Source organism: Sarcophilus harrisii, chromosome 2 (assembly GCF_902635505.1).
Source record: "Sarcophilus harrisii chromosome 2, mSarHar1.11, whole genome shotgun sequence".
Classification (NCBI taxonomy): Eukaryota; Metazoa; Chordata; class Mammalia; order Dasyuromorphia; family Dasyuridae; genus Sarcophilus; species Sarcophilus harrisii.
In genome coordinates, this window is record NC_045427.1 from 421,196,763 (window position 1) to 421,694,010 (window position 497,248).

At 36.4% G+C, this 497,248-nt stretch overlaps 5 protein-coding genes, 2 long non-coding RNA genes and 2 pseudogenes across 11 annotated transcripts; 6 read left to right on the forward strand and 3 right to left on the reverse strand.

Annotated features, from left to right (window-relative positions):
- Positions 1-15,684: 15,684 nt before the first annotated feature.
- Positions 15,685-16,076, reverse strand: LOC111721546 (annotated as a pseudogene).
- Positions 16,077-81,151: 65,075 nt separating this feature from the next.
- Positions 81,152-103,810, forward strand: LOC116421699. Its single transcript, XR_004232188.1, has 3 exons — positions 81,152-81,427; positions 100,809-100,870; positions 103,723-103,810. It is a non-coding gene; the product is annotated as an uncharacterized LOC116421699 (long non-coding RNA).
- Positions 103,811-111,594: 7,784 nt separating this feature from the next.
- AHCY (adenosylhomocysteinase) lies at positions 111,595-127,335 on the reverse strand. Its single transcript, XM_031953878.1, has 10 exons — positions 127,097-127,335; positions 121,342-121,532; positions 120,724-120,799; positions 118,329-118,481; positions 116,294-116,406; positions 115,186-115,393; positions 115,008-115,095; positions 114,643-114,760; positions 113,393-113,587; positions 111,595-111,824 (listed from the first exon to the last, which is right to left on the reverse strand). The coding sequence occupies exons 1-10, from the start codon at positions 127,122-127,124 to the stop codon at positions 111,693-111,695; spliced, it is 1,302 nt and encodes a 433-aa protein (XP_031809738.1). The 5' UTR covers positions 127,125-127,335; the 3' UTR covers positions 111,595-111,692.
- A 22,750-nt stretch (positions 127,336-150,085) lies between these two features.
- Positions 150,086-150,659, forward strand: LOC111721547 (annotated as a pseudogene).
- A 44,521-nt stretch (positions 150,660-195,180) lies between these two features.
- On the forward strand, positions 195,181-343,671 carry ITCH (itchy E3 ubiquitin protein ligase). 4 transcript variants are annotated; one of them, XM_023506927.2, is made up of 25 exons: positions 195,181-195,253; positions 197,796-197,896; positions 243,425-243,515; positions 264,532-264,673; positions 266,638-266,762; positions 267,561-267,698; positions 269,720-269,762; positions 273,773-273,930; positions 274,891-275,113; positions 284,956-285,051; positions 285,647-285,821; positions 287,790-287,859; positions 314,339-314,423; positions 321,227-321,355; positions 322,000-322,072; positions 323,861-323,932; positions 325,522-325,610; positions 327,828-327,987; positions 328,673-328,806; positions 329,147-329,287; positions 331,458-331,578; positions 334,748-334,852; positions 335,992-336,088; positions 338,473-338,545; positions 340,856-343,671. In XM_023506927.2, the coding sequence occupies exons 3-25, from the start codon at positions 243,446-243,448 to the stop codon at positions 340,953-340,955; spliced, it is 2,619 nt and encodes an 872-aa protein (XP_023362695.1). In that variant the 5' UTR covers positions 195,181-195,253; positions 197,796-197,896; positions 243,425-243,445; the 3' UTR covers positions 340,956-343,671. The 4 variants fall into 4 exon arrangements, with proteins under 4 accessions (XP_023362695.1, XP_031809741.1, XP_031809739.1 ...); XM_031953881.1 differs by lacking the exon at positions 197,796-197,896 and having other exon boundaries at positions 195,190-195,253; XM_031953879.1 differs by lacking the exons at positions 195,181-195,253; positions 197,796-197,896 and adding an exon at positions 203,530-203,634.
- Positions 343,672-349,933: 6,262 nt separating this feature from the next.
- DYNLRB1 (dynein light chain roadblock-type 1) lies at positions 349,934-359,765 on the forward strand. Its single transcript, XM_003756923.4, has 4 exons — positions 349,934-350,071; positions 353,311-353,386; positions 356,800-356,967; positions 359,305-359,765. Exons 1-4 carry the CDS (start codon positions 350,069-350,071, stop codon positions 359,346-359,348), a joined length of 291 nt encoding a protein of 96 aa, XP_003756971.1. The 5' UTR covers positions 349,934-350,068; the 3' UTR covers positions 359,349-359,765.
- LOC116421700 lies at positions 350,084-353,304 on the forward strand. The gene is made up of 3 exons (XR_004232189.1): positions 350,084-350,830; positions 351,867-351,933; positions 352,902-353,304. It is a non-coding gene; the product is annotated as an uncharacterized LOC116421700 (long non-coding RNA).
- A 4,107-nt stretch (positions 359,766-363,872) lies between the features above and the next one.
- MAP1LC3A (microtubule associated protein 1 light chain 3 alpha) lies at positions 363,873-366,592 on the forward strand. The gene is made up of 4 exons (XM_003756924.4): positions 363,873-364,171; positions 364,876-364,931; positions 365,016-365,122; positions 365,758-366,592. The coding sequence occupies exons 1-4, from the start codon at positions 364,132-364,134 to the stop codon at positions 365,918-365,920; spliced, it is 366 nt and encodes a 121-aa protein (XP_003756972.1). The 5' UTR covers positions 363,873-364,131; the 3' UTR covers positions 365,921-366,592.
- Positions 366,593-367,247: 655 nt separating this feature from the next.
- PIGU (phosphatidylinositol glycan anchor biosynthesis class U) lies at positions 367,248-472,193 on the reverse strand. 2 transcript variants are annotated; one of them, XM_031953882.1, is made up of 13 exons: positions 472,021-472,110; positions 459,444-459,508; positions 447,078-447,142; positions 445,786-445,845; positions 437,392-437,454; positions 422,532-422,641; positions 421,201-421,301; positions 407,474-407,571; positions 405,225-405,379; positions 395,958-396,101; positions 392,627-392,751; positions 384,887-385,029; positions 367,848-367,961 (listed from the first exon to the last, which is right to left on the reverse strand). In XM_031953882.1, the coding sequence occupies exons 4-13, from the start codon at positions 445,786-445,788 to the stop codon at positions 367,848-367,850; spliced, it is 1,056 nt and encodes a 351-aa protein (XP_031809742.1). In that variant the 5' UTR covers positions 445,789-445,845; positions 447,078-447,142; positions 459,444-459,508; positions 472,021-472,110. The 2 variants fall into 2 exon arrangements, with proteins under 2 accessions (XP_003756973.1, XP_031809742.1); XM_003756925.4 differs by lacking the exon at positions 459,444-459,508 and having other exon boundaries at positions 367,248-367,961; positions 472,021-472,193.
- Positions 472,194-497,248: the final 25,055 nt, after the last annotated feature.

Here is a 497,248-nt window from a genome sequence, read left to right on the forward strand (position 1 = left end):
GTTCAGTTTGCCTCAGTTTCCTCTTCTGTAAGATGAGCTGGAGAAGGAAATAGCAAACCACTCTAGATCTTTGACAGAATCCCACATGGTTGGGACACCACACAAGTCACAGAGAGTTGGATACGACTGAAATGACTTAACAATACCAAAAATAAAGGAACAAACACTGAGACAAGCAAACAACTCAGCTGTATTCACAGGCCATATGTTGGCATCAGTTGGGAGAGATTCTCCCTCCCAACATTGTCTCTTACCACACACTGTCAGCAAAAGAGTCCAACCAAAGTGTATGCCAAACAGCAGAGAGGCTTTCTCATTGTTAGTGCCTTTGAAGATACTTCTAGAGCTAGTTAGACAGTCAATCAAAAAGGCCTTTGCTAGTCAAGTGGTTAGAAGACTGGAACCAGTTACGTATATAATGTCTATTCATGCTCAAGTCTCTCTAAGTCACTTTCATTGTACATCATCAGGCCTCTTCCAAAGACAAATCCCACAGGCGCTTCCACCTGGGGTGAGGCCCACACCAGAGGTGGTCTGCACATGTGACAGGCCCACCCCATTATACTTGTCATTAGCCTATAGGGCTAGACATAAAAAAAGAATTGTGAAGTAGAAAAAGATTGTCTTCTGTGCTTCTAGGACCAGAGCTGTAACTAGGGGAAGATGATTTCATTCTACTATACTGAAATTTAGTGGGGGTAGGTATAGTAACAGAAAAACATCTTCATTTAGCAATGAGATGGCAGCAATTAGTTAAATTAGGTGTTAAGGAAATGGCCAATGATAGGAATTGTTGGCAGTCCTACTTATCAATTACAGAGACATTTTAAAACCAGTTTATCATATGCTTAGCATAAACCCAGAGTTCTTAATTAACTCTTAGTTATGGACAGAGATTTTTTCTAAAACTTACAGAGTTTCTAACTAAATTAGAGAAAAGATGGAAAACCGATACAGAGGAATTATAATTACAATAGCCAAAAAGGAGAAAAATAAATATTTTTTCACAAACATACTTTTAAGATTTATATTTTAAAGAGATATTTATAAAGCAGAAAATTGGGAGAGAGGAAATTTTATAGGCAGTTTTCATATCTCAATATATAGAGAACTTTGTTTAATCTACAAAAAAAAGTCATTTCCCATTTGAGAAATAGTCAAAGGATATGAATAGACAGTTTTCTGATAAAGAAATCAAACAATTTATAGTCATATAAAAATGCTCTGAATCATTATTGATTAGAAATTCAGATTAAAGCAACATTAAGATATCACTTACCCCTATCAAAGTGGCTAAAATGAAGGGGAAATCAAAAAATGTTGAAGGGGATACGGAAAAATTGGGACACTAATTAATTCACTGTTGGTGAAATTGATCTGATCCAACTATTTTGAAGAGCAATCTGGAATTATATCCAAATAATTTTCAACTGCTTCTACTCTTTGTCTCAGAAATACCACTTCTAAATCTGTTTCCCAAGAAGATTAGAGAAAAAGAAGAAGAACCAAATGTTCTTTTTTTTTTTTAAATTAAATAACTTTTTATTGACAGAACCATGCCAGGGTAATTTTTTACAACATTATCCCTTGCATTCACTTCTGTTCCGATTTTTCCCCTCCCTCCCTCCCTCCACCCTCTCCCCAAAGATGGCAAGCGGTACTATACATGTTAAATAGATTACAGTAGATCTTGGATACAACATATGTGTGCAGAACTGAACAGTTTTCTTATTGCTCAGGGAGAATTGGATTTAGAAGGTATAAATAACCCGGGAAGAAAAACAAAAATGCAAACAGTTTATATTCATTACCTAGTGTTCTTTCTTTGGGTGTAGCTGCTTCTGTCCATCCTTGATCAATTGAAACTGAGTTAGATCTTGTCTTTGTTGAAGAAATCCACTTCCATCAGAATACATCCTCATACAGTATCGTTGTTGAGGTATATAATGATTTCCTGGTTCTGCTCATTTCGCTCAGCATCAGAAGAACCAAATGTTCTAAAACATTTATTGTTGGAGTCTAGCTCTAGTGATACCAAGAGTGTGAATGAATTTCTGAGGCTGGGCAGAAGATATGCTTTGTAATCTCCACGTATTAATCTGAGCACCAGGGTTCATATACTCTTTAAGCTAATATTACATTAACACCAGCTACCTCCAGGTGATGCTATTTGCTTACCAGGGTTAATGTATAGACCATACTTTGACATTTCAATTCTACCTTAATTAGCGGTAACAAGATATGTCAATTTAAGAAATTATCAAAGGCAAGGTATTTGTCAAAACAGAGTTGTAAATAGTATAGTTGTGATGCCTTATTCCTGTCACATGCATTCTCCATCAACATTATCCTAAATTTATCTAGAGTTATGTCTTTCATTCATTGTTAAGGAGATGGTAAGCTGATGTCTCAAGCTGAACCTTGTGCAGAGAGCAGGTCCCAAGCAACACCTAGACTGGATTCCTTCTGTTCATGGACCCACCCAATACTGGCCCTCTACAATTTATAGCAGCTCACTTTATGGTGCAAGGAACTGGAAATTGCCCATCAATTGAGGAACACTTGAACAATGTCGTATATGATTGTGAAGATGAATGTGAACATGTGGTATATGATTATAAACATGAACATGCAGTATACAGTTTTGATGGAATATTAATGTGCTATAAGAAATAATGAGTTGCACCTCTCCTTAAACCATACCACCTTGGAAAAACTGAAAACTTACAGGTCCCTAGAAGTATCTCTGAAAATAGCTGCACAAAACCCCAGAACCTTGAGATACTGCATCCTCCATGCTGGAAGTACAGTCCTACTCTAATAAGGAATTAAAAGTCAAGTACTAGACTGGGGAGATGAGCAAACAATAGAAAAATATTCTGACCATAGAAAGTTACTATGGGAACAAGAAAAATCAAAACATACATGGAAGAAAACAAAGTCAAAGCTCCAACAATTAAAGCTTCCAAGAAAAATATGAATTGTTCTCAGACCATGGAAGAGTTAAAAAATGATTTTGAAAATTGAGTAAGAAAGAAGAAAAATTGGGAAGAGAAATGAGAGTGTTGCAAGAAAATCATGAATCAACAGCTTGGTAAAGCAGGCACCAAAAAATACTGAAGAAAATAAAACCTTCCAAAACAGACTAGACCAAATGGCAAAGGAGGTGCAAAAAACCAATGAAGAGAAGAGTGCCTTTTTTTGTAGGATCCACAAATTCTTGTTTAATGTGATTTTTAAAAATTAACAATTTGAGCTTCAATCCCACAACACAACTGCATGATGGATGGTGCCCTCTGACTGCCCTGTAAGCATCCTCATTTTAATATGGCTAAAATGGAATTCCTTTTGTCTTTTCCCACTATCTAATCCTATCCATCTGTATCTATCCTTTTCTCTTGACCCACAGCTGCCACCATAGATTAGAACTTTACTACTCTTCACCTAGTACTACAACATGCTTCTAATTCTAATTCTAATTTTAATAATATCCTGGCTTCCCCTTTTTTCTGTCTGTAATCCATTCTCTACACAGATGCCAGAATAATCTTCCTAAAACAAAAGTCTGACCATGTCACTCTTCTTATCATCAATTTTCAATGGTTCCTTATTTTCCCTTGGTTAAAATGCAAATTTCTTAGCTTGGGATTAAAATGCTTTGATAACTTCATTCCAATCTACCTCTCTAGGATCACTGCACTTTCATTTCATGTGTGATACTTCCATCAAATCATTGTACTTTCTTTTTCTCTGAACTGGACACTCTATCCTCTGGCTTTGTACTTTTGCATGCGCTGTCTTTCATGCTAGAATATTTTTCCTTTTGATTTTTGCTGAGAATACCTTAAAAAGCAAAATTGAACAATTGGAAAAAGAAGCACAAAATTCACTGAAGAAAAAGATCTCCTTAAAAAGCAGAATGGTCAAATTGGGGGGAAAAGCCAACTGATAAAAACAACTCCTTTAAAAGTAGAATGGATAAATTGAAAAATGGTCAAAGGATATGAACAGACAATTCTCAGATGAAGAAATTGAAACTATTTCTAGTCATATGAAAAGATGCTCCAAGTCATTATTAATCAGAGAAATGCAAATTAAGACAACTCTAAGATACCACTACATACCTGTCAGATTGGCTAAGATGACAGGAAAAAATAATGATGATTGTTGGAGGGGATGCGGGAAAACTGGGACATTGATGCATTGTTGGTGCAGTTGTGAACGAATCCAACCATTCTGGAGAGTAGTTTGGAACTATGCTCAAAAAGTTATCAAACTGTGCATACTCTTTGATCCAGCAGTGTTACTACTGGGCTTATATCCCAAAGAGATTATAAAGAAGGGAAAGGGACCTGTATGTGCACGAATGTTTGTGATAGCCCTTTTTGTAGTGGCTAGAAACTGGAAATTGAATGGATGCCCATCAGTTGGAGAATGGCTGAATGAATTGTGGTATATGAATATTATGGAATATTATTGTTCTGTAAGAAATGACCAACAGGATAATTTCAGAAAGGCCTGGAGAGACTTACACGAACTGATGTTGAGTGAAATGAGCAGGACCAGGAGATCATTCTATACTTCAACAACAATACTATATGATGACCAGTTCTGATGGACCTGGCCATCCTCAGCAATGAGATCAACCAAATCCTTTCCAATGGAGCAGTAATGAACTGAACCAGCTACGCCCAGAGAAAGAACTCTGGGTGATGACTAAAAACCATTATATTGAATTCCCATTCCCTACATTTATGCCCACCTGCATTTTTGATTTCCTTCACAAGCTAATTGTACAATATTTCAGAGTCTGATTATTTTTGTACAGCAAAATAACGGTTTGGTCATGTATACTTATTGTGTATCTAATTTATATTTTAATATATTTAACATCTACTGGTCATCCTGCCATCTGGGGGGTGGGGTAAGAGGTGAAAAATTGGAACAAGAGGTTTGGCAATTGTTAATGCTGTAAAGTTACCCATGCATATAACCTGTAAATAAAAGGCTATTAAATGAAAAAAGAAAAAGTAGAATGGATAAATGGAAAAGGAGGTACAAAAGCTTACTGAAGAAAATAATTCCTTAAAAATTAAAATTGAACAAATGGAAACTAATGACTTGATGAAAAACCAAAAAACAACAATCAAACAAAAGTAAAAGAATGAAAAAAAGAAGACAATGTAAAATATCTCATTAGAAAAACAATTGATGTGAAAGATAGATCCAGGAGAGAGCATTGAAAAATTGTACAACCTAAAAGCCATGATCAACAAAAGAGCCTTGACATTACCTTTCAGGATATTATCAAGGAAATCTGCCCTGATATTCTAGAACCAGAGGGTAAAATTGAAATGGAAAGAATCCATTGATCGCTTTCTTAAAGAGATCCCCAAATGAAAATTCCTAGAGATATTATGGCCAAATTCCAGAGCTCTCAGGTCAAGGAAAAAATATTCGAACAACCAGAAAAAAATAATTTAAATATCTTGAAGTCACAGTCAGGATAACACAAGATTTAGCAGCTTCTACATTAAAGGATTAAAAGGCTTAGAATATGATATTCTGAAGGACAAAAGAGATATTCTGAAGGACAAAAGACAACCAAGAATGAACTTCCCAGCAAAACTGAATATAGTCTTTAAAGGAGGATAAATGGATATTCAATGAAATAAAGCACTTTCAACTATTCTTGATGAAAAGACCAGAACCGGATAGAAAATTTGACTTTCAAATATAAGAACCATAAAAAGATAAATGGGAAAGAGAAATCATTGTTATCTTGTTACCAAATCACTTAATCTCTTTCTGCCTGCTTCATTTTTTTTCAACTGTAAAATGGGGATAAAAATAGTACCTATTTCCCAGGGTTGTTGTAAGGATTAAATGAGATAATATTTGGGGATTTTTTGGCAGTATTTTTTATTATAGCTTTTTATTTACAAGATATATGCATGGGTAATTTTTCAGCATTGATAATTGCAAAACCTTTTGTTTCAATTTTTCCCCTCCTTCCCCCCACTCCTTCCCCAAAATGGCAGGTAGACCAATACATGTTAAATATGTTAAAATATAAGTTAAATACAATATATTTATACACATCCATACAGTTATTTTGTTGTACAAAAAGAATTAGACTTTGAAATAGTGTACAATTAACCTGTGAAGGAAATCAAAAATGCAGGTGGACAAGAATAGAGGGATTGGGAATTCTATGTAATGGTTCATAGTCATCTCCCAGAGTTCTTTCCCTGGGTGTAGCTGGTTCAATTCATTACTGCTCTATTGGAACTGATTTGGTTCATCACATTGTTGAAGAGGGCCATGTCCATCAAAATTGATCATCATATAGTATTGTTGTTGATAATCTCCTGACCTGCTCATTTCACTCAGCATCAGTTCATGCAAGTGAGATAATATTTGTAAAACATATAGCACTGATCATAGTCCATAAAAATAGCACTACATAAGCTACATAAGTAGCTATATAAATGCTCTACATGAGCACTACATAAACACTAGTTTTATTAAAATTTATTTTTTTAAAAAAAAAGGTTTAAGATATCTCTTCATACCTGCCAAATTGGTTAATATGATGAAAAAGGAAAGTGACAAATTCTGGAAGGAATGTGAAAAAGTTGGGATACTATTGCACTGTTTGTGGAGTTGTGAACTGATCCAAACCTTCTGGAGAATAATGCATTCTCTTTGTCCTCATTATCAATATTAATTTTGTCTCAAAGAAATAAAAGAACAAGGAAAAGATTATATATGTATAAAATTATGTATGGCAGTTCTTTTGTGATGGAAAAGAATTAGAAATTGAAGGGATGCTCATCATTTGGGGTGGTTGAACAACTTGGCGTATATGATTGTGATGAACATTATTGTGCTATATAACTAATGATGAGGGGGAATGTATCAGAAAAACCTGAAAAAACTTAATATAGACTGATACACAGTGAAGTGAGCAAAACCAGGAAATCATTGTAACAACGATCAACTGTGAAAGACCTGATAAGTCTTTTTATTTTTTTTTTTATTTTTTTGCTCTGAAGCAATTGGGTTTAAGTGACGTGTCCCGGGCCATACAGCTAGTTAGTTTAATACTTAATGTGTCTGAGATCACATTTGAACTCAGGCCTTTCTGACTTCAGAGCCAGTGCTCTATCCACTATGCCACCTAGCTGCCCCCTGCTAAGTCTTTGATCAAGACAGTGATACAAAACAATTCCAAAGGACCCATGATGAAAAACGTTATCTACCTCCTGAGAAAATGCAGATTGAAGCATATTGATTTTGTACATTATTTTTCAGGGATGGCAGGGAGAGGAGGTTGTTTCTTTTGCAACATAGCCAACATGGAAATATGTTTTATATGGCTTCATATTGTGAGGGATAGAAATCCTACCCAAAAACGATTACTCAGAGACCTCTTGAAGTAATAAGCAGAAAAGTTGTTTATTTAATTAATTCTCATGAGAATGAGCAGTTCCACCGGGAGGAGGGAAAGAGAGCTCATGGTAAAAGGGCTAAAGAAGGGGATAAGGTATACAGTCTTTATAGGGTCTTTTAGATACAAAGGATTACATCATGTGTTTGAGAAACATTAAGAGGTAGGTGCCCTCCCCCCTTTTTTATTGGATGTTATTCGTACCAAAAACAGCAGACTCCTAGTTCCGGGAGGAACCACACATCAGGCAACTAATTGTTTAAACATCAATGGTTTGAACAGCAATAAATGCCATAATTCTAGGTTGGATACATCCTTTGAAATTCTTCACTTATCTTTACCACAGGAAGCTGCTGGAAGTTCTTCAATTACACATACACACACACAATATGTATAATCAATATCAAATTGCTTGCCTTCTCAAAAAGTGGAGAGTGGCAGCAGGGAGGGAGAGAATTTGGAACTCAATTGTTTTTAATAAATGTTAAAATTTATGTGTAATTGGGAAAATTTTAACAAAATAAAATATACTAAGTATTCTTTGCTTAAAAAAATAAAGGTTTCATAGATTGATCAATCAATACTTATTAAATATGTGCTATTTCTCAGGCATTTTGCTAATGGTAATTGCATAATGCTAATATAAAGAAAGACAAAAACACTCCCTGACCTCAATAAACCTAACAACATCAGCATACAATTGAATATACAAAGAAAAATAAACAAACAAAAAGTCTTCATGAAAAAGCATCATGAAGCTTGGAACTTTAGTCACATGGTTTGTTTAAAAATATAGGTATGTACATATTACATACATATGATATATGTAATATATATAGTAAATTTTACGTGGTTATAGAGCTGCTTTTTGTCTCCTCCTGAACTCCTTTTCATTTTCTTCTGTGAGTTTTTAAAGTGTTTTTATTGGTGCTTTTTTTTTTTTTTTGCATCAATTACTTCCCCTATCCCTCACATCTCCCCAATGTTCCTACTATAGAATCTCCTTATTGTACAAAACATTTTCCCCAGAAAAATCCTGTGAGGAAGGCTGGATTAGAATTAATATTTACATTTTGCATATTGAGAAACTGAGGCTTAAAGGGGGGAAGTGACAGGCCCAAGTTTACATAGGTAGTAAATGTCAGGTGCAGAAGTAAAGCAAGAATCTTTGCTGGGGTGAGGAGAGGAGGAAGAAGGCAGAATAGAGAAAATTGAAGGCTGACAAAGAAGTTGATTATCTGATATCTGGACAATTCATTAGATATATTCCAAATTATCAAATGACAGATTGTTAGAAATGCCATTTCTTGCATCTGGGGTATAGAAAACCCACTCAACAATTATACATCAGCCCTGATTTCACTAATCATCTAGAGCTCTCCAGAAATAACAGAACGGAATTAAAGCTCTTAGTGGAACATGAATGCATTTGGACGTCACTTGAAACAAAATGCCCCCTTCAGATATTCTGAGGCTCTGTCCACACTGATTCTCCAGAAGGTCATGAACAAAGTCCTCAGTAATGCATCTCATTCCTGATAATGAGCATGTCTCCTTGTCTGATTTCTAGTGTCCCCATACCACTCTTCTCCATCCCTTTCATGCCTTCCTCAGTTGGCAGGACCAATCAAGAACTGAATGGACAAGAATTGAAGAGTCAGCAAGTGTTATGCCTGCTTGGATAACCAAATTCTTTGGACCTTTAAGATCAGGCTCTTTATCCAAACCATGTCTGTCCTCCCCAGCAAGGAGGAAAATAGGTGAGAGAAATTTGTCCCTTTTCTCCCTTTTCACTTGGGAGAATCTCATAGTTTCAGTTATGATTTTTGTGCTTACATCTCTTCATCCAGCACTAACCTCCCTATTCCTATCTCCAACTACCTATTGGGCCTCTAGGACTGGATGGCCTGTAAATATCTTAAACTCAGCATTTCCAAAACTAAATTCATTATCTTTCTCCCAAAATCCTTCTCTTTCCCTAATTTCCTCTTACTGTAGACAGTACCAGCATTATCTATAGTCACCAGGGGTAGAAAGCTAAACATCACTCTTAACTCTTCATTCTCACTCCCCTCTCATATCCAATTAGCTATCAAGTCCTGTTGTTTCTATCTCTGTAATATCTCTTATGTTTATCCTCTTCTCTCCTCTGATACATCACTCTGATGTAGGCTTTTATCACCTCACACCCAGACTATTGCAATAGTCAACTTTTTGACCTCCCTATCTCAAGTCTCCCTGCTCTAGTCCATTTTCCTTTCAACTGTCAAATTAATCTTTCTATAGGACAGGTCTTACTGTATCACCCTCGTAGTCAATGAAATCTAGTAGCTCCATTTCACCTCAAAGATCAAACATAAATTTTTCGGTTGATAACTACCTCCACCTCCAGGCTTCTTATTCCATTTTCTAAGTGAAGCCTTTCTTGATTAGCCTTATTTCCAATGTCTCTGCCCTATTGATTATCTCCATTTTATTTTGTATATATTTTGTCTGTATACAGTAATACAGTTATGCCCCCCATTAGTTTATGAACTCCATGAGATTAGGAATTGTTTTTTGCCTTTCTTGATATCTCTACCATTTAACCTAGTGCCTCGAATATAATAGGTGCTTGACAAGTGTTGACCCTCCAAAACTGATTTTATTTAATATCTATTCCTACATACTTCATGATAATAATGTGGCACAAATTCACTTGGAATATTGAATTAGATTTTTTTATTGTCTTTTCTACTATAGCCCACTGCCTCCCAGGAATGATCATGGGAAATAATAATGTCATCTTCATGAGAGTGACAGCTTCTTGTAAAGGATCCATAGAAAATAAAGTTGATAGGTAGTGGAAAGTCTTGAATGCCAAAAAGTTATATTTCTATTGAGGCAGTAGAGCAGGATATGGTGAGAGATTCTAACTTGCTAGTGTAGCACCCTTCAGTTATATCCTAAGCATCCTGCTCTCATGGGTTGGATCTCCTGGAGAGGTAGCAATTCCAGTTTTAAGATACTCTGTGGATCCAGACATGTGCCGTGTCATTGGAAAGAGTAAAAACACATGAAGAATATATTAGCAGTATATACATGACACAATTCCAATCTTCAGCTTTCTAAAACCCCAATGTGTTTTTCTTTCTTATTATATCTTCATGTTGATTCTGTTGAATATAGTATCTCTGCCAAGTAGGTCACTCAGTTAGGTCCCTTGATCTCTATAGCTCATCTCCTCCTAGCAGGCAGACCTGACTTATAAAACTTCTGTCTTATGGTCCCTTGGCAACTTTGACTTCTGGAGGGCCTTACTCTCTGTAGTGTTTGATCCCTTTGAGGTAGAACATTGCTGCAAGGCCAACATCTTTGGGTAGGGTTGGTGAGAGGGGAGACAAATGCCCATTTTGAAGAGAGATTCCTTCTCAAGGATAGAGATCTTCCAAGAGACTTTCCAAATCTGCTTCTCTTCTTCACTCACAGAACTCACACTCAGAGATGTATTCTGACTCCACTGATATGGCTTTTTAAAGAGCCATCGGGGGCAAGAATGAGTGAAGAACTTCGTCTTATCTCATAAAAGGAGAAGAAAGTAATCTCATTATACTTTCTTTAAGATCTTGACACTGCATGGTCCTTTGTTACCTGCACCTCATACTATATTTTTTTCCTTGTTTGCCTTTTATTTTTTAAAATAATATTTTATTTTTTTCCAATTATTTCATCAAATGAGTGTGGGGAGAAAGCAACTGATAAGGCAGGGATCTCCTAGCCAATTCCCAGAAATTATCTGGAGCTATATTTTATAGGAGAAGGAAGCTGAAGTCTAAGGTCAAATTATTTTGCCAGGCTCTTCTGAAGAGTAATTAGCAGACATGGGACTTGAATCCAGGACCTCTAATTTTAAATACAGTATTCTTTCCATACACCATACTGCCTCTAAAAATTAGTTATAACAAGAGGCAACTGATTTCATATTGAAAGCCAAACTCTGACATATTTACAATAAAATAAAGCTTTAGGCAGATCTGAAAAGCAGTAATTGAAATATTTTCCTCCTTTGTTTGCTAGAATATGCTTTAAGAGACAATTTAGCGTGGAATGAACCTCATTGTTTGGTTGGCAGATCCTAAACCAGAGATTTTATTTTGTTTTGTTTTGTTTTGTTTTTTTAAGCTTTTGTTTCCTGTATATTGCACAACCCAGTGGAGACACATTATCTTCATCCCAATTAGAATCAAAGAAGATGGACTTGGCAGCTGTTTCTCCTTAAAGCTGGCTCTTTGGAGACATCCTGGCTCTTCCTGAATCTAGAGGGAAGTGGAGGGAATCCTAAGGCATCAAAGCTAGGAAGGACCTTAGGAATCAAATCTAACTCCCTAATTTTGAAGAGAAGGAAAATGAGACACAGGGACCAGAGAGATACTTTCTTTTGTTTATTTGATTTTTTATTGTTAAAATTTTAATAGTATTTTATTTTTCCAAATACATACAAAGATATCTTTCAATATTCACCTTTGCAAAACGTTGTGTTCCATATTTTTCTCCCTCGCCCCCATCCCAAGGCAACAAGGAGTGCAACATAACACAATACAACACAACCTGTTTAATAACAGGTTAAACGTACAATTCTTCTAAACATATTTCCATATTCATCATGCTATACAAAAAAAAATCAAATCAAAAGGGAAAAAACACAGGAAAGAAAAAAACTAAGCAAACAAACAAGCAAAGCAACAAAAGGTGAAAATACCATAATTTGATTCACATTCAGTCTGCATAGTTCTTTCTCTGGATGTCGACACTTTCATCACAAGTTTATTGGAATTGCTTTGAATCACCTCATTGTGGAAAAGAGTCAAGTCCATCACAGTTGATCATCATATAATGTTACTGTATACAATGATTTCTTGATTCTGCTCACTTCATTTAGCATCAGTTCTTGTCTTTCCTGAAATCAGCCTGCTCATCATTTCTTTTTTATTATAGCTTTTTATTTTTCAAAATAGATGCAAAGATAGTTTTCAACATTCACCCTTGCAAAACTCTGTGTTCAACATTTTCTCCCTCCTTTCCTTCCCAGCACCCCCTTTCCCTAGGCAGGAAGTAATCTAATATAGGTTAAACATGTGCAGTTCTTCTAAACATATTTCTACATTTATCATACTGCACAAGAAAAATCAGATCAAAAAGGGAAAAAATGAAAGAGGAAAAAACAAGTAAACAACAAAAAATGTGAAAATGCTATATTTTGATCCACATTTCGATCCCACCATCCTCTTGTGGATGCAGATGGCTCTCTGAAGCCTATTCATAACTCTATTGGAATTGGCCTGAATCACTTCATTGTTGAAAAGCTGTTCATCATTTCTTATAGAACAATAATATTCCATAACATCCATATACCATAACTTATTCAGTTATTCCTCAACTGATGGGCAGACATCCACTCAGTTTCCAGTTTCTTGCCACCACAAAAAGGGCTGTGACAAACATTTTTGGCACATATGGGTCCTTTTCCCTGAGAAATGCTTCCTTAAGTTGACATGGTCACCTCAGTGGCAGAGAGAATTAAAATCCAAATCTCCTGACCACTAGTCCAAGCTTCTTTCCACTCACCACACTTGCCTTCTCCAAATCTATCTTATCTTCTTTCAAATTCAGTGGGATTGGCTTCTCTCCTCTCTCTCCTCATACCATCCTCTACCTCTTCTAGTCTTCCAGTCCAGCTAACTCTAGGAGTCAGGAGTGTCATCTAAATGTTTGGAGGTATTTTTGTTTGTTTTATTCTGTTTTGTTTTGACGGCTCTTCACTACATACATTAACTCCAGAGCAGATTTGTTGCAGAGAAGATAGAACTGTCTGAATATTGCATAAAGAGCTAACTTTATCCATATATAAAGCAGACAGTCACCCTGAGGCATGATTTGAGAAGATGCCAAATGATCTCCCTCAAACACATATAAAAGCATTCCCTTTGAATTTCCCATTATATTCAACAGAAATTTGCCAAGCACCTACCATGAACAGAAAACTATGCTCAATTCTGGACATACAAAAAAGTAAATGACGTAGTCTTTGCTCATAAAGGTGTTATAGTCTAGTTCAGGATACAGATATTCAAATAATATCATAGGGTATCAGGACAGAATCTTTATTAAAAATAAGCTTTTGGAAAAGGCAGTGTGGTGGGGATAGAGTTACTAGACATGGAGTTATAAAGATGTGGATTCAAATCCTGCCTCAGAGATACATTAGATATGTGATTCTGGGCAAGTTGCTTAAATTTTGTCAGCTACCTCTATAAAAGCGAAGATATTGTTCTTTTGGTCTGTTTCTTCTTTTGTAATTGTGACTAATATTGCACATATATAATCTTTATCAAATTGCTTGCCATTTTAGGGAAAGAAGGAAGGGAGATGATGTATATAAAGTACTTTGTGAAACTTAAAGTATATTGGAAAGGTAAGCACATGTAATTATAGACAGTGAATCTTAATACATATGTCATTACAGATTTCTAGAAGCAGATTCCCCAAATCTCCATGTGAGCTCAAGGTAGGTAACACCCCATGGTGTAAACTTCCCAGACTAGGACCCCTTTGGCCAATTCTTATGCATAGCACAAACAGAAAACAAATAAATATAAATATATACAAAATGCAGGGTAACTTCAAAGAGAGCACATTAGCAATTGAGATCAAGAAAAACTTCATTCAGAAGATGATACTTGAGTTGTATCTTGAGGAAAAAAGGGACTTTGTGAAGCAAAGCTAAGGAGTGAGTACATTCCAGGCAGGTGGGTAAGCCAGTGCAGAAGGAATGAGAGGGGGATTTCCAGTAAGACTGGAAAGACAGGTTAGGACCAAGTTATGTATGACTTTAATACCTCAACAGAAGAGTTTGTTTTTATCCTCCAGGCAATAGGGAGCCACAGGTGTTGACTGAGTAAGGGAGTCATCTAGTCAGAAAAACATCATAGCTCTAGAGGTAACCAGAACCTCATAGACCATCTATTCCAACCCCTCATTTTACAGATAAAGAAACCAAGAGAGGTAAATGACTTGCCTAAAAATAACATGCATCAGGACAGAGTTTAGAATTCATGGTCTCTAGAGCCATCTAACTCTTTCCTTTGTGCAGCCTCCCTAAAATCATCATTAGTCCAACTCTTAAAAAACAAACAAACAGGTAACTGGAATCCAGAAAGCAAAAGTGATTTGGGATCATAAGATCATTGACTTAGAGCTACGTGTTTCTTAGAAGCCATTAAGTTCACCCCCCTTATTAGACAATTGAGGAAACTAAAACACAAAGTGCTTAAGGGACTTTTCCAGGATCAAACAGCTAAAAAGTAGCTGAGATGGGATCTGAAACTAGGTTTTTCTTACTCCAAGTTCAGTGACTTCACAAAAAAGTCACTGGATAATATGCGGCCTCTTATCCAGGTATAAGTAGTAGAAGGGAAATACAAGATCAAGTTTTCTGGCTTGACGAGGAAGTAGGATACTAGAAGTACCCAAAAATTCAATGTGCTATAAGCCAGCTATGAAGCCAGCTATCTGGTACCTGAATTGGAAAAAAAAAGAGTCAGTAAGAAATAAGGATGTCTAAAATTCTGGTATTTAAAGTATTTTACAAAGATATTTATTATAAAGAAGGACTTAATTGAAATTGAGGATGGATTAAAGGATAATTCAAAGAATGGAAAATTTTGTCCATCTTGAAAGAATGAAATCTCTTGGGGAAACAGTTAAATGTTAACCCAACTAGGACAATCGTGGAGGGATAGCATAAGGAGCCTTTAACCAATATTTTGGATTTATAAGGATGCAAAAAAACAGAAACATCTCACATTCATACTTTATTCTATATTCCTCATTGCCCTATGAGAAAGCCAGAAATTCCAAAGGGCAAGTCATTAAAGGATAGCAAACAATTGAGAGGTTGTAAACTGAAGAATAGGTCTAGATTGGTGAAGAGAATTGCCTAATAAGGGACAGAGCCAGGTTTTTTTCCCCAAGAACAACAACAAATTATGAAAAAAATGTACTCTAATAAAAGAAGTTCTTAACTAGAGATCTCTACTTTGAATTGTAGTTTTGGTTCAAACTGGCTCTTTCTTCTACCAGTTCCAAAACAGAATTGGCCACCATCTTTTGCAGCTTGAAATCTCCCTCAAAAACAAGATTTAGCTCCAGTTTGGTTTGAAATCACAGATTCTCAGGTAGCGATTGGGTTGTGCTTATTTTGTAATGTTTGACATTTCTTCCAAGTCAGAATAAACCCAGTCTGGTTTGTTCAGCACACTTTTGTCAAATTTTGCCTGTATCTTGTGATATTGGCAAAGCTTTTAAAGCTCAGAATAATTAATACAGGATCAACACTCAATAAAGGGATCAGCGCAGTGTTTCTTTATACTCCTGAAGAAATCCAGAGCACACTGATTGACAAATCTTCCTTTGCTTAAATATCACCTTGGATCCTTCTCTTCCCAGTGGCAAAGCGTAAATTCTTTTTGACTTTATCACACTGTGTGCCTTACTGATGGGCTGCAGTTTTTAGCTTAACAGAACAGACATTCACCTCCTGAACACTGAGGTCATCCAAGGTAGGCAGCTCCACCACACCTGGCATGGAGGTGATAGCAGAGCCCAGGGCCCAAACTGTCCGCTCTGGCTGGGGAAACCTGGAGGTCTGCTTCTGTTCAGGCAGTCGTTGACAGGAAGTCCTCCTTATTTAACAGATGAGGTGTTTTGGACCCGAAGGAGTTAAATGGCATGTCTAAAATGCCACAGTGTGGTGAGAGTAAAGGTTTCCCAGGGCCATACTTTTTTCATTTCCGAGAGGCTCTATCTGTACTGGACAGGCTTCCTAGTCATCAGAGCATAGGAAGGCCAGCCTACATCACAGGGACTGGGCTCTTCAGGTTCAGGGAATATTTAAAGACCATACCTTGATCTGCTGACAATGTTTCATGTGGCAATGAAGCGGTTTGTCTACCCTAGCTTCGTATTGGAGTATCCTTGTTGAATATCCTTTCTAAGCTAAGGCTAAGTAAGCCTCCTTTTATTAACTGTTGAATGAGGGAGGAATACCAACATCAAACCTGAACTAACAAGATAACAACCTCTGCTTGCACATTAGTTATAGGTAGAAGAGATAGCGCTCAAGCCCAAGCCGCTACATTCAACCTAGAATCTTTTATTAAACCACATCACCTCTCCCAGTCTTGGAGGTAGTGGCAAGGAACTGACAGGATTCTAGTCCTGCCCCTGAGTCACTGCATGATGTTAACCAAGGCATTTCTCTCAGTTTCTTCATCTTTAAAATAAGGCATTTAGACCAACTCAGTGTCCCTCAGTTGCCCCAAAATTCCTATGGAGCCCTAGAGTTGTTCTCAGGGGTCTGCAAATCCATAAATAAGCATATATAATTTTTATAAACTACGGGGCAGCTAGATGGCACTGGATAGAGGTGCAGCCCCAAGTCAAGAGGACCTGAATTCAAATCCAGCCTGGGACACGTAATACTTATTAGCTGTGTCACTTAACCCCAGTTGCCTCACACAAAAAAAAAAGATCTAATTTTTATAAACTGAATAAATAATATGTCATGTCGTATAAAACTATCTTACTAATGTGTGTATATAGATACTGTTGTGGTGAATAAAATACAGATTATTTGAAAATGTTACCAAATTGTTATCATTATGTATTTTCTGATTTAAATGATTTTGGCAATATCCGAAGATCAATGGCTATTAGATATTGTAACAACTATCATAGGTGAGAGAGGGAAGCAGAAATGTTGTGACATTTAATAGGAGTCTTCAAACTTTAAAAAAAAAAAAAAGGTTGAGAACTACTGGATAAATGGTTTGCAAAATCACATCATTTGTGAAAATAGCTTGAGTACATATCTCACAGGGTTTTTATGAGGCTCAAATGAGATAAATTTGGAAACTGAAATCTCTCTATAAATATCTGTTAGCTTGGTTGTGCCTGTTGTTAGGGCTGTAACTAAGGAGAGGTGTACTTTACTTCATTCTGGGGTGACCAAATTTAGAATACAATGACATTCTTCTCATGAGCTGTTAAAAAATAAATAAGCTTAGTATCCAGGTAGCAAGAATAATTAATTATAATGGAAAGCTGAAAAAACTGGAAACAAAATGGGTTCCCATCAATTGGTTAAACAAATTATGATACTTGAATATAATGAATTTATTGTACTATAATAAATTACAAATATGAAGAATATAGATAAACACGGGAAGACTTATATGAACTGATACAAAATGAAGTAAGCAGAAACAGAAAAACAATGTAAATGACTACAATTATGAAAACAAAAAGAATAACCCAAAAAAGAGACTTCATACTAAGTAATTATAATGATAAACTTTGTCCCTAGAGAAGAGTTGAGAAATTGTAAAAGTGGAAGACAATGGGTATGAAATAAGCATATATACCGTCAGATCTATTAGTTGTTCTGTTGCTTGGTTTTGTCTAATTTTTTCTCTTTTGTTTTTATTCTTTGTTATAAGGGATGGCTTGATGGGTAGGAAAAGGGGGAGAGAGAAAGGAGAGGGATGGTTTGGTGAATAGGAAAGTGAGGATTCAAAAATGAAGGGAATTAATGACTAATGTGGAAATATGTTTTGCATGACTTCATATATATAATGATTATCCTATTTCTTGCTTTCTCAGTGGGTGGTAGAAGGATTAAAGGGAGGGAAAAAATTTGGAACTAGAAATTTTAAAAAATTTAAATAATGAGGATGGAACAATGAGAGATGTCAAAAAAAAAACAAAATTAGGATTTGTCAATAAATAAAAATAAAATGGAAAGCTGTTTGATCTTGTCCTTTTTCTAGCAACCATATGCCAAGTGAATGTTTTCCTACCCTAGCCCTATGTTCCCTCTTTCAACATTTCCCCACTCCAACATTCTGCAATAGCTTCATGGTTTTCTGGGCTTTTTCCCTGAAATGGAGCCTACTGAACAGAGGTCTGAAATTTTCCCAAAAGTTCCATTCCTTCTTCCCTACTCCCACTTTCCTCAATCGAATTTGTCTTAAATAGTTAATTTAGCACAACATTTATGCAGCTCTTCTTAGGTAAGTTAGTGGTACATGCTCCTCAAGAAAAGAATCTCTAGTTACACTTCTAATAGTGATGATTTTAGCAGGGGTGACCCCTTGGAGTTGGGCTCAATTTCCAGCTTTATGAATTTGGATATACTCATTGACTTCTTGCTGAAGGATGTCCTGTGTATTTTACTGAGATGAAGGAGTAATCCTCTACCTCCATAATTGAGATGTGTCAAATAGGACTGGCCACTCAATGTCAATGAAGATGAACTTAAAATAGTTGGTTTTAAAATTTTATTTTATTTTATTTTCTGAATTTTCTACCTCCTACCTTTCTCTTCTCCTACCCATTGAGAAAGCAAGAAAAATAAAATCTATTAAAATGCATATGAAGAAACAAAACAAATTCTTGCATCAATCTTGTCCAAAAAAAAAAAGTTATGCTTCATATTGTACTGAACTCATCCCCTCTCTGTCTATAGGAATAAAGCATGTTTCATCATGAATGTTCGGGACTGTATCTATTTCATACCCATTTCATACCCATGTTAGTTCCATTGTATTGACCAGCATTCCTATATCTTTCAAAGTTCTTTGTCTTAACAATATTATTGTCATTACATAAATTGTTTATCTTGTCCTGAAACCTTCATTTTCCATACATACAAGTTCATACAAGTCTTCCCAGGATCTTTCTTTTTTGTTTTTATTAGTAAGTATATAATAATAAGTACTTAATTTAGATGTGAATTGGATAGAATTGAACTGACTCAGGAGATGATAAAACTGATGATGGAGATGCTCTAGTTATCTAGTACTGTTTATTAGTTTTTCTTTTGAAATTTTTATTTAGTATTTTATTTTCCCCAGGTACATGTAAAAACAATTTTTAACAAAACTTGAGTTCCAAATTATCTCCCTTTCTTCCTCCTTACCCCTACACTCATTGAGAAGGCAACCAATTCAATATAGGTTATACATGTGTACTCATATAAAATATTTCCATAATAATCATATTGTAAAAGAAAATATAGATCAAAAAGAAAAAAAAAGTTTCAAGAAAAATAAAGTTTAAAAAGTATGCTTCCATTTGTATTCAGAAACCATTAGTTCTTTCTGTGGGGATAGATATCATTTTTTCCTCTTAAGTCCTTCAAAATTTTCTTGGATCATTGTATTGCTGAGAATAGCTGTTATTCACAGTCGATTGTCTTAAAATACTGCTGATACTTTGCACACAGTACATTTCATTTTGCATCAGCTCATGGAACTCTTTCCAGGTTTTTCTGAGAGCATCTGCTCATCATTTCTTTTTTTTTCTTTTTTTATTATTATAGTATTTTCTTTTTCTAAATTCATGCAAAGATAGTTTGCAAAACCATGTGTTTCAAATTTTTCTTCCTTTCTCCTCTATACCTGCTTCCCAAGACAGCAAGCAATCTGATATAGGTTAAACATGTGTTATGCTTCTAAAACATATTTCCATATTTTTCATGCTGTGCAAGAAAAATCAGATCAAAAGTGAAAAAAAAATGAGAAATAAAGAAAAAACACAAGCAAACAAACAACAATGGCAAAAAAAAAAAAAGTACCATGCTATGATCCACAATCTCCAGGATGGCAATTGCTATCCCAAGTCTATTGGAATTGCCTTCAGTCACCTCATTGTTGAAAAGAGCCAAGCTCAGAAAAGTTAATCATCACATAATCTTGTTACCGTGTACAATGTTCTCTTCATTCTGCTCACTTCACTTAGTATCAGTTCATTTAAGTCTTTCCAGGCTTTTCTGAAATCTTCCTGCTCATCATTTCTTATAGCACAATAGTAATCCATCAAAATCACATACCACCATTTGTTCGTGCATTCCCTAATTGATGGGATCTTCTCAATTTCCAATTCTTTGCCCTCAGAAAAGAGCTACTATCAATATTTTTACACACATATATTCTTTTCCTTTCTGTTTTTTTATCTCTTTTGGGATACAGACCTAGTAATGATTTTGCTAAGTCAAAGGGTATGCATGGTTTTATAGCTCTTTGGGCAGAGTTCTAATTCTACAGAATGATTGAATCAATTAACACTCCACCAAGAGTGCATTAATGTCTCATTTTTTACCAATCTAATAGATATGAAGTAGTAGTTCAGAATTGTTTTAATATGTATTCCTCCAGTCAATAGTGAGTTCAAGCATTTTTTTCATATGGCTATAGATAGCTATGATTACTTCATCTGAAAACTTTTTTTGTTTTGTTTTGATCACTTATCAACCAGGGAATGGTTCTTATTTTTATGAATCGGACTCAGTTCTCTCTATGTTTGAGAAATAAGGCTTTTATCAGGGAAACTTGTTTCAAAATTTTTTTCACAATTACTTTTGCTAACTTTATTTCCCTCCATCGTATTTTTTTTTCTTTTTTTGCTTATTCTGTTTATTCTATCCTTTCGCTCTGTCCCTCCTCAAAAGTGTTTTGCTTCGGACTACTGCTTCCCCTAATCTGCCCTTCCTTCTATCACGTCCTCCATCCCAGCGCCTTCCTCTTCTACTTTCCTATAGGGTAAAATAGATTTCTATACCCAATTCAATGTGTATATTATTCCATATTTGTACCATTTATGATGAGAGTAAAGTTTATTGATTCTCCCTTACCTCTTACCTCTTCCCCTCCACTGTAAAACTTTTCCCCTGCCTCTTTTATATGAAATAATTTAGCTCATTCTACCTCTCCCTTTCCCTTTCTCCCAGTACATTACTCTCACCCCTCAATTTTATTTTTTTGAGATATTATACCTTTATATTCAAAGTCACACCCATGCCCTTTGTATTTATTCCTTCTAACTGTCCTAATAATAAGAAAGTTCTTATGAGTTACAAGTATTATCTTCCCATTTAGGAATGTAAAAGTTTAACCTTATTAAGTCCTTTATGATTTTCCTTTGTTGTATACCTTTTTGTGTTTCTCTTGAATCTTATATTTGAAAGTCAAATTTTCTATTCAGCTCCAGTCTTTTTATCAAGAATTTTAGATTGAAAGTTCCCTATTTCATTGAATATTCATTCCCCCTCCTGAATCAGTATATTCAATTTTTCTGGGTAGGTCATTCTTGGCTGTAATCCAAGCTCTTTGCCCTACATAATATCATATCCCAAGCCCTCTGGTCCTTTAATGTAAAAGCTGCTAAATCTTGTGTTATCCTGACTGTGGCTCCAAGATATTTGATTTGCTTCTTTCTGGATGCTTCCAATATTTTCTCCTTGACTTGGGTGCTCTAGAATTTGGCTATAATGTTCCTGAGAATTTTCATTAAGGGATTTCTTTTAGGAAGAGATTGTGGATTTTTTCCATTTCTATTTTATCCTCTGGTTCTAGGACATCAGGGTAGTTTTCCTTGACAATTTCATGAAAGATGATTTCTAGGCTCTTTTATTGATCATGGCTTTCAGATAGGCTAATAAATTTTAAATGATCTCTACTAGGTCTGTTTTCCAGTTGTTCTAGTTGTCTTTCCAATGAAATATTTCACATTGTCTTCTATTTTTCATTCTTTTGATTTCATTTGATTGTTTTATGATTTCTCATAAAGTCATTAGCTTCAATTTGTCACTTCTAATTTTTAAGGAATAACTTTCTTCAGTGATCTCTTGTTTGGCCAATTCTACTTTTTTTGCTGAGGCAATTAGGGTTATATGACTTGTCCAGGGTCACACAGCTAGGAACTGTTAAGTGTCTGAGTCCAGATTTAAACTCAGGTCCTCCTGACTTCAGGGTTATTTGTTCTATCCACTGCCCCAACTAGCTGCCCCTCCAATTCTACTTTTTAAGGAGGTATTTTTTTTTTCCAGTGAATTTTGTGTTTCTCTTTCCATTGGCCAATTTTTTCTTTTTAAGGCATTCTTCCACACATTGGCTATTTCTATCTCCTTTTTGAAAGTGTTTTCTTCAGTATTTTTTAATACCAGCTTTACCAAGCTGTTGACACATTTTTCATCATTTTCTTGCATTACTCTCATTTCTCTTCCCAATTTTTCCTCTATCTCTATTGCTTGATTTTCAAAATTCTTTTTGAGCTCTTCTATGGCCTGAGAACAACTCATATTTTTCTTGAAGGCTTTGGATGTTGGAGCTTTAACTTGGTTATCTTCTGGGTATGTTTTGATCTTCCTTGTCACCATAGTAACTTTCTATGGTCAGAGCTTTTTTCTGTTTGCTTATTTTCCCAGCTTTTAACTTTTTATTAAAGTAGAACTCTGTTTCTAACATGGAAGCTGCACTGTCCCAAGTTTCAGGGATTTTGTACAGTTGTTTTCAGAAATTCTTATAGAGATCTGTAAATGTTCAGTTCTTATACAGTGATACGATCTAAATAGAGTTGTGTTTATTACTTTCCTGGCCAGGACTCTGATCTATAAGTGACAACAAGCACTCTTTTTTGCTCTGGAACTGTGAGGAGAGTTCCCTCTCCATTGTGAGCACAAACTCTGGTGTGCCAGTGCTTCTCCTTGCCCTGGAACTGACACTTAGGACTGTGACCCAGATTCAAAAGTAGGCAAAGCAACAGAGATCTGCCTCAGTGCTAGCAAACAGACCATTGTTATCTCTTTCTGACCAGTTGTTTGATGCCCTTATCACTTTTGGACTGGAAGCACCTTCTTCCTCTGCTGAATCTGCTGATTCAGTGGCTCCCAAGGCCCGCCTCTGATTTGCTGGAGCGGTGCTGGACTGTGCTCCACTCTCACCCTGAGGTGACAGGTCTTTCTTGCCAACCTTCTAAATTGTCTTGGGCATCTTGTTCATCTCTTTTTTCTGGGTTTTACTATGCTAGAATTTGTTTAGAATCATTACTTAAAGGTATTTTGAGGGGTTTGGGAAAGAGCTCAGATGAGTCCCTCTCTTTGCTCCATTTTGTTGGCTCTGTCTCCCTATCGTCTTGAGAACATCAAGATGTTCTCACACAGCAAAATCTGCTTTCCCAGGGTTTTCTAAAAGCTTTTGGGAGAGTAGAATGTTGGTGATAGATTACTTAGTTTTCTGTTCTGTTTATGTGTTAATGTGCACTTATGAGTCTTTATGTTTAAAATTTTTCTTTTCTGGTAGAGGCCATAAACAATTTGTCCTATATTGGATTCAATTGGAAGGAAGGAAATATTTATCAGGTACCTGCCATGTGTCAGGCATTGGGCTAAGTGGGTTACAAATATTACCTCATTTGATCTTCACAACAATCATAACAACAATGCTATTATCATCATCCCATTTTACAATCAAAAAAACTGATTCAAATAGAGTTCAAGCTAGTTTCTAGCTAGTAAGTTTCTGAGGGTAGATTTGAATTCAGGTCATTAGTTTCTCATACATGGGACATATTTTCCAGAAGGAAGCCTGTTAAACTTTTAGGAACATCCTAAACATGAGACATAACTAAGTTTTCTTTAAGTTCAGATATTTTTTACCTCATTCAGTGACTCTTTTGCTTATGACATCTGGTGATGCTATAGGAACCTTCTGCTTGGGTCATGAAGTCTAAGAAATGAACCCTGGACTTTAACCTCTGTTTTTGTTTTGTTTGTTGAAATGATTGACTGGATGTTGTTCTGGATTGGGTCTGAAGCCTTTATAACCTTGTGAGTTTGAAAGGTCTAGAAGATACATTGATATCTCAGTATTCCAAGGTACAGAGGGCACTTTAGTGACCCACAATTCTAAATAAGGTTTTGTAACTAGTCCAACAATAAATAACAGCAGCAGATACTCTGAAGATCAAGGAGTAACTTTCTGGGCTCAGGAAGCAGTTCTCATTCTAGAGATGAACTCATGACATAAAATGCTATATACCTCCAGATTAAGAACTGAAGAACTCAAAGGTCATTTTTTTCTTTTGTTATTTTTTTTCTGTTTTGAAAATTATTAATGTGGAAATATGTTTTGCATGATGTATATGTATAATGGGTATCATATTTCTTGCAATCTCAGTGGGTGAAGGAGGAGATGAAGGGAGGGAAAGAATGTGGAACTAAAAATAAAAATTAAATTTTAATTTAAAAAAAAAAAAGCTGTGGTTTAATCCTTCCTTCCTAAACAGCTTAACCTAGTTGGGTTGTTTTTGTTTTGTTTTGTTTTTTGTTTGTTTTTTAAGAATTATTGAGATATTGCTCTAGACTTGGCTGACTCATGAGACTAAGGGCTAATTGACTTCCTTTCCTCATCAGCTAAGTACAAAGCAATCATAGAAGGATGGAATAAGGCTGGCTTTCAGATGTTTTATTTGAGATGGGAACTTCCCTCAGCTAAAATAACTCAGGGTGTCCTCAGGGTCTATTCTTGTTGAATAGCCTTCTTCTATGGCTAAATATAATCTCTTTGTTAAACTGTTGAGTAACTTAGAAGTGCCTCATTCTGTTCCATTATGAAACTAAGGAAATCAAACCCAACCTAAAACAATATCCAATCAATTATTTCATAAACATTTATTAAATACATACTTTGTGCTAGGTTTAGCCTTGACGCTATTGATAGGAAAACAAAATTAAAGCTATTCCTGCCCTCAGGGAACTCAACCTTTTATTGGTGAAGACAGTTTGTACTCATATTAAATAGATACAAGATAAATACAGGTAATTTTCAAGGGGAAGCAATAGTATCTGAGATGATCAGGAAATTTTTCATGTTGAAGTTGAGGTTGGAAGGAAAGGAGGGATTCTAAAAAGCAGATATAAAAAGGTAGCATATCCCAAGGACCAAGAACAATAGCCTATGCAAAAAGCCAGAAGTGAGAGATGAAATATCATGTGGGAGGAAAATGCAGGCCAGTTCAGCTACATCACTGGGTCACGAGGAGCACATATATAAATAATAGGGCTGGAAAATTAAGTCAGTTTGTGATGAATTTTAAATGTTAAAGAAAAACTTTTTTATTTGATCCCAGAGGTAAGAGGGAGTCTCTGCAATCTATTGATCAAAGAAATGGCACAGAGAAACCTATGTTCTAGGAATATCCCTTTGGCAGTTGTGCGCAAGATGTATTGGAGGGGTGGCAGGAAGACCAAGAGGCCATTGCAAGAGTCTAAACCAAAGGTCATGAGGACCTTTAAGGCAGTGACTAGGCAAGTAGAGAAAGGAATGAAATAGACCTAGAGTTCAAGAGACAGAATTGACAAGCCTTGGCCACTGATTATCCTTGATTCTGAGGTGCTAGAAGGATGGTGGTGTCCCCCAAAACCCCACAATTGTGGAGTGAAAGAAAAGGGGAGGGCTTGAGAGAAAAGACAAAATCTATTTTGGACTTGTTTATTTGGAGATGACTTTGGGACATACTGCTACTACTAATATTTGTTAATTCCTAAATAATAATTATTATCATAACCAAGGCCCTTTCCAGTTATAATATACCATGTTAAAAGATGAAGATCAGCAAAAATTCATATTTTCTGGGCATTTGCCTCAGATAGCTCTCAGGACTTATCTGGTATGCTGAGAAAGTTTAACACAAAGCTTCTACTATGTAGCAGGAAGTAAGCTTCCCAAAGCTGGACTATTCTTGTTACCTGGCAGGCCACATCAGGACCAGGCTACAGCAGAGCAATGTTTCGAATTATCAAGCAACTCCAAAGACATAGAAAGCAGGAGACCTCCACATGGCAAGCTCCAGGGAGACTCCAACTGTGGCTGAAATTTATTTTCAGGGAATTCCTCTAGCCTTGACATTCAACTTGGTCTGGTTTTTAGCACCTTAACCTCAGACTTCTGGCCTAATGGAAATCAGATGGCTCAGCTGCTTCTGGCTCAGGTCTAAGGAGCCCCTTGCAGAGCTTGCTGAGTAAGACCCAGGGGACAAGGAGCCAGGCAAAGGGGCCAGTGAGCAGGGGAAGATAATTCCTCACCCCTCTCAACAGCTGGGTGGCCTCACATCTTGAGGTCATCAAAAACCCAGCAGCTGCATAAAAGACAGCCAGAAACCAGACGTGGCCTAATCAAGCTGTGGAGTCCTTGGGCTAAGGGCTGTACTTTGTGTGGTTCCCCGTTCCACTCCTCCCCTCGGTAAGTCCAAAGGGAAGTTGGCTGTGGGGTTGGCTGAATGATATTGGCTACCTGGAGGATTAGCACAGGTCCTAAGAGAGCAGCACTGAATGTCATAGCAGTAGTCAATTGTAAGCCATCCTCGGGAATAGTCCATAAGAAGGATCCCAAAGAACAGATGGCCACAAATCATCATAAACTTTGGAGTCCTTCTCCTCCCCATTCTAATTGCACATCACTGCCCCCCAGCCCGTCAGACTTGTCTTTATGAATATATTCCCTAGATTGAAGTCCAGGATAATTGATTATGACTGACTAATGGCTAGAAGGGCAGGCAGCCAAGCAAAGATTAAACAACTCTGTGTTCTGCAGATTGGAGGGTAAGAGTGATGAGTGGGGAATTGTGCACTGACTCTTCATCAGAATTTCATGTTAGTGATGTTCTCTGCATCCTGCACTTCTTCCCGGCAGGTCAATCTACACCAGTGGTTCTCAAAGTATGGCCTAGAGAATCCTAGGGATCTCTGAAACCCTTTTAGAGGGTCTACAAATTCAAAAGTAGTTTTTATTTCCAATATGGTAAATGTCTATAAATATAATCCAGATAAACAAAAACGCTTTGGAGAGATCCTCAATAATTTTTAATAGGATAAAGACACTGAAAACAAAAGTTTGAGAACCATTGGTCTACATTCTTCCACATCTTGTTAACCTGAGAGGGCCAGGACAAAGCCGCATTGGCTCCCATGCTTTAGGAAATTCTACTAAGCGTGGCTAATACTTACCTTCTATTTCCTAGTGACCTCTGGTATCCTTTCCCAAGAGAGAAAGCCAATTCTTTAAAACCGAACACCATCAAATTATCTGGGCTCTGGCTACTTCATCCAAAAAATGAAGATTTCTTTTCTTGGCAATGACTTTTCCTCTCTGATGTCACATAACAGTTTGCCTGATAGCTCCAGTACACTTATCATGCACTACTACTATTGCTGACAATAACTGATCTAAAGATAATACAATCAGAAATCCAAGTATGTCAAGACCCTGAGGCTGAATTTTCCTTATAAAACAACTTGTGGTCTATGGCTTTGCAGCTATCTCCCCTTGGGTCAGCCCACCATGGCACTCTGCCTCCTGGTGACTTTTCCCTTCCCTTTCCCCCCTGCCACATAGTATCTCCCATAACTCCACTATGCTTCCCAACCCCACTTCTCCTCCTCATAGCTAACTCTTTTATGAGTTAAGTCCCTTTCGGGATTTAGCCTGCCAGCTAAGGACATGCCCCAACCTCATGGAATGTTTCCTTTCTTCTGGGTAATTGTGAGTTCCGCTGAGGAACTTGTCTTTCATGTGCTCTCTCACTCTATTTCATATCTACCATTCCTGGTGTCTATTGTTTCCCTTCATTTTGTCTGTAGCCTGTTCTAAATAAAAATACTTTTATCAAAGAGAATGGCCATTGTGAATTCTTCACATGACTGAACCCCATCATTTGATGACAAACCCCACACTATAAATCACATTATTTGGTGCTCAAAACCCTTGGCCTTCTTTTTGATAAAAGGTAAGCGATGTGCTCCCCAATATTTTTTTCTGATCTTCAGCTAAGGCAAGGAATGACCAGAAGCCCAGCAAACACCTGGTGCTTCCAAACTCACTGGCCTTGTCCTTTGCTTAAATGTAGGGGGTCCCCCCTTCACTTTACATCCCATTTCTCCACATAGCAGAGTTTGGGGGGAGACCCAATTTGTTTTTCTCCTCCAAGACTCATTGATTACTTAGCAAAAGGCTGGGGGCTAGTGATCAAACTTATTTAGGGGATGCCCTGAATCAAGTTGTCTTATTTCTGGTAGAACCTCACTTTTCTGGGACACTAGATCTGTGGGCATCAACTACAAGGATGGGATAGGAATGGGAGAGGCCATTAGAGTATAGAATTTTGTTTTGGGGTTATTAGGGTTATTTGTGTCCTCAATATTGAAAAGGGAACTAGTGCAAATATCTGGCCATCTAAGATTTAAAAGCATACTTTTTCTGTATTGTTCCTGTCTCTGTCCTCTATTTCTGCCTATCTATCTCAGTTTGCCTTATCTTTGCAATTCAAATTAACTAGAATTTTTCCTAAGTTAAGCTTCCCTCCTTGGAGGAGGGATTTGAGGTCCAAGACTGTCCTGATTAGATAGTCACCTTGATTAAAGATCTCTGCTTCTTGTGGTTATGTATATACAGCTTCTCCAATGTACAATAGGCTCCCTCAGTTTCTCTCTAGAAGGGACCTTCTGTGTCCCTAACTTACTGAGTTCTAAAATGCTCCTCTCAAGACCCCAAGTGGGTAAAAAGATATGGTTTATCGGCTCAGTCATCCTGTACCCTCTTTCCCTTTAATCCTAATTGCAGAAGGATTGAATTGGATAGAAAGACTTGAAAGGGCAGTTTTCTGCCACCTTAAATTTTGGAGCTGTGTATGTTTAAATTGGAATTCTGATTCTGAAATTTTATGAAATAGTTATTATTAACTGGTACATACTAAATTGTGAACTTGTTTATTCTGGGTATAAGATCTTAGAATTTGTTCAAATATTGCAGTGTTACTACTAGAAATTTAAATCTAAATTTGATTTAATTCTAAGCTAAAGACCTGGGAACTTCAGTGGTAAAGTAATGATACAAAGTTCTCTCTGGCAACTTACTCAAAGAGGTTCTATATTTGTATCTTCTAATTAAATGAAATTTCTTTAGGATGTTATATCGCTTTCTAAATTGTATATTGTACAATTTGCAAAAATGTTATGAGCTATATTTTAAAATTCCATGAGCCCTACTGGACATGTGCCTACTTTGTATTATGAAGTTTTCACTCAAAATTTTTAGTTATTAGTTATGTTCTGAATTTTAGAATTGTCTTATTTCTTTAACAAAAAAACTATTAGCTTTACCTTCTCATTAGATATTAACTGCATTCATGGGTTCTTTCTGAGGTTGTAGTACTGGGATAAATTATTCTTGAGTTATGTGAAATTGATTTTAAAACCCAAAACTGGTTCTTATTGTGTCTAGGACAGAAGGATACAGTGAAGACTTTATCTAGATGGGCTCTTCTTTTTTGCAGCTAACAAGGTCATAAGCCTTAGGAGATGAGCTTGGTTTGGAATGTAAAATTCCCATACAAGAAAAAAATATATAGGTGTAATCTGAAATTTAGGATTGAAAACTATATCAATTAGTATAATTATATATGAAGGTGTAGTCCACCCTTCCCTCACTGGATGTGGCTGCTACCCAGGTCTGAGCCCTTTCCTCACTTCACTGATTATTAGGAGATATAGAGAAAGTCCCACTGTGAACAGTCCCTTTTTGGCCCCTGCCTTCTGGTTAAGCATTTTTCTAATAGGACAGCTGCTCATTCCTCAATCCATTATGTGGAAGTTAGTACTAGCCTTCTACAAAGCTACCCCTCTGGGGAAAAGGGTGATTAGCACACTTTTAAAATCCCATCAGCCTAGTTTACAAGGTTTTAATGCCTGAATATTTTTAATTTTTTTCAAGTTTGTAGTGATTGTTTTAAGAGTAAAATCATTTTTGAATGCTAAAGATCACTTAGATAAGATGCTATGTCAAGGTTCTATTGATTAGTAAGACAAGGAACTTCTAAGAGAAGTCTGTGGATTTCTGGTTGACTACAAATTCTCTAAAAATGTTTTTTTTCACTGAAACCCATTCAGCAAATTATTTAGCATAGTATATCATGGTCTTGTTGTTTAACCAATGTGATCTATAGCTTTCTTAAAAGGACTAAAGCAGAATTTTCTTTTGTCTGGGCCCTCTGCACAATGCTGAGGAAATGAAATTCCTGGTTTTCAAGTTCATCTGTATGTGAAAAGAAAGCATGCCATGAGAATGTCTAGTTGAGGCCTTCTTTTAATCCTGATAGGGGATTTGGCTATTTGAGAGAGAATTTTTTTTGGGGGAGAGGAGGACTACAACAAAAATCAGCTTCTTCCAGAAATAGTCTGGCTCTTGGGCCTGCAGAAATTGATTCATATCCAATTTTATAGCCTCAAATGCTCAGAGGTCCTTCTCTACTTCCAGGATTTTGTCAGACTTTTTCATCCTTCATCTTTTTAACACAGACAATAATTACCCTCTATATCTTTAAACTTTAGGCTTAGAATTCTATCCTTTGTAGCATAATAGATAGAATGCCGGGCCTAAAATCAGGAAGACTTTCTGAGTTCAAATCTGTCCTCAAATACTTAGTACGTGTGTGATCCATAGCAAATCAGTCTCAGTTTCCTCATCTGTAAAATAAGCTGGAGAAAGAAATGACAAGCCACTCAAGTATCTTTGCCAAGAAAACTCCAAATGGGGTCATGGAGAGACAGACAGAACTAAAAACCAACTACAATGTGTTTATAAATTTTTTATTTTCCCCTTGAGGGATTCACTTCATTATTTAAAAGAACACTTAATTGAATTAATAAAAAAGACGTCATTAAGAATTTGCTATATGCCAGTAAATGTTCCAAGCTCTGGGAATACAAATACAAATACAAAAGCAAGACAGTTCCTGCTTTCAGGAAATTCATATTCTTTTAAATTTCTTAATTAATTTTATTAGTATCTTTTAGTTTTTTATTATCTACATTCCCTTGTTTGTCCCCACTTCCCAGAGAACCAGCCTTTAAAACAAATCTTTTTTTCGTTTCTTTAAAATTTTTTTAAAATAATAGCTTTTTATTTTCTAAATATATACAGAGATAGTTTTCAACATTCTCTCCCCCAAAAACCTTGTGTTCCAAATTTTTTCTCCCTCTGTTCCACTCCTACCCCCTTCCCTAGATGGCAAGTAATCCAATATATGTTAAATATGTATAATTCTTCTATACATATTTCCATATTTATCATTCTACACAAGAAAAATCAGATAAAAAAAGGAAAAAATGAGAAAGAAAACAAAAAGCAAGCAAACTACAGGAAAAAAGGTGAAAATACTTTGTTGTGATCCATAGTCGGTCCTCAAAGCCTTATCCCTGGGTGCAGATGTCTTTCTCCATCACAAGTCTATTGGAACTGGCCTAAATCACCTCATTGTTGAAAAGAGCCAAGTCCATCTGAATTGATCATCACATAATTTTGTTGCATAACAAATATTTTTAAAAAATAATTAAAGAAAAATAATCAACAAAACCAATTAATACTTTTTAAAATCTGATATTATATGTTGTAATGTTCTGGTTAGCTTTCTGGAGGCCTCTGGACTAGCCTTGGTTTCAGCAGAATAATAACCATGAGAATAGTCAGGAGTAAAGTCCAAATTCTTTATTATTTCCTTCATAGTCTGTCTCCTTCACCTGGGGCCTGGCTAGCTTTCTGAAGGCCCTCTGAAATGGGTCTTGGTTTCAGTGGAGGAAATGCATGAGAGCCACCACAAGGGTCTCTATCTTGAAGTCTGTCTCTGGCTGAGTTTGTCCCCAGTTTACATAATCCATTACAATTACATCATTTCAGTATACTGAGTATAAACCAATCATTATATCACTAGGGAACCATTATTTGTTGTAAGATTAAATCAATCATACTGAACTAGAGAACTCACATGCTAAACTAGATAACCATTGTCTTATCAATTCCACTGAGTTAACACCTTATTGTAGGATTTAATCAATCATACTGAACTAGAGAACTCACATGCTAAACTAGATAGCCACTGTCTTATCAGTTCCATTGAGTTAACACCTTGTTGTAAGAATCCTTGTTTCAAATACATTTCTCTAGAATTCTGGCCCATTACAACATATAGTGTTTCATTCTTATGTATTCCCATCTCTAATAAAAGGAGGCATTTTCTTATATCTCTTTATTAGAACTAAATTTGTTTTTTATTATTTCAAAATATTATTTCAATTATTTTGTGATATTCTTTCCATTTATGTTGTAGTCATTATATATACTATTTTCCTGTTTCTATTTATTTCACTTTGCATTAATTAACATGTCTTTCTATGCTTCTTATAGTATGTTCCTCATTTTTATACCACAGTAATTTTCCATTATATCCATAAATCACTTTTTTTTAAGCCATTGCCCAATTGGTTGATATTTACTTTGTCTCCAATTTTTGCTACCACAATAAGTATTATTATTTTGGGAGAATGTGGGAGGTTTTTTCTTTTTCTTTCTCTCTCTCTCTCTCTCTCTCTCTCTCTTTTTTTTTTTTTTTTTTTTTTTTTTTTTGGCCAATGACTTTCTTGGTATATGTACCCAATAGTGGAATCTCTGGGTCAAAGGATATGGACATTAATTTATTGACTTTATTTGCAATTGCTTTCTAGAAGAGTTATATCAATTCTCATCTCCTGAAATAATGCAATAGTGTTCCTGTTTATCTATAACCTTTCTAAAATAGATTATTCCTATCTTTTGTCATATGGATATGGTATGGCTATGGATATGGGTATGGATAAAACTTGGGGTTTTTTTATACATTTTATTTGTTTTATTAAATATTTCACAATTACATGCAAAACAAATGCTCACATTTATTTTTTAAATCTTTGAGTTTCAAGTTCTATCCCTCACTCCTGCCCCTCTCTTACTCCCTAAGAAGCCATTTGATGCCAATTATACATGACATGTGAAGTGATACAAAACACATTACCATATTAGCAATACTGCAAAAGAAAAACATTCACAAAAACAAGAAAAATAAAGTGGGAGGAAAAAGTATATTCCATCTGCATTCAGAGTTCATCATTTCTCTCTCTGGAAGCGAATAAGATTTTTAACCATGGATCCTTTGAAATTATTTTTGATCATTGTATTGCTGAGAATAGCAAAGTCACAATCATCCTTACAATATTGCTGTTACTGTGGACTATGTTCTCTTGGTTCTGCTCACTTCACTTTGCATTAGTTCTCATGATGGTTGTTTTTTTCATTTCTCTTATTATTAGTGATTTGGAATGCTCTTTAATATGGCCATTAATACTTTGCCATTCTTCTTTTGAAAACTATTTGTTACTATTTTTTGACCACTTCTTATTTGGGAATGGCTTTTGGTCTTATATATTTCAATGTTATCTGCAATTTTTAGCTGTCTTACCCTTTTTTCAAGATATTTGATGCAAAGATTTTCTCTCTCAACTGCTTCCCTTCTTATCCTAGACTTGCCAATTTTGTTAGTGCAAATTTTTTTTCAATCTCATGTAATCACAATTATCAACTTTATTTTTGAAAAATGTATTTCTTTTCTATTTTTTAATTAGAGAATCCTTCAAATTCAGGTCAGATATATATTTTGAATTTATTACAGATTTTGTTAATAAAAACCTAATTAATGCCAGACAGCTTTCTAGCAATCAATAGGGAATTATTTTGCAGATGAAGCAAGTACTCTTTAGGTTCATTATTTCAGAGTAAGGTCAGTTTCTTCTTTTCCTCAGAATTCCAAGGGTACTTGAGGGATTGCGATGTCTTTCTCTAATGCTATCAGCTAGAACCCTCATTCTAGATATGTTCCCTCATACTGTTAGCTGGTGATTAATATCCCAGTTCCATTTAACCAATTAACTTCAATTAACTGTTACAAAAAGATGTTTAATTCAAAGATACAGCAAGAACAAAAGTACAAATATTTCCACTCAACATCTGGGGAACTCACTGTCCTCTACCCACTTTGGTCTCTGAGGAGAGTGGGTTCAGAGGGAGACCAAAGCTATATGGTAACTGCAGTTACTGCATTAACAGCCTTGATCTCACCATTAAAATATAGTTTCCTTGCATTAGGAATCCTTGTCTCAGATACTCCTGGTCTTTCTCATTCTTGAGAAGGATGCAGGGCCAGCTGTAAAACCTGGCAGGGACTCAACCCTTAGACTCTCAGATTCCAAGTTTCCTAAACTCTACAAAGCTCATTTTCTTGATCTTTCAAAACTCATCAGTTCTCAGCCAACCACTTCTTTCACCTAAAATGAAAGAACAAACATCAAGGCAAGAAGTCTCTACTCATGGACCATATGTTGGCTTCAGATGGGGAGAAGGCCCAAAGCCACAGCTTTGTCTCTTCCCAAATGCTGTCTGAGAGAAAGAAGTCTGCTGAAGAGAAGCAAGAGGAGGAGGCCTCCTTGGCCAGGCCTTTAGAGTGAACTTCAGTCAATCAACAAAGCTCCTCTTCACATTGTTAGCAAACTGAAGCATTTTCATTACATCATCCTAGGCTCTCCCTGAGCTTCTTCCACATGGGAAATTGCATCATAATCACTCTGTGCATGCTCCTAGGGACTGGACAAATTAGTTAGTGATAGGTAATTTATTTTGGGGGGATTTGTCAGATTTTGGATTAAGAAAGGTTACATTTTAGAAGGGGAGAGAATACAGGTAGAGGAGTGGGTGGGATCAAAAAAGGTTGTTTAGCTCTAAAATGTCACAAAAATTATAGGTAAAAAATAGAACAATTGATTGTCATGCCCTTTCTAGAAGCAATGGCAATACTGATCACATTATAGTTCTTATGGTGAAGGATGAAAGGGGAAAGTGGTACAGGTATGCGGTGGCAGGATAGAAAATGGCCAGGGTAAAGAAGTATGGTCAGATCTGGATCTAACTAGATATAGGTGCTTTCACTTGAGAGTAGAAACTGTTTCCTCTAGTCTTTTTTCACATTCCCTTTTAGGTTAGAAACCAGCTTAATTCTGCACATATGCAAACAGCATTGGCAAAAACACAAACAGAACATCCTCTGCAAATTACACACAAAGTTTTTTTTTTTTGCTCTCCATATATGCTTAAGGCAAGTTCCAAAGTCTTCTCTTATTTTTAGGAGTTCTCTTGTAAATGGTGCTGTGTGAATGGAGAAAAGTATCCTTGGATATCTAGGACTAAAAACTCAGCAAATACAACCCAACCACAACTCCATTTCAGGTTCTCTTTGGCTCTCGCACAAACTGAACTCGCAAGAACTGAAGTATTAGATATAAGCAAAAGTGTGGGGGTTGAGAAAGGTAGATTATTCAACTATAATGAAAAAATAGTTTAGGTTGAAAGAATCTCAAGCTTGGAAGAAAATAACACAAGTAGAACTCAGAAAAAAGAAAAAGAATAGATTGGCCACAAAAACTCCAAGACTGGATGGAAGAAATGAAAGAACAGATGAAATGAGATTTGAAAAATAAAATTTAAAGCACCATTTAAAATGGTAAACAGTATATATTGTAAAAATGAACAAACTGTTTGAACAAAAATAATGATCAAATCTTTATATCATAATGAGAGGGAGGGACATTGTCCCTTAAAAATCCATTGTTTTAAAATTGCTGGGAAAATTGGAAACTAATATGGCAGAAACGAGACATTGATCCACACTTGACACCATACACCAACATAAGGTCAAAATGGGTTCATGATCTAGGCATAAAGAATGAGATTATAAATAAATTGGAAGAGCATAGGATAGTTTACCTCTCAGACCTGTGGAAGGGGAAGGAATTATGACCAAAGAAGAACTAGAGATCATTACTGATCACTAAATAGAAAATTTCGACTATATCAAACTGAAAAGTTTTTGTACAAACAAAATTAATGCAGACAAGATTAGAAGGGAAGCAATAAACTGGGAAAACATTTTTACAGTCAAAGGTTCTGATAAAGGCCTCATTTCCAAAATATATAGAGAATTGACTCTAATTTATAAAAAATCAAGCCATTCTCCAATTGATAAATGGTCAAAGAATATGAACAGACAATTCTCAGATGAAGAAATTGAAACTATTTCTAACCATATGAAAAGATGCTCCAAGTCATTATTAATTAGAGAAATGCAAATTAAGACAACTCTGAGATACCACTACCCACCTGTCAGATTGGCTGGAATGACAGGGAAAGATAATGTGGAATGTTGGAGGGGATGTGGGAAAACAGGGACACTAATACCTTGTTGGTGGAACTGTGAATACATCCAACCATTCTGGAGAGCAATTTGGAACTATGCTCAAAAAGTTATCAAACTGTGCATACCCTTTTGATCCAGCAGTGTTACTACTGGGATTATATCCCAAAGAGATTATAAAGAAGGGAAAGGGACCTGTATGTGCACGAATGTTTGTGGCAGCCCTTTTTGTAGTGGCTAGAAACTGGAAACTGAATGGATGTCCATCAGTTGGAGAATGGCTGAATAAATTGTGGTATATGAATATTATGGAATATTACTGTTCTGTAAGAAATGACCAACAGGATGATTTCAGAAAGGCTTGGAGAGACTTACACGAACTGATGTTGAGTGAAATGAGCAGGCCCAGGAGATCATTATATACTTCAACAACAATACTATATGATGACCAGTTCTGATGGACCAGGCCATCCTCAGCAACGAGATCAACCAAATCATTTCTAATGGAGCAGTAATGAACTGAACTAGCTATGCCCAGAAAAAGAACTCTGGGAGATGACTAAAAACCATTACATTGAATTCCCAATCCCTATATTTATGCACACCTGCATTTTTGATTTCCTTCACAAGCTAATTGTACAATATTTCAGAGTCTGATTCTTTTTGTACAGCAAAATAACGTTTTGGTCATGTATACTTATTGTGTATCTAATTTATATTTTAATGTATTTAACATCTACTGGTCATCCTGCCATCTGGGGGAGGGGGTGGGGGGGTAAGAAGTAAAAAATTGGAACAAGAGGTTTGGCAATTGTTAATGCTGTAAAGTTACCCATGCATATATCCTGTAAATAAAAGGCTATTAAATTTTAAAAAACAAAAACAAAAACAAAAAACAAAAAATTAAAAAAAAATTAAAAAAAAAAAAAAAGAAATGACCAACAGGATGATTTCAGAAAAGCCTGGAGAGACTTACATGAACTGATGCTGAGTGAAACGAGCAGGACCAGGAGATCATTATATACTTCAACAACAATACTATATGATGACCAGTTCTGATGGACCAGGCCATCCTCAGCAACGAGATCAACCAAATCATTTCCAATGTAGCAGTAATGAACTGAACCAGCTATGCCCAGAGAAAGAACTCTGGGAGATGACTAAAAACCATTACATTGAATTCCCAATCCCTATATTTATGCACACCTGCATTTTTGATTTCCTTCACAAGCTAATTGTACAATATTTCAGAGTCTGATTCTTTTTGTACAGCAAAATAACGTTTTGGTCATGTATACTTATTGTGTATCTAATTTATATTTTAATATATTTAACATCTACTGGTCATCCTGCCATCTGGGGGAGGGGGTGGGGGGTAAGAGGGAAAAAATTGGAACAAGAGGTTTGGCAATTGTCAATGCTGTAAAGTTACCCATACATATAACCTGTAAATAAAAGGCTATTAAATAAAAAAAATCCATTGTCTTCAAGAACCAAAGACAGAACAAAGAAAAGCAAACTCAGGGAATTGTGATATTTTGTTTAATTTAAGAAAAAAAGGGACAAAAAGGAATGTACTATGAAAGAAATTGAGAAAGAAGAAAACTCATTATTATTTCTCATAATGGATGTCAGAATAAGTGAGTGAATAAAAGAATAAAATGACAAAGCAAATAGTATTTACTATATACCAGGCACTGGGCTAATTGCTGGGGATACAAATATAAGCAAGCAAAACAGTCCCTGCCCTCAAGGAAATTATATGTTAATTAAGGAATATAATATAAATAAGGAGCAGTTTCAATGAGAGGATAATTTTGAGAAATTCAATGAGAAATAAAAAGTCCACAATGAAGTCAATATAAAACAGAAGGAAAATTGTTAATGATTTCACTAATGAATACTAGTAATGCCAAAAATGGCAAAGAAACTGTAGTAACATACTTTTTAAAAAAATTACTCTTTAGAATCAGCTCAGATTTGTAGCAGAAATGCAGGATTGGTTCAACAGTAGGAAAATTATAAACATAATATGCATTATAAGTAATAAAAACAACAAAAATCATATTATCATGTCAATAGCTGCATAAAAAGCTTTTTACCAAAAAATATTCAGTTATGTTATTGTTGGATTTTTTTTTTAAAACACACTACAAGGCACAAAATTAAATGTATCTGTCCTTAAAATGGTAAACAGTATATATTGTAAAAACAAACGAACAAACTGGATTTATTTGTAATAGAGGATAAAAGAGGCTTTTCCAATGAGATCAGGGATAAGGAAGGATAGCCATTGTTACCATTACTTCATGTGTTTTTGGAAATTCTAAGAGAAAGGAAGAAAGGAAGGAAGGAAAAAGGGAGGGAAGGAAAGGACAAGAAGGAATCAAGGGGAAAAGAAAGAAAGAAAAAGAAAGGAGGAAGAAAGAAACAAAACATAATAAAAAATAAAAGAGAAAATTAAGTTTTTATTACTTGCAAAAGATATAATGGTTTACTTAGAAAATCCTAGAGATTCAACTAAAAGTTCATTTAAATATATACATACACACATACATATATATAATTATATAAAAGAGGGATTCAAAATGAACTTGGTAATGTAGGTAAGGCTCTAGCAGCTGAGGACACCAGGGGAGCACTTCTGCAGAAGCTGACATTTGAAATGAGTCTTGAAGGAAATAGGGGATTGTAAGACATAAAGGTGAGGATGGAATGAATATCAACAACCTATGCAGCCTGTATGTGCACAAATGTTTGTGGCAGCCCTTTTTGTAGTGGCTAGAAACTGGAAACTGAGTGGATGCCCATCAGTTGGAGAGTGGCTGAATAAATTGTGGTATATGAATATTATGGAATATTACTGTTCTGTAAGAAATGACCAACAGGATGATTTCAGAAAGGCCTGGAGAGACTTACACAAACTGATGTTGAGTGAAATGAGCAGGACCAGGAGATCATTATATACTTCAACAATACTATATGATGACCAGTTCTGATGGACCAGGCCAACCTCAGCAATGAGATCAACCAAATCATTTCTAATGGAGCAGTAATGAACTGAACCAGCTACGCCCAGAGAAAGAACTCTGGGAGATGACTAAAAACCATTACATTGAATTCCCAATCCCTATATTTATGCACACATGCATTTTTTATTTCCTTCACAAGCTAATTGTACAATATTTCAGAGTCTGATTCTTTTTGTACAGCAAAATAACGTTTTGGTCATGTATACTTATTGTGTATCTAATTTATATTTTAATATATTTAACATCTACTGGTCATCCTGCCATCTGGGGGAGAGGGTGGAGGGTAAGAGGTGAAAAATTGGAACAAGAGGTTTGGCAGTTGTTAATGCTGTAAAGTTACCCATGCATATAACCTGTAAATAAAAGGCTATTAAATAAAAATAAAAAAATAAAAATAAAAACCACCTATGCAGAGACAGGAGCATAGGAGATGGAATGTCTGTGTGAGAAGCAACAAAAAGGCCAATTTGGCTGAACCATATGGTTTGTGGAGCTTTCATTTTTTTTAAAGTGGGGGAAGGAGGAGTTTATATTTGATATTAGATTTCCCCTGGGGTTTATTGAGCAGGGAATTCTATAATCAGAGCTTTGCTTATAGAAAATCACTTTGGTAGCTAAGTGTAGGATGCATTGGAATGAGGAGAGGCTTGAAGAAAAACTAGTGAGGAGACTTTTATAATAATCTGGTAGACAATGATATGGACCTGAATTAAGGTAGTGGCTAGATGAGTATAGGTAAGAAGCACATGCCTGTAGGAATAGCAATAATTATTGTAGCTGATGTGAAATATGCTCATGTGTCAACATCTAGTCCTACGGTAAATATGTGGTGAGCTCATACAATGAAGCCTAGGAAGCCAATGGATATTATTGCTCAAACCATCCCTATGTAACCAAAAGGTTCTTTTTTACCTGCGTAGTAGGGATGTTATAGAGACAGAATTTTGGCAATTGATTGGATATGTAGGGTGAAAGCGAGGAGCTGAGGATGACTCAAGTTTGCCCACTGGGATGACTGGCAGAATGTTGGTGCCCACTATGGAAATATGGAAAGAAATGTTGAGAGAAATATGAGTTCTACTTTCAACATGATGAGTCCTAGTTATAGAACTATAACACAAATGAAAGCGTTTTGATCAAACTCTAAAATCCCAAAAGACCTGCCTTCTGCTTTGCTGATCCAGGACCAGGGGAGAAACTGGGCTAGCTCATCATTCCTCCCCACCCCCAACAGGAAATCTTCCCATTTGTTGTTTTTTATCTTGATCACAATGTAGGAGAAAATAGGCTAACAGTATTGTGAAGATAAACAACCTTAATAGATTTTAGAATTGATAAATTGATAAATAATCAACTCTAATTCCAGAGGACTAATAATGAAACACACTGCTTGGTTAGTGTTATTTTTTTGCTCTTGAAAAGAACTAAAATGACATCACTCTGTTGGGATCAAGGTTCAGTGTGTCATCTGGGACTGATCAAACCAATATGAACTTGGAAGGCTCTACCACAGGTTGGCTACAAAGAGTTGATATGAACATTTGGAGTGGCAATGTCTCTAAATTTGACTGTCTCACATTTCTTTTGAGCTACTGTAATTCTGCTTTGCTCCTAGAGTAATGCCTTCTTTAATGTAAACATGCCATAAATGGTCTTGGGCCAATGTCAGGAGGTAGGCAAAATGGACCCAAAATTCAGAGTGAGCTGTAATTTTTTTTTTGGACATGGCCAATATTGGGATTGACTGTCTAAATCAAACATTTAGTAACTATATGACCATGGACAAGTTACTTTACTCTATTTGCTTCAATTTCCTCATCTGTAAAATGAACTAGAAAAAGAAATGGCAAACTACTCCAATATCTTTGCTAAGTAAACTCCAGAGTCAGAAAGAATTAGAAATGACTGAAATTGGCTGAACAACAAAAATTGCTATAAACGAGTTTCCTTTTTTTTTCCTTTTTCTTTTCAGAGAGGAGGGAGACAGAGCAAAAATTTTTTTGTTAAAATATAAAAGTTTAAAAAAAACTCATTGAATTTGCTGAGAAGCTATTGAATCCTTGAATTGAAGAATATAGGACTAGGAAAGACCTTTGAGATTGAATTCAGATGAAGAAACAGAAACCCAGAGAGAGATGGCCTCCAAAATATCTTGAAGGTCACATGATAAGTTGGTAGCATAGTGAGGATGGAATCAAGATCTCCCAGTTCTTATCTCAGTTCTCTTTTCTCTCTGCTATGTTGGTGACTTGTCCTTGATCCTCAAATGGAACCTATTTAAATACTTACTTTCCTTTTTTATCCCTCATACCCAATCAGTTATCAATTCTACCTCTACAGTACCAATCATATTCATCCCATTCTCTCTACTCACATGGCAACCTCAATAGGTTGGGTTCACCATAAGTTGGACCTAGGGGAGATTATCCTCTCCCCTAAACCTTTGCAAAAGCCTCCTGATTGATTCCTGCCTTAAAAATCTTCCTTCTCCAATTCTTCTTCCACGTAACTGCTAAAATAATTTTCCTAAGATATGAATCCTACCATGTCATTCAGTCATGTCCAACGATTCTATTTGGGGTTTTCTCAGTAAAGATACTAGTAGGGTGGTTCACCATTTCCTTCTCCAACTCATTTTACAGATGAGGACAATGAGGTAAACAGGGTTAAATTGAATTGTTAAGTGTACACAACTAATGTTGGAGACTGGATTTGAACTCTGGAAGATGTTTTGACACTTTGCACTATGGTGCCACCTAATGGTCCCATCTTTCTTATGCATTATTCTTATTCACATTCTCTGGCACAGTCAAATAATCCTTGATATTTCTGATCTTCAGAATTCCATCTCCCATCTCTGTTTCTTTTCACAGGCTATCTTCCGTGTTTTGAGCAGCCATACTATATCTTCACTGCCGGGGCAACCATAAACATAAAATGTCAGAGCTAGGAAAGCTCTTGGAGTCCAGAACTATTTTTCCCTAGGAAAAAAATATTTAAATTTTTAAAAAAAGATTACACCCATAGTATTCTAAGAATCATATAAACAAAGAACAATTTGGAGCTGGGAAAATGAATATCAAAGGCATAAATTTTGGAAAGAGGCTCCAGACTTGGATTCATAAGACCTGAATTTGAATCCAGCCTTAGACACTTATTAGTTCGATTTCTTCAACTGTGAAATGGGAATAAAAATATCACCTACTTCCCTGGGTTGTTGTAAGGATCAAATGAGGCAACAATAGTATTAGCTAAAGAAAACAACTGAGATCAAATAACCTTTCTCCTATGAATGTCAGAAATAAGCTTGTAGTATTTAATAACTTCTGCTTCCATGTAGTGGATCAAAGAAAAAAATTATTTATATTTAAAGTTAGAAGCTGTTTTATGATAAAATTCAGTCCTTTTAAATATTTTTAATACAAGATTTTATATACCCTGGCTTACTTTCCCAGAGTCAGGGATGTCACATTTCCCAATCTCTATCTGGAATCCTCATCAGCTGAGCTCTCCCTTTCCTTAGAAACTTATGAATAGGCTCCTTCTCCCTCCAAATTCCACTTAACCATTTCAGTTAGATTTTACAAAGGGATATTTACTTCAGAGAGAGCAAGAACAAAATACATTTTCCCCAGTATCTCCCCTACACCACCTCATTCTCTGGGGGAGAATAGGTTCAACATGGTTCAACTCTAAAATACTATTGGTACCATAAAGTGTCTTCCCAGAGGTGGACTTTAATAGGAAATTTCTTTTTTGCCCAGGGTCTAGAAGATCACTCTTTACTCCTCTAGACATCAATGCTTTTCTTGTTGTCAATAACATTTTTGAGTTAATAAACTCAGTAGTAGGACTTATAGATTAAAGAATATGAGAGATTTGGTAACATTTCTTGAATAATTCCAAATTCTAATTCCTAATTTTACACAGACAGAAATGACAATAAAGGACAATATAAATAAAATCCAGAATTCAAACTCGGGTTTTCTGATTCTTAAGACCAGTATTCAATGCTGTTATCCCAAAAGCCTCCTTGACTCACCCACATCCCAACAAAAACATGACTTTTTCAGGTGACACTATCTCACCTGTCCTGTACCACTTCTTAGTAAGCCTTCTCAGGCTAGCTCTTCCAAGCCTTGGCGAATGGGCTTTCTCCCGGAAGCACCATTTCAAAAAGACTCTGGGGATTTCCTGGTATCTCTTGGGGAGACTGACAGTGAGAATCAGAATCATAAGGATGATTTATTTTGCAGTGAATTCCAGAACAGAAAAGAACATAGTCCTAGATAAGCTTCAGAAGGAACTACAGTTCAGATAAAATTTGGCCTCTGAGGACCTTTTCAGTTATGGAATTCTATAATCTTGGGTTCTCATTTTCCTTTGGATTTTTTGATACTTCAAGGAACTAAGTCACAGAATTTTTTCAGCCTGAGTTACCTTCATCGATCTAGAAGCTTTATTTAATCCCATACCAAGGACAGAGCATGCAGTGTGGGATCTGGGCCCAAGGGAGCAATGTAAAACAGCTACTTTAATTCTCAGGCTCAGAATCTCAGCCTTCAGAAGGGACCTCAGTAGTCTTCTAATTCAGCAGAATCGAATTCAAATTATAATTGGGCCATTAAATCATCCATACGGATCCCTGTGGGCCAGATATTGACCTAGAAAACCACACATATATGTGTATATGGCTATATAAGGTAAAATTATGATTCTACATAAAATTCACATACATATATACACACAAATGTATATGCATATGTGTATATATATACATATATGTTGATATATATCAACACATTAAAAGCAAATAGGAACTACATTTTAATCTGTAGTATGAATTTTATCTAATTTAACCCTTTTAATAATGTACCCAACAAGTGGCTATCCAGCCTTTAGGAGATAAAATATGTAAAATTTTTAAATCCCCAAATCTCAAGGAACTTAAAATGTAATGGGAAATTATATGCCCCCAAATAACTGACATAAATCAGAATGTGATAGGTGCAAAAGAGAGGACCAGACAAAATACTCAGAAATATGAAGAACAAATCATTCAATCTCTCTGAGGTTGTTCTCCCTCCTCTATAAAAGAGGGAAAATAAAATCCATGGTACCTATGTCACAGACCTCTTGTGAAAATCCATTTTGATAATGTATTCAAAGTGCTCTATAAATCTTAAAGTGGTAGTACAGTACAAATGTGAGTAAGCATCCCAAAGCTATCTAGTCTCAGAGTTAGCCTCCAGAATCCTGAGATTTAATGTTTCTTCTAAATGGTGCTTTTGGAAGTACTAGCCTGAGCAGATTTTTATCAGCTTTTTGAACCACTTCTAAATATAGGATCTAAGAAACTGAACTTCTTTCGGGTTCTAGTCACCTCTCATCTGGATTATTGTGAGAACCGCCTAATTAGGAGCTTCTATTACTTCTAATATCAAGTACAAATTCCTTTCTTTGGAATTTAAAGCCCTTTACAACCTAGATTTAATACACTTTTTCAGCTTCATTATGTAAGCATAATTCTTCATACCTATATGATTCAAACAATCCATACTTCTTATTCCTCTGACCAGAACTCTTATCTTCTTCCTCCCTGCTTAAGCTTTGGTTCCTCATCTCTGTCTTGCAGAATCCTTAATTTGTTCAAGGATCCTCATTTCTTCATCTCTGTCTTGCAGAATCCTTAATTTGTTCAAGGATCCTCATTTCTTCATCTCTGTCTTGCAGAATCCTTAATTTGTTCAAGGATCAACTCAAGTTCTGCTTTCTACGTGAAGCCTTTTCTCCAAAGTTGCTAATGTTTTCTCTCTTCCCCAAAACTATATTATTGCAAATATTTTGTTTGTGCCTTATAAGCACATTTTGTCTAACCCCAGTGAAATGTAATCACAAGGCAGAGACTTTCATTTTGTATCCCCAGACTAATCTCCTTCATCACGCTTTTCTCTACTTCATGATTCCTCCCTTTTCCAACTCATTGCATACACATGCACATGTGCACAGATACACACATACATAGATGTTGCTATTTGGAAACAGTTGATGAAATCCAAGATCCTTCCCTGGACAAACCTCTGCCACAAGACCAGCCAGATATCACGGAAGCAATTTAGAATATGACATTGTTGTGAAATCTCCAAAAATTGTACTCAGTAAACTTCCCTCCTCACTATGGAAATCCACTCTTCCTTTAGTGCCTCCCCTTCCCTTCTGGCCACTAATGTTCCTTAAATGCTTTCTTTCCCAAAAGCCTACTTGAATCACCCACATCCCAACAAAAACATGCCTTTTTCAGGTGATACTCTATTTCTGGGCCTTTGTTTCTCCCCATATCAATTTTCACCTGTCCTGGTGCTACTTCTCAGTGAGCTTTCTCAGCTGGTGGATCCTAGCTCTTCCAAGCCTTGGAGACTGGGTTTCCTCTTGGAATTACCATTTCAAAAAGGCTCCATGAATTTCCTAGTATCTCTTGGGGAGACTTAGTGGGAAGCAGAACTATAAAGATGATTTATTTTGCAGTGAACTACAGACCAGAAAAGAGTACCAGTCCAAGGTAAGCTCATCATCCCCTTTTCATGCCCATTCTCAGATCCAGACTGACATCAGGCAACTGACCTTAAGGAAATGTAGGGCCAGAAAAGCCTTGAGAACAAAGAAGGTGGACAGCCCTTTTGCTCACTTTCACCTTTCTGGCTCTGTGAAACAGGAGAGAAAATCAAGAAAGAGAAAAATTCCTCTTGATATTCTTTGAGATTGATGCTATTTTATACCATTAAGTCCCCAAAAGGAAATTTTGACTAAGTACACTGATTTAAGAATTGGGAGACTTGGATTTAGGGGTATTCAGGAGTTGGTTAAATTTTTAGTGTGAACATTTATCTCTCAGAAATCTGCAAACCAAATAAATCAGGACTTGGTTTATTATGTTGATTGTCTTAATTTAATAAAGCAGATTAAACTTTATGTGCCTTGCATTTCTGGGGAACCAGCTACTAAACATTTGCACACCTGCCTGGGTTTTTTTGTTTTGTTTTGTTTTTTGGCTATAAACTTATTAGTTGAGTGGTTGTAGGAAAGGGAATCAGGACATCATTGTAATAGCAACAAGATTATGTGATGGTCAATTGTGATGGACTTGGCTCTTTTCAATAATGAGGTGATTCAGCTCAGTTCCAATAGACTTGTGATGGAGAGAGCCATCCACATCCAGAGAGAGAACTAATGGGGGACTGAGTGTGTATCTGGATGTTGAGGCAAGTGGGTGGCATTGTGGACAGAGATTTGGAGACCTGAATTTAAATCTAATATTTTCTATGTGACCTTGTGCAAGTCACTTTAATCTCTGCTTCAGTTTCCTAAATTATAAAATGAGGAAGATGACACAGTGGTATGGGGCCTGGAGTCAGGCATCTTCCTGAAGTAAAATGCAGTCTCAGACACTTACTAGCTGTATGTCTCTGGGCAAGTCAAATAGCACTGTTTGTTTCAGTTCCTCATTTGTAAAATACAGGAGCTGGATTGTGGGTATGTACATATAAGTATCATGCCTCGTATCTAAAATCCCTTTTAGCTCTAACTTTTATCATCCTCTAATCCTCTGAAGAAATGAAGATAGGAGAGAGGAAAACAGCTTTTCTAAAATCACATGTAGTTTGGTGCTTTCCCCACATTCCATGGAAGAACCAGTGTACTGAAAAACTGTTGAACCTGGTTTTGAGAGAACAAGATCTGACTCTTGGATTTGACATTGTGATCCTGGCTGAGCCTGTCTAACCAACTAATCCTTCCTTTTCCTCACATGGAAAACTGAGAAAATAATACTAATTATCTCAAAGCTTTGTGGTAAAGAAAGTACTTTGTGATCCTTAAAATACCTTAAAAATAGGGATCAGTGTCATTATTTCTAGGTTTTCCATGGGATGGCACTAAGGTACCTTGGAGATATGGGAATAATCTCTGGTCAGGACATACAGGTTAGGTTGCCTTGCCCAGGGATGGGCAGAATCTCATTGTAAGTATGAGGCTGCTTTGTCTTTTCTTCCAGGAGCTGAACTTCCTGGCTTGGATGAGACAGTGTTAGACTCCCTGGTTTAGTGGAAAAGAGCACAGGATTGCAAACAAAGTATTTGAGTCTGAATCTCCGCTCTTCCATATACAATCTGTGTGAGTTTAGGCAAGTCAATTAATCTCCTCCAGCCTCTACTTCCTCATCTGTAAAATTAAGCTGAAGGACTAGATGACTTCTGATGGCCCTTGAGATCTTCTCCTTGCAGCTAGAGCTATTTGCTGATCCTGCCAGACTAAAGTAGCTGTTTTGAGAGGGCAATGGGTAGTACTACCAAGTCTTCAGGGCCTCAGAGACAGACAGCCTTTGCCATCTAAAGATGGTATATTTATCAAGGTTCATTCCTAGCTAATCAAGAGCCTGTGCTGTTCACATCTCAGGGATGTCTCAAAGGATCTGCAAGAACCAGATCTATAGAGCACTTTCCAATCATGAGTCCTTTAAACATATGACCTAATTTAAGCATGTATGCGCACATTTTCAGAAGTGTGTGTGTGTGTGTATATAAAAATATGCACCGCCCCTCCAGAGGTCCAGCCAGAGTTCCTGCCACCCCATATAAGTCAGCTCACCAAGCCTAGCAGCAAAAAAGTGTCATTCCTTGGCCAGCTGGAGACACTGAGCCTCTGCAGACCAGGAAGAGAGGCTCATTAGAAACGAAGTTCAGGAACCAGGGACTCCCTGAAAGGTATGTAGCAAATGCCATCCAGATGTTGGGTTTTCTTCCTAAACTGTGCATCCTCCCCTCCTTCACCCTTGCCCTTCGTCCTAATCAAAGAGCAAACTGATTTTCACCTTATTCAGCAAGATGGGGAGACCCCCTTCCTCTATTTAGGGTGTAGATCTACACGGCACAGGGTCAAATGTTGGAGGCTAATGTCTGATTCCTTTAGGTAGCCTCTGCCTTGTAAAAATCATGAGGCACATACATTTATCATCTATCCCCTAGGGCAACTACAGTAATCCAGCTAGATTAAGTGAAGGTATGCAAGGTTTAGGGAAATCTGCTTAGAGGCCAGCAGGCATATTAAAATCCGTACAACTTCTAAGTCATTTTCTGGCTATATAGACAACTTAGCTCTTTGTGAATCTGCCCAGGAAGCTGTGGAGACCTAGTGTTGGCCACCAAACCACAACTTTTGACTTTTTGCCCTGATCTCCTAGAAATGAAAGAGGATCTCTCCCCGCCACTCCCTTCACCTTGTGAGAAACTCAGCAGTTAGCAATTTATTTGAGTTGAGTGGCTAACAAAGGGTTATTGAGTCTACTCACAGAGCCGGGCTCAGGCTTTGCCAGAGTTAATTCTGGATAAGATGAGGGAAAACAGATTTCCCTGAATCTTAGCTGCATCCTGACCTCCAGTCGGTCCCTTCTTGCCCACACCTGAACACTAGCTTCTCTAGAAGAAAACTTAAGAATGCCCACAGTCACTTAAGCAAACTCCTGGGTCAGCAGAAGCCTCAGGGTCGGGGGGTTAAGGCTAGTTGGAGGGGATTTGTCAGTTGGAAACAATCAGCTACCAGCCAGAAATCAGGAGGCTAATAGTAGCTGGAAGTACAGAGTCCAGGGAAGAAAGCAATCCTACTTTTCTATTCCCTTGAATGCTCCATCTAAAAACTTTATTATATTCAGCTATTCATTTGGACCATGATTCATAGAAAGTTAGTTCAAGAATCAGTTGGGCAAGAGAAAGAATGGAGAGCTGCTTCGCTCATTGCTACCACCCATTTCTTCAAGAAAATAAAAATATCATCTTGTGGGGCTTTTGCACGGATCTTTTACGAGGACCAATGGATCCTTTTAAAAACACATTTTGTTGGGTTTTAATCTTGATGCAAATCTGTCATGGGGGAAAAAAAACACAGATTTTTAGCAGCCCTAAACACAAGCTCATGTAATTTTGCATATTTTACCACTGACCACCAAAAAAGACTTTTACAGATTTGCTTTGAGAACCACTAATCTGGAGAAGACGTTTTGTTCTAAAGAACCTTCATTTGCTTTGAATACCTTCCTATTTAGCCCAAGAGGACATCCACTCACTGTTTGGAGAACAGGGCCTGTTTGGAAAAAGGAGAGGTGAGCCGCTAAGTGGGAAATCATCGGGGTGCATAACATTATAGAGTCTACTTTAGTTGTTGCTGCTTTGTGACCCTTATCTGATGATATTTTTTTTCCTAGCTTTCATTTCTTTCTTCCCAAATGAAAAGTTTTAGGGGTTTTCCTTGAAAATGATTACTGAATTTGGAACTAGAGGACCTGAGTTAAAGTTTCAGTTTTACAACTTTGTAAAAAAAAAAAAAAAAAAAAAAATCACTTAGTTTCTCTCGACCTCTGTTTCCATATCTATTAAAGGAAGGGCTTGGATTAGACGGGGGCTTCTTAAACTTTTTCCATTCAAGACCCCTTTTCATCTGAGAAACTTTTACATGATTCTACATCTAAAGGTATATAAAATAGATATACAGACCAAACATTTATTGATAACAAATCATAATGTTGCAACTCCCACATTCAATTATGAAACCCCATATGGGGCTGTGACTCACAATTGAAGAAGTTTTGGACTCGATAATTATTCAGGTCCCTTTCAGCTCTGTATATTCCTATGATTTCTTGGGTTAGTATCTTAATCCCTAGAGAATTAGCTTATTGATATTCAATAAAAGGCTCATACTACAGACTTCCAGAATCAGGAAGAATTTTTTAAAATGTATAACTTCTCAGATTGTGGTAAGAGAATCCAGCTGTGGCTCATATGTGATAGATAAGGTAAGATAAGGAACACTGCAACAGCTTTGTTTAATGCTGTTTTTCATGGATCTTTGTGTATAATTTTGTCACAGGGCTGATCCTCTCTAAGAAAAGACAGCAATCACTAGATACACTGAGCTAGTAGTGTCATTGATGGTACGTTGTGAGTTAGGTTTCCAAAAAAGGAAAAATGGAAATAGACTTACTAGGAATCCCATAAAAATCAGCCTCCTCTAGAGTGGGGGACTTGCCTTAGAAAGTCTTCTGGGATTATAATAGAAGAGAATCAGACTCTTACACATTTCTGAGTCACCTCTTTCCGAAGTCTCAGGATCTGGAAGAAAGGAGTGGCTTTGATAGCGTCTCTTTGGCTGGAATCCTTAATGAAATTTGTATGTCTTCTCTTTGTAAGGGGAAAAGCCTATACAAAAGTAATTAATGGAGCTTTGGGGCTAGCACCTTCTTCTCCTGGTCACTCAAAATTCTTCGGAAGCAAATCCAAGATAGAGACCCCGCTGAGGCAGCCAAACCTGAGCTCTGTAGGCAGTCGGCAAAGGCTTCAACGATTTCAGCGACCAAGATGGGGAGCAGGATGGAGAGAGGGAGGGACCTTAAAAGTCTTGGAGTTTCATCTTTATTGTATATCATCGGAGATGCAAAAACCAAACCACCAGGATTTCTCCCCTTGTGGAACTTTCCAATTCTGGGAAAATAAAGCAGTGATCCAAATTGTGAGCATGACTAGACTAGCTATTTTGCTGTGTAGGGATATGGTCCTAATATATGAAAGAATGTAATAAGCTGTCTATTTAAACAAAATGCAAGAAAAGCATTTCCTAAATGGTAATGAACCACCTCCAGAATACTGATAATAATCATAGTGACTATGACATGGGTAGACATCATTTTTTTCTAAAGGGAAATTGATATAGTTCTGGGATTTATGGAATAATGAGAAGCCCATAAAATAAAGGCAATGCCTTTCTCACTTCTTTCCGAACCTGTCTTGGAGAAGGTACGGATTTAACTCAGTAAGGGACAGTAAAGAAGCCAGGTATCTAAAGCTGGATTAAATGGCAAGGCAATGAGATCAATTCAGAAGGGACACAAGTTTTTAGAGAAGTTAGAAGATTGGTTAGGAAGTCAATAGATAGAGGGTGATGATACCAATTTACCAGGAATACACATAACTCACAATTCCATATTGTCACATGATCCTATAAGAAAGACAGGTCAGAGAAAAATTATCCCCATTTTATGATGAGGAAACAGTCTTAAAGACGTGGAGAGAATGGCTTACACCTAGTGAAAGCCAGTACTAGAATTCAGTTTTTCTGATTCCTAATCCAAGGGTTTTCTTACCACTTATCACTGTCTCATGGAGAAAAATAGATTGCTACAAGTTCAGAGAAATAAATTCACCCTGGATTTAAAACCTTATTTGGGCATTGAGAAGATTCTAGATTATAGAAGGAAACTAGTAATATTGTCTTCAAAACTGTCCAGTGTTGAGAGTCAATATAGTGTGTTGGAAGTACTGCAGGGACCCGAGTTCAAATCTTCTCCCCCCCAACCCCTCGCAACTTGAACAACTTACTCAATTTTACTCAACCAGATAGCCTGTGAGATCCTCTTCAATTCTAAATCTAGGATGCTATTATTCTCATTCTTATGCATGATCTGGATGGAAATCTCTCAGTCTTTAAGGTTGTCTCAAGATTATTCTTGGATAATGTTGATTTTCAGACAATTCATAAGTGAAAGAAATTCATTGTGATCACAAGACAAGCAGCTTCAAGAATTCTAGCATGGGGACATGGTAGGGAGGCAGGTAGATACCGTCCCCAAGTTGCATTACCCATCATTCTAAGACACCTGTAACTCCATCAATTTCCCTTAAGAAGTGATCAATTCACCCCTGTCAACCCAAGTTACAATCATTATAACCACAATTTCTGCTCTGATGGCTCCTTAGCAGTTAGACTGGAGCTGTGCCCATCTAAACCCATATTCACAGTTTTGTCTTTTTATAATTATGTTTTTAAAGAAGGATCAACTAGAGCAAACAAATTTAAGATATTCCCTAAAATGATTAATTGCACAGCATGTTCTAATCCCCACTGCTTGGAAGCATGAAAAGTAGAAAATTTGCTTCATTTGTTTAAAACAACAACAACAACAAAAACCTGTGGGATGAAAAAGGAACCTCAATCTGGTCTGTTCTCAAATCTCAGTTCAATACACAATAATTAATTCCTTTGTTCAGAGCAAAACGTGACTATTTTGAAGTGATTATGCTCCAAGATCCTGCCATTTGACACTTGTTCCAGTATTCCAGAGTGATGAGTGGTTAGATATCAACTTAAAACCAATTCATTAGGGAAACAAACATCTAGGCCAGCGATTCTTAATATGGGGTCCATAGGAGACTGCTTAAAATGTTTATCTTTTGCTTTTTGTCACTTTCCTTTCCAAATCTATCTCCCCTCCCAATAGTTGTTCAGTCTTTAGTCACACCGTCTGACTCTTTATGATCCTATGGATCATATTGTCATTATCTTGTCAAAGATATTGGAGTGATTTGCCATTTTCCTCTCCAGTGGACTAAGGTAAATGGATTAAATAACTTGCTCAGGTCACACAGCTAGTAATAGTTGGGAACTGAATTTGAACTCAGGTCTTCTTTACTACAATTCCAGCATTCTATTCACTAGACCAATACAATCACCCCTAAAAAAAAAAGTTTTACCACCTCTAGGAGCATCTTTTAATGATTGTCATTGTGTTTCTGTTATATCCAACTCTTCATGACCCTATGGACAGAGGTCCATGGGATTTTTTGGGCAAAAATACTGGAGTGATTTGCCATTTTCTCATTCAGATCCTTTTATAGATGAGGAGCTGAGGCAAACAGTGGGAAGTGACTTGCCCAGGGTCACAAACCAGTAAATATCTGATGAATCTTCCTGATTCTAAGCCCAGTCTTCTAGCTACTGCACCACCTAACTGCCCCTATATTTCAAAGAATATAAGAAAGTGTATTTTCCTCAACTCTTCCTCGGGGATGAGCATTATTTTAATTAAGCAGTATTGTTTTATTTTTATCTCTCTTTCTCTCTCTTTCTCTTTCTCTTTCTCTCTCTCTCTCTCTCTTTCTCTTTCTTTTTTTACAGTTACATTGTTAATCATTGCTTATATTTTCCCTGCCCCCATTTTGTTTTCACATTGTATACAAATTTCGCCATGTTTCTCTACATTGTTCATGTTCGTTGTTTCTTATATTACAGTAATATTTCATTACATTTGTTTAGACAGTCCTTAGTTGCTGAGCATCTATTTTGTTTCCAGTGTTTTGCTACTACAAACATCTTATATTTAATTCTTACTGTTATGTCTTCTTGAATATGTCAGTTATAAATTTCCTCATCTGTAAAATAGAAAATTTTAGATTAGATAGCCTCTGAGTTCTCTTCTAGGTCTAAACCTACAAGCCAATGATTCTAGGAAAAAGTACTACTATAAAGATTTTGGTTTATATGATACCTTTCTTTTTATTTTTTAACCTTCTTGGAATAACCACCCAGCAGTGGTATTTCTGGATCAAATGGGTTTTACATTATACTTGAGAAAAAGGGATACAACTGTACAGAAATAAGCATAAAGTGAAGAAAATTGGGGAACATGAAAACACTAACAAGCATCTACTAGATTATATGTGGGGAAATTGGAGGGGTGAGCTGAATGAGAAAGGAAAGACTCACATTGATAGAATCATGAATCATTTGCATATTGAAGTAAGTAAGCACCTAATTACAGGTAAAGAGAATCTCCTGAGTTAGAAGAAAGGTCTGGAGTTAGAGGGATAAAACTAGGGAGGAGGAGGAAGAACTAGAAGGGAAATGAGAGACATCTGTTGATGGTTTATAGAAGCGTAGGGATGAATGTCTAAGGTTGAGAAGTCTCAGTCCCATAAACCCTATCCTGCCTGCTTTCTGAGCCTGGCTCACAGATGCGCCCCAGAGACTCCCTGGAGAACAACAAGTCCATATCCCAGCCAGAGCACTGACAAACAGCCTCTTGGAGGAGAATCTGTGCCTCTCTCAATCCCATGACCCTCTGGTGCCTTTATTAGAGACAGAATCCTGAGCTGACTGGATAAACATTCTGTGAACCTGATTCAGGAGGTCTAGCTGCTCAACTTATGGGAAGCCGACCAGGCCTACAGCTCTGCCCACTTGCAATTCCACAAGAAGTTTCCCAGTGTGGGAAGGATCATGCCACTTTAATAGCCATGGAGGAGATGTTTTTGTCCTGATTAATGATTCAGATGAAGCTCATTAATGGATTCTGAAGGCTTAAATGTTAAAAGAATTCTTTTAAGAATGATCATTGAGGCATGGGAATGAAGTAAAGACATCCATTACCCTAAAGGATGCTGGGGAATAGAGAAGCAAAGGACAGTGGGGACCCAGCCCCTAAGTCTAGCAAAGTGGGCATGTTCCAGAAAATTACTGGAGACAGTCAAGCAGCTATGCAAACCCCAGAGACTACCTTCTCTCCAGCTTCTGAGGAGGCTCTAATGAAAGGCTTCCAAGAGCTGTGTGAGCCTCTGTTAGTTTGGAATGTATGCTAGATTATTTCCCAATGAGATTTCCCAACAAGGGAGGGTCTCTCAGTTTTTACATCATGGAGAAAAGCTCAGAACCTAGAGGTCAATTCTCAGATGAAGAAATTGAAACTATTTCTAGTCATATGAAAAGATGCTCCAAGTCATTATTAATCAGAGAAATGCAAATTAAGACAACTCTAAGATACCACTACACACCTGTCAGATTGGCTAAGATGACAGGAAAAAATAATGATGATTGTTGGAGGGGATGCGGGAAAACTGGGACATTGATGCATTGTTGGTGGAGTTGTGAACGAATCCAACCATTTTGGAGAGTAGTTTGGAACTATGCTCAAAAAGTTATCAAACTGTACATACCCTTTGATCCAGCAGTGTTACTACTGGGATTATATCCCAAAGAGATTATAAAGAAGGGAAAGGGACCTGTATGTGCACGAATGTTTGTGGCAGCCTTGTTTGTAGTGGCTAGAAACTGGAAACTGAATGGATGTCCATCAGTTGGAGAATGGCTGAATAAATTGTGGTATATGAATATTATGGAATATTACTGTTCTGTAAGAAATGACCAACAGGATAATTTCAGAAAGGCCTGGAGAGACTTACACGAAATGATGCTGAGTGAAATGAGCAGGACCAGGAGATCATTATATACTGCAACAACAATACTATATGATGACCAGTTCTGATGGACCAGGCCATCCTCAGCAACAAGATCAACCAAATCATTTCTAATGGAGCAGTAATGAACTGAACTAGCTATGCCCAGAAAAAGAACTCTGGGAGATGACTAAAAACCATTACATTGAATTCCCAATCCCTATATTTATGCACACCTGCATTTTTGATTTCCTTCACAAGCAAAAAAAAAAAAAATCCAGAGTCTAATTTATTTTGCACAGCAAAATAACGTTTTGGTCATGTATACTTATTGTGTATCTAAGTTATATTTTAATATATTTAACATCTACTGGTCATCCTGCCATCTAAGGGAGGGGGTGGGGGGGTAAGAGGTGAAAAATTGGAACAAGAGGTTTGGCAATTGTTAATGCTGTAAAGTTACCCATGTATATATCCTGTAAATAAAAGGCTATTAAATTAAAAAAAAAAAAAGAACCTAGAGGTCAGCAAAAAGGGCAGAGCTACCAAGAAAATTTGCAAGCAGTTTCTTCCCAGAGAAACTAGGAGTCCTGGGCTTTACCTGAAGTTTCCAACAGTGTAAATCCCAGGGCTGTTCTGTATGTTTCTGTTAAGCCCTCAGTAATGGGACTTAATAGACCTAGGCTTAAATACTAGCTCTGATATGTTGGACAATTCATTTGATTTCTCTGGGCCTCAGTGTCGCTCTTCTGTAAAGTAAGTAAATGAGATAATTTCTAAAGTCCCTTCAAGATCTAGCAAATCATTTAATCTCTGATTAACTGAGTGACTCTGGACAAGTCATTTCATTTCTTTAAGTCTTAGTTCTCGAATTTGTAAAGAAGAAATCATATTTATATCACCTATTTCATAGAACTGATGTGAGGATCAAATGTGAAATAGTACTTGGGAACTTCCTTGCTAATATTCTACTGGTGTTGGGGTCACTGCCAGTTATGGCTATGACTCCACTGGGTATGAGGTTGTAGAACTTCTCAGCATCTGATTGGCTCTTTCTAGAAGCAAGATACAATGGAAAAAAGATTTGACCATGGACTCAAGAGGGCCCATTCAGATCCCACCCCTGGAGCTTACTACATAGGAAATTCACTTCTACTTCTAATCACTTATGCCTCAGTCTCTTCATATATAAAATGAGGGGTTTGTTTTGACAACCTAATTCCTTATAGATTTATCACCTTTTCATTTAAAACAGAAAAATCTTTTGCTACAGGTATTTAAAAAATCAAATGTCTAACATTTAATTATTGTGCATGTATGGGGGGTGGAGGTGAAAATGAAGAAAACTTAACTTTTTTTTTCCATAGGAAGGTCTGTCTGTTTCTAAGTCTTGGTTGTAATAGATATTTCCTCTCCAGAGGTAGACCTTCACCCAAGAAACAAGCATTTGAGATACAGACCTACCCCCAGCTAACTAGGACCTTTAGACTTACCTATATTCTCTTTAATCACAACTTCTTGGTCACCAAGGACAAAATCTGTTGAGACCTCACTCTGACGTGGAGTTCCTTTTGACACTCAGATTAATTTCCAAATACTAAACTGTATTCAGTACTTTATTCAGAAGAAGGCAAGAACAAGAATAATTATAATACTCGGAAGAAAAATAAAAAATAATCAAAATATAACAGTCCTCCCAAAAATCTAGATCACACTATTCCAACAATGCATAATTCCTATGGGGGATAATGGGCATATACTAACAGAAACCAAATATGAAGAGCAACCCATGTTCTTTGAGCAGCTCCCAACATTAGATGGTTCTTGGTTTCTTGAGAGAATAGTCTGCACCAGCAAGATAATTGTATAAATATGTATACATATATTGAATTTAACATATATTTTAACATATTTAACATGTATTGGGCTACCAGTCATCTAATAGAGGGGGTAGGGGGAAGGAGGGAAAATTTGGAACAGAAGGTTTTGCAGGAGTCAATGTTGAAAAATTACCCATGCATGTTTTGTAAATAAAAAGCTATAATAAAAAAAGAAAAGAAAAGAAAAAAATTTTAAAAAATAAAAGAGAATAGTCTGCACCATGTATTATCTGCTAAGCAAGACTACTTTTCTGTTATCTGCTCCCCTTCTGTTCCTCACAGAGAAAAAGCAACTTCTTTAATACTCTTGGGCCAGTGAAGCAGTGAGGAAATCTTTAACACCTTTGCCAGTAATCTGAATAAGTGTTGTGGTCTTTCAATGAAAAGCAATTGCCTTAAATCAGACAACTGACAAATTCCTTGGATCTGTTCTGGGGCTCTAAGAAATTTCTTCCTCTTAACCTGTAGATAACAATAGAATCAGGAAGTCTTCCGAAGACAATTCTTCCAAGAGTAAAGGATTGTGATTATTCTAATCAGCTCCCATCAAGTCCAAGACTTTAATCATTATAAAGCAGATGTAAAACTAGCCTTTCCACCTCTGTTTCTTCCTGTAAAGAGGAATAAACTCAGTTCTCCACAGAGTGGCAGAGCTTTGGGAATGAGGAAAGAAGGAGGGGGAAGAAAGGGAGGGGGGGAAAAGGGAAAAGGGAAAGGGGAGAAAGAGAGAGAGAGAAGAGAGAGGGAGGAGAAAGAGAAAGAGAAAAGAGAGAAGGGAGAGAGAGAGAAAAGAGAGAGAGAGAGAGAGAGAGAGAGAGAGAGAGAATGAATATGTATATTTGGCTTGAATTAAAATTTTATGAAAATTTGCAAAAAAAATTTAATACTGAGATAGTATACAAATTAAATTTTGCAAAAAAAAAAATAATATTTGAGCAGGAAGTAGTTTAATTAGAATGCCGGCTTTGGGTGTTGATGGTGGGGCGTAATGCCTCCTTCCTGATGGGTCCTAGGAAGGAGTTTACCTTCATAGCTGGCTTACAAGGCCAGTATTTTAGTTAAATTATTTGGACTCTTCATTTAGGTTTTAGTATATAGTTTTCGAATAAACCTGCAAGAGGTATAAGGACAAGAATCAGTAGGAAGTAGAGCATAGAAGCTAGTTGGCCAATGATGATGAATGGCTGCTCTACTGGCTGGCCTCCAATTCAGGTAAGTGTAATTAGGTTAGCAGTGAGAATTCAGAATAGGTTTGGGAGATTGGGCGAAATATTATGCTTCGTTGGTTGGCTGTATGTAGTAGCGGGATAATTAGGAGAATTAGGATAGATGCTAGTAAAGCGAGGACACCTCCTAGTTTATTGGGGATAGAACGTAGAATGGCGTATGCAAATAGAAAGTACCACTCTGGTTTGATGTGTGGAGGGGTGTTTAAGGGATTAGCAGGTGAGAAGTTGTCTGGGTCACCTAGTGAGTCTGGTGAAAAAAGAGTTAGGAGAAGAAGTATTAAGAGAAGAAATATAAATCCTAAGGCATCTTTGATGGTGTAGTATGGGTGGAATGGGATTTTATCTGAGTCTGGGTTGATGCCTGATGGGTTGTTGGAGCCTGTTTCATGTAGGAAGAGCAGGTGTACAACAGCTAATGCTATGATGATAAATGGTAGGATGAAGTGAAAAGCAAAGAATCGTGTAAGAGTTGCTTTATCTACTGCGAAACCTCCTCAAATTCATTCTGCTAGAGTTGTACCAATATAGGGGATGGCGGATAGTAAGTTTGTAATTACGGTGGCACCCCAGAATGATATTTGAACTCAAGGAAGAACATACCCAACAAATGCTGTTGCTATAACGGTAAGTAGAAGGATTACGCCGATGATCCATGTTTCTTTGTAGAGGTAAGATCCATAGTAGATTCCTCGACTAACATGTAAAAATAAACATATAAAGAACATGGAAGCCCCATTAGCGTGTAAATTACGGAGCAATCAGCCGTAATTAACGTCGCGACAAATATGGGCTACAGAGGAAAAGGCAGTGAGTGTGTCTGAAGTGTAGTGTATTGCTAGGAATAGGCCTGTGAGAATTTGAATAATTAGGCATACTCCTAATAAGGACCCGAAGTTTCATCATGCAGAGATGTTGGATGGAGCGGGTAGGTCAATAAAAGAGTGGTTGATAATTTTTAGGAGGGGGTGTGTCTTTCGTATATTAATCATTAGTTTTTGTAGTTGAATTACAACAATGGTTTTTCAGGTCATAGGTTATGGTTTAAGCCCATACTAAAACTAATATGGAAACGATGCTTATTTTTGTATTGTCCTTAATGTTAATTTTTGGGTTTGTAGCATTTGCTTCTAAGCCCTCCCCTGTGTACGGGGGTTTGAGTCTTGTGGTTAGTGGGGGTTTGGGTTGTGCTATTGTTGTTAGTTTGAATAGTACATTTTTAGGGTTAATTGTATTTTTGATTTATTTGGGAGGAATATTAGTAGTGTTTGGTTATACTGCTGCTATAGCTACTGAAGAGTACCCTGAAAGTTGGGTAGGTAATATAGTAGCTTTTAGTATATTATTATTGAGTCTATTAATAGAGATAGTTTATTTGATGGTGTCAGGAGAGGTAGAGGTGATTATGGCTATTGAGTTATTTGATTGGTTGGGTAGTTATTGTGTTGGTCAGGATTGGAATGGGGTGTCTTTGTTGTACGGTTGTGGGGGTTGGGCTATAGTATTACTAGGTTGAATTTTATTTATTACTATCTTGGTGGTTTTGGAAGTTATCCGAAGTTTATAGTTATAGAATTAGGAGGGTTAGTGTTATAGAGATTATAAAGGAGAGGAAATAGTATTTGATGAACCCCTTTTGGGTAGAAGTAAAAGTAGAAGATATGGAGCTATGTAAGTTGGCTTGACCTTTTGGTCCAGTTTTTTCATATCACCCTAAATCAATTAGTATGGTAGCAATGTGTTGGCCTGTTTGTAAACCTGCTAGGGGTTTTAGTCGATGGAAGATGTGTGTAAAATAGCCTAATATATTTGAGAAGTTGTGTGTGTGAATTATAGGTATGATTGGTATTTTGTTAGTTAAGGCGTATAGTTCAATTGAGATTAGAATGCCTGCGATAGTTACTAGCATAGCTGAAATTTTTAGTATGGTTGGTATTGTTATAGGAATAGTTGTGGTAGGAGGAATGCTTGTTGTGAGGAAGAAGCCTATGAGAATACTACCCAAAGCTAGTCGTGTAATAGGGTTGATTATGTTTGGGTTATTTTCAGATATTGTAGAAACAGGTAGGAATCGTGGTTCGTTTAGTAAAGCAAAGTGAATTACTCGTATGCTGTAGAAGGCTGTGAGTATAGTAGCAATAAGTGTGACGCATAGGGCTCATGTATTTACGTGTGATGTGTTTATGGCTTCGATGATTGCATCTTTTGAGTAGAATCCTGCTAAAAATGGGGTTCCTATAAGGGCTAAGCTGCCTAGTATAATTGCAGAGGATGTAATTGGGAGAAGTATGAGTAGTCCTCCTATTTTATGGATATCTTGTTCATCATTAAGGTTGTGGATAATAGAGCCGGAGCATAGGAATAGTATTGCTTTGAAGAAAGCATGTGTGCAGATATGTAGGAATGCTAGGTATGGCTGGTTTAGGCTGAGAGCTACTATTATTAGGCCTAGTTGACTTGATGTAGAAAAAGCTACGATTTTTTTGATATCATTTTGGGTGACAGCACAAATAGCGGTGAATAGAGTTGTAATTCCTCCTAAGCATAGTATAGTGGTTAAAACTATTTGGTTGCTTTGTATGGTAGGATTGAATCGGATTAGTAGGAAGATACCTGCAACAACTATAGTGCTAGAGTGTAGTAATGCTGATATGGGAGTGGGTCCTTCTATGGCTGATGGTAGTCAGGGGTGTAAGCCAAATTGGGCTGATTTTCCAGTTGCAGCAAGGATTAGTCCAAGGAGGGCTGGTGTATCAATGTTTGTTATGAAAATATGTTGGATATCTCAGGAGTTGTTGAGCATTATGCATGCTATGGCTAACATGAATCCAATATCCCCAATTCGGTTGTACAATACAGCTTGAAGGGCAGCGGTGTTTGCGTCGGTCCGTCCAAACCATCATCCGATGAGTATAAACGATATGATACCTACACCTTCTCATCCAATGAATAGTTGAAATAGATTGTTTGCGGATACAAGAATAATTATTGTAAACAGGAAGATGATTAAGTATTTGAAAAAGCGGTGAATGTTTGGGTCAGTGTGTATATATCAGATTGAGAATTCTAGAATAGACCATGTAACATATAATGCAATTGGGATGAATATGATGGAGAAATAATCTAATTTAAAGCTTATTGATAAGTTAAATGTGTTTATAGAAAGTCACTGTCAGTTTGTAATTGTGGATTCTTGTCCAGAGTAGATAAAGAGTGTTAGTGGGATAAGACTAGTAAAGAAGTATAGTTTAATTGTGGTTTTACATAATAGTGGGAAGTTGATGGTTTTATTTGGTATGAGGATGTTATAGGTTAAAGGAAAAGTAAGTATAATGATGGTTAGTAGAAGAAAAGTATTTAATAAATAGTTAATTACTTTTATTTGGAGTTGCACCAAAATTTTTGGTTCCTAAGACCAATGGATAACTGTTATCCTTTAAAAGTAAGAAAGCCATGGGTTTTAATCATGGAGTCAAGAGTTAGCAGTTCTTGTAACTTTCTCAGGCATATAAGGAGGTTTAAGCTCCTAATATTAGATTCACAATCTAATGTTTTTGTTAAACTATATTTGCAGTATGTAATACCAAGAATAAATTTGGGGCAGATAGAAATAATGAGTAAAGGCAGGAGGTGTAAGGTTATTAGTATATGTTCTCGAGTAAATGTTGGTTTGATGGGATGTATGTGGTCAGTGAATTTACCTCGTTGTGAAGTAATTAGTATGTATAATGAATAGATAGCTGTAATTACTGTATTAGTGCCTAGTAAGATAAGTGAAAAGTTAGATCAGGAGAATGAGGTTATAATTACTAAAAGTTCTCCTAGAAGATTAATAGAGGGGGGCTGAGCTAGGTTAGCAAGACTTGCTAATAGCCATCAGGCGCATATTAGTGGGAGGATTATTTGTAAGCCTCGAGTAAGAATAAGGGTTTGGCTGTGAATGCGTTCATAGTTTGTGTTGGCTAGGCAGAAGAGTATTGAGGAGGTGAGTCCATGGGCCACTATTAGTGCGGTAGCTCCTATAAAGCCTATTGGGGATTGTATAAGGGCTGCAATAATTACTAAGCCTATGTGGCTGACAGAGGAGTAAGCAATAAGAGATTTAAGATCTGTTTGTCGTAGACAGATAGAGCTTGTTATAATTATACCCCAGAGAGACAGGATTATAAATGGATAACATAGGGTTGATGTAAATGGTTCTGTAAATGCTGTAATTCGTATAATGCCGTAACCGCCTAGTTTTAGTAGAATGGCGGCTAATACTATAGAACCTGCAATGGGGGCTTCTACGTGTGCTTTGGGTAGTCAAAGGTGAAGGCCGTAAAGTGGTATTTTAACTATAAATGCTATTATGCAGGCATATCAAAGTAAAGAAGTCGATATAGAAGAATCTAGAGTAGGTGATACTAATGTTATAGTAAGCATGTGTAGGGAGCCTAAATTATTATGTAGATAAAGTAGTGCTACTAGAAGGGGGAGGGAACCTACTAGAGTGTAGAAGGGGAAATATAGGCCAGCATTAAGTCGTTCGCTTTGGCTACCTCAGCGTGTAATAATGATAAGGGTAGGAATTAGGGTGGTTTCAAATAGAATGTAGAATATGATTAATTCGGATGCGGTAAAAGCTATAATTAGGGAAAGTTGGAGAATAATAAGTGTAGTCAAGTAGATTTTTTTTCGTACTAAAGGCTCATGTGCTAGGTGGTTTTGGCTGGCAATAATTATTAGTGGAAGAAGTCAGCATGATAGAATGAGCAGTGGGCCTGATAAGGAGTCTAGGGAGAAATAATTGTTGTAGTTATAGCCTAAGTCAGAGTTGTGATATAATAAGGTTAAGCTTCAAACGCTAATAATAAAGCTATGTATAGTAGTATTAATTCATAGTCAGGATTTTTTGGAATACCATGTTAGGGGAATAAGTATAAAAGTTGATGTAAGAATTTTTAGCATTGTAATAGGTTTAAATTTTGGACATAATCATTACCATGGGTTGTTGAGATTTTAACTAGTAGGGCAAGACCGATCCCTGCTTCACAGGCTGAGAAGACTAACAGAATTAACGGTATTATAGATATTGAGAATATGTGGAAGTGGGTAATTAGTAGTGTTATAAGGATAAATAAGGATAATATTATGCCTTCTAGACAAAGGAGGGTAGATATTAGGTGTGATCGGTAGATTAATACTCCAATTAGAGCTAGTGTAAAGGCTACGATAAGATTTATGTTAATGGAAAGCATGAGGTATTCATGGGCTAGAACCATGATTTATTGAGTCGAAATCAATTATCTTAATTAGATTAAAAACCTACTCAGTCCATTCAAGGCCTTTTTGGAACCACTCATATGCGAGGCCTCCTGTTAGCAGGATGATGATGAAGTACGATAGAGAGAGAGAGAGAGAGAGAGAGAGAGAGGCGCGCCTGCTTAATGAAAACTGAACCAAACAAAATAACTTCCTCATTTTCCAAAATTCTCTTACTCTTTCATATCTGAATCTTATTTTCCCAGCTAGTTTAAAGCACAAATATTCTGTCAGGCCATCCTCATCTGAAAATTTTGAGCACTTAGGTAGGCATTCAGAAAATACTTCCTAATGGTCTTTTCACTCAAATTTCTCTCTCCAAAGTTACCGGTGATCTCTTTGTTGACTTACTAAATCCTTTTTCTCAATCCTAGGATCTTTCTTGATCCAAGGATCCTTCTTGATCTTTCTTAACATTTGACCCTGCTAACTACTGTCTTCTCTGCTTGCTTCTCTCCTCTCTGGGTTTCCATGATATCACTCTCTCATGGTTTTCTCATGTCTGACACTTCTTTTTGTTGTTCTTTGCTGGATCTTCATCCATGTAACTCCTATTAACCTTTTTTTTTCATTCAGTGCTGTTTTATTCATCAATATCATTGACTTCTGGGAGTTCTATCCATCTCTATGTAGATGATTCTCAGGTCTATTCATGCAACCCCAGTCTTCCTTGAATTCATGTCCAGCATCCAGGGCCATCTCCAGTCATCTTAATCTATCTCCTGCCACTGGACACAAATGCCTCTGAAAGAGGAAATGGGGCTGGTGACTGCATAACCCTCCCTCCCCCTCACTTATCCAACTCACTTGCATGTCATGGCATCACTTCCCTGAGGTCATACTCTTCTACCAGAACCAAGGACAAGCACCATCTTCTGTCCAGCATCACCAACTGTCCTTTGGACCTCTCTAATTGTACATCCTATAGACATCTGAAACTCAGCATGTCCAAAATAGAATCTTTCCCCCAAACCTTCCCATCTTCCAAACTTTTATCTCTGTTGAGGTCAACAATATTCTTCCAATGACTAAGATTCAGAGTTTTGCTACCTATCACAACTCTTCCTGCTAAATCACCCTCCCCCCCATCTAATCTTTTGCTAAATCTGGTCCTTTTCTCCTTTACTCCAAGATCTCTTGGACACATCACCTTCTTTCCACTTTTCCAGCTACCACCTGGTACAGGTGGTGGCAACAGTGTTCTAGCTGATCTACCTACCTGAAGTCAGTCCTCCCTCTAGTCCATCTCTCATTCAGCTGCCAAAGTGATTTTTCTAAGACATAGGTCTGATCATGTGACTACCTTCTGCCTATTGCTCTAGCATCAAATACAAAATGTTATGTTTGGTATTTAAAGTTCTTCATAACTTGATTTCTTCTTACCTTTTTCAATCCTTCCACAAGTCCTGTAGAAGTAGAAAATTATGCTCTTATTTCAGGTCCTAGGCAAGACTACTGGGTTATGATACTTTGCCTAAAAGCTAGATGCTTGGGTTCACAAGTTCAAAACATTCATTAAACACAATACCAATAATGCTTCCCATAATTCATTAGGCAGTACTGAATCTTTCAACAACTTAGGAGCTGGTTAGTTCTGTGAAAATGAGGAAATGACTGTGGCAGAGCTGCCTGTCAAATGGTCTTCATGACAGATCTATGGCCCCTCAGTACAGGCCACCCCACATATCCCGAAGGATTTCCCTACTGGAAAATGGAATTCTCACTCCCATTCTTTAGGAACCCACAGAAACCCTGAGTCTCAGAGGAAACCCAGACATGTCAACCCCTACAGTTTCTTCCTGTGAAGACATTCAGTGGTACCTCTAGAATAAATACAAAAACTGCAGCCCTTGAAGTAGGGAGAGAGAAAGCCAATAAAGAAAGAGTTCAAACTGGAGATGGAGAAAGAAATGCATGAAAAGGATTCCAAGAAGAACCAGCAGAAAGAATGAGAATTTCAAGGATCTCAGAAGTGAGAGAAAGCTTGATACTGACAGACCAGCATTTCAGTCCTACCATTGGAATACATTTATAACCTCCTATATATTATGTTAACTCTCTGTTTTTATTTCTTCAAGGGAAAATATCCTCTTCTCTCAACCCAAGATCTTGTGACAGGAGTTCTTTGAGGTCAGAGACCATGTCTTGTCCTTTTCTTCTTTTCCCCACAGGGTTTAGCTAAGGGTTAGACAGCTAAATGAGGGAGTGGAAAGAGTGCAGGCAGGCCCTGGATTCAGAAAGACTCATCTTGCTGAGTTCAAATCTGGCCTCAGACACTTGCTAGTTGAGTGACCCTTGGCAAGTCACTTAACCCTGTTTGCCTCAGTTTCCTCATCTGTAAAATGAACTAGAGACAGAAATGGCAAATTACTCTTTTATCTATCCCAAATGGGGTCACTAAGAGTTGGACACAACTGAAAAACAACTGAATGATGATACATCAGAAGGATACAATAGAGACTTATTGATCTGTATAAGTTGAGGAAAGAGCAACATGGGAGGCAAGATACAAAATTTTTTTTTAATAAGATGAGGGGACCTGGAGAAAGACAGGAGGATTTTCAATCCATCCAGTTCAAGTCAATAAACTTTTAGTAATCTCATCTTCAGAGCCCTCCTTTTGTTTGGCAGTTAAGGAGATGAAAAGATGGTTAAAACCATCTGTTCTTATTGAGCTTTAAGTATGTAAAATATACATGCCTGTTATATAAAATATAACATCAATAACAACAATATGAAATAAAAGTTAAGAGGTGTATTTGATGGAATGTAAGCTCCCTGAAATCAAGGATTTCTTTTTGTCTTTTGTAGACTTCTTATATAGTTCTTAATGCCTAGTCTATAGTGGGTTATTAATACTTGTCAATTGATTGATTGATCCATTGGAGAAATCAGGTATATTATATTGGATTACTTGCTGTCTAGGGGAGGGGAAAGATGGGGAGAGAGGGAGAAAATATGTTTTTTCATATATTTTCAAGGTTTTATAAGAGTGAATGTTGAAAACTATCTTTGTGTGTATTTTGAAAAATAAGCTATTTTTAAAAAGAGAGAGAAATAAGGTATAAGCAGAGTACTTCAAGAATGAACACATTATTTTTTTTCAAGAAAGATAATTGATAACAAACTTAGTTGCCCAACAGTCTAAAAAGCTAAACAAATGACAGATGAATGTAATAGGCTATTACTAAGCTTTTAAAAAAGAAAAAAAGAAAACAGACTATGTTTTGAATGACTATGAAAAATACAGAGAGACAAGGGAAGAAATATTAATTGATGCAAAATCAAGTCAGAGAAAGGAATATGATTATCACAATGACTATAATAATACCTATGTAAAGAAAAAAATCAAAACTGAATATTGTGTCACTTGGTCTGCCAATAGCATTTAAGCCAGGTACTGAACTGATTGAAAATAGTCCCTGCCTTTGAGGAACTCACTGTCCAATGAGAGAGGACAATGTGCAAACCGTTATGTACAGACAAAACTAAAGATAATCTTAGAAAAAAGGTATCTGAGTTAACAGAGATTACAAAAAGCTAGTTAAAAGGTAGAATTTTAGTTGGCACATGAAGGAAACCAGGGGAGCCAGGAAAAAAAGACGAGATATAAGAGAATTCTAGTAATGAGGGACATTCAGTGAAAATACTTGGAGTTGGGAGATGTAGTAGATTATTCAAGGAACTGCAAGAGAGTCAGCATCACTAGATCATAGGATATGCAGAGGGGAGTAAGAAGATTAAAAAAGTAGGAGACCAGGTGGTGAAGGGCTTGGAATGTCAAACAAAGGATATTAAACTTAGTGAGATGTGGGAACCACTGGAGTTTATTGAATGATGAGGTGGGGTGGGGTAATGGTCAGATCTGTGCTATAATAAGATTCATTTGAGATTTTAGTGGAATATGATATAGAATAGAGAAAGATTTATGCAGAGAGATCAAGCAGCAAGCTACTTCAATAGTCTAGAAGTGAGGAGATGACATTCTCTACTATGATGGAGGCAATATCAGAGAACAGAAGGAAGCATATAAAAGAAAGATATTGCCAAAGTCAAATAGATAGAACTGGCAACAGATTGGAGGGTGTGTGTGTGTGTGTGTGTGTGTGTGTGTGTGTGTGTGTGTGAGAATATAAAGGATTCAGGGAGATACCTAAGTTTCAAGTTGGAATGACTGAGAAGATGATGGTACACTCAACAGTAATAGGGAAACTAGGAAGGAGGATTTGGAGGAGGTAGAGAAAATAATTCGTCCATTTCTGAATATGTTTAAAATGTCTACAATATATCCAGTTTGATATGTTGGAGATGACAATCTAGAAGTTAGGAGAAAGATTGTCAGGATGAATAGTATGAGAATCATCAGCATAGAAACAATAATTAAATCCAGGGCAGCTGATGAGATCATCAAGTAGACTAATTTAGATGGAGAAGAGGGAGGAACCCAGGAGAGAGTGGGATACTCACAGTTAATGGCCATGATCTGGATAAGGATTCAACAGAATGAAAAGGGATGGTCACACAGATAGGGGAAGACCCAGAAGAGAACACATGGACACTAAAGAGAAGAGAACAGGGAGATTGACATATCAAAGGCTACAGAAGTCAAAAAGAATGAGGGTTTTTAAAGGACTATTAGATTTGGCAATTAAGAGAGATCACTGGTAATTTTGAAGAGAACCATTTCAGTTGAATGATGAGATTGGAAATCAGATTGTAGAGATTTAAGAAGAGAGTGGGAAGAAAGGAAGTAGAGGTATTTATTAGAGATAGCCTTCTCATGGAGGATAGCCATACAAGGGAGTGAAGATGCTGAGTGTTGGGGATGAACAGATCACATGAATGTTTTTGAAGAAAGGGGAGACACAGGTATGGTTTTTACACAGCAGGGAAACAGCCAGTAGAGAGGAAGAGATTGAAAATAAGTGTGAGAGTGGAGATGGAAAAGATGGAATGCTATCACTTGTGCTTATAGATGGGTTTGCCTTAGTAAGGGGAAATGGACTGAGGGAAGGAATAGTGACAGAGGTATCTGGGTGGTAAAAAATAAAAAATATGGGAGAAGAGGGAGCTCTCAATGGCCTCAATTTTTTCAGTGAAATAAATATGAGGCAAGATTCTCAGCTAAGAATAGGGAGAGGGGAAACCACAGGAAATTTGAAGACATTTGAAAAGGTTTGGGAAAATTCACTGTGGTAAGTGAAATAATGAAGTGATTAATTTGGTGGAAAAGACTACCTTGCCATAGTGAAGACCAAGCAGAATATTTCATATAATCTCAGTCTTGGTTGCTATGTTGCTTAATTTTGCAGATTTGTTTGTTTTTAGTTTTTATTTAGATTTTATTTAGTTTAGATTAGATTTAGATTTGATTATAAGAGAGCTCAGTAAGAATGGGAATATATTTGCAAATAAAGGTGATATAATAGCAAAAAAACACAAAAAAAGAAAGTTAATTCAAGACCACTGAAAAGGCGGTATTACCGCTTATAGACAATGACTAAATTAATATGTCTGCTCAGAAAAGGTCCTGCAGGCTTTCCACAGCTGGTGGATTCAGCCCACTTGAATTACCATATCCAAAAAGTCTGGAATGATTGCTCATCATGCCCTTCTTCCTCTTATTTGCCTGTTGAATTGTTACCTATCACTTAAAGTCCAAATTTAATGCCCCCTCCTCCTTTTTCCACAATGAGCATACCTCTCACATAGCCCTCAGTTTTAAATCTACATATCACACAATTATAATTATTTGGGTTTTATCTTCCCTCGTTTGCAACCGTCCCCAAGCTTTTTAATGGCAGGCGATGTATCTTCTCTGAACTTCCTATCTTAGGCCTATCACAGGGCTTCTCACGCTAAACTTTGTTGAATGAAGAATGTAGCAAATAATGGGTCAATGTCCCATTGAAAGAAAGTCTCTACTGGGATGTTACAGTAATTTGATATCCTTTGCTGTTAATGACTAACATAACAGAGATGTAGTACTTACTCATTTAAATAGAGTTGATGTCAGTGGCCACCAGTTTTGTCTTTCTTTTCTCCCTCATATGGTCCCTATTTACTAAAAAGTTCCTGTTCTTAGTGATCAGATCCTCAAAATAAAGATGCTGTCCTGTGATCTAAAGTTTATCCTCAATTGGTTGGTTGATTGTTTTCCTTTGTTCTTGAAGAGGATCAAAGTGACATCCCTACGTTAGAGTTAAGTTACAATGTGTCCAGCTGTGGCCAACCAGAGTAATATAAGCTCGAAATGCTCTACAACAGATCCGGCACAAATAATCTATAGAAACATTTGGGGCATATTCTCTAACTTTGCGCATTTTGCATTTTTTTTTTTTTTTTAGCTACTTCAATTCTGCTTTGCTTGTAGAGTACAGCACCTTCTCTGACATGGGCTGGGTGCTACTGTGTTAGTGTCTCCCATGTTTAGCAAGCAATTCTAAAGTTCTTAAGAGAGGCCTAGAAAGTATACTTGTATCATTTTTTCTAAATATAACATACACATTTGTCTTTTTGGCAAGCTTGGCGTTCAAACAATATTTCTAGCCCATCTGTGTTTCATTCTCTGCAGCAGTTTGAATGTTGGACAGTTTAGCTAGAGAAAAGACCTTAGTGTCTAATATCTTATACCAGGTAATCTTCAGAATCTTCCTAAGATAATTCAAATGGAAGCAATTCAGTTTCTCCACCTGACATTAATGTACTGTCCAGGTTTCACCGGCATACAATAATGAGGTCAGCACAATGGTTTCATAGATCTTCAGGATCTATTGTAGGAATTCTAATACTTCTTTCCTCCCACATTTTCCTTCCAAGCCTACCGTACACTAACCTAGCTCTGGCAATACATGTGTCAACTTCCTTATTACTGGGTTCTTCCCTGGAAAGTATACTGCAGAGGTAAGCAAATTTATCCACAGCATTCAAATTTCTCCACTTGTAACCAATGGTTCCACATATGGATGATGTGGTGTTGGTTGATGGAATACCTATGCTTTTTTGGTTCATTGTTAGGCCAAAATTAGGACAAGCAGCAGAGAATTGATCCATACTTTGTTGCATCTCAGCTTCAGAAGCTGCATTGAGTGCACAATCATTTGTAAACAAAAAATCATGTACCAGCACTCCCTCCACTTTAGTCTTAGTTTGTAATCTTTTCAAGTTGAAAATTTTACCATAAGTGAGGTAGCTAACCTTGAGGTATGTTTCTCCTCATTGAAGGCATTTGACTGAAAACATCATACTAAAAAGCATGGGAGCAAGTACACAACCTTGTTTCACTCCATTGGTGCCTGGGAAAACGGGAGAGTATCCTTCCAGAACCTAAACAAGCATTCTATCATGAAATACTGATGAATTTTTCTGGGCAAACAAATGTTGACATAATTTTCCATAAGCCCTCATGACTGGCAGTATCAAAGACCTTGGTCAGATCTACAAACATTGTGCACAGAATTCTATTCCACTCCTGGCATTTCTCCTGAAGTTGTCAAGAAGCAAACATTATACTGAAGCCACACTGACACTCTCAGGTAGATACCTATTTTCCAGGTGGAGAATCAACCTATTAAAGCTTGATCCAAAGCTTGTCTTTGGTAGATTCATTCAGGACTTCCAAATGATCTTCATGAGGAACTTCATCAAACCCATAACTTAGCTGTTTAAGCTCAGGATGATTAACTTTTCGGTAAGCTCTGACTTTTCACTGGATTGTCCTTTAGGTTGCTCTGATGTGTTGATAAGTTTGCTGGCTTCTTGACCATATCCTAGAATTCTGCCATAACTTCTGAATCTTGGTGTTTGCAAGCACCATGAAGTTCATATCTTCCTTCAAATCTTGTCATCTGAAGCATTGCTCCTCCTATTCCAGGAAAGTTCCTAGTCATGCCTCCAGGAAAATCTGAGGAAAAGCCAAATAAGTTTCCCAAATTTCACCAGCCTTTTTCCTTTCTTTGAGTTTTTTTGTCCCTCCCCCAAGCCTTCTTTCTTTTTATATTTTTAGTCTCTCATTACTCATATTTTACTTTATTTTCAACTATAAATTATCCCCTTTCTCTCCCTACCATATCCTATGAAAAGAAAAGAAAAATAAAACTTATTACAAGTGTGTATAGAGATGCAAAACAAAATTCTGATTTAGTTATATTACAAGGAGAGGGGAGGTAAGAAAAAGAAAAAAGCAAAAGAATTATGTTTCAATCTGCCCTCTAGATCCCTCAGTTCTATTTTTTTGGAGGTGGATGTCATGTTTTATCATGAGTTCTTTGGGACTGTAGTTAGTACTACAGTAGATCAGTTACTAAGTCTTTCTCAGATGATTATTTTTATAGGATTGTTGTTACTGTATAAAATTGTTCTCCTAGTTCTGCTCACTTTACTTTGCATCAGTTCATATAAGTTTTCCCAAGTTTTTTGAAACTATCCCCTTCAAAATTTTTTATAGTACAATGGTATTCCATCACACTCGTATACCATAATTTGTTTAACCATTTCTTCAGTTGATGGGCATTCCCTCTATTTATGACTCCCTGTTATTATTTTTTTTAAAAGAGCTACTTAAATATTTTTGTTCATATGGGTCCTTTTTCTTTTGTTTGATATATTTGGTGTGTAGGTCTAGTAGCAGTGTTATTGAGGAAAAGGGACCTTTTAGTAGTATTTTGAGCATAGTTCCAAATTACTTTCTAGAATGGTTGGAATAGTTTACAATTCTACCAACTGTGCATTGGTGTACTTATTTTCCCACATCCCCTCCAGAATTTGTCCTATTTTTTTTTATCTTAGCCAGTCTGAGGGGTATGAGGTGTTATCAGAGTAATTTCAATTTGCATTTCTCCAATTATTAGTGATTTATAGATTTTTTTTCACATGGCTATTGGAATTCTTCCTTCAAAAACTGCTTGTTCTTCAATGCATTGACCATTTATCAATTGGGGAAGGGCTCTTATGGTACTAAAGTTGACTCAGTTCCTTATGTATTTTATAAATAAAGGACCTTCATCAGAGAAACTTGTTGCAAATATTTCCACCACCACCGCATTTTCTTGTTTTTATTTTAATTTTGGCTACACTGGTTTTGTTATATAAATCTTTAAGTTTTATTAATCAAAATTATATATTTTTCTTCTTGTGACTATAACTCTTGTTTAATCATGAACTGTTCCCAGAGAAATATTTCTGACAGGCAATTTCTTCCATGCTTTCTTAATCTACTTATTTTATCATCCATCATATCTAAATTATGTACCCATTTTGATCTTATCTTTGTTATATGGTATGATAAGTTGGTTTGTCTATTTTCTCCCAGATTTTATTATGTACTTAATCTGTTCCACTAATAAACTTCTCTATTTCTTATCTGGTATCAAATTGTTTTGACAATTTTAGCTTTGTAATATAAGTTGAAATGGGACTGCTAGAACACCTTCCCTTTTTTTTCATTAACTCTCTTGATATGCTTGACCATTTGTTCCTCCAGAAGAATTTTGTTATGATTTTTTCCATCTCTATAAAATGTTTGATAATTTTATTGGTATGACACTCAATAAGTAAATTAATTTAGGTAGTATTATCATTTTTATCATATTACCTTATCCTACACATAAGCAATTGATATTATTCCAATTATTTAGATCTGTCTTTATTTGTGGAAAAAGAAACTTCCAAGTATTTTAAACTATTTGTAGTTATTTTAAATGAATTTCTTTTCTTTTTTCTTCCTTCCTTCCTTCCTTTCTTTTTCTCTTTCATTCTTTTTTTTTTTTAATCAAAGTGACTTGCCCAGGGTCACATAGCTAGTAAATGCCTGAATTCGGATTTGAACTCAAGTCCTCCTGTCTCATATCTTTCTATTACAAATATGTTTCTAGTAAATAATATGTTGTTGGATTCTGGTTTCTAATCCATTCTGATATCCTCTTTCATTTCATGGGTGAATTTATCTAATTCACATTAACATTATCCCATTTAAAGCCTTTTCTTTTTGATTCTGTTCTCTCTTTAAGAGTATGTTTTGTTTCTCACCACTGCCTTCCTTAGTCTATTCTCTTTTTTATCCTTCTCTCTGTTTTCTTAAACCCTTTCTTCCTCTTTGTTATAAAACATAAATTTCTTTGCCTGACTATGTTTGTATGGTATTTTTCCTTCCTTGAGCCAAGTAAAAGTGAGGCATAAGTGTTGCCCATTTCTTCACTTCCCTTTCCATTATATGAACTCTTCTTTGCATGTTCCATTTATGTGAAATAATTTTTCCCATTCTTCCTCTCCCTTCCTTCCTCTCCTAAGGAATTTCTCTTCCCCATCCATTCACCTTTTAAAACCATTTAAACATAATAGGATCACATTCTGGTTCTCTGTCTAATTACCTCTAAGACCCCGATGATAATAAAGTTCTAAGGAGTTACATACATCATCTCCCCATAAAATAATATAAACCTCTTTTTTTTCTTATAATTTCTCAATCATATTAACTTCTTAAACTTCTCTTGAGTTCTGTGTGTGAATTTTATATTTTCTATTCAACTTTAATCTCTTCATTAAGAATGCTTACAAGTCCTTCCTTTCATTAAATATCCATTTTTCTCCTGTAGGATTATACTTTGGTTTGCTGAATAGGTTGTTCTTAGTTGTGATCCTAAATTCTTTGCTCTCTTGAATGTTATATTGCAAGCCCTCCATTAATTTATAGTCGTTGCTATTAAGTCTTTTGTGAATGAATGTGATTCCTTGATATGTGATTATGTCTCTTTGACTGCTTTCAGTACTTTCTCTTGATCTGGGAATTCTAGATTTTGGCTACAATATTCCTGGGAGTTTTTGTTTTGGGATTTTTTTCAGGAAATGATTAGTGAATTCTTTTAAATTCTCTGCCCTTTGGTTTGAAGATATTTAAGATTTAAATATTTTCCTTTATAACTTCTTGAACTATGTCAAGTTTCTTTTCTTGTTCCTTACTTTCAGGTATACAAATTATTCTTTAAGAGAGAGAGAGAGAGAGAGAGAGAGACTATTTCCTCTTTCTTACATGTAGAAACAATATTTAACATTTAATTTTTAAAATTTTGAGCTCCAAATTTTTTTCTACCTCTCTCAACTTCCCCTACCTGAGCTAGTAAGCAATTTAATATAGGTTATACATGTTCAATCATATAAAACATATTACCATATCAGTCATTTTGTGAAAGAAGACACAGACCATAAGGGAAAAAAACACACACAAAAATACAGAAAGTAGAAAACAGTATGCTTTCATTTGTATTCAGATTTTGTTGATTCTTTCTTTGGAAGTGGATGGCATTTTTCATCACGAATCCTTTGGAATCATCTTGGATCATTACATAAATATTCTTAAGTTATCTTTCCTTGATCTATTTTCTAGGTCAGTTGTTTTTCCAATCAGATGTTTCATATTTTCTCATTTTTTCAGTCTTTTGTATTTGTTTATTTATTTTATTTTATTTTATTTTATTTTTTTTGCTGAGGCAGTTGGGGTTAAGTGACTTGCCCAGGGTCAACACAGCTAGGAAGTGTTAAGTATCTGAAGCCATATTTGAACTCCCATCCTCCTGACTTCAGGGCTGATGCTCTATTTACTGCTCCACCTAGCTGCCCCTGTTTTATTTCTTGATATCTCATTGCATCATTAGTATCCCGCTGACCAATTCTAATTTTTAAGAAGAAAGTAACTCTTCAGTAAGGTTTTGTCCCTCTTTTATGAGGCTGTTAATTCTCTTTCCTTAACTTTCTTGAATAACTCATTTCTTCTCCCAATTTTCTTTCTACCACTTATATTATTTTTAAAATCAGTTTTTGCTCTTTAAAAAAAAATTGCTTTAGTTCTTGCTTTAACTATTATAGCAATTATTGTTGAGCTTGTTTTGGGGCATTGACTTCTGTCTTTGTGTCTGAACTCTTCTATTACTATCATAGTTTTTTATGGTTGAATTCCTTTTTTGTTTGTTTTGTTTATTCTTTCCACATACTTCTTAACTTTAGTTTTTAAATTAGTATTGGGCTATGCTTATTTCCAGTGAGAGGAGGGATGTTGGGTTGGGTTTCTGTTGCTTTCAAAGCTCAGTTTTTGGTTCTTTTGAAGTGGTATGATATGGGGAGAAGTTTGTTCATAGTCCTTCTGATCTGAACTCTGCAAGCTCCTGACCTTGAATTTAGATCTGTTAGTTTGTGTGCAAATAAATTTCAGTAGATTATTATTGGGCTAAGTCACTATTAACCTGCTGTGAGGTTTTAAAGTTTCAGAGAGACTGACCTATTGGTTCCCCTTTGTTCTTACTCTCTTGTCCTGATTTTCCACTGTGGGCTTATGGGCTATGCTAAAGGTTGAAACTGAGTCAACACTCTTCTCCTGTACTCAGAGCCACATGGTTCAGTTTTTGGAATTGTTTTTGGGCTTAATACTTAATAGGGGTCCCATGCTTAGTCACAGTCACTCCTTTCTATCCTGGATCTATGACCTAGAACTACGTGGGAGCTACCAGAGAGTACCTCTTCCTCCTGTTAGCTCAGGTCTTCTGCCTCAGTTTTTGCTATCATGATTCTCTATTTCATTTCTCTTTCCATTCCTGGCCACTGGAACAATCTCATCCCCACAACTATTGCCACTGCCACCATGATGTACTCTTGATCAGCTCCCAATTCTGTGTCCATAGACCTCTTTGTCTATTTTCTTAAGATTCCCTGGGCTAGAAAAACAGTTTACAGTGACTTTTTCTTGGCTTTTCTGATCAAAATTTGGTCTGGCACATTTTCTAGATTACTGTGAGGAGATGTGTTGAAAGAATGAAGCAAAAATGCTGACTCTCACTCTGCCAAATTGGCTTTGCCTCCTGATATTAAGGTTCTCAAGGGACATTAGTTTCTTCTCTCTAGCTTATTAGAATATTAGCATTATATCATTATAGCTCCTTCCACTTAAATAAATTTTTTCTAAATTTATCTAGATTATTTTGAATCTATTTCAAATTTCCTATTTACCTCTAGTTTTTTTTTCATCAGAAATTTTTGAGAATTCTCTATTTCATTAAGGTCCACTTATACCTCCCCCATAGTATTCTAGGGTAAGTTATTCTTTGTTGTAACCATTTATTTTTTGCCTTTTGGAATACTGTATTCCAAGATGTCTTCTCACTTTTAGGAGAAATTGTCAGATCTTTTGTGTTCTGACTGTGTTTCCTTGGTACCTGAATTGTTTCTTCCTGGACAGTTGTGGAATTTTTTTCTTTGACATGGGAGTTCTAAATTTTGGCTGTGACATTCCTGGGACTTTGCCTTTTGATGTATCAGTGAATTCTACTTTTCCTTCTGATAGAAGGAGCTTCTATTTATGATTTCTTGAAATATAGTGTTCAACCTTTTTTTTAAAATTGTGGTTTTGAAGTAGTCCAGTGATTCTTAAAAATGATTTCTCCATGACTTGTTTTCTAGGTCAGTTGTTTTTAATATCAAAATCTTATATTTTCTTCTTTTTTAATCTTTTGATTTTGTTCTAATATTTCTTGCTGTCTAGCATATTCAATTCCATTTGGTCTATTTTAGTTTTCAGGAATTTATTTCTTGAGCAAGATTTACCACTTACCTCTTCTAAGCTAATTCATCTTCCAATTTTGACTTCCAAAGTTGTGATGGTTTTTCTTGGAGGGGCAGCCTTAGTCTCAGTTGAAATAAATAATTACTCTGAATTCGCAGCCAGCTGCTAAAAATGCAAACGTTTATTTCTCCTTCCAAATTTAGCCTGGTTAGTTGAGGCCTAGCTCTCTGCCTGGCTCCAAAAAATCTTGTAGCTTTGTCCTTGATTTCTGCCTCTGCTTTCTTCAGCCTCCAGCCAGCTCCGACTCGTGGCTTCTCAATCTCCAGTCTGTGGCAAGTAGTCTTTTTTTCCAGAGTGTTCTGTCTCAGAGCCCTGTTGATGTTCCGGAGAAGTTCTTCGCTCCAAGAGCTTCCTCCATATATATCATCTCCCAAAGGTTAACTCCTCTTTCTTGAGGCAGGGATTATGGGTTATCTCCCAGAGTGCTCTCTGGTCCTAAGGGAGGTAGGTGTGAATTCAGCTCTCATACTAGCCCTGAACTCTCCCAAAGGAGTGAACTCCATTGAGTACTTAGATACTTATGAGCTCTTTAAAGGTGTGAACAGAAGCATTGTTCAATCAGTTCCACTTAGTATCTTGTTTCAAGTTCTGGCCCAAAATAACTCTAAGATTAAATTAACTCCAATGTCCTTAATACTTTGTAAAGAAATGTCTTAACACTTTAGTAAAGATTCCAACACAAAGTCTATTTCATGAGCAGGACCAGGAGATCATTATATACCTCAACAACAATACTATATGATGACCAGTTCTGATGGACCAGGCCATCCTCAGCAACAAGATCAACCAAATCATTTTCAATGGAGCAGTAATGAACTGAACCAGCTATGCCCAGAAAAAGAACTCTGGGAGATGACTAAAAACCATTACATTGAATTCCCAATCCCTATATTTATGCACACCTGCATTTTTGATTTCCTTCACAAGCTAATTGTACAATATTTCAGAGTCTGATTCTTTTTGTACAGCAAAATAACGTTTTGGACATGCATACTTACTGTGTATCTAATTTATATTTTAATATATTTAACATCTACTGGTCATCCTGCCATCTAGGGGAGGGGGTGGGGGGTAAGAGGAAAAATTGGAACAAGAGGTTTGGCAATTGTTAATGCTGTAAAGTTACCCATGCATATATCCTGTAAATAAAAGGCTATTAAATTTAAAAAAAAAAAAGTCTATTTCATTTTTTAATTTCTTGCTTCATTCCTTCTAGGTATCCCTCTGGCTGTTATGGAAAAATCAATTTTTATTTTCCTTTGAGTTTCTGTTTGTGATTATTGTGGCCTTAAATTGCAGTAATTTCTTATGCTGGTTGGTGTTTTCATTGATTTTTTTTTCTTGCTTTAGGATCTGAATTGGAACTTTATGCCAGATTCTGTTATAATTTTTGGAGAGGGAAATTGAAACTTCTTGTTCTCTTCCTGAGTTCCCATAGTTCTTAAACTGTATCTTTGAGGTTTCAATCTCTGGATCTTTCTGATGTTTCTTGACAAAGTGCCTGAGTATTATAGTGCCCAAAGCTGATAAGATTGGACTGTCCTCGTCTGGCAACAACTGTGGCACTGTACTAGCCATTGTCTGATGCTGCTTTTAAAGAAGGTCTGAACTCCGGAATTTTCTGACTATGCTGGAGGTCTTCTCAGGGAACCCCTCTGTGCTTGATGCCTCCAGAGCCAAAAGTTTTTCTTCTGCTTCAAGATTTTACTGGAGTAGATATATAGCAGTTAAGTGATCTACTTCTCCTTAAGCAGCCAGTTTAGCCAGAAGGATTTTTTAAAAGGAAGTCTTAATTCTCATTGATAATCTTGAGAGTCAATAGTCATACCGTCATGCTGCTTTAAAATGCTCCCTCAAGCATGGAAACTGGCAAACTCAGCCAGTTCCAGACTTCCTTATCACTCTTTGATTTTTTTCTTCTTATTTAGCTTTATATGGAGTAGATAAAATTTTGTCATCTGTGCTCTTTCTCAAAAAGCATAGCTCAGGAAGGCCTGCCAGGGCACTGTTGGTGGAATTTGATCAAGGTCTGGGTTTGACAATATATGTGTCTGACAGAGAGATTGATTTTAGGCAGTAGAACAGGTTTTCAAGGAAAAAATAACCAATAATCAACTGATATGTGTTTTTGTTTGTTTTTTGCTGAGTCAATTGGGATTAAGTGACTTGGCCAGGGTCACACAGCTAGGAAATGTCAAGTGTTTGAGACCAGATTTGAACTCGGGTCCTCCTGACTTCAGGGCTGGTGCTCTATCCACTGTGCCATCTAGCTGCCCCTCAGTAAATATTTCTTAAGCGCCTTCTATGTACCAGACACTGTGTCATAATATATGGTGGCCACCACATAGTAAAGTGGTTACCTTATGAGGAAAATGAAAGGGTTGGATATTGTAAAGATAGAAACAAGATTTGGCAACTGGATGTATCTGTAAAGAAAGGGAAACTGAGTAGCCTGGGATAACATGTTTCCTTTTTTTTTTTTTCATTTAAAACTTGAATTCCAGAGTCTCTCCTTATCCCCACCTCCATCCCCCATTTAGAAATCACATGTAATATATGTTGAAGAATTGCACATGTTTAACATATATGGGATTATTTGTTGTCTAAGGGAGGTGGAAGGGAAAGAGAAAAATTTGGAACACAGTTTTACAAGGCTGAATGTTGAAAACTATCATTGCATGTGTTTTGAAAATAAAAAGCTATTATTTAGAAAAAAAGAAATCAGTGAAGTTATGCAAAACATTTCCATAAAAGTCATGGATAACGCAAGTTTCTAAGAAATGATATAGAAACCATAGCTGAGGATTATGAAGTACCCAAATATACAAAGTATGTGTACCAAGCATAGGAAGCTGGGGAGGATGATTCATTTGAAACAAGGGTTACACAAACAAGTTGAACTATATATACACATACATATGTGAAATATTACACATGATGCCAAGAGACCCATGACTGGGCTATGGTTTCTTAAAAATATATATTTTATGGGGGCAGCTAGATGGTACAGTGGATAGAGCACCAGCCCTGAAGTCAGGAGGACCTGAGTTCCAATCTGGCCTCAGACACTTCCTAACTGTGTGACCTGGGACAAGTCACTTAACCCCAAATGCCTTAGCAAAAAAAAAAAAAAAAAAAGTATATCTTATGGAGCACGTAGGTTGTGCAGTGGGTAGAGCTCTGGGTTTGTCAAGAGAACCTGAGTTCAAATATACCCTCAGACACTTACTAGCTATGTAACTCTAAGCAAAAAAAAAAAAAAAAAAAAAAGCATACCTTATTCAGAAATGCCCTTCTGTCTGTTTGCTGGTTTGCCCACTAGCAAAGTTTGCAACTGAAATATATACATTATGAGCCACTACTGAAAGTCCCCAAAGAAATTTTACAAATCAGCCACAGCCAATTTCAGCAAATTTGCTGCCTGATGCCTAGTCTGTATTTCCCAGCCAGGCTGGGCTCTACAGCCTTGGTTTTTCTAGGCTAATTTCTCAGGAGAATGAAGGTTGCATCCATTCTGTGTCAGACTTGATTCCAAAAAACCCACAATGATGACATTGGGGTAGGGGAGGACCCATTGAAACCACTTCCGTCAAAACCCACCAGTGTCCCGAGTTGGTCAACACCAATTCATCTCCAAAGCCTGGCTAAACCACACGACTTGTGGCCATCAGGCTAACTATGGGAGACCAGAGTTTTGCTGGGGAGGGAGGAGAGAAGGGAGAGAAATAGAGGAAAAAGAGGGAGGGGAAGATAGCTTACAACAAGCTGGGGGGGTCTCTGAGAAAGTTCCCAGCTCTAGCCCCAAACTGTAGCTTGGATCACAGCCACCGAGACAGGGAAGAAGCAGCAAAGTTCCTGCAGGCCGGAAGTCCAGAGAGTGATATAGTCCTTGGTACTGTAAGTAGGAGGGAAACTATTCCCTTCTTTTGTTTTATCTGCTTCAGGAAAGACCCTGTCCCCTGTCCTTTATCTTATTCCCTGTCCTTTGTCTCCTGTCTTCTTTGCTCTTCTGAGGTTCCCATCTAGTTTTGGCTTGTGATGAGAAAGAGACAGAAACACAGAGAAAAAGACAGGAAAGAAGGAAGGAAGAAAGGAAGGAAGGAAGGAAGGAAGGAAGGAAGGAAGGGAGGGAGGGAGGGAAGGAAGGAGGGAAAAAGGAAGGATGATGGGAAGAAGGGAAGGAAGGAGTGAAGAAAGGAAGGAGAGGAGCAAAGGAGGGAAAGAAGGAAAGAGGAAAGTAAGAAAGGAAGGAGGAAGGAAGGGAGAAAGGAAGGAAAAGAGAGAGGGAGGGAAGGATGAAAGGAAGAAAGGAAGGAAGGAAGAGGAAGGAAGGGAAGAAGGAAGGAAGGAAAGGAAGAAGGAAAAGGAAGAAAGGAGGGAGGGAAGGAAGGAGGGAGAGAGAAAGAAAAAAAGGGGAGGGAGGGAGAGAAGAAAAATGGGACAGAGAGAAAAAAGAAAGAAGGAAAAGAAGTAAGAAAGAGAAGGAAACAGTGACAAAAATAGAGAAACACAGAGAGAAAGACAGAAATAGACAAAGATATAAACATAGAGATACACAGAAAAAAGACAAAGGCAAAGTTAGAGACAGTCATGGAAACAGACGGGATAGAAACAGATGGACAGAAATAAACAGAGACAGAGAGAGACAGAGACAGAGAGACAGAGACAGAGAAGGGAGGGAGGGAGGGAAGGGAGAAAGGAAAACAGAGAGAGAGAAAGAGAGAGGGGGGAGGGGTTTCTCTTCCAATAGTAAAACTAGATTCTGCCTCTTTGACCAGCTCTCTTGGAAGGCTGGGAGATAGGGAACAGAGCACTTACTTAGCTCAGTGTCCTGCTGATATACTGCTAGAATGGATTCCGTTCCCTACCACAGACCCCCAGGGATTTCTCCAGTACCATAGATCAAAAGATGTTTGAAAAAACTTTCTCCTCTTCTTGTTGCTCTTTCTCTTCTAACTTGCTGCTGAGCCACTATCTAGCCTTCCTCCAACCAACAGAGGGACTGAGGTCTTCAGAGCTGCTAATGAGGCTGGGGGCTTCAGCAGCAGGGACTTGACTTTGCCTCAAGAATGAATAAGTGGCGTCTTTTTTTCCCCACTTTCAAGAGTCCTCTTCTTCCTCACTCCTGTCCCAGGCTCAGGGTAGTGCCACGATGCCTTTAGTTTCATTCAAGTTAAAGCATGTGATGGAAGGGCACTTTTCTACTATCTTCCGTCTAGATGTATCAGCCTATCCCCAAGCATTACAGACACTTCTAATTCCTCAAGAGGCACCTTCACTAATGAAGGCTGCCTCCGAAGTAGCAATTGCTCTCTGATTAGTCAGTCCGATTTTTTTCCTTTTAAGCGGTCTGGGGAATGTCACTTTTGGTTTCCAGTTTCCAGGGATTCCTGTAGCATGAGGTTTCGAGCTTTGGCTCTAGCAAAAGGAGGGTTCCTGGCACAAATGTCTGTGGATGAAGCATTGAAAACAATGGTCATTACAAATTCAATTTCCTTTTTATTTGTTGAGGTTGTTTTTATTTTCCCCAGGGTGAATCATGGGATTATAAATTTAAAACTGGAAAGAATCTCAGAATCTATGAATTCCAACCTCTGCATTTTAAAGAAACTGAGGGCCAGCTAGATGGCGTAGTGGATAGAGTCTGGGGTCAGAAGGGCCTGAGTTCAAATCCAGACTTAGACACAACAAACACTTCACAGCTATGTGACCCCAAGACCGTTCCCTGGGATCGCTCAAGCGGTGGTAAGAATGGGGAATTGAACCCACGTCTCCCTTTCTCCAAGATCTGAGCTCTATATACTAGATCAGGCTATTTCTACAGCTGATAAGAACATTTGGGTTCAGAGAATTTGGGTTCGAATCCCAAGAATTGTCAGTTACTATCTGTGTGACCATGGGCAAGTCACTTCACCTTGTCTAGTTCTTCAAGTTTCAAAAGGAAGAAATTATCATTAGATGTCTTCAGAGGTTCCTACCAACTCTAGTTATATTGATGATGATGATGATGATGATGATGACGAAAATAATAGTATCACCTTTCTATAATACCTTAATGTTTATCAAATCCTCCCCTGACAACAATCCTGGACACTTAGGTGATATAGTGTGCCAGGACTGGAGTCAGGAAAACTCATCATGAGTTCAAATCTGACCTCAGATCATCAACATTATCATCAAGTATAAAGGAGGAGTTTTAACCCCCATCCCAATTACTGTAAATACTTCATATTCAAAGAAGACCAATAACATCATGATGTTGGAGTCCAGTTGGGGTCGAATGTGGCTGTTCAGTCCAATATGAGCCCAGAAGGCATAGCAAGTCAGTTTGAAATCACATACTTTAACAGCAAACCAGTCTAGTAATGGAGTAACTTCAGCCAAGCCCAGAGAGAGTTATTTGGGGTGCAAATGATGAGTTTGTCTTTCACCTCCTCACCCCAGCCCCACCCCTGCTCCTGTTGGCATTTGTGTGAATTTGGGAGAGTCATCAGAGGTCCTACTGGCATTTGAGATCAGAAGCAGTGGCCCCCAAAGCAGCAGTGACTAGTGGTAGCATCTGTGGGTTTTGTTTTCTAACTTTATTCCCATTCTCCCCACTGATTCTGTATAAATTAATGGGAAAGCGTGCCCAGATTTCTATGGGGCTTGTCCTTTATATCAGTGTTCTTATTCTGCAATCTTAGAAAATACCCTTTCCTAACAGTCTACAGGCTGATAATCAATGGGGAAGCATACAGGAGCAACAGTACTAGACATTTTGAGATCACCTCTAACACCCTGAAGAGAGCAATAGTCATTACCCTCTGGAGATACAAATTGGTAGTTCTTATGAGAGATATTAGATTGGGGAATAGGTAGAAAGGGAAAGGTTGCACAGATGAGGCAGTATAATAAAAAGAGCCTTGACCTGGGAATCAGAGGACCAAGAATTAAGGATTGACTTTCTCACTAGTATTTCCCCTTTCTCTTGGTTTCATTTTCTCCTCTTGTAAAATAAGGATGAGAAGAGGGTCAGAATAGATTATCTTTAGGAACCATTCCAGTTCTGACATTTTGTGATTCTCTATTTGTGGGGCTTTTCAATTATTAATATTCTTCCTAAAATGTGCTGTTCAGAGCACAGTATCATATCTGCATATGTACTGAACAAGGCAGAAGACATTTTGTCACTATTCTCTCTCTCTGAGGATTCTCTATATCTAGCTTTGGTCATTCCTTTTTTCACCATTCAATCCTACTTTCTCTCTGACTGGGTTCCATGGTCCCCCAGCTTTTCCTTTTAATATTTAAACCTAAGATTCTTTATACAGATATGAAAAGCTATAGAAATAGGGCTTATATTTGTAATTTCATTGCTATGGGAAATTCCAAGTAAGAAAACTCCCTCTACTAATGCAAGACCATAATAGAGATTCAAGATTCTTTCAGTATTCCAAAGTGTATGAATGACACTGCTTGTTTCCTAATCTTCCAGAGTAATTTTTTTCACTTCTAGTCTAGTAGCTTTAGTAATACAATAAGTAAACTAACTTAGAGGTTCAATCAGATCTCAGGGTTCACTTGATAGCAAGATTTCCTGTAGGTGCTGGGTGAGCTTGCTTAAATTTGAAGGTTGTAAAACAGTTTTGTCCCTAAAAAATTTATTTGATGATCATGGGGGAAAAAAAAAGATGTACATTGAGAGATTGATTGACTTAACCAGGGTCATGTAGCTCATATATGTCTAAGGTAGGACTTGAATTCTGGTCTTTCTGGCTTCAAGTTTTGCTCTTTATGCACTATGACATGCTACATCATGTGTGGACATCTACACACATATGTCATTCTCACATGAATAATTATAATGACACAGAAATTTCGCATGGTTTGAACTCCCACTCCAATGAGCTTCTAGCCTCTTTCCCAACTCCTTGTATCCCAAAGGATTACTCACTTTTATAGGGATACAGACCAAACTTATGATTCGATTGAAGCTGAAAGTTCCCAGTGGTTAACTCCCTTTACAAAAACAATTTAGCACATCTGGAATGGATAGTTTAGAGAGCTGGCTAGAGTACTGAGAGGTCAATGGCTTGTCTAAGATCATCAAGCCAGCATGTGTCAGAGATGGGGCTTGCCCCCAGGTTTCCTGGCTCTGTTGTCCAGACATCATTTCACTGTGTCTCTCCACTCACATATGGATAAGAAGATACATCAATAAAATAGAATTAAAATTGTATTAGAATCCAGAGCAGCAGATGACGCCTGACCAGAGTAGTCACATGGGACAATGTCATCATCGTCCACAACAATATGATTAGTAAGCACTTATAAAGTACCAGCTCTGTCCAGGTACTATGCAAAGCACCTTATAACCATTATCTCATTTGATCCTTACAAAAACCCTAGAAAGTAGGTGCTATTATTATCCCCATTTTACATTTGAGGAAAATGAGGTAGATACAGGTTAAATTACTTGCCCAGGGTCACACAACCAGTAGGTATCTGAGGTGGCATTTGAACGTAGATTTTCCTGACTCCAGGATTCAATCTACTGCATCACCTGCCAGAAGGAGAAAAACATGCAAGCAACTATGTTCCTATGTGGTAAATAATGCAAACTGAAGGTAAATCTCAAAGGAGAAGGTACTTATAGCTCATGGGACCAGAAAAGGCCTCCTGTGGAAGGTAGGATTTGAGCTACCTTGAAGGAAACCAGTAACTGGAAGGAGAGCATTCTAGATATGGGAAGCAGCAAGGAAAAAAGCTATCATGAAAGAAAACCAGAAATAGAGTATTATTTGTCTGAAGAGAGATTTGAACCCAGATCCACTGACTCTGGAGCCAGTGAGGGAATTAGATGACTAAGGTCTCTACCTTCTAGTTCTCCATTTATGATAACATTGTGAGTTAAGCACAAATTGTTTCCATTTTACAAATGGAGAAACCGATACTTAGAGAGGCAAAGGATCTTGTACAAGAGTACACAAAGAATAAGAGTCAGAGTCAGGCCTTCGATTCAAGTCCAGTACTCTTACCATTATAGCAATCCCTTGGGATTGCATGATGGAAGTTCCCTCTGACTTCTGAGCAGCAGATGTCCTTAGGATTCTTCTTGCCCCTTTATTCTATTCATGGATTTTCAGCTAAGCAACCAATTAAAAGTATTTTCATAGCAGAAAGGAAGCAGTCAGAAGATAACTGCCTACTCTGAAGTTGGAGGAAATGCCCCTCTATCATGCGATCCCAAGGTCATACTACTTCATTACGCTACACTACAGAAGCAAACTTATCAAGCTGTACCCTGCCTGGGTTGGAACTTGGGAAATCTCCCAGGGGAGGGAGTATCCTCCCCCAAGTTGGAACCTTTTATCTGTGGCCAAGTTCCCAAAGCCTAGATACTTTTTTCTTCTTTCACCTAAGAGATGCCTGCTTCCTAAGAACACCAGCTTAGTCTTTCTACTCAACACTAAGAACACCAGCTTAGTCTTTCTACTCATCATTAAGAACACCAGCTTAGTCTTTCTACTCATCACACTCAGAAGCACTAAAAGTAGCTTCTTAATTCTGCCCAGAAAGGAGACCAGGAAGAGAATCCTCTTTTTACTTTTGTGAAAGGGAGCAATGATATTCTCAGTAAAAAAAGAAATGAGTTCTAAATGCTGATTGGGTAACCTTGGGCAAGTAAGTCACTTTCCCATTCTCAATTTCCTCTGCTATAAATGGGATAATACTTATACTTCTTACCTCTGGTAAGGAAGTTTTTGTAAGCCCTGAAGAACTATAAAAATGTAGACCAATTTGGCCTCCTTTCCCCTGCCACAATGACGCACCACCTCTCCCCCAACTCTGAGACCTACAGCTGCCTTGCTTGACTCAAGCTCATAGGAAGAAAGAAAAAAAGTTTTTTTTAAAAAAGGAAGTAAACATTTATAAACCACCAACTACATACCATGCACTGTGTTAAGCACTTTACAAATATCACCTCATTTGATCCTCATAATCTCCATTTTACATTTGAAAAATCTGGGAAAAATAGAGGATAAATGATTTGCCTAAGATCAGACAGCCAATAAGAATCTGAAGCCAGATTTGAATTCAGGCCTTCCTGATTCATCCATTGCCCCACTTTCTATGGGCCTTATGGGTTCAAATCCAGAACTGGAAGGAAATTGAGGCCCATAGAGTCCAGCCATATCAAATGTTGCCCATAGGACAAACTTGACTTCCCAAAGAAAAGATTATGTTCCTCAAAATGAGCTAAGTGGAGTTGATTGAAGTAATGAAAATTACATAGAGACTCTGGTAATTCGTTCCAACTGTTTATATCTTGCCACAAGTGCCCAGATGTAAAAGTAATTAGTTTTGTCAGTATGTTAGGGAGCAAGGAGCATCCTTCAAAGTACATACAAACAATCCAAGGACCCTGAGGAGAGAGTAGCCTGGAACATTAAAGGAATAAGAAGAAATGAGAAAAGACACATAAAAGAAAAAAGCCTGGAGGAAACAGAATTTGGGGAACAGAGCAAAAGAACTGGAATGGAATGGCAGAGCTAATGGTATAAACATGACTTTAAAATTGACCTGCGTGAGACTATTAGCCCATCCAACCCCAAGCTCAGTCTAGGTCATTAAAGACTCTGGAGGGGCAAAGTGCCCATAGTAGGCACTTAATGAATGAATTTTTAGGAGGGCATGGTGTCAACCTCAAAAGGTTAGGGATGGAACCAAAATATCACTTAAAAATATAATAGAACACAGATAATGTTAATTTGCCATTTTCTTAGTCAATATGCTACACAAAGAAATCCTTATATATAGTTTAGTGGTACCTTTTTTTGGAATTTTCTATTTGAATTAGACATTGCTGACTTAAATAACCTTCTGAAGTGTCCTTCCCCCATCCCTTTCTTATTGAAACTTTCCTCATCCTTCAGGATCCAGGCTGCACAAGTTCTACTGCCTCCATGATGTCTTTCTTGAATATTACAATTCTCTTTGATTTCCCCCTACTTTGAATTCCTACAGTGTTCTACAGCAGTATCTAATCTAATACACCCTGTTCCAACAAGCCATTATTAAGCACCTACCATTGACAAGGCATTTTGCTAGGCACCTTAGATACAAAAAACAAAATTAAAAACTAGTTTCTATAGCTGTGTGACCCTGGGCAAGTCACTTAACCCCGATTGCCTCAGGGGGGAAAAAAAACAAAAACAAACCTAGTTTCTGACTTCCAGGGGCTTACATTCTTTTCTCCTGAAGAGTTTTCTTTTTTTTTTTAAAAAAAATTGATATTATGAGATCATAGTTTTTATATCACTATTTATTTATATCACTCTTCTACCCAGAGACCCATTCCCTCAACAAAGAATACAAAAAAAGGAGAAAAGAGGAGGAAAAAAAAAGTGGTTTAGCAAAACTATCAATTTTGTACACTATTTGACAGTGTTCTCGACCCTTGAATGAATGGATGAAAAAGCATTTAGTAAATTCCCCACCTCTACAAAGAAGGAAGGGTGATATATTTTTTCTTCTCTTTATTAGGGACAAACTTGGTCAGTAAAATTATATAGTATTCAATTCTGTCTTTTTTGCTCTTTCCATTTACCATCTTGTAGTCAATTTTTTTATAGTGTATATTTTTTCCTGGTCTTGCTTAGTTCTCGTTTGCATTTGTTCTTTCCACATTTAGCGATACTCTTCAGATTCATTGTTTCTTATAAGGCAGTAATATTCCATCATGCTCATGTTCCACAAATTGCTTAGCCATTCTCCAATCGATGGGTATCTACTTTTAAACATATTTCTATATTTGACATGTTGTACAAGAAAAATCAGAGCAAAAGGAAAAATCCACGAGAAAGAAAAAGCAAAGAAACAAAAAAAAGTGAAAATACCATGCTTTGATCCACATTTAGTCTCTACAATTCTCTCTCTGAATGAAGGTGGCATTTTCTATCCCAAGTTTATTGGAATTGTCTTGAATCATTGCATTGTTGAGAAAAGCCAAGTTGTGGTATATAACTGTAATGGAATATTACTGTGCTAGAAGCAATTACAAACAAGTTGATTTCTTTTTTTCTTTTTTTGGCTGAAGCAATGGGGGTTAAATGACTTGCCCAGGTCACACAGGTAGGAAGTGTTAAGTGTCTGAGAGCACATTTGAACTCAGGTCCTCCTGATGTCAGGGCTGGTGCTCTAACCGCTGCACTATCTAGCTGCCCCTCAAACAGGCTGATTCCAAAAAAACCTGGAATGACTTACATGAACTGATGTAAAGTGAAGTGAGCAGAACCAGAATAACACTGTAACAGCAATATTGCATGATGACCGACTGTGAATGACTTAGCTATTCTCAGCAATACAATGAGCTAAGACACATTTCTAAAGGATTCATAATGAAAAATGCTATCCATACCTAAAGAAAGAACTAATGGAGTCTGAAGGCAAAACAAAGCATACTATTTTTCACTTTATTTTTTTGTGGGGCTTTTTTGGTCTGTATTTTCTTTCACAACATGACTAATATATGTATATATATTTGCATGATTGCATATACATAATCTATGTCAAATTACTTACCATCTACCATCTCAGGAAGGGGAAAGAGAAGAAAGAAAAAAGAGAATTTGGAACTCAATTTGGAACTTAAAAACTGAATATTAAAAATTGTTCTTACATGTAATTGGGAGAAAAAGTAAAAATTTTAATAAAATTTTATTCAAAACAAGAGGCACACCCTGTAAACAGTTAAGTATATGCATGTGTTTATCTATACTTATAGGTATAAGGAGGAGCTGAGAGCAAAAACTGTCAACTGAGGAGATTAGGAAAGGATTCCAATAAGGTATGGACTGTGTACAGAGTCTTGACGGAAGTTGGAGTTTCTAAAAGACAGAAATTAGCAGGGAATGTACTCTAGAAATAAGGGATGGTGATACAGGTGAAGTGCTGAGATTGATAACTAGACTTGGCTGGAATTTAAGAGAAAGCGAAGGGGAATAATATTCTAAAAGCCTGAAAAGGTTGACTGTTGTCAGGTTGTGAAGGGCTTTAAGTGCCAATTCAAAGATTACATACATAAAGGCAATAAGAAGTCATTGAAATTTCTTGGATAGATGAGATGATTTATTCTTTATGAAGATAATCTTAATCTCCATAAACTACATAAAGGCTAATCTACATTAAGGATGAATCGATGAGAGAGGAGAATGGAAGTTGTTGTTGCTATTGTTCAGTTGTGTCCATTTGGGGCCTTCTTGGTAGAAATGTTGGAGTGAATTTCCATTTTCTTCTCCAGCTCATTTTACAGACAAGAAAACTAAGGCAAATAGGGTTAAGTGAGTTGCCCAGAGTCATACAATTAGTAAGTGGCTGAGGCGGGACTTGGTTGCAGGTCTTTCTGACTCCAAGGTGTAGTGTTCTAACCACCGCAACAGTAGCTGCCCAGAGATTGGAAGCCAGGACACTAATTAGAAAGCTGTTAACAAAAGTCCAAATAAGAGGTGATGAGATCCTGAAATTTAACTCTAATTACAGAGTCTTGTAATTTTTTTTTTTAATGTTTCTTGTGTGTTTGTTTTGTCTCCCTAACTAGACTGCAGTCTCCAAAAGCAGAGAACAACACTTAGTAAAAGTTTATTGACTGATTATATTTAATTCCCTATATGCTTGATCTTGTGCCCTAACATATAGGATCAGATAAATTTAGAATTATTAGGAATTATAAAGGTTATCCTCATTTTCCAGAAGAGTAAACTGAGTAGATACTCAATATATGTTTCATTGATTAATTTTAAGTAAAACTTAAATCAACCTGCCAGGCTGCCTCCTCCTGAACTCTCTTCTCTTTTCTTAGATTTCTTACTGTTTATTCTATACATATCCAATTCCTTAGGGTTCTACTCATTTACTCATTCCTCCTAGTTGTGAGTACAAATTTGCAAGATATCTTAACCTGAGGATTAACACTATTTCCTTCTCTGACTAAAAAGTTAGTCTGTTGGCTTGTTCCATTCTTTCAGTCTTTCAGTGGCATCTATTGTCCACAATCTGAAAAGTGCAGAATTCCAAGGTTAAAAACAAGCTCAGGGAATCCTGTATGAGCCATGCCTCCAAAACAATCTTACAAGTGGTCATACAACTTTTGCTTAAAGACTTCCAATAAATAGGAACCTACTCCTTACCTCATTTGAGGTCACTCATTTCATTTTTGAAGAGTTATCATTGTTAGAAAGTTTTTCCTTACATCAAACCTAAATTTGTCTGATAATTTCCATAGATTGCTCCAAGTTCTGCCTTCTGCAGTCAAGCAAACAACTCTTCCATATAACAACCTTTCAAATATTTGAAGATAGGTATAATAACCACCCTGAGCCATCTCTTTTCTAGGCAAAACACCCCTATCTCTTTTAACCAAGGGAGAAAGGAACAAGCATTTATTAAATGCCTTCTATGTGCCAGGAACCAAAGCTTAGTATGCATTTTACAAGTTTTATTTCATTTAATTTTCACATGCTATTATAATCCCTATTTTACAACTGAGGAAACTGAGGCAGATTTAAGTGACTTGCCTAAAATAACACAACTAACATGTCTGGGACTGAATCTGAATTCATCTCCCTGATCCCAGGCTTAGTTCTCTATTCTTTATCTATATGATCTCAAAGTCCAGGACTCAACTTTTCTCTAGATCAAAGCTTCTTAAACTTTGGCTCATGACCCCAATGGGGTCCTGTAACTCAATATGGGGAGCATGAAATTATAATTTATCTGTAAATGTTTCATTTGTATACCTATTTTATATAACTATATACCCAGGGTCACATAAAAATTTCTCAGGCGAAAACGGGTCACAAGCAGAAAAAGTTTAAGAAGATGCTCTACAATATATCAATGTCCTTTCTAAAATTGGTGACTGCAAGACACAAAAGTCAATGACTATAGCAATCTAGTGTTTGACAAGCCCAAAGATTCCAGCTTCTGGGACGAGAAATCACTATTTGACAAAAATTGCTGGGAAAATTAGAAAATATTATGGCAGAAACTAAAATTGATGACTGGAACCTAACACAATACTCCAGCTGGGGTTTGACTATGCCCCTTGCTGTAGCTTAGTTTCTTTTTTCAACCTTTGGAAGGGGGGTTGCCAAATGACATTGTTGTGCTGGCAATCCATTAAAATCTCCAGGTCTTTTCAGACTTCTCCCTAGTTGTGCCTCCCTCATTTATATTTATGAAACAGATTTCTTGAATCCAGGTTTTCTAAGATTATCTCTTCTTAGATAAATTTTATCTTATTAGAGTAGTCCAGTTTTTTGATGGGCAAGCTGCTGGTAGATGGATAGAGCACTGGGTTTGGAGTCTGGGAAAGCTGAGTTCAAATCCAGTCTCAGACATTTACTAGCTGTGTGACCCTGGGCAAGTCATTTGATCTCTTCTGTCTCAGTTTCCTCCTCTGTAAGATGAATTGGAGAGGAAAGTGATAAACCACTCCAGTATCCCTTCCAAGAAAACCCATATGGGTTCATGAAGAGTCGGAAATGACTGAACAATAAAAATTTTTGATCTTTCATATTTTTGTATCCTGGCTCTATTCATCGTTGGATTAGCTGTCCTTCCCAGCTTTATGGCATCTGATAATGTGATAAGGATGTCATCTATCTCTCTATCTAAGCAGCTGTGGAGACATCTGGGTACCTCATTTTGTCTCTCTATAGAGACAGCTAGCTAGTCCAGCAGTTAGACTAAAGTCAGGAAAAACCTGAGTTCAAATCCAGCCTTAGAATGTCTGTGTAAACCAGGTCAAGTCACTTAGCCCCTTAGTTTCTTAAACAATAAAGTGGAGATAATAATGCCACTTACCTTCCAGAATTGTTAACAAAGATCAAATAAAACAATGCTTGTAAAAACACTTGGCAGGGTACCTGTGCAATCAATGTTCACTTAACTCTTTATCAACTCATACAGAAGTTTTCCTATGTTTTTCTGGTCTGCTTTTATTATTTCTTATAGCATAATATTGTTATATTCAAATATCATAATTTGTTCAGTCATTTCCCAATTTGATAGGCATCTTCCTTTGTTTCTAATTTTCTATAACAAAAAGAGCTGACATAAATAATTTATTTATAGTTTCTTTTTTCTTTTCTTGATCTCCCTAGAGTATAAACTTAGTAGTATTTCCAGGTCAGATGAGTGACTTTCCAAATTACTTTCCAGACTGGCCTGACCAAATTCACATATCCATCAACAGTCCATCCTGCAGACCCTCCAGCAATTGCTATTTTTCATTTTTGTCATCTTTGTCAATTTTATGGATGTGAGGTAGTAATTCAGAATTCTTTTACTTCATGTATCTCTATCAGTATTTTGGAGCATTTTCTTCATAGAATTGTAGATGGCTTAGATATTGTCCTTTGAGACCTGCCTCTTCATCTCCTTTGACCATTTATCCATTAAGAAATGACCTTTATTCCTATGAAATTGAATCTCAATTCCTTAAATATCATATATCCATATATCACATACGTATCTATTTACATATGTGTATATATGGGTGTATATATATATATGCATATATATATATATATATACACACATATATGTGTTTGTATGAGAATTTTAATCAAAGAAATTCTGCAAAGATTTTTTCCTTCTATCTTAAATTGCATTGGTTTTATTTGTGAAAAAAACTTTCTAATTTTATGTAATTAAAATTGTCCCCTGTGATCCTCTCTATTCCTTATTTGATTATGAAAACTTTCCCTCTCCAGAGTTGTAAAAGGTTCCTTGTTCCTCTAATTTGTTTATTGTGTAACTTTTTATACCTTGTCATATATCCATCTGTATCTCATCTTTGTATAAGGTATGAAATGTTGGCCCTTGCCTAACTTTTCTCAGCCTGCTTTCCAGTTTGGGAAAGTATTAGCTTATCTAAACTTATTATCTTAGAGCGCCATCTACAACCAGAAAGGGGACTGGGGAGACTGAATGTGGATCACAACATAGTATTTTCACCTCTGTCGTTGTTTGCTTCCTTTTTGTTTTCTTTCTCATTTTCTTTTCCTTTTTGATCTGATTTTTCTTGTGCAAAATGATAAATGTGAAAACATATTTAGAAGAACTGCACATGTTTAACCTCTTTTAGACTACTTGCTGTCTAGGAGAGGGAGTGGGGAGAAGGGAGGGAGAAAATTTTGAAGTACAAGGTTTTGCAAGAGTGAATGTTGAAAACTATCTTTGCATGTATTTTGAAAATAGAAAGCTGTTATCAAAAGAAAAAGAGTGAGAATTTTTTTTTTGTTTTCTTGGAAAAAAATAAATTTTGTACCTTCCTCAACACTTAGAATAGTACTTTGCACACAAAAGGGGCTTACTATTTGTTATGTACAAGTCCAGAAGTTATTATATTGAATTACTCTGAGGTCACTATTGCTATATATTAGGGAAATAAGCCAATGAAACAGTCTTCTCCTTCTTCTCCCACATAACTTTCCCAGTTCAGCATATTTGTGTGACTGTGGGCAAATAATTTTACTTCCTAAACCTCAGTTTCTTCATTTGTAAAATAAGAAGGTTGGATGATGATGACATATAAGGTTCCCTCTTGGTTATAAATCTATGATGCTCTGACCAGAGCCTATATGCTTATGGAAGTTGATAGCCAACTCATCTTTCAGCATGTAGACATTCAAGGGAAATAGATTTTAAGAGATTCTTTAAGACAGCTGCTTGACCCAAGCTTTGTCTTTCAAGGTATAGAATAATAATAGTTAACAATTATTAGAAGCCTTAAGGCTTACAAAACATTTTACATATATTATTTGTTCTTCGCAACAACTCTGGGAAGGAGATGCTATAATAATAATTATATATATGTATATACATATATATATATAAAATAATCTCCATTTTACAATTGAAGAAACTGAAGCAAACAAGGATAAGTGACTTGCCCAGAGTCATACCACTAGTAAGTGTCTGAGGCTGGATTTGAAAATTCTTCCTGACTCTGGGGCAGCTAAATGACTGGAGTCGGGAAGTCTCATCTTTCTGAGTTCAAAATCTGGTCTCAGACACTTAGTAGCTGTGATCCTGGACAAGTCACTTAATCGTGTTTGCCTCAGTTTCCTCATCTGTAAAATGAGCTGGGGAAGGAAATGACCACCCACTCCAGTATCTCCAAAAACCCTGAATGGGATCATGAAGAATCAGATAGAACTGAAACAATGGGACAACTTTCTGACTCGGAGTCTGGTACTCCGCCAGTACTGCACCATCTAATTGTCTATAAGGTGGTTACTATTATTATCCCCATTTTACAGGTAAGGAAAGGCTAAGAAAGGGAAAACACCTTGGCCCAGATTGTACAGTTAGTAAATGCCTGGGCAGAATTCAAGTTAAGTCTCCCTAATTCCAAGTCAGGCACTCCATTTACTGAGACACTGCCCTATTGGTGTTCAATTGTGTCCAACTCTTCATGACCATGAAGACTAAAGCACACCAATACTGGGCATGGGGTTTTCTTGGCAAAGATACTGGAGTGGTCTCCTATTTTCTTTTCTGGTGGATTAAGGGGTGGAGGTAAAGTTCAAACAGCTAGTAAGTATCTAAAGCTGGATTTGAACTCAGGTTTTCCTAACTCCAGGCCCAATACTTTAGCTATTGAGCTTAGCTGCCTTTTGCTGCCCTAGCTACCCTTGGACTAGACAGGTCACTGGTTCTGACTTCTCAGGTAAGGATTCATTGCCCTAAGAAAGGGTAAGTAAGTGATATTAAGAACTCAAAGCAGAAAACAAAAGTAGACACAGCAATCAGTAGCAGAGTTGGGAATACTATCCAGGGTATTTTCCTTCTTTCTTCCTCTCTTCCCCCATTCCATGAGAATTGGTAGAGAAGAATTAATGACAGGCTAGTGGAACATTCTCAATGATGAAAGGGAATGGTGAAATAGTAGAAGAGCATTGGGAGGAGGGGGACAAGAGGAGGAGAGTAGGGAAAGCCCAAAACACTTCACAGAGGAGAAACAGCTGTTTGTCTGTGGCTCAGAAAAGTACTGGTTCCTGCGAGGGCTGCATGTCCCCAGCTCTAGGAGAGCTGCCATGAAGTGAGTCTCTCCATCAAAACCAAGAGAGATAGAGGACCTGGGGCCTGGGTGGTGATATGCCAGCCTCAGGCTAGGGAGCCTGGTGTGAAAATAGCTGGGCCCACTCCAGTGCTCTTCTTCCCCAACCTGATGCTTCATAGCTGGGGGTCTCACCCAGGAGCCGGGGGAATCCCTGATTGTTGGGAGCAGGAGTCGGGAGAGGGATGTGGAGGAGTCAACAAAAATTGTACCTCTTTACAGCCAAGGGACTGAAGTCTAGAAACTTAGAGTCAAGGATAGAGGCAATCTAGGTCTCTCAACCTTACTTAGAAATCCAATTTGGATCCATCCATGAATTCAGGACTAGAGACGATATTCAAGTCTTCTTCATGTACTCACATCTACATAGCCTGGTAAACAAAATGTGTATTGTGCCTACAACCTTGGAGCTTAAATGGGCCCATGTTTGCTACTAAGAGGTCCCTAGTACTCAGTTCAACAAGTAATTATTAAAAATCCAGATACTGCAACAAGTGCTAAAGATACAGTCGCAAAAATGAAATCAGCTTCTTCAAAGAAACTCTCATTCTCCCAAGTCATTCCCCAATTGATAAATGGTCAAAGGATATGAATAGGCAGTTTTCAGATGAAGAAATTAGTTATTGGCAGTTGCTTAAAAATAAAACAACTTTGAGGTATCACCTCATACTTATTAGATTGACTAATATGACAGAAAAGGAAAATGATAAATGTTGAAGAAGATATGGGGAAATTGGAACACTAAATCATTGTTGATGGAGTTGTGAACTGATCCAATCATTCTGGAGAGCAATGTGGAGCTGTGCTCAAAGGGCAATCAAACTTTTATCCAGCAATACCACTATTAGATCTGTATCCAAAAAAAATCATAAAAAAAGGAAAGATTTGCACATGTAGAAAAATATTTATAAGAGTTCTTTTTGTAGTGGTGAAGTGAAAATTAAAAGGATTCCATCAATTGGGAAATGGCTGAACAAGTTGTGGTATATGAATGTAATGGAATATTATTGTACAGTAAGAAATGTTGAGCAGGCAGATTTCAGAAAAACCTGGACTTAGATGAACTGAAGCTAAATGAAGTAAGCAGAACCGGGACAACATTATACACAGATTCAACAACATTATGTAATATTCAATCATGATAGATTTAGCTCTTCTCAGCAATACAATGATCCAAGACAATTTCAAAAGACAAGAAAATACCATTCACATTCAGAGAAAGAACTTTGGAATAAGAATGCAAATCAAAGCATACTATTTTTATTTTTGCTTTGGTTTTTTTTCCTTTCTTGTGATTTTTTTTCCCTTTTATTCTGATTCTTCTTTCTCAACATGACTAATGTAGAAATATGTTTACTATAATTCTACATGTATAGCTTATATCAGATTGTTGTCTTGGGGAAGGAGAGAAGGGAGGCAGGTAGAAAAAATTTAGAACTCAAAATCTTATGAAAGTGAATCTTGAAAACTCTCTTTACATGTACTAGGAAAACAAAATATTATTCTGTATATTGTGGAGAAAGGGAGTTCTCCTAGGGAGGATAGACATGTACACAAGTTAGTAAATACAAGGTATATACTAAATAATCTAAAGAAGGAGAATACGCTAGTAACTGGGAGAATTCTTTGCTTTGAACTATACTTTGAAAGAATATAGGGATTCTGGAAGAGAGAAATGAGTGGGATTTACATTTGTTATCAGGGACTCTCATTCAATCATCCCCTTACCAAAATCAGTTCAAACATGAAGGAAGGCTTCTTCCTATTACTTGGAAACTCAGCTTCTCCCCTTATGTTTCCCATTCCGCTCCTATTCTGGAGATAATTTTCTGGCAGCAAACTCATCATAATTTATTAACGGGACTCACAAGAAACACAGCCTTTAGTATCCACAATAAGGAGGCTGTGGGGTTAGATTAATTAAAAATCAGGCAATCACAAGTACAGAGAATGAATGCTGAGTTCATTTCTCCCTAATCCCTTCATGAAGACTTTTGCCTGTTCTGGGATCTCCGTTCTGGAGATCCATTCTTTGCCTGGGTGAAGGCCAGCTCTCCTCAGATTCCTTTCCAAGTCTCCCTTCTTCTCTTCTTAGTTCTCCCTCTTCTCAGACTCCTTCTTTTCTTCATGCTAAGAGAACTATGACATGTTAACAACCACTCCACTTCTTCCTTCTACCTCCTGGTTGTCCTGAGCTCTGCAACATTTCTAATCACAGAAACAGTGCTGTCCCTTCCTCTGACTCAAAATTTGTTAGTGGCAGACGTAGAAAATAGCAATTGTTATAGTCAAAAAAACCTGGCTTAAAATGCTGCAACTGATAGATACATCCTAGCAGTGATCCCTAAGCAAGTGGTTTAATTTTTCTCTTTCATCCCAGGCAACTCACAATATTGTAGAGAAATTACTTGGGTCTGCTTTGGTAGAGGGAATTTCCCAAAACAGAATTCTTTGTGCCAACCAGATCACAGATTCACCTCACCTTCCCACAAAAATCTTCCATGGCTCCCTATTACTTATCAGATAGTAAATAAAACTCAGAGTCCTTGGCTCTTTTCAACAATGAGGTGATTCCAGCCAATTCCAATAGAGTTGTAATGGAGAGAGCCATCTTCATACAGAGAGAGAATTATGGGGACTGAATCTTGAGCACAACATAGTATTTTCATCTTTATTGCTGTGGTTTGCTTGCTTGCTTTTTTCTTTCTCATTTTTTTTTCTTTTTGATCTGACTTTTCTTGTTCAGAATAATAAATATGGAAACATGTTTAGAAGAATTGCACATGTTTAACCTCTTTTGGATTACTTGCTGTCTAGGGGATCAGGGAAAAGAGAAGGGAGAGAGAAAAATTTGAAACACAAGGTTTTGCAAGGATGAATGTTGAAAAGTATTTTTGTTTGTATTTTGAAAAATAAAAAACTATTGTTATTAAAAAAAACCCCACCTCCAAGTCCTCTGACTGGCATTCGGGGCCCTCCACAATATGCCACCACTCTACCCTTTCATTCTTCTTCCATATGTTACAATATCTTCCTCCACCCCACAGCATTCTAGTGTTTATTCTTCATTTTTTGAGTATCAATCACCTCACAGGTGATGTTCTGATTTGCTTGTAAATGGGATTTAAGGGCAATAGAGTTGCACAAAGTAATCAGCCTCTCTTTCTTCCTGAGTCAATGGCAAGATAGAAGTCAGGACACTGGCAATGGCTTGGAATGCAGTGGATGACCTTGGCTGCTTTGATACCTTTGGTAGCTGACTAAGCTCTGAGCACCGCACATCTCCTGCTTCAGCCATCTTTTGACCATTGGAGCAAATAGTTTGGAAAAAGAAGTCTTTACATGCTTGAGATAGACATCCCCTAACTCACTGATGGGTTTGAGGCCTATTAGTTACTCTCAACCTCATTTAGCCTATCTGCCAAGACAGTTTCCCAGGAGTGTGGCCATTATGCATGCCAGAGCTTCTAGAACTGGATAAAAGGTGGAACCCAAAGGTGGATGAGGAGCCCTGAAAAGGGCTTGGCAAGCCCTCACACCAGGTATGCTAGTCCTTCCTGAACACCCCATACTCCCCGACATACAACACCATAGCTGAGTGCTTAAGGTGATGGAATCCATTGTTTTACACACATATTCAAATCCCATCTTCATCATGTTTCTTAAACTATAATTCTACACTTCAAAAAAACTATAGACTAATCTGAGGTCCTAAAAACATTCTGTACTCTCCAAACTCTGTTCCTTTGATCACTTTTTTCTGTGCCTAGAATATCCTACCTCTTTCTCTGGGACAGTTGCATTCTTACCCATCTTTTAATGGGTATTAAATACCGAATTCTCTAGAAGCCTTCTTTGAAACAGTCTCCCTTTACACTGTCCATATCTTGTATTTTCATAATTATCTGCAAGTTGCCTCCTCCATTAGAAGGTGAATTCCTTGAGAGTAGGAAATTAGGCTTTTTCCTTTCCTTAAAACCCCACGGTTAAGGGCAGTGGCTGGCACATAGTATCAATCAATCAATAAACATTTATTGTGTCTATTAAAGTAAGCAATTCATCAATGCTTAATGCCCAGTGACTAACTGCCCCTCCTCACACCTTCCACAGTCTATCCCTGGCCCTGCCAGTCAGACATATCTTCTCTTCATTTTGTTTTCTTTAAAGCACTGAACAAAAAATCCAAGAAGAACATCAGGAAAGAGATAGAAACCAAGAAATCTTCCGAGGTAGGTGGGACTTCAGCAGAGGTGAAAGAGGGATGGGAGGGGGAGAGGTAAGAGTCCACCCCTGCTTCAAAATAACATGATGGACTGACGTGTGTGTGTGTGTGTTTGTGTGTGTATATATATTATAACATGATGAACTGACTTGTGTGTGTATAGCATGATGGATTGATGTATGTGTGTATATGTATATAGTCTGTACCCCCCCCCCCCATACTGTCTGGTGAAGTATGGGGTGGGGAAGGTTGGGTGGGAATATTAATACCAACATTTTTTCAGGTGAAAACAACTGAGACTTGGAAAGATTGACTTGCTTACAATTATAATGCCATTAAACAAGAATCCTATCCAATTTTTATGACTTGCTCTTTCCAGAATTCTTTCTGTGGTAGCAGTTCTCCACTCCCTCAAGAAACATATCATTGCTTTATTGGTGGAAAGGATATTAGGAATTGAGAGAAATGGTTATCTTATATTAATAACCAACTACTGAATTAGGACTAAGGTTTTTTTCCCTTTTCTACTTCCCCATTCAGAAATCAGCCCTCTTTGGGTTTTTCAGGCAGCCTCTGAAGAAAAGGGCTGATAATATGAGAGAAAACTCAGATCTCTTCAAAGGATAAAAGTCATTATAGTTTAAACAAATTGCCCATTGTATTTTACTCAAACTTTCCATCCAGGGAAAAAGTGAATACTCCTTTTTATCTAGATTACTCTAGACAGGGTAACATGAACATAGATAAATCTCTTTCACAAAGACTAAAGGATCAGAATCATGTCTCCCTACACCCTCATTTGAATAAGTCCACCTCTTATAATATTCATTCTCTCATTACCTGTTAACCAATCAGATTGGTTAACTCTCCCAAGGGCATTGAATGGATTCTACAAGATGTCTTTGGCATTGAGAGTGCCATTGACCTCTTTTATTAATAACTGCTAGTATGATTAATAAAATGATTAATTATCCAGAAACTATTTCTCTTGAACTTTTTATATGTAACAGATTATTATGGAAATATCTTGATTCACTAAAAAAAATATTGCTGCCAATCATACCTATCAATATATACAGAACAGCAAAACCAAGGTTTATTATATGTTTTAACATAGGATCAGAAATAAAAATCTGACCCAAAGATTTCTGAATCTATATAGTTCTAATTATATCAGAGACATAAAGTAGATCCTGACAGAAGAAAGTAAAGATTTACAGCACAAAGATATGCTTGTGGGACTTATATTCCAAGGATAACTAAAGATGAAAATCAGTCATATCTAGTTTACCCAAAAAAATCACTAACAAGGCTTCTGGGATTTACAACACAGAATGGGTATCATAAATTCTTTTATCCTCTTTGAGTTTTTTATCATGATTGAACTAAATAGGAGTCTTAGGAAAAATTTCAGTTGGCTACTGATTCTGATTTCCCAACTATGACTTTCCTCACAAATAAAATAGCCATGCCAATCCCAAAATAATATTGGAGAAAAAGGAAGTTAAAAGCTCTTATGACAGGGGTCACCTTATTTAAACCCTTCACTTTACATATGGGGAAATTAAGGCCTAGAGAATTTATATAGCTTGTCCAAGGTCATACAGCTAATGAATAATATAGGCAGGATGAAAATCTTGATCCTTTTTCATCAAGTCCAGATTCCTCCTATTATTAATGACTTCTTTAGACCACAGGTCCTGAGGAGAACATCTCCAAGACCCTCAGAGATTCAGGCATACCAAAATATCTTCTTCTCCCCAAAGTACCACTTTCTCTTAATAGATCTCTTGGTCCACCATGAGTCATTCCCTTGGAAGAAGATTTTGAGATTTCTATTAAAACCCAAGGGTAGTGTAGCACAGTATAAATTGCCTCAGGCTGGAATCAAAAAACCTGGGTTCTGCTCCCCTCTTGTATGAGTTCCATTTTGGAGGCTTCAGTTTCCAAATCTATAATACAAGAGGGTACTTTCAGAATTGATGGCCTATGATTCTTCCCAACTCCCCCACTATTTTAAAAAAAAATTTAATTTAAAGTTTTGAGTTATAAATTCTACATTTCCCCTCTTCCCTCCCTGAAAGAGTAAGCAATCAGATATAGATTATACAAGTGCAATTATATAAAGCTTTTACATATTAGTTATTTTGTAAAAGAAGACCTGAAAAAAATGAAAGAAAAATAGCATGGTTTAGTCTGGATTCAATCAAAGAACTGTATCTGTTCTTTCTCTGGAGGCAGAAAACATGCCTCATCATTGTTTTAGGGATTGTCTTGGATAACTATATTTCTGAAAATAGCTAAATCATTCACAATTCTTCCTTGAATGATTTTGCTATTACTAAGTATAGGTTCTCCTGGTTCTGTTCTCTTCACTATGCATCAGGTTTTTCTGAAATCATCCTGCTTGTCATTTCTTACAGCATAATAACATTTTATTACAATCATACAGATGTTACTGACTACTGTTTTTAGCTGTTTGACCTTGAGCAAATTACCTGACCTCTCTGTTCAAGAATGGGTGTAATCATTTTTCAAAATACCTCCTTCATTTGGACATTGTAAGGGAAGCACTCTAAATCTTAAAGTCCCATTATGGAAATATAATGATAATAATATATAATAAACAAACAAACAAATAGATAGATAGATAGATAAAAGCAAAGACCGAGGCTGCTACCTGGGAAAAACCACCATGGGGGCCAGGCTAAGTCAGAAATGTTGGGGTTCAGGGGGTGGATCGTGGGAGTAAGTGGTGGGGAGGATATCTACTGAGGGAACCAAGAGCAGGTAAGCACAAGGCTTACTGTGGTAGAGAACGGGGGACTCCGAAGTCATTGGTTACCTCCTTTTTCTCAGAAAAAACCTGTGGTGAAGTTATCTGCATCCACCTGTGCAGCCACAGGGGCCTTCTGCCAGCCTCAGACCATTTCCTGCTGCAACAAGTGTGATACGTGCCACTGTCGCTTCTTCGGAAGTGTCTGCTTCTGCCGCCCGTTCCTGCGGAAATGCTGAACGCCAGCCTCTAAGTGCTCCAAGAGGGGGAGCCTGGGGACCCCTCCTCCCGTCACCTCCAAGGCTTCGCCCAGGGTTCCGCCCTGACCTGCTCAAGTAGAATTACTTAGTGCCAGAAACCCAAATATGCCTCCCTCTGCTCATTTCTAAGTGACTTTCCCCGGACATAGCTGCTGGCTATGTCCCCTCTGGAGCCCTTGAATTCAAACTGAGAAGTCCCCAAGATGGCAGGGAAAGTAGAGGTAATCCTGCCCCAAATTGTGACAGGAGAGATATCTGATTTCAGGCCAGATGTCTGTGCCCCTCATTCCCTTCACCCCTCCTCCTCCCCCTCCCCCCAAATTCTTGTTACTTAGGATTGGGTATTTTATCACTCACACTAAGTTGGATGTGACCGGTAGCTTCAAGAGCTACTGGCGGTGAGACATCCCTGCTTTACTCTTATTTCACTCCCTTTCTGAGAAATCCTGAACAGCTCCCTACTGTCCATAGGCCGAGGTCCAAACTCCTCAGGCTGTCTGAGCAGTTCTTATCTCACCTGTCCTCCAGGTTTTAGACATCTAAAGCTCCCCAATATTTTCCTGGTCCTCTAGTCAAACTATACTATCCAATTTCCTACTCACCCTATGTTTTCTTAGCCCCCATCTCTCCTCTTCTAGAAAGCCTCTTCCTCCTTCCAGTCCCATCTGAGGTGCCATCCCTTCCAGGAAACATTTCTTGATTTCCCTCAAAAATATCCTCCCAAGCTGGAAGTGGTTTATTGTCCCCAGAAATGTATTTCTCCTTTAGCCTGGATCACATCTTGTCCTGTCTTGTTCTATTTGTATAATATTGTTTATCCCCTCAGTAGAATGTGAGCTCCTTATGGGCAAGAATTACATTTTATTCACCTACATTTTCCATAATTCCCAACACATAGCATCCCTTCAATAAATGTTATATTGAATCAACAATGTAATGACTCTCTAATTGTAGAGTTTAGAGACATCCACTGGAATTCAAAATCAATGGTAGTCTGATATTCCCTGTCTTTAAAAGCATGGAGGAGAGGCAGCTAGGTGGCACAGTGGCTAGAGCACCAGCCCTGAAGTCAGAAGGACCTGAGTTCAAATTTGACCTCAGACACTTAATACTTCCTAGCTGTGTGACCCTGGGCAAGTCACTTAACCCTAACTGCAAATAAACAAACAAACAAAAACAGCATAATGGGAAGAGATAATTTCTTAAGGTTCTTTCCAGCTCTGATAATCTATGGTTCCATAAAATCGGCAAAGTCAGGTCAGGAAAGGAGACAATGTTGGTTAATCTAAGAGCCAGGGTAGCCAGTTATGGTAAAATTCCCACAACACTGCCCTGGGAGAAATTTCTCAGCTATTGAAGCAATTCACAGGTGAAAGAGACTGACTCATAAGGTGGTGAGTTCATAGATGAAGACTGGATGATCATGTTAGGATTGCTTACACAGGATTTCTGATCAGGACAAAGCATTGGATCTAGGGATAGTTCTGGATTCAAATTCTGACTCTGCCATTTAAAACCTACAACCACCACATGAAGTAGGAAAAAATTCCAGCTACAGATTAGGATAACTGAGTTTAAACCCCAGTTCTGCCACATACAACCTATATAACTATAGGCCATCTTTTCTTTTTTGTCTTCACTTTCCCTCTCTGTAGGAAGTTGGATTAGATATTTTAAAATCCCTTTTCAGCTCAAAATCTTTGAACTATGAACTGAATATGTGAGTTCCCTTTCATTTCTGGCAGTTTTATGAATTGTCTGTATTCAAGTCATCATGCCATCAGTTTCCCTGTCCACCTTTCTACTGTTGCCTTTCTTTCTTCAAATCCCTGCAGACGCATAGCTTATCAATGACAACATAACTCCCACCTATAATAATAATAATAATAAATGGGGGGCGGGGAGGTGAGACCCCAGCTGAAATAAAGTAATAGTCACACTGCCTCCTCTGCATTACTCAGCAAACATTTGGAGTACAATTTACAATTGTGGCAACTCACAGTTTTTAAAAGACCATTGATAAATGAGTATCTAGAAGGGTGAGCAAGATGGCAAGCAGTTCAAGACCATGTCATCTGAGGAGCTATGGAAGGAACTAATGTTTGACTTGAAGAAAAGGGTCAGGTTCATCTTCAAGTATCAGGAGGGCTGTTACACAGAAAACAAATTAGATTTGTTTTGTTTGGTTCCAATAGGCAGAATTAGGATCAATGTATAAAAGTTATAGGAAAGCAAAGTTAGACTATTGTAATAAGAAAATTTTTTCATTAGTTATTAAAAAGTAGAAGAAACTAACTCAAGAGGCAATGGGTTCCACCCTCATGGGAGATCTTCAAACAATATGGATGACCACGTGATCTATAATAGCAATTCTTTCAAATATTGGTTGGACTGCATTTCAGTAGTTTTAAATTTTCTTTGCAGTGTTTCATATTTTAGTTTATGTTTAGTTTAGTTTATATGAGGCTCTGAGAAGAGGCTATAAATCTCAGCAAACAGATAAAGGACACAAAAAACAAGCTCCTAGAATTTAAAGCTCCTGGATTAGATGGTTGATGAGGCTCCTTCCAAATCTAAAATCCAGCGATTCAGAGGAGAAAAAAAAAAGATGGAGAGCCTGATCTGGCGGGAGGGGGAGGGGGGGAGGAAATGAGGACCCCTGAATTAGAATGCCCACTCTGCCAGTAGTGGCACTTTCACTTTCACACACTGCAAATCTGGTCAAGTCCCTTTCTCTTCCTCTCCCACCCCAGATCATTATCTTCTTTTATAAACAATAAAAAGTATCTGCTTTACATTTTCCAGATGCAAGATATACTATGTTCACACAGTACAAAAACAAGACAAAGGCCAGAACTTCCAGTGGTGTTTTCATTTAGACTGCTAGCCTGCAGGGTTGGAACTATGTGTTCTGGGGACCATTACTGAGTAAATGTTATTAGGATTGAGATTATTAATACTATAGCTAACTCTGCTCCCTAAAGGGAAGGAAGGGTACTGAGACTTTAGAAGCCACAAATTCAAATCCAAGTCCCTGTTCCTAAGAGTTGTCCACTAGTGAAGAACATAATGCCTACTGATGGGAAACCTAGATAAGAGGTGCCTCCTTCAAATGTTTCCTTTACTTTAGCTTACTTTATTTTAACAAAGTAAGCTATTTGTTTCAGTCTGCTTCAGACCAAATGAGTTGGTAACCTGTCTCAGTTTCTTCAGTCTGTAAAATGGGGTAACACCTGGAGCATATCCTTCTCAGGGTTGATTTGAATTTTCTGAAGGGGAAAAAATTAAATTCCCTCTCCCCACTCTATGCAATTCTCAAGGTCAGTGCCTGGCACATAATAAGCACAATTTCTGAAAAGAACTAAATTGATAGAGCCCTGACTTAGGGGTTAGGAACTCTTGAGCCCAAGCCCCTGTTTAGCATATAGTAAATAGCAATAGCCTGACTGTAGAGGGCACTGGGGAATATGGAGTGAGAATGGAAAGTGCCAGCCACTTGGCTGAGGCTCAGGTTATCAGAGCCTCACACAAAATGGAGATAACAGCCACAAAGGGTTGTTGTGGAAAGGCTCTTCCTATATTACCATGTAATTATTTATTTAAATAAGACTTGTAGGGAGAGCTGGGAAACATGACAACAGATGTGATTATCTGCCTAATTCAACCATGCAAGGCTACAGAAGAATCAGGAGCCTATGCCATGTTATTGATTCCCAAGTCAGGGATTTTTCCATGATCTTAACTTGTATTAGCCAGGGCCAAGACCTCCAGGTTCTAGCCAGAGCAGGTAAAAGCACGGGTGGAAAACGTAAGCAAAATGGACAGAACACTAAATTTGGATTTGGATAATCTAAGTCTGAACTCCGCTTCTTGTTGCTTTTGGGTCAGTGGTTTTCAAAGGGGGCCTTTAAGAATTGTATGGAAATTAGATTTGCAAATCCCATGCACATATGAAAAATGTCTGAATCTCCCATTCTTCGTGGCAAAAAATAAGACATTGTTGGAAGTTTATGAACCACTGCTTTAGGCCAATGTAAGGGTAACATGGTACTGGCCTGTTACCTGTTTCAAAAAGAGAGGAAGGGCAATGGAAGGAAAAAGATTGGATTAAATGACGCCTCTTGTAATGTTCTCTGGTTCGGTTTTCTTGGGGTCTTTGGAAGCAGCCTTCATTTCAGTTCAATAATCACAAGGACAGCCAGATAATCAAAGCCCAAAAGTCTTTACTGTCTCCTTGCCTGATGCTGGGCAGCTTTCTGGAGAGCCTTTCAATCTGGCCTTGGTCTTAGTGAGGAAAGTGCAAGGAGACCAGGTCAGCCACCAAGGGCCTGAGTGAAGATGAAATGAATTTGTCTTTTTAGCTCCCAGAGCTTCTAGTACGCTTGTCCTCTGTGGCTCAGTCCCTGCTTATGTGCTCCACACCAATCATTATATCACTAGGAAACCATTATTTGTTGCAAATCAATCATACTGAACCATGCTAAACTAGATAACCATTGTCACATCAATTCCACTTAGTACCTTGTAAGCATCCTTGTTTCAAGTTCAGAATTCTGGCCTCTAATTTCCCTCCCACCTCAAGATTTGTTCTAAGGGCAGCTACATTAGATGACCTCTAAAGTTTATTTTTGTTTTAAATCCAGTGATATTACAATATTGGAGAAATAATTGCTTTTCAAAATCCTCTCCCTGGGATAAGAGCAAGGCTATGTGAACCTTCCTGTACATCTAGAATCCCCAAAACCTTAGCCTAAATGCTAAAGGAAGATGAGCGGGAGGGGCTGGGCCACCCAGCAGGTTGGTATTGCAGTTCCAGGTTGGCACTGTCTACCTAAAGACTAAGCTTGCTCACTTTATACCTCAAGTCAATAAAAAATTCCCAAGAACCTTGAGGCATTCTGGGCTTTGGGCCTAGCTGTGGGGCCACACATAGATAATGTTTTCACTGAAATTGCCACAACACTGATACTACCCACAGTATTCCCATCATTCAGGTTGGCAAAGGGTGGGAAACAACTTAGACCTTCTTACTGCAAAGAGACTGGGACCCCATGGGATGGTGAGGGCAAAATTCTTTCGCCACCTTACTTGATTTGGCAACATACCTCCCACCAACAATTAACAACAGGCATATGGTACAATTCTCTCCTCTTGGATAGCTCTCACAAAACAGCTGGGAGGGAGAGATGATGGTTAATTTTAGGAATATCTCAGGATCAAAGATTTATCATTGAAATGAACTTTAAAGAGTATCTAATAATTCTGTAGAACAAGATAAAATGAGATACAAGTAATAATAAGATGGCAAACTGAAGCCCAAGAAGATGGCACCTGGGGATGATCAGAGGTCGAGTCCATGGACATCACTTAAATGGACAATGAGCTGCCTTCAGTGAAGGTACACCAAGACATGTCTGCTGGCTCTGAGCAATATTAAGAGCTGTCTTGGGGAAGCGGGGTTTGACTAGGCCTCCAGGGCAGAATGAGGAGCCACTGGTGGGCGGAAAGTACAAGAAACAACTCAGCTTGCAACAAAAGAAAAATCTGCTAATGATAGGAGCTGGCCAAAAGTGGAAAGTATCAGTTACTTATTTGCAAGGTGGAATGTTTTCTGCTTTTAGAAAAAATTCTTCAAATTGGAGCTGGATAATCGTCTGCAGAATGTTCCTGGTCATGGACAGATTGGACAGATGATCAACAAAGGCCTTTTTAGCTTTGAGATTCTGTGAAGTCCAGAAGGCTCTAGAGCAGGAATGGGTCTGAGATCTCAATTTTTAGGCAACATAAAACTATATAGGATTACAGGACTTAGAGCCGGCAGGACCCCCTGTACCCATTCTGCACATGAGTAAACTGATGAAAATATAAAAGTCTTGCTCAAGGTTGTGTAGGCATTAAACATCAAATTTGTTTCATTCTCAGTAATGTCTGGCTCTTCAAGACCCTTTGGGGTTTTCTTTGGCAGAAATACTGAAGTAGTTTGCCAAGTCTTTCTCTCATTTTACAGATGAGGAAACTGAGGTAACCAGGATTAAGTAACTTGCCAGGTTCACACAGCTAGTGTTTGAAGCCAGGTCTTCCTGAGTCCAGGCTCAGCAGTCTTTCTACTAGCCAACTAGCTGCCCTTAAGTATCAAAACTAGGATTCAAATCCTAAGACTCCAAATTAATGCTCTCCCCTTTACATTGAGCTGCCTTTCCCCAGACCTTCAGGAACTGAGTGCTGAAAATACTTTCCTCCTATCCTGAAGATAAAAGAGAACCCCTGGCTAACTCCCCTCCACAGGCCAGAACAGCCTTGGAGATGGCTTCAGTGACAGTCTGCCGTAGGGAGAGCTGGCAGGGCTTCCAGAGTGACCTTCCGTCTTATTGATGATGCAACTAAGAGTCCAAGAGCAAGGCAGTAACAGACCTTCACCTCTACCCACTTATGGAACCCATGGGAAAACTAAAGAGGGAAAGGTTCTGCCCCCCAAAACACAAGTTAGTGGCATCCAGCTGGTATCTGAACCAATTAAAATGAGCTAAAGAAAAGACATCTTCTACTTGCCCTCTCTTCCCTTTCACATACACAGATACTGCTGTCATTTGTGACCTGCTTAAGTGTGATTTCAGAGGTGGGATTAGAAAAGAACCCAATCTGAATCGAACATCCTGATCACAGGTCAGAGCCAGGAGGGCTCTTAAACACAGAACATTAAATAAGGGAGGGACCTGGACTCAGAGAAAGAATCCTTCCAATACTTGAAATACAAGTGTTAACTGTTGTCAGAATAAAGTAAACTTCTCAGATACCTGGAAACTAAGCCCTGTTTGCTTTTATCAGAGGCAGAGGAAATCTGCCTCTCTTGCAGCACTCTCTACCCTATCACAATGGACAATGAGCCTAACTTTACCTTCCCTTGTAAACAAAGGCTATTCTAATCGCTCAATTGCACTATGAGGGCCTCTGAGTCCAGCACTGACCTCTCAGCCTCTTTTCTCAACTGCCCAAGCCTAAACTGCCACAGCACCAAGCTTATGGAATACAAGATGGAAGCAGAGGAAAATAAGTAACAGAGGGAAGACAGTGAAATTATTTCCTATTTATCCTGTATGTAACTTGTTTTATATATATTTGTTTGCAAGTTGTCTCTCCCATTAAATTGAAATCCTTGAGGTCTGAGTCTATCTTTTGTCTCTTTTTGTATCTACAGTGCTTAGCAAACAGCCTGGCAGACCCAGGCATTTAACGCATGTGTGTGAATTGATTGAATGATTAACAGGCTGACTTCAGGAGCTGGGATAACCAAGTACAATGATTCGGTATGGGCTATGGAAAACACTCTGATCTAAAAGTAGAGAGATCCGAGTTTTGCCATCAATGGGGCACGAGTTGGACATGGCATCCCTTCTCCAAGTCGGTTTCCCCATTCACAAAGTTAGGACAAAGTTAGAATAGATATTCTCCTCCTTTTCATAGCTAACAATCTTTATAATTCCATGATGCAAACTATGTCTAGAGGTCTAAAGCCGGAGCTACAGTGCATAATGTAGGACACAATCTCTTCACAGATCAGGGCAAGGACACCAGGCTGGGCTCGAGGTAGTTGCTTCCTCCTCCCCTTGACCCCAACATCTGGCACCATTCTAGACAGAAACGTGATCCAAAAAATACATGAGTGGCTGGCAGCTACAGGGATGACACAGAAGAGAATGCCCAACCAAACCTAGATACCATTTATTACTCTGTGCAGGGGCTGGAGAGGCAAGAAAATATGGTGGGCCACTCAAGAGTCTCTGTGATGGGCAGGACTAATACCGGTAGTGGTCAGGTTTGAACGGGCCCTCTCTGGGGAGGCCTAGGTACTGGGACTGTTTTTCCGTCAGCTTTGTGAGCTTCACATTCAGTTTGCCCAGATGGGCCTCAGCCACCGCCTCATCCAGCTGTAAGGAAGAACGAGAGAAGGTGAACCCTGGGTGCCCAAGCCTCCAGCTTGGGCTTCTTGTGGAGGCTGGAAGAGCGCTTCTCTCCACAAGCTACCACTCTAATTCAGGTCATTCTAATGGGACTCTATGCCTCAAGTTTCTCCATTCTCTTTTCCAACCTCCAAACTGCTACAAAGAGGATTCTCCTCCAATGCAGCTCTGATGAAGCCACAGTGCCCATTCAAAAAAACTCCAGTGGCTCACAGGATCCCATACACAACCTGGCTCTACCTGACTTTCCATCCCCATTATCCTTATTGTATTATTTCCATCCTTATTACATTGTAACATAATATTATATCCTACTATATTTGTTGCTGTCATTCAGTTGTATCTGACTCTTCGTGATTCCATTTGGGGTTTTCTTGGCAAAGATACTAGTGTGGTTTGCCATTTTCTTCTCCAGCTTATTTTATAAATGAGGAAAATGAGGCAGACAGGGTAAAGTGACTTGTCCAGGATCATATTTGAGGCTGGATTTGGACTCAGGTATTCCTGACTCCAAGCCCAGCACTTCATTCACTGTGCCACCTAACCGCTTTTCTCTACCAAAAAAATAAATCATTTTGTGTACTTTTCATATACTCTTACACGTGCATGGGACGGTGGAAGCTCCTTGAGACCACGGACTAATGTTTCTTTTTTTTTTAATGTATCTACAGCACCTAGCAGACTGCCTAGCATAGTACTAGGTAAATGTTTGCTGATTGAGAAAGGCTGGCCTCAATCAATTAACTACTTCAAAAGCACAGGAGTTTCCCAGAGAACTGAGGGAAAACTAAAGGGAAAAGATAAGCCTTCCCAATTCCCAAAATAAAAGGCTACTGGAGACAGTCAGCCAAACCAGGGACAGAGACATCTAACTGCAGACAAGAAGGCATCCCAGTCTCATACAGAGTAAGGCTGGGCAGGGACCAAGGCCAAATTACTCATATTAATTAAATGTCCCAGGCCTAGTCTACTAGCAGTATTCATGCTGAATTCAGGACTTGGGCAAAGAACCCAAAGCCTGGCATAGACAAAAGCTTTGCATTTTTCTCCTAAATCTGCCCCTATCCTTTTGGTATGACCTAAGGAAAATCCCTCACTTTGTCTGTGCCCGGTTTCCTCTTCTATAAAACTGGACATGAGTGCCTGCTGGGGAAGACAGTGGACGGAGACTATAGGTAGTCAAAGGTCCCTTTCAGCTCCATCATTGTAGAATTGTCTGACTTGGGGCAGAGGAACGATCTGTAATAGTCACCCAGGAAAGCCTGAATATGGGTCTGGCCCGGGCCATAATCTTGCCCATTTCTCTTTAGGAGCACCATCTAGATGACATGACCCTCATCAATAGTCTCCCCTATCTGATATCTTATCTGTTTCTCTCAGAAAAGTCTTCTCAATGAAAAAGAGCCGAGAAAGAGAAGGGATTGGCTCAAACTGGAGAGTTTGATGTGTCCCTTGGATCCACTCACACCAAAGCTAGCTCCCTTGGCAGTCGCTAAGCAGTAAGCTAATAGGGAGGTAAAAGCAACATCACTGACCTTTTTGGGGAGGAAGTGCACTCCCACAGGGTACTTGTCTGGGTAGGTCCACAGCTCAATCTGAGCCAACACCTGGTTGCTGAAGGAATTGCTCATGACAAAGCTGGGATGACCCATAGCACAACCGAGGTTGACCAAACGGCCCTCTGCCAGCAGGATGATCCGCCGCCCATTCTTCAGCTTGTAGCGATCCACCTGGCCAGGTGGGCAAGAAAGGTGAGGGTTAGAGAACAGGAAAGAGCCTCCCTCCTCTTTTTTTCCCTCCTCAATAAGGCCCCTATATCCTCTACCCTTCAAAATCACAGAAACTCAAAGCTAGAAGAGGACTCAAAGAACATCTAAACCTAACCATACTTAAATAGGAATCCCTTTACAAAGCAGTCAACAAGTAGTCATCTAGCCACTTGTCCAGGCTAGCCAAGTACCTCCTACTCTGGCCTTGTCTCTACCCACATAAATGCCATTCTCCCTTCTTCCTTCACCCTGGCTCAGCCTTCCAGAGATGGGCAGAGGTGGTAAGGGCCAGGGCCAAGTCACTCCAGGGCTAAAATTAACACATAAGAAAAGGAGGTAGCCCAGTGGATGGAGCCAGGCCACAGGGAAGTTGGGTGGGTTGAGGACAGATCCAGGCACTGTGGGTCCTTGGGTTTCTGCCATCTACCAATAATCAATCACCAGTTTGCCTTTGCTATTGTTCATACATGCACATGCATATCACCATATGCAAAATTGGGAATGGGAAAAAGGCAGCAGTCCATTTCCTCCAACCCAAGAATAATCCAAGGAGTCTTGGGGCTGTGGCAGTTCATGGAAGCTAAAGAAATGTTCTCCAATCAGTGTCAGCAATAGCCCCCTGTGCACACCCACACATACACATGCACATGCACATGCATACCCTGAGATCTCCCCCCAGCCTCCAAACAATCTCCTAGTGAGGCTGCCGGCCATTCTCCCCCCCAATCTCCTTAATGCTAGCCAAGGACAATCCCGCTCCCACCGTCTTACCACCCAAGCCCAAGTCCTTCCATCTCTTTTCTCCAGAGCCTACAGTCACAGGACTGTGGGTCTAGTGCCATCTTTCACAAAGGAGGAACCCGAGGCCCGTGGAAGGTGACAGATTTGCCCAAGACGCCAGGGAGCGGCATCAGAAGTGAGACTCAATGCTCTGACTCGGTAGCCTGTGCCCCTTCTGCCTCAGATCTGGGCTCTGCAGATGCTCCAGAGCTCCCTCACACACCCCAGGCCCTCACCTGAGGCTTCACGGTCACCTTCTCCACAGAATTCTGATTCAGCCACTTCACATCTATCTCCACGTCAAAGTGGCCAATGTTACATACAATGGCGTCGTCCTTCATCTGCTCAAAGTGCCTGTGGTGGGGGTAGGAAACAGGGGCCCCGGGGGTGAGGGGGAAGGGGAGCAGGAGCTAGGGAACAAAGGCAGGAGCTTTGGCTGTAAGGGAAGAGGAGTGACAAGGCTAAGGGAAGGACAAATGAAAGGGAGGGAGCAATAAGGGAAGGACACAGGCCATGGGAAAATAGAGTTGGACAGGAAGAGGCAGGGGCATGTAGAGGGAGATGGGAGAGCAGATGGCAGCCCCCCCGGAGCCAAGCCCACCTGCCCAAGATGATGTCTATGCATCCCGTGGTGGTGACAAAGATGTTTCCCTCCTTGCAGGCCTCATCCATGGTGGTCACCTCATAACCTGAGCACAGACACACATAGACATCAGCCCTGGCCCACCCCTGAGCATCCCAAGTCGCGGTCTGCCCAGTCTGCCCTGGCCCACACTCACCCTCCATAGATGCTTGCAGTGCATTGATGGGATCAATCTCTGTGATGATGACTCGGGCCCCAAAGCCCCGAAGGGCCTGGGCACAGCCCTTGCCTACATCACCATAACCTGCCACCACAGCCACCTTGCCAGCGATCATCACATCTGTGGCTCGTTTGATGCCATCGATGAGGGACTCACGGCAGCCATACAGGTTGTCAAACTTGCTCTGGAAGGGGAAGGGAGGAGTTTGGAAAAGAAGGAAAGGAGGATGCATTCCCCCCCTGGACTCGAGGAAGATTTCGTTGTGTCCTCTCTCCGCTCAAGAACTCAGAATGACTCCCTATTGCCCTCTGGATGCAGGAGCCCTAGACTCTCATTCCAGTTCTACTAACAAGATATGGCCTTTGTAAGTTACCTTTCCTCTCTCATCCTCAGTTTCCTTACTTCCTCTCTTCCAATTCAAATATTCTATGACTAAGAATCTTGGAGGGACTAAGTTCCTAATCTGTAAATTGGGAACATCAGCAACTAACAAGATATGCGCTAAAGCACTCCAAGATTTTCAGAACACTGTTAGCTCAACAACCTTATAAAGTAGACAGCGAAAGCATTTTGACCCTTATCTTACCAATGTGGAAACAGACACAGTTTTCATGTGCCTCATCTCTGCTCACAGGGCTAATAAATCCTACGCTCATAAGATCATAAATTTAAAGCTGAAAAGAACCTTAGAAGTCATCTAGTGCCCAGCTTCTTAAACTGTGGTTCACAACCTCATTTGGGGTTTTATAGCTGAATGTGGGCATCATGAAATTATGACTTATTATCAGTAAATGTTTGATATGCATACCTATATACCTGGAGAAACATAAAAATTCTTGAGGAAAAAGGGTTGCAAGTGGAAAAAAATTTAAGAAGCCCTCATCTAATCTAACATTCTCATTTTACAAATGAAGGAACTTGGACCCAGAGTATTTAAATGACTTATCAAAAGTAACACAGCATGTGACAATGGGAACCCAAATATTAATTCAAGTCTCATAACCTCCAGCTACATCATGCTGGTCCCTAGGAACTATGGACTCATCTGACCTGCCTACAGATTTGGAATTCAGTACAGGAGTACCTTGGTAACAGAATCATTCACATTGATGGCTGGCACTTTCAAAACTCCATTAGCTTTCATCTTGTATAGATTGTGGACTCCTGTGGTTGTTTCTTCTGAGATGCCTTTGATGCCTGAGTCAAAGAGATACTCCATTAGTACCAGTCCCCTACAATTCCAGCCCTCTGGAGCCATGTTTAATTAATTCCTTTTCAACAAATATTTAACATGTGCCATTTTGTTCAGCTCAGAAGAGTAGTAGTAGAAAATGAATTCCCCTCAATCCTCCCACCATTATAACACCCTTGAGGAAAGGAGAAGGAAAACATCAGCAGTGAAGTAAATCAACAATGCTTCCCACTCTCCCAACTCTTCCTCCAATTGAAGTCATTTTGTGTTGTATTAGGATGAGTGGAGAAAGCTTTATACCTTTCTATCTCTCCTTGAACTATCCCTTTCACTATGTTGCCAGGACCCCACTGCTTGGAGTTATATCCTCCCATTTTTTTCAGACTTTGAAAATGAGGCTAGAAGAAAGCTTTGAAATGATCTAGTACAGCACTCTTGTTTTTAAAAAAAGAGGAAACTCAAACCCAGAGACACACAACAGATTATTGGCAGAGTCAAAACTTGGACACCTACTGTCCTGATTCCAAATCCATTTCTCTTTGTATTGCATCATTCTCCTTGCCCCCAAAACTTGCATCTCAGCACTAGTCAAGGATCACCAGTGATGTTATCAAAGGCTTAATGTTTTTTTTTTTCCTTTTCACAGCTGATCTCTTTATTAACAAAGAATAATAATGTCTTAACCTAAAGACATGCAGCTCAAACAGTAGACTTCCAGGTATTGGTAGTGAATGAATTACAGAGGGGAAAGAGTCTTGGACTTGGAACCACTCTCCAACCCCCAAATGGGAGTAAGCCTCTGATCTATGATCCAGGTGACAGAAACAGGACAATCTACTTCAGCTCCAAGTCACCAGATTTTTCTCCCTAGTTTCCCAATGCAAGAATTTTTTTTTTTTTAATTTTCTATAGTCTCAGGCTTGAGGCTGAGGAAAAGGGCCTGGTCAGGGCTATTTGGGAAAAGGAATTTAGGATCCCAGCTTTCCTACACATAGAATGTCCTACAATTCCACCCCACCCCCAACTCTGATTTAGATTATTTCCCCTTTCAAATTTTCCTGAACAAACTCCAGCAAAAAGGGAGCCCCTTATCCCAGAATGGAGACCCAGATTCCAAACTCAAGTCAAGCTAGAACCCAAGGGGTGACCTTCTTCCCTCTCTTCTCTGGAGACTCAGAACTTGAAATGATAAACATAATAAAGTCTAGAAAATTTCCAAGGTCATTAGGAAGATTTCTCCCTTTTTCCTTCCCACTCTAGCCTCGGGGGAGGCTTAACAAGAAAAAGGTTCAGTGCAGGAGGAGGGAGACCGGCAGAGAGCCAAACTTCCCCCACACCCCTAAATGCACAGTTATGAACAGTCAGTTCACCTTGGCCCAACCTGCTCCCCAGGATGGCAACACCAGGCCATACTAAACTCAATTTAAAACCAGATGCATAGACTCCCCCTGGGGCTACCCCTAATCTTCCAGGAAAGAAAAAGTTTCCTAGAGTTTCCTTTCACTGGAAAAGAGATCTTCAAAATAATCTGGTCTAATCTCCCAATCTACAAATGAATAAACCCAGCTAAAGAGCTAGTAACAGAGGTGGGATTTGAATTTCAAACTTCGTTGCTCTAAATTCTATTTTCAGGCTTCTTTCCACTGTATTTATAATATACTATACAAATATATCATACTACCCTTATGAGTTCTGAAAAAGTCACCCAAGTCCCTCCATGTGCCAAAAACAGCCACTGAGACCTTATCAACTTCCCCCTTTTCAGCTTCCCAAGGAAATTGCCATTATCTAACCATCCCGCCTTGGAGAAGTAAGGGATTTGCAGCCTTTCCCCCCCAACAACTTCCTACAAGAACCCTACATACCACTCCTGCATACCCCAAAATTCTACCCTTGTGCATCCCCATTCCCTCATGTTTCTTCTTACCCTTCAGGAGCTCAGGATATTTGTTGTGAACGAGGTTGGTGAGGTCCCCTCCGTCATCCAGGATCATGTTGAGGGGCTGCCCATCCTTGAAATAGAGGGTCTGCTCAATGCACCAGAGATATTCCTCATCCGTCTCCCCCTTCCAAGCATACACTGAGGCAAGAGTGGGAGGATAGGGGTGAATGCAGCTGATCCAACATTGGAGGGCACAGCCCCTGTGCTTGGTATTCAGCACAAAGGTCATGCTCCCAAGGAGCTTACAAGTGACAAGTTGAAGATACAACATGTACACAAATAAGAAGGCTGTAAGGAAGCATGTGATGGAGGCAGAGGAGGGAGAGAGATAAAATGCTCTAGGAAAACTTGAGGAGATAGAACTTTCAGCTAGCAGCATCAGGGAAGACATGGCCATGGAGGTGACACTTGAGCATGTCTTGAAGGAAGAGGAGGATTTCAGCAAATAGAGATGAGGGCAGGCAGGGCAAGATCAGGGATCAGACAACGGTCCCGTTTGTCTAGGGCACAGAAGACAGTCAGGAGATGGGATATACTATGTCTGGACATGAAGATCATGAAAAGCCTTGGGTAAACTACTGTTAGACATTTTTTTTTTTACTCTATAGGTAAAAGGAGCAATTGAAGGAAGAATCAAGGCCAGACCTCATACATAATCCACCCAACTAGTGGCTAGCACTGAACTCTGATCTCTCCGCCCCTGACCTGCAAGTCTAGGGAATGGGGGAGTGTCCTCCTTCCAGTTTCTAAGCCAAGATCCTAAGAGTTATCTCCTTAAGGAAACTTAGTATCCCCCAAACTTATTTCCTTGCCTTTTGTAGCAGTATTAGAAACCTATGAGAGAAGGCCTTGCAAGATATGGAAGTCCTCCACCCAATCCCAAGAACCAAGGGCTGCCCTGGTCATCCCTAAAGTAGAGTTCCTTGGCCCCTGAAAACAATTTAACCAAATTTAACCACATTTAAATTTAAAACAATTTAAATGTGTTGGGGGTGCAAGGGTAGAATAGAGGAAAGATAAAAGTAGAGAAGAACCAGAGAATAATCGTAATAATAGCTAACATTCATGCAGAGCTTTAAGGCTTGCCAAGCACTTTGTGTGTGATATAAAGGAAGCTCATGGGAGAAAGTAGGTGGCAGATCATGACAAGCATCCTCTGTCTCAGTGCACAGGAGACTTCTAACCTAATCATGGCCTGGGAAGAGAAGGACAGTGCAAGACATCAGATTTCCTCTGGGCTCAGTAGAGGCACCAAGCTACTAATGTTGCAAATCCTGGGCAAAGGGCAAAAAAAGAAACATTCTGCAAACAAAGCTTTATCCTTTGGGTTCAAAGTCCAGTATCCCAAAGTACAGAGATGGCAAACCAGAGGGAACTGCCCACTCTGCCTACCTCCCCCACCAGGCTAGAGGATAGGAATCAAAGGCACTGCTTTAGTGGAAGCCCCCTCACCCTCCCAAGCATCCCATCAGCCTCCCGTGCCCAAGGCCCTTGGCCAAAGACACAAAATTCTATTCCCCAGAGCTTGGCTAGGCTGAGCCACATTAACAGCCAGAGAAAATGAACATTGCTGTGTTTTCTTCCTGCTCACAGAGATCCCACAAGCCTCCTAGCTCATCCAGACCACCTCACAGAAGGCCAACTGAAAGGTTCTGCATCCTTTCATTTCACCCAGGCTCCCATTATGATCAGTCCCCACAGAATGGTTGGTCAGCATTAATACCATTACAATTCTCCTCCAACAAACATTCCCATTATGCAGGATCAACTTTCCCTACACTCCAATCCCCTGTTTTTCACAGAATCTTGTAGTAACAGAATTTTAAAGCTGGATGGCTTCTGGGGAAGGATAATCTGAAAAATGCTGGAACTGGAGTCACAAAATCTGCATTCAAATCCCAGTTCTGGCACACTTTACCTGAGACACCAGGATAAAATCACTTAACGTGGCTGGATCTGTTTCCTCATGTAGAAAATGAGGGGAAATGATCCAAGATGTCTCTTGAAGCTCTGTGATCCTCTCACCCCACCCCAAATCAAAGGAGTCCCTTGAATGGCAGCTCCAAAGTTATCAGCACCACCATCTATGGAGGCAGCTCTAATTATTATAAGATGACATGTGTAAAACACTATATAAATACCAGCTATTATTCTTGAGAAGTTCTTCCTTCAATCTAGCCATAATCTGCATCCCTATAATTTTTCTCTGGTTGGTACTCATCATATCCCCTGGACTACAAAGAATAAGTTTATGCTTTCTTCCATATCCTTAAACACCTTTGAATAGCTGAAATCTTCCCCTTCTGGAGGACTTTTCCTCCAGCTCCCTGCCGCCAAGAGAGTCCCTGGTAGGAGCTATGCCCAGAGGAAGAAGACTTACCAGGAATGCCAGTTTTGGCAATAGCAGCTGCTGCATGGTCCTGGGTGGAGAAAATGTTGCAACTGGACCACTGTACCTGCAAAGACCAAGGGACAAGGGGTTAATCACAAAAGCAGAGAACAGCAGCCCAAGGTCAATGTAGTGAAGTCACATGGGTCAGAGGCCAAAGGAGCTACCAATCAGTACACATGAGTCAAGAAGGTCAACTCATGGTGAGTGGATTAGGAAAAACTCCCTGGGTTGAGAATCAGGAGAAGAGGTTTTGTCCTTCTCTGAGACTGTTTCTTTCTTTGTATAATGGGGATTGTTGGGGGGAGAGGTCAGGTAGAAATGTCTGGACAAAAGAAAGGAATCATTCACTTTTATAGATTTAGAGCTGAAAAAGACAAGTTAATTAGTCTAACTTTTACAGATAAGGAAACTGAGGCCCCAAGATCACATTGATGGCAAATGTTACACTTTAGATTGGAACTGAGGTCCCCCTGTCTCTTAATCCAGAATTCTTTCCGCTATATATGAGGTTACTGTCCAAGAAAGCTTCCAGAACTGCCTGAATCCCTCCCCCCTCCCCCACCCAGACCCCAGTGCTGGCTCCTCTGATGTTCCATGTGGACTTACCTCAGCTCCCAGAGCCACCAGTGTCTCAATAAGAACAGCTGTCTCCACAGTCATGTGGAGACAGCCAGCAATCCGGGCACCCTTCAGTGGCTTGGAGGCTGAGTACATCTCTCGAAGTTTCATCAGGCCAGGCATCTCATTCTCTGCTATGTCCAGGGCTTTGCGTCCCCAGGCAGCCAGGCTGATGTCGGCTAAAGGGCCAGGGGAAAAACCAGACTAAGCATTATGGAGAAGATAGGGGGGAGTGGGGAGAAGGAACCCTCCCCTCCCTTTGCTTTCCTATCAACAAGTATATTCTGAGCTTGCTGCTTCTGACAGTTATAAGCTCTCAGAGGGCAGGAACCCTGACTCACACTTTTCAAACAGTGAATCCAAGTAGGGGATGGAAATCTTCAGGAAATCCCAGAATCCCAGAGCTAGAAAGAATTTCAGCATATACTTGGTCTGACTTAAAACCAGTTCATGGGAAACATTACTTTTCAAGGTGGCCTGTTACCCTTCAATTTTGGATAGCTGATTATCTCATTTAAAATCACACACACACGGTGACCCTAAAGTCTCAGGGCAGTGTTATGCTTTAATAGCCACATGTGTATGTATGTGCACATAATCATATATGTATACACAAAGGTGTACACATATTATGTACATATTGTATATTTTCTTCAAATTTAGTAACTATCATTAACAAAAACATTCAAGTAAAAAAACGAAAAGCACATATAAAAAACCTAAACCCCAAATTCTTTACAATTTACCTTTAAGATATATCTAATATAAAACAATAACAAAAACATCCAACATTTATTTCTCATTCCTTCTGATGACATTTTATTTTGTATATATCTTTTTTTTTTTTCAAACTGTAAAGGAGTAATTCTAAATGGAGGAAGTTTTTTTTTTTCCTTTTTCTTCATGTTATGCCAAATGGTTAATGCAAGAGCATACAGCCCTGAGCTTGGCTATAGATCTAAGTCAGAAAGGTGGATTGGTACTGGTTATAACACTGAACCCTGGATTTGGATCTCTACTTTTTCTCTCTCCAAGCTTTGTGACAAGGACAAATCAATCTCTGGGTTTTCTCATTTGTAAAAATAAGTAGGATCTGTAGTATCTGAGTTTTATGAGACTCAAATCATACAGAGATAGAGACACACACCTCTTTGCAAACTTGAAAAGTACTATACAAAATTCAGTTACATTATTTCTAAATGTATCTCACTGCATGTATCACTCTCGTGCTCAAAATGTTAGAGCAACTTTCTAATGCCTCTAAATACAAACTTTTTGGCATTGATGTTAGGACTCTTTCCAGATTAATTACACATCATACTTCTTCCTACACTCTACACTCACCCGGCTTGTTTATTGTTCCTCACACAACATTCCAAGATATTCTTCCCCCATGCCTGGAATGCACCTTCCCCTTCCTTCCCTTTTTAGGATCCATGATTCCTATCTTCATTCACAACTCATTTCAAACATTGATTCTTACATCAGGCCTTTCCTGGTTTCCCCAAACTGCTAGCACCTGCATCTCAGGAAAATTACCTTTTATGTGGAATACAGTTGAAATTTATTATTGGAATATATTTTGTATTTATTTAAAGGCATATATAGTTTCTTATGGAATATAAACTCCTTAATGGTTAGAACCCTTTAAAATTTTGTGAGCAGCAGCTAGATGTTACAGTGGATAGAGTACTGCTAGCTTTAGAGTCAGTAGGACCTAGCTGTATGATCCTGGGCAAGTGTGGACCCTGAGTGCCTCCTCCCATCCCCTCAATAAAAATATAATTTTGTCTTCACTGCTTCATGCCTGAAACTTTCTTCCTGGAGTCCTTAAAATCTCAGATACAGTCCCATTTTCTACAAGAAGCCTTTCCTAGACCTCTTTAGTCTTTGGTCTTTGACTTTGAGATTATTTCCATTTACTCCATCTCTGTCTTGTTTGAACATAGTAGTTATTTGCATTCCTGTTGTGAATTCCTTGATAATGAAGGCTGTTGTTTTGGAGGTTTTTGTTTTGTCTTTTTTGTATTCTCAGTGCCTAAAATAGTGTCTGGCACCCTGGAAGTACTTAATAAATACTTATTGACTGATTATTATTTTTTTCTTTATTTCTTTTTTGCTCTGATCAGTTTACTAGACATAGAATTTATTGAAAAAAACAAAAATAAAAAATTTGGACCAAATGCTCCTATGAAGATAATCATTTCTAATCTAGCCATCCCCTTGTTTCCCTCCTAGATCTTCACAAACAGGCAAAGGATAGGAACAGACAGTTGTCAGAAGAAATTAAATCAATTTCTAGTCATATGAAAAAAATGTTATGAATCACTATTGATTAGAGAAATGTAAATTAAGACTTCACACTTCTCAGATTGGCCAAAATGACAGGAAAAGATGATAAACATTGGAGGTGATATGGGAAAACTGAGACATTAATACACTGCTGGTAGAGTTATAAATTGATTCAACCATTCTGGAGAGCAATGTGTAACTATGCCCAAAAGGGTATCAAATTGTGCATACACTACTGGACCTATATCCCAAAAGAAATTATAAAAAAAGGGAAAAGAACTCACATCTGAAAAATGTTTGTAGTAGCCCTTTTTGTAGTGGCAAGGAACTGGAAACTGAGTAGATGTCCATCAGTTGGGGAATGATTGAATAAGTTATATGAACTATGGAATATTACTGTTCTATAAGAAACGATCAGGAGGATGATTTCAGAGAGACTTACATGAACTGATGCTAAGTGAAGTGAGCAGAACCAAGAGAACATTGTACACAGCAACAAGATTATGTGATGATCAACTATGATGGATTTAGCTCTTTTCATCAATGAGATGATTCAGGCAATTCCAACAGACTTGTAATGTGGAGAGCCATCTGCACCCAGAGAGAGGACTGTGTGGACTGAGTGTGAATCACAACATATCATTTTCACTCTTTTTGTTGTTGTTTGCTTGCTTGGTTTTTTCTTATTTTTTCCCTTTTGATTTTATTTTTCTTGTGCGGCATGATAAATGTGGAAATGTTTATTTTTTTTTTTTTATTTTTTTTTTTTTAATTTAATAGCCTTTTATTTACAGGATATATACATGGGTAACTTTACAGGATTAACAATTGCCAAACCTCTTGTTCCAATTTTTCACCTCTTACCCCCCCACCCCCTCCCCTAGATGGCAGGATGACCAGTAGATGTTAAATATATTAAAATATAAATTAGATACACAATAAGTACATGACCAAAACATTATTTTTCTGTACAAAAAAAATCAGACTCTGAATTATTGTACAATTAGCTTGTGAAGGAAATCAAAAATGCATGTGTGCATAAATATAGGGATTGGGAATTCAATGTAATGGTTTTTAGTCATCTCCCAGAGTTCTTTTTCTGGGCATAGCTAGTTCAGTTCATTACTGCTCCATTAGAAATGATTTGGTTGATCTCGTTGCTGAGGATGGCCTGATCCATCAGAACTGGTCATCATCTAGTATTGTTGTTGAAGTATATAATGATCTCCTGGTCCTGCTCATTTCACTCAGCATCAGTTCGTGTAAGTCTCTCCAGGCCTTTCTGAAATCATCCTGTTGGTCATTTCTTACAGAACAGTAATATTCCATAATTTTCATATACCACAATTTATTCAGCCATTCTCCAACTGATGGACATCCATTCAGTTTCCAGTTTCTAGCCACTACAAAAAGGGCTGCCAATGTGGAAATGTTTAGAAGAATTGCACATATTTAACCTATACTGTATATTTGCCATCTAGGGGAAGTAGAAAGGGAAAGAGAAATATTTGGAACATAAGATTTTGCAGGGATTGAAAATTATCTTTGCATGTATTTTGAAAAATAAAAAGCCATTAATATTTGAAAAAAAAATGTGGACAGGAGGGATGTTTGCTTCCCATCTTAAAATAGTGACGTCTTCAACTCTCCTTGATTGATCATTGTCATAAATCTAAAGACAAATAATGTATATTAAAAAGAAGGCCCGGGTTCCATTCCTGTCTCTACCACAGCTAGCAATGTGACCTTGGGCGAGTCACATAAACTTAACAATTTCCTAAATGGTAAAATAATGCCAATAGGTTAACCTTTACTACTTCACAGTTTTGCTTACTTTATAAACTATAAAACATCCTCAAAAAGCGCCCTAGTCGCACAAAGCAATCACACACTAATAAGAGACAGTCTCCAGCAAAGATCTTCTTAAATATAAGTATTATACAACATGGACTCAATATTACAGGAATAGAGAGATCAATAGAGACTAGAAAAAAGACTGTTAAGAGTGAGCTCTTAAGAGCAGAAAAAGTTCAATCAACATACATTTGTAAAACTAAGAAAGTACTGTTAGAATTGGAAAGGGGCCTTGAACTACAGAACATACACTGAGCTGGTAGAGATCATCCAAGTCCCACCATTCTCACTTTACTGAGGAGGAAATTAAGACCCAGAAAGAAGGGAAAGTGTCTAGCAACGTCTCACATCAAGTTAATTTTCAAAGATGAAACCAGAAAGGAATCTCCTAATTAATTAATTCCTAATCAATTAACCTAATTAATCAATCCTCCTAAATCAATTAACCCGTTTAAAACAGTGTTCTTTGGAGAGTCTACAATTCCTGACCCAATCCTGGGAGCTGGAAGTCCTATAGACAGAGAATATAACAGGCACTTTAAAAATGTTTATTGAATGAATTATGGGATCTATCAACCCCTATACCTCTCCCTAACCTCTGAGATTGCCAGCCTCAGAAAAGCTTCCTGGGGCTCTCTGAATGGGGGCCGTGTTCTGTAAGGGAAACGAGATGATTTCTGGCAAAGCAGAGAGGGCAAATGCGAGGAAGGAAACGACAGATAATCAGTAGTGCCTCAGGGGCAGGGGAGAACATGATGTCCTAGGTACGGAGGCATAAGACCTCCTCTGCCCTTCTGCCAGGCCGGCGTAGGTACTCCATGGAGTCTTCCCTAACTCCCACAGGGCAATGGTATTCTAGAAAGAGCATTCACCTCCACATCCGGGGCTCTTCTCACTTTACTGGTCTCACAACCCCAAAAGCCAAAGCAACAAGTAACGGAATATCCGGGGAGAGAGTCCATGGCCATCGATCCACCCCATGTCCCAGCTCTCTTTTAAGTGACCAAAGTCACCCTGCAAGTTAGCGCCAGAGCTAGAACCTGACCCCAGATCTCCTGGCTTCCAGTCCGGTAGTCTCCTCGTTTTCATAGGTTTATCCCAACTTCACGCCCTTCTAGAGGGGCCTCAATTGGATGGGAGGGAGGTTCAGTTTTGGAAGTAAATTCGTAAATCCAGAGTCCAGCTAGTCTCGGTTTCCCAGGGACCCCCATCCACCTGCCTAGAAAAGCCCCGCCCCTGAGCACGCTTTCTGCAGCCCCTAGTCCTACGGCAGCCCCGCGAAGGAGGGCACGCTGGGACTAGTAGTTCCCCTAGCCCTCCCGCTTTGGGCTGCACTGGGAAGCGAGCCAGAGGCGAACTACATTCCCCAGTAGTCACCGCGTGGGCGCCCCGCTAGGCTGTCCCAGGCCAACGTGCCAAACCTTCAATTCAAAGAGATCAAATCCGCGGGTCCCCTCCAGGCCGGTCGGGGGACCCACGGCCAGCCCGCCCATTGCTGGCCACAGTGCAACCTCCGGGGACGGCTGCAAACCCAGCCCCGTGCAACCTCGAGGGTGCCGTAATTCTGCCAGCAGCCCCCCCCCTCCCCGGGGCTTACCGACTTTGTAGGGCAGTTTGTCAGACATGTTGCGGCCTTCTCCGGAATTACTTAGTGACTTAGCAAAGACTACCGCGCGGAGACTGCGGGGATGGAGGGGATGAAGTGGAAAGAAGGCCGAGGCGGTCGGCAGGCAGCACCAGGAGGGGAGCGGCGCGTGGCCAGAACGCCTTTAAATAGCCTTCCTCCGCAATCTGCATATTCATGAGCGCTCTCTCCTGCACTGTGAGGGCCGGCGCTGCGCGGGGCGGGGCGGAACAGGACGGGGCGGAGCCGAGCAGAACTTGGAACCTCCCAGAGGCGGTGTCCGGGTGCCGAGCTTCCCTGCTCAGGTCCCCGCGTTCTGGAGCCGCCGTGCGCTCCACGGCGCCAGAGTGCGTGGTGCGCGCGGAGCCCGGACTGCTGCGGGAGGCCGGCGATGACGGCTCTGCGGCTTGGTCTCCCTGTGACCCGGCTGCAGTCCCTTTTCTCCGGGCCATGATTTCTGATTAAAATGGGCCCCGGGAATTTAGCGGCCTGCGGAAAGGAGGCTCGGGGCCCAGCAGAGACTGCGGGGGTCATTCCTAATCCCACTAAAGGGTGTAGCCACAGAAAAAGACCCCGGGAGAAGAGCTTGTGGCGACGAAAATGAATGCGTGAATGCTTGAAAAAAGCATTGGAGTCTACTCTCAGTGAGCTCGTGTTCTAATGGGGGCCCCAGCACATAGTGCAGGTTTCAGCCACAAATCTTTTTTTTTTTTAAATTTATTTAATAGCCTTTTATTTACAGGTTATATGCATGGGTAACTTTACAGCATTAACAATTGCCAAACCTCTTGTTCCAATTTTTCACCTCTTACCCCCCACCCCCTCCCCCAGATGGCAGGATGACCTTAAATATATTAAAATATAAATTAGATACACAATTAGTATACATGACCAAACCGTTATTTTTCAGCCACAGATCTAATGGAAAAATCCTTTAGTTGCAAAGCAGATAGAAAAAAATCCTCTCTGATGTAATTTCCTCCGACAAAATTCTATCGGTTTCCGCTGTTGAACTAAATTGCTGATCTTTGCAATGTGATCTGGAGACCTGTGGGTTCTAGTTTCTGCTTAGCCACCAACTAGCCATCTCTGGGGCTATGAGCAAGTGATACCCTTTCTGGATTTAGTTTCTCCATCTGATAAATGAGAATTGAATTAGATGGCTTCTAAAACCTGTGATTCTATATCATCTGATCACTCATCTTCCTCATTTGCAAGATCAGAAGAATACTTGTACTGCCTACCTCACAAAGCACTTTGGAAAGGAATACATTGTGTACCTTTTAAACAACTGCACCATGTTAGTGTTAGCCCCACACCTGTTCCTATGACTTTAAAAAGAGTTCTTTCTCTCCTCCAGGCCTCAGAGGGATCCCACCTTTAAGGTTCACAAAGCCACTGTTAACAGAATTTTACTATCTTGGTCTCTAAACTGTGAATTGCTGGAACCACAGAGAGCAAGCAGATTTTAAAGATTTCTCACACTTTCAGAGTGAGGAGTAGAGTTTCCAGAGTTTTTATACATAAATCATAAGTGGGAAGGGAGGGGAAGGAAGGTGGATTACAATCATTTTCAGGGCCTGAAAGGTTTTCCATGACAAGCCTATGACAGGACAATATGGGTGTTCTCCAGTCCTGTGGGATTGTTTCAAACCATGGTGGTCCTTACTTGGTGAGGGACAGGACTAGATGGTGAACGAGATAAGGTGAGAACTTTCAAGACAGACAGCTGTAAAAATCGAGTAAGGCTTCATCGACTTCAGAGTTTGAGTAGGCCTGAAGGACTTTGAGCATCCTAGATCCCCTTCCTGCTATACCCCCATGACATCATTTTCTCCCTATTTCAGTCAAATATGGGCAACTATGTACTTATTGGTCAAGTTCAATTTCTTGGGTAGTTCCTGCGTTTAGAATGTAAAATCCTCAGCCAATGAGGATGAGGGTCAGCCGTAGGAGAGGGTATTTGCGTTAGGGATTAAAAGTATTAACCCTATCCCAGAAGGTGCTTCCTCCCTTGGATTGTCTGCTCTAAGGGTTGGACGCCCTTCTCGGGAGAATGTATAATAAATTTTCCTTTGCTTTTAGAGATCTCTCCAGTTTTTTTATTAAATGGTGACTCCTCACCACTTCGGAACCACACACTGCTACAGGTTCTATAGTCTTAGATTTACTTCACTTAAACACAGCAGAGCGCTGTCAAGAACTGATTGCTTTTTTCAAGCTGCATAGTAAAACTGTTTCCCAAACCAGAAAAGGCAGCTCTGAGAGATCTAAATTATTAGTATGTTCATTACTCATGTCATCTAAATAATTATAAAAATTATAATCATAATTTTTCCACACTATTTAAGGTTTCATCAAACTTAAAAGTTCTATGAAAATCTGGGACCCTGACCATTTCCTCTTGACCTAACTGTAATAGGTAGATTCCACCCCCGGTTTAGAAGCTTTGGTTTCTTTGTTTGAAAGCAATATGCACGTCCTAGAACTGTGTTATCTGTATAGAAAGCTGTCTTATTTCCCATCAAACTCACATATTGAGGTCATGGACATTACCTTGACCTCTCAGTAATAAGCTCACCTGGTCTCCAGACCTAATTTCCTTCTAGTTTTGCAGCTATCAGACCTGAATAAGGAAACCTTAGTGTACCCTCCCAAAAGATAGGGCTTCTGTCTTGGACTTTGATCCAGAGCCTGAAGCAACAAAGACCTTATTTCAGAATTACTTCCATTGGCAGGGATTGAGCCCATGTAACAAACCAATTTTCCTCAAAATACAGGAATCCCTCTACAACCTCTATCCATTCTCTAATCAATATCTGAGGCAACTTGTTCCACTCCTAGACAGGTCTGTTTGTTAGGAAGATCTTTGTATTGGTTGAATTGAAATATACTTCCAATAACTTCTACCAACTGGACCCAAGTTTGGTCAGAATCCTTATTAGAAAACCTTTATTAGGTCAGATCACTTTAGGCCAGATTTCCTACTGCTGGTTTTAGCCACAACCCATTCCTTTTCCTCTTTCTCCCTTTACCTCACTTCCTGTTTTCTTCCAGGCCCAGCCTGCAGAGATTTCTTTGTTCTTTTCATCCTGAGCCTTACAGAAAAATTATGATTAATATAAGCCTAATAAAACAGTGAGAAAGAGTAGAAAACTTGTCATGTAATTCAAGTGGGTTAAAACAATGTCAAGAGTATTTAAAGATTAAATTAGGACCACAAAGTAAAAATGGAAAAGATTTATCAACATTGTATTTTTTATATACACACAAAGACACATTTTCTGGATCAATGATTGTGGACTCCTCATTTAGGCTTTAACCATTCTTATGTACTGCTTGAGGAAATGGAAGTGGCACTAAAGAAAGTAAATATAGCAAAAGCAGCTGGACCAGATCAAGTACACACTTGTCCATGCTGAAGGTGATAAACTATCTGAAAGGAGAAATACCAACAGATATGAAAAAATCTCAGTATTATAGTGGACAGTATTAGTCACTTCAGTAGATGTCAAGAGCCATAAACCTATATGTTTACTTTCTCAACTCTACAAAATCTTTGTGAGAATGGTCTGAAACATATAAGAAAGTGACAGGTTTCCCATATTAACCATTTTTTATTGTTGTTTGCTTGTATTTTGTTTTCTTTTTCTTTTTTTTTTTTTCTTTTTAGATCTGATTTTTCTTGTGCACAATGATAATTGTGGAAACATGGATAGAAGAATTGCACATGTTAAACATATTTAATTACTTGCCATCTAGGGAAGGGGATGAGAAGGAAAGGGGAAAAATAATTTGGAATACAACGTTTTGCAAAGGTGAATATTGAAAATTATTTATGCATATGTTTTGAAAATAACAAGTTTTAATAAAAAAAAATTAAAATTAAAAAACTTCTTAGAACCAAACAATTTGACTGAAAAGCTCACTGGCTTTATTGTTTGTTGACTAAAAAAAATTTGATTCGTTGGAATAAAATGTAACCTTAAAGGCTCTCTTCCAACAATGTGTCTGTCATGTTAAGATTATGTAAAAGTCCTTAAAAGATGCAACAAAGAAATAAATTTGGTTATTAGTTCTTTAATTATTAACATTAGAAGAGAAATGTTTATTTTTCTATCCTATTAATAACCAATTTAAATTTAGGATTAAGATTTTTTTCCTTTCTATTTCTTCATTCAGGGACCAGTTCTTGCTATCAGTGCTGAGAGATGAGATTGCCCAAATCCAAGAGATATATGCTCCTTAATCTTGGGCAGTCCCACCCAACTAGAAGACTTTATTTCTGTTTAAAGAATAAACAGAATGAGTGGATTTTTGCCCCAAGAAAGTGAAGCTCTGTCCTCAGAATCCTCCATTAGAATTTAGGGTGCCCCAGCTTATGAACAAGAAAACCAACTATAAAGTTCTAGGTAGAGATTGCTGAATCTTGTAATCATTATATCCTCAGCAGGAGGAGTTGAAGACTTAGTCCACCTCCTAATTAATATGTCTATCCCTCATTAATTGGTTGCCATTTAGGGTTGATTTTCACCTATTAGGGGTACCTCCTTTTCCAAAGATATTTAAGTATTTAGGAATATCTGTAGTTTGGTCTTTAGTTTCTGAGTGGAACCAAAGACCATCAATTTATTATTTGCTAGCTTAATTAATACATTAATTATTAATTACCCAGAAACTCTGTCTCTAAAGTTTTTCATTGGACTCAAAATCAGATAAGACATAAAACTGTCAGTCAGTCTTTAGACATTTTTAGGCACTTCCTATCTGCTAGGTACTCTGCCAAGCACTGGAGTCACAAAGAAAGACAAAAAGATAGTCCCTGCCCATGAGGAAAACAAATTATTAATTATTTAATCAAATTATTAATGAGATAAATTGTAGATAATGCAACAGAAGAAGGGCGCTAGAATTAAGGATTGAGAAAGGCCTCTTGTAGAAGGTAGAATTTTAGCTGGGACTTAAAGGAAGCCAGGAAAGCAGAGTTGAAAAAGGAGAGCACTTCAAACATGGAATATAGCCATAGAAAATGCCTTTTTCATTTTGAGGACCAGCAAAGAAAAATCATCACTGGATAGAAGAGAGTACATAAGGGAGTATAAAAGGAGGAGGTGGGGGAATCTTAATTATCAAGGACTTTTACTGACAAGCAAGTTGCTGTTTGCTCACCAAAGGTGTTTGCCATCATTGTGAAAGATACCCAGCTCAGAGTCCAAATTGAAAGGAAGGGAATAAATCTGTACATAACACTGTATATGGGTATTAGATACTGGGCTAAGTACTTTTACAGGTATCATTTCATTTGATCTGCATAACAACCTTGGGGTGGATGCCATCATAATTCCTATTTGACAGTTGATACTGAGGGAAACAAAGATACTGAGACTTTCCTAGAATCACAGCTAGGAAGTGTCAGATCAAATCTGAATTCATGTCCCATCTGATTTCAGGATGGTGTTTTATCCATCACACTATCGAGATGCCTCTAAATTGGAGAGAGATTCCCTCCCCTAGAGATAATTCCTTTAAGGTCAAAATAAAAACGTTTTATTGATATTTTCTGCTTCTGATATCACTACAATATCCCAATCCTCCCCCTCTCAGAGAGTCATCCCATGTGACAAAAAGTTTTGGGGTTTTTTGAGAGGAAAAAAAAAAATCAGATCCACTCATTGACAAGTTGAAAAAGTCTGAAAACATGTGCAATATCTAACACTTGTTGACTTCTAAAATTCCATCAAGGGATAAGTTGAAAATGCCTTCTCAAAAGTTTTCATTTGAGTTCTGTTTGAGCTTTATAATTTTGTTACATTTACTTTTATGGATTTTTTTGGGGGGGCAGGGGATGGTTCTTTCCATTTACATTGTTGTAATTACTGTGTTTATTTTGAAGGTTTACTTCATTCTGCATCAGTTCATAGATTATTTCATGCCTCTTTGTATTTATCACATATATAATTTCTCACTGAATAATCATTACATTATATTAATTTACTACAATTTCTTAGCCATTCCCCAATCAATATACTACTATTTTGTTTTCAGTTCTTAGCTATCACAAAAAGTGCTACTATAAATATTGTGGAGTATATATCTTATCAATGATTTCTTTGAAACAATAGAATCTGGATTAAAAGGGTATGGGTGTTTTAGTCATTATTTTCATACTTAGAAATTGCTTTTCAAAATGGTTATATCATTTCACACCTTACCAACATGTATTAGTCTTCCTGTCTTTCTACAACTTCACTAATGTTGACTTTTGCTATTTTTGCCAATTTGCAGGTTACAAGAAGCTGGTATATCCTTATGGTAGAGGGGTACACTAGTACAAAAGCAAAAACATGCTTTTATTAACAAAATTCCTCTCATGTACCACACATTCTCCTAGTTGTTTCCAGTTGATTAATATTTTGCTGATTCACAGCATCTCCTTCTCTGCCTTCTTCATACCCTCCTAGATATGTTCTCCCTCCTTTGTCAAGTATCCTATGTTCAAAGATGGTGGAAAACTTCTATAAGGTGTATTGGTCAATATGCAATTAGTCTATTAAGCATTCCCATTTGCCTTTGCCAGGTCATTGATTCTAACTAATTTGAGCCAGATTGGGGATCTGTATTAAGATTGGACCCATTTTTGATTGGTTGAGTCCGTCTGTTTTGCAAGTTTGTTATTTACTTTCAGAATTCTAGTGTTTTGTAGAAAACAAACCTTTTTTTTTTTTTTAAAACCCCAAGCTTTGGTCCATCTATCACAATATTAAGGTTGTGTATCCATTTAGAATGTACTATGGAATATGGTAAAAGATGTTGGTCTGGGCCCAATTTCTGCTAGATTGCTTTCTAATTCTCACAACAGCTTTTTATCAAATAGGGAGTTTTTTATTTTTTATATTTTCTACTTTATCAAACATGGGATAATTGACTTCTTTTGTTTCTTACTCTGTTCCATTGATCTTTCTCTCTATTCTTTAATAAATACAATGGTTTTGATTACTATTGGGTTTTTCCCACAATTTTGACATTTTTTTTCCAGTTACATGTAATAACAATTTTTAAGCATACATTTTTAAAAATTTTGAATTCCAAATTCTTTCTCTCCGTTTCCCTAACCAATGCAAGCAATAATAGGTTATACATGTGCAATCATACAAAACACATTTCAATATCAGTCATATTGTAAAAGAAAACATAAACCAAAAAACAAACCCATACAGAAAAAGAAAAAAATAAGATCTTTTCATCTGTATTCAAACTCCTTCAGTTCTTTCTCTGGAGATGGATAGAATTTTTTCATTATATGTCCTTCAGAATAGTCTTGGATCACTCTATTAGTGGAAATAGCTTTCATTCACAATTGACATTGTAAAATATTGCTGCTGCTTTGTACAGTGTTTTCCAAGTTCTGTTTACTTCACTTTGCATCAGGTCATGTAAGTCTTTCCAGGTTTTTCTGAAAGCATCCTGCTCATCATTCCTTATAACACAATACATTTAGTCGTTCCCTGGTTGATTAACATACCCTCAATTTCCAATTCTTTGCCACCACAAAAAGAACTACAATAAATATTTTTTTGCAAATAGGTTCTTTTTCCTTTTTTTTTTTTTTTTTTTTTTTGAAAAAAAATCTCTTCAAGATACAAAGTATGTACAGTTTTATAGCCCTTTGGGCCAAGTTTCAAATTACTGTTCAAAAAGGTTGGATCAGTTCACAACTCCATCAAAATTCTATCAATGTACCAATTTTCCCACATTCCTTCCAATATTTGTCATATTCCTTTTCTGTCATATTAACTTATCTGATAGATATGAGATGATACCTCAGAGTTGTTTTAATTTGTATTTCTCTAATCAGTAGTGAATTAGAGCATTTTTTCATATGATTCTAGAGAATTTTGATTTCTTCTTCTGAAAAAGAGTCAAACATAAGAATATGTAATTCCTGAATTGATAGATGTCAAAGGATGTGAACAATGAATAGTTTTCTAGCAGTTTTTGTCAAATAGTGAGCTCTTGTCCCCAAAGCTTGCACTTATCAAATACCAGATTATATAATCATTATTTATTGGATGTTGGGTACTCAGTCTATTCCACTGATCAAACCACTCTGTTTCTTATCTACTACCAGTCTGTTTTGATGATTATCAAATATAATACAGTTTAAGATCTGGTGTGGCTAGACTGTGTTCCTTCACATCTTTTTTTCACTAATTCCTTTGCTATTCTTGATCTTTTGTTCTTTCAAACGAATTGTTATTATTTTTTGCTCTATGAAATATTTTTGATAGCTTGATTGGTATGGTACTGAATTTAAAATTAACTTAGGTAGAGTTGTCACTTTTATGATATTGGCTTAGTCTACCCATGAGGAATTAATATTTTTCCAATTGTTTAGATATGACTTTATTAATGTGAAAAGTATTTTCTGATTGTGTTCATATAGTTCCTGGGTTTTCCTTGGAAGATAGGCTCTCAAGTATATTGTATTGTCTGCAGTTATTTTATCATTGGTAAGGCATGATTTTAAGAGCACTTATTATTTTTAAGTGGAATTTTGGTTTTTTCCAATTACACGTAGAGGCAATTTTTTTTTAACTTTGAGTTCCAAATTTTCTCCCTTTCTTCCTAACTTCTCTCCTCCCTAAGACAGTAAGTATGTATAGTTATTTTAAATGAAATGTATTTTTTCCTATCTCTTGCTGCTGGACTTTGTTAAATTAATATATAGAAATGATGGATTAATATATAGAAATAGCTTTGTTTGATATCCTGCAAGTTTGAGAAAATTTTTAATTATTTCAACTAGTTTTTTAGTTAATTCTCTAGGATTCTCCATGTATACCATCATATCATTTACAAAGGGTGTGATGCTTTTGTTTCCTTATTGCCTATTCTTTCAGTTTCTTTTTCTTCTTCTTATAGCAAGAAATTCTAGTACAGTACTGGATAACAGTGATGATGATGGTCAATCTTACTCTACCCCTGATTTTTGCGGGAAGGATTCTAGTTTATCCCCATTAAAAATAATGTTTGCTGATGATGTTAAATACTACTTATCATTTTAAGGAAAACATCATTTATTACTATGCTTTTTAGTGTTTTTGACAGAATGTTATATATTGTTAAAAGCTTTTTCTGCATCTATTCAGATATTCCTATGATTTCTGTTGATTTTGTTATTGATGATATTAATGAAATTATGGTTTCTATGATTTGTTCTTTAATCTATTCATTCATTAAGATTAAATCATTTAACTGAACCAGCTACGCCCAGAGAACAACTCTGGGTGATGACTAAAAACCATTACATTGAATTCCCAATCCCTATATTTATGCCCACATGCATTTTTGATTTCCTTCACAAGCTAATTGTACAATATTTCAGAGTCTGATTCTTTTTGTACAACAAAATAACGGTTTGGTCAGGTATACTTATTGTGTATCTAATTTATATTTTAATATATTTAACATCTACTGGTCATCCTGCCATCTGGGGGAGGGGGTTGGGGGGGGTAAGAGGTGAAAAATTGGGACAAGAGGTTTGGCAATTGTTAATTAAAGTTACCCATACATATAACCTGTAAATAAAAGGCTATTAAATAAATAAAAATAAAAAAATAAAAATAAAATTAAAAAAAAGATTAAATCATTTAGTTTCTAATTCTTATATATCTATCTTTCCATAGCTTTTAATTGAATGTAATTTTTATTGTATTGTGATTTGAGAAGGATGCCTCAAATAGTTCTATTTTTTTTTATTGCAAGATTTTTATGCCCTAATACAGTCAGTTTTTGTGTAGGTGTCATATACTGCTGAGAAAATGGTATATTTCTTTCTATCTCATTCATTTTTCTCCAGAGGTCTATTATTTCTAACTTTTCTAAAATTCTATTCACCTCAACTTTCTTTTTTATTTTATGGTTAGATTTATTTACTTCTGAGAGAGGGAGATTGAGGTCTCCCACTAGTAGTTTTGCTGTCTTTTTCTTTCTATAATTCAATTAACTTTTGTAAGAAATTGGATGCTCTACTACTTGGTGTATATATGTATAGTATTAATATTACTACGTTACCTATGGTACCCTTTAGCAAGATGTAGTTTCCTTCCTTATTTCTTTTAATTAGATCTTTTTTTTTCCTTTTACTTTGTTGGAGACCAGGATTACTACCTCTTTTTTTTTTTTAACTTCAGCTGAAGCATAATATATTCTACTATAGCCTTTTACCTTTATTCTGTGTATATCTCTTTACTTCAAATGTGTTTCTTGTAAATAACATATTGTAGGATTTTGATTTTTTAATCGACTCTGCTATCCACTTTTATTTTGTGGAAGAGTTCATCCCATTCCCATTCACAGTTATGATTACTTACTGTATTTCTCTCCATCCTATTTTCCCCATCTATACTTTTCTCTCTCCCTTCATCCTGTCCCTCCTCATCAGGTCCTCCTTCTGATTCCATTTCTCTCAATCTGTTCTTTCTTCTATCAGCCCCCCCAATTTTCTCCTCTTTCTCCTCCTAGTTCTGCTTTCCTTTTTATTAGCTTCCCCCCTTCTCTTTTACTTCCCTGTTCCCCTCCTACTTCCTTATAGGGTAAAATCAATTGTTTTTTTCCGGGTCAATTGTTTTTCCAATGAGGTATTTTATATTTTCTTCTACTTTTTCATTTTTTAATTTTGTTTGATTGTTTTTTGATATCTCATAGAAACATTAGCTGCTACTTGACCAGTTCTAATTTTTAAGGAATTATTTTCTTCAATTAACTTTTGTACTTTTTTGTACTTCCTTTCCCATTTGACCAATTCTACTTTTAAAGGAGTCGTTTTCTTCAGTGATGTTTTTCCCCCCAGTTGTCCAATTCTATTTTAAGTTTATTTATTGAATTAAATATAAAATTTTTAAAAAGAATAGGAAAAAGACTGAAAAGGAAAATTAAAAAAAAAAAGAAACATTGTCATGTGCCTGGCAGAAAAGTAGGGAAGATTCAAAATATATAACAATCAATTTCCATTTCAAGAAAACATATATAATAGTAGAAGAAATTATTCATGAAAGTCCATCTTTTCTTTACGTTATTGCAGGTTATTATTTTGTTCTCTACTGTGTACTTTTTACTTTATTCTTTTTTTTTCCCTTTCATCCCTCCCACTTCTCCCAAGGCTACCGTTAAACATAGATAGATAGATAGATATTCACACCCACCCACAGATCCACATACAGATACATATATCTATATACACAAATATATATAGATCTATATGCATACATACACACATATATTCAGACACACACAGAGAGATATATACACATTTACCCATGTGCAAACATGCATTTAAAACAATATGGCTTAAATATAATATAGATTTCTCTCTTGATTGAACCTTTAAGTTTGACTTTGTCTAATTGTGATCAATGGTAGCTAGCCTTATTTTTTCCTAACAAATTCTACTCCTGATCCTTGTTGTAGTGCGTCTGTATATCTCTAATTTCCTATCCCTTCTAACTCTTCTTTAATTCTGCACTTTTACTTGGTTTGCTATTACTTAATGACTCTCCCTGGATTCCTCCCTTATCTTCTCCTCCCACCCTTTCCTTCCTTCTTTATTCCATTCCCATTAATTTACACACCTTATTCCATTCTGGTTAATCACAACTTGTGAATTAAAACAATTCTGAGGTACCACCTCACACCTCTCAGGTTGGCTAAGATGACAGGTAAAGATAATGATGAATGTGGAAGGAGATGTGGAAAAACTGGGACAATAATACATTGTTGGTGGAATTGTGAACTGATCTAATCACACTGAAGAACAATTTATAACTATGCCCAAAGAGCTATAAAATTGTGCATACCCTTTGAACCAGCAGTACCACTACTGGGTCTGTATCCCAAGGAAATCGTAAAAGAGGGAAAAAGACACGCATGTACAAAAATATGTATAGGAGCTCTTTTTATGGTATAAAAAAATTGGAAAATGAGTAGATGCTCATCTTGGGGAATGGTTGAATAAGTTACAGTAAATGAAAATAATGTAATATTATTATTCTATTAAAAATGATGAACAAACTGATTTTAGAAAGGCCTAGAAAGATTTATACAAATCGATGCTGAGTAAAACAAGCAGAACCAGGAATACATTGTACATAGTAACAACAAGATTGAGCAATGTCTTGTTTTTTCTCAGTGGTTCAGTGATCCAAGGCAATCCCAATAAACTTTGGATATGAAACACCATCTACATCCAGAAAGAAAACTATGGAGATTAAATGTAAATCAACACATACTATATTCACTCTTTTTTCCTGTTTTTTTTTTTTCTTTCTGTCATGGTTTTTCCCTTTTGTTCTGATTTTTCTCTCCCAACATGATTCATAAAGAAATCTGTATTAAAAAGTTAATATACATGTATAACTAGAAAAAAACAAAAGAAAAGAAATCAATCTTTGATATTGACTCTTTTATGTTAAATTTTCTATTAAGTTCAGGTTTGGTTGAGACAAGTCCTGAAAAATCTACAAGTTTTTTAAATGTCCATTTTTTTAAAAAATTCAATATTATGGATAATTTTGTTAGATATGATATTTTTGGCCACAGGCCTAGTTCTTTTGCTTGCTGGTATATATGATGCCAGGACCTGCAGTCTTTTATTGTGGCTGCTGATAAATTCTGTACAATTCTAATTGTAGCGCTAACTTATTTGAATTGCTTTTTATTATTATTATTTCTTGCAAAATTTTCTCTGTGAGAGGAGGTTTCAAAATTAGACAAAAATATTCCTATGGTTTATAATATTCCTATGGTTTACCACAAAAGATCTCTTTGAGGTGGTAATGGGTGGACTTTTTCTATTTCTACTTTCTCCTCATGTTCTATCACTCTAGGACAATTTTCTTGTATTATTTCTTGCATTATTGTGTCAGGGGTCCTCTTTTGGTTACAGCTTTCAGGTGGTCCAATTATTCTTATATTTTCTCTTCTTGAACTGTTTTCCAAATCTGTTGTTTTTCTTATAAGATGTTTCTGTCCTATTTTTTCATTCTTTATATTTTGTTTTATTTCTTGGTCACTTATAGCTTAATTGATTTCCCCTTGCCCAATTATAATTTTCAAAGAATTATTTTCATCTTTAAGACTCTGTATCTTGAATGTTATGGAATATTATTGTTCTATAAGAAACAATCAGGAGGATGATTTTAGAGAGGCCTGGAGAGACTTATATGAATTAATGGTAAGTGAAGTGAGTAGAACCAGGAGATCATTGTACATGGCAACATCAATATAATAGAACAATCAATTCTGATGAACGTGACTCTTTCCAACAATGACATGACTGATGCCAGTTCCAAAGATCTTGGGATGAAGAGAGCTATTTATACCCAGAGCTAGGACTATGGGAACCGAATGTGAATCACAACATAGCATTCTCACTCTTTTTGTTGTTCGCTTGCATTTTGTTTTCTTTCCTTTATGGTCTGTTTTTTCTTGTGCAGCAAGAGAATTGTATAAATATGTTAACACATATTGGATTTAACATGTATTTTAACATGTATAACATATATTGGATTTCTTGCCATTTAGGGGAGAGGTGAAAGAAAGGAGGGAAAAATCTGAAACACAAGACTATGCAAGGGTTAATGTTGAAAAATTATTCATGCATATGTTTTGAAAATAAAAAGCACTAAGGGATTTTGGTTGCTTATCTGTACTGAGGCTGAGAGCCTCTTGATGGCTTGCTCCCACTCTGCCTGTGCTGGATTGCACTCCCCTTTTACTCAAGTAAGACCTTTCTTGATGTCCCTCTAAATTATCTTAAGATGGAAAAATATTTCATTCCATCTTCTTCTGGGTTCCGTCACTCCAGAATCCATTTAGAATTGTGATTTAACTTTGTTCCCGGGGAACTAGGGAGATTCCCTCAGACAACTTCCTGGCTTCTCTCTGCCATCTTTTCTTCAGTGAATTTTTGTACATCTTTTTCCATTTTTTTTTTTTTCTCTTACCAAGCTATTGACTTTTTGGGGGTGATTCTCTTGTACAATTTTTTTCCCTTTCCCAATTTTTCCATTTTTAAAATCCTTTTTGAGCTTTTCTAAGAATTCTTTCTGGGCTTGATTGACATCAATTCACTTTTTCCTTTGCATGTAGCCATCTTCACATTGTTGTCCTTTTTTGATTTTGTCTTTTGATCTTTTGTGGCACCATAGAAACTTTCCATTATCGGGTTCTATTTTGTTGTCTGTTCCTTTTTTCAGTCTATTTCTTGACTTTTAACTTTCTGTTAGAGTTGGGCTCTATTCCTTGGATAGAATAGGCGCTGTTCCATCCTTTAGATTTTTTGTGCTGTTGTTTTCAGAACTAGTTCTGGAAATTTGTACTTTCAGTTTTTCTGAGATTGTATGATCTGAAGAGAGGTATGGTCCCTATTTTCTTGGCTTGTGAACCAATCTGGAAATAACCACAAGCATTCTTTTCTGCTCTCCTGTGACTACATTTTCATGTACTAGTGTTTCTCCTTGTCTTGAGCCTGCAACTTGAAATAGAGCTTTTAGTATCAGCAAAGTGTCCCCAGTAATCTCCTTTGGACCAGCTGTCCAACTAATTTATGGTCTGTGGGCTTAGAGCTCCCAAAGCCACTGCCTCAGATTCAGTCATCCTCAAAGCCTCATCTAGATTATATTCCATTCTTATCCCAGTGAGATAGACCTTTCCTGTCAATGTTCTAGGTTGTTTTGGGCTAAGAAATTGTTTCACTCTGTTCTTTTGTTGCTTCTGCTGCTTCTTTAATTTGTTGTGAGGCATTAAAGTTGTTTGGAAAGTAATTTGGGAGATCTCAGGAGAGTTCCTGTCTTAATTCTGTCTTCTTTCTGTGTGCAAATTGCTCTCTTCATAAGATCACTGGAACTGGCCTGAATCATCTCATTGTTGAGAAGAGCCACATCCATCATAATTGGTCATCTTATAATCTTGCTGTGTACAACGATCTCCTGCTTCTGCTCATTTCACTTAGCATCAGTTCATTTAAGTCTCTCCAGGACTCTCTAAAATCATCCTGCTGATTGTTTCTTACAGAACAATAATATTCCATTACACTCATACACCATAATTTATTCAGCCATTGAATGTATATTTTTGCTTTGTCTGATTTATGATGGTAAGTTTCTACTCTTTTGGATCCACTTGATGCATTATAAATTTTTTCTATCTCCTCAGCTTTATTTTTCAAGAGTGTTTCTTGTAAGCAACAGACTGTTATAAGTTTTGTTTCATTATCTAATCTATCATTCTTTTTTGTTTTATTGAATTAATACATTTAAAGTTATAAGTTAGATTTATATGTTCTTTCATAAGTCTCTAGTATTGGAGGGTTCAAGTTATTTCCCCCCTTTTTCTATTGTATTATTATGTTTCTTCAATTACTTTAATCATTTTGTGAATTGACTCCTGGCTGTCTTCATCCTTGATCCCCTCTTCTCATACGTTCCTACTTTCTTTTTGGAAAAAAACGCAGGAGAGGAAAAAAAGGAATTAATAAATAAAACTCCAAAAGGAGTTTTGGAAAGGAAAACTTTTATCTGATTATATAATTCTTTATTTCCCCCTTTTGATTAGTCAGGTTTCTCTCCTTTTCAATTAATTTTGTTCATTAAATTTCATTTTTGTATCTTTCCAAAAAGGATTCTTATAATCTCTTTTCACAAGTGATCTCTCTTTATCCATAGAATCCATTCTCCTCTCCTACCACCAAAGTAAGACTTCCTATTTTTACCTTTTCAAAACTCTTTCCTCTCCTCCTCACACACTCATTTATACATTTTTCTCTGATGCCATAAAACTTACCTTGCTCAAATTGCTAACTCTTGACTCCAGCACATCACAGACTAGTCTCTATCCCCTGCTCCCTTTGCCCCCTTTTATGTAATGCAGTTCAAAACCAAAATAAAACACACACACGCAAAAAAAACAAAAAACAAAAAACAAACAAACAAAAAAAAAACACTGATTCCTCTGTAGGCAAGGAGTTATCAGATTCTGTTCATAATTCCCTCTGTCTGTCTCTTCATTATTACTTCTACCAGATTTCTACCTTTACTCCTGACTTTTTGTGTACATTTAGAAATTTCTTGCTTTGCACTACTGGTTCTATCTTGTTGCATCTATTCACTTATTATTATCTGCTTTTTGGGATGCTTGGGAAGCAAATCATCTCTTCAGTTTTGATTTTTTTTTCTTAAAAATATCTAAAACTCTTCTTTACTATTGAATGTTCTTTTTTTTTTCTTTTCATGTATGTGTTAAGCTCAAATTTACAAAGTAGATCATCCTTGCCTGTATCCTGAGCTCTATTATTCTTTAGAACACATTATTCCATTGCCTCCTACATTTTTAGTGGGTGCAAAAATAGTCTTGCACCATTGAATGTTCTTTCCTTTGTATTTGAAGGTGTTTTCCTGGTCACTTTCAGATCTAGTTAATTGTTAAATTTTATTCTCAATGTGTCTTAGAGTTTTGCAGCCTTCATTTTTTTTTTTTTTTTTTTTGATTAGCATTTGATTTTTTATATTCAGAAAACCTGTGCAGTTTTTTTTCTATTGTTTTCTTCATCATGGTGTATTATTTCCTTCATCATACTGAAAAGCTGGGTTTCCACAGAACACAAGATTTGAGGTAAAATAGGATAGTGGATACAGCTTGTGCAGAAAGGTGAAGAACTTACAGATTAAGCACCTATTGATCAGAGACTGTTAGCTAAAATAGATCAGGCCTATAGGCCTCAGTTTTGGCTTCTGGTTCATGATTTTAGATAAGGCCTGGATTACATTCCATTGCCCAAAGAAGAGATTAAAAACATATACGTGGCCGAAGAAGCTGTATATCACCTTGTCTACTACATTCCAGTGACCAGATAGGGGAATACAGACTTATGTGACCAATCTCAACATATAGGCAGGGGTCCTCAAACTTTTTAAATAGGGGGCCAGTTCACTGTCCCTTAGACTGTTGGAGGGCAGGACTATAGTAAAAACAAAAACTTTGTTTTGTGGGTCTTTAAATAAAGAAACTTCATAGCCCTGGGTGAGGGGGATAATCGTCCTTAGCTTCTGCATCTGGCCCACTGGCCGTAGTTTGAAGACCCCTGAAATAGAGGGTGGGATTTTGAGGGTTCTTTGTCTGAAATGTATAAATATTGTAAACATTTTCAGGGCTCTAGCCTTGTCTTGCTGTGAATTCGGCTCACAGACCAGGTTGGGGTCCACTTCTGGAGATTCTAATAAATAATTCTGCTTTCTATAAGTGATCTCTATTGTACTCAATTTGGGTAGGTCCCTCTTTGTCCCAAATAGGCTTACCAAGGGTTTTCAGAATGTGAGAGGTTATGGAAGGTTAAGATTCCACAGAACAATTAGAGTGATCAATTGAAGTTTTGAGCAAACAAGGAACTGGAGAGCTAGGAAGCACAGATGGATTCAGCCAATCAGAGTCTTGTGTTTTTTGAGAAAACCTCAAACTTAAAATAATAACCCATCCAGCCCAAACTAGTTAGGGCTAATACAGGACTTGACCAAATCACTACTGTGCCTGCTTAATAGACTAATTGAATATTAAACAACATGCCCCAGAGGAGGAGTTTTCCACCATTTTTGAACATGGGATGTATGATGGGAGGGGGAACATGTTTAGGGGAAAACATATAGTGGGCGTATCAGAAAGAGTAACCCAGAAGAGAATGAATGGACCAATCTGTTCTCTGAAGAAACTCTGCCAAACTAACAAGCATAAAACTTCTCCCACTTCTGTGATCAGTGCTCCCTCTTCCCAAAGAGAAGGGGAGCCCACTTCTGACCAGAAACATTAAGACAATTCCTTAAGATTCTTCTTTAATAAATTTTCCTCAGTATCTGATTTTCAGTGTCAAGAGTATATTTCTCACAAGGGTGTTAAGGTTTTTTCCTGTTCTGTTACTTTGGGAGCCCAATTATCCTTAGGTTGTCTTTTTATACCTTATCTTCTTTTTTTTATTATTTTTAAATTTGTTAAATGAAAGCTTTTTCTTTTCTTTTTAAATTTACAAACATATGCATGGGTAATTTTTCCAACATTGACCCTTGCATAACTTTTTCTTCCAAATTTTCCCCTCCTTCCCCCCTCTCCCTAGCTGGCAGGTAGTCCAATACATGTTAAATATGTTGAAATACATGTTAAATCCAATATATGTATACATATTTATACAGTTATCTTGAAAGCTTTTTATTTTCAAAATATATGCATAGATAATTTTCAACATTCATCCTTGCAAAACTTTATGTTTTAAATTTGTTCCCCTCTTTTCCTCCCACCCCTTCTCTGAGACAGCAAATAATCCAATATGCTCACTGTTCAATTCTCCTCTACATATTTCCACAAGTATCATGCTGCACAATAAAAATCAGATCAAAAAGGGAAAAAATAAGAAAGAAAATGAAATGCACAGAAATAACAATTTTTAAAAAAGTGAAAATACTATATTGTGATCTATACTCAGTCCCCACAGGCCTCTCTCTGGATGAATATCATTGTTGAAAAGAACCACGTCTGTCAGAATTGATCATCATATAATCTTGCTTCTCTTTTTCTGAATTAACTTTCACTTCTGATTATTTGCATTTCCAAAACTACCTCTGCAAAGAAGGGAGAAAAATATATTTTCTCATCTCTATTTGGTCCAAGTTTGGTCATTTATAATCACACAGCATTCAAGTTTTGTTTTTTCTTCTTTTGCATTCATATAATATTAAAAGACCTTGAGGTAAGTCCCAGTATGTTAGGCAGAGAATTTATAGAAAATGAATGTGAGAACCTGGCAAGAATCACAAAGGATGAAAAGGTATGGATGAATTGCCATCTGTGCTACTGGAGGGGCATTCATATTAATGAGATCATGAAGTTGCAAGTATATGCTGTTTTTTAACTCTCCAGATGCCTATAAATCTTTACTATGGGAACCTGAAGAAGTTTTCTCTCTCTAAGATTTAGTTTCCTTCCCTGAAAAATTTGGACTACATGTTCTCTGAGTTTCTTCATCCCTAACAGTCAGATTCTTTCTTGTCAACCCCACTAGACTGTAACATAACTCCTGTCCCAAAGCCCATTGGTAAGGGACTCTCTCCTTATTGGTGGACGTGAAGATCCCATCCTGCATGGAGGTGAGGCAGAATTGGTGAGATGTGAGAACTTCAGTTCTCAGTCAGTCCCTTTTTTGAGACTCTCCAAGCAAGAGTATTCTTTGAGTGTGACATCATTAGCTTTCAATTTCAAGAGAGAAAATGAAAAAAAGGCTAACTTCACTTGAAGTTGATGAAGGAAGACTCTGGGAAACATGAGAGGAGCAAGGAGTCTCCATCATGTCCCCATTCCCAGCTTGCTACTCTAGAGACTTAACAGAGTTTTCCCTCGAGTAAGATCCAGGATACTTTCTCTTGAGCAGAATTATCTCCCAATGAAAGAACTCAATCATTCTTTACTGTCTGGTATGTAGTTTCCTATGTATACCTTGCATACCTACGTTTATCTTCTTTGATTCATTTTTTTTGCTACGATTTGGTTAAATGGACTAATATACCATTCTTTATGAGTGTTCTTGAGTATACAACTGGTATTTGATAAAAAAGAGGTCACGGTTTAGACACAGAAGTAGGAAAGTCCCCATTTTCAGAATAACAAAGCAATCAAAAGTTAGCTCAAACCTGATCGAATGGCCTACACAATGTTTAAAGGAGAAAATAGAATCATAGTCTAGTAGCCTGTCTCCCTCAGAGAGCAGCAAAGTGGCCATGAGTCCCAAACTCTTGCTTCCTCTACTGGCAAGAATGAATGTCTTCCTTAGAGAAGGAGGGAAGAAGAGACCAATGATGCTTATTCTGGCTCCCTTCAAGTCACCCAAGGACAGCCCCTCATCATAAGTGGATCCCCCCCTTTATATTTGGGACCCTCCACTGTTATTACTTCATAGCCCTTTCCTTTGCAGTAAACTCTTATGGGTCTGAGGAAGAGATCTGAAGGAAGATAAGAAAACTAAAAATAGTGCTCTTGTTATTTGTATTAGAATGTAGTAGTAGAAAGAATCTGGCTATGGCTTCAGAGGACTTGATTTTGAATCTACACTGTTCCGCTGGCTAGGTGATTATGGTCAGTCTTTTCTTCCTAATCTGCAATGAGGGAGTTGGACCACTCAATCTCTAAGGGCCCTTCCAGATTTAAGTCATATAACAATTAACAATATTGTGTATAAGAGAGTTTTAACCTACAGCCCCCAACTGTTGTCTTTTACATATTTTATATCTTGGTATATCCCCAGTACCTAGCATAATGCTTATTAATTATTAATTTATTAATAATTGCTTGTTGGTTGATTTTTGGTACGATTGATGAGGGCAGAAGTAAAAGCAATGATTAGAATCCAAAGGCAATTTTCAGTTCTGTAGGAAAAAATTCCTAGCAATCAAAGCTGTCCAAATTTGTAAAGGGTTGAAAGATTACAGAACTTCAGATGCATTCAAAAAGGGGTAAGGGGCAAACTTTTGTTGTTTTATTCTGCTTTATTAAAATGAATTGAAGACATATATGCATATATAATTAACATTTTCTCAATTTTTCATGTTTCTTTGATGTGTTATATTTATTAAATAAATTAAAAATAATTATCTAAAAAATAGCATGTTTCTAAGACTAGAGGTCTCAATTACTTACTGAAGATTTTGTAAATAAGTTCAACCATGGATTGAATTAAGGAAGTTTACTTTGAGATTCTAGGACAGGGACTACTTATTGTCTCACCAACTTTAACCTATTCCTCAATACCAAGCAGAAAGTTTCATATTCAAGCATTCAATTAACGTTCTTGATTGGTTTGTTTTCAAGATAAAGAATCTAAGAAAGATCAAAGTTAACTTTGGAAAACTTCATGTCATTGTGTTTAGCATAGAGAAAATGGGTGAAAATAAGTGGTAGACAAAATTCCACCTGCCCATGATGAATCCTGGAATCTGTCAGGAGCTCTGTTTTCTACTTTTCAACTACTCCACTAACTTGCTGCGTGAACTACTCTGGGCTTCATCCTCCATCTGTCATGCTGAACTGGAGATTCCTAGAAGACTCCTAATCCAAAGTCCACATCTTGAATCCCATTTCCTGAAACTCTAAGCATTTCTCTCTTCTACCAAATAATATGGTATGTTAAAGTTTGCAAAAAACAAAACAAAACAAAACTTCATCACAACAACCTTGTAAGGGTAGGTACTACAAATGTTTTTCCTACTTTCCAGATGAAGAAACCAAGACTTTTTAAAAGTTAAATGGCATGTCCATGATCACAGAGCTTATATGGGTGGGATTTGAGGCTTGTAGGTCTCGTTTCTCTTAATCTACTACATTACACTGTAATATACAAAAGTATAAATGGTAAAAATTGTTTTAGCCCTGGGTGCACACCTTTCTGGGAGAGAAAAAGAATGTTCTGATTAAGGAGGCAGTCTTTTCCCAACTTCTTTGTAGACATCCTTGTTCCTACTCCTCCTATGGGAGAGACTGGTTCTGAGGAGGAGACTTAGTGCCCAGCTCCGCCACCCCCCAATATCTAGAAAAAGCTGTGTCTCTGACTCAGCCTCAGAGCCCTGACACACACCCTTGGGTGTGCTGGGGAGAGATTGAACCTATTCAGCCAGGTGTTCAATTTCCAAGTGTTTACACTTCAGAAATTAGCTATAAATCAGAACTTAATTTATTTTGTTGAAATCCTTCATTCTAGATACTTCCAAAAGTGATGGAGAAAGATGTTAATAACAGAGATTGAGTTTACAAGTATGTCCTACATACTTTTTTTTTTTCTGGAGAATCAATTGTCCAATATTTGTGAGCACTCACCTCTCCTCTCCCGTGTGCCCAGTGCTCACACACTGGCACAGGGAGCGTGCAGGAGATGACCGTGGAGGTGGGAAGGATTCTCCTTCCTCCACCCCCACATCTAATACACACAAACAAACCCTCCAGACCTCACCTGCCACTTGACCTTTAGACCTGTTCCTTTACTGTTTACTTTTCTCAGGGAAAACTATAGGAGAAGAGCCGGGGAGGCTCACTCGTAATTGGATGTCAGAGGAATTGTTATCTGTGTCAAATGCTCTTCTAACCTAGGCACTAAGGGAGGGCAGGTGCCAAGTTTGATTCATCCCCAACACCACCCCTGCCCCGCCTCCCAGAGCCAGCCTACTACAGGGCCAACTCGAAGTAGGCTTTTAATCAATGTTGATCTTTGTGGACAGGGGAGGAGAAGCTCACCAAAGTCTCCTATTGGCTCCTGTCATCAGGTCCTGCCTCCAGCCGTGGCCAATGCCTGATTCTTTTAAAATTGGGACAATTCCAAGTCCTTTCCTCTTTTTTTCTCACTGTTCTGTCCCAGCTGCTCCATTTGGGGGATAGCCACTCTTCCACAAATCTCAAACCTTAACACTCAAGCTCAATGGGAGGTTTTCCCCAAGTCCTAGGAAGTGAGAAATAGAACTGAAAAAAAGTCCCATAGAGGATCCTCAGGGGTTGTGAGGGGCCTTAAGGAATTAGACCAATCCTGACATTTAGGGGAGGGGGTGGGGGGGTAAGAGGTGAAAAATTGGAACAAGAGGTTTGGCAATTGTTAATGCTGTAAAGTTACCCATGTATATATCCTGTAAATAAAAGGCTATTAAATAAAAAAAATTAAAAAAAAAAAAAAAAAGGAATTAGACCAGGCATGGAAGGAGATTGGGGGATTGATGCATTCTTAGGATGTCATCATAGAGAATCATCTTTCAGGCAGGAGATTGGATTAGGTGAACCATAAGATTCTAGGAACTGATTGTTTGTGTACCTCACACCCTGTAACTTTCCCTTATCTCTAACTCCTTTTCTTTCCTATTTGGGGCAAGCATTAAAAATAGAACAAAGGCTTTTATGTCCAGGAGCTATGGGCTGCCCACCCTGCCTGTATATTGCCACAGATACTATAAGAACAAACTATATCCAAAATTCCGTTTCTGCAGAGGTGTTCCTGATGCAAAGATATGCATTTTTGACTTAGGTCAAAAAAAGGCAAAAGTAGATGAGTTTCCACTCTACGGTCATATTGTGAATGATCATTCTGAACAACTGTCCTCTGAAACCTTGGAGGCTGCACAGATCTGTGCCAACAAATAAATGCAAGATGCCTCTGGGGAGCCCCAAGGTACTGTTGTTTGTGTGCATATACAACAAGTGATCATATCTATTGCACCAAGGTCCAGAGCAAGGAGCATGTGATTAAGGCTTTGCCCAGAGCCAAAGTTAAGCTCCCTGGGCCCCAGAAGATCTATATCTCAAATTAGTGGACTTGACAATATTTAATGTAGTTGAATTTGAAGACATAGTAGCTAGGAAACGTCTCATTTCTGATGTCTGTGGGGTCAAGTATATCCCCAGCTGTGGTCCACTGGACAAGTGTGCATTCCACTTATCTTACAGGGGAAGGATCATGTGTATTAAGCTGTAATCCTTCATTATCCCCAGATCGTGGCTACAAATAAATCTGAGTTGCTGTTTTAAAAAAAAAAAACAAAAAAACAACAAGCAAACATAAATAATAAGTGTATCTAGGATCATACAATTAGAACTAGGAGGGATTTCAGAGATTATGTAATACAATCTCATTTTACAGATGAAGGAAGACTTAAAAACCTGGGCTCATACAAATAGGAGAGATAGAACAGTGATTCTAAGTTGGCCTGGGACCTTTTGTTGGCCAATCAATGAGAGCTGAAGTGATTAGGATTTAAGCCATGGCCTTTTATTTTATTTATTTATTTTTTATTTACAGGACATATGCATGGGTAATTTTTCAGCATTGACCCTTGCAAAACCTTCTGTTCCAACTTTTCCCCTTCTTCCCCCCACCCCTTCCCCAGATGGCAGGTTGACCAATACATGTTAAATATGTTAAAGTATAAGTTAAATCCAATATATGTATACATGTCCATACAGTTAATTTGCTGTATAAAAAGAGTCGGACTTCGAAATAGTATAAAATTAGCCTGCGAAGGAAATCAAAAATGCAGACAGACAAAAATAGAGGGATTGGGAATTCTATAGTGGTTCACAGTCATCTCCCAGAGTTCTTTCCCTTGGTGTAGCTGGTTCAGTTCATTAGTGCTCTATTGGAACAACTCTCATTGCTGAAGATGGCCATGTGCATCAGAACTGATCATCATATAGTATTGTTGTTGAAGTATAAAATGATCTCCTGGCCCTGCTCGTTTCACTCAGCATCAACATGTAAGTCTCTTCAGGCTTTTCTGAAATCATCCTGTTGGTCATTTCTTACAGAACAGTAATATTCCATAATATTCATATACCACAATTTATTCAGCCATTCTCCAACTGATGGGCATCCAACTCGGTTTCCAGTTTCTAGTCACTACAAAAAGGGCTGCCACAAACATTCTTGCACATACAGGTCCCTTTCCCTTCTTTAAGATTTCTTTGGGATATAAGCCCAGTAGTAACACTGCTGGATCAAACAGTATGCACAGTTTGATAACTTTTTGAGCATAGTTCCAAATTGCTCTCCAGAATGGCTGGATGTATTCACAGTTCCACCAACAATGTATCAGTGTCCCTGTTTTCCCACATTCCCTCCAACATTTTGGATTATCTTTCCCTGTCATCCTAGCCAGTCTGACAGGGTAGTGGTATCTCAGAGTTGTCTTAATTTGGAATATTATTGTTCTATAAGAAAAGACCAGTAGGATAGTTTCAGAGAGGCCTGGAGAGACTTACATGAACTGATGCTAAGAGAAGTGAGCAGAATCAAAAGAATGTTGTTCACAGCAACAAGACGATTATACGACGATCAGTTCTGATGGAAGTGGTTCTTTTCAACAAGGAGATGATTTAGGCTAATTCCAATAGACTTGTGGAAAAAGCCATCTGCATCTAGAAAGAAGAGTGTAGGAACTGAATGTGGATCATAACATAGTATTTTCACCTTTTTGTTGTTGCTTGCTTATTTTTTGTTTTCTTTCTCATTTTTTCTTCTTGATCTGATTTTTCTTGAGCACCATGATAAATGTGTTAATATGTTTAGAAGAATTGCACATATTTAACATATATTGGATTACTTGCTGTTTAGGAGAGGAGGTGGGAGAAAAGGAAGGAGAAAAAAAATTGAGAACATAAGTTTTTGCAAGGGTGTATACTGAAAACTATCTTTGTATATATTTTGAAAATAAAAAGCTATTATTAAGAAAAAAAAAAGAAGCTCTCACATAAAATAAATAAATAAAAAGAAAAAGAAGAATGAAGCATTTGAGGTTGAAGAGGAGAATGGGAATGAGATCATCCCATCTAGAACAGAAGGTATGTATAGGGGAGCATAAGAAGAGGTGTGTAGAAATAGAAAAACCACTGTAGCTGGAGTTAGAGAACCTCTGTTGAAATCCAGCTCCTACTTCTTTTTAGGTTTGTGACTTTGACCAAGTCATTTTCCCTCTCTGAACCTCAGTATTCTCCTGTATAGAATGAAATAGAAAGTCCCTTTTAGTTCTAAATCTATGGGATTATATGATGAGTTATTGTTATTACTGAAAAATTTTGTTTTATATCCAACCATCCAAAATCATTTTGAATTCATATCATAATAAAAAATTGTCAAAAAATATTAGCAATAGAGATCATTGAAATTTTTCATGAACATTATGAAACTTGAGGTGATTTTTTTATTTTAGTATTTTATTTTTCCAAATATATACAAAGATAATTTTCAATATTAAACTTTGCAAAACCCTGTGTTCTAATTTTTTCTCCCTCTTTCCCTCCTTACCCTCTCCCTTGGACAGCAAGCAACCCCTATAGGTTAAACATAAGCAATTCTTCTAATCAAATTTCCATAATCATCATGCTGCACAATAAATCAAAAGGGGAAAAAAACCAGGAGGAGAAAGAAAAATCATCAAGTAAACAAACAACAACAACAAAAAGATGAAAATACTAGGCTGTAATGAGATCAACCAAATCATTTCCAATGGAGCAGTAATGAATTGAACCACCTACGCCCAGAGAAAGAACTCTGGGAGATGACTAAGAACCATTACATTGAATTCCCAATCCCTATATTTATGCCCACCTGCATTTTGGATTTCCTTCACAAGCTAATTGTACAATATTTCAGAGTCTGATTCTTTTTGTACAGCAAAATAACGTTTTGGTCATATATACTTATTGTGTATCTAATTTATATTTTAATATATTTAACATCTACTGGTCATCCTGCCATCTGGGGGAGGGGGTGGGGGGTTAAGAGGTGAAAAATTGGAACAAGAGGTTTGGCAATTGTTAATGCTGTAAAGTTACCCATACATATAACCTGTAAATAAAAGGCTATTAAATAAAAAAATAAAAAAAAGAAAAGAAAATACTAGGCTGTGATCCACATTTAGTCTAGATTAGACAAATAATATTTAAGAGCTATTCGATAAAATTCCACTCTGGTACTCCTTCTCCCTGAAGAGAACAGAATGGCCTCATCTTCCCACTTCTCCTCCTGGCAAAAATTAGTCTTTCCTGGGGAAGGATTGGGGGGACAAGAGACTAGAGATATTCTGCTTCACTTTGAGCAACATGAGACTGCCATGCTACCAATGAGGGAGACAGACTTTTTGTTTTACATAAGGCCCTTTACTCCAAAAGTGAGCTCAGGGTTCTGAGAGTTTAAATTATATAGGAAGTATATTCCAACTATTATGGACTGTGTAATAAAAAATCATATGAGTAGAAGATAAAATGTCACATATAAGCATGAGACCACTTTGACTGGACTATAGAGTAAATAAAGGGGAATCGTGTATTAAATAGCAGAAAGGGTAAGCCAGAGAGTCATACTGTGAAAGGTTTTAAATTCCAAGATGAGCTTGAATTTTAGCAGGAGAGTGACCTGGTCAAATGTATTCCTTAGGGATATAAACTTGGCAGAGGTTTCAGAAAGAAGCAGACCAATTAGAAAACTATTACAATAGTCCATGGAAGCAGCAATAATTATCATGGTGATCATGTGAGTGAAAAGAAGTGAGCAAATGCAAGAGATTATGGAGATAGAATCTATGAGACTTGATAATTATGATAGGGTATAGCTTCTAGGTGTGTGGTTCAGAAATAGTGAGGAGTCACCATTTAATAAAAATAACTTGGAGAGATCTCTAGAAGCAAAGTAAAGTTTATTATATATTCTCGAGAGAAGGGGGTCCCACGTGGAGCAGACAATGGAAGGGAGGAAGCACCTTCAGGAGGGCAGGGTCAACACTTTTTATCCCTAATGCAAATACCCCCTCCTACTGCTGACCCTCATCCTCATTGGCTGAGGGTCTTACATTCTAAAGCAGGAACTACCCAAGAAATTGAACTTGACCATTAAGTACATAGTTGCCTATATTTGACTGAAATAGGGAGACACTGATGTAATGGGAGGATAGCAGGAAGGGGACTTAAGGATGCCCTTGATTCAATCTTCAAAGTCCTTCAGGCCTCCTCAAACTCTGAAGCAGATGAAGCCTTACTCTATTTTCACAACTGTCCTGAAAGATCTCACCTCATCTCGTTTACTAGGCTACCTCAATACTAGGTTTGGGGTCAATTTGGTAAATTCCTGAGAAGCAGAATACCCCATAAGATAGAAATCGGGTTTGGGAATGACTGAAAACTCATTTTCAGCCTAAAGTGGAAAGGACCTAGAAATTCTACAAATACACTAACTACGGTCACAGTTTTGCCCTCAGGGCATCACTGAGGGCGCAGCAGCTCCAAGTCCAGATGTAGTCCAGTTCCTCTCCATTCCTAAAACAATCAAAGACCCAGAGGCAGTGGTTGGGAGGTGCAGTGAAAAAGAGAAAGATTCTTAGAATCAGAATCTCAAAGATGGGAAGTGCCATGGGATCTTAGATTTAGGACTGAAAGAAATCTTAAAGGTCTTCTAGTCTAAACTCTTTTTTTTTTCACATGCTAACTAATAGGCCCTTCTGGTATCCTCCCCAAATTTGCTTTTGTACTCTTAAGAGTACCAACTTCTAATAATATCCCTCAAAAACCCTTGCCACTGTGTTTCCTACTTACAGTCAATAGATCCAACTAGGATTTATCAAAGACATTTGCTAAAATACTGTAGTTATAATAGCAACCCCAAAATATTCTCCCTGAATAAGTCTCTCCTTCACTCTCCCACTCGTGCACATAGCATTTATCAAGGTTTATCAATGCATCCAAGGAAATGATGGGCAGAAATAGAATACAATGGTAGTAAGGCTCACATATAGAAAATGTATGTGGCCAAAGCTGCTTATTACTATTGTGAGAAATAGATTTATTTGGTTTCCACAGTATAAAATTTAAATTAGAAAAACGAAACTTAAAATTAAATTGAAATCCAAGAATCTAAGCTCCTTAGAGGCAGGTTCTGGGTTTTGTAAACAGGGGTAGTGGTCTGAGATTTGAAAAGAATCTTGTTCTTTGCCCCTAGCTTTCCGTTGCAGTCTTCCCCTTTTAAAATGGAAGCTCCTTGGGGGCAGGGACTGGATTCAGTGGGAAATTTCCAGTTCTGTTAAGCATCTAATAATCTCAAGCATTCTTACCTCTTTGTTGGTGTTGTTGTTGTTGTTGTTTTAGAAATTGCTTTAGAAATCTCAGCCAAAGGGGAAAGAAGAGGGTTGGGGAAGGGAGCTCATTTTGAGGAATAAAAAAAGGGAATGACCTTTGCCTGCATGTGTGTCTTTCAAACTAAGCTTTATGTGTCAGAATACCCTTTCTCTAGAAAAAGAAATAAACTTTTCCTACATTCATACTTGGACTTCTGATTATTTTAGTGGTCACTACTGTCCCATACACTATGGTACTATAAGACCTGGAAAACCTTCTTTCCTACTTGAGTCTGAAGAGGTAAGGATCATGGCAGGAATATGGGTTGGTCTCCTAGTTCTCCAAAACACCAAGTTAGGGCGGGTTCGCAGCGAGAAACGCTACACAAAAGGCTGTGATAAGAAAAGGCACTTTATTAAAGAGAGAAAGACACTAAGATGTTCTCTTAGTGGGCAATATCAGAGAATTGCAAGGAGACATTTTCTCAGGGCTTACTTATATACAGAAACAAAACAATTTGGGTTTTTGCATTTGAAAGGAACATACTTGGGATGGGTTTGCATCCAAAAGGTGCATAGGTTTTACATCTGAAAGGGACATACTTGGGATGGATTTGCATCCAAAAAGGTGCGCATCTGAAAGGAACATTTTAATGCAAATGCTCTCCTGGGCGAGGCTATATTGTCCTCATCAAGTCCTCACAAAGTTCCTTCCAGAGTACAGGATTCTGCTGCTCAGCTTACTCAACGAGGCTCCTAAGGTTTGCTCTTCTGTACGACTCAACTCTCAACTGCCAGGGCTGGCTCTATAGAGTCCATAGTTCGTGGGACGGGTGTTAGACCCCCTTTCCCAAACTATCTAATCAGAGACATCTTCAGATACAAAGAGAAAACATTTAACCCACAGTTATATGAAGTTAAATTGAAGCTAGATTCATTTCAACCAAGATTTTTTTTTTACTAAAGGATCATTAGAAGTTAAGAGTGAATATGACATTAAAGTTAGCACTTTAACATCATATTAACTCTTATCTACTCTTTGTTTTACATGACGCTAACTTTAGAGATAGGAAAGAACCAACCTTTATTCCTTTCATATAAATGTAGAAAAGTAAAGTGACTTTCCCAGTCATATAGTTATCAGTTAAAAGTTCCTCCATTTCAACCCCAATATTTCACAATATCAGAATTGAAATTAAGATAAACTAGATATAAAGTTCTAAACACATTCAATACAGGTAGTTAGTAAGCCAGAAGACTACAAGGTAAAGCTTACTCCCCTCATATAATTTTGGGAAGTACAAGAAAACAAAGAACAAAAAACATCACAGGTGGGAAACAATATGATTGGTTACAAAGTCTGCCATGTCACAGATTATGGAAAACAATATAATTGGTTGGAATCTAGATGAAGGGTTAGTTAGCAATAAGGCCTCCTTTCATCTTGTTATTATGGAAAGCTCATTGGTGGTGTCCATCTCTAAGGCCAGTTCATGTCACCTTGATAATAGACCAGATTTTCTTGAAGGACATCAGTGTTTTCAGGGATACCACATCAGACTTCCAAGATCAACCATCTGTACCATTCAAGGATAAAATATTTCTTCAAATTGTACTAGGGCAACTAGTGACACAGAGGCAAGTTTTCTTTCAATTAAAGTGATATATAGGGAAACAAGTTTTAAACAAGTTAGAGAGGTAAATTGAACCTTAAAACTCTTGAACTTCTGAATTTAACTTAGAGATAAGGAAACATGTCTCAGGCAGTTACAAAATAAAATCAATTTAAGAATGGAATTAATCTGCATAAATCATCAGCATTTCTATATGTTACTAACAAAGTCCAGCAACAAGAAATACAAAGAGAAATTCCATTTAAAATTTAGATAATTTTACCCTTTCTCATGAGAAATAAATAAACCTTTCTTACACTTACTACTCAGACTTCTGATTTTAATGGTCGCTACTGTCCTATACACTATGTGGTACTGTAGGACCTGGAAGACCTTCTTTCCTATTTGAGACATCACAAAGCTATAGATAATATTTAGAAGTCTACTTGCCAAGACAAAGCCACAAACTATATGAATACAATTACAAAACGGTTTTCACACAAATAAAATCAGATCTGATCAACTGGAAGAATATCAAGTGCTCATGGGTAAGGCCAAACTAATATAATTAAAAATGACAATTCTACCTAAATTTAATTTAGTTCTTCAGTACCATAACAATCAAACTCCCAAGAAATTACTTTACAGAGCTAGAAAAAATAATAACAAAATTCATCTGGAAGAACAAAAAAGAATTTCAAGGAAATTAATGAAAAAAAATACAAATGAAGGTGGCCTAGCTGTACCAGAACAACACTTATTATAAAGCAGCAGTCATCAAAACCATTTAGATTAGTTGATCAGTAGAATAAGTTAAGTTCACAAGACATAATAGTCAATGACTATAGTAATCTAGTATTTGATGAACCCAAAGACTTCAGCTTCTGGGATAAGAACTTACTGTTTGACAAAAACTGATAGGAAAACTGAAAATTAGTATAGCAGAAACTAGACAATGACCTTCATCTAACACCCTATATCAAGATAAAGTCAAAATGGGTTCATGATTTAGACATAGATACTATATCTTTAATATATATCGTATATAATAATCATTAATATTGTTAAGGTCTAGATTTGGGGTACCTAAATGAGATTAGGGTTTAGTTGAGGTCTAGTGGCAGGTTTGGGGTACAGGGAGTCAAGCAAAGCTCCCCTGCAACCCCCTTGGATTTGGCACAAGGATAAGGTGTAAAAGGGGTCTAGTAGCGTAGCTAGAGTTCCCAATAAAAGCCCAAGAGCTAAATTGATAAAAGAGGTTTATTATTGGGTAAACAAGGTATAGGGGAAGATAGAGATAAGGAGAACACTGGACAGAGGGTCCTCACATAGTTAGTGTTTGGAATCTCTGCCAATAGGGGTTCCCAGCGTGGCCTTTTTATAATAGGAGACTTAGCTCGAGGGGCTTTTGGGTGTAGCCCCAAAATTGGCTCAGATCCGGATGGGGCTGGGACAGGTCCGGATCTTCGACTGGAATTCAAAGGGACCAGTATTTGTGAGTCAAAGGACAATTACATTAACTGGAGGGGTTTGGGAATCAAAGAAAGGAATCTTTCCCACATCATTCCCCCCTCAAGCAGTTGGAACTTAAATTCAATTAAGGAAAAAGACATGGGGCAAAGTCTCTTACTGAGGCAGAATTGAAGATTTTCTCCCTCCAGAATTTTCCAAGTTTGGGGGTCCCCTCTTCATCCCCCCCCAAGCAGTCACCTCCCAAGGCATGTGGGAAAAGGGGCGCCGATCTCCTCTTAACTGCTTCGAGCTGGCAAGGGTCGTAGAGATTTGGGGTTCATGCCAGGAGGTGAGGCGTGAGGTGTGGGGTTTGGGGATGGCAGCAGGGTATCTAAGGAGTGTTTGTCCTGGTCAGTCGTTCCCAATCAGTTGTCCCATGTTCTCCAGGCTGAAGGGCAGTTGAGAATCCAGAGTTTGAAGCCCAGATCTCGGGAGCAGGCTAAAACTGGGGTGTCATCCAGGGTGGAGATGGCGACAGCAGGAAATGCATCAGGTCTCTTCTGTAGGCTACCTGGTAAGAATGCTGATGGCCCATCTAACAAGAAGTAGGAGAAAATGCTGGGAGCAAAAGAGTATTTGTCTATAGTAAAAAGTGTTAAGTAGCCTAGAGTTTAGCCCTTTCACTCTTAATTTCCAGGAAAGCTAATTTCTCCTGGGGTGGGTTCAGGGTGTAAACTAAGAAGTCAGGGGAAACAGGAGGCCCTGATATCTAGTCAAGATAAGAATGCAATTTAAGCTCTTAGAAATCTTTTAACTGTGCTGCCTTTTATAAAAGAGTTGGTTCCTTAATAAGCAAAGACCCTGAGCCTTCCCCCACTATACTATATAAGACAATAGATAAAAAATACTATAATATATAATACTATAAGCAAATTAGAAGAACAAAGGATAGTCTACCTCTCAGATCTGTGGAGAAGGAAGGACTCTGTGGCCAAAGAAGAATTAAAGTATGTTATGGAATGCAAAATGGATAATTTTGATTATATTAGACTTAAAAAGGTTTTAGTACAAACAAAACCAATACAGACAATGAAGAGGGAACCCCAAAACTGAAAATCCTTAAAGGAGAAAACCTCCTTCGACTCTGCCTCAGTGAGGGGACTCCACCCCAAGCACAAACAGCTTCATCTTTGTTATCTGTTATTTGTTATCTGGGTGGTTCAGTCCCAAAATCCATTGAATTCAATTCAAATTCTAACTCAGGCTGAAACCCAGCAAGAAGCCAACCTGGGACTCCACTCAAGATCCCCCTTCAGCTTGAGGCCAAAGCCCCCTATTATAAAAGGGCCAGACTGGAGTTCTCTCTTTACAGAGGGTCTAAACATGCCCTAAATTACTATTGATTAGAGAAATGCAAACACCTAAACATGGCAGCACCCTGCGGACTCTCTGCCCACTGGAATGTTTTCAGTCAGTGCCTTCTTCTCTTTATCCTCACCTATTTTCTTAACTAGACTTTAACCTTACTTCCAATCCCCATAATAAACTTCTTATCAATCTAGGTTTTTCAGTCTGTAAATTCCTTTACAGGGGACTCTTGCGCTGCCACTAGACCTCATTTTCATTTGGGTACCCCAAATCTAAACCTCATCAACAAGATTAGAAGAGAAGTAGTAAACTAGGAAAAAAATTCATTATCCAAGAGTTCTGATAAAGGTCTCATTTCTAAAATATAGAGAAAATTGATTCTAATTTATAAGAAATGAAGCCATTTTCCAATTGATAAATGGTCAAAGGATATGAACAGACAATTTTCGGATGAAGAAATTAAAACCATTTCTAGTCATATTGATGTGGTTTGAGTGGCCTAGATTCCTGGAGGTCTAGAGGTTAGTGGCAATAAGAGAGTTGTTAAGAATCTCCTTTAAATCGGCCACAGGTTAAAAAAAAAAAAAAAAGAAAAGGAAAAAAAAGAAAAAATAAATAAATTGGTCACAGGTTTTAGGTGTGAAAGAATTCACTCATTCCTGAATATTAGTTGCAAAATGAAAGTTTATTGTTAGATAGAAATCAGTTTACCAAGAGACTGACTTCTATAGTGGCAGATCTATGGAAAATGGAGCTTTGCACAGAGAGAATTCAGTTCTTAGTGGACAGAAGGGTCCTGATAGCTGAGTGAGCTCTCTGGGTCCATCTACAAAAGACCTTCCTTGAAGGAAGCTGTTATATTGGTTCTTAGTGGAGGGCTGGGACAGCCCAAGCAGGTTAGACCCAGTGGGGGCTGGGACAGCTCAGATCTTCTATTGGAATTAACAACATTTCAAAGGGATGCTTTTTGACCCGGATTTCTAATTGAATCAAAGGCCCTGGCATCCTGGAAAGACCTGGGGAGGATATACCTTCCCCAGGAATGGTTGAGACTCTGAAAGGGATCACAGACCAAAAGGAAATACAGTTTCTTAAAGGGACCACAACCTGCTTCAATATGAAAAGATGCACTAAATTACTATTGATCAGAGAAATGCAAACACCTATCAGATTGGACAAGATGACAGAAAAAGATAATGATGAATATTGAAGGGATTATGGAAAAATTGGAACACTAATACATTGGTGAAGTTGTGAACTGGTTCAACCATTCTAGAGAGAAATAGAGGACCACGCCAAAGGGGTACCAAACTGCAAACCCTTTGATCCAACAGTATCTCTACTAGATCTGTATCCCAAAAAGATTATAAAAAAGAGGAAAGGACCCACATGTGCAAAAATATTTGTGGCAGCCCTTTTCGTAGTGGCAAGAAACTGGAAACTGAGTGGATGCCCATCAGTTGGGCTGAGTAAATTATGGTATATGAATATTATGGAATATTATTGTTCTATAAGAAAAGATCAGCAGAGAAGCCTGGAGAGACTTATATGAATTGATGCTAAGTGAAGTGAGTAGAACCAAAAGAACATTGTACACGGCAACAGCAAGATTATGTGATGATCTGACTCTTGATATTTGTGTTTTTTTTTTCAACAATGAAGTGATACAGGCCAATTGCAATAGACTTGTGATAAAGACAGCCATTGGCATCCAGAAAGAGGATTTTGGGGACTGAATGTGGATCACAACTTAGTATTTTCACCTTTTTTGTTGTTTGTTTGCATTTTGTTTTCTTTCTCATTTTTTTCCTTGTTAATCTGATTGTTCTTGTGCAGCATGATACTTGTAAAATTATGTATAGAAAAATTGCACATGTTTAAATATAATGGATTACTTGCCATTTAAGGGAGGGAGTAGGGGGAAGGAAGGGAGAAAAAAAATTGGAACACAAGATTTTGCAAGCATGGATGTTGAAAATTATGCATATATTTTAAAAATAAGAAGCTTTTAAAATAATGGAATCAAATATAGAATATTAAATCAATATTTGATTTTCTCAACAAAAAGGGATAATGAGCTCAGAGAGGAAAGAACTTGCCCAAAATCATATAGGATCAGTGGTAAAGCTGCTGTTGTTTGACCAACATTCTCAAAAAATACATTGACATCAGGGAGATGATAATGCCATGACATGCAAGTGAGTTGGATTTAAGAGAGGGATGGCTATGCATGGTCACCTGTCTCACTTTCCCTTTCAAAGCCATCTGAGTCACTGGCCAGATATAGATTAGGACTACTGGCGATGGCCCTAGCACAGGATAGATGTAGCCTCAGTCAAAATGGGACCAGTTGAAGACCTTAGCTTAAAAAGGCAATGTAAAGTCCAGAACTAAGAGAATTTTTACAATTTAAGTACATAGTACATAAAGGTAATGAAATATTATTGTTCTATAAAAAATGATGAACAACCTGATTTTAGAAAGGCCTGGAAAGATTGACACAAACTGATGTTGAGCAAAACAAACAGAACCAGGAATACATTATACACAATAATACCAAAAATGTGCGATGATCAGCTAGGAAAGACTTGGTTCTTCTCAGTGGTTCAGTGATCCAAAGGAATCCAATAGATTTTGGACAGAAAATGCCATCTGCATCCAGAAAAAATCTAAGGAGACTGACTATAAATCAACAAATGCTATCTTTACTTCTTTTTTTCCTCTGATGGTTTTCTCATATGCTCTGATTTTTCTCTCCCAACATTATTCATAAAACAATGTGTATTAAAAATAAAAATAAATAAATAAAATGTGTATAAAAAATAAAAATAAATTCTTCTAAAAAAGAAGAAAAAAAAAAAAAGAATTTGAGTACATCAGAGCAGGTAAGTCTCCTATCTACCCGGCCCAATAGTCTCTTTTCAGGACATACTGACACTGCCAGATGTTGTTCTCTGCAGTTATCATATACTGACACTGCCAGATGTTGTTCTCTGCAGTTATCATACATGCACACATGGGGGTGCTCAAGTAAAGCTGCTTCTCTCCCTGGGTAAAAAGTTGATGGATGAAATCTGGCTTCAATTTAATTCTATATATTATAACCGTGGGTTATCATTATCATCATTACCAATAACAATAACAATTGAGTCCTCAGCCTTCAGGACATCTGGATGTCCAATCTTCCATGCTCAGAACAGAGCTGAGAAAATATAGACCATTTTAGCCTAAAAATCCATTCTAAAGAGATGGGGAGAGGAAGGATGCTCATGGACCATGGGTCAGTCAGTGCTAACTCTCCCTTCCTCTTTGATCATCCTTCAGAGCCCCAGGTTATGGCTGTGTCTAAGCTGGAGTTACAGGTGATTTAAAGAGGCTGAAGATAGGATAGGTTCCATTGTCCTCCGGTTGATAAGGCTGTTCCAGATGGGATATCCAGACTATCTTCGAAGTGTGTTACAGGAAGCTCCAGGATGATGAGCACTGAGGAAGCAAGGTGTTGCCTGTATCTTTATTTTTATGGCACTAGGCTTTGGGACTTTGTAAATTTTGTATTTTGTTGGGAGGTATAAAAGGCATAGGATTGTAATGCACCCTTCCCCCAATCTACTGGAAGTTTTAGGAGTGAAAGCAAAAGAGAGTAAGTAGCAAATGGAATTTTGTGATTAACTAGTAAACTGTTAATATAGGCATTGATTTTCCCAAGGAGTTCTGTATCTAAGTTGCCTGTCAGAACCAAGAGGATGGCCTTGAATTGAACTCAAGTTGACTTCATAATCACCTGAGATTATGCAGAGAACAAAGGAACCAAAATTTGTTCATGGTCTAAGTTTCTGATCTAATTTTGACTCACCTGACCAGCCTCTTTAATTATACTATAAAAACAGTAAATACTTTAATATTCACTCAAGGCCTTTCATTCAATACTTCTTATCTTGAAGTTTTACATTTATTTGATGAGCCAGCAGACAATTGCCCTCTCCCTGACCCTTTAAGAATTATGACTGTTCTGTAACTCATTTTCTTATCTGTAAAATAGGTCCACATTGTAAAAAATGCCTGAATTTATATAGGTGTGGAGTAGAGATAAAGTGAAGAACTTCCAAGAATTTTTAAATTCCTTTCCTGTATTTTAGTTTCTCTAGGTCTCTGTGACCTGAATAAGTATGTTGAGTATTAGCCAACATTCACTTAGCTTTTAGATATATGTATTTAACCTAAAATGATGACATTTATAGCTATTCAAGTGATCAATGTTTAGACAACTAGTTGCCTGATGTATGGTTCCTCCCTGAACCAGGGAATCTGCTGTTTTTGGCACGAATAACATCCAAGTAAGGGGGGGAAGGGGGTACCTATCCCTTAATGTTCCCCAATTCATGATGCAATCCTTTGTAACTAAAATCTATAAAAATTTATATCTTTCCTTAGTTCTTCTACCGTGAGCTCTCTCTCTTTCCCACCTCATGGTGGAATTGTTCATTCTCATGAGAATTTATTAAATAAACAACTTTTCTCCTTTTTACTTTGAGAAGTCTCTGAGTAGTCATTTTTGGATGGGATTTTCTATCCCTCACATATAGATGAGAAGTAAATCCCTGCTGTTCTCTTGGGCAAAAGTGCCAAACTTGATGCTTTGCCACATGGTTCACAAAACTCCTGATTCAACCAAATTAAAATGTAATTGAGAAGTGTTTAACAAAATAAATAAAAACACAACATATTGTGAATTTCAGGTTTTCTAACACTATGTGACTTGCCTTGGATCACTTTCTTTTTGAGTCTGACACCAACTACTCTAGGATGTCAGCTAAGAAGGGAAAAACCTCTGAAAGCAGAAAATGCTAAGAAATGGACTCTTTTTTCAAGAATGTGGCCTGTACAAGACAAAAGAACCTTTATAGCATACTCCCACCCCCAACCCCACCCCAGTCATGGGTGGGACAGAAATGCTTAAAGGATTTTAAACTGATGTCTTAAACAGAAGGCCTCAAATCTTCACTTTATCTCCACTTGCTGCAATCCTCTTCTGAGTGGTGCCATATCTTCCATAAAGCCTTCCCTAGTCACCCTTCCCTAGTAGGCATTTCTCTCCTTCAAACCAAAAAAATCCTTCAATTCCCTTTTCATCACATTTTCTTAAATCTCTTAGGGCACTATTCACATTTTAGTGTATATTCTAGTCTTTCCTTTCTCTTTCTTAGCCCCGTTTTTTTCCTTCAAAATTGACATTTGCATTGTATTTAAAAGATTATGAAATGCTTTACATACTTTGTCTAGAGAATCCTCACCACAACCCTAGGGGTAATTAATCCAGAGTTCTTTTCTTTGTTTTTCTGAGGAGAAAAAAAACAAAAGGCTAGGAAGTCTAGCTTCTTGCCAGAAATCCAGTTAATTGGTGCCAGAGTTAGGCTGTGAATTCTTGTCTTCCTGAACCAAAGTCCATCATTTTATCTACTATGCTATTTTGTTTCTCAACCAGACTCTGAGCTCAGAGAGGATAGGGATTTTGTGTTATTTATTTCTGTGCCTACCTCCCTTAATCCCCAAGAGACCCAAAACTAAACACAGTATTCAAAAAATATTTGCTGAATTGAATTGAGCTGAAATGGATTTTACTTGATAGTAACTATATCACTGTTGAGTCTGTAATGGTCACTTTAATCTTGATGTTTCTCCATTATCAAAATGATAAAACTATGAATTCTTTTCCTAAAAATCAAGTTAGATGCTCTTTAGTAGGAATAGGCTTGAGTCTCAGGGTTACACTTGCTTGGTCTCCAGCAGATGGGGGAAAAAAGACATTTAGGTTGCCAACTACTGAAATCTCTAGGAACACTAATTTATCAATGTGTTGGTTTCCCCACATGCAGGTATGTGCTGGCAAATTGTTTAACAGCTGGCAATGAGATTGTAGGATTGATGGACATATACGCAGAACACTCATGTTTAATCAGCAATATTAATATTTCTCTATCACTTTCTTAAGTCTAGACAACAAGCAAAAAGATAAATGAAGTCCTGATTTATAGTATCAGATGATTTCTGATTATGTAAATGCTCATTCTGAAATTTTAACAATCAGTTCTCCCATAGACTGGTTGAGCTGGCTCTAGTACACCCTTGCAGTGACTTATGAAATAGATTGTTTCATAGGCAGAAGGTATGTAAGGAGCATAAATCCTCTCCCTTGAAAACTGTCCAGTGACAAAGCAGAGGAACTCTGTAGGCTGCAATGATTTCCCTGCCCATCCCAATATCTTAAAAGACACATCTTATTATTCTGAGACCAGAGAAAAACTACAATAGAGGTTTTGAGATATAAGGAATCTTAGTGCCTATTCTATACAAATATTTCATTATAAAAAAATTTTTATTATCTTTTGATTTTACATCATCTACATTTTTCACTATATCTCTGTGTCTTGATACTGCCTTTCCCTAGATGTCTGGAATGTGCCTCCTCCTTACCAAATCCTTTCAAGAAGCCATCCCTTATATTAAAGGTTTTTTTTTAAAGAGGAAAGAAAAAAAGCTCAACAAAACTAACAACCATCAGACCAAAATTATGTGCAGTGTTCCACATCCCCGATTCCCTACTTCTGAAAAACAAAACAAAATAAAACAAACAAAAAACAGGGGTAATATCTTCACACATCTGTTAGGATTATTTCCAGACAACATTATACTTTAGAGAAGAGAATATTACAAACATCTTTTCTGTGAAGCCAAACTTGGTCACTACAAAATCACAACCTTAATTTTTGAATATTTTTGTTATTTACATTGTTGTGGTCATTGTATAGATTGTTTTCCTGGCTCTGCTTACTTCATTTTGTATCCATTCAAATAAATATCCATTCAAAAAAAATTACTGATCACATGGGTAATTTTTTTTCTTAAAACTTTTTATTTTCAAAACTATGCATAAATAATTTTCAACATTTGCCCTTGAAAAACCTTGTGTTCCAAATTTTTTTTCTCCCTTCCTTCCTCCCATCTCCTCCCATAGATTTCAAGTAATCCAAAATATGTTAAACATGTGCAATTCCTCTATACATATTTCCATAATTATCATGCTGCACAAAAAAAATCAGATCAAAAAGGAAAAAAAAATGAGAAAGAAAACAAAATGCAAGCAAATAACAACAAAAAAAGTGAAAATATTATATTGTGATCCATACTCAATCCCCATAGTCCTCTCTCTGGGGGCAGATGCTCTCTCCATCACAAGACCATTGGAACTGGCCTGAATCACCTCTATATTGAAAAGATCAGAATTGATCATCACATAATCTTCTTGTTGCTGTGTACTATGTTCTTCTTGTTCTACTCCACTTAGCATCAGTTCATGTAAATCTCTCCAGACCTTTCTGAAATAATTCTACTGATCATTTCTTATAGAACAGTAAAATTCCATAATGTTCACATACCATAACTTATTCAGCTATTCCCCAACTAATGAGCATCAAATCAGTTTCCAGTTTCTTGTCTCTACAAATGTTTGCACATATGGATTCCTTTCCTTTTTTTTTGCTATCTCTTTGGGATACAGACCCAGCAGAGATACTGCTTGATCAAAAGGTATGCATAGTTTGATAGCCCTTTGGGCACAGTTCTAAATTGTTCTCCAGAATGGTTGGATCAATTCACAATTCTACTAACAATGTATTAATGTCCCAGTTTTCCCACATCCCCTCCAACATTCATCATTATCTTTTCCTGTCATCTTAGCCAATCTGAGAGGTGTATAGTGGTACCTCAGAGTTATCTTAATTTACATTTCTCTAATTAATAGTGATTTTAAAGCACTTTTTCTTATAACTAGAAATGATTTTAATTTCTTCATCTGAAAATTGTATGTTCATATCTTTGACCATTTATCAATTGGATAATGGCTTGAATTCATATAAAATTGAGTCAGTTCTCTATATATTTTAGAAATGAGGCCTTTATCAGCAATCTTGGATGTAAAAATTTTTTCCAGTTTATTGCTTCCCTTCTAATCTTGTCTGCAATGGTTTTGTTTGCACAAAAACTTTTAAATTTAAAATAATCAAAATTATCTATTTTGCATTCCATGATGTACTCTAGTTCTTCTTTGGCCATAAATTCCTTCCTTCTCCACAGATCTGAGAGGTAGACTATCCTTTGTTCTTCTAATTTGCTTATATTATCTCTCTTTATTAATAAAACATGAACATATGGGTCATTTCTTAGAAAATATATGTTCAGCTATTCCCCAATGAATCAATTCTTTTCTACCACAAAGTGTTGCTATAAATGTTTTGTTGTATACTTTCTTTTTAACATTGACCTACTTGGGGTATTTATTCACAAGTAATGGAATCCTGGGGTCAAAAGGTGCAGAGATTTAAATCATTCTCTTTACGTGATTCCAAATTATTATTTAGAATGTTAACTTCTTCATTTTACAGATGGGGAATCTTGCTAGGACTTGGGGATTGTTCTGTAGGGGAACTCTCATTGTTCAAGGCTGTGGATAGAATACAGAACATATATGAGACTGAATGCAGAGTAGTCCCAAGACAGGGAAGAAAAGAAAGAGATGGATGATATTCTTTTGAACTAATATCATATTGTCTGGGGTTGAATTGGGAAAAGGTGGAGGGGAGGGATAGGATAGGGAGGGAGGGTTGCTTGTTTATCAAATTTATTAAAATCTAAAAGTTTAAAAAGCTTTAAAATCCAAAAGTGATGCTAAGATCAATTCTATCCTAAGGGAATTTTCTTGGCTGTTAAGGTAGCAACCTAAGTGACCAGCTGATAGACTGAGATTGACTGGGTGATTTTTTAGATGACTAATTGTTGCTCAAGTAAACAACTGCAGTTCTGACCTCTCCTAGCTTCCTCATCTGATTGACAAGGGAGTAATATAGTGAAGAAGGAATGTAGAAAAAGAGGCTTTGCCATCAGAGGAACTCAGAGTTGGACAAGAGCTTAGAGAACATCTGAACCACTGTTTTATCAATCAACAAGGATTTATTAGGTATTCACTATGTACTAGGCTGATGCTCATTATGTACCTGTGCTAGGTTCTAACAGATTTTAAAATGTCAGCAACAATAACAACAATCCCAGTTTTCAAGGAATTTAAATTCTAAAGAGAAAGATAACTAATACATTGTGTGTGTGTGTGTGTGTGTGTGAGTGTTTAGTTAGCTGTATAGTTATATATAGAATACCTATTAAAAAAAGAAATACTAAAAATAATAGAGTAGTTAAATATGAAATAGTAGGGGACTGAAAGCACTTGCAATTTGAAGAAGTTCAGGAAAAGCTTCTGGAATGGGTTTCCTCCTTGTCAACTTGATATGCCTCTTGAAAAGAGTTGACAAGGAGGAAACCCATTCCAGACACTCAGGTACAGCCAGCATCAAGAGACTTGATAACTTGGAGTGTCAGGTGTAAGATACAGATGTAATGCCAAAAGAAACTGAGCAGGACAGAGATTAGAGACCAATTCAATAGTTTATTAAATGGAGAGAAATACTGGAAGCAATGGATCCCCAGGGCTAGAGGAGACTATCATCTCAGAGTCTAGCCCAGAGTATCGGGACAGCAAGCCTTTTATGGAATAACATTAACAATGACATAATGCAGATACCTAGGTGGGGATAGCCTCATAGATGGAGGTTACTGATATTCTAATGACATTAAGGAATGTCTATAACACCTTTATCTCAACCATTAAGAGGGGAGGGTCATAACCTTAAGGCAGAATACGAAATAGGACAAATGGAGGAACTGGTCACCCGATTAAAAGTGACCTTGGGATTACACAGAGATATGTCCATCTGGACTTGGTTGAAGAGTTTGGGAAGGAGAGTAATTTGTAATGAGATAAGAAAAATAGATTTGGGCCAGGTTGAAAAGGGCATAAAAAACTAAGAAATAGGGTTTATATTTTATTGAGAGGTAATTGGGAGCCATTGTAGTTTATTAATATTATTACCCTCATTTTATAGAGGAAAAGGAATTAGCTCAAAGTCATATACAGAGTGGGTGACCCAGACTTTGTCTTTCTATTGCATTATGCTAATTCTTAAATTACTTTCTTCTCTCCATCCCTCACAGAAGCATCTTAGTGTGATTGCATAGCTCTGGGTGCTCAATGGAGAAGAACTCACTGAAAGGAGGAGAACATGGGAAGAAAGGGGGAAATAACTGAAGTCAAATCCTTCCCTCTCAGAATTTTAAAAACTTCAGTCAGCTTCCACAAGCTGAGCACCTGTATTGTTGACTATCTCTTGATCTAAGGTATAATGAGCAGTTTTCAATATCATTTTCAGATAAAGATCAACCAAATTGCTTGATACTGCAGAGATGTGTCATCATCATCATCATCATCATCATTATCATTGTCATCACCAGCTGCTTATTAATTTCCAAAAACTAGAAAATATGTACATGGGCAGCTATATGATGCAATGGATGGAGTACTGGTCTAGCAGTCAGGAAAATCTGAGTTCAAATGTGGCCTCAGATACTTACTGACTGTATGACATTGAGCAAGTCACTTACTCTCCTATTGCTTTACATATATATATATATATATATATATATATATATATATATATATATGTACAACAGTCTGTATATTGCATGAGTGAATGAGTACATTGCATCATCATCATCATCATCATCAATATCATAACTCCCATTTCTATGATGCTTTCAGGTTTACAAATCACTTTCTTCATAACAATTCCATGAAGTCACTAGTCCACACATTCTTCTCTGCATTTTATAAATCAGGAAACAGATTCAGAGAAGAAGTATCTTTCCCCTAATATCTCAGATAGTAAATGTTAGAGCTAGGACATGAACTCATAGGCTCATAGCTTCATAGATTTAAAGCTATAAGAGATCTCAGAGAACATGGGATCATTGAAGCTAGAAAAAATCTTGGGTGTCTAATTCCCTCACTAGGAGAGCCCAGTTTCCAATAATGGCCTCCTGTTTGGTGACTGCATTTACCTATTTCATGTAGTTCTGATTCTTTGAGAGGAAAGGGGGAATAGATGGGAAACCTTAGAGTGATAAGATTAACTAAATTATCCATAGAGCTGCAAGAGACAGACTTCAGAGATAATCTAGTCCCTATCTGCTGCTGCTTCTTTTTTTTTTTTATTAAAGCTTTTTAATTTTCAAAACATATGCATGGATAATTTTTCAACATTAATCCTTGCAAAATCTTATCTCCCAATTTCCCCCCCCCCCTTTCCCTGACCATTTCCCTAGAAGGCAAATAATCCAATATGTGGATTCTGTTAAACATGTTTCTAGCTTCCTAAACTGGGGACCCCATATGGGATCTCTTAACTGAATGTGGGGTCACAAAATTATGATTTTAATATGTTAGATTTGTTTACCTATTTTCTATAGCTATGTACCTGAGGTCAGATAAAAATTTCTCAGGCAAAAAGGGGTCATAAGAGGAAAAGGTTTAAGACACCCTGATATAGTCCAACCTGTGTCCTTTTACATTAGAACAAATTAGGTTGGTTGAGGTACTGGCTCAAAGTTTGTCATTTTCAGATTGTCATTTTTAGATGGAATTTGAACTTAGGTCTCGTGATTCCAGGATTATTCTACTGCCACCTCATTCTTATCATATAAGTTCATTTATGAGGGAATTATGGGTGTTTCAAATTCTAGAAAAGATCTGAGGGGATTGGAAATGATTATTATCTTTTAGTATTTAGAAGGCTGTCATGAGGTGGAGAGATTAGATTTATTCTGTTTATCTTCTGAAGGAAGAACTAGGGTCATTGTTGGAAAATGAGGCAGATTTTAGCTCAATATAAAAAAAATTAAATAACTGGAACTGCATGACAATAGAACAGAATGCCTGATTAGATTGGAATAGTGAACTCCATGCTACTTCCTGGGAATGTTACAGAAAGGGTTTGTGCCTTAGGTGACTGATTGGAATAGATAATCTCTCAGATTTCTCAGCTTTAGAATTGGAAGAGACCAATATGTATTATATAACCCATAAGCAGGCTGCATACAAACTATACAATAACCTGTTCATTTTACAGAAGAGGAAAACTGAAGCTTAGATTTAGGAATAACTTGCCAAAAGTCACAGGTATATAACTGGCAGAGTTGGGAATTGAACTAAAGTCCCTGGCTCCAAATTCATTACTCTTTCAGTTACAGCATGTTACCTTTGGTGCTTTCTAGTCCTAGGCTTCTGTGATCTCACTATAATTCTCTCCCTGTTTCAAGAGGAGCACCGGTTGTAGAAGGGAGACAAAGCAGAGAGCTCTGTCACACAAATGTCCTTCCCCGTGGGATAAGCATCTTTGTCTTGCTGTGGAACAAAGCAGAAGGCTGGATGGCTTTGGGTGGGAGGGATAGGCTGGACAACCAGACCTATTGAGTCTTTTATCCATGAAGTCCTAGCAGCTGGAAGGAAAACCAGTGGGGCTCTCGGGGAAACAATAAGCGCATTTTCAATGGTAACAGCCAGCTGCATCAGAGACAGAACAGAGCAGCTTGCTGATGTCACAGGAGAGGGTACAAGGCACCTGCCAATTTAAACTTTGATAGTCCCTGCTCAACAGGCCTTCTGAAGCCCTATCTTCTTTAGGGAGAAAGTCAAGGGAGAGGGGGAAGATTGTGACCTAAATGGGATTACTGTTGGCTCTGACATTTATTGGCTATGGAAAACTTTGCCACGGTTTCCTCACCTGTAAAATGGGAACACACTTGTATGACCTGCTTCAACAGGCTTTTGTGAGGGAAGTGTTTTAGAAACTTTAATTGTGCTAGATAAGTGTCACTTAATATTAATATTATTTCTGTTTCATTCTTCTCATTTTTATCTTTAAGGTAGCCCAGATTCAAATGGCTTGTCCTTGGACCAGTTGCTTTCCTGCAATCATATTCTTTTATGTCAAGAGGCAGTGGGATAGAATGAAAAGAACACTGACTTTGGAGTTAGAGGATGTGGGTATTCATCCCACTTCTAGTGTTACTGCTGGGGTAACTTTGGACACAACTTTGCTGGGCCCTGGGCTCCTCCTTTGTAAAATGAGGGAGGCAAGGCCAGAAGTCTTCTGAGGTCCCTGTCAGTCTCCATGTCTAGGATCTTGATGTTCAGTGGTGGGTGGATGTAGGTGGATGGCTTTTATAATTATACAAAAGTATTGGGGCATAACTTCATCACCTTGCTAAAAGCATCTTTGGGACAATTCTAGGAGTATAAAGAGTAACATGAATGATTATATAGGAGTTTCCTCCTGCTCCTATATGGTTTTGATTTCTTCTGTTAGGTCTCTATATTTTGAGAGGTTTTAATTACATGTTGTTTAGAGGTGATGAGTATTCAGTATGACAACATTTATTTTAAAAGTTGTTCTTAAATTTTAAAGGATCAGTATTATGTCTAGACAATCATGGCCAATCGTTGTCTGTGCTGATGAGCTGGTTCTCGTAGAGCTTATTTGTTAAATTCACTAGGATATTTTCAAGATTTATATTTTTGTCATCTAGTAATTTAGGAAGATTAGATTATCATCATTATCATCATCAAGAATGTGACCTAACTTCGGCACAGAAACAACTTAATTCAGTTCAGTTAATGAAGATAGGTATTAACAATAATTTCATTAAGAAACTATCTACCACTGCAGATTAGTAAGTTCTCTCCAACTATAATTTTATTAGATTTCTATTACATTAATTCTATTATATTACAATTTGCAGCTAGGTGGCTCAGTAGATAGGGCACTGGGCCTAGAGTCTGGAAGACCATCTTCATGAGTTAAATCTGGCTTCACACACTTACAAGCTGGATGAACCTGAGTAAGTCATGTAACCTTAATCTACTGGAGAATAAAATGGCAAACCACTTCAATACCTTTCTCCAAAAAACCCCAAACCAAACCTAATCATGGATAGATTGATCAATGAACCATACATAAAGATCCCTGTGGCCATATGTCGACTTAGAAAACCAAATATTACTATTACCTATGTTTTATTATATTTTAATTAACTTTGTTAAATATTTCTCAATTACATTTTAATTTGGTTTGGGTTGTTCTTGAATGATGACTGTTATAGTCTGCATGAGGCCTAGGGTCACTAAATCCAAGTAAGTGTTAGATGTAGGATTTGAACCTGGGACTCTTCCTGGTTTCAGGGATAAATCTTTATCTACTACACTACACTACAACTCAATTCAATGAAGGAAATAGTTATCAAAATAATAAACATTATCATTATGATTATAAATGCTGTGTAGGGCACTGTGCTCAGTGCTAGAGATACAGAAAATATAGCACAGGTTCTGATCTCAATATACTGATAGTCTAATGAGAAAATGAATTGTTTCCTCCTCATAAAATGAAGGGATAGGACTAGATGGTATTTGAAGTCCCATCTAGTTCTAATTGTGCTTCTTTAATACAAGAAAGAGTAAGAAACAAAAATGTAGAGGTTTAGGCAAAGTGATCTGAGAAATATAAGGAAGTTCAAAGATTGCTTTCATCTTGTATTGGTGGGATGGGGAAAGAAGCATGTTGGGGAAAGCTTCATGTAAGAGATGGACCCTGAGGTGGATTGTAAAGAATAGGAGGAATTTCAATCAAGGGAAATGGCTAGAAAGATACTATAGGTGAGAGAGGAAGGGGCTGTTCATTCCAACCATGGTGGGAAGGGAGCCTCAAGTGGCAGAAATAATGTGTTTCATTGAGAGTCAGAGAGCCTGGATTCAAGTTAATTGACCTCTTAAAGCCTCATTTTTCTCAATTGTAAAATGTTGTTGTTGGATCAGATAATTTCAAAGGTTCTTTCCATATCTAAATTGATGATCTTATGAAAGCAAAAACATCTCTACCATAGATCTATAGTTGAAAGTATCTCAGAGGCCATTTGGTCTAATCCCTTCCTTTTACAGATGAAGAAACTGAGGGCCAGAAAAATGATGTGATTTGTCCAAAGTCACATATGAAGTAAAGATCAAAGGTGAGATTTTGAAAAAAGTCTCTTGATTCTAGAGAATCAATGCTTTTTTTCCACTGAACCCAGGACTGCCGGAGCCAATCCATACCTACAGTTGATTGTTAAATTTTCAGCGTGAATATTTATACTTTGGCAAACTATAAATGCAGCTTAATTTCTTGTCTTATTAATTATTTACATTTAAGTATTAATGATGCAGAATAAACTTAAAAGTATGTCGTGTCTCTCCCGCAGATCTGGTAGTTAAACATTTACCAGCTCACCCCTGCCTTTGCCTCACTGCCTCTAGGAATGGAAAGTAAGTCCAGTTTTACTGGAACATCAATCATGTGAGTGGGTGTAGGATGAGATAAGACCAGAAAGGTAGGGTGAATCGGAATGTAGTATAATGGAAAGAGTTCTGGACTAAATCAGAATCAGGAAATGTGAATAGCACCAGCAGCTTTAACCTTTGCAACTTTGGACAAATTACTTTACCTCTGAGTCTTTATCTCTCTGAGTCTCAGATTTCTCCTGGATAAAATGGGAATTATGGTACTTGTATCACCTAGTCTATTAAGTTGTTGTAGGAGAATGTGTTTTGTGTTTTTCTTAGAATAAGAAAACATTTCTTTTTTTTTTTCAGTAGTGTCATAATTTTTTTTTAATTAAATAACTTTTTATTGACAGAACCTATGCCAGGGTAATTTTTTACAACATTATCCCTTGCACTCACTTCTGTTCCGATTTTTCCCCTCCCTCCCTCCACCCTCTCCCCAAAGATGGCAAACAATCCTATACATGTTAAATAGATTACAGTAGATCTTGGATACAATATATGTGTGCAGAACCGAATAGTTTTCTTGTTGCTCAGGGAGAATTGGATTTAGAAGGTATAAATAACCTGAAGAAGAACAAAAATGCAAGCAGCTTACATTCATTTCCTAGTGTTCTTTCTTTGGGTGTAGCTGCTTCTGTCCATCATTGATCAATTGAAGGGAAAACATTTCTTAAACAATCACTTCATCAATAGGAGGAAGGGAAAAAGTACCTACTACATGCCAGACACTGTACTAAAGTTTTTTATAAATGTCATCTTATCTGGTTCTCATTATAACCTCTTTGTTATTTCTATAACATACAACCCAACCCTCAAAACACACTACATCTATGAGTTGCCAAGGGTTGAAGGGGACCTTAATGGTCATCTAGTCTAACTCCTGCATTTTATAGAAGAGAAACTGAGGCCCAAATAGGCAAAGTGAACTGTTGGGGTCCTCAACTAGTGCAGACCTGCTGACATCAGCTGGTGTCTGAGCACTTACCCACAATTATGGTCGACTCCACGACCTTCGGAGACAGACATCCATCTCCACCTCTGGATATGATAGAGCAGTTCTGACACCCTTATGCAGTTAGAGATGCTTGGTTACATCATCTTGTCTCTTCCCCTGCTTCCTCTCTTTCCCTCTCCTGTCCTGTTCTTATACCCTTCTCATCTCCCCTGCCAACGTGCCCCAACAACAAGTGTGCTTAGCTTGTGTATCCAGGAGCCCAACTCCTGAGATGGTGGGGGTGATCTCAATATGGTGTGTGCTCGATGTCTGTCCTGGCGTGGCTACAGGGTGTGTGCCCTGGACCTGTAGCCAGTGAGGCAGAACTCACACCCGAGGCCTCAACATCCATTCCCAAGAGTGAGCTGACCGAGATCCAACCAGCCAAAGACCACAAGGGTGAGGTTTGCACAAGACTTGTCTTTGCACAGACTTGTTGCCTATGTAAATGGGGCATTATGTGCAAGGTACATGGTGAAGAGTCTCAAGATTAATGCAGACTCTTGTTATTCTGTTCCCTAGCCTTTTTGTTGCTAGGTACTCTAGCATCTCCCCCTTTTTGTATTCTAGGAAGGAGGTGCCACTCAGTTACCAGTCCTGCAAGGAGCTGTTGTAAGAGCGAGAAAGCATCAGAAAATACAAGGTAAAAGCAACAGCAATACAATAAAAAAGGCAATTAACAGTAAAATATGAGACAACCATGAGAGTATTGACATTTGTATGTTGATATATCCAATCAATAAGATCATGAGAAATATCATTAGGGAGGCTGGAATTTTTTTGCTAATACATTGTCAGCTACAAACTTTGCCAATTCTTGGATTTGATTAGAACAAGTCCATGACATAGCCATTTCAGTCTTCTCTTCTGCTCTCTCTTTTCTGTTGACTGGCGTGTCCCTTTTCCGCCTCCTTTTACTCTTCTTCTTGTTCTGGAGGTCCCAGGAGTCACAAGGAGCGGGTTGGCACCCATTGTCTGGCTTCATTGGGACCTGGAATAAGCAGTAGACCCTGTCCCCCATTTGTGTACCACCCACAGCCCCTTCCATGACCGTCTGGTATGTCTTTCCACCTTGCTCGCCATTGTGTCGGAGCCGTCCTGGTATGGGGAGAAACCTGTGAATCCTTGACCTGTGGCATAGCACAGAAGTGTAAGTTGGCATAAGGGTATCGATAGCTGAAAATTGAAGAAAATTAAGTGTGTAGAGAGCGGCGTCCAATTGGGACTGGGTTAAGTGTCCCATCCCTTCACCTCCACCTCCCCCTTTTTGCTTTTGCAGCATGGTCTTCAGTGTGCAGTTGGCACACTCAACCACTGCCTGGCCTGTGGGGTTATAAGGAAGGCCTGTGAGGTGGCGAATCCCAAATTCCTGTAAAAAGAGAGCAAAGCCTTTGGAGGAATATATGGGGCTATCAATTTTAAGGCATGACGGAGAGCCTGCAAGAGAGAAACAGTGATAAGGATGTGAGATGGCATGCCTGGTCGCCTCGCCTGGTTGAGTAGTTGCCCACAGGAACCTGGAAAAGGTATTGATTGAGCTGTTTGAAGCAAAAAAAATATATTAGTATTTCTGTCTTCAATGTAGGCAGAAGGCAAATGAAGAAGAGCCTTTGCAGCATAGGCACTGTCCAAATAATGTTACATGCCTGAGGAAAAAATTCTAAAGCTTTAATTATATAGCAAACAGTTCATTCAGTTGAGCAGACTCATAGGGGGTGTGGAGAACCCATTGTTGATTGGTATTAGGGCATACTATGGCAGCTTTTCCTGATTTGGTGGCGTGAGTGAACACTGTTGGGCCCACGAGTGATTCTGTAGATATTATCTTAGGGGGGACCCATAGGGAGCTGGTCATCTGATACAGACTATCACAGGTAGGTTTAAAGCTTACAACAGACACATTGGAGGCCCACAACAAATTGTCCTGTGCAATAGCTAAAATGTATTGTTCTGGTATGGGAGCATGCACAATTGGGTAGATCCCACTAAGCCATGGTGTCCTTTGTATGCAGGACCAGAGAAATTCAGCCAGCAAGTCTGTCCAAGATACTATGACCTTTGTGGCTCTTCGAGGGTACAACCACTTGGTAGGGCCCTCTCCTTGATGGAGCATGGCATACATGGGGGCATCTTTTTGTAGGGTTAACTCAGTTGGAAGGGTGGGACCTATACGTGTGAGCCATTTAGACCATAATTGTCAATGGAGTGAAAACTGTCTCTAGCTGCTGAAATCCACTGACAGGGGGACAATAGTAAAGGATCACCGGGTAATATGTCATATAAGGGCTTCATCAGTGAAGGTGGAATAGGAACTACTGACCTCATCCATTGTATCAGCCCAATCACTTTTTGAAAATCTTTCAGAGTCTTCACTTTGATCATATCCAATTGGGGAGGACATAGAGAAACACACACTCCCCCACATAACCCAGGTAAGAAAAAAGATTGAGTTTGAGTTTTATCAGAAGCAGGGTATAAGCCATTAAGCTGTAGTACAGTGAGGATTGCTTGGTGCACATATTGTAACTGAATTTCATTGCTAGCATCTACTGCTAGTAATAGAGCATGGATATAGTGGACAATCAAAGCCCTGGGAAATTCCTGCCTAACGGGTTGTATTACTCTGTTAACATACCACTGACACAAATTTGGACAGTTTTGCATGCCTTGGAGACCAACAGGATGAATTATCATGCTCACTGAAACTGTACAACTGTGGGGAGAGTTTGAACTGCTGCTTGCTGTAAGAAAATCACAAGAAGGTTTTCAAGCCTGTCTATCTGATCTGTTCCTCCTGCTCCCTTATACTTGGGCTCTCTAGTTTCTGTTGAAATCTTTGGAGTGCTGGGAGTGGGATACTCACAACTTGGCAATGATGGATACAATCGTGCCGGCAGGAGAGGAAAAGGTGGAAGCGGAGGTAAGGTTTCTAACTCTGGCTCTGCTGCTCAGGATCCTCTAGTCTAGCATTGTGCACTCAGTGTGAGGGGACAGCAGGTAGGACCTTTAAGAGCTGCTCTGACTATCCCAAAGAGCATACAATCTGTGTCTTCTAAGACACCAGAAGTTGTGTCCTCATAAGAAATCATTTGGTACCCTATAATGTCAATTTTGTCAGGGTCAAGTCCCATGTATTCCAACCATAGGGACACTGTCAGAAGGATTTTTACAAACTTACTGCATTGTTTAAGATGTACCATGATGTGTCTCTGTTTAGCCAATTTATACACCTGTTTACATCAACAGTCAAGAGTGTCACTAAAGGGAAACTGAAATCAGATCCCATCCCAGAAGGCTTATAGCACTTCCCCAGCCTCAATCGACCATTTAGCTTAGGTTAAGTGGCTACTCTGTTTCTGGGTACCCAAAACCTGGATTCCCCTAACTTCTGTTGGGTTCCAGTTCAGGTGCCAGTTGTTGGGGTTCCCAACTAGTGCAGACCTGCTGACACCAGCTGGTGTCTGAGCACTTACCCACAATTATCGTTGCCTCTACGACTTTTGGAAGACAGACATCTCTGGATATGACAGAGCAGTTCTGACACCCCTTATGCCGTTAAAGAAGCTTTATTGCTTGGTTACATCATCTTGTCTCTCCCGCTGCTTCCTCTCTCTCCCTCTGCTGTCCCTCTCATCTCCCTGTGCCGATGTGCTCCAACAACAAGTGTGTTTAGCTTGTGTATCCAGGAGCCCAACTCCTGAGACGGTGGGGGCGATCTTGATATGGTCCGTGCTCGATGCCTGTCCTGGCGTGGCTACAGGGTAGGTGCCCCGGACCTATAGCTAGTGAGGCAGAACTCACACCTGAGGCCTCAACATCCATTTCCAAGAGTGAGATGACTGAAATCCAACCAGCCACAGATTATAAGGGTCAGGTAGCACAAGACTTGTCTTTGCACAGACTTGTTGCCTATGCAAATGGGGCACTGTGTGCAAGGTACACAATGAAGGATCTCAAAATTAATGCAGACTCTTGTTATTCTATTCCCTAGCACTCTTGTTGCTAGGTACTCTAGCAGTGAACTAATTGTCTAATTGAGTTGCAAAGGCAGGTTTCAAACCCTGGTTTTCTTTCTTTTTAAAAAAATTTTTATTATAGCTTTTTATTTACAAGTTATATGCATGGGTAATTTTACAGCATTGACAATTGCCAAACCTTTTGTACCAATTCCAAAACTGTGGAATACACGGGACTTGACACTGACAAACTATAGGGTACCAAATGACTTCTTATGAGGACACAAATCCTGGTGTCTTAGAAGACACAGATTTTATGCTCTTTGGGATAGTCAGAGTAGCTCTTAAATGCCTGCCTGCTGTCCCCTCACACTGAGTACACAGTTCCAATTTGTTTCCTCCATCCCCTCCCCCAGATGGCAGAGGTTGGCCAATACATGTTAAATATGTTAAAGTATAAGTTAAGTACAATATAGGTATACATGTCCAAACAGTTATTTTGCTGTACAAAAAGAATCGGATTTTGAATTAGTGTATAATTAACCTGTAAAGGAAATCAAAAATGCAGGTGGACAAAAACAGAGGGACTGGGAATTCTGTGTAGTGGTTCTTAGTCATCTCCCAGAGTTCTTTCGCTGGGTGTAGCTGGTTCAGTTCATTACTGCTCCATTGGACTGATTTGGTTCATCTCATTGTTGAAGAGGGCCACATCCATCAGAATTGATCATCATATAGTATTGTTGTTGAAGTATATAATGATCTCCTGGTCCTGCTCATTTCACTCAGTATCAGTTCATGTAAGTCTCTCCAGGCCTTTCTGAAATCATCCTGCTGCAAACCCTCGTTTTCTGATTGCAAGTTCAGCATTTTCTCCAGTCTTCTGTGCACATTTCAATTAATTAATTGATCATTAAGAGCTTCATATGTGCCAAGATCTGTGTTAAATGCTGAGTATTCAAAGAAAAAAGTAAAAGCTCTCAGATGGGATAAAGGAAATTTCAAGTGAGAAAGATCCTATTTCCAAAGCAGATCTTTACCTGCTCTACAAATAAGTCTAACAGAGTTGCCTTGGGGTGGGGGAACCACCTGGAGGTTAAATGATTTGCTTAAGGTCATATAGCTAGCAGGATGTGCCAAAGCAGGAAGGACTCAAAGGCAGGTCACCCTGAAGCTAAGGCTAGCTCACTATCCACTGACAGTTCTCCTGGATGCTGAGGCTAGCTCATTATCCACTATGGAGTTTACCTCTGGCCCATAGATGGCTATGTACATAGCCATAGATACAAGGTAATTTGTAAAGATATTAGCACCCAAAAGGAGATCAGGCATCAGGAAAAGACATCAAGTAGAAGGTGATCCTTCAGTTGAGCTTTTTTTTTTTTTTTTTTTTTTTTTTAATAGCCTTTTATTTACAAGATATATACATGGGTAACTTTACAGCATTAACAATTGCCAAACTCTCTTGTTCCAATTTTTCACCTTCTTACCCTCCCCTAAATGGCAGGATGACAGTAGATGTTAAATATATTAAAATATAACTTAGATACACAATAAGTATACATGACCAAAACATTATTTTGCTGTACAAAAAGAATCAGACTCTGAATTATTGTACAATTAGCTTGTTTTTTTTTTTTTTTTTTTTTCTGATCAAGCCTCATTTTAATGGGTGCAATAGTACAGATATATATAGCAGTAGAAAAGAAGGCAGGGTTGTACAAACACAGTACAGGGTGGGGGTCCATGACAAAGGGTTGGTATCCCGCCCAAGGATGAGCTGCTCAGATGTTTCTGGTGGCAGGAAGCTCTATGATGTGATTAGGGGATGCCAAGATATCTGCCTATTCAAAGTTAGGATGTGATTAGAGATTCCTATTCAGGAAGTCTTTGGTATGATGCGATTAGAGATTCAACTATTCAAGGTTGGCCTTATGTGGTTGTAGATTAGTGCCTGCCCCAACAGGTCCCCTTTTTTCATTTATATTAAAAAAAAAAAATCAAATGTAGAATTTCTCATTTCTCGACCTGTGCCTGGCTTAGGTTGTTCCTATGGGGAAAAGCCTTACCATATAGGAAGGATGTACAGAAACATCTCTTCCTGGCTTAGGTCGGCTAGTCCTTGAAGGAATCTTACCTGTCATTGGCTAACCAGGTCTGATGTTTGTTTCTATTTCTCATATTTTGTTTCTATTGCTCATATACATCAAGGGTCATCACCAGTCTCAAGGAGGTGAGAGTGTACATGAATGGGTTTGGCCAGCACTATCTACTTGGGAAAAAGCAAAGAAGGCCAATTAAAGGCCTTTGAACTTCAAGTACTAATTAATGAATTCTAAAGCTTAAAAATAATCCCCAAACTGAGTCTGCCAGGGCAATTTTAATAAAATAAGGGATTCTAAAGCTAAAGCATCTAAATTGAATCTGAACTAGTGAGATAGGGGTAAGAAGTGCTAAAAAGTGAATAGGGTCATTATTTCAGGTATTTTGAAAAATCTACCAGTTTTCCAAATATTCTCTTCTTCCTCCCTTTTTTTTTTTCTCAGAAAGGAATTATCAAATGACTATTCCCCATATAAATCCCAAGAGTGAATTAAAATCCCTATAATAATAGACTAGTACAGTGGCATTTCCTAAAAATCCTCAAACATAAAGCAATAATTACACAGTTTTAACAAATCCCATCCCAAATCTTAAAAGAGTGATAGATGATAAAGCAAGGTCAAACATTCCAAAGTCCCCATATCAGTCCAAAGTACAGTAGATGCAGGTCCAGTTCATGGTCTCATTTTAAAACACTGCTTCAGGCTGTGAAGTGATAGAAGGCTCTCATTCCATGCAGACTGGTATGCCATGCTGAAATCAAAGCTGATCAAGGTTCCAAAAGCAAGCCAATTTAGATCAGTCTAGATGGAAAGACTCAAAATATGAGGAGGCCAAAATAAATTGTTTCCATGTGAAAGATGAGTTTGCTTTTAGGACCAGGCAAACGTGCTGTCTTATAGTCCCTGTTAATTGTCCTCTTATGTAGAAACCTTAAAGAAAACAAATATCCAGTAACAGAGAGATGACCAGGCAAATACTTATTGCCCAAGTTTATATACAATGATTACATATAACCAGACTGAAATAGCAAGGTATGACATAAGTGCATTAACAGTTTCTATTGATCATTGTTTGATCATAGAGATCAGTTACAGGAGGAAAAATATAAATAACAAGGTTAAAACTCAACCTTCAGCACATAGGATAAAATAGCCTTAACCCAGTTTTATTCCAACAATTGTCCCAGTAACTGTCAGAGGGTGGAGCTTTAAAACCCCTAAATAGCATTAACTAAATTATAAGTCCGAGAAATTTTACTTCCAATAACAAATTTCATTAATCAAATTTCTGATAAATCTTAAAAGACTTATCATAACCTTTATAGTAATAACAGGAAGAAATTTTGTCTAAGTTCAAACTTAAAACAATTATCATATCTAGGTAGATGTTACAAAGTATGTTATAATACAAACCATTTTGCTTTTAAAATGCCCAATACATAGAATATCCTAAATTGCATATTGTCCATAACAGAAAATTTCCCAAAAGGACAAAGAAAATTATTTTCAGAGGCCCTTTAAATAACCCAGGATGACCTAATACATTCAATTTAAACTTATACAGACTACCCAATTCCATTATAAGAATTCAAGAAGTTTCTAAAAATATTAACTTTTAGAAATATTCTTACCAAAGTATGGATCACATTTATGACTATATTCCTCAACCAAGAAAAACTTGTGTATCAAGAAACAAATATTCAATCAAGTAACCTAAAAGTAAGCATGTTCCTTTTAAATCACAGTTTGCTGCACTGTGGGGAGAAAGGAGGAGAGGACTCTTACCCCACTCCTGTCCCCTAGGAAAAACTTCTCAGGTTCTCTGCTCAGTGTCCTACATAGGGATCCCTTTCAAGATTAGCCCATCAGTTTTATTTACTTTCTTCCCAAATCTATCCATTTCCAGTTTTCTCTTTCTCCCTAGCTATATACCTGAACACTCAGATGCTCCTTTGGGCTGGGCTCTGTTTCAAGGGGAAAAAAACTTTACTGTCCGTTTAAAATATCTAAATTCCATTTACTTACAAAATTAGTAATCAGGGTTAAAAGTTTTAAAATCACAACAGATTTTCAAATAACCAATCCCAAATTCCTTTATCATTGTTCTTAAAACATAACAAATCTTTTACATCAGCAAACAAGACTTTGTGTTTTCTCTGCCTCACAGAGAAGGCCTAGATATTCCATTTAAACTTTTTCTTTAAATGTTAAAAATTATACCCTTTGATCCAGCAGTGTTACTACTGGGATTATATCCCAAAGAGATTATAAATAAGGGAAAGGGACCTGTATGTGCACGAATGTTTGTGGCAGCCCTTTTGTAGTGGCTAGAAACTGGAAACTGAGTGGATGCCCATCAGTTGGAGAATGGCTGGAATAAATTGGTATATGAAAATTATGGAATATTACTGTTCTGTAAGAAATGACCAACAGGATGATTTCAGAAAGGCCTGAGAGACTTACACGAACTGATGCTAAGTGAAATGAGCAGGACCAGGAAGATCATTATATACTTACAACAATACTAGATGATGACCAGTCCTGATGGATCAGGCCATCCTCAGCAACGAGATCAACCAAATCATTTCTAATGGAGCAGTAATGAACTGAACTAGCTATACCCAGAAAAAGAACTCTGGAGATGACTAAAAACCATTACATTGAATCTCTAGTCCCTATATTTATAACCTGCATCTTTGATTTCCTTCAAAGCCAATTGTACAATAATTGAGTCTGATTCTTTTGTACAGCAAAATAATGTTTTGGTCATGCATATTTATTGTGTATCTAAGTTACATTTTAATATATTTAACATCTAATTATCCTGCCATTTAGGGAGGGTGGGAGGGGTAAGAGGTGAAAAATTGGAACAAGAGGTTTCAATTGTTAATGCTGTAAAGTTACCCATGTATATATCCTGTAAATTAAATATTAAAAAAAAATAAATAAATAAATAAATGTTAGAAAATTGCTCTTATAGATTTTTTTTTAACTTTTCCAAACTTTTAAACCTTTTGTTTATTTTATTTATTTATTATTTTATTCATTTTTTTATTTTATTCATTCATTCATTCATTCATTCTAATTTCTTCCTTCTTCCCTTTTCCAGGCTACTGCAGTCACAGAGAAAACACACACACACACACACCAGAGAGAGAGATTTTTTTCAAGCTTCTTGATATTTTCTAACCCTGCAACACAGAGGCTGAATTCTTATCTTTTACAAACTTGCTAACTTTCAACACAAGACACATACAGACACACATGGAGCTCCATTTCACTAAGCACAGTTGGCAACGGTTATTAAAAATTTTTTCAACCAACAAAACAGACAAATCAAAGAACATAGAACACAGTTACAACATTAAACATATAAACATACCAAAGGATATTTAGTCCCAGAAAATATTGTCAGAACTTTACCCAGAAAGAACCAGAATAACCAGAAAAGAACAGATGGACGCTTAAAAGGAACCGTGCAGACTTACTTCCCCAAATGCCCAATCAATACATTGTCCATAGGCCTGACTAAGTGAAGAACCGCCTTCAAGTCATCGGAGCAAAGGCTCTCACTTGGGAAGCTGAAGAAAAGCCTTAAGTTTGGGAGGCAGAGAATAAATTAAGACAACTCTAAGATACCAACACACCTGGATTGGCTAAGAGACAGGAAAAAAATGATTGTTGAGGGATGGGAAATTGGGACATATTATGTTGAGTTGGAACAATCCAACCATTTTGAGAGTAGTTTGGAACTATGCTCAAAAAGTTACAAACTGTGCATACCCTTTGATCCAGCAGTGTTACTACTGGGATTATATCCCAAAGAGATTATAAAGAAGGAAAGGGACCTGTAGTGCACGAATGTTTGTGGCAGCCCTTTTGTAGTGGTTAGAAACTGGAAACTGAATGGATGTCCATCAGTTGGAGAATGGCTGAATAAATTGTGGTATATGAAAATTATGGAATATTACTGTTCTGTAAGAAATGACCAACAGGATGATTTCAGAAAGGCCTGGAGAGACTTTAACTAACTGATGCTATGAAATGAGCAGGACCAGGAGATCATATATACTTCAACAACAATACTAGATGATGACCAGTCCTGATAGATCAGGCCATCCTCAGCAACGAGATCAACCAAATCATTTCTAATGGAGCAGTAATGAACTGGAACTAGCTATACCCAGAAAAGAACTCTGGGAGATGACTAAAAACCATTACATTGAATTCCAGTCCTATATTTATGCACACCTGCATCTTTTGATTTCCTTCACAAGCTAATTGTACAATAATTTAGAGTCTGATTCTTTTGTACAGCAAAATAATGTTTTGGTCATGATACTTATTGTGTATCTAAGTTATATTTTAATATATTTAACATCTACTGGTCATCCTGCCATTAGGGAGGGGGTGGGTAAGAGGTGAAAATTGAACAAGAGGTTTGCAATTGTTAATGCTGTAAAGTTACCCATGAATATCCTAAATTGGCTATTAAATAAAAAAAAAAAAAAAGAAGCTTTGGGAGGAGGGTCATACAGAATCTTTTCATTGTTTTTGGGAGCCTAATTTGAGCCTAGAATTGGTGTGCTTAAGGGCACCTTTTAAGAAAGAGGCATTGTCCTGAATTACATAAAAATCATTAAAGCAATTCCAACTTTTTCACCTTTTCTCATCAATGGTTCCTTCCTGGAACCATGGGCAGACATCTTCTAAAAACTTAAAAATTTTACAAATTCATTTTTTCTTAACCTTTACTCTACGCGTCCTTAATAAATCCTTGAAATCCTCAACAAATCTATTTTACACTAATTTCTTCTCTGTACAATTAGCTTGTGAAGGAAATCAAAAATGCATGTGTGCATAAATATAGGGATTGGGAATTCAATGTAATGGTTTTTAGTCATCTCCCAGAGTTCTTTTTCTGGGTATAGCTAGTTCAGTTCATTACTGCTCCATTAGAAATGATTTGGTTGATCTCATTGTTGAGGATGGCCTGATCCATCAGAACTGGTCATCATCTAGTATTGTTGTTGAAGTATTATAATTCTCCTGGTCCTGCCTATTTCACCAGCACGTTCTGTAAGTTCTCCAGGCCTTTCTGAAATTATCCTGTTGGTCATTTCTACAGAACAGTAATATTCCATAATTTTCATATACCAATTTATTCAGCCATTCTCCAACTGATGGACATCCATTCAGTTTCCGTTTCTAGTCACTACAAAAGGGCTGCCACAAACATTCGTGCACATAAGGTCCCTTTCCCTTCTTTATAATCTCTTTGGGATATAATCCCAGTAGTAAACTGTGGATCAAAGGGTATGCAAGTTTGATAACTTTTGAGCATAGTTCCAAAACTACTCTCCAAAATGGTTGATTGTTCAAACCCACCAACAATGCATCAATGTCCCAGTTTTCCCACATCCCCTCCAACAATCATCATTATTTTTTCCTATCATCTTAGCCAATCTGACAGGTGTGTAGTGGTATCTTAGAGTTGTCTTAATTTGCATTTCTGATTAATAATGACTTGGAGCATCTTTTCATATGACTAGAAATAGTTTCAATTTCTTCATCTGAGAATTGTCTGTTCATATCCTTTGACCATTTTTCAATTGGAGAATCAGTTGAGCTTTGAAGGAGGATAAGGATTCTTAGAAATGAGTGGGTAGCTTTATCCGGGCAAGGGAACAGCCAGTGCAAAGCCATTGTTGTGACAGATGATGCTTCTGCATGTATGAGGGCCATTTTGGCTAGACCATCATAAATGTAAAGGGAAATAATGTATAACAAAGTTGGAAAGTTATCTGTGAAGAACTTTAAAAACCAGATAGAGAAATTTGATTTTGATTCTTGAGGTAACAGGAAGCAACCACAGTTCACTTAGAAGAGGACTTGGTCCTTGAATGCAAAGATCAGTAATTTCATGCTTATTGCTGGAGAAATGAGACCCATTTTAATAGAGCTAGTAGAGTCAAGATAGCCTATAACAGGCAATGCATTGCCTGAGCTTTTCTCAAAACCCCTCAGAATACTGTTAAATAAGGCCATAAAACAATTCTGGAAGCTGAAGGACCCACAAAAGGCCAGAGCAAAATAATTTTCTGGTCAAAGACAACTTAGGTCAGCAGGAAAGGTTTATCACACTAGAGTGAGAGGGGAGCACAGTCCCGCATAGGTTGACCAGGTACAGACCCAGACCCAGCAAACAGGAGCCGGCCTTGGCTTAAATCAGCAGCAGCTGCTTCTGGAGCTCTAGTCCACAGATGGCAAGGGAGTTGAACAACCGAACACAAGATTACAGGGGTCTCTTTGCTGGCACTGGGGACAGCACTCTGTTGCTTTACCCATACTCAGATCTGTCACCAAGCTGGGTGGCAGTCCCAGGGCAAGAAGCACTAGCACTTCAGAGGTTTCTGAGCCAGTGGAGCAGGGACTCTCGTCATGGTTCTAGGACAGAAAAGAGTGTTTGTGGTCACCCACAAACAAGACCACAAGCTAGAATTAGTAAACTCTCTCCTTATATCATACCACCTTAGAAGAACTGAAAACTTACAGATTTCTAGAAGTATATCTGAAAACAGCTGCAGAAAACCACTGAAGCTTGGGATCTCCATTCTAGAAGCAGAGTTCCATTTTAACAAAGAGCTAAAAGTCAAAAAATAGAATGGAAAAATGAGCAAACCACAGAAAAAGGTTCTGACCATAAAAAGTTATTATGGTGACAAGGAAGATCAAAACATACATTCAGATGAGAAATAGTCAAAATTACAACATCCCAAGTCTCCAAGTAAAATATGAATTAGTGTCAGACCATGGAGGAGCTCAAAAAGGACTTTGGAAATCAAGTAAGAGAGGCAGAAGAAAAACTGGGAAGAGAAATGAGAGTGGTGCAAGAAAATAATGAAAAAAAAAAAAGTGAAAATTTGATAAAGAAGGCACAAAAAATACTGAAAAAAATAACTAAGCTAAAAAGGTAAAAGAGGTCCAGAAAGCCAATGAGGAAAAGAATCCTTGAAAGCATAATTGGCCAAATGAAAAAAGAAGCACAAAATTCACCGAAGAAAGCAACTCCTTAAAAAATTAGAATTGGTCAAATGGAAAAGGAAGTACTTACTGAAGAAAGTAATTCCTTAAAAATTAGAATAAAGCAAATGGAAGTTAATGGCTTTATGAGAAATTAAGAAACACTAACACAAAATCAAAAGAATGAAAAAAATATTAATGTGAAATATCTCACTGGAAAAACAACTATCCTAGAAAATAGATTCAGGAGAGATCTTTGGAAAATTATTGTACTACCTGAAAACCATGATCAACAAAAGAGCCTACACATCATTTTTCTTTTCTTTTTCTTTTTTTCATAATTATAACTTTTTATTGACAGAACCCATGCCTGGGTAATTTTTTTTTTTACAACATTATCCCTTGCACTCACTTCTCTTCTGACTTTCCCCTTCCTCCCTCCACCCCCTCCCCCAGATGGCAAGCAGTCCTATACATGTTAAATATGCCACAGTATATCCTAGATACAATATATGTGTGTAGAACCGAACAGTTCTCTTGTTGCACAGGGAGAATTGAATTCAGAAGATAAAAATAACCCAGGAAGAAAAAAAAAAATGCAAACAGTTTACATTCATTTCCCAGTGTTCTTTCTGTGGGTGTAGCTGCTTCTGTTCAAGCTGAGTTAGATCTCTTTGTCGAAGAACTCCACTTCCATCAGAATACATCCTCATACAGTATCGTTGTTGAAGTGTATAATGGTCTCCTGGTTCTGCTCATTTTGCTCAGCATCACTTCACGTAAGTCTCTCCAAGCCTCTCTGTATTCATCCTGCTGATCATTTCTTACAGAACAATAATATTCCATAACATTCATATACCACAATTTACCCAACCATTCTCCAGTTGATGGGCATCCACTCAGTTTCCAGCTTCTAGCCACTACAAACAGGGCTGCCACAAACATTTTGGCACATACAGGTCCCTTTTCCTTCTTTAGTATCTCTTTGGGATACAAGCCCAGTAGAAATACTGCTGGGTCAAAGGGTATGCACAGTTTGATAACTTTTTGGGCATCATTCCAGATTGCTCTCCAGAATGGTTGGATTCGTTCACAGCTCTACCAACAATGTATCAGTGTCCCTGTTTTCCCACGTCCCCTCCAACATTCTACAATATCTTTCCCTGTCATTCTAGCCAATCTGACAGGTGTGTAGTGGTATCTCAGAGTTGCCTAGGTATCATTTTTCAAGAAATTATCAAGGAAAACTGCCCTGATATTCTAGAATCAAAGGGTAAAAGAGAAATTGAAATAATCCACTGATCTCTACCTGAAAGAGATTCTACCTAAAAGAAAACTCCCAGGAATGTTATAGCCAAATTCCAGAAATCCCAGGTCAAGAAGAGAATATTACAAGCAGTCAGAAACAATTCAAGTATCTTGGAGTCACAATCAGAATAATGCAAGATGTGTATCTTCTATGTTGAAGTATTTGAGGGCTTGGAATATGATATTTTAGAAGGCAAAAGAACTAAGATTACAATCAAGAATCGTCATAAGGGAGCTACTAGGAGGCACATTGGATAGAGCACTAGTCCTGAACTCAGGAGGACCTGAGTTCAAATCTGGTCTCAGACACTTAACTCTGCCTAGCTATGTGACTTTGGGTAAATCACTTAATCCCAATTACCTCAGCAAAAATAAAAACGAAAAGAGCCATCCATCATAAGACTCAGCAAAACTGAGAATAATCCTTCCGAGCTGTAAAATATCGTTTATTACTTAACCCTGGGCAGTCACTTCATTTGCGAATGCCATAGTGTTACATGATATTTCACATTGCCAGTCTCTCCTAATTCCCAAGACATCAGAGAATCCTCTGGCCACTGACCTTCGCAGTGTCAACTAATTTTACCCGGCTCACTTCCTCTGAGGCCTTCAGAGGTCTCTGGCTATGATTTCTTGAATCATAGTTTAATAACCAATAATATGCTCAAGAACAGCCATGTGCAAACTTAAAACCTTTCTTATACTTACTTGCTCATATAATGCCCTGACTTGTTAACTCCCAAATGAACACCTGGTTTGTGAGAGACCCACATGTTCACTATCAAGCTCCTTACCTCTCTTGGTTATCCATCCACTTGGCTCAGGTACCCCAGGATAAAGAGAGCAACCTCCAGTTGCAGTGGGCTTAAAAAGGGTCTGTGAGATCACACACAGCCAATCAGAGAGGGAGCCATCTCCCGTTACAAAGCTATCTCGATATGCCCAGGATCCTGCCCATGGGGCAGTCCCTAGCCACCGAAATTACTTCCCGGCCACTCAAACCTTCTGTTTGCACTGGGCTCAACTCATAAAAGGATTCTTACAAGGGAGAAAATAGATATTCAATGAAATAGAGAACTTTCAATATTATTGGTAAAAAGACCAGAGTTGAATAGAAAATCTAACTTTCAAATACAAGACTCAAGAGAAGCAGAAAAAGATAAAGAGGAAAGGGAAATCCTAAGGGTCTTAATAAGATTAAATCATTTACATTTCTTCATGGGAAAATGATACTTGTAACTCAAAAACTTTCTCATTATTAGTACAGTTAGGGGTATATATAGACAGAGGGCACAGGTGTGGGTTGAGTAAAAAGGGATAATATCTTAAAAAAAAAGTAAGAGGTGAGAAAGAGGAATGCACTGGGAGAAAGGGAAAGGGAGGAGAAGAATGGGATAAATTATCTCATAAAATTGACAAGAAAAAGCTTTTATAAGAGAAGGGAAGAATGAGTGAACTCCCTCTTATCAAAAATGGCACAAAGAGGGAATAACGTACATACTCATTTGGGTTGGAATGGAATGGGTTGGGGGGGGCATGATAGAGGGGAGGGCAGATTGGAAGAGGTGGTAGTCACAAGTAAAACACTTTTGAGGGGGGACAGGGTGGAAAGAGAGAGAGAATAGAATAAACAGGAGGGAAATAGAATAAAAGAAAAAATAGCAAAAGTAACTTAGAAAATTCTGAAGCAAGTTTCTCTAATAAAAGCTTCACTTCTCAGATATATAGAGAATGATAGCAGTTTTATAATACTAGGAGTCATTCCCCAATTTGATAAATGATCAAGATGTATGAATATTTTTCAGATGAAGTAATCAAAACTATCTATAGCATATGAGAAAGGTGTTCTAAATTGCTAATTGGAAGAATGAAAATTGAAATAATTCTGAGGTACTATCCCATACCTATTAGACTGGCTAATAGAACAGAAAAGGAGAATGACAAATATTGGAGAGAATGTGGGAAAAATGAGATATTAATATAGTGTTGGTAAAGTTGTGAACTTATCTAACCAATTTTTAGAGCAATTAGATTCAATGGGCTATTAAAAACCTTGCATACCCTTTGACTCAGCTGTGTCACCAATAGATCTGTATCCATAAAGAGATTTTAAGAAAAGGAAAATGACCTCAATGAATGGAAATATTTATAGCAGCTCTTTTCTGGTGGCAGAGAGTTAGAAATTGGGAGGATGTCCATCAATTGGAGAATAGCTGAATAAATTATACTATGTAATTGTGGATGGAATATTATTCTATAAGAAATGATGAGCAGGGTCCTTTCAGAAAATCTGAACTTACATGAGTTGATGCAAAATGAGACGCATTGTGTTCAAAATAACAGCAATAGTATAAGATGATTAGCTGTGAAGGCCTTAACTATCCTCAGCAATATAATACAACTTTGAAGGACTTAGGATGAAAAAATGCTATATTCAGACAAAGAATTGATGGTTATTTTTCTTGATTTTTTTTTTGGTTTGTTTTACTTCACAACATGAGTCATATGGAAATATGTTTTGTATGACTACACATGTATAACCTATTTTGAATTTTGAATTGCTTGCCTTCTCAATAAGGAGGATGGAGAGGGAGGAAGGGAAAAAATTTGGAATCAACATTTTAAAAACTAATGTTAAAAATATTTTTACATATAATTGGAGAAAAATAAAATACTAATTTTTTTTAAAAAATAGGGTTGGCATAGTTTCCCAGTGGGCCTGCCCTGATTTAGTCAGAGTTGCTCCCTTCTTTCATGTCCTATTGTGTCCCCATGTCTCTCCTACAACTCTGCCGAGCTTTGGACTGAGTATTAGATTTGGGTGTGGCTTTGTAGTAGACTGTAAGCCTCTGAGGACAGTGACTGGATCCTGCCTTATTCTTCTTTGATCTACATTTTCCCCTATGCACAGTAGGTGCTCTTGCACAGGACATGATTTTTCTTCTGTTAGGCTGAAGAAATTTTCTGTTCTCCTTTTTCTGGCTTATTAGTGCTACCAGCTGAGGAGGAAGTAGAAACTGTGAGTGAAAAAAAAAAAAGTAGAGGAAGGGCAGAGACTGCATTCTTGGGGTTTACACAACCAGGACACCACCTTCTGAGTGATCTGGTCCTCAGATGCAGCTTCTGTGACACTGACTAAGGGCCATAATGGAGTATCCTGAAGTAGGTTGGGGATCATAGGGTTGTGAAGAGAAGGGAGGAGGTTTTAACGTTTTAGGCATTGCCTCCTAGCACTTATCTCTTATCCTAATCACTTATTTCTATGCTGCAAAGTTACTTCTGGTGGTGGTGATGGTGATGGTGATGGTGAGAAACTCCAATGGCCCCAAGAGCCCATGAACTCCAATAGTTTGTTTGATAACTATTTGGTAGAAAAGATAAAAATTTGAAAAAAAATATATTTTTTTAATGAAGCATGAAAACAGTTCCTTTGAAACCTTATGAAGAGCACATTCCACTGAGAAAAATCTTAGTGGCAGACCAATTATACAGATGGGAAAATTGAGACCCAGAGAGGAACTTTCCCAGAGTACTCCATTTGCAGTTAGCTCAGTATTTTACTTCTCAAGGTTTCATACAGTAAGACTTGATGTTCAGAGTGACTGGATACTATTGCACATCAATCATAAAACAAGAATTAAATCGAGGCCGTTAAAAACTGAAGGGACTTTAGAGACCATCTATAGTAGATCTCCCTTTTCCTCATTTCTATTTGAAAGAGATAGACTGTGATAAGTGATTTACTCAAGATCACACAATGACTTAGAAGAACTAGAATTTAGACTTAGCTATAGGAATGTGAAAAATAAGATAACTGTTTTGAATTTGGACTTTCAGAATAGAGCCCTTTTGTAAATGGAGGAAAGGAGTGGGGAAGGAAGAGAGCTCTTCTCTGTTGCTTAAAAAAAGAAAAAAAGAAAAAGAAAAAGAAAAATCTATGATTGACCTAGGTTCCAAGGATACTTAGGATCTCTCTTGGTCATCATCATTAATAAAAACCAAGGATTCCTCCTTTCTTCCCCTTTTCCTGCCCTTTCCCATATATTCTGCTCTATGGCTCTTGATTTCATCAGGAAACAAATTTTTTGGGAGGGTTAAGGGGAACTGAGTCCCATTTTGGGGAGTTCCTGCTGTGGGAACTACTTTGGTGCTCAGTCCTTAGAGGTATTCCTCTGTAATTGTGATGCATCTGGGTTGGCTGGGAGATCCTCCCTTGTGACATCCTTCCATTCTGCATTGTACATAAAGGGTCAGGAAGAGACTTGTCTACTAACTCTGGGCACATCTGATGTATACATCTCTACCTGTTTCTCCTGCTTGAGGGTTTCTGGAAGGTAAAAAAAAAAAAAAAAAAAAAAAAAGGCATATCCTACCTCTTTACACAAGTAAGGAAGTAAGGAAAAGATTACATTTGTTGTTTAGTTATTTGTTGTGTCCAACTTTTGGGGACTCCATGAACCACAGTACATCAGGCCCTTCTATCCTTCACTATCTTTCAAAGTTTGTCCAAGTCCATGTTGGTTGTTTCCATGATACTATTTATCCATCTCATTCTCTGCTATCCCCTTTTGCTTTTACTTTCAATCTATCCCCAAAATTAGTCTTTTCCAGTGATTCCCAGCTTCTCATTATGTAGTCAAAGTATTTAAGTTTCAGCTTCAGAATTTGACCTTCCAGTGAATATGATGGTAGAATGAGATGGATTGAACATTAAAGTTGGAGGCAAGAAGACCCTCACTAGCTATGTGATCTTAGATTAGTCACAATCTCTGTGAGCCTTAATTTCTTCTTCTGTAGAATTGGGGGAAAAACTGCCCCATCATAGTTGGTGAATAAATCAGATAACATGTAAAATGTTTTGAAAATCTTAAAGTGTTATGGAAATGTTAATTATTATGTATCAAAGAAATGTACCATAAAAAGTTATTTGGACTAGTCTTGTGTCAAGAGCTAAAAACTTGTAGACAATCTGATACTTGTCCTATTGGTATTCTCTCAATGTCAAAAGAGTTATAGACAAAGAGTCCTGTGTGGGATGATGAGTAGGCATGATCAGTGGCTGGAGGAACTACCAGCATCAATGAGATCACAAATCCATTGAAGTGTTTTGGTGTGGGGTGACGGAACAGGCACCTCAAGGAACTCACCAAGGTGAAGGTTAGAAGTAGGGTAGATGCAGAAGGTGGGAATATAGATGAACTCATGTTAACAGTTTATACCTCTCCTTTAGAGCAGAAACTGCCTTTTTTTTTTTGACTCATTTTTATGTCTAGTGTTTAGCATAGCACATGTTCAGTCATTTTTAAGTCATGTCTAACTCTTTCTTGGCAAAGATACTGGAATGGCTTAACATTTCTTCTCCAGCTCTTTTTAGAGAAAAGGAAACTGAGGCAAACAGAGTTAAGTGACTTGCCCAGAGTCTCACATTTATTGTCTAAGGCCAGATTTAAATTCACAAAGATATGTTAACCTGACTCCAGGCCTGACAATCTCTCCACTGTTCCACTTAGCTGCCTATATTAAGCTCTTAATAAATGTGATAGGGTTCTAGTGGCAGTCAGAGAGTTGTGGAAATCCCCTTTAGGTTGGAGGTGCAGGTTCTTCATGAATGAATTCATGAACCCAAAGAGTTTTAGGTGGCAAAAATAGAATTTTATTGTTGGATGAGAAGTCAGCTTTGCTAAGAGACTGACTTCATAGTGGCAAAGTCCTATTAGGCAAATGGAGGCTGGCCTGAGAAGAGAATGTCTTCTCAGCAGGCAGGATCCTGGCAGCTATACCAAGGGACAAGGCATAGTCCTGCTTTGGACATTCTGCAAAGAAATGAGTAAACAGAAACCTATTAAATGAGCAGATCTTGGCAGGAGGGGAGGGGGTAAGCTGGGGCAACCTGAGCTGATCAAACCAGGATCTCCCAAATGAAATTGCTTTGAAGGCTTTTTCAGCCTGAATTTGAATAGAGATCTGGCTTGCCTTAGAAATGGCCTAGTCGGATGAAGCCACTTAAGTTGTCCAGGAGATATGCTTCCTAGGAGGGCCTGAGATTTGAATCTCTATTCTTTACAGATCAAAGGTTACACAATTTTAGAGTGTTCATTTTACAGATTAAAGGGAACACAATTTCACATCTCCATCAAATGTCAAATGCATACTCACTTTCTTTTCTCTTTTATTTTATCTATCTTCAGTGTACTAATATGTGCTATTATATTTTAAAGATTTGTCATTTTATCCTGTTTTCCCCTTACTAGCCTATAAACTTCAGAAGATAGAGAATCCTGTGTTAGCTAATAAACTTTGTATCATCCCCTGCATAATGCTGTACAGTATAAAACCTTTAATTACTTTTGTTGATTATGAATTTGAAGAAAGGTCTTGTGAAAGAATACCTTTTCTAGACCCAAGAGATATTCATGTTAAGGGCAATCTCTTTAAAATCTTTTCCTAGACATCACTCTGCCTAAAAGACATTCAAATATCTAAAGAACATTTTTCTTTGGCTCCCTAACCCTACCCAACCATGAATCACTTGGAATCATAGTCTTAAAAACCATACAGTCAGAGAAGAGTCTAGTTTAGGATTTTTTAATGTCATAGAGTCTGTTAGACAGAGAGGTGAAGGAGATCTCTTCTCAAAAAAATTTTTTTCAATGTGCCAGATATATAGTAGCATCACCAAGGAAACCTATATATTGAATTAGCAAAATGTCAAAAAAGCAACTTCTAAGAACCCTGATGTAGTCTAACAGTTATTTTACAGATAAGGAAACTGAGGCCCAGAGAGAGAAAGTGAATAATGTTCAAGATTATATAGCTAGGAAGTGGCCAAAACCAAGTCCTGACTCTAAATCTAGCACTCTTTCTCTTGGGAACTAGTGGACTGCGGTGGAGGGATCCTGAAGAGTCAGACATGGCTGAAATGACTGAACAAGAAGTAGAGGGAACCCTAGACTTGAAAGCTAAAAAACCGGACCCAGGTCTGTGTCGCACATTTGCTTTGTGAGTGGGCAAGTGATTTCCCCTCTTCCCCCTTAGTTTTCTCATGGATTCAAGGAAGATATTGGATCAAGTAAAGTATGAGACAGCTTGGGCCTGCTAGGTGGGGTCACACAGCACAGAATGCTGGGCCGGGAGGCAAAAGGACTCATCTTTCTGAATTCAAATCAGGCCTCAGAGCCTTAGTAGCTGTGTGATCCTGGGCAAATCATTTTAACACATTTGCCTCAGTTTCTTTATCTGTAAAATGAGCTGGAGAAAGAAATGGCAAACCATGCCAATATTTTTGCCAGAAAAACCCCAAGTGGGATCATGGGAAAGTCAGATATGACTGAAATGACTGAACATGACTCAATCTCAGAGCTGGAAGAGTCCTTAGAATTCCAACTTATGCCTAAGCAAGAATTGTCCAGCGCTGATTTAATTCAGCAAGAATTTACTAAGTAGCTCCTATGGGTTATAGGCTAGGGAGAAAAAGGCACAAATAAAACAATCTTTGTTCTCTGGGAGCTTATATTGCACTTAAAAAGGGGCTGGAGGAGGAGAGAATGACAACGTGTACCCAGGTAAATAAAAACAAAATTTATTGAAGCAAATTCAAAATAATTTGAGGAGAAATCATGGGGTATTTTTGGGAAGGGAGGCAGAGAGGAGGGTTTACTGGGCAGAATGTATCAACAACCTGACATGATCAAAAAGGTATTAAGGAAGAGTTGACAGTTGACTTGAACCTTGACAGTATTCCAAGAGATAGAGGAGATAGACCAGGAATATTTCAGTCATGGGGAACAAAGCAGAAGTAGAATTTTGTGTATGCGGATCATCAAGAAGAGATATTTGTAGTGCTTTGCATGTAATAGGTGCTTAATAAATGCTTGTTCTCTCCTTTCCCTTCCTCTCTAATTAGAATATAGTAGGAACAAAGGGGAATTAGGTGAAATCCAATCAGATTGGAATCAGATTGTTAGGTACTTTAAATATTGATCAAAAGAGTTTATAATTTATCCTAGTGACAGTAGGGAACTACTGAAATTTCTTGAGCAGTAGTGATGTAACAGGACTAGATCTGAACTTTGGAAATATCCACTCTGAGGAGAATAGGTTTAAAAGAAGAAAAACTAGGAGCAGAGAAACTATCCTTGACAAAAGGTCACTTAGCTTCGGTCTGAATACCTTAGTAATAGGGAACATATTACCTCATTGAGCCACCCTGTTCCAGCTCCAATAAACCGGAAGTTGTTTTTTTTCTTTTTTCTTTGACTTGCTTAAATTTCTAATTCCTACTCATTGTTCTGAGTTCCGCCCTATAGGGACAAGTAGAACAAGTCTGATGCTTTTTCCACATGACAGCCCCAGAGATATTTGAAGACAAATTTCTTTCCTAAATTTTAACTCAATAAACGCTAAGCACCTACTATGTGCAGGTCTTCCCTATGGAGATAGGGAGATAGATACTAAGCTTAAAAATGACAGGTTCGGTTGTCAACAGATATACTTGTTGTATAAATAGCATGGAGAACTAGGACTACTCAGGGAAAGGTCAAATGTTGGGTGTTAAGTATCTATAGGAGAACTGAAATATGGGTACTATATGAGTGCTGCACAGCCCATGGGTCGTTGTGAAATCCTCATATCACCATGATAACTATCTTAACTAATGTTTCTTTTCTCTTTCTCCAGTATCTTTATTTCCAGGGTCTCTTTAAATTAAACTCTTTCCTTAAACCTTTGCCTAGAAACTCATGTCATTTTCAATGGATACCCTACGTTTATTCAGTCTCTTAAGATAATGAAAAAAATTTTTTTTTTTTTTTTTTTTTTTTGCTATCACTTCCTTCCCTGCCCCCTCATTTTACAAAGAAAAACTTAGGTCCAGAAAGAGGAGGAGGTAAATAAGAAAGAAATGACTTAGTTAAATGACATAAAAATGACATAGTTAAAAAGAGGCAGAATTGGAATTTGAATGCAGTACACTTCCCTTTGTATTCTTTGGTTTTCATAAGGGCCTCTATCACAGTAGGAAGCTGAAAGGGTAGATCTGGTGAGTTTTGAAATGGAAGCATGACTCAGGACTTTGCAAGGAAAGCATCTGGCTCTTTTTCAATCCTTTGCTTCCCTGTATGCTCTTTTTCTTTTTACATCTGCTTTTTTCTCTTCAGTTTCCTTACTTTCTCCTCCCCATTACATGTTCAATCTCTTTTCCTTCTCTCCTCCTTTTTGCTCCCTTACTTCTTTTCCAGCTATTCCTAACTCTTTGCCAAAACACTTCTCCAGGTCAGATGGTCAGAGAAGTAGTTTGGCATTTCTGATGCCAATCCGACCCAGCTCTGTCCCTTGCTGACCCCTAGTCCACCCCATCCCCCTAGGATGGAAAAGTGGGATTAAGTAATTATGTGTTGCTTACTGTGCATACCTATTGATGATAGAAGTAATTTTTGAAAACAGAGAACCTCACTAAGAAGAAAAATGAGCACGAATTGGGCAGAAACCTGGGTTCAATGTTATAAGCATCAGAATTATACGGTAGAAAAGCAAGGAAAAGCCAAGAGATCTGGTTTCTCTTGCCAGCTCTGTGCATTTAAGCTCTGCCATTTCTTTTCTCTGTCTCTCAGTGTCCTCTTTTGTTAAATAGAGTTAATAAACGGTCCAATGAGTCGAGATAAGGTATGTACAGTTCAGCACTGTATAAATGTCAACTGTTGTTATAAATGCTGCCAGACCTACTTTGGGATGCTGCTCCTGCTTATACTTGGGCAAAAATTTTCTGGTCTTCATGGGACTGCTGTAAGGATTAGGATGCCTCAGAAATACTATCCATTCACCTATAAATTTGACATTTGTTAAGTCTACTTGTATACAAAGTAAATACAAAGTAAGGATAAAAATATTTTTTCTTATTTTCCATTATGCCCAAGTACTAGTGGCCTTCAGTGGCTGCTTTGTGAAATCAAGAGATCCATTAAATCTCAGATCTCGAAAGGACCTCAGATATCTAGTTCAACCTATATGTATACCTTCTAAATGTTCATAAAAGTGATTATCCAGTCCCTTCTTGAATACCTCTGATAATGAGGAAGTCATTATCTCCCAAGGCAACCCATTAGATTTTTTTTGAATATATCTAATTGTTATTTCCTTATATTGGATCTCAGTCTGCCTTTCCTTAAAATTTCATTCATCACTATTATTTAAGCCCTCTGGATTTATAAAAAAAAAAAAAAAATCCAAACTTTCTTCTATATAACATCTCTTTAAGTAACATATTAATCCTGTTAAAATAATTAGCTTGTTTTAAGCCTAAGGGCAATTACAATGTTTTCTTCTCTGAGACTTAAGGGGACTTTTAAATGAAAAGTTACTGGTTTCAATCACAATCTCAGAGCACCCCCAGTCAGAAAAATTCCTAACATTTAGGCAGAGATTTAGCTCAGTTTCAATTTATATTTATATCTCTAGTTAACCCTTGGCCTCTTTGTGGTTGGGGCAAAATTCATGTTTGGGGAACAAAAACAGACTACATTATAGTTTCAGAGGGGAAGCTTAGAGAGAAAAGACTTTTCTTCTTCAGTATTTCTCTCAGTCCTTGTGTAGGTGGGATATACCGATGGAATCAGCCTGTAAAACCCACAGCCCTCCTGGATGTCTTTTCTCTTTGTCCTTTTGTTGATTGGTTGCTTCCTACAATAAGAGTTCTTGCATGTCTACATTTTTCAACTCTTCCTCTCTTCTTAAAGACTCTTAGAATTGTATTCTTAGATGGCTCCTTTTTATATAATTTCTTTAGGACACAACCAAGTTTTTTTCTTTCTTTTTTAATTTTTTTTTTATTATAGCTTTTTATTTACAAGATATATGCATGGGCAATTTTTCAGCAATGACCCTTGCAAAACATTCTGTTCCAACTTTTCCCCTCCTTCCTCCCACCCCCTCCCCTAGATGGCAGGTAGACCCATACATGTTAAATATATTAAAGTATATAAATAACCAAGTTTCAAGCAATGGCTTGGATTGATTCAAGATGGTTTAAATGTCTAGTTCACGCCACATCTGATTAATGAATTCATTCTAACAAAAGTAATAACCATTAAGCAGCTGGATAGCCAATGGATTTCTCCTCTTACTTTTGAAAGGTACCATCAGAAAGGACACTGGATTTGGAGACAAAGGAGTCAGGGTTAGATTTTTGGCTTGACCTCACTCGGCAAATCACAATCACACTATCTGTGAAATACTAGTATGTTTCACCTTTATAAAATGACATCAGACACGATAACCTCCAAGGTGCCTTCTAGCTTTATATCCCACGGCTCAATTTCCTCATTTTCCTGTTTTTTCTCTTATCTAGGCTAAAGGCCTGACTGTAGCAGCTTTGAATTTCTCGGCTTTTACTGTTAGTTATGATGATGTCTCCTTTATGTGTATCACTGCTTTAGTCATTACTAAGTCTTGTGGCACAGATCTTTGAACTCTGATTAGAAGCTTTCCTGTGCCAGCCCCAGTGGCCTCCAAACCCAGTACAATGGTACATAAATGGAAGGGAGAACTCTTTGCCTTTCCAGGCCAGGACATTGTGGGCCCCTCAGTTATATTCCCGTAGGTCATATTCTTTGGGACCCAGGGTATTAACGGTGGAATAACTCCAGGTACTCAAGTTCTCATGTTAGCTCCGCCTTTAACTCTTTTATTATTATTATTTTAGAATTTTTGAGCTTGTTTTTTTTTCTCCCTCCTTTCCCCCAACTCCCTCAAACACCAAGAAATCTAAATAGGCTAAACATGTGAAATTCTTCTAAACACATTTTAATATTTATCATATACTGCACACACACAAAATCAGATCAAAAGGAAAAAAGTTGGCAAAGGAAAAAAGCAAGCAAGCAAACAACACAAAACGAAAATACTATTTTGTCCCCAAAGTTAACTTTTTTATAAGGCCTTGGGACAAGATGCTCTTCCTCTTCCGGGCTCAATTTCCCCAGGAATAAACACAGAGGCTGGATTTGGCCATAGGAAGAAGTCTGTGTAACCTGAGCGATTTCTTCATATTGTCTTAACGCTGAACTTTGGTTCCTAGAAGGACTTCAGGCTTTGCCCTCTTTTTAATTAGTCTTACGTAAACATACGTGCCTCTTTCTCTCATGGGATAGCGTTATCATCCAGACCCCCGTGGGGCCGGCAGGGTATAGGGGCTGGGACCGTTGCCAGGACTGGGACTATTACCCAGAACTGCTGTGCGACGGGAATGGCAGGAATGGCCGTGCCCATTTTACGGATGAGGATGCCACCTGTTCTGGCAACTTGTCCAGGGTGGCAGAACACTCTCCGGCGTCAGAACTCAAACCCGGGGCTTCCGCGTTTTAAGTCCAACACTGCAGCCTGTGCCGGTCTCCCATTCAGAACTTCAGAGGAAGACCGGTGGGAAGCCGAACCACCGGCCCTTGAAGTACCTAGGGGGGCTGGGCCGCTTCGGGAGCCACCCCCTCGCCCCGCCCTCAAACCGGACACCTTTGGTGGGGAAATGGGAGTGGCTCGCCACGCTTGCTGGGACTTGTAGTCTCGGCTCTCCCCGGCTCCGCCACTCCCGAGCGGCCGCGCCTGCGCGCTGACGGCCGACTTTGGCTGGTAGCTGTGGTCTGGGCTCGGGAGTGGCTGCCATCTTAGCCGCGGGACTGAGGAGCTGCCGCCGCCGTCGCCGCCGCCGCCTCTTCCCCGCAGCCCGGTAAACACCTGCGGGAGGGCGGCTGGGGTAGGAGTGGGGCAGGCGAGGGAGAGACCTTGGGATGGAGAACGGGGCCGTGCTCCGGAGAGCGGGGAGGAAGGGCTGGTACCCTCAGCTTCCGTGAGCCCCCTCACGGCCGGGCCCGGTCCGCGGGAGGGGAATAGGGGACAAGTGGAGTCGACGAGCGCGGAGGAGGGGTCCGGCACGAGACAAGAGCCTGGCGGCGGCGGCGGCGGCACGCGCTCGGACCGATCGGACCGGCGTCGAGGCAGAGGGACTTGCCAGTCCCCCGCCCCCCAGGCTGGAAGTTGTGCGAGGAGGAGGCGGGGAGGGAGAGAAGGAGGGTGGCGGGGCGCAGTTCCCCCCGCCCAGCCGAGCCCAGCCCCGCTCCGCCCCGCTCTGCTCCGTTCCGGCCCCGGCTGGCTAGTGCTTGGGCGCGAGCCCCAGGTACCCTGCTGCCGGTGCGTCGCGGGGGGAGGGGGAAGCCGAGGGGCAGCGGCTTCCCCGCCCCCTGCTGGCACCTGGGCTGGGCCGGGGTCGAGAGCGGCTGGAGCAGCCCCTTGGGACTAAGGGCGTCCGGAGTGAGGGCGAAAGGGCGATATTCGCCCCCTGGATGTCCCCGCCCCTTTCCTGCGGTTTCATTTCCAGGATGTCTGTCACTCTAGCGCTGATCTGCACTTTCCAGCGTCCAAAAGCTTTTCCCAGGTTCTTTCAAATCGCACCCGCCAGAAAGGGAGGGAGGGAGGGAGGGAAAAACCGTCCTCGTTTCCATTGTCCTCGCTGGTTCCCTTGCCTTTCTTCCCCGGGGGTCCTGTGCCTTGTGTCGGCGCTTTCCAACCCTTGCCCTCCGAGCGCTGCTTATCTTCTCGGGTCTTGGAAGGACTCGTGATGCGAGGACTTAAAAAAAAAAAAGACCGATACAGGTAGAAGTGAAAGCCTAACCAGATGATGCTAATGATGATGATGATGATGGTGGTGTGTGTGTGTGGAAGGGGGCGTAACTTGTTTTTCAGACCAATATTTTGACTTGCGACTTAAGTAGATAAAAGCACCAGCTCTGTAAAGTAGCGATAGAGGTTGGATCTAAAATTAGTCATCTTGTGTGTAATCCGGTGAATTTAAGTACTCAGAAATGTACATTTCTTCAAGGAGAATCAAAATTGATTCGGAATAAAGACAGCCTTGCTTTAGTATACATCTTCATTTTTGTCCCATGCTTCGTGCCTTCTAATAGGTTAGATTTATATTTTATATCTATGTTTTGCCGTAGGATTCTCCCTTCCCTTTAATGACAGTGACTGTTGCCTTCTTGCTTGTGAACTGTCAGGAAAGACTATATTCCTAAGGCAATGAATAAAGTAGTACATTTTCACTACTTGCTTTCACTTCCCAAACCAGCTATGGGAATTTGTTTTCTACGTTTATTACTAAGCTTTAGTAGATTTGGAATCTGGTGAAATCTGTCCTGTTTTCTGAGTTTCTTTTGATGTGAAATACTTTATTTCTGGACATGTGATTCAAGGACAAATATAATGGCTTCAGAAATAGTGACTATAAGATATTTGAGAGGAAACCAAATAATTACTTATATATATTTTCAACTGTACAGAAAAATAAAAAGTTTACTATTATCAAGGGATTGCCCTGTTTGATTGATCAAAGGGACTCATTGAGAAATCTGAATAACACACTGGATTTTGAGTTGAGTTCCTAGGGAGCCATTACTTAATATTTATATGAAACACTACCAGTTAGTATCAGGTCATTTTAGATTTTGAGTTGAAGTGTAGTAGCTTAGATTGAAGACTATGAATTTCCTATGTCCCATTCTAGGATTGAGACATATCTAACTTTACTCCAAGCAGTTGGCAAGAATTTTTTAGGGTTCTGCTATATGTTAGTCTCTGCTTACTGAAGAAATAAAGGCAAAAATGAAACAATCCTTAACCTCAAGGACTTTATAGTCTTATCAAGGGAGACATATACTCATATACCAGAAAATATTAAAATGGATCTTTGATGTTGGCTTTGGCCATTCTTTCCAAAGATGTAGAATGCGATTTATTCATAACTATTCATTTTTTGTGACATGTCTATGTTCTTCTAAAAATGCTCATTAGAGGAACTCCCCAATTGATTGGAACCTGGCTTTCTCTATTTGTCTTGATATCAAAAGAGACCACTCTGGTTGTCTATTGTAAACCCTTACCCTTATATAAAACATTTCCTTTCATGTATTTCTTTGTTAACATTCTTCACTTCTGTTCTTTTTGGGGGTTCTTTGTTATGTGTTGTGGTCTGTTCATAAAGACTGTGCACTTCCCCATTATCCTTTCTATGATAACTCATCCTTGGGTCTTTAAAGGCAATGATAATCCACATCTTGCTGATAGATAGAACACTGGCAAAATGATTGTATTGAAAAAAATGTGACTTTGCTTTCATGGGAATTGGGGTCAGTAAAAGACCTTTCCAGTTTTCTGAAAGCAATCCAGTTCCTCACTGGTAGAGTTCATTTATATCAATCTATATTGTCTGTCCTAGATATGCATACTGTTGCACAAGTTCTCTAGGTGTCTATTCAAATGCATGTTGAAATCTGAGTAATAGACATTTTTGTCCATTTGGTCTTTTCTGTATCTTTGGATAGGACAAAATCTTTGAAGTTATCTTTCTCACAACACATACAACAAAATGAATATAAGCTTTTGCCTTGTAATTATCTTCATCTTTTACTTTACGTAGCTTCCAATCATTTGAGTCTCATTTTTGCTTTGTAATTTGCATCTCTACCCTGGTATTGTCTACTTTTGTAACCTTATCCACCACTCATTTAACTGAAATGCAAGTTCCTTTGTAACCTCACTTACCATCTACTCAATCCAAATTCATTCTTGTGGGTTCAACCCTAGCTGTTGTGTACTGATTGTAGCCTAATCCCATTTTCTGAAAGGGAGAATCTGAGATGATTCTTTTTCCCCCTCACCTCATTAAAAACTTCTACTGAGGGACTATCTTCAGGCCAATTAGAAGGAAGAAAAACCTAAATTTAAAAAGACCTGGTTAGGCCTCAAGGTCATTTGGCTGAACTGAGACAGCCATTTCCATCTGCAATCTACTAATATAATAAACCCATAATATTAAATATCATAGGTGTATATATCTCATAAACAGCTAAAGCTCAGGAATTTATTACAATAGTGATAGAATAAGAAAAGAGATTGGTAAGAGGGGAAGAATAAATAGGGAAGGTAGTTAAAGTAGTAATAGGTAAAGCAAAAAGATAAGAGAAAATTGGAAAAGTGACTATATGATGTAGGAAACAAGGGACAAGATAGCATTTTTCCCTAAAGGCAGCTGTTATGAAATACTTTATAAAAAGGTATAGAATTTTAAATACCCACCATAGTATCCATTTGTCTTGACATTCATGAATATGAATATGAATGAATATGAATATGAATGCCCTCTTGAATACAAAGTTGTCTTATAATTTTTTTAATACAACACGTTTCCTAAAGGGAAGGTACCATGTTAAATCTGACACAATTGAAGGGGATTCATTATTAACATTAAAGATTAATAAGTGATTGGCATTGTTTCCGAATCTAAATTTATTTCCAGGGTTCTTGATTTCTTTACTCAGTATTAGATTAATAAGTATTAATTTAGTGCCATTTGTGTATCGGATACTACTTTAGATACAATGAATGAATGAAATTAATGAAAAAGTATTTGTAAGTCCTTATAAAAAAGTCCTGTGTTCTTAAGGAACTCACAGACCAATGGGGGAGACAACATATGACATGTATTCTTTAGGCTGTAGCAATAAAGCAGATGATAATGCATTTTATTTGCTGTTGTATCTACTGATAACATCCTATTTATTTTTTTAATTTTAAATTATTTGACAATATGAAGGATGCCATGAACTTTCTTTTTGGGACATCAGTAGCTGTATTTGCTGAAGTGGGCACTGCAACACTTGGAGAAGCTGTTAAACTAGGTTGAATTTCTCAGAATAGTGATTGAGAGGCCTGGTCTGGATGTTCCCAAGACTCTTAAGATTAATGACCTAAGCTAATGGGATTTAAGGGGATGTAATGTTGGATGTAGTAGTTTGATTCTCCTGGCCCATGCTGCCTCCTATTGGCTTCACAATAGTATCATGCTTTGGGTAGGCTTGTTTGCCTATGCCCTGTGGGTAACACTTTGTCAGTAGTTGATGAAGGTGACTGGTACTTTCACCAGAAGAACTGCTTCTCTAACTCCTGGCTGGGTGTCTAGGTTGTTGACCTGTAGTAGACCCTATATTCCCAGAACTCTTGGGTTCAGAGTTACTATATTCGTCTGAGAGGAAGTAGTAATCCAAGTGGTGGTTTTACTTTTATCTGGTACATAGTTCTTTTTTCTTTCCCCAGAGTGCCGATGTTGCTTTAGCTAGACTGGTTTGCCCTACACAGAATTATAAAAGTATCATTTTTTACTTCAGGAAGCTTATGGTAGTAGAAGTATTTTAACTACAACTCAAGTTAGTTCCCTGTTTGTTTTGTACCTTGTTATGTTATTCTTCCTCAAAAAGAAGCATTTAGCACTTTGCATAAATTTGTGGTGATATGTATGTTTAATGCTGATAACAAATGAATTGTGCATAAATTGTGCTTCATTCTGGAAATATTGTGTCTGTTATAATATTTGCTTTTCAAGGGAAAAGGATGTTTAATGTTTTTTGCTTAGGAGAAGGGATAATCTAGATTCTAGATTTTAATAGCGAAAATAAACATCAGAAAATGCTACCTATAACTTTTTAAAAAAACTTCTACATCTCAGCTAATCATTCAGACAGCCGACAAAATCTGGATAAAATATATTCATTTATTACTTTATTCCAGAGAACAAAGCCAGTTGGTCATTCTCTTTTTATAAAGGATATAGCTAAGCTATGCTATTCTTTGATTGGATTTTTTCATTTTGAATCTTCTTACCTTGACAGATTAATTCATTCAATAGATATTTATTCCATCATTATATAGTGTGCTAGGAACTTTGTATGTATAATTCATTTTCTCATTCTGATATTTCCATGGATTACTTTATTCAATGTGGGAGTAGTGTGGATGATAATTGGATTTCATTTTGTTTCAAATGTCATTCTAGATACAAATATAGAAACTCTAGTGATCACCTAAATTCAGTCACAACTCCTTTACTAGAAAATCAACACAAGAAATGTGCATTTTAAAAAATAAACCTTTAATTAGGATTAAATAGAGGAAGGAATATCTTTCCCACTCTTAAGTATTAGAGTTTTATCCTACGTGAATAGTGGGAAGTAAATAGGGCCCTGGAAAACTCATGCTTTGAGATTGGGGATAAATGAACTCAGTAAACTAACCAGGGCAACTTTTGAGTAGCTGTAGCTCTGGCTCTCCTTCCATGTGGACTTAGCCTTGGGAGTTCTTTTTTTCTTTATTTTCTGGAACTAGAAAAGGTGTGAGAATAATTTACAGTACAGGCATCCCTGCTAAGCAGCCTGCCCCAATAGCATGAAGTTGTCTTTTCTATCTTTTGAGAAAATAAAAAATGATTCTATTTCACAATCCTGTTCTGTGTCACTGCTGACTTTATTTTTTTTTAACAAAGCAGTTGGGGTTAAGTGATTTGCCCAGTGGCACACTGTAATGTTAAGTGTCTGAGGTCAAATTTGAACTCAGGTCCTCCTGACTTCAGGGTCAATGCTGTCCACTGTGCCATCTAGCTTGCCCCCACTACTGACATTTTAGATAACTACGGAAGTGTACCATGTCTTTGAATTAAGTTCAAAAGTTTGTAAGAATTATGCCAATCCTTATTTGGAGTCTTAACTTTTGAGGAGACTGAGAACCCAGTTTATGGGCAAATTTGTGCTTTCCTAATAAATTGATCATGTTTAGAGCTTTTGACTTGGTTTACCTTAATTTCAGCTACAACACCTTGTGTTGTGCAGCTCACTACACACTACGATTCCCTGAATGCCCTGCCACATGACTTCTCAACATGTCCTCTTCAGATTTGTCTTTTCCCCCATCCTCTTCCTTCTGTGATTTCTGGCTCTTCTTTATGTTGAAATCCCCTGCTCTCAGGTCCAACCCTCCTACCCCCTTCCCAGCCTCATCCCAAATCTTACAGGACTAAAAGTCATGGGAACTTTAGTCAGGCCTTTATTTTAAATCTAGAGCTTTTTAGGAAATATTTTCCTTTCAGGAAGTGATTACACCATTTATTGTGCAAGGTGTTAGGGAAATAGAAAAACTTCTCATAGCTTTCACTTTTCTTAAAGAACTTGCTGTCTAGTATGAGAGATAAAATTACAAATAAAAAATCAAATAACAATATACATGAGACGTTATAAGGCAGTATATAATTAAATGACAAGTGGTAAGTTCTTTGAATGTCAGAAGGAAAGAATCACTGAATTGGAATTGTCCAGTTAAGGCATCTTGAGTTAAAAGATCGATACTGATCTGGATCTTAAACCACCAAATTTAAAAGTTTGATAGGTGTAGAAAAGAAGGGAGGACATTTAAAGGTGAGGACAGCTTGAGCAAAGATCAGAATATAATGAGCTTTCAGTTGTTGTACATCTAATAAATTAGTCTGCCTAGGTAGGATTCAGAGAGGAAGAATGGGAAAGTTGAAAAGATAGGGATTACATTGTAGATGAATTTGAATTTTATTTTAGAGGGATAGCCAGGAGGATTATTGAAAAAAATTGAGAGGGAGAGCAACCCGGGATGGATTCAACTGATATTGAGTTAGTTGGATAGTTTTGCACATAATAAACATTAATAAGTGTTGAGGACACGAAGATGAAAAATAACAAAGCATTCTGTCCTCATGGAGTTTTATAATTTAAAAAGGGAAGGCAATGAAGATAGGCATATTTGGGAAGCCAGTGTAAATGATCCAAGTATGAAAGGAGAGTTTATATTAGAGTGTTGGTAATAATAAAAGTGGAATATTCTAGAGGAATTTTTAAAACATTCAGCTTATAATAGGAATTGAATGGACCACATGAGAGATTTTCCCTAAACTTTTACTTGTTTATAGAACAAGAACTGGATGATTGAGGATGGTGCAATACAGGCAGTCAACAATTTTTTCATTATATACAAATTTTGCTTGACCATGTTCCAAGTTTCACACTGTTTGGATGACATACACTATATTGTGTTTTAGTAGTTTGCATGAATACAAGAGATAGCAATTGGAAACCTAAGAAATTTAGGTGCTTACTGCATTTTAAGATTATAAATTCTTGGTAATTTTACAAGTTTTGTTATTTAAATTATATGCTGAACATATTATTCTGAGGTTTATACATATTAAAAAGGTTGGGTTGAAAAGATAATGTAATTTTTGTGGAAGCATGCCATAATTATTTTATGTGTCAAAATGTTTAAAGAAACTGAGGAGAAATAGTCTTATAAAAAGTGGGATGTGTTTATTATGTCTATCCTGAGAGAATGATTTTGAATCAACTTTTTTTTTTTTTAAATCATTTTTATAGGAATAATTCTAAAATTTACTCAGGAAAGGCAAATTGCTACATATAAAAAAGTAATAAATTGGAACTAGCATTTTAAATAAATTTAGAAATTGAAGGGTATTTTAATAGATATTCATTTTCTACATATCACTGTAATGCAACATTATAATGAAGATACTGATATTTTTCTCATTTATGGATAAGGGGATTCCTGAGTATTTTGTAAACTTTTGGCAGATGAGCAGAAACATTTACTTTATGTTTACAAGTTAGCCTAATGGTGTTGTACCTCTGAGAAGTTTGTACTACAACAGATAAAACTTTCTAGGCAGATTTAAAGCTTTGAGCTTTTCAAATGTTAAATTCTAGTTCACATTGATTTTATTGAAATTGATATGTTTGTGATTGTTCATACTGATAAACATTTTAAGTTTTCAAACGTAATTGTTGAACTATGTAAAGATATTTAATATTCTCAGTTTTTAGTTCTACTGTTAGTACTCTTTCTATATTCCTATTAATAAAAGGATCTAATACTATGGGAGTAACTCTATTCTCAGCAAATATTTGATAGTAAAAGCTATCTTGGTGGAGAGCATAATCAGAAAGTGGGTCTGTTCTTTGCTCCTGAATTAGAATTTTTTTTTTTTTTATTTGTATTCCAGGCTCAGAGAGGTGTTTGTGTGTCTTTTCATATTTCTTCAATTTACTCTTCTTTCTACATTCTCCAAATGAGAAAATGGATTACCCAGACTTTTTCAGGCATAATAATAAACTGCAGTTTTCAGTGGCAAATAGGGATTTTATAGAGCAATTTTAGTTCTACCTAAAACACCCAGTTAGAATCATTGTTGGACTTTATGTGAGGATGACTGCTTGAATGGATGGGGACTTTGCTTAGTTACTCCAACAAAACTCTGGAGTTTTGTTCCAGTTTGAATAATGATCATGAAATCCAATTAGAAACTTGTAGTTTCTTCAACTCTAGATTCTTTCACTACAAAACTACACAAAATAGTCATCCAGGAGTCTAAAGGCAATACAAAAGGGAACCTCTCAAAGATTACATCAGAGTAAGTAGAAATGGAACATGCATAGCCTGCAAGTGTTCTGTCTGAAGGCAGAAAGAACAAAGGACTTCCCTGAGAAAGCCCCTAGAATATGGACCTTATGAGGAGCTGCTGACTGCACTAGTCAGCTAGTGGGGCCATGGTTAGGTACTGCCTTATACTCACCATAACTCTTGGCCTGGGACTCTGTGATACTAAATGCTCTACCCTGAGGTAGCAGAGATGCCTCTGAAAATTAAGCATTTTCAACAGAAAAGATTCCTCTAACCCAGGAGGTAGGTGTCAGCAGAAGAATCCCAGGGGTTCAGGCTCTGACCAAGCAGGGCTGATTACCCTAGCCATAAACAAATACCCCATGGAATTAAAGGGTAGAGGTTAGAAGTAGATTTCAACTTAATCTGAAGCAAAACTTCCTAACACAGCTGTCCATAAGTGAAATAGTGAATTATTCATATGAAAGATCTTTATGCAAAGGTTGGGTGATTACTTCTTTGAGATATTCTGGAAGAGGATGAGTTGGACAAGATAACCTCAGATTCCTTTCAATTCTCAGATTTTGAATTTTTCTGTGCATTTGTTTACATGTGAGAATAAATTAAGTGTGTGATATATTTTGAGAAACTTAGGATAATAATGTGACTATATTATGATCATTCTGTTTTCTTTCATAAGAATCAGTCATGTGAGAGAAAGGTCATCTTGGACTAAGTCTTCAGTAAAGAGTTGCAGACTAAAATTAGTTTGAATTTGCTAATAATGTATGATACATTCTCTGAACCCTTTTGGAATTGAGGGCATTAATTGATGTTATTAGTTGTTCTCCCCAGTTTTATAACTTTGGTTTTTTTTTTTTTTTAAACAAAAATTCTATTCCTTATATTTTTACAGGCTTCATTTTAGACAGGTATAGCTTGGTTTATCAAAACACCTAGGGAGTACAATGAATAGACCTGGGGGACTCATCCTCACCAGTTATGTGACTTTGGGCAAATCATTAAACTGCTATGTTTCAATTTGCTTATGTGTAAAATGGGGATAATATCTACCTTCTCCTGTAGTTATGAGGATTAAATGAGATAATACTTGTAAACAAGTAATAGAGTACTCAGGAAGTAATGAGTTCTGTGGAGGTCTTTGCAAATCTTAAAACTCAACATAAATATAATTATTATATATTATGTGATATGTTACATAAAATGCATTCTATTATATATAATATATCTGGGATTTATTTATAATTTATTATTTCATTCTATATATTATTATAATTATGTAAGTGTTCATATGTCAGGCGCTGTAGGAATAGTTGTGAACAGTTTTTACCCTCTAATAACTTATTTATTCTTAAGAGGATACTAATGTATAGCCAAAATAATGTAAAATAAATAAAAAATAATTTTGAGAGAGAAGGCCCTCACAACTTTGGAGGGGGTCAAAAATGGATTAAGTCTTGAAGGAATTAGAAATTTTAACAGGCATATGTGAAAAGTGTATTCCAGGTTAAGTGGGACATATAGTTCAAAAGTATAAAGATGGGGAGATAGATGTCTTGTATAAGAAACAGTAAGGCTAGTTTAGTTGAAATGGTAAGGTAAGTTGATATATCAGGACTTTGTGAAGAGCTTTAAGTGTCAAACAAGAGTTTACATTTGATCCTGTAAGTAATAGAGAGCTGTTGGAGTTTGAATAGAGGGAAAAATTGTTTTCTATCTCAGAAAAATCACTTTGGGATAGCAGTAGTACAGAATGGACTGGAATGGCCGAGAGACTAATCAGATGAGTATTGTGAGCTATCATATGACCAACAAGATGTGAGAAAACTAAACATTTTCTCTGATCCTCACAACCTCTCAAACCTTTGCAAAATAGAATTTATGCACCAGAAATTAAATAGTTTTAGCTGTCTCCTTGATCTAGGACACCAATGATGGTAAAACAAACAAATTCTCCATGAACCAATGCTTGATTAGAGCTCACAATGCCCTGTCTCTCTCACTCCCAACCATATTCTTGACTTCAAGACTACGAAAGCTGATCCAACCCTTGGGCTTACAATAGAATGCAATCCTACATCTTGATCCTCCTCTTCCTCTTTTCAGTGCCTGGAGATCCAATCTCTAGACTGCAGAAATTAGCTTGCTAGGGTAGCTACTGTGGTAGCACAGGGTCCTTTAGGAGAGAAGAAAAAAAGGAATAGAGCAGACATGTATTTAATATATATTGTGTATATATAATGTAATAAAGCTCAACTTTATATATTGATCTTGTCTCCTCCCAGTGCCATGAAGATCCAAACTCTAAACAAGCAGAAATTTTCTCAGGTAGAAAGAAGCATTTCAGTGTCCTATACTTTTGGGCAAGTAAACTGAAGAACACAGGGAACAGGACTGTATACATATATGGGGGACTGTGTGATAGTCCACTAGAGGGGAAGAGAGTAGCACTCATTTGGAGCCTGTTTTGTTCTTTCCCTCTCCTCCAAGCTACTTGGAACTGAGGACCTAAGCTATTTAACTATGAATTGCCAACTTTGGAAGGGAGCCAAGATGCTTTGAGATCCAGCCCACAGGGAAATCACCCTACTGATAGTTAGGGAGCCAGAAAGTCATCAGTAGGGGGAAAATACAGGGAAAGGATGAGATTTCAAAAAAATCTCAGGAATAAGACTCACAAACTTTGAACATAAGCAGACAAGCCAAGAGGGAAGAGATTAATGATAGAAGAAAACTGATGTAGTAAACAAGTTAAGTTATTTATGAATAAAAACTGCAAAGAAAAATTATTAAACACCTCATTAGATAGAGGACCCTTGGATTTTGAAGATAGTATGGAACTTTACAACATGGTATTCCTGGATGGTTTAAAAGAGAAATGAGAGATGTGAGAGCAGAATTTATGACCTGTACAGCAGAAATATTTAGCAGAATAGAAAATTTTGAATCTGTGATGGCAATTCTTTACCAAAGAAACAAAAGAAAGAACAGCTTATAGGAATGCAAATACAAAGAAGTGAAGGACAGTCTGGAAGAAGAGAAGAAAAAAAAGTAATAACAACAAAAGAAAACATGCTTTCCATATCAGCAAATATATTGATTTTTAAAAATGGAATTTGTAGAGACAATTTAAGGATTGTAGGTCTCCCAATGAACACCACAAATCAGAAGTGAACATCGTGATATAAAATAGGAGAAAACTGCTCAGAACACCTAACTAAGCAAAGAAAAATTATCAATTGAAAGTATCCATAGATTGTCTCCAGGAAGAAAAAACCTAAGGTTTCAAATTCCAAGACACATAATGATTAAATTTAACAAGTCTATTAAGAAACAACAAATTCTGCAAATGACTAGGAGCAATGCCTTCAAATATCAGTAATACCTTCATTTCAGTAATACATTATTGCTCCCATCAGAAAACATAGGACAGAATGGAGCGATATATTCTAAAAGACAATGGAGTTCGAGATGTAGCCCAAGGTGACTTACACCTTATAATCTGAACTTAAATATAAAAGGAAAAAAAAAAAACACAGATCAGTAATAGAAGAGTTAAAACATTCTGGATTTGCAAGAGGTTTTTTTTTTTTTTTTATTTAAATTTTTGAATACCCCAGACAGCAGAAATGCAGAAGGTATGAACGAATGCAGCAACCAAGGACAGCAGCAGCAACAGAGATAACAGTGAGACCATTATTAAGAAACTTTCTAAATATACACAAGGAGACAGAAGTGAAGGTGGAAGACAGGTAGAGATGATGGTGGAGAGGTGAGTTTGGGGCTTTATGGATAGACTCTCGGAGAGCACCTACATGTGAAAATCAGTGCTTTTGATGGGACTCAATTACAAAATGGGAGGGTGCATGAAAGGGAGGAGGGGAAGAAGGAGGAGGAGGATAGAAGGGAATATGGGATATGACATGGAAGGGTAAGCACTAAGGGGAAGGTAACACTGGTCTTTTAAGAAGGTGGAGGGCCTTCAGAAAGTTAATGAAGAGGAGGGGTAAGGGAAAGATAGATTGAAGTCATAAGAGGATGACTTGTTTTGGTGGTGGGAGGGATGCCACTGTTGAATGGGATGTTTTGTAAAAAGAAATGGATCATTTGTGCTGGGTGTTGCAGGTAAAGATTACTCATCCCACCTCAGTGGGGCAGATAGCAAGAATCTCTAGAAGGAGCTGTGGCAATAGAAGGGCTTTGATAATGAGGAAGAGATTTTTGAGGCAAAGGGGGAAAGAAGATTGACTTAAGGGAGAGGTCAGTGGTAGATAATTGGGGATATGTGGGGAAAGTTCTTCCATGGGTCAGAATTGTTTGCAGGAATTGATATTTTTCTTGGAGTGATAACACAATAAAATAGGGACACCAGGGGAAAATTTTGTAGGGCAGTGGCAGAAACCCAGAATGAGTTTTGATTCTACCGGGAATGCTAAAAATAGGGACTGGATAAGTCTAGGAGCCAAAAACCAGAGAATTAAGGTATAGTGTTAGACATAAATGGAAGATAATAGTAAAGAGAGTGAGGGAGAGAAATTTTCTCTGGAAAAGACTGTAGAAAATGAAATTTAAAGAACTATTGAATAGAAGTTGAAGACAGGACTATGTATTCTGCTTGACTAAATAAGGTGGGAGAGGGGAAGAATTAAATACATAAAACAGGAAAAAAATGAATTAGTAATCAAAAAATTCAAAGGAGAAAGGGAGTAAAAAATGGAAAGGGAAGAGTCTAGGACTTACAGAAGAGAGCAGGTAGAAGTATGACCACCATAAAAATGATTAAGGTAAAGTAACTGAAGAGACATTATGCTTACAATAGAAAGGAGGGGGGAATCACAATTTATCAAACAAATTTTATTTGAGACAAATTAAAGAAAATGTAAACCCAATTCTCATATCTTAAAATGTGAATGGATTAAACACCCCAATAAAATTAAAGCGGAACAGATTTTTTTCCCCCCTGAGGCAATTGGGGTTAAGTGACTTGCCAGGGGCCACACAGCTTGGAAGTGTTAAGTGTTTGAGGTCAGATTCGAACTCTGGTCTTCTTGACTTCAGGGCTGGTATTCTATCCACTGTACCATCTATCTAGCTGCCCACAAGAGTAACAGATTTAATAAGAAAATAAAACCTTACACTCCATTGCTTAAAAGAAACATATTTAATAGCCAGACATACACAGAATAAAACTGAAGACCTTGGAAAAGATTTACTATAGATGTTGCAAAGCAAAAAACAAACATTCAAAACAAGGAAGCAGCATTATGCTGAAAGATATATAAAAACCCAATACCGTTATTAAACTTTTAAGTTCCAGATGTCAGCATCGAAATTTGTAGTTGATGCCTTAACAGCTACAAAGAATACAGAGACGATAACTTAGAAGTAAAAGGGAATTTCAGTGTCCCTTTTTGATAAGATGAACAAAAGGGAAAATATAAAACTGAACAAATTGCTGAAGAAATGAGGGCTTAAAAGATTTATGAGATCTCCTAAATGAGATTGCAAAAGAATATATGGATTTCTCAGCACTAGATGGAACTTTTACAAAACTTGACTATGTATTAGATAGCACAGAGATAATTGCAAACAAATCTAAAAAGTCAGAAATACTAAATACATTGTTTACAGACCATAGTGCAGTAAGTTATTGGTTCATCTATACAAACAAAAGACATGGATCCAAACGGCAGCTTACCATTGGAAATAATGAGTGGGTCAAAGAACAAATCATAGGAAATTGATGATTATGTGAAAAGAAAATGATGATAGAATAAGGTGACAAAATTTCTGGAAGGCAGCTAAGACAGTTCTCTGGAACTGTCTGCAAACATAAGGAGAATTAATAAACTGAATAAATATGGAGTTTAAAAAATAGTTGATAGGTAAACTTTAAAAGTGCAAACAAAAATAGCTATTTAAATTAGTCTATAATCATCATTTGTCAAGTGCCAGTCAGTTGCTAAATTCTGGAAATAGAAAAAATGCACTCAAGGAATTTATACTCTTAATAGGAAGACAATACCTTAAAAAAAGAAATTGAAAGGGGCGGGGTTCCCAGTAAAGGGGATTTGATCAAGTTCTTCAGTAAGGTGATGAGATGGCTACTCCTGGCACTTTCCTAAAAAGAAAAATTCTGGGAAGAGCTCTTGACTGTTTAACCCACCATGCTTTCTACTTGTGGAGGAAGGGGCCTCAGTTGCAGGGGCTGTTGAAAAGGTATGAATTTTGAAGTTGATGTGATCTTATAGGATGATGATTTTCTGAAGATCTTGATAAAGTTTTAGGAGAACATTGCAGTGGGAAATGAATTAGATGGAGAAATAGATTAAACTAGAAACCAAAAAAAAAAAATCTTTGGAGACATGATAAATAAGACTAAATGCTGATTCTTTGAAAAGACTAATAATTAATTAATAAATTTTTGATAAGATGAACAAAAGGGAAAATATAAAACTGAACAAATTGCTGAAGAAATGAAGGCTTAAAAGATTTATATTTATTAATTAATTATGTTTAATTAATAAATAATCTTTAATATTATTAAAAAGAAGGCAGAAAATTAAGAGTAAAATAGCAAATGGACAAGATGAAATCACAAAACTAGAAGAAAAAAATAATCAGAACCTGTTATAGTTATATGCCAAGAAAAAATATTCTTAAAAATGTAAAATATCCACAATCATGGAAAAGACCAGATAGAAATCTTATAAAGTCCAATTTCAGAAGAGGAAAAAGGAATTACCAAAACCTGGTACTGATTGATAGACCAGAGAATTCTAACTTGAAAAAAAAAATTAGCACCCTATCAGAATCTCCTTATGAGACAAATATAGTTCTAATGCCTAAATCAGCAAATGATAAAACACAGAAGGAAAAACTAGAATGTCAGTTAAAAATTTTAAAACAAATTCTATCCAACTAAAGAGATTTATCCAAGAAATCATTCATTGAGCTAGATGAATTTATATTATGAATGCAAGGATATTTCAGCATTAGAAAAAAGAGCAATATAATTTTTAAAAATTAAAATCTCCTAAACTACATGGGTTATCTCAATAGATATAGAAAAATATAGTACTTATTTATGCTAAAAATTCTATAAAATACAGGTACCGAGGGTCTGCTCTCTGGCCCTCTCTTTTTTTCCCCTTTTCCCCTCTACACATACATACATATACATATGTAATATGCATATAGTTGTCCTTTCTATCTAATTTTGATATATCATAGGTCAGCATAAAAAAAGTAAATGGGAATTTTGTGGAAGCCACAGATAACATGTGAAAGCCAGCAGAAAAAGTTTAGAACTCAAAAATCCATTAAAAAATATATGTCTATATATTATTTATATATCAACTTATTTTATCTTTTAATTACAGACTTCTCTGGTATAAAGGTAGGGTAAAAAACTTTTATGCAGATTTTCCAGATTGTGGGAGTGCTATGTCCTTATGTCCCCTATGATACGGAAAGGAAAATTATATATATTTATATATCCCCTATGATATGGAAGGAAAAACTGTATATGTTTATATGTAATATATGGATACCCACTCTCCTCACTATTATTTGATATAATTCTGGAAATACTAACAATGACAGTAAGACAAGAAGGAAAAAAATCAAAGAAATAAAGGAATAAAACTAGATGAAGAGAAGCTATAACTATTCTTTAATTGCTGCTGCTAGGATTTGGAAAGATAAATTGACATAATTTCAGCAAATTGTAGATTCTAAAAATTATTTTCAAAGAAGTAGGGATGAAGGGAGAATGATACTCCAGTTCTCTTATACTATTACTATAAAGTAGTAGTCATCAAAACTACTTAGTGTTTAAAAAGTAAAGAAGTTCAAGAAGACTTGACAAAGGAAAATTAGAAATAGTGAGACTGAATTAAAGTAGTATTTAATAAATTGGAAAACATAAATTAGTTAGGAGAGGTCTCCCTATAATGAAAAAATTGCTGGGAAAACTGGAAAACAGTGAGGCAGAAAACACCTTGTACTGTATTCCCAGATACATTTAATTAATTAATTATTTTATTATAGCTTTTTATTTACAAGATATATGCATGGGTAATTTTTCAGTATTGACAATTGCAAAACCTTTTATTCCAACTTTTCCCCTTCTTCCCTCCACCCCTTCCTTCAGATGGCAGGTTGACCAATACATGTTAAATATGTTAAAGTATAAATTAAATACAACATATGTATACATGTCCAAATAGTTATTTTGCTGCACAAAAAGAAGTGGACTTTGAAATATTGTACAGTTAGCCTGTGAAGGAAATCAAAAATGCAGGTGGACAAAAATAGAGGGATTGGGAATTCTATGTAGTGGTTCATAGTCATCTCCCAGAGTTCTTTCACTGGGTGTAGCTGATTTAATTCATTACTACTCTATTCCTTTGCATTTTAAATGGATACATCTTGTAAAAAATTAGAAGAGAAAAATAGGCCTTTCAGCTGCAGGTGAGAGATATCTTTTTTTTTTTTTTTTTCATAATTATAACTTTTTATTGACAGAACCCATGCCTGGGTAATTTTTAACATTATCCCTTGCACTCATTTCTGTTCCGACTTTTCTCCTCCTTCCCTCTACCCCCTTCCCCAGATGGCAAGCAGTCCTATACATGTTAAATATGTCACAGTATATCCTAGATACAATAATGTCTGCAGAACCGAACAGTTCTTTTGTTGCACAGGAAGAATTGGATTCAGAAGGTAAAAATAACCTGGGAAGAAAGACAAAAATGCAAACAGTTTACATTCATTTCCCAGTGTCCTTTCTTTGGGTGTAGCTGCTTCTGTCCATCATTGATCAATTGAAACAGTTACATCTCTTTATCGAAGAAATCCACTTCCATCAGAATACATCCTCATACAGTGTCATTGTTGACGTATATGATGATCTCCTGGTTCTGCTCATTTCACTTAGCATCAGTTAATGTAAGTTCCAGAGATATATTCTTAACCAAACAAGGAATGGAGGCAATTATAAATATAAGATAAAATAGATATTTTTGATTACACAAAGCTCAAAAGTTTCTGCACGGACAAAATTAATGTATGTAGGATAAGAAGGGAAGCAATAAAATGGGAAATTCTTTGTATCACATTTCTCTGATAGGGTTTGCTATTCAAGATATATAAACACTTAACACATACAGTTCTCATTTTACATAAATTTGCATTATGTAAATTTGTTTTTGTGTAAAGTACTCCTAAAAAAACCTGTATTTGTTACACACAAAAGAATACTCCAAATCACTAATAGTGAGGGAAAGGCACATTAAAAAGCATTTTTTTCCACCTTGTACTCTGCAAATTGGTAAAGGTGACCCAAAAAACCTCATGGCAATAGCGTTGCAAAGTTTTTGGGATAATAGGTACATAAATGTATTGATGGTGGACCTATAAATTGTTATAACTATTTTGGAAAGCAATTTTAAGTTATTTAAAGAGATTAAAATTTATTATATTCTTTTTACCCAGAGATTCTTCTACCTTTCAATCTCCCCTTTTTGTTCAGCCTCTATCTTTTATTTATTTCCTCTTCTACTTCTGCTCCCCCTTCTATTTGCCTCCCCCATTCCTTTCCCCTTACCCCTCCTACTTCAAACCTACTATCAAACTAAGTATGTATGTTATTCCCTCTCTGAGACAAATTCAGTGAGATTAAGATTTAAACAATGCTTATCCCTCCTCCCCCTTTTTCCCTCAATTGTAATAGGTCTCTTGTGCCTCTTTAGGTGAGATAATTTACCCCCATTTTACCTCCCCTTTCCTCTTCTCAAATAGTACAATCATTTTCCACCCCAATTTAAAATCAGTTTATACCTGTATCCTCTAAGTATACCTCTTCTAACTTTTCTGACAAATTCTCAAGAGTTACACATATCATCTTCCTTTGTAGGGATGTAAACATTTTAACCTTTAAAACCAGAGTTTTTTTTTTTTTTGTTGTTGTTGTTGTTTATTTACCTTTTTATGCTTCTCTTAAGTCTTGTTTTTGGAGATCAAATATTCTGTTTAACTTTAGTCTCTTCAGAACTGATTGAAAATCTCCTATTTCCTTGAATATACATCTTTTTCCCCTGAAAGATAATGCTCAATTTTGCTGAGTAGTTGATTCTTGTTTGTAGTCCAAGCTTCCTTTGCCTTCCAAAATACATCTTCTAGGCTTTCTGGTCCTTTAATGTGGAAACTGCTAGGTTTTTGGTAATCCTGATGGTGACTTCTTGATATTTGTAATTTTTTTTTCCCTGGCTGCTTATATTTTCTCCTTGATTTGATAATTCTGGAATTTAGTTATGTATTCCTTGGAGTTGTCATTTTGGGGTCTCTTTCAGGAGGTGATCAGTGGATTCTTTCCTTGACCATTTTACCTTCTAGTTCTAGAATGTCATAATAACTAGAATAATGATTTCTTGAAAAGATGTTATCCAGGATTATTCTTCTCCCCCCTCATCCCCCCCCCCCCCCCCATTGTGGCTTTCAGATTGTCTTTGCCAGTCAGTTGCCAGACCTTGCCAGGTCAGTTGTTTTTTCAATGAGGTATTTTACATTTTCTTGTATTTTTTCATTTTTTTGATTTTGTTTGACCGATTCTTATTGTCTCGTTGAGTCATTCACTTCCATTAGTCTAATTCTAATTTTTAGTGAATTATTTTCTTTAGTTTTTTTTTTTTTTTTACTTCCTTTTGCATTTTGCCAATTCCATTTTTAAAAGAATTGTTTTGTTCAGTGGCATTCCCCCCTCCCTCTAATTTCACCAGATTTATTTTTAAGGAGTTGTTTATATATACATATATATATAGTTCCATTTTGGCAATTTTTTAAAAAGGCGTTTTTCTTCAGCCAATTTTTATGCTTCCTTTTAAAGGAATTGTTTTGTTCAGTGGCATTTCCCTCCTCCCCCCAATTTTACCAGATTTATTTTTTAAGGAGTTATTTTCTTCAGTATTTACTTTTTTCCATTTCACTAAATTTGTTTTTTAAGGAGTTTTTCTTCAGTCAGTCTGTGTTTCCTTTTCCAAGCTATTGGCTTTTTTCACCAAACTTTCATAATTCTGCATGGTTCCAATTTATTTTTCCCATTTTCCTTCTCTCTCTTTTAAGATCCTTTTGAACTCTTCCAACTGAGCCTTTGGAACTGGAGACTAATTCGGATCCCTCTTTGAGGCTACACCTGAAGACATTTTGCCTTTGCTTTCCTCTTTGGGTTTGTGTTCTGATCTTCCCTATCTCTGTGCTAGATCTCTATGGTCAGAGCTCTTCGTGCTTTTTTTTCTTTTTTGGCTGAGGCAATTGGCCAGGGTCACACAGCTAGGATGAGTTAAGTAGATTTGAACTCGGATTCTCCTCATTTCAGGGCTGGTGCTCTATCCACTGCGCCACCTAGCTTCCCCTTTTTGCTCATTTTTTAAGATTGAGATTTGCTCCTAGAACACAGAGAAGATTGTCCTGAGCTTCCTCAGCAGGTGGACAGAGGGTTCTCATTGACTGACTGAGCTGGTAATGCTACAGGCTTTCCCATTGTCCTGCCTGTTATGCTGGGGTTTGAGAACTCACAATTTGCCATATATACTTGTGTGTGAGATCTCACAGCTGTTCTGCTGATACTCTGAACCAAGACAGAATAGCCAACCTGCTGTATTTTGCTAAAAGCTGACTGCAAGATTCCGGGGAGGGGGGGCGGGGCGCCACCTCCCTGCCAGGCTGCACTTGTGCTGGGCTGCATTCCCCCCCCCTTGTCCAGTTGAGACAGATCTTTCCTGAAGTCCTTCCAAGATAGCTTAAGCTAGAAAATTATTACACTTTGAATATCTGTCACTCCAAAATCCATTCAAAGGTTTGAGATCTAATGTTGACTCTGAGGGAAGCTGGGAAGAGCTCAGGAAATATTTTATCTTATTATACTCTATCTTGGTTCTGGCCTCCCACCCAGAGATTCTTTTGCTGGCTCTCAAGCTTCTAGGAAGCTATCAAAAAGAAGAAACTTCCTATATGCTTCAAAATATTTATAGCAGCTCTTTTTTATGATAGCTAAAAATTGGAAATTCTGTGCAATTCTTATAGTGGCGCCAGCATATTTGAATTAGGTTTTGTTATTGTTGCTTATAAAATTTTCTCTTTTCTCCAGGGATCTCAAAATTTAGCAATGCTTTTTCTGTATCTTTTCCTTGTGGGACATAATGAGTAAATTTTAAGTCATTGTTCAATTTATTTTTTTATTTTTATTAAAACTTATTTTCAAAACATTCATGGATAATTTTTCAACATTAATCCTTGCAAAACCTTTTGTTCCAATATTCCCTCTTCCCCCATCCCCTCCCCTAGATGGCAAGTAACCCAATATATGTTAAACATGGTAGAAATATGTGCTAAATCTAATATATGCATATGTACTTATGCAATTATCTTGCTGCACAAGAAAAATCAAATAGAAAAAGCAGGAAAAAAATGATAAAAAATAAAATGCAAGTGAACAACAAAAAAGAGTGAAAATGCTATCTGGTCAACCACACTTAGTCCCCACAGTCCTCCCTCTCTGGGTGTAGATGGCTCTCTTTATCACAAGATCATTGGAACTGATCTGAATCATAAAATAAGAACTTAATAGTATAATCACCTCTAGTCCTGGGGGGAAAGGGGAGGGAGAGGTTGAATGATGCCTCTGTCTTCAGGTCTTCCTTCAGTTCTTTCCTCTGACCTGGGACCCAAAACCAAGAACTCCACCTTCCTGCAAGTGCTTGCAGCCAGGATTAACCCAGCCCCTCTACTTCTGCGCTGACCTGTCATGCTGGTTCCTTCTCACCCAAGGCCTCATCTCAGCAGCACACCTGGACTTGATGTTTTGATGTTCCTAATCAGGTGAAAAAGTTTCCCTCAGTCTTTGTGAACTAAGACCCCAACTTCTCACACTTTCTGGGAGATGAAAGTTTGAGGTTGAAAGCTAGCCCCAGGATCTCTCCCATCCTTGTTTCTCTGGAGCTAGCCCGGAGGTGCTTAACGCTTCACAGCAGTTAAACCTCCTTTCTTCCTGACTTCTCTGTGCTGGTGGGTATTCTGTTCCAAGTCTTATTTTTTCACTGTTCTGCGTTTGCCCTGAGATGAAATTTTGTTTAGTTTGTGCAGGAATTCTGGAGAGCTTGGAGATTTCTGACCTCTTTCGGATCCTCCTCTCCCCTCCACCATTTTCGCATAATCCTCCCCCTACATTTTGTTTTTTAAATGTTTTGTTGATGCAATTTTATTTGCATTATAGTTACTTCCTCATCTTGTTTCCCTTGAAACCGAGAATATGGTTAAGTTAAACAATATAATGCATTGATATGCCTGGTAGTGAATGTATGCAGTATTTGCCATCTTAAATCCATTGCCTCTCTAAAGTGGGAAATAGTTCCTCGTTTTTTCTAGAATCTGAACTTCCTAAAGGTCTAACTATATCAGTCACTTCGTCACTCAGTTAACTCCAATGGCTTCTAATTGCCTCTATATAGAAATATAAAATCCTCTTGTCTTTTTGTCCTTCACAATCTAACTCCTAACTTCTTCCTACGTTTCCATCTTTTTATCCCATCTCATCAGGTAATCTTTAAACCAACGAAAAAGATATTTCATATCTTTGGGCATTTTTTCTGGTTGTTCCCCTCCATGCCAGGATCTCTCTCTGCTCATCTCTGCCTCATGATGTTTTTTTGTCTTCCTTTACATTCCAGCTAAAATCCTACTTTCCACAATAAGCCTTTCTTTTGTTCTCCTTAATTCTAGGACTTTCTCTATATTAAATATTTCCACTTTATTCTTCTTATAGCTTATTTGTACATAGTTGTTTAAATGCTATATCCTCCATTCAACTTGTCCTTGAGAACAAGAATTATTTTGTGCCCTTCTTTGTATTACCCAGTGTTTAGCAGAGTGCCTGGCACCTATTTATAGGTCAATTGCTTGAATCAAGATTTATTGTTAAACTTACATTTTGAATGACTTTTAGTATTTTCCTTTTATATTATTGTCATTGTGTATATTCTCTTGGTTTTGCTTTCTTTGGAAAATCTGTTTTAAAGTGAACATGATCTTGTTAAAGTTCATTCAAAGCAGTTAGCTTTAGCACATATGTATATACACACATATACATATATATGTGCAATTTTTCTAAATATATTTCCATATTTGTTATTCTCTGCAAGAAAAAGCAGATCAAAATGAAAAAAAAAAAGTAAACAATAACTAAAAGTGAATATACCATGCTTTGATCCATATTCAGTCTACAGAGTCCTCTTTCTGGATGCAGATGGCTCTCTCCATTATAAGTCTATTGGCATTACCTTTAATCACCTTGTTGTGGAAGTGTCAAGTCCATCATAGTTAATCATCACATAATCTTGTTACTGTGTACAATCTTCTCTTCTCACTTCACTTAGCATCAGTTCTGATTTTTTTTTTTATTCAGTTATTGAGTTTTGTTTATATATTCCTTCAAATTTCCTAACATTCTAGAATGTTTTTCAGTTTATTCAGCTCTTATAACTTATTGCTCCACTCTGCCTTAAATATCCACAGGGATAACTTTGATTGACACACTCCACAAGAATTCCATTCCCATATTAAATCCCTTTTTCTGATAAAAAATATTTTGTCATCCTCACTACATCTAATCTAATTTCTCCATTCCTTATGCCAGTTCATCACTTCTGCTGCCATACTACCTTCACTTCTTAATTCTGTACTCGTTGGTGAACTAGTTCGTTGAGACACTATATTATCTTTTTTAATGCCTTGCTTCTTTTTCCTGGTGCATGTCACATTCTGTCAAACTTAGTCCCTTCATAACTGCATCCTTTGTTTTTATTCATGTATTGGTAAACCGACTTTGAAGATGCCACAATTATGGTGACTGGATCCATTACAGATTTATCTTATGTTATCTCAGCAAGCAGCAAGGCTACTGCTCTCTAATTGATTATCTGTCCCACTCACCACAATGAATATTTCATATCTTACATACCAGCTCTACCCCCATTCTCTAAGTGGGAGGACCTTTTCTCATACTTCATCCTTAACATTGAGGCCACAAAGTTACCTCTTTTTTCATTCTCTTTATCTCTCATGCCTGTGATTTACTTTATTTTAGTTTGAAATAAGGAGGTTTCTTGGTCAAAGCTAATACATTTACCTTTGATCATTCCATTTTCTTTTATCCAATGAATTATCTGTCTCAACTTCCCTCTATACTCACTTCCCTATAATCTTTAGTCTTTTCTAAGGGTTCCTTCTTAGATGCCTACATAACATTCAAGACTCTTCTATTAAAATCCCTTAATGTATCTGACTGTCCCTGAAGACTATTACCTTATATCTCTTTTCCCCTTCTCATTTAAGCTCCGTGGAAAAAACAACCACTACCAAACAAACAAACAAAAAAATTGTCTGTTCATATCCTTTGACCATTTATTAATTGGAGAATGTCTTGTTTACATATTCTTCACTTGTTTTAAATATGGTTTACACCACTCACTCCACTGAAACTGTTCTCTCCAAGTACCCAGTGATCTCTTAAATGATAATAAATTCAGTAATCTTTCCTTAGTCTATATTTTTGACCTCTCTGGCATTAGACACTATTAACCACATTCTCTTCCTGCATATCTTAACTCCTCTGGATTTTTGTGTTATTGCCATCTTAGTTTTCCTACCTGGCTTCTCTTTTCTCAATTTCCTTTGCTGGATCTTCATTAATGTAATTTTCAGCATCTGGGGATATGTTAAGACATTGTCCTTAGGCCTATTCTTTTCTCTCTATATTTTTCACTTTTTAAAAATCTTTTTAAAAAAATAAGTTTTTTTATTTTCAAAATACATGGAAAGATAGTTTTCAACATTTACCCTTGTAAAATTTTGTGTTCCCAATTTTCTCCCTTCCCTTAGACAGCAAATAATACATGTGCAATTCTTCTATACATGTTTCCACATTTATGATAAATGTTCTTTTCCTTTTTTTTTCTTGTTGTTGTTGTTGCTCAGGCAATTGGGGTTAAATGACTTGCCCAGGGTCACACAGTGAGGAAGTGTTAAATATCTGAGGCCAGATTTGAACTCAGGTTCTTCTGACTTCAGGGCTGGTGCTCTCTCCACCACACCAACTAGCTGCCCTTTCTTTTCCCTTTTTAACGATCTTTTTGGGGCACAGATCCTGCACTGCTGGATCCAAGGGTATGCAGTTTGATAGCTCTTTGGCCATAGTTCCAAATTGCTCTCCAGAATGGTTGGATCCATTCACAGTTCCACCAACCATGTATCAGTGTCCCAGTTTTCTCACATCCCCTCCAACATTTTTTCTTATCTTTTCCTGTCATCTTAGCCTATTTGAGAGGTGTGTAGTGATACCTCAGAGTTGTTTTAATTTGCATTTCTCTAATTAATAGTGATTTTAAAGCATTTTTTCTTGTGACTAGAAATGGTTTTAATTTCTTCATCTAAAAATTGTCTGTTCATATCCTTTGACCATTTATTAATTGGAGAATGGCTTGTTTATATATTCTTCACTTGTTTTAAAGATGGTTTACACCATTTACTCATATATCCAGGTATTGTCTTTCATCAGAATTCTCTATTGGACATTTTGAACTCAGTGTCCTTTAGGCATCTCAGATCTCTGTATGTCTTAATACAGAACTGATTACATTTCCCTCTCAAATCCTTAGCTTTCCTGCTACTGCAGAGAGCACCACCATTTATTTCTGCAAGTTCATAATTTTGGTGTCATTCTGACTTCTTACTTGCATTCATCTAATTGATCCAGTTGATTGCAAAATCTTGACATCTTTCCACATGTCCTCTTCATTCCTTTCCTGATATTTCAGGACCATATTGCCATTTAACTGAACTAATGCTGTGATCTTTTAAATCGTCTTCCTGCCTCAAATTTCTCCTCCTTTCAGTTCATCTTCCATGTAGAAAATGCAAATCGGACCACATTACATATTTCCTTCCTTTCCCCATTCAAGAAACTAGTGGCTCCCCATGACTTCTATAATCAAAGAACCTAGCCTTTTTCTATCTTTCCATTATTCTTAAGAAATTATTTCCATATTTATGTGCATTTTTTCCCACTAGTCTACTTACTGTTTTTCACACAAGACATCCATCTCTTTGTACTTTTGCCTTGGTTGTCCTCATTATCTGCAATATACTCTTTCTTTGTACTTTTCTCTTAACAGCCATGTTTTCCTTCAGGAGGCTTTGCTCAGTCAACATCTTTTGTGGGAGAATTTTCCCATTTATCTCAGCTGCTAGTGTTTTACTTTGTATCTATTTTGTATGTCATATATATATAGAATTGTATGTGTCATATATATAGCTTTGTGTGCACATGTTGTTTCCCCCATTAGAATATTAGCTTTAAAAAATTCCTAACCCTTGAGACTTAATAAATGCTTGTTAATATTTTATTACTTTATTACTATTAAAAAAAATCAAAAAAATTTAATGTAATTGTGACTATTAGCTGTCTGGAAACCTGTAATAGGGAACTTTTTTCCTTTCCAGAGGAAAAAAAAATATCTCATTTCTGACTCCTCATCCCTTCTGTTCTCTAGAATGACTAATGCTGGAGTCCCATTAAACAGTGATAGTATGTGGTCAGTAATTCTGTGAGACATTATGAAGATATTCTTCATACCAGAATCCCTGGTTCTTAATCCCTGTTTGATTTGCAACCATGAGTGAATGATCTTGTTTAGAGATCTTATTTTAGATCTTGTTCAATTATCTGTAGATAATCTCTTCCTTTGATCAGGTTGGTTGAAAGTTGATTGCACTTAGATTTCATTTCTCTAAACACTGTGTACTTTATAGATCTTTAAACTCTGTTATTTTCCTTCTCAGCATGCTGTTTTTTTTCAGTCTTTTTGCTATGTTTTGATTTTTGACAAGTGGTTTGATAAATAATACATCAAGTGTGTACTTGTCTTTAAAAAACAGTTGACTAAAATTAGATTTATTTTAAAACCTAGATATGTCATAAGTAGATATGATATTCTAAAAATATCTGGTTATATGGTGGTATCATTTCTAAAATTAGCCCAGCCAAATTTTGTACTATCATCTATCTTTATATATTAATAACTTATTTGTAAATAGATATTTCTCTTCCTAAGAAATTTTAGGGAGTTTGTTTTGTTCTACTTGGGAAAGATGTTTCAGCTAAAGGATTTTGGAAACTTCCTTTATCAAAATAGTTTTATCTTGTTTCTCAGGAAAGTGTGCTAAAGTTACTGTATAAAATTTTTTTAAACTTAGCTATGCATTAACACCCTTTCCCTATATTTTTAGGTCTCTTTGCCAGTTTCTTAGTGTGAGGATAAATATCACTCAAAATAGTTGTGTAGGTTAGGAGTGTTTAAAAAAAAAAAAAGTCCTCTGTTAACTATTTCTCTCTAATGCACCTTGACTTTTCTTCCTACTTATTCCACGTTTCCAGTCAGTTACCAACTCTTGAAGTTTTTTTAATCTTCATTTCAACTTTGTTCTTTTATGTCTACTCAGACAGATCACTACTATCCTAATTCAGGACTTTATCATCTCTTGACTTAGATTGTTGTTATAGTTTTCTATTTGGCCTCCTTGTCTCAAGTCTCTCCCCATTTCATTTTATCTTCCTCTCAATTGCTAGAGTGATTTTTCTAACATCAGGACCAGGAAAAGTCCCCTGAAGAAAGTGATGCTCAAGTAGACTTTTAAAGGAAACTGGTTGGGAGGTTAGGAAGGAGAGCATTCTAAGCATGGAAAACAGTCAGTAAACCAGTAACCATGAAAAATGGTAGAGGAAGTGCCTAATGCAGGGAACTGTAAATAGACAAATATGCTTAGATTATAGAGTATGTAAGGAATTAGAAAATAAGATTGGAAAAGTAGGTATTAGCCAAATTGTGAAGCGCTTATGCATTAAACAGCATTATTTAGTGTTGTGGTTATTGTACACATTGTTCTCATCCTGTTTATTTTGCCTCAGTTCTTAGAAATCTTCCCAGATTTTTTTGAAACCATCCACTTTTATCATTTCATACAGTACAGTAGTATTCCTTCAAATTTGTATACCCTTACTTGTTTAGCAATTCTCAAATTGAAGAGCATCCCCTCAGTTTCTAGTTCTTTGCTACTGTGGGCAACTAGGTGACAGGAAGACTCATTATCCTAAGTTCAGATCTGACCTCAGACACTTATTGGTTGTATCAGTTTCTTCATTTGTAAAATTCTGGTAGGAATTGGCTAACCATTCTGGTACTTTTGCCCCCCCTCCCCCCAAAAAAAACACAAAAAACCCAAATGGGGTCATGAAGAGTTGGACACAACTGAATAACAAGAAAAATAAAATATTTTTGTACAAGTGGGTCCTTTATTATTTGATTTTTTTTTTTTGGGTGGTGGTGGTGAATAGTGCAAATCTAATAATGGTATTGCTGGTCCAAATAGAATGTACAGTTGTTTTTTTAAAAATACTTTCCTCCAGTTACATGTAAAAACAATTTTTAATAATTTTTTTAAAATTTTGAGTTCCAAATTCTTTCTCTCTCTTCTCTTCCCCCCTTCCAGAGATGGTAAACAATTTTATGTAGTTTATACATTTGCAGTTATGCAAACCATATTTTCATGTTACTCATGTTGTGAATGAAAACAGAAAAAAAAAAACATACCATGGGGGGGGGAGAAACAATATTTGCTTATATCCATATTCAGGCTCTGTCATTTTTTTCTTTGGAAATGGATAACATTTTTCATCATTCTTTGGAATTGAATTGCTGCGAATAATCATTCACATTTGGTCATTGTATAATATTGCTTTTGCTGTGTACATTGTTTTTCTGGTTGTGCTTGTTTTGCTTTGTAGCAGTTCATGTGAGTATTTCCAGGTTTTCTGAAAGTAATCCTGCTCATCATTTTTTAATGCACAATAGTATTCCATCACAATCATATGCCATAACTTGTTCAGCCTTCCAGTTGATGAACATCCATTCGATTTCCAATTTTCTACCATAAAAAGAACTGTTCTAAATGTTTTTGTATATGTGGGACCTTTTTTGGGATGTTTTTGAGATATAGACTTAGTAGTAGTATTGCGGAATCAAAAGATATGAACAGTTTTATAACCCTTTGAGAATAATTCCATTGCTCTATAGAATGGTTGGATCACTTCACAACTCTGCTTTGTGTAGTGCATTAGTTTCCCAGTTTTCCCACATCTTTTGTAACATTTGTCATTTTCTTTTTCTGTCACTTAGCCATATCTGGTAGGTATGAGTTTTCATCTCAGCGTTCTTTTAACTTCCATTTCTCATTATAGCCCCCAGGTCCTTAAACTGTAGTTAGTGACCTTAGAATGGGATCTTTGACTATAGGTGTTGCTGATAGTTATCGATATGGTCAGTAATCAGTAGTTATCACTAAATGTTTGATTTGTATATACTTATTTTATGTATCTATATACCCAGAGTCACATAAAATTTTCTCAGGTGAAAAAGGGTTTGTGAATAGAAACAGTTTAAGAAGCACCCTGCTAATCAATTGTTATTTAGAGCCAAAGTTTTTTCTGTAGATCTGACAGATATACTATTCCTTATTCTGCTAATTTGCTTTATGATAGCTATCTTTTTGTTTAAATCATGTACTAATTTTAACCTTACATTGGTATAGCATCTGGGATGTTGGTCTATACCTAGTTTTTGCCAGTTTATACCTATTTTCCAGTTTTATCAACAGTTTTGTCAAATAGTTAAGTTCTTGTCTCAGCAATTTAGATCCTTGCATTTCTCAAACACTAAATTACTGTGGTCATTTACTATTATATGTCATATACCTAATCTATTCCACTGATCCACCACCCTGTTTCTTAGTTAAAAAGATTGTTTTGAAGATTACCACTTTATAATACATTCTGATGTCTGGTAAGGCTTGGCTAGGGCAACTTCCTTGACATTTTTTTCCCATTGAATTCTTTGATATTCTTGATCTTTTGTTCTTCCAGATAAGTTTATTATTTTTCTAGCTCTTTAAAACATTTTTTGGGTAGCTTGATTGCTATGACACTGAAGAAATAGATTAATTTTGGTAGACTTGTCATTTTTATTATTTTGGTTCAGCCTACCCTTAAACAATTAATATTTTTTGTATGAAATGTTTTGTAATTGTTCATATATTTTTTCCTTTCTTTTTAAAAATTTATTCATTCATTTTCAACATTTACTTTTATATTTTGATTTCCATTTTTCCCCTTGCTCTGAAGAGGACAGTTAATCTGACATAGATTATACATATACAGTCATATTTCCACATTAGTTACGTCATGAAAGAATGAAATCAAAAGAGACAAAAGAAAACAAAAAACAAAAAAAGTGAAATTAGTATGCTTAGATTTGCATTCAGACTCTATAGGTCTTTCTCTGGATGTAATTAGTATTTTCAATCATGAGTCTTTTGGAATTGTCTTCTTATACATATTATATATTACACATATTTTATTATATATATTATGTCATTGTATTGCTGAGAAAGAGCAAAGTCTATCAAAGTTAATCAAATGCACAATGTTGCTGTTAATTTGTACAATGTTGTTCTGGTTCTGCTCACTTCATTCAGTTTCAATTCATGTGAGTTTTCAGGTTAATTAACTTATATTAGGTCTGTTGCAATAGACTCTTTGAAAAATGTCTTTTTAAGATTTAGTAGTTATTCCTAAAGGCAAGCAATCATACAAAAAGAAGAATTTAAAAACAATTATACACAAAACTATAAACTCTATTATTATAGTGTAAAAATGCACATATTAACTTTAGTAAAATAAAAAGAATTCTTTTTGCTTCTGTTCTGGACCAAGACTAGTTCAGACCGGTCTGTTGGGTTAGGTTCAGGATTAGAATGAATTCAGACATTTGTAAACAATATGTCGTCTAATAAAAGGAAGTTTACTGAGCAATAGCATATAAAGAGTGTTCACTACAGAATATAGTGTTGGCTTAGTTGGCCTCTCCATTTACTTCCTTGCTAGGATATTATGCCAGCAAGAGTACATGGTACCACATGGTAATAAAGCCTATTCATTATTTGTGTGCTGAATTTATATGTTTTGGGCACTCTACCAGGAAACTACAAAAAAGTTCAAGCCTTAATGATCTTGAGCTGTCAAGGATGTTTGCTTAAACTTTTTAGGAAAAACTAGCCTAAAAGAATCATACACTCATTTTCTTAATAGTAGATATTATTCCCACCTCATCCCATCCTTTATAATAGCCTAAAGATCTTTGAATTGCTTCTACAACTTACATGGCTTTAGAGTCGTAAATCACAAATATTTGGCAGCCCTAGTCTGGAGATTCTTAAAGCAGATTGTTAGGAGGAAGAGGTAAACCCTCCTTCTCCCCAAAAAAGAATAGTTCTTGAAAAACTCAATGAACCTTCAAGATGCCAAATATTGGCAAATTATCCTTCAGAAGCATTCCCAGATCTCAGTAATTTTTGTTGTGGGCAGAAAGCAGTTCAAAGTGGATCAGTTCATCCTCTGATGTTAAATTGACAGAGTACAAGAGCAAGACCAGCAATATCAGGACCACAATACATGGGATGATTTTTGGCACAATCATCCTCATTTTATGGATCAGTACTTAGAAAGCAAGGTCTCTCAAAATAATTCCTTTTGGGTCAACTCCTTCCTTGGAAAAATTTGTTTAAAAATTTTTGGAAAGAAGACTTGCCAATCAAAGTAACCTTGAGTCTTTTCTTGGTTCCCCTGTGTGTTCTGAGATTTTGAAGTCATGTCAACTCTAAGAGGTGGAGTTGGGGGAGAGGCAGGGAAGTATTTTAGAGGATCAACTGGAAGGGTGAATAAGCAAGCAGCCTATTCTCTTCTATTAAGTCTTCTTATAGGCAGGATCCAAGAAGCTACTGGATTGAAGAGACCTTTTCTATATTCCTAGAGTGGTAGATTCATCACTAAGAAGTTATATACTCAACTCTAGTAGTCTGGTATGACGACATATTTTTCAAGAGTTCATTTCATTGTTCTAACTCCTCATCCTGGTGATGCTGTTTGAGTGGTCTAGATTAGTGGCTATAAGAGAGTTGTTAAGAATACCCTTTAAATCGGCCACAGGTTTTAGGAGTGAAAGAATTCACTCATTCCCGAAATATTAGTTAATTAACAACACTTCAAAGGGGGGTGCTTTTTGACCAGAATTTCTAATTGAATCAAAGGCTCTGGCATCCTGGAAAGATAACTTATCTAGGGAGGATATGCTTTCCCCAAGAATGGTTGAGATTCTGAAAGGTATCACAGATAATAAGAAATACAGTTTCTTAAAGGGACCACAACCTGCTTCACTGGGACAGAGGAGAATTATAGGATTGACTAGTTGCTGTCCTGGAAGCAGTGTGGAAGAGGATTATCAGCAGAGATCTATGGTCCACTTTATTCTGCTGTTGCCTATATTGATGCTTGCATTGCTGTTAAGCTGCCTACTCATTTGGCTTTGGATTGCAATGGAATGAAACATTGTATAACTTAACAAAAGGCAGTTTACTCCATGGCTTGGGAAGTAGTACAGTCTACTTCAGTTTTAGATGACCAGAAAGCAGTGTCAAAGAATTCAAGTCTTAATTAATACGAAAAATAGTTTTCCATGTTATGTCACAGCCCTCCTATTAGTAACAGATGTCTGTGTATTTTTAATCACTTTAAATGTCAAAAAGTATACTTTTCTAATTTTGTTGTTATCATTTTAGATAATGGTAATAGATGTATGTTTTTTCCCCCGCTTCATTTCAAAGTGAACTTTTGCTTTATTTCTTTATATTCTTTATATTTCTCATTTTGTTTTTGTTTTTTTTTAGTCTTTTTGTAAAGCAATGTGGCAGTATCTGAAGATGCAAAACATTTGATATTCTTTGATACTGCTCTTTAACTAATAGACTCCCACCCCAAAATTATTATTCAAAAGATAGCATGTTCCATTGTATCAACAACAAAAAAATGAAGCCACTGTTATGTCCCACATATTGGGAAATTAGGCAGATAATTTGTGTGACGAGTGGAATATTGAAGATTTAATTAAAGGATTTATAGAGCTTTGGGATTCTATACCCACAGGAATATTTGCTTTAAAAAACCACCAACTAGTATTTTATGATAAAAATGTTTTACAACTTTAGTACTTATTCTTTATCAAAATGATAATGTTATTAATGTGATAGGTGAATTTAATTTTTGGTGCATAGTTTCTGAAAATAAGTTCATTCATGGTACTAATTAATTCATTTAAAAAATCCACTAATTGAGTTTATTATCATGTCTAATTTTACAAAATTTTTTGTTAAATAACTCCCAATATAAAAAAAAAATTAACAATCATTTTTAAACACTTTTGAGTTTCATATTCTCTCCTTCCTTCTTGCTCCTCCCTGCTCCTTGAGGAGGCAAGTAATTTGATTTTGATGTACCTGAGAGACCATGTAAAACATTTCCATATTAATCATGTTGCAAAAGAAAACTAATTCCCCAAAAGCTTCATTCTGCAGAGTCTGTTTCTCAGTTTCACTTTTTGAAAGAATAGCATTTTTCATCATGGATCCTTTGGAATTGTGTCACTGTATTGACCCAGGGTAGCTAAGTCTTTTACTGTGATTATCCTGTCTGTTAGTTTGTAAAAGTCTACTGGCTCTTTTCACTTCACTTTTCATGAATTTGTATAAATGTTCCTTTTTTTTTTTTTTTTTTGGCTGAGGCAATTGGGATTAAATGACTTGCCCAAGGTCACACCCTTAGAAAGTGTTAAGTTGTCTGAGGCTAGATTTGAACTCAAGTCTTCCTGTCTTCAGGGGCTGGTACTCTTATCTACTGTGCCACCTAGCTGCCCCAATCTTCCTATGTTTTTCTAAAACCATCCTTCTGATCATTTATGTCATGATAGTTATTCTGTCACTGTCATACATCACAGTCCATTCAGCTGTTCCCCAATTGTTGGCCATACTCTCAATTTCCAATTCTTTGCCAGTCCAAGTTACACAGATATATTATGAACTGAAACAAAATTTGTGTATCACTCAGATAAACCAGAAAATTTATCATTCACCAGTAGTCAAAACATAATAAAGATTATTAGATACAAAGTTTTATTTTATTTTATTTTTTTTCCCAGTCAAAAGTTCTTTTTTTTTTTTTTTTTTTTAATTTTTTTATTAGCCTTTTATTTACAGGATATATACATGGGTAACTTTACAGCATTAACAATTGCCAAAACTCTTGTTCCAATTTTTCACCTCTTACCCCCCCACCCCCTCCCCTAGATGGCAGGATGACCAGTAGATGTTAAATATATTAAAATATAAATTAGATACACAATAAGTATACATGACCAAAACATTATTTTGCTGTAATGGAGCAGTAATGAACTGAACTAGCTATACCCAGAAAAAGAACTCTGGGAGATGACTAAAAACCATTACATTGAATTCCCAATCCCTATATTTATGCACACCTGCATTTTTGATTTCCTTCACAAGCTAATTGTACAACAATTCAGAGTCTGATTCTTTTTGTACAGCAAAATAATGTTTTGGTCATGTATACTTATTGTGTATCTAAGTTATATTTTAATATATTTAACATCTACTGGTCATCCTGCCATCTAGGGAGGGGTGAGGGGGGTAAGAGGTGAAAAATTGGAACAAAGGTTGGCAATTTTAATGCTTAAAGTACCATGTATATCCTGTAAATAAAAGGCTATTAAATAAAAAAAAAAAAAAAAAAAAAAAAAGAGAGATACTAATCTGTAAAGCATTTAACTCAGTGCCTGGTAGGCACTTAATAAATGTTTGTTCTTTCTGAAAAAAAAAAAAAAAAAAAAGAAATGATTTGGTTGATCTCGTTGCTGAGGATGGCCTGGTCCATCAGAACTGGTCATCATATAGTATTGTTAGTTAGTATAATGATCTCCTGGTCCTGCTCATTTCACTCAGCATCAGTTAGTATAAGTCTCTCAGGCCTTTCTGAAATCATCCTGTTGGTCATTTCTTACAGAACAGTAATATTCCATAATATTCATATACCACAGTTTATTCAGCCATTCTCCAACTGATGGACATCCATTCAGTTTCAGTTTTTACCACTACAAAAGGGCTGCCACAAACATTCGTGCACATACAGGTCCCTTTCCCTTCTTTATAATCTCTTTGGGATATAATCCCAGTAGTAACACTGCTGGATCAAAGGGTATGCACAGTTTGATAACTTTTTGAGCATAGTTCTAGACTACTCTCCAAAATGGTTGGATTCGTTCACAACTCCACCAACAATGCATCAATGTCCCAGTTTTCCCGCATCCCCTCCAACAATCATCATTATTTTTTCCTGTCATCTTAGCCAATCTGACAGGTGTGTAGTGGTATCTTAGAGTTGTCTTAATTTGCATTTCTCTGATTAATAATGACTTGGAGCATCTTTTCATATGACTAGAAATAGTTTCAATTTCTTCATCTGAGAATTGTCTGTTCATATCCTTTGACCATTTTTCAATTGGAGAATGGCTTGATTTTTTATAAATTAGAGTTAATTCTCTATATATTTTGGAAATGAGGCCTTTATCAGAACCTTTGACTGTAAAAATATTTTCCCAGTTTATTGCTTCCCTTCTAATCTTGTCTGCATTAGTTTTGTTTGTACAAAAACTTTTCAGTTTGGTATAATCGAAATTTTCTATTTTGTGATCAGTAATGATCTCTAGTTCTGCTTTGGTCATAAAGACCTTCCCCTTCCACAGGTCTGAGAGGTAAACTATCCTGTGTTCCTCTAATTTATTAATAATTTCATTCTTTATGCCTAGGTCATGAACCCATTTTGACCTTATCTTGGTGTACGGCGTTAAGTATGGATCAATGCCTAGTTTCTGCCATATTAGTTTCCAATTTTCCCAGCAATTTTTATCACAAAGTTTTATTTTAGTGTATTATCACAAAATTAACTGTGCTAATTTAGATGAGGTAAGAGTAAATATCAAATTTGATCATGGAAAAATGGGTCCCTTATATTTTCATATTTAGAAATAACTAGTTTTTTATAAAATGATAATTGCTTCTATTTATCAGTTAACAGAAAAGGGAGCAGAAATGGGGGACAAGGATAATAAAGATTTCTAGCACATTATTTTGAAGCCTAGAAAGTCAGGAATAAGACAGGAAAAGGAAAGTAGGAAATTCTCAGGAATGATAGCATGTTCCAGGGCAAGGAGGACCCAGATGCTGAAGGAAATTCCTGGATAAAACAGAAGAGTAAAACCATGATTTTGAAGTCCAGAAAGTCATTAGGGACAGAGGAATGAGCATGAGGTGAGAGATAAAATTAGTAAATATGGCTTTTCAGTTCCAAAGGTCTATCAAGTCTGTATCCATAGTATTTTGTTCCTTTCTCTCTATTCCTACTGAAAATATCTTAGAGTAGGTGCTTATTAACATTTGTCAGACTATTATGAAAACCTAACAAATTTTCCAGCCTCTATCCTCAATCTCCTCTAAATTATTTATATATATATATATATATATATATATGTATCCTTTGTATACTTCTGCACTAATCTTTTTTTCTTTTTGGTATCTCAAGCCATATTTATTTTCACAAAACCATAGTGTTAAGCATGCCAAGTTCCATTTTACTAAGTAAGAAATCAGACTAACATTGTACCATATAAAAATTGATACAAAGCTAAGAAAAAAGAATGAAACTAAGAATATATATGTATATATACACATGTACATATGTGAGGTAAATAAGAAAATATGCTCATTGCAACTAAAACAACTTTGACCTGACCTATTGATACAAAAATTTGGAAATTAGAGTAAAGTAATTTTGACTATAACAATGTGATGAGATGAACTTAGATATGTGATTTCACTGGTAGAGGGAATTTCCACTGAGAGAACTCTTTTTTTTTTTTTTTTTTCTCCCAGTGGTCAATTTGTTGTTTTTTTTTTTTTTTTTTTAATTTATTTATTTAATAACCTTTTATTTATAGGTTATATGTATGGGTAACTTTACAGCATTAACAATTGCCAAACCTCTTGTTCCAATTTTTCACCTCTTACTCCCCCACCCCCTCCCCCAGATGGCAGGATGGCCAGTAGATGTTAAATACATTAAAATATAAATTAGATACACAATAAGTATACATGACCAAAACGTTATTTTGCTGTACAAAAAGAATCAGACTCTGAAATATTGTACAATTAGCTTGTGAAGGAAATCAAAAATGCAGGTGGGCATAAATATAGGGATTGGGAATTCAATGTAATAGTTTTTAGTCATCACCCAGAGTTCTTTCTCTGGGCGTAGCTGGTTCAGTTCATTACTACTCCATTGGAAATGATTTGGTTGATCTCGTTGCTGAGGATGGCCAGGTCCATCAGAACTGGTCATCATATAGTATTGTTGTTGAAGTATATAATGATCTCCTAGTCCTGCTCATTTCACTGGACTTCTGCACTAATCTTACTTATGCATAGATTTGATCATGTCTTTTCTTAGAAACCTTTTAGGGGCTTTAAATTGGGTGATGATTATTTTGGAATTCCTTTGCTTGATATTAATTTTATTCTGGTACTAATACACTCTACCAGTCTTTATATTATTTTGCTTTATATACTCTTTTTTCATTCAGTTATGTCTGACTCTTCATGACCCCTTAGACCATAGCACATCAGTCTCTTCTGTTGAGGTGTGAGAATTGAGAGTTGAGAGATCCCCTAACAGCAATGGGATCCCCCTTGACTGGTGACAGGTTTTGTGAAAGAAGTCGCAAATCCCAATAAATACAGGCATGAGGTTTGTGGCAAAGAGTGGGTTTATGTACCATAAGAAAACAGTACTCTAAGAAGCCAGCTTCTTTAGCAGGCAAGGTCCTGTTAGGACTATTGCAAAGATGGGTTTACACTAAAAAAAATCTTCATCAGTGGGGAAAATCCTGTTAGGACTTCTACAAAGGTTTACACCGAGAAAGACCCAGCGGGCTAAATCCAGAAGGGCATTAGCAAGATTTGGGGTTCAGAGTTGTCTTTATTAGCCTTCTAAGGTTAGAGGCTGTGGAGATTAAGGAATAATTTTTCGATTCAACTGAAGGCGGTGATTATGTCCCAGGCTAAGATTTCCAATTAAATGAGATTACTTCTCTGGGAGTTTCCCTTATAGAGTGTGTCCCTCCCAGAGTTTGAGACTCAAGACCACCCTTCCCCCACAGTTTACATCAGGGCCTTTCCAATCCTTGCCCCCACAGATTAAAGGGACACAATTTACATCGGGGGCCCCCCCAAAGATTAAAGGGGACACAGTTTACATCATTTTTATACTATCTCCTGAACCATATTCAAGCTCATATTTGTTACTTCCATGATCCTATCTATCCATCTCATCTTTTACTGTCCCCTTCTCCACTTGCTTTCCATATTTCACAAGATCAGGGTCTTTTCCAGTGAGTATTTTCTTTTTGTTATGTAGTCAAAATACTTAAGCTTTAGTATATTTCTTTCAGTGAGTGGTCTAAATTAGTATATTCTTTGCATCAATTAAATTGGATTATTCTGATTTACAAATAGCCACGCTTCCTCACATTGATGCCTTTGCTGTTCTTTATGCTTAAAATTCCCTTCTTGCTCCTTTTTGTCTATGGAGTTCCAACTCCTGCTTTAGAATTCCTACTCAAATATACTTTTTCCACTCATCCATTCTGTATGAAATAACTTTCCATCTTGGATTTCTCATTAATAGCATTCTATCTTAGAAATCTCTAATGTGCTTATTGCACATGACATGCATTATAAAATATTAGTGTCTTCTTTTCTCTCTAAAATGTAACTCTGAAGACAAAGGACCATGCCTTCTACTTTTTATCTCTCCTAAGATTTAGTGTCATATGTTGCACAGTGTTAGGTGCTCAATGAGTACTCATTGAGTAAATGAATCTTTCACTTAAGACAAAATGAATTATTGATCATCTAGTAGGATTTCATTTAAGACTAAACTAAAAATTGTTTCATTCACATATAGTGAAAAATGGAAATTGTAATGTTTGGGCTAGCTTCCTGGAGGTCCTCTGGAAGGGCCTTGGTCTCATCAGGATAGACACCACAAGAATGGACAAGAATAGAGTCCAAAGTCTTTATTGTCTCTTAACACAGTCTGTGTCTGTCATAGTCTGACCCAGTTTCCTCCAGCAGTCTGCCAGTCTGACTTCAGTCTGACTTCCTGTTCCCAGTTCTTATATACCCTATTACAATTACATCATTACAGCTTACTGAATATGTTAACCAGAGAATTATTACATCACCATGCTAAGTACTAAGTATACATAAACTAGATAACCATTGTATCATCAATTTTCTGAGTTAACACCTTGTTTCAAGTATGCTTCTTTCAAGTATATTTCTCCAGAGTTTTGGCTAAAGTGTGCAGCCAGGATTGCTGTTTATAAGATCAACTGCTTACTTTTCTATTACTGCTAATGGACCCTAGCTTAACCATTCCTCCTCCCTTCTTCCACTTTGTAAATCATCTGCTTTCAATGTTTTTATAGTTCTCAGAGAAAGTACTCATCCCTTTCTCCATTCAAACTTTGTAAAATATGTTAAGTTTAAAGAACATCTTATATTGTATTCAGGTACAGGTGTACCATATGTAATGTTGCCTCAACCCAATGTTATTTTTTAATAACATTATTAACATGTTATAATGGGATCCTTCTGAAAATAGTTTAAATGATTATTGAAGATGCAGATTGGATGGTTAACCACAACCAAAGGTAGTACTAGAGCTCTACTTGCTACTAAGTCACTTGAATTTACTCTTACATTATTACACTTAATGTCATTTTTTGGAGGAACTATTTGAAGAATTAGCCTGGGTAGGCCTGTAAGTTATTCCATTTCAAAACATCTTTGATGAAGAAATCCCCTATTATATGAATGAGGACTTGTAAAGGAATCTATTTTGTAGATTTTTTTTTCATTTAATATAATTATAACTAGATCAGCAAAGAATAGTTTAATCCAGGCTACTTGCTAGGACATGGAGAATAGCCTTGTTGCTGTTTTTATGATGCTTTTTATTAAAATGAGATTGTGTATGATGATGTTTAAAATGTCTCCTTTGCCACATCTAGGTCCATAGTCCAGTTGGTGGCATGTCTGGCAGTAGTTCACGGTCAGGGTCTGTGGGGGGATTGACCATGAAATCACAACTTCAGATCATTGGTAAGTCTTTGATAAGATAGTCATTTATATTTTTCTCTAAGTTGAAAAATAACATTGAGATAGGAATATTTGTCTCATATCTATATATTATCTATAAATTAAAATTAAATTTTAAGGCACAAATTGTGTTTAAATTATGTGTGTATGTTATACCTTACTCAATTAGATTGTACGCTCCTTCTGGGCAAGGATGACTCATGTCCCTGTATTTTTTACAAAACCCAACAGAGGGCTTTTGTATACATTAGATATTTAGTAAATAAATATTTACAGATTGGCTTGCTTCTGTGTTGAAGAGTAACTTTTTATTTCTTACATAATGGTTTAATAATAGTATAAAAATAAATTTAAAATAAGAACCTTGTTCTTGCCATTGAACTTGTCTAAATGCTGTTGACTTTGTCTCTGCAATATTTCATTTTTTCCCCTTCTTTCTACTCCCACTGAACCGTCCTAGTTCACATTTTCATCTTCTACCACTTTGCCTGAACCTCTACTTGACATTTGTTTATACTTTTCCTTGTTTTTTGTGTTATTGTAAACTACTTGAAAATAGAGTCTGGGTAGTGACAGAACAGTAGTGTCAATCTCAAATAGAAATTGCAAGGCTGCATGTTGACCTAAAAAGCCACAAATTAATATTATCTACTTTGTGTTGTATTTTTATTTATTTTGGTAAATATTTTCCAATTACATTTTTGTTTTTTTCACAATTTTTATTAGTTTTTTGCTTCTTAAATCATCATAGCTGTCTCAGGTATCCTTCCTAGAGGGCCATCTCATATGACATATAGTATTTTTTAGAGAGAGAAAAAAAAAACCCCAGCCCAACTAATAGATATATTGAAAAACTCCAAAAATAGATATTATGTTTAATACTTGTGTCCATCCCTTCTCCATGAGGGGGTGGGTTGTAGGGGTATCCTTTTATATCTCTTCATTTAAGTCTTCCTTGATTTTTATAATTTTGTTGCATTCACTTTTAATTTTTTTTGTTGTTGTCTATCTAGTTTTTCCATATTCAGGATTTTTGTAATTATCATGTACATTTTTTTCTTGCCTCTGCTTAATTCTGTATCAGCTCATAGATCTTTCCATGCTTTTCTATATTTATCATATACTTCACTCTTAGAGCTTCAGGAATACTTCATTACATGAATGTAGCTCGATTTGTTTGCCATTCCTCAGTTGTTGAGCATCAATTTAATTTCTAGTTCTTTGATATCATAAAAAAGTGCTGCTATAAATATTTTGTACTTATAGGAACTTTCTTGTTGATAACTTCTTTGAAATATGAGCCATATTTCAGACACTTTATTTAAATCATTTCAAAGTACTTTGTGGAATGATTGTATCATATCACAGCTCTACCAACAACATAATAGCATGTCTCTCACCTTACAATCCTTCCAACATTGACTTTTGCTATTTTTTTTTTCATTTTTTGCTAATTGGTTGAGGCAAAATCTTAAGGTTGTTTTGATTTGCTTTTCTTATTAGTGATTTTGGAGCATTCTTTCATGTGATTGAGAATATTTTACAAATCTTCTTTTGAGAATTTTTCATATTCTTTTATTACTTATCTGTTCCCAGTTACATTTTAATTTGATTCTGGTGCACTCATCCTGAGTTTGACACCTTTGTTGTAAGAGACAACTTTATGTGTAGACTCAATAGTTTTAGATCTAGGAAGAATCCCTCAAGACACTTTTTTTTTTTTTTTAATTTAATAGCCTTTTATTTACAGGTTATATATGCATGGGTAACTTTACAGCATTAACAATTGCCAAACCTCTTGTTCCAATTTTTCACCTCTTACCCCCCACCCGCTCCCCCAGATGGCAGGATGACCAGTAGATGTTAAATACATTAAAATATAAATTAGATACACAATAAGTATACATGACCAAAATGTTATTTTGCTGTACAGAAAGAATCAGACTTTGAAATATTGTACAATTGGCTTGTGAAGGAAATCAAAAATGCAGGTGGGCATAAATATAGAGATTGGGAATTCAATGTAATGGTTTTTAGTCAACTCCCAGAGTTCTTTTTCTGGGCGTAGCTGGTTCAGTTCATTACTGCTCCATTGGAAATGATTTGGTTGATCTCCTTGCTGAGGATGGCCAGGTCCATCAGAACTGGTCATCATATAGTATTGTTGTTGAAGTATATAATGATTCCCCTGGTCCTATTCATTTCACTCAGCATCAGTTCGTGTAAGTCTCTCCAGGCCTTTCTGAAATCATCCTGTTGGTCATTTCTTTTTTTTTTTTTTTTTTAAATTTAATAGCCTTTTATTTACAGGATATATACATGGGTAACTTTACAGCATTAACAATTGCCAAACCTCTTGTTCCAATTTTCACCTCTTACCCCCCACCTCCCTAAATGGCAGGATGACCAGTAGATGTTAAATATATTAAAATATAACTTAGATACACAATAAGTATACATGACCAAAACATTATTTTGCTGTACAAAAAGAATCAGACTCTGAATTATTGCACAATTAGCTTGTGAAGGAAATCAAAAATGCATGTGTGCATAAATATAGGGATTGGGAATTCAATGTAATGGTTTTAGTCATCTCCCAGAGTTCTTTTCTGGGCATAGCTAGTTCAGTTCATTACTGCTCCATTAGAAATGATTTGGTTGATCTCGTTGCTGAGGATGGCCTGATCCATCAGAACTGGTCATCATCTAGTATTGTTGTTGAAGTATATAATGATTCCCCTGGTCCTACTCATTTCACTCAGCATCAGTTCGTGTAAGTCTCTCCAGGCCTTTCTGAAATTATCCTGTTGGTCATTTCTTACAGAACAATAATATTCCATAATATTCATATACCAAATTTATTCAGCCATTCTCCAATTGATGGGCATTCACTCTGTTTCCAGTTTCTGGCCACTCCACAGAGGGCTGCCACAAACATTCTTGCACATACAGGTTTCTTTCCCTTCTTTAAGATTTCTTTGGGATATAAGCCCCAGTAGTAACACTGCTGGATCAAAGGGTATGCACAGTTTGATAACTTTTTGAGCATAGTTCCAAACTACTCTCCAAAATGGTTGGATTAGTTCACAACTCTACCAACAATGCATCAATGTCCCAGTTTTCCCACATCCCCTCCAACAATCATCATTATTTTTTCCTGTCATCTTAGCCAATCTGACAGGTCTGTAGTGGTATCTTAGAGTTGTCTTAATTTGCATTTCTCTGATTAATAATGATTCCTCAAGACACTTTTCATGTGATTCTGGGCCTTATCTGTCACATGGGAGTATCACAAACACCTATCTCCCAGAGTTGTTGTAAGACTCAAATGAAAAAATGTTAAAGTGCTTTATAAACCTTAAATTATTAGCTATATTGATGTGAGCCTTTTATGGTGATAATCCACCAATGCTTAACAAAGAATTTTTGAAAAGTGAATTAAAGAATAGGAAAGAGATTTTTTTTCTGGACAAAATTATTGAGATTTTGGTGATCTTTGAAAGGTTACATAGATTCATCCTTTCAGGAAAGAAGGGATGAAAGAGAAGAAGACTTCTTCACTCTTTCATGATTCATTAATGTCTTTTGTCAAGTAACCTGCTTTTAGTAGATGTGATTCATGCTCCAGAAAAGATTAGGATCACTTGATTACCTCTAAGATCTCTTGGTAGCACCAAAATCCCATGATTCATTTTTCTTTCAGCTAAGATACTGCAGAAGAATGTGGGCTCCAATCCAAACTGAACCACCTTTGCTCCTAATCCTGAAGCATGACTGATTTTTAAGAAATAGAAAGCTTAAATTAATGAATATTGTGCTGAGGTGACAATTTAGTAATGAGTCTTTTATCTTTGTATAAGTGTTTGGAAAGATTTTATTTTAACTTTGGAAATTTCTTGGGAAATTTTTTTGGCAACAGGAATGTTTGTCATTCATGATTTACATTAGGGCCTTTCTATGTAGTTATTTTGTTACAAAAGTTCAATCAAAAGAACTTAATAATAAATAATACACTGTTCAACTTTTTTTTTTTTTTTTAATTTAATAGCCTTTTATTTACAGGATATATATACATGGGTAACTTTACAGCATTAACAATTGCCAAACCTCTTGTTCCAATTTTTCACCTCTTACCCCCACCCCTCCCTAGATGGCAGGATGACCAGTAGATGTTAAATATATTAAAATATAAATTAGATACACAATAAGTATACATGACCAAAACGTTATTTTGCTGTACAAAAAGAATCAGACTCTGAAATATTGTACAATTAGCTTGTTTTTGTTTTTTTTTTTTAATTTATTTAATAGCCTTTTATTTACAGGATATATACATGGGTAACTTTACAGCATTAACAATTGCCAAACCTCTTGTTCCAATTTTCACCTCTTACCCCCCACCCCTCCCTAAATGGCAGGATGACCAGTAGATGTTAAATATATTAAAATATAACTTAGATACACAATAAGTATACATGACCAAAACATTATTTTGCTGTACAAAAGAATCAGACTCTGAATTATTGTACAATTAGCTTGTGAAGAAATCAAAATGCAGGTGTGCATAAATATAGGGATTAGAATTCAATGTAATGGTTTTTAGTCATCTCCCAGAGTTCTTTTTCTGGGCATAGCTAGTTCAGTTCATTACTGCTCCATTAGAAATGATTTGGTTGATCTCGTTGCTGAGGATGGCCTGGTCCATCAGAACTGGTCATCATATAGTATTGTTGTTGAAGTATATAATGATCTCCTGGTCCTGCTCATTTCACTCAGCATCAGTTCGTGTAAGTCTCTCCAGGCCTTTCTGAAATTATCCTGTTGGTCATTTCTTACAGAACAGTAATATTCCATAATATTCATATACCACAATTTATTCAGCCATTCTCCAACTGGTGGATATCCATTCAGTTTCCAGTTTTTAGCTACTACAAAAAGGGCTGCCACAAACATTTGTGCACATACAGGTCCCTTTCCCTTCTTTATAATCTCTTTGGGATATAAGCCCACACTGTTCAACTTTTATATAAACATCAGCAAATACTGAAAAGAAAGTCCTCAAAAGTCACTAGGAATGATTTATTAGAAATGCTTAAAAAACTTTCTGTTCTCATTATCTACAAAAGTGATCGTAGACTTGTTGATGCTACTAGTTCATTTCTAAACTTTACCATATAAATGAGTGGGAAACTACTATTAGTGTTGGAAGAATAGAGAAGTCAAACCCTCTTCACCTATAAAGGGATGAAGGAAAGAAGTAGAAGTTAGTTAGCAAAGTTCTATACCTTATCATTTCTTCCTTTTCCCATACTGCTAAATGAAAGCATTTCTGAAAAAAATTCTCCCTTATCCTAACTCTTTTACATGTTAACTCTAGTCAAAAACTTTTTTTTTTTTTATTATAGCTTTTTATTTACAAGATATATGCATAGGTAATTTTTCAGCATTGATAATTGCAAAACCTTTTGTTCCAATTTTTCCCCTCCTTTCCCCCATTACCTCCCCAAGATGGCAGGTTGACCAATACATGTAAAATATGTTAATGTATAAGTTAAATACAACATATGTATAAATGTCCATACAATTATTTTGCTGTACAAAAAAATCGGACTTTGAACTAGTGTGCAATTAGCCCGTGAAGGAAATAAAAAATGCAGGCAGACAAAAATAGAGGGATTGGGAATTCTATGTAGTGGTCCGTAGTCATCTCCCAGAGTTCTTTCACTGAGTGTAGCTGGTTCAGTTCATTACTGTTCTATTGGAACTGATTTGGTTCATCTTATTTTTGAAGATGGCCACGTCCATCAGAATTGATCATCATATCGTATTATTGTTGAAGTATATGATGATCTCCTGATCCGGCTCATTTCATTCAGCATCAGTTTATGCAAGTCTCTTCAGGTCTTTGAAATCATTCTGTTGGTCATTTCTTATAGAACAATAATATTCCATAATTTTCATATACCACAATTTATTCAGCCATTCTCCAATTGATGGGCATTCACTCTGTTTCCAGTTTCTGGCCACTCCACAGAGGGCTGCCACAAACATTCTTGCACATACAGGTTCCTTTCCCTTCTTTAAGATTTCTTTGGGATATAAGCCCAGTAGTAACACTACTGGATCAAAGGGTATGCACAGTTTGATAACTTTTTGAGCATAGTTCCAAATCACTCTCCAGAATGATTGGATGTATACACAATTTCAACAACAATGTATCAGTGTCCCAGTTTTCCCACATTCCCTCCAACATTCCACATTATCTTTCCCTGTTATTCTAGCCAATCTGACAGGTGTGTAGTGGTATCTCAGAAATGCAAATCTTAATTTGGATTTATCTGATTAATGATGAGTTGGAGCATCTTTTCATATGGCTAGAAATAGTTTCAATTTTTTCGTCTGAGAATTGTCTGTTCATATCCTTTGACCATTTATCAATTGGAGAATGACTTGATTGATCAAAAACTTTTTGAAGTTTCTTAAAGCTTTTGTTGAAGTAATAAAGATTTTTAAAAATCCATTTAAATTTTTGAGTTATTTCTTTTAAGGCATCAGTAGGTAGTGGAGTATAAGGAAATGTCTGGCTTTGATTTTCCCCTTCTGCCATTTCAACCCTATGACTATGGACACATCATTTTCCCTCTCTGAGTTCCCTTTTTACTTATCTGTAAAATGGAAGTAATATCTAATAGCACCTACCTCTTCTGGTAGTAAGGATAAGGAGATCAAGTGAGATAATGTATTTAAAGTGGTTTAGAAACTTTAAAGGATCATATTAATTTTCTAATTGCTATTATCCTATAAAATATCAGTTGAATATTTTAATGGGTTAAATAAAAAATGATGGTTAGAGTATTATAAAATAGAACCATATAATTACTTATTTCACTGTGCCTTAAAATTTGAGGATTCCCACATCCTTTTAAAAAATTTCTATCAGAAATTTACTTTTATACATAAATAATATTGAAAAATTATTTTAGTTAATAGTACTGTATATGTACATATATATCAGTTTTTATTTATCATACGAACAATAAATTGTAATTTTAATATCTCTATCATTGGAAATGATTGAATCACTCACCTTGCCTTATTAGTGTTCTTAAAAACTTTTCTCCCTGACTTATCTATTTCTGTTAGAAGTAGTGTCCATTCATTTAGTTACTCTGCTCAAAACCTCTGGTTATTTTTCATTTTTCCCTTTTCACCTCCTACACCTAATTGATTAACAAGACTTGTCAGTTCTGTCTGTTACATTTTTTGCATCCATCTCTTCTTATTTCTACTATCCACATCCTAGTCCAGGCCCTTATTACCATACTTCCCATTTAAGACTACTGCATAACCTCCCATTCAATCTTTCCATCTCTTACGTTGCTGACATATTAGGCACAACTCTTGATTCACTTGATTTAAAGCGCTTCCATGGGTTCCTGTCACCCAAACCACTCTAGAATCTTGTTGATTAACCACCAGTATCCCAGGCCAAGCCCCATTTGAGTCACTGTTTGGGTCCTGACTGACTCAGATTGAATGTGAATGGATATCATTTTTGCTTTGGCCAGAAACACTGGAGGTTTTCTCCTCTTAGATTTTTATATACATCTATATGTACGTATGCATATATACATTTATATACAATTAAAAAAAATTTTTTTTTGACTAGGTGAAAGAGAAAATTCTTTGCCTCAGTCAAACTGAGACCTATTAAGGATCTTAACTCAAAAAGTTCTAGGACTTCCATTGCACCCAGGGATGTCTCTAGTGTTCCTGATGTATGTCTGGCACTGGACCCAGATGGCTCTGCTCTGGAAGATAAAGTGAAGCAGGTGATCTTGCCCAGCCCTCCCTCACTTAAGCCCAGTTCACCTGCATGTCATAGCATCACCTCCCTGAGGCCATGGTCCTCTTTGAGAATGAATGACAAAGAACACCAACAACAATCACTCACCAAATAAAGTCCCTATACAGCCTGGCAATTGAGTCATGAATTCTGGTACCATTGTATCCTTTTAGCTTTTATCTTACTATACCTAACAATATACCTAAGAGCCAGCAAAATGTGACTACTTACTAACTCTCCTACATATCATTGTATTTTTTCCTGACTTTGTTAACCATGACATTTCTCATGTTTAGATATCTTTCTTCCTCATTTCCAACTGTTGAAATCCTACTCAGCCAACTAACTTAGCTTCTAGTATTACTTCTTTAATAAAATCTAACCTCTTCCTTTTTTCCTTTCTCAAAAATTATTCTTCATCCTTCAAGTAACATTTTGTTTTGACTACTTTTATGCAGTTGTCAAGTTCTGTTATTTAATTATTTGATTGGGTATTTATTATTTCTCTACTGAATTATAAGAAGACAAGCTAGAGACCTGTATTGTATCATATCTTCTTCATCTGACATGTTGTTTTCATACTTTTTGACAAATATTTACTGAATTAGCTCAGAATAGCAGCTAAATATTGGGTAGTAAAAAGTTAAGACCTTTGCCCTGTGGTGTCAAGAATAATATAAAATCTACATCAAGAAGAACTTGCAATGCAAAGTATCCAAACTCTACCTCAAAGTTTAGATAGGGTGGAGGTAAGATAAACTATTAAGAATTGTATAGGATATAATTTGTTGATGTGTCTATTCATAGAAAACTACATTTCTTCAACTGGAGGGATTAAAAGTCATCAGGTCCATTATTTTTTACCATAGATAGAGTGACTAGATGGCAGGTTTGAGAAATTTGAGTTTTGTTATGAAGGTAGGGGGAGTCTATGACAAAGAATCTTTGTACTTAAGAATAATATTTAAAACTATGATCTCCTTGGAAAGGGAATAAAAAAAAGTCTTTTTTTTTTTTTTTTTCCTCCTGAGGGGTAAAGTGACTTGTCCAGGATTACACAGTTAGGAAGTATTAAGCTGTCTGAAGTCATATTTGAACTCAGGTTGTCCTGACTTCAGGGCCAGCACTCTATCCACTGCACCATCTAGCTGCCCCTTAAAAAGTCTTTTTTATGTCAGCATAGCAACTCATTATGACCCTGTTGGGGATTTTCTTGGCAGAGATACTGGAATGGTTTGTTATTTCCTTCTCCGGTGTATTTTATAGATGAGGAAACTGAAGCAAACAGAGTTAAGTGATTTGCTCAGAGATATATAGCTAGTAAGTAATCTGAATCCAAATTTAACTTGGATTTTTCCCAACTTTAGGGCTGGGACTTGATCCACTATACCATGTAGCTGCCCTGGAAACAGAAAGATCCTCATTTATTTAGGGTATGACAAATACACGAATAAACCTGTGTAATATGCCACTTTTACTCAAGAAACATTTATTAAATATCTATTAATGTGCCAGGTACTGTTCTAAGTACAAGAGATACAAATACATATTTTAAAAAGGCAGACCCCTCCCCTTAGGGGCTTACAGTCAAATAGGGGAAACAACACACACTCAGAAAAGTGGGTTGATTGGGAGGAGGGTAGAAGAAGGCATGACAGAACATTTAAGAGAAGTACAGAAAAGCAATATAACAGGTGAGAAATGTGGAGCCTCTTCTTTAAATGGAAGCTTTTATCTCATTTCTCAAATATATATGGAATTGAGCCAAATATATAAAAATAAGAGCCATTCCTTCATCTGATAAATGATCATAAGATATGGACCCATAGATTTCAAAAACAGAAATCTGAACTATCATTAGTCATATGAAAAAAATGCTTGACATCACTAGTAATTAAAGAAAAGCAAATTAAAACAGTTTTGACAGTACTATCTCACATCTATCAGATTTGCTAGTGTAACAGAAAAAGAAAACAATAAGACAGCTAGATCTGTGTTTTTTTTTTTTTTTTTTTAATAATTACAATTTTTTATTGACAGAACCCATGCAGGGTAATTTTTTTACAACATTATCCTTTGCATTCACTTCTGTTCCGACTTTTCCCCTCCCTCCCTCTGCTCCCTCCCCCAGATGGCAAACAGTCCTATACTTTTTTTTTTTTTTTTTTTAATTATAGTAACTTTTTATTGACAGAATCCATGCCAGGGTAATTTTTTTACAACATTATCCCTTGCACTCACTTCTGTTCCGATTTTTCCCTCCCACCCTCCACCCCCTCCCCTAGATGTCAAGCAGTCCTATATATGTTGAATATGTCCTAGTATATCCTAGATACAATGTATGTGTGCAGATCCAAACAGTTTTCTTGTTGCACAGGGAGAATTGGATTCAGAAGGTAAAAATAACCCGGGAAGAAAAACAAAAATGCAAACAGTTTACATTCTTTTCCCAGTGTTTTTTCTTTGGGTGTAGCTGCTTCTGTCCATCATTGATCAATTGAAACTGAATTAGGTCTCTTTGTCAGAGAAATCCACTTCCATCAGATTACATCTTCATACAGTATCGTTGTTGACGTATATAATGATCTCTTGGTTCTGCTCATTTCACTTAGCATCAGTTCATGTAATTCTCTCCAAGCTTCTCGGTATTCATCTTGCTCGTCATTTCTTACAGAACAATAATATTCCATAACATAGATCTGTGTTCTAAAGAGATCAGAGAGATAGAAGAATCTATATGTGCAAAAATGTCCCTCCACATTTATGGGAATTAGTGGTGCAGGAAGTCCATGAATATGAAAGACAACTCTAGGCCCTACCCCACACCTTTTTTTTTTTTTAGTAATTCTGATCATGTCAATTCTGATGGGTGTGGTCCTCTTCAACAATGAGATGAAACAAAAAATCAGCTCCAATAGAATAGTAATGAATTGAACCAGCTACACGGAGCAAAAAAACTCAGGGAAATGAGTATGAACTACATAGAATTCCCAATCCCTCTATTTTTGTCCGCCTGCATTTTTGATTTTCTTCACAAGTTAATTGTACACTATTTCAAAGTCTGATTCTTTTTGTGCAGCAAAATAACTATGGATATGTATACATGTATTGTATTTAGCATATACTTTAACATATTTAGCATGTATTGGTCAACCTGCCATCTGGGGGAGGGGTGAGAGAAGAAAGGGAAAAATTAGAACAAAAGGTTTTGCAATTGTCAATGCTGAAAAATTATCTATCTTGTAAATAAAAAGCTATAATAAAAAAAAATTCTGATCATATTTATTTAATAATACAAAGCAAGATAGCATACCATACCCATAAAAACTTGCAGTTTCCATATAAGAGAAATCAGTCTTCACAACCAATTGTGTAACTGTAACAACTGCTTTACAAATTTCCTTCTACAAAAAACACAAGATACAAGCATCATTATGGGAAAAAATTACCTGAATTTAGATGATGGTAGAAAAATGAAGAGTAGCCATTTCCAAAGAAAATACTTAGCATATAGTTTTTTTAGTGTAATGTAACTTCTTACAAGATTAATTGTTTATTAACGTATACATGTATACTTCTGGTAGTGAATTATAGCTTATTAAAATTTTTTGATTTCTTTACATATACACATCATTTGCATTTTTGGCAAGACACTGCAAATCTTCAGAAATTCTCATTTAATTATCAGAATAACCAAAACTGGGAATATTAAATCTGTAAATATCAAGGGTTGACTAGTTTTTTTTTTTTTTTGTTTTTGTTTTTTTTGTGGTGGGAAAGAATTGGAAATTGGCTGGATGCCTATTAATTGGGTGATAGTTGAACAGACTGTGGTATGCAATTGGGATGGGATGCAATTGTGTTATAAGAAATGAGGGTTTTCAGAAAAACCTATAAAGATTTATGTGTTTTTTTTTTTTTTTATAATCAAAGTGAACAAAATAGGGAAAACACTGTACACATTGGCAATGTAGTAATGCTTAACCATCAAAGACTTAGCTATTCTGATTGATGCAATGAACATGATAATTCCAAGGGATTTCATTTCAGAGAGAGAATTGAAGGATTGAGTTCAAATTGAAGCATATTTTTTCACTTTATTTTTACTATCTTTTTTTTTTTTTAACGTAGTTAATATGGAAAGATGTTTTGCATGACTTCACATGTATAAATGAGTATCAAATTGCTTATGTTATCTATAGGTGGGGAGGAGGAACAGGCAGTAGGGAAATAATTTCTAATTCAGAATTAAACAAAATTAGTAGAAATAGTAAGATAGAGGCCCTGGAGCTCATGGTCATGTCTTCCTGTCGGGATCAGAGGGACAAAGGGATATAAGTTAAGATATAAGTACTGGCCAAATTTATTTTTGTAGGATAATGAGATGTCCCATTGATATGTTTTCTGGGAAAAGAAAGCTGGAGATTCAGAGAAGTTCAAAAGCAACATAGGTACAATTACTGTTTATCATTGATAAACATTGTATTTATTTCATTGGATGGTTGGGGACAACGACTACAAAGTTAATTTTTCAGATCTTTTATTAAGATGGAGAATTATAAAACTTTTTTGTTGATTTTGAATTTTGAAATGCTACTTTTAATGTAGGTGTATACTAGGCAAATTAAGTGAATAGAATGAACCATTTTTATTACTAAAATTTTACTTTGCAAATGTAATATCTGCCTTCTGTGGTATTTGAAATTGCATACATAATAAGCTGGGGAATCAGTCAAACTTGTTTCTAATTATATGTCCAGTTAGATTTACAACTCATTGAATTTCAGTTTGAAGATTAAAAGTAGGCAAGTAGCTTGTCTCTTTTGAGATTGAATATAGTAGGGAAGAATACCAAAAAAGGAAGTCTAGGCAGAAGAAGGCTTTATACTTCCTTTTCTTGTCTTCTCCTGGGTTACTACTCTGTTTAAAAAGATAAAAGCAAGATGAAAAGGTAAATCCATTTTGGATCCTGGAAAATCATTCCCCAGCATATTTGGCCTTGAGTATAAAATGTTGAGTTCAATGGTCATAATACAACTTCTTAGAAAGTTAGAAGCATAAAATTTAAACTAGTTGATTTTGATAAAACTTTTTTAGTGATGTTTTATGGTAGTAATTAATATCTTGGCTTCAAATAAACAAAAACTATTCTGAATCATGCAGTGAGTTTTGTACCATTCAGAAAACTAGACTTTGATCATGATCTTACTTGTTGACTTCTCTTTTCCCATTACAAAAGCCAAAGAATAGAAATTCTGCTATTATTTAGAAAGTAGCAAAAGTGAATTACTTTCAAGAAAAATTCATACTACAGTCATTCCCCAACATTCATGGGTTTCACATTCACAATTTTGGTTATTTCTGGACTGGCCATCAGTAATTAAATGGAATTTTTGAAGATTTGCAGCATATTGTGGAAAGTTCCAGATGTTATGTGTATGTAAAGAAAACTACTAAAAAAACTTAGTCATAAAAACATAAATACTGCATATCATCAATTGGTTTTATCATTAGCTGTCATAAGTTATACATATATACATTTATTATGAATTTTACTAAAAAGTTTTATTACAAAAACATTTTATTAAAAGTTTCAGTTCACTAAAGAACTACAAGACAAGCACTTCAGAGTATCTCCTCTTTTTCTTTCTACTATCCAGATTGAATTGAGTGGTTTTCCCACACGGTAATCCTTGTATTTTAGACTTTGTAGCAGGAAAGGAATCTGTGAAGCAGTTGCTGCAGCTATACCATAGGGTGTACAAGATATGAATCTCTTGTATAGAAACTTCAACTTTTTATTGATGCAGTCTGTTCTTACTTGTTCTGTGTATTAAATAAATGTGATCAGAATTATTAAAAATAAAAGTTTAAAGTATCTATAGTATTTCAACTTTTGTGGGGTCCTGTGCCCCTAAACTTCATTAATATCAAGAGATGACTATAGAAACGACACTGGTCTTCATAGTCAACCTCCTTTGAGCCAGAGGAACTCAAATCTATTTGCCACTGCTAATATTAGAAATTTGAGTTGTAATAGAACAATTATGGAGCTTTATTAAGTAACTTAATCTCAAATGTTTTGAAAACATTACTGTTTACAATGTGTAAAATTACTTTTTTTTTAAAGTGGTTAATCCCACTAAACTTACCATGTGTGAGAATACCCATCAATGAGAGAGGTAATATCACCTTTCTTTTCAACTTGGTACCTATGCCCCCAAGTCTCTGAACTCATAAAGATTGGGTTCAAGGGATTCACCCAGCTTTCTCTTTTTAGTTTTTAAAAAGTATTTTTATTTTTGTTCTGAATCTGACAAACATCTTCAAAACAAATATTTCCACATAAAAAAAATAAAAGGATTTGTATAGCAGACCCCACATCTTCATCACATAGAGCTTGTGTTTCTTTAAAAATTATTTCAGTATGTTAGTTTCAAAGTTGATTGGTTTATCTGTGTTTTCTTAAGATTCTTCTGTTCTCTTTTTTAAAAAATTGTATGACTTTTTGTTTAAATAACTTATCACTTTTGGCACTTCTCTTCTTTATATTCCCTTCCCATTAAAAACAAACAAAATACCACAACTCCTTACAAATAGTCATAGTTAAGCAAAAAAAAATTACATACTGGCCACAGCTGAAAACATATTTTTCACTCTGCACTTCAAGTCTCCCACCTTTTTATCTGGCAGTAGATATCATTCTTCATCTTTAGTTTTCTGGATTCATGGTTCTGTCTCTTCACTCTGTATCAGTTCCTAGATCTTACCCTTTTTTTCTAAATCCATCCTTTTTCCTCATTGTTAATGTTATGATAACCTATTATGTTAATATGCTATAATTTATTCATCTATTCCTCAGTTGATGGGCATCCAGTTTGCTTCCTGTACTTTATTGCAACAAAAAATGGTACTATAAATGTTACTGTTTATATGGTTTTTTTTCCCCATCTTTCTTTGTTCTTTTTTGTCTATCTTGCTTTGTTCCCTTTGTACTACTATAGGATAGGTCCTCTTTAGTGTGAATAATGGATCCCATGGGAAGGGTTCACATATTTTTGAATTCATACTATTTGAAACTATTATCATGTAAAATGTGGTAATTGGTTCCATCCATTTGAAATACACAGTTCTCATTCAATGCAACCAAGATTGATCTGAACCTAGTTTTAGTATTTTTGAGTCAAAGAATACATATATTTTATTGATCTTTTGAATATACTTTCAAGTTGCTTTCCTGAATAACTGAATAACTGGGCCAATTTATAGCTTTCACTAGTGCATTATTTTGTGTGTCTCTCAGTCTCCTCAGTGGACTTTTAGTGTTAACACCACTCATGAGATCATAAATTTAGAACTGGAAGAGGAGATATTAAAGCACTTCAAGTCAAAAAATTCTCATTTTACAAGTGAGGAGACTAGAGGTAGTATGTCATATGTTAGATAGAATCACTGGGAGTCCAGAAGACACTGAGAAATTGTCTTAGACATTTATTAGCTATATGACTCTGGGTCAGTCACTTCATTTCTGCCTTAGTTCCCCAGCTTTAAAATAAGGATAACAATAGCACTTACCTTTCAGGATTATTGTGAGGATCAGTTTGAGGTCTTTGTAAATCATTAGCACAGTACCTGACGGAAAGTGCTTAATAAATGTTTGTTCTTTTCTGCTTCTCAGTGCCCTCCAAAAGGCTTGAGTGACTTGCTCTAGTTTACACAATTACTAAGCATCTGAGGAAGGTTTTGAACTCAGATCTTTTTGATTTCCCCAGGTGCAAAAATCTTTTTATATGGTATGCTGTTGTGAGAAATAACTCCTTTGGATTTAGGAGTTAAGTTAAAAATCTTTAATTAGGGGCAGCTAGGTGGCTCAGTGGATAGAGCATAAGCCTTGAATTCAGGAGGACTTGAGTTCAAATGTGATCTCAGATACTTAACACTTTCTAGCTGTGTGACCCTGGACAAGTCACTTAACCCCGATTGTCTTAGCAAAAACAAACAAACAAAAAACTTTAATTACACAACTGCAGAAGTAGATATCTAGAATCATAGATATGTCTTTGTTTATACTCAAAATGTAAGTCCCTCTCCTGATTCCCTATTGACTAAATCCCACAGAAGTTACAACCTATTCAAAGGGCCTAGTGAAAGTTATATTTTAATATATTTAACATCTACTGGTCATCCTGCCATCTAGGGGAGGGGGTGGGGGGTGGGGGTAAGAGGTGAAAAATTGGAACAAGAGGTTTGGCAATTGTTAATGCTGTAAAGTTACCCATGTATATATCCTGTAAATAAAAGGCTATTAAATTAAAAAAAAAAAAAAAATCAAAGGGCCTAGTGAGTCTCCACCCCTATTTACAGCATCACTTCTCCCATAGCTTTACCTTAATTTGCCTGTAGTTCAGTCCTTGGTTGAGTGTTACAAAGATTTCAGCCTGTCTAGAGAGTTTACTTCCTCCCTGTCAACCTACACCCCTAATTACATCATTACTTTTTCTCCCCCCTATCCCCCCACTTGAAGATAAGCCCTTAATTTCATTTTCTCTTCCACTTGGAACGAAGTCCCTACTTTTGTAGAAGTGCTGCTGATATAAATATTTTGAGTTCCTTTTCACTAGTTCTCTCTGCCTCTTGGAAGTAGGAACACAGGTAAAAGCAACATAGGTCTGCATAGATTAAATAGAAGCAACTGTTCATACAAAGGTATCATGAGAAAATATCCACAGACACTATTGGAAATTTGGATGAGCATTATAGGGTGTTTTTTTTTGGGGGGGGGGGAATCAGTATTAATTTTAGTGTTTCATCAACAGTATTTTTATCTTAATTCATGGGAGAACTAGAAGAAAAATCATAGAAAAGCAAAATGTTAATTGTGGTAACAAAATCATTAAAACATATGTAGGAGACAAAGCCCAGATTCTTTGACTAAATGTTTTTTGTTGAAAAGTTAAAGCTTCTACAGTTAAACCCTTATGGTATTTAGCTAGGTCACATTAGGTTCAGTGATCAAATCTAAATAAATAACACTAGGTCTGTATCTGTAGGTGTGATGTATTCCTTTTTCATATTCCCTGTAAAACATTTCCACTTGAATTTAAAAAAAAATTATAAAATTGACCTTCAATAAAAAAGTCAAATAAAAAACAAGGGTAAACTTTTCCCTATAAACCTTAGCTTTTAACAAGGCAGAACTGACCATATGTTTTTTTTTTTTTTTTGTTTGTTTGTTTTTACTTTTTAAAATTTTTTAAATTTTTTCATAATTATAACTTTTTATTGACAGAACCCATGCCTGGGTAATTTTTTACAACATTATCTCTTGCACTCACTTTTGTTCTGACTTTTCCCCTCCCTCCCTCCACCCCCTCCCCCAGATGGCAAGTAGTCCTATATATGTTAAATATGGCACAGTATATCCTAGATACAATATATGTGTGCAGACGACCATATGTTTTAAAATGCTCTAAATCAGTGGTATCAAATTCTTAAACTGCCAGATACATGTTGACTTTAAAACTTCACAAATTTTTTTGGGAAGTTTTACATGAGCTAATGAAAAGTGAAGTGAGCAGAACTAGGATAACATTGTACATAATAAGAGCAATATTGTATAATGAACTGTTGTGAAAGACTTAGCTCCTTTGTTCCGTACAGTGATGTACAGCAGATCTAAAGAACTCTTGATAAAAAATGCTTTCTACCTCCAGAGAAAGAATTAATGAACCTATTAGTACAGATTGAAGTATATTTTTTTCCCCAAAATACTCTTTTGGGGTTTTTTTTTCAACATGACTAATATGGAATGCTATGTTTTATATGACTAAACATGTACAGTGAATATCATTGCTAGCCTCAATGAGTGGGAGAAGGAAAGGGAGTAAAGGGAATGAGAGGGAAAAAATTACAACTTAATTTAAAAATGAGTGTTAAAGAGAAAAACAAAAACTAAAAATATGTTGTATTTTATTTTTATAAACTTTGTTAAAATATTTCTTAATTATATTTTAATCCCCACTTCAGAATTTTCTATCTTAGAGGGCCACGAGTTTGATATATGTACATTCATGTTAAACATATTTCTACATTTATCGTGTGAAAGAACAAATCAAGACAAAAGGTGAAAAAAGGCCAAAAGAAAGAAAAAGTAAAAAATAGTGAAAATAGTATGCTTTGATCTGTATTCAGATTTCATAGTTCTTTCTCTGGATATGAATAGTATTTTTGACCATGAGTCTCTTGGAATTGTCTTGGATCGTTGTGATACTGTGAAAAGCTACATCTATCATAATTCGCCTAATGTGCTAAATGTTACTGTGTAAAATGTTCTGCTCATTTCATTGCACTTCAGTTCCTGTAAGTCTTTCTTGAGTTTTTAAGAAATTATTCTGCTTGTAATTTCTTACAGTCCAATGGCATTCCATCACCATATACCACAACATATTCAATCATTCCCCAATTGATGGGCATCCCTTCAATTTTCAATTTGTTGCCACTACAAAAGAAGCTGCTATAAATTTTTCTGTACAAATAGTTCTTTCTCTCTCCTTTTTCCTTTTTAAAATCTCTTTAGAATACAAATCTAATAGTTATTTGAGGGGATCAAAGAGTATGCAGTTTGATAGTCTTTTGGGCTTAATTCTAAATTGTTCTCTAGAATAGATGGATCATTTCATAACTACTGACAGTACCTTGTTGTCTCAATTTTTCTACATCCCTTTTAACATTTATCACTTTCCTTTTCTGTCATATCAACCAATCTAATAGGTGTGAGGTGGTTGTATTTACTTGCATTTGTCTAATCAATAGTAATTTCGAGTATTTTTTCTTATGGGTATTGATAGTTTTTTTTAATAGCTTTTTATTTATAAGTTATATGTATGGGTGATTTTACAGCATTGACAATTGCCAAACTTTTTGTTCCACTTTTTCCCCTCGTTCTCCCCCCCCCCCCCCTCGATGGCAGATTGACCAATCCATGTTAAATATGTTAAAGTATAAATTAAATACAATATAAGTGGTATCGATAGTTTTTATTCCTTCTGAAAACTGTTCATATCTTTTGATAATTTACCAGTTGGGGAATGATTTATATTCTTATAAATTTGATTCAGTTCTCTATATATTTGAGAAATAAAGCCTTTATCAGATCTGCTTGGTGTAAAAATTTACAATCTCTCTCTACTCCCCCGAGCTTTCTGCTGTCTTTCTAATCTTAATTGTATTGGTTTTGTTTGTGCAAAGTCTTGTTAATTTAATACAATCAAAATTATCTATTTTACATCTTGTAATTTTTCTCGTTTGGTCTTAAATTCTACTCTTTTTTCCATAGGCCTGAATAGGCTAATTATTCCATGGTCTCCTAATTTGTTTATGTCTATATCATGTACCCATTTTGACTTTATTCTGATGTACCATTTAAGATGTTGGTCTATCTTTAATTTATAATTTTCCAGCAGTTTCTATTGTTAGTGGGTTCTAAAAGTTTAAATTTTTGCGTTTATCAAACACTAGATACTACGGTCATTTGCTTCTGTGTATTCTGTATCTAATCTATTCTACTGATCCACTACTCATTTCTTAGGACTAGAAAATGTTTTTGATAACGTTTATAGTACAGTTTGAGGGTCTCATATGACTAGGCTACCTTCCTTCAATTTTTTCTTTTTAATTAATTTTTCCTTGATATTCTTGTTCATTTAAATTTTGTGAGTTTTCTGTTTTATACTAGGGAATCTTAAGTCCAGCCTAACATATTTAGTTGCTAATAATTCAATTAAGGTGTTGATGTGTCTAACTATGAATTCACAGTTCACACATATACATATAGTAAAATTTATAATTAATCACTTTTCTAATTTTGTGGCTAGTAGAATCTTTAAGTGCCTAATATTTCATGTTTAATTTGTAGTGATATCTTTTGTTTTAATGTTAAATTGATTTCCCAGTATAGCCTGTTCCTACCAGAAAGAAGCTATCCCTTATATCAAAGAATAAAAACTAAACTAACATATCAATTGTTATTCAAGGGAGAATTTCACAGCCATAATATCCTACATATTCAAAAGTAGGGAGCTCCCTTATTATATTTCTTCTTTTGGGAAGGGGGCAAAGTTATTATAATTTTACTACATTCAGTTAGTATACATTTAATTGCCCATGTATATTCACATGGTTTGGAAGTGGTACATCAAGGTATCAAAGACTAGAGGTCTAGGGACAGAAAGCCAGAATGATAAGTGAGTATGAAAACATTTTTGCACAGTTCTTTGTCCTCGTATTTGGAACTCTTTGTAACCCATTTTAGAATTTCCAAGTGTGTAGTTGGTACTGATCATATATGCATAGGAATGAAAAGGTAGTCAAATAATCAGTTCTGCTGGATAGAGCTCTTCCCAAAGGTGAGGTGACTCAGGCAATTTCCAATGGTCTTGTGATGAAGAGAGTCATCTGCACCCAGAGAGAGGTCTGAACATAACATTTTCACTCTTTTTTTTGTTGTTTGCTTTTTGTTTTCTTTCACTTTTGTTCTTGTGCAGTATAATTGTATGTATAAAAGAATTGCACATGTTTAACATATTTTATTTATCATTTAGGGGAGATGGTTGGGAGAAAGAAAGGGGAAAAATTTGGAACACAAGATTTTGCAAGGGTGAATGTTAGAAATTATGCATATGTTTTGAAAATAAAAAACTTTTGATAAAAAAAAGAAAAGGCAATCAGGAAGAGGAGTGGGATTAGGTTAGGGTTTTGGTATAATGTATTAACAGTGTTACAGAATAGATAATGTTAATAAATGAAATACATCTGTTAACATTGCCACCTCCAGACTTTATAACATACTTCAGAGAACCTGGACTGTTGTTAATTAACAGTGGCCTAATGAAGGGAAATTACATGGGGGGGAGAAAGGGAGAAATCTTTAATTTCTCAAAATGAGATATGGGATCAAACATTGGTGAGTCAACAAGATGAGACATTTTGGTATTACTAAATATGCTGTTGATCAATTGAAGAGTTTTATATTTACTATTTGCAAATTAAATTGGTTATTTATTATGTAAGGTTGATTTTTTTTTTTTTTCCTTTTTGTAGTGGCCAAGTGAAATTCTCTTAATATTTTTTGAGGAGAACCTCACAGTAAAAACATTTCTTTTTTCTTTTAAATAGTCATCTCAGCAAAACTTAAAGAAAATAAAAAGAACTGGTTTGGACCAAGTCCTTATGTGGAAGTCTCAGTAGATGGACAGTCAAAGAAGACAGAAAAATGCAGCAATACCAACAGTCCCAAGTGGAAGCAGCCTCTTACTGTGTAGGTTTGCAAATATTTTGTCTAATTTAATTGTTTAGCAGGTAATATAAAATATAATCTTAAATCCCTGTAAGCGTAAATGCCATCTTTTTTATTACTTTCTCTTTTTCTCTTTTCACTTTTCCACTTCTCTTTCTTCCATTCCTCTTCTTTTCTCCTTTTTTATATTTCCTTATCCATTTTTTCATTCTTTTTTCCTGGCTCCTCTGTCTTCAGTGTTTTTTCTCCTTAGTTCCTTTCTTATACTCTTCATTTTCTATTTTCCCACAGTCTCTCCCTTTCTTCTCTCAGCATATCTTATTTGGACGTGATGACATCAACAATTAATTGTTGTTACAACTGGGCAACATCTCTGGAATTGGAAGAACTTGAGTATATGAAAAATATATGTGACATTATAAAAAGATTTTTCTCCCTATCCTCTTGATCTTGGTTAGAATTGGTAAATAGCCGAGTTAAAAAGCAGACTTCTCCGTCTTGCTGCTCCTTAACGTGCACATCTGGGGAGCCTCTCATAGGACTTAATTTCTTTTCATGATAAGGTATCATATCTTTAACTGAATAAGATCATAGATTATTTACATTAGCCAAAATTTCTTATTTATTGCTAATTGCCTTAGAGTTTATTAATTGGGGGGGAAATTTTTTTTTTTAATCTTTAGTTATTTTTGCCAGTTTCTCAGATTAGGTACTCAAGAATTTTAATTGAAACTAGATAAATGTTAATAAATTTAATTTTCTTTATATATTGATATTTTAATATAGCACTCCAGAGTGGAATTCCTCATAAAAATAGTCTGTCTTGTATTCTGGCAAAAGGGATTGAATTATTATACAAAAGCACTAAACCATCATATTGTAAGGAGGGATATACATTAATAAACAACCATACCTTGTAGTTTTTCTGGAATCAAAGGACTAAATGGGACCTTAGAAACCATCTAGATCAATATTTTACACAAACTAAAGCATATAACGTGGTCAGTTGTCCTACAGCTGAGAAGCTGAGCCATGACTTGTACCCAAGAATTTTGCCTGCTGGATCCATTGTTTTTTCCATTTTTCCATATTCCTTTTAAAACACTGAATTGAGACTTAAGTTGAAATTTTTGTTTCCTGACAATGGCAACTATACAGAATAAGCAAAGAAAGCACATTCTATGGTGACTGAATCTAAGTTGTTGCAGGTGTGAAGAATTTACTCTATCCTTTTGATAAAGCATAATTGTTCTGTTTGAAGCATAGTTGTCCTCTAATTGAGATGAAATATTTCAGGGGCTTATCTCATAAATTTTTGTATTTTTTTAGGCACAGTAAAGCAAACATCTGAATTCTTTATATTTATTCTGTGCAAGAACATTATATTAGATTGCTGCCCTTCTTCAATTAGATTGAATTGCAATTCAATTAGATTGCTGCACAGTGAAATTGGGGAAATGTAGCAGTTTTGTTTTGGGGGGAAAAGTTTTTAAAATTATTTTTTATATTTTTATTTTTTTCTGGTTATACATGTACATTCATTTTTTTAAAATACACATTTAAAAAAAATAAATCATGTTGGTAGAGAAATATAAGAACAAAAGAGAAAAGAAAAACGGGGGGAAAGTGAACATAGCTTGTGGTGATTTATATTTAGTCTCCATAGTTTTCTCTCTGAATGGAGATGACATTTTCTATCCAAAGTTTATGGGGGTTGCCTTGGATCATTGAACTGCTGAGAAGAACCAAGTCTTTCATGGTTGATCATTACACAGTTATGCTGTTATTGTGTACAATGAAAATGTATTTTTGTTAGTGATTGATCTACCAGTGAAATTAACCATAAAGGCATGTAGAGTTTAGATAATACCGCATTATTAGAGTTGTCTTTTACCATAGGTATAAACTATAATTTACTTGTTCCAGGTTGTAATGTGGTATTTAGTGAAGATCGCATTTTTCCTTCAATGTTTTTCTCCTTTTAGAATTGTCACACCCATCAGCAAATTAAATTTTCGTGTATGGAGTCACCAGACATTAAAATCCGATGTTTTACTGGGAAGTGCTGCTCTAGATATTCATGAAACGTTAAAGTCAAATAATTTGAAACGTATGTATGTAAATGAAAATATATTTAACTTACGTGTACTTTGTTATAGTCTATATGGAATTCTACCAGACTTAACAAAACAACCTGTAATTGTAGCAAGGGTGTCAGTGCTTATTTGGATATAGTTTGAACAGTAAGAAAAATCTTAAGAAATTTAACACATCTTAAGGAAGCTTAAAAGCTCTAGATCCAAAACAAATGCGCAAATGATTACTCACAAATAATAATCAAAAGAGATTATTATAATTATTATATTATTATCTTGTATTCCTTGACTAAAATATTTCTAGAATCTTCCTTTCCCATTGATTCTGGTTAAGCTCAAATCCTCTGTAAATCTTTATAATTTTATTTTCTCTTTTAATTAAATTAATCTGATTTATATTGGTAAAATATCTTGAGTTTGCTCACATTATTTTATATTACTGACAAATATGGAGAAAATTTAAAAATAAATTAAATGGTGCCTTTTAAAAGTGAAGATGTTTGAATATAAATTTTTGTACTTCTACTATTTCTTCCTGGCCCAAGGAGTTTTTGAGCTTTTAGGCATTTATGTTTATCCTGCATTGAGTTTTTTAAGGTACAGATGCCAGTACAGATGAGTAGCCAGATGTATTCCATTTTTTTATTCCATATATAATACAAGTTTTGATGTTCATTGAGGACTAGAACCAATTATCTAACTCAATTAATACAGTTTATATGTATCCAATTGATGGATGCAATCTAATTTTTTTATGATAGACTTTTTCAGTAAGATATTTGAAAGATAAAAAAGACTTTTCTCTTCCATAGTTGATGAAGTGATTGTGACATTACAACTTGTGGGTGACAAGGAGCCGACAGAAGTCATAGGAGACTTGTCAGTTTGTCTTGATGGACTACAGGTAGATCCTGAGATTCTAACGAATGGCTATGCCACATGTTCAGAAGGTAACTAATATGTAATAATGTAATCACTATCGATTATCCTAGCAAAAGGCAGTGATATCTTTCAACTCCTGTCATTTTGTCATGATGATACAAATATTTAACTTTTTCTTTACAAGAAGTTTGAATTTACTTTTCTCATTCTCCCTTTTTTCTCTTGGATAGTTTCTATGGATTATGAACTGATTGAGTTTAGGCAATTTGGCTCAACATTGTTTCTTTTGGTTTTAGTTTTGTTGTTAGTTTATTGTTGCTCCTATTTTCATTATCCTTAGTGCTTTCCCAAACTCCACATATGTTTATAGTCTGTAGCACTTAAAGGCATTTAATATTTTACTTACTTTTTAGCAGTATATTAACAAAAAAAAAAACAAACCCTATGATTTGACTCTAAAAATGATCCTCTTCCTTAAACAAGCAGAATTTTTGAATCAATTTCTGTGAAGATCCCATTGATTTGTATTTAACAATATTACTTCTTAAGGGTTCTCTAGACTTATCCCTAATTAATGAAGAATTTGTTTGTTTTTAACCACTTGGGATTAGGTAGTAATTTTCTCCCATCATTGGAGTTGTTCAAACAGAGGTTTAGACTTGTGAGGAATGTTGCAGAAAAGCTTCCTATTTCACATAGACATTGTACTAAAAGTCAATAATCTATAAGGTCTCAATAAGATTCAATAATCCTTCTAAGAATTATAATTTTTTGATTTTCTCAACTTTTAGTGCACTTCTATATTTGTCTTTTTTGTTATCAGTAATAGAAATATAATTCTTAAAAGCTTTGTGTGTCATTACTTTCTTTTCTCTTTTTGTCTGAGGCAATTGGGGTTAAATGACTTGTCCCGGGTCACACAGCTAGGAAGTGTTAAGTGTCTGAGGCCAGAATTGAATTCAGGTCCTCCTGACTTCAGGATTGGTGCTCTATCCACTGCACCACCTAGCTGCCCCTGTGTCATTACTTTCTGTAAAATGGTCTTCTCTTAGCTAAGATTATAATGATGTAAATGTCATGATTATTTTTAAATGGTGTTTCACTGTTATCTGAACTTCTTGCATTAAGTCCCTACATAATGGCTGTCTCAATAATGCATGTTGTCTGTGAATTCTTTTTAAGATTTTTTTCCCCTTCTTTATTATTAAATATTTTTGCAAAAATAGGGATCTTAAGATTTTTAAAAATCTTATTATTTTAAAAGCTTATTAATGCTTTCTTAAAATTACTTTGCTTGTGTAGGAGCTACAATCTTTAAAAGTTTTATAATTATCAGTATTGTTATGTACTTTGTCATCCATTTCAGCTGCACTGAAGCATTTACTTTTGGTTCACAGCCGTTTTCCTAAGTAGTTGAGTTTAAGTGACCTTCTAGATAAAGTGAAATACTATCATATTCAAAATTCATGAGCAGTCACTAAGTGCTCACACTTTGATAGTATTATTATTTTATAAAAGGATAGTGGACCAGATATAAATGACTAAATGCTCACACTTTGATAGTATTATTATTTTATAAAAGGATAGTGGACCAGATATAAATGAAACCAGAGGTAGCATGTTTTATAGAAGGTATCGCTTAAATGCAATATAAACTTTTTTTGGTACATAACAAATTATAGTAAGACTAGTTCTATTCAATATGATTGATAAATTAATTAAATTAACCCTCAGCTTGATCAAGTATTAAAATGTTTTTTATTTTTATTTTTTCCCCTATTTTGTAAAAGTTTACTTTTTATAATAGCTTTTTAGTTTTTAAAATACATGGCAAAGATAGTTTTAACATTCACCCTTACAAAACCTTTTGTTCCGTATTTTTTCTTCTCTCCTCCCTATCATACCCCTTCCCTTAGACAGCATGTAATCTAACATAGATTAAACATCTGCAATTCTTCTAAACATATATAACTATTTTTTAAATAAGGATGATTAAGGGTAAATTTTGGTTACACAGTCTAAGTATGAAAAATTTTGAAAACAAAATTCTAATCTCATTGACTTTTGTTTGTTTCTGCTGATGATAAAGGTAGTTCACAGAGTGATGATTCCAGAACCAGGAATGATACAAGGTAAGATATATCACATGAGCATATGAGTGATTACTGTTAGATTGCAGGACTAGGTAAAGGAAAATTAATATTGAAGCAATACAGAAGTCAGGCCCATGCTAGAGTAAATTAATTGAGTGATTAAAAATTAAAAGAGGGGAATTTCATATGAATGCAGATATACTCTGAAAGACTTATGACATAGCCTATTGTGTTTGTAAGGTGTTAGAGGATACTCAAATTTCTGTTTTAAGATTAATTTGTTGTTGATACTAAATATAGAAGGGTAAATAAAGCAATTACTGTGATCCTAGATTACTTTTAATTTTTTTTCTTTTTTCTTTTTCTTTTTTTTGCTGAGGCAGTTGGGGTTAAGTGACTGGTCCAGGGTCACACAGCCAAGACATGTTAAATGTCTTAGGCCAGATTTGAACTCAGGCTCTCTTGACTTCAGGGCTGGTACCCTATCCACTGTGCCTAGCTGCCTCAGTCCTAGATTACTAAGAAAGAGAAATAGAAGTACTTAATACTACATTTGAAAATGCCATATGTAATATAAATGTATAACTTTGAGAATATAAGTATAGTCAAATCAAAGAGAGTGTCTTCTTGGCATTGGTTTACAAAGCTATATATATTTGTACACGCTAATTGCTGTTGGAAGCAATTAAATTGCATCAAGTTGAAAAACTTGAGCATCCCACCTTATGCTGCGGGATTTAGATGTTAATATTATCAGCCTCTTCTTGTTTCATTTAACAAATTTTCAGTGGCTATTGGGTATTCTAGTTTCCATAAGACAAGAAAAATAAGAAAAGGTCATGACTTATCATTAGAAAAAGGGAAATTGTCATCTAGAAGGGAAAAAATACAATTGAACTGACAAGAAAATAGTGTTAAAGGTAATTTTTAGATTTCAGTGCTTTTCTTTATTATTCCATGTCTTGCTTGACAAGGTGTAAATTAATGTCTTCTCTTTTCTGTTAATTTAGTAAAGCAAACTAGGATTTGGAGAGTCATGTTTAATAGGTAGAGAGGCAACTCATTGGGAGTCCCTAGCTTTAATTGCCTTGAGGACTTCTTGCAGAAGTTGAATAGTATTGATGTTGTATCTAGGGAAGGGCTTTGTATTATTTGAGACATTCGCTGAGATCTTAGAGATTACACAATACCATTGCAGCTTCTGAAACATTGCCATTTACGGATAATAAAAATGTCATCTTAAAGCAATGTTCAGATGTTGTCAGTAGTCTTACATGTGTAGTCCTATCTGATTCATGATGGCCAAGATATTTTTAGTCTTTTATTGTATGACATAGCAACTTCATACTATAATCAGTGTGGGAAGGTTAAAAAGGATTAAGCAATATATTCCTCATGGGAATTTTGACATTATTTTATCTTGGTAAATTTGTTGGTTATTTGTTCTACTTAATGATTCAGAGTTTATTCATTGTTCTATAGTACTTCTGGTCTAGGAGAATGTGACTGTACAATACTCATTTGGAGTAGTCCTTAGGAATTCTTGTGTAAATGGATTTGATGTTTTAAGAGGAGTAGAGAAACAGTATCATCAAAAAACAATCAAAATATTTCTTATTTCTAAAATTAAGCACCCCCAAAATAGAGCATTTGCATAAATGCAGCAATATAGTAAAAGTATTTTATATGAAAGTATAAATTTCCATTGCTTATTAAAAAAAAGTTTATAATAAATTCTTCATGTCACTTTAAAATTTTCTACCTTTGTTTCCTTTTGAATTTCTCTTTTGTGTATTTTAAAAATATTTTTATTTTCTCTAATTACGTACATGTAAAACTACTATTTTTTTGTTATACATATACATTCATTTTATACATATTTCCATATAAATCATGTTGGGAGAGAAAAAGAAAAAAAACAGAAGAAAAAAAATGAGCATGGCATGTGTTGATTTGTATTTGTGTCCACAGTTCTCTCTCTGGATACATTTGACATTTTCTATTCAAAGTTTATTGGGATATATTGCCTTGATTCACTGAACTATTAAGAAGAATCAGATCTATTATAGTTGGTCATCACACCATCTTCCTTTTACTATATTGAATGTTTTCTAGGTTCTGCTTGCTTCACTTAGCATCAGTTCATGTAATTCGTTCCATGCCTTTCAAAAATCATTCTGTTTATCATTTTTTAATGGAATAATAATATTCCATTATTTTCATATACCATCACTTATTCAGCCATTCCCCAGGTGATGGATGTCTACTCATTTTCTAATTCTTTTTCACCACAAAAAGAGCTGCTACAAACATGTTTGCACATGTGGGTCATTTTCCCTCTTTTATGAGTTCTTTGGGATACAGATCCAGTAAGAAGGTATAAGAGTATATTTTCTTTCTCTCTCTCTCTCTCTCTCTCTCTCTCTCTCTCTCTCTCTCTCTCTCTCTTCTCCCCCCTTCCCTCCCTCTTTCCCTCCCCTCTCTCTCTTCCCCTCTCCCCCCTCCCTCTTTTTTTGAGTATACTCTCTCTAAGGACACTGAGAAGGAACAATCAAATAGAAAGAGAACTAGGAGAGAATAATGTTACAATAAACTAGAGCTGAAAGTATCAAGAAGGTATCAAAAAGATCAAGCTACAGAAAGATCAAACTGAGATCTTAAAGACCTTAACTTTCAAAGGTCAAGGCCTTATATCCAAGGCCATCTCTGGTCATCCTTATATCTATCTGGTTATTGGACCCAGATGACTGTGAAGGAGAAAATAAATCTGGTAATTTTGCTCAGCCTTCCCTCTTCATTTTTAATTCCCTTGCATGTCATAGCATCACCTCCCTTATGTCTTTTTCTTTACAACAAGGGTAGGTATCTACTTTATTTACAATTCTTATGTTGAATTGTTTTTCAGTTATGTCCAATTCTCTGTGATCCTATTTGGGACTTTCTTGGCAAAGATACTTAAATAGTTTGCCATTTTATAGATGAGGAAACTGAGAAAGGTATAAGTGACATGTCTAGGTTCACAGAAAGGGACTGAGGCCAGATTTGTACCCAGAAAGATGAGTACCCTGACTATAGGCCCAGAGCTCTATCCATTGTATTAACTAGCTGATATTTTAGCTATCACAAAAAGTGCTGCTGTAAGTGCTTCAGTGTATATGGAGTTTTTCTTTTTATCACTTCTTTGGGGTATAAGCTTATTAATGGAAATTCTGATTCAAAGAGTATAGACATCATCATAGTCTCTTTATTTGCATAGTGCTCGAATTTTAAAGCTAGATAAAAATTAATCCAGCTTGTCAGTTTTCAAATGGAGAAATTGGGACCCAGGGAAATGGTGTTTTGCCTAAGGTCATATAGCTAGTTAGCAAAACTAAGACTACTCCCCTGACTGTGTACTTGTTTTATTTTCATTATGTTCTACTTCCTCTTATTATGTTGCTTGATTCTACTGGACATTTCTTCTTTATCTTGTTTCGTAGGGAATTTTATCTAATGGACCAGAATCTGTAGATAGAGCTCCAAGTTAGTTATTTTCACTATTACTCCATAGTTTACCATATTCTGTTCTCCAATTTTTGGTTGTGTGATTCATGACTGTCATCAGCATTGTTTCATAATATGTGGCTTTTGATATAAGTAGCTCCTCAGCCCTTATCTGCCTCCAGGTAATAGTATTTAAGGCTTATTGGGATAATGAAAAATACTTTTCTTAAAATTTGTTATAGGTCCCTATCTTGCTTTAGATACCTTATATATTAATTACTATGTATAAACTATAGTATGTATATATTTTACATAGAGTTATGTATATACATTTAATCAGAATCAGTCAGCTCATTTTCAGATAAGATATTTCTTCTTGATACCTGGCTTATATGTTTATGAAAATTCTTATTTATATAAAACTGTTCAAATATATACCTGATAAAACTCAGTGAGGGGTCTTCCCTGTAGAGACATAAGATTTTATTCCTTATCATACTTTGCAAAATTTATAATCATTTAAAAATTTTTTTCTTCCTGTTCCTTTTCCCCTACCCCTCATCTAGATCAAGTACAAATGACCCTGAAAATGCTGAGGAAGCAGGATCCAGCGAAAATAGGAAGGTCAATGGCAATAATTCTCCATCACTATCAAATGGAGGTTTTAAACCTTCTAGGCCTCCAAGACCTTCACGGCCCCCTCCTCCCACTCCTCGTAGACCAGGTTGGTATTGTGTAAAAAATATATGAAGAATTAGCTTTTAATGTTATATAACTTGATAGTTATGATTTTAAAATTTTTTTATTTTAAGTTGCTGTTCAGGTGAACATTGATAGAAATATCATTTGTTTTTAGAGTATTTTCTTGGCTACATCTGTCCATTTGCATTTTTTGACAAGGATGACTTTTCTGTACACAATCATGAGATACTTTATAGTCTTTCCATCACTTTTTCTTGGAATGTTGAAATGTTTAGAACTAGTCATTCTTATAATTAGAATTGTTTTGTTCTTCGTTAATGTGTGGATGGTATTTTATGCTGAGGTGTAATTCACTGGATTCAGCAGATCATTTTGTACAGTATATTACTATTCAGATTCCATTTGGATTTTAAAAAGTCTAAAAGAATTAAAAGTTCCTTGAGGGGTCCCTTCTAGCTTTATAGTTTTATAATCCATAACTTCGTGCAACATTGTAGAAAGCCAAATAATTGAGTCTGTGGCTTATTTAGCTTCTCTGTCTTTAAAGTAGAATGAGTAAATGAGAATATAAATTGAAACGGCCTAAATGATCATATTGAAAAAGGAATGTAATGTTTTTTTCATTAAAATCTTGAAATGGAAATCTACATATATAGATTTCATTAACAAATAAACTTTTGGATTTTTTTGCATGTGAATTGATACAGCAGAAAGAACACTAAATTCAGAAGAACTAGTTTCGAGTCCTTTTTTTCTTAAATAACTTAAATTCCCTGCCCTTGCATTTGGACTATATAATCTCTTTTCCCTTCAAACTTTAAACTTTAATCTTGTGATTGATTTTGTGAATTTTTGTGAATTTTAAATGAATTTACTTGTGTTTGGGCTTTACCAACTATTAAAAAATTAAAATTGCACTCACAGTTTAGAAAAAAATATGTAATGACACCTTTCAAAATTTTGTTACCTAACCTCTTTATAGCATCTGTCAATGGTTCTCCATCTGCACCTTCTGAAACTCCTACATCTAGTACAGAGTCGTCACCATCAGCAAATATGAGTGTAATTCCTGAAGGAGCAACAGCTGGAGCAGCAGGTCCTATTACAGTGGCTTTAACAACACCTCCAACTTCTAGACAAGTGCAGCCAATAAATTCTGCTTCTCAACAACTCAATACAGTTAATCAAGGTCCCCTTCCACCTGGGTGAGTATCTTAACAATTTTAACTTATATTTGCTTTGCTCATATGTCTTCTAAAAGTACTATATGAGAAGGGAAGTTCCGTGTTTTAAAGAACTTTATTGTTTAGTCTGCCTTCACACCTTTGGATTTGGATTGAAACTGGCCTCTGATAATCCTAAATCATGAAGTCTCAAAGTGACTCTAAATCAGATACGAAATTCCTAGATGAATTTTTTTTTCTAGTGTAGAACATGATTCAGGACGGTCTTCTACATCTAATTCAGTGCACTACTTAAAGCCTGAGGATCAAATCAACAATCCTTTTACCAAGCTGAAAAAGAGAAAATTGATTCCTTTTGTCTTCCACAAGACACAACTATTGACTCCCAGATAGGAGCAGTCTGCAGGGAATTTTTGTGGAGTCTCAGAGAATTCTAGATCAATTGATAGAGCAGTTCTTTATACTTATTGCCAAATGGCCCACATCTACTTGGGGTTGAAGTTAAAACAAGCTGCTATAAATTTGTATTATATCTCAATCAATTGCAACTCTTGGCAGGTAGAAAGATGAAGAGTTAATTCAAGCTATATCCAGTCTCTGTTCTAGAATTTTGTCTTCTATCTCCTGACCTCTCAGGATCACCAGCTTCAAAGAAAAATTACTCCTCCTCCTTCCTTGCAGCCAAGTGGAAAGGGCCTCAATACAGCAGAAACAGCAAAGAATGTACTACCCTGAGGATTCCTCTTTTGTTGCCAGGCCTCCTTTGAAGGCTTCTTTGCTTCCTGACATTTTTCTTCCTCTGCTGCATGTCATCCCTGTTCTTCTGCTGCTTGTCATCTTTTCTGTTCTACTGCCATCATCTTTCTCTGCTTCTGCTCATCCTCCTCTGATGCCCATCTTCATTCCCCTGTCTTTTTTTCCTGTGTACCACATTGCTGCCAGATGTCCAAGGGCTTATGGTGCTGCCCATCGTGTAAAAACCCACAGTGCTCCCCAATGCACAGAGTTGTATCACAACACTGCTGTTTGCCTCTAGGGGAGTGAGCCTAGTCTTCTACACTCTCTCAGTGCTACTGGTGACTTTCCAAGTTTTTATTTGCAGGCCAAGGGGCCCTCCTTACAATCCGGGGGCTGCCTGAAGGCCAAGGGTTCCTCCTTTTTTTCCTATTGCCAACATTATCTGAATTGCTGCTTGCAAGCCTGGGTGCCCTCTTTTCAGGCCTGCTGCTGCCGATGCTATCTAAACTACTGCCTGTTGGCCAAGGTGCCATCCTTGCCATCTCACTGTATTTCCAGTGCTAGCTACATTGCTGCAATGTTATCCAAACTATTTCCTTTAGAACAGGATGTCCTCCTTGTGACCCGGCGATTGCCAGTGTTATCTGAACTGCCTAAAGATCAGGGCACTACTGACATCCCCTCTGTCCCAATAGTGTAGTAGTGTAGTGGGCTGTTACCAGTAAGCCAGGTATCACTGCTCCTTTTAATGCCTAGACTGATGACTAGATGATGATGATTAATGCCTAGACTGAGGACAGGAATTAAAGTCCTGTAAACTTTTCCATTTTTTCTGAACTAAGATTCTACCTACCTACCTACCAACCATTCCAATTGTCCCAGGAATAAGGTTCAGCATCTGAATGCATCTTGGGAGTCAGAGATTTTAAATAGTTTATTAAATAGAGATAAAAATGAGCAGTTTTTTCCCATCTTCCACAGAAACATGTTCAGTGATCTTTGGTAAAAGTAGTCTTCCAGGAAGTATTGTTTGCTGCTCAGTACATAGAGTGGTCCTTATGAAGTGAATTTTAAAGTTACTAATTGGGGACTTAAAATGTTACTCAGTAAACACAACAACAATAATAATATGCCTCATGTTTGACCAGTCAGATCACAGACTTATTGAAGAAAAGATCAGAGGTAAAAGTTTGATGAAATAATATTAATGAAAAAAATATATTTGAGACACCTCAGGCTTGGATTATTTGAATAAAAAATTGACAGTGAAGACTGGGTAATGGACAACAGGCATTCATGCTAAAGTTAATCTGTGTAAACCAATTAACATAGCAAGAAGACCAAAAGAATCAATAAAGCAGTCAAATGTTTTGACTTATTTGCAACAAGGAGAGAGATGGAAACCAAAGGCAACACTGTACTAGAATATAAATTCAGATGTAAAATTTTATGAAGATGGATGATGAATGATTATGAGCATTATTGCCTCATTAAACAGAGAGAAGCATTGGAAGGTAAAACCACTTTAAAGAAGGCTTGGCAAGGATACCAACTAAATGAAGTCACCCTGAGGATATGTAAGGACAAAAAATGGAAGGAGGACAGCAAGTAGAAGATAAATGGAAAAGATCAGCAAATATTACAAAACAAACTTTTCACCTTTAAGGACAGTAGAGTCACCACACTTGGATTTTAACATCACAGTGCCAGATTTACTTATAAGGGAGGTAAGATTGGCATTAAAGAGAACAAAGTCTAGAAAAGCAAAGTCTAGATTAAACCACATGTGAAATTTATGCTAGAAGTAACAAAGCTGTCAGTTCTCAACATACCTAATGGAGGGAAGATACTAAAGAGTTGAAAAAAAATCTCAGACTTTTATTATAATACTGAGAAACAGTGAAGGAGAACATCACCAATTACTGACTTTTGTACTTTGTCATCTGTATAAAATGTTTGAGAGCATTCATACATGAATTGAGGGTGTTCTTGGTGAGTCTGTATCTGGGAAATAAAAGCAGGTTTTTGCAATTTGTAATTCAACAAATGAACCACATTTTTTCCATTTCTCAATTAACTAAAAGATGTAGTGAAATGAAGATGTCACATTTTTTTTTTTTGGTGGGCTATGAAAAATTCTATATTGGATTCAATAGAAGAAAAAGCTCTCTTCCAACAAAATGCCTGTCATTCATATAAAAATCAAGATTCTGTGAAAGATACAAAAACAAAAATTATTCTGTTCCATGATTCTCTAATCATAAACATCAGGTGAGGCATTAAAAAAAAAAGGAGCCATGTCTTCTCCAAAGATATACTACTGTGATTGAGGAGATCCAATAAAAAGTTGAAGAGAGATTTGCTATAAATGTTGAAGTCCTGCTGTTCATAGCATCATGCCTTAGAATTTTGTTTAAAAAAAAAAAAAAAAAAAAAACTATTAAAGAGATCCATAACGAGTCAAAAGCACTTGACCTGTTCCATTTTTGTCTCTTCCTCCTTTGCACTTAGCTCAATGCTTTGCCCAGGGTAGATAATAATTGTGTTGATGAGTTGATATCATCTTCACAGGAGTGTTATTGTTCAGACTGCATTATATAGGCAGACAGTCTAAACAACCTATCACTGTGTGTCTCTGGGACAGTAACATATATATATCAATCTCATGTTATCTGCCAAGCATTTGATCTCATTTGATCCTTAGAACAGTCCTCTGAGGTAAATGCTGCTGTTATCCCCATTTCATAGTTTAGGCATTTTAGGCTTATAGGTTAAGTGATTTATCCAGAGTCACACATTCTAATGTGTCAAAGGGTGGATTTGAACTCAATTATTCCCAACTATAGACCCAGCATTTTATCCCCTGGGACAGACAATGTAAATGGACAATAGATTGGATACAGAATTAAATAGGAGGAAAAAAGGAAGCAAGATAGCTTCTGGAAAATTGCAAAATTCTTATATTGTTCAAAAGCTTTTCTCAGAAACAAAAGGTTCACATACAAATGCCAATTCTATCAGTGTAGTAAAACTATGAAACATGGAACACAATAATCTGGAAATAATTTAAGGTGAATATCAGTAGAAGGCAGTGGAGAGAGAGGTTCAATGTGGGTATAAGCAAACTGTAACAAATGAGAAACTGATTTTAAAAAACAACTAAAATTTATATGGCATTTTAAGATTTAAAAAATTTTTTCACAACTATTGTTTTATTTTATCCTCATAAAATCCTGGGAATAAGTGCTATTATTTAATTTGCCTAAGGTCCCAGTAAGTAACTGTCTGTGATTAATTTTGAGTTCAAGTCTTTCTATTTCTAAGTTAAGAGTTTTATTCATTGTACTGCTTAGTTGTCATTAGAATTATGTATGATAGGAAGAAAAGATGATCTGGTTATATGGAAAGTGTGAAGGATAACAGATGAATATCCCAAGTGCTCACCTACTGCCCTTATGATGTCAGGGAAAAGCAAGGAAGACTTGTAATGTTTTTGGGTGGAGTCCTCTGTGGTAAAATTATGGGAAGTCTTGGAATATAGAGTGTCAATAGTATGGATAGGCATGGTTGGGTTGCAATATTCATTGATAGAAAGAAAATTAAAATCAGTGAGATCACATCCATTTGAGTATCCAGTTTTGGAGTGCATCATATTACACATTGTTTCTCTCTTCCTCAATTTTAACTTGTAACAATTGAAGAGAGAGGGGGACAGAATAAAGATTAACATGTGTACATATGTTAATGAGTGTTTTGTGGAAATAACATCATATTTTGTGACCTTTTAGAACATTTCCCCTAAAGATTTTAATGGCTATGGTGTTTTTTTGGATTGTAAGCATAAGTGGTACATTGCTTATTGTATTGCCCTTAGGCATAGTTGACATTAAGGTGAAAGTCAAAATTAGTCTATATCCTGTCACATAGATGAATGCACTCAAAATATGGAACAAGAAATGTTTTCAGATGTATTCAGTAATGGAATTTGTTTTATTTATGCATGTTCATTTCAAGGAGTGTTTAAATTTTTTTCTAATTAAGGAACTAAGTTAATAAGAGAGGAAGACTGGGTCAGCAATTTCTGTCCTGTGCCTCTTGAACCCCATGGGGCACATGCTTGATTACACGTATGTACACACACACACACACACACACACACACACACATATGAGAGTCTTTGAAGGACCCCCTCTCCCCCCATCTCCAGAAGAAAAGTAAGGATAAGGAGAATCATATACAAATAGAACAGTTTTGAAAGGTACATATAATTACATATATTCTTTAAAATAACTGTTCATACTAGAAATTTGCCATTTTATATATGATCATCTTTTTTCTCTAGTTTCTAATGTTCATTTGATGTTAAGTTCAAGCTAAAAAAAAGTTAATTCCATAAAATAAAAAAATTAACCAAAATTCATTCATAATAATCAAAATAGCTCAGATTTATGACTTCTTTAAGGGTTTGCAAAGTACTTTCCTCACAATTCTTAATGTAGGCAGTAGAAATATTATCATGTCCTTTTTATTTATTGTTTTTCAAATACTATTTTCTCTTTCCAATTATATATAAATAAAATTTTTAACATTTATTCTTTAAATAAAATTTTGAGTTACAAATTTCCTCTTTCCCTGCCCTCCTTCCTAAGACACTAAGCAATTTTGATATAAGACACTAAGCAATTTTGATATAGGTTTTACACACATACCCATGCCCACACAAACACCCCCCCCAACACATACACACACACACACACACACAGTCATTAGTTGTATCATTTTCTTTTTAAATAAATAAAATTAAATAAATACAAATATTTAAATAAATGAGGAGTTAAGTGACTTGCCTCTGGCCTCATGACTAAGGAGGATCTTTAGACCCACATCTCTTGACTTCCAGTTTGAATATTTTCCTTTCTTATGTCATTTTTCTTCTTCATTAAATACTAGAGGTTAAAAATTAAAAAACTATATATTTTTGGTAGGATTTCTTTTCTATTTCTAGAAAATTGTGCCAGAAACAGAGAATCTGAACTGTAAGGGATCTGAGGAGGACCAATTTGGAAGTAGACTTCTTACCTGCTTATATTTAGGGCTTCACATCTTGGGGCAGAGTAAAGAGGCAGAAAAAAAATAACTAGACATTAACCTTTTCTGCTTGCATAGTGTTGTTGGGTGTTGTGCTGGTGATCACATGTGGCTTACTGAAGTCTCTGATTACCCACTGTGTGCATAGTAATGTGGAAGATTAAGAGAATGAAAAGCCAAAATTTTTAACTTCAATGAATGGATAATTCATTAAGGAAAATAAGTTCAAGAAAGCAGAATAATGCTATGATAGTATATAAGTACTAAAATTATGTGAAGTGCTATAGAAACAAAAGTTATCCATATCGAATAGATTAGTCTTGTGTACTTCTCTTCTGCTCTGTATAAGTTTAAATAAAGGGCTATAGAGATTTTCAGGAGGCGGAAAGCTGGTTTGGGTGGGGTGATTATGGGGAAAATGGCATTTGAATTGGGCATCAACTCATGGTCGTCAAAATGACTTAGATGCACTATATGTTCATCATTTCTTTAGTACTCTCATGAGTTTCTATTTGACAAAGAAATGGAACCATTGAAATGTTCTTCCTAATAGCACCAGGACTAGGCAAACCATAGATAAAATTAGATGTAGAAGCTAAAATTTTGTCAGGTTTTATGGCTAATCCTATATGAATTCTCTGGCTTTAGGAGAGCCATCAATGTGTAGATTCTCTGTACAGTGATGCATATTTTATCCCATTCATGTCTGCCTGTCCTGTATGCTGCATTTCTCTTCTCTCAGATATGAGTTCTTTGAGTCTTTAAATTCTCTTGACATTGATGGATCCCAGTGAAGGACACCAGCATCCTCACTCTCACTATAAGACCAGCCTATCCTTTTTTTTCTTTTTCTTTTTCTCTAATGTTTCTTTATACCTTTGTTCACTTGCACATAATGCTGTAATGTAACATCTGCTCACATACTTCATACATACTTTACATTTTTCTTTGTGTGCTCTTCATTTTCAATTCTTCAGGAATTTTATTTTTCCAGAATTCTGTACAGCTAAAGCAGAAAGATATTGCTGTTAAAAAGATGGACATATTTCAGGGAAAAGTTTGAAATAATTAAAAGAACTGTATAATTCCCTGAAAGTAATCCAGCTCATTCTCATCTTTCTCAGTGCTGGGCTCAGCTAAATAACCATTTGTCATTTTTGTACAGTAATGGATCAGTTATAATATATTGTTCTGTTTAATTGGTCATCTACTCTGGACAGTAGACATTCTTAATTCACTTGGTTTAAAACCTGTCTTTATACTAAGATTTGAATTTTTGGAGGATTATGGATCTCCTATAGGAAACTCTGAAATGTTTTTTTTAATTTAAAAAAAAATTTCAGTTCCAAATTCTTTCCTTCCAATACCTCCCTCAACCATTGAAAAATCAAGAAATTCTGTGTGTGTGTGTGTGTGTGTGTGTGTGTGTGTGTGTGTGTGTGTATACATATACATTTATAGAGAATGTGTGTGTCATGTAAAACATTTCCACATTAGCCGTATTCTAGAAGGATAAAGAAAAAAAATGCTTCCGTCTTCTGAAATGTTTTGATATGATCAGCAAGTTAACAGAAACATGAACAGCTGGTGTACCTCACTATTTACAATAGATTCATAATTTTTCTATCTCATTGGTTCCTGTGATATAATCTAGTGAAGCTTATGTGTGGACCTCTTTTTGCAATTAAAAAAATTTCATAAATTGAGAGAAATGCTCAAATTCAATAAGATTGAACGGATAATAAAATGTATTTTTCAATACATTATTATTAAATCTTTAGAGTTCTATTTTTTTATTTAACAAATATAGGAGTTGTTACATGTTGGAATTATGATTTTGTTTTACCAAAGTAAAAATAATTTTTAATAATTAAACAACATAGGAAATTTTGTATTCTGCACACATTTTAATTGAGTATGTTGTAGATTGTCATTTGTGGGAGTGCGCCCATTCCCTTTTCATATCTTCATTCACTGTGTTGTCTATATCTGAGGACATTATTTTTGAAAACATTTTTAGAAATTGGAAAAGGAAGGATGTTGATTGAGTAGTTCTTGACATTCTTTACGTTTCCTTTTCCTCTTTTTCTTTGCTTTTTTCCTTTCCTTTTCCCTTTCCCTTTTTCTTTTCCCATTCTCCTCCCTTCCTTTTTCCCTTTCTCACTCCTTTCCTTCCTTCTTTCTCTCTCTTTTTTTATGTGGAAACAAAGATTCTTAGATCATTTCTATTTTAATTGCTTTGCTTTTTTTTGTTATTTTTAGTGCCTGTTTCACTTCTTTCAATATATAAGGCCAAGTGTAGTGGCTTCAGTCTTCTGAATGATGAAAAGATTTTATTATATGAACATTTATAAATCTTATCTACTTTCCATCTGTTTTTTATGTTTTAAATATATTAAATGTCCTTAGATTGACTTGCTTAGATCTCTCACCAGACTTTCTTCAAATTTGTTTTGCTCTCCATTGTTTCTCATTATTTTATCAAGTGATACTGTTCATAATTTTCTACCATCCTCAGTAATATTTTTTTTATTAGTTTATTTTTTAAACTGATGTTGCCCTTGGCTATATTATTTCATTATTTGGTAAAAGGGTCTGGTGATGAAGACAGTTTTTAGAATCTTTTTGTCTCTTTTATTATAGCAGTTCACTTGTATCAGTTAGAATTCTTCAGGAAATGGTAGTAATAGTAATTTGTGATAATACCTGTTCACCCATTTCATTTCTTTTGTTATCAGTAAATTGAATAGGGTAGGCAAAGTTAGAATTTTTCCCCCCAATTTTTATTCCCATTTTTATTTTACCCATTTTAATTCAGTTTTTGTGTTAATTTTGTTTTTTTTTTTTTCTTTTGCAAATTGGTATAAGCAGAAAGATTATTAGACAATGATTCTCACACCAGTAAGGAGTCATTTCTTATCTACTAAAATAAAATTTTTGTAAGGTTATTTGGGATTCCCACTGTTCATCATTCTTGATTCTTTTCTTTTTAAAAACATTTTTATCTTGAATTTTTTTTTTCATGAAGAATATTACTTCCTTGTAGTCAGGGCGTTTTCATTTCTTGTTCCAGAACTATATTTTCCCACTTTATTTTTTTATCATCTTTTCCTTATGTATTTTATTTTTACAGTCACTGAATACCAAAGTACGTGATAAGTGAACTTAGATGATTTTATCTAGTTTTCCATAGATATTCTCTTAATCATCATCTAGAACAGACATAAGTAAATAAATACTTTCATGATGCCTTTTTTATTTTTCAACAACCATGAATTCTGCAAAATGAGATGACCAAAGAACTCTAGAAATAATCTTTCTTGTTACTTTTTCAACACATAATAAAACTAACTTCTCAAATTCCTTTTTTGCCTCTCTAAGGACAATCTTATACTATCATCCCCTTTACCTGCAACTTCTTCTTGCTTTCATTTATAGCAAGAATGTCAGAATTTATAAGATTTGATTTCTCTTGTTATATGCTCACTGGTTTGGTTATTGGGCAAGGGTAGCATATTTAAAGTACCAACCACCAAGTTAATATTTAAAAATGAACTAAACATTATGTGATTCTTTGCATTGTTTACCCTCTTTTCTGCCATTCTGCTATAGTTACTGCAGGAACAGAAAGGGGCTATACAAGACTAAGAATTGTTTTGTATTTTTCTTTATTTTATGGGTTGTCATAATTATAGATATTCATCACCAAGTGGGCAGGATAGTGGTCTTGAGCTTTTCCAAGCTGAGATGAGTTCTCAGAAAGCCAAGGAGACTGAACTAGACATGGCAGTTTACCTACTAATGGTTAATTGAGAATTTGAAATATTTACTAGCTTTTTGAAAAAGAGAATTGCTTAGGATAGCTCTAGTTGTTGAATTTATTTTTGTTAGTGACATGTATTTTTGTTTTATTTTTTGTATTGTTCATTATCTAAAATTTTCAAAAACTTTTAAATGAAATGTTTTGAAAAATATAGTATTTGGAGTATTTTTCTAGTATGAAACCACACTAGCCATTTTATTTATGTGTGTTTAAGTTGGGAACAGAGAGTGGATCAGCATGGACGAGTCTACTTTGTAGATCATATTGAAAAAAGAACATCATGGGATAGACCAGAACCTCTTCCTCCTGGGTGAGTCAAAAATAATGAAAAGCTTTGCAGAATTGTTCAGAGATGGTAATTCAAATCTTTTCAAGTCTACTTACATTCCTCTTTGGTCTATTTTTTTGTCACTCCTATCTGTCTTCACAAAGTTTCAAATACTACAAGAGAAAGTCAGGGCTTTGATGAGTGATTTTTATTTATCTAATCTGTGACTAAGAGGTTGTTTAGATCTTGGTGCTTCTATAATGACATATTTCATTGTATCAACTGTTTACTGCATTCAAAACCTTACTTTGTTTCTTGGGTTTATTATTTAGGGATTACTTATTTCAGATTTTATATTTAAAAATCATTATCTTCCTGACTGAACTAGATACAAATGTATTTTAAACATGATAAGAGTGAGTCTCTGTGGACTCTAAATAGTAAGGCTCCATTTCAAAAATTTTCTTTAATTGCTTAACAGTTCCAGTATTTTTAGTGGTAGTGGTTCTGTATACATAATAGTTAGCACTTACTCAAGGAAATATTTAGGGATACCTGTTCTAAGTGATGTTCAGGTACATGTTTATCTTAGTAGCTCCACAACACTGACATTAATTTTGAGAGTTTTGCTCATTAGCTGGGAACGTCGAGTTGACAACATAGGACGTGTTTATTATGTTGACCACTTCACAAGAACAACCACCTGGCAGCGGCCAACTTTGGAGTCAGTTAGAAACTATGAGCAATGGCAACTTCAACGAAGTCAACTCCAAGGAGCAATGCAGCAGTTTAACCAGAGATTCATTTATGGGGTGAGCAGTAGTCTTTGTACTACAGACTAATAAAATGTCCCTCATGGCCTCTTTCCCTGCATGTGTCAAAGTGATTTTAGAAAGTGCTGAGAGAAAAATACATCAAAATAGTGACAAAGTTCACAGGCAAAATTTAACACTAAGGTTACTAGTTACTATCATGGATCTGTTGATAAAAATCTTAATTATATTTTACAAAGACTAAGCTATGTGGAACTCCATTTGTTTGAAAGAATCTGGGAAGCTGTCTTAGGAATAATGTTAAAGACTAATACCCTGAGAACTAGCACAGAAATAGTAGATAGAGAGCCAGAGTCAGTCTTATAGTAAGGGAAACCTAGATTGCAAGTCTTAACTCCAATACATTTTTGTGATGTCACTCTGGTCACTTAACATCTTATTACCCCAAGATAATTTTCTAAGGCTGTGAGGTGTACAGTACTTGCTGGTATCTATTGGGAGAGTTTCCTTGCAGAGAGTCCTATATATTGAGAAAATCACAGTTCTGAATCCCTTCCAAAAAGTTATTAGTTTCAGAAATATAATTCCCTTCTTTGGTAAAGAATCTTTGTTTTCTGAAAACAAAGGGCTAATATTTATTTTTAGTCTTTTGCAGTCAGGTATTGTAACAAAATATGTAAATGCTTTACTTTATAATCTTTAGATTGTTGGTGCCACGACTGTTAGCCAAACATAGGTTCCAAAGGATCACAGATATATAAATCCGAATTCTAATCTAGAAAGAAAAAATCCATAAAAATTTGAGAGGTTTTCTTTTCCTTTCATATAGTACCTACTAAGTAAGCATATATTGTACACCAACCATGTGCCACAGACTGTACTATGCTCTCTGGAAGAAAGATTCCCTGCTTTTATAAGATTTTGATATTGTATTGGAGGAAACACATGTATATACTGAAGTATATATAGGGGGGAAAAGCAACAAAATAAATACAAAGTAATTAAGGAGAAAGGGTTTCTAGGGATCCACAAAAAGTGTATGTAGATAAAAGTACTTTGGGTACTTGAACTTTTGAGAATATTGAAGGAAATAAGGGATTCTAATACATGATTAATTGTTACTATTTAATAATAGGCTAATTCCTCCTATGCTTTTGTTCTCATCTCCTGTTACCTGCTTCCTTCTTCAGTGGTCATTCTTTTAAATCACATAATTATCATTAATATTCATTACTTGCCTAGCTTTCTATGGTTAGCAAACTCACCATAAACCTTTATCTCATTCCTTGCACTATTTGAATATTGTTCCTCTGTATACTCATACTAATTGTCTAATTGGTATTTTTTGAACATTAACTGATTAGAATGTTTTTTTCTAAAATATTGAGGCTTGTTTTTTGAAATCCTTGCTTTTTCCACTGATATTCTGGAATCATTTACTCATCCATTAAACTCCCTTCCTCTTATCCTACAACTTTAGCCATATTCTTTCTGAATCCCTTTTCTGATTTTTGTGGATAATAGAATTTGTTTAAACTATATAATAATTCTTTTCCTTCTTTCAACCACTTCTCTTTCATCAGCCTTTTTTCCACATTCAAAGTATAATACTAGTTTTATGATTGAATGTTTAAGCATTTACAAAAAACTTCAGGCAGAAACAGGGATGTAAATATGTATTGCTATTGTTTAATATTGCTTTGCCACATCTTTATGGTATTCTTTAAAATATAAAGTCCTGGTGGGCTTCATTGGCTTCAGCAGATGTGTGAACATGATTTTTAAAAATGAGTATTGTTCTTAGAATTTCTAAAAAGATTTGTGTTATTTATTGGATGTTTTGCCGCCTTGGGGAGGGAGGGGGTGAGCGGGAAGGAGAAAAAAAAATGAAACAAGTTTTGCCAGGGTGAATGTTGAAAACTGCTTGTGTTTTGAAAATAAGAAGCTTTATGTAAAAAAAAAGTCATGTATTGAGTTATTAATATATCCTTTTTCATTTTTATATAGAATCAAGATTTGTTTACTTCAACTCAGAGTAAAGAATTTGACCCTCTTGGACCTCTACCACCTGGATGGGGTAAGAATAATTCAAATTGTGTTTCAATTAGAGAAAAGTAAGAGTTTGAAAAAAAAGTTGCTGATTCTTTATGGCTATTACTTAGCTTTTGCTTTAATTAAAGTTACTTTTAAAAATGTAATCTAATATCCTTAATTTAATTCAACAGAGCAGTGTATTAAATAATGAAATACTAAATTGAGATGACATAGTCCATACCTTAGAAAAATTCAAGATTATTGAAGACAGACACATAAAGGTATAAGAAAGCAATTTTTAAAAATTTTGTATGTTTACAACAAAACCAAATAGGAAAAAAAAATGACCAGTTCAAGAAAGAATATTTAATAGTAGAAGAAATATATTCACTAGTGTCTATCTTTTCTTTGCTTCCTTGTAGGTTGTTCTTTTGTTCTCTGCTGTGCACTTTTTAAACTTTTATTCTTTTTTTCCCCTTTCATACTCACCTTTCCCCAAGTATGCTATAGTTAAGCATAAATGAATTTTTATACGTACATGTATGGAGAGAGAGAGAGAGAGAAATACATATAACACACCCCTGCATTACCCCCTCCCCCACACACCAAGTGTATATATATTCACAACCACCCACAGACCCACAATCATATATCTATATATACACAAATACATATCTACTTATACTCAGACACATACATGTTTACATATGCATAAATGTATGTATGTATAAAATAATATTCACCTGACATTTGATTTGACCTTTAAATTTTTCTAAAATCAAGGAATTACCAGCTGTACTTTTTTTCTAGTAAATTCTATTCCTGATCTTTGTTGTAGTGTTTATGTACATCTATTCTTTCCTAACCCTGCTAACTCTTCCGCTTTAATTCTGCTGGCCTTGCTATCACTTAACTTCCCACCACTCAGAGATCCCTGCCTTGTCTTTTTCTGCTACCCAGTTTGGTTGAAAGAAAAGTCCTGAAAATCTGCAAAGTTCATTGAATGCCCATTTTTTTCATTTAATATTATGGATAATTTTGCTAGATATATTTTTGGCCACAGGCCTAGTTCTTTTGTTTACCAGTATATATGATTCTAGGACTTAGGGTCTTTTATTGTGGCTGCAGTTAAGTCCTGAACAGTTCTAATTGTAGCTCCAGTCTATTTGGATTGTTACATTTTTTTTCTTGTTTCTTGTAAAATTTTTATTTTGATCTGGGTGGTTTTGAAATTTGGCAATAATATTACTGTGTGTTTTCCACAAAGGATCTTTTTGAGGTTGTGATGGGTAGATTTTTTTTATTTCTACTTTCCCTTAATGTTCTATCACTCCAGTGTAATTTTCTTGGATAATTTCATGCCTTATTTTGTCAAGGTTCTTTTTTGGATCACATCTTTCAGATAGTTGAATTATTCTTAGATTTTCTCTTTTTGAGGTATTCTTCAGAACTGTTATTTTTCTTAACAAGATTTTTCACATTTTGTTCTATATTTTCATTCTTTGCATTCTGTTTGTTATTTCTTGGTCTTTTTTTAGCTTCAGTGGCTTCCCCTTGCCCAGTTTTCAAAGAGTTATTTTCTTCTTTAAGACTGTATTTTCTTTTCTAGTTGGTTAATTTTTTTTTTTCATAATTTTCTTGTTTTCCTTGGGTGATTTTTCTAAAAATAAATTTTTCCTTAGTGTGTTTCATTTGAGTTTTAAATTCTTTTTTGAGTTCTATAAATTTTCTCTGGACAAGGAGTCATTTATCTTTGGGGTAGAAGAAGCTTTTTTTTTTTTTTTTTTTTTTTTACTTCAGTGACGTCCTCTAAAGATGAACTCCAGGTTTTCCCTATTTCCATAGTAAGTATATGTGGTTATATGGTATAAGGACCCCTAATCATAGGGTGGGGAAATGGTGCCTCTAGCTTCAGTTCTCCCCTTTTTCCTGGAACCCCAAATCAAAAGCTCCACCCTGCTGCAAGTGCCCATAGCCAGCAGCATCCCTGTCTCACTGTCTCTGCACTCCCCAGATGTGCTGGTTTCTTCTTGCCCAGGGCCCTGTGTCTGCAGCCCAGCTGAGCCTAGTGTTCTTAATCAGTTCTAATCAGTCTTCTGTATCTCCTGTATTTTGCAGTTTCAAGAGATAAAAGCAGGGGTCCTCAAACTTTTTAAATAGGGGGCCAGTTCACTATCCCTCAGACTGTTGGAGGGCCAGACTATAGTAAAAACAAAAACTTTGTTTTGTGGGCCTTTAAATAAAGAAACTTCATAGCCCTGGGTGAGGGGGAATAAATGTCCTCAACTGCTGCATCTGCCTCGCAGGCCATAGTTTGAGGACCCCTGGGTAAAAGCTTCTGTGGTTGCTGCTAAGGGTCTGTCAAACAACCCCCCAGTTTCCCACTTAATATTTCCATGGAGCTATTCTTGAGGTGTTTGCACTTCAGATGGGTTAATCTTTGGTCTGGGTTCTTTCTTCAGGTCTCCTTGGTTTGTCAACAGAACTACTATTCTACTCCAAGTCTTCTTGATTTTTCAACAGTCTGTGTTCGTTCTGAGGCACACATTTGTGCAATTTATGAGGGAAATCTGGAGAGCTTGAAATTTACTTATCTACTCTGCCATTTTCCTAGTACTTTTTTTTTTTTTTTTAATAGCCTTTTATTTACAGGATATATACATGGGTAACTTTACAGCATTAACAATTGCCAAATCTCTTGTTCCAATTTTTCACCTCTTACCCCCCCCCCCACCCCCTCCCCTAAATGGCAGGATGACCAGTAGATGTTAAATATAATAAAATATAACTTAGATACACAATAAGTATACATGACCAAAACATTATTTTGCTGTACAAAAAGAATCAGACTCTGAATTATTGTACAATTAGCTTGTGAAGGAAATCAAAGATGCAGGTGTGCATAAATATAGGGTTTAGAATTCAATGTAATGGTTTTAGTCATCTCCCAGAGTTCTTTTTCTGGGTATAGCTAGTTCAGTTCATTACTGCTCCATTAGAAATGATTTGGTTGATCTCGTTGCTGAGGATGGCCTGATCCATCAGAACTGGTCATCATCTAGTATTGTTGTTGAAGTATATAATGATCTCCTGGTCCTGCTCATTTCACTCAGCATCAGTTCGTGTAAGTCTCTCCAGGCCTTTCTGAAATCATCCTGTTGGTCATTTCTTACAGAACAGTAATATTCCATAATTTTCATATACCACAATTTATTCAGCCATTCTCCAACTGATGGACATCCATTCAGTTTCCAGTTTCTAGCCACTACAAAAAGGGCTGCCACAAACATTCGTGCACATACAGGTCCCTTTCCCTTCTTTATAATCTCTTTGGGATATAATCCCAGTAGTAACACTGCTGGATCAAAGGGTATGCACAGTTTGATAACTTTTTGAGCATAGTTCCAAACTACTCTCCAAAATGGTTGGATTCGTTCACAACTCCACCAACAATGAATTCCTAGTACTTTTAATAAGTACTTTTTTATAAGCAATTTATAAGTACTTTTTTTTTTTTTTTTTTTTTTTTGCTTAGACTTGTGATTTCATTGATGTAAGAAATTTACTCTTATTTCAGATCAGCATCTTCTTTGCAACACACAGTTTCAGAAAGTTGCTAGGTCATGGACAACTTAAGTGATTTAATCAGTTACACATTCTATTTGTTTTAGAAGCAGGACTTGAACTCAGTTCTTTTTGACTGCTTTTTGTATACTCTGGAGCTTTTCTAGAAGTATAAGGTACAAATAAATTGATGTGTTAGGTCTAAGGAGAAAAGGTAATTACTGACTGAGAATAATAAAGGAAGTCTTCATGAAAGTGGTATTTCAGAAATTTTGAAAAATTAAAAAATATATTGAAAATTGAAAGAAAGAACAATAAATTTAGGGGCTAGTTTTATTTTTTGATTTTTTTTTTATTACAACTTTTTATTTTCAAACATATGTATGGATAATTTTTCAACATTGACATTTGCAAAACCTTGTGTTTCAGATTTTTCCCTCCTTTTCCCCACCTCCTCCCTTGATAGCAAGTAATCCAATATATGTTAAATATGTAAAATCCAATATAAGTATACATCTTTATATAACTATCTTTGCTGCACAAGGAAAATCAGATCAAAAAGAAAAAAAATAAGAAAACAAACAACAAAAAAAACAGTGAAAATGCTATATTGTGAACCACGCTCAGTTCCCAATAGTCCAATACATGTTAAATATGTTGAAGTACATGTTAAATCCAATATATGTATACATATTTATACAGTTATCTTGCTGCACAAGAAAAATCAGATCAAGAAGGAAGGAAAAGAAAAACTGAGAAAGAAAACTGCAAGTAAATAACAACATTTAGAGTGAGAATGCTATGTTGGGTCCACACTCTGTTCCCATGGTCCTCCCTCTGGGTGTAGATGGCTCTCTTCATCACTGAACAAGTAGAACTAGTTTGAATCCTCTCATTGTTGAAGAGAACCACGCTCATCAGAATTGATAATTATATTGTATTGTTGTTGAAATGTATAATGATCTCCTGATTCTGCTCATTTCACTTAGCATCAATTCATGTAGGTCTCTCCAGGCCTCTCTGAAATCATCCTGCTGGTCATTTCTTATAGAACAATAATATTCCATAATATTCATATACCACAATTTACTCAGCCATTCTCCAGTTGATGGGCATCCATTCAGTTTCCAATTTCTTGCCATCATACAAAAAGGGCTGCCACAAACATTTTTACATGAGTATCCCTTTCCCATCTTTAAGATCTCTTTGGGATATAATCCCAGTAGAAACACTGCTGGATCAAAGTTTTTGCACCATTTAATAACTTTTTGAGCTTAGTTCCAAATTGCTCTCCAGAATGGTTGGATCTTTTCACAATTACACCAACAATATATTAGTGTCTCAGTTTTCCTACATTCCCTCCAGCATTTGTCATTAATATTTTTCCGTCATCCTAGCCAATCTGAGAGGTGGGTAGTGGTATCTTAGAATTTGCATTTCTCTGATCAAGTGATTTGGAGCACCTTTTCATGTGACTACAAATAGCTTCAATTTCTTTACGGGAAAATACCTTTGACCATTTATCAATTGGAGAATGGCTTGAACTATTATGAATTTAAGTCAGTTCTCTATATACTTTAGAAATGAGGCCATTATCAGATCCTTTGAATGTAAAAATGTTTTTCTAGTTTATTGCTTCCCTTCTAATCATGTCTGCATTAGTTTTGTTTGTACAAAACCTTTTTAACTTAATGTAATCAAAATTATCTATTTTGTGATGAATAATGATCCTCTAGTTCTTCTTTGGTCACAAATTCCTTCCTCCACCAAGTCTGAGAGGTAAACTATCCTGTGTTCTAATTTGTTTATAATATCATCCTCTATGTCTAGAATCAATCTATGTCATGAATCCATTTCCATCTTATCTTTGTATATGGTGTTAGATGTACCACAAGTTATTTAGCCATTCTCCAACTGATGGGCATCCACTCAGTTTCCAATTTATTGCTACTACAAAAAGAGCTGCCACAAACATTTTTGCACTTGTGGGTCCCTTTCCTTCTTTTATGATCTCTTTAGGATATAAGCCCCATAGAAGCATTGCTGGATCAAAGGGTATGCACAGTTGGATAATCTTTGGGCATAGTTCCAAATTAGTCTCCAAAATCATTGAATCTGTTCACAACTCTACCAACAATGTAAATAGTTTATTCTTGTTTGGTCAGTTATCATTTTTAATTATTACCATTTAATGTTTATTTTAAGCTATATTTATACTTCACATTTCTACCAAACTATGGAGTTTTCATTTGAATAGCAATCATTTCTACTTTGGCCAGAAACTCTGACAATCTTCCTCTTCACAGATTTCATCAAGAAAGCTTAAAAGTCCTCTGTTTTATTGAAGTACCTTTTTAGAATTATACTCCGGTTTGTTGAGTAAGTTATTCTTGTCTGGTAAGTCCATATATTTGCCTTCTGGAATGTCATATTCCAAGTTGCCTGCACATTGATTAGAATGGCTGACACATCATATATGATTCAGTCTTGAGTTTGATTCTTTTGTATTTGAAATCTTATTTTCTGACTACTTGAAGTATTTTTTATTTTGACCTGGGAGTTCTGGATTTTGGCTATGTGTCATGGAGTTTTCATTTTAGAGTTTTCTATCAGGAAATGGCTAGTGGATTCTTTTCCTTCTGGTTTTAAGTTGGGGCAGTTTTTCTTTTTAAGATTTCTTGAAATTTTAAAAAGGCTCTTTTTTTTTTAATCATGATTTTCAGATAGTTCAGTGATTCTTAATTCAGTTATTTTCTTGATGTTACCTTACTCTCTCCTCTTCCCTCCTTTTCTTGTTGACTCATAGAGTCATTGCTTTTATCTTATTCTAATTTTCAGAGCAAGTGTTGCTTGGGCAGGATTTATACCTCAGATGCTAAGCTATTTTCCATTTCTAGTTCTTTTATAGCTCTCATTTTTTTTTCTAGTTTTTTTCCTCAAGTGCTCTCATTTTATTTATAAAAATTTTTACTTTTTTTAGACTCTTGCTTTATTTTCTCTTCCAAAAATTCTTGTTGAGTCGCTCAAAATGGTTTTCTCTGATGCATATAAATATTTTGAAACCATTCTCTTCTGTATTTGTATCTTGAGCATCCCTGCTACAATAATAGCTCATTATAGTGAGTCCTCTTTTGTTTGTTTGCCTATATTTCCATCCTACTTTTTGACTTCTAGAGAAAAGGATTACGCTAATCCTATTGCAGACTTCTTAAGATTTTGAGTGTGGTATTTTTCAGAATCTTAAGGTCAGGCTAGGGATTCAGAGGCTTTCAATGATCCTAAAAGGGTCTGCTCTAGGGCATTCCTAGCAATAGTTATCTAAACTCAGCCCCTGCAGCCAGTTGGACTGTTCTGGTTCAGTGACAAAACTGTAGACTCTCCTTTGGTCTGGGGTTTGTGTCTTAGTTATCCTTCCGTAGACTAAGCTAAACGCTGACACTGAGATCCTCCTCTGCTCCTCAGGTCTGATTCATCTTCCTATTGTGGCAGCTGGCTCTGAGCTGTCTTCTTTCTTCATTTACCAGGCAAGATCTCCCCATCTGGGAATGCTGCTCCATGAGGGGTCTTTTCTCAGTCTGCTTGCATCTGGCATTTGCTTCTGGGTTGTGGAGCTGTTTCAGCCCTCCCTGTTTGCAGTTCCCCAGTATGTAGAGATCTGGGTCTAGGCCTCCATATGCATTGATGTTCATCCTTCCCCTGGTGCTACAGCATTTTGTGAAACTTTCCTAGTCTATTGTCATGTCAGCTGGCCAGCTTGGCTCTTTTCTAGACTTCATCATCAGGTTTTGATGGTGGTGCATTCTCGAGATTTGGCTGGTAGAATTTTGTCAGGGAACTCAGCTGCACTACTTCCTGCTGCTCCACTGGTTTGGCTTTGACGGTTTGCTTCCCCTTGCTCTTAGCCACCAGTGTTTTTTTCCTTGCCTTTTTGTTAACTTCCCTTCTTCCTGCTAAAACTGATAACATGTCCTGACATGTTGACCCAACCCCAATCTTGGGCTGTTCAGGTATCAACACCATCAGCATTCTACCCTCTTGTCTTTTTTGCAGGGTGTTTATTTTTAGGTTGCCTGTTCTTATAATTGAAGTGTTTCCTAAATAAGAATATCATCATCCTGTTTGTCTGCCAAAAGGCTGTCACATGAATCTGTGATACATACCTTTCATTCTTTTTTTTATTTTTATTTTTTTTATTTTTTTTATTTTTTTTATTTTTTTAATTTTTTTTTTAATTTTTTTTTTTATTTTACCTTTCATTCCTTTTATCCTGAAGATCTAGATCTAGGGCAAGTCAAACCCTAATACTGACATATAGGGTGACATTTAGGATTCCAACTGACAATGCCTATATAAGTATTATGATTCTTTTAGAAAATGTTCTGTTGATGCTTTTTCTTTCATCACTGTTATTTCTTAATCCTTACCCCAAATTAAATCTTAATATTTTTTACTTTGTCTTTCAGCTTTAAGCATTTTACATCTTAACATTATTTTAGTGTTGTGTTCATCCTTCATTTTTCTACCTGTTCATCCTCCTATAAGACAGCCTTAAATGCTAAATAGTTTACCAAAGCTTTCCCAATGGTGTGTGAATCAAATAGAAAGGATCCTCTGCAGATGCATATATTGACTTAGAAAACCAAAAGTTAACATTATCTGTATTATATACCTATATATTTATGCTTATTTTGTTAAACATTTCTCGATTACATTTTAATCTGCTTCAGGCCTCTGAAGTGGGTTTGATACTTCTTGCCTTAGACCCATGAATTTTTTAATCTTAGCTACACAACTGTATTACTAGGCTGGTAAAAAAATTTTTCTCATTTTCATGTTTGTTGGAAGTTTTTTTTTTTTTTTTTAGAATGACAAGAAACTTTTCACGGTTTTATTTATTGAATTGGAAAATATTTTCATTATGCAATTCAGTTTTTTTTGTAATTTTCAGCATTATTCATACCATGATTTTTGACAATAAGAAATCAACTATATTTTCACCAAATTATTTAATCTCGTTTGATTTTTTTTTATTTGAAAACTTTCTTGTGATATCAGTTTATAGAAGTTTTCTTCTTATAATTTCATAACCACAATATACATGAAAATCAAACTTAATTATAATTCTTTCTTTGACACCCTAATCTGTATTTTGGGTCTAGGTATCCAGTAAAGGAGATCTGGGCTAACAAAACATTTGTAGTATTAACCTTTACCCTTTAAAAGGAGAGTTTTTTGGGAGGAGAAAATGATGGAATAATAAACAGAAATTTATGTAGTGCTTTAAGGTTTGCAAAATTCTCAACTTACACACTCATTTGAGCCTTATGTTCATTATCTTCTTACTGAGAACAGTGTTTGCAAATATAAATTTCATGGTGGTAGTGAGTTTTAAAATCAGAAATTTTTGCTTAGAATTTCTCTAAATTGATTTGTGAAATTTTGGTTAAAATAAGTACTTTCTAGCACCTGGGCTTCTTCAACTTATGATAGCTTTAGTAATGTATATCTTCTTCACTGGCCCTGGAACTAGTCCTTAGAGAAAGTATGGCCCAAATAAAAACTAATAGGTTTATTATTATTATTATTTATTTATTTGTTTGTTGTGCTGGGGCAATTGGAGTTAAGTGACTTGCCCAGGGTTATACACTAGGAAGTGTTCCGTGTCTGAGCCCAGATTTGAAATCAGGTTCTCCTGACTTCAGGGCTGGTGTTCTCTGTACTGCACCAACTAGCTGCCCCTAGTAGGTATATTATTATGTTAGAATTCCTTCTTTCATTGTGAAATTTGTTTCTAAGGATTTTTGATTTCGCGTCTGTTCCATATTATATATAACTATTTCTGAGAATGGGTAAAAGTAAGTAGCATGTTAGTTATCTTCATCAGTACTCTTCATTATCTTCATTCTTGTTTGTAGCCATGAAGTTGGTGTGAGAAGCAGAATTAAACAGTATTATACAATTCTATTTCGACAAAAAAAAAAAGTATTATTTTTACCTATGGCACAGGCTCTAGACAACATAGTTCTAATGTTAAAATAGCATGAAAATAGTAGAAGGATCCTTGAATTAAGAGGAAGGAAATGGTGATAATTTCTGCTTAACTTCTGTGTAGTCCTTCTAACTGTTAAAACATTCACTGCCTGTGACTCATTTGGCTTCTTAACCTGGAACAGCACCTTTCTTCCACTGCTAGATTCCTTCTGGGGCCTCTATTTTGGGGAAAGGCTCGGGCCAATTATATTTTATTCCTTTCCAGAGTTAACACATTTCACCATCATACCTTAATCCTGTACCTACCCTTTTTGCATTCCTTCTTGATGTTTTCTTCCCATTAGACTATATAAACTCTTTGAGGGCAGGAATTGTGTTTTATAGTTGGGGTTTTTGTTTGTTTGTTTTGCTTACCATTTGTATTCTCAGTGCATAGCAGTTTCTGGCACATAGTTTAAATGTTGGTTTCCTTCCCAAATGCCTCAGTTTTGCTTTACTATGTGGCTGACATCTTTTGTCAAGTTACTTCAATTTTTTAAAAGCCACATTTTCCTCAGGTGCTATATGTTTGATTTTGTTAGAAAATTACTAGTTTACCTCTCAGACTTTTGGAGGAGGAGGGAATTTGTGACCAAAGAACTAGAGATGATTGTTGATCACAAAATAGAAAATTTTGATTATATTGTTAAAAAGTTTTTGTACATACAAAACTAATGCAGCCAAGATTAGAAGGGAAGCAATAAACTGGGAAAACATTTTTATAGTCAAAGGTGATAAAGGCCTCATTTCCAAAATATATGATTGACTAATTTATGAGAAATCAAGCCATTCTCTAATTGATAAATGGTCAAAGGATATGAACAGACAATTCTCAGATGAAGAAAATTGAAACTATTTCTAGCCATATGAAAAGGTGCTCCAAATCATTAATAATCAGAGAAATGCAAATTAAGACAACTCTGAGATACCACTACACACCTGTCAGATTGGCTAGAATGACAGGGAAAGATAATGCGGAATGTTGGAGGAGATGTGGGACAACTGGGACACTGATGCATTGTTGGTGGAATTGTGAATACATCCAGCTATTCTGGAGAGCAATTTGGAGCTATGCTCAAAAAGTTATCAAACTGTGCATACCGTTTGATCCAGCAGTATTACTACTGAGTTTATATCCCAAAGAGATTTTAAAGGGAAAGGGATCCACATGTGCAAAAATGTTTGTGGCAGCCCTCTTTGTAGTGACCAGAAACCAGAAACAGAGTGGATTCCCATCAATTGGAGAATTGTTGAAATATAATTGTTTTGTAAGAAATGATCAGTGAGATGATTTCAGAAAGGCCTGGAAAGACTTACATGAACTGATGCTGAGTGAAATGAGCAGGACCAAGAGATCATCATGTACTTCAATAACAATACGATATGATGATCAGTTCTAATAATGGATGTGGCCATCTTCAACAATGAGATGAACCAAATCAGTTCCAATAGAGCAGTAATGAACTGAACCAGTTACAACCAGCGAAAGAACTCTGGGAGACGACTATGAACCACTACATAGAATTGCCAATCCCTCTATTTTTGTCCGCCTGCATTTTTGATTTCCTTCACAGGTTAATTGTACACTGTTTTAAAGAATGATTATTTTTGTACAGCAATATAACTGTATGGACATGTATGCATACATTGTATTTAACATACTTTAATATGTTTAACATCTACTGGTTATCCTGCCATCTAGGGGAGGGGGTGGGAGGAAGGAGGGGAAAAATTGGAACAAAAGGTTTTGCAATTGTTAATGCTGAAAAATTATCCATGCATATATCTTGTAAATAAAAAGCTATAATTTAAAAAAAAAAAATGACAGGAAAAGATAATGACAAATGTTGCAGGGGATGTGGGAAAACTGGGACATTGATACATTGTTGGTGGAATTGGGAACAGATCCAACCATTCTGGAGAGCAGTTTGGAAATATGCTCAAAAAGTTAACAAACTGTGTATACGCTTTTATCCAGTAGTATTACTGCTGGGCTCATATCCCAAAGAGATCTTAAAGGAGGCAAAGGAACCCACATATTCATTCATGGTCAACTAGAAGATCTCTGCTGTTTTCCCAAGAACTTGTTTATATTTTTTTTTTCTTATCGTGAAGGTTACATAGTGGTGCAGGCTCTCTCAACTATAACATTTATGTGTTTTTTCCCTAATTGTCCTTTTTTTTTTTTAACCAGCTAATTTTTTCCTGATTCTTTATGAATGGACAGCTTGGTTCTTGTCCTTCTCCTAGTTGTTACAAAATTTATATGCAGTTGTTTCCAAAGTAGCCATTTCAGATACTTTCTCATAGAGACTACCTTTCTTTTAAAGTTAAGATTCTTAAACTTTTTGTATCATGGACCCCTTGAACAGCTTGGTGAAGCTTAAGGAATTTATGTTAAATAAATTTACATTCTCATTAAATAAATTAGATTTAAATAAAGTAGATATTAAACAAATTAAGTATGATAAATATAGATAGAAATTAAATAAAATAGAGGTAATAAATTGAAATAGATTTTCAGAGAAAATCATTTATATGGGGGCAAAGGGGAGATGTGATTATTTTTTCTCCTTTCCATCCAAGTTTATTATTCTCTTCCTGAAACCTCTCTATAAAACCCTTGGATTCAAAACTCCTATTTTCTTTTTTTTTCTTTTCTTTTCTTTTCTTTTTTTTTTTTTTTAGGTTGGATTTATAACAAGAATACAATATTAGTTTAATAAGAAAATACAAAAATAACCAATATGTTAGCAAGAAATACAAAAATCATTTGTTTTAGAAGAAGCTTTGTAAAATTACATTCATTTTTGTTGACAACCAAATAAAGGAATAAATGAAACTTTAAAAATAATTTTTAAAAAGCTTTTTATTTTCAAAATATATGCATGGATAATTTTTCAGCATTGATCCTTGCATAGCCTTGTGTTTCAGATTTTCCCCTCCTCTCCATTCCCTCCCCTAGATGGTAAGCAATCCAATATATGTTAAATCCAATATGTGCGAACATATTTATACAATTCTCTTGCAGCATGAGGAAAGAAAATGAGTAAGAAAACAAAATGTAACCGAACAAGAACAAAAAGAGTGAAAATGTTGTGTTGTCATCCACATGCAGTTCCCACAGTCCTCTCTCTGGGTGTAGATGTCTCTCTTTATCACAAGCTCATTGGAACTAGCCTTACTCATATCGTTGTTGAAAAGAGTCATTAAAAACTCCTATTTTCAAGAGACTTTTAAGAGAACCATCATCCTTTCAGTCCCCTAAGCTCTAAACTTAGTTGTCATCTTTGATTCCTTCATTCTCTTATCTCCATATCCAGTCAATACGCAATTCTTGTCTCCCTTTATTATAGCTCTCCTACATATTGTCCCCTTCTCTCCTCTAACATTGACACTACTCTAGTATAGACCCTCACTCTGTCACAGCTGTCTTATGTACAATAAACTTTTGGTCAATCTCTGTGAAATATCTCCTCAATCTAAGCTACCTCTAGCCAGTTGTCAGATTCATTTTTTTAAATCTTTCATGCCATCACTTAATCCTCACCATTTAGTAGATTCTAGTGGTTTCCTATTACTTCCAGTATCATGTAAAATTCTCTCTTTGGAATTCATATCTTTCAAAACCTGACCTCTTCCTACATTTCTTGTTCCTGGTCCCACTCCTCCATATTGTGCAATCCAGTGACCTTTGCTGCTTGGTTCTTCTCATATGACCTTCCATCTCCTGACTCAGACCATTTTCACTGGCTGTTCCTTATTCCTAGAATTCTTCCTTCTCATATCCTACTTTTGTTTTCCTTGGCTTGCTTCAAGTCTATAGGAAAGTCCAACCTCTATAAAAAGCCATTCCAATACATCTTTATCTTAGTGCTTTTCTTCGGAGATTATCTCCTGTTTATCCTGTATATATTTTATTTGTATGTTATTGTTTGCATTTGTATTCCCCATTAGAATATGAGTTCTTTGGAAATGGTAATTTTTTTTTTTCTTTTTGATTGGGAGGCTTTCTTTGTATCTTAGTATCTTAATACAATGCCTGGCATTCAACTTATTGACATGATATTATCATTTTTTCTTTTTCCCCCACTTTTGTTTGTTTTCTCAATAGTATTTTATTTTTACAATTATACATAAAGATAGTTTTCAACATTTATTTTGTAAGGTATTGAGGTCCATATTTTTTCTTCCTTCCTCCCTTACCCTCTTCCCTCCCCAAGACATGAAGCAGTCTAATATAGGACATTTCCATATTATTCATTCATATTTCCATATTAGTCATTATATGAGAAGTACTCTTTTTTTTTTTTTTTTTTTTTTAACTGTGGCAATTGGAGTTAAGTGACTTGCCCAGGGTCACACAGCTGGGATGTTTTAAGTGTCTGAGATGAGATTTGAACTCTGGTCCTTTTGTCTTCAGGGCTGGTGCTCTATCCACTGTGCCACCTAGCTGCCCCTATTAGTCATTATATGAAAGAAAAATCGGGACAAAAGGGAAAAACCAAAAGAAAAAAGCAAACAAGGGGGAAAAAGGTGAAAATGCTTTAATCCACATTCAGTCTCCATAGCTCTTGTTGAACATGGATGGCATCTTCCATCCTAAGTCTGTTGGAATTGTCTTAGATTACTGTATTGCTGAGAAGAGCAAAGTATATCAGATCATCACATAATCTTGTTACTATGTACAATGTTCTCTTGATTCTAATCACTTTGCTCAGCATCTGTTCATGTATTTCCAAGCTTTTCTGAAATCTGCCTGTTCACCATTTCTTATAGAACAGTAGTATTCCTATTGTGTATCTAATTTATATTTTAATATATTTAACATCTACTGGTCATCCTGCCATCTGGGGGAGGGGAAAGGGGGGTAAGAGGTGAAAAATTGGAACAAGAGGTTTGGCAATTGTTAATGCTGTAAAGTTACCCATACATAAAACCTGTAAATAAAAGGCTATTAAATAAAAAAATAAAAAATAAATAAAAAAAAATTAAAAAAAAAGAACAGTAGTATTCCATTATATTTATATACCATAACTTATTTAGCCATTCCCCAATTGATAGATAGATATCCACTCAATTTTCAATTCCTTGCCACCACAAAAAGAGCTGCTACAAACATTTTTATACATGTGAATCCTTTTCCTTCTTTTATGATCTTTTTGACCTACAGATCCTGACTGCTAGCTTCTTTGGACATAATTCAAATTGCTCTCCAGAATGCCTGGATCTGTTCACAATACCAATAATATATTAATGTTTTTAGTTTTCTTATGTCCCCTCCAGTATCTATCATTATCTTTTCCTGTCATCTTAGCCAGTCAGAGATATAAGGCTGTCCTTCAGTGTTGCCTTAATTTGCATTTCTCTAATCAATAATGATTTTAAGCATGTTTTCATATGACTAGAAATAACTTTAAATTCTTCATCTTAAAATTCTTGTCATATCCTTTGACTACTTCTCAGGTGGGAAAAGACTTGTGTTCTTATGAATTTGACTTGATTCTCTCTGTATTTTAGAAATGAGATCTTTATCAGTGACTAATGGTTCCCTAACTTTCTGCTTCCTTTATAATCTTGGCTACTTTGGTTTTGTCTGTACAGACCTTTTTAATTTAATGTAATCAAAATTATCCAATTTCTGTTTCATAATGTTTTAAATTTCTTGTTGGATCATAGATTCCTTTCTTCTCCCTAAATATGGCAGGTCTAAATCTGACTATCCTTTGCTCTCTTTCCTAATTTGCTTATAGTGTTATTATGTCTAAATTATCAACCAATTTCCACTTTATCTTGGTATATGGTGTGAGATTTTGGTGTATGCCTAGTTTTTCACAAACTATTATCCAGTTTTTTCCAGCCAATTTTGTCAAATAATGGGTTCTTATCCAAGAAGGTGGAGTCTTTGGGTTTATTAAACACTAGATTATTATAATTACTATTATGGCTCATGTATCTAATCTTTCACTGTTCCACCACACTCTCTCTTGGCCATTATCAAATGGTTTTGATGACTTTATAATACAGTTTTAGGTCTGCTATGCCTAGACCATTTTTCTTTCTTTCCTTTTTTTTTTTTCATTAATTCCATTGAAATTCTTGACCTTTTGTTCTTCCAGATCAATTTTTAAACTATTTTTTCAAATATATAAAATAATTTTTGGTAATTTGGTACGGCACTGAACAAGTTGATTAATTTAAATAGAATTGTCATTTTTGTTGTATTACCTCAGTCTACCCATGCACATTTGATATTTTTCCAGTTGTTTAGATCTGACTTTATTTGTGAGAAAAGTTGCTTCTTTGATCCTAAGGCTTTTCCAGCAATAAGTGTTTAAAATCTGTATTATTTTGTAATTGATATAAAGGATTTTCAAAGATAAATTATGATTGTTGGTGTGGAATTTAGACCCTAATTTATATCAGAAGCAACTACATTATGATTGGTTTCATGATATGCTGTAGCCCCCAAAAAAGGATTAACAATGATTATTTTTTTGATGATTTTCTGTACATTTAGTTGGTCCTTATATAATAAAACATAAATTGATTACATATACTAGTGTTTCCTAATACTTTTGTTCCTCTGCTTTCAACTTTAAAAATGTATTGTGAATTCCCAAAGCAGTTCACTAGTATCAAAATTTATTCATTATGTGCTTATAGTAACTACAGTGATAACTGGGGGCCCCCCCAGTTGCAAATTAAAATTCATATAATTAGAAACTATTTTATTGTACTGATAATAGTTAAAACTAATTGCAAAATAATTATGAACACTTTTTTTTGAGAAGTTCTGTAAGAATTCAAAGAAATAATCCAACAAGATTTCATATACTCTGTTATCTACAAGATCTCATTAAATTTCTTGAGAAGTTTAGCTGAGTAGAAATAACAGTTAGTGAAGTAAGTTTTAGAGCTTGGAAGATGTTTGATATAATATACTAATCAAATATGAATTTAATTGTTTTTTTTAATTCCTTCATAGTTTTATTTTCTTTATTTTTTTATTATAGCTTTTTATTTACAAGATATATGCATGGGTAATTTTTCAGCATTGACAATTGCAAAACCTTTTGTTCCAGTTTTTTCCCTCCTTTCCCCTACTCTGTCCCCCAGATGGCAGTAGACCAATACATGTTAAACATGTTAAAGTATGTTAAATACAATGTATGTATACATGTCCATACAGTTATATTGCTGTACAAAAATAATCATTCTTTGAAATAGTGTACAATTAACCTGTAAAGGAAATCAAAAATGCAGGCGGACAAAAATAGAGGGATTGGCAATTCTATGTAGTGTGGTTCATAGTCGTCTCCCAGAGTTCTTTCACTGGTTGTAGCTGGTTCAGTTCATTACTGCTCTATTGGAACTGATTTGGTTCATCTCATTGTTGAAGATGGCCACATCCATTAGAACTGATCATCATGTATTGTTATTGAAGTATATGATGATCTCCTGGTCCTGCTCATTTCACTCAGCATCAGTTCATGTAAGTCTTTCCAGGCCTTTCTGAAATCATCCCACTGGTCATTTCTTATAGTACAATAATATTCCATAATATTCATATACCACAGTTTATTTCAACCATTCTCCAATTGATGGGCATCCACTCTGTTTCCAGTTTCCGGTTACTACAAAGAGGGCTGCCACAAACATTTTTGCACATGTGAATCCCTTTCCCTTCTTTAAAATATCTTTGGCATATAAGCCCAGAAGTAACATTGCTGGATGAAACGGTATGCACAGTTTGATATCTTTTTGAGGATAGTTCCAAATTGCTCTCCAGAATGGCTGGATGTGTTCACAATTCCACCAACTATGAATCAGTGTCCCAGTTTTCCCACTTCTCCTCCAACATTATGAATTTAATTACTGAATTGTTGACCTTTTTTATTTGAACAAAAATTTGCAATATCTAGCTCAGCACCAATCAAAAACAGTCTTAAATCTAGTTGTGCATTGAGTTTATGTCTGTATTTTCTTTAAATTATGAATAAAGTAAAAATGTTTACTTGTACAGATGAGTGGCAGGAATTAGTAGAATTGGTAAGCTCTCTTGCAGAGAGTTGGAATTGTATTTAAAATTTTTAGCACATCTAATCAATATATAAAAAATGGATAGTTTATGATGTAAGATAATATACTGCTGTCTAATAACAAGTGAGGTGTACTAAGAGATTTAAGTATACTTAAATTTCAGTTGCATATTTTGCTGTTTTTAGTAATATTTATAATAACACATATATATATATTTTTTAAAAAACAGTGCCACATTCAGATGTGACTTTTCATTTCTTCTACTACTTGTGCACTAACTATACTTTCAGAGACACTACTAAAATGAATGACCAATTTTACCAGTCACTTGATCTGACAGATTATGGTCAGATTGAATTATAACTACACAAGTAGTGGTTAAATTTAAATTGCAAAATAGCTTCAGTACTACAATGAGAAGCAATAGAAAATTTGTTTATGCAGAACATTTGTGAGGGATAGTCTCTTCTGGCTTCAAGATGGTTTGTAATACACATGACTAACTCATGGTTTTCAAACAGCCTGACTTTTGTGCTATATTACAAGAACTCAGACATTTGTTGACATTTTGATCATATGATTATGCAGATGATAAGATACAATTAACAAAAGGGAATAAAGGAACTACTCTGGTATAGTATACAATATTCAAATGAAAATACATTCATGGGTTTGACCAATAATTGATATTCTGTTTACCTTCACTGTCGTTTGGAAACAGTTTGTTGATAAGCAGGCACATATTTTCTGAGTTTGATGTAAATTGTAAGAATTCCAAAGTCAAAATGCATATGATCAGGACAATTTTGAATTGTTGGAAAAAGAGACCCATAATTCTCTAAACATCCATATTGTTATCATAGAGGAAAGATATATAACATAATTGAACAAATATTTACTGCTTTAAAAAATCATTAAATAATTTCTATGTTCCCCCTTGGATTATCATGAAAAACTTCATTAGCAAAAGCTTTCCACACAAACAATATAGAATCTATCAGATTTTCTACTGCACTGGTTTATTGTTTGAGATTATCGGGTTTTTACAAGTATTCCATGAGGCATCAGAATAGGTCTTTAGTGGAGGCATCTAAAATAAATTTTTCTCTTTAATCAAGAAATTAAAAGTGTTCTCTTGACTTTTAAAATTATGATTGAAAATAAATACTATTTGGAAAATTATGGAGAATGTAAAATTTTTTCTGATTTAAAAAAAAATGTATATTCAATCAAAACAAATTTCCACATTGACAGTATCCCCAAAATAGTTTCATGCTACATTTTGAGCTCTGTTAGAAAGCAGGTAGCAAGCAGTGTCTCTACTGGGCTTATACCCCAAAGAGATACTAAAAAAGGGAAAGGGACCAGTATGTGCCAAAATGTTTGTGGCAGCCCTGTTTGTAGTGGCCAGAAGCTGAAAAATTAATGGATGCCCATCAATTGGAGAATGGTTGAGTAAATTGTGGTATATGAATGTTATGGAATATTATTGTTCTGTAAGAAATGACCAGCAGGACAAATACAGAGAGGATTGGTGAGACTTACATGAATTGATGCTGAGCGAAATGAGCAGAACCAGGAAATCATTATATACCTCAACAGCGATACTGTATGGGGATGTATTCTGATGGAAGTGGATTTCTTCAAGAAAGACAAGATCTAACTTAGTTTTAATTGATCAAGGATGGACAGAAGCAGCTACACCCGAAGAAAGAACACTAGGAAATGAATGTAAACTTGCATTTTTGTTCTTCTTCCCAGATTATTTATACCTTCTAAATCCAATTCTCCCTGAGCAACAAGAAAAATGTTCGGTTCTGCACTCATATATTGTATCCAAGATCTACTGTAATCTATTTAACATGTATAGGACTGCTTGCCATCTTTGGGGAGAGGGTGGAGGGAGGGAGGAGAAAAATCGGAACAGAAGTGAGTGCAAGGGATAATGTTGTAAAAAATTACCCTGGCATAGGTTCTGTCAATAAAAAGTTATTTAATAAAAAAAAAAAAAAAAAAAAAAAGAAAGTAGGTAGCATATTCTCTCTTTCATCCCCTTGAATCTTAGTTGGTCATTATATTGACAATACACTTCAGCATTTTGTCACATTTATATACCATAACTTGTTTGTTCATTCCTATATAAGCTTTCCCTTAGTTTCTCATTGTTTACTTCTTTAAAAAGTTATAAATATTCTTGTATATCCATAAGAGTTTGTTTTGCTTACAATTAATTTCTTAAACTGTTCTCTAATTCTGCCTTACATATCCCTTCTCTTCTTTCTCTTTAATTTTCCTGTTAACTAAAACTGTGTGTGTGTGTTCGTCTGTCTTCCTTCGATCCATTCAAATGAGAAAGAGGTTCAATTTCAGTCATTCCCTCATCCCCTTCTTATTTATATCAATATCTCCTAATTTCCCCCAACTTTCATCTCCCTCTTCCCCTACCTAATATATTCTTCTTTCCTTCTCTTTTCATAAATTATCAAGATGTAATAGAATTACTCCCAGGCTGTGTCTAATTGGAATCCCTCTATGATCTTTGACTATGGCAGTGTGTAGAACGGATATATGTATCATCACCCCATGTTATAAGTATTTTATTCTTGTTTATTGAAATTTAGCTTTTCTGTTTCTTTTCACTTGTGTTTGAACTTTGGTTTCTTTATAGGTTTAGCCCTTTCATCAATAATGCTTTCATTAAAGGTCCATTTTTCTCTCTAAGATTATTTCATTGTATTGGGTAAATTATTCTTGATTATAAACCCTTATTCTTTGCATTCTGGATCATTGTATTCCAACTTGCCATAAGGCAATAGTCTTGTTATGTTGGCTGTTAAATCAGATGTAATCTTGGCTGTGGTTCCTTGATACTTGAATTCTTTCTTTCTAGATGCTTACAGTATTTTTTCCTGTGATATATTTCCAGTGCTCCAGTTTGGGTGTGGGGCTATCCCAGTATGAAATTGGAACCTTCGTTTGTGCTGGCATATAAGCTCTCAAGTGCTTTGCATCTTGAATGTTCTTGTCCTGTTCCTCTCCTCAATATCTTCAAACTTCTGTTTATTTACCTATGATGAATTGGACTAAACAAAGGACTTTTTCTTGATTTCTCCACTGGACTTCAGTCTGTGTATTTTATAGCTCTGTTTGGATGAGCTGTCAACAGGCATTGAATTCCACTGCTTCCTTTTATTCTGACATCTTGAATCTGCCCTTGAAAATAGAAGTTTTATATCTTAGATGACATTAGATGTTAAGAATTGCAAAGCACATGACATAAATTATCTTATTTGCCTCTCACCACAAATTCTGGGATAATGACTACTAGAATCCTATCAGTTTTACAGTTGAAGAAACTGAGACTTTAGAGTAAATGATTTATTCATAGTCATACAGTAATCTGATTTGAAGTTTAAACCCAGTCTTCTATCTGAAAGTCCAACACTTTCTCTGTACCTTACTGCCTCTGGTTAACTACTCTTGAAATAACAATTTTGACCTCTTTTATTATCTTTAAAATACCCATCAGATAAATGCATTTTTAGCCAAGTTTACACAAAGATATTTTAAAATATTCTAACTTGTTAATAAAACAGACATAATTAGAAACAAGATATGTCTTCTTTGAACTGAAATTCAGTTTGTAGAATAAAATGATTTCAGAAATTAATAGCAAAAGAAATAAGGGGAAAAGAAAATGTTGATAGAAGAGAATGGTCCTTAATGCCTTTTAAAAGGAGTGTTTTTGGGTTAAAACAAGAAGGCAGATTCATTCTCAAAAGAAAACAGAGTTTAAGCTGAAGTCTAAAGCCCTCCTATTTAAAAAAGAAAAAGAAAAAAGAAATCATTGTTAAAGTTAAAATGGTGGGTGGAGCCAAGAAGGTGGCTTAGAGGTAGTGTATTCTCTTCTAAGCAAAATAACCCCTTAGATAGAATAGGACAGGGTGAGATATTTTTCCCCCCGGATAAGACAGCTTGGGCGATTGGTGAGAGAGGTCTGTGACATAGGGAAGAGAGCCAGTTAAGAGCAGGTTTGATTGCAGCTCTAGCAGCAGGCTCTGGGAATTGCTGTGACAGCAGCAGAAACAGATGTGGCGCTCTCAGCCCAGAGATGGTGAAGAACAATTAGAAAAAATTTTAAGAAATCCTTTGCAGGCACTGTTGTAGTTGGTTTGCTGATTTGCAACTTTTCTTTATATGCAATTCTGAGAAATAGTTCCCAAGCAGAATGAATTTATCATCTAAAAATCATGAGGAAACAGGGGACCTGGTCAGAGTTCCAAGGCACAGAGGAGCACTAGCATTTGTGACTGCCAGAGAACAGGGGCCCTGGGCACACTGAAAGCCAAGAGGAAGGCAGCTAGAGAAGCAGGGGTGCTTTTTAGATAAACACTAGAGCACAGATCAGGAGACTAGTGATCACACTACCTTTCCTTTGAAAAGCACTGAAAACTTGTTTCTCTCTAGTACCAACTCTGAAAACAGCAGCACAAAAAATCTGAATTTTAGGACAATGCCATACACCCTAATCCTAAATTGAGGAGAGCCTGACTTTAACATAAAGTTCATAGTCAACAAATAAGCCAAAAAAAGAGCAAACAGCAGCAAAAGTCAATTATAAAAGGTTACTATGGTGATATTTTCCTATCACCATAGACAATAACGTGAAAACAGCTACAACCAATGCTTGAAGGAGAATTGCTTATTGAACTGAAGTCCAACAAGAATTTCTGGAAGAATTAAAGAAATGAGGATAGTAGAAGAAAAGTTGGGAAGAGAAATTCAAATAGTATAAGAAAATTAAGAAGAATGAACTAACTGCTTAATAAAAAGAGATACTAAAAAAATCAGAAAAAAACTAACATCTTAGAAAACAGAATTGGGCTAATGGTAAAAGAAGCATAAAAAATTCATTGAAGAAAAGGACTCCTTAAAAAACTGGCTTAATGAAAAAAGTGATTTAAAAATATTTCCTTAAAAATTGGAAAGCTTAATGACTCTGTGTGACATCGAGAAGCAATAAAGGAAAATCACAAGAATGAAAAAATAGGACAAAGTGTGAAATATTTCATCAAAAAGCAACTGACTTAGAAAATATATTGAGGAGAGATTATTCAAGAACTACTTTATTACCTGAAAGCCCATGATCAAATAAAAGAACTTAGGTGTCGTCTTTCAAGAATGTTAAAAGGAAAACGCCTAATCAGAGGGTAAAATAGAAATTAAAAGAAATCTACCTCTTGAAAGAGATTCCAAAGTAAAATCTCCTAGAATGTATAGACTAATTTCAGAGCTTCCAGATCAAGGTAGAGTAATCACAAAAGTTCAATAAAATTAAATTGTATACATTCTTATATGGTAAGATAATAAATGTAGAAATGCAAATTTATTTTGTTTCTACATAAGTGGAATTTTTCTTTCTATCTCCTGCTATTGAATTTTGTTAGTAATATATATATATATAGGAATGCTGATGTTTGTATGAATTTATTTTATATTCTGCAACTTTGCTAAAGTTGTTAATTATTTCAAGTAGATTTTTTGAATGATTCTCTAGGATTCATACAAATGGTCAAAGGATATAAACAATTTTCAAATGAAGAAATTAAAACCATTTCTAGTCATATGAAAAAATGCTCTTAATCACTATTGATCAGAGAAATCCAAAGTACCTCTATATATCTCTCAGATTGGCTAAGATTACAGAATGATAAATGTTAGCGGGGATGTGGAAAAACTGGGCTACTAATACATTGTTGGTGGAGTTGTGAACTGATCCAAACATTCTGGAGAACAATATGGAACTATACCCAAAAGATTATCAAACCATGCATACCCTTTGATCCAGCAGTGTTTGTACTGGGCTTATATCCCAAAGAGATCTTAAAAGAGGGAAAGGGACCCACATGTGCAAAAATGTTGGTGGCAGACCTTTTTGTCGTGGCAAGGAATTGGAAGTTGAGTGGATCCCCATCAGTTTGAGAATGGCTGAATAAGTTATGGTATATGAATATATGGTATATGAAAAGTATACCATCATATCATCTGCAAAGAGGGATCATTTTATCTCCTCCTTGGCTATTCTAATTCCTAATTCCTTTATTTTTTCTTACTGCTAAACCTAACATTTCTAGTATATTAGGGAATAATGGTGGTAACAATGGACATCATCGTTTCACCCTTAATGATATCTATAATATTTGCTGGTGGTTTTAGATAAATGCTGCTTATCATTTTAATGAAAAGTCGTTTTATTTCTATGCTCTCTAGTGTTTTTGTTTTGGTTGTGTTAAGACAGTTGGGGTTAATTGATTTGCCCAGGGTCACAAGCTAGGAAATGTTAAGTGTCTGAGGCCAAATTTGAACACGGGGCTGGTGCTCTAATCATTGCACACACCAAGGTCCCCCTCTCTCTAGTGTTTTTAAATAGGAATGGGTGCTATATTTTGTCAAAAACTTTTACTGCTTCTGTTGAGATTATATAATTTCTGTTAGTTTTTGTTATTGATATAGTTAATTATGGTAGTAATTTTCCTGATTGATAATGAACCAGCCCTCATTCTTGTTATAAATCTTATTTGGTCATAGTGTATTTTTCTTCTTATTAAGTTGTAATCTCTGCTAATTTTTTTTTTATTTTATTAAAACTTTTATTAGACTTATTGTGAACATAATCGAATTAGATGGGATGGGTCACTTTACTTGTGGTTAGGTTAAGTATCTTCTGAAGCAAATTGAGTGTATTTTGGCACTATTCCAACATTTGGATAGTGGGTGCGTTAGTGTGTAAAATGGGGAGTTTGCAGGATGTTAGCAAGTCTTAAACTTGGATTGGATTAAGAACAGATCTGTCATCCTGCCTCTCAAAATGAGAGTGCCTTAGAAATATTGTCTTTGTAACTGCACATTTGTGGTTAGAATGGCTGCTTTTATGAGACATGTGGATTAACTAATGTAACATGTGGATTAACTAATGTAATTTCTGTACCTGTTGGGTAAAGTATATTTAGGGAGCTGAACAAAGAAAAGTGTAACTTTTCTACTTAAACTAAATGAAAAAACAAGAATTTAATCTTTAGAAAAAAGCATTATGGTGTTTAATGTCAGTGACTTCCTACAGATACATGTGTATTCTACAATATTCACTAATAAACAATTACTTACAAAACCATATATTAATTTCTTCACCTTTTTCCTATTAATTTACTTGTCAATGTGTATTTATTTGAAAGTGTTTATTGGTATTTTTATGTATCTTTCCTTTGTTTTAAGTTCATTTTCAGATATTTAATACTTTCTGTTCTATTAGAATTTTTCTTCAAATCCATTCCTTATTGGGGTTTTGTTAGTAATATATGGAAAGGCTAATGAATTTATTTAAAATTTTGTTTTCCCTGTTATATGTAAAACAATTTTAAAAATATTTGTTTTTAAAACTTTTGAATTTCAGATTCTCTTCCTTTCTCTCTCTCTATATCTGTATCCCATATATTGAGAAGGCATATGTGAAATTATGTAAAACATTTCCATAAAAGTCATGTTTCAAAAGAAAACAGTTCTCTACCCTTCTCCCTCCTACCTCCTCCCCCCCCCAAAAAAAAAAAAAAAAAAAAAAACAGTCCCTATTCAGACCAGTTCTTTCTCTGGGTATGGGAAGCATTTTTCATTCTGAGTCCTTTGGAGTAATTTTGAATCATTATATTGCTGAAAATAACAATGTTATTCACAGCTGATTATCCCAGAACATCGCTGTTACTTTGTACACAGTATGTTTTGCTTTGCATGACTTAATGGAGCATTTTCCAGATTTTTCCTGAAATTATTTTGCTTATTATTTTTTATAATCATGTACCACAATTATTAAAGGACTAATTCATTTAATAAATTTTTTAATACTCTTTTAATGGTTATTAATGGTCTTTACAGTTTTTACTGTTCTTTGGAATTTCTTAAAATATATCATTTTGAAATCGGAAATAATTTTAGTTTTTTCCTCAAGTTTCTTCTTGTATTATTGCTAGGGAGTAGTTTCTAAACCTAATTAGAATAATGATGCAAACTTTTTGTACCCCTAGCATTTATATCTAGTGCTATACTACCATTTTCATTTTATTAATATGACATAGTGGGTATTCTTGCTGTATTTGTCATATTATTGGAAAAGGTTTCTAATGTTTCTCTTTTGCATAAAAAGCCAGCTCTTGGTCTTAGCTAGACACTTTGATTCAATAAAGAAGCCCCTAAGCTTTTAACATAAATTAGTATACTTAATTTTCTTAAAGATTTGTTGGTTTGTTTACAAATATAATCTTGCATAGTGGCATAGACTTGAAATCAGAAGCTCTGAGGTCAAATTCCATCTCTGGTACTTAGTACTCTAATTATTAATGTAATTTGCAACATTCATACTTTTGCTAATGATGAATTAACTTGAGAGGCATTGTAATACTAAAGAATATCATCCCTGGAGTCAATAGAATATGGATTCAAATGCCACTCTAATGTTAAATTACTTGGATCAAAAATATCGATGAGTATTTTAATGATGTTGATGTATAGTTTTTTCAATTGCTTTGTCTATATCTTCCTAATTTACATTTCCATATTATTGATAAATAATTTGTTTTGAACACGATGAATTTAATAGCTACAGATGCAAAGATAGATAAGTCATATTATTTTGTAATATTAACATTCAGAAAAATAAATTTAAATGATAATTATATCTGTTTTAGAAGTAATATACATTTATGAACATGTCTATGGTGCAAATAGTTGATAAATTAATACAGTGGACTAAACAAATTCTAAAGCCTTTTCTATATGTGATTTTAGGGGGAAATATAAGGCTGTACTAAAACATTTTCTGTTTTGTTTTGTTTTAGAGAAGAGGACAGATAACAATGGCAGAGTGTATTTTGTCAATCACAACACACGTATTACACAGTGGGAAGATCCCAGAAGTCAGGGGTAAGAACTTTAAATTTTTGATTCATTTTTTAATTTTTTTGTTTCAATTGGATAAAGATTTAAATTCTTTCTTTGTAAGAATTTTAAAGATGTGCAAAAGCATAAGCCATAAAGGGTATGAGGAAGAAATAAATATTCATTAAAAGTCTGCTTTTTCAGGCACTGTCCTAAGTGATTTATAGATATTACCTTATTTGGTCCTCAAAACATCTCTGGAGAGGATAGAAGATATTGTTATCATCCCCATTTTATGTTTGAGGAAATTGAGACAAACAGATTAAATGACTTGCCCACATTCTCTGATCAAATTTGATTTTAGGTCTTCTTGACTACTGTTCCAGTGTTCTATCCATGGTGATACCTACCTAGATATAAATCATAACTTGCTAATCCCTTTAAACCTTATAATGGTGTTTTCCAAATTATTCCATTTGAACAATAATTCATAACAAAGCTTCTACTTTAACAATATGAGGTCAGGTCTGGCGGCATATACCTGGTTATTTCAGCTTCCAGGAAATCTGATGCGATGGGCTAAGCAAAACCTAATCTGCATTCAGTCCTCCATTTTATATGGTTAGCCCCCAATAGTTGAAGGATCAGGAATGGGAGAGATTGGATAGGAGCAAGGTACTATGTCATCTAAGAAGAGACAAGCTGGCCTAAATTGAGAAAGTGGAGCTCAAAGATTCCTAGTCACTCCAGTGTGATCAGTCCCCTGCTTCTGGTTTGAGCAAGATAGGGAGGTCCAGCCCCCCAGCCTTTTTTCTTTTTTTTTAAATACAACACTTTATTTTTAATTAGTTAATTAAAACCTTAAATACACGATAGGAAAAAAAAAGTGCACAGCCAAACATGAGTAGATTCCAAATAAGTAACAATAAATTTGTATTTCAAGAAAACAGAATATGTTATTATATTATCTATTATCTATTATATCTAATATATAAATATTATAATATAATAGATTATATTGTATTCAGAACTGTCTACCTTTTCTTTGCTTCCTTGTAGTTTTCTTTTGGTCTCTGCTGTTCACTTTTTGCTTTGTTTTTTCCCTCTCCCTCCTCCCCACTTCCCCAAACAAGTTAAACATGGGCTATATCTCTTCCCCTCTCCCTCCCCCATTCTTTATCAACAAAGGTTCCCTCAACCCCCAACACTGTTTATGAAGTAAAAAGTTCCCAACCTAGTTAATCACTATATCTTACTGATTGTTTCCACAGAGCAGCCTGTTTATATTTTGGGGGGTGGGGCAAATCTCCTCCCTGGTATATTTCTTTGGATCTTCTCCATTGTTCCAGGAGGGACCACTGTTTTGGTTTGTTTTTATTATTTTCATTTTTTTTAGTTAGTATTTTATTTTTCTAAACACACGCAACATTCACCTTTGTAAAACCTTGTATTACAAATTTTTTTTCCCTTCCCACCCAAGACAGCAAGCAATCTGACATGGCTTATTCAATGAAAACTTTCAGGCACATTTATAAATTTCATAGCCTTTTAAAATTAAAATTTAATTATTCATTATTGAGATGGGTTTCAAATCTGAATTCTCTTTTCCTAGTTGCAGAGACATCACAACTTTTTTTCATAATGCAATTCAGTTAAACAGATGTTAAGCCCCTACTTTATACAGAGCACTATCCTAGATACTGGGTGTACAAAAACACTTGCTAAAATTTTGAAAGAAAAATGTGTTGGGGAATATGTTGTCAAAGGGGGAAAAGCATGTTAATATTATATTCTATTGTAGGCATAAGTCTGCCAAGAAATAATTTTTATTACTTTATCATTATTCTAAATCTAATCACTTTTATTTTGCTTTAGAGAGAAATGTTTAAATTGATATATTTTCAGCATAAGTCATTTTGGAAATATTTATAAGGGCAATGAATAAAAAACTTTTCTTATTTAATCTTAATTTTCTTGTCGTTCTTCTCACCCTCCTCCTCGCCCTCTTCTTGATCTGGTTTTTGGCCAATTTTGCTTTTTAAGGTATTCTCTTTGGTGTATTTTTGTGCTGCTTTTACCCTTTGACCTGTTTTTTAAGGTATTATTAGTAGTTTTTTGTACCTCCTATAACAAGATGACTCTTTTTTCCTGATTTTCTTTTCCCAATTTTTCCTCTGCCTCTCTTAATTTGATTTTTTAAGCTTTTTGTGGCCTGAGCACAGTTCATATTTTTCTTTGGATGTGGCAGTTTTGACTTTGTCTTCTGAGTGTGTGTTTTAATCTTCCCTGTCAGCCAAAGGAGCTTTCTGTGACCAAGTTCTTTGGTTTATTCATTTTTCTAGCCTATTTCTTGACTTTTAACTTACTATGTTAAAAGTTGGGCTCTATTCCTGGGGTGAAGAGAGTACTGTCTAAGCTTCTAGTTTTTTGTGCAGCTGTTTTCAGAGCTAGTCTGCAAGTTTTTATTTCTTTCTAAGTGGCATAATCTGAAGAGAGAAATAGGTTTACTCTTTATCTGGATTATGTTCTTGTCTTTGAACCTAAATACTCTTTTCTGCCCTGGAATTATGATCATACAGAAAGCTTTGGGGTGCTGGTACTTCTCCTCACCCTAGGACTGCAACCTAGAGGTCTGACTTGGATTCACCTATGGGCAATGCAATAGAGTCCTGCATTCCATGCCAGCAAAGGAAACTGTATTCTTCTTCTGAGTAATTGTCTAACCGCCTTACCTTCTGTGGACTGAGACATTTGAAAGCTGCCACTGCAACTATTCAGTTGCTTCCAGGGTTTGCGGCTTGATTGCCAGAATACAGCCTGCATTCCATTTCACCCTGCTGGTCTTAAGTTGTCTTGAGCTGGAAAATTATTTCACCCTATAATTTTGTGGATTTTGTTGCACCAGAATTCATTTTGAGACATTATTTAATTGTTTGGAGGGAAATTTGGGACAGCTCAGGTGAGTCCCTGCCTTTCCTCTGATACTTTGACTCTGCCTCTGAAATTAAAAAAAAAAATAAAACAAACACATACATATGTAAACAAAATGTAAATAACCAACTCAGCCCAAAGCAAGGCTAAACTTTTGCTTTTTCAACAGAACAGTAGTCATTTAATCTTTTTTTTTAATATAGCTTTTTATTTACAAAACATATGCATGGATACTTTTTCAACATTGACCCTTAGAAAACCTTCTATTCCAACTTTCCCCCTTTTTTTCCCCCACCCCCTCCCTAGATGGCAGGTAGTCCAATACATGTTAAATATGTTAACATATATGTTAAATACAATACATATATACAATTATCTTGCTGCTCAAGAAAGATCGGATGTAGAAAGAAGGTTAAAAAAAACTTGAGAAGGAAAACAAAAATGCAAGCAAACAATAACAGTGAAATGCTATGTTGTGGTCCATACTCATTTCCCATAGTTCTCTCTCCGAGTGTAGCTGATTCTCTTCATTACTGAACCATTGGAACTGATTTGAATCATATCATTGTTGAAGAGAACCACATCCATCAGAATTGATCATTATATAGTATTATTGTTGAAATGTTTAATGATCTCCTGATTTTGCTCATTTCACTCAGCCACTCAGCATCAGTTCACGTAAGTCTCTACAGGCCTCACTGAAATCATCCTGCTTGCTGGTCATTTTTTACAGAACAATAATATTCCATAACATTCATGTACTATAACTTATTCAGCCATTCTCCAGCTGATGGGCATCCACTCAGTTTCCAGTTTCTTGCCACTACAAAGAGGGCAGCCACAAACATTCTTGCACATATAGGTCACTTTCCCTCCTTTAATATCTCCTTGGGAGATATAATCTCAGTAGTAACACTGCTGGATCAAAGGGTATGCACAGTTTGATAACTTTTTGAATATAATTCCACCAACAATGTTGTATCAGTGTCCCAGTTTTCACATCCCCTCCAACATTCATCATTATCTTTTCCTGTCATCCTATCCAATCTGAGAGGTGTATAGTGGTATCTTCATATCTTTTGACCATTTATCAATTGGAGAATGGCTTGATTTTCTAGAAATTTGTGTCAATTCTCTATATATTTTGGAAATGAGGCCTTTATCAGAATCTTTGGTAGTTATTTAATCTTGAAGAATCTTAAAAAAATTTTTTTTAAAAATTTTTGAACTTAATCTGGCAAAAAAACTTTTCCACATACATGGTAGAACACAAAAAGAGGATTATATTAAAATTTCCTTTTTCTATTTCATACTCCTTTGTTACTTTTTAAAAGTATGTTAATAAAATAATAAAAGTATAATTAGATACTTTCTGAGTTTCCTTCCACATGTTTATTAAACTGAAATGTCTCAGTTTATTGTGATGCATGAACAAGACAGGAGTGGGCAGTGGAAAGCAAACTGAGGTTTACAAATCAGATGAATCTCTTGAATTTAGAAATTGGAAGTGCAAATGGCTAGGGCAGTTTATTACCAAAGCAACAGAGGAGACTCAATGCCTGTGATTTCATCTTTACAACACCTCTCAACTATACCATACCCACCTCTGTTCTAAGTTTTCTGTCCTCATCCTCTGACACTTGGACTATGACAGTAGCCTACTGATGGATCTGCCTGCCTCAATTGTCTCTTCACAAAAATCCATCCATGAAGATGTGAGCATGTCGCTTCATTACTCAATAAATTCCAGTGCCTCCCTATCACTTTCAAAATCAGCTACTGAATTCTCTGCTTCACTATGCAAAGATTTTTATAACTTAGCTCCCTTTCTAATCTTATATCTTATTCCCTGCTGTGTATTTAGTCTATGATTCAGATGACACTGGCCTCCTGGTTAATCGTTCACAAACAAGATGCTCCATCTCTTGGGCTCCAGGCCTTTTCCCTGGCTGTCCTTCATTCCTGGAATGCTTTCCTGTCTCTGACCTCCTTGGCTTTCTTTAAAAACTAACTAAAATTCCATCTTCCACAAGAACCCTTCCTAAACTCTTCTCTAATTTTGTGCTTTCCCTCTTGATTTTCTCCAATTTGTCCTGTACGTGGTCTATTTGCATATTGTCACTTGAATTAGGTTTTGAAAGCCTTGAAAGCAGAACTGTTTTTTCCCTTTTCTTGTATCCTCGGGGCTTACTACACAGTTCCAAAATATAGTAGATGCTTAATAATTGATTGATTGATTGCTGTCCTCATGTTCATCATCAATCTAGTAAGTACTTGGTAGCAAAATCAAGAGAACATGTGATGATGAACTATGATGGACTTAGCTCTTCTCAGCAATACAATCTGAAACAATTCTAATAGACTTGGGAAGGAAAATGCTATCTGCATACAGAGAGAGAACTGTGGAGATGGAATAAGGATTAAAGCACATTTTCATCTTTTAAAAATCTTTTGTTTTTTCTTTTGATTTTTCCCTTTTGTTCTGATTTTTCTTTCACAACATAAGAAATATGAAAACATGTTTTTAAAATGATTGTACATCAGCAAAACAATGGTTTGGACATGTATACTTATTTTGTATTTAATTTATACTTTAACATATTTAACATGTATTGATCATCCTGACATCTAGGGGAAGGGGTGGGGGAAGGAGGGGAAAAATTGGAACAAAAAGTTTGGCAATTGTCAATGCTGTAAAATTACCCATCCATATAACTTGTTAAATAAAAAGCTTTTTAAAAAAATGATTGTACATGCATAAACAATATCATATTGTGTTCTGTCTTGGGAGGAGAAGATGAGAGGTAAGGGAAAGGAGAGAGAAAAAATTTGGAATTCAAAATCTTACAAAAATGAATTTTTTGGAATTCTATCTTTGGAATAGATATCTTTACTTGTAATTGGTATATCTTGTTTGTACATAGTTGTTTGCGTGTTGATTCTCCTCCTCTCTCCCTCTGCCCCCCATTAAACTATTAGCTCCTTGACAGTAGGAATTTTTCATTTTCTTTGTATACCCCTGTCATTTAACACAGTATTTTGTATATAAGTGCTTAATAAATTCTTGTTGATTAATTTAATATTAGAATTGTATCTCTAGTAAGAGTACTCAATTTGCATTGATATATTCTTACTCTTTAACCCAGGCTCACTAACTCAAAGAAAAGATTTGATAAAATAGATGTCTAAGGCTGAATGATTTATGAAAAGAACTGCGGATATTTAGCTTGGTGAAGAAAAGATTTCAAAGAAAGAGGGGAGGGAAATGTGTTAGGTGAAATAGAAATCATTGTAATAGCTTCATTTTGCTTGACTCTGGAGGACAGAAATTTTGGAAAAGTTAGAGAAAGGCAAATGTCAGCTCCATAAAAGGAAAAATTTCCTCATAGTCAAAAGGAACTAGAATGCCTTCTATCCTTATCACTGGAAGTCTTCAAGGTAAAGTTGGATGACTTCTTCTTTGTGATGTGTTAGAGAATTTTCCCATTTCAGATAGGATTGGATTAGATAATAGAAGATTCTAGTTAGGAGTAAGATCTGTGCAGAGCAACAGAGAGAATAATATTAGCCCATGTAAAAACCACTCCTGACAATGACAGCATTAACAAAATGTTCTTTCTTACATCTAATGGCAAAACAAAAAAACATTACTAGAAAGTGTTAAATAATTTCTTACTCATTATATACCATACTTGAACAAGTCCAAATGCTCGAATTTATTGAATATTTTGTTTGTTGGTATTAACCAGAGGAGTCTTCCATATAACATAAATGATGCCAGTCACAGGAATGCTTCAACTTAAAGGCAACATTCTAGAGGGTTTTTCTTCACGTTTGTCCTTGTTTCTAGTTTCTGCTCTTGGAAATCCATACATATTAGTGCTGTCTAACTGGTTTTGTATTTTCATATTTTTCAGTCAATTAAATGAAAAACCCTTACCAGAAGGCTGGGAAATGAGATTCACAGTGGATGGGGTTCCATACTTTGTGGATCATAATAGGAGAACAACAACATATATAGATCCCCGAACTGGAAAATCTGCTCTGTAAGCATTCTGAAATTTGCAAATTAACATTAAACTCTTTGAATTACATGTTGTAGTATAAAAAAGTTTTATTCTATTAACTTTTTGTTTCACAACTCTTGAATGGGAGTTTTTTTTTTTTTTTTTTTTAGGTAAACTACATTCTAAAATTTATGTTTCTACTAAATATTTAGTATTTTTATTCACTTTTATAGGATACTGTATCATAAAGTCTTTACCTATTGGCCACCATCTGACAAAGCACTGCATGTTGCTCTTTAGAAATCACTATCATGTCACTACTAATGAACAATTGAATCCAAATTCTCTGATTTCTAGTCTTTTCTATTCTCTTGATTTTTTTAAACTTATTCATTGTTTTCTACCTTTTGCATGCCAAAAAGTAGTCATGTTTTGGGATATAACTAAGCTTTTGGAATAGAGTCATAAAGCTCTTATTGAGAAGAATGGATTCTAGGTGAAATTGAATTTCACATGGGATATTATTTTGTGGTTTTCTTAGTCTGACATGTCTAGTTTGAACACTAAGCTATATACTTCAGTTAGTTTTTGGAACTACAAAATGTTTTCTTTCAATTGTGTCAGAGTAAACCGGTATACTAAAGGAAAGCTATGTTCTCAATTCTTTTTCTTTCTGTTCTCAGAGATAATGGACCCCAAATAGCCTATGTTAGGGATTTCAAGGCAAAAGTTCACTATTTCCGTTTCTGGTGTCAGGTCAGTATCAAATGTTTCTTTGTAATTGTTTTTAAACTATCTATAATTAGGCAGTTAACATAATAACAAGCACATAGGAAAATGGGAAAAAAGTGTTTGGCTGAATCTTTTCCCTTCCTCTTGATTGATGGATTTATATTTATCATCCCCGTTTGATATTCTTTTTTATCCTTCTTAAAAAGGCAAAATGGTATCTAAGATAAGATATAAGTGAATGATTACATGAACATCATTTTACATTACCAGGTCAACATTTTGAAAATTAATTCCCCTAGATCTTAAGAACATCAGAAATATTTTTCATCATCATTACTAGCATTTTAAGGCCTACGAAATATATTTTTAATCTACTCCTTTTCCTATTTGCCATTATTTGTTTAGAGCCAAGTATTGATTCACATGATTGTCAGGAGTCTAAAGAAATCTAGTACCAGAACTGAATGTGCTATTCTCTTCTAATCAATTAAAAATTTAACTTCCCCACAGTATCAGCCTATTAGTAGGTATTTATGGAACTCTAATAATATATTTTTGCTTAATGTTATTGGGGGCAAAAGAAATCTGAGATATAGATCACTCATTGTGGAATTCAAAAAGTCTAGCTGGAGATACAAAATAAGCCCTCAATAGGGGACAAGACTGAATTTTATTCAACAGTAACATTTATGTAATAATTAATAAGTTGAGAAGTACACAAATTAACATACTGTAAATGATGTTAATAGGTAACATGTTTTTATTATGTAAGTTAGAACATTTCAGCAATTTGTTATATGTAGTGGTAGTCATTTTTATTAGAGAATAGTTTCAAATATACATTCTGTACAATATAATAATTATGCAAAACAACTAACTGAAAAAAATTAAAAGAAGGGAAGAAATCACTCATTTTGAGCTGACTTTTTTTTTTCCCCAAGGAAAGAGATTATGGAAATAGAGCTCCACTTCTTCATGAGGATGGGAATGATATCTTCCTACATATGTACAATATTTCCTCATGTAATTATAGATATCTTTTACTAGAGAATTTGGCCTGATTAGGTTTGGGGAGAATGCATGATTTCATACATTCACAGAAGAGTCAAGTCATTAAGGATGATGGTAAAGGACATTTGTTTAGACTTTTGATCCAAAACTGACAGTTGAGTATTAATAGTTTTCCAAAGGTGGTTAGGTTGTAACTGGTCGTCAGGATGATAATGTGCTTACTTTTAATGATTTTGTAGACCCATTTTTTAGGTAGTTAAGTAGATCAATTACTTTATATTTAAACTTAATTTCTTTACTAAAATGTTTGACTTAAATGAATTAGCATTAAGAGGTTTGTTTTTTGAATCAAATTTGTTGTTTATTTCATTTGATGATTTTTTTAAAAAACAAGATGAATAGTTAACATTTTATAATGATAAACCACTATTTTAAATTAGCAGTTCTCAATTACATTCTTATGACTGAGGAGAATTAACCAAATAAAAAGTAACTGCTAGGAATAGAAATGATCTGAAATAGCATTTAAAACACAAAATTTGTCAAATCATCTGTAACTTTTTAAGTTAATTACTTATCTTTCTTATACGTGTACTTTAATTCTCATTGATATTCTTTTTTTTTTTTTTTTTGATGAGGCAATTGGGGTTAAATGACTTGCCCAGGGTCACATAGCTAGGAAGTGGCATTAATATTGTTAAATACAAACTTGGATGTAAAAAAGATAAAAATAAATTCAGATTCATACAGTAAGTTTGCATTCTTCAATAATTAACTTTTTTTGAATCACTTATATTTCAGCAACTGGCTATGCCACAACACATCAAGATTACAGTGACAAGAAAAACTTTGTTTGAAGATTCATTTCAGCAGGTATTACAATGCATTGCCAAATACCTGGAGAACTGGTTTCATGCATGGAGAACAGCTCCTCCTTCCTTCTCTCAAAATTTCAACCCTGCAGTTGTATTAGGATCAATGGATTTGTTATTGAAGGGACCTTTATGGAAGCAGCTCTTTATCATAAATCTATCAAGTTGATAGATTTACCTTGGGCCTTCCAAGGAGCAAGAGATTTTCTTTAAATCTAGTGAACTCTTCAGGCACAGCAACATTTTATTTTTCCCTACCTCTGTTTTCAGCTTAGATTTAATTTGGATAATCTGTTGTCTAGTTCATTTGTAATAATATTCTTGGAAACTTTGAAGATTAGTAGACCCAACAGAGGATAAAAGAAAAATAATAAAATCTGGATATATATATTTTTATTTTATTTATTTATCTATCACATATTTATTTATTTATTTGTTTGTTGCTGAGGCAATTGGGGTTAAGTGACTTAACTAGGGTCACACAGCTAGGAAGTATTAAGTGTTTGAGGCTAGATTTGAACTCAGGTCCTCCTGACTTCAGGGCTGGTGGTCAATCCACTGCACCATCTGCTGCCCTGGTATATGTATTTTTAGAAACTCTTAGGATGGAACTAGTAGTTATTGTCAGGTTATCATTTAAGGTGCAAATTTGGCATGAAAATTAACATCAGAACTTTTTGGTAACTGTTTAAATGATGATTTGAACAAATTAGGTTTTATTTTGTTACTATATATTCTGTCTGCCTACTGAAAGAAACTATGAGAAAAATATATTTGTGAATTTTTTTTAAGATAATAGTTATGTTAGTGGGGAATACTTGGACTTAATTCTCTTTTTGATGCATAACATGTCTCATAATTCTCAACTTTCTCTTATTGGCCCTTCTCTAAAACGGTTTTTATTTCATCTTAAATTCATAGCTTTTCTGATTGTTTTTAACATACACTTTTCTTATTTGACTTTGATGTGGATCTATATACATTTGTGTGTGTGTGTATATGAAATTTTTTTCCTCTGCCTGGATCTTGGAATAGTTTATTTGTTTTTTAAAAAAATATATTCTGATTCTAAAATTCCTGTTTGTAGTACTTCATAAGCTGTAGCTATATTAATCTCAATTCATGATATACCATGTTCTAAGAGAAAATGAGATTTGATTTGCATTTAAGAATTTTTAGTGCTTTACAAACCAAGTTTGAAGTGAGTGGTAGTAACCCATGTATTATAGGGTAAAAACTAAAGCACAAAGGTTGACACTGTGCCTGTTGTGATATAATTATAATATATTATACTTCTTGATTGAAGAATCATTGATCCTAGATAAGATATATATTATTAGGGTTATTTTTGCAATTCTGATATAGTTCTAATGAAAGAAAGTATCTATACACTAAGGCTTTGGGCCCACATATATAAAATGATTTAGTTTCAGGGGTTCAGTCTGTGGCTGTGGAACTGATTATCTTTCACTGCTTGTCTATCTTTAAAGTCAGTAGGATTTAGAAAGAAGGTATATCTCCTAAATAATAATGATATTTAAAGAATGTTTTTAAAAGGTTTTTAATAACAAATTATTCCTTTTTTCCTAGATAATGAGTTTCAATCCCCAGGATCTCCGAAGACGTTTGTGGGTAATTTTTCCAGGAGAAGAAGGTTTAGATTATGGAGGTGTGGCAAGGTAGTGATAATCTCATCACTTAGAATTTAGTTTTTGTCCTACAATGGAATCAATATATTTTTCATGTTAGGATTTTCTTCCATCTTTGATTTGGGAAAATTCTTGTATTCTCTGCTTTTTTTTTTTTTTTTTTTACGTTATTGATGTCTGATCAAAGGTGTACAGGAAGTTTTAGATTAAAAACTGCTTGATTCATTCTAAACTCAACCAAAAACTGCTTTCTTGATGCTACTATTGCTCTCTTGTTAAGTCATGTGCCCTTTTCTTCAAAAGTCCCTACCCTCCATAGCCTCTTCTGTCCCTCTTGTGTCATTGCCTTCTCCTGGTTGGCTTCTTGCCTCTCTTGGCCACTAGGTGGCGCCACAGTGCACAGAACACTAAATCGGACCAGGAATGCCTGAGGTCAAGCTACTCAGATTCTTATTAGCTATGTGACTCTAGCTAAGTCATTTAACCAGTTTACTTCAGTTTCCTCAACTATCAGTGGGGTAATAGCAGCAATTACTTTCTTTTTGGTATGTCATACTTGTAATGTCCGGACTAGCTCTCGGGAGGATTTTGGTAGCAGCCCAAGTCCTTGATCTGAGGAGTGAAGAGGTGGGACTCACAGGATGGTCAAACATGGTGTCTGTTTATTCCATATTCTCTCAGCCTTATATACCCTAATGCCCTTACATAACTACAGAACATGTCCATGCACTAATATATACTGTGCATGCAGGGCCACATAAACAACTTGCTGTTGTGTGCAGTTGTTTCCTTGCCACTTGATGTAACTACTTTAATTACAACACAAGTTGTCAGTACCTTCCGACTTCTCAGAAAGGCCAAGAACCCTTAGGGGAGATGGAGAGCAGAAGCAGACACTGTCAGTAGGGTTCCTTTTACTGGACTCTAAAGGATTTCATATCTTGCCCAGGGTTCCCCACTATCTGTGGCCCTCTACACATACTCACTTGTCCAAAATGTTATTCGTTGTCTTCTCTCCCAAACCTCCCTCTCCAGAATTTCTTCTGTCCCTGTGAAGGGTACCAGTGTTTTCTAATTTACTCAGATCTTCAGCCTCAAAATTATTCTTAATTCTTCACTTTTCTTTCCTCTTCATATTTAATCATTTGCTAAATTTTGTTAATTCTGCCTCTATATCATCTCTTACATCCATCCACTCTTTTCTGTTCTCATGGACATCACCTAATGTAGGCCCTCATCACTTCTCACCCAACTGTTGCAGTAGCTTTCTCAATGGTATTCCTACTTCCAGTCTCCTGAATTTCAGGCTTGACTCTTTTGCTTATCTGCTTAAGGATCTCTAGTCACTTCTTGTTACTTAGATAAAATGCAAACCTCTCAGCATGGCATTGAAAGTTCTGTAAATTCTGGCCTTCAACTGCCTTTCTTGACTTATTTTTACACTTCTATTGTTCATATATACTGTATTCTGTCTTCTTACTGCTCTTTGCATTTGGGGTTCTGTATTAACCATACAAATATTTTTCTGAGTTAGTAAGGTCAGACTTAGATTTAGAGGAACCTGAGCATAAGATTTTGTTAATTGCCAGGAGTCTTGCTGGGAATCGAAGGATGAGTTAAGGCTAGTAAGACTCATATGCCTGTCTGTAAACTATTGTTGTTCAACAAGCATTATCAAGTGTCTTCTGTGAGCATTATTATTGGGTGTTTGAGAGATAAAGTAATAAATAAAATGTAGGTTCCTTCCTTCGAAGAGCTGGATGTTAAAAGAGATGCATAAGTAATGACACAAAGTACAACATAATAATTACATAAGGAAAGATATACAACCAAAATGTGAAAGTACAGAAGAAAAAGTGATCACAGAGAGTACCATTAGGGTCACAGAAGAGGTGGTGATTGAGTAGAGAGAAAATAACTTGGTAGAGGATAAGGGAGAATTTTTATTACGACCATATTCATAGGCATAAAGTAAGATTACACAGATCACACTTCAACTATGAGGAGCTTTAACTATTTTTAGAGACATAAATTTGCAATAATAAACTGGGAAAACCTTGGTGCTATGTCTGTACATACACACATATGTATACATAAATAATTGAAATCACATTGGAAATCTGTAAGGTCAACGTGGGGGAGTGCATAGAATACCTAACACCACTTAAGCAGTTTGTTATAGAACTATATTTTGATTTGTAAATGGTCCATTTTCAAGGTTTTTACCATGTTTTCTTTTAATTTCAGAGAATGGTTCTTTCTTTTGTCACATGAAGTGTTGAACCCAATGTATTGCCTGTTTGAATATGCAGGGAAGGATAACTACTGCTTGCAGATAAACCCAGCTTCTTATATCAATCCAGATCATCTAAAATATTTCCGTTTTATTGGCAGGTTTATTGCCATGGTAAGTGCAAGTTGACAGCATAGCATATCTACAGGGCATGTTTTCTAACTCTCTTATTTGAATATTTCCCAGAAAGCAATAAAATTATTACCACATACTTCTAATAGAGAACTTGAGAACAGATTTTCCAAAATTTTATAGTTATTCACAAAATCTTTGAATTGGAAGGGACATTTGAATTTACATATTCAAACTCTTAGAGCATGGACCCGCTTTGCAATTCTACCATTCTCAAAAAATGATTTTCTACTCTCTGCTTGAAAAGTGAACTTGAAAAAAAAAACTTGAAAACAGGGTACTATAGCCTGGTGGTGTGGTTAAAATCAAGGAATAAAGTCAGAAGACTGGTTTTGAGGCCCAGTTAAGATATTTCTTACTTAAGTGACTAGGGCAAATTATTCAACTTCTCTAAACCTTGTTTTTTTAATTTGTAAATTAAAAATAATGACAACTACATACTTCATAGAATTGTTATCACCAGTTATTTTAATGACAGTCCACTTCACTGTTGGACAGCTCTCCTTGTTAAGTTTTTTTCTGAGTTAGCTTCCCTATACTTTGACAATTGTAATTCATGAAGTCACTGGTTCATATAATATTATTATGATTTCACTCAACATTTTGAATGCTAAATTAATATTTTAGGAATTTAAGAATTAAATCTTTCCTTTTTCTTATTCTTCAGGCATTATTCCATGGAAAATTCATAGATACAGGTTTTTCTTTGCCATTCTATAAACGTATCTTGAACAAACCAGTTGGACTCAAGGACTTAGAATCTATTGATCCAGAATTTTACAATTCTCTCATCTGGGTTAAGTAAGTTTCGTTCTTACTTTGTGAAAATGCATTCCAGGTGCCTTAATGTGTTCATGTCCTAATTCCTACCCAAATCGTTAAAGGAGTGAGCTTTCTTTACACGAACCTTTCTTTCTTTTATTATACTTTACAATAAATTTGACAGAAATGTGACTTAGGATCTGTAGATTTGGACAAAAATATAATGATTAAGAATATAATTATTTTTAAATTTTTGTGTTTTATATGTTAATTTAATTACTATTCATCATCAGTAGTTAGAAATGCAGTTACTCTAAAACATAATTGAGTGCTCAGGGAATAAATAATGGATTTTTATATTATACTAATTTTTTAACAGAGAAAACAATATTGAAGAATGTGGTTTAGAGATGTACTTTTCAGTTGATAAGGAAATTCTTGGTGAAATTAAGAGTCATGAATTGAAACCCAATGGCAGTAATATTCTGGTAACAGAAGAAAATAAAGAAGAATACATTAGGTAAGAGAAAATGTATTCTTTATATTCTTCCTCTCACCTTGGTTTCTTTCTTGGGACTTCATCAAATTAACTAAAAGATGAATACACAAAGTCTTTGGGGAAATTTTAATTCAGCAAACTTGACTTAACCATATTACAACAGCTTATCAAACTTGGTCTTGGATAAGATTTTTAACATGTCTGCTCCATCCTAGACTTAGACCTAAATCTGACAATTTCAGAACTATATCAAAATTTTTATTTAGGATGGACTTTGACATTTTGACATCTTTTAATTATTAAAACTGAAGAGTTTTTGGTTTGATTTTTGAATGAGGGCTTTTTTGTTAACCACACATAGATTTAATTTTTTTAAATTAAATTAAAATTTTTTTCAATTAGTAGGCATTTATTTTCTCTTTTCCAGCCCTCTGAATTTAAAAGAAAAGAAAAAACATGCCATATTCAGAATTCTTGTAACAAGTAGGAAGTTGAACAAAACAAATTCCCCCATTGGATATGTCCAAAAATATATTTCTCATTCTGTTTCTTAAGTTGGTCAACTTTCTGTCAGGAGGAAAAAACATGTTTCATTGCACATCACTTCAAATGATAGTCATCATATTGATCAAAGTTCCTCTTCCATTTGATACCTTGTTATGGGAAAGTAGGGAGCCTCATATACCAGCAGTGATATTTCTGGGTATTTAGTAACTTAACTGCTTAATAGTAACATGTAGTATATATTTTATAGTAATATTTCATATTAATAATAATATTATTATAGTACAAAATAGTAATTAATAAATAGTAACATTGTCCAATTGCTTTTGCAGGCTGCTTAAAACAATTTATATCTTTTGTCAATTTATTATTGTGCCTATTTCCCCACAGTCTCATTAACCCTGTTATTTTCTTTTTTTGTTATTTTTGTCAAACTGATAAATGTTAGTTGAATTTCAACATTGTTTTAATTTTCATTTCTCTTTTGTTAATGATTTACTACCATTTAAAATTGTATTGTTGATGATAGCTTTAATTTCTTCATTTAATAACTACCTTTGGATCATTTTTCTCTTAGGTAATGGTTTTTGTTCAGAAAAAATTTTAATCAATATTTTTTAAATTTTAGAAATGAGACCTTTATCAGACAAATTACTTGCAAAGATTTTTCTCCAACTATTTGTGAAGGGACAGACACATCAGTTTTATATGATCAGAAATGCCCATTTTATGATTATGATTTACATAGATACTTTCAAGTAAGTTTCATATAATGCTGAAGTGATGGTCTCTTAGTTTTTGTGTGGTGACAACTTATAATAAATTGTTGTGCTGTGAGAAATGGTGGAGATAGTTTTAGAAAAACAGCGACTTTCAGGCAAGTGACAAAACCACGAGAACTATCTACACAGTAACAATCTTGTAAAGACACTCGGCTTTGCGTATTCTTAACAGCAACCAACCAAAATTCAGAGGACACATGATGAATGAATTATGCCACTTTTCTCTGACTGAGAAGTGATTGACTCATTAGATATAGCTATATAAAAATAATATAACGCAGTCATTTGTTTTGTTTGACTACATATTTGTTATAAGGATTAATTTTATTTTTTCATTTGAGGGCAGGGAAAGGTAGGAGTGAGAGAAAGTATGTTTTTGTTAATTGAAAAACAATTTAGTTTAAAAATAAAATTGGTCATTTTTTCCCCTTCCTCTTAAAGAAAAAAGATATCCAGGGCAGCTAGGTGGCACAGTGGGTAGTGCACCAGCCTTAAAGTCAGGAGGACTTGAGTTCAAATGTGACCTCAGACACTTAACACTTCCTAGCTGTGTGACCCTGGCCAAGTTAACCCCAATTGCCTCAGAAAAAAAGATATCCTTAAAATCTCCCTATAAAAATTAATGTTCTACATTATTTTAGAAGTAGATGCCTCTGATTTCTTTTTGACTTGGTCTTTTGAGATAAAATCATGTTGATTCTACTTGAATCTTGCTAAATAATAGGTTTCACTGCTTATCACTTCAAGATTCTAAAACTTTCCCAATAATCAAATTCCAACTTATTGAACTTTGCCTCTTCTTTTCTCTTCCCTTTAGTGCTTTGTTCTCTAGTCTTGTCCTTTAAAAGTATGTGGGTGAATGTCACTAAGCATTTCAGTCACAATAGTTTGTTTCTTTTCTTCAGAATGGTAGCTGAATGGAGATTATCTCGGGGTGTTGAAGAGCAGACACAAGCTTTCTTTGAAGGGTTCAATGAAATTCTTCCCCAGCAGTACTTGCAATACTTTGATGCTAAGGAACTAGAGGTGAAAAGTATTTTTTTTTTTTTTAATATATATAAAGAATTATAGATCCTAGAACTTTAAAAAGCCAACAATTCAAATTTGTAATTATTTCTCTAAAATTGGACAACCTGAATCTTGGTTTGCTTATCTCAAAACAGATTTTTGTTCTGTCTACTTTTCAAAGTTGTTGTGAGGATCGAATTGAGACAATGTATATGAAGCTCTCTTGTAAAATAAATGCCATATATTAGATAAATTCTTTCTGATTTCCATAGGATGTCCTTAAAATATTGGTACAGTTTTTTAAATTTTAAAAGCTTAAAATTTTTGAGATACTTTAAAGTTTTGAGACACTTTAAAATTTGGGATTTGCAAAATGCTTGACATATACATGATTTACTGACTAATAGAGTGACTTGCCACCCCCTTGGATTGGCTATAATTAATATCTTTGTTATCTTACTTCCTGTTCATGCTGCACTTTCAGAAGTTACAAAATGGCAGAATTTGAGAGAGGAAAGGGACCTATATTCCAGTATATACTGAAAGCAATTTCAATCATAACATCTCTGACAATTAGTAATATAAGTTCTGCTTGAACACTTCCAAGGAGAGGGACATACATCTCCTCTCCAGATATCTATTTCATTTTGCATAGATCTAATGGTTAGGACATTTCCCTCAACATCAACTCTAAACTTGACTTTTTGTGAATTCCCCCAATTGCTCTTCATTTTACCTTTGAGGGCCAAACACAGTTAAATCTTACCCATCTTCATATGACACCCTTTCAGATCCTTGAAGACAGTTACTATGTCCACCTTCAGTATTCTCTACTCCAAGCTAAACATCCCTAGTTCATTTTAACATTTCATTTTAACATAGACTTACTATCCTAGTTACCATCCTCTTAAACATTCTCCACCTTAAATTATGACCTAACTGAACAGAATTTCGAATGAAGATTTACAAGGACAGAGTAGATAGTGACTTGCCCCTTAGTTCTAGGGATTATTTATGCCTATTTTAATGCTTCCCAAAATTGCCTTAGGTCTTTTGGTTTTCCATAAAGTTACAGTCCACTAGGACCCAAAGATCTTTTTCTAACCTCTTGTTTTCTGCCTCTTTTGTCTTGGACTTGTGAAGTTGAATTTCTGTACCTAAATAAAAATGTGGTATTGAATTTTAGCTTATTTAGATTCAGCCTAGTGTTCTAGCATATTATTAACATCTTTGGGGATTCTGACAGCAGCTTTGTATCTTCTGCAAACTATATCTTTTCTTTTATCCAAGTAGTAGAAAAATTTGTTAACTGCACAGATCCCTTGAGTATTCTGTTGGATATTTTCTGCCATTGTAAGATCATACTATAAATAGTTCTCTTTGAGTTGCCATTAATTTACTTCTGAACACAACTGATTGGTTATTCATCCAGTTAACATTTCCCCATCATCTCCATACAAACAGAATGAAATGTTTTATCAAAGTTTGCTAACCTACAGATAAACTATATCTAAAGTATTACCTTCATCTCTCAGTTTGATAACATTAGCAATAAAATGAGACCAAAAAAATAAAAGTGAGTTGCACATCTCCTGTACTTGTGGTAGTTCTTTGTGATCACCCTTTCCCTTTTTAGAGGTTTATCTGCCATATCTTACTGATCCATTTTAGAGTCTTTCCAGGAATCAGCATTCATTACTGAATAGTATATAGATTGTTCTCCTCCCCCTTTTTGCACAAATTGAGACATTTACATTTTTTTGATCTCTGTATACCTCTCTCATTTTCTTTGACATCTTCATGTATCACTGATGCAAGTATAGCCATTTCAGCTGCCAAGTCTTTCAGTACCTGAGGGTGTCATTCATCTAGGCCAAGAGACTTGAATATGTCTAGTAAAACTAGGTCCTTTCTTAGCATTTTCTTATTTATCTTGGAACATAGTTCTATATCAGTCATTTTTGTTTTGCCATTTCTAGTCTAGAGGTCATTCTTTTAAGCAAAAAAAAAAAAAAAAACAGAAGCAAAATAAAACTTGATTATCTTGGCATTTTCTCTGATGTTCTCTGTTACCAACCCATCCGTTGTAAGCAAAGGTTGTCCCTCCTTTTTCTCACAGTATTGCTTAAAAGATTCCATTGTTGTGTAGTCCTCATTCTGAGTTTTAGCACTCCTGACCATTTTTACTGAACTATTTCATGCAGTTTGATTTATCCTCTGTGACCTGCACTTTCTTCTATCTTCTGTTCATTTCTTTTGAAATTCAAGTTGTTTGGTGAATTCTCTCTGCATCCCTGATATTGTTTTGAAATAAATTTTGTTTTTTCCTCTCTATGGAATTATTATTTTCCTTTGGTTCTTCAGAATTTCATTCTTGAGGATCTTCATTCTCTTGAAGCTAATTTTTTTCCTTGTAGAATTTTAGTAATAGTATCCGTCCTCTGAGCACTTTATGTTATATACTTTGCCCAAATTTAAGATCCATCAGATTATGCCCAGGAATGGCTGAGAAGGCATGGTCACTTCCATCATTTCCATCTCAACAACTATGTCCTTCCTGTTAGTGAGTATCAGAGCCAGACTAGAATTTCTCCTTGTTGACATTTGAAAAATGAAACTATTATTAAATGCAAGACAAAATGTTATTAGCTTCTCTTTTTTAGGCAGAGAAAGCTCTTGTAGATGTCTGGATAATAAAAGTTCCCCAACACTACTATTCTTCTATTTCCATTTTTAATATCCACTTCTCTTTCTCCTATCTACCTTAACCCAATCTAGTGTTTTCTCACTTCTCTTACTTTGTGTCCCTTTTGTAGCATTTGATATTGTGGAATGTTCCTTAATAAATGTTTACTTTAATTATTAATACTGGACTAGGTCCTAAAGTAAAAGTTGTTTTAGTATAAATTCTGCAGTGAATGACTTTTTCTTTTGTGGATACTCCTCTCCCCCCACACCATATCCAGTGAACAGGTAGATAATAGTTTTTGGTGTATGACTTTAAAATCCTTCTGAGTAGTTTTGGTGCTTTGAAAACTAATAGTTCTTAAACAGTATTAAGCTATCATGTTGAGCTAGTCATTTTTTTAAAAAGACATTTATTGGTGGGGCTTGGTCAAATATGATTATATATGATTATAACCATCTAAAAATCCTCAAATAAATCATGTGTTTTTTGTCACCAAAGGTACTTTTGTGTGGAATGCAAGAGATTGATTTAAATGACTGGCAAAGACATGCCATCTACCGACATTATACTAGAACAAGCAAACAAATCATGTGGTTTTGGCAGGTTTGTAGCTGATTTCTTCACTTTTATTTTTGTCAACCTTTTTATAATCTATTAGAAAATGCTACATTATAAAAACTTCATTAATAACAAAGTTTGTAAAAGTTTTGGAGTTTTTGTATAAAAGAAATGGTAAAACAAAAATAGGACTTTGGATTTTGAAACAAGAATACTTTTTCCAAAAAATAAATTTGTGCGTGTGTTTGAATTTTCTTTTCAAAAGATCAATGAAACTTCTTTAATGTAAATATGATAAATAATTTCTTTGATAAAGGAAATATGTAAATTTTTTTGAGAGTTATTTGGCTGAGTTAAAAGAAAATCGAGTTACAAATTATACAAGATTAATTTTCAAATGAGTAGCTCCCTATTAAGATTATCAATAATGGATAGTAGTTAAATAGTAGATAGATAGAAGGAGGAGACAAAGTATCTGCCAACCAGCTTATCTGTTGTATGTTTGAGCAGCCATCTGTAGGCATCCCAAATATACCACCCTCTGCTATAGGGAAGAATGTGACAGTAGAATAAATTCTTCTGGATCAGGATTCTCTAAACAATTCTTTTATAAATCAAAATCTATAGTGAATCAGGTATTTCTCTGTCCTTTTTTCTGCAATTCTCCTGTATGAGAATTAGAGGAGAGGGGTGAGATATTAAATTCTCAGAAGCACTTTGCCTAAGTCATTTGACCCTAATGTAGTAGAGAATCACATTCTAGCACAGCTTTTCAGTGTCAAAATGCAGCAGTTGAAAGGGACCTTATTCCATACTTGAAGTGGGAATCCTCTCTACATCATCTTAATGAGGGGTCATCTAAACTGTCCTTGAACATTTCTTTGGCTAAGGGAACTTCTGTGCAACCTAAAAATAGTTCCTGAAACATCTCATAGCTGAGAATATTGAGAATAAGAATAATCAAATCATACATCTTATGCCTGATAATTATGTTTTATAACAGACATGGGCAAGGTAGGAAAGTGATCAGTCATTTTACTGGCAGTGTTGAAATATTTTTCAGGATAATTTTTACATTTTATGTTGCGATTTTTATGTATTTGATATAATTATTGTTTATTGCTTCAGTATAATCATAATCATAATCAATCCATATTTAAAAGTGCTTTTCTCCTTTTTAACAGTTTGTGAAAGAAATTGACAATGAAAAGAGAATGAGACTGTTGCAGTTTGTTACTGGAACATGCAGGTTGCCGGTTGGGGGATTTGCTGATCTCATGGGTATGGAAATACTTCCTATACAGATACCAGTAAAGCAAGCAGCTTTTTTTTTTTTTTTTTTTTTTTTTTAAAGCAAGAGAGATATAGGCATAGGTATATATGTATATGTATTTATACTAACTTGTCCGAATCAACCAAATCAAATATAAAGCAGTAATTATCTTAGGTAATTTTGATTAACTTGGGTTTACATAAAGTCATCCTTTCTATGCATGTTCTCTTATGATTTTGAACCATCACATTTTTTTCATTATAGATATTAAACCCTGTATTTCATATCAATGGATAATGTGATAACCCACTGAAAATTGACTACTGAAAACAATATTAAGGACAAACACAGCCCTAATCTCTAAGAAAATTATTTAATCCAATTAAAAACGATAAGCGTCTGTTAGCTTAACATTGTGCTTTTATGCTAGGTGCTGCTAGTGAAAGAAGTCAGTAGGGAAATAAAAGAATACAAGCAGTGATATAACAAAGAAGTCAGTATAAAATTGAGAAGAAAGATAGAGGAGGCATCAGTGGCATCCTTAAGGCTTTGAGGGTAGAGTAAGTGCATGGCAGTAACCTTGGCAGAAGCTGGAGAGGAAAGTGAGATGGGGAGCTTGGTTTTTTCCTATCATTGTGCTACTTTGTTTAAAAAAAAATAATACATTTTGTTTTAACATAACAAAGTTTCCAAATCCTCTATTGGTGACACATCTACAAAACAATTCATTACTAATTGTAATAAAAAGGAGGGTAGATCCCTTTATCTTAGTTTTACCAGAGTTAAAACATCTCTCAATATTGACTAAATTTCTATTGTTTTAACTTTTTTTTAATATTTTTTTAAAAATATTTTTAATATTTTTTTAATATTTTTGTTGGGTTTTTTGTTTATTTGTTTAGAGCTTTTTGTTTTTTATTCCAAGAAGTTCAGTTGTTTTTTAAAGAAGAAAAGTGGTGAATTTGTTTGGAAGATGCTAAGTTAAAAAAAATCACAAGTCTTCCAAGAAAACAAATCCAGTAGATCATTAAAGATGATAAGATCATAAACATTAGGGTTGAATGGGACCCTAAAGGTCACCAAATCTAACCTTCATTTTACAGATAAGGAAATTCAAATTTAGAAGGTTCAGTGACTTGCCAAAGGTCATGCATAAAGTAAAACAGGAAAGCTTATATGGATGCAGATCCTTTACTTTTATGTGATGTTTTTATTGTATTTGCTGCTTCTCTGCCCAGGACTATATTTTGGAATCACTCACATAGAGGTGCTAATCGTGAAAGCGTAAGAACAAATATGCTTTCTAGGGTAAAGGAGAGTAGAGACTCAGAAGACTGAGAATGTAGGACATCAGGAGATAGAAAAATGGCCCAAAGAGAAGGAAAAGAACCAAAATGATGCAGTGGGACAAGAGCTACAAAGGGAGACAGGGCTAAAAAGAGGGCTTAAATGCCACAGAAAGGGCATTGGATCTGTTTAAAAGATCATCTTGGAAAAACATTTTCAAGGAGTAGGTGGTATGTAGTAGAAACAATACTGGGGATTAAGTAAAAAAGTGGATGGTAAGAAAAGGGAAATGATGAACACAGATCACACTATGTGGATAGAAAAGAGAAATAGGACAGAAGCTAGAAGAAGCAGAGTCAAGCAAGTAATTTTTACAATAATTCATATTTGCTTTAAGACTTGCAAGGGAAAGTTGTCCATGTTGACAAATGGGAAGGTGCTAGTTAATGGGTAGGTAAAGACTTAAGATTGAAAATCACCAAGCATTTATTAAATGTGCACTGAGTGCTAGACTCTTAGCTAAATACTAAAATTATCAACTCCTTCAAGGCCCAGTCTTCTGTCATTTTTTTATCCTTCTCTTCAGCATTTACCAGGTATCTTGCATGTCATAGACATGTCTCTCAGGAGTCTGAAAGTGTTGTGAGGCCATTGTTGAGTTATACTATCCATCACAGCATCATGGAAAAAATTTAACGTGAGATGTCATGGATATTTGGATTTACATAGATTAACATGGATGATCCTCATCCTTAAGAAGATGGGGCTAGTATTAAACTTACCAAAATTACACTGTTCACTTGGGAAGAAGAAAAAAGTCCAAATTTCCAAAGCAATTTTGGCCTTGCTCTCTTAACTCTTCTTAGGAAAGTTTAATATTTTGATCATAGTAAGTTATCAGAAACTAATTATTAATTATTGATTCATTATTTTCTCCTTTTTTTCCTTTAGGATTAATACTTGAATTTTTCATATATTACATTCCTGTAGTTTTTGTTAGCAGTGAGGGGACATAATATATTATCCTAGATGCAGAATGCTACATAAAAGTCTCATCTTCTGTTAAGATATACCAAAAACTGATAAATATTTGATTCTGTTATAGGGAGTAATGGACCACAAAAGTTTTGCATTGAAAAAGTTGGGAAAGAAAATTGGTTACCTAGAAGTCATACCTGGTGAGTAAAATCTCTAAAGAAAAAGCTTTCCAAAAATCTGCCATATGACAATTATTTGTCATAAATGAACAAATTATATCTGCTGAAGTATTTCTCAATATGTAGACTTTAGAGGATACATAAAATATCAATAAAGATTGAAAGATATCAGAAGTTTAGTGATCAATATTGAAGTATGAGGATGGATGGTAATGCATGCCTCCTTCTGGGAAGAGAGGAACTATCAGAATGAGGTATATGTGGTCAGACATGCTAACATATTGGTTTGTTTTATTTAATTATATTTCAGCAAAGGACATTTTAAAAAATATTTACTCTCTCCCAATTAACATATTAAAACTTTTTTTTTTTTTTTTTAACATTTTTTTGTTTGCAGTTTCTATCCCTTTGACTCTCCTTTCCTTGAGGATGATTAGTAGTTCAATATAGGTGTCATATATGTGCAGTTGTGTAAAACATTAACATTTTAATCATTTTGTACAAGAAGACTTGAACAAAAAAAGAAAGGAAAGAAGGCAGGAATAGGAAAATAGTTATATTCAAACAATATCAATTCTTTTTCTGGAGGAGGATATCATGTTTCATCATAAGTCATTTGGGGATTGTCTTTGATCATTGTATTGCTAGGAATAGCCAAATCATTCACAATTCTTCATCATACAGTATTGCTCATACTGTGTAAGTGTTCTCCTGGTTCTGCTCATTTCAGTTTACATCACTTCATATACGTCTTCTAGGTCTTTTTTGAAATCATCCGGCTTGCCATTTCTTTTTTTTTTTTTTTTTTAATATTTTTTAAAATTTTAATTTAGTTTTTTTTTAAATTAAAGCTTTTTATTTTTCAAAACATATGCATGGATAATGCATCTTTTACATTAATCTTTGCAAAACCTTGTGTTCCAATCCTCCCTCCCCTAAATGGCAAGCAGTCCAATATTTGTTAAACATGGTAGAAGTATATGTTAAATCCAATATATGCATACATATCTATACAGTTATCTTGCTACACAAGAAAAATCAAATCAAACTGGGGGGGAAAAAAACAAAATAAGATGCAAGCAAATAACAAAAAAAGAGGTATGTTGTGAACCAAACTCAGTTCCCACAGTCTCTCTCTCTTTAGGTGTAGATACCTCTCTTCATCACTAAACAGTTCATGTAAGTCTCTCCAGGTCTTTGGATCATCCTCCTGATTGTTTCTTATAGAACAATAACATTCCATAGCATTGATATATCATAACTTATTTAGCCATTCCCCAACTGATGAGTATTCATTTTCTAGTTCCTTGCCACTACAAAAAGGGACTCCTACAAACATTGTTGCATATGTGGGTTCTTTTTCCCTTTTTTATGATTTCTTTGGGATCCAGTATAGACACTGCTGGATCAAAGGGGTATAGTATGTACAGTTTGATAGTCCTTTGGCTCTCCAGAATTGTTGGATCAATCTCACAATTCTACCAATAGTGTCCCAGTTTTTCCCACATCCCCTCCAACATTTATCACATAATAAAGATTTTAAAAGGAAGAGAAAGAAAAACATGTTAACAAAACACATTTATGGTGTCTGACAGAATACGTAGTATACTGTACCCATCATGAGGAAGTTTTTTAGAAGTCAATCCAAATCTCTCATTTTATTGAATGAAACTGAGAAATGCTAAAATGAGAGATCCAGGATTATGCAGCTATTTCTATAGGAGTTTAATTAAGTACCTGGGATTGCTTCTAGGAGGGAAGGCACTAGGTTCAGACTGAAGCATCCAGATACTGTTATTACTTTTGACATCAATTTGTAATTTCTAACACAGGCAGCCATTTCTTCCATGTGGTAGCTGACAAAACTCATAATCCAAGTCATGCAAAGTTGTTAGTCTGCCCCTTCCCCTACTTTTCATTATATCTATTCTGTGTGTTGTCTATCTATTCATTAAGTTATTTCTCATATTAGCGTGGCAATTTCTTGAGGACAAGGACTGGTTTTACTTTTCCTTTGTAACCTCAGCCTTTAGAGAAAAAAGTGTCTTAAACATAGTAAGCCTTTGACAAATACTTGTTGATTACCAGGCACATTTATTCCTTGTGCTAACAGTCTCTCGAGGAGTTTACATTTTACTTTAGGGATATGTATATTCTGATACAAGTTAATCTGAAAAGGGAGTAGAGACTCAAATCTGGAGGGTTTTGCCTTCTTTCTCTCACAGCAGCCAAGCTCCAAAGGTTAAAAAAAAAAAAAACCTAAACACTGTCAGTTTCTATTGCATTTCCTTATGAGTTTGCTGCCCTCATAATGATCATCCTTTCTTTTAGTTTTAATCGTTTGGATCTACCACCCTACAAGAGCTATGAACAACTTAAGGAAAAACTGTTATTTGCTATTGAGGAAACAGAAGGATTTGGACAAGAATAACCTCTGAGAATTTGCACCCCTGAAGGACATGAATTTACTTGTAATGTTTGTCCTTCACCTCTTCTGCTTGTTGCACATCTTGTAAATTGGACCGACTGTTTAAAGAGTTATTTGTATGTAAGTAAATTGTTATCCTTGCAATCGATGCCCTGGTAATTCTGGATTTCTACTGAGCCCTTCCAGAAATAAGATCTCCAAGCGACATGGCTACAGATGGAACCTGACTTAACTTGAGATTTAACACAGCAATGCAATGACACCTGCCTTGTTTTACTAAACAAGAATGTTTCTGTAACCTCTTATTTGGTCAAGTCTTTCTTTTGGAGGTAGGTTTTTCTTTGGGAGAGCTGCAGACATTGTGGGAAGTCCCTTTTTAACTGCAATGTTCAGGTTCTTCATCTTAAGCCTCTTGGTAAAAAGAAGAATTTGAAAATCAAGTTCAAGCTTAAGCCAGCTCCTAGGTTCCAGGAGCAAGCATCCAGCTCGTGCCTATTCTCATTGCAGCTTGGCCTGACTGTTGTCCAATTTGCATCATTTTGATGTTACCTCTGGAAGTGATTCAGAACTTGTGCATCTGTTCACAAATACCTTTTGCCGTTCAGTGCCACTACAAAAATGAAAATTTAGACAGAACTAAATCCCAGCCTGCACATGACATTCTTATGTTTGTCTCCTCATTGGGATTTTCATCATAGTGCAAATGTTTCAATTGTCCAAACATTGCTAACACTCTAGGAAAATGGCTTGGGAGTAGGAGGAATTGTTCGCATTGGCTGACTCTACATGTTCGACCATAAGCAGTTTAATTGAGGACATAGCATAACAAATGAGGGGGCATCCAGAGAGGCGCTAGGTAACCAAACCAAACCCCTCTAATAAACACCATGCTTTTGTGTACTATTTGTAAAAATTCACCTGGAATTGAAGTGGACTAGACTGGATATGTCCAGTATTTTTGCAGATTCATATTGGTGGTGGAAAAGGAAAATGAAAGTTAGGCTTGACCTTTGCAGTTGTCATATTTAGATAATTTCTTTCTTTAACCATTTAATTGGTATTGAACAAGCCAAGTTATATGTTGTTTATCTTTTAATCTAAACCATATAAATTGTAAAGCATCTCCAGAAATTATATTTTCATTTTGGGGGGAGAACTTTTGAACTTTTTGGTTTTTTTAAAAAGAATTGCTTGAAGAACACCTGTGTGTATACTCAGTTACCTGTGAAAATGTTTTCTGACTGAATTGAGACTGATTTCCCATGTTAAGGTGGTCCATTTTGGTTCTTTGTTGTGCCTGAACTCAGTTGAATTACTCCTCTTATTTTAAAATTAAGCAATTTTAATTTCTATTTTCCGTTAATATTTAAGATTTAATATTTAGATTTTTGTTAACGATTATACTATGGGTCTTTTACATATACGTGTGTTGACCTACCCCCACAGAATCTATCTGGGGATGGATTTGCAGTGATGGGTTTTAATCTAGGAAGATTGGGATGGAGCCTAAGGTGTAAATGGCACTTAGCAGAAAGAGAATCCAGTCCCCTAGGAAGAAAAACATTTTTGTTTGTTTCACAATTGAATCTTAGAGCAAGAAAAAAAAATTAAGATATTGAGCATATTTATTAAGCTCTAAGAAATTATAATCTTAAAACTGAGATTTGTCAAAAATTGTTAAGATATTGAACATTTTTATTAGGCTCTAAGAAATTGTGATCTTATAAATGAATGAGATTTGGTATGAGTTAATGGACTGTCTTATCTATTGATTGCCTGTCAGTATAAGTGGTTAAAGAGGTTCTCCCAATTTTGTTTGATTATATTTATTTTATTTTATTTTTACATATCCCTTGCATATGCTCCAGGAAATTCAGTGTGATCTCCTAAAGCCATAGCTGATTTTAAAGCAGATACTTGCCATTTTTTCCTGTGGGGATGATACTAGACAGTTTTATGAGAAAATAATTACCAACTACCCAAATACTTACAGAAGAACTAATTTTTGCAATATATGATGGGCTCTGACAGAGAATAAGCCTTATAAGGATTTCTGGATGAGGTGAATTATAATAATGTAATTTTGTTACCTAAAGGACTTACAAGAGATTTACAAAATTAAGTGAGATAGTGTAAGAAAGTAACTTTATTTGTTCTACATAATGCATCATGATTCATCTACAGACATAGAAATATTGTTAAAATGTAAAAATATCACCCAAGAGGCTTTATGCCCTATATTTTTTAAGATACAGAATAGTTATATTTGAAATAGCCATAGCCCTAGTTCTATAGGGTTTGGCTGTTAAATATTTTTATGAATGAAATGTTTAGTTCCAGAAAAGGTAAATGCTTGTATATATTTTTGCAGCCTGGGGTTCTCCCTTATTGCATTTCTTCCTTTAATTTAAATGGCCACATGTATATGTCTTTCCTGCTGTACTAGGGAACTGGGGGCTGGATTTCCCAAGAACCAGAGGTTATGTGAAAATACTGCAGATATACAGGAAATACAAATACCTACCAAATGAAATTTTACATTTGGGTCCAAATTAAACAATTGAAAATAGATTTGTCGTGTTTAGAGATTTCTTAAATCTTAACGAAAAAATGCTTTTAGAAAGTCCATTTTCTTTGTAAGCATTGTAAATGCTATAACAAATCCTGTTAATTTTTTACCGCATGTTATATTGAAATAAAAAGGAAGTAAAACAAGCAATTGTTGCGTTTTTCAGCTCTGTATGGGAAACTGGGGGACATAGCACTCACATTTTTTGAAGAGAGAACAGGGGTCTGGCCAGTGAAATTTTTAGTTGAAACTAAATCAAAATAGGTTGGTTTTAAAACATCAAGTTCTTTGCTATATGATTTTGTGTCAGAATACTCCAAAAGACTACATATGTAGGACTTCAAATAATCATGTTAGAATTCAGTTTAGGTTTCAGATTTTAATTTTATATATAGCAGGGGAGTCATATGAAAGCCCCAGTGTGTATGAATTTCAGTCAAAGAAATAAAAATTAATATTTATACTCAGCATTAAAAATACTATGATGTAATTTTATTATTTTCTAATGAACCAAGGAGATCATACTTCTCTCAACTATTTTGATGATACATACCTTTTTCTTCCCAGTAATGCTATCATTAATGTTACCTCTTCTGCAAGTACTGGTATCTCCAGCCCCCTTTGGGGGATTTTAGAGTTTGTTTCCCCAAATATTCTAGTTTGTATATATGCTCACATTAACTAATCAGCAGCACTGGATTATATAGTAATGTATTGGAATTTAACTGTTGAATTTTCCTTGGACTGTAATTTTAAGTACTCGGGTACCTATAAAAATACCTCAGCGAGTCAAGCACTTTAATTCCCATTTCCCCAAACCCCCCCCCCCAAAAAAAAAAGTTCTTTAAAATGCTGGCTCATTTGTTTTGTTTTTTCTTTTTTTAAATTAATAAAATTGAAGTCTGAATTTGTAATTAAACTTTTTTTGGCCCTGTACCAGAAATTTGTTTGTCATCAACAAAAAAGTTGTCATCTCCTGCATGATGAGGTTAGGTCTTCAGATAGTTGTATGACCACACTGGTTATCTGGTTATGATAAAGATATGTAGGGATCCCAAGTTGTAAGGTCTTATGACAAAGATATGTAGGGATGCCAAGTTGTAAGTCTATGACACAGGATTGCTTCCGTAAGATATGACTGATTACATAAGCTGTCACACAGAATGACTACCTTTTAGCCAGGAGCTAATCTGTTCAGGAGTTCAAAGTTTCTGAATTTAAATTGTGTCTCCAAAGATAGAAGAGTTCTAAAAAGTGATAGTATCTGTACTTCTTTTTAAAGCCTGATAATAAATAGGTTAGTAATCAATCTCTACCAAATCTACTCAGTTATTTCACATTCCATCATTTCCTGCTAAATTTTTTCTGGTCCAAAGAGTAAAGCAAACTCCACTTACATTTGACTTAAGATTTAATAAGCATCTACTATATACAGAGCAACTTTCTCATCTGAGGAGAGAGAAAAAAAAGTTTAAAAAAAAGTGATCCTTCAAGAGATAATATGGAAGGTAATATATAGATTATTACAAAATGAATGTAAATCAAATACATAGAACATAACATTTATATAGCACTTTAAGGTTTGCAAAATGCCTTACATTTTATCTTCAAAACAATCTGTGCTATTATCCCCATTTTCGAGATGGGGTAATTGAGGCAAATAGCATTTAGGGGACTTGCAAAGAAAGAGCTCTGTGAGGTTCCCCCCTGAAAAAATGATGACTGAATATAACAGGAAAGGTTTTCTGGAGTAGATAGCATTTCACATTGGCACTGATGGAAAGGAGCCAGCCAAATGCATAAAAATATGCTAGGTGTGGAGTTAATGGCCTGGCTTTGAAACTCATATCTGCTACATTTCACAAATAGTGTAACCCTGGGGAAATCATTTTGCTTTTCTGGGCCTTAGTTTTCTCATCTGTAAAATAAAGGGGCTGGACTGGATGACCAGCATCCCCTTCATAACCGAACTTATCTCAGAATGATAGGTGAGGAAATAGAGAGGCACAAGAAAAGCTAAAAATAGGCAGGATGGTGTATGGTTGAAGGTTTTAACTGCCTGCAAGGAAGCGTTGCCTTTATGTGTTGTAGGGAACAAGGGCTTATTGAAACTTGAAAAATAGAAATGACTCCTCTTGCTTACCAACTATGATCATGTACATGAGGAAGGGGAGAGTAGTGGAGGGAGGGGTTGAAGATGTAAGTACTAGCACAAAGAACAATTAGGTTATGGCAGTGAAGGAGGTGATAAGGGCCTGAATTAGAGCTGTGGCCATAGGAACGGAAAAGTGGGCAGATTGGGAGAGAAACGGTCTCTGGGGGAAGCCTATGTACCATAAAATCTTAAAGAGTCTTGGAAGGCACCTTACAAGTCTTAACACCCAAACCTCTAGGTACACCCCCTGAACTTCTTGAACCCCTTGTATTATTCATGTACCTAGGTCTCCCAGTCCTGTAAACTCCTTGACAGGAGACTTGCTTTTCTTTCATCTTACGTACAGCATCCAAGAGTGCTCTGCATATTTCAAAAATTTGGACCACAGATCTAAAATGGATGAGAGGTCAGAGGTCATTTAGGCCAAGCTCTTCATTTTAAAGATTAGGAAACTGAATGAAGCCCATGAAGATGAAAGAACTTGCCCAAGATCACATGGGTAGCAAGTAGCAGAACCAGGCTCACAATTCACATTTAATAAATATAATCCCCGAAAGATCAAACCTCTTCTAAAATCTTCCAACCTCCAAGGACACCCATCACCCAGTTTTTCTTCTATGGAGCTGGCTAATAATCTGCTTCTTCAAGTTCTGCCTTTCACTCTTGATTTTGCCCTTTGTCTCTGACCAAAACAAATCTAAACATCTCCATTCAGATGCTTTGAAACAGCAATCATCTCCAGACCCTACTAAACATGATTTACCAGGTGTGACCTAATTAGAGTAGAGGACAAGAAGCCTTTTTATTCCTTTGTTTTAGACACTAGTATTAGTTGCTGTTCACTCTTTTTAGTTCTGTACAACTTTGGGGGTTTCTTGGCAAAAATACTGGAGTGGTTTGTCATTTCCCTCTACAGCTCATTTTACAGAAGAAGAAACTGAGGCTAACAGGGTTCAGGGCCTTGCCTAGCATCATCACAAGTATTTGAGGTCCTTCCTGATGGCAGGCTGCTAGCTGCTCCTTTTATTATAAATATGCCCTAGATTTGTTACTTTTTTTTAGCCTTCATTTCACTTATTAGCTAATACCCCTCACATTATTTTGCCTACGAATTGCTGCTCAGGTACATCTTTGCTATTTTTATCAATTAATTTTTTGAACCCGTCTATGATTCTCATATGACTAAACTGAACTTCTGTTTTCAAATGATAGCCATTCTTCTCATATATTACTTTAAATTTCATAAGGATCACAGCATCTTTGATCTAGAAGAGCCTTAAAGGCCATCTAGTCTAATTTCATTTTATAGATAAGGCAAGTATGGTTGTGGTTAGCTGACTTGTCTAGGATGACACAGGCAATAAGTAGACTTCAAAACTCGGGTCCTCTGACTAAATGTAGTTCCTTTCTTGGACCAATATACTTTCAAAGAATCTTATCCAGCATGGAACTGCAGATTCTGGAAGCAGAACAAAGTTCTGCTGGTTCTTCACTGCACTGAATTCCTCATGGCCAAGCCTGGGTACTATCCCAAAGACAAAACTCTCTAGTCCTGCCATCATCATAAACTGGCTGCTGCCATAAGAGAAAAAAGCTTTTAAGCATTTTTAAGTAGTTAACAACATGCTGTCCTAATATTCCGTGAACCCAGGTAGTTTTACACTAACATACGAATGCTTTTTATTCCTCTGCTCAGATTTATCTGTAATGATTCACCGTTGCCTACAAAATAAAATATAAAATCCTAAATCTGGCATTTAAGGCTATCTACAACAAAGGTAGGATTTAATAAGCAACTCTCCAGGGAGAAAAGGTCTACTTTGTTTTTGAGCTTTAATTTCAGTAATTTCATTTTCCCATCACTTTTTTAATCTAGACAATTAACAAAACAATAATCCAAAACCTGACATATAGCATTTGCCTGTTCTTAGTGGTAAACACTCTCACTGAAAATTGGAACAGTGAAGTAGGTAGGTACAAGTTGCCTTCAGTACACCCTGTACCTTAACTCTCCAATCTTGTCTCCCTTCTTTCCCCCAGAATGGAACAGCACACCTGCATTGAAATTCCTCCCTTTAAAGGCCCAATTTAGGCAAAACACCTTCATAAATTTAGCCTTACCTTAACCCTTCCCACTATGCCTGAGCTAAAAGTGGTTTTTGCCTCCACCTTGACTCACCTTATTCTTTCTTTTCACTGTTAATTCTGATCCTCCTCCCTTGTCATTAGTTACTAGTTCTCTGAAAGGGATATCGTTGTGCAATAACACAACTGCTTGTTTATTAAATTGAAGTAGATAATGCAACGAGTCTCATTTTACAGATAATGAAACATACTGCCCAGGGTCACACAGCTAGAAGTGTTGTGTCTGAGATTTGACTCGGGTCCTCCTGACTTCAGGGCTGGTGCTCTCTCCACTGTACCATCTAGCTGCCCCTCCTCTAGTGTTTAAAGCCCTTTACAATATGGATTTATTAGAGATTATTGTCCCTTTCCCCCCCATGTTCTCTATTCCAGCCACCCTTGTTTGTTCTCCCTACATGTTCCACCTTCTGCTTCTGTGTAATGCTCTCCTCTCACTTCCGCTCCCAGAATTTAAGCTTTTTGCTTTGCTCAGCTCAAATACCACATTCTTCAAGCGGCCTCCGAGTTATTAATAAATCTCGACTGGTGGAAGGAAAGTCTTCAAGACCAGTGCTCTTCCCACTACAATATACTGCCTTCTCTCTGGCCTGTATGGCTTCAACTACCTGATCACAAAGCATCTGTGACAAGCACCCTAACATCCGCCCCATTCCTGGAGGAGAAAAGACAAGTTGCGACAAGCCACTTGCCCGAGTCCTTGCCCTGGCTCCAAATCCAGAGTGTTCTGGCCACGACAGAAAGACGGGCGAGCCCTGGCGGCCAGGTGGTCCCCCTCTGCCCCACAGACTAAACTCGGCGGGCCTTTCCAAGCTGGCCCGATGGGCGCTAAGCGGGGATCGGGGCCGGGACACACGAAAATCAATGAGTAGCTATTCAAAACCATTCATGAAATGTTTATGTCCCCAGCTCTGTGCTAAACGCTTAGGACATAACGTCTAAAATGGAACACATCCACGGAACTGTTTCCATCCCATAGAGTCCCCTGTTCCGAGGACAGGCCTTGTGAAAGCTACAGCATAAAGCAGGAGAGCCCCATAACAGCGCAGAGAGCTCTGGACTTGGGATCGGGAGGTGGCTCCAAACCCGTCATTCCTTATCAAGGCCCAGGGAGGCCGCCGCTGTAGAAAGCAATATAGCTGATCTCATTGGAGAGTGCCTCGTAAAGCCGTGACTATCATTAAGATGGCAACAACCCAAAGCACCTTCAGCACAGACCTGCGAGGTAGATGGTGCAAGCCATAGCCGCTCATCACCAATGAGCAAAGGCTCACTGCCCCGTCCCACGCGCGCCCGCCGTTCCCATCTTTGTCTCCCGAGACCCAGTCCAGTGCTCTGTGCCGCTGTACCGCCACCCTGGGGGGCGAGGCAAAGCAGATCCTGCCCTCTGTGTGGGGGTCCCTCTCGTAGTGCCCCGTCGCCAGGAGAATCAGGGGAAAGCAAAAGTCGCTTTGGCTTACGGGGGGAAGCACAGCAGAAGCAATTACGTAGTCAAAGGGAAGGGTCCCGTGCTAACGCCCCCAAGGGGGAGTTTTGGGGGGCTGGGTCAGAGCCCGCGCTCCTGACCGGTCTGCCTCTGACGTCGCAGGACAGTTTCTCTTTCGCTCTGGAGCCCAACACCGTAGAAACATCCTAGCACTTGCCCCATTTCTCGAGGAGAAAACCAGTTGCGACACGTCCACTTGCCCGAGTCGTGAGCGGCCCACGGCTCCAAATCCAAAGTGCTAGCGAAAGAGACGCGAGCCCTCCCACCCCCGATGTCCCCCAACGGTCAGACGGCTCCCTCCTCCCCCCGATTCCGAAGGCCCTGCGAAGGAAAGCCCGAGCCCAGCCCTGCGGCTCCCGGGCGGTGCAAGGCCGCCCTGGTGGGCGCGGAGCCGGAGTCTGAGCCCGCCGCTCACCCCACGGCGGTTCTCGGGGAGGGAGTGACGTGCACGCGCCAGGAAAGTCCCAGTCCCCCGCACCTCGCTCCGCAGAGGGAGGCGCGTCTGTGGCGTCACGCCGCGGAGCTCGCGCTGGGCTGCGCTTCCTGCTCGCGCTGGGCCAATCACCGGAGGAGCGGGGGGAGTGGACGGCCAAGAGCCCGCTTTCTAGAAAAACTCCGACCCGGCACTGGCTCTAAAAGATGCCAATCGTGAGTGTCACCCTGTTTACAGGGTGGGATTGCGCAGGCGCCGAAGGGAGCCTCCGCACAGGGTTGGGCGCCCCAGCCTCCTTTGTAGCCGCGGTGCTGTCGCTTCTGTCGGTAGGATGGTAAGTGGCGGGTCCTGGCTGGGGGAAACCCTAGCCCTAGCCTTGCTTCTCTCGCGCCCTTCTGCGTTCTGGAATTCCGTGCCTGGGTCTGGAGACAGGCTGACGGGGAGGAAGAGGGTGGGAACTAGAGCGCCGGGACCCGGATCCCGGGGGACCGGAAGTAGCTGCCTCTCCCCGGCCCCGGCGCCGAAGGAATGGATTGCCCCGGGATGCTCGGGCCTGGGCAGCGTCCTTTGCCCCTTTCCCATCTCTCCCCGCCCGACCCTGCTCTTACTTCTCCCCCCAACCTCATCTCGGTAGTCGCGAAGCATCCATCCCGGGAAGGCTCGCGGAGGTCGCGGGGCATCATGGTCCAGCGTCCGCGAGACCACTCCCAGCCTCCCGAGCGCTAGTCCTAGGCCCTTCGCTACTACGGGCGGGGGCTTGGTCAGCGCTTGTCTGCCAGCGCTGGGACAGAGGTCGCCGCTGTTCAGTTCTGTCACAGCAAAGCTGTGCGTTCTTCCGCACGCTGAGCCGCGGGACTTGTGTCCCCTTCCTAATCATAATCCCCCCCGGTGCTAAAGTAAACTAAGTCCCCCGCCCACAGGACAGCCTCTGAACGCAGCCGTGTTCCCTACCCGAGTTTTCTCCGGGTTAACAATCCTGTTAAAAGGCCGCCCACTCCACAGAGACGGCCCGTTTGGGGTTTGGAAGCGCAGGACCGTCACCACTGCCTGGGCTGGACACGTTACCCCCAGCCCCTAATCTTTCCTCACTTAAGTATGTCTTCCCTGTTCTGCAGTTGTACGGCTGATTTTTTTTTTTTTTTTTGAAGAGATTTTACATCCAGGTACATGGAATATACCACAGGATATCACCGGGATGACGGGAAACCGTATATCAACATTATCTGCTGGCTTTAATCCTTGCTTCTTTTGCTTTCATCTGTTTGTACATTTTATTCGTTTGCTTGCTTTTTTGATACCGTTTATTTGTATCTGGATTTACTGATACTCCTAAATAGACCTCCCCAGCCCAAATGTTCACCTGTTTTCTAGATGTTGCCAGGTCTTTTTGCATTTGCAGAATTTGGCATGCCCAAATTATCCTCCTTCTTTTAGGGGGACTTTCACATTGTGGCTTTATTGCATCACGAGTCTGATAAGAGCAGAAAATAACTAAATAATGAACCACATTCCCAACTGGCTCCTGGAAGAAGGTGCTTCTCCATGAAATCCATAGTTCACTTTTACTGAGAGAAAGGAATGCTTGGGACCAAAAGATTTTTCTTTGAAGTGAGCCTTCTGAAGTAAAATTGACTTTATCTCCTTTGAGGCTTTTACCTTTAACCTCTGTTCAGTATCCTGTTTATAAATTCCTATGTGTTTACCATTAGCATAGAATAAATATTCAGAGTCCTTGTCACACATTTCTTGCATAAAACTTTTTGGGATGTGTCAGATCTTCTGGTGTTAGTTAATTAAATGCATTAAGTCTCTGAGTCTGTCCTCCCTTTCCTTAATGGACCTTTGCTTCCTTGAAGATGTTTTGAATTTTTTGTTTGTACACCAGACTGCAAGGTTTCCACTTGTTAAATGACTGTTTTCTTCCAGTTGTTTTAAAGAGACATGAATGGAGGAGACACACATAACCCCCCTTTCCCAATGTAACAGATATAACATGTTTTATTTTTATGAGCCTTTTTTACAAAAAGCTTTCACAGGCATGAAGATGTTTTACATATTGTGACTTATTTTACTTTGCAACAACCCTCTTTGAAATTAACAAAGGTTGGTATTTTCAACTCATTTTATAGGTGAGAAAAGTGAGGCTTAGAATGGTCTTCCCAATGTCCTACCTACAATTAGCAGTGGATAAGACAGGTTAGTGGATAAGGTCTCAACCTTACTTGTGAGTCAAACCAAACTTGTGAGTCAAAATTCAGGAACCTTAGCTAAGGCACAGCTTTATCTATATGCATAGTAAGTCTTTTAGATGGTATGTAGTGTATAACAGCCACTTTAATAGGGTTTGGGGTTAAGCCAAAAAAAGGTGAAAAGGAAACAGGTCATCCCCAACTTGGAAATAGAGTAATAAAAAAATTTTGGAACTTATATAAGCAATGTAAATGTTGATTAGATTCCTATTATTTACCTATAATATAGATGAACCATAACACCAATAATATTGAAGGACCCAACCACTTTTTATAATATTTTCTTCCAGTAGAAGATAAGCTTCTCAAGGATAGGGATTATTTTTCATTTTCTCTTTCTACCTCAGAGCTAGCCCAGATCCCTGTACATAGTAGGAAAGAGAAGAAAAAGGATTGAATATTTATTAAACAACGTCCTATGTGCCAAGCCTTGTGCTGAGTGAGACTTTAAGAGTTATTTCATTTGATTCTTACAATAATCCAGGGGATCCATTTTACAGTTGAGAAAACTGAAATATACAGGGTTGGTCATACAACTGTTAAGTGTCTGAGGTCAATTTTGAAGACTAAATTTTCTGGATTCTAGGCCCAATATGCTAGACCTCCATAGTATGTACTTAAATGAATTAAAATGGAGATTGAATAAGGGAAGGGTACTCTAAAGAAGAAAAAATAAATCTACAACTATTTAGCTTTCTCCCTTTGTGTTTAAACAGTTAAAGATGGAATTAAAGGGGACCTCTGGACTGCAAAGAGTATTCCATGCATTTCCCGGGCCCTAGAGAGGGGGTGGAGAATCTACTATTTCTACTTGATTTTTGATAAGATAAACTCTAGACCTTAAATGGGAGCCCATAGAAGTTGTTCCTATTTAATGGAATTTTATAATTTAAGTATCCATGTCTTATCCTATAGATAAGAGATAGTTGGAGAGGAGAATAAGTTCTGGAAAAAATGGTATCATTATTCTGTGCATCCTCATCAGGAAGGTTAAGAAATGTTCCCTCTACTGTGAAGTGGACACTTCGGGATGATGATGATGATGATGCATCAGACTCTATGATGACAATCGTGGCCTGGTTTGTATTAGGTTTGAAGAAATTCCACTATGACAAAATTCTGTGGGAATAATAGAAAAGAATCAGCCGAAGTGGAAAATATAGGATCCAAGGAAATGTTTCAATGACCCCAGTGCCAACAATTCCCGGAGAAGTTTAAGGAGGAATCAGGGGAAGTGGGTATAACCTTGGGGAAATTGGTATCCAAGTGAACTTGGGACGTGTTCCTGATTTTGTTTCTTCTCTCTTGTCTTTTCATTTACCAGGCTGAGGTTGAAGAAACCCTAAAACGAATCCAGAGCCAGAAGGGAGTACAAGGGATCATTGTTGTCAATGCAGAAGGTACTTATTCCCCTTTCCTGACTACCCAAGAGAGCCGCCATTCCTTACAGTTATTGCCACATTTTCATACTCTTAGTTTTGTTTTATCCTTAACGTAGTACAGGAGACATGGCTTCTTAATTCTTTTTTATAGAACAAGAAACTGAGGCCTCAGAGTGTGGTGAACAGAACCCTGAACTTGAGTTTCAGTCTTGGGTCTGCCATGCTCTGGTTGTATGATCAAGGGCAAGTTACCACCATTCCCTGGAAATGATTCCTTATCTGTTAAATGATGCAATTAGACTAGATGATCTTTGATGTCTCTTATAGCTCCCACATTCTGGTGTTCTTTTTTACATGTGCCAGGGTTGTCCCTAGCCAGTTAGAAACCCCCTGAGCTCCAGGTTCTTCATGGTATATCCAGGAAAGCGAGAGAAGGCAGAATGATAATGAAGAAATGGTCATTAAATATCTTGGCATTCCAGCTTCTTTAGAAACCTTAGCCAGAACCCAGGCACAATTGTTTCACTAAGGGCTTATCTATGATTAATCCCTTGAGGGGTAAGATGATGAATTTAATGTTACCAAGTATCTTACTTCAGATCTAAAGTAGTCAACTTGATGATATACATTTTCAGGCACAGTAGTGGTAGTTTTCAAGGTGTTCTAATGCATATATAAAAAGTTACTTTTGATTCTTGTAGAATTATAAACTACTACATTGCAAACTCTTTGATGGAAAACATATGTATCCTATTTCATCTTTGTGTAGGGAGGCCTCCAGGACCAGAGAAAACATGGGGTATGCATGGCTCAAAGTGTGTGATGTGAAAGACACTATCCAAATGGAACACATTCCATGTAAACTTGACCTCTGATCCTGAACTCTGGATCTTTATCATTTATATGTCCAGTGTCAAACACAGTATCTTGCAGGACAAGGAGTAGATAATTATTGAATGTGTGAGTTATAAGGCTTCTTGTAATCCCTTGTACAGAGATGAAACCAGTGCTCAGACAGAGTAGTAGTTTGCCTGTGGTCACACAGTGGGACTCACATCTCCTGCTCAGTGCAGCATATTCTGCAACTTGTGGAGTGGAGGAGGGAGGGGAGAATGACATTTATGCAGTTTTTGGAGATGAAAGATGAAACCTTAGTATGATCTGAATTCTTGCAGGATGAGAGAGGAGGATTATTGAGAAGTATATGAATAAAGCCTTTTAGACACTGTGAAAAATCAAGGTATTTCCAAACATACCATCCACATGGTGAGGGTGAGAAACCAGATGGTTTGCTTCTGAATTTACCCTCTCTTGGATCAGGAACTTTCACCTGCCTAAGATCACCCCCTCAGTTAAGAAACTACTTTTTTAAGATCTTTGTCTGAACTACTTGGGACAGAGCCAAGACTCATTCCCAGAACCAAATTTTGAAAGTACTACTAAAAGCACCGGCATTTTGGTGGATCAACTCTGACACATCCTGGGACTAAATTGATAAATATGTCAGATCATTTCCTTAAGCCCTCCAAAAAGACAGAGGAATTGGACTTAATCTTTTCTCTGCCTCGTTGTAAAAATAAAAATGATAATAGGTTTGTATGCTTCTGACAGTTTTCACAATCCTTTCAAATATTTTATTGTCACCTACTACAGAGGTAGGGTAAGAACTATTCCAACTTTACAGATGAGTAAACTGAAGCCTAAAGAGATTGTTTTTCTTAAGGGCACATGGCTTGTTCAAGGCTGGGATTCAGTCACAAGTTTTCTCTTTCCACATCATTGTCAAACTCACTCCAAGATGGAGCAAGAGAAAGAATTTATTAGGCACTTACTTTATACCACGTACTAGGGATACAAATACAAGCAAACAGGAAAGTCTCTGCTCTCAAGGTTACATTCTAGAGGAAAATGGAAGGGTTAGGACTAAAAAAAAGCCTGGATCTTTCTCCACTGCCAGAAAGATAAGGCAAAAGTTTACCTATTAGAGCCCAGGGCCTCTGGTGGAGAGGTAGAGATGACATGGAGCATGCTGGGAAATGTCTTAGGATTCCAGAAAAATAAGGCAAATGTTTATCTCTCAAAGTTCAGGAACCTTAGAAAGGAGGGTTAACTTTGCTCATCTTCCCCTTGAGATAAATGGGTATAATCTTACTTATATGGGATTAATAGCCCTGGTTCTTATTGCACAATGAGCATCTGTCACATTCAACCTTAAGGTGAACCACTTACTGCATTGCTAGACTATGCCTAGGTGCTGCATATTTATCTCACTTTGGACTGAATAGGAAGATGGCAAGAACAGTAATCTGGAGGAGTTAACTTTTCTTTCTTATTCTAAACTTAGATACTATCTCCTAAAATGATTGCTTACTTCCACAATCAAGAATAAACATGACAATATATGAAAACATAGATAACTTAGTGGTTTTAGGTATTCTGAAATCTTAGTATTTTTTCCACATTTTGTTAGTGCTGCTGTTTTCTGGAACCTTTGCAGTCAGACAGTATGCATGTTGTTCTGTTAAATTTCATTTCATGGGATTTTTCCCATATCTTCTTTTCTGACCTTTCCCATGGCACTGCCAGACACTAGTATTCTTATACTACTACAGTTTGTTAAGCCAGGCTCCAGTCCTTTTTTTTTTTTTGGATGAGGCAGTTGAGGTTAAGTGACTTGCCTAGAGTCACACAACTAGTGAGTGTTGTGTCTGAAGCTGGATTTAAAGTCAGATCCTGACTTCAGGATCAGTGCTCTATCCGCTTTGATGCTCCAGTCATTTATCACATGATTGGTTTGTTTGTTTTAACATTTAAATTTATTTTTATTGTGGGGTCTTTATTTTTAATATATATTGTTTTATGAATCGTGTCGGGAGAGAAAATCGGAGCAAAAGGGAAAAACCATGAGATAAAAACAGAAAAATAGAAGTGAACCTAGCATGTCTTGATTTACATTCCATAAGGAGTTTCCTTGGTTCTTTTTCTGGATGCAGATGGAATTTTCTGTCCAAAGTCTATTGGGATTGCTTTAGGTCACCGAACCACTGAGAAGAACCAAGTTTTTCATAGTTGATCATCACACATTCTTGCTGTTGTGTACAATGTATTCCCAGTTTGCTTGTTTTGTTCAGCATACATGGTTGGTTTCAAGTATTTTGAGGTGACTTCAGAAAATCTTTCATCTCTGAAATTTGGACAAAAAGGTCCTTCCACAAAGAAAGAGGCTCATTTAAAAATGTAATCCTTACTGAACTCTAAATAAGTTTTAAATGGATAACCTTGTTTATATCATAAAACTCTCAAGATTATAAAGATTAATGTCATTTCCTAGTACAACATAAGCACAAGTGGCCATTTTGGTAAATCATAGAAATGGGGAATAAGCAGAAGAACTGGCTTTGATTTCTCTCTCCACCTGTCCTTTGGCACAGGCATTCCAATTAAAAGTACCATGGACAACTCCACCACCATGCAATACGCCAACCTGATGCATAGCTTCATCCTGAAGGCTCGGGGTACTGTGCGGGACATTGACCCCCAAAATGATCTCACATTCCTGCGCATTCGCTCCAAAAAAAATGAGATTATGGTCGCTCCAGGTAAGAGTCTCACTGCGTCGGACAGATTTAAAGATTTCATTGGGCTTGTCAGAAAGAATCTATATTTGGTGATACCATGGGGCATAGGATTCGTGAATTTAGAGGGTCTTTAGAAGTCATGGTGTCACACCCCCTCATTGCATAGATGGAGAAACTGAGGCTCAGAGAATGTTTTGTGTCTTTGTGGCAATCAGGACTACAGTTCAGCTCTTATGACTCCCACTGGAGTACTACTTTGCCTTAATGCCGGATAGCTACTATTTAAGCAAAGTATTGCTTTTTTCCAGCTATATCGATCTGTTCACATAACTGGAGAAATGGCTACTTCCATTTCTTAGTTTGCCCCATGTTTTAGACTTCTTAGAGATGAAAAGATAGATCCTAAAATTCATCTAGTCCAGCCTTCCCGATTTAAGAATCCCATTAGGATTAACAACTGCACACACTAATCAGCACAGATTGGATTACATTTCTTTCCCAATGCAATAAGGAAACTATCAATGTGAATTTACATCTAGTTGTGTCCATTTCAAATAGAAATCTATGCTATGTTTTATTTTTATTTTATCGAACATTTCCCAATAATGTTTTAATTTGATAGGGGCTTCAAATTGGATCCCACTGGTCTACACTACTAATAAATCACAAATCAGATCAGTGTAGCATACTTCTGTCAAATGTAACATTTTTAAAGGTCAAGAGATACAATTTTTAGGTAATTAATCATTTTATTAATAGTGCTACCATATTAATAAAAGGCATGGCCATTTGATCTTCTCTCTTAGACCAAAGACAATTATTGTGATGGATTCTCAGTTTATATGCCCTTGAAAGAGTTAGTGTTCCTACAAGGTGCCAGTCCACTTTGGTTAACAGTTAATGAGGTGGATTAATTCTAATGGAGGGATCTGAGGGATGTGATTTGATTTTGTTACTCTTTTCTTACTCCCAGACCCATCACTCCCAGCCTTGGGGAATCTAGACAAAGGGTTTATATCTCCCCACCCAAGCCTGAGTAGAACACAGTGGACCCAAATCTACTTAAATTGTTTGGAAGGTTGAGTGGTATAGGCAGAGTAGAATGTTAATCTTATCTACTAGTGTCAGTCCTATCCACAAATGGAGACTTTATAAAAGAGGAAAACTCTGGCTCTCTGCAAGTCATTGGTTATTTGTAGTAATTTCATTCCTGAGTTCAAAAACAGGGGCAACAACTAGATTTCAGTCAGTCAGCATGAATTTATTGAGCAACAGTTATGTTTTGTGCACTGTAACAAGTGCTAGGGACACCAGAACAGAAATGACCTTGTCTCTTCCCTGGAGAGACCATGAACACAAGGAAGTCTGTACAAGATAATGCGCCAAACACAAAGGATGAATTCATGGGCAAGAGTGCTAACCTTGGGCAGATTCAGCATGCCTCTGCTCGTTAATGTGGAGGAAGAGAGGCCAAGTTTTTCAGTTTGATATGCTATATGTTCTTTTCTTTTCAATAAACTTTCAGTGAAGATTTACTATTTGAGAGGCCTTGGGGCAGCGATGAATAAGACACCACCACCTTTTGCCTTTGTCCATGCCTTTGTAAACAACCTGCCTTCCCCTATGGTACAAAGGATGTCTACATTTTCTTTTAACTCAAACACACTCTATTTCTCTCTGCCACTCTCTTCCCCTCCTTCTTGTCCTCCTTCCTCTTTCTTCCTCTCTCTCCCTCCCAGCCCTCACTGGGCAAATGGCTCTTAGGGCATACTGTAGGTACTGCTGCCTGAAACAAAGATGCTTCAAACCTGCATTTAAATCACTCTACAACTTAGATGAGGGCAAAAATAGCCTTATCAATTTTGCTACTGATACAAATCTTGTGTATGGGATGAATAGTTCATATATTGAGAGAAACAGTGTTGGACTGGCTCAAATGTTGAACTGAATTGAATGAGACTCTTAATAAGGATAAATGTGAGTCTGACACCAATTCTAAAAATTAATCTTACCCGTACAAAATGGAAGGAGGCTTGGTCAGACATCATTTCATCTGAAAAAGATCTAAGGCTTTCAGTGGACCACAAGCTCAGCATATGCCTCTGTATGATATCCAAGAAGGTTAAGGCAACGTTCATCGGGTTAGTGTAAGGATGAAGCCGGGAGCCTCTCTATCCCCTGGCCCAGGGGATGACCCAGAGTGGGCTGCCTCACAAGGTGTTTCTGGGGTGGTCCCCTCTTTGGGGACCCTGAGGGCTGGGGAAAGGTGAGAGCCCCAAGAACGCTTGGTGGAGAGTAGCCTTGGAGGCCGAGTCCAAAGTCTTGTTTGTGACCTGTCTCTTTCCTTCTTTTTTTCAGATAAAGATTATTTCCTGATTGTTATCCAAAATCCATCCGAGTAATTTGCCATATTCGGGATGCCATATTTTTGTCTTTAACTTAATAGTCTCCCCAAAAGAAATCATTAGTCTGTTCCCTCTCCCAACGCAATGGCACATGGAAAACAAAAGATGACGTCAGACTGAATTTGAAGAAATCATGTGACCCAGGGTGTGGCCCAGATTGATTTTCTTAACCTTTTCCCCATCTTGAGTGTTTGGGAGCTTCCTTGGTTCCTGAGAAAACCCCTTGACCTGGGCTGGCAGGGCCGGCCCCCTGGGGCCTCAGGCCTCCCTCTCTCCCTCCCTCTACCCCATCACCCCTCCCTCTACCCCTCCACCCCTCCCTCTACCCCTCCACCCCTTCTGGGCCGCTGCTTCTGTTTTTAATTGTGTTGCTGTCTTGAAAGGCCATCTAACTAAAAGTAACCCTTAATGAGTCTTCCTGTCTCTTTAAGTGTCCAGTTGGGGAGGCCTCCCCAGGAATCACAGTGGTGGGGTGGGTTAGGGGATAGGGGAGGGGTTCTGGGACACAGACAGGTAGGGAAAAAACAGGTCCCCAGGAGCTGGGAAACCTTGAGGTCAAAGGGGTTGTGGCCCTGGTCAAGTCGGACTTATCCAGGCAACCTTCAGGGGCCCTTCGCCTTTCAATCTATGATCCAGTGACCCAGTAAAGGAGTCCGACTGCTTGGGGGGATGGGCTGAAGGTGTGTTCTTTGCAAGGAATTTGAAGGGGACACACTTATGGTGGACAGGTCCCAGAATTAATGGGAGACCCATCCATCTCTTCTTTGTAGCCATACCTAGTGGGTCTGGAGGGACTTGGGGGCCCCATAGGGCATTGCTCTTATTCTGGCACAGAGGCTGACCAGGATCCATAAGCCCATATAGCAGGGGAGTAAGGGCCTTCAGGGACTTGGGAACTGGCCCAAGAAACACCTGGAGAAAAGGGGAGGAGACTTTGCAGGAATGGCCCAAGGACCCCAGAGGGAAGCCTGTGGAAGAAGCATGATCAATTTTCCTCCAACTGAGAAGAGCCCTTTGTGTGACCATTTCTGTTGTACTTTCCATGGACAGAAAGAAAATTAACTGATGATATGAGGTCCTAGGAATGGGGTTCCCTACAAAGAAAGATTCCTTTGGGTTCAAGAGATTCTGATGGCCAATTAAAGGGTTATTTACTGAGCACTTACTGTGTTGGAGTTGGGATTGCATCATGCAGGGTCACCTGTGAGGAAAACTTGCATCCGGCTTCTCCCTCATACATATCTAGCTCCGGTTGGATGACAACCTCTCTGCCCCAGAAAAGAGACTGACCGTTAGAGACGTTAATTGTTTATTCCTTACCAGGGGTCACCTGCATTTAGCAAAGTCACTTGTGCAGAACAGAGCGGGGGAAGGAGGCCCAGACAGTGAGGGCTCATAGTAATCAGTATTCCTCCCTGCAGAAACAGATCTCAATGAGTGGAATAGGAGCTGTGGGAGGCTCACTGAAGGCCTTAGGGTTGAGGTAGCAACTTAAAGAAAGGGCATTCAGGTCTAACTTAAGCCTAAAAGGATAGGTGAGACAGGGTAGAGGACCCTAAATTCCCTGGCAGGCCAAGGGTTGGGTAAGGTTTTGTAGAGAAAGGGGTTTAGGAGTTAATTCCTGTTTACTAGAGAATTACTATTTCTGGAACAGGCTATTTTTCCTGTCTCAGGTCACATGAAATAAAGTGTCGGTGGCATGAGGGTGCAAACACCACCTTTGACTAGCACCTGTTGTGTGAGTGACAACACTGACTCCTGTGCACCAGATGTGGCCCATGTGGAGGAGCCAGGAAGGTTCACGTAGCTTTGGGGCTTAGCACATTCTGAGTGATTTTCTGCCTTAATAGAAGGACAGGACTAAACCTTGGCATTGTGATTGGGGAGAGTTTGGTGAACTCCTCCTCCAAGGCACGCCTCCCCGTCGTCCTCTGCCTCAATCCTTTTCCTCCCTCAGTGAGACAACTTGTGGCTCAGATGTAGCCCAAACGTAGAAGAAATTACCTGGATGGACATCTAGACATCAGGTAACAGTCTCTTTTCCATTCCCTGCTGAAGTTTCCACAGCCACTTTCTGAGTTCCCTACAGGAAATGAGGCCCTGCTTCAGGTGAGGATATAGCCCAAGTTCTCTGGGTACCCAAGTCACACCCGGAGTTGCTGGAAGTGTCACAATACAGACTTGCTGAAGAAACAATCATCCCAGGGTCTCCAGTTACGAGACCAAGCAGGCTTTCATGTAGCAGTGAGAGCCTCAGTTTAAATTACTTTCAAAGTTGTTTTTCAATTCTATCCTTGTCTTTTTTACAAACACTTCAATAAAAACAGAATTCAGTTTCTTAAGTGTAATGTTCTCTTGTTATGCCATAGTCTCCTTGAAGTCGTCCTACCTCAGTTACTCTGCCCCAAAAACCCCAGATTATAATCATTCCCTTTTAAAGTTTGATGGGATAAAGGTCTTATATCTTTAGGCTATAATCATTCCCTCTTAGTCTGATGGGATAACAATCTATCCATTTTAGACATCATTAGATATTAGGACCCTCTCCTGTATGTCTCCATTATGTCACTCTCATTAGAAGTACTTCCCCCATTATGTCATTGTTCTTGTTACCCTCCAAAAGAATCTTGTTATTTGACATTCAGTGCTGGATACTTTATGACTAGAGTCTGATCCAATCAATTGATTTATATCCAATAAATTAATAATCAAATTGTTCTCTAATCTCTATCCTGCCTCAGTATCTCTGGCAATTACACTTTAAATGTAATGTTCTCTGTTGAGGCTTTCTTGGGGTCTCTAGAGGCAGCCTTTTCAGTTCAGTAATCACAAGTGCAGCTAGGGGTTAAAGTTCAAATCCTTTCTTGTCTCCTTCAAAGTCTTGTCTCCTTCACTTGGGGTTCGGCTAGTTTTTCTGGAGGCCTATCCCTCTCCCTCGTTCAGAGAGCTTGAGCTCCCACTTGCCTTCTCTGGCTTCTGAATCTCCCCAACTCCTAGCTTATGTGCCCCACACTGAGTATATACCAATCATTATATCACCAGGAAGCCATTATTTGTTGTAAGATTAAATCAATGCTAAATAGATTTCCACTCAATTCCACTTAGTACCTTGTTTCAAGTTCTGGCCCATAACGTCTCCTTGTAGGATTAAATCAATCATACTGAACCAGGCTAAATTAAATAATTGTTGTCTCTATCAATTCCACTGACTTCGTACCTTGTAAGAATCCTTTGTTTCAAGTTCAGAGTTCTGGCCCGTAACACTTAGGCCCCTACTTTGTGCAGAACACTGAGGCAATTAAGCAGAAGCCAGGACCGATATCCCTACCATAACTTCAAAAAGGAAGCAACTCTATAGAATCCTAGAATCTGAAAAGTTGCTTCTACAGAAGACTTCAAACTCCTTAGAAGCAGGACCTGGAGTCCATGCCCATTCTGCTTGTGTAGTCATTTACTAGTGTGATGCTTGTCTGGTGACCATGTCTATCTCATTATACCATCTTGAAAGGAAGACCAAGAACATGTTTTCCTTTACAAATCTAGTTTTTAGTGAGGGAAGAAGGATTTTTAAAGGATCAGCCACCAGTTGGGGTGATGGGAAGAGTTAATGATTAGTCTGTCTTAAAAAAACAGACTCAGTTTTCCCTCCCTCTTTCACACTTTTTCTCCTCTTTCCTGGGTTCTTTGGGACACAAAAACTGCTCGGTAGCCTTTCCCCTGAAACCATGCGGCATTTACACCTGCCCCCACGGTGAATTTTACATTTAAAACATTCCTATCACACTCTTGAAAAGCATCTCATTCATTCTCTCCTTCCTGTCAGAGACGCTGCCAAGGGTTAGAGTTAGGTCGTATTGAAAGGGGGAGGGGGCCGCTGCCCGAGAGGGTCAGGCCAGAGGAACCTTATGGCCTGCGGAAAGCGACAGGAACAAGTCAACACAAACTAGGGGAGACCTTACAGCTCGCCCAGTCCAACTCTGATTTTACAGATAAGGAAACTGAGACCCAGGAAAGTCCTGTGACCTACCCAACGTGAGTTGGGAGTGAGATGCATAGGAAAGAGCGCGAAGCCGCGGTTTCTAGACCCTCCTTTGCCACTCTTGCGGGCATCTCCTCATCTGCTTCCTCCGCTGGACTAGCTGGGACCCAGGGGGCTCTGGACATGCTGGCAGATTCCCTTTTTCTCGAAGCCAGGGTTGTCTTTCGCAGGGCGCAAGGCCTGAGGGCCCGGGGAGTCTCTGGGAAAATTGGAGTCCGGAGGCTGCCGGAGGACGGAGCTACCTCTGGCTTCGGACCCTGTCAATAGCGTGGCCGGGCCGGCTGCTGAAAGACGGGGCTGTCCCCCGCCGGCCGGCGAACGGGAGCCCGGAGGTAGGAAGCGGAGGGGTGGGGCACATGACGTCACGGATCAGAGCCGCCAAGGGCCGCTGTCTGTTGTCACGGCAACGACCAGGCAGGCGGCGTCTCCTCGGGAGCCCCGCCCCCTCGGTTGTCCATTCCTGGCCCGAGCTGCCTTTGCGTCACGGGGTCAGTGGGCGGAGGGGGTGGCTTTTTCGTCGGCCCAATGGCTGGGCAGGCCCAGTCTTCCCTTTAAAGAATGTTGTGAAGTGACGTCGCCGAACCGAGTTACCAACTCCTCCGGCCTCAGCTGCTCTGGTGTAAGAACCAGCAGGAACGCGAGCGCGCCGGGGAGAACTCGGAGCAGCAGCAGCAGCGGCGGCGGCGGCGACGCCCGGACCCCGCACCCCGAACTTCCCATCCCGACCCCGGACCCGGCGCCATGCCCTCCGAGCGGCCCTTCAAGCAGCGGCGAAGCTTCGGTGAGGCCGGGGCGGGGCACGGGGAGGGGGCTGGAAGGGTCCGGCCGGACTCGGCGGGGCGCCCGGGAGCCCCCTGCGGTGGGCAGCCACAGGCCGGCGATGTCAGGCACGCGGGGCGTCCCGCGGAGACCCGGGCACCGAAGGGCAGGCTCGGTCTCGCCGCCTCTATGGGGAGAGCTTCGGGGCCCGGCGGGAGGGGGAGGGCGGCCTCGCGGACCCGGCCTCCCCCCTGCGGGTTTGCCCTTTAAGGGGCGTGCAGGGAGGCCACAGCCGAGGCCCCTCCTCCGCGGCCCTGGCGTGTTTACTCCGAGTGTCCTGGGCAGGGGAGGGGGCTGGCTCGGAGCCAGGGGAGGACCGGAGCGGCGTCCGAGGGGCCCCGGTCCGCCGCCCCTCACCCGGTCGGGCCGTGGGAAGCTGCTTTTCCCACCCAGGCAAGGCAGGCTCTGGACCCCTGCCTAGATCGTCTGCGTCTGTGCAGGGGGTTTGGGTGGGTGGGTTCCCGAGTCTCGGGGCGGGGGGCGCGCGGTATGAGGGTCCCGGAACTGGGTCCGGCCCGGAGGCGAAGCCCGAGGGCTGGCCACGGGGGTGGGAGATGGGATCACCCCCGCCCCCTCTGTGGCTCCCGGGCGGTCTCTGGGAGCGCGGAAGCAGCTGCTGCGGGGAGGGAGCGTAGTCCCGAGCCTCAACGCCGCCTCTCTTCGCAGCTGACAGATGCAAGGAGGTACAGCAGATCCGGAAGCAGCACCCCAGCAAGATCCCGGTGAGTACCGCGCTCTGGGCCCCTCCAAATGCCCGTAGCTTCTGCCCTGCGTCGGCCTCCTCTTACCCCTCCTTCCTCTCGTAGATGATCATCGAGCGGTACAAGGGGGAGAAACAGCTGCCCGTCCTGGACAAGACCAAGTTCCTGGTCCCTGACCACGTCAACATGAGCGAATTGGTTAAGATCATCCGGTGAGTGAGCCGGAGGCCGCCCCCTCCATCCGCCCACCTCCCACTGACCCGGGCGGGAAACCGCCCCGCTCCGGGCAGCGCTGCCGAGTCCGACCTCAGGCTTGGGCCCTACTCGTTAATAGAGGCCGTGTCTAGAAGGGGAAAGGGAGATTCGCGGGTTCTCGGGGTGGTCAGTGTATTTGAATACAGCATTCAGTTCTGGGACCATCTCTGGAGAGGGTCATGGTGGAACTGGAACAAATCGACAGGAGAATTTAGTCACTATGTGACTAAAATATCTGGGATGGAAAAGAATTAGAATTCATGCTCTGCGAGGATCATTTAAAGGAAGCGAGTTCATATTTAGGCTGGAAAGTTAGGGAAGCCAAAACCCAAGTATTTGATGAAAGCCTCAGATCAGCAGAGATCGGTTGGATCAGGAGAAATAAACTGGAGTAAGAGGGGGGGGCTGCTTCAGGCTCTCAAATGGGGCAGGATGGATGGGGGTGACTCGGACATCTGTCAGGGAGGCTCATACTTGGGGGGACGGTTGGACTGGAACTCGGACAACTCAAATATCAGAGCTGGGAGCTTGGAGGGGTGCTTTTGTTTTGCTGCCCTTCCAATGGACTTCTCCTGTCTCTTCTCCTATGCAGCCGCAGACTCCAACTTAATCCCACTCAGGCCTTCTTCCTGCTAGTGAACCAGCACAGCATGGTGAGCGTCTCTACAACTATCTCCGAGATCTACGAGCAGGAGAAGGATGAAGATGGCTTCCTCTACATGGTTTATGCCTCCCAGGAGACCTTTGGCTACTGAGCAAAAAGGGTCGGGGAATATCCTGGCCCTGGGAAGACAGCAGCTGAGGGAGGGGGCAGCTCAGCTTCCTACTTCAGAACCATAAAGCTGCCTCTAACTACCCGTCTCTGGGTCCCTTCCCCAAGACCCAAAGCTGGAGTGGTTGGCTTAGATCAATGCCAAAATAAGGACTTTGCCCAACCAGGGCTGCAATGGAGCAGAGGACATCCTGTGTCAACAAGAAATTTTCATCTATCCCAACTCTGTACACATATCAACTCTCGGTGCTACCCCCAGACGCTAGAGCCGTGGGGGCTGCTCTCTGTCTATAGATGGGGGATGAGAATAGAAGATATATATATGGTTCAAACCTCCTGGTTTTGAAGGTGGCACCTGCTGAAAGTAGGGGAGGGAGAAGAGGGGGAGGTCACCTGTGGCCTTGGCCCTGCCTTGGCTCTGGTCTTTTTGTTTGTTTGTTTTGTTTTGTTTTTTTTGTTTTTGTTTTTTTTTTTAGGCACCTGTCCCTTCCATCTTTATTGCATGCAGTTTGGACCCGCTGGCAACCACTCTTTGGACTGAGCTTTCCCCCCGCCTGCTGTTTTCTTCCACATTATGTACCAGTGTCCTGGAGCACCAGCCTATTAGAGCTATCATTACTCTATATAAATAAATAAAAATTTCAAGTCCTACCCAGCCTGGGCCAATGTTCTCTCTGCCGCCATTGCAGTTACCAACTTTCCTGTCCACAGCCTCATGGACCCTAAAATGACCAAGATGTTCTGGGTCCCTTCGACTCCAGTTATTGGCAGTAACTGACCCAGCCTTCATCCTGGCCTGAGGCCAGTAATTCTCACCTGGCCACTATATCTCCAGGATCCCTCTGTCTCTCTGCTACTAAATAGGAAATAGTCAGGAAATTGGGTTTTTCAAAGGCACTTCTGGTAAGCAGTCTTGGCTCTGGGTTTCCAAACCCAAAGCACCTCCCATAAGATCAGCTAGTTTGACTGGACTTGGGTCAAGACATATTCAAGAGAGCCATATGTGGGCATTAAGTTCTGTGTTGTAAATTTTTAACGGCCTTACATATTCATAAGGGACTAATTAACCCCTATCCCAAAATGAAAAGGGGGGGAATGGCTGGGGAGAAGACACAAATGATGAGGAACGCTCTCCTTTACACTTAGCCTTGAGGTTGTGGGTCTCCAAGTAATGTCACAAAGGCCTCCCATTTCAGGTCTGAAGGCAGATGAACCCAGAGCTGGGCTCTCCTGTAAATATTCATCACCCCAGTCTCTGCTCCTCAGCTTAGCTTCTTCCATCCCTATCTTTCATTTTCAGACAACCAGTATTCACTAAGAAAAAGACATTTACATTTATTTAGCATCAACAACACCAAGGCTCTGCCTTACTTAGGTTCAAAGGGAAAAGGACTGTCCAGGCTTAGGGGTAAGGGAAGGGTATTTAGGGGTAGATTTTTGGCCTGGGCGAGTAAAGGGCAGGGAAAGAGGATATTGGAATACACTTTGGCCTGGGAGAATAGAGGCCGTGGGTAACTTGTATCTTGCTGAAGTGGACAAGAGATTCTATAGAAAGCAAGGGAGACAAAACCGGGTTTAGAATTTGGAAGGACGATGGGGGAAGGACCTGCTGGAACCATGATTTCCAGGGAGGGGCCCAAGGCAAACTGCACCATTTCTCAGTCGGGGACTACTCTTCCATCCATGCTGAAGGCTTCACTTCTCAAAAGGGTCCTTGTTGGCAGTTCTGAGGATCCAGGTCTGTATAGTCAAAGGCATCCTGAGCTCCCCATGACCTCTAAACCGAGCCCTCCCCAAAGCAGGGCCAAGATGAAGGGAGAAGGGAGGGGCACAGCAGTCCAGCCCCACCCCCAGTTCTCCCCACTTGGTCTCAGATGAGTCCATCTCCAGCAAGGCCAGCTGGCCCCTCCCTACTTGAGCACCAGCATGGCCTCCGTCCCATCCTGGCGCTTCAGGTGGAGACCATGAGTGAGGTAGTACTCCCGCCGCAGGAAAGCGTAGAAGTAATCTGAGATGAACAGGATCTGAGGAAGTAGAAATGCAATGAGGGGATTCCCATGTTTCCCAAACCCCACCAATAATACTATGGCTCTTACCCTCGGGGCTTCTACTTTAACGGAGGCCTAAAATGTCCCCCAAATCACAGCCTGTTAAGAGCTGGAGAGCTATGCCAGAGTAACAAAAACATTTAATAAGTGGGTAATCCTTTAAGAAGTTTTACACAAGGTTTGGAAAAATTTTGGAAATTTAATTCTTTTCTACAATGTTTTAAGGTTTGCAAAAAGCCTTGTTCCCTACTGACAACTATTAGTCCCATTTTAGGGATGAAATGGCTACCCCAAGGTCCCACCGCTCTAACATGATAAGGCTAGGTCTTAAATGTAAATATACGACTCCAAGACCTCTTTCCACTCCAGCTAACTAGAAAGGGAAGTTACCTCACCCCAGGGAGATTGTCAAGGCAGAAGGCAAAAAGGAAGCAGCAAATGATGGAGTGACATCTTTTATACACCATCTTGATTCTCTTCCACGGAAAGCCTGCCCTTCCCTTTCCCTGCATGGCCATGTTCTATGAACAAAAGGCTCAGACACCCATTCCTTTCACCCTAAAACTGCTAGCATGCTTCGCTGGTCCCTCCATTTAACTGTTTAAAAGTAATGGCTTCAAGCCAACTTCCAGATCTAAGGACAAGAGATGGCTGCCCCTTACTTAGCCAACTAGCTAGAGGACGTGCTGGGGCATTTTCCCAATAAGTAGTAAAGCCATGACTAGATTCAGATATCTTGACTCCCCTGCCTAATGGTTTTTTTCACTGCAATGCTTGGCTGTGACTCAAATCCATTACTATCCACTTCACCACCCCACCAAGAACACCTGACTGGCTGAGTACATTTTGCCATCACTGGATTAATTACCAGCCTGAGACTGCTCATGTCTCTAGCTTGACCATCTCACTGGAACAGAGAAGAGCTGTAAGCCCCATAAAAACACAAGTGATAGAGGAAAATGGAGACTGACATTACTTTAGAGCTGGTGGGACTCAAATCGGAGCCTCTAGGATAAAGCGTGTTCTCAAGTACAGATGCAGTTTCTATGTGGGGCCCGGGGAAGAGCAGAATGAGCCAGGGGAGTCGGGAGACGGCCCCTGGGAGAGCTACTTCTGCCCCTGAAAATTCATCACTTCCAGTTTTCCCCGCACTCTTCACCAGCCAGCCTTGGCCTCTCTGTCCTAAAGAGGTCAAAAGGAAGCAGATTCTTTAGTTTCGGAGAAAGCAGATCGGATCCAGCTGTGACCCGACACCAGTAGCTGGCAGCTTCCTTACAGAGAAAGGAGAATGAGATGGGAAATAAAGAGGTAAGAGGGCTTTCCGCCAGGCAGCTGCACTGAACAGGGGCTAAGGCTGGAGAAAGCATGAGGATGAAAAGTGTGGCCAGTCTGACTGTACTCCAGATGGAGAGGACAGCCCCTCCCTCCAGAGGAAGCCTCATTCTGGCCTGGAGAGGATGCTTCCTTGGGAGACATCTCTGACAATCCAGGAGATTAAGGGGAAAAAAGCAAAGTTCTGCACCCAGAATCATGCTGGCACTGGTGGAAATAGAGATAAATAAGACCCAGTCCTTATTCTCATGACAGTCTTAAAGAGAAACTATCCATACAGTGGTCCTCTCCAACAAGGGGGGAAGAAGAGGAAGAGAATAATCCCTGGTTGGATCTAACCAACCTAAAGCTTTGTTTGCCACCATTCATAAGGTAACAATGTTCAAGCTACAAACATAAATAAGATATGCATTATTATTTGTTGTATGAGCTGATTAAAATTTTGCATTCTTTTTATTTAAAAGAGTATAAACGAGAGCAGATCTGAAAAACAATGACTCACAAAATTCATTAGGCCTCATGTCTCCATTGCTGACTCTATTCCAAAAAATATAATAAAAAGAAAAGAAAATAGAAAAATATTTAAAGTTTCTCTGTAATAACAACAAAAAAGGAACTAAATAGCCAACAAACAGCTGAATTCATTATGGGATATTGATGTAATAGATTTTGAGTCAAAAGATTTGAACAAGTTTTCAAGAGAAAAAATGCAGGTTTATCAACAATTGTGAAAAGTTTCTTCATGTAGGTAAAGGAAATGCAAAATTAAAAACTTTTATGATAAAATTTCACACTCATCGAATCAGCAATTGATAAAAGGCAAAAATGTGAAATGAAATGAATCAAAATTATTAATGAAGGGGCTTTGGGAAGACACCTACTATAAGATACTATCCAAAGAACTGTATTGAAAATTAATTTGGAAAACAAAAAAAGTTACTCACATATAAGAAAAATAATTGCAGAAGAACTTTGTGTATTAACAAAAGGCTAGAAACAAAGCAAGTGCCAATTATCTGGGGAACAGCTAAACAAATGGGGGCATGAAAGTAATGGAATATTATTTACTATTGATATTATTACTATTTACATTATGAATATGAGAAATTCAAAGTTATATGAGATTTACATGGACTAATGGAGGACAAAGAAATCAGATCCAGGCAAAATTATATAGTCATGACTAAAATAATGTCAATGCAGACAATACTAAAAGACAGGAACTGAGACCTAATGAAATGACAAATATAGGTTCCAGATAATGAATACTGGAAAATTTTTTTGATAAAAATATAGTGGTTAAAGGCAGTTACTATACCAAATCATTTTACCCTAAATGTATTTTAGAAATTGTACTGTGTGAATGTGAGTGTGTGTTTTAATGTAAGAAGGCACTCTAGGGAAAGAATAGGTAGGAATGGGGGAGTAAAAAACAAAATGCATATTTAAAATATTTGATATAATGTAATAGAATATCATGATGTCAAAAATGGAAGGAATTATGAAAAGAGCTATAGGATGGCAAAGTAAAATTAAGAGAATCAGAGTTGCATGCATATTAACTCCGCTATATTTTGTAAATGATGGAAAACTAGGCCATAGCTTCCAGAATTTCTAAAGGTACAACAGAGGGTATAGAATAAAAGTATCTCATATTTGTCTGTTATTCATTAATTTTCCTGTTTTTGCCGTAATAGCTTAGGGATTTGGGTAAGATTTTGGATAAAATTTTGTCCCTTATTTTATTTGTTTTGTTGTTGTTGAGATTTACTAAAGTTATCATTTAAAACTGAATTGAATATTTTGTATTTCTCTCATAAAAATTAAATTAAGTTGATTTTTATTTATATATAGTCCTCACTTAGTTTTTATCCCTGATAGGTCAATGACTCTCAACAGAAAAAATGGCATCCTTCCCACTCCAACATAAAAAGCTGATTATTTTTCTGGGAACTATTCTGTGGAGTTAAAGGGGAAGCTGTTCCTGTTTCACATGTGAATTTACAAATGATGTCAGAAATCTTGTGCTATTAAGTGTGCAGCCCCAACCACAGGACTGACAAAGAACTGGCTTCCTCCAACTAAGAAACCGTTCTGGCCCCTGACTTCAGAGCCTGCATAGCACTGCTGTTCTGAACTACTCCCATCTCTGGCTGCTATACCCCCCATGGAGGCCTCCTACTTTCTGGTCCTATCCCTTGACAGATTCTGAAACAAAGCTTCTCCTCTGCTATACAGTGGTAATTATCAAATAATTAGTACCACGTGCAGAAAGATGCTTAATAAATGCTTCTGAGAACTGCCTGAATCATGCGTGCACATGGCACTTTACCTAATAAACAAAGAATTCTTCCTGCAGAAAAATGTAACTATTCAGCTGCACTCTAATTTATTTTAAAAAATCTTTAATTCAAGTAGTTTGTCCATTTTCATCTCGTATGATGACTCAGATACCAAACAGATCATAGATGAAATCCAAGCTGGAGTCAACACCATTTTAATGGCAATCAGGGATCAATTTTTTAAAGCATCTGAAAGATGACTCCCCCCAGACTGGAAAAGATCAGAACCTTACCAAAACAAGGAAACAAACAAAACAACACTAGCATTTACTGCCCTTATTCTTACTTTTTCCTTGTTTTAAAGTCCTTATAAATCATTACAAACATTAGAAGCAAGCAGAGGCTTTTGGAATCAATTTTCTACAGACAAATACAGATTTACTAAGAGAGACAGAGAATACATGACTTTTTTCTTAATTTACTGTTTGTGGATTTCAAAAAAAACACTTGACTCAGTACAACCAAATGAAGCTTAAAAGAATTTCTTTCAACAGGGTGTCTTCTATACTATAGAATTCTAAAATCATGCAAGGCAGATACAATCACAGAAAGACTGTTCAAAAATCTACTATCAACAAAAAGTAAAACAGCAAACAAGAAGACATAAGCTCAGTGTTTCAAAACTGTTGTGGATGTGCTATCTTGAATAATGACCAAAAAAAAAAAGATTAGATTTTGACAATGCTGATATTCACAGTTTAAAACTGTAGTAATTTGACACAATGTATTTATTACACAGAATCTTGGAATACTAAAGCCTTCTCAGTGACTACCCAAGAGTGGCCTAGCTACCCACGTAGGAAAAACTAAATATGTGAAAGGCACATACTATCTAGATTATGGCATTCAGTTGCATCAGTATACTGGATAGGCACTGGACAATGATATGAGTCCAGAAAAAAAGAGACTGGACTGAATCTCATTTAGGAAATGCACTGCACTGCACTCAGTTAATACACTGCAGTTAATGATTCAAAGCAATTGGCTGTTGAAAAAAATCAATATTGTTCTAGTGATACTATACAGCTATCAATTTGAAACCACTACAATTTTAGAAAAATCACAACTGTAGGGAGTCGAAGGGTAATGGAAATACACAAGCTGAATGTACGGCAGCAACCTACTGTCAAAGAGGACTTACTTGTACATAAGAAGCAGAAGACATGAAGGACATATCTGATGAGCAAATAAGCTGGACCAGTCATATAGAGGGAAGGAAGAATGAAAATTAGACAGTCAAGTGTTGCACTGGAATCCATAAATATTAAGAGAATCAGAATAAGGATGGCAGTGCAATGGGTGGTCATTCTCAAGATGATTCAGGAAAAAAAGGGAAAATATCATAAAATGACAAAGTATGAGGTGGGGAGACTATGATCTCCATCAACAAAGGAAGGATACATATTGTTGAGATCATGGATCCTTCATTCAACAATAATTCTCATGACCCTGGAAACTTGTCAGCAATAAAAGTCTTTTTTTTTTTTTTTTTTTGCTATAATGGAGAGATGATTTATTTGTAAATAATTCATGTAAAAATCAAAAACAATAAAATTTAACTTTTTAAAAGAATAAATGCCAGGCCCCGAAACAACTCTTCCTTAGGAGTATGACTATATACACCTTGATACACATAAAGAATTTCCTTTCCCTTCCAAGATGTTTAGAAAAGTTGAAAGATCGGGGCTTTATTTTTTTGCGTGCCCCATCCTTAGCACCTTAGCATCCTTAGTGCCTGGTACAAGTTAGATGCTTAATAAAGCATTCCTAAAATCACTAGTAGTTAAGCCTTTAAAAAGCAGAAAGGTCTAAGTATGGTACATCAGTTGGAATTCTGAATCTTAGAAGCCCTACAGCAACAAGATTTGGCCCTGGTAACTGCTAAGTATCAGTGATTTTAATAGAAAACAGCAGCTGTTTGTGGGGGAAATATTTTGAAAATGTATTCCATATTGTGGATACCATCAGATTTGGTCGATGTGATAGTTGGTTTCATTAAACTGATGTTTTCCCTTTCTTGTTTTATTGTTTTACAAGAATACTCACTAGGGAAACAAAGAATGATATAATCATAAATGAAGGTGATATAAGAGCAAAGGGAGAGAAGGAAGGAAGGAAAGGAGAGAGGGAGAGAGAGAGGTTGGCAGGGAGGAAGGAAGGGAGGGAGGAAAGAAGAAAGGAAAGAGAAAGAAGGAGGGAGGGAGGAATGGAGGGAAGAAAGGAAGGAAGGAAGGAAGGGAAAGGAGGGAACAAGGGGAAGAAAGGAGAAAGGAAGGAAGGGAGAAGAAACAGCTATTCAACAACAGAATGAGGGGCATTACAAGAATGAAAAGACTGTGTTATGGGCCAGAATTTGAAAGAAGGTACTAAGTGGAATCGAGACAATGGTTAAATTTAGTTTAGCATTGATTTAATCCTACAACAAATAATGGTTTCCTAGTGATATAATGATTGGTTTATACTCAGTGTGTAACATGTAAGCTAAAAGTCTCAGCCAGGGAGATTCAGAGATTCAGACAAGTGGACTGAAGGCTGGAGCACAAGCCCTCCTTCGATTCTCCACTGAAACCAAGACTCCGGAAGGCCTCCAGAAAACTAGTTGAGCCCCAAGTGAAGGAGATAGGACTTTGAAGGAGACAATAAAGGATTTGGACTTTAACCCTTGGCTACTCATGTGGTGATTACTGAACTGAAATGAAAGCTACTCCCTCCAGAGACCCCATGAAAACCTCAACAGAGAACATTACATTTCAGAGAGAACATTATAAGATCAGTTGGGTGTGTAACGGAAATGCTGAGGGAATTCTTTTATTGAGTAAAGGGTAAGACTAGATGACCTCTCGGGTATCTTCTAGTTTTAGGATTTTATCTTTTTTTTTTTTTTTTTTTTTGGCAACAAGCACAAGGAATGCATATTTTGGATCCAGCCATTGACTCTTTTCAGAAGGAGCAACCCCTTTCCCTCCCCTATCTCAAGAACCATGAAAGTGCTTTCTGATAACTTGAGGTGAGTTTAGCATACCTGAGAATCATATCCTAAACTTGTATACACATTCATCATGACCAATCTTAATGCCCTTCTTTACTGGGGATACTAGGGATACATGTCTGGGGGCCCTTTAAAACTGGTCCTGCTGTGAATGAGAGAATCTGAAGGTTCAATTAATTATGATAAGAATGAGCTAACTATGAAACAAAGTCTTAGTTATTCATACAAAAAAGCAGCTAACTCTACTCTCAACTGAGATTTGTAGAACACAAGAACTCCCAAGGAAGACAGGCAAGAAACTGCAAGCAATGGCATTCAGAGTGGATGCAAGCAGGAGCTCTATTTTGGATCTGGAACAGAGGTCCAGATTACCAAATTAGCAATTACTATCAATATAACTCCAATAGCACTTACTCGTATATGACCTTGTGGCATCTCTTCTAATTGGTATCCAAAGCTACCATTTACACATCTTTTGTTAATATTTAGATTCCAAGTGGTTATGCAATGTGTTTCTAATTAGACTAAAGATAGAGATAACATGGATTTTGTTTCTCTAAATTATCCATATGCCCTAGCACTGAGTCCTCCCACACATAGTAAAATAGTCACTACACTTGATATGGTTTGAGCAAATATGCTACACAATCACTGATAAGAGCAAAGGTAAAGTTCACTATTCTATTCTGTGGAATTCTGAAAGAATTCTTTTGAATTGATGCCACAAGTTAGAAAGGAAATAACCACTTGGTAGGGGAAAGGAGACCTGAAATTTGAAGGTAAGTATCACTAACTAAATGGTTTGGGTCATTTCCCTTCATCTTTATGAACGAGATGAGGTGAGCTATCTCAGGATAGTTGTGAAAACTGAGTAAGGCTTCATCTACTTCAGAGTTGGAGTAGGTCTGAAGGTCCTTGATTGACTCAAGGGCATACCTAAGTCCCTTTCCTGCTATCCTCCCATGACATCATTTTCTTCCTACTTCAATCAAATCTGCACAACTATGTACTTATTGGCCAAGTTCAATTTCTTGGGTAGTTCCTGCATTTAGAATGTAAGACCCTCAGCCAATGAGGGTGAGGGTCAGTGGTGGGAGAGGTATTTGTGTTTGGGACTATTTAAATGTCAAACCTGTTCTAAAAGGTGCTTCCTCCCTTCAATTGCCTGCTTGATGGGTGGGACGCCCCATTCTCTGAGAACATAAAATAAACTTTTGTTTTGCTCCTAGAGATCTTTAAAGTTTTTTTTTTTAAATTGGTGACCCCTCACCATTTGAGCCATACAGTTTTGGGGGGTCGTCCGGGATCAGTTGGTGAGTAGGCAAATTCTTGGGTGCTAGCAAGGTGATGTCCTGCCCTGATTTAGGCAGCCCGCCAGTATCCAGGGGCTTCTCCTTGCTCTCCAAGGTAAAGCAGGCCCGAAATGTAGAAACTCAAGGCAAAGGAAAGGGAGAAACTCCATGGTAAAAATTCCAACCAGCTTGGTGTGAGGACAGATTGGCCAAGTTCAATTTCTTGGGTAGTTCCTGTGTTGAGAATGTAAGACTCTCAGACAATGAGGATGAGGGTCAGTGGTGGGAAGGCATGTCAAGCAATGTGCTGCACAGCAACCCAGAGATAAGCCCCCTGTGAGTCCCTTGAGTTGAGTTACAGACTCTGGAGGGGTGCTCTGGACAGGATAGGATAGGCAAGGCCTTCTTGGGTGACTGAGGTCAATTGGCGACAATTGACATGTTTGTACGTTTTGGAATTTAGATTCTATCCAAATTCAATGGATGTGGCCCAGTCCCAGCCAGTTCTGGAGGAAATGAGGAAAAAAAAAAAAGATCAGAAAATACTGGTAGATAGTCCCTTGGGAAATGTATTAAGTAATTGGAACAAACTGCCAAAATATAAAGGAAAAGGCAAGAAAAAAGATGATAAGGTATTGTTGTTTTATCTGGGGTAACAATGATACAGGTGGAAGCACCATTTGACCTAAGTATGGCTTCCTTGAAGACTGGGTGTGCCAAAAACTAAATTTGTATGTTAATAGTAAAGAATCTGTTCATCCAGAGGAGGTACTATATTTGAGACTATAGCTTTCCAGGGCCCCAATAATGTAGAGTAAGAATCAAAGTGAAAAGGGTATAAAGGAAGTATAAAGACTTTAAAGACACAGCAATGGGACCCATTGTTAGCTCTCCCTCCTCCATACTTAGCCCCACCTCAAGACTTAATTCAATCAGCCCCTCCAGGGGCCTGAGGGCACAGGAGGACTTAATTCAATTAACCCCACCCAGGCCCTGCAAAGGGCCATTTTCTTCACTAAGGAAGGAATTAGAGCAAATTCAAAGGGATATCCAAAATCACCCTCTTCCAGAGCCCCAAGCCCCAAGCCCTAAATTGTATCCCTTAAGAGAAGTTCCCTTGGCTCTGGGACTTATATAGGACTGCTCCCCTGAACACCACAGAAGTCAAGACCTTTAAGAAGGAAATGAGGCCTGTAATAGAAGATCTCACTGGGCTAGCAGAACAATTTGATCAATTCCTGGGTCCTAATCTTTTTACTTGGCGAGAACTTTGAATATTCTCTTCTCACAAGAGGAGAGGAGCAGCTATGAAGGAGCAGCATAGGAGACACCCTCGAACAGCAGGAATAGTCCCAGCTGACCAGAAATACCCTTTAGTAGATCCAAATTGGGATCACAATAACCCCATATATCGGGGAAGTATGAGGGATCTTAGAGAACTGATAATTACGGGAATACAAAATGCAGTGCCAAAGACACAGAACATGAAAAAGGCCTTTGGGATGACTCAGGGGAAGGACAAGTCACAAGCTGAATATCTGAGTAGACTAAAGCTAGCATGAGGATATACTCTGGATTTGATCCTGATGACCCAGGAGTAGAAAATACCTTGAAATTCATTTTGTGACCAATGCATGTTCAGATATCAGTAAAAGTCTTTGAGGGGTTGGGAATGTCAAAAAGGAGGGCATTATACAAAAAGACTGCCCCTAGCAGAGGATGTTAAGCTTGATGAAGATTAGGGGAGTCAAGGACTCTCATCCGGAACCCTTGGTAAATTTAAATGTGGGACCCCACCAGAAGACACTTGTGCTCTTGATAAGACACCGGAGCATTCAAATCTTCAGTAACCTGTTTGCCTTAGGGGGTTAAATTATCTAAGGAGACCCTGATGATTTCTGGTTAAAGGAGAAAATTTTCTTATATATGGAAAAAAGGGAAACATTGGGTAGATTTCTGCTTATCTTAGAAGCAGGAGTAAACTTTCTGGGGAGAGTGTTAATAACTAAACTAGAAATTGTGTTGATTCCACATGGACCCAGCATATATAACCCAGTAGAATGGCACTAAGGAATGAAGAAGAGCAGACTAGGATAAACTCTGAGGTTTGGGTGGGACCTGGCAATTCAGGCAGAGCAGACATAATCCAGATAAAAATCACACTGAAAGACCCTAGGGAGGTGGTAAAAGTCAAACAATATTCAATTTCTCTAGAAGGAAGGAGAGGTTTGTAGCCTGTGATACAAGGCTTATTGAAAAATGGACTAATAGAACCCTGCATTTCACACTTCAACATACCCATGCTTCCCTTCAAGAAGGATGGGAAATTGGGAAATACATGTTAGTTCAGGATCTAAGAGAGATTAACAAAATCATATTAGCTTTCCACCCTGTGGTTCCAGACCCATATACCATTCTGGACTGGATTCCTAATTCTGCAGAGTGGTTCAGTGTATTAGATCTGAAGGATGCATTGTGGAACTGCCCTTTAGAGGAGAGTAGTAGAAACCTCTTTGCTTTCTAATGGGAAGATCCAGAGACTGGAAGGAAGCAGCAAATGAAGTGGTGCCTCTTGCCCCAAGGCTATACTGAGTCCCCAAATCTGTTTGGTGGAATCCTTGAAAACTGCATGGGAGACTTCTAACCAGTAATGAGAACTTGTGTGTTACAGTATATAGATGATCTATTAGTAGTGGGGGATACAAGGATACAAACCAATAGTTGTACCACTGATCTATTAAATTTCCTGGGAGGATTGGGGTTTAGCGTATCAAAATTGCAGAAATTGCAGTTTGTGGAGAGGGAGGTGAAATATGTAGGGCATGTGATTAGTGAAGTCAGCAAGAGATTGGACCCTGCCAGAATTGAGGCAATATTACACATACCCAAACCTAAGACAAAGAAAGAGCTATGCAAATTTCTGGGGTTAGTAAGATATTGTCAGACATGGATAGATTTTTATGCTGCTATCACTAAACTCTTGTATAAGCACCTGCTGGAGGAAAGTTCAAATTCTATCATATGGATCCCACATGAGAGTGATCAGAAGTTTGAGGACTTAAGGCAGGGGTCCTCAAACTTTTTAAATAGGGGGCCAGTTCACTGTCCCTCAGACTGTTGGAGCATTTAGAACCTTGCATTAGAAATACAAATGGTTGGGGTGATACCTGGCCCTCAGAAAAAATAGTTAAAGAATATGGGCCAACCACCTGGGCTCAAGATGGAAATTGGGGATATAGAATCTAGAATCCCAATATATATGTTGAATAGGATAATTGACTACAGTAAAAACAAAAACTTTGTTTTGTGGGCCTTTAAATAAAGAAACTTCATAGCCCTGAGTGAGGGGGATAAACGTCCTCAGCTGCTGCATCTGACTTTGCCGGTTGTAGTTTGAGGACTCCTGATTTAAGGCGTTTGTTAATTTCACCACCTGTATTGACTTTCCCCACCTTGGAAAAACCTTTCCATCTGTCTGTCAATGTTTAGGGAGGGGTGGAAGGATGGCTCTGGGAATTCTTGCTCAAATAAGAGAGGGGCAGAGAAGACCAATGGCTTTCCTTTCTAAAGTATTAGATCCTGTAGCCAAAGGACAGTGTCTGAGGTCCTGTGTACAAGCAGTAGCTGCTGCCACTCTATTGGTAGAAGAGAATAGGAAACTCACCTTCCAGGCAATCTTATAGTAAGTGTCCCACATCAAGTAAGGACAATACTAAATTAGAGGGCTGGGAGATGACTCACAGATTCCAGAATTTTGAAATATGAGGCAATGCTATTAGAAAATGATGATCTAGTAATCACCCAAGATTATAATCTTAATCCTGCCTCCTTTTTGTCCCCTGGAACAGAAACATCCCCCAGAGAAGAACATTGTTGTTTAGAGTGAACTGATTTTCAAACAAAAGTAAGAGAGGATTTACAAGAATTTCCAATACCTGGGGAAGTCAATTGATTTGTAGATGGCTCTTCTAGAATGATAGATGGGAAAAGGAAAAGTGGATTTGCTATTGTGGATGGAGATAAAACTTCCACTGTTACCAAGGGCAGTCTACCTGCCCATTTGTCAGCTCAAACTTGTATGCCTTAAATCAAGCGTTGAAGTTATTGAAGGACTTCAGATGTGAAATTCTTTTGAGGCAAGGGGAAATAGATTAGCAGATGAGGAGGCCAGGGGAGCAGGAGACCAAGAGATTACTCATATAATGGCCTGTACTTCCCCTAGTCTGCCCTCTACCAGTTTTACCCAGAAGGAAAAAGAGAAGGCCTCAACTCTCAGAAGGACGAGGGCTCTTACCTGACGGCAGAGAGGTGTGGACCAAAGCAAGTGTGAGGCAGGTCATTCAGCAACTGCACCAGGGCAGTCACTACAATGTTCAAACTGTGATGCTGTGCTGACAAAAGGGGGACAACCTCCAGGAATCAGACCATTCCAAAGCATCCAGATGGACTTCACTGAGCTGCCACCAGTAGGTGGCCTCAGATATTTGCTGGTCGAAATGAACCATCTGACCTCATGGGTGGGGAGGCATTCCCCTCAGCCCGAGCAACTGCCTCGACAGTAAGGTCTTATTAGAACAAATTATTCCCAGATAGGGAGTAGTGGAGAGGATAGACTCGTATCAGGGAACACATTTTTCTGCCCAAGTACTGCAGAACCTGGTTAGGGCCAAGAAATCACTTGGGATCTCCACACCCCTTGGCATCTTCCCTCTTCTGGGAAAGTAGACAGTCATTTTTTCCAGGCTTATATGGGAAACTGGGACCCTATTTTAGGGACAAACTACAAAAAAAGAGTTAATAGCTTAGACTCCTCCTCTAGGTTTCCCTGCTTATAGAAATCAGGTTGGAGATTGGGTTTTGATTCGATCCTGGAAGAATGAGAAATTGACTCCATGCTGGGAACAGACCCTACCAGGTGATACTGACTTCAGACACTGCAATTCGGACCCAGGAACAAGGCTGGACATACCATACCAGAACAAAAGACCTGTGGCACCACCTTTATTGGAGTGGACAGTTGAAGATAAGGGAGACCTCAAATTACATTTGAGGAGGGGGCCTCCACTGAATGGGAACATAATCTCTGAATCCAGTGCATTGTAATTGTCTATGTATCACTCTTCTTATTACCTTGGGCCTCTTCACCTGTTTGGGAGCTGATATATTTTCCCCTAGGAATTTCACTTTGATTCACAGTGTACTCACCTACCTCTTAATTGGACAGAGATCTGTTATATTGGATTAATAAGGTCAAATTTTTTTTCTTTCTTCCTGAACAGGCAGACAAATCTTTAGGGATTCAGTTGTATGATGATTTGGAAAAAGGGATATAGCATTTAGAACCTTGCATTAGAAATACAAATGGTTGGGGTGATACCTGGCCCTCAGAAAAAATAGTTAAAGAATATGGGCCAACCACCTGGGCTCAAGATGGAAATTGGGGATATAGAATCTAGAATCCCAATATATATGTTGAATAGGATAATTAGACTTCAAGAAGTTGTAGAGATTATCACCAATCAGACAACTAAGGCATGAGATCTGATTGATAACTAGAATAGTCCCAAACTCATTAACCAGAATGATTAGATTGGAAGGGAAAGCTGAAGGGTCTGTTAGATTGATGGTGCTAAAAGGGTGGGAGCCAGTGCCCCAAGAAGACTGAGAGGAGCCAGAAGGGGTTGAGGAATTAGATAGGGAATGTGAAATTATGTTATAAAAATTTGAAGAGATCTCAGTGTATAAATAAGAGGAGGCACTGAACGAGATAAGGTGAGATCTCACAGGATAGTTATGAAAATCGAGTAAGGCTATATCTACTTCAGAGTTGGAATAGGCCTAAAGGTGCTTGAGCATTGACTCAAGGGCACACCTAAGTCACGTTCCTGCTATCTTCCCATGACACCATTTTCTCCCTACTTCAATCAAATATGTACAACTATATATTTATTGGCCAAGTTCAATTTCTTGGGTAGTTCCTGCATTTAGAATGTAAGACCCTGTCAATAAAAAGTTATAATAATTAAAAAAAAAAAAAAAAGAATGTAAGACCCTCAGCCAATGAGGATGATGGTCAGTGGTGGGAGGGGTATTTGTGTTAGGGACTATTTAAGTGTCAAATCTGTCCTGAAAGGTGCCTTCTCCCTTCAATTGCCTGCTCAATAGGTGGGATGCTTGAACATACAATAAACTTTTGTTTTGCTCTTAGAGATCTCTCCAGCTTTTTTTTTTTAAGGATGACCCCTCACCATTTCTGAGCCACACATTAATCTCCACACTGTTCCCTTCCTCCCCCCTTCTATCCCTCCCAATCTCTTTCTCAACTTTTGCTATAGTCCTATTTCCCATTTCAATAGCATTCTCAACTTCACTGTTTGGGAGCCATGCTTGTAGAAAATAACTGGGTTTTTATTTCTAGTCATATGAAAAGATGCTCCAAGTCATTATTAATCAGAGAAATGCAAATTAAGACAACTCTAAGATACCACTACACACCTGTCAGATTGGCTAAGATGACAGGAAAAAATAATGATGATTGTTGGAGGGGATGTGGGAAAACTGGGACATTGATTCATTGTTGGTGGAGTTGTGAACGAATCCAACCATTTTGGAGAGTAGTTTGGATCTATGCTCAAAAAGTTATCAAACTGTGCATACCCTTTGATCCAGCAGTGTTACTACTGGGATTATATCCCAAAGAGATTATAAAGAAGGGAAAGGGACCTGTATGTGCACGAATGTTTGTGGCAGCCCTTTTTGTAGTGGCTAGAAACTGGAAACTGAATGGATGTCCATCAGTTGGAGAATGGCTGAATAAATTGTGGTATATGAAAATTATGGAATATTACTGTTCTGTAAGAAATGACCAACAGGATGATTTCAGAAAGGCCTGGAGAGACTTACACGAACTGATGCTGAGTGAAATGAGCAGGACCAGGAGATCATTATATACTTCAACAACAATACTAGATGATGACCAGTTCTGATGGATCAGGCCATCCTCAGCAACGAGATCAACCAAATCATTTCTAATGGAGCAGTAATGAACTGAACTAGCTATACCCAGAAAAAGAACTCTGGGAGATGACTAAAAACCATTACATTGAATTCCCAATCCCTATATTTATGCACACCTGCATTTTTGATTTCCTTCACAAGCTAATTGTACAATATTTCAGAGTCTGATTCTTTTTGTACAGCAAAATAACGTTTTGGTCATGTATACTTATTGTGTATCTAATTTATATTTTAATATATTTAACATCTACTGGTCATCCTGCCATTTAGGGGAGGGGGTGGGGGGGTAAGAGGTGAAAAATTGGAACAAGAGGTTTGGCAATTGTTAATGCTGTAAAGTTACCCATGTATATATCCTGTAAATAAAAGGCTATTAAATTAAAAAAAAAAAAAAAAAAAAAAAAAAAAAGAAAATAACTGGGTTTCCTGGTGAGCCACAGGACTAACTCACTGCCAGAACCAAATAAAGTTCTCAGGCTCAAGCAATTGATAACAAAAGGTCAAGCAAGTAGGCTCTCAGCAAGAAAGAGCATTTCCCTTTCAGAAAGAACCAAACTAGTTTTCCCAAATCTCAGAGATAATGATACCAACAGTTGAGGAGGGATAAGGAAGAACTCAGACAGTCCAGTATTGGTGGTTGTCATTTATTCATTCTTGAAGAGGACCATGACAGCAAGGTGAACTGCATTTAAATGAGGGAGGGCTGGGTAAGGTCATTAGCCTTACTTTCTCTTCCCCAGCCACTTGGGCCCAGTGGCCAGACCCAGATAAGAATGCCCAGAGGTAGCCTTGGATGCAGTGGGAAGGTCTCCAATGGGATTAATCAGATGAAGTTTTCTCAATTTATGAGATTAGACCCAAGTCACATGATCCCCATTCCCAGAGCCAGAAGATCAAGTTTTGGACCCTGGGTTGCAGGAAATTACATGATCTCTAAAAGGTCAGACTCTAACCCAGTGATAAGTGACATGACCCACAAGAAGCAGACAACATTGGTGACCATTGGTCAGTGATGGTTACTTCTTTTTAGTCTATCCAATGAAAAAGCTTGGATCTTTTGCTATTTAAATTCCGATAAGCAGTGCTGGCCAGGTTCCAGGAGCACATGGTGAGAGCTGATGTCTCCTAGATGTACTTGGGCCTCTCCCTTCAGGGACTAAATAAATGCTTTCTTTTTGTACCTAAAGATGTCTCTGATTAGTTAATTTGGGGAAGGGGTCATCCCTTACAGCCTTTTTATGTTAAGATCTTTCCCAGGTCTCAGTTTGATAGGTAGTCCCAGATGGGGAGGTGGATGAAGGGTGTCTGACACCAAGAAACAGCACATGAAAGACAATTATTTTGTTGCTGCTGTTCTGCTGTGTCAGTAATGTTCAACTCTTCTTGACCCTACTTGGGGTTTTCTTGGCAAAGAGACTGGAATATATACTTGACTAAATCCCACTAGACTTCAGGCCTGAAATCACCCTTCCTTTTCTCAAATGAAGGCTATGTTTGTATCCTAAGATAAATGTCTTCACCAGACAATTTTCCAGAAATATCCACAGCAAGCAATAATACTAGCTCCATCACTGACTAAAAAAAAAAAGCTTAGCTCCCTTTCCTCTTTCAGGCTATAACTTTGAAAGCAAGTTGACTACATCAGTGGCTCCAGCCACTCAAGTCAGTCATTAATCCACAAGAAATGGCTAAACTAGGATAATCTATTTAAATTTAATCTATTAATCTAGGCTATTTAAAAGGCTCAATTGGTATCATCAAGACCTTGAAATGCAAAACAATACCTGATAAGGGAAACTTTTCATGCTAATATTATCATATAATAATCCAAATATCCTGCCATAGAGCAAGAAGACTGTAGAGTTTAAGTTGTGAGGTGTTCCCCATAAATTAGAGGCTACCATATACCCTCTTCCCTCCATGACTCACCTGACCAACATTGAATGTCAGCGTGATGGCATAATAGAAATTGGAGTTAGCACTTCCCGCATAAATCCAAAGATGCCATAAAACTGGGAAAAGCAGGGAGCACACAATCATCACACAGGAGAGGAAAAAGATATTCCGAAGAACTGCAAAAATAGACAACAATGAGATTTAGAGTCAAATAACAAATCTTTTGCATGTTCTTTGGAGAAAGAGAGTAAACATATGCTACCTTATATATCACAAAAGACAAGCCTCCCTCAGAGATAACCCATACCAATACCCTTGTTTGTGGATAGCTTTCTAAGTTGGTATCGTCCAATCTGGTAGATGGGTATACTGAAGCGCAATTAAGAGCTCAGTCACTAAAACTACAGCTGGCAGAGAAAGCAGTTACTGTGGACAGTATGTAATTAATAGAAATCTACTGTCCAGAGTAAGGAAGGTCAAGCTACATCTAGATTTTTTTTTTTTAAAATAGTTCTAAGTCTAAATTTTAGGAAGGACATTCCTTAATCAGAAGTTATATTAGTTAGAAGTATATTAAATGAAGATTGAGTGATTTAATTTGGAATGTTTAGCAAGATCTAAAACTGCTCAAAATTTGCATAGATCACCTTGTGGATGAGTGAGTCCTTTGCCACTAGAAAGTGTTTAAGGAAAGATTATTTGACATAATAAGAGTGTTTCTAAAATGGATAATTCCATCATCTATACTCCAATTTCAGACAGAAGTCTAAACATAGAGGCCCTTTCCTATTATCCTATGATTTGATTTCAAAAAGAATAATTCCTAAGGCCCTGAGCAGACCAAAATATGAACTTCAGGAATAATTTTTCTTCTGCTAGTTTTGTTAGTACACACACACACACACACACACACACACCCTTCCCTCCCAATTCCCTAGTAGGGAGAGATTGTCTTTTACATCTTTATCCTCAATACTTAACACAGTCCCTGGCTTAAGTAGGTGTTTATTAAATTATTGAATATTGATTAATTCTATGATTCAGGCCCACCCTTCTCCAAACAAATTTCTTATTCTTTCTTAGCTGGTAATTCAACCTTTTCTTGGGACAATAAGACACATAAATAGCACCTACAGGAATCCTGTGAAAGAATGAAGCACTCTCTGGTGTATAATACAATCCCTGGCTGCCCTGAGTGGGACCTGCCTATATCAAGTGATATGAGATGAGGAGAATCTCTCTCAACTGTAGGATTGATTCCCAAATCTCGATTGAATGACCTGTATCTCCTTCTAGTGCCTCCATGGACAAGCAACACATGACTTTATTGTTCTTTCTTACTCTTCCTTCAGGGTCTACCCACACAGGGCATCAAGGATAAATTACTGTCAAGCAGCTTGTTGTCTAACTTGCTTAAGTGCCTGAAATAACTCGTCTTATGATCAATTCTGATGGAAATGGTTCTTTTCAACAATGAGGTGATTCAGGTCAATTCCAATAGACTTGTGATAGAGAAAGCCATCTGCATCCAGAAAGAGGGATGTGGGGACTGAATGTGGATCACAACATAGCATTTTCACCTTTTTTGTTGTTGTTTGCTGCCTCGCTTGCTTGTTTTCTCATTTTTTTCCATTTTTGATTTGTTTGCAGCATGAAAATGTGGAAATATACACCCACACAAATTGTACATGTTTAACATATACTGCATTACTCATTGTATAAGGGAGGGGATAGGGAAGGGACAGAGAAAAATTTGGAAAGGCGAATGTTGAAAACTATCTTTGCCTATATTTTGAAAATAAAAAGCTATTATGTAAAAAAAAAAAAATTATCTTCACAGCCCCAGGTACTGAGAGCTATCTCTAATACTATAAAAGTGTTCAGTTCCCTTTATATATTCTGAGCGCTAAAAAGAAGCCACTTATCTTATAAAGGTAAGCAAACATTGGTAACTAGAAGAATTGGCATCTAGCTAAGAAACTTGGGATTGCTTTTTGGATGTGGGTGACAGTGATCCAACTTATCATAGCTTTCTGTGAAAAAAGTTTTATGGAGCAATATCCTCACTCTTTGCAAATGGAGGGGATGGGATACATTTTATAAATGGATCAATGCCCTCACAGAATCTCTAACAGAGATTTGTAGTTTTGTACACAATTCTCATTGTTGCTTCATTTTGTAAACTAAAACATTCATTTTATTTATTATTAAGCTATAAGATTTTTTTTTAATGAAGGGGCTGAACCATATTGTTGAGGTTCAGAAAGAAGACCCCAAAAGGTTGGTTGCAACCCAAGGTGTTGCAGACTGGTGTCCTGTCCATGGTGTCTCAAAAGAATTTGCAGGCTTGAATCCAAATCCAATTCAAGGAGCAAAGTTTATTGTAATTGTAATGGCAATTAAAGCAGGCTAAGTTCCAAAAGAATTTAGCAAAGAACCAGGAGCAGAGAGACAAATTTATAGGAAAAAGAGAGATCAGGTGCTTCAAGGCACTGATATGCTAACTTTATGGCTTAGAGGTAGAATTGAGAAGTGGTCCAAAAGGTGGAGTTGAAGAGTGGTTTGGTAAGCAACTAATTATTATCTTAGAAACTTTGTTATTACTAATAGATTATTATCTGACTGCCAGCATTGTTTGTGGAACTAGGCACAGCCAAAGCCCAGTGGCCTCAGGACTACTGCCACTTTTCCCCTAGAAGATGTATATCATCAATATGATATCTAAAGTCCATTCTACAACTAAACCAATAATAATGAAAATAAAAGTTCACTGAATTGGATAGATAGGGGTCGAATTATAAAAGGCCTTAAATGCCAGACCAAGACATTTGGACTTGATTTGTGAGCCACAGAGAAACAGGAGATCAGGGCTCAAGTCTTGGCTCAACATTTACTAGAGATATATCTATGGACAAATCATTTAACCTTTCTATGCTTCAGTTTTCTCATCTGGAATAACAATACCAATAGAAAGTACTTTCTAGAGTAATCATAGAGAAAGTTTTCTAACCTATAAAGCTCTACAAAAGAGCTATTATTGCTACTGTGTATTTGTTGATTAACTAATTGAAAGAGACTTTTCCCTTAAAAACAACTTTCCCACAGTCTTTAGATAATCAAGAAGCACCAGAGGTGTCAAGAGCTCCAAGCCAAAAATTGGAGGTGGAATATATAAGACATAGCACATTCCGACCACTAGATGGTACACAAGAGAATAAAAAGGGTAAAAACTGAATAATGCCTTCTGGACAAAATTAGATAGGCAAAAAATAGGAGTTAGCCTTCAGGTGCAAAAAGGTATACATCTTAAGACAAGGCCAACTTAGGAATTTATTTTGCTTGACTGTGCACATCTGTTACAAAGGCTTAATTTTTTCTCTCTTTTTTTTTTTTTCCAATGGAGATAGACTGTGTGTATGGGGAGGGGGGATTAAGAGAGAGGTTACAAAAAGAAAAAAAGATCACTGAAAAATTAAAGAAAATTACATAGAAGAGATTATGTAGAAGGAGCATAAAAAACCTGTACTGGGGTCCTAATTCAATCACTAACTGTAAAATCTGTAAAATGGGGGGGGGGGGGGGAAATATCATATACTACATGTTTCACAGAAGTGTTATAGGAACAAATATAAACTATTTTTGTTATTGTTGTTATTATGAGAATGACTAATACTACTAATAAAATGAACTGAATGAGAATCAAAGTTAGGAAGCAAAAAAATGAAAATCAAAACAGGTAGAACTGAAGAGAACATAGGAAAGCTGGATAGCTTTGAAAATTAGGATTGATGAGACATTGATACATTGTTGATGAAATTGTGAACGAATTGAAACATTCTGGAGAGCAATTTGGAACTATGCTCAAAAGTTATTAAACCGCGCATACCCTTTGATCCAACAGTGTTACTACTGGGTTTATATCCCAAAGAGATCTTAAAGGAGGGAAAGGGACCCATTTATGCAAAAATGTTTGTGACAGTTTTTTTTTGTACTGGCTAGAAACTGGAAATTGAATGGATGCCCATCAATTGGAGAATGGCTGAATAAATTGTGATATATGTATGAATATTATGGAATATTATTGTTCTGTAAGAAATGACCAGCAAGGTGGTTTCAGGAGGCCTGGAGAGACTTACATGAATTGATGCTAAGTGAAATAAACAGAACCAGGAGATCATTATACATGGCAACAAGGTGATTATACAATGATCAATTCTGATGGACGTGGCTCTTTTCAACAATGAGATGATTCAAACCATTCCAATTGTTCAGAAAAAAAGAGAATTAGCTATCCCCAGAAAGAGAACTATGGGAAATGAGTGTGGACCACCACATAGCATTTTCACTCTTTCTGTTGATGCTTGCTTGCATTTTTGTTTTCCTTCTCAGGTTTTTTTCTTTCTTTCTTTCTAGATCTGATTTTTCTTGTGCAGCAAGATAATTGTACAAATATGTATACATATAATGTATTTAACATGTACTGGACTACCTGTCATCTAGGAGAGGGGGTTGGGGGAAGGAGGGGAAAAGTTGGAACAGAAGGTTTTGCAAGGGTCAGTGTTGAAAAATTATCCATGCATATGTTTTGTAAATAAAAAGCTATAATAAAAAAAAGAAAAGAAAATTAATGTTGAATTTATTATGTACTTAAAAGGAAAAGGAAAACGTATATAAAATTCAGTTTTCTGCACAATCTTCTTCTATTTACAGAAAAGTCAATTTTATTTAGTTTTTGTTAGGGTCAGAATAAAAAGACATTTAGAAAATATCCTCTCCACCTTATACACATCTTGAAAAACCCAGCTACTTCAATAATTGCCAACAATCAAATCTTTCAGTCAAATTATAAGATAGGGCAACAAGCCTGACCCTTATTGGTCTTTTATGTTTTAGTCATTTATTTGCGTTTATACAAGGACAGTACATGAAAGAAATTTCTCAAATCCTGCTTGACTTTCATTTTTAAAGAATTTTAAGAGTTGTCATCAAGAGTTAATTTGGGTCCAAGTGATGGGGAGAAGTTACAAAGAGGTCAATTTGAGCTGAATATAAATAATTGCCTAATAATTATAGCTGATACCCTTCACAGGAGGTGTTTTAAATAGCAACAGCATAGACATTTATAGGGGATGCTACACAAGGAATTTATGCTTCAGGTAGGAGCTGGTCTAAGTAAGTGATCTCTTAAGACTTCCAAATCTGAGGTGGAACAAGTAAATACTAAAGGTTGTTTTTTTTTTGTTTTTTTTTTTAAAACAAAATTTAAAACTATTCCTTAGTTTCAGCTACATGCTATGGGCTTAAAGACTTCTAGCAACTTCTAGACAAAAGACAAAAGAGCCAATCTAATGACTCAAGAAAGACAAAGAAGCTATTGGCTGAATGGGTCATGTGGTGATATCACAAACATCACATTCCAAGTAAGTGTCTTCATACTCCCCCTGGTGCTGAGAAGCTCATAATCACTGTCAGTCCAAACTTTAAAAAAACAAAAAACAAAACAACAACAACAAAAAACCCAAAACCCAGCAACAATAAAAACAAAAACAAAATATAGCTCTGAAAGCCAGTGAAATTGTTCATAAGGATCATATAGGCTCCCAGAAACCTCCTCTAACTTTCACAGTGACTAATCACCCTACAAAGCAGAATCTGGTTTTTAATTAATTTTTTTTTCAGATCCTTAAACATGTTCATTCCAACATCTCTTCAAATCCTTAGAGCCAGCATCTTTTGAAAGCCGACCTATTCTTGGGAGTGCCATGTAATACAATAGTAGCCTGCGCTACAAAGGAAGAAATGGATATGGGTTACCATACATGCATTTTATATATACAATGTGATATTATAGAAAGAGAATCAAAAACCTTTACTGGACTCCTAATTCAACTACTAATTTGTATGACTTTGGAAAACTCACTTCCTGTCTCTGAATCTTAGGGTCTCATCTGTAAAATGGGGAAAAATATATATGTACACTACATATTTCACAGAGGTATTATGAGGGCAAATGTAAACTATTTTTGTTGCTATTGTTATTATGAGGATGACTGTTACTACTACAAAGATGAATTGAAGAATGAGAATTAGGGTCAGGAAGCAAAAGAATGAAAATCAAAAGTGTGGAGAGGAGAAGCAAAGAAAATGCTTATTATTTTTGTTTTAAACATAAGAATCAACATGTTTTTCCAAAATGTGAATATCCAAATTTAGAGACAAAATAAGAAAGAAGGGTGAAAGGGTCCGCATTACAAATTGTATTTTGCAATATCAAGTGGAGCCTGGGGTCTTTGAAGTCAACCACATACTCTCCAAATGACCATGCTATTAAAGGGCCACAGGTCAATCCCAAGCTGGTTTACTTGATGACTCTTACAGATAACCATGAGGAAACTGCAGGGAGGTGATGAAGAACTACCTGAATAGCAAATGCTCTTGCCATACACCCAGCTTGGTAACTTGGAATACTGCAGGAGCACATGCTGCACCCACTCACACTATTCACTTACTGTTCTTCCTGCTGCTTGGGTGGCAGTCACATTAGTCAGTTTCATGTTTAGAGCTGCTTAGTTTCACTTCCTGCTTGGCATTTCGTGAAGCGCCAGAAGGTTGGTAAATGAAACAACAATAGACACACATCCTCCTAAGAGTTGTTTTCATTCATTACAATAAGGTTTACAGAGGTTGAAAATCTGCTGCCATGTTTCATTTTTAAGACAAATCCCAGCATCCCAAAGGGTTAAGTTGGAAAGGCCCCAATAAAACCATTAATGTGAATGCCTTACTTTCTAGATGGAAGAAACTTTGAAGTAGAGACATGCAGAAAGATTCAGAAAACACAGTAAGTTAATGGAAGAACCAGTTTCTTCACTATTCCAAGATTTAACTGCTGGAGTTCCTTTTTTGAGGTTGTCTGTCCTCATATTTTGTAGCCAATGAAAACAGCACAATTCTGGTGGATAGGTACTTTGAGCTTAATGGCATTTCCTCATGAGCAGTAATGGCTACAGTCACCTATTTATTTTAATTTTTCTTATCTTATATTCAGAAACATTTTAGTTCCTTCAGTAAGTATGAAAGGAGGGGAGGAGGGGAGCGAGGAAGGACGATGCCTTGTAGCAAGAGTTCCATAACTGGAATCAGGATATGTAAGTCTGAACCTGGATCTGACTTTTAATATGTGACAATAGAGTTTCCTTTCCATATCTGTAAAGTGGGGGAATAATACTTACATTACTGATCTCATAGGACTATTCTGAGAAAGGTCTTCTATAAACTTTAACAAGCTCTTAGGAGTTGTCATTATATATTCCTGTTGAGAGCAGGAAATACTGTGAATTTCTTGAAGGCAGGGATTGTCTAGTGCCTCTTTTTTGCATCCCCTGCTTAGCACAGTGCCTGCTACATAACAAGCACTTAATAGATGTTTATGGGTTAATTGCTTGCTTGATTAAAATATATCTTTATAATTTCTGTGAAATATATGGAGCCATAGGCAAACTGTAAAATATAACATAAATGCCATCAACAGTAACTCACTCTGCTCATCACCACCACCAATCAAAATACCCCCCATGGTATGTGTCACAAAGGAAGTACTGAGTGAATTTCTAATTTCTTTATGGCTTTCATTCATGGGGTGATTTCTAGTTTAAACCCAATAACCACTATCCTCTTCCTTTCATCAAAGAATAGAGTGAACATAAATCTTCCACTGGAGAATTTAAAAAAGATAAATCCAAGAGGTTTTTAAGGAAAAAGGAAGATGCTTACATCTGTACAGATGGCTCCAGACTGGAAGAAAAGCCAAGTACAAGGCAACATCCCCCACTGTGGGGTAGGACTTGAAAATCGAGATAACAGCAATCTGGATGAACATGAAGAACATAGGATGATCCCTAAAATAAAGGAAAGAAACCAAGAAGATAAATTAGGATCTAATATGAGTAGAAACCCAAATAACCAATCTCGAGGACCCTCACAGCTTCACCATAGACTTCTGACAGCAGACTGCCCAGTGCATGGCCTCAAGGCCAACAGTCCAAACACATAGTATGAGGTGAACATAGAGCACTCATACATACCAAACACTATGAAGAAGGCATGGTACCAGGTTAGATGTACCCAGGGAAGAATGGTTAACACAACCCTTTTAAACAACCACAGAAACTTGAACAGTCACTACAGACAATGATTCTAAACTTACCTTTTAGGTGGCAGATGGGAAATTAAATGGAGTCAACATTTTTTTATTGCTGGCCATAAATGGTCATCTGTGAAAATATCCCTGCTGCTGAGCGCATGGATTCAAAGCTTATAAAATCAACTCCTTTCCTTACAGCAATAAACAGGGTAAGAGGAACTCTGAGTCCCAGAGGGGCAGAGTGAAAAGAGCCCTGGTTTTAGAGTCCTGGCTCCTATCCCCATTCAACTATGATTTCCTTAAATACAGGGACTACTTCTTGCCTTTCTTTGTATGGACATAATAGACACTTACCAAATGCTAGCAGACTGATATTTACTTTGGCAGATTATATACCCCGCTGAAATTCATCTGGTTCCTAAAACTTACATCATAGGGGGACTATATGGAAAGTAGGCTATAAATCTTAAACTATAGAAATGTGAGTTGTTATTAGTACGTAATTGTGAGTTGTTTTTCTCAGAAAGGATTGTGAATCATGTGAAACAGTGAAGTTTTTTAAAAGGCAGTAACTACATTTCATCACTCCAGCACCATCATCAGGAGATGATGCAAACAGATCAATCTGTGGTGCTGCCCAAAGTAGTGAGTGAAGGCATTGAGTAGGAACCTCTCTCTCAGGCACCTTTCTCTGTTCTACCCTGGGGAAATCACTGCCCTTGACTGATTCCCCTTTTTCAATTAAGGATAGCACTACTAGCAACCTGTCTCATAAGGGTGTTCTATAGGACATAATGAATCCTTCCTTGTCAGCAAAGTAATGAAAAGTAGGTCAAACTGGGAACTCATTCAATGGGTTGTAAATCTTATATCTGGGGACAAAACAACAAAAATACACATCAGCTTTTCTCTGAAACTCAACTGACCCAACAGTGGAATTACTATATAAGTTAGCACAGATCCACAGTCTATGAGAAATAATGTGTGGGAACTAGTAAATGGTTTCAGAAATGCAAAACCAACATAGGATATGCACTATAGATTGCTACTTCAGACAACTGGCACCCTCATCAGCTAAAGCATTACTAGAGAAAGGCCAGTGAAAATGTGGTGACAAATAACAATTCACAGCCTCAGAAAATGTTTTGAACCTTTGAATGAGCCTACTAGAAAGACTTCCACTGACAGAAATAAAATGCTACTAGACATGCCACAAATTAATCTGGGAACAAGATGCAGGAGGGAATGGAAGAAAATGTGAGAAAAATCTGATATGCCACCTGGAACATTCAGATGGACCATTCTTTTAAGCAGACCAGAAAGCCTAGATAGAAGTCTCAGTATAAGGAAGATGCTGGGAGAAGCCAGATGATTCTAAGTGACCTCTGGGGCCCTATGAAGAAGAAATGTCACTTGATTACTGTGACACCACCTCACCAGGAGTAATTTTTACTGCTCTTTACAGCAGAGAGGAAAGCACACAGATTATCATCCCACCCCCACCCAATTCTCTGTAAGGTTCCCTCAGTCCCACTGCTGCTCACAGCCAAGCAAGTCAGACTTCATCAAGAGCTGAGGAGATGGAAAGCAGACTGGACCCATTTCTTTCCTGAATGTGCCATGTGATAAATGAGGGATTTTTAGAGGCCTAAAACACTAGTAAATTATTTCCCTAAATGGAAACCCACCCACTGTGCTCAGCCAAGTGACATGGAATCTGAATAGGAAGCCAGGTCTTGAGAGGACAACCTCTCAGAACATTCCTGCTGAATGTATTAGGTGATTTAAGAGAAACTTTACTGTGCCTGTTTTCTTGTCTAGGAAGAAAGACTCTTGAATCTTCATAGGAAGTTACCATAATGTATTTTTAGCATTTTTAAAGGGCTAGGTCCCTAGGAAATCCCTTAGGTAAAACACTATCTAGCACAGATAAACTGTTACTTTTATTTGTAAATAATAGAAAAAGGAAGCTTTCTCATCCTTAGGCTCATCTGGAACCTTGAGGAACTTTTACATAAAATAAAATGTGGCCTAAATCAGATGGGAAGATTATTTTGGTCACTATAACACTGCTTTCCATTGTCACAAACTATGTCTATTATATAGTAACATGGCAACATAAGCAGAAAAATACTTTTGGCCAGAACAAGACTACAGATGGCAAGCTTTTCCACTAATGCTCCCTTGTTTCCTGTGGATTATACATAGCACCAAAATTCACATTCTTATGTGATTATCTTATGTGAAATTTATTCTTATCATAGTCATCTGATATTGGAAGTATGAGCCTGAGTTAGGGCAATAGAATAGGTATCATGTGAACATCACAAAGGAAGCTCTTTTAGGTTATTCAGGTGAGACCTTAGAGAAAGAGAGCTGCTGGAAAATGTATGTTTCAAAAAGTCATTTCCTTCATCCATCTGGCTTATTCTAATTATAGATTATCTGTCATTCTATTAAATAAAGGGTGCTTTGCACATGCTTAAAAGGAAAGGTAGAACAGTGGAAAGACTTAACCAAAAGAGTCGGGAGATCTGAAAGTTTTGAGTCCTGGCTCTGCCACTTACTCATTATATTATACAACTCTAATTCTTGTACGTATCACTCAACCCCTCTGAGAAGTGTCACTTCTGATCTTTGGTTTCCTTAAATAAAAATGGGGATAATTATCTACTTCACAGTATGGTTGAAGAGAAATCAGTTTGTAAAACTTAAAAAGCTCTATAGAAATGGGAGTTATTATTTTTGTTATCAAAGGAAGTGTTTAATAAATAAATTGTCAGACTGGGCATATTTATTTTCCCAATGCTATTAGAATAGAAAATGCCCCAGGTTAAGTTTTATAGAAACTTAACTATAGAGCCATAGTTCGGTCTATTATTATCAAACTTGAAGAGTCAGAGCAGTAGAGAAACCCCAAACATTTATGTAGACAAAGGGCAATTATCTAAAACCACTTACTTTAACTTCACTGCTAAGGGGATGGTGTAGAAGAAGACATTGATCTGAAACACGCAGACAAAGAAGAGGCTGAAGTGTTCAAACATTTCTGCAAAGAAGTACCAGAAGAGACCGATGTTTGGAGTGAGGTCAGGAACAGAAAGTCTATAATTTTTAAAAGATAAAGAAAAGTTAGACATTATGTATGGGTGTTTATATATGTATATATAGAATCAATTATAGCTTGTTTTCCCATAGGATTTGAACATCATTTAAGAACTTCAATCAATGCAATAACCAACCACTATTTCAGAGGACTAATATTCAAACATACTACCCATCTCTTATTAGAGAGCAAGGTGATAGAGACAGGGTGAAGACTGAGGCACACCTTTTTTAGATGTGACCAGTGAAGGAATTTTATTTTGCCTGATTACTTAGATTTGTTACAAGGGTTTTGTTTTCTTTTTCCTTTTCTTTCTTTCTTTTTTTTTTTGGAGAAGAGAGGATGGTAGTAGGAAGAGAAAATAAATGTTTAATAAAAAAAAAAAAAAGTAAAAAGAAAAAAAGAAGTAAAATAAAAGTTATTGGGGAAAAAAAATTGGCCAGAAAATGCAGTACCTGAAGGCCTAAACTTTAAAATATAAGGTAGAGAGGGAAGTTCACAAAACTGCTATGATATTAATTCAATGGGTGGAATATTTGGAATCAGGAAAATATGAAATAAAATCCTACCTCTGACTCCTATTAGCTATATGACTATCAGCAAATCATTTAGTCTCTTTGAGCCTCAGTTTCCTCATCCGTAAAAGGGAAAACAATAAAGGCCTTGCCTTCTAAAAAAGGTTACTTGAAGCTCAAATGAAATAATATTTATAAAAACATTCTGAAAAATTCAAAGACAATATAGATATTTATAATTATTATCATCATTAAGATTTTGATAGTTCATGTTTTTGCCTGCTGAAGTGGGATGATATCATGGAAAGAAAAATGGACTTAAAGAATGATCAATGTTTGAATTTTGCCTCAGATGTTTAGTTTTTGTATGACCATGATGAACAAATCACTTAATGTTACTAATCATTAAATTCTTCCCCAGTAAAAATAGCAATATCTGTAGGACATATTTCCCAGGATTGTTTCAAAGGCTCAAAATGAAGTAATAGTTTTAACTAATTTCTAAGATTTTAAGGTGCTAATAAAAGCCATGAATTTACTTTTTTCTTAAAAACATTTCTTTCCTATATGGGACAGTTCTCTGAAACACGAGAAGAGAAAGAGAAAACAAAAAAAATGTAGGCAAATGTATGAAGATACACCAAAAAACCCACAAAACTTTTAAGTATACAAAATATCAAGTACAGAATTTTCTTTCTACTAGGAAAGGGAAGGAAAGTGCTAGAGAAATTATGTTTTAAATTAGGAAGAACAAAGTTTTCTCTTTAAATAGGAAAGGCTTCAAAGAGAAAATAAAGAAGGAAAAGATTCCAAATAGGCAAAGGAGAAAACCTACACTCTTATCAATTTGGTAGATATAATTCAATTTAATTCAAGGCATGATACCAGGCAGGTACTAGGAATTCAAAGACAAAATGAAGAAGTCCCTACTCTCAGGAAGCTTACATTCTCCTGGGAGATATAACAAAAGTTAAGATTTGTACCAGATAAATTTGGGAGGAAGAGAACACTACCAACTAAGCTCATCAAAAAGGCTTCATGGACATTAAACTGGAGTTAAGTCTTTAAATTTTGAGAGAGAGAGAGAGAGAGAGCAGTGAGGGAACAGAACTGAGGAGGGAACATATTCTAAGAAAAAGGGGCATTTAAAAATATATATATAAATACATAGCAACACAGGATACCATGATAAGTTCAGGAAATACCAATTTGGGTGGAAGACTGAATGAAAAAAAAAAGTGAATTAAGGCTGGAAAGCTGAAAGAAGGGAGAGGGGGTGCCAGGATCATGGAGGGCTTAAAAAGTTTGTATTTTATCCTTAGGCAATGAAGAGCCATTGAATATTTTTCAGCAGAGAAACAACATGGTCAAACTATCAGGAAATTTATTTCTGTCATAGTGTGAAGTATGGTTAGGAAAGTGTAGATTTAGGGAGACTAATTATGAGGCTATGACAATAGTCCAGGCGAGAAATGGTAAGGCCTAATCTGGGGTGGTAGCAATATGAATAAAGAGAAGGAACAGATGCAGAAGAAGCTGTAGTTAGAATTTTAGGAACCTTGAGTTTGAGAAGTCTAAAGAACATACAAATAGGGATGTACACCAGTTAGTTGATGATGCAGAACTGGAGTTTAAGAGAACAACTAGAACTAGAAAAACGATTTAAGAGTCATCTGAAGTTAATACTTAAACGCATGGGAACAGATTAGATAACTAAGATAGAAAACAGAGAGAGAACATGAACAAGTCCCACAGCAGAGCCTTGGAGGATACCCATACCAAGGAAATCCAAGGAAAAAAACTAAGAAGTAACTTATCAAAGAGGTAGAAAGAGAGCCAAGAGAAATTTGTGTCCCCAAAGTCAGAGGACAATACAATATACAAGAAGAGGAGAAGGTCCATAAATAGTAATATCAAAAACAGTAGAGATGTGAAAGAGAATGAGGATTAAGAAAAGGTCACCAATTTTAGCATTTCAGAAATAAACGTTGAGAACAGTTTCAGATGAGTGATAGGATTGGAAACCAGACTGCAAAGTGAGGTGAAAAGCAGTGGATGATGAAGTTGATAGTAAAGGTAAACAATTCTTTCTTTGATCATGAATTTAAAGCTTAATGGGACATTAAAGGTCATCTAGTACTATTTCTTTATTTTACAGGCTTAGAAAGCTTAAACAACTTGTACAAGACTATACAACAGCTTGCCACAAAGTGGCAGAGCTATGATTTAAGTCCTTTGACTTAGAAATTCAGCATTCTTTCCACAATGCTCCATTAGCATGGTACAATTTCACAGTAAAACAAAGGAAAAATATTAAGATAATAGCTTGAGGAGAAAGGTAAAGTCAAAGATTTTTTAGGTTTTTTTTGGTTGAGGCAATTGGAGTTAAGTGACTTGCCCAAGGTCACACAGGTAGGAAGTATTAAATGTCTTGAGGCCAGATTTGAACTCAGATTTGAACTCAGGTCCTCCTGACTTCAGGGCTGGTGGTCAAAGTTTTTTTTTTTTTTTTTAAAGGATGGAAGATACTTCCTTTATAAGCAGCAGGGGGGAAAACTAATAATATGGAGAGACTGAAATAAGAATGAAGGAATAAGCAATGTGATAAATTCCTGAGAGTCAGGAAGAAATGGGATTCAGAAAGAGGCCTCAGACTTGGCAAGAGGAAAGAACATTTCTCTCTCAGAGACAAATACAAAGGAGAGGAGGATGAGTTCTGAGACATGGAGTAAAATAACGAGGGACTTATATAGATGGCCTTTCTCAGTAATTTAGGGGATGAAATTATATCCTGAGAAGGAAGAGAAGGCTAGAGAGGCACTGAAGGTTTGAAGAGGAAAGAAAAGTTTCCCAACAATTTCTAAGGGGAATGTGTAATCAACTGTAAAAGGAAAAAAAAGTTTTGCCAGGCAGTAATGGAATCTCAGGTGAAATTAGATGAATTGAAATTGTAGTGATCCAGTTATGATGATGTTGTGACTTCCCTCCAGTAGCATTCAGCACCTTAAGAGTATAAATGGAAAAGGTAGATGGGACAGAGGGCCAGGGGTGGTGGAAGCAGAATGACTTGGCACTAAAGATTGGGAGGATATGAATGGCAGCAGAAAAAGGGAGTCAAAAGTGGGAAACCACATACAGATAAAGTGATAACCTCAATTGCCTCCCCCACCCCCAAAAAAGGCAATACTATACCCATTCCCTTTAAAAACACTAGAGAGTATAGGGATAAATGGCGCTTTCCTTAAAATGATAAGTGGTACCTACCTAAAACTATCAGCAAGCATTATATGTAATGGGGGTAAGCTAGAAGCATTCCCAGTAAGATCAGGAGTAAAATCAGGATGCCCATCATTATTACTTAATGTTAGCTGAAATGTTAGCTTTAGCAATAAAAGAAAAAGAAATTGAAGGGATTAAGATAGGCAATGAGGAAATAAAACTATCATTTTTTATAGATGATATACTTAGAGTATCCTAGAGAATCTTTTAAAAAATTATTTGAAATAATTAACATTAGTAAAAACATAGTATATAAAATAAAACAACACAAATCATCAACATTTCTATTTATTACCAGCAAGAGATAGAAAGAGAAATTTCATTTAAAATAACTATAGTCAATATAAAATATTTGAGAGTCTACAGGACAAGGCAAAGCCAGGAACTATATGAACAAATTTTTTTTTTTTTAGCCTTTTATTTACAGGTTATATGTATAGGTAATTTTACAGAATTGACAATTGCCAAACCTCTTGTTCCAATTTTCCCCTTCTTCCCCCTCCCCCCTCCCCCAGATGGCAGGATAACCAGTAGATGTCAAATATATTGAAATATAAATTAGATACACAAAGTAAGTATAGATGACCAAACCATTATTTTGCTGTACAAAAAGAATCGGACTCTGAAATATTGTACAATTAGCCTGTGAAGGAAATCAAAAATGCAGGTGGGCAAAAATATAGGGATTAGGAATTCAATGTAATGGTTTTTAGTCATCTCCCAGAATTCTTTCGCTGGGCATAGCTGGTTCAGTTCATTACTGCTCCATTGGAACTGATTTGGTTCATCTCTATATGAACAAATTACAAATTAAAGGGTAAATACCATAAGCAAATTAGGAAAACAAGGAATAGTTTGGAAAAGAGAAGAATTTATGATCAAATAAGAGTTAAGAGAACATTATGAAATGCACAATGGATAAGTTTGATTACATTAAATTTAAAAAGTTTTATACAAACAACCCCAACACAACCAATATTAGAAGGAAAGCAGAAAGGAAAACATTTTTATGGCAAATGTTTCTGATAAAGGCCTCATTTCTCAAATAGGCAATTTTCAGGTGAAGAAAAAGTTATTTATAGTCTAATGCTCTAAATCACCACTGATTAGAGAAATTCAAATCCCATCTCATACCTATCAGATTGGCTAATATGACATAAAAGGAAAATATAAATATTAGAGAAGATGTGGGGAAATTGGGACAGTAATGGATTGCTGGGGGAGTTGTGAACTGATCCAACAGTTCTAGAGAGCAATTTGCAATTATGTTTGTCCAAAGGACAATCAAATTGTGCATGCCTTTTGATACAGAAATACCATTATTAGACCTGTATTTTAAAGAGATCATAAAAAAGGGAAAAGGACCTACATATATAAAAACATCTATGACACCTCTTTATGAAGACAAAGAATTAGAAATTGAGGAAATATCCATCCATCAAGGAATGGCTGAACAATTTGTGGTATATGAATATAATGAAATGTCGTTGTTTGATAAGAAATGATGAGCAGGAAGATTTCAAAAAAACCTGGAAAGATTTACATGAACTGAAGTTGAGTGAAGTGAATAGAACCAGGAAAACACTGTACACAGTAACAGCAACATTGTGTGATGATCAACTTTGAAAAATTTTGCTCTTCTCAGCAATACAATGATTTAAGACAATTCCAAAAAACTCATATTGGAAAATGCTATCCACATTCAGAGGAAGAACTATGGAGTATTAATGAAGATCAAGGCATACTATTTTCACTTTTTTTTCCATGTTTTTTTCTTTTTGTTCTGTTTCTTCTTTTACAATATTTCTAAAGTGGTAAAGTTTATATAACTGATCATGTATAACCTATATTAGATTACTTGTCGTCTTGGGGAGAGGGAAAAAGAGGAAGGAAGAAAAATGGAACCCAAAATCTGAGAAAAAACAAATGTGGAAAACTATCTTTACATTTAATTGAAAAAAAAAATTTAAACTCATTAATAATAAGAAAAAGATTCATACTTAAACAACATAGGCATATCATAGCCCAAACCCATCAATATGACAAAAATAATCAGAACTAACAAAATCTAATTCTGATGAAGTTGTAAAACGGCAAATATTATTTGTCTATTAGTATTATAATTGTCTATTAGTAAAACATTTTAGAAAAGCAATATATATATTCAGTAAATGCTACAAAATTGCCTATCACTACCCAACAATTCTATTAAAAATATATCATGATAGCATGAAAAATGTTTCTCTTTATATTTTAAGCAGTTTAACACAGTCATCAAAAATGATGATTTTTGTAAGCTGTCATCTAAAGCATTTAGTGAAATTATATAATTTATATTTTTTAGATGTTTTAGATTTAAAAGTGATACTCTTTTTTATTCAGTTTATTATATATGCTTAAAACAAAGTGTTTGTATGCATATGATTGTGTATCGATTTAAATCCTTGAATAATCTTTTTTTTTTTTTTTTTAAGTATATCATGAAATGTAATGGAATATTATTGTTCTATAACAAATGATTCCCAGGCTGATTTCAGGAAAGCCTGGAAATACCAATATGAACTAATGCTGAGTGAAATGAACAGAACCAGAACATTGTACACAGTAACAGCAAGATTATTTGATGATCAATTATGATAGACTTGGATCTTCTCAGCAATGCAGTGATTCAAGATAATTTCAATAAACTTGTGGTAAAAAATACCATACTCATTCAGAGAGAACTAAGGAGAGTGAATGTGGATCAGAGAATAATACTTTCATCTTTTCTGTTTGTTTGCTTTTTCTTTCTTGTATTTTTCCCCCTCTGGTATGATTTGTCTCATACAACCTGACAAATACATAAATATGTTTAAAAGGATTGTATATGTATGACCTATAATAGATTGCTTGCTATCTTGGGAAGAGAAAAGAAAGGGAAGGAGGGAGGGAGAAAAAATATGTCTTACAAATTTGAATCTTATAATCTTATAAGATTGAATCTTATAAAATTGAATGCTGAAAACTATCTTTGCATGTATTTGGAAAAATAAAATACTACTGAGGAAAAAAATAATCATGAGAGTATTTCAAATAGGAGCCATTTATATAAGCCTTACTTGCATTGCAATATTGGAACTAGAAGCCACAAAACAACCAAAACACCCAGCAATAGGGAAACAGCTAAATAATTTTTTTTATTAAAACCTTTTATTTTCAAAAGATATGCATAGATAATTTTTCATCATTGATCCGTGCATAGCCTTGTGTTCCAAATTTTCCACTCCTTCTCCCCATCCCTTCCCCTAAATGGCAAATAATCCAACATATGTTATAAATGTTAAAATATGTTAAATCCAATATATGTTAACGTATTTGTACAATTATCTTGCTACACAAGAAAGATCAGATCAAAAAGGAAAGATAAATAAGAAAACAAAATGCAAATGAACAACAATAAAAAGAGTGACAATGTTATGATCCACACTCCGTTCCCTCAGTCCTCTCTCTGAGTGTAGATGGTTCTCTCTTCATCACAAGATCATTGAAACTGGCCTCAATCATCTCATTGTTGGAAAGAGTCATATCCATCAGAATTGATCATTGTATAATATTATTGTTGCCATGTACAATGATCTCCTGGTTCTGTTTATTTCACATAGCATCAATTCATGTAAGTAATAAATAATTCTATAAATATGTAATGTAATGCTACAAGTACAATTAAGTCTGACAAATGTGAGAAATATAAAAGAAACCTAGAAGGATAATTATGAAATGATGTATAGTAAAGAAAAAAAAAGAACAAAGTATACACAATTATCACCATATAAAATTTAAATGGAAACTAACAAAGTGATAAAAGTTGAAAGGGAATGACAGATTATATTTTATGCATTGATTTCATTTACTTGAAAGTAAATAATTTCAAAGAAAACTTGCTCATGTGGAATGATGGTTGTTTAATATTAAGTTTATAGTTGTTATTTTTTTTTAAATCATAGAAAACGTGGAGAAGAATTCCAAGTCAAAATAATATTGATCCAATTTCCCAAAAGGAAAGATAATGTTATCTTCAAATTTTAAACTGGTGAGCCTCATTCTGACTCCTGCAAAAGTTTTAGACTACATTTAGTAAGCAGATGGCTTGTGAGCATTTGGAAGGGTCAAAAGTATTTACATAGAATTGCTACAGCTTCAAGTAGAGAATGCCATGCTAAAACTCAACTCATTTTCTTTTTTTAACAAGGTAACAATATTGGAGATTTAGAGGGCAATACTGTATACAGAGTAAACATGGATTTCCTAAAAATATTAGACAAAAATGTCTTGTGATACTCTTGAGGACAAGATGGAGAAATATGGTTTTTATGACAGGAGAGTTTGGTGAATTTGGAACTGGATGAATGAAGAAATTCAAAAGGTAATCTTAAATGTCTCAATTTGGTCAAATAGAAGGGACATCCTCATTTTTATCAATGACCCAAAAAGACCTCAACAATCTAGAACTAGGAGATATTTAAATAGAGGTAAAGCAGAATTCCTGCAATCCAAAAAAAAAAAAAAAACTCAATTACAGTATGGGATAGAGTGTAGAGCACAAGCTTAATTTGAGTTAAAAGTGTAATAACAATTTCTTCTCTTCCTCCCTCCCTCCCCCTCCCCCCCCCCCAAGTTAACATGATTCTAACAGGAAGAGGTCCTAGAATGAGGGAGAAGATCATAAGCCAGATGTACTTGACACTTGTCAGATGACAGCTAGAATGCTGAGTTTAGTTCTAGATACCACTATTAAGAAGGAAATTAGAAAACTCGAGTGCCTTCAGAGGAAGGTAATCAGAATGGTAAAGGGATGAAAGACCACTGTCATATGAGGATCATTGAACCAAATAGGAATCAGAATACCTATAGAATACCTATATCTTGGCTCTGTAACTGTGCAAGCAAAACTGCAGACAAGTCACTTGATCTCTATGTGAACCTCAGTTTCCACATATGTATTACAGGAATAATAATACTTATATTATTGTCTCACAAAGATCAAATGAGCAAACAAGGATCAGGTAAGCAAAATAAATAACAATTTTATAAAGGGTTTTAGAACCATAAGTTGCTATATAAATGCTGTTATTAGTTATTATTTCAGTATAACATTAATACCTAATACTTATTTAAGTCAATTAGAGGTCCAGAGGTCTCTAGGAATGTCTTAAGAGACTATCTGTCCTCCATCATTGCTCTATAAAAGATATATTAGACATCTTCATGGGGGCTGTCTCCTGTGATTCCTGTTAGACCACTTGAGCCAATTAGCATTCAATTCATCTCAATGACTCCAGAATAACTTACATGAAGCCATAAACAGAAGGAATGAAATCCCAGGAGCTGAGGAGGAAGAATGAAAGGCAGATGATAACCACCAGACTTCCCACATACATCACAGTATATTGTCCTGTGAAGAACCAAAAGGCTTTGCTTTGCAGTTTCACAGGAAGGTACTGTCGCTAGGAGAGAGCACAAAGAATACAATTAGGAGAGACAAAGCCAGAATACACATCTCAGTTCTATCATCAAGTTGTATCCTGACCTCACAAGCAAATAAGTTTGAAAAAAACAACCCATAAACGAAAAGACAAGATACCTTCTCATTTCACAACTCTGAATCACCACAGTGTGGACAAAGAGGGAACGGACATTGAATTGGGAGTCTTTTTAGCCCACATTTTGCCAATGATTAGCTATGTGACTTTTGGACAGTTATTAAAGTTGTTTCCTTTCTCTGAGTATAACTTTCCTCATGAATATAATGAATTTAGCTGTAAGGGATCAACCCCTCAAATTGTGAGGACACGGATGCTAGTTTTCCACATGAAGTAAACTGGGTTTCCATTAGAAAATGTGAATGTTAGAAATATTTTTCCTATAAAATGTTAAATATATAAGCATGTTTATATTTTTAAAAATGCCTGTGTAACATCCTTCCTTTCTATTAATAAGTAAACCACAAAAGAATCCCAATCTTAAATTATGTTCACTATACTAAACTATCTTCCCCAAAGTTAGGATAGTCTCTCTGTTTCCTTATTTTGAGAAGAAAAAGGTACAGATCTGGGTAGAGGTCTAATAAAGCTAAGCTTAGGTTTCAATTTCAAAGGTTTCAAGGCACAGTTAATTTTCTCAAGTCAATGACATAGAATGCTTATAAAAGGACAATTGAAGGAAGAAGGAAAAGATAGAAAAGAGAAAAAAATCAATTTTATTAATTAAAAAAAATAAAAACAATATTTTTTAAAGGAATATTTTCCTCCCCAATTACAGACTAGAAAAGTAATGTGATTCAAAAAGCTTAAAATTCCAAATGATCTTTATGACTAATGGTAGAGGCTACCAACACAATAACAGCAAAAATCTAACATATATCCAGTATTTTACAAGTAATCTTCTCTCCTTCATGTACTGTTTGTCCCTTTGATGTGTGACTGGATTGTTTTCTTTTCCTAACTTTGGGCCTAAATATCTGAAATTTGTTAGACTTAAGAAGGCTCTTCATGATGTCCTAATTAATATACCTCCTCCTCATTTTACATAAGGCAAGAAAGTGGAAGTGGTTTTACCCAAGGTCACAAAACAAATCATCAGCAGAGATAGGAGAACAAAGGTATTTTGAATTCCCACCCAAAATTTTGTTCTCTAAATTAAACTCTTTTCTCCAAAGTTGGAATAGTCTTTCTGTTTCCTTATTTTGAGAAGAAAAAGGTACTTATCTGGGTACAAGACACTAAGCTTAGGTTTTAATCTCACACAGGCAGAATCTCCTACTAAGATGCTTCCAATGATTAGGATGAGTTTCCAGGAGTCAAAGGACAGACTAAATAGTGCCGAGGGCTGTGAATGGATTTAAACTCTCCTGAGTGAATTTTAGAAAGTTGATCTTTATTTAACCACCATCATTATAAATATATGTATGAATACATATATATATATAAAACATACATATATGTGCATATGTTAACACTCACTATTAATAGAAATTATTTACACAAAGTTGAGTGCTCACTCCTTAATTCCTCAACATTCTAAATAATCAGATGTTATCCAACAATAATTATTATAATAGCTCAAATTTCCATATACACTTGTTTAGAAAGCACTTTCTTCACATATTCCTATAAGTCATGTAGAACAAATTTTATGAAAGAAGAAAAAAAAAGGTTCAAGTAGAGGGAGTGATTTGCCCAGGATAACCCAACCAGTAGGTGACAGAGCAGGGACTTAAATTCAGGTCTTCTGGCTCCATATTGATAATCTGGCACTGCATCCTTACTGCTTGATATTATGTATACATAGCTGTTTGCATATAATCTTCCCCATCAGATCCCGGAGCTACTTGATAGTTCTTAGTATAGTGCCTAGCACATAAGACTCTCTTAATAAATGCATGCTGATTTAACTTGACTCAGACTGGCTTTATATGACATATAGTATATGATCATAATCCTAGAAAAATCATGAGGAGCACCAAACTTAGAAGGACTTAAGCATAGACATTATTACACTTAAATTGAGCAATTATAACTTTTATCCAGTCAAGAATTTACCTGGAGAAGATACAGCAGCCCTGGTACAAACAAGGTGATTGGATATAGTGACTGGTACGTTGCTAAGGCCAGAAAAATGGCACTAAGAAAGGCACTACCTGTGAGAAAAAAAAATAAATGGGGTGAATGATCTACCCTCACAAATTATGATTAGACTCAGTAATTATTTCTTAGCATGGAACTTCTCGTTATTTTTCAAATAATCAGCTACCAAATAAATCTCTTTTTGTCAACAAGTAATTTTTCAAATATAAAGAGAATTAAGGTGTTTGGTTTCAGATACAAGAGAAAAAAAGATAAACCTATGTTTGTCCCCTTTAATAGTTCGAGATCACACAGGTTATACTGCTTATGAAACTTGTTAATGGAAAATAAAATGTTGATAGCCCCATAAATTTCAACTCACTGATGTATGTTAAAAAGAGATTTGTGAACTATTAACTTCTTATTGTTACATATTTAACAAAAAATAGCAATCAAAATCGAATAACAGATGCAGAAAACCTCTAGCACTTAGGAAGGCAGTGAAAAATGAATTAATGAGATGTAAGCTAAGAAAATGACTCTATTTTTTGTCCCCTTCTAGATTAGTTTGAAATTCTTTTTTTTCTTTCCCTCCCTCTCATGTAATTCAATCAATCAACAAGCACTTTTTAAGCACCTACTGTAAAGTGTCAGTCACTATGCTAAACACAGAGAATATAAAGATAAAAATGGGAAGTCTGTGCTGTCAAGGTCCTTATAGTGAGACAGGTGAGATAACACATACATAAATCTGTCATATTCATAATCTGACATTTGACTGGTAAGGCAGATATACATATACTAATATAGAGACATGTTTATTTATACAAAATAAACAGAAGGTTAATTTAGGGGAGAGGGGAGAGCCCTGACAGTTGGTAGTGATCAGAAAAAGCTCCTTATATAAACTAATCCCTGAGCAGAGTTTTGGAGGAAATAAAAGAACCTAAGAAGATGATGCTGAGCAAGACAAGCAGAACCAGGAATATATTGTATACAATAACAGCAAGAATGGGCGATATCAATTATGAAAAACTTGGTTCTTCTCAGTAGTACAGTGATCCAAAGCAATCCCAAGAAGATGCCTTCTGTATCCAGAAAAAGACCTATGGAGACTGAATGTAAATCAACCCATGTTATGTTCACTTTTTTTTTCTGTTCTTTTTTCTTTCCCATGGTTTTTCCCTTTCGCTCTGATTTTTCTCTCCTAATATGATTCATAAAATAATGTGTATTAAAAATAAATTTAATAGAAAAAAAAATAAGATGAGATAGGTGTGCACTCCTAGCACAGGAAACGCCAATGCAAAGGCAAAGAGACAGGAGAGGGAATGTCATGGAAGCAGATCATCAAGACCAGTTTAACTAGTCTGTAGAGTACAGGAAGTAGCATAATATATAATAGCAAGTTGGAGTCAGGATGGGAAGAACTTCAAAAGCTAACCAAAGAAATTTATGTTGGATCCTAGAGGCACAGGGAGCCACTAGAGTTTACTGAGCAACAAAGTGACATGATCACAACCATGTTCTAGGAAAATAATTTTGTCAGCTATATAGAAGAATAGAGCAGGGAAGGAAGAAGTTAAGAGGTAAATTAGATTAATACAGTAGCCAAGGAATGAAGTGATAAAGATCTACACTAGTGTGGTACCTAAATAAGCAGAGAGATGGGGAAGATGTGATCTATGTTATGCAAGTAGTAATGATTAACAAATAATTAGATATAAGGAATGAATAATAAGGAATCAAGGATAATGCCAAGGATATGAACCTGGGTGACTGGAAGGAGGTGCACTCAAAGAAATGTGAAAATTCAAAAGAAGAATTTGGAGGGAAAGAACAAGAATTTAGTTTGACAGATCAGCAGTCTATAACAGTTTTTCTATCAAATTTTATTGAATAGTGTTTCCATTCACCAGTGTTTTTTAACATGGGATTTTCAAACTAACTAAACATTTTGAGTTTTAATTCTTATGTTCCTTTATGATTAATTTCCCTACTCTATTTTAGTACTGAAATAAGTCAATAGATTCTTTTTTTCAATTTGATCCAGTTTATAATTAATTAGTTTTGTCCTGTAACTGCATAAATCATTATTCCTTGTTTCTGAACTTAATTCAGAAGTGGTCTATAATGAATTAAGGTTAGAAATTCAATTCTCCTGTTAATTATTCTTTTATTCTTGTGTCAAGGAAATAAATCTATTATCCTTAAAAGATGCAAGTAGACACACCAGAACTTTTTCTCTAGTATCGTTACAAAACTAAGCTATCCTTCAATGATGTCTGTTTTGGTATCCAAAAAAGTCTAGTTTGTTATCTCTACCCCTGAAGATGTAGTTGAACTCAATGAACATTTCTTAGTCACATGAAGGAAGGAAGGGAGTTGTTGCTAGCCCTCACATTCAATTTAATCCATTCATATTTACTTTCAATTATGATGTTAGCTTTCCCATTTTCTATACTTTCCAAAACTATAAGAGAATTGTTCCCCTCATGCAGGATCTTAGCTTTGCTCTAGGATCTGAGATTCTCTTCATTAGTAAATTCACACTTTAGTAATAAACTAAATGTACTCAGAGTGTTATGCCTTAATTTACCTTAAGTTTAAGTGCAATAGGACCAAGGAATTTTCATAATTATTTAATGGTACATTTCAAGATTTGAGAGTGCTAGTCTCCCTTATCAGTTTTCATTTTTATAGTAATACTTCTGCCTCACTTTTTAATATAGGGATTTTATTACAGCTTAATCTAACTCTACTAAATAATTTAATGGAATTTTGACTGGCATCACATTAAATTGCAAGATTAGCTAGAACAGTCAGTATTGCCATTTTTCCATTTATTTGTCATTGTCACGATGAATACTAGTCTTCCAATTTAGTTATTCCTTGATTTATCTCAATCATACAAGAATATAAATAAAAATAATGTGAAGATATCTTGATAAAGAGCAAATATTTGATTTATTGTTACAATAAAGAATATTTCTCAATCAGATTCTTTTGATTTTTAGTGGAGGTATTTCAAAAATGAGGAAGTGGCTTGGTAGGGGAAGGGAAGCAAGGGAAAGAAAGAGGACAGAATGTGGCATATGGTAATGTGATCATTTTGTCAATTTTGCTTAAATGGTTTTCTTTATTACAAGTGAAAGTTAAATGGAGAGGAATATATCAAAGAATGACTAGTCTATAAAAACAAGTCATCAATGAAACATTTCTGCAGAAGAAAGACATGGCATCCTTCATGGAAAAAAAATGGGGGACTACTAGGACAAAGTACTGAATATTGTTCAGATATGGTCTCTATCAAATTTGTTTGCTTTTCTTTATCAAAAGGGAGGGTTCAATCTGAAGGAAGTATAAGAAATGAATGTGAAATAAAGATAAAAGGTACAAATAAAATAACCTTAGAAGCTGTAAACTGCCATTCTGGGAAGCAATTTGGAATTATGCTAAGGAAATAACTAAAATATCCCTATCTTTAATCCATAAATCCTAATAAATTTTGTACATATACATATATATATCACACCCCAAGAAGATCAAAAAGTATACATCAAAAATATACATATAAAATAATAATAGTAGTGCTTTTTGTTGTAACAAAAAATGGAAACAAAACTTATGACCATTTATTAGGGAATACCTAAATTAATTGTAGCCCATGAATATAATGGAATATACCATAAGAAAAACTGACTATGATGTATAGAGAGAAACATAGGAAGATTTGTAAAAACAGATACAAAATGAAGTAAAGCAGAACCAGGAAAGCAAGATAAAAAATGACTACATCAATATAAATAAACTATATCAATATAGACAACAAAACAATCAAAACTAAATACCATGAAATTATAATGACCAAGCTTGACTCCAAAGAAGAAATATGAGAAGGCAACCTGTTTGCAGAAGTGAGAGACTATGGGAATGTATATAATATCTAGCTCTTTCAATGTACTGGTTACTTTTGCTGAATTTTTTCCTTCCTCTTTTTAAATTTTTGTTCTTTGAAAGAAGAAAGGGAGGATATGCTGGAAAAAGTTGATGATGATCAAAAATGAAAAGGCATTAAAATATTTTTTAAGCATACATGATAACTATAACAAAGAAAATGGAAAGGAAAACAAGAAAATGAAACTGAATGCTGCGTAACTATAATGATCAAGCTGAATCTGGAAAAAGAGATGAGAAAAAATATCCCTCTCCTTCCCCAAAAGGTGAGAACCTATGAATGTGGAAGGTTGCAGATAATATCAGATATGGCTTATGTTTCAGCTGATTTGTCTTTTTTTTCCTTCTGATTTTTATTAAATCATTTTTTTCTTTGTTACAAGGCTTCAAAGGCTTGCTGCTTGATGATGTTTATTTGGGAATGAATGAGATATAAAAACAAAAGAAACCAATAATATTTAGAGAGGATGGAAGGCTGAGAGAAAACTTTTGCAAAAACTTGAAATAACTTAAAATTGTATACTAATGCTTTTGGAACCATGCATTAATAATAATGCAAGACATTTTATGGTGTTTTAAAGTTTGCAAAGTACTTTTCTAAAAACACCATTGAGAAATGTATAGCATAAATTATTATTATCGTCACTTTTTTCTAGAGATGAGGAAGCTCAGATTTTAAAAAACTAAATAATTATACAGCTAGCTATTTACAGCTATATACAGCTACAGGTATCTAAGGTAGGCTTTGAAACATTATCTTCTGACTGAAGGGTCAATACTCTACTATAGATATATGTCTTTAAATATTATTATGATCCTATGATATAATTTTAAAATTAAAAAAAATTTTAATCAATTACATGTAAACAAAAATTTTTAACATTTGTCTTTTAAAATTCTCAGTTCCAAATTCTCTCCCTTCCTTGAGAAGGTAAGCAATTTGAGTCTACATGAGCAGTCATGGAAAACATTTCTACATTAGCCATATAAAAGAAAACAACAAAAAAAACTAAGAATAAAGAAAGTTTTTAAAGTATTTCTAATATCATAGCAACTGTTTAAAATTTCTTAAGACTAATGTTGAATTACAGCCTTTTTTGGAAACTGCAAGACTCCATCATTATTTATGACCATTTGCAGCAGCCAAGCCTCAACATATTCATATATTTTAAAAATTAATATGAATTGATTTTAATTATTTCATAAAGTTAATTTGTTATTTTTGAAACAATCACCAATTTTCAGAAGCTAGCTTCACTTAGTTGATAATTCATAAAAACTTTTATTCCTATAAATCACCACCAAGAATCAATAAAACTGATAAATACCCTTTAAAATAACAAATTAGATCAAATATTTGGTCATTAGACATATAAGACACTTGTTCAATGATAACTTAATTGATGTTTTGTCAATGTATAGGATTATTTATGTAACTAACTAGTACTTGTGCTCTTGAGCCCAAAATATCCAGTTTGTTATCAATCATGCAAACCCAAACTGCTGACAAATAGGATCTATCTTTAAGATTTAATGAATAATTTCCTCAATTAATAACCAAAAAAGCCATTATTTCATTGTTAAAGAGATAGACAGATATACACACACTTCAGTAGTCTTTCCATTAATTTTGTTTGTTTTCTCAGGGTTTTTTCCCCCAGACACAAATAGGACCTTATGGGATAATAGAACAAAGAAATTTACAAAGTGAAAGTATTTGAAACCTTAGGAGGAAGAAAAGATTTGTTAATTACAGAAGACAAAAGAACTTTTGAATAATTCAATCTTTGAGGCAACAGAGTTACAGGATATGTAAACCAAAAATTGAACCAATTTTGATGAGGGAACCATTAGAAAGTAGAGGGTAGAGGAAATAGATGGCAAATGAAATGGCAAAAGATTAAAGACAACTTATTGTGGATTGAAACAGTCTTCCCTATGTTAACTAGTCTCTGTTACAATGTCATGAATCCATGATAATCAATAAATATAACATTAATGTGTTCTCTTCTAGCCAAGTCAATGATCACCATCAGAGGCCACCACATTCACGTGTATGAGCATGAGCCAGGGACCATCTCATATCAGCAACAGAATAAGCAGGAGATAAGCTCCCGACAATAGTCTGGAAAGGATACCCTGATTATCAGTCAATCAACAAACATTTATTAAGTGCTTACTATGCCACATACTGTGCTAGGAACTGGGGATAGATATAAAGACAAAAAGATGAAACAATCTCTGCTCTCAAAGAACTCATAGTCACCATCAGGCCTATGGACTCCTTGGGATGTTTTTAAAAGCAAAAAAAATACATATTATAAAGGAAATCAATTATAATATTGAAACAGTTATCAAAATTAAAATAAAAAATTCATGGATCCCAAATTAAGAACCCCTGTCCAACAGGAAATCACTGGAATTTATTGAGTAGGGGAATGTTATGGTCAGAACTGTGCAAAAGATGCCACAAAACCTGTCTAGAGTTTTGAAGAAAATATTAAAACAATCAAATAAAGTTAGGGAAAACTAGCAGGAAAGAGTCAACTTCTCAGTGGAATGATTTCCTATGGAAAAAGAAAACAAGCTCTGGGGGGGGAGGGGGCGCGCACATGCAAGTGCCCATTTGCTTAGGACAGGTGGCTTAAAATCAGGGCCTTCAAATTCCAATTTTAATATTTAAAAAAAAAAAAGAATTTAGTCTGTTTTTGCCTTGGGATAAACAGAGGAAATAAAAAAATATATATTTTTTTTACTCTACTCAAAGGCACATTTATAAGGATTTGTCTCAGGAAAAATGTCTTTTCTTGACCTTATGACAGACTAAATGGTCAAATATTATAGAATGAAGTAGCAGAGTAGAGCCTGTGCCATTTATATCTTAAGTACTTCTCCTGGGTTATGTAATTCTCCCTTCCTGTATATAATGCATGTAGAGACAGTTAAAGAAAGGCAGCAGACTCAAAACATCCAAAAATTTGAAACCATATCAGAAAGTATTACCTTCTGAAACGAAAATTGAGAATAATCAACTGAACAGATAGGATTAGAGAACAGCAGACATCTTCCAAGGAAGAAACTCACTCAAAATGATTTGTGTTGACGAGAAGACTAGGGTGGTGCCTAATCAGTGAGGGAGGCCACAGGAGTTCCATGTACTTGATGATTTGCTAATGGTCCATGAAAGTTGAGCTCTGATTCAGAGAAACATGGGAAGATGTGAACTGATGCAAAGCAAAAAAATAAAATAAAAATCAGGAGAACAATATATATAACGACAAAAGGCAGATGAACTAAGATTAAGTACAATGATCAATTTTGTTCCTGGAAAAGAAATGACAAATAGATTTCTTTTTATTTGACATGGAGGTGAAGGAATACGGGAGTAAAATGTTGCATATCTTGTGAGACAGTCATTCTGTCAGTTGCTTTTTAAAAAAATATTTTGTTACAAAGAAAGGCTATGGAATGGGGATATACCAGGAAATGACTAAGATGAAAAATTATAAACTAAAATATTTTTTAAGTGTCTAAAAATGAGATCTACTGAGTGAGAAACAGGTTGTACAGGTAGACTATCAGGAAAAATACTACTAGAATTTGTTGCTGATGGTACAAAATTCTCTAGTCTTTGTGAGAATAGGAACAATCTAGCCGTGGAAAGAGGTTCAGAAGCAGGTGTGGTCAGTTTCAGGACAGGTGTTATGTGGGCATACACAGTGTATGTGGGAGTTAGATATATGTATGTATCAATAAAAAGTGAGAGAGAGAGAAAGAGAGAGAGAGAGAGGAAAATCCAGAGTATCAGAAAAGGTGAAGATGTGTAGAAAGAAATCAGGAGCCTTTTCCACTTTTTCTTAATTTTCAAGTACTTTCTTCCCTCTGAGATTATCTCCAATTTAGTCCTTTATATAGGTAGCTTGTATACAGTTATTTGCATGTTGTCTCCTTTGCTAGACAAGCGCAGCACTTAGCATTATCGCTTGGGCCAACAATAAGTGCTTATTAAATAAGTAGGTGACTGATTAAATCAGAAGGAGCAGGAAAAGAGGAAGACTTATGTGTATTCAGAAAGATAATAAAATGTATACCCATAAACTTATGCAAAATAAAGTGAGTAGAACCAGGAGAACAATTTGTACAAAAATAATAACATTTTGAGACAATTATGAAAGTCTTAAGAACTCTGAAAACAAGATGACCAACCACAATAACAAAAGACTCAAGATGAAACATGCTACTCATCTACTGACAGAAGTAATGGACTCAGGACAGACACTTTTTTGGGGGGGGGAATGAGGGAAGATATGGCCAATGTGAGAGTTCTTTTTTCTTGACTGTAAATGCCTTAACAGATTTTGTTTTTCTTATTCTCCTCAATGTGGGTGGAGATGAGAGAGAATGTAGATCTTCATGAAAATAACACTCAATTTTTAAAAAGAAACTATTAAATTGGGCAATTATTTGGGGAGAGGGGAATAAAAGTAATGTTTAGATACTTTTATGCAACCAAATGGTCAAATCTAGTGTCCAGAACAAGAGAAGTGATAATTTTATATGTGCCCTTCATTACCTGACAACAACTGGATTTCAATTCTGATGACCTTAAAAGAAATATCTGATGACCTAGAATTTATATTAGCCAGGATAATAATGAGACCAAAACCATACCAATAAGAGGACTATAAGAAAGAAATGTTCAGTCTAAAAAAGCTTAGATTTAGGGAAGATATAACTACCATCTTTTAATCAGATGAAGGGCTGTCACATGAAAGAAATTAAACTTGCTCATTTGGCTTCAGCTGGCAGATAATATTATGGGTAGATCTCAGATTGGCTAGGATGACAGTAAAAGATAATGATGAATGCTGGAGGGGATGTGGGAAAACTGGGACACTGAAACATTGTTGGTGGAATTGTGAATGCATCCAACCATTCTGGACAGCAATTTGGAACTATGTTCAAAAAGTTATCAAAAAGTTTGGGCTTATATCCCAAAGAGATCTTTTTTTTTTTTTTTTTGACTTTCTATCATTTTATTGATATTTTTTAGAGAGACTGTGCCTCACTTAAAGCAATCCTAAAAACTCAAAATGTCTATTTTGAGTGTCTATTTCCCCCACATAGATAAGTGAAAAAATGGATCACTCCAATATCTTTGCCAATAAAATGATAGGGATAGGATAGTCTATGAGGTCTGTGAAAAGTCAAACAATAACAGAGAAACCGGCTAATCTAGGCCAAAGAGATCTTAAAGGAGAGAAAGGGACCTGTGTGCCAAAATGTTTGTGGCAGCCCTTTTTGTAGTGGCTAGAAACTGGAAAATGAATGGATGACCATCAAGTGGAGAATGGCTGAATAAATTGTGGTATATAAATGTTATGGAATATAATTATTGTTCTGTAAGAAATGACCAGCAGGATGATTTAAAAGAGGCCTGGACAGACTTACATGAACTGATGGTGAGTGAAATGAGCAGAACCAGGAAATCATATATTTCAACAACAATACTAAATGATGGACATGGCTCTCTTCAACAATGAAATGAGCCAAATTGGTTCCAATTGTTCAGTAATGAAGAGAACCAGCTACACCCAGTGAAAGAACTATGGGAAATGAGTGTGGATCACAACATAGCATTTCTACTCCTTCTGTTTGTCCGCTTGTATTTTTGTTTTCCTTCTTAGGTAATTTTTACCTTATTTCTAAATCTGATTTTTCTTGTGCAGCAAGATAACTGTATAAATATGTATACATATATTGCACTGAACATATACTTTAACATATTTAACATGTATTGGTCTACCTGCCATCCAGGAGAGAGGGTGGGGGAAAGGAGGGGAAAAGTTGGAACAGAAGGTTTTGCAAGGGTCAATGCTGAAAAATTACCCATGCTTATGTCTTTTAAATAAAAAGCTATAATTAAAAAAAATATATGATGGGCAGAATTAACAGGAGGTATATTTCAGCTCAACATAAAACTTCCAACAAAAGAATAGGTTGAATTGCCTGTTTTGTAGGCAGTCAAGAAAAGGTCGAGAGACCAGTTTCTAGAAAGTCTTTACAGGGGATTCACCTTTCATGGAGTGAACTATATGATCTATTCCATGTTCACAAAGGAAGAAAAGGATAACAACATGGAAAAAAATGCAAATTTTTAATAGTAATAGAAGAAATGAAAACCAAAACATTTGTAAGATATTATTACACCAGAAAATAAATAAATAAAAACAGTACAGCTCATACTGGCAGGGCTGTGAGGAGAGGAAGGGAGGAAAGAGGGGGGAAGGAAAGAGAGAGAAGGAGGGAGCAAAAGAAGGGAAGAGACAGACAGACAAAGAGATACACCGAGAGAGATAGAATTGGAGTAGAGTTAACCACAGGTCTTTTCCAGAGAATAATATGGAAACATAGAACAAAAATAACAAAACTGCATGTAGATTTGTTTAGATCCAGTAATTCCACTTGCAGAAGTATATCCAGGAAAGTAACTGAGATAAAATCCCCTTTCCCACTTGCTAAAAACCCTAAAGTCCCAACCAAAAGCTATCCCTTCACTGTATCTTCTGGAATACCTGCTCCATGAGCAACAAGCTTACTTTAATCTTAAATATTTTCTTTTCCCATTCCTTCCATTGTCTAGCTCTCACTGAGATCTGGCTCTCTCCTAATGACTTATTTTCCTTAGCCTCCCTTTCTGGTTGCACTTCTACTTAAACCCCCTGAATCATTAGTCATGGTGGGGGAATCATCATAATCCTTGCTCTACTACTTTCAGACTCTTCTATCACACCCATTCAGTAACTTCCCCTTTTTTGAAGTTCTTTCAAGCAATATTAGCTGATCAATCAAAATGCTGATAGATGTTATCTCCAGACTTTTTGGCCATTCTTCCTTCTCAATGATTTCAGTACCTGGTTCATGTTTTTCTCTCTTCCCCACCTATTGTCCTCATAATAGGAAACTTTAACATATTGATTCCTCATCAAAAACCCTGATTTCCTAGTTCCCCAACTTATTCATTCCATAATCTACTATTTCATCCTCAACCAAAGATGACCATACCTATGATACATGTATTACCATAATGTACTACCTCCATGTTCATAAACTATGAAGTTCCCTTATCTGATTACTATCTATTGGCTTTCCATATGCCTTCCAATACCAAGCTTTGCTCTTCACCTCTACCATGACCTCTAATTCCTTAATCTTTCAATTCTCTCCCAAGCCATTACTCCTGCACTAGATACACTCACCTCTTTTACCCAACTTAATCCCTTGGTCAATAAATTCAACTCTACAGTGTCTCTACTCTTGAGTCCCTTGCCCCTTTATTACATTGTTGACTGAGCCCTGCCAAGCTTCAGTCTTGGATCACTATGACCATCCCTTGGCTTCCCTCCTATATACGTGCTACCAAACAAAGGTAAAGGAAATAATGCAACTGTCCTGACTGATACCACTACAAATACATAAATGTCAATTGGACTTTCACTGCTGTTAAGCATTTCTTTCACACTTCTCTAATTGGCTCATTATCACATTGACCACAGTAGGTCTTTCAAACCTTTTTAATCCCTCCTCAAACTTCCCATAATCTAAGTTCATACATATCATCTCATGTCCCATATTTTACTGAAAAAAGCTGAAGCATCCATGTCAAGCTCCCTCTTCTCTTCTCATCTCATATCATGAAGATACCTCCAACCCTGTATCACATAAAGAGGCATCCCTTCTCTTTGTCAAAGCTAATCACCTATATGTACAAGTGATTCCACCATACCCCATCTTCTTTAATTATTGCCTACTCTATCATCCCCACTTTCTTAATTATTTTCAATCTCTCTGTCAACTAGTTGTTTCTCTACTGTCTACAAACATGTTCATGTCTCCCATAATCTCAAATAGCCCTCACTTGATCCATTCCCACTAACTTCCCATATCTTTTTCACTTTTTGTAGCTAAATTCCTTCAGAAGGGTGGCTGTAATAGATGCCTCTACTTCCTCTCTACTTTTTTTTAACCTTCCTACATTTTGGCTTCCTACCTCATAATGTAACTGAAATTTCCCTCTTCAAAGTTGCCAATGATCATTTAGTTGTCAAATTGAATGGCTTTTTCTCATTTTTTATCCTTATGTTCTCTGCAGTCTTTGACACTGTTCAACACTCTCCTCTTTCTCCCTAGGTTTTTGGGATATGTTTTTTATGGTTCTCCCTCTACCTATTTCTCTGCAAGATCTTTATTCATTTCATTCCCACTAACAGTGAGTATCCCATAAGGCTCTATCCTAGGCAGTCTTCTGTTCTTCTTTTATAGTATTTCACTTGATGATGTCATCTGTTCCCACATATTCAACTATTATCTCTCTACTGATATTTCTCTAATCTACTTATCCACCTGTAAACTTTCTGCAGACCTGTAGAACTGCATCTCCAACTGCCTTTTAGACATTCCAGATGGGATATCCTGTAGATATCTTAAAATCAACATGCCTCAAACTGAACTCATTATCTTTTCCCACACATATCACATCTCTCCTAAAAAATGCACCATAGTAGCAGAAGGGTTAAGAAAACTATACATACTGGCATACTACAGTGAGATAAAGGCTATAGTTATACATATAATGCTATTATACAATGAACATAAGATGCTAAGGACAGACTGAATATAAGGGAGTAAAATTCTACAAACACTAATGAAGGTTGTCCAAAAATTAAGATATGAACAATTTAAGAATACTGAATTCTTTGTATTTACTTATCTTTATATATTTTAATATTATATGTAGTTACTTAACAAAATTCTAGGAGCTACATAAAACTAAATTAGATAGCTGATTACTATGCAAAAGATAGGATGAATGAGAAAGCAACAGCAAGTATTAAACGTTTAATAGCAAAGATCCAGTTTGTACTGTAAGCAACCTGGTCCAAGAGCAAAAACCCTCATGGTTTTTCCATACTTAGCTGCTTTGTCAGTGTAGTCATTCTACTTAGAACAAGTCCTTCAAGGAAAAGATTCCCATTGACTTTAAAGGGTCAAGTAAATACTGTACATAGCAGAATGCCTTGGGTTTTTCCCATGAGCCCACTGAAAATGGAAATCACAAGATGATTCTTAAATATGTAAATCCAGCTTTGGGAACAGCCATTTTTGAGATAACATTTCCAAACGCCAGTACTTATTCACTTCAGGTTAGAATGTAGAATAAACGGATTATTACAAAGAATGTCAAATGCCTACCTGACACAATTCACGGACAAATAAAAAATTCAGTCAGCTATACATATGGCAACACATATCCCTGATAAGATAGACCTGTTTGTGTCAAACATCAATCAAAGGAAACAATTCATTTCAAAAGGTGAGCCTTTACAATAATATATAGAAGCTGGTTGTTTGCCTCAGATAATTTTAAGTATTAAAACTAACAGTAGAGAATTAGTTGGAACAAAGAAAAGGAAAGATATTTGTCCATCAACTTTGCCATCATCAATGTAAGAGACTAAACAAAATAAGTTATTTACCTGGAACTCTCCAAAAATTATCTGTGTGCATTTGGGGCTAGTTGTTTTTACCTAACTTCGTTGTTAAAGTCTTCATATTATGCAGTATATTTATAAAAATGAATCAATTTTCATGTTCACAACGTTAGGAAACTTCATGTATAATTATAACAACCATAATAATAATTAGCATTTAAACAGCATTTAAAATTTATACACTTAGTACCTTACCTTTAACTGTAGTCAAAATGAAGAAAGCAATGATGGTGTTGTTTATGGCACAAGTGGACTTAGCAACACAAGATAATACTGTGTATGGATTTAAAAGATAGCTAGGAAAGAACACATAAACACACTCAGCATGATAATTATTGCTCACTACAAGCATTATCTACAGTCTTGACTTTTTGCCACATCCTCTCAAAATGTATTCAATAAGACTGCAACTATCTCTAAAATGTTACATTCTAGGCAAAGAAAATATTACTTCACTAGATTCCTCAGATTCATTCATAGTCCAGGAAAAGCCTTTACAGAAAAATCAAGGGGAAATATGCTATGTTATCAAGTCTCCACACTGATTATTTCTTTTGAATTGTTACAAATACCTCAGATTCACCCCTCTCAGCAAACAGCAGGGCTCACTGAGATGGACAATAAGGATACATTTTGTATATGTGGTACACAAGTTCAAACTGTACAACTTTAAACAATATTTTAACTTCTACTGAAAGAAATTGATGGAGGGGGGAAAAGATACCCAGGACAGCCTTAAAATATGAGGGGAATCTGAAAGTGAAGAATTTATAAATACAATGACATATAAATGCATTTAAGAAAGCAAATTATAAAAGAAATGGGTTTAACCTGTGGCCAAACCACATACCTTTTAAGCAATTCAATCTGAAGAGATCTGGGCCTATTCCAGGAATGAACTCTCTTTACATACACAAATTTTCTATCAATTCACATTTGCAACTCTCAGGAATAAAAGTTACCCCATAAAAGAATCAAAACCACTGGCAAGAAGTATTATGTGGGATCAAGTATTTGCCTAGTGAAGAAGTTATATAATACTACTTTGGAGTAGCATCATAATTTCAAAAAGAACTACACATTTACTAAGTCAAAGGGTGAATCAGAGGCTATAATATCACTATTATCAGTTTTTCAATCTACATAACAGAAGAGAAACATCCCAGCCTGTTTTAAGTTCTAAGTATGCATATATTAAGAGGTATGAAATAAGTAGTTATATAAAAACTAGATATTATTCTAGCGGAAAATTTTCTATAGAAATAATGGTCACAGAAGAAGGGAGTTAAATCATCAAAACTAAAAGAAAAATTTACAAAACATCTATGTTTGAACATCATTCTACCAAGAAAGAGAATAAATCGCTCTGTCTCTATGCCTTGCCAGTGAAGAAATAGGACTATAGAATATATCTAATGACTAAGACATTTGCATTTCCCAATATCTAATAAACATGGTGAATTCTAATCATATTTTTTCCTTCTTGTTTGCTGGCTTAAAGCCCTGTTCTACTGGGAAATACTTACAACAATGCTACTTTGAGGGGGATATAACGCATTTCCATAGGGGTCCGTATGAGTTCAGCCACATCCGAGGCATATTGGTCCAATTCAAGAAGTAGTTTCTGCTTTTTAACCTGGAAATAGGCAAACAATAGAGAATCAGTAAATGTTAAGGACCATGCCTAAATGTAAAGGGGCAGGTGGATTCTCTGCAAGCTCCCACAGCTGTGAATCATAAGGAATTGCAAGTCAGCCTTTACTGATGCAGATATTGCTTGTGAATTGGGAATGAAATAAATTGGAGGCAAGGGAGAAGAGGAGAGAGGTCAGAGAATGCAACTGCCTCTCTGCCTCTGCCTCATTATCATCCTCTCACATGAAAGGATCTATTCTGCTGGTCAGAATTAGATCCCCAGCAGCCACCAGCAGGTGCCTTCTGAGTAACAAGTAAATTAAGAAAAGATAATGACAAACCCTGAGATATTTTGTTAAGAGTAATCTTCAATTCTAATTCCTCAACACACTAAGCCAAAATCAGGCAGGCAGCAGGTGTAAGAAGTGCTGTGATGATACAGTCAGAATGATAAAATGACAAGAATTCTGTACTTGACGTAAGAATCAAGATCAAATTCTGGCTCTGCCACTTAGTGGCAAGCACTGGGCAAGTCAGAGATGTTCTATAAGCATTACTTTTACTTTATTCTTCTGTAAAATGGGGCTAAATGATATTTGGCACTGACCACCTTAGAGAGCCAATATGAAGATGAAGAAGTTTGAAATATCAAATAGGCAGTAGATAATACAGGAACTGGAAGCTCAGGAGATCAGTCAAGCTAGATATATAGATTTGTAAGCCATATGCATGGGCATTATAACTGAAACTCATGGGAAAAAATTAGAAAAAAATGTTAAATATGGAAGAAAATGTAAGACAGTAAAAAACAAACAACGATAACATCAAATAACCTGGAAAGCAGGTCAAAGAGAGATCATTTAAGAATTATTGGAGTCCCTAAAAACCATAACAAAAACAAAAAGTTGGAAATGGAATAGATTTCAATAAGTCATAAATAAAGGACAAAGTAAAGACATAACAAATCACTAATAACTTCCTTAAAAGAAGCCCAAAAAGAAGAATCAAAATGTCATGATCAAAATCTAAAGAATACTGCAAACATCCAGAAAGCAAGCAGCTCAAGCACCAAAGATACACAGATAAGATCACACAAGATCAGGCAACTGCTCATCATTAAGTCAGTCAGTCGAACTGCATTTTTAAAAGCCCTTATTATGCATGGCATGCTAAGCACTGGCTATATATTATTTTTAAAAAGGCAAAAAACAATCCTTGCTCTTAAGTAAGTCACAGCCTAATAAGGCAAAACGACATTCAAGCCACTATGTACGAATAAGTATTAGGTAGGGACTGAGAGAAGAATCTCAAAAGAAAAGGAATAACATTAAGGAGGACCAAGACAGGCTTCTCTTAGAACATGGGACTTTTACCTGATAGCTGAAAAGAGCCAGGAGATCTAGAGGGCACAGATGAGGAGGAAAACAATCTAGTAAAAATGCACGTAGCCTGAGGAAAGGATTCTGGGAAGATAGTGGAGTAGGTCAGAAAACTTGTAACTCTCCAGATTTCTCTACAAAAAGTCAGAACATTCACTCAGTAAAAATAAAAGTAAAGGTAAAGCATTTGTTCTTTTAAGGCATCTAAGAAGACTCCAGGAAAGACCTAACCTTCAGGGGCAGAGGTTCAACTCTAGTGAAGGCCAAGCCTAAGGAATTAACAAACAACAAACCCTGGGAACAGTTGAAGCTGGGAGAAGGCTTCAGTCATAGAAAGCTTCATTTCACTGATAGTGTGGGTATCTGACCACCGAGTAGGAAAAAAATGAAGGATCATCCACTGTGGAGGGAGCAAAGCAGAGCTGTGCTAAATAGAAGCATTTCTAGCTGAGATGCCACTAAGGGAAGAAGCAGCTAGCACAGATCTGGTGAGTGCAGTAGCAGGGGGACAAGAACACTGCTGCAGATAGGAGCGGAGTCCCTGCCCTGCTTTTAGTTCAGGGAAGAGAGGGCAACTGTAGTTTTGAACACTGGAAGGATAGGGAGTAAAATCATTTGCATGATTTGAGGTCTTAGGCATGGAGAAGAAAGCCTAAGGGTTGAGTCCTGGAAAGACCTCAGAAAATAATAATAAGGACCCAAGGCTTGGGACATAATCTCCCATACCTCAGGACTAGAACTTGATCACACTAAGCTGCTAAAAATAAAGAAAAACAAAACAAAACAAAAACAAATAAATAAATGAAAATGAGTAAGCAAAGGAGAAAGAACCCAACCTCAGATGATTTACTATGGGGATAGAGAATTTCGGGGTTCATATTTAGAGGAAGATAATGGAGCTAGATAAAGCCACTCCTTTTTCAATGAGAAAAATCAAATGGTCCCAAGCACAAAAAGATTTTTTAGAAGAACTAAAAAATGACTTTAAAAATCAAATATGAGAGATGAAGGAAAAATCAGAAAAAAAATAAGAGCAGAAAACTATAAAAGTCAACCAACTTGAAATAGAAAATCAAAAACTTAAGAAAATAATTCCCTGAAAACTAGAATTGTGCAAAATCTATAATGACATTCTACAATACAAAAAAATGAATAAAACAAAATTAAAAGAATGAAAAAATAGAAAAGAATGTGAAAAATCTCATTAGAAAAACAACTGATCTAGAGAAGAGATCAAGGAGAAATAATATAAGAATAGTTGAACTGCCTGAAAATTATGATTAAAAAAAAGAGAATCTTGATGCAATATTAAAAAAAAAATTACTAAGGAAAATTGCCCTGAAGTTCTAAAACAAGAAGGCAAAGCAGAAATAGAAAAGATCCACCAATCATTACAAATCTCAGGAGGAAAACTTACAAGAATATCATAGGCAAGTTAAAAAGCAGCCAGGTTAAAGAGAAAATATTGGGAGCAATAAGAAAAATATAATGTAAATATTGTGGAACTACAATAAGATTATATACAAGACCTGCCAGTTACTATGTGAAAGGACTATAGACCTTGGAATACTGTATTTCATAAAGCAAAAAACCTGGGGACTATGACCAAGAGTAATTATACAGCAAAGTTTAATCCTGAACAAAACAAACAAAAAAGGACATTTAACAAACTAAAAGATATTTATAATGAAAAGAGACCTTAAAGGAAAATTTGACATATAACATCTAGGAGAAATCTAAAGTAAAACACTAAGGACCAATTAATTATAACAGACTCAATAATGTAAAATAATTTACCTCATATATAAAAATATTATTAGTTCTTTTATGACTGTCATTTTTATTTGGGTAGTTTGAAATAAAGGTTTGGGCTGAACTGAGTACGATTGGATGATTCTTTTAAAATAACTGTATAAGGAGGGATATAAAGGAATAATCACCTCCTTCAAATGAGGCAAAAAAAGAAAAAAATAAATACAAAAGAATCTAGTGGAAGGGAGGGCAAACAGTGCTGAAATCTTATTCTCATTGGGAGTGGGTTAAAGAGAGAACAACGTATGTATGTGTTTATACATATACAGAGAGAGAGAGAGAGAGAGAGAGAGAGAGAGAGAGAGAGAGAGAGAGAGAATGTGTGTAGAATAAGCCTTTTCAGAAAGAATTTTAGGGTTAGGGCAAGGGGATAAGGTATAGGGAGAAGATAAAGAAGGGATTCTGGGAGGAATGGGTAAGTTAAGAAATAGGAAGGCAAGGGAATGTAGAAGTAAAGCAGAAGAGTAAGGAGAGATAGGAAATAAGAGATACACAAACAAAATAAAGACCAAGAGTAGAATTTATTAGGCAAAAAAAAGCAGGGGTAGTAATCATTATCTCAGATCAAGCTAAAGCAAAAAAAAAAAAAATTTAATTAAAAGAGAAAAATTGGGAACTACACTATATGTCAGCCATATGAATCCATCTTGTTTTAGAGTATTTAAAATAATTAGACAATATAAGATTGGAATATTGCTGGAGTATAGGAAATAAGTTGGTAGATTTAGAAAAATATGGAATGATTTGGATTTGTAAAGGAAGATGTTACCCACCTTCAGAGAAACAGGATAAACAAGTATAGTACAATCTTATATGAATGCATATGTGTGTGTATTTGTGTATGAGTATAGATATCTATATATCTGTAATGTGTATATGGACATATGTATATATACATATATGTGTATATATGTGTATGTGTATATAAAGCTTTAATTCTATCCTTCTTGGTGACAGGAAGACAGGAAAGGAGAAAAGAATAAAGTAAAAATATTCTCAGCAGAAAATAAAACTTACAAGGAAGCCAAGAAAAGATAGACAACTCGGAGCACAATGTGTAATGTTTAATATATGCTTTCTTGAAATGGAAATGTATTGCTTTATATTTTGAATCTTCTCATGTTCTCTTGTGCACATGACAATGTTTTTTTTTTCTTTTCCTATTTTGCACTTACATTTTAAATAAATAAAATTTCATTGGGAAAAAAAGAAAATGCATGTAGTTGATAGATAAAGTGTCTACTATAAGGAATAAACAAGAAGGCTAGTGTCACTGGATCACAGAGTATGTAGAAGGGAATAAGTTATAAGAAGACTGAAAAGGTAGAAAGTCAGTTATGAAAGGCTTTAAAAATAAGAGAGAATTTTAGATTTGACCTGGAGACATTAGGAAACCACTAGTTTATTGAATTTGAAAGGGGATATCGTCAGATTACTATTTCAGGAAGATCAATTTGACTTCTGACTAGAGAATGTAGTGGAAGGGAAAATCATGAGGCAGGAATTACAACTAGTAGGCTATTTCCATAGTTCAGGTTTGAGACGATGACGGCCTGCCCCAAATTGATGACAGCATTAAAGGAGAAGGGGACATGTATGAGAACTGTTCCAAAGGTAGAATGCCTAGGGAAGGTGAAAGAAAGTGAGGAGTTGAAGATAAAAACAAGACTATACGATGATCAATTCTGATGGACGTGGCTCTCTTCAATAATGAAATGATTCAGATCAGTTCCACTAGTTCAGTGATAAAGAGAGCCATCTACACCCAGAGAGAGGACCGTGGACTTCAACATAGCATTCTCACTCTCTCTGTTGTTTACTTTCATTTTGTTTTCCTTCTCAGGTTATTTTTACCTTCTTTCTAAATCCAATTTTTCTTGTGCAGCAAGATAACTGTATAAATGTGTGTGTATATATATTGGATTTAACATATCTATCATGTATTGGACTACCTGCCATCTAGGGAAGAGGGTGGAGGGAAGGAGGGGAAAATTTGGAACAGGTTTTGCAAGGATCAATGTTGAAAAATTACCCACGCATATGTTTTGTGAATAAAAAGCTTTAAGGAAAAAAAAAAAAGAAAAAAAAACCAAATTACCAATACTTAGATGGCAAACAAAACAAAACAAAACAAAACATTGTCAACTTATTCTTTAAATAAATGACAATAAATGTATCAAAGAACAAAAAACCAAAACAAAATTAAGTTGCCAACCTGAGTGACTGAATGGTAGTACCTCAAAAGCAACAGGTAAGTTAGAAAGAGGTGAGGGCTTGGGAGGGGAGTTTAATTTTGAAATGCTGAGTTTAAGATGCCTATGAGAGATTCAGTTTGAAATGTTTATTTAGCAGCTGGAGATGCAAGAATGGCAGTCAGGAAAGAGGTTTGACCTAGACAAGTAGATTGAGTGTCATAGAGATAACCTAAGCTGATAAGATCAAATGAAATTGTATATAGGGCAGGAAGTCATAAATAGAGGACCCAAGACAGAGCTTCTATTATAAATGAAAGATGATTTTGGAATATAATATTCCAAAAAGCAAAAGATATAGGTTTATAAGCAAAAATAACATCCTACGAGGGGGGTGGGGGGAAGGACCTTTAATGGAATAAAATACTTTCCAGGCATTTTTTTTTCCTTTCCTGAGACAAGTGGGGTTAAGTGACTTGCCTAGAATCACACAGTCAGGAAGTGTTAAGGGACTGAGGCCACATTTGAACTTAGGTTCTCCCGACTTTAGGACTGGTGCTCTATCCACTGCACCACCTAGCTGCCCCACTTTCCAGGCATCCTTAATCAAATGACTGGAACTCTAAAATGCAAATGCAAGAGTACAAAGATATTGAGAAAGGTAAATTTATTTAAATGATTAAAAAAGATTTAGTGATGATGTAGTTTTAATTTTTTAATAATGAGAAAAAAAAATGTCTCCCCTTTAGAATTTTAGTGTCTTCAAAATATTCAAGGAAAATAACGAAAACATGAAAACTGGTTCTGTTCTGAGGGTTTTTAGAGGATAAAACAAGAAATATAGCAATGGAGAAAGAAGGAAAAAGAGGGTAGAATTTTACACCATGGTGTACCAGAAAGCACTCAGGTTCAAATCTTGCCTTAGACACTCACTAACTGTGACCATGGATAACTCACTTAATCTAGTCAGTTTGCTCATCTTTAAAATAAAATTATAATGCCTATAGTGCCCATCTCACAGGATTGTTACACAGTTCAAATGAGATAATAAAATATGCAAAAATACTTTGTAAGTCTTAAAGTGCTACATAAATTTTAGTTATTATCATTTCCATTTTTTTTCTGTTACATGGGAAGAAAGATAAATGATATTTCTAAATCTCCAGATATATAGTCTGGTTAGGAATAAAGGATATATCTACATCCAGGGAGAGAGAACTATGGAGACTGAATGCAGATGATGGCATACTATTTTCACCTCTTTTTTGTTATTTGCTTTTTTTCCCCCCCTCATGATTTGCTTTTGCTCTGATTTTTCTTTCACAACATGACTAATATGGAAATATGTTTAAATTATACATGTATAATCTATATCAGATTGCTTGCTGTCTTGGGGAGAAGGAAGGTAAGGGAGGAAGAGAGAAAAAAAGTTTAGAACTCAAAATCTTAAAAAAATTAATGTTGAAAATTATATTTGTATATAATTGGAAAAACAAAACACTATTGACATTTAAAAAAAAGACCAATAAGGCATGGACTGACAGGAGGTTTGTCAAATAGGTTTTAAAAGAAATAAAGACTCCTCTATCATCTGCTAGTATATTCCAAGGAGGGGACAAGTATATCAGAGATTGATAAAACGCTAGGAAACACTATATTAACTAACTAGGACCTGAATGAAAATGGAAGAATCTTACAAAGACCACTGAATGAAACAAAGGAAGAGTTTTTGCTAATTCTCCAAATGAGATTTATTTCAAATTAATATTCCAACATGTAAAATCAAAAGAGCTATCTTTTAGAAGATCTACTGCAATAATAATAACAATTGTAAGTCATAGTTCTTCTTTACTATGTGTCTAGTAGTGATATTGCTATATTGCATTTAATTTCAAACTATATTCCAGAATGGACCAATCACAGTTCAATGATTCATTAATGGATCTTCTTCCCATAGTTTCTTCAACAATTGTCGTTTTCCTTTTCTATCAATTTGCCTATCTGTTGAGTGTTACATAGAACCTCAGTTATTTTAATGTACATTTGTCTTATTAATGATTTGAAGCATTCCTTTTATATAGTTGTTGATAATGTGCATTTCCACTTTTGAGGCCTGCTTATCTGTAAATATCTGTTGGGGAGTGACATATCAATTCTTTCTATATATTTGGTTATCAACCCCTATCAGAAAAATATGCTAACATTTTTTTTCTCCCAATTTACTCATGACTCATTTTTGTAGCAAGAACTTTAGGATTGTAAAGAGCTTTTCTAACAGCTGTGTAAGACAGGTAATACAAGAATGATCATCTTCATATTATAGAGGAAATTGAGCTCAGAAAAGCCAATCATCTCTGAGATCACAGTATTAAGTGCTCAAACTGACCTGAGCTCAGATTTCTGGATTCCAAGTCTATCATTTTTCTACAATACAATGTTTTAAAAAAATCTTATTTATGATCATCCAAAATTTTAAAGTACACAAAAATCAACAGAAGTATCAACAGACTAGGAATTGGTTTAACAATTTGTAGTAAATGATATAAAGAAATATTAACGAGTTGGAAGAAACAATGACCTTGAGGAATTCAGAGCAACATGGGAAGATTTATAGGAATTGGCTGATGCAAAGACATGTTATTGTTGTTGTCCTTTATGCTCAAAGAAGATCACAATGAAACCACAATGTCAGGGTCAATATATATACAGTGTGTCTAAACTTATGACTGATTAAACTAATATGAGCTTGGAAGATCCTACTGTAGGTCAGGCACAAATAGCTCATAGAGCATAGCAAATTCTTTGATGTGGGCACACCATGTTAGACAATCCTGTGTCAGCATCCATGTCTCACAACGAATTCCAAATTTCATCAGAGAGATCTTAAGAATGTCCTTGTATCACTTCTTTTAAACTTCACACATGTACTTGCCTTGTGTAAATTCTCTATAAAATAGTCTTTTGGGCAAATATATTCCTGGTATTCAAACAATGTGGCAGTCCATCAGAGCTGTGCTCTCTGCAAAAATAGTACTGCTGGAGAAAGGAACTCAGTGTCCAATACCTTATCTTGACAGTGATCTTCAGAATTTTCTGAAGACAATTCAAAAAAAATGAAAGCAATTCAATTTTCTGGCATGGCACTAATAGACTGTCCTGGTTTCATAGGCATACAACAAGGAGGTCAGCATAAGGGCCCTGTAGAACTTTAGTTTGGTAAGCAGCCTAATATCTCTTCTCTTCTACACTTTTCTTGGAACTTCCCAAACACTGAACTAGCTCTGGCTATGACTGAGTCAATCTCATCATCTATATGTATATCCCTAAGAATATTGGCAAGGTAAGTGAATTTATCCATAGCATTCAAAATTTCTCCATTTACTATAACAGATGGTTCCATATATGGATGGTACAATGCTGGTTGGTGGTGCTTTCTTGGCAAATTGATAGAAAAGGAAAACAACAATTGTTAAAGAAACTATGGGAAGAAGATACATTAATGAATAGTTGAACTGTGATTGGTCCATTCTGGAAATTAATTAAGAATTAATTAAGCCAAAATTAGCACAAACAGGAGCGAACTGATCCATACTATTTGCATCATTGAGTGCATAATCATCTGTGAATAAAAAAATCAGTGTTTGCTGTAAGGGTGCATCTGTGAAGTTTTGCTGCATTTAGGTAAACGGGATATAGTATTGGTGATGAAATATAAGAGTCTTCAGTAGTAACCACTACTGTTGCTGTTTCTGACTCCATTCCTCCCAAGACTCCCTGCCATGTTTGACAGTCTGTATCTATTCTGGCATAAAAGTTACTCAGAATTACAGGCTTGTCCTTCTTTTGGAACACTAGTGATGACAGTTTCCAGGTCTTCATAAAATTTTTCTCTTACACCATCAAGGTTCATCATAGTGGGAGCATAGCTACTACGATGGTAGCATGGCACTTTCCTGCAAGCAGCAATTGCATTGTCAGGAGGCTGTTGTTGACTCCTTTTGGGAGACACACAAGTTTGTAAACTAGATTAGATATGATTGCAAAACCTATGCCAGCTTCATTTAGCTTTACAGCACTCCTTATCACTGTGGTCACTGCAGAAAAATGTGTATCCAACTCTGACTTTGGTAATCTGGATTTCAATTTCCAGTCTTGTTTCACTCAGAGCTGCTATTTGGATGCAATACCTACTGAATTCTTTTGCAACTGTTTGTCTTTTAAATGTATGGATTTCTTATTGTCCATAAACATGTGCACAGACCACATACCAAAAGTTAAATGGAATCATCTTCACTAAAGTATTTTTACATATTCTTGTGTCTTGACCATAGTGGTGGGATCCCCAACTGTCAAAGTAAGCAGGCCAGGGTTAGGTGAAACAGACAATTTTTTTAGAGGACCTTTGCTAGCCCTACTTTCACATAAGGTGAACAGTAAAAAGGCTGCTCAGACACCCAGAGGGCTGCCAAATCCCACAATTGCTTTGGTCCAAAGAAAAGATAACCCCATGGCTTGGGCTGCCTATGTGCAAGGTTGTGACTACAGCACATAGTCTCTCTGTGCTCTCTCCAAGATCAAAAATAAAACTTTTTGGCATTCAAAGACCTTTATAAACTGATTTCCTCCTATCTTTTCAATCTACTTACAGTTTACATTCCCCAATATACTCTGATATCCAATGACACAGGCCTCCCTGATGTTCCTAACACAAGATATTCTATCTCATGACTTTAACTAGCTGTCCTATGATGTCTGAAATTCTCTGGTTTCCTTCAAGACCCAACTTAAATCCCACTTTCTGGATCCCTCTTAAAGCCAGTGTCTTCCTTCAGCCATCATCTCCAAGTAATTTTGTATATATCTTATTTGTAAAAGTTGTTTGTATGTTGTTTCCTCTATTAAATTGTGAATTCCTTGAAAAGGAACTGGGATTTGGGAGTTGGAGGTTGTTTTATTTTATTTGCCTTTGTTTTTATGATCAGCATTTAGCAGAATGCCTGACATAGAAATTAACAAATTCATATTGACTTTACCTAATTGCAATGACTAATCTTGGTTCCAAAAAAGAGATGATGAAAGAATCATTTCTGTATTTCACAACTTTCCTCTATTTAGCAGAGGGGGAGAAAGGATGATAAGGCAAGGACTCCAGAAAAGAATACTATATATACAGTCACATGCAATTGCTTTTTAAATTTTTATAGCTATCATTTATATAGTATCTACTATGTACCAGGCACTGTGCTAAGAACTTTATAAAAATTTATCTTACTTGATCTTCACAAGTACTCTGAGAAGTAGGTTATTATCCACAATTTGAAGCGGAAGAAGTTAAGGAAAACAGAGGTTATTAAGTATAGTTGGGAATCCAGGTCTTCTTGAGCCCAGACCCTTCACTCTATGCACTTCATTACCAGACAGTTCTTTGTGACGTAGAATATTAGGAAATGACTGTTGCATAAAAATAAAGTGGGAGAGAGAAGAGAGGAGAGGTAAGTTTTTCAGCGAAAATCTAACCACAATAAAAACCATATCCTATAAGGATATTATCGAATTAACAAGGAATTTTTAGCCTGAAGAGGAAAAGACATAGAGTAGACACAAAAACCATCTTCTTCAAATAATCACATGTCAAATGGAAGAGGGATTAGCCTTGTTTTACTTAGCTCCTATGGAAAGAACAAATGGGTTTGAATAGGCCTTCCTGCCTTGAAACTGTGAATAAAAAGCAAGATGCTTAATATGACCACTTTTACTTAATACTGGACTAGAAATTTTATCAACTCTAATAGGACATGGAAAAGATATTAATTAAACGGGAAATGCAACTACCACTTGCAGATGACATGAGTTTTTCCAGGACATCTACCCATTTTAATTATAAAATTAGTGGATACAATAAATGAATTCAAAAAAAGTTTCAGGACAAGTTGGATAGGTGTAATAGTAGAAATAGTAACTGTAAATAAAAATTTATTAAGTACCTATTATGTACCAGGAACTATGCTTAAATACAGGATACAAATACCAAAAATAAAAAAAATAAGATTTAAAAAAAGATAGTTTCTGTCCTCAAAGAGCTTTCAATCTAATAGGAAAAGATAACATCCAAAAGGAAGCTGAAAAGTATGGGGAAAGTGTGGAGAGGAGATGAAAATTAATGTGTCCAGAGACTGACAACCAGGATGGTAAAGGGCACTGAGTCCATGCCAGAAAAGTTAATTGAGAACTGAAGATGTTGAGCTTAAAGAAGAAAAAACTGAAAGAGAACATAAAAAAAGTCTTGAAGTAATCACAAAGCTATCATGTGGACAAAGGAGTAAAGTTCTTCTGTTTGACCACTGATTGAGAAACCAGGAGCAATAATAAATGGAAGAGTACAAAGAGGCAAATTTAGGCTTGATATAAGGAAAAATGCCACAATAATTACAATTATCCAATAGTGGAATCAGTTATCATAGGGTTGCTACTCAATGGAGTTTTAAAGCAGATGCTAGATGACATCTTATCAGACATGTTGTAGTGAGCATTTTTTTGTTAAACTAGACAGGCACTATAATCTCTTCCAATTCTACAATTTCATGAGCTTTCAAAATGGAGGGTAAATAACTACTTTCAGCAATGTTATGAAAAGGCTTCTTAGTCATTAAATGGCCTCTGCTATCTTTTCCAACTCTGAGAGTCTATGACTTTTTTCTTTACTGATATTAGTCAAGAAAAGAAAGGCAAAATCTTTCCTATCCTGGGTCTCATTACTCATCATGAAAGAACCTTTCCATGGAGCCAACTGCTCCAGAGAAAGGTTGCTGTTTTTTATCCCTGCCAGAATTCCTTTAGTGGCCCCAGGTAAGAAATGTAGAATCGGAGTCAAATGCCAATTTTTTTTTTTTTTTTAGTGAGGCAATTGGGGTTAAGTGACTTGCCTAGGGTCACACAGCTAGCAAGTGTGAAGTGTCTGGGGCCAGCTTTGAACACAGGTCCTCCTGATTTCAGGGCCAGGGCTCTATTCACTGTGCCATCTAGTTACCCCACTAATCTTTTTTTAAGAACAGCTATGACTGCTAAAGTTATTACGTTTAACTTTTCAGAAGCAAGGAAAATTTGTTAAGTTCTGTGATCTACAACTGAGCTATACCTAGAGAAATATAGATATATGAGGAACACAAATATTCTACCTCTATGGGCCAGTAGTTCTTCAACAGATAATCAATACACTTCAAACTTTTCAGCTTAGGTATCTCTTGAAAATATTAGATATACCAACAGACATGGCTGGTGTGTTGGTTTTGCTTTTTTACATAGCTTTTTCTTTGTTATAAGGGAAAGTTTTCTAAACAATTATAACACAGACATATAAAAATGAAAAAGCATTTTTAAAAAACATTAAAAAAATAAGTGTGTGTGTATGTGTGTATACATGTATCTTGCATTCGTTCTTTTCCTTTTGCTCTCCCTCCCCATCCCCACCATCACTCTATTCTATAATTTCATTATCTTTCATCTATTTCCTTAGTCTTCTGGTTTGTCTACCCAGTCACTCTATATATACTGCCAATTTATCTTTTTACACATAAGATCTAATTATAACAGTTCTCTACTCAAAACTCTTCAATGGCAACAAGCAACTACCTAAAAATTCACTTACTTGATCTACCTACCTACATTTCCAACTTTGTATCATACCCTCTACATTTTATCCCAACTAGATCACTCATTCACTATCTGCATATCTTCTTGTGCTTCAATTTGTGTACCTTTGCTAATTCTTTGTATTTCTAGAATTTTTTTCTCCTCAACTTTATCTGAGGAAAACATAAGCATTTTAGCTAGAGAATTCAAATGCAATCTCTTCCTTAAAAAAAAACAAAAACCTGTAATATATGAAACAAGCATTTTTATAGCATAATTTTAAAAAAAGATGATTGTATGTAAAACTGCAAATCTTCTATGTACAATGTTATTCCTTTCAAATATACAACAAAATTATCATGTAAATTTCTTTTTTTGTCCACCCTCCAGCCCTAGAGATGGCTACCATTAGACCTAAATAAGTGTGTGTGTGTGTGTGTGTGTGTGTGTGTCTGTATAAAATTATTCTATACATACTTGTATTTATTACTTCTTTCTTTGGATGCAGATAGAATCTTTCTTCATATATCCTTTAGAGTTAATTTGGGTATTTATAATATTCAAAATAACTTATTCATTCAAAGTCATTCTTAAAACTATATTGCTATTACTGTATACAATGTTCTCTTGGTTCTGCTCATTTCACTCTTCCATATTTTTCTAAAATCACTAATCCCTTCATTTCTTATAGCACTGTAATATTCCATCACAATTTTAAAGCACAATTTGTGCAGTCATTTCCCAATTGATGGATATCACTGCAAATTCCAGTTTTCTGCCACCATAAAGAAAGACACTATAAACATTTTAGAACATAAAGGTTATTTCCCTTTTTCCCTACTTATCTTTGAAAACAGACCAAGTAATGGCATTGTTGGATCAAATAATCCTCTGGGTATAATTCTAGATTAATCTCCAAAATAATTGGATCATTTCATAATTCCAGTAACAGTGGATTAGTATCAACACTATCCTCTACCACATACCCTAAATAAAAATCTTTTCTTTGTCAGTCTTCACACAGAATTTTGCACTCACCTCTCTTAAACACACCAATTTATTTTTTATTATTAGTATGTATCAAAGGGTCAAATTATCTCTTCTAGATTCTATAGAAGCTCCATGACAGCAGGGACCATATATTTTTACTCTTCTATCTTTAACACCTAACACAGAACTTAGAAAAGAGATGGGCATTTAATAAATGTCTGTTGAAATTACTGAATGAATGAATTACAGTTATCATTCATTCTCCCTTAAAAGGTAAAAACAATGGTCAAAAAGAAAGGAAGAATTTTAGGACTTACTATTAAAAGTAATAGTGTAATCCAGTTCATTTAAGTCTAAACTTATAGAGGAGTGTATGTGATACTAATATGGTTTATTAATAGGATATCCAGATTATAGCTGATTTACTGTATACAATATGTGCTATTATATGATAGTAAGGTGTTAAGATCGTGTAGACCTCAGTGCATCAGCTCAAACCTCAGCCCATTACAGTAAGGTAATAAGACACACACACACACACACACACACACACACACACACACACATATATATATACACACATTACTTTATCTATATAGTATATATAATAGTAAGGTGAGTACATTCAGCCTCACTTCCTATAAGTTTGATGATAGATGATTCTTTTTACATGTATCCCTTTTATACCAAAAGAAGAAAGAACAGATAATAAAATCCCAAAACGAACAACTCAGCTACTAACTACTTACCACCACTTTGTTGTAGTCTTGGATTGCAAAATACAGTGCAACAGCAGTAAGTGCATCAGTTATCTAAAGAAAGTAAAGAAAATATTACAAAATGAGTCCAAGTCAGAATGGGAATAGGAAAGGTCTAAGGCTAGAGGGATATAACCTCATATGGTCTTGTTGATTTGAGCAAAAAATTCACAAAACCATGTAGAACTATCATCTCCCTCTTGCCCCGAAGTCCAAAAAAAATCAATTCATAGAAGTCAGTGAATAATTCCTTTTTTGTCTTTTTTTTTGTCTTTATATTCCTAACTAATTAATCTAATACTAGGTAAAAAAGAATATTTGGGTCCAGCTCAATCCTGCTTCTTAACCATTTCAAATCCACAAGAGAAAGCTGCAATTTCAGGACTTCAACAAGATCCTTTTCAAATAAGTCTCTTAGAGGTATCTAAATCAAAATGAACTTCATAAGTTTCCACCCAGGTACACACCCCAAAAATTAACAAGAAAATCAAGTGAACCAAGTCCCCTTAATACATAAGATTACAACAACATTAAGGTCAACAACAGTTTTTTGTTGTTATTGTTGTTGTTAATATAAACAACTTCTTCTTTTTTTTTTTTTTTGGCCAAGGCAATTGACTTGCCTAAGTGAGTTGCCCAGGGTCACACAGCTAGGAAGTATTAGGTGTCTGAGATCAAATTTGAACTCAGGTCCTCTGGTCTTTAGAGCTGATGCTCTATCCACTGTACTACCTAATGTAGTTAATATAAACTTCTTAAGCATAGGGATTATTTTAATTTTTGTCTTTATATTCCTAATCTAATTATAGTATCTTATATATCAGCACTTTATAAATATTTGTTGAACCAAATAGTTTTCTACACATCTAACTAGCTTTTCAACCCCTTTTTTCCTGTGTCTAGCAGAATTACATAAAATATATATGTGGAACACAGAATAAACCCAAAACTGGTTTCACAATTCAAGGATTCCTAAAGCAAGATGATATAGGTTCTATTTCCAATTAGACTATGCTCTGGATAAATTAATAATTGCCCAGACAACAGAAGAAGGCAAGTGAGATTCTCATGGCATGCTGATCTAATGTCATCACAACTGGATAATCTGAGTTTGGTTTTAGATGCCACATTTTAGAGGATACATTAAAAAGTGGAATTTGTCCAAAAGAGTAATTCTAGCAGGGAAAAGATTCGAACTATATTATACATTAATCAATTAATGAACTGGAGATGTTTAAAGCTTGAAGGAGAAATTTAGTATGGAATATAATTAATATCTAGAGACTTATAACATGCAAGATGGATTAGTTTTATTCTGCTTGACTCCTGAAAGTAGAGTGAGAAAGAATTGTTAGAAATTACAAGGAAGCAAATGCAACCTGAGCTCTCCCATATTGGAATGAAGCTGTTTCTCTAGATAATAAACACCTTATTACTAGGTAGAGACTAGAAGGGCAAATTGTTGCAGATATCCTTCATGAAGTACTCAAATGTTAATTACACTAAAAGTTTTACCAGTGAAACCAATTAGCAACTAACATCATTCTTTGATTACATATAAAAGTAAACAATATTAAAAAGGAAAAGTACTGAATCAAAACTTGCTATTCTACATAAAGAAAGTACATTTTAATAAATTTGTAATAAAGTCAAAATAAGTATGGTTGCCTATAGTTAGAACTAGTTACTGGGATATTCAGAGTAACAGGAGTCTATATATACATATATATATACACACATCCCGTTTTAAAGAGATCTGTGCAGAGTATACTTATTGAGAGAACTATTAGCCAAATCTGAGGGGTTAAAAAAGGATGTGGAATCCAAATTATGGATTTTTTTTAAAAGGGAGAGATTATGAGAATTTTGAATGGTGATTTAGTGTTCACAGAGTTATGAAAAATTGAATTGCGGAAATGAAACATAAAAATTAGAAAAATGAAACCTAAGAAATAGGAGGCTGCTACCCATAAGGAAATCAAAGAATATCATCAGGGATAGAGATTTTAGATTTGAAAAGGAACTCTGCAGATCTACAGAAAGATCCCTTTCCCTTCATTGGTTCCTTCAAATGTTATTTTCCTCCAAAAGAATGTAAGCTCCTTGAGGACAAGGACTGGCTATGTAATGGGTGTGGAGATCCACATTCTGTAACTTGTGTAACACCTAATTAACGGGGAATTCAGGGAAAGACTAGCACTTCAGGACTGGAAATAAAACACTACCTTTGTGATTTGAAAAATGTGTCTATTAATTCACTAAAGAATCCTGAAAGGAAGGAAAAAAAGAAAGAAGGAAGGAAGGAAGGATGAAAAGGAAGGATAGAAAGAAAGGAAGAGGAAAAAAAAAAGAAAATCAAAGAACTAGAATTAAAACCTGCTGGGATTTTCATAAAACAAGGAGTGCATAAAACCTCCAAAAGGTCTAAAAATCCAGTAATAAATAAAACACAGTTCAGTGTACTTAATTCCATCCACTTTAAAAATTAATCTTGTCAGAGCAAATCACTAGCAAGAACTGTTTTAGAAACACCAGAAAAGATTTTCTCTCCAATTTATGAAGAACAAAAATATAATCCACATTCAGGTTATAAGAAATATTATGAATAGTGCTGATAAGAACACTACTAAAAATGCTGTTGATAACCACACACTGGTAATAAATTGTGATGTAGACAATATTTTGAGGTATTGTGGAATAAAGGAGAAAGCACCGGATTTCATAATATCCTAGATTAGATCTGGAAGGGACTATAAAGTCTATCTAATCCCAGAGGATCTGGCAATCTAAAAAGCTTATGGACCCCTTCTAAGAAAAATATCACTCATTTCTACATATATGTGTGTGTATATATACACATATTTATTTAATACTTTGACCCCAATTACACATAAAACAATTTTTAAGATTCATTTTTTAAAATTTTGAGTTCCAAATTCTCTCCCTCCAAACTCCTCATTGAGAAAGCAAATTTGGTATGTTACATATATGCAGTCATTCAAAACATATTTCTATATTAATAACATTATAAAAGAAAACAAAAAAAGCAAGAAAATAAACTTCTTGCCTTTTTAAAAAAAGTATCTTCAATCTACATTCAGAACCAGCAATTCTTTCACTGTAGATAACAATTTTTCATCATAAATTGTCTTAGATCATTGTATTGCTGAGTCAAGAACAGTTGATCATTGTTCAATATTGCTATTACTATATATGATGTTCCATTGGATCTGCTCATTTCACTTTCATAAATTCTTATGAGTCTTTTCAGATTAGAGCATCCTACACACGATTGCTTATAGCACAATAGTATTTTACCACAATAACATACCACAACTTCTTAAGTCATTTCCTACTTGATGAGCATCCTTCAATTTCTACTACTTTGCCATAACGAAAAGAGCTGTTTTGTACTTATGGTTTCTTTTCCTTTTATCTCCCTGATACAGAACCAGTGGTGATATTGTTGAATCAAAGGTATGTACAGTTGCACAGTACACACTGGACATATTTCCAAATTGTTTTCCAGAATGGCTGAATCAGTTCATAATTCCATCACCAATATATTATTGTCTTAATTTTCCCACATCTCTAATATTTATAATTTTCCTTTTCTGTCATATTAGCCAATCTGATAGGATATGAGGTGGAAGTAATTTCCATTTCTCTGATCAATGGCAGTTAAGGGCATTTTTTCATATGGTTTTAGACAGTTTTGATTACTTCCTCTGAAAAATGTCTGTTAATATTCTTTTATCATTTATGAATTGGGGAATAACTCTTATTTTTACAAATTTGACTCAGTTCTCCATATAATGAAAAAGTAGGCTCATAAAGTGAGGAATTAGCCATAAAGACTTTTTCACTTATAATTATTGTCTATTTCCCTCCATCCTGTTTTTTCCCATTTATTCTACTCTCTCTCTTACCTTGTCCATCTCCTCAATAGTTTTGCTTCTAACTACCATCTTCCCCAATCTGCTCTTCTTTCCATCAAATTCCTCTTTCTTTTTTCCCTTTCCCCCTACTTTCCTGTAGAGTAAGATAAGATTTTTATATCTAATAGATTTATTATTTTTGAGCCAATTCCAATGACAGTAAGACTAAAAAGTTTCCCCTCAATCTTTCCCAGGTTCCCCTCCAATATAAAAAGCATCCTTGTGCCTATTTTATATGAGATAATAGGGTAAATTATCTATCTTTCTCTTTCCCCTTCTTCCAGTGCATTCCTCTTTCTCACCTTTAATTTTATTTTTTTAGATATCAACGCAACATACTTCATTCACACCCATGCCTTCTCTCTATGTGTATGCTTTCTAACTGCACTAATAATGAGAAAGTTCTTAAAAGTTAACAAATATCACTTTCCTATGTAGGAATGTAAATAGCTTAAACTTACCAAATCCCTTATAATTTCTCTTTCCTAATTACTTTTTTATACATCTCTTAAACCCTGTGTTTAATTGCCAGATTTTCCTAGTTAGTTCTGATCTTTTCATAAGGGATGCTTGAAAGCTTTCTATTTCATTAAATATCCATTTTTTTCCCCTTGAAGAATTATACTTTTGCTGGGTAAATAATTCTTGGTTGTAGTCCTAGTTCCTTTGCCTTCCAGGATTTCATGTTCCAAGCCCTCCAATCCTTTAATATAGAAATGGCTAAATCCTGTTTCATCCTAATTGTGGCATCATGATATTTGAATTGTTTCTTTCTGGCTCCTTGCAATATTTTCTCTTTCACTTTAGAGCTCTAGAATTTAGCTTTCATCTATATGGAAGTTTTCATTTTGAGATCTTTCAGGAGATAATAAGTGAATTCTTTCCATTTCTAGTTTGGTCCTCTCACACCCCCCCCCCCCCCAACTTTTCCCCCCTCCCCCACTTCAAGAATATCAGAGCAATTTTCCTTGATAATTTCTCAAAGATGATGTATAGGTTCTTTTTTTGTTCATGGCTTTTCAGGTAGTCCAATAGTTCTTAAATTATCTCTTCTCAATCTATTTTCCAGGTCAATTGTTTTTCCAATGAGATATTTCACGTTTTCTTCTATTTTTTTTTTTTTTTTCATTCTTTGGATATTTTTAAATTGTGTCTTGACATCTCAAGGAGTCATTAGCTTCCACTTGCCATTCTGAGTTTTAAGGAATTATTTTCTTTAGTGAGCCTTTGTACCTCCTTTTTAAAGAAGTTCTTATCTTCAGGGAATCTTTGTAAATCTTTTTCCATTTGCCTAATTCTGTTTTTAAGGGAGATATTTTCTTCAGACTTTTTTTCTACCTTCTTTTCCAAGATAATGACTTTTTTTCCCCATAATTTCTTGTATCACTCTCATTTCTTTTCTCAATTTTTCCTCTACTTCTATTACTTGATTTGTAAAATCCTTTTTGAACTGTTTTATGTCCTAACAGTAATTCATATTTTTCTTAGAGGTATTGAGTGTAGCAGTTTTGACTCTTCTCTCTTCTGAATTTGTGTTTTGATCTTCCATATCACCATAGTAACTTTTTATGGTCAGCTTCTTTTTTTTGTTGCTTGCTCATTTTTTCTTGATTTTTAATTTTATGTTAAAGTTAGACTTTGCTTCCAAAGTAGAGAGGCACTGTACCAAGAATCAAATTTTTTATGCAGCTGTTTTTAGAGCTAGTTTTGGAGGAGTGGGATGGTGGAGAGAGAAATCTGTAAATTTTCAGTTCTTTCATGGGAAGATCTAAGGAGAGATATATTTACTTCTCTCCTGGCCCTGTATTCTGATTTGTGAGTATCTATAAGCATTCTTTTCCTCCCTGGAACTGTGACCAGAGTCTCCATTCCTCTGCGGCCACAAGCTCTGGTGTGCTGGTGCGTCTCCTTGTCCTGAAATTGCAAACAAGCCTATGACTCAGATCCAAGAATAAGCAATGCAACAGAATACTGCTCTGTCACCAAGGGAAACCCTGGAATCTCCATATGACCATATCCTAGTCCTTACATTCTGTGGGCTGAGAGCTACAGAAACCTCAACTGCTGAACTGACAAGAATTCACTATATAATTGAGATATGAGACCTTTATCCAAAATACTTTACATAAAATTTTTTCTACAATTTCTGCTTTCCTTCTAATCTTGGCTACATTGGTTTTATTTGTACAACACCTTTTTAAATCATATCATTCATCATCATATCAACAATATCATATCAATAATCAAAATTATCCATTTTATATCTCACAGTACTCTTTATCTCTATCACAAATTTATAATAAATCTATTTTTTTAAAGTCATTTTATAAATTTTGTAGACTCTATCAGAGAACTTTTCTTGATTGTAATAGTATATATATAGCCACAGATTCTGAACCTCAGATTCTGATACATATTAATTTTAGAACTATTATAGTATCATAGAAACAATGACTATTTTCCAAAATCTCTAGCTAAATAGATGGAAAGGAGTATAGTGGGATGAAAAGGACACTTAGTATTCAGTCATAGATTTCATCCCTCTTCTGATGGTTATTGATTGAACTGGCCTTGAGAAAGCTATTTAACTGACCCTTAATAAAAGGGTATCTCTGTAAAATGGGATCATATCTACCACAGGGATGTTGTACATGGATTAACTGAGATATGTACAGAGAAGTGGTTTGCAAGCAATAAAATGCTATACAGACACTGAAATACTTTAAAGGAAATGAATTATTTCCTTTATCTTCCCTTCTTTTTCTGCAGAGTGAAGAATAAAGAAGAATTAAGACACAACTTATACCATCATAGGATTTTTTAGTCTTTTAGGAAGGGGATAAAACATGTACACAGACAGATATAATACAAATTAGAACATAACCAAGTCCAAAAAAGGAATAGAAGGTGCTATGAAATTAGATGAAGGAACATTTGTACATGGGTGAAGGAAAGAATGCTCTTTATCAAGAAGGTATCATTTATCAGGGCATAGGTGGCATAGTAGATTGAGTACTAGCCCTGAAGTCAGGTGGATCTGAGCTCCAATCTGGTCTCAGACACTTAATACATCCTGGCTGTGTGACCCTGGGCAAGTCACTTAACCCCAATTACCGCAGCAAATAAAAAAAAAAAAAGAAAGAAAAAGGAAAAAAAGTATCATTTTTTCATGTTTATCACTTAATTTTAAAAAATATATGTAACATATTAAACAAAAGTTAAATAAATGTTTAATATATATGGCATTCTATGCTTTACAATTGCAAAGTTCATTATATTTATTGACCCCCTTTGATCCTCAAAAATGATAAATCAGATCTTTAATTTTGGGATAACACCTAACACCTATCAGATTGACTAAAATGATAGAAGGGAAAACACGAGAAATGTTGTAGAGGATATGGCAAAATTAGGACATTAAAATACTGTTGGTGAAATTGTGAACTAATCAACCATTTGAGAGCAATCTGAAATTATGCCCAAAGAGTTATAAAATTTCATGCACACATGATAACTGTGGAAATATGTATAGAAGTACTGTACATGTTTAACATATATTGGATTACTTGCCATGTAGGAATGGGGGTAGGGGGAAATAAGGGAGAAAAAAAATATGGAACACAAAATTTTACAAGGGTGAATGTTGAAAACTATCTATGTATATGTTTTGAAAATAAAAAAGTTTTTTTGTCTTTGTTTTTGCTGAGGCAATTCGGGTTAAGTGACTTGCCCAGGGTCACACAGCTAGGAAGTGTTAAGTGTCTGAAACCAAATTTGAACTCAGATCATCCTGACTTCAGGGCTGGTGTTCTATCCACTGCGCCACCTAGCTGCCCTCAATAAAAAAGTTTTAATAAAAAAATAAAAATTAAAAAAAATTGTACGTACCCTTTGACTCAGCTGTTTTTCAAGGTGATTGGGGAAAAAAGCAAAAGAACCCATGTTCTGAAATATTTATATTTGCTCTCTTTTTCATGGCAAAGAACTGAAAATTATAGGGATGCCTATTAATTGGGAAATGGCTAACCAAGCTATGATATATGATTGTGATGGAATGCTACTGTGCTGTAAGAAATGATGAGCTGGCTGGTTTTAGAAAAACTTGGAAAGACTTACATGAAATAATGTAGAGTGAAATGAGTAGAACCAAGGGAATTTTGAATATATCAACAGTACTGTTTGAAGAGCAACTCTGAAATACCATTCTGAATAATATAACTACTCAAATCAACTACAAAGTATCTATGAAAGAAGATGTTATCCATCTCCATAGAAAGAACTAAATAAATAGAAGTATGTCATGGTTTGACATGTATTTATGAATTCATGTCAAATGGTGGCTTTCTCTAATGCAAGGGAAGAAGGAAGGGAAGGAGATGGTTGGGAACTTAAAATGACAAAAATAAATTAATTTAATCTAAATTTTTTTAAAAAGGAGATTACTTACCATAAATACCAACTCCGCATAGTCAATCAGGAAATGGAAAAGATATATTATTAGCGGTGTCTATAAAATAAAAACAAAAAAAAATTAAGCCAAATTTTATATTACCAACAGAAACAACTAGAACAAAATAATTTCCAGAACCCCAAACTGAAAGTTATTAGAATTTCAATCTATATCAAGTAAAAAAGTATCTATACATAAAACCACAGAACTATCTAAATATTGACAATAAAATCTTAACAGCTTTAGAGTATTATGTATTAGCATAAACAAAGTATTTTATATCTATTATCTTCTTACAAGCTCGATGTAGGCAAGTACAAGATTATCTTTATTTTATATAGATGATCAGAAAGTTATTTAATTTTGTCCAGAACAATGGTAGAGTTAAGCCTCACACTCAAGTGTCCTAAATCCAATTCTCCTTTTTCTACACCATGCCATATTCACTAGTGAGAACTAGAAGCACAAAAAGATTTCTTTCTCAATTTATCCAAATGAATATCTGTACTATGGGCCAAGAAATAGAGATCTGGGAAAATAATGTAATAAAACTGTCAAGTCTTTCAATACTTCTAAATAGCCTCTCTGGGAATAATTCCCATGGTCAAGATCTTTTCTTCAGTTTATAAGGCAATCGTTTCAATCACAATTGTGATAGTACTGTTATATCATTTTTTTTTAATCAAAGCTTTTTATTTACAAAACATATACATGGGTAATTTTTCAACACTGACCCTTGCAAAACCTTGTGTTCCAAATTTTCCCTTCCTTCCCCCCATCCCCTCTTCTAGATGGCAGGTTATCCAATCCAAGTTAAATATGTTAAAATATATGTTAAATCCAATATATGTATATATATTTATACAATTATCTTGCTTCATAAGAAAAATCAGATGAAAAAAGGAAAAAAAAACTGAGAAAGAAAACAAAATGCAAGCAAACAACAATAGAAAGAGTGAAAATGCTATGTTGTGGTCTAGACTTAGTTCCTACAGTTCTCTCCCTGGATGTAGATGGCTCTCATCACAGAATTATTGGAACTGGTCTGAATCATCTCACTGTTGGAAAGAGTCACGTCCATCAGAATTGATCATCGTATAATATTCTTTTTGCCATAGTACTGTTATGTCATGAAGACTTCATATAAAGAATTATTTCTCAAATGATTTTTCAAAGCTTATCTTAAGTTACATATTAAATAGCTAGTGTTTTACATTTGTTAGACTTTGTATGAATGGCAATAAAATATTTTTTAACATATAGAGTGGAAAGGGAACATTAATACTTACTTCATGAAAAACTGCTCCGGAATAGGGAGACACTCCCAAATCCAATAGAGAAAGCCCTTCCACCACTGAAAAGACAAAACAAAACAATACCCATATCTGAGCCATTTGGGCACAACAATAAAATCAAAAAAGTTAAGTTCTAATAAACTCTGAGACAGTTTAAAATTGATTTTTCAGGCACTCACCTGAAATTAATGGTTGACTCTTTTACAAAACCACCTACCATGTTGTGAAATGTCCAAATGCCTGGACAGGAAAAACCAGAGAGTGAGGGTGGGGAGAGGCATGAGGAAATGAATTTATTGGGAACAAACTTCAAAAATCATTGTTTTCCCCAAGATTCTGGGCTTATGTGTGTATAGCATTTTGATTTATTTCACATCCATTAAATGATTTGATTCTGAAATCCCTATAAACTCATTCCAGCAAAATGTGGCATGTTCAATTCCTAACTTTACTTTTATGACTATGACCAAATCAGTTAACCTTTATGAGTCCTACTTTCCCCCTTTCCTTAAAAAGTACCTATCTCACAGAATTGTCATGAGGCCAAAATGAAATAATATATGTAAACTCTTTTGTGAACCTTAAAGGGAAAAGCAATAGTAGATGGAGCACTAAGCTTAGAGTAAGAAAGACTTGGCTGACTTCTATTTCTGACACTTATTAGCTACATGGGCCTGATAGGCATGTCATTTTACTTTTATCCTCACTGTCTTTATTTGTAAAATGGAGAAAATAACAGCACTTAGCTCATTGGATTATTGTACAGATCAATTGAAATAACCTATATAAAATTCTTTGCAAAAATCTTAAAGAACTATACAAATGCAAGCTAAATTACTTTCCTCATTTTACAGATGAGAAAAATGAGTAGGAAAGTAAAGTGACTTGACCAAGGTCAATTCAATTCAATATGTATTAAATATCCATTGTGTGCAAAGTCACATAGCTAATAGTGGCAGAACTAGACTTTCAATTCAGTACTTCTGATTTCAAGTCTATCTCAGCTTTTTCCACATTATACTAAAGAGCTTCTGATACTTAGTTACATTGGATCCATTAATCATAGGACTATGAGCAGAAAGAGACATCAGAAACCATTTAGTCCAAAGGAAAAAGCATCTGGAAAAAGGACAGAATTCCACCAACCCAGCCTGATACTTTCAGCCAAGATGAGTAAGTTGCTTTCATAAGACCAACAATTCTAATCAGGACCCTAGGCAGCAGCAGAGTGTCAATGGTTGCCTAGGAACAACTATTGTATAGGAGTACAGTGTTAGTACAATGGAGCAAGCACCAGATGTCATTTCTGTGTTTGTTTCCCAGATGGTGAGTGCTATACAAAAGCAGCACATTCAGCACACCAAGAAACAATTTTTTCCATCTTTCAGTCACCCTCTTGACAAAGTGAAATTTAGAACCTCCCCAATAAAAGAGATGTTTTCCTCCCTCAGAGAAAGAACCTGCACATGCTGAAGGGAAAGCAATAATCCCATGCCACTACACAATGGTACTCAAAAGGTATGCTATAATATGCCATCAACATCCATTAAGTGTGCCAGATATTGTTTGGAACTTACATTCAAAACTGAACACTAAGTCCCTTAGAAATTATTTGAAACTTCCATATGCAAGTAAAATATGCATGTACAATTCTACTCATTCCTATATCATAAATCACCACAATTCCTGAAAGAAAAGAGTAAGAATCTGCTATGAGCCAAAGGAAAAAAAAAAAAAAAAAGAAAAAAAGAAAAGAAAAGTCTAAGAGCCATTATACTATGGTATACTCCTGGTTTTCTTCCTACTTCTGAAACAACTTTTTTGTTTTATTTGACATCTGCTTTTCCGGGTCAAGCCCAACTCATGCCAGTTCAAGCAGCTCAGGATTAGAATGCAGTGAGACTCTAGTAGATTATAAAATGCAATAAAACACTTTATTAATAACAAAGGATTAAAGATACAATTTCTTAAAAAAAATTTCTAAGGTTAAAAAAGATAGTAAAACAAATAAAATTACTATCTTTCACCCCATTTCCACTTTCTTCAAGGTCACCAATTAAGCTAGGTCAGGAAAAATAATGTCTGAATTATTTTGGTTTATGTTTCACCATAACTGAAAAGAGTGAATTGAGCAACGAGCTAAAACCTTTTAATATCAACTTTTCATAACAGGGACCTTATATGTTTCAGGCAACAAAGAAGTAAAACCAATAATGATCCTAAGCCTCACTAACATGTTAAAACAACAACAACAACAAACTTGTCCAAACTATGTAAAACAGGTGCTTCTGGACAAAGTCAAATAATTTAATCACTTTTCAAGCATAGTTTCAATTCACAGAATACTACTACTGTGTCTGTCTTCCTACAGTTTTCCAAACACAGCTCTTTTTTTTTCTTTTTATCTTCATCAATTTTTTGGCGTATGATTCAACATTAATTTACATTCCTACTTATAGCATTTTTTTCAAATGGTTGTCAATAGTTTCCATTTTTCTTCTGAAAATCACCTGTTTAGATCAAAGGAAAAGAACATAGGCAGACATACACAAATATTTATAGCAGCTTTTTTTTGTGGTAGAAATTGAGGGGATGCCCATCAATTGGGGAATGACTGAATAAGTTATGGTACGTTATTGTGACATAATACCTCATTGTGCTATTAAGAAATGACAAGATGCATTCAGAAAAACCTGCAAATACTTATCTGAATTGATGCAAAGTAAAAAGAGCAAAATCAGAATATTGTACAAAGTAACAGAAATATTGTATGATGATCAAACGTGAATGACTTAGCTACTGTTAGCACTTCAATGACTCAAGACAATTCTAAAGGACTTATGGTGAAAAATGCTCTCTCCAAAGGACAAACTGATGGAATCTGAATGTAAGTGGAAGCATATTTTTTTTAACTTTACTTTTCTATTTTGTTTGTTTTTTTTTTTTTGCAACATGGAAAATATGGAAATATATTTTGCATGAATGCACTTGTATAATCTAAAGCACACTACTAACCAATATTAGGAAAGAGAGGAGATAATGGAAGGAAGGAGAACATTTCGAACTCAACATTTTTAAAAAATGAATGTTAATATTGTACTATGTAACCTATATCAAATTGTTTGCTCTATTAGAGATGAGAAAGGGAGGAAAATTTGGAACTCAAAATCTTATAAAAAATGAAGGTTAACAATTGAAAAAAAAGTGTCTAAATTATCTTTACATGTAATTGGGGGGGAAACAAAAATTTTTAAAGATGAATGTTAAAATTGTTTTAGATGTAATTAAAAACCAAAAAATTTTAAACTGTAATTGGAAAATATTTCAACAAAATAAAAATATGATAGAACATAGGGAAGGAAAAGAAAATCATCTGTTCAAATTTGTGGTACACAAATGTAATGAAATATTATTGCCCTGTAAGACTCAAATAAAATAAAATGAAGTTTATAGGAATAAATGTAAATTTCAACACTTACACTCAAAAAATAAATTTCATACATATAGATTAGGGGAGGTATGGTGTAATAAGAACAATATCTTAATACCCCCCCCCCCCCTAGCCCCATGTAAGCCAAGCTAGTTTTTCTTCAAAAACTATTGAGATTCCTGAAAACATGTTGACTCAGTGGAATAAAAGCTCAAACTATTGATACTATTTTTCTTATTGCCTGAAAGTCAAGATCTGGAAAGGCCCCGAGATGCTTTACCAATGGATTAAAATGGGGGATTTTCTCAGCTGAATTAATTCTAGCCGTCCTCAATGTCATACTGATTGAATAGACTTCCCCTGCTATAGTGAATTACATTTCCTTTTGTTAACTGTTGAATGAGCTATAAGTATCCCATTTCCTTCCAAAATCAAGCCAAAGGTATCAGAGAACAGGCCTAAAATAGAACAGCAATCAAAAAAAAAAAAATATTATTCTAAGATACTTTTTGAATATAAGAATGAGGGACTTGACAGTTCCATTCACTGAACCCTATTCAAATCACATATGTAATATGAATTACTTTTAAAATGGACATTAAAGGAAGGGGAAGGGCATATAGAGACAAGATGATGGAGTGAGAGGTACAAAAGTTGTCTTGGCGCCTTCATATCCTCCTCCACAATGACCTAGAAAACGTGTCAAACCGAATTCTGGTCAAGAAAAAAAATAAAAAAAATTATGAGTCATTTGTTCAGCCCAGGGCAGCTTAGGAAGACAGACAAAAGTGATCTTTAGACATTGAAGTCAGAGCCAGTCAAGAACACAGTACAGTAGCAGCAACAGAAATCAGTCCTGTACCTAGGGAAAGTTAGGGGACTGAATAGCTGGGAAGAAAGAAATTCTAGGGTACTCTGTACTAGTTCTATGAGTAGTAATGCTATCCATGGCTTTATAATGGGTGTCATTTAGCAGCTCTGTCACCCATTAGTTTAGAGTCACAATTTCAAGATAGAGAAAAGTGGTTGTGGTCACCAGAGAATAGGGGTCCTATATGTGTAGGAACAAGGAATAAGTTCTTGAAACATAGCTATATGGCTCTGAGCCCAAGAGCAAAGTGGAGACTCTCAACCATTAGTCAGTCCTGTTAAGTAGAATAAACAGAAAAGGGGACCAAAACCAAGGAAGAGCCAGCAGAAGTCTGCAGAACCTCCCAGAAGGCTGTGACTGAATCCAGCATAAGTCAAAGGAAACTCAACCACATACAATCCTACAGATCCAAACTAGATCAAGAATTTGCAGAGCACAGACCAGGAAGAACTGAAGAGATTTTGGTGTGAACTTCCCAGATCACAGGCCTTCAAATTGAGGTATGAAAGCAGCAGATGAGCATAAAAGACAGAAGCTCAGGACAGATATTCCCCCCCTCCTACCCCTCCATCCTCACATACAAACTCAGGAGTGAACAGAACTAACAATAATATAAAGCGTCAAGATAGGAAGTAGGCTGAAAAAATGAGCAAAAATAGAACCTGATCATAAAAATCTACTATGATAAGAAATCTCAAAACAACAGAGAATAGGACAATAACATGTATAAGCAAAACCTCAAAGAAAAATACACATTGGACACAAGACCACAAGAATTATTAGAAGACCAAAAATCAAGCAGTGTGGGAAACCTCAAAGATTTAAACAGGCCAAGATCCAATCAAACAGTAAAAGAAATTCCAAGCTTGAGCTAATAAGTGATCTTTGCATTTGCTCAGATAGGTCTGGAGAAATGTTGATTCTCCCTTTTGTCATAAAGATGATATAGAAATAATGTCTCTTTGATCAGGAGTGATTCTACTCATATATCCCTATACTTTCACTGTAATATAGCCCAATCTCTCATTGTAATATTCATTTTCTCATTAATTGTTATCCAATCAGAGTTGATTGCCTCAGGAACATCTACTCTCTGAAGGACATATAAATTGTGAACCCACTGCCATTGGTCTAAGGGAGAAGGCCAAATGACCATCCTTTTATTAATAAATATATTGTTCTTTTTAATAAAATAATTAAATTACGCAGAAAAAATTACTATAAGAGTTCAGGAAAGAGGTTTTTAGAATATATTATTTTGGAATACAAAAGAACTAGGATCACAACAAACTTTTGCTATGCAGCAAAAGTGACAATTTTATAAAAAGAAAATGCTTATCTAATTTTTAAAAAAAAGAGGATTTTTCAAGCATTCCTGATGAAAAGACCAAAACTAAGTAGAAAAATCTGACATTCAAACACAAGATCAAAAGAAACATAAAAAAGTAAATATAAGCAAAAAAAAAAAAAAATCACAAAATATTTAACAAGATTAAACTATTTACACATTCCTGTATAGAAAGATGATACATTTAATCTCTCAAGAATTTAATATTACTAGGGCTATTAAAGAGATTTTCACAAAGGCACATATGTGATTCTATTAGATTGAGATGACCTTAAAATTAAAATCGAAAAATGAGAAAGAGGGATGCACTAGGAAAAGAAAAAAGGGAGAGTAAGAATGGGGAAAATTATCTCATAAATGGAACACTCAAGGAAGAATTCAGGGAGAATTTGATAGGGATGGTGAGAATAGGCAACACTTAAACCTCATACACATTTGAAATGGTTAAAGGAGGGAATACACACACACACACACATACACACATATAGAAATTCATTTTACCCAATAGGGAAGAGAAAAGGGAATTAAGAGAAGGAAGGGAGGAAATAATTAGGAGAAGAGATTTAAAAAGGCAGCAGTCAGAAGTAAAATATACTCTTGAAAAGAGAACAGAGTAAAAAGTTTAATCTTTCTTCCAGATGGCAATAGCTGCTTTGCCCTCCCTAAGTTTTTTTTTTTTGTGTGTGTGTGTTTTTTTAAGGCTAAATACTTGTATCTTTCCAATAATTCAATTCCAAGCATTTTTTTCAAGTATCTGTGCATGTTACTGCTTAATAAATATTTATTAATGGAAATTAATTTTAATCCCCAAAATATCTCAGCACAATAAACATTCAATATTGTTGAATAAACCAAAAAAACAGAATATATGCTTTTCCTTTGAACTTAAGACTATAGCAATAATACAATCAAATATGAAAAGTTATTGAAATGGGAAAGTAGTAGATCTTCTGTAAGCTTCATATAAGCCAAAAGTGTGAACAAATAGCTCAAAAACTAAAGCAATTTCAGGTTGAATTAAGAGAAGTATAATATCTATAGTACAAGGAATGATGGTCCTACCTTGCCCTACCAATTCAAACAATTCCCCAAAATTTAAGGTCCAGTTGTAGGCTCAATATTTTTAGAAAAGACACTGAGAAACTGAAACTTACATACAGATAGATCTGACTATGATAGTGTGGAACTTGAAAACATCCCCAACTATTTCATCTTAAGAAGATGTTATTACATGCTATCTTTGTATTCCCAGTACCAAACAGTTGGCTTGCACAGAATAGACAAGGAAAGGGAAGGAGCAGGGAGAGAACAAGAACAGATTTTAGAAGGCAGACATTAGAGGAAAGCTGGTTCTTCATGATGTCCCTGATTTCCAGGTTCCCTCCCTAGAAACTTCAAGGAATTTTCCCTTAGATAAGATCAAGAACTCTCTCAGGTGACCTGAAAAATCTCACTCCCAGTGAAAGAGCTCATATGTTCTGTGTATTATCTGATATATTCTAATATTTATAACTTCTCTGATTTCTGTTTGCTATTTGGATAAACTGATTTACTCATTATACACTATTTCTGATGATTTTTTAATGTAATTTTTATATAATTAGGTAGGAAGGGGGTCAAGCCTTCAGATACTAATTTCAGTTAGCCCTTCCTCTTCCTTTTTAAGGAACAACAACCAGAAAAACACTTTGAACCTAAGAAAAAAAGTCATTTCTCTAGCCTAGCAATATTTAAGGGTACAGATACATATAACTCTAGTCTAGTATTCCTCTCTCTCAGAGAGCAAATGGTCTGCCACATAATTCCTTTTCTTGTTCCCCTTCAAGCAGTAATCAAATTCTGTAGGGTGGGCAAGCTTCTTGAGATATCTAACAATGGTCCCTCAGAAGATTAATATAAACAAGTCATGTGGACATACAAATAACCAACATGTGCCATATATATATATATATTCTACATATGCATTATTTATACTATATATATATGTGTGTGTGTGTGTGTGTGTGTATCAGATAATTTGGGGGGAAGGTAGTAACAGGTATAATTAGAAAAGGCCTCACAAAGGAGGTAGGACATGAACTGAGCTTTGAAAGAAGCTAAAGGAATCTAAGATATGGAAGAGAGGAGAAAGTGCATTCCAGGCAAAGGGATCAAACCATGGAAAAGCGCTGAGACACATGGTGGAATGTCATCTGCAAGAAACATAAAGAAGGCCAGTTAGGGTAGGATGACTGAAAGGAATTAATATATAAATAAATCTAGAGTTAGGTTGATCCAAGTTGTGAAAGGTTTTACCAAACGGAAGATTTTTGGACTTGACCCTAGAGGCAACAAAGAAACAGTGGCGTTTACTAGCAGGTGACAAGGATGTATTTGTACATTAATTTAAAACATCATTATGGTAACATGTGGAGGATATATTAGAAAAAGGAAAATTTCAATACAGGATGACTAATTTAGGAGGCTAATGCAATAATTCAGATGAGATGACGAGGCCCTGAATTCGAGGGAGGGTGTCACCATACAAGTAGAAAGGGGACAGATGCAAGTAAAATGGAGAAAGAATTAACAAGAGTTGGCAATGACTGGATGTGTGAGGTAAGAGGGAATAAATAGTAGAAGTAGAATAGAAGTAGCAGAATAGATTCAGAAGTTGCAAATCTGAGTGATTTTGGAAGGAGGTAGTACGACTGGCAGAAAAAAGGGAAATTAGAAATTATGTGTTCGGGGAAAAAAAAATAATGAGTTTTATTTTAGATATCCCTGAGAGAAGAGATGTAGTATAGGACTGGGGGACAGCCAGTGAAAATGCCCAGAATTTTAAAAAAAATTTGTCTTGCTTCAGGAATAGCAAGGCAGCCAATTGTTATTGGCATATACAAAATATAAGGGAATTAGAAAGATAGGAAGTGGAAAGGTTACCAAGGACTTGGTATATAAAAGATTTTACATTAGATCATGGAAATGTTAGAGTCACTAAGTGGGGGGGAGGGGGGGAGGGAAGGAAGGAGGGAGTGCTGTAGGGGAAAGTGACAAGGTCAGACCTACACTCAGGAAAGATCTTTATCAGCTGATGGTAGAATGGACTAAAGAGGTTAAGGAAGCTTGAGGCAGTGAGGTTCAAAAGTCAAAAGGCTACAGCAAAAGTCCAAGCATGAGGTGAAATCTGCACTAAGGAGGTGGCAGTGTCAAAGAAGATAAGAGAGTTACAAGATTTGTTACAAGACAAAATCAATAGGGCCTTAACTATAAATTTGATACAGATAATAACAGAGTCAAAGATGACACAAGTTGGGAGCCTAAATAACAGAGTGGTACCCTCAACAGTAAGAGGAAGGACTTGGGGGAAAGATAATTAGATCAGAGATCAAATTTGAACAATAGTTAATTTAAGATGTTCAATAGGCAACTGGAGATGTGAGACTGGACATCCCCAAAGAAGTTAGGGCTGGATAAGTAGATCTAAGAATCATCAGCATAAAAAAGATAATGAATCCACAACAACTGATATCAGTGAAACAGTATAAGGTTTGAGCAGATGAAGGAAAAAGGGGCTAGGGCAGAACCCTGTGGGACACCCACAATTAGTGAGCATGATATGGATAAAGTAAAGAAAACAGAGAAGAAACAGCTAGATAAGTAAGAAGATAATTAAGAAAGAGTAATGTCCTGAAAACCTCGAAAAGAGGGTAAACAACAGTGTCAAAGGCTAAGGGGTTAAGGAGTTAGAGGTTATTAGATTTGGCAACTAATACATTAGTAGTAACTTTGGAGAAAGTGGGGTTGAATGATGGATTTCTCAAATTTAATTGCAAAAGTAAAGAGATTTAGAAGGTGATAGCTACTGGTGAAAGATGGATTAAGTGAAAGTTTCTGAGCATGGGAGACACATGGGTAAGTTTGTAGACATTAAGAAAGTAGACAGCAGATAAGAAGATACTGATGATAAAAGTGAAAATGAGGATGACAACAGAATTTGAAACAATGAAGCAGAATCACTTGTACACTAGAAGGATTTGTCTCAGGAAGGAGATAGGCCACCTCTTCTTTTAAGACAGAATTGAAAAAGCATAAAATGACAACACAACAAAGAAATCAAAAAAGACTCTACCCTGGTTAGACTAAAGCTGAAGTATTGTGTTTATTTCTATTTACCACAGGTTAAGGATATTAATATATTGGAGCACTTTTAGATAAGGACTACCAAGATGGTAGAGGACAGAAGAGTAGATTTAGAGGGATCAATAGAGCTCTCCCGAAGTATTCTGAAGAGCTACCATGTGGAAGAAGCATAATATCTGTGTTGCTTGACACCAATCATGAAAACTAAAAATATGTATGGAAGTTACACAGTTTTGTGCTAGAAATTGTCAAAAACAACAACTACAATGTAGTGTCTCAGAAGGTAGGAATTTATCCCTTATTTAGGGTCTTTAAAGGAAAGTTGGATGGTTGTTTTGGGGGGATTTTGGAGACTCAACTATGGAGGGATTCTATTATAAGCCTCTGATGTACTTCTAGTTCTGTGACTCTACTGAGCTCCAGGGAAAATTAAGACCACAGGGTGAAAATTTCTGGGAGATAAGATTTTTAAACTTAATATAAAAAAAGAACTGCCACTATTGAACAATTCTAATTGTTAAGTTATGGCTGCCTGAAAATCATATGAGCTATCTTATGACAGAGCAAATTGTCCTTTGGTACAAAAGTTTAAGTGGAGAATATATATATGTCCATTTGTTGGGGATATCACTAAAGCCATTCATGCTATGGTCTACATCAGTGGTTCTTAACTTTTTTTAAATCATGACAGTCTAATAAAGCCTATTAAATGTATAAAATAAAACACAGGGTTACAAAAAAAACTAATTCTATTGAAATAAACTTATAAAAAAATTTTTAAGTACACTAACTCAAGATTAAAAATAACTGTTCTGCCCTGAGATTTTATGATTATATCATTCATTTTGAATGCAACAGTACTATACTCAAGATATTTCATCAGTCCATTCCTTTACCTAATTAATTTTTCTTGCACCAATTACATTTTTCACAATATTGAACAACTATATCATCCAGGTTTTGAATATGTTAAAAAATAAACATTGCTAAATAGCATACACAAGTAGTGACTGTCACAAATGTCTCCATAAAATATTATAATCATTAAGAAAAAACAACTAAAAAATGAGCTACTTATTTGGCCAGAAGAATTTAAGAAAATACTAGGCATTGTTATATTTTTTTCCTTTTTTCCCACCACTAAAACTTTTGTTTTAATTTTAATAGAATTTAATTTCAAATGCATGCAAATATAGCTTTCAACATTCACCTTTGCAAAATCTTGTGTTACAAATTGTTCTACATCTTTCCCCTGTCCCCTCTCACCAAGACATCAAGCAATCAGATATAGGTTAAACATGTACAATTCTTTTGAACATATTTATCATACTGCACGCACGCGCGCGCGCACACACACACACACACACAATCAGATCAAAAGAAAAAAAATAAGGAATAAAACCAAAGAAACACCACTACCAAAAAAAAAAAAAAAAAAAAAAGGGGGGGGGGTTGAAAACATTATGTTTTGCAATACTATATGATGACCAGTTCTGATGGACCAGGCCATCCTCAGCAACGAGATCAACCAAATCATTTCCAATGGAGCAGTAATGAACTGAACCAGCTATGCCCAGAAAAAGAACTCTGGGAGATGACTAAAAACCATTACATTGAATTCCCAATCCCTATATTTATGCACACATGCATTTTTGATTTCCTTCACAAGCTAATTGTACAATATTTCAGAGTCTGATTCTTTTTGTACAGCAAAATAACGTTTTGGTCATGTATACTTATTGTGTATCTAATTTATATTTTAATATATTTAACATCTACTGGTCATCCTGCCATCTAGGGGAGGGGGTGCGGGGGGTAAGAGGTGAAAAATTGGAACAAGAGGTTTGGCAATTGTTAATGCTGTAAAGTTACCCATGTATATATCCTGTAAATAAAAGGCTATTAAATAAAAATTAAAAAAAGAAAATTAAAAAAAAAAAAACATTATGTTTTGATCCACATTCAGTCTCCATAGTTCTCTCTCTGGATGTAGATGGCACTTGCCATCACTATCACAAGTCTACTGGAACTGCCTTAAATCACCTCATTGTTGAAAAGAACAAGTCCATCCCAGTTGATCACTGTACAATCTTATTATTGTATACAATGTTTTCAAGGTTCTGATCACTTCACTTAGCATCAGTTCATGTAAATCTTTACAGACTTTTCTGAAATCAGCCTGTTCATCATTTCTTACAGAATGATAATATTCCATTATCTTTATATACCTTGACATATTTTGCCATTCCCCAACTGATAGACATCCACTCAATTTCCAGATCCTTCTCACCATAAAAAGGGCTGTTGCAAACATTTTTGCACATGTGACTCCTTTTCCCTCTTTTATGATCTTTATGTGATACACACTCAATAGAGACACTGCTGGATCAAGGGTATGCACAATTTGATAGCCACTAACCATTATTTTATACTTCTCTGAAATAAGTTTATTTTGAAAAGCATAAATATTATTAACTAAATCACATATATTCCAATAGGTCGTATAGAGATCATTAAGAAAATAACTAAGTATGATTGCCTAAAGAGAAATTTCAAAAACCATACTGGGATATACCTGTTTTCACAGACCTGTAAAATCTTCACTGACTTTCTCATACTAGACACATCTACAACTGTTCTTCATGACATCAGATCTAGGATAAGACAACATAAATGTTCACATTAGTCACCAGAATCATACAAAACTTCAATGTGTTGCCTTATGAGATAAGGGGCTTGAAAGTATTCAAGCAAAGATTAAATGGCCACTTTTTAAAGACAATGTTAAGGAGACTCATTAGTTAGTCAGGGAATTAGGCTAGGTGAAATCTAAGTTCCAGTCAGCTTTAGGATTCTACAATACTATTTCACTGACTATATTAATTTATCCAATAGGCCCAAACTGGTTTTGTGGAAACATCAATGCTATCTCTTTGGGATTATGAATGTAAAAGGCAACTTCTATATAGACAGTGTATTAGTGAAATACAAGTGTCCCAAATGTCAGCATCTCTAGAATTTGGGAACAACTTTTTTTTTAAATTACCTTTTGTATATACAGCAAGATAACTGTATAAATATGTATACATATATTGTATTTAACATATACTTTAACGTATTTAACATGTATGGGACTACCTGCCGTCTAGGGGAGGGAGTGGAGGGAAGGAAGGGAAAAGTTGGAACAAAAGTTTTTGCAAGGGTCAATGTTGAAAAATTACCCATGCATGTTTTGTCAATAAAAAGCTATAATAAACAAAACAAAAAAAAAAATTACCCTTTGTAATGGTTTATAACTCTGTTGCTGATAAGACATAAGAGTGCTTCCCAAATTTCATCAAAGAAATGTGGCTATCTCTTGAATCTCATCAAACTTAACTTATAACTTAATTTTTAAAAAGACAACAAGGCCATCATAAGAGAAGTGGTTTACATGGAGTCTCACTGAACTCTCCATCTTAGTCAAATTGGACTTCCTAGCTACTTCCCATCAGCTTACTTGACTTTGCAGATTCCAGGCACAGAATGCTTATCTCTCCATTCTGTGGAATCCTTACTTTTCTTCAAAGCACTGGCACTACTTAAATGTCAGCTCCTATTGGAGAGCTTTTCCTGATCCTTCCAGCCCTTTCTGGCTCTTGAAATTGCTTTTTATTTACCTTTTATGTATTTTGGACACAGTTACTTATGTACATTTTTACCATACACCCAAAATGTTCCTTGAGAAAAAAGGCTCATTTTTCTCATTGTATTCCCCAATACCTAACACAGTACCTTGCACATGGTAGCACCTATGTTTGTTGAACTGAGAGTCCAAAGTGCAAAATAGAAATCACAGTGTTACTGTAGATTGATTCAAGAAATCTGATCTGTTTAGCAAGTATAAATATCCCAAAAGTTAAGACCATCCACTAAAACGTCACAAGTCCTTTTTCTCCAAGTCTACTCCCTATGAAACCTTCCAATTGTAATTCCATTTCTATCTACTGAGAAAAGAACACAGTGATCAACTGGCATTAACAAAAACATCTTTCTCTCATCACCACCAAATATCTGTCCCTGACTTTCTCCCTTTATCTCTCCAAACTCCTATTGCAATTATATTTCTCCATGTAAATTTCAAAATTGGCATTTAAGATTATCTAATGAACATAATCATTCAGTCTCCCTAAAACTTGAGCATTGCCATCTGAATGGTAAAAATCAACTTTTTGAACCTCCCAGGCTGGTGACCCTATCAGGAGGCAAACAACCCAGGAATCTCTATCTGTTATTTTATCTTAAGAGTAATAAATAACAACTAATAGGCATTTTAATAATGTGTTATGGAAATTAATATAAGTATCTGCCTTTAGTCTCACCATTCATTTGAAAGCATACATAAATTACTAAGAAAATGCAATAAAAATGTAGGACACATAGAAATGAACTATCTGATTTTTTAAAAAATGCTAGGAAAACTGGGAAACAAACTGGAAAAAATTGGGCTTGAGCCATATCCTATGCCATTTTCCCTGACAATAAATTCTATAGGGCTATGTGACTTTAATATTTAACATCATAAAATTAGGGCAGATTACATACTTTTCATGACTACAGGTAAGAGATGTATTCTTAAACAAAGGAGAGAGGCAATTACAAAAGATAAAATTAATAATTTTAATTATGTGAAACTGAAAAGCTACTAAACAAAAAAGGAACGTATGCAGGATAAGAAGGAAAATAAATGAGGGAAAATCTTTATATAAAATTTCTCAGATAAGAGTTTTTTTACCCAAGATATATAAAATATATATTTTTTAATTTTTTAATTTTTTGTTATCCAATACTTTTTTATTTTTAATAACTTTTTATTGACAGAACCCATGCCAGGGTAATTTTTTACAACATTATCCCTTGCACTCACTTCTGTTCCAACTTTCCCCCTCCTTCTCTCCACCCCCTCCCCCAGATGGCAAGCAGTCCTACACATGTTAAATAGGTTACAGTAGATCTTGGATACAATATATGTGTGCAGAACTGAACAGTTCTCTTGTTGCTCAGGGAGAATTGGATTTAGAAGGTATAAATAACCCGGGAAGAAGAACAAAAATGCAAGCAGTTTACATTCATTTCCTAGTGTTCTTTCTTTGGGTGTAGCTGCTTCTGTCCATCCTTGATAAATTGAAACTAAGTTAGATCTTCTCTTTGTCGAAGAAATCTACTTCCATCAGAATACATCCTCATACAGTATTGTTGTTGAGGTATATAATGATCTCCTGGTTCTGCTCATTTCACTCAGCATCAGTTCATGTAAGTCTCACCAATCCTCTCTATATTCATCCTGCTGGTCGTTTTTTACAGAACAATAATATTCCATAATATTCATATACCACAATTTACTCGACCATTCTCCAATTGATGGGCATCCATTCATTTTCCAGCTTCTGGCCACTACAAAGAGGACTGCCACAAACATTTTGGCACATACAGGTCCCTTTCCCTTCTTTAGTATCTCTTTGGGGTATAAGCCCAGTAGAAACACTGCTGGATCAAAGGGTATGCACAGTTTGATAACTTTTTGAGCACAGTTGCAAATTGCTCTCCAGAATGGCTGGATGTGTTCACAATTCCACCAACAATGTATCAGTGTCCCTGTTTTCCCACATCCCCTCCAACATTCCACGTTATCTTTCCCTTTCATTCTAGCCAATCTGACAGGTGTGTAGTGCTATCTCAGAGTTGTCTTAATTTGCATTTCTCTGATCAATAGTGATTTGGAACACTTTCATATGAGTGGTAATAGTTTCAATTTCATCATCTGAAAATTGTCTGTTCATATCCTTTGACCATTTATCAATTGGAGAATGGCTTGATTTATAAAATATATTTAAAAACTAACATTTCAAAAACCATTCCCCATGACATAACTGGTCAAAAGATATAAACAGTTCTCAAAAGTAGAACTGCAAGCTATCAACCATAAGAAAGAATGCTCCTAATCACTTATAAGAAAAATGCAAATTAAAACAACCCTTAAGTTTCACTCACATCCAGAAAATTGGCATAGATGATGGATAGGAATAGTCAATGTTAGAGGGTGAAGCTATGAATCAGTATAACCATTTTGGAAAATAATTTGGAATTATGCAAATAAACTAATTAAAATGTTCATATCCTTTTACACTAAGATTCTACTAGTGGGCATTCCAAGAAAACCACTGATATGAAGAAAGTCACTATATATATATACGAAACTATTTATAATAGCATTTTTTTGTGATGGCAAAGAATTGTAAATAAAGTAAATACATTTTGGGAATGGCTAAATAAACTGTGGCAAATGAATGGAATAGAATATTACCATGCTAAAAAAACAATAAATATGATGAATGCAGAGAAACATGAGAAATTTTACATGATCTGATGAAAAGCATAGTAAGCACAATATAAATAATGATGACAACAATGTAACTGGAAAAATAAGTTTAACAATCCAAAAGTAACTGTTGCAAAATTACAAAGAACAAGATCCAAAGGAGATATATGAAAAAATGCCCCCATTGCACTTCTTTGAAGAGATGAGATACTGCATATAATTTCAGTCTTCAATGTATTATTTGGTTTTACTGATTTTTTTCTTCAACTTTTTTTTTCTTTTTTTTGCTGAGGCAACTGGGATTAAGTGACTTGCCCAGGATCACATAGCTAGGAAGTATTAAGTGTTTGAGATTTGATTTTGATTTGAACTCAGTTCCTCCTGACTTCAGGGATGGTACTCTATCCACTACACCACCTAGCTGCCCCTTCCTCAGTCTTCTTTAAAAAATTGTATGTTATCACAACCAAAAATATCATATACAGCAAAGGTAAGCATAATCTGAACAAAAAAAAAAAAATAGACATACAACTGCCAGACTTTCAGGATTTTGTTGCAAAAAGACATAAACTTATCAGATCAGCAAAGATAACGAGGTAAAAATAATAAAGATTGGAAAGGTTAGCTAATAGTTAAGAACTGTCCAAACAAGAAACTGGAAACTGAGTGGATGCCCATCAGTTGGCGAATGTCTAAACAAGTTATGGTATATAAATGTTATGAAATACTATTTTCTCAATTTCTCAATTAATTCGAGCATAGTTGAACAAATTATAGTATATTAACATAACAGTATATTAATACATTAAAAAAAAAAAAAGGAAAAATAAAAAATGATCAGCAAGATGATTTCAGAGAGGCCTGGAGAGATGAACATGAACTGATGCTAAGTGAAATGAGCAGAACCAGGAGACCATTATACCCAGCAACAGCAAGATTATATAATGACCAATTCTGATGGACATGGTTCTCTTCAACAATGAGATGATTCGGGCCAGTTTTAATGGTCTTGTGATAAAGAGAGTCATCTTCAACTGAGTGTGGATCACAACATAATATTTTCACTTTTTTTGTTGTTATTGGCTTGTATTTTGTTTTCTTTTTCATTTTTTTCCTTTTTTGATATGATTTTTCTTGTGCAGCATGATAATTGTGGAAACACGTACAGAAGAATCGCACATATTTAACATATATTGGATTACTTGTCATCTAGAAAAAGGGGTGGGGGAAAAGGAGGGGAAAAAAAGGGAATAAAGGTTTTGCAAGGGGGAACGCTGAAAATTATCCATGCATATATTTTGAAAATAAAAAGCTTTAATTAAAAAAAAAAAAAAAAACAAAGAAAAAGAACTGGCCAAACTATTCTGGAAAACAATTTGGAATTACCCAAGAAAATTTTCTGAAATGAATATACTCTTTGACTTCATAAAGCCAATAAGGGCTTATATTCCCAAGGAAGTTGAAACTGTGTAAAACAGGAAGTATATTATCCTACTCCTAATAGAGAGGTGAAGCACTCAGGTACAGAATGAAACATATTTTGAACATGACTAATCCATGAATTAATTTGTCTTGACTATGTCAATTATATATATAATACAATTATATGTGTTACAAGGATTTTGTTTTTTTTACCTTTTTTTTTTTGAATGGGGAAAAGGTGATAGGAGGGTCTTAAAAAAAAAAAAAAACAATAGGAACAGTTCCTACAGACAAAAATATTTATAACAGCACTTTTTATTATTTAGAAAAACTGGATACAAAGTAGGTCTCAATTAATTTAAGAATAATTGAACAAATTGAACAAAATGTAATAGTATATTAGTGCATCAGAAAGCAAAGAAAAAATATGAAAAATTAAGAAAAATTTGGTCAGACATATGAATAGAATTAGTTAAACAGAGCCAAGATAACAATTTACTCAAGAATCATAATAATGTAAAGGAAAACATTGATCACAGAACTCTGTGAATTCAGAGTACTGATGGTGAAATATATATTCCTCCCTCCTTCAGCAGTGAGATGGTAAGATTATGGCTACAGAATAAGGCATAATTTGTCTTAGATGACCAATATGTTATTTTGTTTAACTATACCTCTTTGCTAAAGGTGTAATTTTTACATAGGTGGGGGTTACTGGAAAGTGCAATGTTTTTTAAAAGCCATCAATCAATAAGTGATATAAGAATGTAATGTGATATTGTTTTATAGGAAATGATGAGCAGGCAGATTTCAGAAAAAAATTGGCAAGATTTATATAAACTGATATTGAATTAAGTTAGCAGAACTAGGAAAACATTGACACAGTAATAGCAACATTGTGTGAAAAACACAACTTTAATAGGTTTTGCTCTTCTCAGCAATACAATAATGATCTAGGACAATTCCAAAAGACACAACAATTTTTAGAAGTAAAAGTGCATTAAATAAAAAAAAAAAAAACTCATCAGATAATTCTCCAACAAGTATAAAAGAAACTTCTTTACACATCTCTCCTCATCTGTGTTATTCTCAACTATGTTCTTGGCCTCTTATCAATCCCTCTTGAATAAATTTCCTTCTTAGGGTCATATACTCCAACTAACTTTTTACCTTTACTTTAAAAAATCTGTTTTACTATAAACTAGGAAACTCTTACCTATACCCAGATTTCCCAACTCTAAAATGACATCTAAGATTCTTAAATCCACTTCATCAACCAGATTCTCCTTATGAATTAAAACTTATCACTAGCCATATGTTCCCAAAGCAGTTAACAAAAAGAAAAACTCCACACAAAACAAAATATTTACAGCAGTATTTTTTTTTTTTTTGCTAACAAAGAAAAAAAAAAGCAGATGATTAATGGAGAAATAATTAAACAAATTATGATACAGAAAAGTAAAAGATTACCATGAAATAAGAAAAGACAAATATGATAAACATAAAAGTACAGAAAAATTTACATGAGCAGATACAAAATAAGCAGAGCCAGGAAAACAATAAATAAACAAGATAACATCAACATAAATGGAAAAAACAATTACAACAAAATAAGTGAAGCTAAATGTTGGGAAATAATAAAAAAACGAAACATGGCCCCAAAGAAGAGACATGAGAAGATGCCTCCTTCAACTCCTCTGCAGAATTATAGAATACTGTATAAAACAAGTTATTTTTCAATATACTGATCAGTTCTGTTGATTTTTAAAATCTTTTTTCTTTTTTAAATTCTTTGTTCTAAGGAATAATCTAGAAAGGGAAAAGAAAAAGATAAAAAATCTAGGCATTGAAAAAAAAAAGCCAAAATATCAATAAAAATATGGGTTTTTAAAAACATTAATCTATATTAGCAATCTAGTGTCTCTCATCTATTTATTCTGCTTTTGAAGAATAAAACTATTAGTAAAGCAAATCAAAAATTAATTAGAAAGCAGAGTAAAGGTGATATGAAGTACATACTCCAATAGATCTACAAAATGCACTCCAAATAGATCTAATCCTAATCCTAATCAAAAAAATCAAAAAACTTAAAAGAGATAATATTATGATGAGTTATTTATCCAGTCCAATTCAGCATAAGGAAACAGAGAGGCCTATAGAGATACAGGATGGGGTCTGGTCAGGAGATGCTCAAAGAAAAGATGAGGTCTCAGATCCCCATCTCCTGTGGGGTATAGGAACCGGTGCCAAATATTAGCTTGAATCAATAGTTTCAGAACAGATTGGGGAAGTAAACTGTGTCCAATGAGGAAAAGGCTGCATCCTAGCCTGTGCACGTATATCAAACAGGGAGGGAGTTCAGAAAAAAGCAGCAATTTTGTGGCTTAGACCCTAGAACAAAAGTGGGGCCTCAGCTCCAACTTCTAATCCAAGTAGAAATCTGTAAAGGAATAATCAGAACAGTAATTCCAAACCAAAGAGGATTTGGTACATTTATTCTAGCCTACAGTTCAGTGAATGTAAACCAGTAGCTTTCCAGATCCTGACAGTAGCTGAGTCTAGTAATATTTCATTGTTACTTAGACCCAAACACAAACCAGGAAATTGCAAAGTTCAGACTGGGGGCTCAATGATCAAATTTTGCTATGGCTCTGACTACTTTGTAAGCACTCAAAACCTGTAAGTTCCTAACGTGTATAACATTATTGAGAATCTGGAATAACACAACACTCATTATCACCCCTAAGAAAGTAGCAAAAGACCAATTCAGACCTTCTCTTTAAACGTGCATATAGCCTGGTCTTAATATCAAATTTAAAGTCAAGAAAAGAGGTTGGAAGAATGAACAAACAAACAAAAAAAGAATACCACTATAAAAAGCCATTATGGTTATAAGGAAGCTTAAGATATAAAGCAGGAAGAGACATCCAAAATGGAGAAAAAAGAAAGGGAAGTAGCATTCAAACTACACCTATCAAATACCAGGCAAATAGAGGTTAAGTGACTTGCCCAAGATCACATGAACTAGTAAGTGTCTGAAGCCAAATTTGAACTCAGGTCTTCCTGACTCTAAGCCCAAAATTGTATCCACTAAGTCACTAGCTACAAATATCTGCCAGCAAAACTTCAAACATAAACTCGACTTGTGCATAAATTCAACTATAGTTCTTGGAAAAGATGAAGTTAGAGTTTATGTGCATACCCTTTGATCCAGCAATATCACTACTGACTCTGTATCTCAAAGATGGAAAAAGATCCACATGTACAAAAATCTTTGTAGCAGTCCTTTTTCTGGTAGAAAGAAATTGAAAATTGAGTGAATGCCCAAAATAAATGATGATATATGAATGTAATAGAATATTATTGTTCTTTTTTTAATTAAAGCTTTTTATTTTCAAAACATATGCATTGATAATTTTTAACATTCACCCTTGCAAAATTTCTGTTCCAAACTTTTTCCTTCCTCCCTTCCCTTCATCTCCTTCTCTAGACGGCAAATAATTCAATATCCGTTAAACATGTGCAATTCTACACATATTTCCACAATTATCATGTTGCACAAAAAAAAAAAAAAAAATCAGATCAAAAAGGAAAATGAGAAAAAATAATATGCAAGCAAACAACAAAAAAAGTGAAAATAATATATTGTGATCCACTTTTAGTCCCCATATTTCTCTCTCTGGGTGCAAATGGCTTTCTTCGTCACAAGACCATTGGAACTGGCTGAACCACCTCTTTGTTGAAATTCATCAGATTTAATCATTATATAATCTTATTATTGTGTACAATGTTCTCTTGGTTCTATTCACTTCATTTAGCATCAATTCATGTAGGTCTCTCCAGGCTTCTCTAAAATCATCCTGCTGATCATTTCTTATAGAATAATATCCCATAACATTCATATACCATAATCTATTCAGGTATTTCCCAATTGATAGGCATCCACTCAGTTTCCAGTTCCTTGCCACTACAAAAAGGGTTGCTACAAAAATCTTTACACATGTGGGTTCTTTTCCCTTTTTTACAATCTCTTTTATAAGCCCAGTAGAAACACAGATGAATTAAAGGGTATGCAGTTTGATAGCCCTTTGGCCATTGTTCCATATTGTTCTCCAAAATGGTTGGCTCAGTTCACAACTCCACCAGCAATGTATTAGTGTCTCAGTTTTCTGACTAACAATACTATTGTTCTACAAGAGAGCAGCAGGCTAATTTCAGAAAAGCCTAGAAAGATCTACATGAGTTGTTGCTGAGTGGAAGTGAACAGCCCAAGGAGAATACTGTACACAGTAACAAGAAGATTGCATGATGATCAACTATGATAGATTTTCATTTCTAATGGAGCAGTAATGAACTGAACTAGCTATACCCGGAAAAAGAACTCTGGGAGATGACTAAAAACCATTACATTGAATTCCCAATCCCTATATTTATGCACGCCTGCATCTTAGATTTCCTTCACAAGCTAATTGTACAATAATTCAGAGTCTGATTCTTTTTGTACAGCAAAATAATGTTTTGGTCATGTATACTTATTGTGTATCTAAGTTATATTTTAATATATTTAACATCTACTGGTCATCCTGCCATTTAGGGGAGGGAGTGGGGGGGGTAAGAGGTGAAAAATTGGAACAAGAGGTTTGGCAATTGTTAATGCTGTAAAGTTACCCATGTATATATCCTGTAAATAAAAGGCTATTAAATTAAAAAAAAAAAAAAAAAAAAAAAAAGAAGTGATATATACAGCAAAAAAAAAAAAAACTATGATAGATTTTGCCCTTCTCAGCAATGTAGTGATCCAAGACCATTTCAATAGAGTAGGGATGCAAAGTGCATCCAGAGAGAGCACTATGAAACTAAATATGAATTGAAGCATACTATTTTCACCATTGGGGGTTTTCTTGTTTCTTTCTTGTGGTTTCTCCCTTTTGATGTAATTTTTCTTTCACAAAGTGACTAGTATGGAAATATGTTTAAAATGATTATACACATATGTCCTGAATCAGATTTCTTGCTGTATTAAAGGGGAAGGTAAGAGAGGATTGAAGGAAAATTTGGAACTCAAAATCTTATAAAAATGAATGTTGAAAACTGTATTTATATATAATTGGAAAAATAAAACATTACTAAGTTTTTAAAAAGAGTATAAAAAATTAAAAAGCATTTTTATAAATACAATAAGAGTACTATAGGAAAAAATTTTAAATAGAAATGAGTGTAAGTACCAAGCAGGTGACAGCATAGTGGATAAAGTACTGAGCCTGGAGTTAGGTAGACCTGGGTTCAAATATAGCTGCTGACAATTATTAGATGTATGACTCTGGAAAGTCACTTTAACCTCTGTTTAGCTGAGTTTCCTCAATTGTAAAAAGTAGTTTAAATGAAAAGAAATGAGAGGTACAGAAGAAAGAATAGAAAGAATAGCTTAGGACAAGAGGCACAAAACCTGTCAAAACAACAAATTCTCTGAAAATCAGAATGTAGCAAATAGAAGCCAATGACTCCATATACTAATATTAAAGAGTAAAGAAATATAAATCAATAAGAAATATAAAAAAAAAAACAAGGCTAAAAAAAAAGAAATTTTATGACATCTCATAGCAAAATTAACTGACATGCAAAATAGACCAAGGAAAAAAAGTTTAAGATTACTGATTCCCACTAGTCCTGAGGAGGACCTGAGTTCAAATCTGGTCTCAGAGACTTAACACTTCCTGGGCAAGTCACTTAACCCCAATTACCTCAGAAAAAAAAAAAAAAAAAAAAAAAAAGAATTACTGATTCCCTGAAAACCATGAACAAAATAAAAAGAGCCTAGACAGGGCAGCTAGGTGGTAAGGTAGATAGAACATGAGACCTGGAATAAGAACTGAGTTCAAATTCACCAGCTGTGTGCACTTGGCCAAGTCACTTAAACCCTGTTTCTTTATCTATAAAATGAGCTGGAGAAGAAAATGAAAATCCATTCCAGTATCTTTACCAAGAAAATTTCAAATGGGGTTAATGAAGAGTCAGACACAACTGAAACAAATGAACAAGATGTATTTTAATCTAAAAGAAAACTTCCCCGATGTCTTAAAACCTGAGGGCAAAGGGGAAATGAATCTGCCAGTTAGCTCCTGAAAGAAATTTAGGAGTATAGGAATACTATAGCCAAAATCTAGAGCTGGAAGAAATTCAGGACTATAGAAACACTATAGCCAAAATGTAAAGCTTCCAGATTCCACAATAAGAATCACACCAAATACAGGAGCTTTATTTAATATAGAAATTAAACAATATAGCAAGGGTCAGAGCTGAACATGAATCCAGGCTTTCCTGTCTCCAAGTCTAACGTCTTATCAATCAACACACATTTATTGGTGCATCAGAAATATTTTTAAATTGAATTTTGATAAGTATCAGGAACTCATCATGCATTTCCTACCCTAGGCCAGTTGGTCTATCGTGTATTCCCACAGCAACACTTCTATTTCTCTCTTCTTTTATCCTCAAAAATGTTGCCGACCCTTCTTCATGGATTTCCAAACAAGTGCCCATTTTTGATATACAACTGCACTGGCCCTTTCTCAATTTTAGGACCAAAGGATTAAAGAGTAAAATGAAATCCTAGAAATCATCGACTCTAATACTTTATTTTTACAGATGCTCTAAGAAGTGTGTGGCCTATAGCCCTGTCCATGCACTCAAAGAACAGGGATTCCTTGCAGTAAAAGCTTCATTGAATGAATGGAAGAAGGAACAGAAGTAATTATCACCCGAGGAGGATCGTAGGGGGATTATCTCAAACTGGCCCACCTTTCTAGAGTCTCAGCGCTCAATAGCCCCTACCACGAACCTCCCCGGAAAACGGAGAATTAGAAATCATCAAAGCCCGGGTTCCGGGGTCCCTGCCCAGCAGAAGGTGCCCCATCCAGACTCACGCACTGGGGGCGGAGCCCTTCCGCAAGACACGCCCCCTCCCTCGATGACCACTCCCTCTTCCTTGACGGGGAAGGTAAGGAAAAGTAGACAGAACACACAGCCCTGGAGCTCTAGGCCGCTCTCGCCTCGGACAGCCTTTCCGGGGAGACCCAGAGGGGAACGGAGAGAAGGGCTAAGAACGTGCCCCGGCCTCGGGGGTCACCCTGTCTACCTTCAAAGCTCAGTGACTCTTTTCCCCAGTCCGGGGTGGTAGAGGCGCGAAGCTCCCCACCCGGTCCCCAGTCCTCCGATGGGAGGACTCACCCCTGGGAGAAGGGGGAGCAAAGCCTACGGGACCCGCAGCGCGCCTCTGCCTTCTCCTCCTCCCAGCCTCCCCCTGGAGGGGCTCTCTGAGGAGGGGCCAGGGCGGGGGCGGGGCCGGGGCCCGGCGCCCGGAGGCGGAGCAGCCCAACACAGACTCACCTCGTTTCCAGGCGTTGAGCGGGGACACCACTTCCACCCTCTCGGAGATGAAGTCGGCTAGGCTGGAGCGAAAGAGCAAAGCCCGCACAGTGACAGCCGCCACCAGCACCAGGGCCAGAGGAGCCGCCATGTTAGCGGGGGCGGGAGAGCAGGCGGGCGCGCGGAACAAGGCGGGGTCGACGCTGGGCGGTACGGAGTTCCGCGTGGAGCATGCGCCCTACGCTGTAGTTTTTACTCCCAAGGCGGGCCCCACCACAGATAAGGGGGTGCCTCGGAAAAGAAACTACCATTCCCAGAATTCTTTAGCCGTGGCGGGAGGTGAACGACGGAAACGGGGAAGGACCATTCATTCTCGTGGTGCAATTATTTCGTCCCCCCTCAGGGGCTGAGATGGAGATTCTTTGCTCCATTGATCGTTGGAGACCTGGAGGGGGCGCTTCCTGCGCGTCTCTCCCACACCCTTTGTACTTGTATCTGCAACCACGTGGTGCTCTCGAAGGGCGCTTGTAAGGGGTCTCCAGCGAGGAGAGAGGGCCCGGAAACGTGGATCGTGACACCTCGGCGCAGATTTAAGGGTCATCTCTTTGAACCTGTAGAGTGAAGCCGCTGAAGAGTGCACACCTCGGGGTTCATCCAATTACTTAATAAATGGGATGGGGATTCGGGTCCTCCATCACTGGCTTTTCTGCTCCAGCCAGGCTCCAAGGCCTGGGGCCTTGGAGTATCCATTAAACCCTCATATGTACATGCTGCCTTTCCATTCAAATGTAAGCTCGTTACCCAAAACAACTTTTGGATCCCTTGCACCTGTAGGTGCGCCACAGCATGGTGTAAAGCACGTTGGCACTAACTTGCTGATTAACTTGCTGGTAGCACAACGGATAGAGAGCTGGCCCGGAAGCCAATAAAGGCCGAACTCTGTCCCAGCTTCGATACATACTGGCCACCACCCCGGCCACTAACCTCTGGATGGAAGAGATCGATGTAAGGATCTCAAATCCTATTATTAAAATGTAAAGGGAGATAATCACTGAAACCATGGGGGCTGATTCACTAAGTGAAATAGAGGAGAAGGAGAAAAAAAGAAGGCCAAGCCAGAACTTTGTGGGATACCCCACAGTTAATAGTCTGGACACATCTCTACTAAGGTAAAGTCCAGAAAAAGTGTCGATATAATTGTTGAGGTTCAGAAGGAGACCTCAAAAGATTGGAGTCTTGGACTAGTATCCCAAGGTGTCTCAAAAGAATTTGCAGGCTCAAACCCATCTCCGAGTCAAGGAGCAAAGTTTAATGTAATTGTACTGCCAATTGAAGCTGACTAAGTTTCAGAAGGATTTTAGCAAAAAAAAGCAAGAGCAAGAAGACAAATTTATAGGAAAAGATAGAGATCTGTTTGTTCATATCACTGCTATGCTAATTTTATGGCCCGGAGGTAGAACTGAGGACTGGTCTGGTGTGCACCTCACCATTTGTCTCAGAAACTGACCAACAGATTGGTATCTGGCAGTCAGCAAAGTTTCTAGGGTTATACTATACAATTCATAAAGCCAGGAGACTTTAGGATCATTGACAGATTGTTAGAACAATAACACTCCTAATACCTGCGGTCCTCATGATTACTGCTATATTTCTCATAGAAGATCCACCTCTATCAAAATGAGCATAGTAGAAAAGCCCTCAAATTGAGACAGATTCAGTCACAATCTCTATCCCCACTGTGTGGAAAGGTGAAGAACTTACAGATTAAGCACATATCGATCAGAGACTGTTAACTAAAGTAGCTCAGGCCTATAGGCCCCAGTCACGTGATGTTAGATGAGCCCTGCACTGTGCATTCCATTGTCCAAAGAAGGAATTAAGTGGCCGAAGCTGTATATCACCTTTGTCACTGCATTCCACTGACCAAATAGGGGGATATATGTAACCAATCACAACCTATAGAGGGTGGGATTTGGGGGGGGGGTTCTTTGTCTGAAATGTATAAAAGTTTCAAGCATCTTCAAGTGAATGACTCTCCTCCTGTGGGTAACTTTGCTGTCCTTCCGGGCCCACAGGCCAGGACGGTCCACTTCTCGAGATTCTAATAAATTCTTTCTGTACATCATTTGGAGTGACTTCTGAGTAGTCAGTTTGAGTAGGTGCAATTGCCCCAAACACCACTCTGTGCCAGGACTGTGCTAACCACAGAAAATACAAAGACAGTCAGTGCTCCCAAGTCAAGTCAAAAAAGCATTTATGTTGGGAACAGTGTGCTAACCTTGCAAAGTAAAAAGAGTCCCTATCCTCATGGAGCGCACAATTTAATGGTGAGACAAGTTGCAAACAATTATGCACAGGTAAGATATATATAGATAGATATATGTAAATATATATCTATCTATATATATCTTACCTGTGCATAATTGTGTATATATATATTAATATATATATATATATATATATATTAAAATGGAGATAATCTCAATGGAAAGGGCACTAGCAATTAGGGATACTCAGAAACTATTCTTGCAGAAAGTCAGATTTTAGCTGAGACTTAAAGGAAACCAGGGAATCCAAAATTCAGAGGAGGAGAGAAAGCATTTCATGCATGGAATACAATGAAAATGTTCAGTCAGAAAACAAGAGTTTTCTTCTGGGAGGAATAGCAAATGTCACTGGCTTATAAACTAAATGAAAAGGAATAACTTATAAAAAGATTGGGAAAATTGGAAGAGATCAAAAAGTTATGAAGGGCTTTAAAAACAGAGCAGATGATTTTATGTTTTATCTTGAGGGAAATAGAGAGCCAATGGAGTTGATAGGAAAAGAAAGTGAAGTGGTCAGATCTAAACTTTAGGAAGATCATTTTGATACCTGATGCAGGATGGACTGGAGTAAATAGAGACAAAGCAGAGAGATGTATTAAAAGACTATTGCAAAAGTCCAAGCATGAGGTGATAGGGGCCTGCACTAGATTGGTAATAGTTGTCAGAGGAAGGAATGGGACATATACCTGAGTTATTTCAAAGGTACAATCAATAGGACTTGGCAACAACTTAGCCAGAGGAGTTCATTTGAATTGGTGTTGTCCTCCATCATTCTGAAAAATAGGAAAGATTAGAGGAAAGGAAGGTTTGAGGGAAAGGATAATGAGTTCAGGTTCAGAGTTCAGAGTTTAATATGTCTACAGAACATCCAGTTTGAGAAGTCCAGTGGATATGTTAGACTGGAGATCAGGAGAGAGATTAGTGCTGGATTTGAGATCATCAACAGAGAGATAATGACTGAAACCATGGGGGCTTATTCACTAAGTGAAATAGAGAAGAAGGAGAAGAAAAGAAGACCAAGCCAGAACTTTGTGGGATACCCCACAGTTAATAGGAATGATGTGGATTAAAATCCAGCAAAGGAGACTGAGAAGGAGCAGTCAGACATATATGAAGAGAATCAAAGCACAGTAGTATCATAAAAACCTAGAAAAAAAAGAGTATGATTGATAGTGTCAGAAGCTCTAGAGAGGTCTAGAAGAATGAAGATTACAAAAAAGACCATTAGATTTGACAATTAAGAAATCATCAGTCACTTTGAAGAGAGTGGTTTCAGCTGAATATTTGGATCCCAAGCCAGATTGCAGTATTAAAAAGATAGTAAGAAGAAAGTGGAAATGACTATTGTAAACAACTTTTTCAGGGAGATTAGCCATGAAAATGAAGAGAGATATAGGATAAGAACTAGTGGAGATGGTTAGATCAGAATGAGGATATTTTGAGGATGAGGGACAAATGGGCAAGTTTGTAGGCAGCAGCAAATTGGCTGGTAGAAGGAAAAAGTTTAGAGAATAGAGATTATGAGGTAATCTGTTGGATAAAATAGTTTAAGATGGGATCATTTGTGCATGCAAGTAGAATTTGTCTTGGCAAGGAGAAAAGTCACTTCTTTATGTTAGAGAGAAGAAAAGGAAGAGACTGTGGCAGAAGGTATCTGGGTAAGATAAGGAAGTAGGGAGAAAAGGCATCTTATTGGAGAATGGCTTCATTTTTCCCCATAAACTATGAGGCAATGTTTTCAAGCTAAAAGAGTGGAAGAAGAGGAAAATTTTGGGGAGGTATGAAAAAATTTGGAAAAAAGAAAAAAAGATTTACTGTGATGGGTGGGACAGTGAATTGATTAGAAAAGTGTACACAAATTTTTAAAGATAAATTACCTGAGGGAAACAGTTGAGGTTATGTAACATAAATCTGTAGTGGACTCAATCAGCATGGTTTTGTGATTTTGCCAGCTTCGTGTATCAGTGGGAAGAAGGTAGCAGATGGTAGGAGCAATCTAAAATTGTAACTTGGCAATTAAAAATCAGTGACAGTACATAGGGGCAAAGGATTCAAGAGAAGAGGATAGTGTTGAATTGAATCGGTTCACTAAGGAATCAGGTTCAGGGAAAGAAAAATAGTATAGCTGGTGCAGGGGTGATAGCCAGGGAAAGAACCATAATATATAAGTATTGGAAATCATGGTGAAGATGAACAGAGTTAAGAGGTGAAAGACAGAGGGAAAAATGAAATTGTGCAGATTGTAATCAGATAAAGAAATATTAGATTTCATGAACATGAAAGTGAAATAATTCTGGGTGATGACAACAGCAAGACTGTAACCATGTATAGCTGAGATGAAGGTAAGGAAATAGGTTATGAGAAATGAGTAAATTTGGGAAATTAGGAAGTTAGAATGTTTGGTATAGTATCAATATGTTGAAGACCTACCTATTATGAGAGCATGAGTTGAGGGAGAGAAAAAGGTCTGTCATTCCCCAGTTGATAAATGGTCAAAGGATTTGAACAGACAATTTTTAGATGAAGAAATTAAAGCCATTTCCAGTCATATAAAAATCCTCTAAATCATTATTGATTAGAGAAATGAAAATTAAGACAACTTTATGGTACCACTTCATACCTCTCACATTGTCTAAAATGTCAGGAAAATATAATGATAAATGTTGGAGGGGATGTGGGAAAACTAGGACACTAATGCATTGCTGGAAGAATTGTGAAATGATCCAACTATTTTAAGGAATAATTCAGAACTATGTCCAAAGGACTATAATATTATGCACATTCTTTGATTAGCTAGCAATCTCACTGTTAGATCTGTATCCCAAAGAGATCATAAAAGAGGGAAAGAAATCCATATGTGCAAAAATGTTTGTAACAACTCTTTTTGTAGTGGCAAGGAAATGGAAATTGAGTGGATGCCCACCAATTGGGGAATGGCTAAATATGTTATGGTATATCAATATAACAGAATATTATTGTTCTATTAGAAATGATGAGCAAACTGATTTCGGGAAAGACTTACATCAGCTGATGTGAAGTGAGTGAAGTGAGCAGAACCAACGTTGTCTACAGTAACAAAAAGATTATCTAATGGTCAGCTGTGATAGACTTGGCTCTTCTCAACAAGTAATTCAAGGTGATTCCAATTCAGAGAGAGAACTGAATGTGGATCAAAGTATAGTATTTTCACCTTTTTATTGTTTATTTACTTTTTCTTTATGGTTTTTCCCCTCTTGGTCTGATTTTTCTTGCACAATATGACAAATCTGGAAATATATTGGAAAAAATGTGTACATATATAACATATCAGATTGCTTTCTGTCTTCAGGAAAGGAGAGGTAAAGGAAGGAGGGAGAAAAATTTGAAACACAAAATCTTACAAAAATGAATGTTGAAAAAATCCTGTAGTCAGGCACTGAATTTACTGTCAAAGAAAGTAGAATTTTCTAGACATCAGAAGATAACGAGAAGAATTTTGATTGGGTGATAAATATTGATTAAATAAAGGAATTGAAATGAAAGGAAGGCAGATTTGAGTTATGGTAACAGAGATAGAGATTGCAAGTAATGAATGATGGAAACAAAAACTATTCTGACTCCCTCACTATGACTATGACTATTCAGGGGGTATAAATGTTTGTAGCAGCCTTTTTTGTAGTGGCAAGGAATTAAAAATTGAATAGATGCCCATCAATTGAAGAATGGTTGAATAAATTATGCTATCTGAAGATAATAGAATATTATTGTCCTATAAGAAATGATGAGCAGGCTAATTTCCAAAAAAAAATCTGGAAAAACTTACATGAACTGATGCTAAGCGAAATGAACAGAACCAAGAGAACATTGTACACAGTATCAAGATTGTGTGATGATTAACTGTGATAGACTTGGCTCTTTTTTTTTTAACAATGAGGTGATTCAAGGTAATTCCAATAGACTTGTGATGGAAAATGCCATCCACATCCAGAAAGAGAACTATGGAGACTAAATATGGATAAAAGCATAGTATTTTCACCTTTTTGTTGTTTGTTTACAAGTATTTTTTTAACTTTTTCATTTTTCTCCCTTTTGATCTGATTTTTCTTGTGCAACATGATGAATATGGAAATATGTTTAGAAGAAGTTGCATATGTTTAATCTATATCAGATTGCTTGCTGTCTTGAGGGGAAGATGAGGGGAGAAAGGAAGAAGAATTTGGAACACAAGGTATGGCAGTGGTGAATATTGAAAACTATTTTTGCATGTATTTGGGTAAATAAAATACTATTTAAAAAAAGACAGAATCTCCGGGAAGCAAATGGGCAGAGATAGATAAATAGATAGATGTGCATATACATATTAAAAACAATATATATAGACATATAAGACAGTGTATATATTATATTATATATTTGGTATCTGGCAGTCAGCAAAGTTTCTAGGGCTATACTATACAATTCATAAAGCCAGGAGACTTTAGGATCAATGACAGATTGTTAGAACAATAACACTCCTAATATCTGAGGTCCTCATGATTACTGCTATATTTCTCATAGAAGATCCACTTCTGTCATAATGAGCATAGTAGAAAAGCCCTCAAATTGAGACAGATTCAGTCACAATCTCTAACCCCACTGTGTGGAAAGGTAAAGAACTTACAGATTAAGCACATATTGATCAGAGACTGTTAACTAAAGTAGATCAGGCTTATAGGCCTGATATATAAATATATATATATATATATATATATATATAGTATATATATTATATGTGTTATGTGATATATATTATAATTTGTATATAATTTGTGTATAATTTGTATAGAAATTATATTTAAACTCACGGAGCCTGCGAAATTACCAAGAGAATGTAGAGGGAAAAGGTAGCTTGGGACAGAACTTTAGGAAACACTCATAGTTAGGGAGTATGATGTGGATGATAAACCAGCAAAGGAGGCTGAGAAGGAGTGGTCAGACAGATAGAAAGAAAACCAAGAGAGACTAGTGTCATAAAAATGCAGAGCAAAGAAAGTATATCTAGGGGCAGAGAATGGTTGAATGTCAAATGTAGTACATAGATTGAGAAGCACTGGGGCTGAAAAAAGATCATCAGTCTTGGTAATTAAAAGATCATTAGTCACTTTGAAGAGAAGATTGTTCCAGTTGAGTAGTGAAGTTAAAATCCTGCTCAAAAAAGTTGATGAGTGAATGGGGAAGAAAAGAAAGGTATGGGACAATATAAATATTTTTTTTCAAGGAGTTAAACTGAAGACAGATTTAGGTAGATATAGCTTGAGGGTGTGGTGAGATCTAGTGAAGATTTAAGGATGGGAGAGACTTGAGCAAATTTGAAAGCAACTGGAAAAAAAAATAGATTGAAGACTAGGAGGGATGAGATCAAGTGTATGTGCAAAGGGATTGGCCTTGGCTAGAAGAAAATCCATATGAGGGGAAAGGAGGAAAGAATGAGAGATAGTATTGAGGATTTTAGAGATGAAAAGAATGGAAGAAAAGTATATCCAGAGCAAATAGCCTCGTTTTCTTGGTAAAGTAAGAGAAAGGGACATGAAAGAATTGAGAAAGAAAGAGAAGTTTTGATATAGTTTTAATGGGAGTGAGACAGGGAATCCATTAGGGAGAAATAAAAGTACTGTCATGCCTAGTATACTATCTATACCTAGGGTCAAATTGAGATTGGATAACATGAATTTTTAATGTAATGTAATTTATCACTTTTGTTAGGCTTTCCCAGCTGTATTCAGCAGCAGCAGAAAGGCCAATGATGGACATAAGCCATGCTTGAGGATTAGAACCAGGAAGATCTGAGCTCAATTTTAACTTCAGAAATGAGCTCTGTGATGGTAGCAAGACACTTAATTCTGTTGGCTTCAGTTCCTTCATCTGAAGAAGGAAATGGGAAATCACTCTGGTATCTTTGTGAAAGAAAACCTCAAATGGGATCATGAGGAGTCAGGCAAGATTGAAATAAATAGGGTCCCATGCAATAGTGGGCTTCTCTGGGGCTCATTCTGAACTTATATTGAGTTAAAAACCTTCCTTGCTACCATTTTCCCCTATTGTTTGTTTCTACACCTATGGTTTGGCACCAGACAGAACAGCTCATATCACATGACAGCTCTCCAAGTACTTGAAGATAGCCATCATCTTCTACATCATCCTTGGATTCTTAAATTGATTCTTAGATGATATTGTTACCAGACTATTATTGCTGTGTATGCAATAATGTGAATCTAACATGATTGTTTCATATATTTTACATACTTAACAGATGGGCTATTTAATTTGTGTAAGGAGTTCTAGGTAGAGATTTATATCTTTGCCATTTATGGTCCTGAGTTCCCTGGACACTGAGAAATTAAATGACAAAGTAACTATGCGTTAAAGGCATGACAAAGTCTTAATGCATAAATCAATTCTTTCTCTCTCACCTAAGCTCTTGGTTCTCACATTGTACATAATGGTGCTCTGGGGTACCATAACAGACTCATAGGGGCACCAGTAGATACTTTGTCAAGGAAAACACAGCAAAACTCAACATCTGTCAAAATCTATTTGCACTAATAGCTGTTTTTAGTTGTTTCAGTCATGTCCAACTCTTTGTTGGTTTTCTTGGCAGAGATACTGGAATGATTTGCCATTTTCTTCTCTAGATAAGGATCTGAGATAAACAGGGTTAAGTGATTTGTCCAGGAGTTCCCCAACTAGAAAGTATCTCACTGGATTTAAACACAGGTCCTCCTGACTCCAGGAATAGTATTTTATCAACCACCTACCTGCCTGTAACTCATTGTAGTTCAGTTCCAGCAGTTAAACTACAAGCTATCTTTAGTTTGTTGAAGTTCTTGAATGTTTGAGCTGTTTTTATTAACTTGTACTTTCAACTACTCCAATAACTTCTCTCATTTTCTAGTTATCTCAATATCTCATCTCCTATCTTTGTGAAGGTAGGTTTTCCAGTGATTGCTGTGATAAAAAAAAAAAGCAATTAACTCTTTTTTTTATTATAGCTTTTTATTTACAAGATATATGCATGAGTAATTTTTCAGCATTGACAATTGCAAGACCTTCTGTTCCAACTTTTCCCCACCTTTATCCTACCCTTTCCCCCAGATGGCAGGTTAACCAATACATGTTAAATATGTTAAAGTATAAGTTAAATACAATATATGTATACATGTCCAAACAGTTATTTTGCTGTACAAAAAGAATCAGACCTTGAAATAGTATACAATTAGCCTGTGAAGGAAATCAAAAGTACAGGCGGACAAAAATAGAGGGATTGGGAATTCTATGTAGTGGTTCATAGTCATCTCTCAGAATTCTTTCTCTGGGTGTAGCTGGTTCAGTTCATTACTGTTCTGTTGGAACTGATTTGGTTCATCTCATTGTTGAAGAGAGCCACGTCCATCAGAATTAATCATCATATAGTCATCTTGTTGAAGTATATAATGATCTCCTGGTCCTGCTCATTTTACTCAGCATCAATTCATATAAGTCTCTCCAGGCCTTTCTGAAATCATCCCACTGGTCATTTCTTACAGAACAATAATATTCCATAATATTCATATATCACAATTTATTCAGCCATTCTCCAATTGATGGGCATCCACTCAGTTTCCAGTTTCTGGCCACTTCAAAGAGGGCTTTCACAAACATTCTTGCACATACAAATCCCTTTCCCTTAAAAGCAATTAACTCTTAAAAGTAAGTGTGAAACAAAAAATAAGGGTGATAGTGTCCAATCTGATTCCAAAGTTTGAGAAGTTATGCACATATCCACTAGCACCTATTGCACATTTAGCCTGGAGAAGACTCAGAAGGGAAAATGACAGCTGTCTTCAGCTGACTAAAGGAGTTAGATTTGTTCTGCTCCAGAGAGCAGAAGAAGCAGGAGCTCTGGAGTTGCAAAAAGGAAAATAGAAGCTTAATGATAAGAAAAAACTTCCTAATAATTAGAGTTATCCAAAAATGGAATGGATAGTGTTCTGGCATGACTTAGGTCAGTCTCTTTGGTAGTAGTTTATATTTAATACTAAAAGAAAATGAGGTGCATATATATCAGTCAACAATTAAAAGAAGGGGATTTATTTAGTCACAGCAAGAGGAGGATATTCCACAAGAATATTAATTAATGTTGATTTAGCTGAGCAAAAGCTCTCTTGCTTCTGAGTTGCCCATTGTGGTCAGCCAGTCAAGCATCAGACATTGCTTGGAGCTTCTGGTGGTTATTTTGTGACTAGATATCCAAAAAGTGGTATCAATAGCCTGGGCCATTACTCTTCTAAGCCAATCAAATCTTGAGAATGATACTACTATTAGCATAATTACTCAATCTTTTCAGCTCAGTGGGCATTGGAAAACTTGTGTCTTGGGAACCCAGGGTCACTTTTTTTTCCTAGTAAATTTATTTATTTTTAATACACATTGCTTTATGAATCATATTGGGAAAGAAAAATCAGAGCAAAAGGGAAAAACCATGGGAGAAATAAAAAAAAAAAACAGAAAAAAGAAGTGAACATAGCATGAGTTGATTTACATTCATTCTCCTTAGTTCTTTTTCTGGGTACAGATGGCATTTTCTGTCCAAAGTTTATTGGATTTACTTTGGATCACTGAACCATTGAGAAGAACCAAGTCTTTCATAGTTAATCATCGCATATTCTTGCTATTATTATATACAATGTATTGCTGGTTCTGCTTGTTTTGCTCAACATCAGTTTGTGTAAATACAGACCTTTCTAAAATCAACTTGTTCATCATTTTTTATAGAACAGTAATATTCCATTACCTTAATGTACCACAACTTGTTCAGCCATTCCCCAATTGATGGGTATCTACTCATTTTCCAATTCTTTGCTATCACAAAAAGAGTTGCTACAAACATTTTTTTGCACATGGGAGTCCTTTTCCCTCTTTTATTATTTCTTTGGGATACTGACCCATTTATTCATTAATTTCTTCAATTTGTTGTTCAGTTGTTTTCAGTCATGTCCAACTCTTCATGACCCCATTAAGCTTAATAAGCTTAGAGGCAGTTGAATATTTATATATGACATTGATCATATCTTTCTAAGGAGGGTGTAGACATGCCCCTTGGCATCTTCTCCAGGAAGGATTTCACTGATAGTTTTTGCTCCAGAGATGAATGGGTTGGTTTCTATTATCACTATACCTGGCTCTCACTGGATTACTCAGAGTCATAATGTTCAAATAAACAATTCATTTAGTAAAATGATACTAAAACATCTCCTCGTAAAAATCCCTAGGTATTAAAAAGTAGATAAAAAGCTATAAGGAAGCTCACTAAATGTTTCAAAAGCTCCCTCCCAAACTCCTAAAAATCCTTTTTATATTCTCCCAGACCAAAGGACCTCTAATAGGGTCACAGATCAAATTTCCCAGGGGGCAAAATTAACCCTGATGTGTACACAGATTTCTTAATCACAACAATTCAAGCTCCTGTTACATAGGAGCTTGTGGGGTTATGTCTCCTCAGTTCCATTAGTGGCCTGGTCCATAATGCCAGGATGGAATATTTTGGAAAGAGCTGCTCCTTTGTTTTGATTTATATGTGATATGGCACAGAATGCCTAACAAAGAGGGACCTTGCATCCTACCTTTTCTTACCTAGTGCTTGGGAGGAACCTCCTTTAATTGGCTGCATAGTCAGAACTGAGGCTTTAAAACAGTCAGACTGAGACAGTCTCTCTCTTTCCTATTTGGTTTTTCCTGCTGTTTCCAGAGGGTGAAAATAATCTACCATTCTCTTTCATCTGCCATTCATCCATAGTTAGGCACTATAAAGTGAACTGGGAGGGGGTAACTTGCCTTTTATCACTGTTCAAAGAAACAGATTTGTGATTCAAGCCATGATTGGAGCAAGGATTGCAACCAGTCATCCTAGAAGAAAAGTCTCCTAAAGTCAGGATACCTAGGTCTCACACCCAGCAAGGGTTTTGAACTTGTGACTTAGGACTGTGGTTTATGGGGGCCCCAGGGTAGAATTCTGGCAGTTTCTGAGTTTCCTGGCCCTAGCCTTGGAGACACAATGGTATAACTTTCCTACCATACAGGAACCAAGAAGAGGAGCTATACATGACCCAGAAGTGAGACAGAAGTTGCGTTTCAAGACTGAGCATTCTAATATCCGGTTATCTGGCTGGAGAAGGTAAATTTCTTGAATGACAGCTTTTGGTGAGGGAAGAAAATCAAGCATATGGCCCCTGATGATGGAAGGAGTAGTACACAGAACTACTATTATTATGTAATATGTGAGCAATTATGTAAAAGGTGGGCTCTTCAGATTGTGTGGGTCTTTGGGAAGAGAGTTCTATCCTAAGTGTGTTTCCCTTCTGTAGGGCATCTAGACCAGTGATGTGAAATTTAAATAGAAACAAGGTCACTTAATGTACCCAAGGATGCTTATGGATCACATACTGAATTAAAATACAACATATTAACACTAATTATGTTTTGTTGCATTTTTACTTTTGTTAAATATTTACAAATTATATTTTAATCTGGTTCAGCTAGTACTAAGAAGTGCTGTGAGTCATAAGGAGACATCTAATAAAAACAATAGATTAGTGCTATTATTCTGAAGGACTTTTTTACCTTGTAGAAGAGAGAAGGAAAGGAAACAGGTATTTGTTAAGCACTTATTAGGCATTATTCAAAGTGCTTTATATCACATAATCTTTATTTTATATTATCTTTATATTATCTTGCTTGGAAAGTGAGTAAGACTGAAGAGGAAGAATTGTGCTGAGTGTTACAGGCTACTCTGAATCATGTATTCTCTGCATTGTTTAATGCTCTTCTGGGAGTCCTTTGCATTTTCTGTGAGGTAGAATAGAATCTGTTTGATACTTAATATACAAATTGATAGCTTGAATTGATCTTAGAGACCCTTTTACTTACATCTGTGATGACCCATCAACTTGTTATATTTGGTCTTTTCACAGAGTAAACTCTAGATTGAGAATATTGCAAGATAAATAATAATTTGAAGAGTAGCCCCCAAGATCATACTCAACTGATGCATGTATAGGATGCCAGCATGACAGGCAGTTTGGCATAAAGACTAGGGAGCTAGTCTCAGAATCAGGAAGATCTGGGTCAAATCCTACTATGGACTGTGGACACATATTAGTAATGCCGGGCAAGTTATTTAATTTATTCCCCTACACAACTCTTTTTTTTTTTTCAGGTTGGTATTAATATTTATTAAATTACTTATTAAAGTAATGCTGTGGATTAATAGAAACTGCAAAGAATTGAAGAATTAAAATGCAAGTTATGTAAAATCCCAACTAAAACCCAAATGTGTCTAATGTATTCATTCAATAGCTAGCTCCCACACAAGTCCTACACTTTAAGTCTGTTAAGTTACAGAGAAATTGCAGATATGTATCAATAGAGGGAGCTTTCCCATCTGTGAGTTGTCTTCATCAATGAAATGACAAATCCAGCCCATATATGATTTTCTATCATATTATAGCATAACATAGTGTAATATTATGTTATCATATTAAAAATATAAACTATTCAGTTTATTTTTTTTTGTCATTTCCTGGCCAAGGCTATCACAGGTCATTTCCTCAACCCTATCCCAACGAAGGAAGCATATAACCTTGGCCTTGGGGTTTGTCAGGGGCCCGATACTGCCGGAAAGATGGGGCCATAAGGACTTTACTTCACTCACTGGCAGGGCCCCTAGGGCTCCTCTACTTCCTTCCTTCCTGTCCAGCACAGACATGTAAACACATCTGGGACTTGTGAAAAGCCATGGCAAAATCGCAAACTTAGTCCAGTTGTTGCCACTTCTAACTCAAAGACTTGCCTGGCAAGCTCCCATTTTAGTCCAACAGAAATGATGTTTCCCTCCTCAGAATTCCAAAATCACCTCTATACCTTGGGTATTTATGAGTTTTAATCTACTTTGTATTTATATATGTCTCTTCATATGCTGCCTCCCTCTCCTGTAAGACTTGTTACTTTGCAAGGGCAGGATCCAGGACTTCATTATTTATTTCTATCAGTTCTAACAACTACTACAAACACTCATCAGGATCACTAGGCTTTGCATACCGCCTAAAATAGTGGTTCAATTCAGTTTAGTAAATATTAGAATATGTGCAAGGCCCTATACACAATATTAAGGATGCAAAAATGAAAGAAGACAGTCTTTACCCAAAGGAGTTTATAGTCTAAAGGGATCTGGAGGTAGGAATGTGATCAGGTAATAGTAGAGTCAAAAGATCTAGATTCAAATCCCAAATTTAACATTTAATAGCTTGGTGACATTAGATTTAACTTTCCTCAGTTTCCTCATCTATAAAATGAAGGGATAGAATTAGTTGGCCCCTGAATTCTCTTCAAGCTCTAGATCTATGATATTATGGAATAGAGGCTCATGAAATAGTTTTGGACATCAGATTTCATATTTTAAAATGTATATTCTATGTCCCTCATATTAATTTTGGACCTGGGTAGCAAGAATTAAGCCATAGTTTAATGCCTTCATCCAAATATGGGCTTGGAAGTGTGGGAAACAGTCTAGGTTTTTGTAGACTGAGTACACTACAGTAGTCACTGAAGACTTTAGCTAGTCTTTTAGGGAGACTATCCTGTTTGCACCAGAGGAAAAAATCCAATAAGATTATTGGATTAGTGATTGAAGTCAAGTACTTATGGTAGGCAATTTACTAGATGATTAATATGATGACATGCTATCTTAATGTAAACCTAAGGAAAGCAGAACTCAAAAATCCCAGGTACAAGATAGGGGGTTATAAGTGTCTTATTTTAAAGTTAACTTAAGGTATTCTAATCATTATAATTACATTCATATGGCCTTATCAGCAGCAGCTTAGGTCAGACAATGGCTAAAAGAAATTAATACTCTTTTGCCCTTCAATAGCTAAATATGTTATAGTATATGAATTTTATGAAATACTATTGTGATGTAAGAAATGATGGAGATGGTTTTGGAAAAAACCGGAGAAGATTTGTATAAACTGATGCAAAGTGAAGTAAGCAGAGCCAAGAGAACTGTGAAGATAATCATCTTTGAAAGACTTAACTCTGATCAACATAATGACCAATCACAATTCTATAGGACTCATGTTGAAGCATGCTATCCATCTCCAGCTAGAGAGCTAAGAGATTCAGAGAAGAGCCTGAAGTGTTATTTTCTTCTCTTTCTTTTTCTTGCTTTTGTTTGGGGGTGGAGGGAAGAAATATGGTTAATACACTTTAACATATTTAATATGTATGGAACTACCTGCCATCAGAAGTTTTTGCAAGGGTCAATGTTGAAAAATTACCCACGCATATGTTTTGTCAATAAAAAGCTATAATTTAAAAAAAGAAAGAAACGTGGTTAATGTGAAAAATTGTTTTGCATGACTATACATATTTGTAATGGATTTTGTTTGGTAGAGAAAGAGGAAGGAAAGGAGAGAATTTACAACTGAAAATAAGATTTAAAGAAATTAATATGCCTCCAATTATTTGTCTTTATTTCTATAAAATTATTTAGTATTTATATTTACAGACCTTAAGTGTGTCTTAGTAGATGACAGCACCTCAAAAGTAATTTACAATTTACAAAACACTTTACTTACAAATGTTCTGAAGCCGGTTGTAAAAATATCAGCTTACTAATGAAGAAATAGGGGTTGAGAAACATTAAATGAGTTCTCCTAGGTCACATAACTAATATGTGTCAGACCCTGAGTCTCCTACTCCTGGCCCTCTTGAAGAACTATTTTTCTTGAATCTTCCCCCTTTCTCTTTCAGACCCAGTTCCAATTAGTTAGTTTATCCTGACAAACATCTTCAAAATTGGGGACAAGAGACTACCTTTGGACCCAGGCACATAAGTATGAGAAATCGAAGCAGGTATCCAATCTTTGAAAACTGTATGAATGAAAGAAGCCTTAGCCTCTAGAGATGGAAGTGTCCAATACCATTCTCCAGTGATCTCTTACCAACTTGAACTATAACTTTCCAGGGTCTTCCTGGGTCACTTCCTAACAGGAAGAAGTATCCTGGTTCCCATTCCTCTGGAAGCTGGGCAGGGTAGGTGCTAGACAAACTTGTGCATTCACTGAAGATTTCTAAATTTAAAGTCCTAATTTCCAGCTTTGTTATATACTCTCTGCCCTGGTTCCTATTGCCCACTTCTCTCTCTTCATATATATCCTCTCACTCCATCCTATAGAATAAGAGAGTTGTAAGAGACCTCAGATTGTTATTATTCATTTTTTTCAGTCATGTCTGATTCTTCATGACCCCCTATACCATACTGTCCATGGGATTTTCTTGGCAAAGATATTGCAGTGGGTATTTCCTTCTCCAGTAAATTAAGGCAAACAGAAGCTGTATGACTACCCAGAGTAACACAGCTAGTAATTGTCTGAGGACAGATTTGAACTCAGTGCTTCCAGACTCCAGGCCCAGCACTCTTGGTAGGTTGTTGGTTGGTTGGTTAGCTATTGTTCTTCATTCTCAAAGAGGATCAAAATGACAATCAATATGTTGAGCTCAAGGTCAGCCCAATATGAGCTTGAAAGGTTCTGCCACAAGTCAGGCATAAATAATATGTATGACCTTTTGGAGATATTTCTAAATTTGTGCATCTCACATTTCTTTTGAGTTACTGCAATTCTGCCCATAGATTACAACACCATCTTTGATGGGAGCAAGCCATGCTGGATGGTCCTGTGACAGTGTCTCCCCTGTCACGCAATCGATTCCAGAGTTCTTCAGAGAGACTTTGAGAATGTCTTTGTAACAACACTGGGAAGGCCCAGTGTTCTGTCTATCCATTGAGCTATCCAGCTACCTCTAGGAGACCTCAGAAGTCTAATCCAACTCATTGTCCTAGTCAAGAAGTTCCTTCCAGAAGTATTTATGCAACCTCTGCTCAGATAACTCCAACAACAACAATAGCAGCTGGCATTTATAAAGCACTTTAGGATTTGCTAAGCACTTTTTACATATATTATCTAATTTGATCTTCACAACAATCTTAAGGGGAGGTACCCCAAAGGGGGATCGAATTTTAGAATTAAATGATTTGTCCCAAATCACACAGTTACTTCCCTTTTGAGGAAGGATTAGAATTCAGGCCTTCCTGACTCTTGAGCCAACATTCTATCCAATGCACTATCAGCAACAAAGAATCCTAAACTTCCCCATCACTCACTTATAGGATCATAGGACTTAAGAATTGGAATTTACTTTTTTTTATCATTTAATCCAATTTTTGATCTTAGAGCTAGAGAAACTGTACCAGAGAGCAGAAGGTAATTTGTTCAAGGTCACACAGGAATCCAAAACCAAATTTTCTGATACCAGTATTCTTTCTGGCTCTAGCTTGTTGCTAACTTGTTTCTCTCTTTGCAGGCTCAGAGCTTCTGTCCATAGCATATCTCTCCCACTCCCACCTCACCTCAGCATTACCCCTCAATTCTCTTTCCAAAATTTTCTTAAATTCTTCCTCTTTCATGAAGTTCTCCCTGACTGACCCCTTTGATCTCAAGCAAAATTCCCCTCAGATAAAAACCCTTAGCAGAGCCACTTTCTGAGGGTAGAGGCCCAGCCAGATTGTCAATATTTACTTATGAATTTTTGAGTCTGTCTGTTGCTATTGCATCACCTTCCCTTTTTTCTCCCAACCCCCTTTTATTCCAATGCTCCATGAATCATGCTCTCATTCTGGTCTCATCTCCCAAGTGTTTCTGACAGGACCTTGTTTTCTCTAACTGCAGTGAGCTTCATAAATGTTTCTAATAGGATGAAAAAGAAACATCTGAGTTCTGTCACTTAATGGATCATAGACCATCAAGCTGGTAGGGATCATAGAACATAGAACAAATAATGACATCATTAGAAGGGACTTTAGTGCCTAGAACATAGCCCTCCAAGCTGAGAAGCAGTAGAGGCTGTAGAATACAGAGCTGTTAGGGATCTCAGATGTCATCTAATCAGGAGTCCTTGATCTCTTTGGTAGTATAGGCCCCTTTGGCAGTCTGGTGAAGGTGACATATATCTTCTTAGCATAATTTTTGAATAAACTAAATGAATTTATATAGTGAAAATAAAGATATGATTTTTATTTTCCTGTTCAAGTTCAAGGATGCCCAGAAACCTATCTCATAACGGGTCTTGTGAACCTAGGTTAATAATCCCTAAGCTAATTGAACCCCATCATATTACAGGCCCAGAGAGGAAGATTACCTTCCATAAAGTTAAACCAAAGAATCAGTGTATGACCTAGCCCAGACTAATATTCCTGCTTTCTGACTCCTAGACCAAGGCTTTCTTCACTACAAGACTGATTATGGCATCAGGAGATTGAAGAAAGAAAAAGGAAAAGGAAGGAGATGGGAGTAGGGGGAAAAGTCAGAACTGTAGATCATCTAGTTGTAGTGTCTCATTTTACAGGTGAGAAAACTGAGAAGAAAAACAGATAACAGATACTGAGACAAGACATGTCAGAAAAAGGGAGGAGATGAAAAGGGAGGCAGATGGTCATGAATGAAGAGGCAAGGTAGGCCCTAGACCTGGGAAACAGCCTTTTGGCACAATTAGAATTTGATTGTATAAGCACTATCCAATATCCACTTTCCTCCCCTTGGTTACCCTTCTCCTTTCTGTTCCCCTTGCTTAAATCAAACACAACTCAGTGCCAATCTCCACAAGGCAATGTTTTTTTGACTATTACTGTACATTCCTAGCTTAGTTCCTTGGGGCCTTGATAACTACCTGAATCAACTTCCAAAGTTATTCCAGGCCCTAGTGAGGGGGCCAAGCAGACTGAGTCTCACTTTTCAGACAGGAGCAAGGAATGCTGCTTAATAGCACCTGTCTTTCCTAACACCTCCAACTTCAGGATCGAATTTCCAGTTTTTCTTAGGGAGTTACATAAAACACTGGATTAGAAGGAAGTTTAGAGATCATCTACTCTAATCCTTTGATTTTTTTTTCAGATGAAAAAATAGTCCTGTGATGTAAGGTGACAAACTAAAATCACACAGGTGGTGAAAATTGAAATTTTGATTCAAATCCAGGTCATGTAACTTCAAACCCATTGCTCCTTCCATAAACCACATTTCCTCTCATTCTGTCTCTCAGTCTCTGTCTCTTTGTCTGTCTCTGTCTCTGTCTCTTATCTCTTTCTCTGTTTCTGTCTCGCCATCTCTCTTCCTCTGCCTCTGTCTTTGTCTCTTTTTCTCTCTTGGTCATTTCTGTTTCTGTCTCTCTCTCTCTCTCATACACATTTTCTCTCTCCTTCTCTTAGTTCTGTGACCACACCCAGCAATATCACATCCTTTTGATCTTTGAACTGCTCTAGTGTCTCAAACCCAGGTCATGGAACCTTAAAAAGGGAAATTAAGGATAAGGTAGACTGATCCTTGGACAAAACTGTATTTACCACTTGCATGAATCTTAAGTGTTTTGACCCCAAGCTCATTCTCAATCAGTAAGCATTAATAAGGATATGTCATGTGCCAAGCACTATATTAGGTACTAGGGATAACAATACAAAGAATGAAACTCTCTTTGCCTTTAGAGAACATATATTTGTAGTCTGTTATAAGACTCTGGGGCTATTTCCTAGATCTCCACTCTCACTGATAGTTCAGTTCCCTCAGAGAAAGGGATAGATAGTTGCTTCCTTAGAGTTCTAAGGATATTATTTTTTTTTAATTTTTAAATTTAATTTTTATTTTTTATAAGTTCTTTTTTTGATTCACTTTTTTTATTATTATAGCTTTTTTATTTACAAGATATATGCATAGGTAATTTTTCAGCATTGACAGTTGCAAATCCTTTTGTTCCAATTTTTTTCCCTCCTCCCCACCCCTTCCCCCAGATGGCAGATTGACCAATGCATGTTAAATATGTTAAAGTATAAATTAAATACAATATATGTATACATGTCCCAACAGTTATTTTGCTGGATAAAAAGAGTCAGACTTTGAAGTCTGTGAAGGAAATCAAATGTGCAGGTGACAAAAATAGAGGGATTGGGAATTCTATGTAGTGGTTCATAATCATCTCCCAGAGTCCTTTACCTGGATGCAGCTGGTTCAGTTCATTACTGCTCTATTGGAACTAATTTGGTTCATCTCATTGTTGAAGAAGGCCACATCTAGGAATATTCTTAAGGGACAATGGGGCACTTCTTTTAAAGCTATTGTCTTGAGCCCCCATTCTAGTGTCTTTTTTCATCAACATGATCTGTTAGTTGCAGAGGTAACAATCATTGACTCAGTGATTAGCATCCTAATATCATTTAACCAAATAATATCAATTCACTTTTATTGAAGAAATGCATTAAGAATAGCAAGATCATATTCTCTCCCATACTACTTCAGTTTTGGGGGAGAGTGAATTCAGACTAAAAGCTATAAAGTTTTTAAAAATTTTTATCAAAGCTTTGTCATATCAAATTTATTTTCTGAATGTTGCATAGCCACTGCATGAATTGCTTCTTTCCTTAAAGAAACCAGTATCTCTGAATAAACCAGGGTTTATTCAGTACTGGACTGGACTAAATCAAGAAGGTAGCTTGGAAGCTACTGCCTGCTGGCCTTGGATGCTTTGTAAACTTCCCTTCTTCAACTCATAGTGAACTCTCTTCCAACCAGGAGATTTAATTAAAGATCTCCTCCTCCTCATCTCTTCAGTCCAAGGCATCAAGACAGGAAAGAGAACAAGGTTCAATCATAGCAGCCTTTTGTATTCACATTCTGTTCCAGAGAGAGGCCAATTGAAAAGTCTTCCTTCACCATGAGAACTAGAAACAGTTACACTTGTGTATGGTCTGATGTTCACATGAGGGATTGCATCAGGCTAAACATTTGTACAAGCTCATAAGGGCATTGCTCTCACTGGCCAATTTCCACACTATACATGATAACTGGGGAAAATGCATATTTATGTACATATATACATATATATAAAACAAAGTATATATTATCTTAGTATAGTTTTAAGCTGTATTAGCAGCTTTAATTGCTTAGAAATTCATTAAGACTTTTGGGAAAGTCTGTATATACAAAAGAAATATTGATATTCTAGTTTTTAATGTGATAAACATGGACATAATTCATGTAAATAAAAGAATTTTGGGGAGAACCTCAATAATTTTAAGCATATAAAGAAGTCTTGAGATCAAAAATTTGGAAAATCAATGCTTTAACAATTCTATGAGGAAGGCAAAGGCATTGTTATCCACTATTATTCCAAAGGAGAAAACTCAGACTAAGAGAGGTTAAAGAATTTGCCATGGTCACAAGGGCATATGAGTCAATTTTTAAACTCAGATTCAGGTCTAAAACTTGCCCCTACTCTAAGATGCTTTTACTTAAATAGTTCTGAGAAATCTGTAGTGCAAGTAATTATTCTCATTTTACAGATGGAGAAACTGAGGCTCAGGTAGATGAACTGACCATCAGAGTTACACAGGTGTTGAGAGTTTGGACTTTTACTCAGGTCTTCTAACTCCAAGACTGCCTTCTACCTTTACACATTTACACATACACATAGGGTATGTGAGAAAATGTATAGTGAATAAATTTTCATAAGAGAAAAGGAAACATTCACATCACATCCACAGCCAGAGGAAAAGGCTCGAAGTTCCCCTCCCAGTGGGAGTCTAGGTTATCTTTTGTATTCTGACCCAGTCAGGATTTGTGATCATGGCTAATAGAGTTCTTCCCTCAAAGAGAGTGCCACTAAATCTGGGCTGGGATGTATAAGGGGCCAGTCCATCTCCTACTCTTAAGTATCTGGGGACAGAGGAGGAGGAAAATAAAGTGGTGACCTCTCAAGTTCTATGTAGCTCTAAATCTGTAATCCTAGGGGACATGAGTTTGTGACCCCTAGGAGGGGTCTCCAGTGCCTGAAAATCACTCCATTAATACCTCTCAGGATCCTTGCCTTCTTTCAAAATTTGACTCAGTTTCTAACTCTCCTGTGAGACCTTCTTTGATTCTGAGCGCTCCAGTTCCCCACCCCCACACATACAAACACACCACTTTCTAATGTCTTTTCCTCCTCAAATTATATTGTATCATATTTCTGTATATATCTCTTGTATCCAAGTAAAATAGTTTTTTGAGGTAATTGTAATCTAGATATCCCCAGTCTAGCACAGGGGGTATTTTGTAATTTTAATTGATGCTTAATGTTTGTTGTAAACTAAGATATGACCTATGGCCCTTAAAAGTTGCCATCGGAGTCGTCTTTTAGCTCAGAGAGATCCCCAAAAGATACAGCTTTTCCCTCCCCAGTAATGAGTATGTTCTGGGATGCCATCCATCTGTTACATAGGGACCTTCAAACCCCAAACTTTGACCAGGTCAGAGCTGTAGTTAAATCCTAGTCCTATGACCTGGGATTGATTGGGGTCTTGGGACAAAGCCCAAGGCAGTGATATCACATTGCCCCTTCTGGGCTCCAAGCTAAAAATTCTGACCCTTAGATTCCTCTGATCCTAAATTCCTCCCTGTCAGGCAGCCAATCCAGAAACTGAGCATCTATTATGTCCTTCATTTAGGGTTCCACATTAGTTGAAAAATAATAACTTCCTATAAATTGATTTTCTAGAGGAAGCATGAGTATGGTTGGGTCTTAAAGCATTTTAGGGCTTAGAGAAGGACAATCTAGGCAAGGGGTAGTATGATCAAGGAAGGGGGCCTGTGTGGAAGATGAGATAACCTAAGATGGGGAATTATGGATAATAAATTGGAGGTGCCTAGAACTTGAATGCCAGGCTGAGTAAAAAGCATGCTTTTGTAATATGAAGACCTAGATTCAAATTCCAGCTCCAAGTCAATTAACTTCTATAAAACCTGAGTTTTCTCATTTGTAACATAAGGAGGCTGGACAAGATGATCTCTCAGGTCCCTTTCAGCTCTAAATCACATTATAATCCTGTGACTTTCTCTTCTGGACAATAGGAGCCATTGAAGCTTCCTGAGCAGAGGAGAGATGTGGTCAGAATCATAATTTGAACAGCACTTTTAAGTTTGCAAGAGGCATTACGCATCTCATCTCATTTTATTTTATAACAATCTTGTAAGTAGATGCTATTAGGATTAGAAGTGACAGTCATGGTAAGTCATAGCTATTAAGGATCGGAGGTAGGAATCAAATCCAGGAGTCTGCTGATTCCAAATCCAGCATTCTTTCCAATACACATTTGTTGTCTTTTGTGGAAGGCTTAGAAATCAAACATTGGTCAAAAGGTCAGGGTCAGGGTCAGGGTATAAGGAGTTCATAGCTCTTTCCCTGCTTTGGGCCTAGTGCCTGGGCACAGACAGCAGGAAGATTGAGTCATCATTCTCTGCCAGATTCAAGCATCCTGGGGCCTCACCCTTCTGGGTGAGGCAGTCACATGGGGTCCCTTTTCTTTGTGTCCTGGAGCCAGGCTTGGTGTGGTCAGTGACAAAGTAATAAGGCATGTTTCTGGCCTAACCCCACTTCTAGTCCAAGGTTCCCTAGGATTCTCAAGTCCACAGCTTCCTGTTGTGCCATGGTGGGCAGACAAACATGGACCCCAAAGAGACTCATGAGTCAATCCAGCTTCTGTGCACTGACCCCTTTTCTATCAAGGAGAAGACTTAGACCCTCCTACTCCCTCCCCCAAATATCTCCTTATCCTCAAAAGGGGGCCTTAAGTGTAGGATCCTGGGAGTTCTCCTCTAGCAAGTGAGGAACTGGAAGTATAAGGTTTTGCAGCTGTAGATTCCTGGAAAGAGTGGAAGTTTGAGATTTAGAGTGAAAAAAGAGTTGAAAGATCAAGTCTTATCCTCTCATTGTGCAAATGGGGAAAATAAGACTCAGAGGAGAAATAATTTGCTTAATGTTGCCAAGTTAATGGCATAGCTGATTGAAGGAATGGGATGAAAAATCATAAAACTTAAAAGTGTCAGGAAACCTACGTCCTCTGAGTGTTTTGGACTCCTAAGTGTTTTCCTTTTTCTGCATTTCAGTTTGTTTCTCCATGACAAGAGAAATGGACTATGGTCTTCAAGATGCCTTTCCATCAATTATCAAGCACCCACTAGGTGCCAGACATTGTGCTAAGTGCTGACAATACAAAGATAAAAATGAAACAGTCTCTATAGTTACAGAGCTTGCCTTCTCTTCTGTCTCCAGTTTTGAAGTGCTAGGTTTGAAGCCAGGTTTGTGGGTTGCAGAATTGGACTGCTAGGGAAAGAATTCAAATTCCACAGACTTTAGCTTGAGGGACTCTCTTATTCTTAAAACTAAGGGCCCTCTCAAGGAATGGAGATTCCTTGTTGTTCCAGTCTTCTAGGCTTATTTCCCCTGTAGCTACCTCCTCCATAAAGATCCGGGAGCCAGAAGCTTCTGAACATCTTAAGTACCCCACTAGCTCTTGACCATTTTTTAAGGTCCCTATCCCATATCCTAAAGTCCTAGAACCTCTGAAGGCCGTTGAACTTTAAATGAACCAAGGTGGTTCAAATGTGACCTTTTCTCCAGGGCCCTCACCCGAGTTTTCTCCAGGGGCCCTGAATTTAGGGCTCCCTATTCTTTGGCACTCCGTGCCTTCCTGACTCCCCCAGGATTCCCAGGGACCCTCAGGAAATCTCATTCATGCTTGAGGATCAGCAGGGGGCCCTTCCATACAGACAATCTCCCCTAGAGCTCCTAAGACCCAGGAGACCAGTATTACCGGATCTCTCCTTTCACCTCCCCCTTCTGCAGAGGACAGGGGCGGGGTTGGATAAAGAATGTAGGGGGACGAAAGGGGCAGGAAGAATTGGGGAGGTAACCACCCGACCCGGTGCCCAAGGTGGGGAGGTTAGGAGGGGGAGCGCGGGGCTAGAGGATAGTCTGGGCCCACCCAAGTGGGTCAAGCAGGACTGACCCAC

What these genes read in the sequence shown, in the direction of transcription:
- ITCH (XM_023506927.2), top strand. Translation starts at nt 243,446, where the DNA reads ATGTCTGGCAGTAGTTCACGGTCAGGGTCTGTGGGGGGATTGACCATG. An exon ending in AAAGTCAAATAATTTGAAAC is followed by an intron (nt 266,763 to 267,560) that starts GTATGTATGTAA and finishes TCTCTTCCATAG; the next exon opens with TTGATGAAGTGATTGTGACA. An exon ending in TTACCTAGAAGTCATACCTG is followed by an intron (nt 338,546 to 340,855) that starts GTGAGTAAAATC and finishes CCTTTCTTTTAG; the next exon opens with TTTTAATCGTTTGGATCTAC.
- DYNLRB1 (XM_003756923.4), top strand. An exon ending in CATTGTTGTCAATGCAGAAG is followed by an intron (nt 353,387 to 356,799) that starts GTACTTATTCCC and finishes CCTTTGGCACAG; the next exon opens with GCATTCCAATTAAAAGTACC. An exon ending in TGAGATTATGGTCGCTCCAG is followed by an intron (nt 356,968 to 359,304) that starts GTAAGAGTCTCA and finishes TCTTTTTTTCAG; the next exon opens with ATAAAGATTATTTCCTGATT.
- AHCY (XM_031953878.1), bottom strand. Translation starts at nt 127,124, where the DNA reads ATGTCTGACAAACTGCCCTACAAAGTCG. An exon ending in ATATCCTGAGCTCCTGAAGG is followed by an intron (nt 116,407 to 118,328) that starts GTAAGAAGAAAC and finishes TCTTTGACTCAG; the next exon opens with GCATCAAAGGCATCTCAGAA. An exon ending in ATAGACATCATCTTGGGCAG is followed by an intron (nt 114,761 to 115,007) that starts GTGGGCTTGGCT and finishes CCCCCACCACAG; the next exon opens with GCACTTTGAGCAGATGAAGG.
- PIGU (XM_003756925.4), bottom strand. Translation starts at nt 472,150, where the DNA reads ATGGCGGCTCCTCTGGCCCTGGTGCTGGTGGCGGCTGTCACTGTGCGG. An exon ending in ATGCGGAGTTGGTATTTATG is followed by an intron (nt 437,455 to 445,785) that starts GTAAGTAATCTC and finishes TACTTTCTTTAG; the next exon opens with ATAACTGATGCACTTACTGC. An exon ending in CCCCTCAAAGTAGCATTGTT is followed by an intron (nt 421,302 to 422,531) that starts GTAAGTATTTCC and finishes GTTCTTTCCTAG; the next exon opens with CTATCTTTTAAATCCATACA.
- MAP1LC3A (XM_003756924.4), top strand. Translation starts at nt 364,132, where the DNA reads ATGCCCTCCGAGCGGCCCTTCAAGCAGCGGCGAAGCTTCG. An exon ending in AGCACCCCAGCAAGATCCCG is followed by an intron (nt 364,932 to 365,015) that starts GTGAGTACCGCG and finishes TTCCTCTCGTAG; the next exon opens with ATGATCATCGAGCGGTACAA. An exon ending in GAATTGGTTAAGATCATCCG is followed by an intron (nt 365,123 to 365,757) that starts GTGAGTGAGCCG and finishes TCTCCTATGCAG; the next exon opens with CCGCAGACTCCAACTTAATC.